Raw genomic sequence first — 536,588 nt, 5'->3', positions numbered from 1 at the left:
TGAGAGGGAGAAACAGACCTTAGTTGGTTTAATAGAGCTTCGTAAAAGTCCTAAAGATTTTTGCAGGTAACTATTTATATTAATACTGTACCGTAAACGTACCATATTTGACGCGGGTCCAAACTTGACGCATTTTCTAATTAATGTTATCATAAATTAATTCTAGATCAGACTAGCACTCAAAAATGTATTGCTTAATCTTTATTTACATGTTATTGAAGGATTCCAATCGAAAAAAGTTTATATTTGATTGATAATAGTTAAAAAATAAAATTTATTTGAAAATGCATCCGACAAGTGCGTCAATTTTTTCATTCCTTAGTGAATGTGCTAACTATTGTTGATCAATTTTCGTGAAATTATTGTGCTGTTTGACAGCAATATAATCAACAACAGTCAGTAATATTATTTTATTCATGAATTGACGTCGAAAGTTTTCTACTTTTAAGCTTTAAGACATATTGTTGTATGAAAATCTTGTGCGTCAAGTTAGGCACACAATGTTCCTAATTATTTGCTATTTTGTTCAGCATGTTTTGTTGAATCGAAAATAGGAAAATAAATATTTATGGTGCTTGCATTCAAAAAATCCGTCCGCAGAACAATCCGAGGCTTTATGTAATCGGATGTAAAGGGTCATCCATAGATTACGTCACGTTTTTAGGAAGAGGAGGAGGTTCAAGGAAACGCAACGATTCATACAAAATATTCGCACTTTTCATAAAATAAATGTGGCCAAGGTTGAGAGGGGTTGAAAATTGTACAATTTATCGCGGTTTATGGACGTCCCCTAATGTTTCAAGGAAGCTTCAATAAATGCGTCAGGAGGTGAGGTGTAGCTTCAATGATTTGTTTCGTATAATTTATACAATAGGGGGTGTGTCCATGAGATACGTGTCACAAAAACATACCATTTTCTACAAAAACCCCGCCCATTCGCCCTACTTCACACTTTTTATATGGAGCCTTCAAAAAACTTGTATGATTCGTCACATCTTGCAGAACACCTCCTTCCCCCTAATAACATGACGTACTTAATGTATGACCCATATATGGTTCTCGATCTATTTCGAGGCCCATACTGCCGTTGGTTCTACGCATATTTGTCCCGCGGTCCATAAGGGTGACATAGAACATGGGACAAGTAGGCGTAGTTCACGTGTTATAAGTAACGAAGATTATCAAACGGCCATTTTTGGAACCGATTGTTTTCGTTCTAGTTTTTGACCAATTTGTCCTTATTTTAGCAACTACCTTCCCCGTTCCAGCGCAACATAGTTTTCAAATCTTTCCCTTGTTTAATATCACGACGAAGATACATTAAACTAAACAATAATGCTTAACTATGGATTGAACTCAATCGCCGGTTTTACTTTCTACACTAACTAAACACATAGCTAAAGTGACTACCGGATGACGTCATTCAAAACTTTTTCCAAAGGTTCTAACTTTTATGTCCTCTCTAAAACGCTTTTTTTTTCAATTAATTGAACTATTGAATACTGAAACTGTTGTATATTTTAAACTTTAGCAATTATTTGTAAGTGCGTCAAATAAGGAACATAATGCGTCAAATTAGGCACATTGAAGAATTGATGCGTCAATTAAGGAACCTAATGTGTTCCACAAAAAGTCAATCAAACATGAAGAAAAAATCGTTTAATATTTTTTTACTGATTTTTCCCTAATTCTATAATAGTTGAGCTAGCATAGATTCAAATTTCAACAAAATCGGATAGATTTAGACGATTTGACAAGTGTTTGAATTTAGAATTTTCTTAACCGCGTCAAATATGGTACGTCCACGGTATATACTTTTTCTAATGGCGCGGTAAAGAGTGGGCTATCGTGTACCATCGGTACTTCGAGTACCTGAATTAATAAAATAGACTCCAGCGTGGTTTTTAGCGTATTGCTTAGTTACTCCTATTTCTAACTCCTAAGTTACTTGCCGGAATGCGATTGATTTTAAGGAAGATTGGGTAACCAACGACTTTGCTCCTCTTCAGAAGTCTTAAATCTATGAGGCCTTGTATCAGTGTTAGGGACATTACACAGTACTGATACTATGGTCCTCCACCAAAACAGGGGGATGGTGTACATACAAAGTTGTGTTTGAACCTTTAAGGAGCGTATTCAAATATAACAAGTTGTAAAGTATGCCTGACGGTAAGATGAACTCCTAAGATCATTTTGAAAAGTATGTTGGAAGCCTGGAGGTTCTCTGGAAGAACTGTTACAAAAAAAAAATGTTTTTGAGATAACATCTAGTTTAATCGATCAGTATTGAAAAATGAAAAGGTCGAATTTTAGTGAATAACTTTAACTGGGGCAAGTTGAAACGGTTGGAGTAAGATCAAATGGATAGGTGTCAGTGAAATTTTATAATGATGAGAAATTAAACTACTGAGCGAATTTTAAGGTCGCTTCATTCACGAAAGTCGTCGAAACACCGTCTTGGTTCATTTTCTTTTCTGAGTACATGTCCATTAACGACCTTGGTAGCTTATTACACTAGATATAACAAGTTTATACAGAGACGAACCAGCTCCCAGTTGAAAGTCTAACATAAGTTTATACTGTTACCTACTTCAAGGTTTCCTAAGATAGATTCCGAACCAACATATCTTCCAAAAATAATTTTCGAATTATTACAAGCATTCATAAAGTTGTTTTTCGCAGTATTGAGGATTCCGTCTGAAATTTCTCAAGAATAATTTAAAAGATTCCTTCAATTTATCTTCAATTTTATCTAAAGATTTCTACAAACATTTTCTAAAAAAATCCCAGAAAATCCGTCCTTAAGTTTCTTTAGGTTTTTTTTATAAAAAGGCTGCGGCAATAATTCTTTCAGGACGGACACAGATTTATCGCGGATTTTTCCTAAGAATATCCCTTGCAAAATTTATGGAATCTAAGGTAGATAGTCTTGAGAAATTTCCTTTTGATGCTGCAGAATATTTGTTGGTAATTTTCCGAGAGATATTATAAACTATAATTATATAAATAAAATTCGAAAGAAGAATTGGATGAAGTCCTAAAAAACTAATCCGAACTTTTTGTAATGTATCCTTGGAAGACATTTTGAGAAAAAATACTTTATAATAAAAACGTAGGATTTATTGATGGGAGAAACCAATGCTAGATGTTTTAGATAAACTTTGTTTGTTTGTTTGTTTGTGCTTCTGGTTAATTTCTTGAGGACAAATTTGGGAAATGTCTGTAAAACTTTTGATAAACTTTTTTAGAAATCTCAAAAATAACTCCAGGGATAATTTCTAGATACAATTATTGGACAAATCTCAGATGGAATCCCAGAGAAATGACTGAAGGAATTCTTGCAAAAACCATTATATTTTTTTTTACCTGTAATGGTAATTGATCAAAACGAGAAGGAATGCTTTGAAAAATATACAGGGAATATTCCTGAACTTTCCTTCTTTTATTTGAAGATTTGTTTTTTTTTGCTAATTTCCTTGAAGAAATCCAATCAATCTAATTGTAAAAATTGCTAGGATAATATCCCTCTCATTGGTTATGCGACCTTGCCGCGATGGGAGGGCATAATCTTTTAGCCCATTAGATGGAAACCAAAGGTGTAACCTGTAGTGGTGGTATCAAATTTTGGCATTTTTGCTTAAAGCCGCGTCATAATTTATATGGCATAGACGCGTCGTTGATAGCATTGATGCCCATTTCAAATAATTAATCTATTCGAAGTGGACATTAATACTATTGGCGACGATCAGTTTGCATTTTGCAAACCAGAACGATCCGTACCCACTTTTACTATTAGCTAGCAAGATATATCGTTATCATATACGACGTAGGGAATATTACTCTGAGGAAAATAACTAGTAGATTCACTGAGTAGAAATAAGTGGCGACAAAATTATTTTAATATGGGTTTTACATTGTCATAATAAGCTATAACTCTTTTGTAACAATGGTATAAATAATCTAATTCCAGCTTCATTTTCGCAAAATTTAACAGTAGAAAGTAGGTGTTGTGAAGCACTGCATTTGTCACCGTAAAGTGAATCTTGAAGGAGACTGTAATAGAAGCCTAAGGTAACTATACACTCTAATATTCACTATAATAATGACTATGGAAAGTAAGACACTGTGATTCATCATTAGGATGATACACATGCTAGTTAAGAGAAATTGATGAACAGACAAAGAAAGTGACTCATTTCTTTAAGGAGATATGAACGTATTGACAAATAAATACTTTCAACAACAAAAAACGAAATGAACTAGAACTACTACTAAACAGCCTAATTTTGTTAAGACATGACGACAATTGACATTTAAGACTCTAATCTTACGTAAGACAGGAGTAGTAGGAGAGTAGGCTTCCTTTTCTCAGAAGCAAGGGAATATGGGTATTTTTCAAAAACTACTACGTCACAATACTAATAAAAAAACAGTGTTCATGTGGGCACCATAGCGTCTGAGTATTGGTCCTGGTAGAGAGGAAATTTGGTAAAAGCCAGACAGAGGGTTCAGCCTTGACAAGTTAAGCTGTCAGGCAGCTCCAACTGAATACCGTACAAAATAAAAGCTAAGATAATATCTTAAAACTGCTTATGATATATCACTAAAAAACCTTTGAAGTAATTTCTTAGGAAATCCCTGTTTGAGAAACGGAATTTCTGGGAGAATTACTTATGGAATTCTTGGAGGAGTTGCCACAGGTTTCTCAGAACAAACAAGAATAAAGTTGTATTTTATTTTCAAATTTTCGGAAAAAAATATAAGAAAATGTATTTTTGAATGCTTTTAAGAATTCATTAAGGCAAAATTCCGAAAGGGTCATCAGAATTATTTTTCAAACAATATCTTGAATATTACTTAAGATATATGAAGAAAAAAACTTGAAGAATTTATTTAGGAACTGAAGAATAGTGATTCTCAGCAAATATAATTCCTGGAACGTAATTATGAGTGTAATTTCTGATCAAGTTCAAAAGGGAATGCTTGAAGAAATTTACTAAAAAAATATGCGGAAGAATCCCCAAAGGTGGCATTGTAGTCTAATACTTGAATAAAGTCCTACAAATTACCCAGCAAGCTATTTACTTGAGTGACTGAAACAATTCATAATGTAATTCCTTGTGTTCCGATTTTTTTTTTTTGTGAGATGTTTTCTTGGAGGTGTCTTGAAAGAACTTCTTCTTCTTTTTCTTTCTGGCATTACGTCCCAACTGGGACGAAGCCTGCTTTTCAGATTAGTGTTCTTATGAACACTTCCACAGTTATTAACTGAGAGCTTTCTTGGATTGACCATTTTTGCATATGTATATCGTGTAGCAGGTACAAAGATACTCTATGCCCTGGGAATCGAGAAAATTTCCTATACGAAAAGATCCTCGACCAGCAGGATTCGAATCCACGACCCTCAACATGTTCATGCTGAATAGCTGCGCGTTTACCGCTACGACTATCTGGGCCCTTGAAAGAACTTCTTTGTGAAATATTTGTAGAGATCTCATGGAAATACACAGATGAAATTAACGATAAACTTCTGTAAAAAAGGAAGAAAAAACATACATCTTTAAATATTTCTGAGGAATCGATAGAGAAAATCAAGCTACTTCCCATAAAAAAATGTGAGATAATAATAGTTATCATAGAATTCATTTCAGGAAAACATAACAGATGTTTGGCATTTTCTTTTGAGTTTCATATCAGTTTTTTTAGCAAACTCCTCGCATTGATAGAACTTTAAATGAATATTATTATTATTATCTTTATTCGGTGGCTGTAACCTATAATGTCTGTTAATCCAGGCAGGAACTTTCGGTCAGTTAAATACGTGGGCGTATCCAGTGTGGCCTTTACCCTTTTAGTCCAACTAAAAAACAGACTTCTGCCAAAGATCTTTGGTATTTCGTCCGGATTTTTCACTTAGTCCTGAATTTTTAGAATTATACTGTAAAATTTTAAAACTTCATTAGAAATTATGTTGTTAATATGTTAATGTTAATAGAAAAAAGTTGAGAATTTTAACAAAATATTTGCAAGAAATTATTAATTCTAAATTGAGACTCCTCGAGTATTTTCCTACACACTAAGATTTTATTACCGAAGTCGGTAAAATTTTACTGGGTTTTTGAACAGCAGAGTTAAGTCGGTAATTTGTATTGTAGCTGAAAAGTCCGTAAACTACAAGTTTGCCCAGAACTGTCAAAAATCTTGAATACTGATTTAGTCAGTAATTGGAAAGCAAATGTGACAATAAACATTGCTGACTTTTTCGGCAAGTTAATGTTTTTGTTTATTTTATTTGCTGATTTAATCGGTAAAAAAATTGAATTAATTAACGGAAAACTCAGTAAATTTACAAAAACAACTGATTTATCGGTACTTTTTTTTTCGCATAAAATAATAAATAATGTAACAACGCTTCCTTTTAACTTCATTTATTGTCTTTTCAAATGGCAAAATTACATTTGTTAGCGTGCGATAACTCAACGTTCAAATTATTCATTCAGAACCCTGTCATGTGGTCATGAGCTCCCTACAAAGTGCTCATAAATTTCTCCCCTGTGGTTGATAGAGTATTGACTCCCATCAGTGTCGCTTTAAGAAGAGTGAAAAATTGCCTATCTGTTGGCTTGCACGCAAAGTTAAAAACAAGAATCGTCTGACAAAGCAGTTCAAAGCAATAAAAAAAATCTTGCTTCGCCACGATCCTGACTTTTCTCCAGGAAATGGTCCCTTCGCAGTTGTCGTCCGGAAAGTTTCCTCTCATATATAGAATAGGGTTGTCGCTCTCATTAACAGGCATTGGGTCATCGTACTGCAAAATAGAAACAATATTTATAGTTTAGTAATAGTCATGGAAATCTCTCAAAATGATTGTATAGCATTATTTTTAAATTTTCTCGCCAAGTCGTGCATAGGGTCAAGGGACCAATTGTTGATGATATGATAATTTTCCAGGGTATTCAATATGCAGCCACTTTTTTTCAGACCACATTGAGCAGGTTTCAACTCACCAGTCTGCACAGCATTCAAGTTGCTATTGTACCATTCAAGGGTTCTGACAGGGTATTTTTCCTCGGGATTGTTCTTAAACTGAGAACGGGAAATAGTGCAAATACGACAAAAAAATGTTGCACTTGGACTCAAGAGTCCGAAAACGTCGTGTACAGCTAATGAATCTCCTACAAACAGTGTTACTACTGCACGCAGCACAAAACTCTCAGATCCATAACAGATGATTATACCCTTTTCAAGCTTTTTAAGATCAGCGACTAACGGTTCCATTATCTTATTATATCCATATTTTTTAACGACTCGGGAGGAAGCAAATATTAGTGGAAATATTGTCTTGGGAGAGCTGTTGTATTCGTCGCGGAAGTTCTGAACTTTGAATAAGAAATTTGCAATTTTGTTCTTTCCTGCTCTAGAGCTCAGAGCGTTGCCTAGCTCAACGTCGTCCTCGTAAATGGTTAATCTTACAACGCTAGGGAACTGTTTGAAATAATCACTGTTCTCGTAACGCAAACCTGTTTCAAATGAACCATATTCTTTTATACCCGCTGTCTCTTGGAAATTACTGGTCTGAAGCAGCATCCTATTATGAGGATCTCTAAATATAAGTTTTAGGGTGTCAATTATCGGCAGATATGTGAAGGTTTCATTGATATGTACAGTCTTGGGGATATTATGCAAATAGCGTATAGTAGACCGTCTTCCAACGCACTTTTCAATGGGCTCTGGAATTTGGACAGCAAGTTTCTCAAGATAGACTTTTTGTTTAGAGTATGTTTTAACATCACTGAACAAATCGATGTGTTGAAAAGACTTCAAACAGCTTTGCACGGAATCACTTTCAAGATCAATATCATTAGCTATCAGTAATGACTTTGTTTGGCCGACTACAAATTCTAATAGCTGTGAAATAATGTTTTCACAAATTTGTATGGTTTCCGTGACCTTGCTCTGTGGTAAACCCGTATCTGCCATTAGCCGGCAAATACTCAGCGATGCAATCTTTTTGATTTCCTCTATTGTTATCTGTGACTCAACGGATTCATTCACAGGATCGTTAGTCTCCTGGAAAAAATCTTCCGGAATTTCGGTTATAACTGGAACAGAGGAATCAGCACTGCTGGATGGATGTGAAAGGCGATGACTTTCTTTAAAATGACGTTTCAAACTTGAAAAATTCTGATACCGCATTTTGCAGTGCTGAAAAGTACAATCATAACGGCAAAAATCCGGAGATAATTCCCCGTTTCGGATGTGAAAATTCACATGACGACTTAAGCCCTTGATTGAACCAGGCACAGCGCGTCGACAAAAGAAGCATGAGATTGAAACATCGCTGATGTCGGCCATTTTGCTTGTCTAATTTCAGAACTGTAAAACAAATAAGTTTAGAGGAATATTCGTTACTTACGGAATAAATCGTTTATCCCTACATCGACCTGCAGGAGTTGTTCGATAATAGATTCCATTTACACACGAGGAACACCGCAAATTAACTTTTAAAACTGGAATTTGTATGGAGCCGATGCAGCACGGGAAAGATCGCGGAGCTTATTTCAAGTCGTCGTCGTTCGATGCTCGGATTTGTTTTGATGATAACTCGGTAAAAATGAACAAGCACTGAAAACTCAGTACTCGATTTTACTGACTTTTTTTTCGGTACAGTAAAATCTGAATATTACGGTGAAATCAGTAATAACATTTACCGTTTTCAGTAAAATGTAAAAAAGGTTACTGAAAATCAGTATTTCATAATAAAACAACTGAATTCTCGGTAATTATTGCATTTTACGGTTCAAAACCCGCAAAAAAAATTACCGAACAGCGAAACCGAGATTAAGTGTGTATGAATTAAACAAATTAAAGAAAAGTAGTAACAGATGATGAATCAGCTTGATTAAGTTAAATATTTTGTTTTAGTTAGCTTAAAGCTAAGTATGCTGTTTTGCTCAAGAAAAGTAAAGAAATTCCTGAAAAACCGAATGGGAAGCCATATAACTCAACATTCAACATGTTCTTCAAATATTCTTCAAGCTTTTCTTCAGCAATTCTTCGAGTTATTCATCAAGGGTTGCTCCGAGTAATATTTAAACATTTCTACGCTACTACTTTTAGTAATTTCCACAGATATTACTTTTAAACATTTTCCTAAGGATTATTCTTCCTCCAATTTTTGTATATGATATTCTTCAGGAGTTCCTAAGCCGATTTTTTCATTTATTCCCTCCCCTTGGTTATGCGACCTTGCCGCGATGGGAGGGCATAATCCATTAGCCCATATGATGGAAACCAAAGGCGTAACCTGTAGTGGTGGTATCACATTTTGGCATTTTTTGCTTAAAGCCGCGTCATAATTCATATGGCATAGACGCAATAATATCTAGGATGTGATCCAACGGACATTCTGCGTCATTGATAGAATTGATGCCCATTTCAAATAATTAATCTATTCGAAGTGGACATTAATACTATTGGTGACGTTCAGTTTGCCTTTTGCTAACCAGAATGATCCGTAGCCACTCTTACTATTAGCTAGCTAGATACATCGTTATCATATACGACGTAGGGAATACTTAGGAACTCTTAGGAAAATGACTAGTAGATTCACTGAGTAGAAATAAGTGGCGACAATCTTATTTTAATATGGTTTTTACATTGCCATAATAAGAAATACCTCTTTTGCAACAGCGGTATAAATAATCTAATTCTAGCTTCATTTTCGCAAAATTTACAAGTAGAAAGTAGGCGTTGTGAAGCATTGCATTTGCCAACGAAAAGTGAATCTTGTAGGAGACTGTAATAGAAGCCTAAGGTAACTTTACTCTTCAATATTCACTATAAAAATGACTATGGAAAGTAAGACGCTGAGATCGATCATTAGGGTACACTTGCTAGTTTCGAAAAATTGTTGAACAGACAAGGAAAGCGACTTTTTTCTTTAAGGATATATGAACGTAATGACCAATAAATACTTTTAACAACAAAAAATGAAATTAACTAGAACTACTACTAAACAGCCTAATTTTGTTAAGACTTGACGACACTTGACATTTAAGACTCTAATCTTACGTAAAAGACAATAGTAATCAGAATAGCACTTGAATGACAAATTATTCAAAACCATTTCGACTAGACAGTATTAGTAATGCACTACTATTTCAAACAAATTCTACACTACTATTTCGAACAAATTCTAATGGAGCTGCTGATTTTCATAATGCTTCCTTTTCTCAGAAGCAAGGGAATATGGGTACTTTTCAAAAACTACCACGTCACAATACTAATAAAAAACAGTGTTCATGTGGGCGCCATTGCCTAGTCCGTCTGAGTATTGGTCCTGGTAGAGGGGAAACTTGGCAAAAGCCAGACCGAGGGTTCAGCCTTGACAAGTTAAGCTGTCAGGCAGCTCCAACTGAATACCATACAAAAAAAAAAAAAAAAAAGATATTCTTCAGGAGTTCCTAAGCCGATTTTTTCATTTATTTTCCCCCTATTTACATAACGATTTCCTTAGAAGTTTAATAGGTTTCTGCCATGAAAAGCTTAAAAAATCCTCCAGGGATTATTCTAGGAAATCTATTGAAAATTCTTCTAGAAATTCCTCAATAAATTAGACAATTTCTGGTCTAAATTCTTATGGCCACCATCAGCCAAAATTCACAAATCAAACGTTGAAATTCTAAAAGCTGAACGAATTCCAGGAGCAATTTCTGAAAGAAATGTTTGATTTCCTTAGGAAGCAATTTCTTTTTGTAGAGGAATCCCAGTATGAACTACAGCAGCAATTACAAAAAATAAAGAAACTTTAAAATCAGTCAAAAAATCCCCATAGCAATTTCGAGGAACATCTGAAAGTATTCCAATAGGGAAATCTTGGAAGAATCCCAAACAAAACTTTCATTTCTTGTAGTAAATCCATGGTGAACTTTTGAAGCAAGTTCAAAAAAACTTTAATACACTCAGTTTTAATAAATAGTTTAAACTTTCATTAGTTGCTTTACTACATGTTTTTTGACATAAGTAGATGTTTTTATTTCACAATTTTCATGCTGCTATTCTAAGATAATTTTTGAATTTATTTGTTTCAATCAGTTGTTTTCATAAATTTATTTATTAATTTTTTTAATATTGATTTTTCTTGTTCATGTGTTCAAAATATTATTTCAACATTAAATTACTTAGCTCGTAGGTTTCAAAATAATCAATTCCATTGATGGCCTACAAACTCTTTATATTTTGAAACATTATCAGCATTAATGTGTCAATGCCATTTACCTAACACCCAAACGCAACCTGTTTTCCCTCTCCCATGGCGTTTGCGTGGTCAGCATAGACTATTCAGCCATTACCCCTCCTATCATCGGCTTTGGATTGACTTGCGCTCTTATTGCCCCACCAAACGCTGCAAAATGAAAATGTTTTTTTTTTTCTTCCATTCAATTTAAATATATTGAATGAAAAATTGTTGAGAAAACTTCAAACACATGTTTGCAGTTTTTTGTCACTATAATTCTAACCCCCTCATATATGAATTTTGGAGGAATTCCAGAAGCAATTCATTAAAAAATACTGTTCTTAGACAGTAAATTGTGTAGATCTAAAAATATGCCTACATGATTTTGAAAGTATGAGATTGTATGTATGTGAAAACGTCCATAAAGAGTAAAATTTACACTCAAGAACGCGGATAAAACTCCCGATTTGGCTCTCATTTATACAATTATAGTTTTTTTTAATAATCTAAACTAATTTTTAACACGCTTTTCGCTTCAATGTTTTTTTTTCTTGGAGTAAAAGGATGGTATATCAGCAAATTTGGCTATGAAGGATAAACCCCTAGAGCGATTTAGTGAGAATGGTCATTGATTTTTAAGCTTAACCTATATTAGAATAGTACAGGATACCAACACACAAATAAGAATATTTGTTATGCGAAAAATGATGCTTAACTTTGATGAATAGTTTTTCTTATGAGTTTTTGGAAAAACTATTTAGTTTTCAAACCAAAAGCATTTTGTAGGATTTTATATTTTCGTAGCATTGTGTAATAATAGTTGAACGAGAAACAGAAAACGAATTACGATTTTATCAGTTAATTAAAAAGATATAGCATAGAAAAAGTGTCCACTTCATAAAATGAACAGTCCTTACCTATTTGAATTCAAAAATCGATTTATTTCTGTTGATTGTTTTGTGAAAAAAAAAAATGGGAATCGATTATTTGTCATTCACAAATTTAATGATGTACAAACTTATTTAGATCAAAAGTAATTATTATTATGTTTTATTTAAGACACTTTACCATTTGTCATGGCATTTGTGTCTATCAAAAGTAATGTTTTGCATATTTATTTTAAGTTTAATATTTTTGAAGATGTTTTTTTTATAAATTATGTATGTTATTGCTCAAAATGTATTCGACGTTCTTTATAACATTCTCCAAATGGTTACATGCATGCCCTGATTTGCTACTCGCCACATAGTAACGCACATGCACTAGTGTCAATGCACGAAAAATCGCTAAGAGGCAATGCGGAAAATATTTGTATGGCGAAATGCATCTAACGAATTATTTCTCAAAATTGGAAACTATTTACGAAAAAAAAATTTGATGCTGGTTGTACGTGATGATAATGACTATCACGTCTACCAAATATGTTTTCGATTAACGTTTCCATTTACGAGAAATTTGACGTTAGATGCCTTTCTCCATACAAAATATAACGAGAAAACGTCTGCTGATTAACTGTGAACAGGGGCAAAGCAGGTCCATGCAGTGTCGAGGTGAACCAGCCACGGGCTGAAAGCCTCGTTAATAAAGACAATAATAATAATAATAATAATAATAGGTCCATGCAGTGCCAATTGCAATGACGTCATCAGTTTAGTTGTGGATTTTCATGTGTTTTCACACCCTTTATCAAAGTTACACCAAAACAGAAAACCGATTTTCTATTAAATAAAAAATATAAATCTTTTCAAAACGATCTTCATGCAATCTATCAACTACAATCGAAAGCTAAGATACCAAAGCTTGTTGTAAAAAAATGTAAAATAGAAATCTTTGAAACAGAGAACTTAATAGTTACAAAAAAATCAACATTTATTTCTAACCCAAAACATTTTTAACATGTTCCCGTCCTTTAGAATGCAATAAACTTTCTATAGTACTGATTTGATTTAAACAGCACTTGTTTGAAAAATATTAGAGTTACCATGTTTAATTTAAGAAATAAAATATTTAAGATTCAAAATCTGATCAATGTTTGCTCCGGTAACTTTGTAACACTTTAACTTTGTTTATCAAACAAGTTATGATAAATTTATTTAATTTATGGATTCCTTATACGGTTTAAACATGTGCATCAAACTCGATCAATTGTTTGAAAACACACACAATTTAACTCATTGATATGAGTTTGTGATGGTTTGTGCGCAAGAAAAAAATATGTGAATAATCTTTTGTTAAGGTCTTAAGCAAATATTAATCAGCAAATAGTTTTTGCAAATAATTTTAGTCCGAATTTCAATTTAAATTATTTTTTCTCTTGAGAAACAAGGTTCAAAATAATTAAGGTTATATGCTTACTAAGAAACTAAGAAGAGTGTTCAATTCGAACGATAACTAATCATAATAAAAATCAGATGATCAAGTGTTTAAGAGCTCTCTTATATTATAATTTGTGAGTGATACTCATTGATGTTTACTCTAAAACATAGAATATTTGAAACGTAAAACTTTATTGAAAATACGAGTAGTTATAAAGATGCAATTATCTGAAGTTCGGTTAAATAATAAATGGTCTTTGTGAGAGACCCATTATTCCAATATAACCCCGTCTAGTCTACACGTTGAATGTTTTTTTTTTTTTTTTTTTTCTAAAATACAACTAGGAAAAACTAAAAAAAAATAATATTATTTTAGATGTTTTAAAATAACATTACACCAATATTCTTAAATAATAGTACCGCTTGAATTTGTGTCGTACTTGCAAAGCGGTCTACTTCTTATAGATCATTTTCAAGATTCCTTGAGAAAAAGTTCTCTATAATCTAAAGATAACTATCAAACTTGTAGCTATACTGTCATTCATACTGTCCAATCCACAGATTCTGCCATCTACAAAAATGAGACTCTATTTGTTGCTTTCAAACCTGTTGCAAACATTGCCTGATATTTATCTTTACAAAATACTGTAATTTTCGAAATATATATATATATAGTGTATATATATATATATATATATATATATATATATATATATATATATATATATGTATATATATATATATATATATATATATATATATATATATATATATATATATGTATATATATATATATATATATATATATATATATATATATATATATATATATATATATATATATATATATATACAATGCTCCGCTACAATGAAACTGCTGAGTATTACGACTTTTACATGTCTGACCAGAATATTCCTTTGATAAGTTGAAGCTTACATTGTTTACTAGTTTATTAATTCTTTGTATTTAAGTATTTTGTAATTTTGTTTATATTTGTGTTATAATTACTAGTATTTTAATTTGTATTGCCAGACGTTTATATGTTATGTATGTGTAGATCATTGTCGAAAAGATATGGGGTTTTTATGCCAACTTGAATTATGCACCATGCTAGCAATTCAATTTGGCTTTTCCCCCCATCAATCTTCATTAAGACAATCGTGTCAGATGGAGAAAATTAATAAAATAAATAAATAAAATAAATATGTATATATGTATATATGTATATATATATATATATATATATATATATATATATATATATATATATATATATATATATATATATATATATATATATATATATATATATATATATATATATATATATATATATATATATATATATATTGTTAATATATTATTGTTGAAATTAAAAAAATAAGTTTCTACATTTTCTGAGCATAAATAGTATTGTAATATTTTATCCAAATAAAGCTAAGTATGCTGTTTAGCTCAAGAAAACAATTTTCACGCATCGAAATAGGCGATTACTATCTTTGTCAGCAGCAAACCAGTCTTAAATATGAAGAAAAAATAAACATTAAGATGATTTTAGAATATTTGAAAAATATCAAACAGGATTTCCACAAATGTTGTGGAAAATCAAAATTAGACTTCAAAGTTTCCATGACCTGTTTGAGAAGTTCTGTATCCTTAAAGAGCTTTATGGGATTCTTGAAGTCCTAATTCAGCGCATTGCCTGATTCCGCGCATTTGATAAAAAATATGCCAAATTAAAAAAAAAAAAACATATGCCCATCCGCTACCTTTGCTTAATATATCACAATTGTACTTTTTTATGTAAAAATTGGTTTGTTTGTTTTTTTGTGCCAAAAATTCTAAAATATATATTTTTTAAATTACTCTTTTTTATTATAAATACCGTCAAGCTACAATTCACCGTGCATTTAAAAAAAAATTGCACTTCAAAAAATTGTATAATTTTTCCAAATTATTTGAAGCGTACTAGAATACCACTAGAGTACCACTGTTTGAAAATGTCATGTTAAGGTCGCCTCGTACCGTTCTATGTTACCATTTACCGTGCGTATAGCTTTCGTCAAGATTTTATTTCGTATCTGAAAGAATCGTTGTTGATGGAGCAACAATGTTGCTAGTAGTGTGCGCACTCATTTTTAAGAGTATTCAAATCATCATTTACAATAAAACATAAACAGTTTAAAAATTGGCTAAATAATTATTTTTTCACTAAAATCGTTATAGTAGGTTTGACTGTATTGTCCAAACCATTCCATATTCACCTAAAAACTTAATATGAAGTAGTTAAACCACGACACAACAATAAACCTAATATTACCGAATAATGTCATGCCTTTTACACTAATACATGGTAATAGGAACCATATATATGTATTGAAAAGGCTCCATTCACCGTGCATTTGGGTTTCGACTAAGACACAATAAAAATATCTAATTTTCATAAAATCTCATTGCTCATACGATGAGTGTTGAAAAATCTCATTATCAAACAGAATTCACATGATTTTGATTACATAAACTAGGTTTTTCAAAATGCTTTGTGACAAAAAGTACTTCATTTCATCAGTTTTATCTTATTTTGCCTACAAAAGCATCATTTGTGAATATTGTATGAATATTCTGTAGCAATTTGTATATGTGCACGGTGAATGGAGGCCGCACGGTGACTGGTAACTTAACGGTACTGATTTGATTGATTAGTCAATAGTTCTACCAAAGATGAAATAAAAACCTTCATGTTCTATGGAGTTGCCCAAAATGTTAAGGCACATAAGGTAATGGAGAAAAATCTAGAATGCCATGAAAAGTGTACTGCGATCTGTACAACTTGGGTACCAATTTGAACCCGACTACTATGTGTCTATTCGTTTCTGGTTCTACAATTGTATCACTAGTTTCGTTGGATAACAAAACAAAAGTGTATAAAATTATTTCAATAATTATTGTGCAAATTTCCAATTCATTAAACTAAATATATTTTTTGCGGAACTTGAACTTGTAGTAGAATTTTTGATGGAATTCCTGAAATACTTTTCAAGCAAGAGCAAATTAACCTAAAATTCTCAAGGGCCAAAATTTGTCAAAATTTCAGGGCGATTTTCTTGCAGGTGGGTTTGTAGCAATCAGTGCATATATGAATTCCCCAAAAACAAAGAAAGAATTTACAATCTTGGAAACTGATGTTCCTGTAAATATACTAAAATACTAAAATCCTAAATTTTCTTTTCTTTTTTTAGATCGGGACGAAAAACTCGAACGAGCTTTGAATTATTCCACTGTTTGCTGAGAGAATTCAAACACCGCCTCAAGTGCCTTCAGGTTCTGAAAGGTCCTACTGCGGTTCCTTAAATTTGTCATCTAAAGCCGAGCCTGGAGCCTCCCAGCCATTATGTAATAACTATAATAATAATAAAAAATAAATAAATAATTTAAACTTCATTTTGTTTTTGTTCTTGTATTTTTAAAAATATCATATCTTCTCACCATCAAATTCTTTTCAATGGTTGAATAAATTGCTTTCATCAATTTCAAAAATATTACACTCGATAATTCAATATAATTAAAACTCGAATTCACATCATATATTCGATTTAAGAGCGGAAAAGGATTAGGAAGCAATTTAATCAACCATTGATTTTGCTGATTTGTGATCGGGGTTTCTCTGAAATAGCATGGATTACACAGTTTCTATATTACATCGCATCGATTACATCGTATTGGGTACGTTGCATCTATTACATCGGGAAAATTACATCGATCGCATTTATTACACCAATAGCCCGCGTGTACGTCGGGCTGTGTAATATTACACAACCGAGAGAATGACTTGGTTGCAGCAGTTTCGATGTAATATTCAACAACTTTTTTTGCTGTGTTGGTCTTGATTTCTACCGGATACATAATATTAAATCCACATCCAGCGGCGGCGGTAACGCGCAGAAGATATGCGCGCAATTCAAACGCAACGTCAAAATTCAAGTAGGCTTGGATTTTTTCGTGCTTCAAGGACACAAATGTTTCAAATTTGCTAAATCTGAAACATTTATTGATTTTCATTATCACTGCGACGGTATATCGACATTTTCAGATAATCGCATTACGTGGATTTATCTTGCAGAGCACAATATTCAAAAATAAGTTTGCGTGAAGCAAAAATTTTAACACAGACAAACAGACGTAACTTTTAGAACAAATTTCGATCAAAATCATAGTCACGAGTACATGTACGCCCAATGCTAAAATTGGTGTGTTTGGCCGACGGGCTAACAGATGGCGGTAGTGTGTAAACGTCAAACGCGAACAAAAACGATGCAAGCGCTGCAGGTGTTGGATTGGCCACCTACCATATTTTTGAATCGACCGTCAAAAAGGTGGTCGATGAACAATGATGAGAGTGTGACGTCTGTTTGTCTGTGATTTTAAATAAATTTTACGTTTACTCTAATGAAATTAAGTAATGTGCCCAGGGGGTGGAAACTCGGCTCAGTGTATGTTGTGCCCGGTGTGCCGAAATGTGCAAACGATTTGGCACTTAAGTTTTGATTTTTTCCGTTTCTGGCAACCATGGAATTTATTGTTTTGATTTTACGCGATCGTCATTGTAAATATTTTCGAAGTGATCCGCATTGTGAAGGAAAAACTTTTCGACTCATTAATGTCCCTTGTGCGAATATAGTGCCGCAGGTAGTTTTCTATATTCGGAATAAGAGGAACCAACAGTCGGCATCATCAGCAGTATACAGCCGTTCATAAAAGGTGAGTTTGGCTGAATAGGGCGATATTCAAAACTGAAAAGGCAATTGATGATTTTACGAAGGAACGACAACCAGATGACACTGCTGAATGAATGATGATATTTTGTTTTCAATTTGTCAAAATACAAGAGTTTCGCAGAAAGTTGTCGAAAATTTGTCTCTCTTGGTGTAATTATTTGATTAAATTCTAAAACTATTTCTTGTATACGTTAGATTTTTATTGCTCTTTGTAAATTTTTATGCGGATTGAATTAACAACGTTTGCAAGAGGTGTTTTTTTACAATTTTGTGCTATGGCGGCTGACCGTGTTGTGAAATGTATCGTGCCGTCTTGTCTCAATGTTTTGCCGGATCTGTGAACTGCGGAACCCTCTCTGATCGGTCGGACGGAATATCCTACATAATCGATTATATCGATCAGTTTTACATTCACTGGGAAATCATCCACCGACGCAGTTTAATTTGCTCCAGCCATTGAGCGGTCGGCTGGAATGAATGAAAAATATACAAACAAACCACCATAACCTACTGCAAACTCGGATTTTTCGAAGATTTTCCGTAATTCTTGACCATTTGAAATGCGATATAACCGTAACGTTGAAGAAAACATAAATTCTTACCTGCTTCAGAACTCATTTCACTGGTTTTCGATTGATTTTGCGAAAAAACGTGATTTTTTTCCAGCTGTTCAGATCAGTAAAGTTATAAAACCAAACAACAATCATCATTCTTCGTTTCAATCCGCCACAACTAGGCGTCGCATGAACTGTTTAAGTTTTGCGACAAAACGTCAATAGATGTCTCTTTTTCAGTGGTAGTAAAAACGAAATCCTGAAGCAAAGAAAACACAATGGAAGATGAACTAAACACAAAAAGTTATGTATTCATATTACGCTTGATTTTTATTCACTACTTTTTCGATACAGTTTCCTAATTGCAAGTAATTTACGTTTTTCATTATTTTCCATACGTTTTGACAGTTCACCGACTACCATTCTTCCATGCGCTTGTGTTTGAAATTTGAGAAATTTGAGAATCCAGCGTAGCGCGATTAGTGAAAGGAATACACACATCAGTGTCACCGCTAGGCGGCCAGCACAGATAAACTGAATGTTTGAAGGGTTGTTGTCTGTACTTTTTGCCACTGGCGCCAACTGATAGCGATTAAGATCAAAATAAACAGTCATTACCTTATTGTGACTTTTGGATTCATTCTGGGTTGCTGAAGATAGCCACCGCTATTGTTTTCATTTTCGTTTTCTACATGAAAACTGTTGAATTTCCCGGTAAGAATCTTGTCCCGCAGGATGGATCTTGTATGGAACCACCACCAAGAATTACGAAGTGGAAGTGTCCGACAAATTACCAAATCTGCTACACTCAGGCAAATGGACTATCGATAGACATAGGAACCCCTTATGAAAATTTGCCACAAGGAATCGGGTTGAAATTCATAAATTTGCCTTATGAAACCGAAATTTGAAAACAAAAATAGTTTACGCAGCAACCTGGAATCGAACCAAGTACGTTGCAATCGATAGGCTCTTGTGTACACCCCGCGCCTATCGACACCTTGGAATGGAGTGATGCTAAAACGATACATAAAGCGTTCGTATTGCGATAATCGTTCCATCTTTCATAAGGCAAAATGTATGAATTTCGATAGTCTAGTTCGCTGCGTGTACGAATACGTTGTTGCATCAAATCCCATTATCCACGACGTTATCAGATTCAGATAGTGGAAGCTAAATGATTGGTGGATAATGTGACCATATAGGGTAGCCAATATATTTTGGACCTCTATATGTTTTGGACCCGCTGGGCCATTTTCCTGCAAATTTCCTAGTTTAGATCGAAAGACCAACTCAATTCGCATGCCATTTGAAAAGATAGGACTATTGCGCACTTGCATCAACCGTTTGTACATAGTAAATGTGATTATTTTATCTGAAATTAATTAAATTTATTCGGTTCATTCATGGAACCGTTACAACACGTTACACGTAGAAATTGAAGCCGTTACAAATTTTTCAAATGTAAACAAAAACTTTTTTCAAATTTCTGAACTAAAAGTGTAGAATTTCTTCGGTTTTCCATAGTCAATCGATTGATTAAACTATGGGAAATCATATTATACAGCCAGTGTCGTGGACTTTGACGCCAAACGATAAAAAATGCCGGGTGTCCAAAATATATACTTTGAGGGTCCAAAATGTATTGGTGTGTTCAAAATAATGAAAAACAATGCTTCACAATTCAATTATTTTCGACCTTTTTTGGATCCTAACATGACCGTTTGGGCATTTCATTTGGTAGAGGAAGTTTTTCTCTACATTTTGACATGTTCTTTAAAGCGAAGTATGCACTTCAACAGAAAAGTAATCGCCTATCTCGATGCGTGGGACATTTCTTGCAAGAAATGCTCAAGAAAAGCATTTTTCTTTGATCGCAGTACGCTGTTGAACAGAAATGTCAATTCAAATGTAGCTAACTTTAGAAAATTTTTCGGGCAGAAATTTTTACTTTTCTTGAGCAGAACAGCATATACTTAGCTTAACTTGATTACGCTATGTAATTATTTAATTAATGGATCATTGAAGGTAGTTTTTGTCAGTGCTCACCGCATCAAAACAAAGGCGCCACTGTATATGGGATTTAACATTGTGACAGCATTGCTGTTCTGTCAAACACACAAGACTACGGTGGCGCTATCTATGCTTTCCATAGCGGCCGTTTTGGTTATTTTAATGATCCATTCCGGAGCGTATTTTCTTCGATAAAATGAATATTTAGTAAAGATAATTATTCGCATGTTTCGCTCAAGAAAAAGTAAAGACATTCCTTGACTGAATGGGTCAAGAAATTTCCTACCCTTTAAAGGGCTTATTCACAAATTTCAAAACGCTAAAGTGGGTGTCCTAAAGATGTTACGACTCATACAAAAAATGTAGAATATTCATACAAAAAGCTTTACGAGGGGGTGAGTGGGTGTCAAAAATAATCATTTTTGCGTTACGAAATATGTGAATGAACCCTAAAATGACATTTTCCCCTAAACTGCGTACTTTGATCAGAGAAATGCGATTTTCTGGACTATTTGTGGGATTTTATTATAATATAATATATTATTATTTATTATTTTTTTTATTAATTTTAAAACCCAGAAATGGTTCGCCAGGATTCGCGGGTTGTTCAAGTCAACGTTCAATTTTTATAAACATGGACCGCAATACAGGTTTTCTTTCCGCTACGTCAAATGTGTTGAAATTCTCATAATGAAGTTAAAAAATATATATTTAATACTTTGGAAATTTTAGCGTGGCGCCATCTAAAATTAGTTCACCGCGTCTCCGTGTGGCTTCACTTTTGAGTAAATTTGAGAGAGCGTGCATGCTTTAACGGATTTACGTAACAACCCTGCGGGCACCGCAAAGAATTTTTTGTTTGCCACTTGTTTGTAAATAAAACTTGCTGTCAAAAAAATCGTCTTCTCAGCGTGTTTAGCTTGTTCTGCAGTTATCTTCGCACAGATACCGTTTTCCAAGGATGTTTTTATTAAGTTTTTAGTTTTATTAATTAAATATCCATTCCTAAATCGTACAGCATATTTGCCGGAGTGTTTGATCATGATGAGTGAATTGTGCCCTCGAACCGACTTAATTCGCAGCTTGGTGTCCCGAGATGTCAGCATTTACGAGCAGTTTCTGCTATTCGCACGGAACGACCCACAGTTTATGGGTAATGTTAGTCGCCTACAAAGACCGGCATTGGAAGCAACGGTGTACGTTCTGATATTGAAACTAAAACAAGGAGTGGGAACTGATCAAAACCGGATCATTGGATTGAGCGAGGTGCTTGGGCTGATTGAACAGAACCATCTGTACTTGCAAAAGGACGAGGAATGTTTGGGGTTATTGCTGCACATCTTGGGACTGGCGTTGACGTTGGACGAAGAAGACGCCGCAGACGGTTGTCGTAAAATCGAGCTTTTTATTGACAAACTCCAGAAGGAGTTCTTTGAGTTGCCTGTGTTCTACGAAGTTCTTAGAACTCTGCTGATAGTGGCGCTGGAACGCGAGCAATTGCAGGCAGTATTTCAGAACTTGAAGGTATGCGACCTGGTGAAGAATCTGCATTCTGAGTCGCATCAAATCCGTATGAAATCTTTGGCATGCTTACAACTTTTGATGAACTTCAGACGAGAGGTTGTCGATGAATGGCATCGAGCAATTCAGCAAGGAGATCGGAAGTTAACCCGAGAGCACAGTAGCTTTATGCTTTGCCATCTAGTTGAAACCGTGGTTCAAATGAAGGATACAGAGTCGATTCTCATCATCGTGCAATCCACAGGGACATGGAAACTAATCAAGTCAAACTGCGAATCTGAAGACCAGTTAATCAGGAAGGAAGCCTTGTCGGTGATCAAAAATCTTCTAGGATATCTAAAAGAGTCCTTCACAGGACATGTAACGAATAATTTATTCGAGTGGGAACCGCCTAAGGCAATAAAACTGACTGAAGCTTGGCAGTGCTTTATAACGATAGTTGAAACCCTAAATGAATCGCAAACCCACTTAGTAATGCCAGCTTTACCATTACTCGAAAAGCTCAACGTGATAGCTGACGATTGGAGTAATTCCATACTGATATTGATTCTAAGACATGAAAATTTGTCCGTATCCAGTTGGGGCATCGATTACCTGCTAGAGAAGAGCAAATATGATGGACGTCGACAGGAGTTGGAGCTCATTCTGCTTATGGCATTGAACAGAACGGCAATCTTTCAAGATTTCACCAGAGTCAAACGCCAGCTAGTTGACTATTATTCGAATGAAGATGCATGTAGTTTCCTACTCAAACACATCAAGGACGTATCGTGGGGTTCAGTTCCATTCACGTGTTTGTTAGAAGTCATAGACCATCTGCTCGAAACAACGAATGCTGTTCATTGTTTGGAAGAGTCACTCAATAGCTTAGTAGAGCAGTGTCAAGAGGTCAAGAATTTGAATCTGAGATGCTTAGCATCATTACAACTTTCCGAATTGCTAATGAAAATAACAGTCAGAAAAGAGATCAGCACAAAGATTTCATTGGATCGCATTATTTTCCATTTGAACGTACTTTCAAAAATAACTAATCGAAGCATGGCAGAGTTGCATGATTGGACCCAAATGCAATCCCTCGTCGATGGCAGTTCTTTTGAGCTTATGCTTAGCAAAGTAACCCCATCTGACGAGAACATACTGAGAGATGTGTTTGTTCCGTTCATTAAGGATGAACGGATAACTTCAACTGAGCGATGGTTGCAACAAATTTTTGAACGAGATTTACTTTTGGCCATAAGGTGAGTACAAAGGTGCCCAACTATAAGCATCTGGCGTTACATTTCTGAAATCAGTTTATTTTAGTATCTATTAATGCTATTAATGACAGAGTTTGAGCAGAAAACGAACTTGAAGTTTGGATGGAGAAAATCTACGTACCAACAATGTCAGAAAAACTGTTCCTACTACATTTTTTGCCATAAGCCATAGAGTGTACACAGAAATCATCCGCAGAGGATTGGGCCTGACTCTTAATATCAACAACTTTAAATCATTAACGAAAGAATTTCATCGACTACAGCACACCAAAAACGTAGTTGTAGTTAAAGTTCTTCACATATATTTGGTCATCTTTCTCCATGAGGGTGTAACTTAAGATTTTTGTAGTTTATTCATTAAGAGCCACCCTAATGGGTATATTTAGACACTGATTGAGACATTTAATTATGAAATATTTTGTTTTCTAGGCTTCTACAATATGGGATCCTGCCGTTCAACGAAGAGGAGTTAAAATCCAAACTTGAAGCGCTGCTGGAGAATTTTGGCCAAGACAACGAAACCACTCTCAAAGCGATAGAAATTTACAAGGAAGTTGCGCAGAACGCCCATCTTCTTCCCTTAGTCGAGGAAGCCAACCAAAAATTGATACACATTCTAGACAACCCATTACATCGACTGAGTTACCAGTCCCCTGCCATTGCTGTTACGGTTCAGCTGGTGCATCTGTTTGTTCTTCTGGATCGAGTGGACATGGTAGATCTGTTTTTCGCCAACTTCACCTTAGAGGAGCTGATTAAGACGATTCAAATGCGAAACAGCGATAAAAGTTTGTACGGGGCAGTGTTTGCAACGTTGAGCGACATTTTTCTATTCTATTTGCGGTGTAAGGATGGCGATGTGTCCATTAAAAATCAGATCATTGAAGACTATTCCAAACTTATCGACATAGGAGATGTACACGTGCTGTTCAATACACTGGAAATAGTTTCGCTGATATTCACAAATCAGATGAAAAATTTGAACGACGATTCCGAATTCAATGCATTATCTTTGGTGGTGAGCAGGTGTTACAAGGAGATATTAATCTACCGCAAATCAGATCACTTTATGAAACTGATGAATAAGTTCGTTGCCACAGTATTGGCTCCATGCTCTGTAGAAGCTGATTTGACTGAAGAAGGATGTCAGCGATGGTTGAAGGACGTTGTTACCGATTATTTTTTGATGTTCTTGGAGCAAGCTACAGTGATTGGAGGGTTGGCGAATGTTTTGTTTAAAAAACTGCTTTTATTGCCAATCGAAACTTTGCTCGATTGGAATGCGTTTGGGAAGCTGTTGCTTACTGGGCTACTTTTTGGCGATGGGCAAAAGCGAGAGCAGAGGTGAGTTTCTGTCGTTTATTGAAATGTTTGCACATGAGTTCATGATACTTTTTTGTTTTAGGATTGAAGATGAAGCATGCATAGCCAGCAAATACTTTGACACGTAAGTATTTTAGAATTTAAGATCATATGAACATAGCCCAAATTCATATGTGCCACTGGCTGTATTTCTTCCATCACTGAACTGCAAAAACACTACGCGATGGCATGAAATCGAGTAGGTGACCACAGCAGGCTGGCTCATGTTTCGCAAATCGAAGAATAGTGCTGTAAAGACACCAACATGTTTGGATGCAATCCCGTAATTTTATTCTTACTTTCCCACTTGTAAAGCCGCTCTCTGCAATCAAGTATTGAAAGAAATTATTGGCAGGTGGCTAATGTGGAATTGACCCAAGCCAGTGAAAGACTTTGGAATAACAAATAACGTCTTTATTAGTTGAAGAAATGAATTAAAGTTAAGCTTAAGTCAAGGATGATGATTGATTTGATTGGATGCACTCATGTTGTTTGGTTGGTTGCTATCCAATAGGGTAACGGTCGTATTTGGACCCCCTAAGGAAGTGATTTTAAATTTTTAGTTTATTAATTAGTTGCACAGCATGACCAAGTCGAAGAACATGCAAAAATGTAGAGAAAAACTACCTCAACGAGATGAAAATGCCCATACGGCCATGTAGAATCCAAAAAACGTCGAAAATAATTGAATTCTCGCATACTCTGAGATAACGCCCTAAAAGCCATTGGTAACCACGAGCGTAGCTCGTTGTTTCTGAGCAAATGAAGGAATAAGCATCCAAACCAACATCACGGGCAGGTAGATATTGATCCTTTCTTCCCCACAGCGTTATTAAATAACATGAAAATCCATTCAGATGCTCAGTAACAACGAGCTACACACATGGTTACCAATGGCTTTTAGGGCGAGATCAGAAGTTATGCGAGAATTGTGATGCACTATTTTTCATTATTTTGGACACACCAATACATTTTGGACCCTCAAGGTATATATTTTGGATCCCCGGCATTTTTTATCGTTTGGCGACAAAGTCCACGACACTGGTTGTAAAATATGCTTGCCCATAGTCTAATCCAGTGCTTCCCAAACTTTTTCAACTTTCGCCCCCTTGAGGCCAACATTCATCTGGAATCGCCCCCCTTATATGTGATTTCAATATTTTATTTAAGTGCTGTACGTCAAAAAATGTCTCCGACTCGCTTATCTACAGAATCATGATACAATAACTATTATGTACATTTAAAAATATTTTCTCAAATATCGATATCCCAAAACAATTAGGAATGATTTACTATATTTCAATATATAATAGCAATTTTAACAATGTTTTACGTGTATTATAGGCTACTGAATCAGTTTACTGTATTATAGGCTACTGAATCAGATACTAGTTCGGCCCAGTTTAAACTATTTAAGTGTAATATATGCATAGGCGCCAACTTCTGACGTAGTTGGAGGATGATTCGTTAATGGTGATTTCGTACTGATTTATCTTTTATTTCTAAAATTACTGCAATAATTTTCAGAAATTGTGTATAATAAATGTTTGACGTTTCTGGGAACGTTTCCAAAAACATTGAACAAGTAGTTGAAAATCCAGAATGTTTTCAATACATATTTCAATGCTACAACTATATTTTTTCTAAAACCAAGAAAAAATTGTCTCTTAAATGATTTGTACTAGAAATGATAAGACTGGGTGCAACCGAAACTTCAAAATAGGTACTTACTGTAGATTTTTTCTCTGTAAAAAACCTGGATGCCAATGCAAGAAATATTAGCTTCCTAACCTCAAAGTTCCCACATGAATAAATCTTTATATAAAATACTGGGCATTTGCAAAAAGTTATAAAAATTATCAGATAAGTGTTTCGTACATCCAAAATATGTTGTGTTTTAAATGTTATCTGTGACCAATTATCCGACCTTGTGAAAATCTCAAATACCAACCATTCTTAAAGCTTACATGATATGAAAAAAACTAAATGCATAACATGTGTTTGACAATTATCAAGTGTATTCTATCATGATGTTAACTCTAATCATAACCCTGATTGGAGATATATCGATCTAAGGTAAAATATTCCTGGAAATTGTTAACTTTGGAACTGATTAGCCTTCAGATGTGTCCTGTAAAGGTTATGCGTAATTATTTTCAAATGATCCCGTGTTAACCTTTTCGCCCCCTTTCTGGATTTTTCGCCCCCCAAATTCTGTTTTACAAATTTTCGCCCCCCAAATTCTGTTTTACCAATTTTCGCCCCCTTGAGCTTGAAAATCGGCCCCAGGGGGGCGAATACGCCCACTTTGGGAATCACTGGTCTAATCAATCGATTGACAATGGAAAACCGAAGAAATTCTACGCTTCCAGTTCAGAAATTTGAAAAAAAAAACTTTTGTTTACATTTGAAAAATTTCTGGTGGCTTCAATTTCTGTGTGTAACGTGTTGTAACGATTGCAAGGAAGAACCGATTAAATTAAATTAATTTCAGATAAATCAAACACATTTTTATTACGCCAATCTGTCATGAAACGGCCTACCGTTTTGATTCATATTACGGATACTTAAGGACTCAGGGAAATATAACCCAGCATAGAGCATACAAAATAAATCATTCTGTATGATTTCTTAGCGCTATCGAGCGTCGGAAACCCTTTACTTTCGAACGGGGGGTGAAGAATACGCTTCCACGACTTCAATAATTTTAAATAAATCAAAATGTGTGGCCGTTTCATGATTCTTATTCCGGACAGCTCATGATAATCATTAATGGAACAGTCAAATCATCAATCGAAATCGTTAAACCATCAAAGAGACATCTAAGGTAGTTGGGCATTATATTTATTTATATTATTATTTTCAAAGATATGTATGGAAAAAGTTTACTAAAACGAGCCTTGAAATTGAGAACTTTTGAACAGCAAAAATTGAAACATTTCGCGTGAAATGTTTCCCATACAAAGTAGAGTGTCCGGAATTTGAAGCTGTCCGTAATATGAATCAAAACGGTACTTTCCTGCTCTGGAGTATGCAGTGCGGGAATAGTCATTACCCAACTGAAACCAGAGGTGTTATGATTCATTACGCAACGCTTTCTCAATACGTAACTGTTTTGAGTTGCGTAATGAATCATTACACAACATTTTTTTAGAAATCGTAAAATAATGGTGAATGCATTCTGATATAATTTCTGATACCCTCAAGTGGTCTTCTACGAAATTCCAAAAATTGATGTACGTATCTCGTTGCAGAACTCGATTTTTACAGCACTCGTAGGATAAATTTTGCGACACGTGCTGTAAAAATCATCATTCTGCAACTTGTTCCGTAAACTACGTTGAACGTTAAGAGTTCTAGTCGGATCATCAGGAGTGGTTTGGTGAACATATCAGCTGCCATAGTTTGAGTGGGGCAATATTCGTAATTCACAGTTTTCTTTAACTTCAGATCTTCGGATCTTAGGATCAATACTGAAGCTGAAATATCCGGTCTTGAATTCATCGCCAAGTATAAAAGTTGTCCTACAATCTTTTGATAAGGTACCGTGCTGCCGTTCTACGCATATTTGTCCCGCCTTCCATAAGGTTTACATAGAACATGGGACAAGTAGGCGTAGAAGGGCAGCGTGGGGCTTCGTGGCCGTGCGGTTAGTGTTACCAAGCATTTAGCCGCATCGTGTCAAGGAGTGTGGGTTCAATTCCCGCTTCAGTCCGGAAAACTTTTCGTCAGGAAAGTATTTCGACTGTGCCACTGGGCATTGCATGCTAGTCCGTTGTCTAGTGTGGTGCTTCCTGAATTCGCATAGTTGAGATTCTTCAAATTCTAGAGATTTTAAATTGAAACAAATGAGGTCGTGTATATTTTTTGGCTTGACTTACACCAAATAAAAGCAGTATGCTGAAATTGATTTTTATGAAAAATTAAAGAAAAAAATACAGAAAAAGTTTTTGAAAAATGTCTCTTTACTTTTCATATGCCCCAAAAGTGGAGCAAGTGAAAAGTTTATCGTTTTGAACAATAAATTCATAAACAAACAGTTATATTCACGATGTCTATTAGCTTTAACATTTGTTAAGGCGTCCCAATGAACAATAACATAAGTAACATGTAAACAAAGAAAATTTTATTCTCTTCACTTTAATTTTTTTCCGTTCAGTTATGTTTGTTGAAATGATTCGACATTATAACTGCAACATTTCCAATGTTAGTTCTTACACTATGGGACAGCAATTGAATTTCTGCTCTGTAGAATTTCCACCGCTCGTTATTTGTTTTTAAGAAAGTCGGATATGACGTCGGATAACTTCGGGAGAAATCAAACGGAATCCTTCAATAAAGTATTTAGAATCTTTTTCATGTGGATAGACATATATCCCATTTTTATGTTTTTGCAACTTTTCAGTCAACGTCTTCCCGAAGTAGATATAATAATATCGTAATGTTTGGCAACCTCTTTTAGAAAAGTTCCATGATTTCTAATAGATTTTAACGCTTTGAGGATAGTGTTTCTTGAATTATCAGCACGTCATGTTTTTCTATGATAATTGCGAACCATGTTTACTTATAGCTACTTAAAGAAAAAACACAAATTCAACCTCTAATGAGAAACTTTTCACTTGCCCCACCTGATAAGAAAATTGACGGTCTACGTCGAATTAATTGTAAAACTTTTTTTTGGGCCCATTCACAAATTTCATAACGCTGAAGGGGGTGGGTGGGTGTCCTCGTCCTGTTACGGCTCATACAAAATTTGTAAAATATTCATACAAAAAGCGTTACGAGGGGGTGGGTGGGTGTCGAAAATGGCCATTTTTAGCGTTATGAAATTTGAGAACAAACCCTTTATTGCAGTTTGAAACTGTCAGAGAGGATAACTAAGAAGTGGTACAGAAAATTATTTTCCGCAACTTTTTTCACTGAAAATTTTGAAATAAGATTGCACGCTGCCAGCTTGTTACGGAGTGATAGTTGACAGGTTAACAATATTTCGCTCTACTATGCAATAATAGTTGAAAAATATCATGAATCTTCTACCTATCGTAATGTTCTGAATGGCCTCAAAGGTTTACGCATGATTCTAAAACGTTAATTCACATATTCAGTAAAATATACCAATTATTTTCACTTACCCCATTTACCCACTTGCCCCGGGTTACCTTAGAGGTGATTGTCTGGGAGAGATGCTTCATCTTCATGATGTTTTTCGTATCCAGGATCCAAAGGAATGTTTGATGGTTTCGCGTCTTGAAGTCCGGCAGATTCAATTACTTTAGCAATGTACTTACGTTGACTGATAAAATAAAACGTGCCTTAAACCGCTGTACCTTTCCATTTGAATCACGCTTCTGCTTAAGGACCGGTTTGCAGCCGATCGCACGCTTCCCGGGGGGTAGATCAACCAGTTCCCAAGTTTGGTTTGATTCTATGGATTGCAGCTCTTCCATTATCGCTTCTGTCCACTGTAGCTTTTGTGGACATGCTAACGCTTCCTGTACATCCCTTGGCTCCTCTTGATTATAAGTTGAGGCACTACAAATAGGTATATTTGTCCGGCATCTTACCTTTTGTAACTCTGGTAGATCTTCTCAACTGCTCGGTTTCATTGTCCGTATTAAATCCCACAAACGTGTCCTCGCTAGGTGTTGCTCATCACCTGATTTAACCGCTTCGGCATTCTCAAATTCATGAGTAACGTTAATGATGGTATCACGGCGTGTTTTGTCAGTGCTCACCGCATCAAAACAAGCGGCCGTTTTGGTTATTTAAATTATACATTAACTTCCTACGGCAAACAATTTCATTGAGGGATCTATCATCACTGATCATAGGACTTGAGCATTCAAGAAACTACGTCACGGCTTACAGTTATCTTCCCAGTAACGATGTCCAGCAAACGATAAGCTTTAGACTCCTCATTGTAGCAAGCGAATTTCAGCTTAGCAGCTTTTTCTTCCAGCTTACCTCGTTTCTCGCCAGCTACCTGGTAGTACGCATCAACTCCAAAACGACGGATGTGCTGGAGTTCCGGTTTTGATCCAAACCAGCGTTCATATGGGGTTTTCCTGGATGGTAAACTGTTTTGCAAGTAGTTCGCCGTTACCACTGCTTCTCCCCAAAACCTATTGTACAATCCAGCATCCATCAACATGCACGTTGCCATCTCGACTAAGCTTATGTTCTTTCGTTCGGTTGTCCCATTTTGTTACGGGATGTATGGAGCGGTATAGTGAAACTTGATTCCGTTTTCCTTCAAGCTTTCACAGCTTCTTCGGAATATTATCCTCTTCGATCCGAACGTATGATTTTAGGTTTTCTTCCGAACTGAGTCTTCGCCATTTCGACAAATTCCTTCAGTCTCGAGAGCACTTCTGACTTCCTCCGCAAAACATAAACTTAAGTGCACCTGCTGTAATCATCAATCAGCGTCAGGAAATACCTTCTCCCTCCTGGGGTCATCGTTTGCTCCATAATATCCTTTGACCTGTTCCTAGACGCCTTCGGAAATGCATTACGGTGCATTTCTCCTTTGATATAAACCTCACATTCGATGTTACAATTTATCTTCTTGAACTGTATTCCGCTGGCTAAGCTGCACAATTTCTTCACAGCTTCACAGTCTCGATGGCCCAAAATACGATGCCATTCTTGAATGCATAGTTCTCCGGACGTTGTCAGCGACACGGATTGCTTCGCAGATTCTAGGATGAATAAATTGTTCTTCAGTTTTGCAACCGCTCCGACAATGCCATTTCTATCGACTTCCGCACCGTTTTGATCAAAACTCACCGCAAAGTTTGACTTCATTTCAGGAACGAATAGGGTAATTTGCCCATTATTGCAGTATTCCCTATTATTGCGGTATAAGAATTAAACCCTCATTATTAATCGAAAACTCTATTTTCTATGGATATTATTGATGATGATGAAAGTTTATAATATTCCCAAGCTGTACCAAATGAATGCTTTAAAAATTAAACGATTTTGATCGTTGGAAGAACAGTTTTAAATGATGCATCAAGAAAAGCCTATATTTTTAACCAGTCTCTCTATCTACGGGCGGGTTTTCATAAGCTTCAATTTTTAAGTTTAGAACCAAAACAATTATATGCAGCGGGTATATCAGTTCAGTATGGATGTAGTTACATGATAAATATTGAATTTTGAATAAAAGTTCTATATTTTTTAGGAAAAGCATATACCGCAATAATAGGACAATTAAAATAGCTTTTTGCCTATTATTGCGGTATCTGTAAATCTCATTCAAAAATTCGATATTTCAATAGTCATTTTAAATGTAATTGCTGAAAACATTAATTATATTATTAAGATACTAATTAGGGACATAATTTAGAGTTATTCATACATTTATTTAGTCAAACAAAAGGTTTATGTTTATGTTCCATCGTAACCATTCGCTTATTACCAGCATTGTCCAGCAATTCAAGCTTACTGGATCCACGGCCACAAGACTTGACCTTCGTGGCATTCGCTACCCAAACGTCATCACGTACAGTTTCGTCTATTAATTTGAAAAAAACTTCTGTAGTTTGCGATGTGACATGTAGCACCTGAGTCCAGGATCCACCAATTATATTGGGTTTGATAATCTTCAATATAGAATCACCAATTTTCAACTGCGTTGCCTTGATGTACGTTGTTTGCTTTTTCTTTATGAAATTTCGTTTTCTTTATCTGACCTTCCTTCCAGGATTTGAAATTCTGACAGTCTGCCTTTTGATGGCCTGGTTTCTTGCAGAAGAAGCACTTCATGATCTTGGGACCAGTTTGAAGAACCGTTTCAGAATCTTCCAAGATGCCACGATTTCTTCGCTTGTTCCATTCGTCGATCAACTTACCCTTAACAAGGTCCAAAGTTAGTTCCTCTTCTGATCTTGCTTCCAATGCAGTCACCAACGTATCGTACTCTTCAGAAAGGCTACTGAACATGATCGCAACAAGCCAGGTTTCATCCAGCACCTTGTCGGGTTGAAGTCCGTTAAGTTTGTCGAATAGTTCCATCAGTCTTCCGATATAGGCCACTCGTAACGCGTAAATCCTTCGCATGATTGAAACTTTGGTACTGAGAGTCCGCTTCACATGGAACTTTTCCAAATTCTTCAAGGCTTCAGCCGCAGTCTTGGCCTTCCTAATACAGTGATGAGTCGATGTTCCATGACTCGATATCGACTCATGGAACCATACTAGAAACCAAATTTCATGGTTACTATGATGGTCCCTTGGAACTGCTTTCCAAAGGATTTCTGTTCCATGACTCGATATTTCCATGAGTCGATGGTCCCTTCAATATCGACTCAAGGAGGTTTCACTGTATGTACAAGTTGGTTATCATCCACAGCCAATCCAATTGTAGCTAAGGCTTGTTCATCATCAGGACCAGGGTCCGGTTTCTTATTGTTGACGACTTTCCAGCAACCATCCTTGGTCAAAAGTAGCTTCATTTTGAAACTCCAGTTGTCGAAATCCGTACCGTTCAACTTCGGGAAAGAAACCATTCGATCGCCCATCTTTCTTGATCGTCCTGCTTTTATTCTGCCGTTTCAAAAGAATCTTCAACAGTATTGTTCTAGCTTTGGATTCACAGCTGGGCCCGCAACCTATTGGCGAGTGGCTAATGTGGAATTGACCCAAGCTGGTGAAATACTTTGGGATAACAAATAACGTCTTTATTAGTTGGATTGAAAGTAAAACTCACGGCATAAAAATTAACAAGGTGGGCTCTTTACTGATGTAAATATCAAGTTTGATAGTGAACATGCGACGTCACTCCTATCGTACCGTATACCTTCCGGACCACCCACTAGAGAGTCTCAGTGGGTAGTGGACGTATCTTTAAGATGCTCCATTTAAAAAGAGTTATTTTCAGCAAGGCTGTAGTGCGTTAAAAACTATCGTTTGTTTTTTTTTACATAGAATCCAATGCAGTGCCATCAAAGTCGGTTGGAGTTTCGTTCAAAGCATTAAAACTAGTGTGGAATAAGTTGAAAAATAGTTTTCTCCATTGCCAATTCGGCAAATGGCCGCTATCGTCAGCCTATTAGATTGAGCTTGGGTTTTTTTTGTAACAATATGTGTAATAGTATGATGGTTTCATGTACGTGTAGATATGCATATTAGAGTGGTTCAAAAAATCGTTTTTGCTCCACACCACTCATTCGAATCTAGATCAAATTCTGAGTGTTCTCCCAAAATCTGAGCTCATTTGGATGAAAACTGAGACTGCACAAACCCTTCAAAATTTCTATGGGAAAAGCAAGAAATTCATTTAATCGGTTATAGTATTTACCCATGTACTCTTAGGGATTAGAGCTACGTTGATACTGTGGAATACAATTGCCAGCTACAACTTTGCCGAAGACCGTTTTTTAATCGTACCGGTCAGTAATTAGTTATTGATTTTTGTATGAGTTGTGAAACTTAAGCTATAATATTTAGGATGTTCTGCAGGCATTACTGGATATATGCAATAAAACATAGTAGCCATGATTTGTGTGTACCATAATACTTTGCACCTAAGACCTAGCTTTGCACCAATAGAAATATTAGTAGTAGAACGCTAATGGCGCTTTTTTACAAAACTGAATTAATTTATTATCACCTTTAACTGTATATTTTCATTGTTTGTTCGATGCCATGTTGTAGTGGATGATTTTCAAATTTATTTGACACTTTGAGGTCCGGTACTCAAGCTGCCAGCCCGTGGCAAAGTAGATGTTGGTAACACGAATAGTAGCGACATTAGCATTCTTAGGTTAATGCTTCTACTTTTGCACCAGATGCAGCAATGTTGCCTGCTCAGAAGTTAAATGAGCACTGTTGAAAAACTTGTGATTGGATATAAATCAATAATCAATTACTGACCGGTCCGATTTGAAAATGGTCTTCGGCAAAGATGACCATTTATCTATAGTACCGCTGTAATTAAATTGGTGCTGATAGTGAATATTTCCTGCCTAGAAATATTTCATCACTAAAACAAATTTGAGGTAAGTCATCGAACTCCTATGCTCATGTTCACATTGGCCTGGGACTTCCAGATCTCGAAATTCTCGAAAGTTTCTTTTTTATAATTATTCTTACGATAGTTCGTAATTATTGGTAAGGGTTCATTTAATTCCTCATTTTGGTCATTCATTTATCTGTGTTCATTTGTTGTTTATGTGTGCTACCGATTTTGTCTCAAACAAGCCACCAAGATGTATACACTAGTGTACTTCTGTATATATTATCTTAGTGCATACAATAAACATTCCCTGAAGTAGTATGATCTTCTAAACCTAAAATCATTGGAATATTTTACATGACCATTGCACAGAGTAAAGGACTTATACGTTTGATATGTATTGTTTTGTAGTTTTTTTTTCAAATGTGTTCCTATGAAACTTATTTTTGTCGATGTGAACTTGTAACCTTCAAAAGGTTACATTATCTTTATATATATTTTTGTACATATATTTTCCTTTTTTTTATTATTACTATTTTTTTTACTATGTTTATTATTATGATCTCACGGTTTTGTTAATAGAAGGTATTTAAATGAATTAATGAATTAAAATGAAATAGAACTAAAATGAAATTAAAAAAAAAAAAAATATCGAATTTTCCATTCCTCCTGAACATCCCTATTATCCAATACCCTATCCAACCGTAACGCACCCACACAACGACACCAACGATCGGTGTCGGCAATACGTTCGTCGTCTGACACACGAAGATGACGACGACGAATCAACAAAACTGGTTGTCATCCAGATTTCAGCAGCTATTAGGTGAAACACCATCATCACCGCAACTGTGCGCGAATTTTAATCCGATTTTAATTTCTTTCTCAGTGAACGCCTTGTGGGACTTTGCTAGTCCGGAATAGTTTGAAGTTCGTGTGTGAAGTCTAGTCGGTGTGCCAGAAGTCGATTGGCCCGGCTGTGACGAGTGAAAGACATTCCGTGGACAGTGAGAAGGTGAAGTTGTCGGTGTGCCAAACCGTCCGATCGAAATCCAGTGAAGTGACAACTAGACGGAGAAGCCAGCATCCGGCCCCGGCGCAACAGCGGATTGGTGTGAAGCCCTGGTCGATCCAGTCCCGAAGACGATCAACGCCCCGAGACGAAAGGCTGGCCTGTCCGGTTCTTAGACTGGTCCAGACGGATGGCGCAACACTCGTTCTGAGTATCCCGGTAAATTTTATTCCTTTTCATTCCTCCCCCTCAAACGATCTCGAATAATGAATTTGAATATATAGAGACAAGATGTAATTTAAATGCCCTTTATTGTTGCCTTTCATTTTATAACCGCTGAGCCTTGTTTTCTACCATCTTTTGTGCGTAGTCCACCTCGCTCTTTTACGGGAAGGTTTTCCGCCATCACCCAATTTCCTCACCGGAGTCATTTTGTACGACCCTGAGTCTCTAAGAAGGCCACATTAGGCTGGCCCAAAAAAAGTAATTCTAACAATTGGCGCCCAACTAAAAAGTAAAAAGAAAAGGTTTCCATTTTATTCTTAAAGTGGAACCCTTTTCAAGAAAGCTCCGGGAGGAATTGGAATCCATTATTCCCAATTGTTCTTTAAAGAAAAGAGATTGAATTGTATCGAAATAGTATTGTTTTCAGTGAAAGTGAAAATCTATTGGAAGTGTTCGGATGATGAGAATTTCTGGTATTGCTATTATAGTTCGTTCTTTTGAATCAGCTTTAGAATTTTAACCTTTTGTTCTAGATAAAGTGCCTGAATCAAATTAGTGAATTAGCAGATTAAAACAAATATTTAGTGACTTAGTTTCATTTTTCATTACACAGTGCTTCAATAATTTTTTTTTCACAATTATTTTTTTTCGTGATTTATTTATTTTTATATTTAGTGTTTAATTTAGTGGATGTTAGAATAAGCTAGTTCTTGTTCTCTTTCCATTCCTTTTTGCATTTATTTTTTTTTGTAAATTTATTAGCTATCTTGATTTATGAATACCTAATTTTAGCTACTTTTCCGCATAATTTAAAGCGAATATTAGCTTTTTAGTTTAATTAGGTGTTATTTGGGTGAACTTTAAAATTTTTATTATGCTTTTTTTCCTATTGTAGCATATTTTTAAGGAATAAAAGCTCTCTTATATAATTTAGTTAATACTTTAGATAATTATCTTTATCTTTCATTATTATTTTTTTAAATTTGTTTGTTTTTGTTATTTTTTATTTTTATATTACAATTTATTTCTTTAGTTGATAATTTTCTTGAATATTTTTCTTGATTTTTTTTCTATTTTAATAACCTTTTTGTTTGAAAATGGCTGAAGCACGTAGCGATGAGTACACACGCGCAGTAGAACGAATTCGTGAATGGTATCACCATTTAAGGGTGGACCATTTGTCGACCGATGAGCTTGATTTTGAGCTCAACATCCGCTCAATTGTAATTAGGGAAGATCCAACCTATTCGCGAAGACGGAGGAGCCTACGTGAGCATTTAAAGGCTGAAAAATCGCAAAAAGCGATTATTGAGGTAGAACTTGAGGTTGATTGGGAGGAAACACTTCGGTTTTGCCGACAAAATTACGAGGAAATTTATGCGGGCCTCCAGCAGAATGATCGTAACCTAAAAACAAGAGGTCAAGCAAAATTGTTACATTTCGGTCATCGGATTGTTCTTTTGTTGAAGCGTGCAGAAGGGGAAGCAGAAAGTTTTTTGAAGGCGATGCTTATTGACGTGGTGAGACTATTAGATCACTATTTTTATTCAGAACCTGAGGCATCGGGAGCGGGTCTTCGAGAGATACTGGGGGATCAAGACTTATTAGATCTGTTTCGCCCTGAAGATGATGCTGTGGCCCCAATGCACCAAAATGTGGCAAGTGGGAACCAAGCAGCGAACACGGAGCGCCCAGAAAGCACCACTTCGGTGTTGGAAGCTTTGCTGTCTCGTATAAACGAGCTTGCGGTGGAATTGTCAAAACGGGACAAGCCCAATGGAGAGTCCCAGAATAGAGAATCTGTGCTTCCAAGTGGAAGCCAACAGTTGTCGGCGAACTCACAGCTTTATAATGAGTTCTCTTCATTTGTTCCCATTTCTCTCCCCTCAAGTTCACTGCAATCTCAAACGATCAGCTCGGCTAGCATGGGTATCCCTTCAAGGCCGGTCACTAGCGTGACTTTTTCACTACCGCAGAGCAACTCAACGTCACAGCCTCAAACTTCTTCATCGTTTCAAAATCACTTTTTGAAAAATCCCTCGTTTCAACCGTCTAGCAGTGCACACACTTGCAACCCTGGATGGGGAATTCCATCTTCAGGAAGTGTACCGCCTCTAGGTCAATGGCATGGTGCTTCCGCAGTTTACAATGCGCCGAATTCTAATCCTTGGCAAGGAAACCTAGCTCCAGGCTTTCAACAGGCGTTCCATCCATGGGCCGGAACTGCGATTCCATTTTCTAATCCTAGTTCTAATCCATCATTCTCTCCCTTCAATTCCGTTCGTCCAGGTAATCAGGTGCGCCACACCTTACCTGTGTCTAAGTGGACGATAACGAAGTATGATGGTGAAGACCAGGGTTTGAAGTTGAATCAGTTCTTGGGAATGGTTCATGCTATGTCGGTGGCTGAACAAGTTTCAGAGCACGAATTATTCGAATCCGCGATTCACCTTTTTGAGGGGCCGGCCATGCAATGGTATATGACCATGCGCGCCTCGAATCGTCTCATGAACTGGCAGCATTTAGTATTCGAGCTCAGGAGGACATTCATGCATCCTGATTTAGATACATTGATAAAAATGAAAGTTTATCAGCGCCACCAGTCTAGAAACGAAACTTTCCTGCAATACTACCATGCCATGGAGGAACTTTTTGGAACTATGAGTGTTCCATTGCCAGAATATGAAAAAGTACAAATTCTGCTGCAAAATATGAGGCTTGACTATAAGAGACAGCTCAACTTTCTCCCGATATCCGACCTCCCGACCCTCGTGTCCGCCGGTCAGAAAATCGATGCTGTGAATTTCTCGGTTTACAACAAGGTTTTTGGACCAGAAAGATCGGTGAACGCTGTTGAGTCAGTAGATTCCGACACAAAGTCGAAGAAGGGGTTTTCGAAAGATAAACAAAATAAACCTTCGACGACAGCACAGCAGTTCCCACCTAGTTGCAACACCAATACTTATCCTCCTCAATCTCGTCAGCAACAGAACAGTTCCCAAACCGGAACCAATCCCTCTCGTGTCCCAACGCGTCCACCAATCACTTTGGAAGAAATTATCGATTCCCATCAGCCCCTATCTGGCCGACACTGCTTTAATTGCGGTAAGTTCGGGCATCGAATGGATCGTTGTGATCTTCCAAAGGGGGTCCTTTGCGCGAACTGTGGATTTCGAGGGTATCCAACCAACAACTGCCCCTATTGCATAAAAAACGCAATAGCAGCGAGCCAAAACCGCCGCCCGCTGAATCCGAACTTCTAGGCGTATTTCCCCCACCGTGTTTTGAACCGGCTACGAGGAATCTCTATCCGGTATCTCCCGCTTCGTTTACGATTTCATATCCATTTCCTAACGATAATCGTCCCTACACGTCAGTGAAAGTTTACGGTGTCAACTTTCGGGCTCTTCTTGACAGTGGAAGCAACCTCACCCTGATCAATGAATCCGTTTACAATTCCATTAAACCAAAGCGCATCTTTCCGCTTCAAAACCCAGTCAATCTGCGCACTGCGAGCGGAGAAAGACTCAGTGTTCGCGGGCAGGTTTATTTGCCATTTTTGTGGAATGGTATGGTCAAGGTCGTCCCCACTTTAGTGGTTCCCTACCTGGCAATCAACTGTATCTGTGGAATGGACTTTTGGAAAGCCTTTCACATCCAACCTACCATTACCGGTTGCGCCATGGTTGAAAACATAGGAGACGACTCAAATCTTGAATTGCCATCCTCATCTTCTGTGCTAACGGCTTCTGAGCAGCAAACGATCGATCATGTTAAAACACTGTTCATCGCAGCTCGCCCCGGGAAATTGTCCACTACTCCAGTGGCGGAGCACAAAATAGAAATCGCCGAGGAATGGCGGAAAAAGCCTCCAGTGCGACAATTCCCATATGTAATGTCCCCCAAAACGCAAGGATTAGTGTCGGTGGAGCTTCAGAGATTGCTCGATGCTGGGATAATCGAGCCCAGTAACTCGGACTGGTCGTTGAACTGCGTGCCAGTTATAAAACCTCATAAGGTTAGGCTCTGTTTAGATGCGCGTAAGATTAACGAACGTACTGTTCGTGATGCTTACCCCTTGCCGCACCCCTGTCGTATACTTGGCCAACTTCCGAAGGCAAAATATCTTTCGACAATAGATTTGTCGGAAGCCTTCCTACAAGTTCCGTTGGAAAAATCATCACGGAAATACACGGCCTTCAGCGTGCAGGGCAAGGGGTTGTTCCAGTACACAAGGATGCCATTTGGTCTAGTGAACAGTCCCGCTACTCTAGCAAGATTAATGGATCGGGTACTTGGCCATGGTGTACTGGAACCCTATGTCTTCGTCTATCTCGACGATATCGTCGTGGTGACGGAGACATTTGAGCATCACGTACAGTTGCTTCGGGAAATTGCGCGTAGACTGAACAGAGCCAACCTGATGATCAACATTGAGAAGTCTCAGTTCGGGGTGCCGGAAATTCACTTCCTAGGATATCTTCTTAGTCCAGAGGGCCTTCGTGGAAATCCCGATAAAATTCGACCAATAGTCGAGTACGAGAGGCCCACTACGATTACCAAGCTAAGAAGATTCCTAGGAATGGCGAATTATTACCGGCGGTTTATCCCGAACTTTAGCAAGACTTGCGAACCACTGTCGGATCTCCTCAAATCCAAAACCAAAATAATTGGTTGGAACGAGGCCGCGGAAAGAGCCTTCTGCTTGATAAAGGAGCAGCTGATCAGCACTCCTATTCTAGGGTTCCCTGACTTCTCCAAAGAGTTCGTCATTCAGACGGACGCAAGCGACGTGGCGGTTGCTGGAGTTCTCACACAGCAACAAGAGGATGGTGAGAGGGTTATTTCTTATTTTTCCCGAAAGCTCACCACTCCTCAAAAGAATTACCACGCCGCTGAGAAGGAGGCCCTAGCCGCGCTGCTCTCAATCGAAGCTTTCCGGGGGTATATTGAAGGATACCACTTCACCTTAGTGACGGATTCGTCGGCACTGACCCACATCCTCAAAACAAAGTGGAAAGTAGGATCACGATGCAGTCGATGGAGCTTGGACTTTCAGCAATACGACATGACAGTAGTACATCGGAAAGGCAAAGAAAATGTCGTCCCGGATGCTCTGTCACGGAGCATTGCTGTGGTTCAAGTTTCATCGACTTCACCGTGGTATACCTCCCTGATGGAGAAGGTAAAGAACAACCCCGACGACTACGTCGACTTCAAAGTCGAAGATGGTAGGCTTTTTAAATTCATAGTGGCCAAAAATATACCATTTGACTCGCGGTTCGAATGGAAGCAAGTCCTTTCCACCGACGAGATTCCCGAAATCTTGAAATCGGTTCACGATGATCAATTTCATCCTGGCTACGAAAAAACGCTAGCTCGCGTTCGTCAACGCTACTATTGGCCAAAAATGGCCAATGACATTAAAGTCTACATACAGGCTTGCTCCACCTGCAAAGAGGTCAAGCCGTCGTATGTGCAGACGACCCCAGAAATGGGCAAAATGCGCTGTGCATCTCGACCATGGCAGATAATTTCCCTGGACTTTGTAGGTCCTCTGCCACGTAGTCGGAGGGGAAACCAGCATATTCTGGTAATATGCGATTATTTTTCCAAATGGGTAATGATCCATCCGGTGAAGAAGCTGGATAGTTCAACCATGTGTGTGATTTTGAAAAATCAGTGGTTCTACAGGAACTCTGTCCCTGAAACGATAATAACGGACAATGGTAGCACATTCGTTTCCAAAGAGTTCAAAGAACTGTTGGACCACTTCAAAATCACACACTGGTTGAACTCCCGCTATCATTCCCAATCAAACCCAGTGGAGCGTGTCAATAGGACAATAAATGCGGCAATCCGCACATACGTCCAAGAGGACCAGCGCGCATGGGACACGAAAATCCCTGAAATTGAGCTGATGCTCAATACAAGTGTCCATTCCTCCACTGGGTTCACACCCTTTTTCATTACGCACGGCGCGGAGCTAGCGGAGCAGGGATCCGATCACCGTCTCGCCCGTCATGGCAAAGAACTATCTGTGGAAGAGAGGGAAGAAAGGCAGAAGCAAATGTTCACCAAGATTCACGAAATTGTCCGTCAAAACCTCGAAAAAGCCCATAACGTGTCTCGGGACCGTTACAATTTGCGGAACCGTACGTTCGCAAAATCCTTCTCGGTAGGGCAACTAGTCTACCGAAAGAACATGAAACAATCGTCGGCCGTCGACAACTACAATGCAAAGTTGGGGCGACAATACTTACCGTGCAAAATCAAAGCTAAAATAGGCTCTTCTTCCTACGAGCTGGAAGATCTGACCGGGAAAAACTTAGGCATTTGGCCAGCTGTTCACCTGAAACCCGGGTGATACGGACAATACAAAATCTTGGGGAACATTTGCACTGCTCCCTCTCTTCACCGCTTCTGCATCAAATCACCTGAAAAGACAATTACTACCGAAGAACATTCAATGCTTACCCGTTTATTTACATTATTTCATTCTTAATTGGTTTCAATTCATGCCTGCCCTGCCCTCGTCGTCGTCAGATAAACTGTTGTTGTTTTGATTTCTCCTCCTCATTCTCATTATTTTCATCAGCTCCGTTTTCTCACTCTCTGTTTACATTTTCTGGGAGATTTTACCAGAGTCAAATTCAGGGGGTTGTTTACCAGCAAAATAAAAGCTGCCCAAGGTAGTTACATTCCTACCTCTGAAATCGTAACGCTCGAGGGGTCTATTGCGACGAAGCTAGACCCCCAAAAATAATTAGGATAGGGATCCCTAAAATTACAAATAATATGTCGTAGTTTAAATAATAAAATGCGTGTGTACGTAAAAAAATGTTGTTCCTGGTGGATCTTGTTTTAGCCAGACAACTGTATGAATGTAACGAGTGAATGAATGAATTTGTATGAATGTTGGGGGAATAAATGGATGTGTGAGTGAAGAATATTTTTTTTCCCCCGAATCAATTTTTCGGTGATTTTCGAAAACAAAATGAAGAGGTTTCAAAATGTTTATTTTCTCTTCTAATTGTAAGCTAGTTTTAAGGGTAGTAGTAGCTAGTTTTAAAAATAAAGTTTAATTTCTAATGTTGATGGAAAGAGGATGGACAAGATCCGATTTATTCTGACGAACCATTTTTCTATAAGGCTGAATTTTCCTATTTCATATACTATTTCGATACAAATCAAACATTTAGCTCCTATTTCCGCTTATGATAATTAGGGAGTATAGTGGTCAGGCTCGCGCTGCAGTTTTATGTAATTTGAAGGAAAAGAGCCTCCACTAGTGATCAATCATTGCTTCAAATTATAACTTAAACTGCAGGGGTAGAGAGCCACTGTAGGAGAACTAACTTTCAGGGAATCTATCACGAATTTAAGAACTGATTCGTCCATTTCTTCAATTCGATCATGGATCGTGAAAGTTAGCCTCTCCCGGTAATTCCTTCAATCTTGGAGATGACAACTAATCTCGAAAAGAAGAGCTCCCATTGAGGAAACAATCACTTTTCCAGATTGGGTGTCACCTACAAGAGAAAAAGGTTTACCGCTACCTAATTATCCTAATATGAGGTGGGAATCTACTGGCAGCCAGACTCTATGGCTGAAAGTTACGTGATTTGGTTGGAAAGAGCTCCTCTCTACACGGAAAAATCATCCAATTAAATCAAATTAACAGTCAGCTAAAAGAGAGCTGCCAAGACAAGAACTCCTAAATCGACCCTCTCCTAGTGGACAGACTCTATTATTAAGTGTTACGTGATTTTGTGAAATAGAGCTCCTCTCCATGGAAAAATCATTTCACAAAATCAATCTAACGCTTAACAAGAGGAGGGCCACACTTACCCCATACTTCCTACTTCCTGAACGACTTCCTTCCCAGTGGACAGTCTCTATTATTGAATGTTTATCGATTTAGCGGGAAAGAGATCCTCTGTATGGAAAAATCATTCCGTTAAATCAAAGAACATTCAATAAGAGGAGGGCCAAAAAAAAATCCTTACAACCCCAACCCCATCTCCACCTACCAAAAAAAAACAAGGTTTTTTTTTATCGGAGCGAGGGATGAATGTAACCTTCAAAAGGTTACATTATCTTTATATATATTTTTGTACATATATTTTCCTTTTTTTTATTATTACTATTTTTTTTACTATGTTTATTATTATGATCTCACGGTTTTGTTAATAGAAGGTATTTAAATGAATTAATGAATTAAAATGAAATAGAACTAAAATGAAATTAAAAAAAAAAAAATATCGAATTTTCCATTCCTCCTGAACATCCCTATTATCCAATACCCTATCCAACCGTAACGCACCCACACAACGACACCAACGATCGGTGTCGGCAATACGTTCGTCGTCTGACACACGAAGATGACGACGACGAATCAACAAAACTGGTTGTCATCCAGATTTCAGCAGCTATAGGCCAGGGGAAGTGGTTCACCTAGAGTGAATTTATGTCAAAGAAAAAGTAGATTTTGTATGAGAATTGACAGAAAAATGAATGACAAGTTCATCCACTTCTCCTGGCCTATTAGGTGAAACACCATCATCACCGCAACTGTGCGCGAATTTTAATCCGATTTTAATTTCCTTCTCAGTGAACGCCTTGTGGGACTTTGCTAGTCCGGAATAGTTTGAAGTTCGTGTGTGAAGTCTAGTCGGTGTGCCAGAAGTCGATTGGCCCGGCTGTGACGAGTGAAAGACATTCCGTGGACAGTGAGAAGGTGAAGTTGTCGGTGTGCCAAACCGTCCGATCGAAATCCAGTGAAGTGACAACTAGACGGAGAAGCCAGCATCCGGCCCCGGCGCAACAGCGGATTGGTGTGAAGCCCTGGTCGATCCAGTCCCGAAGACGATCAACGCCCCGAGACGAAAGGCTGGCCTGTCCGGTTCTTAGACTGGTCCAGACGGATGGCGCAACACTCGTTCTGAGTATCCCGGTAAATTTTATTCCTTTTCATTCCTCCCCCTCAAACGATCTCGAATAATGAATTTGAATATATAGAGACAAGATGTAATTTAAATGCCCTTTATTGTTGCCTTTCATTTTATAACCGCTGAGCCTTGTTTTCTACCATCTTTTGTGCGTAGTCCACCTCGCTCTTTTACGGGAAGGTTTTCCGCCATCACCCAATTTCCTCACCGGAGTCATTTTGTACGACCCTGAGTCTCTAAGAAGGCCACATTAGGCTGGCCCAAAAAAAGTAATTCTAACAAACTCTCAGTTATTGCGTTGTAGTATATGCTAAAACGGTGTGAATTATGATGAAAACCATTCTCCCAAAATTTGAAGTGATTTGGAAGAAATTTGGTTGTGCACAGGCCAATTGAAGTTTCTATGGAAATTACTATAGAAAAGTCAACATTTCAAAATTAGCATCACTCTACTCCACACCGATATATGTGGCATGTTTGAGCTCTTGTGAAAAAGACTCTTTCTTTTCATCGTTGTTTTTCGTCGAGTCAACATCTATCTCCTCCAAGTGTTTGATATTTCAAGCTATCAATTCCAAATGGCTGCCAACAACATCCTCGGAGCTAATACGCAGGACACTGAGATGAATGCTGGTAAGGTTATTAGTGCCGAATCACAGTTTTCACAAACTGGCGATTCATGTGATGCTGAAACAAGTTTCCCGGCTTTGTCTTGTGCTGCTGCGACTAGTTCAAAGGATGGTACTGACAAATCGCCACGTAGTAGTGCCAATGTAGACATGATTGTTGAGCAAGAGGAATCCAACTCTGAATCAACATCATCTATAGCAGTGATTCCCAAAGTGGGCGAATTCGCCCCCCTGGGGGCGATTTTCAAGTCTAGGGGGGCGAAAATTTGTAAAATGGAATTTGGGGGGCGAAAATACTAGAAAGGGGGCGAAAGTGGGAGAAACTGAAAACTACGATTCATTTGGGGAAGAGATTATTCTCTAATAATCTGAAGATTCCACATATAAATATTCCCTCTATTTATTTGTACCTTTTAACATTTTCTTTTAAAATCAGGATAGACAAAACTTGGACACACTTTGTCAAACACAAAATATGTTCGTGAAGCATCCAGTTTTTTAAGCATAAGTGTTAAAACTCGTTATCAATCATGAATTGGTAACTGAAATTTTCCGAAAACATAACTTATTCAATACTTCACTATATATTTGCAGTCAGAGATAGTTTGAAAGTGTTTTTATAGTGATCAATTTCATTTAACTATTAAACATTTTTAAATATTGGTTCAAGTATCTAAATTTTATGAATTGATATTTTATTTATAAAAGAGCTTCAGAACATTACAGCCAGTGTTATGATTATTGGCGGGTCCTGGCAGGCAAAGATTTTTCGACAAAACTTGTTACTTATAGCACAAACTATTAAAAAAAAATTGAAAACTTTGTTTGCAAAAATCAGGTGTCAACTTTGAAACTAATAACTACCGAAAACGTTAATCATGCAAAATAGATTTGAAGAATTATCGGATAGGACCTCCAGGTTTTAAGAAAAAACAATCTATTTTTTAACAAAAAACATTCTTACATTACAATTAACAAGGCAATGGAAAGTTTTTTTTTTTATTTACCAGTGTTCTTTTTTAAGTTTTGGAGTTGTCAAATTGTCAAACAAATATTTCGCTAAATTTCTAAAAATGACATATTCAATCAATCTAATTACTAAGACTCTAAATTCAGAAAGTCAGTCAAATTTATTAAGTGCAGTGAAAACCGGGGCAGTAGCATGTAATACACTTAGGTTATTTGCTGTTATGAATTACTTACCAGTAAATCCTTTTTAAAAACGTTCATTTATTAAAATTTAAGAAAATATATCTAAATGCTGCAGATAGATTTGATTATACAGGAATATCAATGAATATGATATGCTTAATTTAAGCTTCAAAACCACATATGTTTAACATTTTTGCATCAGTCAACTTGATAACTTAACCAATCTTTGATTACTTACGATAATATATTGGTCTGATTTTTTCGCAAAGTAGAGCGTGTAAGACATATATTTCAAAAATGTATCAGGGGGGCGATTCCAAAAATATACTGGCCTCAGGGGGGCGAAAGTCAAAAAAGTTTGGGAAGCACTGATCTATAGTGTTCACTACCTCTAGTGGTGACAAGCAGCGTTTGCAAGTACGGCTTTTGAACGGACAGTTTACCCCTGCTCTTCTGAGGGATTTGAATATACTCTTGCAAGAGTATTCATCACCCTATCCTTCTATTACCCCTAGCTTTAGGGGATCTGGATTAAGATTTGGGGTTGTCTGGTTTACCCCGGGCAACGAAATCAGCTACAATTGGCTGATCGAAAAGCTCACACAGCTATTAGGGGTCATGCACAAATTATGTCACGGGGGGGGGGGGAGGTGTCGAGCCAAACGTGACAATCCTTACAAAATTTTCGGAGGACTCATACAAAAAGGGTGACAAGGGGGGGGGGTCAAAAAAGTTGGAATTTAGCGTGACATAATTTGTGTACCATCCCTTAATGAAAAAGCTTATTGTTATTGAACCTTTCGCATAAACATCCCTTGGGATCTCAAGGAAGGTCTACGCGACTTAAATGTCTTGAGAAGACTAAAACTCCAGAATCCTTCCACATCAGCAGATCGCTGGAAAATCTGGAAAAGTAAAACAACATAAAATAATAAATTGTGGTTTTGTAGCATTGACGATGCTTCGATGAAAGTTTTGCAAAAGCAAAATTTTCTCCTGAACTACGGGTTCAACAAGGTACAAGTAGATGTACTTCAGCAGAAAAAATCTGTGAAATCTAAAAAATTGTAATTTTTCATTACTATTGTGCTTGTTCGAAGCTAAATATGTTTGTGCACTTGCAAATAAACTATTGAACTACGGGTTCTCTAATTATAAATGCTTTTTACTTTTTCTATTATCCGTGCGGCGGTTCTTGAAGTAATGCCTCCCTTTAGTGTTCTGATATTCACACTTTTTTTTCTCTCTTTTACCTTTCTATTCCTCCTTTTTATTGTCCTATACCCCACTTCTTCCTTTCACCGTTCAGGTAAATGCCGATAGAGGCTGTTGTTTGGCGAGGCACAAATCTCCCATTGGTAGGGGAACGTGCCGCCTGAGCCGATGTTCTGATACCTGATAAAATTCACGGCATAAAAATTAACAAGGCGGGCTCTTTACTGAGGCAAGATAATACTTAATGCCGAAGGAAGTCAAGGAAATTTCCATTATAAAAAGATCCTGGAGCGACCGGGAATCGAACCCGGACACCTTCAGCATGGATTTGCTTCGTAGCCGCAGAATCTAACCACTCGGCTAAGGAAGGCCCCAATGTGAGATATATCTATATACCTAGAGGGTGCGCTAAGTATATTGACAGCTATAGAAGGTATGCTATTCACGACTGTGCATTAGTATTAGTAGAAAGTTATGAACTTTTACCGGATTTGTATGGAATTTGTTACATTTTAATGCAATTTAAGTAAATTAAGCTATTTAGGATAACAAAATATCGATAGCTTAGCAGACTAATTTGATACGTATCCGATTTGGAGGTCATTTGGTGCATTTGTTCTATTTATGAGGAGTATTTTTCATGTTTCTCATCACAACCCATTACCTCCCTCAGAAATAACTAGCCGTGCAAGTTGTTTTTTTAATATTTTATATACAAGTATATACTTACTATATGTACATAGACAGGCCTTATTGTACTGAATGCAGGAATTGAATCTGATATAATTTGGGAAATTTGACCGAAAGTCTAGGTCACATAAGGGGCCCAAATACAAAGGGGTGAGAGTGACATTTAGGTAGGTTTCGAGTTAGGTGTACTGAAAAGTTTCAAACTTTACAACAGTGTTTTTGAAAGATTTTCGATCGACCCTTTCGATATTTTAGATAGGTATACTAAAATAAATAATACAAAGTGCATTTACTTGTTGTTTATTGTTCTGTATAATTTAATTTTTGATAGTTGTTCAAAGCTTACATCAGGAGTTTCTTTATTTTCTTCCGCTATGGTCCTGCTATCTGATTCTCGGAAGTGCTTGGAACAAACGAAAAGATTCGAGGTATTTGTTTTCACGTTTTAGCCCAAAAATGTTAGCCATCGGTTTCTCTGCACATTGATCGTTGGAACTCTATGGAAAGCAACTGGTTCACATGGTTCTGTTTTAGGGTTTCTTCGAATATAATTTGCTCCTGCATGTCGGAACATTTCCAAACCGGCGAAAACTGGCACTGAACATATTTTCGTAGCTTGATGGAAAGAGTACATTTGTCCAAGTATAATACAATTTGATAGCGCTTCAATATCATAATTTTGACGTTAAATTTGCTATGAGGATTTAAATCTGTAGACTCAAAGACATTTCAATTTACAAAATAACAGCTCGTCCCGTAGTAACATTTTCCGAGCAATTATTCAAAAGCGATTTCCATACTAATTTCAAATTTATTTTAAAAATAGTTCCAGGGCACGGAAAATTATGAAATTTTGGATTCTGGCTCAATTTTTGACGTAGAATCATGATATGTAGGTTCTACCATCTCGTCCAGGGTCGTCCAGATCCAACCTTCCGAAGATCACGAAGCTCCTTCTTCTTTTCCACCACGAAGTTCAGGTTCTACCTCCTAACGGATCACGAAGCTCGTCGAGGTTCTACCTTCCGAGGATCACGAAGCTCCTCCTCAACTATGCCCTGTACAAGTGGCCCAACTCCGATGCTTGTACATGCTCCGACCAATCAGCAGCTCCTCCTACGGATCCCGTGCGGCGTTACACGGCTTATGCGGCCGATCCTTCTGTAGGGCACACTCGCAGATGAACCGTTCCTGGGCCCATAACCTATTGGAAGTACACTAAGACAATTCCAGGATAGCTTATTGAGCACAAAGAAAACAAGCTAGTCCATTCCTCTGCAGACAGCTACTGACTGATAACTCAACTAGCAACTGCTGTTCCTTTTATTTCATCCAGGTATCTACAATTCATTTCCACTAAGCACAACATAACATACCTCTAAATACTACCACCGACGATTCCCGTATATTCTACCTACGGGTGCGACACTACAATCTCAACATACCTGTGTGAGTATTTTCGTGTAAGATCGACAAAAATGCAGCGTACCTTCAGTAGCTGTCAAATTACGTTGGAGGGTGCGAACTGGATATCAACAAGCAGCCAGGCTACTGTCAAGCTAAAATTTGCTTCAAAATGATCCGAGTGTGCGGCCGTTAGTTCGTCACGCCAAAAACTGCTATACATTTTATGTGATACAAAACTATCAACTGTTTAAAAAAAAGTTGACTTGGTCTTATTGATGTGTAAGTTTTTCAAAACTTTTGTGAAATATATATTTGACTAACATACGGTCGGAAACTATCTGATTCAGCTTATTTATTGAACTTATTGCCTGCATCAAACTGCAGAAGCTTTATGTGAAGTATTTTAAGTGTGCATCTTGAAAATGGTTTCCTGCGAAACAAGCAAACAAACAACGGTTAGCACTGGTAGAAAAAATATGTTCAAATTGAATGACCAAAATGTTGGAGACCGCACCCCTTAGCTATATACTATAGTATCGAATTTAAACATCATGCACGCACTTTCATAAAAAAAATTGGGCAATCGCTGTGCATCTTCAATTTTATTCTTGAAATAATTTGTAGAGGTATTATTTGACGAAACCTTCGAGAAGCAACTAGTAGTTTTATTGGTAAATGAGCAAGATCTGTGGTGTAATTCTAACGCAACTTATAAAAAAAAAGAAAACAAATATTCGTGTAACATTCTTACATTAATTATCTAATTCAATTTTTTCTTCCAGTTTGCTCCACAGACCACCAACCCAACTACAATCAGACGCTCGAGTAAGAATCCTGTGCGTACTATTCCTCTACCGGTTGACTAAAACCAGTCATCCTGATGCTACCCTATTTCTTCTGAAACTCGAGCGCATGCTGGTTGAAAAATTCCTACAGATAACCAAAGCCAAGGAACGATACTACGCCGACTCACAAACCCATCGACACAAACTGCGAATAGTCCAAGCTCTTTGTGTGGTAATCAAGCTAACAGGAACAAAACCGTACTCCCTGTTAGACATAGTCCTGTACGAGACAAATCAACCGAACATCAACTACCTCATCGAGTTGATTCTTGCAGACTCAACAATCGACACTCTAACCATTATCAACTCCCTCAAGAATGACAAAGTCAAAGTGTCCGGCGTGCAGTCAGTGTTCGTCATTCTATGGTTACGATGCTGCAAAACCAACTACCTCGACGCGGAATACATCAACTTTTTGTTGCCGTGGACTATGGCACAGAACTTTTCTACGCGCTTGTACGCACAGATCACCATATCCAAACTGTTGGAGAAGTTCTACGAAAAGCCCACCAAACCAGACCAATGCCCTTTTAGTAACATTTTCAGTGCAATCAACAGTTACCTCAAGCAAGGCAACGTGGAGAAGAATTTGGAGAAATGTATGAAAGACTTCCGCTTCAACAGCATCTTCGATTACGACAATCTGCTGACGCTGGAAAACGTGTTCCACAATATTCCCAAAGTGTCTGGGATGGCTTCGGAGGATGTTGTTGGGACTAAAAGTCTTAGGGAGTGTTTTGAAACATTGCGGTTGAGCGAAGTTAATTTGGGGGACGCCCTGAAATTCGATTATTTGACTAGTGAGAGGAAGGAGAATTTGTTCCTGAACCAAGGTTTTGGCGGAGCAGATCATATTCAGAAAAAGATAGTTCCGCTGAAGTGTTTGGAGCCAACGTTGGAACTGCTTACGAATTTGCCAGAGAAGCTGCGCTTGAAAAAGAAAGTAAGTATTTTCTGCTGATAAAATTTGAAAATCTGATTAATAATCATTAAAAAATCTTTCAGGGCAATGTCGAGGGCTTGATCGTTGTAGCAAGTCTAGTCAACAGAGCGCCAAATTTAGGTGGCTTAGCTCGCAGCAGCGAAATCTTCGCGGTGAAACAGTACATCGTTAATTCGTTGAAGGATTTGGAGAACAAAGAATTCCAAGCGCTGAGGTGAGCTTCAAAAAAACTTCAGTAAGTGATTTTCATTTAAATTTGATCGTTTATAAACCCCACAGTATGACTGCGGAAAAGTGGTTGAACGTTGCGGAGCTGAAATCCTTCCAGATTGTCGACTATTTGCTGGAGATGAAGTCAAAAGGATACTCTGTCGTTGGTGCAGAACAAACGACCGGAAGCCGACCGATACAACAGATAGAATTTCCGAAACGCTCGATTCTAGTGCTGGGGTGAGTTTGTCATTCAGAAAAATGTTAAAAGCTCTAAGTTAATATTTTTCTTTTCGTATTCGTAGGCATGAGAAGGAAGGACTTCCTGCGCACATAATTTCCCATTTGGATATAATAGCGGAAATTCCACAGTTCGGAGTGGTTCGGTCTTTGAATGTTCACGTTACTGGTGCTATTTTTATGTGGGAATACGCTAAACAGCATCATGTGGTTGATCTATGAAATCGTGGGACAATATATTTTTGAATTTTTACCAGTATTAGAGCGCATATTGTGATGAGAAAGAACTTCATATTTAACCAAGAATATTAAAAATTTGTATATTCTTGTTTACGGGCATTTTTAAAAGCATCACGTCTTCGTCTTTCTCCTTTGTTCGATACATGGTCTTATATGGTCATAAGGGACAGAATTAGTTAAGGTACCGCGGGGCAAGTGGGTAAATGGGGTAAGTGAAAACAATTGATATATTTTACTGAATATGTGAATTACCGTTTTGAACTCATGCGTAAACCTTTGAGGCCATTGAGAACATTACGATAGGTAAGGGATTTCTGAGATTTTTCAGTCATTATTGCATAATAAAGCGAAAAATTGTTAACCTGTCAACTGTTACTCCGTAACAAGTTGGCGGCGTACAATCTTATTTTAATATTTTCAGTGGAAAAAAGTTGCGGAAAATAATTTCCTGTACCACTTCTTAGTTGTCCTCTGTGACAGTTTCAAACTGCAATAAAAAAAGTTTTAGAATTAATTCGACGTAGACCTAAAAATAACTAAATTTAAACACCGTCAATTTTCTTATCAGGTGGGGCAAGTGAAAAGTTTATTATTAGAGATTGAATTTGTTTTTTCTCTTTAAGTAGCCTTAAGTAAACATGATTCGCAATTATCATAGAAACACATAACGTGCTGATAATTCAAGAAACACTATACTCAAGCGTTAAAAGCTATTAGAAATCATGGAACTTCTATAAAAGATGTTGCCAAACATTACAATATTAATATGTCTACTTCGAGCAGCCAATTAAAAGGAAGACGTTGACTGAAAAGTTGCAATATTAGAGAACACACGGAAATCTCGTGGAATGTCTATGTAAAGCTAGTTCAAAACATAAAAATGGAGTATAGGTCTATCCACACAAAAAAGATTCGAAGTAGTCATTGAAGGATTCCGTTTGATTTCTCCCGAAAAGTTATCCGACGTCATATCCGACTTTCTCAAAAACAAATAACGAGCGGTGGAAATTCTACAGAGCAGAAATGCAATTGCTGTCCCATAATGTAAGAACTAACATTGGAAATGTTGCAGTTATAATGTCGAATCATTTCAACAAACATAACTGAACGGAAGAAAATTAAAGTGAAGAGAATAAAATTTTCTTTGTTTACATGTTACTTATGTTATTGTGAAGCCTTAACAAATGTTAAAGCTAATAGAAATCGTGAATATAACTGTTTGTTTTTGAATTTATTGTTTAAAACGTTAAACTTTTCACTTGCCCCACTTTTGGGGAAAGTGAAAAGTAAGGAGACATTTTTTAAAAACTTTTTCTGTATTTTTTTCTTCAATTTTTCATAAAAATTAATTTCAGCATGCTGCTTATATTTGGTGGAAGTCAAGCTAAAAAATATGCACGACCTCATTTGTTTCAATTTAAAGTCTCTAGAATTTGAAGAATCTCAACTATGCGAATTTCATTACCCACTTGCCCCACGGTACCTTATTTAAAATGCCATTTTAATGTGCACAAATCGAGAGCTCAAAATTTTAAAGTCATTAACGGCGCTGGTCATCGGGGGAAAGGATGCAATGTTAGTTAGACAACCATTCTTACTAGAGACCGAAGCATCTCCTGCATCTCAACAGCTATTATGGAAATGAAAATAATATAGATAAGGATCTGGAAATCATCTATGATTAGTGATGTGATCCATGATATATCCACGCCAAAATACATTGTGCGACAAACAAGTTTTCATCCTCAACTAGGGTTGTCATGTCTATTACGGCTTAACCAGCCGACGGTGTTTTGAAAATACCTGAAGGTCGTAGACACAAAAGTCAATTTGGACAAATTGAGATGTAAGATTGTGAAAAATAATAGAAGGGGGTCCTGACGGACTTTGGTTTCAGGTTGGCCGATTGCGCTGCAGAATCGTTACCCGTTCTGTGGCGTAGTTGGTCAACGCGCCCAGTCTAGCGTATTGGGAGTCGTGGGATCGAAGCTCACCAGAACGATTCTATTATTTTTTACAATCTTACATCTCAATTTGTCCAAATTGACTTTTGTGTCTACGACCTTCCAGTTTTTATCGCTCGCCCCCATAAGAGCAAGCGACGTGGTCAAACACTACTAACTACCCCCGGCATTTTTTCATTTCACTACGCGAGTGACGCGCGACAAATTTTATCCTGATCCCGTCGCAGAAGCGATTACATTCGATCTCAAAAATCTTTCACCAAATTAACTCTTGAAAAATCAAAAAGAAAATATAAACTATACAGCCCCTATTCGTATAATTGTCCAATGTTTTATGGGATTCCCCATACACATGAAACAGGTTATGCGAATATGGGCAGTATAGTAAAGGTTATGGAGGAAGGGGTGGTGAAATGAAAACCTCAAATATATCATCCTGTTTCTGATAGTAAAATAAGGTACAATCGAATTTCGTTCGTTGCACTATCCTTAGGTGGGCTTCGTTTTAATTGGTTATAGCCTACTTAAAACGAAGACAAAAGTCACTTTTTGACAAAAAGCCCGATTGTTCAATGTTGGTAGCCCTGAATTTCTATTGTTTTCAATGTTTTGATATCTAAAAACTCAGCCCGATTAGTGAAAAACTTTCACTAGGTGAGCTACAGGTTTAGTGCTACGAACGAAAGGTGGCTGTATTTGTATGGTTCTATCGCACAACATCAAAAAAAGGTATGTTACCTTTAGCAGCGACACGAATTCAGACTAAACTTTCACATATTTTATCGCTAGCAAAATCCGATGCAAATGTTCATTTTACCTGCACTATGTGGATAAAATGAACATCTGTTGGTAGTAAAATGAACATCATGTAAAAAATGTGAGCAAAACAAATATTTCTGAAAATTTTCATTGCATTCCCGAATATATAATCTATTTAAAAAAAAAAAATATAAAGGTATCAGATTTGACATCATATAATAACGATATTGGGGCCCAGATAGCCGTAGCGGTAAACGCGCAGCTATTCAGCATGACCATGCTGAGGGTCGTGGGTTCAAATCCCGCTGGTCGAGGATCTTTTCGTAAAGGAAATTTTCTCGATTCCCAGGGCATGGAGTATCTTCGTACTTGCCACACGATATACACATGCAGAAATGGTCAATCGGCAAAGAAAGCTCTCAGTTAATAACTGTGGAAGTGCTTATAAGAACACTAATCTGAGAAGCAGGCTTTGTCCCAGTTGGGACGTAACGCCAGAAAGAAGAAGAAAAAGAAGAAGAATATATATTCACTGCCGCGAATGGCAAGTCAGTCCCATCTGTAAAAAGTAGGCATTGAGAAAATGGCCTGTGAAGTTTACTAACTCGTTTTCCATACGAATATTCAAAAAAATCCAGAAGATTCAAACATGTTTGCATTTTAATGAAACTTTCACAATTTGCTATTCTCTCCGATACCTTTCCGAGAAAAAATTGAAAATGATCAACATATGGTTCATTTTTTGGGTTACGCGGTGCGGAAATCTGTAGTGGGACTGATATGCGATTACTTTTCATTATGGGACAATCCGACTTGGTATTTTTTTCCTAATTTTACGGAATAAAATGTGGTGTCTCGTTAGTGCAGCTGAAAGATCATAGGAAGATATGTTGAAAAATGATATCAACTCAATTCTGACCAAAATGCAGATGGGACTGATTTGCGATTCATGGCAGTTCACCTCACTGAAAAACCTGAAGACCTCCGAGCTCAAAGCTACGTAAGTTCTAATTTTTAAACGTGCTTTACTAAAATCATAGTTTTCGTTGATATTCTCATTTCCATTGACCTCCGTATCAACCCGAACACTCCGATTTATGCTCTAAATCGTCCGCGCGTGATAAAAATAAGTTGAAATTTGTTTTTTCTCGGTAACCACCCCTTCCTGTACTTATGCATATTAACTATTCAAACATCATTTCAACCAGTCCGGATGACCTTGATGATACTAATCATACCTACAAATGTAACACGAAACAGGAATTATTTCTTTCTGATTAACACAACTCAATTAGTTTCTACATGCCAAGATTCACTGATCTTTATTGGTATTCACACAGGTTTGTTCTGCTTCTTATGGTTCCAGGCTTAGCGAATATACATATATTTTCAATTTAGCATTCCCATGGAATCGAAAGGAATTATTTGAAGGGCATTGGATCCATCGTCCGTATCCAATGGTACGGATCCGAGTAATGTTAGTATATTTCTCCCCCTGGTTATAATAACTGGACCCGTATTTCATGTTTGTATTTCTTTCCCGGAAGCTAGAGAATTTAATTGCCTCCCATCTATTAGCATGCCAATCGTATGTGACTTCGGTCGAGTCACTGTCCTACCTAGAATTCATCTAATTTCTCAATTTTCTATTCCTTTTATCATTTTTATCATGCCTCGTCCTACACGTGATTGAATCATCTACAAGAAGCACCTTTGTCGTCTCGTTTGAGTTTCATAACCCGGTCTACATCGAGCCAACTGTTGCGGGTATGCAAACATTATCCTATCTACGACCAACAACGTCTCAATGTCTTTTCGTTTTTCCTAATCAACTTGACTATGTGGTTGTTTATTCTGCTTCCCCTTGGTTTGGTCTCTAGTCGTCTACCTATGAGAATTTAATAACACTCACGTGGGTGTGTTTATGTGCGCTTTTGTGTGCCATTTGGGTGTGTCACACGAGGGTATATCAAAGACTTTCATCCTACCGAAATTTGTCTTGGACCGGAATTACTCCATGTGGTTTGTCGGTCTCTCGAGTCTTTTGGTATCATCGATTAATATCTACAAGAACACATCTTTTTCCTATACGTTACTTACATCGCCTCTCTCCGCAGTATGTTTTCTCTTCTATCGTAAAAGCGAGCACTTAAAACGATATTAATGCTAACATATTTTGATGGTGGGTGCTTGGCAATGATGATGATGAGGATAATTTTCGAAAAATGTAAAGGGACTGGAAAGTACTGCAGTATTGTAAACTGATGGATTGCTTGAGCAATTTAAAGATGATGGATTATGTCGGCGAGAGAATTTGGCCTTTGAAACGTTTTGGGAATTAAAAAATGAGATATTAGGCTTAACGTAAAACGAGGTGTCATTTTCTACAATGATATTACTGCTCGGTTGGAGTATACATTGATTTCTATTTATTGCTCTTGGTGTCGGTATATTGGAAGCTTGTGCATTGCAGGGTATAATAGTCTAATAAATTTCATAATCATGGCTTTGCTTCACTGTCTCTGGGGTGTCGTCCCAGAGGTTATATTTCATCCTAATAAAGGATCAAGTTAAATGGGCGCATACCTTAATGTATTTTTGAAGCTCGACGCCAAAATGTTTGCAGATCAGAATAACACACTTTTTACTATCTACCTGGCAAAGTTATTGAACATAAATTAGAGGATGTTCATCTGTCAAATACGCAAACTTTTCTTACATAGAAGAGTTCCAAATGTCTATAAATACATTTAGCAAAGGAAGTCTAATAAGAGTTTTAGAAACTCAAAATAGCTTTCCAGATAACCATGGTGCCGAAGCTACAAATAAAGCATATAATTGGTGTATTTAAAGTTAGCATTACAGTATTACTTCAATTGAAGGTAATTTAAATTGGGAAAGGGCTCATAGGATTATAGCTTGTTACATAAGCTCGGCATTTATGGATCCCTTTTTCACTTCAAATCAACTTTATTGTAGTTAAACAGTAATGTAAGGTTTTATATGCACCGTTTTTCTATGCATAAATTGGTACTTCAGAGCCCTGGTTACTTGGGTTGTTTTCAAATTATTAAATTATTTAAAGGAAAGTTCACAACTAGGAACTAGTTTGTGCTTGGCAACTGCAGCAAAGAGATATTTTGATCAGGTAATGAAGAATGAAGCGCTCAAACCATTCTCGAGCCATGAACTAGGTGAACATCCTCCTTTTCATAAGTACGTAAGAGTCAACGAAATAACTGGATTTAAGTTACCTATCCTACATATATAATTATTTTGTTAATATATTATCGTCTTTCGAGGGGAAAATCAGCGCAAACTCATATAGATACAAAAAACAGTAACCGAAAATAAACTTAAAGACAGTCTGTTGAGCATAACGATACAATTGGTCTAAATTACAACTAACGAAGCGCTTACGTATCAACAAAAATTACACAATTCACTAAACTCGTTCGGATCAAACTATCTAATAGCTCCTAGCTTCTTCTTCCTCTTCTTGTACGTTCGTCCGGTCAGGTTGTGTCTGTCTCTCTACATGTGCTGTATCGCTTCCGTCCTTAGCGACAATTCCTCGTCGTCTGGGTTTCCCTACAATACTTATTCTATACGCTGCCTTAAAACTACTTCGGGTCCTAGTTGAACCTGATCGGAGGTATGTGGTTTCCACACCGCGGGAAGTTTGGTGGCACTGGGGGAAGATCGGCCTTGGATCCGACATGGACGACCAGATTCATGCCGATTACAATGTGGAACTGGAAGTGGCAATGGAATAGCCAGTAGCCTGCGGAAGAGAGAAAAACAAAGAGCGTGGGTTCAAGACTATCCACAAACTTATCTTTTTGGCTACGGAGCTGCTTATGTTTGAGCATAATTCAATATAACTTCATGTAGTATTGGTGTTTGCTTCACTATTTGTGTTAGTTTCATGAGTCATGGGAAATATAAAATTTGTAATATTTGTAGTAACTGGTTCCACAAGTTATTCCAGAACACCTTTTGGTCAGGAAGGGTAAAATCACAGTAACTTCCCTATCCAGCTTTTTACGCTAGCTATAAAACAACGAGGGGTGAATGAGTTTTGACATTTCCTTCCTACAGTTTTTATGGTTTGATCTTAGTAGGCAATGAATTGCGTTTGTTGATTCATTTGTCAAAGATTTTCACGTCGTTTGTTATGAATTGCTCAGTATTCAAATTCTCTTAGATGCATAATATTTATCCTAATAATTGCATTTTACTTTATTATTTTAGGTACTCTATTGAAAGAATCATCGTTATTTTCAACTGAAGTCAATCGATTTATAAGAAATATTTGAAAATCAATGCAGTGCGCCGGGGTTTTGCTAGCATCCCCTGGCGAAGACTTGATAGGTTCGCACGGCCTATTGATCAACTCTGGCATGCTGTAGTATCCATTGATGTGTTCGAACTCTTGAACCTTCTTGCGGATCAAAGACATGACACCGATTCGGGTCAGAACATGCTGTCGGATTAATCTTTCCTGGGGTACTCCATCGGCAAAGGTTTCCGCATTGTCTACTCCCGGTTCGCAGAGATGCCGCATGATCAGTGATACGTATGCTTTGAAGTTACCTTCTGATTTGCCACGCAAATCACGGACCAACCACTGAGAGTTGATGGCATCCTTAGGAGGCATTCCGTAACGCATGATCGCATTCAAGAAACTCTTTCTCTGACGAGATTTGAAGCCAAGAACTTCAATGTTACCACCAACTCGAGCCAAAAGCGGCGGAAGCGAACGGTTATCCTCATTGCCCTGATCTTCTGAATTGCCAGAGTAATCAGAATTGTAGTCGGAGACGTTTTCCTGCCAAGTGGAGTCTTCCTTGACCGGATCGGCTTGTATGAGCCCTAACATCATGAAGACACCCATCCACCCAGTGTTATGAAATTTGGGAATGGGCCCGAAGCAGGATCCAAAGTTCCCCCATTGCTTGATGATTTCGGTGTCGACAGTGCAGTGAAAATCAATCATTTCATTGCTTCCGATACAAGGATACAGTAACTCAGTGTTATCCATATCTCATTCCTCTTTTATACCGTGGAGAAAAACTTACAGAAAATTAGAATTTGTTTTATTTTACATATTTTTTAATAAAAAATGCATTCTTCGTGGCACATACTATATGTCTCTCTGCCATAAACCTGGTAATTCTGGTTGAACGCCAGTTTAGATTGTAATAAAATCAAATTGAAATTAGGATAGCAACTGTTTCAAATCAGAAAAAGTATTACATTAGTAAGCTCTGTGGAAGCAAAAAAAAAGGGTTTGCACCGAATCATCACAAACTATTTGATGGGATTGTGAGGATGCGATAAGGGCAGACTCGACAATGTACGGTGTTGGCACATGTTGACAATGAGGATTAGAAAGACTTGGTAAATGATCCTCGATGGTCTCAATCGCTTTAACATCTTCAAGAGGTAATCAAAACTATTCCATAATAAGCCACTTCACGTCGTAGCCACTATTGGCATTAGCTACTGTCCATTGCACCTCATTCAGCTAAAAAAGATTAGTAAATTCTTATTAGTAAATGAGAAACCTGTTTCGTATTTCGAGATCCTGGCAACTAAGGTGAAATATCAGACATTACATCATCAACAATGATTTTTCTTACTTCCACGAAGCTTGCTTCGATCGAACTATAAACATTTATAGTGTAAGCAAGACATTTCAGAAAGGGGTGATTCAAAATTTATGGCATGCTAGCGTAAAAAGCTGGATAGGACTGTTTTATTGGTAAGGATTTTTTTCAACAGCTCGAACAAATTTATGAGATTATGTTTAACAAGGGGCTCTAGAAATATATGTTTAACCTTGATTTATTCTAAGGCATCCTGAAAATCCAATAGTTATAGCCAGAATGGCTATATTTAGTGATAACAGCATTTGCAAAGCTTTAAGACGTCTCAACTACATGGGATCGAATATTGGAGGTCATCCAAATCGTTTAAGAGTTTAGGGTTCTATTAGGGTCTATACTTATCCAATTCTTGTAATACGCTTTTGTTCTAATCCTTTTTCTTCTTCTTGGCATCAACGTCCTCACTGGGACAGAGCCTGCTTCTCAGCTTAGTGTTCTTATGAGCACTTCCACAGTTTTTTACTGAGAGCTTTCTTTGCCAAAGTTGCCATTTTGGTATTCGTATATCGTGTGGCAGGTACGATGATACGTTATGCCCAGGGAAGTCAAGAAAATTTCCATTACGAAAAGATCCTGGACCGACCGGGAATCGAACCCAGACACCTTCAGCATGAATTTGCTTTGTAGCCGCGGACTCTAACCACTCGGCTAAGAAAGGTCCCCTCGTTATAACCACGGAGCATTATTATGCATCGATACTAGGGACGTTCCGATATTGCGAAGTATCGATATTTGATTCGATACGATTATCGAATCAAAGTATCGATACCACCGATATATTGATTCAAAATATCGATATATCGGAATATCATATGATATATTTGAATGGAGCAAAATTTTCTTTATCCATGCCTTTATCGCTTAGTGACCTGTTGTTTAGTTTCCAAAGATTCAAATAAAAATCTTCAAATATTTAAGATTATTGGTATTTTAACCATTTTGGACTTAACCCCTCTACCGGCAGCTTCTTTTTTTACCGCCAAAAAAGTATTCAAATCACGATAACTTTTTTGTTTCTTAATATTTTTGCTCAATTTTTCACAAGATCTTTAAAAACTCTTCTTTAAAAACTCTTCTTGTTATAAGTCCGTGTCGATATTAATAATTGGTGATCTTGTTTTGAAGATATTCCGATGTTCCTTGGGGGACCGACATTCTCCATATAAAATGTCTTTGGTGGCCATTTTGATTTTGATCAATTTATCAAAAAAATAAAATAATACGTGTACTATACAATACCAGGTAATAAGGAGCTACCCTGAAAAAATCATACAAATCGGTTAAATATTCTTGGAGAAATCTGAAAATTACGATATGAGGTTTTTTGAAGTTTTCAGGATCTTTATTTGTCCAGCGTGGTACAAGAAACATAAATGCTTATTACTCAGAGACGGCTGCACCAAATTGCTTCATTTTTTCACAACACACTCGCATTAATGTATCATTCCGAGGAGTGAATATCTGAATACGCTCAAAATTCTGTAGCCGGAGATATTTACGTGAGTCATGGCCACGCGAAGAAATTTTTGAATATCTCTGGATCCAGATGACCTATTATCAATATCGACACTTATTCTGAAACTAGGAGAGTTTTTCAAGAACTTGTGAAAGAATGGTGCAAAACTATTGAGAAACAAAAAAGTTATCGTGATTTGAATATTTTTTCAGCAGTAAAGGGGTAGAGAGGTTAAGCATCTTCTGTTAAGGGACATGACAGTACAATTTGAACGGTAACTGCTTTTTGAAATACTAAAAATAAATTTTATATGGAGAAATTCCTACATTTGCTTCCTTATATTAGTGTACGATATATCGGAAGGAAATATCGATATCACCGATATATTGAATGGGAAATATCGATACCAAAATATCGAATATCGAAAGCAAAATATCGATATTCCGATATATCGAAAGTATCGGAATGCCCCTAATCGATACGTGTGTTGTTACGGATATTGGAATTTTTGAGTCCGTGAAATTTTTGTAATAAAGTTCATTTCGCATCATGTTTTGAATAAATCCGTAACCACTGCGCTTATATCGACACGGCACGATAAGAAATAATAAAATATACTGGATATTACTCATTGTCAATGATTGCGATGATGTTCAGAACATAGCTCAACAGGTAGAATTAAATATCCTTCAATATCCGAATCATATCCAACAGCTTTGTAAATATCTTTAGAGGCTTTGTGAAACCAAAAATTGAAAACAAATGAGGAACAGTAAATCACGAATTTATTTTCGTTAGGATAATTAGAATAGAGTAAAGTGGGGCAACAGTTCGAGAAAGGCAATAGTTTCTTTTTAAGATTTCTGGTTCAATTCAAAACATTTATTTTAAATGTTATGGTGGTTCAAATGTTATTAAAGTAAGAGAATTTCACTTCAAATATTACAGAAATTGAATGAGATTAGGAAAAGTTATGGATATTTGTTGTTTTTTGGCGTAGAAATTCTAATTCTTGATCGATTTTTCATTTCACGGAACAAAACGAATATATAATCTTATTCATTTTTTCATATAGGGGCGTTTTAAGGCCTTTCATAAGGATGCTTTGAGGTGGATTAGTTTTTTAATAAACGAAAAAAACCATTTTTGGTTCGTTGTGAGGCAAATGTGCAAATCAACGGGCAAAAGATCGAGTCATATATTATCACGAGAAAAAACTTGTAAACCAACTTACATCCAAATATTTTCTTTCAATTTAGTGAAAATTGATTGATCATGCGAAAAAAAGGTATTACAAATTGGAGTTATTACATAGATCTGTTAAAAACAGCTTTTTTTTTGGGTTTATTACAAATAACTTTTTTTTTTGACAATTTTTAGATGAAAATTTAGAGTGTATTTTTTCGGAAAACATGTGTTTATGGCTGATGTAATGTACTGCCCATAACTGCATGTTTGTAACATTCGACAAAAGTAGGCATTAAGGTGAAGATGAATCGAAGCCAAACCTCAAAATTTCAAGAGCGCAAATCTGGAGAACCAAGCATCCTTTTAAGCTGAAAACCTAATCGATTGGTCACTAGCTCATTTTTAATCTCAATGTGACTGTTATGCGGTTATAACTACCAATGTGACGAAACAACTTGGTATTTTTTTCGAATTTTCTAGAACAATCTCACAGATTTCAGTAAGTTGATCGAAAATATTCATCATTTCATGACTCTCCATTAGAGTGATGCAAATTTTGAAATTTTGGCTCCCCTATGCTCAAACGATTTCTTTTATGGTAACTAGCATTCTCCCAAAGTTTGAAATGATTTGGATGAAATTTGACTGTGCACACGACATTTGAAGTTTATATGGAGATTACTATGGAAAACGCCAACATTTTGTGTCCAGTCCTCTATCTCTTCATCATAATATTTTATGGAAAAGTGAACACACTCTTCTCATATGAAATCCTTCCGGTTACAACTTTGCCGAAGACCACATTTTGATTGGATGTCTGGATAAATTGTTATTCACAATCATAAAGTGGGTTTGCATTTTACATGCTTCACCAACTGCTCGGCAGGCAACAATGGAGCTCAGGGCGAGAAGAATGGGGCTCTGCACAAAAATGTACCTCTCTCTTTCACTCTTTCATGAAGTTGATAAACAACAAGGCCAGTAAAAGTCAAAATCCCATACAAAATCAAAACAGTGCAGAGGCCTATAGATCAAAGTAATCCAGGCTACTATGTTCTACAGCAAAAAGGCAGTGTTGCTCTGAAAGTAATTAAATGATCATCTCAGCATGATTTAGACTTTGTTATCAATAATATCAAATTATGCTTACGTCCTATCAAAATGTGGTCTTCGGCAAAGTTGTAGCTGGGATGATTGCACATGTGGAGAGTTTGTTCACTTTTTCATAGATTATTATGACGAGCAGTTAGAGGACTGAATACAAAAGGTTTACGTTTTCCATAGTAATTTCCATATAAACTTCAAATGGCGTGTGCACAACCAAATCTCATCCAAATCACTTCAAATTTTAAGAGAATGATTTTCATCATAATTGACACCGTTTAAGCATAGGGGAGCAAAAACTTCAAAATTTGCATCAGTCTACTCTCCATGGTATTAACTCAAATTTGTCAAAAATGTCGAATGTTTTGCAATTATGGGCAGTGTATGCCTGTTATAAAAGTATCAATATTTTGTGTTTCGGCCTGCGAACATTTGCCCCATACCGGAATCGAACTCTTGCCTACACGAGATTATAGAAGTGTGGTGTCTTGTAGGGTTATCTCGTAAGCTTTATTTTGAATAAAAATATTTGTGATCTGAAAATAAAATGAAATGAAAGTGAAATGAACATGATTTTTTTTTCATATATTTGCTCAAATCAAGTAGCTGTCTCTAGTAAAGTTGTAGATAATGATAATGGAAAAAATCTAGTCGGACTTTAACTTAGTACAAACATTTGTTCACGAGGTACAGAGCATTTTGTATAAAATACTCTTAAAATCAGTTTTATTTTAGAATAACTTTTTCTATCATGGATTTAGCAAAAATGTTTATTCTGGAAAGTTGTCAACGATTTGAAAATCATTGTTTTCCTCGAAGATGCCAACTTTCTATCACATGTTCTTCTAAAGTTAGTAACGATATTAGTTAAAAATAGTCACTTTTTGTCACAAAATATCATGGAAAGTGGCAGAAAAGAAATAATAAAATCATTTTATTTTCCTTCTCGTCCATTTGTGTTGGTCAAATGGAAAAACTAGCAAAAAGAGGCCTGAAACGGACGTCCATTGAAATTATGTTATCATATAAGGGAAAATGCTCATGATTTTACCATGAACTTTTATTACTTTGGCATTTTTTATGTTTGAGGGCAGTTTTTAGGTGCAATTTAGAGATGCTCTTTAATTAATCGCTAGCCTAAAAGAGATTGAGGTTGTTTAGTTTGCCGCTATTTGTCGCTTTCCATTACATTTCGAGAGAATTTTTTATTAATAAAATCGTTAATAACTAAAAAAAAAATAGAAAGTTGGTGTATTGGACAAAAACATTATTTCTTCGATCGTTGACAAATATTTTTACTAAAACCATTTTAGAAAAAGTTATTTTAATAAATCTGGTTTAAGGGGTATTTTATAAAAAAGGCTTAGTAATTCTTGAACAAATGTTTGTGCAAAGTTGGTGTTTCAGGGGAAAAAAAATCAAATAGAATCATCTACAACTTTGTTGGAGATAGCAATTCAATTTGAGCAAATATATAAAAAATATTTTCACACTGCACTGTTAGGTGGTTTGATCTTAAACACTTTTTTAATCAAAATTAAGCTTATGAGATATTATCCAACTCTTCAGAAGACATTTTCCTTCTAAAATCACGTTTTGACATCGAAAACTAAAAAAATGCACGTTTTTCGGACTCTGAACCAGTGTGCGGTGATGCAGAAGCAGGGCCGTCCATTTTCTATTCATTGAAAGCATTTTCAGTCCCCAACTGACTGACTCAAGCTTCCCTTTCGATTGAAACTCTTCTGTTTCGTTTAAATCCGACAAACATTTCCTTTCATCGCAGCAAGCGTAGTCTTTCATTTCTTTCGTGCTGCCGACTGGTCTTTCAATCGGTAGTCTCTAACTTAAGTAACTGATTAATTCAAATAAACGACGTGGTGGCCCGCATACTTTCTCTATCTTAATTTATTACCTAACAAGTTATATACATTACTATTGCAAACAATAGGTAAAATCCAATTTGAAACATATTGATAGATTTCAATGAAATCAAATGAAACGAAGTTCTTACACTTTCATTTCACCTCTCTTGTTCGCTGCTTTCAATCAGGTAACGAAACGAATGAGTGGTGAAAGAAGAACGAAGCCACGCAGTTGTTCGTCACCATCGAGACGACGCAACCAAGCCTTCGTCTCTCACAAAATGCTTTCGAAAATGCAAAGCCCTGTGCAGAAGTTCGTTGAAGACAACCAATTTTAAAACTGTTATAACTAAAAATGGATAAATATTTTGGCAAAACTGTAGCCAATATGTTGAATATTTACTCTGTGGTATTTATTTTGTTTTAATTTTAAAGTTTTATTTCTGGAAATATTGATTATTCCACTAAGGTCTAACTATTGCCCACATTACTCTATTGTAGTACCTACACTAAAATCTTGTTTTGCGAAGTCTTTGTTTACATGAATTAACGTAACTTTTTGACGAAATTATTAAATTTATTTGAGACAATTTAATGGGAAATTATGTATCGAAATAATAAGTTTCGCGGAAAATTTTGTGATTTGTTTTTAACTTTCCGTAAAATGGGGTGTTAAGGACTCGTGGGGTTTTAAGGGATTGAACTTCTCAATCAAGTTCGACAAATCACAGAAACCTAGAAAGTCGATATGCAAGTCATCTGAAATGCTCGATTTGTTCAGAGGATTGAGAACTGCATTATGTAATAGGAGCTGTCTATTAATATGAAGTATTGTGGTTTCTAGAAATTGAAAACCTTTCAAAACATTTTTGTTCAAATTTTATGGTCTAAATACAGTTATCTACAAAACCATGAAATATATTTGAGAAAAATTCGCTAGTAAGGTAGAAGATAAGGAAATTTAATTGAGATCATAGTACAGACAAAAACTTCTTAAAATTGTGTCTGGGTTTCGATTTTTAGAAACTTTTATGAAAAAAGTCTAAGTGGGGTGTTAAGGAATTATCTATTATAACTTTTCTAAGTAACTAAACTCGTTAAATTTATGCCGTAATATATTTCAATATAGTTCAGAGTTGTTCCGCGAAGTTGAACTGCAACGTAAGTAAGTCACTAAATATCATAAAAAATGACTTATTTCAAAATTTGGTAAAATTAGGAGGAAAATGTAGATAAAAACTGATTAATGTGAATATGGGTTTTTCATGATGATGTTTTCAAAAGTTGTTGGTGAAAAGTTTGCATATAAGAATGATTAACTTATTTGAGATGGTTTTGAAGCTATTATTTCGTTTAAGCATTACCTAGGTCCTAGATAAACAATTATAATATAAGGTTCTTTCCGAGCTCTTTTTGGAAAATATATAGTGTGTGGTATAGTGTGAGCGATTTCCGCTCTATATTGGAAAATTTTCGTTAGGATTTTTCTCGATCATGCAACTGGGTGTTACATGCAAATCCGTTATTTGGTGCAGAGTTGCTCGCTGTCACTATCAACGCTTAAAATTTGCTGATTTGTACAGGCCGACTGCGATACAATTCGGATCATTCTATATCACATCAACATCATGCTGTCTACTCCATCTCCAGTGCATTGATGGCGATAGACTATGGATATCCCTGATGGGTTAAGTTTAGCCTAAAATTAGGCAAATAAAATGGCAATTTATTAGTATGATTTTTTTGACAGTGCTGCAAACAGATTAAAATGACGTGTTGGTCACTGAAAAACCTTAAAACGTGGATAATAGAGTGGTTCAAAAAATCGTTTATGCTCCATACCGCTCATTCGATTCTAGATAAAATTCTGAGTGTCCTCCCAAAATTTGAGCTCATTTGGATGAAAACTGAGACTGCCTTTAAAGACCTTTAAAGATTATATGGGAATTACTATGAGAAAAGCAACCAATTCATTCAATCGGTCATAGTGTTTGCCCATGTGCTCTTGGGGATTAGAGCTATGTTGATAATGTGAGATACATTCATCAGCTACAACTTTGCCGAAGACCGTTTTCAAATCGGACGCCTCAGTAATTAGTTATTGATTTATACTCAGTCACAAATTTTTCAGCTGTGCTCATTTAACTTCTGAACAGGCAACATCACTGCAGCTGGCGCGAAAGATAGCACGCACAAATCGTGGCTACTATGTTTTACTGCATATATCCAGTGATGCCTGAAGAACAGCCCAATAATTATAGCCAATGTTTTACAACTCATTCAAAAATCAATAACTAATTACTGGGGCGTCCGATTTGAAAACGGTCTTCGGCAAAGTTGTAGCTGATTATTATATCTCACAGTATCAACATAGTTCTCATCCCCAAGAGCACATGGGCAAACACAATGACCAATGGAATGAAATTCTTGCTTTTCTCATAGTAATTCCCATATAAACTTTAAAGGGCTTGTGCAGTCTCAGTTTTCATCCAAATGAGCTCAAATTTTAGGAGGACACTCAGGATTTGATCTAGAATCGAATGGGCGGTGTGGAGCAAAATCGATTTTTTGAACCACTCTAGTGGATAATTACCACGTGATCACTCATTCTGCATTCTGGGTGTTTGGCCAATGGACCAACAGATGGCGGTAGTGTGTAAACGTCAAATGCGAACATAAAATTTGAATCGACCGTTAAAAAGGTGGTCGATGCACAATTATGAGAGTATGACATTTGTTTTTTTTTGTGGGTTAATCAAATGAAAACTATTTATCGATCAAACCTGGATTGTTGGCTCTAAACCGCATCACGACGTAGCCATTGTTGGGCACTGCCACCGTATCCTTCAGTGGGGGTAGGTTGAACTGTCGGTTCAGCAGACCGCGGCGATCCAGATCGAGTGCATGGCGCAGGTTGATTTTCTTGACGGTGGTATCGGGCGATCGGCCCATACCGATCACGTTGAAGGAGTGACCGTGCAAGTGGAACGGATGACTGAGATTGTCTTGTTGGACTGAAATGAGGGAATGGTTAACTACGGATTCTTCGACAGGGATCATCTTTGGGTACTCACCTTCATCTACCAGGACGACTTCAACGATCGCGTTCAGGGGAATATCAACCGTGTGGGTGCACATGCAGTTCGGGCCGCAGTCTGGGGGGCGGTTGTCACCGTTGCAGAACTGCTCCGGTGGGATGTCCTCGATTTGGGACAGCATTGGCGATGGCGGTGACACGTAAGAAATTTCGTCAATCAGCGAAATCAGGTGATCACCGCCCGGCGCAACTAGGGAAGAGAATAAACTCTCGTAAATTGATGAAAATCGACACATAATTATATGGGAAAACAGGTTTTTAATTTCCCAGTCATGATTTTAGATCCCAGGAATCATCAACGAAGTACAAAAATTTATTTGACTTCTATTTGAGTTATTCATAACTATCTGTCCTGGCAAACGGTGTAGTGGTATTCTGCTTCAAATCTCAAAATAGCGTGGATCCTGAGGTATCCACAAAATACATTATAATATTGGGTATCATGAAATTTTGCAGATTCTTTTTATATTAGTCAGAAAAATCGGACTTTTTTGAGTCTCAGGGGCCTATTTTGTAAGTCGGGCAGATTCATGTGACTCGTCTATATTCAGGGGTCTATTTTGTAAATCGAGTGGATTCATGTGACTCGCCAGTAGTCATTGTCGATCAAAGTAACCTTGCATATTTCAGATGTCATCCGTCGACTCCCATAGTAATCCAGTCACATAGAGTGACAACTGTCGATAAACTCGAGTGACAGAGCCGAGTCGAACGAAACTTTTGGTCGACAGTGACTACAGTCGAGTCGTTTTTGGTCGACTCGACTTATAAAATAGGGCCCTCATTGTCGATCAAAGCAATCATGCATATTTCAGATGTCACCTGTCGACTTTTATAGTAATCCAGGCACATAGGGGTCTATTTTATAAGTCGAGTCGATCGAAATGCCTCGACCGGAGTCACTGTCGACCAAAAATTTCACTCGACACGGCCTTGTCACTCGAGTTTTTCGACATTTGTCACTTTATGGGACTGGATTACTATGGGAGTCGACGGGTGACATCTGAAATATGCATGTTAACTTTGATCGACAGTGACCAAAGACGAGTCACATAAATCTTCTCGATTTACAAAATAGACCCCATAGAGTGATAACTGTCGAAAAACTCGAGTGACAGAGCTGAGTCGAGCGTATTTTTCGGTCGACAGTGACTCCAGTCGAATCATTTTGTTCGACTCGACTTATAAAATAGACCCCTCAAAAACGAAACCTCTAAACGTCATTTATCAAAGTTTCTTTCATACAAAAGTTTGTTTGTTGTAACTAGCTACAATTTGGACACAGTAAAATTTTTGTACACCCCATTTCGCTACCCCGCACTCACCTAGGAATTTGTTGTAGGTATTGGGTGTGAATAGCTCTTCCACTCGGTAGAAGTAGAATCGGAACGGAAGGAAAATTTTCACATCCGGTCGTTCGGTTAGGACGGCTTTGTCGAGCTTTTTGGCACTTCGCAGATTACTGACGCAGATCGCGTCCGGTCGGGGTACGTTACATACGGCATCCAGCGGATTGAGGACCTTCCATGTGTGGTGTGTTCAAATAAAGGCAGGCACCCAGGGTCCATCCAGCCATACAGCATGGTTAGCGTCCGAAGTTGAAATGTGATTACGACAGGACAGAGCGGAAATAAATATGGAAAAAAGTCAAACAAACGCATGGATTAGGTGGGGGAAATGGTTTGGTTTTTTTTCTTTAGGTTCATGACTCGGCTGCCTTTGGAGGCGTCGATGTGTGTTTAGGATTGGGTTGATTGGATAACCTTTTCGGTAGAACTTTTTTTTCTGTCATCGTTGGTTTGTCGGTTCCGGTTCTGTTGCCATCAGGTTGGTAAAAAGGGAAATATTATATATAAGCTGTATGACATAGCATGAACTATTGCACATTTGCCAATATTTCGGAAATATTTTGAACTGGAGTACTTTAAGCCAATTGTTTCTGCTTCAAATTATGTTTGTAAAATAAATAATTAGTATGAGCATTAACTATATGAGGGTTGTTTTTTCCGTCCATTACCATAGACAGTGATTTGGGATAAATCATCACATTTTCATCAATCTCAGAATGAAACCAAAATCTCAGAATAAAATAAAAACTTTAAATATCTATACTAAAGATATTAAGAGTAATATTAATTAAAATAGATATGGTATGAAATGATCGAAGTTAACAAACATATCTTGTATCTGGGGGATATTGTGTTGGCGCATTTTAGACATATTTCCCCTATGTGGTACTCTTTCTGAGATATATGTACAGTAGAGTGATGTAAATTTTGAAATGTTTGATCTCCTATGCTTAAACGATTTTAATTATGGTAAATAGCATTCTCCCAAAGTTTGAAATGATTCGGAAGAAATTTGACTGTGCACACGAGATTTGAAGTTTATATGGAGATTACTATGGAAAACGCCAACCTTTTGGATTCAGCCCTCTATCTTGTCGCCATCATATTTCATGGAAAAGTAAACAAATCTACTCATGTGAAATCTTCCCATCTACAACTTTGCCGAAGACTACATTTTGATTGGACGTCAGGATAAATTGTTAATCATAATCATAAAGTTGGTTTGCATGTAGCATGCTTCTCCAACTGTTCGGCAGGCAACAGTGGTGCTCCTGGCAGGAAGAATAGATCAAAGTACACAGCAAAAAATTCTCAAATTTACATGGCACGTAAACTTTTATGATAATCATGTAAAACGAATTATAACTGAATATTCAACGATAAATAATGTGAACAGTCTCATTGCATTCGAAAATGCTTGCAATCTTGAGTGATACTGAAACATCTTAGATCCAACATTAGCCAATGCTGTATGCTTTCTTGCATCTGTGAAAAAAAAGTGAAATTGCAAACAAAAATGCACGATTTACATGATTCTACGCTGAATATTCTGTCAAAAATAATGCACATGGATGGATCGACGGCTTGTCATGTCATGTGCATTATTTATGATTGAATTTTCAGCGTGAAAATCATGTAAACCGAGCCATTTTGCATGCAACATTCTTTGAGAGAAGACGTTTCGCGTTCAATATTAGGGATTTTTGTAACTATGTTGGATAGAATAGATGTGTTTATGGGTTTTATCATTGAATAATACATGAGAAATGGATTTGCATGATTGAGGCTATAATTACGTTACGTGTAAATCTAAGATTTTTTTGGTGTGTAGGGCATCCTGTGAATTTCTAGCGAAATACGGTCGACTTCTAGTTGTATTTTGAATATTTCTGGTGAAATTTTAAGAATGTTGAATATGTTTCGAGCGGGTTTTGGAGATTGTTTGTGGTTGCCTGGAAAGTTCTAATGAACTTTTGAGAATTTCCATCGGAGACTTGAGAATTTTCAGTAATATCGTAGCGGAATCTCTAAATTCTATGCGATATCATCGAAATTCCAAGCAAGATGTTAATTCATTTCTGACTCCTAAGGAAGAGCCTATGAATTAAAAGAAAGATCCTGTGGATTCCTAGCGAGCTACTTCAGAGTTAGACCGGGTTCATGTGGAATCTTAATGGACACCTGAAGACTGTTATCGGCTCACGGATTTTCATAGTTCATTATAGGGATCTTGTGAATTTCTGTTGAATTCATTTGGGTGATTTACAACCTCAAGCTCAACTTTTAAACCACAATCAAATAGTACCGTTTTGTCTCAAATTCCGAACAGACTCATATTCCAAACAATCGGTTTTTGTATGACGATTTGGTTGAAATGTTTCGCTGAAATATGTCATCAAATATCCAGGAAATGGCATCAAATGCAACTCAATTTGAACGTCTCCCAATCTATTTTATACCTCAGGAGTAGTGATGATTCTCTAGTTCTAGACCAGTTAAACTAGTTCAGATAAATTTATTTGCGAAATTATACATTTGAATACGTTTTTTTCGTGCTGTTCGGAATTTGAATCAAAGTTTTTGGAATATGAGACAAAATGAACACAGTGTTCGGCATTTGAATCAAAATGTTGTTCTATACTTTTGCGTTAAAACAATACTAAACAAGTTAAAATTAACATTTTTAACGGCTCACCCAACAGCTAACAGTTAGGCTTCGCGAAGAAATCAAAATTTTCACTAATATCGACTAATATGTGCCCCTCAGATGCATTTGAAGTCACTGCTGGCCTTAAGTGTTCGGAATATGAGTCAAAACGGTATTTCAAATTGAAGTGAAGAGAAGCTCATTTGTGTATTCTACGGAATAATTGGCCACAGTTATGGAATGCTCTTGCAGCTTGTGGACCGCATGTTGAGTATTACTGTTCTATTCCATTTTGTAACTAATTCTGGAGGAATTTTACATCATCATAGACTTTGTGTACAGCGATTGATTTCAGCTGTTTCGGTCTACCCTTTTGAATGTAGGCAATAATTCGATATGAGATGCCTTACCATGCACGAAATATAGTTTTGAAGAGTAATTTTCATATTGTCAAATTTAACGCTCAAAAGATAAACCGATTTGTTTTATTCATACAATTAGAACAACCATTCATTAGAAAAATCATCATTTGTTTTGTAGCAACTAGTACTGGTTTTTGTAAATACGTTTCTAATGAAATGTATTGTATTTCCGTAGAGCTTACAAAATATAATTTCAACAATGAAAGGTGTGTAGAACGTCTGTCACATCTAATATGATGGGTTAGACTGATGCAAATTTTGAAGTTTTTGCTCCCCTATGCTTAAACGATGTCAATTATGATGAAAATGATCCTCCCAAAATTTGAAGTGATTCGGAAGAAATTTGGTTGTGCACACGCTATTTGAAATTTATATGGAAATTACTATGGAAAAGGCAAACCTTTTGTGTTCAGTCCTCTAACTACTCGTCATAATAATCTATGGAAAAGTGAACACACTCATCTCATGTGAAAACTTCCCAGCTACAACTTTGCCGAAGACCACATTTTGATTGGATGTCTGGATAATTTGTTATTCTTGATTCCAAAGTTCAAACCACGCTGACATGATCATTCAATTACTTTCAGAGCAACACTGCTTTTTTGCTGTAGAACATAGTAGCCTGGATTACTTTGATCTATTCTTCCCGCCAAGAGCACCACTGTTGCCTGCCGAGCAGTTGGTTAAGCATTTAAAATGCAAACCCACTTTATGATGATGAATAACAATTTATCCTTACGTCCAATCAAAAAGCGGTCTTCGGCAAAGTTGTAGCTGGGAGGATTTCACGTTAGAAGAATTTGTTCACTTGATATTATAACGAAGAGATAGAAAGCTGAACACAAAATATTGGCGTTTTCCATAGTAATCTCCATATAAACTTCAAATGGCGTGTGCACAGTCAAATTTCTTCCGAATCACTTCAAACTTTGGGAGGATGCTATTTACCGTAATTAAAATCGTTCAAGCATAGGGGAGCTAAAATTTCAAAATTTGCATCACTCTAATGATGGGTCTATATATGCATAGCATAGCCATATCCTACAGGAATCTGTTTCAAAATTAACCGTTCGGAAGTCAGGTCATTATTAGGTTCTATAATAATGTGAAGCAACGTCCTGCAAGATGAATAGCGTCTCTATCCAACTGGGAGCAAAATATCAAGTTAAAGAAGTAGAAATTGGAAATTCCCATCAGAATATAGGTCACCTGGTTCACAGTAGCAACGTTCAACGATTTCGTTAGCATCACAATTTAAATTATGATGATGATGGGTTTGCTTATGCAATGTTATCTCAACATGATAACAGCAGATCCATATAGGGCACTGCATACTGAATATGTAATGCATCACCACTATGTGCATATGATGAGTGAAGCATGTTTTAGTCGCTTGTCAGTCATAGAGTGCATTAATTCATTGTTAGTAGCTTAGTAATTGGTATGGCATTTGAATTTAGTGAGACGGAAAATCCTGTATACAAGGAAACTTATGCTGGATTCAAGCAGCAAGACTGTATACTGGTCAAACCTAAGGATTACAGCAATGTGCCAATCACCATTCCTAATTGGGAACCAGAACCATGCTATTTGAACTCCAGGTACGATGATAAAATTCCAATTAAAGTCAAATAATAGACACCAAGTCGTGTGGTTTCAGATATCGAGCAATGGCTCAGCAAATAAAGGAATTTGAAGTAAGACCAGACGACGTTTGGTTGGTCACATATCCTAAAAGCGGCACAACCTGGTGCCAGGAAATGATTTGGCTTATTTGTCATAATCTGGATTACGAAAAAGCTGCTGCACACAAGTTGGGTGAACGGTGGTGTTATCTGGAGTAAGATCATGTCACATAATCATTTTAACAAGTTAAGTCAATTTTATAACAATTCAATAGGTTTGGCTCCAAAACGGACGTACCGGATCCTTTCAAAACTATCACTTCGGCGCCATCACCAAGATTCATCAAGAGTCATTTACCGGCTTCGCTGCTACCGGATCAGATATGGACAGTTCGACCGAAAATGGTCTACGTCAGAAGGAATCCCAAATCGGTTGCAGTATCCTACTTTCATCATACAGTTTCGATGCATGGCTACTCCGGGACGAAGGAGCAATTTGTACGTGCTTTCATAAATGATCAAGTGCTCAACTCTCCATATCATGAGCACGTGATTGAATTCCACCATTTGAATTATCCAGATAACTTGCTGCATCTGTGCTTCGAGGATATGAAGAAGGTTCGTTTGTCGCTCAAATTTGATTCAAAATAGTAATATACGCTTCTGGTTTAGGATTTGAAAAGCACTCTTCATCGGGTTTGTGAATTTTTCAACAAATCCTTCTCTGACGAGCAACTGCAAAAGTTGGCCAATCATTTATCGTTTGATTCGCTCAAGGACAATAAAGCGGTAAACTTTTCGGGATTCACCGAAAAAGTGTTGCAGCAATCAAACCGAACGGAGAAGCTTGCTGATCCTAACTACAAGTTCATGAGACGAGGAGAGGCGGACGGGTGGAAGAAGGAGTTGGACCCGGAATTGGCCCATGAACTGGATGAATGGACCAACCGGAAGGCGACGGATCCTGAAGATAGGAAACTTTTCCCGTGAGACTCTAAATATTTTGAGCTAAAATAGCAGCTGGCTAGCAACAACACCATCAATAGATAATATACTTTTAATCTTTTGGAATATTCGTAGTATTACAAAGAACAGAAGTTCATACTACAACTAAAATCTCATCAAAACATGTATATGAATTCAAATTAAAATACGTTGAAATCAATACTGGCACCATTCAATATGTTGCGTCAGTCATGAATATCTAGAAAACCTCCTTGTTTCACTTCCACGTAAGTCCCAAACTCAAGAAATACATAAATGTTTGCGCTTGAACCGTCATGGAGTATTCGAAAAAGTTTCTCCTTACCTTTAAGCCATTGGTATTAGTAATGTGCAATCATATGAAAATATGAAAATAAATCAAAATTTCTTGGAAGAGAACAATTATCAGTCGTATCTGAAAATAGTCAATTTTACGAAATGCCAACACTGATGATATTGCTGTTACTTTCACACGTTACGACACCGCCTTCTGTCAAAATTTCATTTATAAAATAAGCGATCAACTGTTTAAAAACGTCTCGTAAAATGGACTATGGTGGCGCGGAAGTGGGTAGGACAGTTAGGACATGTCCTACGCACAAAAATACCTTGGTAGGGCAGTCAAAGGATTGTCCTACTCTGGGATTGAGTAAGCGATACGAAATATATGTACGTCATAGTGAACCGAGATTCTGTTGTCACGTAACGTCACAGTGAACCGGGATCACATTAAGATTAAGCAATGGACAAATATGGTAAAAGCGCAAAATTGATCAAAACATATTTTGCATTTCATCAAAAGTGACAAAAATCAAATGAGATTCAATTCAAAAATATTCAAATGTAATGTTTTTTGGAATAAATATTAAGTATTGAACTACGCACCTTTTCACTTTTTTTTTAATTAAAATGAAAATTCAATGCATAAAAACCTTTTTTTGCAATTTCTCATCGTAATAGGCTGATTTTCATCACGCCAATCTATCATGAAACGGCCTACTTTCCTGCACTGAAGGGAATAGTCATTACCCAACTGAAACCAGTGCTGTAATGATTCATTACGCAACGCTTTCTTATTATGCAACTGTTTTGAGTTGCGTAATGCATCATTACACAACCATTTTTCAATGATGATTAAAAAATGATGGTGAATGCATTCCGATATTATTTATGATACCCTCAAGTGGTCTTCTACGAAATTGCAAAAAATGTTAAACGTAACTCGCTGAAGAACTCGATTTTTACAGCACTCGTCATAATTATCACTCGTAGGATAAACTTACGACTAGTCATAATTATCCTCGTAGGATAAACTTACGACTAGTGCTGTAAGAATCATCATTCTGCAACTTGTTCCGTAAACTACTATTCCATGTTTGTCCGGAAATATCGAAGGTACATAACCAAAGGAAACTAGCGATTTTCATCAAGTCTGCCTTGATCGTCGTTGGCAAACTAGAGTTATCTTGCAGTTTGAAAAAGCTTTGTTTCATATTTCGTGTGTCCGCGTGGTCTGTAGGGATTTGAATTCTAAACTTGTAACCAACTCAGTTATTGGGTCACCAAGTGGCTCGGTAGCTTAGTTGGTAAAGCGCTCGTCTAGCATACAAGAGTCCTGGGTTCAAATCCCAGCCGCGAACGTGAATTTCTTTAATAATTTCACTCATAATTTGTCTATCTTTACCACGCGTAATGAGTTAATTAATTCGGTACCAAATATTTTTTCGAAAATAGTTCCCAAATTTCCCCCCGTGGGCTTCGTGGTCGTGCGGTTAGTGTTACTAAGCACTTAGCCGCATCGAGTCAAGGGGTGTGGGTTCGATTCCCGCTTCAGTCCGAAAAAACTTTTCGTCAGAAAGGTTTTTCGACTGTGCCACTGGGCGTTGCATGCTAGTCCGTTGTCTAGTGTGGTGCTTCTTTCAAAGGGCAAATCGTCCACTGGAAGCATTAACACATCGGTGTCTTTTTAAAAAAACATTGAAAAATAATTCGTAAGATGCGTTTCGCCATACAAATATTTTTTGCGTTACCTTTTATCGAGATTAGATCATTTTCTTCTTGGCATTACGTCCTCACTGGGATAAAACCTGCTTAGCTTATGAGCACTTTCACAGGCGCCAGCGGCAAAAAGTACAGACAACAACCTTTCGAACATTAAGTTTCTCTCACCGGTCGCTGAACGGCGATACTGATGTTTGCAATCCACTCAATGATCGCGCTTTGCTTGTTTTTCAAATTTTTCAAACTTCCTACACAAGTGCATGGAAGAATGGTAGTCGAGAACTGTCAAAACGTACGGAGAATAATGAAAAACGTAAATTACTAGCAAGTGGATACGAGTAACTGACACTGAAGAAGACTGCAAGTGGTAGTCGAAATACGCGTATCTGTCAAAGATAAGCATTTAGGAGCGGAATTAAAAGGTACACGGTACTCCATCTACTTTTAAGTTTCTCTATTTGAGATTCTGCTCAGAGGAACATTCATTAAAGAGTACTAGCAATCGCGAAACCGGATCGAAAAAGTAGTGATGAGAAATCAAGCGTAATGTGAATGGATAAATTTTTGTGTTTAGTTCATCTTCCGCGGTGCTTTCTTTGCTTCGGGATTTCGTTTATACTACCACTGAGCCAAAGAGCCATCTATTGCCTTTTTAGTTTTGAATGTCGCCATATTTAACCAGAAATTTCCCTATGAATTGTTGTAAGACTTTTTTTTTTCATTTTATGTTTTTCTTCAAGTTCTTTTACATATTCGTTCAGGATTTTTTTTTAAGTTTATCTAATATTTTTTGGCAAGTTTTTAAAATCTTTGAGACTCGCCATACGATTCCTAACGGTGCTTAAAATGGCCTTAGCGATGTGTTTGAGTGTTATTCTTTGAGGAATTTAACACGGAATACCCAAAGGAATTTCTTGAAGCGAGCGTCGAAAATGGTTGTGATTGCGTCACATATGGTGCTTTAAAACACCTGTTTTACTATAGTTTTACTATATATCTTTTTTTTTATTCGCTCCTTTTGTTGTGCTTAGCTGCTCATAATTGCATGACGATAACATTTGTATTTTGGTATGTTGGAGGTTATATCGCAGAGGGTACATTCGATCGTCACAATAACATTTTCAAGTTTGTTCTAGGAAAAAAAATATCAAGTCGTTTTGACACATTACGAAATGTAATTTAATAACAGTGACCCCGAGAATATATCAAGCGTGTTCTCGAATAAGGACCTAAGTCGCATGGTTGATTTCTCATCATCGATTCTCTCTTCTGTGAATAAAGGTGACAACATCCAAGTTCGTCAGCATTTTTCCACCTCAGGACGCAAGATTGCATCGCTGCCAAGCGGTCTGAAGTGAAGACATGTTAACAAACTTGCATCTAGTCATCTTTATTCACAGAAGAGAGAATCGATGTGAGGAATCGGTCATGCGATTCACACGGGGCATGAGACGTGGACTATGCTCGAGGAAGACTTGCAAGCTTTTGGGGTTTTCGAACGCCGAGTGCTAAGACGATCTTCGGCGGCGTGTAAGACGACGGCGTGTGGTGGCGAAAGATAAACCACGAACTCGCTCTACTCTACGGCGAACCCTGTATCGTGAAGGTAGCTAAAGCTAGAAGGATACGCTGGGCAGGGCATGTTGCAAGTATGTTGGACAACAACCCTGTAAAGATTGTGTTCACTGCGAATCCGGTTGGAACTATCCGATCGAGAGGCGTGGGGCACAGCAAGCTAGGTGGATTGACCAGGTGCACCAGGACCTGGAGAGCGTGGGTCGCAGTCGAGAATGAGAAGCGGCCATGAACTGAGTGAATTGGCGAAATATTGTTGGCGAGGTTTTATCAAGATAATTGGTGTAAAACCAAATGAATAAATAGGGATCGATTAAGATGAATCGATCATGCGACTTACGCCCTTACTCTAGCACTCGCTTGAACTTGCAACGAATTTTTTTTATAAAAAAAAAATATTTTCTGGATGTTCATTTTACATGTTCAATGAGCTGGGCTAGATTTTTGGTATTTTTTGGAAAGGTTAAATTATTTTCATACCAAGGATTGCAGAATTCGTTCTCATTTGATTTTGAAGCCCGGACAAAGAAAGCGAAGGAAACCATACAATCTGTATCGGTCTGTTTCAAATCTGTAACGGAAATGTTTCGCAAGCTATAACAAACTTGATAAATGGCAGCAGCGAACGAGAGCCTTAAGCAGAGAACGATGATATAACCCATTTCACTCGCTTTTTTATGTTATTTATTTATGCATTGAGGGTATTATTTTACTGGCATGTTAAACAATCCTCGAACATTCAATAGCAAAAGTGTACCCCAGGTTTTGTCAGGCACCGTCATCCATCCTGATTTAATCAATGCTATATCAGAAGATGATAAACAAGCTCTCATGATGTGATGATCATGATCATGATTGTTACAGAGAGCGATAAGTGAGAGGTACTCTCAATTTTTAATTTCAATCAATTTTCAATCATTGATCAGCGGGGTAACTTTTATCGGAATGCCTTATCTCTTAAAAAGTTCATTTCATAATTCATTGATGTAACATTTCCAAAACATGAATTGCGCTTCTCCTTCTGATATTCATATGGCAATGAAAATTAGGATTTTTGCGAAAATTGCGATGACTTCATGCGTAAATTTGTCAACTTTTCAAAACAATGGTTTCAAGGACTAAGGATGGCACTTCCGAAGAATCATGTCTCACATAAGTTCTACAAGCGATATGAGCAAGGAAAATGCGGTTCTCACTAAAAAATGGCACCGCGGAAAACGATCCAATTGTCAAAAATTTCATAATTGTGTTCAATTAGGCAACATTAACGAATTACTGTTAATAATGTAGAATTTCCTTAGGAAATTTCCTACTTTTAGGCGTATTCCGCGGTTCCAGGTCCTTTCAATTTTATACTAACTCAAAAAGTAAATGACTTGTAAGCATTTGGCCTTCATATTTGGTTTTAAAAATGACAATTTAAGTTGGTAACGACGTTTTAAATATTACCGATTGTTGGTTACACATATCAGCTAAATAAAAAATCGCCCAAAATTTTTTTAATCATACTTGAATCTTTCAAAAAACAAAACACATAATAAATCTTCGAGCTGTTTAGTAGAACACCTATAAGTAGATGAAAAACTCGACTTAGTCGAGTCTAGTACACGACACTGAAGACGGCCTTACAGTTGAGGTCGAAATACTCGTATCTGTCAAAGGATACAAACTCTAGTGGAATTAAATGGTAGTACTAAATTCGTTTTTTTCATCTACTAACAAAACACAGTTCATAGTATCGAGCTATGGGTGGCAGTACTTGTTTTTTAAAATATAGAACTTGCAACATTTGCATTCTCAAATGAAATATTTTAGAAATATCCAAAAAAAACTGATCAATGTTACCCCGGAATACGGTACCGTAATTTCGGGTGAAATTGATCATTTTTCACGGTTCTTCTAGTCTGTTTTCTATAATGTTAACAATGCCAAACAACTAAATGCAGGAAAACAAGTACGAAGGTGAGCCTCATCGACTTATGTACCGAAATTTTCTAACAAATGTCATATTAGTGTTAACAAATACCTCTAAAATAAAAAATCAGAGGAACTCATTTCGGGGTGAAATTGATCACTTGTCAATACCATTATTGTTAGTTTCCAAAACAACTCTATATGATAAATTTGAGCTCCCTGAATCCGAATATGCTTGTAAAATTCTTAACAATGCAATAATTATATAAATAACGAATAGTTAAATTTCAAGAATAACGCGGAAAACGCCTAAATGTATGCAATTTTCTAAGGAATTCAATGATATCTAACAGAAATTCAATTATTTCAACCATATGAGCAAAATGGTACGAGTTTTGGTGATGAAACCTGGTTTGGGGATATATCTCAAGCATCCTCACAAACTTTCAGGTTTATACCATGTTCAAATCCTTGCTTATTAATAGAAGTTCATAGGTGTTCGTCAATACTGCACCGTGCATGATTTTGAAATTTTACGTTATTTTCATAGTAATAAACATTCTTTAACGCAAAAAACTTCACAACACACAATTCGACAATAGTTACGACAAGCAACGATCATTTACTGCAACTTACATTGATATTTGTGCTCCGTTACGAATAAATAGAATCGTGTGATACGATGATCAATTTCACCCTACTGATCAATTACACCCGATTTTACGGTACTTACTTTTGTTGTATGTTATCAATATGCAGTTATGAACAGTAAGGTAAAAACGAAATTTTAGCAATTCAATTGGTTATACAAGCAACTCTCCATAACTCGAAGTTGAAGGCACCATCGAGTTTGGAAGGTATTGAGTTATGGAACACAACATCAGCGCAACTGTGTTTCAAGGGAACATCGAGGTAGCCATGAAAACCATGAAAAGCATAAAAAATGTGTCCATTTTATAAAATGAATAGTCCTTAATAGCTGAGAGAAACCAGAGAGACTCGCGAAGAGGAAAAATATCAACGTCATATGCAGCCCAGATTCCACTGTCACTAAACGTCAAATACAGCCCACCGATTTTATGGCTGCAAACGTGAAAAGTATTGTATTCAAAATAAACTGTGAGTGAAAACTTCAGTCAGCGGAGCTGTTTTTTCCAATGTTGCTGATAAATCTCAACATAAGATTAGTTATTTCTAATGTCTGCTACGTTTGCTGCCATTCAATTTCACTCAAAGAGCTATTTATGATTCGGTGTGATGCAAACGCACTCAATTTTTGCTGAGAGGTTCATGTTAAGGTTTGAACGGCTTGCGCATGATTGGTATAAACACAAAGTGGAACAAGAAAAAACTCAGCAATCACAGAAAAAGAAGACCGTCTTCGCGAGTCTCTTCTCAGCTTAATAGTATAACAATACAGTGCATTTTCGGTTTCATCGTGCCCTGTTTCAAACTCATTTTGAATTTTACCGAATGCACATCAATATATTTAACCTACTTTTATATACCAAAGTGTCCCTTGTGATCTATTCTGCCTTCAATTTGAGTTAATTAGGAATGTTCGATATAACAAACTGCGGTGGAAAGTGAGCGTGATAAAAGCGCAACGCCACTGTTCCAACCTTTCTTCACATGGCATAAAACTATGACAGATTGAAAGAATGACTTGTTCTTCCCGGTTTAGGAACAACATATCAAAAGACAAAACAAAGATTTCCCAGCAAACACATGATCGTATATAGTAGGATATAATAATACAAAGGTGGAGGCGATACACGTACTCTTTGCATGCAGCCTTATGGCACATGTACGTATATCGCCTCCACATTTGTACTTTTATGCACCATCGTATACGAGTTTGTGTTTACTGGGTTAGATTTTTTCACATTATATATGCTATGAATAACGTTTGAATAATTGATTAATTTATGAATAACGTTTTAATAAATTATTATTAAAAGAGAATCATTCTACCATTTTTTTCCTTTTGACATTTTGTCCTTTCGAAGTTTAGCCACCCAACCACTCATCCCATAGTAATTCCCATATAAACTTTGAAGGCAGTTTCAGTTGCCATACAAATGAGCTCAAATTTTGGAAGGAAACCCTGAATCTATATAAATAAAAATGGAATGGTGTTTGTATGTCACGAAATGGCTTACGAACGGGTTAGCGGATTTGGATGATTCTTTCTCCATTTTGATCGTCATGGGTTCCGACGTGTTTGTGTGTATAAAAGTTCCAGGACATTCACCGGGAAAGCCGGAAAAACGACAGTGAACGGAACTGTCATTTTGTATGGGACGATTCGTAGCGGTTTTCATCAGCCTACTTGATGGCAAGACGAAGTTTGCCGGGACCACTAGTTTGATATAAAATTAAATGAGCGATGTGAAGCAAAAATAAAGTCCACCCTAATAAACATGTTGCAGAAGTAGTGGCCCAATATTACCCCAAAATTGTTTAATTACCTATAGAGTATACATTAGGGCTATCCGAAATTTGAAAAAGTTTGAAAATTAAATCTCCCATGTCTTTTTTACGATCTTTACCATAAAAATAGAGTTCTGTGAAATTTTTAGCTTTCTAGGTGGCCGAAAGACAATGTAGGTTTATATGGAAATTACCATAGATAAATTTTAAAAAATGTTCCAAACACGTTAGTTCTGGAGTGCCACTACAAACTTATCACCCCATAGTGAAAACTCATTATTCAAATCTTAATGGGAGATGTTGCTGAAGAAACAAACCCTTTTGAGCTAATTTTGTTTCGGATTTTTGTAGATGTTTGCAGGGTTATAATCCCATATGAAGCTAAATAATACAAAAAAACTAACGTACTTGGAACATTTTTCGAAATTTCTCCATAGTAATTTCCATATAAACGATGTAGGTTTTGGGTCACCTTTTAATCACCACATAGAAGCTGAAAATTTAACAGAACTCTATTTTGATGGTAAGGATCATAAGGAAGATATGGGAAATTGGATTTTCAATTTTTTTTAAATTTTGAATCCCCTAGTATACCAGAGTTTGAGGTAATATGAACGTTGCCCCAAAAGCACATCATAAGTTAACTACACACAGATATTTTATACATAGATGATTATTCCAGATATGCGTTCTACTTATCTACTGAGATAAAATATCACTACGACCTGAAAAGAGCATTTCAAAATAGTAGTCTACATACCGTGAGTCAGAGCGCAACATACAGGTTAGCAAGCATGGCATTTGAATTCTCCAAAACTGGTGACACTGTGTATAGCACTACTTTCCCGGGAGTCACAAAACGCGATTCCATATATGTTACCCCGAAAGACTACGGAAAAATTCCTATCACGATATCCCACTGGAAACCAGAACCGTGCTTCTGGGATGCAGGGTATGTTTCAATATTTACCAACAGTAAATATTATTTTTAATTCGTGAAAAATGTTTCGTTACTCGTCAGATTTCAACCAGTTGCTCAATCGATCAAAGACCTCGAAGTGAGGCCGGATGATGTTTGGCTGATAGCGTATCCTAAAAGTGGTATCACCTGGTGCCAGGAGATGATCTGGCTCGTGTGCAACAATTTGGACTACGAAAAAGCTGCTTCTTTGAAAATAGACCACCGTTGGTGTTATTTGGAGTAAGTATTCGCTGAGTGATTATGAACAGCAGACAAAAAATAATTGTGATCTCATTAGTTTATGTACTAAAATGAAACATGAGGAACCTTTACCAATGGTTTCCGCACCGTCTCCACGTTTCATCAAAAGTCATCTGCCGGTGGCTCTGCTTCCAGATCGAATTTGGAGTGTTAAACCGAAGATAGTCTACGTTAGGAGAAATCCGAAATCGGTTGCTGTATCGTACTACCATCATTATGTTTCGATCTATGGTTGTACTGCGACGAAAGAACAGTTCATGAGGGCGTTCCTCAGCGATCAGATACTGTCATCACCATATCATCAACACGTCATTGAATATCACCATTTGGACTACCCGGATAATTTGTTGTATCTTTGTTATGAGGACATGAAAAAGGTAATGAGTGCTACATATTCTTGCAATATAATGATAAGCTTCTCTTTTTCAGGATCTCAAGGGTACACTGCGTCGGGTGTGTTCGTTTTTCGGAAAATCATATTCGGATGATCAGTTCGACACATTGACCCAGCACCTTTCGTTTGATTCGTTGAAAAACAATAAGGCCGTAAACTTTTCTGACGTTACGCAGCAAGCATTGCAGCATTCTAACCGTGCGGATAAATTGGCAGATCCAAACTTCAAATTTATGAGACGTGGTGAAGTGGAAGGCTGGAAGAGAGAGTTGGATCCCGAGACTATAAAGGAGTTTGAAAATTGGACGAACAGCAAAGTGCTAGATCCGGAAGACAGGAAGTTGTTTGATTGACGGATGTAACGGATGATTCCTTTAAAACCTTTGTATCCTAGCAATGCTTTCATATAGATAATGTACCAATTGTGTCACTGGAAAGGGGTGAGTGATTCATGAGAAGAGTGTCTTACGCTAAGCTTGACATAATTCAAGGCCGGATTTACAAACATGGAGGCCCTAGGCCTCTACTTTATTAATCAATTTTTTGGTTAAAATTATGGGAAAGGCTCTAGTTACCAGCAGTCATTTATATACTGTTTTCAAACCCTCATAAATGTAACTTGTGGGCTTCGTAGCTGTGCGACTAGTGTCACCAAGGCATTTAGCCGTATCGTGCTGAGGAGTGTGGGTTCGATTCCCACCTCAGGCCGAAAAACTTTTCGAGAGGAATGTTTTCCGATTGTGCCACTGGGCTTTGCATGCTAGCCCGTTGTCTAGTGTGGTGCTTCCTTCAAAGGGCAAATACAGCAAATCTCGCCAATTGTTTCGAATAGCTTTGTATATTTTAGATTTTCAGCGAATTCTAAAATTGAATATGTTTTAAAATGATTCCTGAACAATAGTTTGAGTTGTTCTTGAAAAAATCTCTTTAGAAATTTCTACTCTTATAATCACTGGAATTTTCAGACGAATTCTTGACGTATTTCGTGAAATGTTTCTTTGAAAAATCAGTAAAATAATTATGGCAGGAATGTTTACAGTAAACAAGCTTCAAAATATTGCTTTGAAGCATTCCCTAATATATTTCTCAGAAAATTCTATAAAATGGTTATTGGCTGTAGGTCTTCTTTTCATTTACGCATTCAATCACTTCAAGGGCATTGGTTACTATTTGCTTTGATTTTTACTTTTGATTTTTTTCCTCAGAGGAACATTTCACGCAAAACTCCCCCAGAGAAAAAAAGACAAGTGGTAAATTCTACAACTGCGAGCGTTTATCCGAAAACATCCCAGCACAAAGCAACAGAGCCGGAAAATTTCTCTACTTTCTATTCTTCCAACGGGGTCTTGTCTGTTGAAAGAAGTTCCCACTTCCCAGCCGAGCAGTATAGTTAGGGGCAATTATTTGACAAAGTTTTCCCATTCGACATAGTTTCTCAATGGCTGCTTCAAGTCAATTGTTTCGTTCTGTGTAGAACAGTCTTCTTCTTGGCATTACGTCCTCACTGGGACAGAGCCTGCTTCTCAGCTTAGTGTTCTTATGAGCATTTCCACAGTTCTTAATTGAGAGCTTTCTTTGCCAAAGTTGCCATTTTGGGTAGGTACGATGATACTCTATGTCCAGGGAAGTCAAGGAAATTTCTATTACGAAAAGTTCCTGGACCAACCGGGAATCTAACCCAGTCACCTTCAGCATGGCTTTGCTTTGTAGCCGCGGGCTCTAACCACTCGGCTAAGGAAGGCCCCTAGAATAGTACATCTGGTTTTTAGTGAGGCAGTGGAAGCATAAGGCAAAAAGTTTGTGTTGTTTGTTAGCTTCATAATAACTTTCTAAAGTATACCAGTGAAGAAGTTTCAGTCTATTGTGTTTTGGGGAATTGCTTCAATAAGGAAAATGTTAAGTTTTACAGTTAAGTTATCGTTTGACCCTTAAACACGATAGTGTCCTTCATGGGTGTAGCCAGAGGGGACAGTGGGGAAGAAACTGCTCTCTCCTGGCCGACAAAAAAACAACAACGAATTTTATGGTTGCTACAAATTTTAAAACTAAATTTTCTGGTTGTTTGAGATTTTAAAAGAAATTTACGCTTATAATAAAGTTTTCGAATAATTCTTGGAGTTCAACTAAACTCAGACTTCTGCAAAAGATCTTACTATCCTGTGAATGTATTATTAGTGTACTAGGAATTTGTCAAAAAGCTAAGTTACTTTTATATAAAACGGTCAACAAATCTAAAAAAAAAAACATTTATTGATTTTTATACATAAACAAGAACAGACAAGAGAGAGATTTGTCGACTGTTCCTTATTATGTTTGACTCTTAGGGCAGCGTTCATTTATTACGTAGCTAAATTTTTCGATTTTCAATTGATTTTACATTATATTGTTGGTACGGTATTGTGATGACTATATTATTATTATTATATTGTGTTCCCATATTATTATATATTATACTTTGATCTGCTATATAAAATTTCATATAAACATCATTTGTGGTGGGAGGGATCATCAGGGCATCATTGAAGTTACCAATGGACAAGGAAGTGGAATGCCAATCGGAGTCAGGAGGCGAAATGTTAGTCGTTTGTGGCTAACGCTTTTCTATAAAACTAAATAATTCGACGCTTATGTGACTGAATATATGAAGCTTTGTTGTGCCTTGTGCAAAGTTTTGTTTTTGAGTTGCATTTTTTTTCAGGAACAACTTCTTCAAGCGTTGGAATTTTCCGTTTACATGTAATACAGAGGTATCCGGGTAATTCCTTTCTCGAATAAAACTACAAGGTTCCCTGGACATCAATACATGTTATCATAAGTTATAAATTTTATTCCTCATAGCTACCAGACAATTCGTGGCGCGCAAATTACTTACTTGTATTTGGTTTATTATCCTAATTAATTGGTTCAACTTCCAGAAGCATCATAAAATCTGCATATCGGAAATGCTAGCTTAATCACCGCTCTTCATATTTCAGCATGTCGTTCTGCTCCAGAAATCGTAATTCGTTCTTATTTTGGAGATTACATAATAAAATTGAATTCATCATATCCAATGAATTAATTTAATTGAACATCAATATCTATGTCATATATAACTATAATTTCCGTTTTTACATATTTTATTATAATTGTTTCATTTATTATACCATATCTGATCATATTTCTGTTATTGTATGTGCTTTGGGTTGGGCAGGGACCACCAGGGCACCCGAATGAAGCGATTTGGACAAGGAGCTTGGGACTGCCTCCTCCCTGTTGTTAACATTTCGTGAATTGAGGGCGGGCTCTTCGACCCCATCTATTGGGAATATTCAGTCAATCGAGGGCTTGATTTTACAGTTGTTCGTGAAAGCTTTCTTCTGGAAGGAGATTCTCTTCCCTTGACGCGGGTTTCGTGCAAGTGTCTCTGCTTGCGGGTCCGCACATCCATTTTTGGCCCTTCATACAGGAGAATGACTGCTCACGAACAACAGTTCAATCTTGATCAAATCGCTTTTCAGATTATTCCAGTGCTATAGGCAGATGCCTTGCTACAATAGATGGTAGAACCAAATCATCATCATCAAATCATCACTAGGAATTTGTCAAAAAGCTGATATGTAACTCAAAAGGTTTTTGCCAAGCACCTGTTAAGTAATCTTGAAATGAATTCAGTAATTAAAATCCCGAAATTCTTCCAATATTCATTTCAATAATGTACTCAAGAAATCGTTCCGTAATAAATTATTTGAATTTGTGTACTTAGCAATATCCCAAGATATATTTTACCTCTCAAATTTATTCCAAAAGTTCATCCTTGATTTCATCCGATATTTTTTTATGAAATCTCTACAAATATTTTACGAATATTTTTTTCAAAGGCAGCTCTAAGAAGCCATCTGTGAAATCCAGACAAAACTTTTATTTTCAAAAACTACACAGTTAGAAAATTCCATTTAATGTTCCGCCAATTCTAATGCACATGAAGGGAATGCGAAGAATAGCTTAAATTTACACGATGTTAAAAATTCATTTAAATACTTTTTCCATCCATGTAAATTTTAAACAACGCGCAAGGCTTTGATTGTTTTGATTTGATTCTCCCTACTGAAGTGAGAAGAAGAACGGCAAAATGAGGAAACTTAAGCAACGAAGTGACGATATGTTTTCAGATGCACAAATAACAAGACGTTTTTCTCCAGAAGATTATTTGATTTTTGAATTGTTACACATAGATCCATCAAGAAAAACATAGAACATCAAACAGTACTAGATCCAAATCATTGGCTGTCAAAAGCGGGTAAACAGCAACGAGGACATGGATTGCTGGCTCCTGTCGAATGATTCAAGGTTGCAGAAATCACATAAACAGCAGTTCCACTCGAAGTAATCCTGATGTCGAACAACTAGCTATCCTTTCGTTGATATCAGCACTGTAGTTTGAATTATTTTCACACCAATTACAATTTTAACACAGATTGTTAGCCGTCTAGCAGTCAATATGGCGGAGACTTCTGCTTCCAACTTGTACTGCCGAAGCTGCGTCAACCTCAGTCAGTACGTATCGTGTAATTTTGTGCTATTTATGCTAGAATAGTAATGCGGCTAGTGCGATTTTAATTCGTTTCTACGGTACCATGCATGTGCATTATGCATAGCACAAATTCACAATAGAATCAAGAAAACGCGTCGCAACATTACACGATTGATCAATTACGCTTCTGTTAATATTCAAAACTTTTTTCTGTGTACATCATGAACTGTTTCAGTAATGATTCTAGCAAAAAATTCTCCTAATATCATACTAAACTTACACCATAGGCAATTGTTTTATATATTTTTAGGGAATTTCTTCATGCATTACAGTTTTTTTCTTCAGAAGGCTTAGTGATTTTTCAAATGGCGTCATAGAATCCTTCAACATTATATGTTCTTAAAATTTTCTCACCAAATCCTCGATGAAATCGAAATTGCGGATAATCAAAAAGTACATGCGAGATTCTCGCATTGCGAGAACTCCTCCAATATATCTTTTAGAAATCCTACCAAAAATTCAATTTCCCTTGTGGGTTTGATATATAATTTACACTGAACCTTGAATTTCACTAAGAACATATCCAAAAGTTGGCTTGGGCAGGATTTTTCGAAAATATACGCTTATGATTTCTCCAGGAATTTGCCGCGATTAAAATTTCCAAAATTTAAAAATTTCCAAGAGTTCTAAGAATTTAATCAGAAGTACCTGAAGTGTTATGTTTTGATTTTCTTCAGGTATTTAAAAAAAGTTTGTCTAAAATGTTTCTCCAGGATTATACCCTGCGGTTTTCCTGGAATATTTGTTTCTCAGAATTCCTTCAAATTTCGAAAAAGAAGTTTTCCAAGAGTAGATTTGAAAAAGATCAAACAATTCCTCTGGTTTTTATTTTTATAATTTATCCATGCATATCATCTCTAAGAACACTACCAAAAAATATTTTGAATCCAGGAGAAATGTCTCAACATTTTATTTCTTGGTTTCATAAATTTCTGCAAAAGATTTTCTTAAAAAAATAATAGATTAATTCTTGGAAGACCTCCTGAAGAACTTCTGAAGTATTTGAAAAGAAATTCCAAAAGAAACTTCTGCATTCATTTTTCAGGATTTGTTTGGAAAAAAATTGTGAACAAATCACTTGGTAAAATTCTGGAGTATCTGTGCTCAAATAGTGCTTGAAGGAAGAGCTCCTGAGCTAATAACTGATACGAGTTTCTAACAATATCCGCAGATAAGCTCTTATATGAACCTGTGTTGGTATTTTGGCGATCTAACAATAACTCTTGATGCATTGAAGTTTTTCAGATAGTTTCTGCGAAAATATCGAGCGAACTTTTACAGTTTTTCGTCAAGATGTCCCTGAAAGTTCTTTTCGAGAAATCCTTAGATATATGTCATTACAAATCTATAAAAAAATCTTCCAAAAGGATCGAAATATCTTGACGATATGCCATGAAACAAAATTTGATGATATTTAGAAAAAAAAAATAAGAGAACGAAAGTTTTGAAAGTTCTATGTTTGATTGAATAAATTAGCAGTGCTATTTTTTAAATCTTTTTTATATTCACCCCTTTTCAATCCTTGTTTGAACCCGTGCTTTCGGTTTTTGTCGCGTTTTGTCGGAAATTTTTAAAGATCGCGAACTTCTTCTCAAACATCTTGAAGAGAAAAAGCACAATTTTTTTACTTACGACGATTAAACTGAACGTTTGTTCGAGGTCGTCTTGAATGGTCTCTCAAGTGACCATAAGTCACCTGAAGATTTAACAATGGACAGCCCTGTCGTCGTAAAATTTGAGCTTCTTAGTCATATCCTTTTGAGGAGGGCGTTGCTATAGCCCACAGGGCGGTTGTACTCCCAGACGTTGATAAGTGAGTCTCACAAGAAAATTGTATCAAATTAATATATATTCCAAACACATGAGAACTAATATGCATTTGCACATGTTTAGTTTGTGGTCAATGCTCATTCCAATTGAAATGTGAAACGAAGAAAGACATATAAATTAAAAAATATATAGATGGCATCATAATAAGAGTGGATATAGCTATTTCTACATTTGATCGGTCATAGTGTCAGAGTGAACCAAGTTCAAAACATGAGAAACCGGATTATTCTGTTATTAGTTCAAAATTATGCAAAATCATCATGTCAGCGATAACTTCTCAGGAATGCGAGAAAATGCAAAACATTCCAAGTAATTTGTCATATTTTTCGGTATTGAATGATTTTTCTTCTCATTCGTTAATAGAACTTGATCCATTTTACATTATTCGATTAATTGGATTTTGATTTCTGTCGATTTATCATAATTGGGTAGTTACTCAGAAATTACAACGATTTCTGTGCAGACAGAGTGGACCATGTGTCAGAAAGCAACGAACTGATTGATTATTTGTTTTTGTAGTCGATTCCAGAATCCAATGAAAGTTGTTGGTAGTTATATGGTGTCTGTTTAGAATATCCTAGAACCCGCTCATTTTACCAGTATATTTTGGCCGGTATTCAAGATTGTTACTCGGTTCTTTCTGACTTAATGCATGTTTGGTCTTCAACGTTCTGACCTAACAAAACTTTAGTTTTCAAGTTATCATAGTGTTTGAATTATTTAAACGATTTGTAAATATTTACAGTTCACTCGAGGAAAAAACCGGCGATTGAATACTTATAACTTTGTTGTACGAAATATGTTGTTTCATAAATTTAGAAAATCGTTCATTTCAAACGGCCAATACCATTGCTCACCTAGTTTTTACAGCAGTTCTAACTCAGTTTTTTTCTTAGAGAAGTTTCAAATATGACGTCCATCAGTTTTCTGGATTTCTAGAACCCCCCACCCCCCTCTGTCATGCCTTTTCCAATACCTAATACATGCACTGTCACATTTTCGTAGATCACCCCCTCCCTCAAATGATGGATGTCGTTTTTGGGTGACCACAAAATTAAAAACGAATGTTGCTTTAATGGTGAAAAAAAAATTTTTTTTTCTAATAAAATTCAAGATGACCAAATTTAAAATGACCAAAATTATTTCATATGAAATCTACATAGGGAAAGTGTACCAGTTATGGCCATAGTGGTTCCCTATTTGGCCATATTTGGAGCTACGATAACTTTTACATTTTTAATCTTTTCGAATGTTTTAACATCAAGATATATCCTATATCTGAATGTTAAAACACACAAAATCTTTCAAAATGTGGAAACCTGAGCTGGGAAAAGTTCTGAAATTCACACTACAGTAGGCAAGCGCTGCAAGTCACAGTCAGCGAAGCCAGTGAAACTCACGCTTATTGCTGCTGTAGGCAAAATGCCTTGAAAGTAGCAAAACACCTGTTGCTAAGGGCAACCCAAAACTACTGTAGAAAAATGTTTTATTTCCCGCATTTACAGTCTTCAATGACACTACTGATTTAGAAAATTCATGTACCCAACATAGGCTACTTGATGAGATTCACAATTTTGAACTACTGTATTAGAAGAGTCACGTGATTTTCTCAAAAACTCAAGCCTACTACTATCACCATTCCCAACTCTGGTGGAGAGATTCAAGTTATCTCGTATGGTCAAATAGGGAACCACTATGGCCATAACTGGTTCACCTACCCTACTTTGATTTGTGTTTTAGGATATATAAAAAGAAAGATACGTGAAGAAATATCTGAAATGTATAGAAAAACTGAGCTTCTTTTCAAACTGCTATCTACCGTAAGTAGGATCCACTGATATGCCTGGGAAGCAGAAAAATTTCCGAACAAAGAATTTCGCCAGAGATGTCATAGATTGAAATAAATACGCCTCAAAATGCGGCTTATGTGGAATTGCCGAACAGATTTGCCTGCAGTTCTTATGGGAAAGGCTAACAAAGATATCGAGGATGCCGACAATAGTCACAATTAAATGTGATGTTTGAAGTATTGTAAAACGTTTCGCAAAAGTTTTCAACAAGTCTGCCTGTGTGATCCAAGACAGGATTGCACAGCGCATAAATGTAACAAATATTTAGTTTGTCTGTGTATGTCCGAGAAAATTACAAATAAATCACGGCATCAGCATAGACTGCTGAAAATACGTAAATTCTCTTGTATTATTTTATATGAAAAATTAGAATCAAAAAATTAAGTACACGAACAAATGTTCAAGGTTTTTTAAAGCAAAACATCTAGAAACTTTGAACCTTATTTTTGGATTAAACAAGAGGTTCGAACTTCAGCCAAATATATTGCTTAATTTAAAATAAATTGTCACTCTTGAAGTGATATCAAAATGCAAAAACTTTGACAATTGCCCCGAATTTCAAAATATTACGCTATTGTTTACTATAGTAGTTTGGCGTTGGATCTATTAGTGTATTTTAGAATTACTAATTATTCATTACAGCAGGTTTTCAAACTCATTTCAGCAAATACCGTTTTTGATAATTATTTTTCGTCACTATCACATGAAAATTATTGGCCCAAAATGAACAAGAATTCCAATTGTTTTTCTACAGTGCGTTAATTTGCTCCTGATTACTCTAGGGTGTTCATAAAGATGTACCTGATATGTTTGGATCGAGGTCAAATTTTTGCAGGGCGTTGATAAAGCTTTGAATTCTTAATTATTGCTCTAGATACAAATGATCTACATAAGACAATGTCAGAAAACTTTAATGCGTTTTAGAAGCTTGTATTTTACAATTAACATCCTTCAGGGCGTTAAGGTGCACCTAATCTTATTGAAATGAGGTCAAATTACTCCAGGGCGTCGATACTTGGATGGCTTGGAATATTTAATTGATTTAAGGCTTTAAGACGCACTTTATCTACATAGGATAAGGTCAAATTTGTCGTAGGTACCGCTTAGAATTTGCAATTGATCTTAACCAGGGCGTTTAGATGCAGCTGATCCACATAACACAAGGTCAAACTATTTCGGTATGTTGAAGCAGCATGGAAATTTCGATTGATTTTCCAAAGGGGTTTTAAGATTCTCCAGATCTTCCAAAGATAAAGGTAAAATAAAGTCAAATTACTCCAGGGCGTTGAAATAGCTTACCAATTTTAATTGTTGTAGGACCAATTTTAATTGGATACAGGACGTTCAAATACACCTGATTTATTTAGAATACTGTCAAATATCTTCTGGGTGTGGATACATCCTGTAATTTACAATTGACGTTCTACAAGGCGTTACGATCCACCTAATCGACAAAGGATAAGGACAAATTACTCCAGGGCGTTGATACAGCAATGAATTTATTAAATGATGTCCTACAGGGCGTTAAGATACAGCTCATCTATTTGAGAAAAATCAAATTACTCCAGAGCGTTGATACAGCTTGACAATCTCGATTGATAATATACAGGGCTATGAGGTGCGCATGATCTACTTAGAATAACGTCAAATAACCGTAAGGGTTTGATACAGCAAGAAAACTTCGATTGATTTGCTATAGGGCGTAAAGATGCTTCAGATTTCGCCAAGATCTTTGTGGACTCTTACTTCAGGGCGTTGATACAGCTTGGAATTATCAAATTAAGTCCTAAAGGGCGGTCACATGCACCTGATCTACATGGAAAAAGGCCCAAATTAATGCAGGGCGTTGATCCAGCTTAGAGTTTACAATAAATGTCCTACAGGACGTTAAGTTGTATCTGATATACATGAAATAAGCTCAAATTACTCCGAGGTGTATCAACGCCATGGAGCACGTAGGTTTCGATTGATTTTCTACAGAGCGTTCAGATGCTCAAGATCTCGCAAAGATCTGTGTGGAATAATGCCATTTTTTCGCAGGGCGTTGATAAATCTAGGAATTCAATTGATGTCCTACATAGCTTCAAGATACACCTGATCTACATGGAATAAGGTCAAATTACTCCAGGACGTTACTACAGCATAAAAAATTCGATCGATTTCCTACAGGGCATTGATATGTTCTAGATCTCACAAAGATTTATGTGGAATAATGTCAAGCTACTCCAGGGCGTCAACACAGATGGATCGATTTATGTCATACAGGGAGTTAAGTACATCTGATCTACGTGAAACAATATCAAATTACTGCACGGCGTTGATAAAGCTTGGAATTTTCAATTGATGTCCTACAGACCGTTGAGATGAACCTGATCTACATAAGGCAAAGTCAAATTAGTCTACGGCGTTGTAACAATTCTAAAATTTCGATTGATGTCCTACAGAGCGTCAAAATGCGCCTGATATACATAGTAAGGTCAAATAACTACAGGGCGTCGATACAGATAAGAAATTTAGACTGATTTTTTGCAGGGCATAAAGATGCTCCCGATCTTGCAAAGATCTGTGTGGAATAACGTCACACTATTCCAAGGCGTTGATACAGCTTGATCGATTGATTTCATACATGACGTTGAGTTGCACCTGATCTACATAGAGCAAAGTCAAAATACTCCAGGGCGTTGATACAACTGTCTTCAGACCGTTAAGATGCACCTGATCTACATAGAATAAAGTCAAACTACTTCAGGGCGTTAATATAGTTTGTAATCATTAAATGATATCCTTCAGGGCGTTAAATGCAACTGATCTAATTGAGACAAGGTCAAATTACTCCAGGACGTTGATACTGCTTGACTATTTTCGATTGATGTTACACAAGAAGTTTAGTTGCACCTGATCTACATGTAAAAAAGTTAAATTAATGCAGGTCGATGATACAGCTTGAATTTTCAATTGATGTCCTAAACGGCGTTAAGGAAAATATCTGAGAAAAGCTTCTTAGTCGTCGACTAAGCGCGACTAAGCAGGACGACAGGGCTGACAATGGAATGAATGATTTACTTGAGTTTTCCTCAGTCCAAATAATCTTTATGAAAAACGGAACTCTGGTATTCGTTGTAAAGGGCTTTGTCAAGAATATTATTTAGTTTTGTTTTGGTGGGCTTTGTAGCCGTGCGGTTAGTGTCACCAAGGCACTTAGCCGCATCGTGCTAGGGAGTGTGGGTTCGGTTCCCGCCTCAGACCGAAACAGCATTTCGAGAGGAATGTTTTCCAGCTGTGTCACTGGGCGTTGCATGCCAGTCCGTTGTTTAGTGTGGTGCTTCCTTCAAAGGGCAAAAGACCACTGAAAGCATTAACGTATGTTGTCTTAAAAAAAAAACAGTAGAGATCTAAATAAGATTAAAGGCATAGAAAAAGCAAGACTTATGTTCGATGTCCATGTGATATGGGAACAATTTCAGAGACCTGGAGGAAATTTCAAGAACTCCACTTAATGCCGTCGGTGCCAAAACTAGGGTCATGGTACACAACATTTCCGCGCATAGTTTACGGAGGTTCTTTTCACTCTAAAGCTCTAAAGACGTTTGTCCTGTAAAAGAAGATGCAAAACAGTTTGTATGCGTAAATTGCGCGAGTAACCATAAGTCTAACTTTTGGGATTGCCCTTCGCATAAACAAATCGTAGAGGTACCTACTAGAGATGGTCGGGTCTTGGGTTTTCAAACCCGAAACCCGATCCGAGCCCGCGTTCAGGTCTGAAAATTTAAAATTTTTCGGGTTCGGGTCGGGTTTAAGGCTACAAAATTATCGGGTACAGTTCGGGTTCGGGCTTGAAAAAAGTCGGGTTTAGTCGAGTTTGGTGAGAATTGTGAAAAGAGTGACAAACTAAAACCTTTCCTATGCATCAGAAACGATGAATTTATCATCTTTTAGAAATTGGGTTTTATTCGAGTTTTCCTTCGCAAACTTTTTCGGGTTTAGGGTCGGGTTCGGGTTTGAACAGCGAAAATTTGTCGGGTTCGGGTCGGGTCCAGGTTTGAAGAAATGAAATAAGTCGGTTACGGCGGGTTCGGGTTTGAAAAATGTGAAACCCGACCATCTCTAGTTCCTACCAGGTAGATGAACGGCAACATTTTTCGTAGACAGAATTCCCCAGGATTTTTCTCCAAAAATTCTCATTTCTTAGTTTACGATCGCTTGTTCAATAATCATACTCATCATGTATATTATAATCATGTTCATTCACAAACTGTTTCGTCCATCGGGTAACCGACTTTTCAATTTTAATTGAAATACCCGAGACAATGCCTATGCCAATATTGTCGCAGTTTCTCCCCTTTTTTCCTATGGGTCATCGTTTGAATTGTTTCAAATCAAATGGAAATACCCCTGCTCATGCCGCTGCAGGTAACATCTATTCCGTGGTTTCATCAACCGAAAATTCCATCATAAAATTATCAGAAAATGTACCTACTTCTAGAAACATGTCTCCCTCTGATTTTGATTTTGTAACTGAACAATTGAATCAAATGATCGATGCAATGTTCAAAACCACCTCTATGGTGTAAAATTTACTAATAACATTGTTATTGGATTACGTTTCTCTAACGACTCCCAATTTTTTATTTCGAATTGGAATGCTCGTTGTTAGGAATGGTAAAGAGGACGAGCTGTTTAATTTTCTAACATCTAATAGCATACACATAGCTGTTATTACTGAAACTTATTTGAAACCTGGACAAACTCAAAAGAAATTCAAACTTTTTTGTGTATCGTAATGATCGACTGGATGGAGCATGTGATGGAGTTGCAATCATCATTCATAGGCGTATGAAACATAAACTTCCTTCGTCATTTGAAACTAAAGTTCTTGAAACTTTGAGTGTTTCTGTTGTTGCCTATTTGCCTTTTCAAAGCACTGGGCAACAAATTGAAATATTATTAGCAAAGGAGGGGGAATGGTCCTCCGTAAATCTAGGGGGTTGGTGTCAGGCCCTGCAAGCCAGCCGTAAAAACATCATGCAACGAATAATCAACGAGAGAATATGAACCGGGACAATCGGCGAAGACCACAGCGACGTAACTGACTAGCGATTGGAAGCTCGGTACGTGGAACTGTAAATCTCTCTACTTCATCGGAAGCACACGCATACTCGCCGACGTGCTGAAGGACCGTGGATTCGGCATCGTAGCGTTGCAGGAAGTGTGTTGGAAGGGATCAATGGTGCGAAAGTTTAGAGCTAACCATACCACACGATCTGCTTTTATAGTGATGGGTGATATGCAGAGGCGCGTGGCCGATCAATGAGATAATGTGCAAGTTGAGGCTCAAAGGCCGGTTCTTCAACTTCAGCATAATAAACGTGCACAGCTCACTCCGGAAGCACTGATGATGACAAAGACTCTTTTTACGCGCAGCTGCGGATGTTGCAATTGCGTACGCGCTGAATTACCGGAAGAGTGTGAGCTGGATGAAGCTTCTGGAAGAGAAGGATGCAGCGCGGGCGGTCATGCTGCAGCAAGGGCTCCGGCAGAACGTGGAGCGTTATAAACGGAACCGGCAACCGCAGACACGCCTCTTTCGGGAGAAAAAACGCCGCCTGGAGGAGACGGAGTGCGCGAAGATGGAACAGCTGTGCCGGTCTCAAGAAACACATAAGTTCTATCAGAATCTCAATGCATCCCGCAACGGCTTCGTGCCACGAGCCGAGATGTGCAAGGATATGGATGGGAGCATTTTGACGGATGAGCGTGAAGTGATCGAAAGATGGAAGCAGCACTTCGACGAGCACCTGAATGGCGTTGAAAGTACAGGCAATGAAGGACGGGACAACGGAGGAAATGCCTTCGACAGTACTGCGGAGGATGGAAACCAACCAGCTCCCACTTTGAGGGAGGTTAAGGATGCCATTCACTAGCTCAAGAACAATAAAGCTGCTGGTAAGGATGGTATCGAAGCTGAACTCATAAAGATGGGTCCGGAGTGGCTGGCCATTTGTCTGCACCGGCTGATAGGCACAATCTGGGAAACAGAACAGCTATCGGAGGAGTGCACTCCACTCGAGTGGTAGGAAGGGGTAATATGCCCCATTTATAAGAAAGGCGACGAGTTAGATTGTGAGAACTTTCGAGCGATCACCATTCTGAATACGGCCTACAAAGTATTATCCCAGATCATTTTCCTTCGTCTGACACCTGTGGTAAACGAGTTCGTGGGAAGTTATCAAGCCGGCTTCGTTGACGACCGATCGACAACTCTTTACTGTACGGCAAATCCTCCAAAAATGTCGTGAATACCAGGATCCAACACATCTCTTTTTCATCGATTTCAAGGCGGCATGCGATAGTATCGACCGCGTAGAGCTATGGAAAATCATGGACGAGAACAGCTTTCCCGGGAAGCTCAAGACGATGGAGGGTGTGCAAAATTGTGTGAAGGTTTCAGGCGAACATTCCAGTTCGTTTGGATCCCACCGGAGACTACGACAAGGTGATGGACTTTCGTGCCTGTTGTTCAATATTGCGTTAGAAGGTGTTATGCGGAGAGACGGGCTCAACAGCCGGGGTACGATTTTTACGAGATCCAGTCAATTTGTTTGCTTCGCGGATGATATGGACATTGTCGGCCGTACATTTGAAAAGGTGGCAGACCCGTACACCCACCTGAAACGCGAGGCAGCAAAAGTTGGACTGGTGGTGAATACGTCCAGGACAAAGTACATGCTAGCTGGAGGGGCCGTGCGCGACAGGGCTCGCTTAAGTAGCAGTATTACGATAGACGGGAATACGTTCGAGGTGGTCGACGAGTTCGTCTACCTTGGATACTTGCTGACGGCTGACAATAACGTCAGCAACGGTCTACTTTGACCGTTTCATGCAAAAAGGGTGTGTTATGATCGTTTTTGCGTAAATTCGTGAATGAACTTTAAAGCTCGTTCGACCCCTCCCCTCCAGATGGAAATCCTGACTACGCCCATGGTGACCTTACGATTAAAGAGATCATTAAATTCGGATGGCAACAGAACCTGCGTTTTCTTTCTTTTCGTATTCCCTTCTGGGCGGAAGCCCAAAAGCGTTAAGGTGTAAATTTTAATCCGACTAATTAATTTTGCGTCATTAGCTTTATGTAATCATTGGGGAGCCTTTTGCGACGTCCCGTGTGTACCTAGAAGAAGGGTGGTCTGGTTGTGCAATATTGATTTCATTTTCCTAGGCTCCTATTTCACTTTTATGTACAACCGAGCTTAAGTGACTTACCTGGTGAAGTGTTCATGAGGGTGTTTCGATTCCCCCTGAAGGATTCTATTCACAGCAAAGAGGTGTTGAGGAAAAAAGGCAAAAGATCAGATCGCCATTAGCCAGCCCGATAGCCTTCGAGGGGCAAAAGTGGGAAAAAGCGAGCAAAAACTTCACCGTTCTCATTTACATTTAATTTGCATTTTGCTCGCTCTTTTCCTGCCCTGGATGTTGGTATATGTACAGGTACACCCATTACTGGATGCAAAAATAGGGACGAAATGTATTTACAACAGTGTGCGGTATTTGGTTGGTGGGAAATTTTCTCAAAATCGCTTTTAGAACCAGGGTGCATTTGTGGGAAAACGGGGGTTTGAGGTGGGAAAGTTGGGTGATTAGGATAATGGGTGCAGATAAGAAAGTAAAAAGCAGTAATTATTTTTATGTACACAATTTTTATACACTCTTTAATCGTTTTTCTAAAGATTTATCTGGGCAGTAGAATACGGTGTACGGAAAAAATGGCAGCGCGATTTACAGTTTCATAAATTGGATGACTTTCTCGCGTTCCCGTCGTCTACTAACCGTGGTTGACCTTAGACGTTGGATTTCCTTATCGCGTTTAAGGCAGTGTAGTAATTATTTAAAAATAAAACAATTATGAATTGATGGTCTAGGTTGGTAATAAAACACTTGAACAAAAACTTTTGAAGAAGAAAGAATAAAAACGATAAAAAATCTGCTACATGATAAATGGTTGAAACTCACAAAGAAGAAACAAAGGGGTGGCGGAACGCTAGCACCATTTTGTTCGTTTTGATTTGGTGAAGGAGTGTGTTGAAATGTAGAGTAGCACAAATCATCAAACTTTGAAGGCAAGTTTCGATCGTATTTCATTTTTTCCTACTAACATGATGAATGAGGTTGTGCTATCATGAGTCGTGGTTGTACAACTCGATTTTCTCGGGTTTTTGTGCATTTTGAAATGGAGAATGGAATAATTTACAGCGCTTTTATGGTACATAATACACTCTGGTGAAATGTTTGCGCAAAATGAGTTGCAATAATGGAAAAATTTTGGCTTCAAGGTGAAATTTTCAAGCGCAAAAAGTAATGGAACAAAATAAAATGGTGCACGTTTCCGAATTGTTTCCAAGTTGCAAGCCACATGAGTTGGTTTGAGTATTATAAATATTTACACGCAAGTTTACCATAAATCTCATCTTAAAGTATCGTGAAAGTAGTTTTCTGTGTTCTCTGGGAAGTGAAGCAAGTACAGGATAGATTCATTACAGGTAAATAAATATGGCGTCACACGGGTTTCTTTCTGTACACTGAACGTTATGTTTTGGTGGAATTTGGAAAACGAGGGGAAACAAGTTAAAGAGATACAGAACTCTAAAGAAGAGTTTTAGACTTGATTCAGCTGTGCGTGTGTAGGTGTGTAATGGTACCTATGATATAGCATCCTGCGCGCTCTCCTTCCGAGCATCGATTTTCTAGCTAAAAATTAATTTACTTACAAAACAAAACACTATAAATTAAACAAAAATCTCTGTCTATAAAAGTCCAAACAAAACACTGTCGGTATGTTCGTATGGTAATTGTGGTTGTGGAGTATTCTCGGTATCTCTCTCTCTTTCGTTCGACTAACCCTAATAAGAATCGTACTTTAGAAAAAAATATAAAATAAAATAGTTTCTCGCATCTATCTTTCTCTCTCTTAACGAAATTGATTATGTTTTGAATTCGGAATTTCTTCGCTGTTTTCATCTTGCTTTCGCTATCGAGGGGGGGGTTGATCGATATACTTAACATTTTTCCTAGATATGACTTTTTCGACTAGTGTACTTCTCTGTTTTGTTTTCTTCGTCGTCGTCGTCTTCTAGGCAGTAACGATAGTCGAAAAGGTTCTCTGTGTGTCGCGGGCGTTTTTTTTTACCACGACTCGCGAGCACAATTTTAGCTAGATTCGGATTAGTCGTTGGACGATTTACTGAATTGGCGGTAAGTGATCGCCACAGGTCGGGAAGTTCGGCGGTACCGGTGGCAGATCCTGGAGCGTACCGACCTGGAGGATGAGGTTCATGCCTATCACGATGTGGAACAGGAAGTGACAATGGAACAGCCAGAAGCCTGAAAAATGAAGGGGATGTTTGGTCAGTTGCAGGCCAGTAGATTTTTTTTTTAGATTTCTCAAAAATATTCTTATTTATTCTCTGAAAATCTCTAGAATAAACTCTTCCAGTAATTCTTTCAGGAATAGTTTCAAAATTACTCTAAAATTTATGCTGACACTCCTCTGAAGATTCCTTCATGAATTCTTTCAAGAACTTCTCCTAGAACTTTTCTAGAAACTCCTCCACAGATTCCGAGTAATATTGCCCAAAAACCAAAGGTATTCGTCCATAGATATGTACATTTGAAAATTTATTTAAGAAGCCTCCAGAAATCCTTCCTGGCATACTTGTTAGTGTTCTGTGTAAATAAAACAAGTAACCAAAAGATCGGATAAAGCTCTGAGCGGAACTTTCTTGCTTCTTAGGAAGCTGAAGTACGCTCATGAGGCCCTAGGAGCTTTATTTGAATCTTTATATCTATCATTTTTCGTAATCAGAGTTGATTTCACTCACTTATATTGGACATAATAAGCAGGATTTAACTATTACTGTTGTTCGTACATGACCGGATATTTCTGAAATCTGAAAATGTCATCGTGTCAGACAACATTTATTCCACAGTTTTTATGTTTCACGATGATCATTCTACTTCTCGTGCTGTGTTTGAGAGCTGACGGTAGTTGATAAGTGTAGAAAATCAATATACTGCTGATGGGAGCAAACCAAATGTCGTGAGAAATGTCGAATGTTTACAACACTGTCCTAAAAAGTCTTAATGTGTTAGTCGCCCCAGTTATATCGGAAAATTTCCAAAATCAAAGCAAATTCTAACAATAAAAAGATTTGTTGGGAAATTGTCAAAAATTTGTACAGAAAAACTCTAGAACAACAACATATCTAGCAATTTAGATTATACTTTTGGAGTAAATTACGATGCTTGCGTTAGAAGAGCTAAGCAAGTTTGAAAAGATCGGAGTTTTCCATGAATTATTGTGGTTTTTGAGAACCGAAATCATTCACTTGAAATTCATTTTGTGTCCTTTTTTTACTGTGCACTTGTTGAAATTCTTGAGGAATTTCTTGAAACATTACCCTTAGATTAATTCCTGCACGAATTCTTGGAAAAATCTGGAAAATGTATCAACGAAATTCCTAGGGATATAAATACCATATTCATAGTAAATAAATTATTTGATTCATATTTGTAACAAAATTTAAATAAGTGTTGGTATAACTTTTCGAATGAATTGAGATAAAAAACTGGTAGTAACGCCTGAAAAGAAATTACTGATTATATTCTTAAATTATTGTCTGAAGATACTTTTGCAAGATAAACGTAAAGTAAATCTTAAAACATTCAGTTACGATTTCCTGACGAACGTTTTAAAAAGTCGATAAAAAAACTACAATTAGAAATTTTAGAAAATAATAGTCACTAAGAAAAATACAACAATTTATGGAAGAATCCTAAGTTCATGAGGAAGCCTTTGAGGAATCATATCAACACTTCCTAAAGAGAAACAAAAACAAGGCGAATTGTTGAGAAACCTCTGAACAAAATTCATCATGCATACATTTTGGTTTCTTTTTATCATATATTAGCTAGAAAGGACATCAAAGGAATTTTAGGAGAACATTCTGAAGAAAAATCTTGGATGAGTTTGAAGAGAAGGAATTGTTAAATGAGTTTTATGCCGATTGTGCTGTTGAGTCTAAGGTTGATTTTAAATAAAAATTAGGAAATACATCTAGAGCAGTGGTTCTCAACTCCCTTGGAATTCTATACGAATCCCCGACTTCTTAAAAATGGTCTTTATTAGCGTTCGAAATTTCAATGCACAGTTTATGAGATTTGGGTAGGATTTATCTAACATAATAGTTGGTCAAATAATCTTAAAAGAGTTGAATTAATAATACTGAGAACCTTTCCGCCAAAGACCATGGGAGTGACCTAAATATCATTGCTGCAATAACACATTCAGGTCAGTAAGTATTCCATGATTAGCCTTTTAGGTATTTCTTCTTGAATTGTTTAAAACACAAGCAGTCCGTTCAGAGATATCTCTAAGCACACTGCATTGAATTTCAAGCAGAAATCTTTTAGGACTCCTTTGGAATATGCACTACAACTATTTCTAGAATCATGTCATGAATACTGATTCATTCAAAATTTCCTTCGAAGATTTCATAGAAATCCCTTCAAAATAACGATCCGTATTTTTTTTTTCAGGATCTCCACTTTTAATTCTTAAGCTTTCCATGAGTATGAATTACATTACTAAGGATACATGTCTCACATGAGTTCTGCAGATAATATAAGTAAGGCAAATGCGGTCTTCACTTAAAAGGGCATCACCAAAAACGGTTACGTTGTCAACATTTTCAATATAGCAAAATTGAAGAACTTCCATAAAGAATACAAAATTTTCTCAGGACATTGCAGGCCTTTAAGCGTGTTTTGCGGTTCGAAGTGTTTTTGTAATTTTAAAATAACTAGAAAAGTAAACGATTTGTAAGAGTTTGGCCTTCGTGTTTGACTTCAGGAGCCAAGACTTTGGTAAGTAATTACATATTTAAAATGATCGATCAATGTTTACATGGGTGATCAATGTTACCCATAAAATACACTATATAGTCACGAGCGATGGGTGCCAGTACTTATTTTGAAAACATAAAGCTTGCAACATTTGCATTTTTAAATCAATCTTTCAATAAATTGGCAAAAAGCTGATCAATGTTCGAGTTACGGTAATTAAATTAAAATTGCATTTCAATAATGGAAATTAAAATAAAAATAAAAAAAAATCCTCAGAAAACCTTTCAAGTAATCTACAAAGAATCTTACAAGGAGACTGAAATGAAATTAGCAAATTACTAGACATATTTCTATTACCGGCCTTGACCGCTTTTATTCTTAGCATTTTTTAATTGGACTCCCACTAATTTGCGCATTGTTCAAATTAAAAATGATTGAATTTAGCTCATGAAACATGATGCAAAATTAAAACAAAACAGTTAATTTGGTAACCAGAAATACGTTTTATCGTTGTGCTTAGGGTAACTAGAAGTTCAAAAGTTAAAAATGAACCTCGATGTTTTGCGATATATATCGTTCAAATTAGCGGGGGTGCACGGTGCTCATAAAAGTATCACTCAATGGTTTTAGGCATTATTTTACAACGATCTTGCCAAGAACCTAGTTAGTATCTTTCCACAAGACCGTCAGGAGTGCAATCTGTTAATCTCTTGCAAGAATCCACTAAGGATTAAGTTGAAAATCCAGCAGGGGTTCCACCAGGATGGCAGCGTGATAAAATCAAAAAATAGAGCGCTGAGTAAATATACCCTCATTGTCAAAGCCGAAAGGGTCACCGAGCTACCGAGCTGTAAACCCAATGAGAAGTTGTCATTCCGTGGTCCATTGGTTGGAAATCACTGCTAGAGGGAAGTATTATGTATCTTTATTTTATAAGAAGTTTCAGGGGTTTTAGTCGAATTTTTGGGAATAGAAACTATAGTATTATTTCTTATCCAACGTTTCGAGCCGTTTTGGATCTTATTCAGGAATTCGGAACTATTGTTGGAAAATAAAAAAGACTACCATCGTGCGGGGTGACATTGGGCCTAGGGGGTGACTTTGACCGCCCTTTTCGATGCTTCTCATGGCTAGTGCTGGAGTCAAAAAACTAATCTATGGCCATCCAGTGGCTATTTTGAACGTATTCTTGAAGCTCGCCACATTATTTTCATTATTCTGTTTTTAGTTTGCTGTACAAATCTTGGCCCAAAGTCATCCTTATGGCCCAATGTCACCCCGCACGACGGTATAGTTTTTGATCCGAACAATGCGACTGATACACCGAAAACTTCTAGAAAATATATCCAACAGTCGAATGCAAGAACTGAAGATATCTTTCAAAAACAAAAGAGTTCGTGAAACTATCTTGATGTTGTGCTAGAAATAATCTCAACAGGAATTCTAACAGTTTTTCCTGGACGATTTTGAGAGGAAATGCCTGAAGATATTTCCCGTAATACCTATAAAAAGATACTAGGAGGAACCACCAATGTAATTCTCAGATGTCCTTTGTTTCGATGAGATTATCGTTAGAATATGTGGAAGCATTCATAAAATAATTCCTTCTTTTTAGAGGAAATTTTTTCCAAGACAAGTTTTTTGAAAAATCTCAATTCATAGAAGAATTTATTGATTAATCTCTGGAATAGCTCAGAGAATCTTGTAACTATTGTATTCGAATCCCTGAAGAAGATCCAATACGTATCGAAACGTTGGAGAAGAAAAAAGACTATAGTTTTTAATTCCAAAAATCCGATTGAAACACCAAAAACTTCTCGAAAATATATCCCACTTTTGAATGCAAAGCTGAAGATATTTTTGAAAATCGAAAGAACTTGAAGAAGAGTTCGCGAAAAAAAAACTTGATGTTATGCCAGAAACATATGGAAGTCTACAGAAATCTAAAAAGTAATTCCTGGAAAATTGTAAAAGTAAATGCCTGAAGATATTTCCTTTAAAATCTGTAGAAAAGCAAAGCCATGCTAAAGGTGTTTGGGTTCGATTTCCGGTCGGTCCAGGATCTTTTCGTAATGGACATTTCCTTGACTGCCCTTGGCATAGAGTATCATCGTACCTGACACACGATATACGAATGCGATATGGCAACATTGGCAAAGAAAGGAAGTGCTCATAAGAACGCTAAGCCGAGAAGCAGGCTGAGGACGGAATGATAAGAATATTTAGAGAAAATTGTGGATAAATTTCTGAACTTAACGAACGCTTCGAAGATTTTTGGATGGATTAATTTTGGATAGTTCTGCTGACAATATTCTTAGCAGAAATCAGGGAAATTTCATTTCTGGTGGATGTTTTCCCATGATCCGTAGTGGACTCTTAACGAAAACTGTCAATGATTTCTGGTAGAATCTTTGGCAATAGACCTATTTGCTGTTGGACTCCAAAAATTCTCTCTGGCTACGCTCATGATTCCCAATGACCAAACATATCATAGATGAATAAAATTCTCTGTTCCCGAAGTCAGAACTCCGGCGGAAAAACACTCATAACCTAATGTCTCACTTACCAGGATTGTCGGCGCGGAAACGCAGCACCACGTAGCCATTGTTGGGCACGGCGATGGTGTCCTTCAGCGGGGGCAAGTTGTACTGTCGGTGCAGCAACCCACGGCGATCAAGGTCGAGCGCGTGCTTCAGATTGATCTTCTTCACGTTGGAGTCGGGTGAACGTCCAATACCGATCACGTTGTACGCGTAACCGTGCAGATGGAACGGATGGCTCAGATTCGGTTGTTGGACTGTAAAGAACATGATGAACTCAGATTAGAGTAGGGAATTAGGTCGTCGTGCTGGTATAACTCACCTTCATCGACTAGCACGACTTCAACGATCGCATTCAGTGGGATGTCGACTTTGTGGGTACACATGCAGTTGGCGCCGCAATCCGCTGGCCGGTTGTCTCCATTGCAGAACTGTTCCGGGTTGATATCGTCGTACTGCGACAGCAGCGGAGCCGGAGCAGACAAATACGAAATTTCGTCAATCAACGAGATTACGTGGTCTCCGGTGGGGGCAACTGCAAGCAAAGGGGAATCGGTTACAGATATGTACGTGGATTATCCATGTTGAGTTTCCACTTGGTTGAAGCGCCATACCTAAGAACCGATTGTAGGTGTTCGGCTGGAAAAGTTCCTCCGGTCGGTAAAGATAGAATCGGAACGGCAGGAAGATTTTGACATCTGGTTTCTCCTGCAGCAGAGCACGGTCGATATCCTTGGCGTTTTTCAGTTGGCTCACGCAGATAGCGTCATCACGTTGGACGTTACATTGGGCGTCCAGTGGGTTGAGGACCTAGTTTTTTTTTGTTTCGAGTTTTTTCGATTTACGCATGGAAGGGAGTTTGGGTTTGACAGGGAATAGGGGCGCGATTTTTTTGGACGAGTCAAAAGGGAAAAACTTATTTAGCTACAAAATTGAGTTAATTGGATGAAGAAGCCTGATGCGATGTTTATCTAATTAGTCGTTGTCAGATTGTATGTCAAATATGTAAGTTCACCGATGGAATTGGATTACAAAACAATAATGTCAAACTTGTAGTCAATAACTGTTTGAAATGCATGAGTCGTCTGTTTTGAACACTACTTACTTTTATTTTACCAACTTCTTACAAATTTTGTATTTTTGTTTGAAGGCGTAAAATATAGTTCGAATTAAAATATCTAATGATTTTGAAATTTTCAAATTCTTTGGGTGGATTCCCATTCAGAGCTATATGAAGTATCAATTCAAAGCACCCTAATCGGATGAATTGCTACCTCAAAGCAAATTGTTATTCCTTTCATATTTCCTGGGACAAACTTAACCCATAAATCGTCCCTCCGTTATCGATAAAAGTGCCTTGTGATGTGCTGTAATTGGTTGCTTCCTTACGAAATTCACCTTTTACGCCCGCCGGTTTTCATCGCCTACCATCACATTATTGAAATCTTAATTACATTTCGTGGTCGTTTCTCTATCTCTAGCATAGCTCATTCCTTCACCTTTTGTATTCCTCTCTCTCTCTCTCTCTCTCTCTCTCTCTCTCTCTCTCTGTTTCAAAAGTAGACAAAAACACGATTCCACCCTTTTGTACTGCCGCGAACGATTACCATCAGCCGATAAGTGGCGCAATTAATTGACTAAACACACTTACCCATACCTTTCGGGCACTGGGTTCTGTTCTTGAATTTGGGGAGAGCGAGTTCTTCGCAGTGTTCGTTCAGTTGTCGCCTTTTGTTTGTTTCGGTTTCCTTCTTCAAAATCAACAACGATGTCTGCTCCTTTTTTGGGATGTTTTGTCTCTGGAAGGCATAGGGTTCAGAACTGTTTTGCATTTCCAATTCGGGTACACAAAATTTTCCTTTTGTCCCATTGGTTCGTCGCCGTGACATGATTGTGAAAATAAATTTTTCGGACCGGATCCTTTCTGTTTTTCTTCGTTTCCTATTTTGGCGGCGGGGAGCCTACGTTCTTCGGCAGTGGTTCTTAATCTCATTGGTAGAGTTTGCATTTTTTTTTACTTATTCATGTATTTGTTAGACTCATGTGTGAGTTTGCATTTCATGGAATGGTAGTGCATTTTAACGTATGTCTATGTTTGCAACATTTCTGATAAGACAGTGTACAAGTAACAATGAAGGCTGAACAGCAAGCGTATTTGCTGAATATTAGCTCATTGAAGGTGTATATAGCTGACACAGGAAGAAAGCCGCACACTCGTATGAAGCTTATTCAGTCCTCGTATTCAGCGACAAACTCCATGCTGAATATCAATCTGAATAAAATAGTGTACATCTATATATAACTTTTACGATATTTTAACTATATTTAAAAGCATTCATTGAAAGTTTATTAAATAAGGATTTTCAGAGAATCCTTGCCTCAAAATATTCTATCGATAAAGAAATTAAATTTTAGAGTTTAAATATTTAAGTTTAAACAATGTTTTTTTTAAAAGCTACAACCATGTTTTTTTAAAAGATGGCGATGGTGATAATAATTCGGCCATATGCTTCTAAAAGCTTTGATATAACGTTGTTTGGAACTGCCTTGGATACGAAATTAACGGTTCCAATTTGTCAGTCCCAAGGCTAATTATTTAATTGTTTATTTTGTAGATTCGAACATTCGAACATCGGTATTACTGCACTTCGGTATCACTTTGGCATACCATATAGTTCACAAAAACCGAGTAGTATTAATTCTTTGTAATGTAAATCGTTACAGTTACAGTTATAGTTAGCAATTATGTCCGCCTTCCTTAGTGAGCCGCAACAGTTACTTTTAAAAAAAAATTACATTACCATAATGCAGCTCAATGACACAAAGCATGTCAGAACTGAAGTTTTCTCTAGCTAATTGGTACAAAGACGAGTACGTCTACTAACAAATAGAGACAGCTCAGTTTTGAAAATTAAAAAAGAAACAATTTCGAAATTTATTCGGCTTTGTAATGCAATATGCTACATGAGTCCTCAGTTAAAAGCAATAAAATTTTCGATTTATTTTCTTCTAATCTTATTTGTATTGTTTTAGAGTTTTCAAATAAATTTCAAGGCTAAGAGTCATGGAAGGTATTCGAATACTATATCTGATGAGACGTCCACCTATGACTTTTATATATGAAATATTAAAACTCGAATATTTCAAATTTTCACCGATAGAATATTTTGAGGCAAGGATTAGAGCATAAAATAAAACCCCATGAAGGATAATTTGAGGTTCATTCAAGTTTGATAATATCGTGGTTCCAGGAATGCGTGCCATGTGATCTCAGATGGTATGGCGAGTGGTCGTGAAGCAGTAAATCCCTGTTCAATTCTCGGATTATTATTCATAACACATCAATATTTTTTTTTACGTCGCTCGATGTCCCGCGTAAAAAACCGCGATAATTCTAAAAACGACTTTAAAAAAACGCTTTAATTTAAAAACCGTCGTAAAAAACACGTTAATGAGAAAAAACAACGTAAAAAAGACCACATGTTTTTTGACGTTCCAAGAGTATACAAATCATAATGTAGAATTTTGTATCGATATTTTTTGATTTAGGTTTTTTTTAAGTTGGTTTTTGAATTGTCAAGGCTTGTTACGTCGTTTTTTATGGTTACCGCTGTTTTCTTCTATGCGGTACCACGAAAAAACAGCGTAAATATAATTTCAGTGTAATTATTTGCACATTTCAAGCTTGTTCTAGAAAAAGGGCGTAGGTCACATGATCGATTTCTCTTCATCGATCTTCTATTCTGTGAATAAACGTGACACGTTGCAAACTTTTTAGCAGTTTCTTATTCCAGGATACTAGACGGCGATGCAATCTTGCATCCTGAGCGACTTACGCCCTTATTCTAGCACACGCTTGATTTTACTTCCAGCTTACGGCTGTGAATCATTTCACCGAATCGTTTAATTTTTAGTTAAAATTTGACAGTTCGATAGTTATTTCTCCTCCGGCAAAAAATAACCCTGCTCTGGAGCATGGTTAAGCTTGACAATTCAAAAGTTATTCTTTGCTCCTGGTAATTTGAGAATAACTAACCATCTGTTAACTTTGTTTTAAAATACTACTCGACTGTCAAAACTCAAATGGGTCGACCACGAAGTTCAATTTAACCGTTTGAGGAGAAAATACCTACCGAAAGCACGTACCTTGCATTCAATGCACAATCCAACAGTGAGCGTTACATGTTGACTTTGTTAGCTACAACGCCATCCAATATATGGCAAACATGGTGTGACAATATTTTGATGTGACTAAATTATTTAAGTGTGAGTATATTGGAGGGCAAAATGATCATTAAATATCCTCAGAGCTGGACACATGTAAATTTTTTGGTTATCTTTTGATCAATAGGCCTTTTCATGAGACGTTCCAATTCAGCTGATCGTGAGGCTCTATGGAAGTTCTTCTAGGGAAATGACAGCCTCGTGTATGCATCGGTCTTCCGCCAATATATTGAGGATTTTGCCTACCAATTTGTGCATTGAATGTAAGCTACGTGGTTCTATAAAACTGCTATATACACTGACGTTTATATTCCCCCACGCTAAAAATGTGCACAAGAATTTATTCGCCAATAAAACGGACAATGAACAAATGCTTAGACGAACTTTTCACATGAAAAGGCCTATTGTTGAATTGAAGATAAACAAGCGATCTTTAAGCTTTACATGATTGCTATCTGCTCTAAAAATAGTATCGTTGTTATTGAACAGGGTTCGGTATTAGCGTTTATTGAGCCTGTATCTAGCTTTTAGAGAAGCTTTAAATAAGCTTGAGGCCAATAAAATTTGAATTACATGTTTAGGAGCTGAACAATCGAATGTTGTGGCAAACGAAGGCTGAAGGAAAATGAATTAGTAATAGAAGCGTTTGTACAACATCAAATCGTAACTTGGGTTGTGATGATTTAGGCATATACCCCATTCCAAAGTTGATTGATTTCTTCGATTTTAAACCTAAGTGTTACAAACAGAAAGTTGACGACAGTTTCACTTGGATAAGTTTTTGTTACAATTCTCGTTGATTGATTAATTACGGTTATAACAATGCAATGCATGAGAGAAAACAGTCAAGTGCGTGAAACGGAAGCCAAGGAACGATTTGTTCGATGAAAAGAACAGGCAAATCTGCATAGCTACTGCATACAAAAGCGTATGTGACGCTCTCAAGAAATGCGAAATATCTGCGAGAAACTAAAAAAATCTTGAGAAAAAATGTGAGGTTTTTCTAAATCCGAAGTTATCTATAAAGACGTGTGATGCTCGAAAGCCGGCAATAGCACTACGGGTAATACTTAAACATATAGCGTAGCACATTTCACACAAGATAAAAAATTTCATCACTTGACAAATAACTTCGTACGAATTGTAAAAAAAGGCTTTTTACGTAACGACTCTAGTTTTTGGCCAGGAATCTGCTAATGATTCCATCGAATTCCACAAGCGATCCTAGCAATTCGAATAAATTTACGTTAAGATTCCAGCTAGGAATCTTGCAACTAATGCGAGATCTTAAGAGTAATTCTTGATCAAACTTCATATGAAAGTTGCCAAGAATATACCTTGAAATTTTTCAAATGTTAGGCTAACAGTGAGTTTATAACCCGCGTAGCACAAAAATTGACTCGATCTTTCGAATGTCGTTTATCGGATGTTACATCCCACGCCCCGCAAAACCCTTTCTAGCGAATGGGCTTAGCTTTCTTGGGAATCTAATAAGACTGTTCAAAGCCAAGATGGACGGTGTGCAAAAATACTTTAAGATTTCGTAGCAACGCTCCAGTTTATTTGAAACTTATTAAAAACTTCGTCGGTGTGATGGAATTTTAAGCTTGTTATCGATGATTGAAAGTAGAAAGTGATATTAGGAGTGATATTCATTAAACTGTCAAACTCTCACAACTTGTTTGAGATCTAGATGATTAGATTGGCTACGCGAACGATCTGAACATTGACATACGTACCTTTGTAACATGAAAGATTTGTACAGCCAAAAGCGCGTAGTGACCAGACTGGCCAGATAATTTCGACTGTTGGCAATAAAGGTTGTTCACGATAAAATTGTAACACTTGCAGATAGCTATAACATTTGCCTTTAGTGTGAAATGTTTGAAATTTTGAGTAACCTTAGCTCTATACATATATTGTTCAAGTACTGTAAGTTTCATTGAAAGGTTCCGAAAAGTTGTTTAAAATTTTGAACATAAATTTAGAAATTTCAAATCTTTTGCAGCGTGCAATAGCAAAACAGATTGTTATTGTTAATTTTATTGTTTCCCGTGTCGTAAAACACCACTGAGCTTTATGTTTGCATTGCTTTTATTAAAAGAGACAAGTTCAATATCCCAGAGTGCCAACAGAAGCAAAACAATCGAATCGTAAAGAAATGAATAATTACAGAAATGCGTTTCGAGCTGGAAATGCTTTAGTATTCATAAGAAAAATCGTTGTAAAGAAATTAATAATTACAGAAATGCGAAATTTTTTTTGGTTTAGGATCAAAAGATCCAACGACAAAAAGTGACAAAAATATCTTCATGTTTTGAAAAAAGAGTAGCGACCTTTTGTTATCTCTGTTTTGTTCCTTTGACCTTTTGTTACTACGACCTTTTGCTCCTTCGACCTTTTGTATTTCGACATTCCGTCCTTTCGACGTTTTGTTAAACTTCTGTCATTCATTTCCCAATGCGCAACAGATTGAGAACCACTGCCTCGTAGGAAACAACTTATCCTCTGCTCGAACCGAAAACGAATTGGTTTCCTGATGTGTTTTTCTGTACCCATTTTTTTATTCTTCGGCCTTCGCCACGGAACAAACTGGAGTGCTTTCGGAACAATTTCCGGACTTGTTGAAAGCTTGTCCTATCACTGCGCGGTAGCGAACGGTTTGTGACTGGTATTTGGATATACAATTTATGCAACGGATGGCGAATTTGTGGATTTTCCCATTTCATCACCGATTTCGGCCCCGAAGAGATGGTGGCTAGGATTAGGGTGTTTGTGTGTGGGTGGATTTGCAGTTCTTTCTTTTTTACAAAATTTATGTGCGATAGCGGAAAAAATCGGTATAACTAGCTTACAAAGAGATTGGAAGGCACTTGGCAAAAATTGAGTGGAAATAAATATGTACATTTGAGAATAAATTATTGCGGATATCGACATCGTAGAGAAGGAAGATAATTTATATACACATTTGTTTTGTGGAAGAATGGAAATTCAAACGAAATGTTCACACTTTGAGTAGAGGTGGGTTGAAACAATATGCACAAAATCACAATCGTGTTGATAAAACAGAGCTTTGCTTTGATTTGCATAGAAAGAGGAAAGTCGTGAAGTGGAGTAACGCTTTGTACAAGATTTTGTCACAGTATATACAAATGAGCTGGCGTGGATGGATTTATGTATGGCGATGATGATGATGATGAGGGATGACGGTTGGTGCTTGATGAGGATGGCTTTGAAAGGTGCGTAGCAAAAAATGTGAGGTAACAACGGCGCTACTTACCACTCCCTGGGGCAAACCGACGTCGTAAGTTGGTGGCGGAGAGGCTGGCTGGTATGGACCGCGGGCATATCGGAGGATGGCCAACTGCTGGGCCCGTTTGATACCGCACTCGCCGAGACCTCGAAGCTGGATCCAGTAGGCACCCACTTGCTGGTCGGCACTGATGACAAAGTCGTATCGTTCGCCTGCAAAAATAAGATTAGAAAAACAAACGGTTTGGATATGATTTTGTTACATTTTAATACAAATGGACTGTATCGAGAAGTTGTAGATAATTATTTCAACTAATATAATGAAACTTAGTACCCTATTTTAAATTTTGATTATTACTGAAGATTTGTCAGAAATATTGATGCAAAAACCTTCATTGAGATTGGAGAACAAACATCTTGAATGTTGTCAATTACATTTCGATACAACCCTTATTTGCGTGCAGAACTGCCACCTCTTCAATTTCAAATAGTTGCAAACTCTTCATAATGATTGCTTTTGATAAATCGTCATTGTTTCCATTATTACACAAAAACTTGAATCGAAAAGCAATCAATCGCTGGCCCTGCCTCATCGCTCTGGCTGCAATAAATAAAAGTTCAATTTGAAAGGTTCAATTTCGGTTTGCGTGCTTCTAATTAGAAGAAACCACTCCAACTCTGCACTCTTTCTAGCTGCTGTATGCATGCATAGAGTTATCGTGATCGCCCAAGGCTCAAAAACTACACTCCGAACCACTAAAGGCATAGTGCTCTACATTAATGGAAACAAGTGTTAATCGAAAACTACAAATTTGCACCTGTACAATTTTTAATTTACCGCCCAACAGTAGGCAATGGTGGTGGTAGCATGTCATGCTACCAGCAACATGTTGCACTCTGGTAACAAAAAAAAAAGCTTCTTACATGCTCGCGAAATAGAACCCGAGGCAAAAGTCTAACAATGCTGCTGTGTGTCGCTTCTGAGCCAGGATTCGATCGATGGGTGGTGTCCGCACCGCACGCTTTTCATTAGTCTGCCGGTTCGATTGCTGGCCGCCCCTTTTGGTGATGGAAGCCCGATCAGGCGGAAGAAACAAGTTTACAATAGAATTTGTTCTGCTGATATGATTTGTTTTATATCACCAGTTGATATAAAACATGTGCCGTTAGAAGTTAAAATAACAAAAGTTCCAACAAGCGGACGGACCTGTTGTAGTGATTAGAACACACGCCTCTCAAACCTGGGATCGAATCCCATCTTCGAGATAGTCACTTATGACGTTAAAATCTATAGTGACGACAACCTTCGAAAGGGAAGTAAAGCCGTTGGTCCCGAGATTAACTAGCCTAAGTTCAAAAAATCTCGTTAATAAAGATAAAAAAAAACGTTCCAACAAAATTTGCACCGAATAAAACAAAATTATAATAAGTTCTATTATAATTATAACAAAATTATTACAGAATGTGTCTCAAGAACAATAACATCTTGATAACATTATATTTAAAATTCTATTATGCTGCATTGGAAAGTAACACATTTCACAATCTTGTTATTTAATTCTGGTCGGGAAGCTCCGTATTGATTAGAATGGGGTGCACTCAGTGCATGTTTTGTTTCAAGATTCATCGGTACCGGTGTGTATTGTTTGAGATTGGTTCACGGTTCTAAAATGGGGAGGAGGTTTTTATTTTGCATGGAACTAGCTGATGGAATTCTATTCATTGTTTGACAGCATACAATTTTGGAAACGACCATGAAATGTTTGACCCTAAGCATTCTACCGTTCAATGCAACATGTGGTCGTTTGGTAGGGAAAATTTAATTGTATTTGTACTGCTCAAATATCAATTCATCAAGTTTCTATAAGTAGATGAATACACTACTTGTTGTTTGCTTGTACGATTCTTCCAAATTAAATTCAATAAAAACATTCGTAATTGAAACTTCAACTCATACTGCAAGAGGAACTTACTAATGAGGCTTAGTATGCTCTTTGAAATCAAATCATCGTCAGTATTGTTTATTGTTTTGTACGAAATTTGATGATCAATTAGAATTTGTTTACTTATTCTTGTTGAATTTATTTTAAGTTATCGAAACTGTTTAACGAATAAAAATCCATTCCATTATCGGAACTTCTAGAGCAGTTTGCTGCCCGAAGCTGAAATTCATTTGATGGAAATATATTCACTGTTTTTCGGTTAGACAACAAAAAAAAAAAAACAATGAACACATTGTCATTTTGTATTTGTTGATTTTGAACGTGAAAATGTCTCTTGAAAGATTTAAAATGATCTTGCCTCTTAAGGTGAAGATGAATCGAAGCCAAACCTGAAATTTTCAAGAGCACGAATCTGGAGAACCGAACATCCGTTCAAGCTGAAAACTTAATCGATTGATCACTAGCTGAAGGTGATAAATCGATTAAGTTTTCAGCTCAAATGGGTGTTCGGTTCTCTAGATCCGTGCTCTTGAAAATTTGAAGTTTGGCTTCGATTCATCTTCACCTTAAATATCTGATTTGGGGATGAATCTGCCAACGGCAAATAAGTCCCCTAGAGAAAAAGTAATTCAAATTCAATTCGAATCGGAAATCAAGGTTTGCTGAATTTCTGTTTGATATCTGTTTTGCGGACAAATTCTTAAATTTTCGAGCGAATGCTTGGTCTACAAAGAAAAACTTGAATTTCTGTAACCTTTTTCTGGGAACATTTCCACCAAGCCTTGGAAGCACTTCGATATTCGATGTTGAACAGTTTCTCTTCAGCAATCTACCATGCATCTCCATTTAGGGGCGGTCCATTAATTACGTAAGACAATTTTCTGGGTTTTTCAACCCCCCCTCCCCCAAGGTAAGATTTTTTGTATGCAAATCAAAAATAAATTGTATGGCGCGTAAGAAATCTCAAACCCCCACTCCCCCCATAAACCCTTATGTAGTTATGTTAGATGTTTTATCCCATTTATCCACGAGAGAACGAGACGATCCAAAGGTGTAAAAATATTTACCATTTAGGGGACACTCCTGACCCCTGTTCCAATCACCTTATTACTTATTAACAACGTAACTTTATGGGGCTGTCCATTAATTACGTAAGGGGTTGTGGGGGGAAGGGGGGTTTGAGATTTCTTACGCGCTATACAATTTATTTTTGATTTTTGTTCAAAAAATCTTATCATGGGGGGAGGGGGGGTTGATAAATCATGAAAATTGTCTTACGTAATTAATGGACCACCCCTATGTCCCTGTCCATGTTCTGTGAGCGCACCCTTAAAATTCCAGAAATGGCCAACGCGGCCTATGTTCCTTTTCAATTAATTCAACAGTCTGCTTATGAAAAATCATGAAGAAAAAACTGTCGCATGACACGTTTTGATGTGGAAACAAAAATGTCATTTGTCATACATGGAGATGGGATTCAACTTAAGTTTGGGTTGTTTCAACGCGATTCCGTAGTTGAGCCCAATCACTTAAATTTCCAAGGCCCCCAATAGGTTGATTGCCTTTAATGCCATTAGAAAACTATACTCAATTTTGGGTTGATTTAAATTGAGTTCTTTTAACCCAAACATAAGAAAAGTTGCATTTACTCAAATTTGGCTTATTGGGCCAAAATATCCCCATTGAGTAGATGCACCTCGTCCTATTTTAGATAACATTTGTGTGGGAGAAAGAGAATACCGAGAGATTTCGGGTTGAAATTATAATCGGTATACTTAATTTCAAGTAAAGTCAACTCAAAATTCAGGTATTTTTTTCTCCGTGTAGACTCCCTGGGGGCACTCTAATAGTTCCAGGAACGGGCAATGTGGTTAATGATCCTTTTCAAATAATTAAAAGTCTTCTCAAGAAAAATCATGAAAAAAATTCTGTCGTTAGACATGTTTTTATGTGGAAACGAAAATATCCTCTGTAACAGGTCCCCTGAGGGCACTCTTATGATTCCAGAAACGGCCAATGACATGTTTTGTTATACAAACGGGAATGTCCTCTGTCATAAGTTCCCTGAGGGCACCCTTATGGTTCCAGGAATGGAGAATGTCACCAATGATCCTATGATAGCATTCTCATGAGAAATCATGCAGAAAAGCTGTCGCATGACATGTTTTGATGAGAAAATGAAATTGTAGCAGGGGCATCCCGGTGGTTCCAGAAACGACCAATGTAGCTCGTTGACGGTCCAATGACCCACTTCAAGTAATTTCAAAGCATTTTCATGAAAAATAATGAAGAAAAAACTGTCGCATGATGAAGTATGGGATACACTCAGTTTCCCTAGCTTCCACGCATAGTCGAGAACGAGACTGCAGTTTCTTTAACCAAGCTGAATGCTTCAATTTCCAGTGGCCATTCTGTTTTTTCGGTGAGCACTAAACGAAACAAAAAACGGCAACTGATTGAGTCGCTACCGATTCTGAAAGCCGAAGACAACCGAATGCAATACCGAATAATTGTTTACATTCTGATTCCGTTCGAGTGGCATTCGGGTTTGAGTGCTGATGTGCGATCTGAGGCAATACATTCCGCTCAGTCAGTAGGTATTATGCATTCAGCGAATGGCTGCTAAATACGTTCACTCGTGCCTCTCAGATACAAGTGATACTCTCACAATCGGTTTCGACGCCTTCGCGCTAAACTATTCGTGTTATGGTTCAGCTATCGCTTCCATTTTCCCATGCTTGCGTATGACATGTTTTGATGTGGAAACGAAAATGTCCTCTGTCACAGGTTTCCTGAGGGCATTCTAATAGTTCCAGAATCGGCCAATGATGCTTATTAATTATTAAATACATTGAAAGTCTTCTCATGTCTTCTCATTGTAATTGTCACCTTTCACAGGTTCTCCCAGAGCACTTCGGAAAAGTCTGGGGCACATTGGAAAACTTAAAAATTCAATATTTTTGACTGTTGTGATCCGTCTAATGTAGGCCAAAATTCATGATGACGTTTCAGAGACGTTCCATTGGAAAAAAAACATAGTTGTTATTAAAATATCCCAATAGAATCTGAAATAATTCTGGATCCATCCGGTATTCGAGGATTGTCATCCATGCCACCAAAACTAAAATAAAAACTAGACCTTGTCTGAAACTTTCATCAGAATTGGTTGAGAATTACGTGATTTATGTTGGAAGTTGCAAATTTGTGTCCTAAAAGAGCTTGGCCTTTTGAGTGTTAACAACGTTACTTCATCAACAGCATCTGTGTTTAATTATTGCATTTATTTTATACAAATTATGCTGCTAAAATACACTATCTAAACCATAAGCTAGAAAACTATAGTTTTCAGTATTTCGTTTATACCTATTGATCCGTTTTCGATCCTTTTTTAGGAGGAATGCCTACAATTTTCATTGGATAGTAAAATTTCGTTAATGGTATTCATTACTACATCTTGGACACTTTATTGAAAAAAAAATCGTTCAGAAGGTTGTCTTTTTATTATTCAATTATGTTTAATATTTAATATTTAGTAATATTTGTGGCACACAAATAGAAGGGCGAATCTCTGAATTGACAACTTCCTTCCAAGAAAGTGGGTTTTAAAACTGTCGCTAAACATGACAAGGAAAGGTAATTCTTGATGTGTTTGAATATATCGAAATGAGCAATTTGATGCTTAGGACAAATTTTCCTAACAAAAAATCGAAGCAGCATTTAGCTCATCAAGTGCGAATCATTTAGCATTTAGCCCATCAAGCAAAGGTTGCTGCCAATAGGCTATTCTTTCATATTTGAATATATTTCATAGTTATTGGAATTAAGGCTTATAATACGTCCATAGTCTTATTAAAAACACATTTTTTTAGTACAAGGGTTAACTCAGGTAAGATTTCATTCGTCTCCAAGATTAAAATTGCAACGTGTGAAATGAACTCTGCAGAAGGACGAATAAGTCGTAAACCGTTTTAGTAACTGTCTAAGGCTGACTACAAACGCAATGCCGATACCTATGCTGGCAGCTATTACAGCTAGCAAAGAAATTAATAAGTGTTTACATTTAGGATGTTCCTTTTTCAGCATTGACTGTTTCTTGAACAAACGCTAAAGAGCTGTATCAATGATGATTTTTCTTTCTTTAAGAATAAATTGTTCATTGAAATTCACTACAAATTCATGCTTATTGTAGTTCATTACTGTTTTCAATTTCGGCGAAACGGCATTCGGCCAAATGGCATTCGACCAAATGACCCGGAACCAGGAAAAGGTTAAATTTCCTTTCAAGTCACGAAGAAAAGAGACTGGCGCGTTTTGCCGAAAACACTTCGTTTGTGAAAAAAATGAAGTTGATAGGGAAATATACGTATTCTTGACAGTTTAAAACGATGCCCCTCTTATTTTATAACTTTCTCGGAAATACGAATCACACTGAAATAAACGCCTCAAAATGTCTTCATTTCAATTGATGATTTCTCTGGCGTAATTGTTTATTCAGCTTCGAAAAACTCGTCAGGGGAAAGCTGACAGAACAAGGGATCACCTGACTGTTTGCATTGGGGTGTTTTGATTGAAAAATATTTAAGAAAGAATTAGTAAAAAAAACATGGGATGATAACTGGAGATATTGTTGAGGACTCTTTCAAGAATATTTGAATATTCTTCGAAAAAAAGACAAGACAAATTATATTTAGGATCTCATTGAAGATTTTTGAAAGAGTTCATTGTTCATCATTCCTGAATGAATTTATTTTAAGATAACTAGTTGTTCTACTGGTAAAATCCTTGGAAGATTTTTTTGAGACTTCTTATAATTATCAGCAGATTTTTTGCAATTTTTGACAAAATCTTTTCGGCTTTCGACAATTTAGCATTGTATTTTCATTAGGGCCTATCTGCACTTATCGATTTCTCTTCATCGTTGCTCTCTTTGCGTTATTACAGAAAATTGATTTCTCTTTTCGTAACATATTTTTGTGCTGTAGGATGAACAATCACTATATCTTGCTTCATTACAAAAATACTACAGATTTATCTAATTTAGCGATGTTGTTAGCGAAAGGGAAGATCGATGAAGAGAAATCGCTCATGCCAGTTAGGCCCTGAAGTAACAGTGTAGAATTGATCCTTCACAGAATACTGATTATTCTTAGATGGACTCCAAAAATTCGCCAAGAATTAAATTGTTCAGTCTGTGTTGCCATTTACTTGAGACGGTGAAAAATGTCTTTTTTGAGTAAATATGTTTTGCATGAGTCCGTTTTGTACAAGATATATGATTTATTAGAGATTTTCACACGGACAGAAAAATATAACTTTCGAAAATAAATTGGTTCTTGTATAGCACTGTTCGACAAAAAAAATTTTTTTGCTGGATCAGGGACACGGTTATATGGGTCTTGAAGTGCCAGAAAAGTGTAGAAAGAGGCCGTTTTCAAATGATTTGCAGCACCCCTGGATTAATTTTTGACAAAGTTTGAAAATTTTGCATTTTTCATCAAAAAAAGCGTAATAAGCAAAATATCAATATATTTTCAAATTCAATTATTCGACCATTGAATTAGTCAAATCAATATTTTTTAGCCCTAGATCACTTCAGGGAAACGTGTACCATTTGCAGAAGAATATTGGCATCATTTTTATATATGAATTTGGAATGTTAACGATCATTAAACAAGCATATGAGGATGTGCACCATATAAATACTACTTATTTTTCTATTCCACACATCTGGTTCATTATATAATAATTATTATAGGTTCAAGAAGACGCTTGATTAGGATTTATTTTTTTGCTTCATTTTATAAATCAATGAGCAATGCAATCCAGTAACATTTGATTTCAACAAGGATACGAATACGGAAAATTGATGTGTCTGTTATGTTTATATGGGCTGGTTGGTCTAATAAACTCTTGGCAGTAATACAAAATTAGGTTGGACACTGACATGTAAGTGGTCTTTCATGAGCTAGCCGGTTTATCAGGAGCCGATGGTGAAGTCTGTGAAAAATGTCATAATAATGTTATTTGCGATTTCCAAAGATTTTTAAAAGTACTCATTAAGAATAGATTACCTATCGTGAGGTCCATTTGTTATCAGAATATCCCTAGAAATTACAGACTAACGTAAAATAGCAACTAATAATTCAGTAATCAACATTTCCACATTTTTTGTGACAACATTTGACAGCCACTCAGGCAGGCATGAGATCTTTTTGATTCAGTTTATGCACAATACTTATCATTTGTGAAAACTGAGGCGTCGTCCGATTGATTTTGCCGACGGATTCGCGCGTTTTCGTTGCCGGAGAATTTTTTTCTCCCTGTTTTGGAGCGTCTTGCTGGGTAGTGCTTTGTGAAGCCCAAGCAGGACAGTTCGGTTTTGCGTCGTCCGATTGATTTTGGTGACGGATTCGCGCGTTATCGTTGCCGGAGAATTTTTTTTCCCCCTGTTTTGGAGCGTCTTGCTGGGTAGTGCTTCGTGAAGCCCAAGCAGGACAGTTCGGTTTTGCGTCGCCCGATTGATTTTGCTGACGGATTCGCGCGTGTTTTCGTCGCCGGAGATTTTTTTTTTTTTCACCTGTTTTGGAGCGTCTTGCTGGGTACGTATTTGGGAAGGCCCAAGCAAGACGGTTTATTTTCGGGACGCCAAGAAGTTTTGCTGTCAGTGTCAGTTTTGTGTTCAGTCGAGAATGGATTACCAACTGGTGAGTTCGTTTCATGCTTATGATAACACATATTTTCTTGAAAGCGTGATTTTTATGTAATATTAAAACAAACTTTGTATGGTTCGTCACTATATGTGTCGGCATTATGCTTTTTTCTTATACAATTTGAATATACATATATTTTTCTCTTTTTGACATTATTAAAAATTATTTATTAAAAAAAAATCTTTTGAATTGTTCGACATTGTGAATGTTGACGTATTTTCTAAAACTTCTACCATATCGAGACAAAATGCACAGTAATACTCATATGTAATTTTCAAACAAACTATGTATGGTTCGTCACTACAAGTGTCGGCATTATTCCTGTTTCATATAAGTTAAAATATATACATGTAATTTTCAGTTTTCGTCATTAATAAAAACGTCTTTTGAATTGTTCGACATTATAGATGTTGACGTATTTTTCCAAAAACTTCTCGAGACAAAAATACAAAACTAGCTTTAAATACAAGTCGTATATTTCCCCCTTGTCCATGGATCGCATCACCGACCAGAGGTGACTCCCAGATCTTTTCCTCCCTCACTAATAAACACCCTTCCCGTGGTGATTGTGGAGATGCAGAGGTATTCTCGGTCTCTAGAAGCAACAATCATTACACCCTAACATTCCTTCCCCATCCCAACTGACTGTAAGGACTTGGCCGGCGCCGTTATTGATCAATAATATTAGATCTGCTAAAATTGCACTTCGAGAGTAAGCGGAAACTCCCATCCCTTATTCATTTGGATCGTAGTGCAATTCTTACCAGTTCCGATCAATCACGGAGTAGCAACCATTGACATGTACAGTCAGTCTATGCTATGCTATGCTATGCTAATACTTATCATTTGTGAAAACTGATTTAGTGGTAACATGCCTACTTCTTACTTGTAAGATGATACAATTTCTGGTTAAAAAATTTCCGATTTTTTTGTTGGTTCTACATTTTACATATTTTTCGGCAATTTTAATCAAACTTTCAAATGGAGCGTTAGTTTCTTGTTCAATGGGATGTTTTCTTCAAATGAGTTTAGTTGTAAGCATATTGGAAACATAAAGAAGTCGACCATTAAGGTTAATTTTAAACTCGTCTCCCATACAAGGACAAACGTGTCCATTTATGAGCCCCCATTCCCATATCCTCGAAACGAGTAAAAATGCTTTTCAATTAAGTGAAGAAACAATTTATCCATACATTTGTGATAAACAATTTTGCGAAACTTCACGTAATTTCTATTTTTCTTTCTTTAAACAAGAAGACATAGAAAAACAAGTGTTTTACTCATTTTTAATATATCGCAATTATTTGTGAAATTCGTTCCAAATCTCAAAACTGAAAGTTTGATTAAAATTGCCAAAAAACATGTGAAATTTAGAACCGAAAAATAAAAAAAAATATCGGAAATGGTTTAACCAGAAATTATTTCATCTTACAAGTAAGGCATGCATGTTACCACTAAATCAATTTTCACAAATGATTAGTATTGTGCACAGACTGAATCAAAAAGAGCTCATGCCTGCCTGAGCGGCTTTTGCAAAAAATATGATAATGATGATTACTAAATTATTTGTTGCTATTTTATGTTATTCTGTAATTTTCCTAGGGATATTCCGAGGAAAATGAATGTCACGATAAGTAAACAATTTTCACGATAAGTATCACATTTTTTTACAGGCATCGTCTCCTGATAAACCGAATAGCGCATGTAAGACCACTTACATGTCAGAGTCCAACCTATATAAATTTTGTATTTCTGCTGAGAGTTTATTAGACCAACCAGCCCATATATTCACATCACATCACATCACAGACACATCAATTTTCCGTAGTCGTATCCTTGTTGAAATCAAATGTTACTGGATTGCATTGCTCATTGATTTATAAAGTGGAGCAAAAAATTTAATCCTAATCAAGCGTCTTCTTGAACCTATAATAATTATTATATAATGAACCAGATGTGTGGAATAGAAAAATAAGTAGTATTTATATGGCGCACATCCTCATATGCTTGTTTAATGATCGTTAACATTCCAAATTCATATATAAAAATGATGCCAATATTCTTCTGAAATGGTGCACGTTTCCCTGAAGCGATCTAGGGCTAAAAAATATTGATTTGACTAATTCAATGGTTGAATAATTGAATTTGAAAATATATTGATATATTGCTTAATACGCTTTTTTTGATGAAAAATGCAAAATTTTCAAACTTTGTCAAAAACTAATCCGGGGGTGCTGCAAATCATTTGAAAACGGCCTCTTTCTACACTTTTCTTGCACTTCAAGACCCATATAACCGCGTCCTTGATCCAGCCAAATTTTTTTTTTGTCGAACAGTGTAATACTGATTAGTATAATAATACCCGAAATTCGAAAATATGTTTTTGGTATAAAAATTTGACGTCTTCACAAACTTCTTTAAGAAAAATATGGAAACTCGACAAGCTAAATGTCAATTTAGTCTTTAGTTGTGTTTGGTTTTTAGCCTTCCTTTTTTGCTCCAGCGGGAGCGAGCGATGGAACCGCAGACAAACTCGTTTGGCATGCAATGCGTAATCGAGTAATATCGGGAGTCTGGTTTGGCTTGATTATATCATGGATCGCATCACCATTATCACTACCGTATCTCACTTACCCAATATCTCTTCATGATAACTGTGCAGATGCAGATGTATATTCGGTCTCTAGTAGCAATGGCTGTGTAACTAACATTCCTTCCCTTTCCCGATGACCGCATTGGGCGTGGCCGGCGCCGTTATTGACTTTTAAACTTTGTGTTCTCGATTTGTGAGTTTTGAGAATGGTTAGCTAATCCCAAGCCTAATTCATTAAATATCTGTACAACTTCGATTATTCTGGTCATGTGCAACTGCGAAGCGGTTATCCATGCTCATGCTCATGCCTAGCCCTTTTTTGTCTTTTAACAAAAAAGTTATCCCGGAGGAAAGAAAATTATGTGAATTATCAGTTCTTTTTGAAACAAAAAATACATTTTCAACCCAAAGCAAGTTGCTAGCACATCTGATCATAAAGGAAAATATGTCCCACCAGATGATACCATCAGAAAAGTTCTAATATGAGGCAAGCATAAAGATACTCTATGCCCAAAGTCAAGACATATTCCCACTCTGAAGATCCTTGATCAATCCATCATTTGACCCCATCGACTCCGGACTAGCAATTCAGAGCTTCATCTTCCCCTGACTGGCGTAACGTCCAAATTAGACAAGATAATGTTGGAATGTGTATATCGTGTGGCAGGCACGAACATATTCTTTGCTCTGGGAATTCGAGAAAATTTCCATCCCGTGAAGATCCTCGACCGGGTTATGAACCCACGACCCTCAGCATACCTTGCTGAATAGCCATGTGTTTACCGCTACGTCCGTTTTTCATAATTTTCGGTGGTTATTTAAAGTACCTCTAATAGACGAAAATGACTCTGCATCGCCACAATCACCACGGAAGCCACCTTCGGTCGATGATACGATCCATGGATAGGGAGGAAAAATACGAGCCTTACTCAAAACTAGTTTTGCATGTTGGCCTCGTGGTGACAAGATATTGGTAGGAGACCAAAAAAAGTAAGTCGACATTCATAATATCGAACTATTCAAAAGTTATTTTTAGTTATGACGAAAAAAAAATGGTATGTATACATTGAAATTATATGAAGCAAGATAATAAGGGTTTATATCGAGACTTGAGGTGACGAGCCATCCAAAGTTTGTTTGAAAATTACATAAACGTATCGTAGTCACGGCCAAAAAATGTTATCACAGGCATGTAACGAGCTCATCAGTTGGCAATCCATTCTCGACTGAACGTGAATATCATTTCGCACAACGCGAACCAAACACGTTTGGTTTTGATTCCGTCTCTCACTACACAGGAGCATGTAACGGATTCAAAAGTGTGGTCTTTGTCTACTTAGTAATAGACTATACACCAGTGGTGGAAAAGTTCGCATCACGAAGCAGCTCACGAGTGTATACCAACGCGTAACAAACATCACCGTCTCGCGAACTGGCTAGGTGTAAGTCCGCACCCGTCTGCTCGGGAGAACATGTTAAAAGAAGTAGCACAAACTCGGGATGGTTTACTCGCGAGTAACCGAGCAAAGTGTGATTAATTATGGTTTTGACAGACAAATTAATTGTATAACCATCAAATCGACAGTAAACTACTAGTTTGTAGTCAAAAACCCTTGGAAACCATAAATCTCGAAGGGGAAGCAGCTTTTTTCCCAAAAGCACAATATGACTCTGAGCAGCTCTGAACTCGTTTGCGAATCACTTTTAGCTTCGGTTACTCGGGAGCACGACAGATGCGAGTAAACCAGTACTCTGACGCTCGGGAGCGTTTGGTTTTGTTTTTGTTCCAGTTCAGCAGAACTGTTCGCCACTTTCCATCACTGCTATACACTTCTGCAAAAGTTCAAAACTAAATTAGCTCAAAAGCTATTTTTCCTTCAGAGACTTTTTTTATTTGAACTTTAGTAGTGAAATTTGATAATTCATAATTGCACCTTTGTTAGACACATTATTTTAGTTTCTTCATATAAATGTTCACATAATCTTTCAACGTCTTTGGGCTCCCTTGAAATCCTCACTAAAATGTCCGAAAATTTGACAGAAATATTTCTTTATCATAAGGATTGCAAAAAAGATATGAGAGATACAATTTTCAAACTTTTTTATTCTATAAATTGAATCGCCCTAACATACAGCCCTCGATGGTTGCCGATCTATCCATCTAGGCGAGTGCAGCGGAAAAGCACAGGCTGAAGCGAGTGATACCCACTCTGAATTATTATTGCTTCAATGCATATGCTAGCGCGTCCGCAAAAGTACATTTTCACATGTTCGCAGCGCGTGTTGGCTCCCTGTCACATCGAATGCATCAAATGGCAACGAATCAAATCATGTGCAGAGTGTATAATTCGCACCGAACCTGTCACAGTCGACGTCATCACCTCTAAAACTCAAACCGAATCAACTTGGTGCACTTGGGAACAGCTGTGCCTCGACTAGTGCGTTTTCAATGTTGGATTCGTGGAAAAGGACATGCTGTTAAAAATAATTAATTGTAAATTCTTAGAATCGAGAAAGTATGATAGACATTATTGGTTTTCTTCGAAATAGCAAAAGCTTATTAGAACAATACTAGAGGCCCTGCTGTTAAATAAATGAACTCCTCATCCTCCTACAATAGTGCCCCTAGCCACTCTGTTTGCAATCACCAAAAAGTGCACTATCCGTATTGCTACTCGAAGCTGAAGTGCATCACAAGCGATGCATTTATGATGCTCGACGTTGGTAGCAGGTGGTTTTCTGCACTTTCCAGCTCTAGCCACACAAACTCATTTCTAACTTCAAACACGTTTGCATTGGTAAACCTGTCGTCGCGTCGCCGTGTATCGTCTTGGTGCCTTTAACCAGAAGCACCAAAGGGGCATGCGAATGCAAACAAGTGCATCATCATCATCATGATCTTCCACCTCGTAAACGAAACGATACAAAATTTCACTGACTTGCCACATGCCCGGTTTACGCTAGGCTACGGGCCGTTCCGGATGCGTAGCAACAATTCATAAACATACGCATTGGTAGGTACCTATGTAGTTGCTGACTGTTAGATAGAAAGTTGAATAATTGCGAAATCAATCAGGATCCGGACGGTTGAAATCGCGATTATGACAAAACGGCTGCACTGAGCACATGTTGCTTATTGACCAAAAGACTTGCAGTTTTCACTGTCGTGATTTTCAATTGTTGGGTGATACATGTAGTGAAAATCACTGGATTCTACAGGGGAGGATGGATGGATTTTAACTTTGGTTGTCAGTTAAATAATTTGTTTTGATAAGTTAATTACTATCGGTGATGTTTCGATCCGGCTATAAGAACATTTCAGGTCTAAACAGATGCCACCTGGAGAAGGATCATGTTACGACCACGGATGCGCAGACTGTTGCAAATTTTAAAAATTCAGCTCCCCTATGTTTAACCCTTCTACTTACGATGTTTTTGCACAATTTTTTTACAAGCCCTCAAAAAACTCTTTTATTTTAAAAGTCTGTGCCGATATTGATCATTGGTCATCTAGTTCCGGAGATATTCCAAAGGTTTTTGAGGAACCGACTTTCTTCCATAACCCACGTAAATGTCTCAGGCTACAGATTTTTTCTCATGTTCGATCATACGCTTCTCGAAACAATACTTTAATGAGAGTCTGTGAAAAAATGAAGCAAATTGGCGCAACAGTTTTGGAGTAATAAACATTTTTGTTTCTGGTACCAATCCGGCCGTATAAAGATTTTGAAATATTCAAAAAACATCATTTTGTAATTTTCATATTTCTTGAAGACCACTCAACCGACCATGATTTTTTTCAGAGAAGCTCCTTATAACCTGACATTGTATAGACCACATTCAAAAAACACAAAAAAACAAAATGGCGGTTATAGGATTTTTATATGGGGAATGTCGCCCCCCATCTGAATATCTTCAAAACCATATGACCAATGATCAATATTGACACAGATTCTAAAAATAGAAGAGTATTTTGAAGATTTGTAAATAAATGGTGCAGAAATATCGAAAAACAAAAAAGTTATCACTGTTTGAATAGAGGGTAGAAGGGTTAAACGATATTTTTTAAGATAAATAGCATCCTCTCATAGTTTGAAATGATTCGGAAGAAATTCGACAGTACACACGTTGTTTGAAGTTTATATGGAAATAACCATGATAAATGCCATCCGTTTGAACTCAGCACTCAATCTCTTCGTTATAATATTTTGTGAAAAAGTTCAAAAACTTTCCGAAAGCAAAACCTTTCCAGCAACAACTTTGCCGAAGACCGCATTCTGGTAGAATGTCAGGATAAATTGCTATTCATCATTAGTGGTTCCGGAAAACTTTGTCTTGCCATCAAATAGGCTGAAAAATGGGATGAAATCTTCCATACAAAATGACATTAATTTTTCCCCGTTTTCATAATTATTTCTAAGATTTTCATAAAATTTGTCTACGCGTGAATACGTTGGTACCCTGGACAAATGCAGCAGTGAAAGAATTGTGAAAATTCGTTGTACTGTTTCAAGCCATTTCATGACATACAAACACCATTCCATTTTTATTTATTCAGCTTTTTTAAACCGCTAATGGCTGCCGAAAGCATACTCGCTTTCTGATTGGGATTGATCGATTTGACGTTTGGCTTGGGTCGTTTATATGGAACGGACCCAAATGAAACGTTATATCGTTTGATCCCTACCAGAAAGCGAGCATATTTGCGGCAGCCATTGATGCTCAAAAAAAAGCTGGATATAGATAGAAGACAGAAGATTATAAAGTGGGTTTGCATGAAGCATGCTCATTAGCTGTTCGGCGGAGCTACTGGCAGGATGAATAGGGCTCTATACTGTTTCGATTTCGTATGAGATTTCGACTTTTACTGGCTTTGTTGTTTACACATTTTATGGAGGAGTAAAAGCGAGAGAGAAAGATTTTTGTGTAGAGGCCTATAGATCAAATTATTCCAGTGTACTATGTTCTACTGCAAAAAAGCAGTGTTGCTCTGAAAGTAATTGAATGATAATCTCAACATGGTTTAGACTTTGGAATCATGAATAAAAAATTATCTAGATATTCGACTAAAATAAAATCTACGACAAAGTTGTAGCTGGGAAGATTTTACTTGAGAAGAGTTTGATCACTTTCCCATTATACATTATGGCAAGTAGAAAGAGCAGTGATCACAAAAAAGAAATGAACTTTTCCATAGTAATTTCCATGTAATATTCAAATGGCATGTGAACAACCAAATTTCTCCCAAATCACTTCAAATTTTGGGAAAATGAATTTCGTCATGATTGACACCGTTTAAGCAATGGAGAATAAAAGCGTCAAAATTTACAACAGTTTAATACGCATTCTATCTACAAAAGATCGATAAATACTTCTGTCTTCCTGAGTCCAAATTTGAAACCTGTGTGATATTCTAGCAGAATCCAAAGGAACCTAAACAACATTGGCGTAAGAACAAAAGGGTAAAAAAGGCCGCTCTTCTATGTATCCTCCAGAATTCTTGCATGCTTGTCAACCTTAAATTGATTAAAAAATTTCCAATATACATTAACCTAGCTTGTCGATGTAGAACAATTTTACTTGTTGAATTTTTAGTATTTTTTTTATTAGTGCCCAAAACACACGTCAACAAAAATCTTATTATTGGGAAAAATGTAAGTTTTCAATAAAAATTAAATTATTATTAAAGTTATTTTTTTTCTTCAACATTCTGTGATGTTTTTTTTTCCTAGAGAAATTCCGTGATGCAATTGGCCTTATGGTAAATTTCTTGGCGGAATTCATAAATACTTGCGCATTTCTTTAATGTCTTAAAAATGAATCAAAGTTTAGATCAAAGATTCTGATTTTATGAAAATTCTTGCATTATCCACGACGGAATTATTGATATAGTTGTTTGAAAATTATCTAGAAACATTTTACATCGAGGTTTTCGCTAAATTCCATTAGGATTTTTCACAGGTCAGTTGTGTATGGATATATTCTTGGAATTCAGCAAAACTTTAATATTTACTTTAATTTTTTTCAATAAGAGAACTTTTTGCACTGTTTATGATGAATTCGGTCAAAATTCTTCAAAAAAAAAAAAAAAAATGACCCCTCTTTGTAGGTAGTACTAGGTTTCATGTTTGAATAATTACCCATAACACTAATATTTATTTTTTATAGAAATTCTATTAAAATGAGCGCCAGAAATTTGTAAATGAAGGAAAAAAGCTCTTTTTTCTTCGATTACGTATTTTTTGCCATCGATTACGTATTAAACTTCTATAGGTTACAAAAAGCATCACACCAAAATCGCTTCCTTTTCCCCAAATCAATATTTTCTCACGGTGTGCCAGAAACCGTTATTAACAGAAAAAAATGTCCATGAATTCGGCACCTACCATTCGAAAGATATAGTATTCAAGCATCTTCTCCGTGAATTTGAAAATATTCTAACGAGGGAATGGAAAGTTATAGTGATTTGACGGTTTTAAGCTATTTTGCATGGGATATTCATATGCTTATAAATATTCCTTAACGATGCATCATTATTAACTGGTAAAAAAGCCAAGTAACCATCAGCTTTGCATTAGGCATTCAAAACATGTGATATCCAAGCATCTTTCCTGTAAATTTGGAATCATTACGTCAAGAAAATCAGAAGTTATAGTGATTTGTATATTTACCATTGTTTCTATGAAATCTAAATTAGAGCCTTTTTATGGCTTTTTTATATTAGTGCACAAAATTTACAAATAAAAATGTCCATATGACTGACACTCGGCATTCAAAAGATGATTATTCGAGCATCTTCGCAGCTAGTTTGAGAATACTTTATCAAGAGACAACACAACTAAAGTACTTAGAAGTTTTGGACCTATAATAGAGTAAATTTTGAGTATTAAATTACCACGTTCAATGTTTTTACCACTACTAATTGCAACAAATTCTTATCAATATGTTGATCAATGTGATTTAATAGCGTGATTGACTGCCTACTGTTGCTTCTCCGTTATTACAAGAGCAACTATACATGCAAAAGGAACCAACGGTTGTTACTTAGGATTAGTCGCAGCACTCTCAGTGTGTAAGTAATGGAATTCTCATTCCTTGTACTAAGCAATACCGCGTCCTGCTGTGTCCTAATACATGTAAATTGGGGTTATGGAATAAATATTTAAGAGACACTATCTTTGAGGAAGCCGTTGGAATCCTCTGTGTGGAGTATGGGAATGGTGAAATACATTTTAGTTGATTTTTAATATATGAACTCAGTTGTTATTACCATTGCAGTTACATTGGCCCTTTTTAAATGTTTTTCTCGAACAAATATTGAAGGTTCGGAGAACGTGCACCTTACGTTCTCATAATTTTGTAGACATTTTCAAACTAGTCGATAAATGAATTGAGAGAAGAGAGCAGATTCTCAGTCATTCGTTTTATTCTCAGAATCATTATAATACAATTGAGTATTTCTCTCACAAGATTTTGTGGCGAGAATAGGTTCGGCTTCAGGTTGAAAGTCTAAGCTGAGGCAGTTTGAAGAGTATAGCAATCGACAACGGACGCAAAATGAAGCGCGGTTTCGACGAGTCAACAGGAGATGGTTTGGCGGGAGCTTACGTGGTTTCGGCCGATCACCACGATAGTTCGGAAGAAAGGGAAACATTTATTGTTCCCTTTCTTCCGAACTATCGTGGTGATCGGCCGAAACCACGTAAGCTCCCGCCAAACCATCTCCTGTTGACTCGTCGAAACCGCGCTTCATTTTGCGTCCGTTGTCGATTGCTATACTCTTCAAACTGCCTCAGCTTAGACTTTCAACCTGAAGCCGAACCTATTCTCGCCACAAAATCTTGTGAGAGAAATACTCAATTGTATTATAATGATTCTGAGAATAAAACGAATGACTGAGAATCTGCTCTCTTCTCTCAATTCATTTATCGACTAGTTTGAAAATGTCTACAAAATTATGAGAACGTAAGGTGCACGTTCTCCGAACCTTCAATATTTGTTCGAGAAAAACATTTAAAAAGGGCCAATGTAACTGCAATGGTAATAACAACTGAGTTCATATATTAAAAATCAACTAAAATGTATTTCACCATTCCCATACTCCACACTCTGCACTTCCACGAGAAGTCAATGGGAGTTTGGAAAATTGGAAGTGGTTATATTACAGATTCGTCTTGGTAAACAAAACGCTTAATCACAATAGTCCTAGGGATCATCACATCATTTTCACTGGTTAAACCCTGTTATACCTCTCTTAAAACATAATGAAGTCATCAACATAATGAATAAAATAAAATAAAAAGTAATCCTTTTATATGCACGAAACATGACTGAATCAATATGACGAAACCTTTGATGACAAACTATTCAAAGATTTCGCATGATGAAAATCATGCAGCATCAATCCAAAAAGTAATCTATCAGTATCTAAAGGAAAAGCCGACGCTTATAGTATCCAATAATTCTAGCAACTAAACAAAATATAAGGCTTGTTGTATTTACATATTTTGCAAAACATGAAACAGAATTAATTTCTACAATAAACTCCTGCTAACTATTATTTGAACAAACACATATATAAACGTATCCCCTTCGCTGTCATGAATGAAATGTGAACCACCATATTTAACTTATTTAAAACACTAGCATAAAACGATCTCACTAGTTGATAATCCAACCTCAACTGAGCACAGCCACTTTCAAATTGTTCAGGTTCACCAATATGCTTATTTGGGCCATAACAAAACACTGCCCCGCAAAACGCGCAGAAATGAAACAAAATTCACAAAAACGAACCCATTTGCTTGTGATTTAACGAAACATTGCATTTCTTCAATGTAAGATATAAGTTGAATGCAAATCTGTTAAGTTAATTTGTGTCGAAATTATTAAATGCGTGTTGCGAACACTATTTTAGACGATTAAAAAAAGAATCTAAAGATGAAGGTGAATCGAAGCCAAAACTCAAATTTTCAAGAGCATAAATCTGGAGAACCAAATATCCTTTTTAGCTGAAAACTTAATCGATTGGTCACTAGCTGGTGGTAACCAATCGATTAAGTTTTCAGCTCAATCGGGTGTTTGGTTCTCCAGATTTGTGCTTTTGAAAATTTGAAGTTTGGCTTCAAAACTTCAAAGTACTCTAGTTATGTTGTCTTTTGATAAAATAATCTCAAACTAACTGCGAAGATAATTGACTACCATATCTTTTGAATGCCAAGGGTCATTCCTATAGACATTTTTTTTGTAAATTACGTATACTTTCATAACAAAAGCGTATAAATCAGCCCTAATTTAGACTTCACAGAAATAATCATAAAAATACAAATCACTGTAACTTCAGATTTTTTCGACGTAATGATTTCAATTTTGCAGAGAAGGTGATTGGATATCACATGTTTCGAATGCTCAATATAAAATTGGTGATAACTTGGCTGGTTTACAAGTTAATAATGATGCACCGTTGGGGAATATTTATAAGCATGTGAATTTCCCTTCCAAAATAGCTCAAAACTTTCAAATCACGATAGTTTTCGATTCCCTCGTTAGAATATTTTCAAATTCACGGAGAAGATGCGTGAATACTATATCTTTCGAATAGTAGGTGCCAAATTCATGGACATTTTTTTCTGTTAATAACGGTTTCTGGCACACCGTTTTCTACAATTCCTTCAAAATTTATTTTGAATGCATTTACTTTGAATTTACTTTTTAGTTCACCTTTTTTTTTACCAAATATCACATAAAATTGTAACGTGGTAACAAAGAATAAATTATAATTGAAGTAATGGATAAATATCCACGTGCTCAGGTGGGATTCGAACCCACGACTCTTATATACATGCTACTACATGCGTGCGTATTAAGATTTGGCTTATTTTTCGAAAGTTCTCAAAACCAAAAATTCGTGTGCTATACTGAATTCAAATAAAAAAAAAAGAACCACAACGTTTGTGCCAAATATATCAAAATTTAGAGGTGGCACAAGCGTCTTGATGGCAAATTTTCAAGTTATAAAATATGACCTTCATTGAAGTCACCATAACTTTGTTATATTTCAACCATTTTTAACACTTTTGGAACCAATATTTACAAAATTTCATTTATGAATGTTTTGTAGAACATCAATTTTGTCCAAAATCATAACTAGTTTTAGTTAAAAGTAGATTTCTTCAAAATTTTACCCATTTTACTAAAAAAGTCATCTTTGTTTGACAATAACTTCATGAAAACTCAACCAAATCTTATTCTTTTTATATACTTTTGAAGCTAATTTAAACTGTGTATACAACATTTTTCGCTAAAAAATGGATTTGTCTTAGTAATTTAAACAAAAAATACCCAAAATCATGAATTTTTAATGATAAAAATTAACAAAAACTGCTCAAAAAATGACATAGAGAAATTTTCTTTTAACTAAGACTAGCTTTGATTTGAGACAAATTTGTTGTTTCACAAACTTTTATAAATTTCACTTATTAAAGAATGGTGCTAATGGTCAAAAGTAACGGACTCCAATGAAGGTCATATTTTATAACTTGAAAATTCGCCTTCATGACGCACTTCATACACCACCTCTAAATTTTAAAATCTTTAGCTTAAACTATGAGGTATTTCTTTTTGTGTGATTTGAATTCACTAGAGCACATGAAGCTTTGGTTTTGAGAACTTTCGAAAAATAAGCCGCACCCTAGTGCGTATGTGATGGCTGCACTGTTGAGATTTGAATTCAAAACTGGAAACCTTCTGAGATATTGGGTCACGAAGTTGCTCGGTAGCTTCGTTGGTAAAGCACTCGTCTTGCATGCAAGAATCGTGGGTTCGAATCCCACCTGAGCACGTGGTTTTTTTTCATAATTTCACTCAGAATTTATCCATTTTTATCACGCGTAGTGATTTTATTAACTTATCAGCTATGCGGGTTGGATTACCGAATAACTCAATGTATCCTTTCAGAGTTTTAATAGTTGCAGGAATTAAACAGGATCGCTAGTAATCAGAAACAAATTCTTGATTTTTATCACCAGAAATTGCTCAAATGATCGTAGAATATGAAAATTGCACAAATGATCAATTTAAATATCCCGTGACATTTTTTCTTAAAGTCTTAAAAAAAAAAATCTCTTGTGAGTTCATTGAAAAAATTTCGTAGTTGTTGCTTTAGGAATTCAGAAAATCTTCAGGATTCGAGTGGAAAACAGTATATAAAAATCTTGGATGAATACTTTATGGATTCCCTTTATGTCTGTTTTCTTTTTTAACAATTCATGGAAAAGATCTACAGAAATAGCTGAAAATGTTCATAATTTAATTCGTAGATTAATTAATTTGCGAGGAAATCTCTTAAGAAATTTCTCGGTAAAGTTTCTGAAAAAAATGCTATAGGATTTTTTGATGGATTGAGAAAAAGCTGGAAATCCTTGTGAATATTGGGTAGAATGTTTCGACGTTTGAAAAGAAATTTGTGAAATTCTTGAGCTTGTAAAAATTTAAGTTGTTCCGAAAAAATGCAACCAGAATAGCTGAAGGTATCCTAATCCGTGACAAACTTCTTGAATATTTGTTTGAAACTCTCTAAGGAAAGTTGGGAAATCTTCTAGGGACATTTCTCTTGTAATAACAAATATTTTTTTTAGTTTTTGAGATATTTTTGAGCAAGCAATAGATATTTTCACAGAAATGTGACGAAGTAATATCTAACTAAACTTTTATTGCAATCTGTAAACAGCCCTGAAGAATTGTTAGGGAAGAATGCTCATAACTAAGTCTTGAATAATATTTGCATAGAAAGTCTCAGAAATCCAGTTAACTATTTCCAGAATGAAATATTTAAAATTTGATAACTATAGAAAAAAATTGAGAAACATCAGGAGCTATCTTTAGGATAATTCTTAGAGAAATTAGATAATTTAACAATCCTTTCAGGAGCACCTTGAGAAATTTTTGGGAGATCACCTGAGAGAGTTTCCATAGTCAGTTAAACAAATATTGGATAGAAACACACAAAAATCTGGAGAAACTTCAAAAGAAATGCTGAAAATAGGTGAAATTTATGGAAAACTTTGGCAGTAATCGCTTTAAGAGTTAATTATAGATTTGGTGAAGCAATTTCTGGAAAATGCATGGTACTCTTTAATGACCGAAAGATCTCTCAAATCATCAATGGGAATTTATATGAAAAAATCTTGAGGAATTTAGCATAAATTTATCAAATAATTTGAATTGTCTCCAAAAATTCCTAACATCACAACTTTTTCATGCCAGAGTGGTACCAGAAATATTTCTCAAAAACGGTTGCAAAAATTTGCTTGATTTTTTTTTTCACAACAAACTTTGATCTAAGTATTGTTTAAAAAAAAGGAAAATCAATCATGAGAAAAATATTGTAGCTTGAAATATTTGAATGGGTGAGTGCTACGTTTCGGTTCTTCAAAGTCTTTCAGAAAATTTCCAGTACTAATTGATGAATGATCAAACACATTCTTAAAAAAGTAGAGCTACCTGAGAACTTGTAAAAAAGTGGTGCGAAAATATCGAAAAACTATATGCTTTCTGAGAATTGTGATGGAGTAATATCTAAATGAACTTTGACTGGAATCTGTAAAAAGCCCCGAAGACTTGTCAGGGAATAATGCTCATGAATTTTGAGAGATGTCTGCAGAGTAAGTCTCCGAAAATCTATTTGAAGATTTCCAGAATGAAATTTTGTAAGATATGTTTTCTACAAAAAAGTTATGAGAAACATCAGGAGGAATTAGATAATTTGACAATTGTTTTAGGAACACCTCATGAAATTTTTGGGTGATCAACTGAAAGAGCTCCTAAGTTAATTAAACATATGTTGGTGAAAAGCATAAACAAATCTGGAGAAACTTCAAAATAAATGTTGAAAAATATGAGGGAAATATTTGGATAAATGTGGCAGCTAGAGCAATTTCCGAAAGATTAGTGATTTTCTGGAGGTATTTAAGCATGTTCAGAGAATCAATACGGATGTTTCTGAAAATAATCCTAGAAAAATCACTGCTCAATTTCTGTACTCTTTCTATGAGGAATTAATTTGAAGAGGAATCCCAGAAATTATTTAAAGAATCATTGTGTATTTAAATTAACAAAGGGAGTTAATAGGAAAATTTTGGAGGAATTTTGCAGGAATTTTTCAAAACAACTATCTCCATAATTCTTAAAATTACAATTGTTTTTTTTTTAAATTTTCAAGTGTTTAAAGCTAGAGTGGTTCCAGAAATATTTCTCAAAAACAGTTGCATAAATGTGCTTCATTTTTTCACAATGAACTCTGATTTGGTATTGATTCAAAAAGTAAAACTAACCATGGAAAAAACAAATAGCAGAAATGAGCTCTCTGCCAATAATTGTGCAAATGTTCATAAAGCTCTAAGCTAAAAAGTATATGAGTTAAACCACTTCAATCTCCTTCCTCAGAATTACTCTCCTGATCAGTTTTCCCCCTTAATAACTATTTCATGCTAGTGATAGTGCTAGTCATCGGAAAATTTTCCCCATTTAGTACATGCATATTTAATTATACAGTTCCACTTACATCAAGGGGTAAAATGTTCTACCAACAAAGGCGAACCACCCGCTGCTGGATATACAATCAATAAATCATATCGTACGCGGAATCAACTTTCCAACGTGGAAATCATCAACTCGGGGGAAATGGGAGCATGGAGTGATGTATGCCGCTTTTTCATAACTCACGTAATGTTGAATCTTGAACATATCAGAAAAAAAAATGATGAAACACGATGCGTTGAATTGGAAGACCCCCCAACGACGACAGGTACAACAGTAGGTTACCTGTAGGGGGCGATGATTGATTGCTCGGAGTTGTGCGCGCCAAACCGAGACCCTACAAAAATCAAATTGGTTGTGTCCGTCCACCACGTCACGTTATCTATCAGCACAGTGCTCGATGCTTTCAGCAATTGCACCGAACGCAACAAAAGGGCGGCTTGTAGCAGGTTGACCTGAATTCCATACGCCACCAACTCCGAGTTACTAGATGGCTGTGATGGCTGGTTAAATTTTTCCAGCGAGCCCTCAACTGTCAGGCTGAAATTACTTGTCGTAACACTCCGCCGGAGCATTGGCTCGTTAGAGGCTCAATTCACAAGAATGGTCGATATTATTTAATTATAATTGGTTTCCATGTGGGAAACCGTACAATGCAATCGTCGACAGTCGTATTAAGGGTGGCTTCGCGGCGATAGAGACCATTGTTCCAACAACTGTGCAACTCCGATTGAAGGGCCTCGCAATAATGCAGCAGTTCCAACATAATTGAGTCCAATTACCTGAGAATGAAATGATGGTGTTGACTTGCACTGGAAGCACTGGTTCTCCGTCGGTGGCGATGACTGTGAGGCCGTGTCCTTCAATGGTGACTTGGGCTGGGCAAACAGAGGCAAAGGCGTTGATCATACGGAATCGATAACGGCGGCCAGGGGTGATGGTAAAGATTTCGAGAGGAGTGTTGGTCATGAAACCGGTGTTGGGGTCACGGAACTGTCCCTTGCCGTTGATGAGCAGCGATTCGGGATCCTGACCGGTGTTGACGGCGAGACGACCTGGGTACCGTTCGGCGGCATCTTCATGGAGCCAATCGCTTACCAGCATAATGTGCGTGGTCAGATCGAAGTCGTACAGGTGGGAGTTGGGGTCACGGGACGGAGGCTGGCGGACGACGATGCTGCCGTACAGACCATCCAGCTTCTGGAGACCGGTGTGAGCGTGCCAGAAGTGAGTACCTGCATTACCAGTCCATTGGTATCTGAAATAGTTGAAATGGTGGAATTTAGTTGTTGTTCTCTGAGGTGAAGCTGTTCAACGTACCTGAAGGTGTTTCCTTGTTGGATGGGGCACTGCGTCACGAACGGGACACCATCGTAGTACTGGGTTCCTCGCTGCCAGATTCCGTGCCAATGAATGGTCAACTCCATACCTTCCATGTGGTTCTCGACATCGATCACAACTCGGTCGTTCTCGCACACCTGAATACTCGGGCCGGGAATCATACGGTTGATGGTCAGGATACCTCGCTCGACACCATCGGCCAACACGCACTGACAGTGGCTCCATACGGTGTTGGTGGCATTCGGGGTACATACTTGACAGGCCCTGGAAGGAAGAACATAATTGATTATAAGAATAAATGCTCTTCTATGATTCCGTAGACAGCTAAAACGACAGACAAACAGACGCAATACTTAGAACAAAATCCATTCAATCCATCTCCAATTTCATACCATCATCATCTGGTGGTCATGAGTTGTCGATGGAAATTCCATCAGTGTTACGTCTATTAATCTGTGGCTAAACTTACGCTCCCAAAACGGTGTAGTATTCGGCGGTGAAGTGATAGTAGCAAATCCTTGGAGGTTCTCCTTCACGGCAAGCTCGGGCACACTCATCGGGCGCGGAAAGGCTTGGGTTACGTCTCAGTTCGGCGGTGGCGCTGCTGCTGAAGTCCAAATGGCGGAACGGCGATCGTGGGTTTGCGTTGGCAATCGATGGGAACCCACTGGCTAGGGATCCAGCGGATGGCACTCGTGGCTGCGTCAGAGGCAGAGCCTGGGGACCACTCTTGGTCAGTGACGGATGTGTCTGCACCAGACCATGTGTGGCCTGATAGTAGTTCTTCGGGGCGGGAACGGCATCGGCAACCTGTGATGACCACCATGATGAAGCAGGTGTCTGATCATCTGTAGTGAAATGAACAAAGAAAGAGAATGCATACGATTAGCATTTAGCTTGGCTAATGAGAATGAACATTCTAATCACACGTGTACACCCGGAGTGGCAAATAGGAATCATGCTCGGACAATGACGACCAGTTTGTTAATTAGCTACCACCTGGCGTAATCAGAGGGCTCTCGTATCGCCAGATCTCTGCTCAATCACAAGGGAGTTTTGCACTCTGACTGGGGTCTCGTTTGCCTTCTACGGATGGGTTGGCGACAAGTGGCCCAGATTGCTAGGTACCTGCTTGCATGCTCTCGATTCGTCTCAGGAAATGTGAGCTGCTTAGTCAGTCCTATTCAAATCGATCGTTGAATGAAGTGGTTAGGCTTACTCTCTGATGCATGGGGAAGGGAGGATGAGGCAGAGTGAGCTGTGGGGTATAATTGTAGACCCCTTTTACAATCTATTACGACAGTGTGCCATTTGTCACTGGGCTAGTCGAACATTGTGCCTGGCAAATGCATGCTCGGTTGCGAAGAGGAAATGGGTCCTTTGACTTGAGGGTGGTATGCATTGCGCTTGAGAAACATTGATGTGGTTGTATTTGATACTATTATACGAATCTATTAATTGAAAAACATCATTTTAATTGCAAAAGCATATAATAAATTACGTTAAAATGTTCAAGGTTTAGTGCTGTTGTAATATATGTTTAAAACTTTTCTAACGCAGTGGAAGTAATTTTTGGAATTGTTAAAAATGGTCATACTTTTATCAAAAGGTTAATGATATTCATTTTTTTAACTCTTAGCTTTATACAGTCGCCTCTATACATCTCGATATCGAAGGGACCATCAAGATAGGAAGAGATCGAGACAAAGAACAAATTTTTGATGAATACTAGATTCAAAAACACTCCATTTCCAAGGAAGTAATACATAATCAAACGTCATTTTGCGCTCCTACTATGTTTTGAATCTCAGAACATTGGTCTAGTAACCTTCGATATTGGTCGTATCGACATACGGAGAGAAAATTGAGAACAAAACTCAACAGAAACACATCGAGATATGGAGATATCGAGATAAGGAGGATGTCGAGATATGGAGAGTGAAAATGTATGCAGACTGAAGGGATTTATGAAATCATCGACATAGGGAGAGATATCGAGATGTAGAACATCGAGATGTGGAGAGTCGACTGTAAGATGTTTTTAAACATAGATGGTATTTGGTAGGTGATATCACAAGAGTTTTCTTAAAAAATGCGGTATATCATTTTTTGACAGTTCCATTACAGTATTAACTAATTGATTTTCTTTTTCTTGAATTTTTCAGTAAAATAATCATCTTTCCTGAGCTATTAATGTGTTTATTCGAACAAATTGTTATGAAAATTTCCCAGAACTTCAGCAATTTTTTTTGCATAAGATGAAAAGTAATAACGATAAGAGTTATTTGACCAAAACTTCAAATAACTCTAATCGTTATTACTTTTCATCTTGTGCAAAAAATGTGCTAAAAAAAACTCTGAGCCTGAAAACTTATGATTTTATCTTGTAAAAATATATAGTTTTTCTCAAAGACCAGATACAAATTTATCATACTTTCTTTTCCTCTAAAAGTCTAAAAATTGACTTGAGCGACCTTCTTAAAAGGGATGGGCAAATCAACTCTTTTTAGTGAACCGATCCGATCCGAATCACTCACTTTAGTAAATCGGATCTTTTCAACGGTTCAGTGACTCACCAGCTCGCAAAGAAAGGACGAACTGAACCGAGTGAACGGATCCAACGGTTCATTCCGTGTCGGGCGACTCGCGACGATCTACGATTGTTTGCTTCCTCATTCTTCGTACATTTTCACCCCGGAAACTCACGATTCGACCGGACACGAACACGACATTCGGCAGATTTCTGCTACCCGAACCAAACGAAAAATGCCAACTATGCACTTCGCCGTTCCGGTGGGCATTTTATTCTTTATCTTTCGTTTGCCTGTAATGCAAGTGGGCGGGGCAAATTTGTCTGTCTCTACGCTGAGAGCGCTGAGAGCACGGAGCAGCAGCAAAGTGTGATTGCATGAGTGACGTGGCGCGCAAAGCAAGGCAAGTGTTAAGGATTATAATAAAACCGAGATACGAACGAAAGGGAATAGGTAAGAAGAATAAGTTCGTTTTTATCTGATCCGTTGTGTGAATGCTGGTCAAATGAACCTATTCTCGCCAAAAAAGAGCCACGGATCACTCGTTCAATTGAGCGATTCGATTCTTTTAAATGGCTTCGATTCGTTTTGCCCATTTAAACTTCTTATGTTAATTGGTGTAACCAGATTGGAACATAGCTGGACAAATCCTTAGAGAAAAAATCTTCATGAAACCCTGAAGTGATTCTAGAATTATTGTTTGAAAAATTCCCGGAAGAATCACATAAGAAATCTGCTGGAGGAATCCTTGAAGCCAGATTTTGAGAAAATTTAAGTGAAATATTTATAAGAGCTCTTTTAGGTGACAGTTTTCTATAAAGAAATTGCTGCAGGGATTTTCGAAAAAAATCTGAATAAAACCTAGGAATAATTGCAACAAGTACTAATAATAAAATTATTTGGAAAAAATGTAGACATTGTTTGTACAAATCAGAAAGAAATCTTTTGATATATACTTGAACAATTTATTGATAATATCTATGGAAAAATGCTACTAAATACCCCACGGAGAAAATTCTGACGATTTTTCTCAATCATTAAGAATTGTCTGTTGTTGTAGTCTGTTGGAGGATTTCCGTCAGAATTTCTAAAAAAATCCTTGACAGAACCACTCGGGGAACTCTCAAATGAAATCTTTTTTTCTAACGAAATTTGTAGTCCTCGGCTAGTTTATTTGGAGACGAACGGCTTAACTTCCTTATGAATTCGTCTCAATAGATACCTGGAGAAACCTCTGTAGAACCTGGACTTTATATAGAAATTCCTATTTTATTTTCTACAATACAGAAACGCCCGGACATTGTTTAAGATTTTGGAAGTATATCTCTCGGAATTCTTGGATGAGTTTCAGGAGAAATTCTATTTCTTTCTAGTTGTATCAAGATTTTTTTTGTAATACTCCCTGAAGTAATTTATCGGCCACCTCTATATTTTCGTAACGCTTTTTGAATAAAAATATTAAAAAATGTACTAGGCAAAAAAATTTGGAAATATCGGTAAAGAAACGTTTGAAGCGGAACCCTTGAAACAGAATTGTTGAAATAATCCTTAGCTAGATTCTTTTAGGATTTCTTAATCATGGAAAAATCCTTGCATAAAATTCCAGAAAAAACCTGGAGAAATTTTAATTGAAATTTCTCAAGAAATTCCTACTTGATTTATGAAAGAAATTTTGGGAGAACCCCCCGTAGAGTTTTTATTGTAGGGTTTGAAACAATCAGAAATATTTCTAATGAAGAATGAATCTTTGAAGAAACTCTGGCAAAATCCTGGAAAGATTTTGAAAGAATAAAAGAGGTGGAGAAATTTCTCGAAAAATTCATAGCTATATCCTTTTTTAAACATGGAAAAAAAAAAATTATAGTACATATTTTTGAAATCAAGAAATGCCTATTGGAGATCTCAGACAAATGTATGTATGAAATTCTCAAAAATAAAACCCAGGGGAACCCTTAAAGAGAACTCTTCGAAAAATGCTTCATAAGTTGGGTTATATATCCGATGGAATTTTTCAAGGAACACTTGAATAATATTTGGAATAAAGCCTTAAGTAAATCTGGGGCAACCACTCGGATTAATTTTGATGATTTTTTTTTTTTATTAATCGCATAGCACTGATGAGTGTGTTAGCCATTTGAAATATTGATCAAATGTTATTTCGGCCTAACGACACTTTCGGCTTAACAACCCTCTCGTCCTTACGACCCTTTCGGACCAATTACCCTTTTGGCTAAGTTAAGCTAAGAAACAGGCTCCGATCCAGTGGGGAAGTGTTGTCAATAATATGAATAAGAAGAAGAAGTAAAATAAAGAAGGGAAAAAGATGAAGAACCATAAGATGAAGAATAAAAGGGAGAAAAAGAGAAAATAATAGTAGAAGAAGAAAATAAAGAAGGAAAGAGAGAAGATGAAAAATTATTAGAAGAATAGGAAGTTATGGAAAGCAACAATTGATCCGATGAAACAATATTTCCAAAATATTTGAAATAAATAATATCGGAGCAAACTAGCCAATATATAGTTAAACATCATCAGCATCGACCAAGACTTGAACTTGCTGAATACCACCCTTCTTTCGGGGAAAAACTCCAACACGTTTTCCCCGTACCCTCGGCGGCGGATAATGGATGCTCTCAGCGAACATCAGCCGCTTGATGGAAATGCAAAATAGGTTCGATATGTAGAGGCAGCATGTTGCACCTGACTGGAGGCTCTACACCGCCGCACTATTGGTTATTGATCACACATATGGCTCCAACCGGCAACAACGAATGTGGTTGTCTGTAGCAGGTTACACGTCTCATAGCACCACCACCAGGCATGATATACAGTATTGGACAAAGTGTTAGCCATTTTTTTAAATTCAAAATTGTGAACTTTATTTATGGACCGATCGAGTGAAATTTTCACAGTTCTTCAGACATAACTCGAATTCCACCATATGTTTTTGGGTGTTTCTGCCAAATGGGAGTTAACAGGATTGATTGAAGTGATTTTTCGACAATTTTAGAATTTTTCGTCAAAAGTTTCACTTTAATCAAATTGTTAAAACTCGCGATTGGAAAAAGTACTAAAAAATGCATGATAATTTTAAGTAATTTCTGACGTGCAGTGAAATCTTCAGATCTAGGCTACCAAAGTTGATCATTGTTAATGGAAATTCGATAAAGCTACAAATGTATTGTCCAATTCTGTAGTTTCGAACTGCAGCAACGCTTCTTGGGACCTGGCTGGGTTGCATTATTGAATGCATTTGCTTGCATACTGGTCGCGTGTAGGCATGTAAATATGTATGTGAAGCTCCATCGGCAGTGAGTTTGGTAGCAAATCAGGCATGGATGCAATTGATTGTGGTTCCCACGTATGGTTATTTATAGCAAATGGCAGCAATAAGAGTAACAAAACGGGCTAGAAGTCAAGTCACTTTGAATGTTTTGTGTGCGGTGAGGCAACTGTGTTGGGTCTGTGGGGATGGGAGGTTTTCCCATATGTTGGGAACTTCTCTTCTAGGTTTGTGTAGCATTCGCAATTGAATGTGAGTTGGAATTTGCATAACAATGGACAGTTTTCTGCGTTGCTTCATCGATCCTGGCTTAGTAGGGCAGACGAGGGATTTGGGAAACAAGCAAGCGATGACACTTCCGTGCAAACTGTTTTAAGTTGTTGGAAAAATTGACATTCATACTTGAAGGTTCTGGTGAGTCGACAGCAACAGGTGGCTTTCTGATTTGTGAAGGTTTCATTGTTTGTTTGAACAGAACATGATTTTACTTTCCGACAGAACGAATTAATCAATAATAAGGACAATTGTCTTATCGACGTTGTCAGATCTAGAATCGTGCACAAGCTGATGCATGGGCGTAGCCAGGCGTTGGACGTTGTCCTCTCCCTGGCCAGGCATTAGCTCACATTTCATCAATGTATCAATAGTGGAGGTATTATTTTTCACTGACATGCCGTGGATTACTGCGATGAAATAATTTTTCTCATTAAGTCAATGGTCGTTACCTGGGAGGGAGGCACCGATATTACATACGAAATATGACACAAAGTTATTTTGAATTGCAAGAAAACTCCAGCTTGCCAACGACAATCAAGGCAGACTTGATGAAAATCGCTAGTTTTCTTTTGTTGTGTTCCTTCGATCGTTCTGGACAAACATGGAAAAAGGGCCAAAGTTTTCTGAGCATTTAATTTTCGTTTTTATTGGAAAAAGTAAAATAATGCGTATTTGAACACTTTATATTCAAGCAGGATAAAAGGTGCTATTGTGACATTACTTTTGAATAAGCATGAATAGCTTTTCAATCGATTTTTTGTCACATTTGATAAAATGCAAAAATTAGTTTTAATCAATTACGCGCTTTTATCATGTTTGTCCATTGTTTTAGATCTGGGCTCACAGTGACAGTTCGTGACAGCAGAATCTCGGCTCACCTTGACGTACATAAATTTCGTATTGGTTTCTCCCTCCCAGGTCGTTACTTCCCGTTACAACATTAACATGTACATTAAGGTGAAACATCTCGGAATCCAAAGATGGCCGCCACAATGGCCGACTTGTGCACCTTCTCACGTTTTCAAAGGCACTAAACTGGAGAAATAGTTGGCAAACGTTTCTGATTGTCTTATTTTAAGCTTTCTGTTAGTGCACAAAGGCAAAATAAAAAGTGCACTGTTTTTGGATGCTTTCTTCGCGAGATTTGTGCCTTTGAAGTTTTAGTGCAAACTTAGAAGCTGATTCCAAACTGTTTCACCTTAATTGCGCTTCTTGAATTTTGGTGGTTAAATGAAGTTCAATCGTGCTTATTACCTCCACTATTGGTACATCTACCCTAGGTGTTTTAATTTACTGGCACGATAAACAATCCTCGAATTTCCGATAACAATAGAGTCCTTCAGGTTTGCTGCTTCTTTAGTGGGGTTTTATCATGCACTTCTGTCCCCCCGATCTGATAAAAGTTGTAGCAGTACACGATAAACAGTCTTTCATAATGTGCTGTATATTATGATAGTTACAGAGAGCGATACGTGAGAGATTCTCTCATTTTTCTCAGGATTCAATCCCTACCTCTGGCCGATGGAAATTAACCGCTACGGGCATTCATTTTGTGTTCGATTTTTTAAGTATTGTCTCCAGCACGCAAATTTATAAAATAATTGCATCATGATAGATTTCTTCGAGACTTTTTGAAGTGCAACAAACTATCAGATTTCTGAAAAGGTCTTAACAGAAATTATTCGAAGATTTTATCAACAGTCCCTTATGGATTTTGAGTGAAATCTGCCAAAAATATGTTTTGCAAATAAAATGGATTTCATCAAGGATATGTCCTACGGACTCATTAGTTAAATTAAAATACATCTATTTAGGAATTCTTCACGGAATATCTTTAGAGAACGCTTCACATATTTCCCCAGAAATTCCTTTTTATATTCCTCAAGGTAGTTTTCTCATATTCTTCAAGAAGTTTCTTTAACAACCACTTCCATAAATCGGTCCTTAAGATTCTTCAACGAGTCCTCATCAATAACTTACGATGTTTCTGGGATTGAATATATTTGTTCATAACACACGAGAAATAGCTTCATGAAGTTCCCCAGGAATTCTAGCAAAGAACATTTAATGATGTTTATTGGGATTTGTGCATCTAAGTTCGTCTTAGATCTTCAGGATATTTGCTACATATGCCTCAAGAGTTTTCTTTATGCATTTCCTTTTCAACACATTCAGAGAAATTCCTATTTACTTTTTAATCTTTACTTCATTTATTTCACCCTTTCTTCTTGTTAAATTCATCCCTGATATTTCCATTGGAAAATACATTGATTCCTGATAAAATGCCTTCAAAAGTCTATATTCCCAATAAAAAATGCAACCTAGAACTTTTAAGCTTATAAGCTTCTGCAATTCTTACAGAATTATTAAGGTTGTCGAAGGATTCCTACAGGAAACATCTCAATAGTTTTTTAGATTTGACCAGAAATTTCACCAGAGTGCTCCGCGAAACTAGTTCGATGTCTCGCGAATCGGTATAATTTTTATCTCTTAGCCTACAAGGTGAATGACGTAGCAGGAAGTTGTTTGTAGCTGCTCAGTCGAGGATTGATGATGTATTGATGAGCTCGTTTCACGCTTTATTTCAAATGGTTTGTATATTATACATTGTTATCGTAACAAGAATAGAAATAGTATGTTTATGCATTTATCAAACAAAAAAGGAATGGTTTGTCACTTTAGGTGTCGGCGTGAACATGAGCATACAAATACATTTTACTTTTATCCATATTTTCCCAATCACAAAAACACTCTGAACAGTTTGTCTCTCGAAGTGTTGACGTACTGGAGGTTCATGTTTATTACACTGACTTATAAATGATTTTACTATTTGAGGTTGTATGAAACATATCACTTACCAAGGTGAATCCCGATAATGTAGCTTTTGAACCCTCCCCACAAACAAAAAATCCTTTCTGTGAAAAACCGTGGAGATGCAGAAGTGATCTCGGTCTCTAGTAGCAATGGATGTCATACTAACATTCCTTCCCTTCTCAGATGATCGTAAGGACGTGACTGATGCCGTTATTGACTTTTAACATTTTAAAATAATAGTTCAGAGTATGGAAATGTACATTGAAGATGGAAGTCTACTTACAAGCTTTATCTGTTGATTCCTTGTGCAATTTCGATTATTCTGGTCTCTCACGGAGTAGCAACTACGAAATTCACGGTCATAAATAATTATGCTTGTGCCCATGCTAGAAATATCACTTAGAACATGTCCAAGTATTGCTCCTGGTAAAGATTTTAAAGTTTGAAGGTTACAAGATTTGTTATTTTTTTAGGAAGAATATTTTTCTGGGCGTTCTTCGATTATACTAGGAACTTCTCCGAATAAGTTATGTTTATAAGTCATTCAGAAATTTTTCTAGGCAATTCTGCGGGATGTCAATGAAGGTTATCTGAAGCAATTTGATTGAGATTTTCTACCTCGGCTCATTTGAGTTTCCCATGATAATTCCTACAGGGGTTTTGGAAATTTTTAATGTGTTTTTTACATAATAAGGGAATTTAGCCAGAAGTATTTCTTCAGGTACTACCCAAGGTATTATATTTTGGTTTCCGTTAGAAATTAAGTAATCTTTATTAAAACAAATAGCATATCATACGTTTTTCCCAGAATAAACATGGCGATTTCTCCAAATATTCAATCAGAAATTATTCTAAGGACGCTTTAGCAATGATGTCAGAGATGTTTTCAGGACATAATCGAAGTGTTTCTTCAGGATGAGTACCTCTTAAAACGTCTCAAAAACCAAAAATATAAATAAAATTCAAAAGAAATTTCTGTAAACTACTTTTTGGATTGCACGAATTACTGAGGGAATAAAAATATTACAAAAATTATATACAAGTACCTCGGCGATTATTTGGCTAATTTCTTGCCAAAAAGTGTAATCTCTGGATAAGTTTCTGGGGGAGTATTCAGAACTATGCTTAAAGGTATGCCTAGAAGAGCTCCAAAGAAAATTATTGATGCTATTTTGAAGAGTTTCTGGAAATACTATTAAAACAATTTAATTTTTGAATATCAGTAGGAATATAGATGCTCTGAGGCCTGGGGTGGTTAGAGTCCTCGGCTACAAAGCAAAGTCATGCTGAAGGTGTCTGGGTTCGATTCCCCGTCGGTCCAGGATCTTTTCGTAATGGATATTTCCTTGACTCCTCTGTGCATAGAGTGTCATCGTACCTGCCACACGAAAGCGAAAATGGCAACTTTGGCAAAAAAAGCTCTCAGTTAAGAACTGTGAAAGTGCTCATTTAACTCTAAGCTGAGAAGCAGGCTCTGTCCCAGTGGGGACGTAAATGCTAAACAAAAGAAGAAGAAAGATGCTCTGAGAGCAATTCTTAAACTCTTAGAGTAGTTTTGGATGTTGATTCTGCACGAATTTCAGAAGGTATGTCCAGAACGTCTTCTGGAAAAAATTGTAAATGAATTTTCAGAGGTTACCTCAGATATATTTTTCAATGAACTTGGATGCATTTTTCAAGAATCTCCTGGAAAATTCCTCAAAAAAATATAAATCAAGTGCGAGCTAAAATAAGGGCTTAAGTCGTATGATCGATTGCTATACCAGTCAACCAGAAGTTGCATAATAGTTTATGAACACTATTTTCGGATGGCTTTCTCAGTCTGGAAGTCGAAAAACGATGTTTTTACATTCCCGACGTTTCGGCCGCTTGGTTTTGGCCTTTTTCAAAAGGTGTAAGATCTATCGTAAGACGATAAACGTCTATCGTAAGACGATGTAAACATCGTTTTTCGACTTCCAAACTAAGAAAGCCATCTGAAAGTAGTATTCAAGATTCAGTCGAAGTTGCCATTACCAATTCCTCATGTTTACGGAAACAGTCGCTTATTTATGCAATCTGCATACCACCCGCACTGCATGGTGAATAAAATCGTTTTATCGATCGATGGGTTTCCTCGCATAAAACGCTATTTTACGAGTTCATATGTACATTTTGTTTCGTCCCGTATACTCGTATAAAGTAAATCGGATCAATCCGTAGCAGCTGTCAAATCAATTTTGTTATCATAAATTGAGTCGCATAAGATTACGCAATAAAATCAACGCATTCGCATTGCATGCTGTTTTGCATCGTATAAAATATGCACGTATATCACCTCCACTTTTGTACGCATAAGGCCTTTTTGTGACATCTTATACGCGACACTTTGCATAAGGTGATTTCGTTATACGTTGTGTGGGATTAATCCTTTTTTCTGTAAATAAAGGTGACAAGGTGCAAATTTTTAAGCAGTTTTTCACTTCAGAATGCTAGGCAGTGATGCAATATTGCACCCTGAGAAGAAAAATTGCAAACAAACTTGCATCTTGTCACCTTTATTCACAGAAGAGTGAATCGATGAAGAGAAATAGATCATGCGACTTACGCCCTTATTCTAGAACACGCTTGAAATGGAGGTATAAATTCTTGAATTAAATCGAATTGATTACCAAAAAAAAAACGAACAAATATTGGCGGTATCCCAAAAACATTTCGAGTGTTATTTCCGAAAGAAATTTAAGGCAAAATATTGCAAGGAATCTGTTGGTCCTTCCATTTTCTTGTGGATTTTCTGTACGATTCTCTGAAGAAATTCACAGTGTCCACTTCGCTGTCTCCACGCTCAACCGTCCATCAAAAAACTCCAAACTAAAACGCACTGCCCAGCAAACGCGAAAATGAAAAAAAACTTCCACTCCGGTGACACAATAACAAAACAGTATGCGTAGCACACCCCTCTTTTTTTCAAAAGGAGGATTTACACCGTTTTCAGCCAAAGGTTGCACAAACTGAACGATCACTAACATTAGGCAACTGGAATACACAAAACACCCAGTAGTCTAGTGACGGATTTTCCGTTCGACGAAAAGTTTCCACCGACTAGAGCAGGAATCAAACCCACGCTTCGTGGCACAATTCGTCTAAACGACTAACGCCGCTAATCGCACGGCCACGAAGCCCACTTTTTGGTTCCTCCTTGATTATTGTGGAAAAAGTATCTACCTTACAAACCTTCATAATGTTTCAAGCAAAAAGTTAAATTCGTGAAAGAACATTTGAGGTCACTTGCACATCAACCCCATATGAAAACCCTGGATACATCCATTGGTAATGCTATGGTGCACCAGAAGAGGTGGGTGACGTTCGGTTCTCGAAGCCGGATTTGAAGCATTGTTTGAATTACGAAATCGGACCCGGACAGCCGATCTTGATAAAAAGGGTCTGCAATATTTAATGTCGTTCGGTGGCGTGGGGACATGTGGGTTAGTCATCAACGACCAACAACACTCGGAAACGTGGTGAGATACGAGATGTGGAAGTAGACTGGAATTCGCGTTCCGTTCGCGTGAGATTCAGTGAAGGTTTTGCGAACGCAATTTCCCGAAGTGGCAAAGCGCGCCATGATTGGCAGCAGTCAGCCTGGGGCCGGAGCGCATGGGCGGTGCCATCCCGACTCGGTGAAACCAACAGAATTATAACTTGACGTGTTATTTAGTTATATTACAACGGTATCAATCAGATGCAAACAATTCAAACATCTAACATTTTGTTTCAGTTATAACAAGATTTGTTATAACTTTTGTAACATGAATTTAATACAATCTGAAATAATTTTGTTCTGAATTATTGGAAAACAATTTATATATCTATAAGTTACCAACGAGAGATATTTTGATATGATTTGCTAGTCGGGATGGAGCCGCTGTACTGCTGATGATTGTTTATAATAATTGCCATTGCATTTAGGTATTTTCAATAAATTAATTGCTCTCTAGGCCCGTGATTTACTGGGTGGTTGGTTGGTTGGTACGAGGCGGCCGATCTATGTGCGCGATAGTCGTCAGTCAGTCAGTTCAGTGCTAAGGCAGGCTTGAATTGATGGAATCGCCTCCGGAAGGTGAAGTCGTGAGAACAAATGACTACCGCTCGCGGCTTAGTGGTAATAATTAATTCACCGTAATCTTGTACCGGTGGTGTTTAATACGTTGTTGTTTTAATGTGAGTTTGCATTAGCCTCTGGTTGCGCCACTATTAGTAGTGGTAGTCAGGTATTAGGCTTTCCTAGGCAAAATTGATAAATTTTCCATCGTTGGCCCCAAAATGTTGGGTTTTATAGGTTCCGTATCTTTTTAGGTTCCATTCAATTTCATGGTAGCTAGCATAAGCAGTTGGTTGAGATAATAATTGTAAAGATTACTTGAGTTAGTTGTAGTAGTTAAAAAGCAATTCAGATTCAGTTAAATCATCAACAATTTTATTCTCGAGCATTGTTGACCCGGCTTTCAAGTGAAATCGAATTATCGATTGAATGAAATAAATAAAAAGTCACATTCCCCGTATAAAAAATTCCGATTAAATTTCAATGTATTAATCACATTTCTGTCAGAGTTCACAACAGGTCCAGGGGAAGATTAATCGCATTGCTGGGGTCACTTAATGATAAAGCACATAATTTAATTATGCTTCCTTGATCAAAAACCTCGGTATCCAACACTTCGACCACAGTGTTGCAATATCTCGTATTGACCCAATTTTCAGCCAAATTGAAATTAATAGGATTGTCGTTCTGCTCTTCTGATCAACTATCCGTTTAATTGCAATAAGAAATTGATATCCATAAAAAATTGATCACATTTATTGGATACTTGAGCTGTTCAACTGAATCAGTCGAAATTTGTCAGCACTGACTCCGAACAAACAATAATTGATGGTGCATGAAAACGAATAAAAAGCCTACCGATCTTTTTTTTTCGAATCAAAGCCACAGCATTCACGATAAATCGGACAATCCAATTGGCCATTAAATATTCATTGCATTTCCACTGACGGTGACCCGGGCAAAGGTTCCGCTTATTTGCAGTGATACGCTGAAATGCTTTCGAATCAACTCTTCCAAGGGTCGCGTTTCCGAATTCCCAATGGCAGTATTTATTTCGATTGCGATGCCTTTTTCCAGGAACATGCTGAATTGGGCCGGTATGATTCTGGATAATGGTGGGATAAATCTCTAAAATACTCACCATTAAAACAATTGGAATAAGCATCATTTTGATGATTAGCTAAGCAACTTAGCGTATTTAGGTATTTAACGTTTTAAAATGTGAAATCATCGAAAAACACCTTAAATTTTAATAACGTCTACTTGAATTTTGACGGTTTTTCACGCTCTGCCCTTCGAATGTGCGATTTTTCACTTGAAAGTGCGCGACAGGTTCCCTTGACTTTTGGGAGCTCGCAATCTAAGCCAGCTGTCTCCTCTCTCTCAGGGAGAAATCTTCCATTTTTGAAAGCATGAAGAAAACATATCCAAACTTTTTTGCAATCTACTACAGAACACGCAGACTTCGATCTTTGGCGGAGAGACCTGGGTCATCCGCAAACAAAGATTTTTGACTTCCCTGAGGTAAGTCAGATGTAAAAATATTGTGTTATATTCATCCCAAAATGCTACCTCGAGAAACACCAGCTCTTACAGGAAGACTTTTAGAACTTTGGATTATTCTAACAATGTATATTGGAAGATTAAAGTTTTTTAATTTTACAATCTTGAAGGCCAAACAGCATGAATTCAACTCTAAATTAACTTGATAATTATGGTTTAGTTGATATAGTTAAGAAATTGACTATTCTAATTCATTTGATTTAGTATGATATGCTAAATCGCTTATCGCTGTGACAGTCCACGTCATCGATTGTTGACATAACTCCTTTTCTTCTACCTACCGCGTCGCTGCAACGAGGGTTTTGCCGTCACAGAAATCCAAAGTCTTCCTAACTAAGATTATTGGCAACCCTACTCCTTCTGTTTGAATTGTCTGAACATGCTCCAAAAAGGGTTCCAACAATACTCTCATTCCATATATGTATGTACAATAAATCAGTGACTATATAAGCACTTCAAACGTCAATAGATCAAACTCTTCCAATAATGTTCATTATTTGCACAAATCATATCTTAACCCAGTCGAACAATTTTCCACTATCAACCTAGTCGATTCTGATGCATGTTTTGTGCAATTTAACTGCCAGCGCTCGAATATGGAAATGACCGTGCCAGACACGTCATGTCCCATTTACGTCGACACTTTTCTGAAGGTTCTGAGTGCGTGGTGGTGAAGTATAGTAACCAAGTGTTACCTCTGTCAATCACTCCTTCAGTCACCCAGTGAGGCCAACGACAGCTTGCGGCGACTGGCAATAGTAAATGGAGTTGTGGGGGTGCAAATTAACTCACGTACGCAATTCTTTTTGAAATATCTGCATTGCCAAATTGCAATTTTTTCTCGTGCATAGTAACTTCTTCCTTAGTTATAGATGACCTTACGTTTCCAGAGGAATTCAGCCTTCTACCCTTAAATTGCGTGTTTTTTCTATACATATTTCAACAGTTCTTATTTGAATTCAAACATATTGATATGTTAAACCAGTCGAGTAAATTTCCTATTTAAAAAGGAACCAGGAATTGGACCCACTCGATCTAACTGGACACCCATTGACGATGGTGCCACCATTCGAAATAAATGGAAACATTTTTTCAACTTGCTGTGGTGTCCCAATTGCAGAGAAAGATTCAAACTGGGGAATAAAAAATCACTGCACGTGACGTCTCACGAAACACTTCAAGAGAAAAAATGACTTCCATTAAAGTGCTTTTTTCGCGCGGCCCTAACTTGAGTCGTGAGTCAGGCACGCGGAAGAAGCCGCCAATTATGCAGTTCTCGTAGGAGTTTGATGCAGGTGTAAGTATTCAAATGACCAATTGTTTGTCATAAAATCTGCTCGGAAACCTTAGGTCTGTTGTGGTAGATGCTGTAAAATCGCTTTCTCGTGGTTCACGTAGTGCGATGTCTAATAACACTTGGTCGAAAAATATTTGGTCGAATGACTAGCGGGGAGTCATATCTGGGCCTACTATTAAAGTTAAATTTCCATATCCATGTCCATTCAACAAAATGTCTTTTCGACCAAATATAATTTCGACCAAACGTCATACGACCAAAAGTCATAGATCCGTCAAATGATACTTCGGATATCGAGGTGCAAATTGCCGAAACGACCCCTTTTAAGCTGCATCACTTCGACAGTCGCAATTACAAGGGTTTACGGTTGACTCAAGGTTGAGAAACAGCGAACCACTACCGTCAAGTGCGATCGTTACATTACAGCAAATGAGAGTGAAAATTTGCCAATCGCTTCGTAAGTGACCCGGCAACACTAATTCACTCTCACTCCAACGACGGTTGCGAAGTCTGGATGCTAAAGTGCCTTTTTATACGGCCTCGCCGTATTTCAAGGAGGCTCTATCAAAAATTCATTATACGAAAAAGGGTGTTTAATTGAAAAAAAAAAAAAAATGGTAACTCGACCGCTACCACATCTGACTGGGTGCACTTCTCTCCATTCAGCAGAGACCAGATTGGATGTTGGGTGAATGGAGGGCTCGAGCTCTTTTATTCCAGCGTCTCATCCATCATTGCTTGACCACTTTAGCCAAATGAAGTGCCATGGGGTATTTGCAGCCCCCTAATTGAATTAATTGAGCGACGGGAGTGTGGAAACGGGCAACAACGTGCGGTCCAGGTCGGGTACGTGTGTGTAGATGATGCGGTTATTGTGTAACTGCCAGCAAGCGTCATCAGCCGGTGATGTGATCAGCTGGGCTAATGGATGTCTGCCTGTCTCAGATGGGACGGGACACCCAGTGCCAGACGCCTCGGACTCAGACAAATGACCCCCGTGGATGAGCTGCAGCCAAGATTAATGATCGACCTGAATCGATGGCGCGGTCGATGCAGTATGAGTTTGAATAAGGTGTCTGAAGTGTGCTACTTGAATGCGCTCTTCAAAGTAGGAAGTATAACATTGTGTTAAATAGTGCATGGGTGTAGCGGGAAATGAGTGATACATCTGTCTCCTGTATGTATCTAAGGAGCCGAATGGTCGTCGTAACGGGAAACGCACAGCTACACACTCCGAAAAAATCATGCGATTTTACGTCTTTTTGATGCACATAAAAGAAGCGAGCCAAATGACGTGAATTTGTTGTCACATTTTTAATACGATGGTGTCTGATTCGGGAAATGTCAATCATAGAAAAAACAGAGTTTTTCATGAATCCTATGTAAATTTTAGTTTTAATTACCGGAAAATCATTTATTGTTTTGTGGCCCTGTTAATTACCGGCTGGTCTACCTATCATAATATTGTTTGAATCCTACACAAACTGAAGATTTCTATGTAAACTTTTATTTTTTTACTTTCGATCGCAAACTGTGCTTGTGAACTAAAGACTCACTAGCCACTATGACCCTCCACAAACGAAAACAAAATCATACTTTGGGTGCTACAGTAATCAGTTGTATGTAAATAATCTGAATCGTGAGTAGATGTGTTCACCAAACTAGCCAGAAAATTGTGCTACAAGAACTAATTTGGTTACATGATGAAATTAGCTCCGTAATGCCGTAAAGTACTTGAGCCTATGAAAAATCAGTTGATTTTGGAAGACTTTTGCGGCATGTATGTGCGATGTGTCATTGAAAACATTTGTTTTTAATTGTTACACTTCCGAAAGGGCGTTCGATTAAAATTTTGATGGTATATTCATTTTGATAATCACGACCTATGAAAATTCGTTTCAATATCTCAAATATCCTTTGAGTTAATGGACTTATAAATTCAAAAAAGCGTATCTTCAAAATGGCTTGACGATTATTTTTTTTAATTTTGCCTGGATATGCAGCTTAGCTATAGAAAATGACTGGTGAGCACAGATTTGATGGAGGTTTTTTTTTTTCTAATAATTACGATCAGAAGAGCATCGTGACAGGCCTCTCCGCCAAAGGACGATGCCTGCGTGTCATCTGTAGTAAATTGCAAAAAAGTTTGGATATTTATTCTTCATGCTTCCCAATTGTAAGATTTTTCTTAATGCTTCTAAAACTCAACTTATAATATTACCCCGTGAACCAAGAGCTCTTTATTTGAAACCATCTAGCTAGAAGACATGCTGTCACGATAAGAAGGGTTCCAATAAAATTGGTCATATGGAGTTTAGATGAAGTTAAGTATCTATGGTTCATGCTAGATAAAAATTTGATTTTCAAAAATCACATTGAGGGCATTCACAACAAATAACAAATATATAAAATGCCTTTATAGACTTATTAACAGAAAATCAAAACTTTGTCTCAAAATCAAGCTTTCGATCATCAAACAAACTTTAGACCAGCCATGTTGTACCAATATGGACAGGAAAAAAGTTCTACAGAGGATTCAAAATAAAAATTTGAAAATGATTCTGAAGCTTCCTCCCTGGACCAAATCTAATGATTTACATTAAATGTCTATAATGTTGAAACATTGGAACAAATGTCGAATAGAATTGTTAATAATTTTAGAAAAAAAATCGCTGTAATCTTCTATTACGATTTCTGCGTAACATTAAAGCAGGTGAAATTAACTCACCTGTCAAAATTCTGAACTGCTATGGCAAATGAAATGTAATATGTTGTTAACAAAATGTTTATAAAAGCCTAATTTAGTTTAACCAAATTAGGATGATAGTGTTTCCCAACACAAACAGCTTAATATAACAATGATTGAAATGTTTGAAATGATACTAATAATGGAATTCAATTTCAATTTTGACTATTGCACTCCTTCTGATCAATTTGTTGTCTCAATTTTGCAAAGGGTGATGTGCTAGTATCCATTGTATTAAGCTTTGATCAGTGAGAACCTGCAATTTTTCCAGTATTGCAGTGAATGATGCTGATACAAACTAATGCCAAAGAATTCTTTCCCAAAACGGATTTCGCATTGTACAATGAGATTTGGATAAATCTTGATCGTGTTTTTGAAAATAATGCAGTGAAATTGCATCTTGCCGTATTCTCAATTCGTCGTATCGTTTTCATTTCTGTCGTAATCAGTTTTCAGATTCGTCTCACAACTTACGACTCACTGTGATATAGTGAGTGGTCAAAATACAACATATCAACGCTATTATAAAATGTTTCACTACAATTATAGATCTACGGGCATCACCCTCCATTCCTTCAGCAATATGAAGTATATTAATTTCCATTAAAATTTATTATATGCCATCAAAAATCAGCTAAAACATATAAACACAATTCCGTACAATTTTACTGTTTTTTTAACGCCGAGCATTGCGCACACATTGATGCGCACAAGCTTTTTTTTTTTCTCAGTACGACGGATTGAACTTTGTTTACATTCTCAATTGTATGCGGTCGTTAAGGAAATTTCATAAAATTTTAGAACTTCTACGGCGTGTGATTGGAATGAAATCACAGTGAAGAAGTACGAAGGTTTTACACAAACTTGTATCATAAAGCGGTGTGACTGGTGTTGATCGCTAAGCATGTCTCTCAAATCGTATTCGTCCATGCGATTTTGGGGAAAAAGGAAAGTGGATAATTGAACTGAATTTATTTATCGAAATACAGTAGTTTTATTGCATTTTTGGTGTACAAGTGTACGAACCATAACAGCTTTCACAAAATTACACTTGGAAAGTGAATCTATGCTGCAGGTAAGTTCGAATATCCGCCGTAGTGGAACATTTTAAGTTTGATACGACGAATAATAGCGCTTACGACGAAGTAGAACGAAACCCTACAATTTACACTGCATCTCATATTTTTCAACTTTTCCGATCGTTTTTTTTCTGTCAGAGTAAAGGTCACCCAACCATATGGACCGCATATGGAAAAGGATCCGAGTTATGTGTCTATATGAACGGATGAAAACCCATTTCCATATCGACATTACTCATATTGCTGCACCCGGGGAGCATCCAAAGTGGAAATGAAATATGCAATCTATGTGAATAAATATGTGTTTTGGTAGTTGTAGTTTTTTTCACACTGAATTCGGAAATTTTAGCATATCCGACAGCCGGAATGTGGAATTTGCTCTCGTGCCAATATTGGATTATTAGCATATCAAAACGGAATCCGTGTGTCACGAGTTTCGGATAACATACCGTTTTGCGGTATTTATTTGGCTAGATAAACTATTGGGTGGCCAGGTCAATAGAGTGGTGATATTAATTACTATTACCCGGTATGTGGGTGGGTTTATGTTTGTTTGCCGATACGACTGAGAGCGAGGTGTTATTTTTCGGGTCAGCACCAAGCGGAAGTAATCACAAAATTGCTGTTCTGTTTGAACAAATGTGTTGGGTTCCGCAGGTGATTCATTGTTCTTACGGAACGTGGAAAGTAGCAGTCCAGTGGAATATGAAATGTCAGGGACAGTCGTAATGTTTGATTGGGCGTGTTCGTGTGTGTGTTTGCTTCCAGCAAATGAATGTGTGGGGATAATTTGCATGATTCCGAGGCGGGGCATGGGAATATACCGACACCTACAATTTACCGGTTGGTTTCACACGCTGCTTCTCGTAGGTGCAGCTGAAGGAATTATTAATTATTTACAATTAATGGGCGATAAGTGGACGACATTAGACGGTATTTTGTGGACTTGCTACGGGGTATACATCAATCATGTTTATGACAAATGTAATTGACGCTGCAGGATTGTCAGGTTGCGTCAAGTATTAATTCTTGACGAATTATTTACTGAAAGCTTCTGAGATTAGAGAGAAGTTCGAGGATGTAGTTTGAAGTATAATCTATACTCTGCAGTAGTTTTCCACCAGTGAAAATGATGAATCAAAAATTTAGAATGTTGCTTTGTTGAAAATGAGGACTTTTACTGCACAGAACAAAACATTTACGGCTGAAGAAGATGTGAATTATTGAAGAACCTTATTCGTTACCTAATACTTTCCTTGTGGATCCAGGATGGGGAATTGAAAGCGAATCTCACACCCACCCTTATCTTCAGGAAATTTTCTCCCACCTAAAGCACTAGCAAGTGTTTCAATATAGGTCTTAGCCTTTCCCATGACGTGATTTCATTTCTGGTCTTTTTCTAATCAGCTTAAACGATCTACCTACCTCTCAGAACCGACATAAATAAGGCTCGTGAAAGTTGCTTTGCTTTTATTTCTAACGCACTGATGGTCGATAACCTGAGGTTATAGAAAGTTTACTTTGATTTGTTAGATCGTCCATGGAATAAGTTTAAATATGGGGTCCAGCATCCAGGATTCTGAGAATTGATTGCTTTTAAGATGTATTCATCTGTCACGTCCAAGTGTAATTTGAGAGATTAGAATTTCAAATTCTTACTTTTCCAGTTTGATTGTGTATCTTTCAAAAGTTTCCCTCTGAGCACATTTATATTAAAAGCTTCCTACTTACAGGGGGCATTCCTTTGGCAAGTGATAACGTCGTATGTCGTATGTTTTTACCGATAAAATCCGTGAAAACATACAACTTCACCATAACCCTGTAATGTACCAACGAACAGTTCGGTGAAAGCATAATTTTCACCGAAATTCTCTAAAATTATTTGATAGCTGCTCTGGCAGGCATGGACTTTTTGTTTCACTTTTTACACACCACTAATAAGCAGTGAAAGTTTGTGTAGAGGTAACAAGCCTACTTCCTGATCGGCAGATCGAGAGTTCGATTCCCGATCGGAGTTTTCCTTTATGATTGTGTTCAACGATTTCAGGTGTAATTGAAAAATCAACGAACGTTCAGTTGTTGAGAGTACGGTGTAATTTCACAGGAATCCGTAAAATAATCTAAGTGCATACACAGGATTTCGTGTAGTAACATTTGGCATACTAGCTGGGGAGGGGGTAGTGATTTATTAGGATATACAATACGAAATTTAAAAATAAATCTTTCTCAAAACTTTTCTTTAGAAATAGTTTTATCAATTATTGGCAGAATCCATATTCTGGGATTTAATTCTTGTGTGGTTCCAGGGTGGAATTCAAAGAGGTTTTCTGGCAGGGGAATACAGAAGTCAAAAAAAAAATCTGCTTGATTTCAAGGATAATTTCTAAAAAATAATCTAATGGAACTTTTCGAGAAATTTGTTTTGTTTTACTCATTAGATAGGGTTTAATTATATTGTAATCACTCATCTCTAGAGAAGAGAATACCAGTATTCACTTACCTTTCGTCGACCATCAGATGTTTCTAGCTGCTTCAACATGTGATTGTTTCTCCTTTCTTAGCATAACGCTTTCTAGAGGAACTTTGCACAAAAAAAATCTTCATGTTCAAAAGCAATCTTAGAAAAGTGAATTGAAGGGGTTTTGAAAAATAGCAGAATTCTTATAAGTAAAAAAAAAATTTCAGTAAAATTGCATCCGTTTTAACGCTAATAATCATCTATCAAAAATGATGAAGATAAAAGAACAACAGTTTTTGTAGCAAAGCCCACAAAAACCACTTAAACTTTTCTATGAGGTATCTTCTTCTTCTTTCTGGCGTTACGTCCTCACTGGAACAGAGCCTGCTTCTCAGCTTAGTGTTCTTATGAGCACTTCCACAGTTATTAATCGAGAGCTTATTATGCCAATAACCATTTTTGCATGTTTATATCGTGTGGCTGGTACGATTATACTCTATGCCCTGGGAGGTCGAGAGAATTTCCAACCCGAAAAGATTTTCGACCGGTGGGATTCGAACCCACGACCCTCAGCTTGGTCTTGCTGAATAGCTGTGCGTTTACTGCTACGGCTATCTGGGCCCCTTGAGGTATATAATTTGGAAATTCGCAAAAAAAAAATCGGAAATTCTGCGATGATTTCTTAAATTTTCCGACAGGAATATCGTTAATTTTTCCGAATTCAATTTAAGCTGAAATTATCCAACAAATTTCTTTTGAAGTTTTTCCAATTTGCAAAGAAAACTCTTAAAAAAATATTGACGTATTCCTAGAGTAGTTTCTGAACTAAAGTTGGATAGTGAATATTTTTCTAGATCATAAAAGAATTCCTGATGGAATTTTTGAAGAAATGTTTTGAGAAGTTAAAAAAGTAATTGCAAAATACTTTAGTGAATCTATTGAAAAATATCTTTAAAAACAAACAACCAAATGAAACGGTAGTGTAACTAAAGTCTCTAAAACAATACCCGGATTTTTTTTGGTGATTTCTGTGGTAGAATCCAAGGAGAAATAATAATAACATTCTACGAAGAAAATCCTTGAACAAATTGATAGGAAAATATTTATTTTTCCGGAAGATTTCTCGAAAAAATAGTTGAAATAGCCTTGGGTTTGCATTTGAAGAAATTTGAAAGTATTTCGAGAGAGTATTGAAGGAATGACGGGAGCTACATCAAATTTATTTCTAGAGAAATCTAAGGAAACACTTGTAGACTTATCTGTGAAAAAATGCAGAAGGATCTGCGGAGAACTTCTCTGAGAAATCGCTAAGAATCGAATCCTGTTCCATTGTTTATGAAAATCTTGTGGAACATTAGGTGCAATCCTTAGCCAAAGGATAAAGTTGGTAACACCTGGAAGAATGATTTAATGTTTTTGACAGGAAGTACTGGATATTTTTTGCTGCATTTTTTTAAGCAAGAAGAAATGTTTTCTGTAAGATTTGTTGAAGGAGACTGAAGAGAAACTATAGGAGGAACCCAAGGTGGTGGTCACTATACGCAGTGTGCCTTGCACAGCTATAGGGCTCTGTACAAAAATCATTGCCTCTCTTTCACTCTGTCATGAATTTTTTAAACAACAAGGCCAGTAAACGTCAAAATCCCATACAAAATCAAAACAGTGCAGAGGCCTATAGCACATTTCATTTCATAGCAGATCCCGTGTTGTCTTATTAATTCGTGTGGGCTGTTTCCTAAGCCTTAACATTAAAGTCTTACATATGCCTACATGACTTGGCTTTCCCGTAAATTTTACGTAATAATATGAACGCATTCTAGGTAAGGTAATGCAAAATACAGATTAGAATTTGTTGAACGAGAGACAGACAAGAAAAAAAATACATTTGTCAATGCCTGCTGAGATGGTTTTCTATAATTTCAGTTCATTGAATTTTATGGCATATAGTATTATAGCACCTTGGCGCTTTGAAGGCACAGCTGTGCCGAATGAAGTGCGTAGAGTGACCACCCCCTTGGAAGAACTTTAAAGGTAAAGGGCGAACACGAAATTATTGCGACACATTCAACAGGGCATAACTTTTCTACCATTGGGTAAGAATCAACCAAATTTTGCACACTTTCTCATTGATGTGTATTGTTTACATGCTGTCAAACTCGAAGTCGTGTTTTTCGATTCAACGAAAATGGAGGTGAACCAACGCGAGTCGAAAGAACATTTTTTTTTCCTTACACCTGGAATTTCCTGACCTGCCGCACCGGCAGTTGGGAAAAATGTTGAACATTCACCATTCAACCGTCTCCAGAGTGTTGAAGCGGTTCCAGGAGCGGTTGACGTTGGACCACGGCAAAGGAGCTGGAAGAAAACCGGGACCGGAGAACAAAAAGACGGAGGGAAAGGTGAAGCGGATGATTAAAGTAAATCCAAACGTCTCAAGCCGTGATTTGGCTAAAAAGATCGGCATGTCAAAGAGCTACGTCCAGAATGCGAAGATGAGAGCTGGACAGAACTTCCCAAACCACGATCAGCGGCAATAATAGACGGGGACGGAAGCTCTACGAGAAGATTTGCATGGCATTTTCGGTGTCGCAATAATTTCGTGTTCGCCCTCTAAAGTTGAAAAAAAAAAAAAAAAACTGTTGATGAACTCTCTGAAAATATTGGGGAAAGTATCCTTGCTTGGTGATCTTGAGTTTCGGGGTAGACTCCTAGAATTTCTTGGAAAAATTCTTAGTCATTCAAAAAAATTCTAAACAAATTACTAATGAACAACTGGATGAAATGTATACGTAATAAGTACGTAAAAGACTTTCCTAGAGAAATATTTGAAATAATGTTTGATCAGAATAGCCCAAAGTAACTTCAGGATATATCTGTTGAATAATAACTACTAATTCTGGGAATGATTTTTTGTGGAAATCTCAGGAACTTAAGTAAAAACTGGTAAAGTAGTTCTTGGAGAAAGCTAAGCTAACAACTCATTTCAAACTATAAATTTTTGCATGTAGGCTTAGCAAAAGTGAATTGTTTACTACTAACTTCTTCAACAGCATTGCTTACACCTTGCAAAACCGTGCAAAGTAGAGATGGTCGGGTTTCACATTTTTCAAACCCGAACCCGACCCGTACCCGACTTATTTTATTTCTTAAAACCCGGACCCGACCCGAACCCGAGACTGTAATTGAAAAGAAAACCCGGACCCGACCCGAACCCGAAAAATTTTCGCTGTTCAAACCCGAACCCGACCCGAAACCCGAAAAAGTTTTCTAAGAAAAACCCGAATAGAACCCGAGTTTAAAAGACGATGAATTCATCGTTTCTGATGCATAGGGAAGCTTTAAGGTAGTTACTCTGTTCACCATTCTCACCAAACCCGACCCAAACCCGACTAAACCCGACTTTTTTCAAGCCCGAACCCGACCCGTACCCGATAATTTTGTAGCCTTCAAACCCGACCCGAACCCGAACCCGAAAAAATTTAAATTTTCAAACCCGAACCCGACCCGAACCCGTCGGGTTCGGGTTCGGGTCGGGTTTCGGGTTTGAAAACCCGAGACCCGACCATCTCTAGTGCAAAGCTAATCTTATTTATAACAAAACAGTTTAAAATTATCATTAGATATCTATTAGTAACAAGAAAAAATGGAATGTCTGTGATGCCAGCAAGTCATTTAGCATTCTTGGAAGGCATAGCAATTTGGTACATCCCGTATCAAATTTGCCCCAGCAATCAATTACGGTAGTTGAATTAAATAAACACAATCCAACCATATCCAAAGGTCAAAGGATATGCTAGATGGTGACGACAGGACTCCTATCACATGAGCCTTTTTAACGATTTCTACTGATGTGATCGAGGACCTTTTTGAATTTCTTTTTCACTATTATTGCAGTAGTATGAATAAATAATTATTACTTTTTAGCGCTTACCGTTTAAGGGTAATGGGTTTACTAGAAAAAAGTCCTCGATGGCACAGGTCTTCCAAATGGCTTTTGAAACTAGTTGTACTGCCAAAATAAAATATATCCGTGAATTTACTAGCTATTGTACAGCTTGTAGTTGTCAAATTGCATAGCTCAACCAGGGACCAGCCACTGCCGTTGCAGTGCAAGTTGAAATTGACGTGATCTGCGAATTGTCTGTCAATTGCATAATAATTATTGGAAGCCCAAGAAACAGAGCACGAAGAAATCACGACATACATCATGGGTCTCCAGTGGCTGTTTGTTGGTTAGTTGCCATGTGGGAAACTAATGAAGGGAAAGCAAAATGTAAATGATGGAAATATCATCCTGGTTGATTCGAGCTGGCCTCCTCGTGTCTGCGTGCAAGATGGAGGAGAAATCATTCATTCGACGGTCTGTGATTGGAATTGTGAATGATTTAATAGATGGGAAGTGTAAATATCTGTGGCGATTGCCGTACGAACTCTACACGCTCGGTTGAGATTTATTTCGGAAAATAGCCACAAATGCATGATTCATGACTTAGCCACCCGGTGTGTCATAACCAGGAAGTGTTTCTACTGCGATGGGTCATCATTATTCGGTTCGGAAAATTGGGCCTGGGATTTTGTAACCATGACATGCATTAAATATGGAGTCGGAAATTGGACGCAGGGCTGCAAACAGCGAAGACCTACTGTATATTGATGCAACTGGATCTACATTTATGATTTGATTCATGAAACTTATGCGCCATGTGCCGAATACAATGTTGATTTATTACTGCGATTACTAGAAACAACCGAAACGTAACCTCAACTGCAAACGTAACGATTTTCCCTCTCTGATTGGGTCTGTTTCACCAATCACATGTGTGGATGTCGCTTTTGGTGGGTTCGGCTTGATCAAAGAAAATGGCATTATTTCCAATCTGTTACTCCGTTCCAGCTTGTGTGACCACACTGCGATCGCATCGGGAGCTAACTACAAAAAGTCAAAGCAATTAAATCAATTTCCTATAATTAACCGCCACTAATAGTACCGACCATCTCGCAGCTAGTCAACGATTTAACGCAGGGGGGAAACAAAGCTTCTTCTCGTTTGCTGCTCGTCAGCTGCAGTCGGCCAGTGGTGGTGAAGAGCTTTTCATCAAATTACAACGCCAAACGCAGAATCGATCAACTGGAACGCCGATACCTGATGAGGACGACGTTGCAGATGAACACGAGTACTGTGAGCGATAAAATCTGGACATTCAGATGATTGGCATAAAGATGTCCTAAGTTGTGCAATATTATGGGTGAACAATATTTCGGAAGTTACACGTATTATGAATGGCAGGGCTTACCAACGTACGGCTCGAGAGTTTGACTGAAAAAAAAAACCCGCTCAATCATTCGTGGATTTCACCCACTTCCTAGCAAGATCTCCTTACAAATTATTGACGGGTCATACGAAATTGGATTGTTTTCAACGTTTCCATTCAAAAAAATTGCGAATTTCTCTCAGTTTGATCAGATTTCAGCGTAGATTGTTCATTATTATCTATTAATGCTTCCAACGTGTGTTTATAATCGTTGGTGTTTTTGTCGAGTCGAGATGAGAACAAGAGTATTAATTTAAGTGAAAAAATCTGGCGGCCATCTTGGATTTTGACGCCATCTTGATTTTATGTAGTAGAATGAGTTTTCACCTTATAAGAATTCATAATGTTGTATTTAGAGTTTTTGTAGCCTATCTTCCTCAGTTTGTTTCCCAAGCTTTCTGATGGTGACCTCAGAATACTGAGCAAGCGGTGCGCTAATGGTGAAAAAAAGGTTTTTTTTAAACAAAATTCAAGATGGCAGCCAAATTCATGGTAAATTGATGGTAATTCAATGGTAATTTTATGGTAATTTTTGTTAGGAAAATGTAAACGTAACATAAATTTTATTCATTGTTTGTATTGTTTAATCTGTTTAGACTCTGTTTTTTGCTTTGGACGTGATTTCTATCTGTTACTTTCGCCTTACTAGAGAGGAATTGTAAGCATGCTTTAAAATTTTATCATGCAGTCATCGAATTCAATATCTTTGTGATGAAAGCTTATAAAACACCAACGATGGTGTGAGATTCTTCACATGCCTTGTCTCCAGCATTCGCCCATATAAAATGATAGAATGTATTCACATCTGGAGCTTTGGAGACTTAAACATATTTTAGAAAAAAAACGGCTTATTCTGGAGAGCCGTGGTTAAGCTTTCATATTAGTGTGATAAGTGGCTCTGTTTTGCTCTAAACTATGAGCCGGTATTGATATATGTAGCCTCTAATCAAAGGATCAAATTTATTTCTCAAAAAACTGTAGGAGATCTCTGTATTTATTTTTTATTGAACTTCTACCAAAATAAAGGCATGTCAAACCCATACTACGCAAATGCCCCCAAAACTATGACCCTAGCAAAATATTGTTTGTAATCATAAATACACGTTCTCTAAGAACTCATCTATCCTCTGATACCAAAAAATCCAATATTTTCAACAATAAAGTGTGATTTTTCAAGTTGGAAAGCTTATCATCAGAGTATACGACAATAAAGTTGTCCAATACTTTTCTTCTGTTTTTTTATCTTATAGTTTCATAAAAACAATTTAATTTGATACTCAAAACAATCGTTTGTAGTGGTGGCTATTCGATTTTCCAAATTTTTCGCACTGTATCCAATTTTTTTCGTGTACATGTTGCACGCTTCTATCAACCGGATCGTCATGTGATGGAATTAGACTCTGTTAATCCACTTCAACTATCTATTGGTAGGAGGGTAGCGTCTATGAAGCATATCAGTTACACAGCTTGAAGCTAATACCGACAACTTTTATGTTGTCTCATTAGAGTATGGTAACGAGAGAAGTAGCATTTTTCTACGATTTTTTTCCCATTTCTATATGCAAAACATTTTTGCGATAGAGGTATTAGCAGGGGAGGTTTTGCATTTGCTGAGAAAATGTAAAGTATTATTCACATTTGATGAAGGTAAACTAGTTGTAATTCTGAACAAGCAATGACCAATTAGAAGAAATGATTGGGATTAGAAGTGAAATTGAATTGAAACGACGACTTTCAATATTAGAGATAATTTGATTTTGCAGAAAACTCAGAGGTTGAGACATTTGGGTAAGAGAATAAACCAATCAATAACGTGATATACTCAACGAAATTTGAAATTAATGCTTTTTGCTAAATCTGTAACAAAAGGTCGACATACAGTATGGCCCATAAAAAAAATGCGAAAATCGTCATATCATCGTCATCATCTTTATGGTAGTTTTTACATAGAAAATGTGAATGAAACATACATATTTTTCATTACTTGTATTGTTAAATCTATTTAGACTCAGTTTTTCGCGTTGGACATGATTTTTATCTGTCACTTTCACCTTACCAGAGAGGAATTGGAAGCATACCTTCAAAATTTATCATGCGAAAGTCGAGTTAAATATCTGTGTGATGAAAGCTTCTAAAACATCAACGATTGCGTGAGATTCTTCACAAGCCTTGTCTCCAGCATACGCCCAAGTCAAATGATGGAATCGGTTCATACCTGAGTAATTGGAGACTTAAACATATTATGGAAAAAACGGCTCATTTTGGAGAGCTTTGATTGGACCTTCATATAAGTGTGATAAGCAGCTCCGTTTTGCTCAAAACCTATGAGCTAGTATTGATATAAGTTGTCTCTAACCGAAGGAACAAATTTTATCCTCAAAAATCTGTTAGAGGCCTCCGTATTTATTTTTTATTCAACTTTAACAAAAAATGAAGGCATATCAAACCTATAAGAAGCAAATGCCCCCAAAACTATGACCCTGGCAAAATATTTTACTGTGATCATGAAGAACACGTTCTCTAAGAACTCCTCCATCCTCTGATACCAAACAAACTAAAATTTTCAACAATAAAGTGTGATTTTTTAAGGTGGAAAGTTTATCTCCAGAGTATACGACAATCAGACGCTGTTTCTAGCTTTGGGCGGACAAAATCTTTGAACTTCTTTGTTTTATTACATTATTTAGGACAGTAATATAAATGTGACAAAAATTGTCCTGGATAGCGAAGTTGTGTCAGAATATACTACAATAATCAGAAATTACATTCACTATCAAAAACAATGAAAATAACGCCACGTTCAAATAATTTTCGCATTTTTTTATGGGCCATACTGTACAAAACGCCAAAAGACCAAAGATCAAAGTTTTCTCTCTATTTTTTTCACTTTTTCTCTATCGTTCTCTATCTCTCTCTCTCTCCCTCTCTGTCTCCTTCTCTCTCAATCTCTATCTCTGATCAATATTGCACTTTTAGTCTCAGATAGATGAATCCATTCAATGAGACCAGTTCTTTTAATATCGAATAATTCACTTTGGTTTGGGTCATTTTACGTTGATCTATTCCGGAGAGTGATAAAACGGACTAGCTCGTAATGATAATCACTCCATTGCTTGTCAACCTGCATTGATCAGCTGACATTAAATTAGATTAAGTTAATTGAAAGTGTATTTTCTCTTATAAATAGGTGAAATCAACTCACCCGTATAAATTCTAAACTACTACGGAAAAAGAAATGTTATATGTTGTTAACAAAATGTTAATACAAGCTTTATTTAGTTTTACCAAATCAGGATGATAGTGTTTTCTAACACAGAACACCTAGATATAGGAAATGAATGTAATGTTTGGTATGATACTAATAAAGAATTAAAACAATAACTTTGAGGCTAAGAAAACTTTGGATTTTCAGATGAAATTTTAAGCATTTAGAATCAATCGATTCGTTTAACTAGTCTGTGACGAAATCACAACATTTCTTGTATTATTCCGAGTAAACCAGTGATTACGTCTGTAGATTAAAAAAATATCCTTCAAATAATAACAGATGATCTTCATTAATCATCATTGAACTTAAAACATGACACACCATTTTTGACTTTTATGCATTTTTGCATACGAGTGATCATTTATTACGTTTGAAGGCTCGAACAGTTATACTTTATCAGTCCTAACTTTTGAATACTCTTTCTGAAAGTTTCGAAAGGGTTATTAAGATTTCTAGCAGAATCTTGAACATTATTAAGGGAATTTTGGAATATCAGCAGGCTTGAAAGAGTTCACCGAGAAACTCAAAAATTCCTTAAGAAATCCAGGCGATGTTTAAGGGATTCATGAGAACTTCCATCATATATTAAGGCGAAGTAGGCCGTCATTGAAATTTGTACGTGTCTTGATCATTTTTTGGGTTGCTCGATGTTCATTCTACCACTCGTGCTGTGTCGTGAGGTGACGGCAATCCATTGTGTAGAGAAACCAGTTGACTGCTGACCATAAATGCGAAACGTTCGTCGCGAAAACTGACGAATGTTTACAGCACTGCTTGAACATCTGATGATTTTTTTAAAGTGGTCTTAGTGAATATATTTTATTGGAACAGTATTTTAACAGTCAACATGCTTTTATTGAAGCTTGAAATCATAAAAAAGAAACATTTGCTCAACTTAGTTCTATTAGTTGTGAAAGATAAATTCTAAGACGTTTCTCTGAACCGAAATATGACATCGCTCGGCATGGTCGTATTGAAATTATAAAGTGCTCACCCTTGAACTTTATTTCAGTTTGGACTGAAATGCATGATTTGTCCAACTCCGAATGTGTACAAACGTAAACATGTTTCATGTACCTGGAAATGAAAAAAAGAATAAAAATACATTACAATTTTATCCTAGAAAATCACAAGTAACAAATATTTCCCATGAATCAGAGTAGAAATAATTTGCCCCAGTCATTATTGACTGGGCTTAAACACCAGTCGATTCGAACTTTTCACGACTGCTTAAATCACACAACCCATACAAACTGTCACTCCCGGAGACAAAACATCCATTCACCTACAACAAGACACACTCCTACCCAGTGCAATGAGCATATGGACAAGTATGGTCCAAGCTTAAACTACCATCGCCGCCGTAAGAATCGCAAGTCATGAATTGTGTTCTTACACCCCCGTAACGCTCGAAGCAATCAACACTTCCCATCAGACCCAGACCGATAAATACGATTTGCATTCATTCAGCAGAACCCAACCCGACCGGATGGAAGAAACTTGCAGAATATATTTTTTATATGATTTTTTTATATCATCAGTTGCTACAAAACATGCACCGTTAGAAGTTGAAATAACAAAATATGAAAATTTAGAATATCAAATCCTATTATAATTATAACAAAATTAGTACAGAATGTGTTTCAAGAATGTTACAAAATAACAAAATTATTGCAAATTATGTTAATGTTCATAATTTCCGATTTTATTTACAACAAACATACAAATGTAATGCCAAAATTATAAGAGATGTTGATATAAATCTGTTACAAAATATATAACAAGTTAGATACAGCATTATATATACTTCTTTTATTCTTAACTGCTGTTGAATAAAAATATGTCACAATCTTGTTATGTCATTCTGGTCGGGCTGAGTACAAATGTGCTTGACTCAGCCAGTCAATCGGTCGGTGATTGCTGGAATCGATTTTATGGTAGCAAATTATCAACCAAATGAAAGGGAATCGAGACCACGCCATAGGAATTAGTGTACAGTTAGTTGTTGGTTCGATGGCTCGGACAGCCCAGGAAAGCGGTGTTTGTGTGTACTAATAAAAATGTAATTAACGATCTCGTTCCATCGGAACGGAGCTGCAGCCGTGTGCGGGGGTGGTGGCGTTTTATGAGGATTATTTGCATAGGATTCGTGTTCTGCTGTCACGGAAAGGGTGTTTCGATTTGTTCGAGAAGTTCTGTTATCATCATTTGCATTCGATGTTAGAGGAATTCCTCGATGAAAGGATGACGAATTGATTGCGATCCTTGAGAAAAAATGCGCCTTTTTTCGCTAAGAGTCGGTTCCGGAATATACTTTGTAACAGTACTGATATGTCCTACTGATATGATTTCTAAAAGAATATTCAAGGTGAGATTTGAAAAGGTATTCATATAATTCCTATAAATAGTACTTCCAAAAACAATTTTGATGGAAAATCATAAAAATGGGACTGTAAAAGCGATGTTTTGCATTGAAGTTATCAGAGACAAAAAAAATAACTTATTGCGAGTCAATTTCCGCAAGTCAGTTTGAAGCAAATTATCTTGCTCTCCACTGCATTGAAAAGGCAAATAGGCAGCTATGGAAGTATAAACCAAGCTGTGTTTCAACAGGAACATCCAAAGTTTCAAAAAGTTTTGTTTCAAATGACAAAAAAGTTGATGTTTTCTACACCTATTAGTGATCATTGCAACTCCACCACATACTCCATCCAGTCGATCATTACGATAAACGAAAAAGTTCGGATCTCTTTTGAGTTTGAATCAGGTTTCAAATAAGTTTCAGTAATAATTGCTGTCTGTATGTTATTAGCTGTCAGAATATTGAACAGCTCGTCCTCTTTAGCATTCAAAGAACGAGCCAATTCAAAATATATATAAAAAAATGTCTGCATAAGAGAAACGTTATCCAATAACATTTTTTTTAGTAACTTTTACAGCAAGTTATTTCTCAATGTACCCCGCATACAAAAGCTTGATTGTAACATCCTTGACTGCCATTTGAGATTATGCCCTGACGCATTTACGGGATTAGTGGCGAATTCGCCATGGGCGAAAAGTCTTTTAATAAAGATAAATAATGATAATAATAAATGCATTTTTGGGACACCCTAGTGGGCATTTCGTTAGTTGATTCTGATCGGTACCAGTACTGTGGGAATATTCAGTCCGTAATCATAGGTTCGCTCCGAATTAATTGTGACAGTTGCGCGAACAATTTCTATATTTGATTGGATCTTGTGACAGAACGGCAGCATATATACTTTAGACGCAATTGCACTGCGCTCCGCATAGTGGACCCATTATCGTATATGCAAGTTTTAGCGGAATTAGAGGCCGCGAAAACGCCGACCACTTAGCCGTCATATCAACCGGCGGTGCTTGCTCTACTCGAAAGTGGACCCCAATAATGGTGATACAAATAATGATCATGAAAATCGAGCAAGGGGGCAATCAAAAATGTGGTTGATCACGATGGTGGCGATCGGATGTAAAAGGACGCAACGACATGTCACCTTGGTGGCGATTTTTCTCGCTCTCTTTAGACATCGAGACAGGTGCTCTAATGAGCTTGCTGTCCAAGTCCAAGTCGTCGGAAACGGTAGTCAAATTGAGGAGCATTTATAGAAGGGAAAAGCTCCAAGTTTAATAAAAAAGGAGCAATAATTGGAAATATGTAATAGTTTGAACAATTTTAGCAATGGCAAAAATAACGAAAGAAATCGTTAACAACATTGGAATGGAATAAAAAAAAGCACTTAACATAATTTAAAATTAGCACAAAAACTTTAAAATGCTTCAAAGAAAAATAAATAATTAGTTCTAAATAAACTAAAATTTGCCAGTGGAATATTTATACTAATTGCTTAAAATTTCAAAAATCTCCACTGGTGACACAAAAAAACTGTTAAAATTGGTGGTATCATTTTTACACTTCAATTTGATATTGGAAAATATTTAATTCTCGAGGCTTATTTTAAATTTATGATTGTTTTTTTTTTGCGATTTTTTGGCAAAAAACTATATGTTGACATGCTATTCTGTATTTCTTTGTATTGCTTGTTTGCACTCAGTTATTGCTTGTTCCGAATTATTATTATGTTGGCTGTTTATGACAGATTAGTGATGGTTATGCTTTTCACAATGCATGATTACATTTTCCCCGTCGGAAACCTCGTAAAGAATGTTAAAGAGGCTGGTCGCAAGTGGTCAGTCAGTGGCTCAATATGATGGAGGAGCTGCAAGCGCCTTCTGCCGAGGTTGACTCGGTAATTAGTGCGCGGATAGTTGCACGCACAGTTTCCGTTTCATGTATGTGATGCGTTCTAGGTGGAATGCAACAATGTTAGGGGGGGTTAGGGTAATTATCAACGAGACGGAAAGTGAATGGGTGCCGGAAAATGTTTGAAATGGTTTCGAGTAGTTTGCGAACAATGCACGTTAAAATAGATGGAATACAACATGGTCGTTCTAAAAAAATGTATGATGATTAAAAGCTTGTTAAACAAACTTTTGATTTTCTGTTTTACAGGCATTATTTGGTACATTTAACTTGAATGCTTTTAACGCAAGTTTTGAAAATTTATGTTTAAGTAGCATTCTAATTATACAACTTCTTTTAATTAATCATTCATTTGAAGAATAAAAGTTGCGCTTAACAGGTGAATTTCTGCGACCCGGGTCGTTTTCGTATTCTACGTTGTCCCAACCACAGGCACCTCTAATCTGTTTAATGTCTGGGGTATAAACATTTACAATCTATTTCGCTCATAGCGCTAGCGCTACAATTCCCACAGACATCTCCACTGTAGGGAGTGTAATGTACCTGCTCTCTAATACTCCTCCTCATCACACAACTTCCGATCCGTACATCTGCCACCGAGCTCTTCCTGTCCTAGAAACTCCTTCTGGCACCATATTCCTCCTAGTCGAGCTTCTCCTGGTAAGCTGCACCATTCTAATCTTAGTCTTTCAAGCTGACTTTTGAGTTTCAAACTCCGAGTTTTTCCTGGTCAGCTGCACCATCCTCTTCTTGGTCAACTGCGCAGTCAGTCAAGCTCTTCCTGACTTTTGAGTTCCTCCAGCTCTTCCAAATTCGCTAATCAATCAGCCAGCATTCGCACTTCGACCGCATCTTTTTCCTCCCTTCCTGTGGTGATTGTGTAGATGAAGAAGTATTTTCGGTCTCCAGAAGCAACAATCATTACACACTTACATTCCTTCCCCATCCCAACCGACTGTATGGACTTGGCAGGAGCCGTAGTTGACCAATCATATGAGATCTACCAAAATGTGCACTTCGAGAATAAGTGGAAAGTCCCATCACTTATTCATTTGGATCGAAGTGCAATTGCTTACCAGTTCCGATCAATCACGGAGTAGCAACCATTGATATGTACAGTCAATCTATGATATGCCATGCGAGCTTCTAGAAGCAGCGAAACGCCAAAAATCTAAGAAAGCCTTCGGTCTAGATGGAATATCGAACGTGGCGCTGAAAGCTGCCATATCCAGGCATGTTCAGGAAGGTGCTGCAGAAGTGTCTTGACGAAGGTAACTTCCCAGGAATATGGAAGATCCAGAAGCTGGTATTGTTGCCCAATCCAGGGAAGCCACTGCGAGATCCAGCCTTATTCGGGCCCATTTGCCTTCTGGATACGCTCGGAAAACTTCTAGAAAGAATCATCCTCAACCGGCTGATGAAGTGTGCGGAGAGCGAGCACGGGTTGTCGAAAATGCAGTTTGGATTCCGCAAAAGGGTTTCGACGGTAGATGCAATTTAAACAGTTCTCGAGTGTGCCGAGAAAACGTCAAAGCAGAAACGAAGAGGAGATACTGCGCCGTGGTTACAGTAGATGTGAAAAACGCATTCATAAGTGCCAGCTGGGAACTGCTTAGAATGCAGGTCCCCGACTATTTGTGCAAGATCCTGAAGATCTACTTGCAGAACAGAATCTTGGTGTAGGAAACAAATGAAGGGCAGAAGTCAATGCAAGCGGGCGCCCCTCAAGGTTTCATTCTCGGTGCAACTCTTTAGAACGGGATGTATGATGGAATCTTGCTACTGCGACTGCGCAGGAAGGAGATGATTGTTGGTTTAGTGGATGATGTGTCGGTGACGGGCGAGACGCTGGAGGAAGTGGAGATGTCGGTGATGGAAACAATTGACGCAATCGAGAACTGGATGAGCGGAGTAAAACTGTAGTTAGCAACTGAAAGGCGGTTCAGCAGATGGAGGCCAACGTCGGAAGCTATGTGATTGCTCCGAAGCGCGTATTGAAGCACCTGGCAGTAATGATCGACGATCGGCTTAACTTCAACAGTTACGTTGATTACGCATGCGAAAATTCCGAGAAGGCAATAGAGAGAATCATGTTAAACTTAGCTCATCCTAAACCTGTCGACGTGGATGAATAGAAAGTATGGATAGATGAGCTTCTGCCTCACTCAGTTCCTATCAGCACCATGGATGTTTCAGGAAGTATCTCCATAGATTTGGGCACACTGAGTCGCCAAACTGCCAAGATTGCCCAAACATCGAGGAGACACCGCAACATGTAGTTTTTAACTGTACAAGTTTCGCGGAAGTGCGGAACGAAATGCTCGGGAGCAGCGACGGAGGTCTAAACTCCGACAACATCGTGGATAAAATGTTTCAACACGTAAGTGTTGGACGTGGTGAACAGAGCGATATAACGCAGGTCCTGTCGTCACTGCAACAAAAATGGCGAGAAGACCATAGCCGCAATCGGAGTAGGCCAGGTATCCCGTCGGGGACTAGGCCTAGTAGTTCGAGCGTAACGTAGTTTCGATGATGGGTAGACCGGAATTGCAGGACCGATCCCGGCACTTGTCCGATCAACATCGCGTCGGAGTAGGCTAGGTCCTCCACCGGAGACTAACTGAGTAGATCGCGAAACAGCATCGGCAAAGGTTTGTTGGGACGCCTCTGTACCGAAGCTTCTCTCCACCGAAATCATAGGACTGACCTCGGCATCTGCCTGGCCAGCTTCGGACTAGGTTAAGTCTAGTGTCGGGGACTAACTGAATGGATTGCGTAGTTGTACCGGTAAATGGTCGTCGTGGTGCCTGTGAACCGGAAGTTTCCTTCCACCGGAATTGCAGAACCGACCGCGGCATCCAACCGGTCCGCTCAAAGAGCATGACGAGCAGCGCAGTGGAATCCAGAGAACCAACAAGCACAGGCGTGTGGCCGGCCCTAGAATGTAAGTGACGTGGCAGAGACAAATCACATCCAGGGTGAACAGAGCAAGAGGTGACGATATTGCGTAGAGGCATCAACGAGCCCTCAGCCCCCTGACGTAATACCATGAGGTAGTTCCGGGGAGACATCGGACTTGTAGCCCATGCCAAATAAAGAGTGGTAAGTGAGAGGGTATATGAGGGTTGCTTCCTGTCAGATATGGGATACATCTCTGCCTCCCAGATGAAACTGATGAACCCTTCAATAGTTGAGAATTATCCTGATCACGACTTTGCGAAATGCTGAAATCTCGTCTGATTTAAAACTGTCAAACAAATTATCAACGACTTTTATATCTAGTTTGCAAGTCACGTAATAAATGCACTGCCTTGCGTTCGTTACTGATTTGTAATTGTAGTTATGTGACTCGAGTAATCAGTAGTGCCTCACGCGTAAGATTCAACTCAATTTCCGCCTGAAGTCAGCTGGGCACTCAATTATGTTTTGCCGAAAATGCCAACCCTTGGAAATTGTTACAGGTTTGCAAAATTCAATGAAGCGACCGAAGGCATCGTCCACCGAATTCGCGCTACGAGCCGTGGGATGAATTGCAAATAATTGCGATAATTGGATCCCAACTCTCCAGATGGTCAATAGCCATCATCGAACAGAAGCACGCTGTAAGCTAGGGGCAAATCTCGGCCAAGCCATCACTAGGTAGGCACAAGCTACCGAACTGTGTAATTAATATTTGGTAGCCGGAGGAGCAAATTTTTACTTAGCTGGGAAGTCGAACCACAAGATTGAATTAACGATTGAAATGTTTCTCATTGGATGCAGATTGATCTGCTGGGAATTCTCGTGACTGGAAACCCAAACGAGAACGCACATGAACCCCCGTTGGAATGCATGCATTCGCTATAAGGTTCTTGAAATGTGACAATTCGCTGCTGGTAGAAGCCGAACAAATCTGCTCCGCTTAAAAGTTCAAAACTTTGCAAACCTCGTCTCGTCATTCGCTTGAGTGCGGGCCAAAAGAAGCAATTTTAATTGCTCTAAAATGCCATTTTGCACACACTATGGGCAAGTGCGGATCCATCCAATCACGGGGGTGACGATGGAGACGGGTGGTCGTTGATGGTGATGTGTTTTGTAATTCCGATCGTCGCACTAAGGGGTATTTGGCGAATCTAGCTGGTCAAAAATTTTGAAAACTCGGACGTTTTTTACAATTATTTTGTGCATAAAGATTGGACTCGGGAAAAAATGCGACACTTTGTTTTGGGTGTAACTTTTTATCGCGTGGGTAAGAATTAATGAATTTTGAGTTATACTGGTTTAGAGTGTTATGTTTATGTGTACAGAATTTTATCGCGATCTGTCAATGAGTTTTCATGATGCATTCGGAACAAGAAGAGATACACCAGCAATTCTTGGGCGCGGTGATCGATAATGCTAGTCAATCGCACATATGGATCGGCAAAAGGCTTGGAATCCACCATTTTACCGTGTCCCGTGTTGTGAAGATGTGCCAGGAGACGAAGGCCATCGAGCGGCACGCTGGAAGTGAGAAGAAACGACTAGAAGGCGCGGAAATAGTACTATAAGAATAACCCGAACCATTCCCCCCTGAGACATGGCCAAAAAGGTCAATTCGTCGAAGTTGTTCGTCCAGCAGACCAGTGTTTTTAGGTCAGGAAGGTGCAAAACCGGTTGCCAAATTGCGTGCGCGGAAGCTGTACCGTGAGTGGCTGGTCAAGCCAGGCTGTCTCGTCATGGACGACGAGACATACATCTAGGCGGACACCAAACAAATTCCCGGGCTCGAGTTTTTTGTCGGAACGTCCCACATGGAGTTTCCGGAAAAGTTCCGGAAGAGAAAAATGGACAAATTCGCAAAAAAGTACCTGTTGTGACAGGCGATCTGCGAGTGCGGACTGTAAGCAAGCCGTTCGTTACAACCCGCACCATAAACGGGCAGATTTATCGAGAGGAATGCTTGCAGTATCGCTTGCTGTGCTTCCTCCGCTCTCACCATGGTCCCACGCTATTCTGATCGGATCTCACTTCGTGCCATTACCCCATGCCTGTAAAGGATTGGTACGAAGCAAAGAGTGTTAATGTGGTTCCGAAAAATATTCAAAACTGATGAAGCTTTGAAGACAAAACTGGGCAAAGGGTCGCCCAAGATCTCATGAGCAATGTTAAGAGAAATGTACTAGCATTCAGCTTGAGGGAAGAAATTCAATAAATAAATTATGCCGAAATATAGCTAATATACAGTTATTTAATTCCTGCAAATTTGGTAAGTATGGCAATATAGCCTATTTATTGAAAACTTTCTCATCGTAACAAAATGTCTATTTCAAGGTTTCAAGTAAAGAGATCTTGGTTTATGTGGAAATATTATAAGTTGAGTTTAAGAAGCCTTAGAAAAAATCTTTCATTTTTGCAATGAAGAAAAAATATCCAAACTTTTTTGCAATGTACTACAGATGAAACGTACATAAGGCTTCGTCCTTTGGCGGGGATTTTTGACATCCCTGAGGTAAGTCAGATGTAAAAATATTGTATAATATTGGCCCCAAAATGCTACCTTGAGGAACACCAGCTCTTACAGGAAGTCTTTCAGACTTGTCAATCAAATCTTGATGCCAAAAACTGTCGTATGCTTTTTCTATGTCCAAGACCAGAAGAATAGCCTTCAGATTTGTTAGAACGAATCAAATTTGTTACACGTAAAAGTTAGTCTATGTCGGAATCCGAACTAATCATTGGCAAATATTGAATTTACGTTGATTTGGACCATAATTCTGTTCAAAATAACATTTTCAAAAAGTTTACTGATGGAGGAAATCAAGCTGATTGGGTGATAGATTGAAGCTTCTGCAGAGTTTTTGTACGGTTTTAAAATTGGTACAACCAATGCCAAGGTTGTACCAATTCCATTTGTCAGGAAAATATGTCAATTGAAAACAATTCTTAAACCAAGAATGATAAGCTACTTTCAGAAAGTTCCTTGATTAGTTCATGTTTTAGTTTTATTTAATAGTAGTTCTTCCAAATAAGTTTCTTAGGAACGAAAACGTTCTCTTGATTGAGAATGCATTCGAAATCCTTAGTAACTTGATTTTCAATTGGGCTATTGAGTCCTAAATTGGAATTGTGCGCACTTTCAAACTGCATAGAAAGTTTTGAGCTTTTTCGCAATTGATTACTAATAATTTGTTTTCGTCTTTCAATGCCGGAATTGGCTTCTGAGTTTTATTTATCAAAATTTTAAAAAAATCTCAAAAAGGCTCAGGGCTAGGGTCCAGATGAGATTTTTTATTCAAAAATGTTATTTTTTAATTGAGAGAAAACGCATCTACATACCTTTGGCCATCAAGATTGACCAAACACCCCATAGTGCGTCGATCAACCGGTCGGTTGCATTTCTGTTCAAGTGCTTGGTAAAACCATCAAGCGCGTTGATCCCTTTGCTGAAAGCGCGTCTTGGGCAGATGCGGGGGCCGCTACCGTTCGGTAAGAGCCAATGACGAACTATTGACAGATGAACATATGGACGCGGATGAAGGCGACGACGAGTAATGGTGTAATTGGTTGGTAGGGTGCTACACCAGGTGGAGGTGAGGTATTAAAAATGGAAAACTATAGTTAATTGCCTGCCTGCGGGTTTCCGAATGGTGGTGGAACCAGTTAACAAGTTTGTTCGAAGCAGCGGATATTAACATGGACTGTGCGAATTGTCCGAGTGATATAAGTGTATGCTTTCGCAAGATTTTGACGGTTAATTGGGTGATGGTTTTGTAATTGCAGGAATGTGATTTGCTTTACATGCGGGCTTTGAATGTGAATTGATGCATAATTCAAATAAGTTCCATAAACTTGTGTTTTGTTGTGAAATGTAACTTTTCAATTGAAAGTAGCCTCGATATATATATAACGTGGTTGACAGTAGAAATCTAATTTCCTTGTACACGGATTGGTTGCAGGTAGATTACGATACAGGTCTAACCCAGTAAACACAAACTCGTATACGACAGCGCATATGAGTACAAAAGTGGAGGCGATATACGTACATGCGCCATTAAGCTGTATGGAATATGTACGTATATCGCCTCCACATTTGTACTGTTATATCCTATTATATACGATCGTGTGTTCACTGGGAAGTATGTTGATGCTGAGGTAGTGATGCATAAGTATGTGTTTGATGTTGTTGAATAATTTGAGTATTCAGAATCATTTGTGACATGCGTCATCCTCGTACCATGACTATTTAGAAGCAAACTGTGTACGATAAGGGTGTACGGTATCAAATTGCATCACTTTTAAATAGGTGTAACTTTTTACCCGTAGGGTATTTTCTATTGAAATTTTGGGTGTAATTTGTTCAATGTGTGTTTGTTTACGCTGTGTAAGTTTCGCTATCAGATGTGCAATTGTTGTGAAGATGGAGTCGGAAGAACATCAGCGGCGCAACTAAATTTTGCGCACGTTCCTCGAAAATTCGGATCTATCTCATCGTGCCATCAGCAGAAAGCTGGGAATGGTACATTCTACGGTACCAAGAACGTTTGACCATCAATCGGAAATAAAAAAGTGGCAAAAATGGACCTCCTTATAGTGTTGTGATCCTTAACGGGTAGTTCAAGCTTTCAAGAAGAATCCCAACAGTCAAGTTCAAGATGTGGCGAAGAAACTGAATCTATCCAAAAGTTTCGTGCAAGATGCGATAAAACGTGAAGGACTACATACGTACAAAGTCCAAAAGGCACCTAATCGCGATGAACGGCAGAATACGGTAGGTAAAACACGTGCCAGGAAGCTACACCCCGATGTTGACGAAACCACATTGCTTCGTCCTAATAAAGCAGAAGGTCGTTAGAAAGCTGAAGATGTCAAAGTTTGCCAAAAAATATATGATTTGGCAAACAATTTGCTCGTGTGGACAGCGGAGCAGGCACTTCGGAAGCATCCTAAGGAAGTGAAATCGGAGAAAGATATTAAGAAAAATTGGACTGTCACGCAAAAAAAGTTGGTTCAAGTGTTGTACAGGACCTTATGAGTAGAGTGAAGAGAAGAAATGTGCATTTGGATGTGGAATTCAAATTAAATAAAACAAACATGAAAAAAATATGCAAAAACATGTTTTATTTTACACCCTGAAAGTTTGAAGATGATTGATCGAACGGGCAATTTTTGCGAAACATTCGTGTGTGTATACCGAGTAGTTATGCTCTGAAAACGATAATCTACCATATAGAACAAAAATTGTATATTTAGTTTTTGAAAAAAAAAAACAACAAAAACTAAGTAGATGAAAAAACCGAATTTAGTACTATACCATTTAATTCCACTAGAGTTTGTATCCTTCGACAGATACGCGTATTTCGACCTCAACTGTAAGGCCGTCTTCAGTGTCGTGTACTAGACTCGACTCGAAGATTTATTAACAAAAACTAATTGAGATCTGCCTTACAATTCTCACGTTTGAGATACAAAACCTTACTTTATTTTATGTATCATAAGAGTTTAAGAAATTTTAGAAATACAAAATAAAAATGACAAACTAACTGATGCTTGTTTTTTTTTATTTGAATGGCTTGAGTGACAACTCTTACTTGAAAAGTCTCGAACGAGGGATAAGAAGTTTTAGAACAATCTCGAAATTACTAAAAATCCTAAATATGAAGAATCCCTAAACCAAAGGTTTCGCCAAAGAACATTCACAACAATCAGTCTGTACCAACTCTCTATTGAAACGATTGTATCCGCTCCGCTCGATTATCGATGGTGGACAATCATAATTGATTGTCTCATTTCTGCCAGTAAATCACTAATATCCCCCATCACTTATCATTCATGACATTAGTTGCACGCCAAATAGAAAGCTGCGATCAAATAATAATTGTTCATTTTAGATACATAGGTACTTTGTTCTACATCCCGTTCCACACTGATTTCAATCCTGGACGGAATAATTGTTAAATTGCTTGACTTCTGTCACCATCTGTCACTTAACTAAATGCATAGCTATATCTCTCCTCGATCCGGACCGGACTGTATTGCCAAGTTGCATTGGATGATGAACTGAGTTCGACTCAGATGCGGAGGCAATCAGTAATGAGCAATGGCCAGGAAATTTCTATAACTCACAAGCTCAACCCGGAGCAGGGAAACGTTATTGTTTAGCCTTTCACTGTCACTCTCCGTTGACTGTGGTCGATATTCCATGTATTGCTGTGGAGACTGCAGAGGAGGCTGCCATGAATGGTGATAATGAAACTGACAACGCTGACAGAGCTGACAGTTATTGTGGATTGAGGATGATTGCAGTGAAATTGGTTCATTCATAAAATCCGACCATGCACAACTTTTAATAGACTATTCCGGCGCTGTAAATTGCCATCTGACCCGAAGATAAGCTTTTGCTGAATGGTCATAAAGATCAACTTCTGTGTGGCAAAGTGGTAAGCAACTGCAGTTGGCGAAAGATTTCTGTTTGAATCGATTCCGGACGCTTTGGTTGTCTCAAGCACACTTGTTGAAGTAAAGTCATTTAGTTTTATCGTCGGATTGGTTTCCCCTCTCCCTTAGGAAAAGTTCTACGATTTCACACTCCGACTGAATAAGCAAAAGTTGCATCTTCCAATACTGTGCAGCTCGTACTATGAACCATACGGATTCAGACAAAGCTTTCGACGTGTTTTGCATACACTTTGTAAACCGGTACCGGTTCAATACCTCTCTCTGCTAGCTGCATCCGATGCATTTCGTATCGGTTGATGTGCGTTCTTGTTTCATTCATTCATCCATTGAATGGGTATTCATAGTATTCCCTCGGTCTTCGGTGCTGATTGAATGCATTCGTCTATTTGTGAAAGGTGAGCTGCAGCAGTGCATAGCTGCATGTTGTTCTCTCTTACCTAAGCGATCTATACTTTTTTTTTGCATCGCAAGCGTTAGGTGGGTGGTGGCAATTGCAATCACTGCTATTGCTATCGACCTACACCTTGAAATTTAACTTTATCGTGAGTTTTTCGCGTCGGGCACACATAGTGCGATTTGTAAGTTTTTTTTTATCCGCATAGTGGGAAAGCATCAGCGAGGCCTTCCTGAGCGCAAATGGTAAACGCTTTCATGTAAGATCCGGATATTTTTTTTAATTTCATTGTGAACATTGCATTAAACGCAATTCAAAGGTACCGTAAAACGGTGTATCTTTGATAATGCGGGTAACTTTGATAGTGCGTAACCCACCACATACTAAACGAAATATCATAATTTCTGTTAATCGGTTAAGCAAAACGAATGCAAAACTGAAGAATATTAGTATGATACTCCATATAAAAGCTGTTTTCATTTGAATCGAGACCATTTGAGACTTTTTACACGAATATTAAAAATTGACACAATTTTAGCATTTTTGAAACGCTTACAAACAATCTGTTCTACGATCACTATTTGATGTACTTTTGAATAGTTGGCCACTTATATTTGGCAGCCTAGTTATCATAGAACTTGAATACGGTCTCAAATCTCTTAGCGAAAAGCATTTTCACAAACTGGGACTATTTTTGTAATCTAAGTCAGAAATTTCCATAAAACGTTAAACGCCTATAGGTATGCAATGCCCTACAAATGTTCGTAATTCATTCAATTTTGTTCGATGCATACTCCATTATCAAAGTTACCCCAAAACAGAAAACCGACTTTCGATTATATGAAAAATTATATATCCATTCAAAATAAATCTTTTGGCAATCTATCAACAGCAATCGATAGGTAAGATGCCAGTACTTATTTTAAAAATATAAATAATAATTCTTTGAAACAGCATGCATAAATATTCAAGTTTTCTTCGAAAAAACTATCAAAGTTACTCCGTTTTACGGTATTTAGTTGTATATGCTGGCACAAGTGGATATTTTTTCCCCAAAGCCGGAGTTATTCCGGTATGTTCTAGAGTTAGGTCGAATAAAAGTTTTAGCAACTTCATAGGAGATTCGTGTTGTACTGTGGTAATTTGTTTTAATTTTGGTTGAATAAGCAGTCAAAAAGAATCTTATTGAAAACATATATTTTGGCACAAGGATTAACTTAGGTAAGATGTCATATTCTCCTCCAAGATTAACTTTGCATCGTTGCTTGCGTGTATCAATAAATCGAACGTCAAATAGGCTCACTGTTTCTCTGTCAGAAAAAGAAGAAGCCAAAACTCTGCAATAAATCACTTAATACTACGATTCGAAGCATTGAACTAGACCGAAGCTACAGAAGAACGAACCGTTTTAGTTACTGTCAAAAGCTGACTTCAAACGCAATGCGAAAACATCTGATGGCAGCTATTACCGCTAGTAGAGAAGTGAATAATTTATTTCATTTAGGATGTTCTTCCTTCAGAATTGACTATTTCTTGAACTATTACTAAAGAACTGTATATCAATGACGAATAAACTGTTCTTCGAAATTCAACTATGAAATTCTTTACGAATGCATGCTAACTGTAGTCTGTCTTCAATTTCGGCCAAATGGCATTCGGCCAAATGACCCTTTCGGCCAAATGGCGTTCAACCAAAGGGCATTCGGCCGAATGGCATTCGGTCAAATGACCCTTTTAGCCAAATGACCCGGAACCCATATGAATATCTCATTATCTCATTTGAAACAGATTGATAGATAGTTATGTCACACATTCAGTTTCTCCCATCGATAACTCATTATGTTACCAATGTATTTTAAAGATCAAATGATGATCACAAATATTGGACAATGGCATTATTGATCTAACAGAATTAAAATTCGTTGATATCAAGAGCCTTCCCATATTTCATTGATGACAAAATATAACAAATTAAATCCATGAAGATATAACTTGTTATTGCTATGTTATGCGTTATTTTTCAAACCACTTGCAGTGATAAGCTCCGAGTTGTTATATGATCTCGAATAGCCATTTCTCGGTCATTTAGAAGATCCGAGCATCAGTAAAAATGGACTTATTCTAATATCTGACCTGAAGAGCTGCGATTTCTTTTAAATAAATTTACATCCGTGATTTCAAGATTGCATCAATGTCATTGCCATTTTATGATCCTGAATAGTCAATTCGTGGTCCTACGGAAGATCCGAAATATCCTGAAAAGTGGACTTATCGTTGAAATCTAATGCTTGAATTATTACTCATGTAATTCAATGGAATGGAGTTTATTACTGCCATAGTTGTTTCCGCATGAACTTGAAATGTTTCCGAAGAATTCGAAACTTATGTAAAAGTGATTTTGGACTTGTATCAATGTAATCGTCATTATATAAATGGCAGAAATTTAGTTTTTAGCAAACCAAACTTTATACAAGAAGGGAAAATCAGGTTTGGAAGGAAACTGAATTGATAATGTGTAGAGGCCCCTGTAGCATCCAGTTATATTGATAAGTCTAAGGTTTATTCCAAACCTATGGAACAGTAAGTTTCAACAGAACATCGTGATTTGGATTTAAATATACATTATCTTGTAGTGTAAATCATTTAATATCCGGGGCTCTCTATAACTTGAGATCAGGGAAGTCAGCAGCAGCTTTGAAAACATCTCTATTATGAGCCATATTCTAAATCAAACCGGTCTCCAAGCCTTTTATTATGAATGTTTGTTCTTGGAAGAATACTACGCGACTTATCCATAGGTTTACAGATTCATTATAGAAAATTTTCAGGAATTCCCTCAGTGATTCGGTTTCTTCAGAAATACAAGCTATGCAAAGAGAGATTTCTTCAGAATTTGCTACAGGAATTGGTTCACCTGTTCAATAATGGGATTACTACGCTTATTTTCCCAGATATGCTTACATAATTTCAGGTCTACCGATTTATTTAGCTACTACCAACTCAGATTCATAACTACAGAAATATTCCTACAAGAATACTTCCGAGAAATTATGCATTGGTTTATTTTGAAATCAAACAAGAATTCCTTGAAAAGTTCTCATGATTTTTGTTTCAGTATTACTTTGTGTCATTTTAGAACCACTCCTTCACTGCCGTAATCTGACGAAGTGACGTGGAAACCATTGCAATTTTTGGATATATTTGCAGAAACAATGAAAATTTTGTTACTCTTTGACATGGGGCATAAACAAACACTACTGCTTATTGGTCGTTCTAGAGGATAAATTCCCACAACTGTTTACAGGTTCATGTTTAATAGCCCAAAATGTTTAAAAAATGAATTGGCGCCTACGTCACTTCGTCAGATTACGGCTGTTCAGGAATTACCCCATAGATTATCACAGGAATCGTTCCATAAATCATACTTGGGATTTTACAATAAATTCAACCGAGGATTCCTTTCTCCAGAAATTGTGAGTCCTTTAATAGTTTAATAGTCATATTTATAGTTTATTTAGGGTTTAAGACCCCAGGGGCCCAGATAGCCGTAGCGGTAAACGCGCAGCTATTCAGCTAGACCAAGCTGAGGGTCGTGGGTTCGAATCCCACCGGTCGAGGATCTTTTCGGGTTGGAAATTTTCTCGACTTCCCAGGGCATAAAGTATCATCGTACCTGCCACACGATATACGCATGCAAAAATGGTCATTGGCATAGTAAGCTCTCAGTTAATAACTGTGGAAATGCTCACAAGAACACTAAGCTGAGAAGCAGGCTCTGTCCCAGTGGGGACGTAACGCCAGAAAGAAGAAGAAGAAGGGTTTAAGACCACAAACGCTATAGCAATTACTCATGTAATTCCTTCAAGTGTTCCACTCGAGATTTTCCAGGATTTTCGGGATACTTATTCACGATTTTATCAAAAGTCTAAAAGACATCCAGAGATTTTTTAAAGGCTTCTCCCATGTTGGGATTCATCATCTATTACACTAGAGTCAATGATATCTTAGTGATTTACTTAACTTATTTATTTTTACTTTGGAAGAAAAAATCCGTCAAGGTATTTTAAAAAAAGAAAAGAAACTGAAAAACTAAAATAAGAGGAAATTTAAAAAAAAATTGCCGGAAAATCTATGGAGAATTCTATGGTAGAATCGTTTGATGAGTTTTGAAAATATAATTTTCTTGAGAGACGAATCTTTGAAGAAATCCCGGTCAATCTCTTTTTATCACATTTTTTAGGCTTGAGTCTCTTAGTTCATTATTTAAGATAATTTGCCTCAGTGCTGTCGACTATTGTATGTTGCCTAGCTGCGCAAACCCCTATTTGTAAGGGCCTCCAAATTTTATTCCACATCGGGCCCAGAAAAACCAAGATACAACACTAATAAATGGTAAGTTTGATATTGAAATATTAAAATTTTGAGAGTCCAAATGCAAGTTATTTTGGAAAAAAAATCAAAAATTTGTTAAGAAATTCTGAATTAACTAGTTTTACGGATCTTCTTACAAGATGGAGAGTCATAAAGTTAATTATATGTTAATAGATGGTGATGGGAGATTCAGAAAAGTGAAGAAATCCTGGAGCTCAACATACAGAACTTAGGGGCGGTTCATTAATTACGTAAGACAAATTTCGGGGTTTTTCAACCCCATGGTAAGATTTTTTGTATGAAAATCAAAAATAAATTGTATGGTGCGTAAGAAATCTCAGACCCCCCCCCCTCACCCCATAAACCCTTACGTAATTAATGGACAGCCACTTATATATGATGAGATAGGTTGGTAAATGGCTGGACATGGCGTACCATTGATACCTCGCGTACCTGCAGGAATAAAATAGACCCCTTTGTGTGGTCCTTAGCATCTTGCCCAGTTACTTTTCGTGGTACTGGCCGGGGTACGAGTAACCTTGGGGAAGATCTGGTAACCAACCCCGGTGGGAACTTTGGTCGTATGCTGACAGGGAAGGGGGGGGGGGGTTTGCTTTAGCTTTTGCTTCAGCAAACCAGGAGCGTCTGTACTCCATGTTAGGAGCGGCTCACAACAGCATCTGTTCCCCATGTCAGGGGCGGCTGATCATCGTCCGAGTGCCAGAGAAGGACTCTAAGCTAAACTGCGCATTATGGTCCTCCGATCATTTAGGGGGAATAGTCCTCGGGAAATCTAGGGGGTTGGTGTCAGGCCCTGCAAGCCAGCCGTGAAAAAAAATCAAGCAACGAATAATCAACGAGCAATCGGCAAAGACCACAGCGACGTAAAGGAACTAGCGATTGGAAGCTCGGTACGTATAACTGTAAATCTCTCAACATCATCGATAGCACACGCATACTCCCTGACGTGCTGAAGGACCGTGGATTCGGCATCGTAGCGTTGCAGGAAGTGTGTTGGAAGGGATCAATGGTGCGAACGTTTAGAGGTAACCATACCATCTACCAGAGCTGCGGCAACACATACGAGCTGGGAACAGCTTTTATAGTGATTAGTGATATGCAGAGGCGTATGATCGGGTGGTGGCCGATCAATGAGAGAACGTGCAAGTTGAGGCTCAAAGACCAGTTCTTCAACTTCAGCATAATAAACGTTCACAGCCCTCACTCCGAAAGCACTGATGATGACAAAGAGGCTTTTTACGCGCAGCTCGAACGCGAGTACGACAGCTGCCCAAACCCTGACGTCAAGATCATCATAGGAGATCTAAACGCTCAGGAGGAGGAGTTCAAATCGACGATTGGAAAGTTCAGCGCCCACCGGCTGACGAACGAAAAAGGGTTACGACTAATTGATTTCGCCGCCTCCAAGAATATGGCCATTCGTAGCACCTATTTCCAGCACAGCCTTTCATACCGATACACCTGGAGATCACCCCAGAATCACAAATCGACCACGTTCTGATTGATGGACGGCACTTCTCCGACATTATCGACGTCAGGACCTATCGTGGCGCTAACATTGACTCTGACCACTATCCGGTGATGGTTAAACTGCGCCCAAAACTCTCCGTCGTTAACAACGTACGGTACCGACGGCCACCCTGGTACGACCTAGAGCCGCTCAAACAACCGGATGTCGCAGCGGTATACTTGGTTGCATTACCGGAAGATGGTGAGCTGGATGAAGCCCTTCTTGAGGACTGCTGGAGAACAGTGAAGGCAGCCATCAACAATGCAGCTGAGAGCCACGTCGGGTACGTGGGACGGAGTCGATGGAACGATTGGTTCGACGAGGAATGCAGGCAGATTCTTTCGCCTCTTTCGGGAGAAAGGAGACGGAGTGTGAGGAGGTGGAACAACTGTTCCGGTCTCAGGAACACGCAAGTTCTATTAGAAGCTCAACGCATCCCGCAACGGCTTTGTGCCGCGAGCCGAGATGTGCATGTATTAGAATAGGAACATTTTGACGGACGAGCGTGAGGTGATCGAAAGGTGGAAGCATTTTGGTTAAAATAGGGTAAAAACACAAATTTAAAGTTCGAATTTTGTTGTGAGCGTATTTTAAACAGTAAACCTTTTACGACTTGCATTTCTGTGCTCATTCATCCTAAATGCTGATTGTTAACCATAATAGTTTACGACAACCAGTACACAGTCCATGTCAATAGCCAAAAGCAATTTCCACAAATCTTATTGCTTTTTACCAACGTAGCTTCCCCATAACCACCAACCGACTTGTGCAGCACAAACCATATATAGGCGATCATTTTAACAACTATCCACCCCCCGTACGGGGATGCCGCCTCAACTCCATTTCACCCGAATCCACCGTTTAGCTACAATTCCCATTATCGCATCATCGTGTCGTCGTCGTCGTCGTCGCAGTCCGCAACGCACGACATGGATCCATCGCGATGACGATATTTTCATTAAATTATCTGCAATTTCTAGGCTGGTGGTGTGGTGAGCTCATAGCTACCTGCTGCATTGTACCGTGCTGCATCTAGGGTTACCATACGTATACTGTCGGTACCGGTCATCCGTGTACATGTTCAAATCATATTTTTATCGTTCATCAAAACGAATCCATTCCCAGATCCAAGCTGGCAGTGTTTTCTTGTGGAAGTGCAGAGGACTCCTCGGCTTGCATAAAGCAAGTAACAGGCAACATCTCCCTCCCATTGACCTGCATTCGGACACAGTTGGCACCGTTATTGTTCGTCATGATAATGAGAGCACCAGTACTTACCCATTGAGGATGCTACTGATCCCGAGTAGCATCTGCTGCTTCCCTGTATAAGTACAGCTGTTCTTACAATAACGGAGTAGCAACTGCGGGCGGTCAATCATGCTAATAGAGTAAAGAATGAGTGCTTTTTTATTCTTGTTTGGATCCACGTTGCAATCAACGCCTTCAACGTTCAAATATTGAAGATGGTCTTAACAAGAAACTCTTTAAGAGAAAATGCATTTCAAATTTTCCGGAGTACTCTTTTTTGCCTTTTCACAGAGTTGAAACAAATGTACTCTTAATGGTATGAGCCAACATGGTAACCCTAGCTGCACCACACTCGGTAGCTGCGCTCATCCGGATAGAGACGACCTACGGCTTCGAGCTTGTGGCTCCAGGCAGCGCCTCGGCAGAAAGTGACAATCTCCTCCGCTCTGGTAGAGAGTCCATGGTGGAAAATGCTCGCACTTAAATCATTAATATGGATCACAACGGCGGCGATGGCTCGAGAGGTTGAGGTGACGTTTAGTACGCATCTTGGATTCAGAGACGGCTTTGGTGAAATGCCCATCCGGAGTCCACCACGGCTAGCTGTAGTCATCGTCATCATCGCGTAATCCGTGAAAGGGTATCTATTGCGTGTTGGGTGGATGGCGTTGTGGTCAGCATTGATAATCTTCATTGGATTAGGAGCCGCTTAGGTAATAATCGCCGAGGATGACCAAGACGCGCTCCGTTGCCATTGAACGGTTGGGTTTTGAACCGTAAATGGAGAGTCGATTCCTCGCTCGTTAGCTGTTCACCGTCGGTTGACAGGGAAATCACTCGAGGAAATCCGCCTGTTTTGCTTGGCAGCAAATATTTTATTGTATTTGTAGCGGAGGCATTCTTTTATCAGTTGGATCGAGGATTATTATAAGTGAAAATTTTCATGGAAGCTTATTTTTGTGGATCGTTTACAAGTTTATCCAGACAATTGATGGGATAATTTCTTATGGAAAACTGTTTCGGAAGGCTCAGCTGCCCAATCAACAACATTGATGCCAACATTTTTCTTTATGAAGGCTCCGTGCAATAATAATTAGTACGTTAGTACGATTGACGTCGTTAGTTTTCATATTTTCTCTTGCTTGAAACCTAACGCACCTCGATATTTGTCAGCAATATCCCGCACGATACCTATTCCGAGGTACACCCGGTACAACGTGTACAATCTATTGAACAGTAAATCGTACATTCGCGATTCCGAAATTGCATTTAAGGTGCCATTTTTCGCAGTGCAATTTCATCACACTGGTACCGATACCGTCGTCGTCACTGACTACCATCAAACGATAACCTGAAACTTCAAAGGAAATGGCTAGCGAAATCGGTATGGACGAGGGCATATGAAAAATAAATCTTCTTTAGCTCGCTGATGATCGTTAATCGTAAATCAGATGCGAACGGACGTGGCGTTAGCCTCGCCGAACTGGGGACCCAGCGAGCCAAAACTGAAGTGCTGTTATGGGTTCATACATATTAAAATGTGTCGTTATCTGTCTACACTTTCCGTCCGAATGCACCTCGCAGACTTCGAGGCGCTCTCACTTTGCTCTGAGGTATCGCGATATAGCGCCTACTCTCGACCACACGGAAGAAACAAGATTGTAACAGAATGTGTTCCCCTGGTATGATTTTTTATATCACAATTTGTTATAAAACATGTACCGTTAATAGTAAAAATAACAAAAATTCTAATACAATTAGTATCAAGTAAAACAAAAATATAACAAATCCTATTATATTTATAACAAAATTATTACAGAAAGTGTTTCAGTATGTTACAAGATATCAACATTATTGCAAATTATGTTACTGTTTATAACTCTGGGTGTTATTTACAACAAAATTACAAATGCAATGTCAAAAATATAACTTAATTTTGATATAAATCTGTTACAATAATATAGCAAGTCAAGAACAAAACCAACTTGATATCATAATTATATCAACTTTAGTTATTTTTAACTGCTCTTGATATAATTGTGTTACAATCTTATTACCTGATTCTGGTCGGGTTGGCCGCACCTGGCCGTCCATACGGTTTTAACATACCGGGTGTCAAGTGTCATGTGGACCTGCGACCAAACTATATTCAAAACTGATCTGACGCGCCACCCAGAAGCCATTCATGAACGTGTGGAACGCTCGGAATGGAACCGAAGTGTGAAGAACATACATTGAGACTTTTAATAAAATGGCTCCATTTCTTTTCTCCAGAGGCAGGCAGTTGGAAATTGAGACCCGACGAATTGCCCGGAGTAAGGTGGAGTGCAGTGTGGCATCCCAAAAATGGGCAGCCTTGATCGATTGCCGTTTTGCAAACGAACCGGTCATTACCATTCGCGATGCGTGTCTTGGCCGTTGGGGACAGGTGGGAGAGAGAGAGGACTTCCCCGATTTAAACATAATTAACTGACTGGTCCGAGAGAGACGCGAATTCGATGAAGGGGTAAAGTCTTTCTTCTGCATATTATAGCTGAGATACAGTAAGATCATCAAAAGCGCTTTGGCTCCGCTGCTAAATTAGGAACGGATTTATTCATCGAGGTCTTAAGTAAGTCATTAGACCTTTTTTATAGTTTTAAGCGTTAGCTCATTTCAGAGGAGCTTGCGTTAAGGTGTTTTAATTAACAAAAAGTTAAAAATCCTATCTCCCATATTATATTATCAACCTTTATGATAAAAATAGAGTTACGGCTAAAAATTTGGCAAAACTTATTTAAATCATGGAGATTGTAAGAAAACTATGGGAAATATGAGCTTTCTTGGACCCAGAACCAGTGGTGGAAATGTTCGCATTACAAAGAACTCCATGAGTGAAGAAAACCAACGCAAAACAAACATGACAAACTCGCAAACAGGCTTTGTGTGAGTTATTTCGCACCCACCTGCTCAGGAGAACAAACCAAAAGAAATTGCAAAAAGTTCGCGAATATGTACCCGTGAGTAACCGAGCAAGGTATGATCTTTTATAGTTTTGACAGACAAATCAATTGCATATCCATCAAATCTACAGTAAACTACCAGTTTGTATTGAAAAATCCTTTGAAAACCTGAAATTTCTTCAAGCGCAATTGACTCTGAACAGCTCCAAACACGTTTATGAATCACTTTAGCATCGTTTACTCGCGAGCACAACATTTGCGAGTTAATCAGCACTCAGATGCTCGCGAGTATTTTATTTTCGCCACTTTCCATCACTGCTCAGTACCGTTCTAATCTTGCATTTGCGAGCATCGACCGTCATAAACCAATAGAAAGTCGAACAACCACAAACCACCTTACTCGGGAGACACCTGTATTACCAACAAGGCTTCATTAACCGTTTTCGCTGCGCGTACAGTCGTTAATTTAACATTATTAATAATATTAATTGAAAAATAAATATTTTTCTCCGCACCATCATCGGCGTGGGGTTCGAGCTGAAAGTTGCGCGCGTTGATTAGCGCGTGAAACCGATCTAATTGCGCAAGGCCACCAACTGTCGTCGTTCCCCGTTATAATCGTTGCCGGTTCAAATCTCGCTTCGAACAAGCCTAAAGCTGGTGACATGAAATCCGACATAAATTTTCTTCTCGATTTGTTCTCAGAACGTGTACAATGCTCCAAGCATGGGGGACATGAGACACTAATGAGGGAGAAGGCGAAAATCTTGTATCATTTTAATTGATGTGCTGTTTCGAGAGTCGGCACCACCGCAGCAGCAGAAGGTGGTTTATGAATTTCCCAAGCGCGCTAAGGAGTTCGGTTTCACATTTTTGGCACACACAACATTGGCTGGAATGTGTGCGGTTAATGCGGTTTTAATTAATACATATCAATACCGTTGAGCAATTGAACTTGTTCGGGTGAATTCTCGACATAAATGGGACATCCAACGCCGTCATAATTGCCAAACGGTGTCCCATGGAGTTTGATGGGGTGGTTGTTAATAAGGTGGATCAGATGCGAAGCAGTTTTTTTTTCCTATGGTGGATAAAATGGATCCAATTGAGATGTAATGATCTTTGGCAAGTTCGGAGCAGTCAATTCGGCGATGACCAGTGAAACCGGTTTAATTAGGACGGTTTCAATTCCAATTGATGGTTTCTTTTGGCGAACGACCTAGCTAGAAGGCATTATCCTCAAATTCCAAGCAAAACTACTTTTTTTTCACACTTACTAACAGTGTTTTGCAGTATTATGCTAAATTTTGGTGTTATCTTCGATATTTTTTTTTTCTTAAAACTACTCTCAAAAGAATCCTTGAATACCTGGGGATCATTGAAATATTTCTATAATAACCCATGCAGTGCGTCTGAATAAGTTTTTGAAAAATCCTTCGATAAACTCTTGGTAGAATCTATGGATAAATTTCTGGGAGGATTGTTTCATGGAAAGAACTGCTGTGGAAATAATCAATTAAATACAATTTATTTTTTGATATTAACCCCTCTACCAGCAGCCCTCTACCGCCAAAAACATATTCAAACCACGATAACTCTTTTGTTTCCCAGTATTTTTGCACCATTTTTCATAAGTTCTCAAAAAAAATCTTCTAGTTTAATAATCCGTGTCGATATTAATTATTGGTGATGCTTTGAATGGTTTGAAGATATTCCGAAGTTGCCTGGGGGCCGACATTCTTAATATAAAATATCTTTGGCAGCCATTTTGTTTCTGGTCAATTTATCAAAAATAAAAAATAAAATGTGGACTTTACAACGACAGGTAATAAAAATTCACTCTGAGAAAATCATACAAATCGGTTGAGTATTCTTGAAGATATCTGAAAATAACGATATGATGTTTTTTTGAAGTTTTTAAGATCTTCATTTGACTGGCTTGATACCAGACACCGAAATGGTCATTACTCATTACATTTTTCACAATATGCTCTCATTAATGTATTGTTCCGAAGAGTGAATATCAGAAAACGATAAAATTTATGTAGCTTGAGAAATTTACGTGGCGTCGGTCCCCCTAGGGGTTTTGGAATATCTCCGGATCCACCAATAATCAATATCAACACAGATACTTAAACTGGAAGACTTTCTTACGTTAGCACAAATCACACAAATTGATAGTGAAGACTTTTTTTTGAGAACCTGTGAAAAAATGGTGCAAAAATATTGAGAAACCAAATCGTTATCGCGATTCGAATTTTGTTTTTGCGGCAAACAATGAAGCTGCTAGGAATTTTCTAAGTAAAATCTCTTTTTACCATTGAAAGATTTTCATGAGCATTGAATCAATAAAACCAAAATTTCTAGGATTATTTTGTGAAATTCCTCGAGATATCATTAAAGAAAACTCGACGGGAGGTCATAGAAACATAGAAACAGCTCTTAGGGTGATTCTTTATGGATTTGCTGCAAGAATTCCAGTTTTCACAGTTTTCATAAAATTGTCCAAAATATAGTTCATTATTCATATTGGATGATTTCTCCAGGATTTTTGTACCGTAATCCGGGGGCAAATTGAATATGATCAGGTCGGTACCTAAAAACTTTTCCTCCAAAGGATGCTGAAGGTTTCGTTGGCGCCGCAGACATTCTATGTTTTCAAGTTTATAGATATCTAATGATGATTCTAAACTATTTCATTTTTATTACGGTCAGTTTTGCATAGAAATATTCACACTTTTTGAAGGTGTAAGTAATACAGTTTGAAATGTCGGAGCCAAACAAACCACTGGTGCTAAGTGTTTAAAATGATGTGTCAGCTTAAGTATGAGCTACTGAATTCGTTTTTCAGCAAGTATAGTTTTTGCTTATAAAACCATTTTTCCTGAAATAATATGCTTATTTCAAGAGAAATTGCCTACATTTAGGCGTTTAATGCAAATTTTCAAAGATTAATTAAGCAATAAAATGATCAAATATGATCAAATACTGAATTCCTGTAATATTCTCGAGAGGCACTTTCAACAGTTTTTTCAAGTACCCAAACAGAGAATATTTTTTACAAATTTCTTTTGACATTTTCTTTAAATATTCTTCTACGATTCCTTCCAAAGGTAAACTTAAAGTTTCTTTACAGGTATCTCCAGGATGTCCTACATTCATTTCTACAAGGATTTCTCCAGGAATTCCTTCGGAAATTACTTCTAGATACTTAGAGTTACCACTTCGCCATGAGAGGACTCCTGAACCTGAATTCTGAGTTCATGAGTCCTCTCATGGCGTAGTGGTAACGCGCCCCATCTAGAGATCGGGGAGTCGTGAGTTCGATTTTCACTGAGAAGACGTGTAACTTTTTCGCAAATCTTCACATCAATTTGTCCATCTAATCCAATTGCAAATTATATGTAATGTTTAGCTTTTCGGTAGTTGTTAAACTTCCACTCGGCTGGTTGGCCGTAAAACCACGATTCATAATTAAAAACAAGCATAAAAAAACTGCCAGCATTGCTGTCAGCTGAAATGGCATACCTGAATTTTGGGCCTCGATTGACTTGAGAACTGTCAAAGGCTTTGTGCTAGAAAGCTATGAACATTTAATTTTTTTTCCTGGAACTTCTTGTTATACAACTATTCTATGATGGTTAATACTGGAGACAATCTTTTTGTGTGTAATGATTGATTGAGTATAAAATTTATTCTTTAACTTCCGACAGATTTTATTGATTTCGCTTGTAGATGTGAAGTAGGGTTCTCATTCCCGACGTTTTCATTCCCTTTATTTTCCAGAATTAAATCACATAAATAGAGAACATCGACCCCATCGAAATCAATTGTTCGATACTAGAAGAAGATTTCGTTTTCTTTAAGGTGAAACAGTTTAGAATCCAACTTCCAAGATTGCACTAACATTTCAAAGGCAACAATTCAAAGGTTTGACTATTATTTCTCAAGTTTAATTCTTTTGAAACCGTGAGCCATTGTGATGGCCATCTTCGGATTTCGAGATGATTCACCTTAAGAGAAAGAGAGATTTTACCTAATGCAAACACATGGTTGCAGATAGGAACAGTGTCAAGCCTAGTGACGTTACTTTATGATTATGATGTCTTTAAAATTATTGTCCTTTTAAAGGTTCCGCAATCAGTCCAGGTTACTAGTTTTGCGAAAGGATTCTACAGAATTATCGAAGGGGGGACGAAAGATAAGCGGTCGAAAAGTCACAAGGCTGGAGAATACAAAAGATCGAAAATGATTCTTTCAATTGGGAATATTTCATTCTGTACAAATAGTGTTCCGACCGTTTGTTCCTTGTTTTTACCTCTTCCACTTTTTGGAATTTCAACGTTCTGTCCTTTCGACGTTTTGTCTTTCGATTATCTTGTTAAGATTTGTTGCTCAGTCTTAGTGTACTCCTTTGAAATAGGTTTCAAATTTAGAATTTAGGTTTCGATTCACCTCACTATGGTAAATCAGGTGATGACATGAAATATTATTTGATTGAGTTGAAAACAAATCATTTATCTCATGTAACTTCAAAGCTGAACTCCCCATATTTTCAACGATGAGTCAATTTCCTAGCCGAGAAAAACAACTGCAATATTTCATTATAACCAATATTAGCTTCATTCCCGGGATGACTCGTCGTCATCTCTGTCGTGGTCCTCCTCCGGTACCGGTAGTAAATCTCCTTGATACGGCTCATGCACTTTTTTTTCCTTCCGTTCCTCGGCGGAGCACTTTCATCAATCAATTCATAAGATATGCAACGCTGACTCTGTCGCCTGTCTGTGAGCCAAGCACTGAGAAAAAAACAAGAGCACTTTGCTACTGCTGGTCCTGCGCTTCTAACGCTTCTTGGATATTGCGATGCATGCAGCGAACGGATGAAGGATGTCCGTCACTTAGACGTAGCCTCTGTCTCATTTCCCAGATGACGAACGGTGAGAACACAGACATTCGCATTCCGAAAGAGGTTTATTAAAAATTTATATTAATTTTTTCTTCCTTCACTTACTTGGTTTTTCGTTTCAAAAATCCATTCAAATAAATTGTGATGCTACGTTATTTTGGCTACATATAAGTGCTTTCTCAAATACCGTAGGAAAATTATATAAGAAATGTCTGCAAATAAAATTGCTGTTCTTCCTTTCTCTTGGAAACATCATAATGACCTGTTAAGTGACGGCTATCGCCATGGATTTAATTCCAGGCCCATCCAGGTTCTATTATTTACAATTCACAATTAATCTATTCGATCATAGCAATTCATAGATTTATAGATAGAAATCGATTCCCTACATTCTTAAAAATAATGAAAATCACTCCGGACGTAATTCACATTATGACTGTATGACACATGATGTACCATGCCCACACAGTTAAGGATCACCCACAGTGACGGATCACTTTGGCGTTCAACATCGTATAACTCGCTCAAAACATAAACGTTGACGTAAAACATATTTTTCGCATGTTATACTATTTGTCTTTTACCATTTGTGATGTTAAGCATAACATTTAACCGCTAAATAACGGTGTATTTGACAAATGTTTAGTTGGTACCACACAGCTATCATTATATGGTCGTTTTCTGTAAGAAGTGCCGTCAGCATTCATAACCTCCCACAGGCGGTAAAATTCAAATGTTATAGCATGTTTTATGCTCGTTCGCTTCGATTTAGTATAAATTCATCTTTGGAAAACATTTTACTTGAATTTTTATTCAAAACTAGTGGTCCCGGCAAACTTCGTCTTGCCATCAAGTAGGCTGTTGAACAACGCTTTTGATCGTCCCATATAAAATGACAGTTTTTTTTCGCGCTCGTTTTTTCAACTTTCCCGGTGAATATCCTGGGATTTTTATACACACAAACACGTCGGAACCCTTGACGAACAAAATTGAGAAAGAATCAATCAAATCCGTTGGCCCGTTCGTAAGCCATTTCGTGACATACAAACACCATTCCATTTTTATTTATATAGACACCGAATATTAGCACTCCTAACTAGTGATCCATAATATGGACCAGGAAATGATTGTTTACCACGGTTATGGATCACTTCCAAAGAATGTAGATTTCTGCTATTTTATGCTCTGGATTCATTTTCAGACAATAGCACTAAGGATAAAGCTAATAAAACATCAAGGTTTGTGAATTTCATATTTTAGCAGACAAAAATGGGCGGAAAACTTGGTGTGGAGCGAAAACAGTTCATGTCTCAGTTACTAAAATCCAGTATCACAAAAAAAGGGCATTTTACCCTTGTTTCCAGCTCTAACACTGTTATTTTTTGCAGTAATATATGACACATTGTCAAATTTCGCCATACCATGCAATACAGATGCATTGAGTTGAAAATCTCTTGATTTTGCGCACTGATCCGTAATATGTCACAATTTGATCCATAATATGAAAATTGATCCATAATATGGTTTTCAGGAACCGACACAGTTTTTAATTTTTATGCAATCCTATGTAAATATTACACTCAAAACAGTTTACTAACCGAAGTTTCAATTTGAAACGATTCGATTCGTGCTTTTAAATTACAATTTTACGTTTTCCATGTCGTTTTATTGAATTTTATATATCCATAACTGTGGGGTCATGGTAAGTGATGAAATTACGTAAAAATGGGTTCTGAAAGATGTATTGAAAAAAAAAAATCAATTTTACATGATGAAGGTCATGAAAACGATGCCGCTATGATTGACATTTGCCGAATTAGACACCATCGTATTTAAAATGAGACACAAATTCCAACCGACGTTCGCTTCTTTTATGTGCATCCAAAAGACGTAAAATTGCACGATTTCTTCGAGGTGTGTACGCAAAGTTTGTTTTAAAAATTGCAAACGAGGTTATAGTGCAAGGATGAATACTAGGTTGTCTGAACAAACATTGATGAATATTTAAGCTTAGTTAGTCGACATAGCTAAATTCAAATTTTTCTTCAATCAATGTTAAAACTTATGAAACCCAATTTTTAATAAGTTCTAAATTAAAAATTAGGTTTAAGAGCCAATGTTTAAATAATAATGTAAAACTGATACACCCAATTGTTGATATCTGGCTATAAGTTACGTCGGCTGATTGTAACCTATTTTTTTGCTGTTATGGTCCAATAAACTTAGCTGAATTCCCATCTACACGACATCCATTTGCCTATGATCAGACTATTCCGTTTCAGATGGCGACCAGACCGAGCTGCTATTGACTGCTGTAGCCTTTTTCCCGCACATCAGAGATCTCATACGAACCTGCAAAAGAGACAAAAAGCAAAAAAGATGATCGTCAGTGACTCTCCAGATATAGTGTCAGCCGTTTGGCGGCGGGAAAGGAAAAATAATTGTATTAGGTTTGTTTATGGGTCTGCTGCATTTGCACTGCACTTGTTTTTTTGCTGGGACGGTGATGTCAGTGTGCGAGGGAGCAATTTGATTGTTGTTCACGGGTTAGGGAAAAAAGCACTCCAATCGCCACTACAACCGACCAGGATATAACTAAAGTTAGTTATAAATCAATCAATTTTCTTTCGTCGTTGTTACTGTAGTCACCGAGGTTAGGTTAGTCAGTGAGTGGTATATTAGAGCGGTTCATTACAAAAAGGTTAAAAAATATCTTCCTTACAATGCTAACAATGGAAATGAACTAAATTTTCATCTTTTTAGGCGGTGGTTTAAATGGTGATGTTTGTTTCATACAAGCTTGAATAATAAAAAGCTGTGATATATTTTAGTATCTACTAGGATCTTCTGGTTACGGTGTTTGAAAAATCTTTTTATTCTTACATATACATTTTCTAATACTATTTTATCGCTATTGGGCCAACTTAAAATCCTCACTAAAATGACATAAAATTTGACAGATCCCCATTTTTATAATAAAGATTGTTTTGAATATATGGAAGATGGGATTTTTGTTATTTGAATCACCCTAATGGAACATGCACGCTTTCAAGGATTCCTCCGAGTTTGAAGTTGAAGCCCAAGCTCTCAGCGGTGATTGATATTTGTTTTGTCTGTAAAATGAAGCATGTTTCTCATCAAAGCTCAGCCCACAGAGCGTTGCAAATTACCTCTGTTTATTTTCATAACAATAATAAAATTATAAATTTTATTTGCATCGAGTATGTTTGTAGAATCATACAAAGCTTTCCTTCGTCGAGTGGCGTATGGTTGCGATTAGCGTTTTTCACTCTCGTTGAAGTTGAGGCGATTGGTAGCAGAGCGGAGCAAGTCGCGACGACTGTTTGTCTGGTGTGTGAGCCTCTTCGAGGCGAGACGTTTGCTGAGAAGGTGGTTGGGCTGGGTTGATAGCCTAACAAAAGGAATAATAATGACCGGGAGGATTACGGTTGCGGCTGGCAAAGGGTGTTTGACGAGACGGCGTGGGAACGTGCCTCAACGATAAATTAGAGACATGCTCGAGGAAAGCAGAATTATTATTGTGTCTTATTAGGCTTATGGCGAATAATTGATGAACGTTTCCTCGTTGTTGATGACAATATAATTAGTGTTGATATTGTTTATTTTATTGTTTTATGTTTATGTCTCATGTGGAGTTCTGTCCAGTTTAAGTGCATGTTTTTGTTTCCTTTGCTTAACTATACAACTCAACTAGAACATGTCTGTAAATTCTACACCACAAAAATCGGTCTGTGATTCCTTTAGTTTTCCAGCAAACATTGACTTATCCATCGATGAAATGAATTCACTCGGTCCAGGAATTGTGACACACGGAACAAAATTTAAAAAGTTTTAAAAATCCACTCTCCCATATCTTTCTTATTATTCTTGCCATGAAAATAGTGCTCTGTGAAATTTTCAGCTTTCTAGGTGGTGATTTAAAGGTGACCCAAAGACGATGTAGGTTTATATGGAAATTACTATGGGGAAATTCTGAAAAATGTTCCAAACACGTTAGTACTGTAATATAAGTACAAACTTATCTTCCCATAGTGAAAACTCATTATTCGAACCTTAATGAAGGATGTTGCTAAAGAAATAAATCTCTTTCAACTAATTATGTTTGGGATTTCTGTGAATGATTGCAGGGCTGCAATGTCATATGAAGCTAAATTATAGCAAACAAGCACATGAATATCTCTTCTCTCATCTGTCGGATTACACAGAACACTATTTCTATGGTAAGAATAATAAGATAGATATGGGAGAGTGGATTTTCAAACTTTTTTTTAAATTTTGAATCGCCCTAGTGAGCACGCTCCTCACGTGTTCTGGCCCCGCTCATGTGTCAAAATTCTTGAATCGAGTGTACTATGGGTCAGTAACGCAATCTGACGAGACAAAATTAATAACCCGGTAACGAAGCATTTCCGGCATTTGGTGTCTTCGGCAAAGTTTTTTGTTACAACAAGCGCCATCTGTTCAAAAAACGTCGATACAATAAACATTTTTTTCGAAAACGTCAAAATTCCACAGCCTACTGTTTTCGAGTTATTAGCAAAATAAGACCAAACTTGCGAAAAAAAAGTTTGATATTGTGCTGGATATTGTGAGTGTCCCTTTAAAAATTATGTAATAATCTAGCCCATTATATTTTTATGAATCTACCCCAGAAATGTTGGAACTTGTTAGAATTATGCTCAAGGTTTCATATAAATCATACCTGTTGGGATCGAAGTCCATACACCTAAGAATTGAATCTAAATCCATCCACTGCATATAAAACGCCTGCTATTAGTATGAAGTGTATGGATTTTGAGCCTGTATGGATTTCGGCCTCCCACTGTACTCCGCAATTTGCTCCAATCCGACCGCGTATAATTAGAATTATAATGACGGAAAGTGTTCAAATCCTGACCAAATTTTAACAAAAATCTTGGTCAGTATGTCCAGGATCTTATAAGATTTGTGTCTAGATTTTTTTCAGAATCTTACCCAATAATCATTTTGAAATACAGCCTTGAAATCTATGGGAATGCTTACCAGTATTTAAAAAAAAATCGGCTCAAAATAAAATTTTATTTCGCTTATGTTTCTGTAACAATCTTACAAAGGCTTATATTAAAACCTTGTCTAGGATTTTAGAAAATAACTCATTGAATTCGAATAAAATCCTGACCAGAAGCTAATGGAACTCTGTTCAAGACTCTTTGTGAGGTAAGGGTGAGGGTAAGATGTTATCCGTGAAAGTTGTGTCCAGAATTATTTACAAAATCCAGTTCAATATTTTGTGAAAATACAAGACAGGTGTATTTTATAATGCTGTCAATGATTCTGCGGAATCACTTACTGATTTCCAAGATTCTGTGAGAGTAAAAGCCTATAATTCAGTGAAATTATGTGTGATTTTTTTGTTCAGGCTTCATTTATTCAATGTTGAAGACAGTCATGGTAGAAACTTTGTTGTAATCCTTATAATATTAATCTTATATTTGTGATTGATTGCAAAATAAACCTCAAATAAGATTCAAGCCTAAAACAACTTTAATTGTTTCAAAAACTGCAATCGACAGTGCTTAAAACCTAGCTGCAAAACGCCCAGAATTTTAGATTAAAAATTTGATTAATTAATTAAATCAAGTACCTATTTAAGGAGATTAAAAAAGAAAATACTGGACTGAAATATTAGCTTGAAGCTAAATTGAAAACTAGAACAATTAGTCTTGGTATATTCTATTTTCGGTTTGCTAGAATCCGTGTATGTCAGTAGATAGTCCTCGTTGTTACAAAAAACTTTGCCAAAGACACCAAATTGTTCGTTACCGAGTTATCTATTTTCTCCACCACATCGCGTCTCTGGCTCATATTGGAGAGAATAATAAAGAAAAACTTGCCTACGGAGTAAAAAAATCTGTTTGAACTCTGTTGTAATCCACTGGTCAATTCGTCTATTGCGTCTAAATGTTTTTGCACGAAATGTCCAACCCTAGTTTTTGACTTTCTGCCATGCCAAGGAGCTGGGAACCTCTGAAAATCATTACAAGCATCTCCGAAGTTCTCTCTAGTAAAAGAATTCCTCCACTCTCCAGGAAATTGTTCGAGAATTAAGAATTTTCGTCAGAAATTTCTTTCCTGTAGCGTTTTTTCCGGAATATAGAATAGAAATATATAGAAGATTTTTGAAGGATTTATCCTGAAGTTTAATCAGAACCGTTCTCGCCAAAAATGTGATCGATTGGTTACTCGTTGTTGGTGATCAATCGATCACATTCTGAACCCATGGCATTGAATTGTTCTTCAGATGTGTGCTTTTAAAAATATAAGATGCGCTTTTGAATTATATTCACATTAAAAAATACATAAATGCACATCATCCATACATAAAGTTTGACTTTCTGCCATTTCAATGGTATCTCAGAAATTCTCTCTAGTAAGTGAATTCCTCTATTCTTCAGAAACTTAACGCTTTTCCTGGAAATTGTTCGAGAATAAGGATGTTTGACGATTTTTTTTCGAAATTTCTATAGAGGATTTGTGAAGGATTCATCTGGGATTTACTCAGATATCACTCCTGGGGTAGCCGTTTTAGAGGATTTTTTTTGTGCAATGTCCTGAGAGCTTTCTCTTCAGAATCGACGAAGTAGATTTCTCTCAACATTCCTGCTAGATTTTTCGTAGTGTGCTCGAATTTCTTCAGGGATATATTATTTGTTTTTTTTTCCAAAGATTTCAGGATTTTATAATAAGAATTTCTTTAGGAGATTTTCCAAGAAATTCTTCAAAATTCATCGATTTTTTCAAGGAATTCTTATCGAATTCCAAAAGGTTTGTTCCCACACAGTACCAAAAAATAATGTGATTTACGTCTTTTGGGATGCGCATAAAAGAAGCGAGTCGAATGACGTAAATTTGTGTCGAATTTCAAATACGTTAGTGTCTGATTCGGGAAATGTCGATCACAGTTCCATCGTTTTCGTGTCCTTCAACATGTAAAATTACATTTTTTGTTCAATACATCTTCATAGACACGTTTTTGTGTCGTCCCATCACTTACATCATGTGTCATTCAGTCATAACCAGAATTACGTCCAGAGTAATTTTCATTATTTTTATGAGTGCAGTGTAATCATTCAGGAATTGTTATTTGATTTTACAATAGTCTTTATCTGGAGATTTATTCGTGAATTACCTCATAGGTATTTCTGTGAATTCTTCCGAAAAGTTCGCCAAAAATGTTCAAGGTTAAAGGTCATTTCTAAGTGTTTTTTTTTGAAGAATTAATCCAAAAAAATTTGTAGGAATTCCACAAAGGGTTTCCTGAGAATTGTTTTTGGAATTTATGCATCAATTCAGAGCTTTTTTTAACACTTCAAATGCATTATAAAAAAGTATCGCCTTTACTATCTTACGTAATACTGACCAAAAAAAAAATCATAATTAAGAAAAAGGTTTATCAAATAATCCATATTTATTTTTGCAAATGACCTTCTTGGGGCATTTCTTCAAAATTCCTCCAAGTAGCACCTAAAATATTATCCTAAGTGTTTTTTTTAGCAATCTTGTCAGTAGGGGCCCAGATAGCCGTAGCGATAAACGCGCAGCTATTCAGCATGACCATGCTGAGGGTCGTGGGTTCGAATCCCACTGGTCGAGGATCTTTTCGTAAAGGAAATTTTCTCGATTCCCAGGGCATACAAGTATCTTCGTACCTGCCACACGATATACACATGCAAAAATGGTCAATCGGCAAAGAAAGCTCTCAGTTAATAACTGTGGAAGTGGTCATAAGAACACTAATCTGAGAAGCAGGCTATGTCCCAGTTGGGACGTAACGCCAGAAAGAAGAAGAAGAAGAAGAAGAAGCCAGTGATTGCTTCTGAAGTTGCTCTCAAGATTCGTTTGACGGTTCTTCTCAGACGGGGTTGGTGGTCTAATGGCTACCGCTTCTGCTTCATAAGCAGAAGGTCATGCGTTCAATCCCTGGCCCGTCCCTTTCCTCGTAGATGGTAGTTGTATCTTTCACTTGCTTCTATCTACCACTCTTATCTATCACAGTTCATTGCATTTGCTAGAACTCGAGACGGACAGAAATAAACCGTATCCCTACGCTTCCATTTGTTCATCATTATAGCATGCCTTCCTTTACGCCTGATACAAAGAAAGTCTGCTAACCAAACCAGCAAGCCTCTCTGCCATAAAAAATATCCCTCCCTTTCACCCTTCCCGCATGAACTGGCGTTGACGCAGTGGTATATACGGTCAACCGTGGGAGCCAGTTGAATGCATCATCAATTCCTTCCCCTTCCCCTCATTAGTCTGCATTCTGACGTGGCAGGCACCATTGTTGCCTAAAAATAGGAGATCACCAGCACTTACACACTGAGGGTGCCTGTTAATCCCAAGTAGTCATCTGGTTGGTTCCTTGTGTAAGTGCAGCTGATCTGGCGATACTGGAGTAGCAACCACGGGCGGCCAATCTAGCTCAAGCTCAAGCTCAAGATTCGTTTGACGGTTCTTCGAGTGATTCCTCAAAGAAATTTTTCATGAGATTGCTCTTTGCTCCCCTAAAGACATTCTTCCAAAAAATTCTCTTGCAATTCTATCTAGTTCCTCTGAGGTATGTTCTTGGAATTCATCACGAGACTGCTCCGATAATACTTTCAGTAAAGCTCGAAACAGTTTTCACAGACTTCTTCTTAAACTTATCCAGGAAACCCTGGATTGATCCTGAAGGATTGATCCTGAAAGTCCTCCAAGGAAATTTCTTCATATATTTCTATCAGATTCCAGAAATGATTCTTCCAGGGAGTCATGCCAAATTTCTTCAAAGATTTCTCCAGATATCCATATATGATTGCACTTCACAAAGCAAACTTTCCGACAAAACTGACTCTATAGCCGTGCATTTCACACTGTTCAATTGCCTGTAACGAAGTTTCTTTCACATAAAGCAGATTACGCCCCATGTTCCTGGCAACTTGCCATAATAAAACGTTCGGTGAAAAGATTTGAATCTTCACGCTGGCTGAACTGAAACGGGTCCATGTCGTTTATCCATGCTGCATTTTTTGACAAAAAAAATTGGTGCGCTAGAAACTGGCGAAATCACAGTACAACATAGCAGGGAAGCTATGGTTGGTGAACACCGTTTTATGTCCGAATTAAATGCGTCGAATTTGCTGGGATTATGGCTTTATTCATGGTGCGTTATTAGCGAATTATTTGGGTTTTACGATGCAAACGAAAAAAAAAACACCTCGGAATAAGGTTTGTGCAAATTTGGCTCACATAAAGAAAAGCAATGGTTACGCAAAATCAGTGCATGGTGGATTCGGATTTGGAGTGATAAAATGGGCTCGTTACTTGCGCAATCGCTTAGTCACGCCAAACCTGCTGGCATCATCAGGTGAGAGTTTGATTAATCCGCTGGATGAACGAGTTTTAGTATGCACTTGTTGCGTAAGGAATGGGGCAAATGAATTATTCCGTTAGAGTGCGTTGAAAGCGACCGCTCGGTTCAGTAATCGAGAACTTGGCGTACCAGAATCATAAACTGGTTCAAGAATGACAATTTATCAAGCACCAACTAGTATAAATTGTAGCACAACAGTAAAACCGCTAGCAATTAGCCGATTACTTTCCTCAAATCATATACAATTATCTCCCTTCGCAGTCCATTAATAAACTCATTAGCAAGTTTACCGCTGATTCTCTGAAAGCGACCACCCTCGTTAAGCCCACACGTTCTTAACCTGTGCCTGTAATGGACACGTGCTCTGCCACTTTTTGTCAAAGCATTGCACCTTCTAAAAGCTTTCGTCCATCATTTCGTAATTTGCTAATGGAGGTAGCTACATTGCAATCACACGAAGTCGCAAAGTGAAAAACATTAAAAAAAAAATCCGCGCTCAATTAAACCTCCTGCAGAGATAGTAGAGAACGAGTACTCGCGAGACGTCCAGCTGATCAACCTTATATGATTAACATTTTTATTGAATCGACAACCAGCCAGCGACGACGAAAGTGAGCGCCACGGATGAAAGGGCTCGGGCTCACCTTTCTCCCATACCTAAGTGATTTATCTCGAAGGGTGTCACTTGAACGATACCCATCGACCGGGCACTTGTTTTGTTTGGTTTAAAATGTAATTAACTTGAAAGTTGCCGCCGTCGAAAGCTAGCTGGTTGGTTCGACGGTCGGTAGCCCTATCCAATGCGCTAGACTGAGCTGTCCTGGTTGCCCGGAGCTGTTGCAACTGGGTGCTGGGCACGTTTTTGTCACCCATTGATTGAATTACACTACCCGAAGGCGTGTTGCTTATATAGGGGCTGGTTGGAATCGGCGGGGTAGGGTAGAAAAGCGAACAGGAATTTCAATTGCGCGATCGATCAGGTGAAAATCAGCTGTTTTATTGGTACAGGTGGAGAGTGAGATCTAAACTGGGTGGTGGGACACTTGTTTTTTTTAGCTTGCACAGTGTCATAATTATACGAGCAAAAAAGCTATGAAATTCTCACTCTTGTTAAAAATCCTATCATGTATCCAATTGATAATAAAGTTTTGTGTAATATAGCGAACACTGAAGAGCTTATCAAAAACATATAAATTAAGTCTGAATAAGTAAAGGGGTAATCCATCCAATACATGAAACTGTTCGAGATAGATCCCTTGTAGATCATTACAATAACATTATATTTTCAAATGTGCCGATTCTCTCTTGAGAACATCCGCAATCACAAAATTTCTTAATCGCCTAATGTCGAAATAGTAAATTAGTTTCTGTGTGTTCGATTAATTCAACTGTCCAATCATAATTGATAGCACATGGCTCTGTGCAGCTTCCAATATGAAATATTCCGTAAGGAGTGTATCGAAAAGTAGTCGCAAACATTTAAAACGGTATATCTCAGAGCATAGTTCATATTTTTGAAAGCTTTTTTCACGTCATGTCATGTCATCAAAAATTGAAGCAGCTAAAAAAATATTGAATAATATGCAGTCTTAATATAAATACAACAAGGTTTATAAAGCATGGAAAATAAAATCTTGCACAAAATTACATTTTTGAAGTGTCTTCTGAAGATTCGATGATTTGTATTGAACAAAATGTATATGAAATAAAATAGGATGAAAAGCTTATTCTAATGAAAAATATGTTTACTTTACACAGCACGTAAAAAGAAATTCAAAAAAATAAATTATTGCTCTAAAAAAGCTCAATAATTGGAACAAGGTCGGTTTTAGAAAGTCACTTTTGTTTAATAAACTTTTGAAGCTCTGTCATATACAGCGGTAATTATATAGAGTAACATTTTTTGCTTACGTTACTTCAAAAATATGCAAAGAAACTTTTCCAATCAAAAAACATTTTTTTATTCATTACAATCATTCGATATTAGCATTAACGTGTAGAAAGAAAAAATCAAAAAACGAGATTCTTTAAAATCGACTTTTTTCGATTTTTGTATTTGCTCTTAAATGCTTGTTAATGATTTTTTCAAAATATTGTTTACACTATGTCATGAGAGTTGGCACAGAATATATTAGCATAAACAAAAATATTTTTTTCTTAAAATTTAACACATTTATTAACATATCATTTTTTTCAGAGGTGTGCAAGATTTTCATCGACATCTGTTAGTAATTTGCAAAATTATCATGCAAAATGCCACTTTCTTGAAATAATATCACCGCATCATCATTTTTAAATACATTGTAAAGCATCTCTGATCAAAACATTGTTTGTAGGTTCAACCCATTATTTTTGAGACTGTTTTGAAAGTTTGCGACTACTTTTCGATACACTCCTTAGAAACAAAAAAACTTGTTAATGGAAGCACTGGTTTTAAAAAGCCGGCTTCAAAAGATTGTTCCTGCCTACATAATGACAATGTTTCATCAATTAACCTGATGGGATATTATAGCAAAAAAGAGAGCTAACAGGGTAACATTGCATAAGCGTAATGACAGAGCAGGATAAACTCTTTCTGCGTCTGAAGATTTGAATGAATCAAAACTAAATGAGAATCCATCATTTGTTGAAACTCATAAAATAGTTTTCTTCCGATTCGTCAACAAATTACGAAAAACAAGAACTTGAGTTCATATTGATCGACAAAATGAAAGAACGGGCGTTTCATTTGACGTCCACACATTATTGTATGGAATCAACATTCCAGAACTTCTTCATCAGAAAAAGTTTTGTTCTCTTGGGAATTCTTTTACATCGCAAGGATTCTGACCAATCACATGACTTCACTCATACTGGAATCATTTAACAAAGGGTTTTCCAGCAGGATTTTTTAACAGATCCTTCTTGTAAGCCTTGCGAACTAGCTTGATCGATTCTGATCCAGTTGAACGGTGTCTGCAGACACAGAATATGTTCCAACTTCTCCTACATAGCTTTTTTCAAAAGCTTCCAAAGTATGACGTTGGAGTATCGATCACACCATTAAAGTCCATTGACACTTCAATGAATGGAATGTATCCATGAGATTTTGTTGCAACCAATTCAATATAGAGTTCCCAAGTTTGTTGCCTCGGGATCACCAAAACGCAAAGTCTGTGAATGATCAAAGAAGATGTAGCGATGGTCAGACAATGGTTCCTCGTCTAACACACGTCAATAGGACAGGAGAAGTGGTCCACCTTGAACTAATTTATAGCCAGACTTCTTCCTTGCTCTTGATTTAGCTTCTTCCAGCTCCTTTCAACGATCAACAACAAAAGAGAAGCGGTTTTACCCACACACAAACTGAGCGTCCGTACTCTGCGGGATGAAGAGTTTACACGTTTGTTTTTGCTTTTTTTTTCGTTTCCACAGTTGTAAAGAATTTGTTTTGACAACATCACTGCTTCAAAGAGAAAGAGATTGTTTTTCCCCTTTCTCAATTCGGGGGAGAGCATTTTTTTCCCATTTCTCAGGGGAAGAGCATTTCCAGACAACTCTTCGTTGTCTCTTTGCAGATCTTTGCTCAAAAGCGTAAAGAGAAAAGCGGGATCATGCTCTTGCCTTGACGGAGCAACCAACCTCATCCCAAAAGCAATGATGATGTGCCTTGCAGTAAGCATGAGCTGGCAAATGAATGATGTGGATTTGGCAAGAGTCAACATTCCTATCTACAGGGTGTCCGCAAATTATCCGTACAAACCTTGAAGACATGGCTCTATATAATCATGCATAATAAATTCAATATTCTTGCATGGTTTTAAGCATTGGCTTATTATATTCTTAAGAAGTAAGTTTGACACATTTCCGATTTCAAATATTTGCGAAACCAAGCCAAATGCATTTAGGTGTCTAAAAGGGAGATGTTTTTCGAGCTTTATGACGGAAGACAAATGTCCATAGAATCCACTGGATTTGAACCGTATAATTTTATACTTCCAGTTTAACTTGAAGCCAATAAGTTGTAGGATACCGTAATCCGGGGTAACATTGATCAGCGGGGTAACATTGATCGAGATGACTCATCTTGGGGCTTGTGTTGTTGTTATCGCTTCAATCGGTTGTTGTTTTGATTAACGGTCTTCGGATTTGCTTCATTCGTTGTTTAATTGGCACCTAAAATCTTTCAAAGCCACTAAGCAAGCGCGGGACTTGTGAAACTACTTCATCGAAATCGAGAATCCTGCGAATTGATCACCGTTCGCGAAATTGAAGAAGAAATATACAGTTCAACCTAGCTCGCCATGGATTGCAAAAAGTGCCGCCTTCCAGTGAGAACAAAAGGCCAACCGTATATTTACTGCAATGGTTTATGTGCTGGGATATATCATGCTACTTGCGTTGGAATGAACGAAGTCGAGCTGGCTACCGTATCGCCTCCAAACAAGAACAGTTTTTGGCTGTGCGACGAATGTTTGGTTGAGTTCGTTAGATGAAGGAAAGAACGACGTGAGAAGGTATTAGAACCAACTGCCCCAGTGAACTTAGAGCCTAAATGCGTCCTGCAACGTGATGTCGATGAACTTAAAAACAAAGTTGAATCCATCCTCTCGGTGCTTGCTTCGCACACAAATTGCAATGAGGACTCCCTGATTCGTCACTCGACTCCTATCTCTTCGCGGCAAATTGGTTTTGAGTTGAAAAAGACAAATCTAAGCAGTGAAGCATCATATTTATCTGATCCTGCAAATCGGTTACCGAACTCAGTGGACGAAGGCGACAATTTCAGCTTACTTCTAACCAACATCGATGGAAGCGTTTCAGAGGAGGACGTTCGACGAATGGTTTATCGATGTTTAGGCGTACGTGAAAATGAGTGCAAAACTGTAAAAAAATTGGTTCCGCGAGGGGTCGACTGCACTACTCTGGACTTCGTCTCTTTCAAAATTGTCTTAGACCGCAAGTGGAAGTCTCCCGCAATGATGTCGTCTACTTGGCCGAACAATATTAAGTTCCGAGAATTCAAAAAAAGACTGTGTACGTGGAAACCCGATGCTGTGTAATTTGTTCCAAACTGTACTTTGTATGATACCTCGTTTTTTATTATGTTGTTTTGTTTGTTGATATCATAATGTTGAATTAGCGTAGTTTTCAATGTTATCCATTATTGTATGTAGTAGATAATAGCATTTATATTGTTTTTCTGTACTGAAATAGGTATGTTATAAGTTAAGAACACTCAATTAGACTAAAAAAATCCGTTGAATTATACATCAATAAATAAATAAATAAATAAATCTTGTTAAACGTTCAAATAAAGATTTATTGATGAAGCATTTTCGAACCATGAATGGTGCCTCTCTTTCGTATATTCATAAGCTAATGATAATTAAGGTTTTTGCCAAAATTACGTTTAGTTCATGCGCAAATTTGTCAACTTTTTGAAACAATGATTTCTATCATTTTCACTGACACTATCGAAAATTCATGTCTCACATGAGTTCTGCAGACGATGTGATCAAGGAAAATACGGGTGTTACTAAAAATGGCATCGCCGAAAACGATTCCGTTGTCAAATCTTTCATAAGTTTATTCATGTAGGCAACATTAACTAAATACTATTACGAATGTAGAATTTCCTGAGGAAATTGCCTACTTTTAGGCGTATTACGCGGTTCAAGGTGTTTTTAATTTTGAAATAACTCAAAAAGTAAATGACTTGTAAGAGTTTGACCTTCATATTCGGCTTCAGGGGCCCTGATTTTAGTAAGTAACGACATTTCCAATATAAGCGAACGTTGTTTACTTGAGTGATCAATGTTACCCCATATCAACTGAATCAAAAAATCACTTAAAACATTTATTTAAACATGTTTAAATCTTTCGAAAAACAAAATAAAGTACATAGCTAGGAGCGGTGAGTGCCAGTACTTGTTTTAAAAATATGAAGCTTGTAACATTTGTATTGTGAAATGAAAAATTTAAGAAAAACTAAAAAAAATGATCAATGTTACCCCGGATTACGGTACCGTAAAATGGGGTATCTTTGATAATGCGGGGAACTTTGATAGTGCGTAACCCACCACATACTAAACGAAATATCATAATTTCTGTTAATCGTTTAAGCAAAACGAATGTTAAACCGAAGAATATTTGTATGACACTGCATGTAAGAGCTATTTTCATTTGAATCGAGATCATTTGAGGCTTTTTATACGGATATTAAAAATTGACACAATTTTAGCATTTTCGAAACGCTAACAAACAATCTGTTCTACGATCACTATTTGATGTAGTTTTGAATAGTTGGCCACTTATCTTTGACAGCCTAGTTATCATAGAACTTGAATACGGTCTCAAATCTCTTAGCGAAAAGCATTACCACAAACTGGGACCATTTTTGTAATCTAAGTCAGAAATTTCCATATAGCGTTAAAAGCCTACAGTTATGCAATGCCCTACAAATGTTCGTATTGCATTCAATTTTGTTCGATTCATACTCCATTATCAAAGTTACCCCAATCGATAGCCAGGATGCCAGTACTTGTTTTAAAAATATAAATTATAATTCTTTGAAACAGCATGCATAAATATTCAAGTTTTACTCGAAAAATCTATCAAAGTTACCCCGTTTTACGGTACTTCAAATAATAATAAGACATTTGGATTCATCTCTTTTAGATTTTAGGGATAACACATCTACAGTATGACTAGCGGCCCTCAGGAAAACGTCTCCAAAAATTTCTATTTGCCTGTCTCAGTAACTAGCAATCATTTCGAAATATTTTAAAGTTGTATTTTGTGTTAACATATAGATGTATTCTAAAAGGTACGTGGACATTGATTTTTCATTGTTTTCAATACGAGATCATCTTTCTCATATTTTGCTGTTCGGATAATTTGCGGACACCCTGTACTCTCTCAACCACAGATTATACAATGAACATTGAATGCTGACTCATAATGGTTGTGAGCGTACGAGTTTGCTCCACCTATCAGATCAAGATGAGCAAAATAAAGCCTGTTTATATCAGAGAAAAATGTAGATTTTGTATGAAAATGGACAAGTATCTGAATCACAAGTTCATCCATTTCTACTAGCCTGTTTTTTAACTCGTGAATGATTCTGTCGGAAAAAAGTGTTCTTCTCTAGCAAATACCATGAAGGTTGTACGATTGCTAATATGTATTAAGTAATCCAAGATCTTTACTACTGAAGTATTCCATAACATCAATCTTATTATGAATTTTATATTTGAGTTACTCCAGATGATGTGATGAGCATTACCATTGCTAACTGCAGAGTGTTCGTAAATTATCTGAATTACAAAATATTGGAAAGATGACCTCACAATAAAAACAATAAAAATCAATGTCATGATGCATGGACTATATCGATACTTCAAATGGTTTACTCAAAATAGAATTTTAAATGAGTTTGAAATGATTGCTTCTTACTGAGATAGACATTTTTTTTGGGAACGTAATACTAGCCATTCCTAAGATGTAGGGGAATTAGGGGCATAATGGGCACAACGGCAACGGCCTACGTTTAGTGAACTTTGCTGCCACCAGGGGGATGGCCATCAGTAGCACCTACTTTGCACGCAAGGATATCCGCACGCACACCTGGCAACACCCAAATGGCGAACTTTGCAACCAAATCGATCATGTTCTGGTAGAAGGCCGACATTTTTCCGATGTCATCGATGTTAGAACTTTCAGGGGTCCTAATATCGACTCAGACCACTATCTCGTTGTAAGCAAAATTCGAGCGCGATTATCAACCGTTTCGAGTTCTAGAAATCGACAATCGTTGCGTTTCAATATCCAACGCCTGTCCGCAGATGGTGTAGCAGTGGACTACCATCAAAAACTCGACGAGCGGATTAGTGAAATCGACGAAAGCGTCAACCTCAGCGATCTGTGGGAGTCAGTTCACGGAGCGGTGCACAGTAGCGCGAGACGTGGTAGGTACTGCTCAACGAAGACCAAGGAACGGTTGGTTCGATGAGGAGTGCCAGAGAATGACGAACGAGTAGCAAGGATGAAAAAAAATCGCCTCTAGCGACTAACAACATAGTATTTGAATGGTCTAAGAGGGCCGTTGCTCTTGCAGAATCGTGATTTAAACAGCTCATTGCACGCGCATAGTAAGGATATATGGAGCATCCGATGCACTGTTTGTCGCGGGACAAACCGTTTGTCGGATGTTGTTACAAGCCGCGATTAACATGAATCAAAACGCGTTCACGGCATAATTTTTCGCCCAAACCATACCCGATTGATTTTCGGATCTGAGTGCTTCGAGAAGCCCAAGCAGGACAGTTCGGTTTTGCGTCGTCCGATTGATTTAGCTGACGGATTCGCGCGTTTTCGTTGCCGGAGAATTTTTTTCCCCCTGTTTTGGAGCGTCTTGCTGGGTAGTGCTTTGTGAAGCCCAAGCAGGACAGTTCGGTTTTGCGTCGTCCGATTGATTTAGCTGACGGATTCGCGCGTTTTCGTTGCCGGAGAATTTTTTCCCCCTGTTTTGGAGCGTCTTGCTGGGTAGTGCTTCGAGAAGCCCAAGCAGGACAGTTCGGTTTTGCGTCGTCCGATTGATTTAGCTGACGGATTCGCGCGTTTTCGTTGCCGGAGAATTTTTTCCCCCTGTTTTGGAGCGTCTTGCTGGGTAGTGCTTCGAGAAGCCCAAGCAGGACAGTTCGGTTTTGCGTCGTCCGATTGATTTAGCTGACGGATTCGCGCGTTTTCGTTGCCGGAGAATTTTTTTTCCCCCTGTTTTGGAGCGTCTTGCTGGGTAGTGCTTTGTGAAGCCCAAGCAGGACAGTTCGGTTTTGCGTCGTCCGATTGATTTAGCTGACGGATTCGCGCGTTTTCGTTGCCGGAGAATTTTTTCCCCCTGTTTTGGAGCGTCTTGCTGGGTAGTGCTTCGAGAAGCCCAAGCAGGACAGTTCGGTTTTGCGTCGTCCGATTGATTTAGCTGACGGATTCGCGCGTTTTCGTTGCCGGAGAATTTTTTCCCCCTGTTTTGGAGCGTCTTGCTGGGTAGTGCTTCGAGAAGCCCAAGCAGGACAGTTCGGTTTTGCGTCGTCCGATTGATTTAGCTGACGGATTCGCGCGTTTTCGTTGCCGGAGAATTTTTTTCCCCCTGTTTTGGAGCGTCTTGCTGGGTAGTGCTTTGTGAAGCCCAAGCAGGACAGTTCGGTTTTGCGTCGTCCGATTGATTTAGCTGACGGATTCGCGCGTTTTCGTTGCCGGAGAATTTTTTCCCCCTGTTTTGGAGCGTCTTGCTGGGTAGTGCTTCGAGAAGCCCAAGCAGGACAGTTCGGTTTTGCGTCGTCCGATTGATTTAGCTGACGGATTCGCGCGTTTTCGTTGCCGGAGAATTTTTTCCCCCTGTTTTGGAGCGTCTTGCTGGGTAGTGCTTCGAGAAGCCCAAGCAGGACAGTTCGGTTTTGCGTCGTCCGATTGATTTAGCTGACGGATTCGCGCGTTTTCGTTGCCGGAGAATTTTTTTCCCCCTGTTTTGGAGCGTCTTGCTGGGTAGTGCTTTGTGAAGCCCAAGCAGGACAGTTCGGTTTTGCGTCGTCCGATTGATTTAGCTGACGGATTCGCGCGTTTTCGTTGCCGGAGAATTTTTTTCCCCCTGTTTTGGAGCGTCTTGCTGGGTAGTGCTTTGTGAAGCCCAAGCAGGACAGTTCGGTTTTGCGTCGTCCGATTGATTTAGCTGACGGATTCGCGCGTTTTCGTTGCCGGAGAATTTTTTCCCCCTGTTTTGGAGCGTCTTGCTGGGTAGTGCTTCGAGAAGCCCAAGCAGGACAGTTCGGTTTTGCGTCGTCCGATTGATTTAGCTGACGGATTCGCGCGTTTTCGTTGCCGGAGAATTTTTTCCCCCTGTTTTGGAGCGTCTTGCTGGGTAGTGCTTCGAGAAGCCCAAGCAGGACAGTTCGGTTTTGCGTCGTCCGATTGATTTAGCTGACGGATTCGCGCGTTTTCGTTGCCGGAGAATTTTTTTCCCCCTGTTTTGGAGCGTCTTGCTGGGTAGTGCTTTGTGAAGCCCAAGCAGGACAGTTCGGTTTTGCGTCGTCCGATTGATTTAGCTGACGGATTCGCGCGTTTTCGTTGCCGGAGAATTTTTTCCCCCTGTTTTGGAGCGTCTTGCTGGGTAGTGCTTCGAGAAGCCCAAGCAGGACAGTTCGGTTTTGCGTCGTCCGATTGATTTAGCTGACGGATTCGCGCGTTTTCGTTGCCGGAGAATTTTTTCCCCCTGTTTTGGAGCGTCTTGCTGGGTAGTGCTTCGAGAAGCCCAAGCAGGACAGTTCGGTTTTGCGTCGTCCGATTGATTTAGCTGACGGATTCGCGCGTTTTCGTTGCCGGAGAATTTTTTCCCCCTGTTTTGGAGCGTCTTGCTGGGTAGTGCTTCGAGAAGCCCAAGCAGGACAGTTCGGTTTTGCGTCGTCCGATTGATTTAGCTGACGGATTCGCGCGTTTTCGTTGCCGGAGAATTTTTTTCCCCCTGTTTTGGAGCGTCTTGCTGGGTAGTGCTTTGTGAAGCCCAAGCAGGACAGTTCGGTTTTGCGTCGTCCGATTGATTTAGCTGACGGATTCGCGCGTTTTCGTTGCCGGAGAATTTTTTTCCCCCTGTTTTGGAGCGTCTTGCTGGGTAGTGCTTTGTGAAGCCCAAGCAGGACAGTTCGGTTTTGCGTCGTCCGATTGATTTAGCTGACGGATTCGCGCGTTTTCGTTGCCGGAGAATTTTTTCCCCCTGTTTTGGAGCGTCTTGCTGGGTAGTGCTTCGAGAAGCCCAAGCAGGACAGTTCGGTTTTGCGTCGTCCGATTGATTTAGCTGACGGATTCGCGCGTTTTCGTTGCCGGAGAATTTTTTCCCCCTGTTTTGGAGCGTCTTGCTGGGTAGTGCTTCGAGAAGCCCAAGCAGGACAGTTCGGTTTTGCGTCGTCCGATTGATTTAGCTGACGGATTCGCGCGTTTTCGTTGCCGGAGAATTTTTTCCCCCTGTTTTGGAGCGTCTTGCTGGGTAGTGCTTTGTGAAGCCCAAGCAGGACAGTTCGGTTTTGCGTCGTCCGATTGATTTAGCTGACGGATTCGCGCGTTTTCGTTGCCGGAGAATTTTTTCCCCCTGTTTTGGAGCGTCTTGCTGGGTAGTGCTTCGAGAAGCCCAAGCAGGACAGTTCGGTTTTGCGTCGTCCGATTGATTTAGCTGACGGATTCGCGCGTTTTCGTTGCCGGAGAATTTTTTCCCCCTGTTTTGGAGCGTCTTGCTGGGTAGTGCTTCGAGAAGCCCAAGCAGGACAGTTCGGTTTTGCGTCGTCCGATTGATTTAGCTGACGGATTCGCGCGTTTTCGTTGCCGGAGAATTTTTTTCCCCCTGTTTTGGAGCGTCTTGCTGGGTAGTGCTTTGTGAAGCCCAAGCAGGACAGTTCGGTTTTGCGTCGTCCGATTGATTTAGCTGACGGATTCGCGCGTTTTCGTTGCCGGAGAATTTTTTTCCCCCTGTTTTGGAGCGTCTTGCTGGGTAGTGCTTTGTGAAGCCCAAGCAGGACAGTTCGGTTTTGCGTCGTCCGATTGATTTAGCTGACGGATTCGCGCGTTTTCGTTGCCGGAGAATTTTTTCCCCCTGTTTTGGAGCGTCTTGCTGGGTAGTGCTTCGAGAAGCCCAAGCAGGACAGTTCGGTTTTGCGTCGTCCGATTGATTTAGCTGACGGATTCGCGCGTTTTCGTTGCCGGAGAATTTTTTTCCCCCTGTTTTGGAGCGTCTTGCTGGGTAGTGCTTTGTGAAGCCCAAGCAGGACAGTTCGGTTTTGCGTCGTCCGATTGATTTAGCTGACGGATTCGCGCGTTTTCGTTGCCGGAGAATTTTTTTCCCCCTGTTTTGGAGCGTCTTGCTGGGTAGTGCTTTGTGAAGCCCAAGCAGGACAGTTCGGTTTTGCGTCGTCCGATTGATTTAGCTGACGGATTCGCGCGTTTTCGTTGCCGGAGAATTTTTTCCCCCTGTTTTGGAGCGTCTTGCTGGGTAGTGCTTCGAGAAGCCCAAGCAGGACAGTTCGGTTTTGCGTCGTCCGATTGATTTAGCTGACGGATTCGCGCGTTTTCGTTGCCGGAGAATTTTTTTCCCCCTGTTTTGGAGCGTCTTGCTGGGTAGTGCTTTGTGAAGCCCAAGCAGGACAGTTCGGTTTTGCGTCGTCCGATTGATTTAGCTGACGGATTCGCGCGTTTTCGTTGCCGGAGAATTTTTTCCCCCTGTTTTGGAGCGTCTTGCTGGGTAGTGCTTCGAGAAGCCCAAGCAGGACAGTTCGGTTTTGCGTCGTCCGATTGATTTAGCTGACGGATTCGCGCGTTTTCGTTGCCGGAGAATTTTTTCCCCCTGTTTTGGAGCGTCTTGCTGGGTAGTGCTTCGAGAAGCCCAAGCAGGACAGTTCGGTTTTGCGTCGTCCGATTGATTTAGCTGACGGATTCGCGCGTTTTCGTTGCCGGAGAATTTTTTTCCCCCTGTTTTGGAGCGTCTTGCTGGGTAGTGCTTTGTGAAGCCCAAGCAGGACAGTTCGGTTTTGCGTCGTCCGATTGATTTAGCTGACGGATTCGCGCGTTTTCGTTGCCGGAGAATTTTTTTCCCCCTGTTTTGGAGCGTCTTGCTGGGTAGTGCTTTGTGAAGCCCAAGCAGGACAGTTCGGTTTTGCGTCGTCCGATTGATTTAGCTGACGGATTCGCGCGTTTTCGTTGCCGGAGAATTTTTTCCCCCTGTTTTGGAGCGTCTTGCTGGGTAGTGCTTCGAGAAGCCCAAGCAGGACGGTTCGGTTTTGCGTCGTCCGATAGAGTTTGTTGACGGTTTCGCGCGTGTTTTCGTCGCCGGAGATTTTTTTTTTTTTTTCCCTTTGTTTTGGAGCGTCTTGCTGGGTACGTATTTGGGAAGGCCCAAGCAAGACGGTTTATTTTCGGGACGCCAAGAAGTTTTGCTGTCAGTGTCAGTTTTGTGTTCAGTCGAGAATGGATGGCCAACTGGTGAGTTCGTTTCATGCTTATGATAACACATATTTTCTTGAAAGCGTAACTTTTATGTAATATTAAAACAAACTTTGTATGGTTTGTCACTATAGGTGTCGGCATTATGCTTTTTTCTTATACAATTTGAATATACATATATTTTTCTCTTTTTGACATTATTAAAAATTATCCTTTGAATTGTTCGACATTGTGAATGTTGACGTATTTTCTAAAACTTCTACCATATCGAGACAAAATGCACAGTAATACTCATATGTAATTTTCAAACAAACTATGTATGGTTCGTCACTACAAGTGTCGGCATTATTCCTGTTTCATATAAGTTAAAATATATACATGTAATTTTCAGTTTTCGTCATTAATAAAAACGTCTTTTGAATTGTTCGACATTATAGATGTTGACGTAATTTTTCCAAAAACTTCTCGAGACAAAAATACAAAACTAGCTTTAAATACAAGTCGTATATTTCCCCCTTGTCCATGGATCGCATCACCGACCAGAGGTGACTCCCAGATCTTTTCCTTCCTCACTAATAAACACCCTTCCCGTGGTGATTGTGGAGATGCAGAGGTATTCTCGGTCTCTAGAAGCAACAATCATTACACCCTAACATTCCTTCCCCATCCCAACTGACTGTAAGGACTTGGCCGGCGCCGTTATTGATCAATAATATTAGATCTGCTAAAATTGCACTTCGAGAGTAAGCGGAAACTCCCATCCCTTATTCATTTGGATCGTAGTGCAATTCTTACCAGTTCCGATCAATCACGGAGTAGCAACCATTGACATGTACAGTCAGTTTATGCTATGCTATGCTATGCTATGCAAAACACCCCTTTCTTTTTACCTTTATTTTTGTAATAAAAAAAACTTTGAATGGTTGGACACTACAAGTGTAGACTTCCGAAAGGTTCACTTTATTCAACAAACTTTGGATGGTTCGTCACTGTAAGTGTCGGCATAAGAATAGGAGTGTTAGGAATGTTTCATTTAGGTATTTGTTCAACAAACTTTGAATGGTTCGTCACCCCAAGTGTCGGCATAATCATGTTTATATCTCACAAATAATTATTTATCATGGTCTAATTGCTTATCAAAGTGAATCCTGTGACCCAACGATCCTCCCCATTAACAAACATCCCTCCCAGTAACCTTTGTGGAGATGCAGAGGCAAACACGGTCTCCAAATAGCAAAGGTTACACACTAACATTCCTTCCCTCAATCCCACCTGACTGCAAGGACGTGGCCGGCGCCGTTATTGACCCTGTATAAATAGAGGCACTGAATTATGCACACTGAAGAAGATTATGGCCAATCCCAGTCAAACTTCTAGTTGATTCTTTGTGCATTTTCACTGACTTCGGTCAATCACGGAATAGCAACCATTGATATGTGTAGTCAGTCTAAGCTAAGCTAAGCTAAGCTAACCATACCCGATTGATTTTCGGATCTATAATGACATACCAGTAGGCAGATCGAGGAATAATAGCGTAAAAATCCTTCAAAAGTTATGACTTTGGTTCGCAAACAATTGATCGTTGGCACACATGCCGAACGATTCATTTTTCGCGGAGATGAGTTTGTTGTTAGGACTTGACGACTAATGTTTTATCGTTGTTGCTATGCTCGCATGATAAAGAACAACCGCGATGCATCATTGATTTTGTCATGATCACTAGATTTCCATCCTTGACGAGAAGAACTTGGCTAGAAGCCGGATGCTGGTGTCTGGTACCAGTCAGAGCAGAGAGCGGTACAAGGAAGCAAGGGCAGCTGAAAAACGGATCCATCGCAGAAAGAAAAAGGAGCATGAAGAGGCAGTAATTGCTGAGGCACAAGAAGCTATGGAACAGAACAATATGCGACGGTTCTACGAGTCTGTAAATGGTGTGCGGAGAAAACAAGCCCCGTCTCCCGCCATGTGCAACGACCGCGAAGGAAACTTGCTGACGGGTAAAACAATGGTAGCCGCCAGATGAAAAGCGTACTTCGAGTCATTGTTAAACGGAGATATCGGAAGTGGATTTGATAGCAGAATTCAAATCGATGACGATGGACAGGCTGTGGAACCTCCAAGGCTAGATGAGGTAAAGAAAGCTCTCAATGGGCTGAAGAACAACAAGGCTGCTGGGAAGGACGAGCTCCCGGCCGAACTTCTCAAACACGGAAGTGAGCAGCTGCACGAACTCCTTTACCGTATCGATGGATAACACTCCTTGACTCGGCGTACAAAATAGTGTCTGGAATTCTGTTCAACAGATCGAGACCGTATGAGGAGTACTTTGTCGGTGAATACCAAGCTGGTTTTCGAGAGGGTCGATCAACGACGGATCAAATGTTTACCCTGCGTCAAATCCTAGACAAATTCCGGGAGTACAACTTGCATACTGATCATCTGTTTGAAGATTTTAAAACAGCGTACGATTCAGTGAAGAGGAACGAGTTGTGGCAAATTATGTCCGAACATGGCTTTCTGGCGAAGCTGATTAGACTAATTCGTGGGAGCGCGAGTAGACGTGAAAAAAAATCGACTGTCATTTTTTTGTGTAGTAAAACTTTTCAAAAGAATTAATCTGGCCAGTGCTTTTTACATGAGTGTAATATGTAGTGAATGGTGTTATCGGTGCAATTTAAGCTTTGAAGGACGGATGGATCGGTTTCCGGAGAAGCAATATGTTGTGGTGTGCCGTGGGGACGTTCGGTTTCTTGGTAGTGCTACCTGAGCCTAACGGTTGGCGTACGTGGTAATACGAACCACTGATGGAAATGGATTGGTCATCTTACCAGCTATACCCAATTGGGGGGAGATCCGGTGAGTTTGTTCCAAATTATTATCAGAATATTGTTAGCAATAGTTGACTCTTTATAAGTGCCGCGGGAACGATTGTTTTTTTTTTGTGATAAGCATCGTCAGTTCGAGGTCACGGATAATCGGATGGTTCGCGTATGAGAGGAAATATATTTTGAAATTGCCACTATTTCCACATTTTTTCCGTTTTTTTAGCTGTTTTTACAATGAACATAAAAATACGCGTATTTTTTTTTTTGAATTACTGCGTAGCGGTTTTCCGTTTTTTTTTTTAATTTTTTTTTGTCTTCTATTATTTTCCTCCGATGACCCTTGAGGGATCGGTTCTGCTTTTAAATCATTAATAAGCAGATACCCACACTTGATTCGTCGCAAACATAATTATTTAAAACGGAAGGTACTATGCGGAATCTTACTAATCATATATCTTAAATACGACAAATATCTTCTCTTTGATTGCCGGTATTCAAAAGATTAAATTCAAAACGCTTAAACAATAAATGCCATTGGTCTATCGCTAGCTTTCAAAGCGAATCCTGACTTTATTTTTCCTCTCCCAACCCCCAACTCCGTAGCACTTATGAGGGTGTCGCTGAGTCGGTGGCCTCTCATTAAGTAAGTGCTACATCAACATTTCCTTCCCCTATCCTAAGTTACGGTAAAGATGGGCGTGGCCAGGAATAGCGATATTTATGGTTTTGGTCTTCTTGTTTAAGATTGGATCAAGGAATACTCCTCATCCTTGATCTTGAGAGCAGTCTGAATGAGATTATCAAAAAGGAACATAAATGTTGCTAGTATCCAATCTACGAAGTATACCGTAACTACGCTAACGCTAACGCTAAGCTGATTAGACTAATTCGTGCAACGCTTGATAGATCGAAATCATGTGTGCGAGTGGTGGGCGAGATTTCATCATCGTTCGTAACCTTTGATTGATTGAAGCAGGGTGACGCTCTTTTCTAACTTGCCGTTTAACATAGCACTCGAAAGTGCTATCAGGAGAGCCGGTGTGCAGAGAAGCGGTATCATTTTCACACGTTCTCATATGCTCCTTGGCTTTGCGGACGATGTCGACATCATCGGGATTGATCATCGGGCGTTCGTATCTTTCAAGAGAAAGACAGCGAGGATCGGGCTCACGATGAACACCTCAAAGACGAAGTACATGATAGCTGGTGACCAACGTGGGTTCGGACGTGTTAGTGGTAGCGAAATGGTGCTAGGGTGTGATAAGTATGATGTGGTGGAAGAATTTGTGTATCTTGGTACACTAGTGACGTACGACAATGATGTTACCCGCGAGGTGAAAAGACGTATTGTAGCTGCCAGTCAGGCTTTCTACGGGCTTCACAACCACCTGAAGAGGTGGATATTGTCAAGCGCATAAAACACGGCAGGCTGCGTTTGGCTGGTCACGTTGCCGTATGCCGGAAGAACGACAAGCATAGATAATATTCAACAGAGAACCCACACAAAGCCGCCGACTTCGTGACAGAACACGCACACGATGTTTTTTTTGCAGTTGGGAAGGACTTAAGGGCACTTAACGTTCAGGGCGATTGGAAGCGATTGGCCCAGAACCGAGCCCAGCGGAGATTCATCGTAGCGAATTGTAGCTCATCAAGTATCAAGTAAGTATACTCATGCTCTAATGCGTAACCGTATAGTCGATAACTGAAGTAAGCTAGCAACATACCAATAATCCCACCTTTATTTAGCCTCAAGTTTAAGACTGAAGAATGGTAATTGATTATCCTGGAGAAACACAAGGTCACCTGCGTCATTGCTACGGATAGCCCTTATACTCCACAGGTTCCTGTTGAGGTTTTAAGAAGTTGTTATTAGGTCTTTTCTTTAACCATAGGAACAAGTGGTCCGGGGGCTAACTGGTCTGTCGGGAGAAAAGATACATTGATAATTAACTCTTACGAACTTATTAACTTACGAAAGCTAATTTCTTGGACAAGTGATTTTTTGCAAGAGTCTGAAAATTGATCGATCGTTACTATTCTTTTATGCTGAAAATATATGAGCTTCGCTTTCCGTAGCAACTACCCATCAAGAGGAAATTGAACTTTTCCCAATTATAGCACGTAAGCAAAATAATCAATTCGGTATAGATTGGAAGACGACAAAGGCAAGAAAGCACATAATACACTGTGCAAAACGCATAATACGGAACCATAGAGTAAAGGATATATTTTGGCCCATCGAATTTTATTTTAGTCCACCGATTCTATATTGTTATTTTTTTTTTCTGACAGATCAAAAGCAGCTGAAAGCCTTCATAGATGTTGTAAATTTCAAGCGCAAACCTTAAACGGCTTGTATAGCACTAATTTACAAGAGCTATCAAATAAATTAAGCAGCATATCCATGAGCAGTACAATCAAAATAATAAGATAATTTGTCCCATTTCTGCAGATAACTGGTGCCTTTTAGCAGCATAAAAAGTATTCAAACACCAGTTCACACCTGTTGTGTGAAACTATCCAGCCGTCAAATACAACCGTCGATTTGCTCTCAATAGAAATCAATCAGTCCAAAGAAAATCTCTAATACGCTCATCTGTTGATCAATTTGCCTCATTAAGCAAACAACAATTTTACTCCAACGTTTGTTTAGAGTTAATCGCCATTTCACACCGCCAGCGAATCGCTTTGCTAAGCAAACTATTTCACATTCAAACGAAACAACAAAAAAAAAAAACAGCGCTGCTTCAATTGCTCTATTACCAATGGACGTCGTGCCTGGCTCGTAAATTCGATGCCCCTGACTTATTGGAACAATTAAAACCGATTTCGGCCGATTTCAAGCCGTCTGGTCTGGCCAGTCGTCAGATGGCGCACCGCACCATGAAGAGAAACCGCGTTTCGTCAAGTTCATCTAATTTGCTTCAAAAAGAGGCGGTCGGTTCGGCACTGACCTTGGCCAAGTGTGGGTTGGTTGGTAACCGTTTCGTAAGACTTTTAGGATTGGAAACTTTTGATTTATCGAAGCGTGTATTTTCACCACTTTCTCGGGTCAATTAGGATACTCTTTTGCCGCTGGCATCTGGTAGGCAGCTGATTTGAGCATTAATCTTAATTACCGTTTTAAGCGCGGACCTGGAAGGCTTTTTCCAGTGCTTGATTCGCATGCCTCGAAGACATTGGTCATTTTTCACTGTCTCAATTACACGATTCGCATAGCGGGAATTGCGTAAAAGGCATGGCAGCAATGTGTTGCGATTTTTTCGGGGCTTTTAATGACTGTATTTAGCTGGTTGTGATGCTGCTCCTTGAAGCTATGACTGGTGTCATAAATCAATTTCTGCGAGTTTCTATTATTCAACAGTCAACACGCTTAGTGGAAGCAGTGAATGACGACATGAGTTGACCATATGTCTGTGTTCTGGGGTCAATATGACCCCTATATGACGCTACAGCTTCATGACGTTGTTTGAGATAAGAGGTTGTTAGAACACTAGTTTCTTCGGAAAACTTGCCTATTGTTCAAAGGCTGCACATGACTTGTTTAGTTTGTTAGATATTTTGCCACAAGGAGGCACTAGGTAGTTGGCATTGCAATTTGCAACTGATATTCTCAGGATGCAGATCAGATAGTAGGTCGGTGGTTCAGTAAAGTTGCTCGTTAGGCCAAAAGCAATGCTGAGCATATCTTATTAGCTCGGATTTCTGCCGCTTGGAGGCGCTAATGAGCATCAAATATTTAATATTCACAGACATCAAGATTGAGTTAAGTTGAGACTTTTATCTTCGGCAAAGTTGTTCTTTAGGTCGAAGGCTCCACATAGCATATTTTTACAGTTTCATATTTTGCCACTAGGTACGGGCAGGCATTCCAAATTTTAAACTAGCATATCTCAGGATCTTCTTCTTCTTGGCATTACGTCCTCATTGGGACAGAGCATGCTTCTCAGCTAAGTGTTCTTATGAGTACTTCCACAGTTATTAACTGAGAGCTGAGAAAGTTGCCATTTTCGCATTCGTATATCGTATGGCAGGTACGATGATACTCTATGCCCAGGCTGAATTAAAAGGTACAAGGTACTCCAATCTACAGACAGAAGGTTAAGCAGCATTCGGCGTATTTCAGCGAAAGTGCATACAATTCAACCGATTTTTACCTCAATCCCTTGAAGCGATTGTTTCCCCGCAGCTTTGATTGCCCTCCATCGATATGCAAACCTTCACCAACCGCAATAATTAGCGGCACAATTGACCAAACCAGTATCGCCGCCCTCGGCATGGAACTGTGGTGCGCGGTCGTTGGATTGTTTGCTCAACAGATATCTTCCTGTTACCATCGTTTGCGTCGTCCGTCCGCAAGATACTTACATATGTCGAGCGGTGTAGTGCTGTAAGTAAGATCAAGAGTGGTTGCCGAGTGCTGGTCAGTTGTTCAAGTAATGATTAACAACCGTAGGACCTTATTAACCGCAAAGCTTGGCAGTGATTACCTGCCATTCTCCCACGGGCCCCACGGAGATTCAGCAGGCGGGATGAATCGCGAACAGGACCACGCGGATGGAAGGAAAGCGGCTGCGGGTACTTTCGTTTTTATGGTCGACGGTGTGTGGTGCAATTGTTCGGAATTGGAATGTTTATTCAACATCACACAGTATCAACTTCCTACTTCTTCGGAGATTCGATGAATAGCTGGCATGCTTCAGGGTCGGTTTGTGGCGGCGTTTTTATGTATACGACGGTTTTAATGGTATCTTAATGTCTGAAGTGCTATGTTTATGTAATCACGGATAAATGCATCGATTATTCAATCCAATCATTGAGGAATACTCTTTAATTAAACATTTTGTATTTTTTTATCCTTAAGCGTTGTTGAAGTAAATGTTTTTGTTGTACTCACACAAAATTGGAAATAATTATTAGAATATAGTTGAAGATAGGCCAAGTTTTGAATAGAGATTCAGGTAAAATAATAATAATAGAAAATTCTACGTCATGCTCCTATAATTATTAAATTGTATAGGAGCCAAAAAGCAAGCCAATCCCTAGACCACGTGGGTAGAAATCAGATTCCAAAACCAAGAATATGACTCAGATGGTCGTAACGCAACACACGCTTATTTTTGTTTTGTTGTGGATTGCTCGGAACCACTGATCAAATGCCTAAAATCAGGTTTGATAATACTCTTCAATATCATCAGAGTTCGGTGTGACATACTTTAGAGCAGCGTGCTGCCATTGCCTCTTTGCGAGGGAGCGTAAAAAATGCTAAGCAGAGAGGCAACGAAAAAAGAACGAGGAAGATGCAGCACAAAACTCCACAGAGTAAAATTCCACCAAAAAAGAGTGCCATCACAACTCCCCGAGGACTGTCTTGTTCAGGAGGGACACTCATGAGTTCTTTTGAAACGTGAGTGAATTTGAGCATCGCAACATGAGAGAGAGAGTTTCAGAAAAAATCCTCGCATTTTTTCCACTCTCACTCGAATTGCTTGAGGATCTGGGTTGAAATTTTTGAGTTCAATTTTTACTCGTTAAAGGGTGTCCACGATGAAATTGCCACACTATGAAATTGCTCTCACTTTTTAACCGTTGGGTAGAATTTAATGAAAATTTGGGTGGATTTAGTTCATAGTGCATCATTTACATTCTGCAAGTTTTAAAGTCCTGTGATCAAAATTCGCGGAAATGGAGTCGAAGGAACAGCTCGTGCGTGATAAAATCTTGCGCTTTCATCACTAGAACAAGGATCTCTCGCATCGCTCCATCGCTAAAACGTTGGAAATCGCGAATTCCACGGTGCCGCGAGTGATTAAGCGGTTCGAGGAACGATTTACAACTGATCGGAATCCCAGAAGTGAAGGAAAAAGTATTCCGCACAACACCAAAAATTACAACCGCGTAGTTAGGGCCTTCAACCGAAACCCGAACGCCTCCGTTCGGGATGTGGCTAAGAACCTGCACCTAAGCCGATGTTTTGTCCAGAAGGCCAAAACTAAGGCTGGGCTTCGAACGTTCAAGGTACAAAAGGCCCCTAATCGCGACGAGAAGCAGAACAAGTCCACCAAAACCCGTGCAGGACGTTGTACCTCAACATGCTGACGAAAGTTGAATGCTGCATCATGGACGACGAAACATATGTGAAGGCCGACTTCAAACAGATCCCCGGCAACGGCCAAGGATAAGTTCAGCGTTCCGGAGCATGTCCGCACTCAGAAGATGTCCGAATTTGCGAAGAAATTCCTGGTTTGGCAAGCCATCTGCACGTGCGGGAAGCGGAGTGCACCTTTCGTGACCCAGGACACGATGAACGGACAGGTGTGCATGAAAGAAGCGGCTGCTTCCACTCCAGAAGGCCCACAACGTCCCAACAATCTTCTGGCCAGATTCGGCCTCATGCCACTACTCCAAGGACGTGCTGAAGTGGTATGCGGACAATAAGGTCAATTTCGTGCCGAAAATGTTCAACCCTCCCAACACTCCGGAGCTCCGCCCCATCGAGAAGAACTGGGCGATTATGAAGCAGCACCTTCTTAGACGACCAAAGGTAGTAAAGACAGTCGAGGAACTGAAGAAAGTATCGGTTGATTCACAGGTTGTGCAGAATCTTATGGCCGGGGTTAAGGCCAAGGTGCGGGCATTTGCGTATGGACTGTGAATAAAATACGAGTAAAATGGTAAAATGAAGTTTAATAGTTATTTTTCAATCCCTGAAAATTTGATGGTAACACAGCGTAACAAAAATGACATTTTTGCGTGTCTCAAGGATCAAATTATGTGTCTCTAGTAGATTTGGAGTTGCTGAATCTGATGCCTTTCTCAGAAGTGTTCCAGCACGTCACAATTTTTAGCTACAGGTGGTCAAAGTTGTATAAAACACTGGTTTAATTGATGTTTACATGAAATTTTAAGTACAATTTATCTAAGTTTTTGTAATATAATCCACCCAACATGCAAAATAGAACTTGAACTTTCATTCCAGATATAATTTAATTGGAATTGCACGATTAAATTTCAGTTAAACCGATTTTTTCAACATGCTTGCAGTCTCCATAGAAAATTCTTCGTTTCTCTTATATGGCAAAATACAATAATATTCTAAACCATCAAAAAATAACTTTTCCGTATCGAAAGTATAATAAACTTTGATGAAAAGTATTGTGATACATATTGAATTCTATGGCAAATTAAGCCAATAAATTTCCGTACAAGCTGGCAAACTTGCATGCAAGTTGGCTGAAATAGTCAATTTTTGCATTTTTCAACAGTCAATATCTCAAAAACTTGACGTGCTATGATATTTCTGAAAACGGCAATGGATTCAGCAACCCTTAATTAAGTGAATAGCGGTATTTTGGTGCTGGAGACAAAAACGTGTTCCGCAGTGTAATCGGATGAAAACTCGAATTTTGCGAATCAATTTTGTGTGTGGCAATTTCATCGTGGACACCCTTTACCAAGAATCATCTGACGATATAGTTCTATACGCACTTACAACTCGCACTGCCAGCTGAAACGCTCTGTTCAGCTTTTCGCGTTTCCGCTTTGTTTCCAGTGCCTTGCCTCAAGCAGACTCCATACCTCAGTATCGATGATGAGACATTAGCTAGCAGACGCCTCGAACTGCTGCTTGGACCGCCCAAGTTTGGCAATATTCTCCCTATTGTAATCAACGTGGCTGTTAAAATTTAGCCGATCGTCGGTCTGACTAGCAGCACCTCTGTTTTTTTGTGAGCTATCTGCAGTTCGACTCCGCTCATCCAGCCCTCCATTTCGTGAATGGTTTCCATCACCGACATCTCCACTTTTTCCAGCGTCTCGCCCGTCACCAAGTGACACATCATCCACCAAACCAACAATCTTCACCTTCCTGGGCAGTCGCAGTATCAAGAACCCATCATACATTCCATTCCAAAGAGTTGGACCGATAATGGAACCTTCAGGGACGCTCGCTGTCACTTGCATTGACTTCTGCCCTTCATTTGTTTCGTACACCAAGATTCTGCTCTGGAAGTAGCTCTCCAGGATCTTGCACAGATAATCGGGGACCTGCATTCTATGTAGTACTGTGGCGATGGCCTCCTAGCTGACGTTGTTGAATGCGTGACCACGGCGCAGTATCGTTCTCCTCTTCGTTTCTGCTTCGACGCTCTTTCGGCACATTCGAGGTACTGTTTAAATTGCGTCTACCATCGATACTCTTTTGCGGAATCCAAACATCATTTTCGACAGCCCGTGCTCGCTCTTCGTAAACTTCGTCAGCCTGTTGAGGATGAGTTTTTCTAGTAGTTTTTCCGAGCGTAACTAGCAGTCAAATAAGCCTAAACGAGACTGAATCTCCCAGTGGCTTCCCTGGTGTTGGCAGCAGTTGCAGCTTCTGTATCTTTTATATTCCCGGAAAGTTATTTTCGACAAGCTTCTGCAACATTTTTCTGGACATGTCAAGATATGCCAGGATGGCAGTCTTCAGAGCCACGTTCGGTGGATTTCTTCGATTTAAGGCGTTTCGCCGCTTCTACAAGCTTGTCGATAGACACTTGGTGGTCCTCGACGATTGCTTCTGCGTCTTCACGGTAAGGCGTTGGTGGCCAGAACGTTGGATCGTGTTAAGGGAAGAGACTTTCCACGGTCACCTTCAGCTTGGCTGGGCACATGTCAGCTGGCGTCGAAGGGCCCTTGATCTTTGTCATAACGACTCGATACGCATTACCCAACGAATAATTTATTAATAATATATTGTTGTCTGAAGCTCTCGTTTGAGTGCGGTTCTTACTCCTCGAAAAGCATTCTTGCACTCCCTTCTCTCCATTTCCGATCTTGCTCTCTGAGACAAGCAATGCGAAGCGTGCTGAACGTGTAATTTCACCAGTAAGCTTGTCGCCGTTTCTTCCTCGGCACCAGTTTTCGCGGCATAGATGCTTCACAAGCCGATACCATCCTGTGAGTTAGCTCGGTGGCGCCAATAACCTCGCTATCGCCGTCTTGACAAAGCGCTTCTACCAGTAGCGCAACCAGGATTTGGCTTTAGGGGGGGTTTTGCAAACTTAAAAGTAATGTTTTTTGTAAAAGTTATTCGGGGTTAAAAATTTGGGCAGATGTTTTTTTCTGGATTAAAATCAATAAATAACGAAACAATATTTGCAAACCTAAGCTTCTCTCGTCCACCCTAGACATACATTTCTATATAAACTAACTCCGCTAGCCAAAGGGAATATGTTGTACCTGGCGAAATTTCCCGACAGTTTTCCTAAGGACGGTGATGGAAGATAAAAGAATTTTCGAATTCCAAATATTTCGTTCTTTATGAAAATTGGCGTAGATTTTACTTCTAAAGCATGATTGGTTAAACGACACTACAATCACCGACAAACATACGTAACAGCTAGAACAATTATCAATTCAAAACATAGTCACGTGAACAATTACGCCCAATGCTGAAAATACTTCATTTGGCCAACCACGAACTAGGTGGCGGTAGTTAGCAAACGTCAAACTCGAACAAAAGTGATGCGAGCGCCACGAGTGGCTCGTCGGCCAACTACCAAATATTAGAATTGGGCGCTATTCTGCTGTGCAATGAAAATAATTAGAGTGTTACGTCTGTTTGTCTGTGCTACAATATTCTGGTATCGATTCAATCTACATCCTTCGTAGTATGTTTGAAAGATTATCCAGGCTACATGAATGCACGCAGCGTGATAGCGTTCAATCACTCTACGCCCCCTAAATAAGTTTCCAAGTTTTTCAACAAACATTATGATCTTCAAGTGCAATAGGTTGCAATATGAACCATTGCGATTATTATTAGCAGTTCTTCGAAGGTAAATCAGCATTTGCAGCTTGTAGACGAATGTTTTGATTTTTAAGCCTAGAATCGGAACCGCTCTCTGCCATAATCTCTCTCAGGATTTTTATTTGTAATCATCAAAACCTAAGGTATTGCTTTTGCTGTGATTCACGTGCTTCGAAAGCTATGAAATTCGCTTAAATGCTGAGCCAACTTTGAGATTTTTGAGGCATCGGAATTTGCATCAATCATCTGTCAATACGGTCAAACGGTCTTAATATGCATGCATATCTGCATGTATTATGACAAACTTCTCGTCAAAAACCTGTTTATTTATCAGAATAAGCAAGATAATTTCAATTTAATAAAACTTTTTGGGGGTCTTACTATTCAAAAGCATCAATTTTGAAGAACATTACTGTTAATACAACGTACTTGTCCGATGTTTTTGGATTGTAGTGTTAAATTTAAATAGTATATGTATTTGGAAATAATTCTTTAAAAACAAATCTGCTCTGGGGGGGTTTTGACCCCCAAAACCCCCCCTTGGTTGCACCACTGGCTTCTACGAATAGTTCCTTGCTAAAGTCTTCCGTCTTCCGCTTCCGCTCGCTAGGTATTCTACCCATTGTTGCGGCAGGGTTCCGTTAACCGATGCGTATCGCTTGATGGTCGCTATGGGTGTACCCCTCACAAATGACACAATCGTACATCTAATTTCGCTAAGGCTTTTTACCGAAAGTTAAGTGCAAGTTATTCAAATCGCTTATGTCACCTTGGCTTGGGTCCTTCCACATTGCTCCATCCCGGGCAATGAGAAAGCGGACTGTGTTTTACTGGGAATTGGTGAGCATTGTGGGATTAGATTGAATAGACTAAAACACTCCCGGTCTGATTAACACTACAAAATTGTTAGAGAAGCGTTGACGAGTTTTGATTTGGAATATATGGACTTGATCTACCTGCAATGGGTTTCAAGTTGATGATCCAGTTTGAATGTCATTTATTCCCTGTCTTTTTGTTTTCTATTTCAAATCATCTAGTCAATATCTCACGATGTATCTTTTCTGTCTAGTTCATTTACAGTTCTGGAAAATTTTCCCCATCAAGTCTAAGCAGCTATAGATATTTGTGTTCATTCTTCTTCTTTTTTCTTCTTCTTTCTGGCGTTACATCCCAACTGGGACAATGCCTGCTCATCAGCTTAGTGTTCTTATGAGCACTTCCACAGTTATTAACTGAGAACTTTCTATGCCGATTGACCATTTTTGCATGCGTATATTGTGTGGCAGGTACGATAATACTCTATGCCCTGGGAAATCGAGAAAATTTCCAACTCGAAAAGATCCTCGACCGGTGGGATTCCAACCCACGACCCTCAGCTTGGTCTTGCGTTTTACCGCTACGGCTATCTGGGCCCCCCAATTTGTGTTCATCTTCTTCTTTCTGGCATTACGTCCCAACTGGGACAAAGCCTGCTTCTCAGATTAGTGTTCTTATGAGCACTTCCACAGTTATTAACTGAGAGCTTTCTTTGCCGATTGACCATTTTTGCATGTGTATATCGTGTGGCAGGTACGAAGATACTCTATGCCCTGGGAATCGAGAAAATTTCCTTTACGAAAAGATCCTCGACCAGCGGGATTCAAACCCACGACCCTCAGCATGGTCATGCTGAATAGCTGCGCGTTTACCGCTACGGCTATCTGGGCCCCAATAAAATTTGTGTTCATATGAAACTAAAAAAAGGTTTTCTTTACTTTTGTTTTAATGTAGTCCCAATTCTTGATTCAACCACGAGTTCTTAGGTTTCCTTAATTATTAATAACATAGTTATAATGTCAATACAACTTACAGTAACGTTAAACACGTAAAAAGTTAAATGATTTCGGCTCTGGTGTGTCATATATTTGCTGAGTCTACCAAATAAACGAGATAAATCAAATCATGCGCAATAAATTAATCACATTTCACTTTGAATTACTCGAAACTCAAATTTTATTGAACAGCTCCCTTTTGATCTTATTTTTATTTCAAAAGACCTAATTTGGAGCTATAAATGTTTATAATCTAAATTACCTTTAGTGTTACTTATATCACCATTTGTCATACCAAATACCTCACACCAAATTACCGCACTCGAAATCCTACTTAACACGACAGGTAACAATGGATCATGAAGCTGCAGGCACTCGCCTCAACATACCAAAATCAGCGGAAAGACTTCAATTTAAAGTTCGTCAGTCAAGTATAAAACCGAGGTGGAGCACGATTACTCTCAAAAGCAACACGTCGTCTCGGTTTGAAGCAGCAGCTTCCGTGCGACACCGACCGGAGGAGGTGGTGGCGATGGTGGCAATATTCAAATGTGGTAATTGTACGACACGATTAGGCACTTGTGCTCAAAAGGCACGACACCATCATCGCCGTCGCCGATCCGGGCCGAGATTTTGATGATGAATCGTAAAAAGATTGGGAGTGTGCACGCAATGGCTGTAAAACTGACACACATCTTTTGCGGCTCGTGTCGGCGCTATATCTGGAGGAGGCTAGCGGATTTTGGAACTACATGCATACGTAAAGTCCGGTCCATTACTTCGAAAACGAAATAATCTCCGGCCTTTACGAGGTGATGAAAGTTTATTTGTGACATATACGAGTGCCGTTTCGGATTAGTGTCGCAAACATTGTATGGGCTTTTTATGAGATCAAGACTTGAGTTTTGATCCACTTTATTTGGGATGTGTTTGGAATCGGATAAGAGTCGGCACTGGATTGAGATGTAATGAAAAATTTGAAAAACGTGCCTTGTTGTCGAATATTTCTATCCAAAATATCTGGCAGTTTCCTTAGCTAAGTAGTTAAAGTCCGCGGCTACAAAGCAAAGCCATGCTGAAGGTGTTTGGGTTCGATTCCATGTTGATCCAGGATCTTTTCGTTATGGAAATGTTCTTGACTTTGCTGGGCATAGAGTATCATCGTAGCTGCCACACGATATACGAAGGCAAAATGGCAACTTTGGCAAAGAAAGCTATCAGCTGATAACTATGGAAGTGCTCCTTGAACACTTAGCTGAGAAGCAGGCTCTGTCCCAGTGAGGACGCTATGCCAAGAAGAAGGAGATCTGTTTTATTGCTTGGATATCCCCTTCATTGAAACATGTATAAAAGGAAGAATAACAATCCCTGCTTTTAAAATTTTCATTGTTATATGCCATACTTCACGGTTCTGAGCGTACTAAAAAATGCTTAACATCAAAACTCCATCTGATCCTCTTAAAGCTTAAAGCGCCGGGATTTTGTACTTTTTCTTCGCTCAAGATAATTGAATCATGTCCGCTGCACCAGAAGCAAAACTCACCATTTACCACGACAACCATAATCAGTCGTGATTGCGGGCACTTTTCCTTGAATTCCAGACAAGGATGTGCCCCGCTGGCGAATAAAAGCATTGTGCTACTCTACTAGTAACTTAACTCAACGTAGCTAGCTGGTTTGCTGCTTCTGTTCTTTGGTTGCAACTGGCGGCAACTTGGAAAAAGGAACTGCTCTTTAATTTGATTGAGGATGGAACGGTAGCTTGATAGTGGAGGGAAAAGCATGAAAGACGATATATAACTTCAAAGGGTGTGCCTCCAGTTGGACTCCGGGGATGATGATTTAAGACTTTTGAGATTTGTATAACTCACGGTGATTGCTGGTGTTCCGTTTGTATTTGCAGAGTTGGTCGTACCTGAAAGAAAATAGAAGAAGTTCGTTAGACGATTGTTTGTATATACTTATTTAGAAATAGCTCAAAAACTAGCTATGTAGTTCAAAAGCGCGCACAATTGTAATTTAGAATGAACTGGTTTAATTAACCATCAAGTTCCTTAAGATTTCGAAAGCATTCTCAATAGAGCTATTGGGTTACTGTTTTGGAAGAAATAAGATTTTTTTTTTTTAAATTTCATATATATGAAAGCCAAAAAAGCTAAATTTGTTTAGATACTCATTGAGTAGTTTCCAGAAAGCACCCAGTTTCAATCATGGGTGATATATTTCACAAATGTGTTTAGTCGGGATGCTTTTCGGCGATTGAAAAAAAAATGCTAAGGTTATATCAATGTTTAACCTGGACAAAACCCTTCAGCTTGTTTTCCTCTATTATTAAAATTTTCGAAAAGATTTCTTTGAACAGAATGATGGCCCACATCAACGAAATTTCTACTTTTGCAAACTAACAGTTCAGATTCCGACAAAGACACGATCACACGATCACTAAAATGTATTTTGTATTCTCTGTCTTATGGTATAAATCATTACATAATCATTGTCATTTTTCATATGAATAATACAGTGTTAAAAATGTTTGAAAATCCAATCTCCCATATGCTCCTTATCATCTTTACCATAAAAATAGTGGGCTGTGAAATTTTCAGCTTTCTAGGTGGTGATTTAAAGGTGGCCCAAAGACAATATAGGTTTGTATGGAAATTACTATGGAGAAATTTTGAGATATGTTCCAAACACGGTAGTTCTGTAATATTAATACAAACTTATTATCCCATATTAAAAACTCGTTCTTCAGACCATAATGAAGAAATTTGCTGAAGAGAGAAATTCAATCCGAAGGATAGCAGAAGAGATATCCATGAGTTTGTTTGCTATTATTTAGCTTAATATGGGATTATAGCCCTGCAAACATGTACAAAAATCCCAAACAAAATTAGCTCAAAAGGGATTTGTTTCTTCAGCAACATCCTTCATTAAGGTTTGAAGAATGAGTTTTCAATATGGGATGATAAGTTTCTACTTACATTACAGTACTAGAGTGTTTGGAACATTTCTCTAAATTTCTCCATAATAATTTCCATATAAACCTATATTGTCTTTGGGCCACCTTTAAATCACCACCTAGAAAGCTGAAAATTTCACAGAACACTATTTTTATGGTAAGGATGGTAAGGAGCATATGGGAGATTGGATTTTCAAACATTTTTAAAATTTGAATTGCCCTAATAATACACATGCACATTTCAACCTCAACTCCGACCCACATTTTACCATAAATCTTCTTCCACCCATTTCTCATAGCGCGAAACCGAGCTTTTTCACGATTTCCTTGTTACCGCACACCTCACGCTAATCACTTGGCCACCGTTCCGCACCGACAGTAGTGTAATCAATCCGTCATCAGTCACAGTTTGCAATTATTAATCAAATATCGCGCACGTTACAAAATTACACAGGTTGAGCCTTTTCTCCCAAAGAAGCTTCCTCACTCACCTTTCCCATACCACGACTCATTGGCAGCAAACAGCTGGGGCCGAATCACTTTCGCGCGCGCGTACGGCCACGAGAGTTGCCCGATTGGAAGGAAATAACAATAATTGTGACGACCAGGTATAAAACGATAAAATTCTAAAATAGTTTTAAGTAAAAGTCATATTCTTCCACCTTATCCATGGATTGCATAACCGACCAAAGGTGACAAACAAGTATTTTTACTTTTTCACTAATAAACACCCTTTCCCGCGGTGATTGTGAAGATGCAGAGGTATTATCGGTCTCTAGAATCAACAATTATTACACCCTAACATTCCTTCCCCATCCCAACTGACTGTAAGAACTTGCCGGCGCCGTTATTAATCGATAATTAGGGTGAAGGTGAATCGAAGCCAAAGTTCAAATTTTCAAGAGCACGGATCTGGAGAACTAAACATCCGATTGAGTTGAAAACTTAATCGATTGGTCACTAGCTGGTGGTGACCAATCGATTAGGTTTTCAGCTCAAACGGATGTTTGGTTCTCCAGATCCGTGCTCTTGAAAATTTGAAGTTTGGCTTCGATTTATCTTCACCTTAATGTGGGAGAGAGTCGGAACGTCCCATCCTTTATTCATTTGGATCGAAGTGTAATTCGTAACTGTTCCGAACAATCTCGGAGTAACAACCATTGTACAGCCATTCTATGCCATGCTATACTATTTAGAGAAGTTGTTCTGCCTTCAATATTATTGGTTCTGGTTATTCTTGGTAAGACCAGATGATGACTTGTTAAGATACATCTTATCTATGTTGTATGGTATTTTACAAGGGTAGACTGATCCTACTTGAGACAAATCTAAGCAGTTTAGAAACGAGTTTAAGGAGACACGGGAGACCGTGTTATTTTCCTTACCTTTCGTCTCACTCTAACAATAATCATCAAAACTTTGTGGAAGCAAACCTCGAGTTTTAGTGAACCGATGAAGCTGAAAATTTATCGGGTTGTGCACTACATATATAGAATCATAGTGATACTTTTTCGCATCGATATATGGAGTGGTTCTTGGGATTTGCTTCTTGAAATGGATAGGTGCTTATGATGACGTCCCGTGCGGCCTTAAGGAATAGTTTCAACTACCTTTTGTGATGTGGGCCTCTTTGGGCTTAATGCAGCTTTATCGAGGATTTATAAAGGTTGTTAAAATCAAAAAGTCCATTAACCAGTTATAATACATGGTGATAACAACAGGATGTAGTAATTATAATAGTGAAGTGATTTTGCGAAATTTCAGAATATAACAAATGTTGATACAAATAAAAACTTTTTTTATATAAAATAGTAATTTTTCTGTTATGGCTCGCTGATCTGGTGCCGGCCTTCTTGTTGTTGTTGTTGAGTGATGGCGATTATCGCCATCATAATTTACCGCGACCAAGAGGATTATATTGTTTGTTCGCGAAACAGTTTTCCGATTCGTTAGACCCCAGGGGATGGTTGGGGATGGGGCCAGACAAGCCACCGCCCCTAGAGGTCTTGCAGTCAGTCAGTGGCGCACCGCGGAAGCAGTCTTCTTTCTCTCTCTCTCGATTTGATACCTATAATCGGCTGAAGGCAGGCTCGAGGAGGCTCGAAACTCCACCACAGATTGCAGCAATGAATGTGACAGCCGTGAAGAATCGATTGCACGCTTGATTTCTGCACCTGGTTCCACACCCCGGAGAGCTTATGAACGATGATATCGATTGGCAAAGAAGAAATGATAGCCGTGATTTTCTCGAAATACATTGTTGTTTTGTGCAGATGAATAAGTTTGGACAGGGGATGTAATTCTCCCAAGTCAGTAGCAAATCTTTCGCACTTTAAGGTGATTATGGTTACGGAGTAAAGTGTTTGATTAGGAACGTTTGATGGATTAGCAGGGCGTAAAAGTGCATTGAAAGAAAACTTTCAATGCTTCCTTCTTCCTCGGCAAAGCTTCAATGACCAGTGATTAGGTGGGTGAAAATAATCAAGTAGCACATGAATCGTTTAGTTTGAAATTGTAGTGATTGCGAAAACACTTTCGCAATGATGGATGAAATAGAAATTACCAAATTAATCTAAATTGTTAGACATAAGAATTTTTCAAACTATTATTTTTAGCTATATTCACATTTTGTTAACTACAGGATACAGTTCAAATATTTACAGGTTAATTCAATACAACTACTTATAAGAGTAAAATGAGCATGTTTCATTAAACTTAACGTAACATAACCTTAAAATACAAAGCTAAAATTATCGAGAATTAGATCCAAAATTTTCTCTAATGATTCAATATTAGATATTCTATGTAATTCAATGGTACTATATCAGGGAAGGAGCTTCAGAAACTTATTTTTTTCTGGTTTGTCCATATTGCTAATTTTTTAACAGTTTTTCCCTATTACTAAAGCATATTGTTTTGTGAGTTTTGGGAGCATTAGGAGAAGTCTTCCAGTGATGAATGGCTAGGTATACAAGGTTTACAGAGTTGACTGCATCCTGTTCCACAATTTAAGTCTAACATGCAATAACTAACCTCGGAGTTTTAATAGCAGCCTGACTATCTGAACAGAAGTGCATTACTTTAGTCAATACGTGATGGTGGAGTGCTGATTGCACTTCACACAAAAGAGCTGATATTTCCGCGCGAAAAACGGTGCAGTGTTTACCAAGTGAGTAAAAATGATGTAGTGTTAATTCACGAGAATATACCCAAACACCTCAGCTCCACTGTCAAGAAGGAAGCTATGAACCATCCAGATAGCCCGACGTGTAGTAAATTGACCATAAATAAACTGATAATAATGAGAATCCATAAGAATGTTAACAACACTCCCCTTTGGGGGCATTCGCAAACACTGGGAATATACTTGGTTTATGGCGAACAAGTAGTATTTTCGAAACATTTTAGATAAATTCAACCTCCTTCTGGAGATTCGGAGCAGTAAGATAGGATTGAAATAATAGGTATAAAGTCATGCCGAAAACGTCCACATAGGGTTACATAAATCAACTCGCAATTAGTCCCCCCCGAGTAAATTACTTGTTTCAAAAAATAAACATAGCGCAAATTGATAAATGTTCCAGAGATCGCTAACAAGCGCGACTCCATGGCAAATGCCACACTGACTGCGCATACTATCATTTACCTGTGGAATAATCTTTATAATCTACATCGCCGAGACCCGGTAGACTTCAACCGTGTGCTCGATACGCCCATCATCATCATCATCCTCATGGTAGTCCTGCATCCAGTAGCAAAGCAATTTCTATAACCTGCGCACACTTCGGTCCGATCGGTATCAAGTGACTTGTTTAGAGAGAAGTAGCACTGTACGAGCCTTCCATTTAATGGCCGGCTTATCGGATCATCTTGTTGGAGCTTAGAAGAAAGCCGAGATGCTGACGATGTGACGGCTGAATCGCTTTGGTATCTCTAAGTCAGTGGTTTTCAAATCTTTTTGGATTTGAGACGCCCTTAGAATTCATACAAACATCCCGTAGACCCCTAGAATTGATGATCGCAAAATTAAAGTTTATTGAAGTCTTCCATAGATCTCTTTTTTTCAAGATGTTCTTGGTATGTCACCTAAATGTCACTCATGTTCCCAAGAGCTTGTTAAGGGACTATCTGGCAAAATGTAAGGTAGTTGAGAAACCAGAAATTTGTTAACGATATACTTAGGAATACAATGAAGATTTGTTGTAGAACCATAAATTGCATAAGATTTCGAACTGTTAAACATTTAAAAAAACTTGATGATGGGATTCTCAGAAGCTAGCTGACAACCTATGAAAGAATTCTTCAAAAATTTCATCAGTTATTCTTAAATCTTGTCAGATGTTCGTGAAGGATATTTGCAGAAATCATTAAGGATCACTGCTGCAGATATCAGTCGAAAATCTAATCAATTAGATTATTACTGATATATTTGAGAAGATTCCGCCAAAGGTTGTGGCAACAGTGATGAATTTACTCCCGTCAATTGTTTGTCAATTGTGAAAATCCATAAAAAAAAGTTAAGAGGAGTTTAAATTAGCATACAATGTTAGCAGGGACCGCTAGTTGGAAATGAATGAGAAAACCAACACTTATAAACGGTCTCTAGGGGTCCGCGGGGACACCGGTTGGGAAGCCCTGCTCTAGTGCACCTTCAGCTAACAAGCAAACGAGAGACTTATTATGGTTTACTGAAGGAGCTCGAGAAAACTGTTCAGCGCCATCAATTGAATGCACTTGTTCCACTGTTATGCTACCAATAGGGGGAAATGGTAGGATATAGACAAGTAAAAAAGAAATATTCAAAGTAGCAAATTCAAAAGATTTGTATGAACATATTTTTGCAAACCGGTAATAAATCAATCGCTTTTATTTGGACATTTATACGACTTCACAATTTCTTTTCAATCATCTTTTCTGGCTGTAGATTTCAGGAACTTTTAATTGATATAAGAGCATGTTTGTGGAAATATTTGCAATTATGGCATGAGAGAAATATATTATAACAAATTTGCGGGCGGCCGAAGACATTACATGAGTACGTTTTTCACAAAGCAATTCTATGCAAGAACTGTTGACATTCAAAAGAAAGCAAATGATTCTTTTTCTACGCCAGATGCCTTGTATTCGAAAGGTCCACAATCAAAATTATGCGAAACGTCCATAGCAGGGATTAAATCCTGAGATAATTGAGGGAATCTATCACTTCTCGCTCTCTGTAACAATCATGATTTGTAGTACACCATGAGAGCCTTTCTATCATATACTACAACACTATTTAGATTGGAAAGATAACAGTGCATGATTAGAACCTCGAAACAACCTCCAAACTTGGGGACACTATTGCCATCGGATGTTTGGGAATTGTTTATCGTGCCAGTAAAACAAAACACCTACCCCCAATGTTGAACAAGCGAGAAAAATTGATTTTATCATCGCTCTCTCTTTGGGGCTCTCGTTCGCTGCTGTTATTTACCATACTTGTTACAACATGTGATACATTGCCGCTTGCTCTGATATGCTTCAACATTAAACGAGAATTAATCCTGCAATGCCTCGTCTATAGGCAAAACGACATTATGCAAAATGTTCTTCTTCTTCTTTCTGGCGTTACGTCCCCACTGGGACAGAGCCTGCTTCTCAGCTTAGTGTTCTTATGAGCACTTCCACAGTTATTAACTGAGAGCTTACTATGCCAATGACCATTTTTGCATGTGTATATCGTGTGTCAGGTACGAAGATACTCTATGCTCTGGGAAGTCGAGAAAATTTCCAACCCGAAAAGATCCTCGACCGGTGGGATTCAAACCCACGACCCTCAGCTTGGTCATGCTGAATAGCTGCGCGTTTACCGCTACGGCTATCTGGGCCCCTATGCAAAATGTCTCACCCCAATAAAAATTCACGTAAAAACAAGGAAAAACTATGGAAAAATATATTTCTTCTATACAATAACTGTTTAATCACCGAGTCTTCCACTTTTTAAACAGTTAAATATAAGAAAACAAACAAAAATTGACAACACGAGACCATTCTTCAACGTTTTCCCTTATACTTCGACCATCCTCCAGCCCCACCAGCTTGGAATTCAATCAGAAGCTCCAAGGAAAGCGGCACGGTAAAGAAAGGTGCCAGGAATAAATTACCGACCACGCGACCGATGTTTATGTTTGCTCAGCAGATACCAACGCCGCACCATATCGCCGTCGTATCGGGACTAATACCGGAGAGGAAAAATTTGTAGGGAAATTTGGGGCCCAACTTCGGTCCTTAGTGAGATAATCAATACTAACCTTCAAAGACCTCAGTAAGTAATCCATCGATTGTCTTCTATGAACTTTTACCACACCGATTAGACAAGAGCTCAAAACTAGTGTGAGGCAAAAGTTCGCTGACTGGAACACAAACTGTAACTATTTTTGGGATGGGAATACCGTTTTGTCTCAAATTCCGAACATGACTTATATTCCGAACACTATTATAGCGATTTTTTAAGAAAACCAGTAAAATTTCTTCACAGCATGATCAAATCTTCTGTGATTCAAGTCCTGTACGATTACATTTTTTGAAAATATCATTTCTTACCTTTGAAATTACTACTGTTCGGAATATGAGACAAGTTCGGAAGCTGAGAATACAAAGAAAATTGCGAACATAATTTTTAATTAACATGGTTATATGTAGGTGTTCCGAAAATAGCATTTCTTCACAAAACTATGGTTAAACGTGAAATGTTGGTAATTTTGTTCGTGCAATTAGACATATTTCTCCAAGTTCAAAGGTAATTTGTAGATTTCAGACAATTCACAAGTTTTTCTTAACATAATATATGGTTCAAACTTGTGTACATCAGAGCATCCTTACAATAAGTCTTATTTAGTTCTTACAAAAAATCGAAAGAGATTGTATTTTAACTTTGTTCCATGTGAAGAAATTTTTAACGGAAAGTATTTTTTTACGGAAAAAAAACTAATAGCCATAGCTCTTCCGAATAGTTATCGATTTTTACAATATCTGGAGTGAAGATCTCCTACTTGAATGTCATTCGAAGAATTGAGCTTAGATTCTCAAAAAGCAACTTTTGCCCCATTTTACCCTACATTTTGTGTACTCTTGTTGACTATCATCTTTTGTCTCGGTTCGATAGTCGTCGTTGGTATGGTTTGGCGCGGTCGGTATACCAATTTATCGGCTCACAATAATCTTGTGGCTAAAGTGGTTTCAATAAAAAGTGCTGTAGCTACCGCCACAGTCGCCAGTTAGGAAAAACCGGGAGTTGCTTAGCATAAAACACCACTTTACCCAGGCAGTCAACTGGTGGTGGATTAAGTCGTTTTGCATAATTAGCGTGGGTTGTACATGCTCCTGTCCTGAGCTCTATCCCCATTGTGTATCGGTGTCCAACGATCCATAATCGGATCCGTCGAGCGTCGGCTGCCGGGATTGAGATGAAAGTCCCAACGTCTTATTTAGAGCGTGGGTCTATTATAAATCAAGGAGGCTTTCTTCACTTGGTGCCTTAGTATTTGGAAACAGTAATGAGATGATTTACATGATAAACTTGTAGATCAGTTTTGCAAAAACATGAAAATCGTTGAAACCAGATCATTGATATATGATACGGATAAAACGTTATTCATGTTGTCAAACAATGGCGCCAACTTTTTTCCTTGAAACTTCATTTTCTTGTTGAAATGTGTTATTAGCTGTTTTTTGTTCCCCCTTACGATACGCTGCGATACGCAGTTTTTACATACAGATGCAAAAGATACGGATTCCGATTAGTTTTCGCTTTTGATGATGACAATGAATGCGTGGAAACTTTTTGGCAAAAAATTTCAAACACCGTAAAAACTGTCGCTAGAGATAAAAACTTTTTAGCATTTCAAAGAAATCACTATTAACGTCCAATAATTTGGGATCCTTTTGATTATTGCTGGGAAGGAAGCTCACTTTCATGCCTGTTGTTCAACATCGTGCATGAACGCGTTATGCAAAGAGCCTGGCTCAACAGCCGCGGTATGATTTTCACGAGATCCAGTCAATTTGTTTGCTTCGCGGATGTTATAGACATTGTAGGCCGATCATTTGAAAAGGTGGCAGATCTGTACATTCGTCTGAAACGCGAGGCAGCAAAAGTTGGACTGGTGGTGAATGCGTCCAAGACAAAGTACATTCTAGTAGATGGAGCCGAGCGCGACAGGGCTCGTCTAGGTAGCGATGTTACGATAAACGGAGATAAGTTCGAGGTGGTCGACGATCATCTACCATGGATCTTTTATGACGGCTGCTTATAACGTTAGCTGTGAAATACGGAGGCGTACCATCAGTGGAAGTGGGGCCTACTTTGGCCTCCGCAAGAAGCTGCAGTCAAAAATAATTCTTTCCAGCACCAAATGGCTAGCATTTGGTGTCTTCGAACGTCGGGTGCTAAGGACGATCTTTGGCGGTGTACAGGAAAACGGTGTTTGGTGGCGAAATATGAACCAGGAGTTCGTCCAACTCTACAGCGAACCCAGGGTCTAGAAGGTGACCAAAGCTGGCAGGATACGATGGGCAGGGCATGTTGCAAGAATGCCAGATAACAACCCAACAAATATGGTGTTCGCTTCCAATCTAAAATACCTCTGGGGCATCTCGTTGAAGCCTCTTGTAATATTCTGGGTACCCTTCGGAGTTGGGAAGCGACCTATGGGAACCATTTACATATAAACTCCTTGGAAGTCCTGTTGAAACCACTTGGAATGTCTGAGAATCTCTTAGGTATTCCGAAATCAAAATGGTTTTCCTTGAAATTAATAGCAATTATTCTATAGGATATTTCCATTGGTAACTCTAGGGAGCAAGATAGAGCAGAGAGCGGTTCAAGAAATCTGGGGCAGTTTATAAATTAATCAATCGTAGGAAGCAGCACATTCAGCAATATTGAGCCGGGTTAAAGTCTTTAGTAGAACTAATTCCCACAATTTCAACGCAATTCACAGAATTTCGGCAAAACGTTGGTGATCAGCGGAATTTGTTGAAAAAAATTCAACAAACAGAACTATTAATTCAGATCAAATTTGTTTAAAAATTTAAAAAAAAATATTTATGAGGGAACAGAATTATATGCGAAGATACTACGAAACGGCGGCATATGAAGAGGAATATACTGCGAAGGGAAATCGTGGACAGACAAAACAATGGTGGCCGCCAGATGGAAGTAGAGTACTTTTATATATTGTTGAAAGGAGATATCGAAATTGAATTTTGGAAATGAATTACAATCCGCGATGATGGACAGATAGGTCAAAAATTAGATGAAATCATTGAGGGCTGAAGAAAAACAGATTAGATTTGCAAGTAGATCACCTTTACTAGGTGCATTACGCGGTAAGATCTGCCGAACCGTATACAAGGGCTATCGTTCTGATTAGTTAAGGGTTTGCAGTACGTATTTAGTCCTAATTATTGGTGAGTCTATGAATTGAACATCGATTACTTTATATCATCTTGTTGAAAGTTAAAAGACATGGAAACCAGCCAAGGCTAAACTTCATGCAAATAAAAAAAAGTGGGTCAGGATTCTGAATGTATTAATTTTTCAAAGACTGGTCAATGCTGGTATTTGGGGAACATGCGAGATTTTTTATTACTAAACGAACCTTCTTGTATGAAATGCTTTTGTTGTTAGCAAGATGCCTCTTGTTTTTAGTAGTCTTCTGGCAGGGCAGACAATCGTCACCGTCAAATGGAGAAAGTCGTCGACGAAACTAAAAAAAGAATCGTTATCGTCACTCAACCAGCGTTGGATGACGATTTGCTGCAGTTGTCCGCACGACGTCATGAAGAACAAATAAGCCTCCTTCGTTATGGTCGAATCTTCGTTCGGGAGCTCTGAGCCGACTAAAACTATGAACCGTGGCGTCGATAAATTATGAGCCTTTTTTGAAAAAATAAAACAAAACAACAAACGAATCTGACGATTGTCTGCCCTGCTCCTGGGGATAGTTTAACAACAGGGCGAGGATGAGACTAGATTCCCGATGCATGGACAAATACAGTATAAATATTTTGTTGCTCTCAAAAAATGAATCAGTTATGATTGATAATGATGATTCGTTGAGTTTATTCTCTGAGAATAGTCTGAACAGCGCGACTTTTGTTACCTAATTGAATCCTTCAGAAGTTCCTGAGGAAACAATACATGAACTTTATCTAAATCGATACTTAATTGTCCCTCAATGGCAGTTAAGTAATACTGGTCGCAGTGGTGGATGCAAACAGGAATTAAAAACAGGTGAACTGGCATAAGAACTTCTATAATACAGGAAAGAACAGCTGTTCGAACACCTTTACCGTATTATTTTGAACATTTGGGAAGAAAAACATCTGCCCGTTAGTCGGATGGTTTGTTTCCCCCTACAAGAAGGGGTGAGAAGATGAAATGAAGAAAGATCTCAGATACACAGCTAAAATATGTTGTAAATTTAAGTTTATTTTCATGCTCATATTTGGAGCATCAAAATAAACCTAAATTTCAATGCCCAAACCATTATTTTCCAATCGAATTCATTTAAATTAACACGATCATGTAATATTCAAGCATTTTTAGTTGAAAATTGAATGTATGTCTATTGAAATTTACATAATGCTGTACCAATGCACGAAGTTTATTTATTTTTACAGTGGACTTCAATTTACACTACATTGAAATTTAAATATTTTTTTCTGGGTATTGTTCACATCATCCGTAATAGTTGACATGCATTTTCTGATACAATTAGGGATTAAAATGATAATAAACGTAAGCAATTCAAAAATTTCGATATTGGCAACATCTGCATTTTGGCAACATAAAAATCACGCCTTGTTTCCAAAATCGGTAAGGCACTGTAGTGCTGCATCAAATTCCATCTGAAGACCCTAACTTCCAATATTATAAGCTAGAGTCTACTAGAGTATGACCAAATCACATGCATACTAGCGCCACTTAGCGGCAAAATTACCAACCATACAGTGCTGACTCGAATTGCATTCGAACTTCTGAAGAACTTTGCTTAGGAAATGAACTTTCTAGGTGGTCGGAATCGTAAGCTAGAGCTAGAATATGATCACATTACATGAACGCTAGCGCCATGTAGCGGCAAAATAACGCTTTGAAAATGTCATGCCATATTGCTTCTGAACAACTTTGCTGAATACCACAACTTTGTAGAAGGTTAGGATTCTGAGGTATTACGTTATAAATATTATAGTTTTAGGTGATGCTAAATTACTGGGGGTGACCCATTTTACATAAAGACGTTTCGCATAAGGACGATTCGCATATGGACGTTTCGCATAAAGCAGTTTCATGCAATAGCAGGTAGCATTTAAAGAAGGCACATAATTCTCATTATGCCAAATGTCCATTATGCCAAACGTCCTTATGCGAAATGTCCTTATGCGAAACGTCTTTATGCGAAATGTCTCACCCCCTAAATTTCTTGAGGGGTGCTGTAATATTCAACTGCAGTGTTGCAATACTAGGTGATGTGATTCCATACTTATGGTGGTTAGTGTACTTCTTAGCTTTGCAGACGTTATCAACATCACCGGCATCAAGATTAGGGATGCCAAGTCAATTTTTCAAAAATCTGGGAGATTTTGAAAATTTGTCTGGAAAAGTCTGGATCGCTTGTGTTTACAAAACCTTACAAATTAATTTCATATTTCATCTGGATTTTTCAGATTTTGTAAAATGGAGCCTCAAAAATCTAGAATATTCCAGACAAATCTGGAAGGTTTGAACTTTTCAAGAGTGAGGTAGTTGGTGATGAACGTGGAACTGTATGTAGATGTAGTGGTGAAGTAGCACTATATTGGTGCAAAGTTTGAACTGATGAAAGAAGCAAGCGCGTGTGAATACTCTGTGTATTATGGTTAAGAGCCGAGACTTTCTATGGGCTCCGAAACCGTCTGAAGTCCCGTAGCTTTGCAAACGAAAGCAAAACTCGCGTTTTAAAAGATACTGATGGCTCTGGTTGTACTCTATTGCCACGGATCTGATATTTAAAGAAGCTGATCAAACAACTTTCGGGAATGCATCTGGTAATGCTCATGAATCCACACTTGTACAAAGCGTATAAAGAGTTGAGTATTGGCAGGCTGCATAGGGCTGGTCACGTTGCTCGTATGCCTGTAGAACGACAAGCAGAAAACCCAGTCGAGGACGTGAATTTCGTGGCTTATTATTCAAGTTCCGAAAAAAAAAATCCATTCGCCGTCGATTCAACGTAATGAATTGTCGAATCAGTCGAAAAACTGACGCACAAGATTCTTTGAAATTTGTGTGTCCAGAATTGCCTGCAACCAAGCTTTACTTAACAATCTTTGAATTCGCTTGGAAAGCTCCACAGCCAATGCCATTAAGCGTACATTTACAGCGATTTCATCTTGCTGCAAGAATTGCCACTACAGGCAAGGTTGCAAACTGTCTAATGATACTCCACTTACACGATTCTGTCATCTTACCCCACAGCAAATGGTGCAGCTCTTACCATACGCCATCGTGGTCCGATAGCCAAAGAGGCTGCTTATTAACAAGATTGTAACATTTAATCTACCATCTATCGCGCCGCAGTCGGTGTTAGGCCATATAAAAGCCAACGACGCTGAGATATCTATATCTAAAAAGCTCTCATTCAATTTCTTTTCGTCACCTCGCATTTTTCTCTGCTACACTTTTAGCATCGCCTATGTTTATGATGGATTTATGGAATTCCTCCGATCTGTATCCCACCCAGAAAACACTGACCCTTGAGTGTTGTTGGTCTAGAAGAGCTACTTGTTCGCTAAAATGAAACAAGCTCCGGGCCTTAGGTTGTCGTCATCATCGTCATCGTTGCGGTTGTGATGCAAGAGAAATTAATCAGACCCTCCATGTAGTCGTCGTCGTCATAGTCGTCGCAGTTTACCATATCGCCATTGAGCAAAAGTCTCTCACACGCCCAGTTTTTCTGTTCGGCTCGGTGTAGCGCATAATTAGCCAAAACGAGGCTCGCTCCGCTATGTGAACTCGCTGACACTACTGGGCGGCAACGACCATCAACTGCACACGATATCGTACCGCGCTTATCCATCACCATCCATGCTTCAATCGATTGCAAATCTCGGGCCAAAGGCGAAACTGTGAAGATTATTAAAGAAAACTTTTTCCCATGATAGGGTCTTCCCCCTCTGGTGATTGTAAGAAATATTACATATCAGAACGCAACCCAATCGATGCGTTTCGCGAAAACTCGTTTCCAACTGCTGTTAACCGAAATCGACACAATTCGGCACAGAGTAAATTAATTTGACGAACAACGTATTGAATAGCGTAGCACTAAGGGATGTTTGGCCAATCTTGCTGGCAAAAAGTCAATATAAAAAAAAATCGCTCAGATTTATAACTCATGTTCTACAGGTGACACAAAAACAGTAGTGCAATATTGCCTTAGACTCAGGCATTAATAAGTTTGATTAACTTTTCGTTTACGGAACTGGTGTTTCTTATTATGTGTTAAGTTACCCATGATACATCGAAATACCGTTTAAAACGTGTTTTGCTACAACTGAACATAAACTATGGTCATCAACATTATCGAAACACCCCAAAGTGCGTCGATTCACCCACCCGTAAAACGAAAACCAACCGAAGTGGCCAAAAGCCGGAAAGGTTCGCTGTGCGGTGGGTGCTTTTATGGGGCGCCAATTGGAAACCTGAACCTCTCACTAAAACTGCTTGCCAAGAAGATACCGAATGTGTGAATGCAGCACCACGCTGCCGCGGTAATCGCTTATACTTAATATATAAGGTCAGATGAAGAGCTACGCGTGCCCAATTGGGTCCTAAAATTTTAAATGAAATCTTGTTTTTATTCAATAACACGAAAGAGCATCTTACTGCAATTACTTTAGCAATTTTTCCCGCTCAAATAACGGCTATATCATGTTTAAACTTTAATTTAAAAATTGGGTCCATAAATGAACCTTGACACTTAAGATCATGTTTGACGTTCGCTTAGTCGACAAAAACACCACAGGGGTTTCAGTTTTAACACTGGGGTTGTTCTTATCTGACATTTCGGAAGGGACACGGAAAACAAAATACACCCAAAATTTGAGTTTAAGCCAAGAGGTGTGACAAAATCTTTAAACAAGTTTTTTTGGGCTCAAACCAACGGAAAACATTAGAAAATTGAGTAAACCTGTGTTTTTGGCCTAAACTTAAGCGTTTGGCATTAAAATTGGGACAGGGCTTTAGGACCCTATTGAATGGTCGCCGTTCGTTACGCTCTCATTGTTCGGTCGGACCCTGCCGAAGTGAGGCGCTTTTGGGAGGTACTTATCGGTGGTAGGTGGTAGACTGCTGCTGACGTTGAGCGGTATGATTATTGCTGTCAGGAGGATTGATTGAAGGTATAATTTTGGTCGAATTTGATCGCCCAATGAGCAATTTGTATGGTACCCGATGCGATTACTAATTGATAAAAGGTTTCGGTTTGCTAGTGCGGAAGGGGCGTACGATTGGGTGGGAGAGAGTTTGCTTTCAGATGCTGAAGGCGTAAAGGCATGAGAGGTGAATCATAGATTTATAGGTTTAACGTAACAATAGTTGATTTGGGATGCTCATGAACTGTATTCAACAAATTGTTAACAGATAGTTCAATTTGATACACATTTTGTTCACTTTTCGATATCCTCAACATTATTTGAAGCTTAAGTCGTTAGCTATAAAAGTTTCGCTGCAAGTTTAAACAAAATTTCACATTTGGCTGTGAAATTTTTGGAGAATTGTCCTCAGGTAGCACACAAATCTTTTTTAGAAAGCCTCAAGGAATAACAAATGAAGCTTTTAGGTTTGGCTATACTATAATAACTAAACTGCATTTAAATGCTGTCATTTTCTACTAAAAACAAACGTATGTTATAATTTTTGGAGCCTGTGTTAACAAGTATTGAATTTTCATCGACATAGACCATTGTTCTGACTAAAATTACTTTTAGAAAAGTTTATTACTGATAGAAAGAGTTGATTGGATTACTGCTTGAGGTCTTATCAGTACCTTGTCTAGTGTTATAATTAATGCAACCTTGGTGTTTTTCCATTTTCTAAGAAAATGTGCCAACTGAAAACATGCATTAAATATATCCATGCTTGGTAATACTCCATAAAATCATCAGAGTTCGGTAGGATCCTTTAGAGCAGTGTTCTGTCTTTGCCTCTTTGTGAGAGAGCGCAACAAAAAATGAGCAAGGAAGATGCGGCACAAAACACAACGGAGGAAAATTCCATCAAAAACGAGTGCCATTACAATTCGGGCGGGGCACTCGAGAGATCTTTTGAAGTGTAAGTAAGGGTGAGAGCATTGAAGCAAGAGAGAAAGAGTACCGGAAAAAATCTTCTTATTTCGATGCACTCTCACTCGAATCGTTTGAGGATTTGTGTTGTAAATTTTGAGTTCAATTTCTACTCCTCAGAAAAACCTCGAAATCGCCTCATTTTTGCATCGCAGAGGAGTTTCTGTCAAGTTAAGTCAAGTATATCAACCAAGTTTCTTGATGAGAATATACAAAACTCCATCATCACCAGGGTCTTAGAAATTTTTGTATTGTTTAATTGTATTTCTTACTTCTTACAAATTAACGAAAACGTTCATAGAAATACTTCCGGAATCCTGAGCATCTTGATATTGAATTGAATAAATGAGATCGAAATTGAAATTTTGCGCTTTTTTTAACTACTTTTTTCGGGATTTTACCTAATGATCCTTAAAGTGAAGATGCATCGAAGCTTAACCTCAAATTTTTAAGAGCACAAGTCTAGAGAACTTGACAACTTGAAGAGTTGAAATTGAAATTATTTGCACCCGCAGCCACATTGACATAGTTAGTACCATTCTAATTGACAAAATATCGAATGGTAATCTTCCCCGGTGTAGATGGTTACAACATTTATTTGTTGATGAGCATGATTAAAGTGTACCGGTGATGGGTATGATTGTTCATAAACCGATCGTAAATCGAAAAATGGAAACTTTTGGATCCCGTACTGCCTGGTACGAGATCCCACTTTTTTTATGTAAAATGCAATTCCAAAAAAAGCTGTTCTCCTTCATAATTTGCGCATCGAGCTTCATCAAGCTCTGTTTTCATAGAACAGTTTCCCTCAGCTCGTGAAGAACGGATAAAAATCATACATTTAGTATCCATGCAGTAATGTTTAGGCACTTGTGGCACTGAGTAGAGATTTGGAAACTACCTTCAGGCTTCCGGAAACGTTTCCTTTTCACACGGACAGAAAATATAAGTATTCCTTTCGCCAAAGCTTTTACATTATGTAGATTAATTATGTTAGAGTGAACTAAATATGAACCTTGAGGATGTCCTAGTGCCAGATTGGGTTATCTTTTTATTTTATTCACTTACACTAGAACAAATCCAAGTCTTAATTTGTTTTTCACTTTCAATCTCTTCAGGTGATTTATAGAAAAAATAGAGACCTTGAAGAAACATTCGGTTGTGTTGTCATAAGCGAAAAATTTGTGCCTCTTCTCTCCAAGATGTTGGAGGACTCTGGGAAATTTGGTCTATTGACGTATGGTTGGACAGAATCTGTGACATTTTGTCGAATGACGATTGATCGACTGAAATTTAGTCGAAAGTACACTTAGCCGAATGGACATTTCGTCGAAGGACATTTGGTCAAAAATAATTTAATTGTTTAAGATGCATATGATATTTGGTTGAAAGGATTTATCGTCTAAAATTTAGTCGAATAGAGATTTTACAGATTTTTGTATAGAGTATTATTTTGACTTTGCAACACACGCTTTCCCCTTTTTCGATGACTCAAAAAAGGGGAAAGCGTGTATGGTAGGTGCTATTACTGGAGGCAAGAAATCTGTATCGATGTGCAGAGATTTCCTGAACAATCTCCATGCTTTCAATATGTAACGACCGATATTTTGGGATTATAGCTGATCACCCAGACTCCCCACATAGCCGGTTGACTCCTAGCGGTATTGACCTTGATGTCAGTTTTATCATTCAGGCTTCTTCTGTGAGTCGGATTTCAAAGGATAGGAAGTCATCTTTTGTCACTTAAGTCGAGTAGTCTCACCTCATACACAGGTAGGGTAGATGTACCAATAGTGGAGGTACTAAGCACGATTGAACTTTATTTAACCGCCTAAATTCAAGAAGCGCAATTAATGTACATGTCAATGTTGTAACGGGAAGAAACGACCATTGACTTAATGAGAAAAATGATTTCATCGCAGTAATGCACGGCATGTCAGTGAAAAAGAATACCTCCACTATTGGTACACTTTTCCTTTGTTCCTATAGTTGCGGTATCCGTTGTTTTCTTATGGGATCCTTCACTATAGGAACACTTTACCGCAACTATTGGTACAAGTAAGAAAAGTTTTAGCAATTTTAGTGATATTTCATTAGTTTTAAAGAAATTTGGACGCTGTTGTCAACTATTCCACGTATTAACAAGCCAATACGTCGATTGACACTGTCGGTTCTGTGGTAAATGTAAAAAAATCAGTGAAAACGGCACTACCGCAACTATAGGATCACCCACAACTAAGGGAACACTTACCCTAAACCCAATTCTCCTGTTTGATTATTTTCGATTGAATAAAATATTAACTTATTATCAATCGAAGCCATCGATTCCGTAATCAACTTATTATTATTAATATTATTTAAAGACTTTGATGCGCTTTGTAAAAATCGTTTCCTCAAAGCCATGGTCATAAAAAATGGCCTTTTTTATTTGGACACTTCAAAGTGACCAAATTGTTCAATGGCCAACTGTCCCCACATTCCATATTCTTACCCACGGTCACGCTGTAAAACGTGAAGAAAAGTATGTTTGGCTAAAACAAAACATTGTGCAAAAAATCTAGTTCCGTTTTATCTCTGTTGAAACGAAACATTTTTCGATCATAATAAATGTTTAGTAGAATACCTATAAGTAGATGAAAAAACCGAATTTAGTACTATACCATTTAATTCCACTAGAGTTTGTATCCTTTGACAGATACGCGTATTTCGACCTCAACTGTAAGGCCGTCTTCAGTGTCGAGTCTAGTACTTTCGACGTTAGTTCTAGTAAGCTTTCGACGAAATGTTCTAGTCATTTTACCAAACGTCCATGTCTTGTCGACAAAATGTCATTAGACCAAATGTCATTCAACTTACGTCATTCAACCAAATGTTTTTTGTCCAAATGTCCCAAAGCCGGTTTTACATCATTTGGTCGAATGCCATTTAGTTAGAACAATTCATCGAATGCCATTTAGTCAAATTGACGTTTGGTGGAATGGACATTCTGTAAATTGAAAAAAAAACAAAAATATGGTTCAATGGTTCAATGGACGTAACCTGGGAGGGAGAAACCAATACAAAATTGATGTACGTCATAGTGAGCCGGGATTCCGCTGTCACGAACTGTCACTGAGCCCAGATCTCAAACATTGGAGTAACATGGAAAAAGCGCGTAAATGATTAAAACACATTTTCGCATTTCATCAAAAGTGACAAAAATCGAATGAAAATCAATTCATGCACACAATGCAAGCAATGTCACGTGAGCATCTTTCAATCTGATTGAAAAGCATTGAAAAACGCATCGTTTTACTTTTTCCAATGAAAATTAATATTTAGTGCATAGAAAACTGTGGCCCTTTTTCCATGTTTGTCAGGAAAGATCGAAAGTACACAACAAAAGAAAACTAGCGATTTTCCCCAAGCCTGCCTTGATTGTTGTTGGCAAGCTGGAGTTATCTTGCAGTTCAAACAAACGTTGTTCTATATTTCGTGTGTAGTATCGGTGCCTCCCTCCCAGGACGTAACCTGGGAGGGAGAAACCAATACAAAATTTCTGTACGTCATAGTGAGCCGAGATTCCGCTGTCACGAACTGTCACTGTGAGCCCAGATCTCAAACATTGGACTAACATGAAAAAAGCGCGTAACTGATTAAAACACAATTTCGTTTTTCTTCAAAAGTGATAAAAATCGAATAAAAATCAATTCATGCACATAAGACACATTCCACGCACATCTACGCCAGGATATCAAAAATTCAAACTCTGAAATATTTCCAAAGCTATGCAGAATATGAAAGACAATATGTTGAATTGTATAAAAAACATAAATTTGATTGAAAAAAAAGATAAAAACATACCTGAAAAGTTATATAAAGTTTATATAATTTATTGGTGAGAAATTGAGACATTAAACAACTTTTTCATAATAGCCCTGTATCATAGTTTATCAAGTGTAATATGATTGTCTTATACGTTGACTAGAAGGGTATTAGATGACATTGTTATGTGCGGGTTTAATTTTTTCAAACAAATTATTGGTTCTTTGAAAACGTATTTTTTCAAATAGTCACATTATTATGGTGTCGCGTTACGAAAATAGCCTTATATTTGACATTGTAAAATAAATACTTCTTATAGAACTCTTACATTTTGGATTCTCTTCCTACTTGTCAAAATACGTGTTTCCATAAAAAAAGATTTAAAATCGGACCATTCTTCGAAAAGTTACACTAGGTGCAAAGTTTTGGTGTCGCGTTACGTAAATTTAAACCGTAAATTTTCAGGATTAAACTACAAATTTCAAAATGCTCGTTCTCAGCAATGCTACAACCGATTTTCGAAATTTTTGATTTTAAGTAGATGGAAAAAGTTAAACTAGCTTTCAGCGTTGGTGCCACCCCACTAAAACCCTCCCCGTTTGTGTAAAATGTGGGTATGTCTGTTTTCTCTTGTTTTTCACTCAAATCTGATCAAGTAGCTCTGGTTTTTAATGGCTAGTGACCCTTATCAGACAGGTGCCGTAGGAATAGTACATGTGAAATACTTGGTGGTAAACAACGTGGTTCTCCAGCGGATAATCCGGAATATCCGTAAAAATGGTCAATTCATGAAAATTATCCAAGACAGTTTTTTTTTGCAATCTCACCAGAACTCCTTATTATAAAACGCAATAGATAATTTGAATTGTTCATGGACCTAGGTGGTCACAATAATGACCTCCGGAAGATCCGAAACATCCGTAAACATGGTCATTTCGTGAAAATCATCCTCGATCACTGCGCTTTTTTTCAAAACATATCAGAAATCAATTACTAAACATAACGGATGATTGAGATTGTTCTTGGATATAGGTGGCCATTATAAGGCTTTTGAGAGGATCTGCAGGAACCGTAAAAAATTATCATCTCGTAAAAATCAACTTAGACAAGTAGTTTTTTTTTAAATCTTCTGGATGTCTTGTCATGACATTTAACTATGTTGACATTCATCCTTTACGTTGTATAATAATTAATTTGATTAATTTTGCAATAAACTTCGGTGATCAAGGTGGTGTTTAATTTCAATACATATTATACTTTTTCTTCTTCCTGGCGTTACGTCCTCACTGGGACAGAGCCTGCTTCTCAGTTTAGTGTTCTTATGATACTTCCACAGTTGTTAACTGAGAACTTTCTTTGCCAAAGTTGTAATTTTCACATTCGTATATCGTGTGGCAGGTACGATTATACTCTATGCACAGGGAAGTCAAATAAATTTGCTTTACGAAAAGATCCTGGACCGACCGGGAATCGAACCCAGACATGACTTTGCTTTGTAGCCGCGGACTCTAACCACTCGGCTAAGAAATGCCCCCAATTATACGTGTATTACAAATTTTATATGTTCTATAATTATGATTTTTTACGTGTTAAAAAACGCGCAGTGGTTTAGGATGATTTTTACGACCAGTTTTGTGGATTTTACAAAGGGAGTTGTAGTGGCCCATGGCAGCCCTGATTGGATGATTTTATAAATTGATAATTTTTATGAATATTAACCAACCATTCTTAAAACCAGACCTAAACCAAAGCTTTGTGCAAAACAGAAAAAAAGAAACATAGGGAAAGTGTACCAGTAATGGCCATAGTAGTTCCCTATTTGGCCATATGTAAAATTTTAATAACTATCACATTTTAAATCTTTTTGAATGTTTTTACATCAAGATATATGTTAAATCTAACTACTACAACAAACAAACATTTTCAAAATTTGAAGACATTAAAGTAATCACGTATGGCGAAATAGGGAATCGCTATGTCCATAACTGGTACACCTACCCTATTTACCTCTCACTTAAACGTGGAAGGTTTCAGAAGAATTGCGCCAACGCTTAAATTTGGAACAACTATTTCCTTTCAATGAAATCTCAAACAATCGGTTTAATAATTGAATAATTGAGGAACTGAATTTTAGGAGTTAAAATGTATTCACAGTTTCGCCTAATAATCTGATTTAATAACTCTTCTGTGCGGTAAAATTTCATGATATTCAGGTCACTATTTTGAGAAAATAAACGTCCTTAACAATTTTGCTAAAACATGATCCTCAATATACTACATGGCTACGTTGAAATTTTATTGGCACAATATCTGGTTCAATTACACCCTTCTTCTTCTTCTTCTTTCTGGCGTTACGTCCCAACTGGGACAAAGCCTGCTTCTCAGCTTAGTGTTCTTATGAGCACTTCCACAGTTATTAACTGAGAGCTTTCTATGCCAATTGACCATTTTTGCATGTGTATATCGTGTGGCAGGTACGAAGATACTCTATGCCCTGGGAATCGAGAAAATTTCCTTTACGAAAAGATCCTCGACCAGTGGGATTCGAACCCACGACCCTCAGCATGGTCATGCTGATTAGCTGCGCGTTTACCGCTACGGCTATCTGGGCCCCTGTGCCACAAAAATTTGTATCCTTCAGACCACCATTAGTAAATCATAAACACTTGCACACGGTATGTCTGAACCAGCAGATTATAAAAATTGAATCATTGAACATCGGATATTCTCATCATCTTCAAAAGAGATCAAAGGAACGGTTAAAAAATTTAACCCAAAAAAGTGCAATTACCCCACTGTACAGCAGCTCTACATATATTTCGTCCCATCATTGGGAAGCTTTTATGGTCGTCTACAAATTTCTGAAACAATATTCTCAAAATAATTTATTGAATCTTTTTATGATTTTACCCATTTATCAGATCCATTAACTCCACTGTGTTATTGAATTTCGGATAGTTCCGACAATCATAAATGTCTGCTTGTCGACTTTGCCGAAAGCATACTTTTAAAAGTACATCGTTGAAAGGTTTACATTATTTTATTTTACAATCAAATTCAATCATTCTAACATGTATCAAAGCTCAAGATTATTCGCGCCGCCATCCGAAAGCACTGTACCGAAAACATTCTTAAAAAATCACAGAAATATCTTAACATTATTGCAAAGAATTTAGTCAAATTTATATGGTGACCACAAGTACCATCTACGCTTTAAAAAGCACGACATTCTCAAAAGGTTTCACAGAAACATTAAATTAATTTTAACCAGTGTCGGATCAAATTACCCCACTGTGAGGCAGAATGTCGATTGTATTAAACAAATAACAATACTCGATATACATTTTTTCTGAAACCCGAAAGCAATATTACCGATTTTATCAATAAAAATAAAAAATGCTTTTTGCGTAACGCGACACCATTTGCAGAACACTGTTGGAAGATAAACGTAACGCGGCGCTCATAGGATGAAATCAATGATTTCTGCAATTATTCAATATTTCCATCCAGTTTGAAGTCACACTCTGATTCTTATCAATACATAGAAGGATTGCCTAGAACAAACCCGGATTGTAAAAATTATAGCAGAGCAGATATAGGCGATTATAGAGTGACGTTTAAAAAAGTGCATTTCAGCGATGGTGTCGCGTTACGAAATGCAACTGCTTTTAATTACCATATATTAAGTGTTATGTTTCAAAATGAATGTCACAACATCAAGTACATTTAATATGCATGATATAAAACCTGTTTTATCACATGGTCACAAGGCATATTTCCGAGAACATACCTAATTTGATAATGAAAGTCGGTTCCTCGTGGTGTCGCGTTACGCTGGAATGTGTCATAATGCAAGTAATGTCACCATTTAATCTGATTGAACATAAAGCTTCGAAAAACGCATTGTTCTACTTTTTGCAATGAAAATGAATATTTCGTGCATAGAAAACTGTGGCCCTTTTTTCATGTTTGTCAGGAAAGATCGAAGGTGCACAACAAAATGATTGGATGTTAGATGGTTTGATTCTCGAAGCGCACTTCCACTTGCTGGCTTTCTCGAAGCGCACTGCCCGAAAAAAACATCTATTCTAGAGATGCGAAAATCGAACCCACTTGCTGGCTTTCTCGAAGCGTACTGCTCGAAATCCAAAAAAAAAGAACTTCTATTTCAAAGATGCGAAAATCGAATGCACTTGCTGGCTTTCTCAAAGCGCACTGCTCGAAAACCAAAAAAAAAAAAAAAACAAACTTCTACTTCAGCGATGCTAAAATCGAGTCCATTAGCTGGCTTTCTCGAAGCGCATTGCTCGAAAACCGAAAAAATACAAACTTCTACTCCGGCGATGCGAAAATCGAATTCACTTGCTGGCTTTCTCTTAGTGCACTCATAATTTATGAACATAAGGGAAAATAGTTTGTAATGCAACTACACTAATAGTACATGCCACATTCGAAATCATTTTTGTGAATTTTCAAATAACTCTATGAGTCAATGGCAACATTCAGACTAAATCTCACATTTTATTTTTACTTAATTTCTATTCGACCAAATGCCATATATTTTCTATTACAATTCAATATGTTTCGACCAAATATCCATTCGACGAAATGCCCGTTTGATAAAACGCACTTTCGACTAATCGTCATTTGACCAAACGACAATCAATCAAATGTCATAGATTGTTGGAGGAGTACATCGCAATCTATAAGGATTCCGTAAAACACGGCAGTTTCCTTTCTTCTCCATTCGAAAGTAAACTTGAATACTCGTAAAGGAGTTCAAGATTTTCTTCCTGAATACAGCCAATTCGGGAATTCTGACCATCATTGGCGGCAACCTTCGGTTTCTCACATGAATAGAAGAGACTGGTCTGGAGGCTGCTTGTTTTGTTGCTCGAAACGTTTATCTAATGCATTTGAATGATTGCTCATTTCAACATAGTTTCCATCATCATTCATTTGTTCCTTAGTAAGAAGAGTGCATTCCGAAGAATAACAGTTCCCTCCATTTTTTGCCATGTTTAGTGACAATGTTCAAACTCACTTTTGTGGAATGAAGTTATTAGGCCAGAAATTCACCATTAATATTGTTCTTAGAATATTGGACCTTATAGTACATTTTTTCCTAAGACGTTGTCCTAGAAGAATTATCACCACAGATGGTCCGAATCGACAATTCAGCAGGAAAAAACTGTTTTCTATATTCACATCTATTTTAAACGTATGATGTCTTCAGAGAAGTTATTCATAATTAAGTTTTGCATTGTTAGGCGAAGGGGTGGTAAAATGAACACCTTAAGGATATCATCTTGTTTCTAATAGTAAAACGAAAAATTACTATAGTTCTATCGCACAACATAAAAATAGGGATGTTATCTATAGCAGCGACACATTTTCACATTTTTTTTTATCGCTATCAAAAAACGATGTAAATGTTTATTTTACCTGCACTATGTGGGCAAAATGAACAGCTGTTGGTGGTAAAATAAACATCATGCAAAAAAAAACGTGGGCACAACAAATTTCTGAAAATTTTCATTGCATTACCGAAAATACGTCCATTAATGATTGTAAATAATTCAAAAATAAGTCGTAAGGTATCAGATTTGACATCATATCATAACGATATTCACCTCACTGAAAAACCTCAAGACAATCGAGCTAAAAGTTACGTCAGTTCTAATTTTCAAACGTGGTTTTCTAAAATCTTAGTTTTTGTTGATATTATCACTTATATTGCCCTCCGTATCTACCCGAACACTCCGATTTATGCTCTAAATCAGTGTTTCCCAAACTTTTTTGACTTTCGCCCCCTTGAGACCAATATTTTTTGGAATCGCCCCCCTGATATGAAATCTAAACATTTGTACTAAGCGTTACACTTACGTTGAAGTTTGGATCAATATCTCATCATAAGTATACCAAACATTATTGGTGAAATTTAAAGGATGTAGCAGTCAATTATAATGCTTCAATAAAAATACCGCAAAAAGAGTGTCTACTACTTGTACGTCCATAAAAGAGTCATGTAATATCTATCATATGCATTAATTGCCTTTGTATCAACAAATCTGATGTGCGATCATAAAAAAAAGTCGGCTAACTTTCTGCTTTTTTGTCTTCTTTTTTTATATTTTCTTAAGTTGTTCAAATAAACTTAAAAAATTTCGGGTAATACATTATTGGCTGTTCTGGAAACAATCGAATCTATATGCAAAATATAAGAAAATATCAGTAAACCCAGACTTTTTTCAACTCATAATTCAATGAAATATAATGTCCAATTTAGATTTTTTAAAGCTTTGATCCATGAAATTTTATGTCGCTCAGGCCTATTTTTGAGTAGGGTGATTTACGTATGTGGAATTCAGTGATTTTATCATTTAAACCCGATTATTGTCCACCAAAGTCACATGAATTTGTTTATAATATTATTTGTACTATAAATACTATTAAGTATGCGTATTAACAAAATATCCAAATGAGTACTTTAATGAATGTGTGAAACATAATAAAAACTTAAGGTGCCTTATTCTGAAGATTCCCTAACAGAAAGTCAACAAACTTTACCTTAGACTTGGAAATAAATTTATCACATCGCCAAAAGTTTCTGCTCTCAAAAAACATTCAATATTATTTTTAGCAAAAACTATTTAGATACAATGACAATCGTCAAATTTGTTTATCATAATTTAAAAACAAGAACCGTTAAATTAGTTAGGTGTCAAATAAATTCTTCTTCAGATGATATGCTATCATTAAATTTTCAAACTTTTGAATCTATTTTTGATTTTCAATTGCTCCCACATTCGCCCCCTTTCTAGCATTTTCGCCCCCCAAATTCAGTTTTATAAATTTTCGCCCCCTTGGACCTGAAAATCGCCCCCAGTGGGGCGAATTCGCCCACTTTGGGAATCACTGCTCTAAATCGTTCGTGCGTGATAAAAATCCACCGAAATTTGTTTTTCTCAGTAAAAGGCACGGTGTTCATTTTACCACCCCTTCCCCTATTGTTTGATGAAGTTTGTGGCTGCGCTCTTCTGCAAACTTTTTGAAAATGTTGTTTTGAACAAGTCTGACAAAGACACTTTTGATCTGACTCTTCATTTGAGTAAAATGAATTGATTGTATATGCTTAACTTAGGGTGGACCTGAAAAATTCAGTTTTTTTTGTCTAACTTTGTTGTTAACAGTTTTACGTGAACGTGGTTTTCGAAAAAGTTGTAGAGGAATGAATGATACACATTATTGCTGAACATTGCAAGTTTGTAATCCCTGTGACATTGAAGATGTGAAAAAAATAAGTGGAAAACTTTGAAATCTTTTGATGCCCATAATTCATGAAGTTGATTCGATAAAATGTTTCTTTTAGTGGCATACGAAAGACCATTTATTAGACGATTATTGGAGCAAAAACTGTAAGAATGTCAGTTTTGCAAGTTGAGAAAATTCACTTCAAAAATTAAATTTAAAACTAGAAATTTGCCTGTAACTCACAAAATTTTTTAGTTAACGGTGTGCTGTCTGATTAAAAAAAAAATCAAGTTAAATCACTATAATTTTATTTTACTTCCTCTATAATTTTTTCGAAGACCACATTTACGTAAAACTGAAAACAAGAAAATTTGAGAAAAAAGCTGATTTTTCGGATCCACCCTAAGTTTAAACTTTTTAGAATCAATTTACTTAGCTCAAATGAAGAGTGAGATCAAAAATGTCTTTGACAAAGTAGTTCAAAATAGCATTTTTGAAAATTTTGGAAAAGAGCGCAGCCACAAATTTTGTCAAACAAAAAAGTTTGAATTAAAATTTAAACTTAAATAAGGGCCCTCCGATTCAACTTTTTCCTTAGAATATGTCTAAAACCGACGAGAACAGAAAAATAACCTTTTCCTGCTAAATTGTCAATTCGGACTATTGTGCAATGGTTTCAACGGAAATTTGGCTGTTTTTAGACCCCCCCCCCCTTCCCTCATCCTATAGTAAGGTTTTTTGTATGAACATTATGAATAATTTGAAATCTCTAACTCCCCACCCCCCATAAATTCTCACGTCACTGATGGTTAGGGGTCGAAAAGGCATCAGTTTGTGTAAAAGTAGCACTAAAAGTATTATTTTTGCCTCACTTAGAAGTACTGTTTTGTTGCTGTTCGGTGACTTTTTTTAGATAATTTTAACCTCTACACATAATATTGTTGAACACCTCAAATCGATCTGATAAACTGTTATTGAGAGGCAATTTTCCAATAATATGCATTTTTCAACACGTATTTCTCAAGGCGAGGTTTATAATTACTGAGCGAAGGCATCAATTGCAATTGTGGTTTCACAAAAGTTATATGCCTCGATCATCTGAAGAGTTTATTTCTTAATGATCAGGTTTTAGTTTCATATTCCATTGAGATAGTGGTCGTGTACTACAGAGTCTAAATTTTTGGATTAAACCGCTTATTACTGTTTTGAAACGCTTTCTAGGTCATGATGCCAAGCACAATCATGATGTAGCACACCAATGAAATTCCTCACTTTATTTCAGAACAGTAGTTCCATTAACCACTTCCAGACAATAAAATGCAGCACCTCCAAATCAAATCTTAAACAAAACGAATGATTGCAATTATTTGCTGATTACTGCTTCAAAAAGCTCCAATTATTCGTCGATTATCACCACTTGCTCTTCCCCGCGTAACCATGAACAAAAAAATCCACAATCTACAATTATCGCTTTATCTGAAACATTCCGGCAGTGCCACAGATCGTAGTGCATCGCTTTTATTTGAACTGGTTTATTCGGACGTGGCCTTGGCTATTGGCCCGACTCAACTCCGCAAGCGTATTACCGTAACAACCGATAAACCAAATTATTTAATGAAGCAAGTGCAAAGCTCGGCATTTGGTGCAAACTTATCCAAAAAAAAAATCGTGAAAATTTCCGTTCAAGAAAAAAAGTGTTGATAATGAAAATTTACACCCCACAACGACGTGGGGAGAGTCTCAACGTGAGACCCATGCACTACACGCTGCTTAACAGTTCCGATAATTGAGACGGCAAACATCTGTGAGCTGCGGTGCGGTGTGCTGCGACCAAGTAGATTTAAGCGGCCGCATCTTGAACACAAATAATTATCGTAATTAGTGAGATCTGTCTTTTTGAGTGACACACTCGATCCTCGTATTAAGGGCCGACCGCTGAAGTGAAGGTGTAATTATTAGCACCTCTTTCGAAGTAATTGCCACTTGGTCGAGGGTGTGGGTAAGTGGAAAACCACTCTCTTCACGGTTGATGGTTGAGAGATGGGGGATCAATATCACGTCGAGATGGCTTGGATGGTTGATGTGAGAAGAGTTAAGTATGGAATGGCTTGGATTTCAATCATCTGAGGTTATCTTCTTGAGCAAGTTTTAATGTGCCATCCAGCTTGTTCGTTATTTGGTATTGCATAAGAAGGTATAGAAGTCATAAGGTAGTCTCCAAAAATTTCAAAATAATATGATTTAAAAAAAAAACAACATTTGGAACTACATAAAATTTTAAAGATCAATGAGCCCACTTCTTTAACATAATTCATGTTGAACGGTCTTTATATCAGAAATTGGATCGCAAGACCTAAAAATAATCTTTTTGAATCATTTCAAAAATTTGAATGCTACTTTCCCACGCCTACCAGCAAAACCCCAATCAGCGACCATAAAAAAACGGATATTTTTGTTGCCTTCTTGTGGAAGTTGTACTGTATTATTCAGCTAGTTTGTCATGTGGATTTCAAAAATAAATAACAAATTTTTGAATTCAACAAGAAATTTGAAGCCCTATTTCCCACGCCTACCAGCAGAACCCACCGACGCCGCGACCATCGAGATACAAAAATCATTTTCCCGGTGGCCTCAACATTCGACTTTTGACCCTCTTGTCGATGGTGCTGAGCTGCCAGCATACCGCACACCAGGACGGATACGCAACAATGAAACTCGTTAACTGAAATGAAACATGAAATCCATGCGGCACCACCGAGGCGCACCCTGCCAATTAAACCAACACATTACCTCTCCGGCGGAGGATCGACCGGGCTGAGATCTGAGGCTGAAACTGAGACTCCGTCTGTTCGACGACGGGCCTAGCAGTCACGGTCAACTCTCCTCACACTTGACCCCGACGGAACTGACCTGGGTTACACTACAGGGCGGTCGCACCTTCGGTAGAGTAAGGTGGGGCAAAAGTTCGACTTTAGAGGGATAATCAATATTTCCAGTAAACTTATAACAGTCAACAGAAATTAATACCACACATTGGACCTTCAATATATTGGCCAAGTTTTAGCTGAACAAACTTCCTGAAAAATATTCTCCAATTTTTATTTACAACAATTTCAAGATTGATTGTCTTTATCGAACTTTTGAACACCAAATATCAACAATTTTGTTACAGGAGGACCATCCTTACAATAGGCCTAAATACGCCTCTTTCTACGCAACAAATCAAAGTGAAACTTTTGAAGAAAATTGCAATTATTACAACTGAAAGTAATAAATTTCTATAGATATCTATAATATATGGAGTGAAAGTATCTTACTTGAATAGCATTTCAATCACCATCGCATTTATAACATTTGTTTTGATTTTTTCTAGAAAACTTGAAAAGAAACATTCACCCCTTCTTACTCTACAGCATCATCGGCAGAAGCGGAGATTGAATTAAGTCAAGCCATGATTGGTGCGTTTCAGCACCTCACCGGTAAGGTGCGAGAGTAAAATTGAATCAATCGTTTAAGAGTCTGACAGAATCGGGTCAGACTGCGGTCAGGTTGATGCTTGACAGTGACGTGATTTTTTTATGCGAGTTCAGCTTTATTGGCATCACAGATCGAATGTTTGTTCCGAGGAATTCAGTAGCTAGATTGGTAAGGGTAATGTTGATCAGTATATTTGAACTGAATGGTTGGTGATCGATGGGTGGTCTCTAGACTTGGAAAAAATCCAATGATTTGTGTACAAGGGCAATTCATGCAGTTCTTGACAGCACTACGTTCTGAGGATAAGGTACACTGTTGTATGTGGATCATCTAGTTATGTTAGGTGCATTTATGTCGCTTTCAACAGTTTTGAGGTGAACATAGAAGTCAAATCTAGAACTTTCAAGAGCACGTACCTGGAGAACAGGAACACCATTCAAACTGAAACATGAGCAATCAGTGGTGACCAATCAAGCAAAATTTTATGCTGAATAGATAGCCATTCTCTATATTTGTGCTCTTGAAGATTTTAGGTACACTCAAATTGAAGCCATACCTCAGATCTTCATAACCACAAATCTAGAGAACCAGATAGCAGTTTTAGCTTAAAACTTAATCATTTTTTTTTCAGTATCATTCCAAACATTGCATTCATTTCTTATATCTAGATGTTCTGTGCTATTAGACAACACTATCATCCTTATTTGGTAAAACAAATTTAAGATTTGATTAACATTTTGTTAACAACATATTACATTTCATTTGCCGTAGCAGTTCAGATTTTTTACAGGTGAGTTGATTTCACCTGCTTGAGTCGATATCTGAAAGGACCATCGGCTCATGTAAATATCGAATCATTGAACAAGAATGCTTTGGAAAGCTATTTGACGTCACTATCATAGTAACCATGAAATTTTGGTTTTGGTATGGTTCCATGAGTTGATGTTGAAAAATGAAACATCGACTCATGGAGGGTTCACTGTAGTTTACTCATGACCATTTGTGTGGAACAAAATTCAGATTCTCGTTCCAGTTCACCTTTTGGATTGCATTTGGGTCCCATAACAACTGTGCAAAATTTCAGCTTCATCGGTGAAACTTTGATTCAGCGCCAGCCATTCAAAGTTTGTATGGGATTTATTACGGAAACTTACATTTGCAATGAAAAACCGCCAGAAGTCGCCCATTTAAACTTTCTGTTTTTTTGTGAAATTATTGATAATAGGGTCCTAAAGCCCTGCTATCATTTTAGTATAAATCGCTTAAGTTTAGGCCACACACATATTTACTCAATTATCAAGTATTTTTTTATCGGATTAAGTTCAAAAAATTAGGGGGTCTGTAGCTTTGAGGTTACGCTTTCGCTTCATAAGCGGAAGGGCGTGGGTTCGATTCCCAGCCCCTCCACAAAAAACCCGTCCAGCCACCAGAAGACGCCTCACGGAGGACCGTGCTTTGGGGAGCACATCGATCCTCCGTCAGTATCAGATGGTGACTGAGACAAACTGACCCTCTTCGCAGGCAGCTAGCCTCACTAACAACAGAGCTCTCTCCTACCTGCTCGGTGTGAGAGTGAAAGAGTAGGAGAGGGTGAAACTTGATGTTAATATAGATAAGTTAAAAATAGATCTGTATCGGTAAAGAAGCTACAGATCACTTGATTCCGGCACAGTAGTGGCCACGAGCACAGAGTGCCTTAAAAAAAAGTTCAAAAAATTTCGTTTTTAATTTTTGAGATTTTGTAAAACCCCTTATTTTTTATACCTAAATTTTTGGCGTATGGTTTCCGTGTCTCTCTCGAAATGTCAGATATGAAAAAGCCCAGTGGAAATTTGTCGGCAAAGTAAACGTCAAACATGATAAAAAGTGTAAAGGTTTAAATTTGTAACAATTTCGAAATGATAAGTTTAAATATGATAAAATCGTTATTTGAGCGGGAAAATTTTCCAAAGTAGTAGCAAGCGCTCTGTCGTGTAATTAACTAAAAATTAAGATTTTATCAAAAATTTTAGGACTCTATTAAGGTGATTGTAGAACGAAGCCACACCTCAAATTTTCAAGAGCACAAGACTTGAGAACCAAACAGTGCTCCGCGTAGAAAATTTATCCCATTGGTCACCACCAACAAGCAAGCAATTTTATTGATTTTCAACGCGAACTGTTGTCAGATTCTCGAGTCTTGTGCTATTGAATTTTCAAAGTTTGGCTTTGTTTTATAATCACCTTAAGGGAGTTAGAAACTCAGTGACAAAAACCAATTCTTAAGAAAAACAACTATGTTTTTATACGTTGCAACAAATAGAACAGAGGTTTTCAGCGTTTTTGGCTCGCGAAGAAAAAAAAATTGCTTTGTACTTACATCCTGCTTTTTCACGCTTACCTCACGACCTTTTCAAAATGTCATACTCTATGCCCAGGGAAGTCAAGGAAATTTCCATTACGAAAAGATCCTGGACCGATCGGGAATCGAACTCAGACACCTTCAGCTTGACTTTGCTTTGTAGCCGCGGACGCTAACCACTTGGCTAAGGAAGGCACGTTCAAACATCTGTTTTCGCTAAACAGTTGGCTGTAACAATGAGACATTCTCTCTTCTTTCTCTCTCTCCTTCGTTTATAACCAGGCTTGATAATACTTCTCAACATCACAAGAGTTTGGTAACATACTTTAGCGGAGCGTGCTGTGTTAGAGGGAGCGAAAAAATACTATGCAAAGCGGCAACGAAAAATGAGCGAGGGAGATGCGGAACAAAACACAAAAGTGGATTATTTAGCCCATATAAAAAGAGTGCCATTACAACTCTACAAGGTCTGTTTTATTCGGACGGGTCACTCAAGAGTTTTTTTTTATGTGTGAGTAAAGATGAGCATAGAGTACCAGAGAAAATCCTCGTATTTTGATACATTCCCGCTCGAATGTTTGAGGATTTGTGTTGTGAATTTTGACTTCTATTTTTGTTCTTCAGAAAACCTCGAAATCGCCTCATTTTTGCTTCGCAGAGGAGAATCCTGATTGTAAGTGTGCAATTCTTGAGCTTTTGAGAAATTTTCCACAATAGATCGAAAGACAAAGTTCTTGGCTAGCGTTACACACAAAAAAAAAAACGCAACAGAAGAGGTTAGTGTGGATAAGTTATTGATTAAAGAGAAAGCACACAAAGAAATCCTCCCATTGTTAGATAGGTCGTTTCGAAAAGTAACACGAGTTTTTGCACTTAACGATTCCCTCGATGCTTTGCTTTGAGTATTATTTCGAAATCCTTCTCAGTAAAAATTGGATTGTAATATCACGCCGTTGCGTTTATCCACCAAATATGTTGTTTCATACATGTATCATAGTAATTTGAATGTAATTTTACGCAATAGTGAGGAGTCACTGAGGACACGAGTAATAATCATTGAAAATGAAATGATATTACATATTTTGTTTTCTGTAATACATCTTAAATGGATTACATGGATCAAAGATTCAAAGATCTTCTCAAAGTCTTCTCATATTTTTTCACAAATAGCTCAAAAAGATATGCATTTAAATCCAGAACTTCTTTGAAAATATAGGAAGAGATTTTGTGGATACTGACACGAGTAACTGACACTGAAGAAGACTGCAAGTGGTAGTCGAAATACGCGTATCTGTCAAAGATAAGCATTTAGGAGCCGAATTAAAAGGTACACGGTACTCCATCTACTTTTAACTTTTTTTTAGTTTAGCGACACTTTACACCCGAGGTGCATTCGTGTCGTGTCATGTAAACTGACTTCATTCTTGACTGGATTTTTGGGTTCCCTGATTGCACGATCGCGTTGCTATATTTTCTTCTCTCGTTCCGTTCAATTCGGTTGACAACCGCCGCTTCGTAAAATAATAGTCTGTCGCTGTTTCGTTCCCACATGCAGAGATGCCACATACACAGATTTATCTGTAATTACACAGATTTTTTCCTGTTTTTGCCTACAGATATCTGTGACCACAGATCACAGATTTTTGTGATAAAAAAGTTTTTTTTTAAGATATTAGGATTTTTCACAAGTTTAGGACACGGTTTTAGAAGATATAAATCAGTTTGTTCAGTTTTTCTCTAAAACTTAAGTACCTTAATCCGGGGTAACATTGATCAGTTTTTAGGATATTTCTTAAATATTCAATTTAAAAATGCAAATGTTCTGAGTTTTATATTTTTGAAACAAGTACTGCCACCCATAGCTCGTGACTATACACTGAATTTTGTTTTTTGAAAGATTTGAGCATGTTTACAAAAATGTTTTATGTGATTTTTTCATTTAGCTGATATGGGGTAACATTGATCATCCATCTAAACAACGTTCGGTAATATTGAAATTTCGTTACTAACTTAAATCATTGCCCCTGAAGCGGAATATGATGTCCAAACGCTTACATCTCATTTACTTTTTGAGATATTTTAAAATTAATAACACCTCGAACAGCACAATACGCCTAAAGGTAGGCAATTTACTAAGGAAATTCTACAATCTTAACAGTAATTCGTATATGTTGCCCAATTGAACATACTTATAAAAGTTTTAACAGCAGAATCATTTTTGGCGATGCCATTTTTAGTGAGAACCGCATTTTCCTTGCTCATATCGCTTGCAGAACTTATGTGAGACATGAATCTTCGGTAGTGTCATCATAAACCATTGAAATCATTGTTTCGCAAACTTGAAAATTTTACGCATAAAATTAACGCAATTTTTGCAAAAATCATAATTTTTAATAGCTTATAAATATAAGAAAGAGAAGCAACATTCGTGCTTTGGAAATGTTTCATCAATAAAGGATGATACCAACCTATTACGAGATGAGTCATTCCGATCAATGTTACCCCGCTGATCAATGATACCCCGGATTACGGTATTTTAATTTTTTAGAAGTTCATTCATCTCTAACTTACTTGTAGAAGAAGAAGTTCAAATTAAAATTTGTTGGCATGCCAAGAACAGCCATCATACGTTTACAAAGGTTATTTTTGATCTCAACAATTAATATTTTAGATTTTATTGCGACACAGATTTTTAGCAAGATTGGCGGAGGTTGCTTTAAGATGAAAAAAAAAAAATTCAGCCGAAAACACAGACGAGATTCGGAAAAAATGTGGCAACACTGCTCATATGACCTATCGTTATTGCTGTTACTTCCGTTATTATTATCGTCTTCGTCGTAAACGGATCTTATAACTTGCTTGAGCATCATCCATCGATTATGCAAAACATTTGAGGAATTGAGAGAATTAATCAGAATCTCTGGTAAACTTTGGTAAATAACCGAATAGATTTCATAGTAAATTCCATGATATCTTAGATGGATACTAGGAGCATTCCTTAGCTTTGTGGTAACGTTCGTAAAAATTTCCTAGTAATAAACTAGTGTCTTTGACAAAGAAAGCTCTCAGTTTATATCTGCGGTAATGCATTTAGAACACTATGTTTATAAGAGAACTTTGTCTTAGTATAGACGTAATGACGAGAAGAAGAAGAAGGAGAAACATTGGAAGAATAGACAGAGTTTTGATCTATAGACGATTCTGCCTTTTTGCAGAAGGTCGGATTTTTTTTCAAATAGAAAGATTTTCTAAATTTCTCAAGAATGCAGTTCTAATTAGATGTATACCAAAGCGAATCTTTGAAATACTGACACACTGGAGTGATCTTCGTAATTATAAGTGCATTCTTCTTTGTCCTACCCTGGTCATGTCAAGCTGAAGTTCAAACGCCAGCAGTGGATTCCATTCATACTTACATTCATTTATGATAGCACCCGTGATAGAAAGAAATGACATCTCACCTTTAATGAAAAGTGGAGAAATAAACTTTTATTAGTGACATTGCTATCTGGCGGTTGCAATAAAAAAATCATTCATAGAAAAATCCCTCTTTTATCTTGTTCCTTTCAGATCAACTGTTTTGCATCCGGGGAGTCATCGCAGTCACAACACCAACCACTAACCCCAGCGATAACCTCCCGGCAATGAAGATTTCACCCCGCATCGGAAATCAATCCGCATCCCGATGCACGTTTATGCTGTCTGTCGTCGGTTGTTCATGGTGTTCTACCCTGGCAAATGGAGAAAATTTTCCGCTGGTTAGTGTTCACTCGATCAGACGGAAAAAATAAAATTGCAATCCAATGTGTTTTTTCCTGAAGATTGTTGGTTGCATTATTAGTTGTAATAAAACATGCACCGCAAGTAGTTAAAATAACAAAAAATCTATCAAAAGTTGCACAAAAAAAACAAGAATATAACAAATCCTATTATAATTATAACAAATTCGGCTATAATTATCAACTAACATAGTGATTACAAATAATGAAACAATGTAGAAAATGTATCAATTAGAACAACTCCACCCATATTACAAAGTTATTACAACTTGTGTTATCTTTACCAGCTGTACACATAAATGAATTACAATCTTATTTTGTGATTTTGTTCGGGTAACTAGAGGTAGTTCGTGTTGATAGCATAATAGCGATGAGACAGCTTCACCAGATGCTGATGATGATGCTGATCAAGCCGAGATTGATAGGCCCCCGCGCATCAACATCTCACCTTCAGCCGGTTTCGGGACCCGGTGGTGGAAGCATATGATTGAGCTGGGAGTGAGGGAGCTGGGAAAACAACAACTCGTTGAGTGTATTTACCGGCAGGCGCGGTGTGGGTCGTCGCGTGCCATGGCCAATATTAAATTTATTTTCTTTTCACTGCGCGCTCGTCGGACCCCATGATGGAGATTGAAGATGGATACAGGCTAGCGCGGGCTAAGGGTGTGTGATGTGTAGTGTTGGGAGACTCACACTAAAATCTCAATCATTGAGTTCTCTCACGAAAATAAACTAGTTTTGGATCTGCTTATTAAAAATCACGTATGAGATGTTAATGCAAAATCACTGATTGTACCCCGTTTGGCATAAAGTCGTTTGGCATAAGGTTGTTTGGCATAAAGCCGTTTGGTATAAAGTCATTTGGCATAATGGCCGTTTGGCATAATGATTGACTGAGAATTAATATCGGCATTTTTGAAGCGTTTTCCGAGATCAACACCACCGAGCCCAGACTATAGAGTATCTTTGAGCTTTTTGTGATATACATATTTGAAAATCGTAAATTGACAAAGAAAGTTCGCTGTTATTAATAAAAGGAATACTCATAGCATAATTCTCTGCAGATCAAGCTCTGTCCCAGTTTGGACGTAACACTTGATGAAAACTACTTGATAAAAGAGGGGAAAATTGATTTGCAAAATATTAAAAGATCTCTAACTGCAGCATAATGCAAAATAGCTTATAAGTTATTTTTCGTTTAAAATGTTTAAGGCTCTAATGAAAAAAAAAAAAAAATCTTCTCACAAAATAACTCAAATGAACAAAACATTTTTAAAAGAAAATATTTGCGGCAAAACTTTTCAACAACTTAATATAAATTTTAATTTTAATAAAACAGCCAAATATAAAAATGGGTTACATTTAGCTTTACTAAATAATAACATTTGAAATTGTATGAATATAAAGAACAGCCTGTTTTTAAAAGAAGGCAAAATTTATGATTAAACCAATAGAAGATTGGACGCCAAAAATTATTGCGGCATAGTAAAACAAAAAGTTTAGAATCATCAAAGTGATTGTGCCACTTTTCCCCGATTGTCGTTTCTTCGAATATCGATTCCCCGAATGACCGGTTTCTCCGAAAAGTGGTGCATTTCAAATAGGTGCTATAACAGGCTGGATAGTAAACGAGAAAAAACGATTAGCAATCAAAATAAGGAGGTATTCTCTCATTCTCGGCTATACACATGTTAGCAAAAATGCGGAGGATGGTAAAACTCGAAAGAACCGCCAATTAAACAAAGAAGGGTGCATGTTAGATGGCCAGTTCGTTTACCACCCTGAAATATATAAAGTTACGACAACTATGAGTCCTAAAAACTTTTCGGGGAAATGGGCTAATCGGGGAAACGGGATATTAGGGGAAATGGCGTTTGGAGAAACGACATTCATAAAAAAGTAGCACAACCCATCGAAGTAACTGCAGTAATCGATGTCTCTTTTCGCTGATAATTGAGCAGATCAATGTTATCGAACCTTTTGTCAGTTAGGACAAAACATTAATATTTAAAAAAATATAGCTCCAAAGAACAGCCTATCTATAATAGAAGGTGAAATTTATTTAAATTTTAAATCAACTATTTTTATACCTATAATTATGGCTACATCATATTTAAAAAAACAAAGAACGTTTGAACGAAGGGTAAATTTGTGCTAAATATATCAAAATCTTTAGTGCAAAAATTTATTCCAATTGCGAAACTCAAAAGAGGAATTAATATTTGAAAGAAGGGTAATTTATGGATAAAAAATAAAATACTATTGGCAATAACTTCCCTAGTATGCTTCAGTTTATTCAAGAGCATATGGCTGTTTAATAAAGAGTCATTTTGTGTCAATTGGCTCCAAAACAAAACTGATGCCATCAGAGAGATTCAATAGAAACGTAAAAACGAATGTCGTCTTAAGAAACTCTTGGTTTCAGACTCATTATGCCAAACGACTATTATGCCAAACGACCATTATGCCAAACGACCATTATGCCAAACGACTTTATGCCAAATGACCATTATGCCAAACGACTTTATGCCAAACGGCTTTATGCCAAACGACTTTATGCCAAATGACCTACCACCAAAATCACTCACTTACGCTCACTAAAATGATTCAATCATAAAACTCATCGAAATAAAATCTGTAAAAAAATGATTTTTAAGCATTCGAATGATTTGTTATATTTATAGTAGAAAAACGAAGAATTATTGATTTGCGTGAAAAATCTGTGGAAATACAAGCCAATGAGCCAACTGATGCATGATGGTTTGGCTGTTGTGTTGCGTGAGCAACTCAAGCGTGAAAAATGTCTACCTTTATATATTATATTATCATTCGGATTATCGCACACCCTTAATGGAGAGGCACAAAGTAAGCGCAATCGTTGCCTCGACTTCGACATTGATGATAGCCGGTTGGAAAAAGCGCGAGGGTGGCGATTGGCGAAGGTGGTGCGGCCGCGACGAATGCTATGGGATTGTTGTTTTTGGCGCGCTTTCAAGTTTATCACGATTATCGATGTTTTGCAGCTGAAGTTAGTCGATGTGATGATGGAGCAGTTGCTCACGCTACAGCCAGAGACCTTTACCTTCTGCGGTGAACTTTGCGATATGCTAACGACTGTGTCGAATCGGAAATTGACACAGCGCGTTACCGTTGATTCGAAACTTTGCGATGGAAGAAAGCTCCCGAGAAAGCAATTTCAGAAGTGATCAGAACGAATTTCTGCGCATTCCGAGGAAAATTCAATAACATTTCGAGGTGATTGCCGCGCAAATTTGCATGCAGATGTTGTTTTCACATCCTTTTGGCGCGCACAGATTTCACTCCCCATGCAGTTATTCCGGTCCCGATGATGGGGAACTCGTTTTGTCACCAATCATCATGATGCGGGGTATGCGTTTGTGTATTTGCGCAACAAGAAAAAACACATAATATTGAAAAAATAGCGTGTGGCAGTCCGGAAAGTTGTTTGTCTGCCTCTATGGTAGTCGAAGCCAGCGGATGAAGTTGACAAACACCGTCCGACCACGGCGGCAAACGGGCCCCGGTCAATGTCTGGTTCAACAAGTCTTACCAGCAGCCGGTCCTGCCCCTCGTTGGTTGTAACGGATGCAATCTATCGGTTATCGGCTTGCAAATTTCACAGCTTTGAACGGATGAATCGGTCAACTCGGACAGGTTTGAGGCTTGGGTAGGTGATCTTGGTTATGGCGTAACTCCGATCGTGATAATTGTGTTTTGTTGGTCAGTCGAATGTACCGTAGTCTGGGGTCAAATTGGTCACCGGAGTGAATTTGATCTGTTTGGAACCGAATTACAACTCCTTTCTAGTAAGCATCCTAAATTCACGTTCACATCACAAACATTCAATATTGTCTTGTTTTTAAACGTCTTATGATGATTTGATACTATTTTAGTTTCAAAGAAATGATTTAAGCAACACGTTGGAAAATAGCATAGCATGCAATGGTTGCTACTTCATGATTGATCGAAACTGGAAAGAATTGCACCTCGATCCAAATTAATAAGGAATGGGACTTTCCGCTTACTCTCGAAGTGAACATTTTTAGCAGCTTTCATATCGTTGATCAATAATGGTTTCGGCCAAATCCTTGCAGACAGTCGGGATGGTCAAAGAATGTTAGTGTGTAATGATTGTTGCTTCTAAAGACCGCGAATACCTCTGTATCTCCACAATCAACACGGGTGTTGATTAGGAGAAAAAAGATTTTGTAGTCACCTTTGGTCGGTGATGCGATGCATGGATAAGGTTGTAACGTGCCAGGATAAACATTTGTTATCATAAGCATGTAACGAGCTCACCAGTTGGTAATCCATCCTCGACTGGATACGAATATCTGCACTCGTACAAAATGAAAAAAATTACCATACTCACAAAAGCCTTCATTATTAACAGCTTATGAATATGTGATAGAAAAGCACCATCAATGTCTTGAAAGTACTTTTTACTAGACATTCCGATCAATGTTACCACGTTTTACGGTACCCAAGTCCACTTACGGTGCTGGGTGTCGCTGCCATATAGTGCTTCTTTTTTTTACTAAATATTATTTCACTTAATTAGAATGATCGATTATTGCCGTTACTGCGCCGCTGCTTACGGCTGAAACCCGTCTACCGGTTTGCAGTTGGAATGTCAACTTTTTCGCTCCATTTGGGCGTAGGACATTTGCGGATAGTTTTAATGAGAATGCTTTATTCAAATTAGTATCGAGTGACCGGGGTAGCACATGGACCTAGGGTTCAATTACCCGTTGAAGTTCGTCGTAGGTTGCCACGATGCCAACGGTAGTGGTGATGAAATGTGAATACTTGCATGAATAAATACAACGGGATGGTGATTTATGGTGACATTGCAGGGCCACAGTAAATCTTAGCTCGTTGAGAAAGGAGCAGCAATGTTGTGCTGTATGGCTGGGCTCGAATGGACATTGCTCGTTTATTTAGAAAACAATGTTGTTGATGAAGTTATTTTTGTGTGAGCTGTTAGATTTAGTCTCAATCCCAAACTGTCGCATATCGTGCAAACAAGCACATTTTCGAATTTGTGCAATGCAAGTACAATCCAGTTTTTCTATATAACGAGATGTCAGTATTCTGACTTAATCGAAATCAAATGTAGGTACATTACTGGAAATGATTTATATGTAAAATGTACATGTTTACAGAATATAATCTCTGCATCTAGTTATATGAATGTTTTGTGGTTTTGGCAAACAAGGACAAATAACTTGAATTTCCAAATTCATCGACTAAACACATTTTTATAGTCTCCAAAGTATGAAGATATTTTATTGGGACTATAAAATTTTATTAAGGCATTTTGAAGCATTGATAACACCCTAAATATTTTAGGAAGTTTGCTGAGTCGGTCTTTAAGGAATTTCAGAATATCGCCGGATCCAGTTGACCAATGATCAAAAGTGACACAAATTCTGAAAGTAGAAGAATTTTTAAAAACTTGTGAAAAAATGGTGCAAGATAAAAAAATATGCTGCTTGTAGAGGGGTTAATCAACCCTTTGGAACTTGAAAAATGTCAACAATGGAATAATTTTTTTGCAGGCAAAATATCATATAAAATGTAAAAAGCAAACACGAAATTATTGCGGCACATTGAACAGGGCATAACTTTCCTTCCATTAGGTAAAAATCAATCAAATTTTGCACACTTTTTCATTGATGTGTATTGTTTACAGTAACTCGGAGTCGTGTTTTTTGATTCAACGAAAATGGAGGTGAACCAACGCGAGTCGAGAGAACAAATTCTTTCGAATCACCTGGAATTTCCTGACCTGTCGCACCGGCAGTTGGGAAAAATGTTGAACATTCACCATTCAATCGTCTCCAGAGTGTTGAAGCGGTTCCAGGAGCGGTTGACGTTGGACCACGGGAAAAGAGCTGGAAGAAAACCGGGACCGGAGAACAAAAAGACGGAGGGAAAGGTGAAGCGGATGATTAAAGCATATCCCAACGTCTCAAGCCATGATTTGGCTAAAAAGATCGGCATGTCGCAGAGCTACGTCCAGAATGCAAAGAAGAGAGCTGGACTACATACATACACGGTACAGAACTTCCCAAACCGCGATGAGCGGCAACAATCGACGGCTAAAACCTGGGCCCGGAAGCTCTACGTGGAGATGCTGACAAAATATGGCTGCTGTGTGATGGACGACGAAACGTATATATAAGTCGATTGTAAGCAAAATCCGAGGTTGGAGTTTTTCACCGGCAAGAGTAAGTTCGATGTGGACGACAAATTTAAGAAGAGTAAAATGTCGAAGTTCACCTCCAAATACCTCATTTGGCAGGTTATCTGCTCTTGCAGACTGAGGAGTGAGCCTTTCGTGACAAAGGACACAGTAAATGGCGAGATCTACAAATCTGAATGCCTCGAGAAGCGCTTTTTGCCGTTCTTGCAGCAGCACGACAAAGCTCCGCTATTTTGGCCAGATTTGACGTCATGCCACTATTCTAAAAGTGTCCTGGAGTGGTATGTGGCCAATTCTGTCCAATGTGGTACAAAGGCAATAATGAAGCGGGAACTTCGGAAGAGCAAGAAGACAGTCAAAGACGAGAAGGACATGTTAAGAAAATGGAAAAAAAACTGAGGAACTGGTTCCGGATGACACTGTAAAGACTTTGATGGAGGGCATCAAGCGAAAATGCCTTCAATTTTACACTCAAGGCTCCATCGATTAGCTTTTCTTTTGATTTTTGAAGTAAAAATATGTATAAAACTACCCTAAAATTTTGGTTTGATTCTAAACATTATAAGAAAATTGGCATGACATTTTCGGTGTCGCAAAAACTTCGTGTTCGCCCTTCAATAGCCTTATAAGTCATTGCTTGTATATAGGAAATCGTAAAAAAAATATGGGACAATTATGCGTAGGCCGGCAGTATGTCGTCAAGGGACCAGGCAAAAATGATCATAAAAAATTCCCCTCAACATTTCTTTATCTTTATCGGCTTATTAAAGAATATTATTCAACAACAGATTCTGCACAAACCAAATCAATAATATTGCCATACTGAGAAGACATAATAAGTTATGCGTCGACGAATGTCATCCTAATTTTGGTGAGGACCGGGTGCAAGAAACCAGAGGCTCTTTTTGCCTATGATCCTAGAAGATTTCCGGATTTAAACACTGTAGACTCACCATCTGCTTATTGATTTTTAGTCAGTATACAATTGAGTGATAAACAATGGCAGATAATGTCTCAATATGGTTTTCCAGCGAAACTGATACGTGCAACGCTGCATGGTTTGACATCACAAGGAATGCAGAGGAGTCAGAATTTCGTTATTAGACGAATAGAAGACAAACTTTAGTGCAGAATGGACCAAAGTACATGATTGCAGGTAGAGATAGAGACAGGCCTAAAAATGTTGGTATATCAGTACAATGTAATAGTATTCAATAGGGTAACTTTTATGAAACGTTGTACAGTTTGCTTATCTCATAAAATCTGTAACATGTGATAATGACATTCCTGGTGCGGAGAAAAGACAATGAGGTACGGTACCGACGCCCGCCTCGGTACAATTTAGTGCGACTTAAACAACTGGATGTCGCCAAAGCGCACGAGCAGCATCTTGAAACAGCATTGCCGGATGAGGGCGAGCTTGATCGAGCCCCTCTTGATGATTGCTGAAGGACAGTCAAAGCAGTCATTTCACCAAAGCTACCGAAAACATTGTCGGATATGTTATGTGTCAAGAAACGATAGGTTCGACGAGGAGCGCCAGGAGGTGTTAGCAGGGTTGCCACATTTAAATCTGTATTTTTTCTCTCAATTATCTGTATTTCTGTATTCTAGAACAAAATATCTGTATTTTTAATCTGTATGCTTCAAAATTTAGCTAGAAGTTGAAATTATGCAGAAAAAATCATGAAAATACCAATCATTTGTAACCACATTGCGGAATTGTCACATCAAAGGTTGAATTATAAAGTTTTCAAAAATAGTAATTTTCGTTTCACTCAAAAATCTGTATAAATCTGTAAAATTTTGGCCATATTCTGTATACAGAATCTGTATATCTGTATTTTAACAAAAAAATCTGTAATCTGTATATACAGATTCTTGGTCACAAAATATTCGGGAAAATCTGTAAAATACAGATAAATCTGTATATGTGGCAACCCTGGGTGTTAGATGGGAAGAATGCAGCGCGGGGTGCAATATTCCAGCAGTAAAAAGTGGAACGATACAGACTGAAGCGAAAACGGAGAGAGATGGAGTTGCTGTACCGTTCTCAAGAAACGCGAAAGTTCTATCAAAAGCTTAATGCATCCCGCAAAGGCTTAATGTCACGAGCCTAAAATGAGCAGGGATAAGGATGGGAGTATCTTGACGGAAGGACGCTAGGTAATCGAAAGTTGGGAGCAGCACTACGATGAACACTTGAATGGTGCAGAGGACACATGCACAGAAGGTCAGGACACCGAAGGTGATGGCTACGTCAGCACAGCGGACAGTGGAAACCAACCAGCTCCCAGGATACAGGGAGTTAAGGATGCCATTCAACAGCTCAAGAATAACAAGGCCGCTGGCAAAGATGGTATCGCAGCTGAACTCATCAAGATGGGCCCAAGAGGTTGGCTGCTTTTCTACATCGGCTGATAGTCAGAGTCTGGAATACGGAACAAGTACCGGGGAAGTGAAAACATGGCGTTATATGCCCCATCTACAAAAAGGGCTACAAACTGGAGTGTGAAAACTATCGTGCAATAACTATCCTAAACGCCGCCTATAAAGTGCTATCCCAGATTATCGTCCGCCATCTAAAACCTCATGAAACCGGTGGTCCTCAACGGGCATAAAAAGTGGACTATGCTCGAGGACTACCTGCAAACTTTTGGGGTTTTCGACTGCTGGGTGCTTAGGACGATCTTCGGCGGCGTGCGCTCATGTCTACGGCGAACTCTAGGTATCCTTTAGGTGGCTAAAGCTGGAAGGATACGCCGGGCAGGGCATGTTGGCGGACAACAGCCCTATAAAGATGGTGTTCGCTACAAATCCGGTCAGAACAAGAAGACGTGGGGCCCAGCGAGCTAGGTGGATTGACCTGGTGCACCAGGACCTGGAGACCGTGGATCGCAGACGAGGATGGAGAGAAGCGGCCATGAACCGAGTTAATTGGCGAAGTATTGTTGGCGAGGTATTATCAAGTTGATTGATGTACAACCAAATAAATGAAAATAAGGCTGACGAAATGGGGTCCTTCTCTACGCCCAAATCATTCATGACTATCCAGGAAATTAGATCGGAAATTGTTTCAGTAATGCCAACGAAGTTTTTCTCTGAAAATTCACTCATATATTCATATTACATTTTTTTCATTTTTGTCCTCCCAAAACATCGTAGCTGTTTATTAGAATATGTTGTGGTATTTCAAACGATCCTAGAGCGTTCAGAAAATCTGAATTCTTCAATCGAATAAGTTAGTATATTTTCTTCTAAGTCATAAACCAACATGCAAATTACCCTCCATACGACCTCTTGCATCTGATTCGCTTCATACTTGCGTCGTTTCATCATCCCCATCACTATTCTCATCTGTTTGGCTTCAAAACTTCGAACAATTCCACTAAGAAATTGTCCCAATTACCAACATCGTGTCTCATGCATCGCAACACTTTGGTTGCAATAATTATCTCGCCGTCTCACATACCCACCACCACCGTTCGGTGATCTTCCCTATCTCGCACCTTGAAACTCCACCGCGGTATCGTCAGCCTCACGCCGCGCACGCAATTCGATCGTTTGTTCTAGGTAGGTCTCTTCTCGCTTCACTATACAACAGAGTTGCAATGCCACCAATCAAGCTCTAGCCCTTCACGACCTACGAGTTTGCGTTCACCACACCGCCGCGCCACATGGGAGAATTCATCTGGAGTAGCTGTACACATATTAGCGCGTTGACGAGCCGCGCGTCTCGTCGTCGTCGGAGTGAAACTATTTCTCAAATGTGAGGTTGTTCCTCCTGCTCCTCATCCTCCTCTTGTGGATGGCACACAGCACAGGGCAGGGAGGTGTGAGAACTTTTGCTTTTGTGGTGGGTGGCGCAGCGATTGCGGCGAAGACTCTAATTAAGTTGCTCATGTCTCGCGAAGATTTACACACACACTTAATTAGCCCGCGGCTGCGGTTCACTGCATGGGTGAAGCCAGGTTTTAATCAAGGGGGGATGGCAAACGACACCAAAAGTTCATTCACGAATTTCACGCAAAAATGGTAACTTTGGAGCAATATATTTTTCAAATTTTTTGCAGGAACTGTAATACTATGAAACGGCTTTATAGAAAACTTCACTTCTTTCCAACTGCGTACTGTGATCAGAAAACATCGAGATTTTGATTAATTCCTTGCCTAAATTTTGCAAGTATATATTAAAGGCAAAAAAATATATTTCCATAAGCGAACTTGAATAAGGCAATGCAATTGACCATAAGTTTTGCCCTCACCAGTGGGATATCGGGAATCAGCCTTAGTTCTTCAAGGAATTCTTTAACTGGTCTATAATAGTTCCAGGATTTTCTCAAAAAGTCTTTTGAAAGATTCCTAGAGGGAGACCACAAGACATTCCCCCTAAAACTTATCTTGAGATATTTTTCTTCGAATCTCTTTCAAGTATTACGTCTTTGCGATTCATCTGATTGTTCCTCAAAGTTTTAGCAACGGTTCATACAAAAACTATTCCAATGATTCTGTCCGATTTTTTTTAAACATCTCTCCAAATACTAAACTGAGAACTCCACTACTATTATCTGCAGAGTTTTTTCATAACTGTTCAGCCTAGACGTAGCATGAGTCTTCGATTGTCCGCACTTTTACCATTTGTTGCAAATTTTAGCTTTACTGTACCGAATGGACTATGTCGTTCGCTTTGACACTATTTAATTTGAAGTGACATCTCTAGGATTTTTTTCAGAATATATTCAGGAAATTCCTTCGGATATAGTTTTCTGTTTCTTTTTCGGGGAATACACTTATTATCTCTCTTAAGATAATTGCAAGAGTTCTTCCAAACATTTTTGCTGATTCCTCAACCTTTTTCACGAATCTATTCCGAAGTTCTTATTCTTAACATGAAATTTTCTCAAACATTACTGTTGGTAATCGTTCAAGGATTTTACCATGTTGATTCCAATTGCCCGAAAACTTCGAATACCGGAAATCGGCCTTGATTCACTCAAACATTATTGTTTCCTATTTTCTTATAAATTCAGGAAGTAGAAGACTTCATAATTATGGATCCTAAATGAAAAACATTGGAATTCAGTCCAAAAACACCGTGAAAAAGGGAAGTATCTATGGAACATTTTTCATAGCTTTTAAAATTTAGAGAGCCCAGAGCTAACTCCAGCAGCCACACCTGAGATCCAAAGATTTCTTGGACATCATCAAAATTTCTTCAATAATTAATCTGAGCCTGTTCTCAAATATAACATTACAAACTCCTTAAAAATACTGAAAGTTTATTGCCAAGAAGGTTAATTTTTAGCAGCAAACCCTGAAGGAATGCTCACAGGAGCTTTTCCAAAGATTTGTCTTGGAGTTCCTTAAAGACTTTTCCAAGAAATTGTTAATATTCTAATAGATTTTTTCAAAAAAATCTTCATTGGATTTCCTAAAGTATTTCTACTGGGATTTGATTATTTTTTTTTTCGAGTTATGCATTAAGCTCTTGCCCATACAATTACTAGGAGCTTCTCCCAACTATTTTTTCAAGGATTACTATAGAAATTCCCAAGATTTTCTTAGGTTATTTTCAAATGAAAACCTCCCGGCTTCATAGAATGACATCCACCATTCTATCAGTGACTCGAAAATACGAAATATCGGAGTATATTTTAATAATAAATAATATTAGCTATTGAATCTCAATTGCGTTCACCGACATCTCAATAAAAAATGAACTGACAACATCTCGTTGGAATAAGTACTGATATTAAGCGCCTGACCTGGTAAAGAAATGAAAATGAAAGTGAATTGAAAATATTTTTCGGGAAATTGTGATTTTGACATAAAACAAAATATGCTGAAAATGATAGTCTCTTAGAGTTTTTTTTTCGGAAACGACTTACTCAATTATTTTCTATTGGTCATGCTTAACAGATTTTATTGATTTTTTTGCTAGGGAAAATTAAGGATCAAAAGAAGATTTTTCTTTGATTTCAATTGAAATATTTGGATATTTTTCTTCTCTGTTAGTGACTATTAACATTCAAAAATCATTCGTTGTAAAAGAGCCTGATTAAGATTCATGATCGTCTTCCGACTTTGTCAAAGTTCTATGATAATATTTAGAATATGTGACTTCTGGTCTGTTATTTATAAAATATCTTAACCATTTTCTTCAATCGTTTGAGAAGTTTTTGACCACGACATGGCAGGTAAATACTACACCTGTCGAAACTTTCCTAGGTAGATTCAATGCGTAGGTACTTGTCTGGTGTTAGTATTTAAGGTTGAAAGATGCGACGATTTCTTTAGTGGATACGAGTAACTGACACTGAAGAAGACTGCAAGTGGTAGTCGAAATACGCGTATCTGTCAAAGATAAGCATTTAGTAGCGATATTAAAGGTACACGATACTCCATCTACTTTTAAATTTCTCTATTGAGATTCTGCTCAGAGGATTCGAACATTAATAAGAGTAATTATATTATTATAAAACAGAAAAAATAGCGATAGATTTCCGAATATGTCTCCATGGAAAATCCCTATGAATTACTAATATACATTCTGAAGGAAGTCGAAAATGAGTACCTGAAGAAATGTCTTGAAAAGTATATTAAGGAATTCATGAAGATGACAAATTCGAAAACGACGAAAAGAGATCTGTTGTGATGGAATTTTCTGTGAAACTGGCAACCTGGTATGTATGGATGTTAAGAATCATGACCAGCTTGCGAAACTGTCGAAAGCAGAAACTGTCATTGGCGAAGCTATATTTCATGTGCTCACTCCGTCAGGTCGCAATTAGAGCAATTGTAAAGTTGTTTTGCTTTTAAAATTCATATCTATTTTTTTGGAAAATTTCGGGAAGCAAATGTGTTTGATAAGTAAAGTGGATATCCTTTCATGATTCTAGCGATATAAATAACAATCATATCTGATAATGAAATGAAAATTGTCTAGTATACAATTCCGTCACATGCCGTAGCGACGGAAAAATCAGGGAGAATTTGAAGAAAGTTTATGTCATTGTCTCGCCATCTGAGAGTCCTACGACACCCTCTATTTACATTGACGCTTTCCAGCACTGCTGGCAACACTGAACAATATGAACTCAATGAGAATACCTTTCATGACTCTTACCCAGACAACCAGAATGTACGTATAACCAAATCCTCTTTGCGTTATGGGATGCTTATATGTGCAAAGGTTCACGCATAAGATGTCACAAAAAGGCCTTACACGTACAAAAGAGGAGGCGATATACGTGTATATTTTATATGATGGAACATCATATGCAATGCGAGTACAGTGGGATTCCGTTTTTGGCATGCTCCGTTTTTGGCATGCTCCATTTTTGGCACCCCCGATTTTGGCAACAAAAGGGATCCGTTTTTGGCAACATTTTTAATTCCACTAAAATTTGTGATTTTTTCTAATTGTGTCAGGTTTGATAACTAAAGTAAGCTAGCTCCATGCTTATCGCATAGACAAACAGACGTAACAGCTAGAACAATTATCAATTTAAAATACGGCTGTAGTGAGCAAATGTCAATCTCGAACAAAAGTGATGCGAGCGCCAACTACTAAATATTATAATAGAGCGATTTTCTGCAGTGCAATGAAAATAATTAGAGTGTTACGTCTGTTTGTCTGTGCTTATCGCATTCCAGAGTTCAATTTTCGTCGATATTCTCCCTAATCGCACTGACTGATAGACGCTTCTTTAATTCTAGATGGACGTGTATTCGCAACGTTTTATGAAGTTTTTATTCTCTATGTGTATCTCAGCTAGAGTTTTAATCTATCAGGCATTCACGTTATATGACCAGCCCACTTGAGTATGCCGATAGGTGATAAAAATCAAGTTCCTATGGTTTTTGAACAGCTCGTTTGAACAGAGCGCAAGCATTAACATAAAAGGAACAGCACGTCTATGACTAAAAAAAAAATTTTAAATTTTAGCGTTACATAATAAATGGACGCTGCCCAAGTGTTGTAATACTCGTGGTTTGCATAGATGGACATTATTCGAGACTTCATTTAAATAATCGACTTATGTTTCTAGGTTCGTTCATATTTTAACGGATAGGAGTTTCTAACAGCAATTACTACAGCTATGATAAGTTATCAAAATATCAACCACGTAATTAAGGACTGTTCCGAATGCATGGTGTTGAAAAAACATGGGTGTATGATAGTACTCTTAATTTTTTTTTAAGAAATCTAAAACATTAAATTGATACCATCGTATTAAAAATCTAGACTTGCATGGGTGATAGCAGGGCACACTGTGTGCTATCTTATGCAAATCTAAGCTTGTTGTTCCTAGTAAACCAAATACGTGCTCAGCGTATGAATAAATTTCGCTTATTTCTCTAGTTTGTATCGTTGTAATTGTTAAATAAGTTCTCCCTCTGAAATTTAGCAGCTTCACCTTGTTCATCAGAATGTTGATGAATAGCTATTTGCCAAAGAAAAGGTTAATAACTGTTATCAATTTAACATTTTATTGAATCTTTCACTTTGACAAAAACAATACGAACATTTATTCCAAAACTATCATAGATAGCTAAGTTACAATGTTGACATAGAAAAATAATTTTGGAATTTATTCGGCTCCGTAATGCAATATGTAATATGTGCCCTCAGTTAAAAGTAATTAAATGTTCGATTTTAGATTTTATCAAATCTTGTTTGCATTGTTTTGAAATTCAAAAGAAATTTCAAAGCTAATAGACATGGAAGGTATCCTCATACTCTGGCTGATGAGTCGCCCACCTAGGACTTTTTCATATAAAATATTTAAACTCGAATATTTCAATTTTTCATCAATGAAATATCTTGAAGCAGGGAAACTGTGCGAATGATTTTTGTTTTGGTTCATTCAAGTTTTATAATATCATGGCTCCAGCAATGCAGCATAAAAGCTGCTCAACGAGAAGGCATTCATCAATAGGTGTTTCGTCCATACAAAGCAACATCTCTTGATATTCCTAGTATGTTTAAAGGAAAACTTTGAAATGGATGGAATTTCAAACAAAAAACTTTAGAGTAATTCTTAGATAAATACCTAGAATAATAATAGTATAAGAACTGGAGGAACATCTAAAGAGATGCTTCAAGAAATTCCTAGCAGTGAAGAGATTTTGAGGCAAATCCTAACTAGTTTATTGGAATCGTACCAGTACCATGTACAAAACACTCATTAGGCCGATAGTCCTCTACGGGCATGAAACGTGGACGATGCTCGAAGATGACTTGCAAGCACATCGAACACAAGAGTCTTCGAACGTCGGGTGCTTAGGACGATCTTTGGTGGTGTGCAGGAGAACGGTGTGTGGCGACGAAGCATGAACCACGAGCTCGCCCAACTCTACGGCCAAAGCTGGAAGGATACGATGGGCAGGGCATGTTGCAAGAATGCCGGACAGCAACCCTGCAAAGATGGTGTTCGTTTCGGATCTGGTTGGTACAAGAAAACGTGGAGCGCAATGAGCTAGGTGGGCGGATCGAGTGCGATTCGATTTGGCGAACTAAGGATAGAGAGATGCGGCCACGAACCGAGTTAAAGTATTTTGGCTTGAAATTGTTGATTAAGTTTTATCTGTTTAGATGGTAAATAATTAAATGAATAAATCAAATGAGTCCATGGCATGGAGAAATCTGGTGCGAGGCATCCACTGAATTTGAGGATTTTATGACAGAATCCGTTATGGATTTTTAATGAAACATTACTACCAAAGATCTTAACATTATCTAAAATGCGTATTAAGATCTTTGGCAAATGCATGAAATTTAAGAGAAATCCAAGAATTTTTCAAGAATTTTTCAAGAACATCCCAAAATTATTCTCTTGACGCAATTGTTTAGGTAAATAAATACCGGAATCACTCTTAAGAAAAACATAAAAGGTTAAAGACCGTTTTTCATATCGCGGCAATGTATTTTTTGATCGACCACTGGAGCAATACCTCCCCGTCTTTAGCTACGCCTATGGTTCGCAGCATAAGGCTCAATCTGGTCTAGATATTCCAAGCAGCAGCACCTGCTCAGCTTCTCTGGTAGTCATCGTTGGGGGGTCGATCTGTCGGTCGTGGTTCTGTGGAAATTGAGTAATTTTGACGCCAAACCGAGATGATGGCAGAAGAGATGAGAAATTTGTTACAGACGCGGATGGGGTCACCCCCGGCAGTGGGAGGCAGTGCAACAATCTTGCGATATCGGGGCTACGGAATTCTCAAGGTGCACTCGAATACGGCGTGGTGATTTCTCGCACCTCCAAGCACATTGCACCAGCAGCTTAGTTGTCTTAACTGAGTTGAGATATTATTAAACTGTAATGAAAAGCACGCAGCTACAAAAAATCTATGCACATTTGTATATGAATGCGGTACTACGTTTGCGCGATGATGGCTGTCGACGACGACGAGGTAAGTGATTGCCCTCCCGTGACTGGAAACTGCGTTTGGTGGCGTGGGTGCAGGGAATTAATTTATGAGTGCAGTTCGCCCTGAGATGATGAAGTCGTTGCGAATGCGTGTAAAAAATTGCCAAGGAATGTTGCTAACACACTGCGTGTGTACTACGATTTTTACGAGATGCTTTATACGTAGCCGCTTCCAAGTTACGGTGCGGTAAACGCAAGTAGTAGATTGGTTCTAGGAAGGCAAGGATTATTCAAATTTGATAAACAGGAATTTCCTGACTGCTAAGTTTCATGACCCGATCTAATTTGCGGTCGATGCACACAAAGTTGAGAAATGAAAATAATTTGCGCTTCTCTCTTGCTGAAATGTTGTAACTAGTAGGTGAAATACCAAATCAATAAGTTTAATATAACCATAAATATCACTAGAATTAACGTTTGATTTGTTACCGTATCAGTTTATCTACTTTTAGATGAGTGGATACGAGTAACTGACACTGAAGAAGGTGGTAGTCGGAACATGCGTTCCTTTCAAAGGTAAGCAATTAGGGCGGAATTAAAAGGTACAAAGTACTCCAAACTACTTTTTTGTTTCTACAAACATTCTAAAAATAAATCGACAATTGTTCATTGTGACCTAATTGTTTCACATTATGACACTATTATTATATGATGGATAGCTTTTATGATATCTTTCATGATATCTTACTTTTTGGTGGTTTTCTATTAAAGAACAAAACCGTTTAGATAACTTATCTGCATTCCACTCAAAGTTTTTAAAAATTGAGTTCTTTAAAACATTTTATCTACTCGTTTATCGAACTGGTTGATTGCTTCAAAAGAATTTCTATCAGTATTCATTCAACTCTAATTTTGATCATTTCCGTATAATCTCTCTTTTTCCATTTAGCGCCCATTCTTATCCATTGTTTCTATTTTTGTTATAAAACATACCATGTTCTTTGGTGCTATTTCTTATGCGGGACTTATCCAACAAGGATTACACCAAATACCTTAAAATTGTTGAATCTATTTATAGTATTGCTGTTCACTGCAAAAGATTTTACCTGGAAATAAAAGAAATTCAAGACAAAATTAGTAACAAGAATAAATATTCGATTCGAAATGTGTGTTTTTTTTTTGAATATCGTTGGTTTAAAAGAAATGATTTGAAACAAGCGTGAATGCACTCATGTACTACAATTGCTAGTGAATTTTTCGAATTTGTTGTCAGATAAAGCATCATTCAAAAACTTTGCAAGTTTTATTTCTTCTATTTGGTGTCCCGAGTGTAATGGAGTCTGTTTCTAAGGTTAGTATTCTAAGCGCACTTTGAACTGAGAGTATTCTTTACCAATGATCATTTTTGTATCGATGGAATGCATAAAATAATTCATGCCCCAGGCAATCAAGAGAATTTTCAAATTCAATACCATGCTGATCCTTACTAAATGATCGATTTTATCTCATCGATATTTGTACTTAATCTTTTTGAAACGTAATGGCTGATTCTAAATGCAGAACAATCTGTTCAAAAGAATTCATTCTACTCATTGCACCACAAACGATATGCGGTAATAGGTTACCTTCCTGAACGATTACGACTCACTAATAAGGTTAATTTGAATGCTTTATTGCGACCAATCAGCATGAAACCGCTTTTCCTGACAGCGAACAGCACCCAAATTGGGCTACGTGCCTTGCATGCACATGTACCAAACAGCATGACTTTTAATTTGGGGGACCATCTCAAAAAGCAATGCTCGTTGGAAATTTCATTCATTTGCGCTCAATTGCCATTCGAACAAAAGAACTGACGCAAAATGGTAAAAACTGATAATCAAACCAATTGTAAAGGCGAATCTGCACTCAATTATCCTGCTGTTTGTCACCGATGCTTCGTCAAACAAAACTCATTCAGTAGTCGCAATCCTCCTCCGCCACATGCAATTGTAGTCAGTAGTTACTCGATTTAATTGAACATTCCAGTTGCGTTGTTTGTGCTCCCTCACTCAATAAATCACACCAAATGAGCCAATCTCACCAGGGGGGAAAATTCCCATTCCAATGATGAGGTAAACGACAATTGGCATCACACACAAATCATTCCACATTACCTCTCCTTACCGACTTCTCGTCCGGCAAATGAAATCGAAAGCATTACAAATAGTGACGGAAAAAGCTCCTCGCGTTCATTGCTATAGGTAAATACCGGTGAAATCCGCGTTCCAGCACATTAAATCACAACATACCTCTATGCTAGTCTCCTAGTAGTGCCTGGCCTAGATGGTTGGACCTGTGCGCCGATATTTTTCGAAAAAATGTTTGTAGGTTGTTGTCGATCTACGCATATTTGTCTCGTGGTCCATAAGGTTACTTAGAATATAGGACAAGTAGGCGTAGAAGGGCAGTATAGCGATCACAATTTTTTAACATAGTCTATAAAAAGAGCTTTCCCAGATTATTCGCTTTCTAAAGCTACTAGCAACCAGATGTTTATGGAGTTTTCAATCCAATTTCGTGGACAGTTGATCGGCAACAGATCAATGTTGCGGCAGATCTTTCAAAAATGTCGCTATTATCAGGCTCGTTACGCAGCAACTATATATCGAGAAGGATTCGCGATAAGGGCCTATCAGACAAATCATGTACAACTTGTAATCCCAATTGGAGAAAACATACCCAAACTTAATCCTTCCCACAGTAATTCACATTTCATAAACCTAGTTTCAAAACCCCCATGAATGCCACACATGATTTCACCCCATAACCCCGAATTCCAATATCATGATGAAATGTGATGAATGTCATAATGTAATGATATTTGTAAGTTCCGGGAAAAAGCATTCGGGGTGATGGAATTTGGAGTGATGTCATTCGGGTAAATGGCATTCAGGGTAATGGGGTAGAATCACCACACATATCTCTCCTACAATTTTCCTTGCTATCTCGTACTTAAAAATCTTATAAGGTTTGGCCTAAAACGTACTCGAGAACGTCAGTTCCACTCAATGTTTTGAGCTTGTAGTCGATATATTTTTCAATGTAGCCTATTACTTTTGCGGCGTATTTACATTGTAATTTCGATTAAGCCCACCATGTTTGGCTTGTTTAGTTTTTTTGTTTGCAGTGTCGCCGTTTACTATCGCCGTGTTTTAATTTAGTTTTCAGATTAGTCCATCACTTTGATAAACCAAAACACAGGCGTAATCAAAAAAGTGTGTTGTTTTTCATAAGATGAAGTTTCGCCTTATACAAATTTGAGTTTTTTAAAATAGTTAAAATATCAGTAGGGGAAAAGTTTAAGAGCAGTGAATAGACAATCAAGCTTCAACTTCATCGCAATATTTTTTTGAATTGTGTACATTTTGTCAGTATCGTCTAAATCGTGAAGAACGCCGGATATATTTCAAAACGGCATTTGATATCATCGACCGTCAGGAACTATGGGGAAATACGGACGAGAACGGTTGTCTGGGAGAACTGACTAGACTGATCAAGGATGAATATTCTACAGTATCGTGGAAAGATATCGGGCAAAGGACTTCGACAAGTCGTTTCTGCCTCCTGTCCAGCATTGCGGTCCGATAAATTTAATCAAAATATCTGTTTTACTGACAACGTTGACATTGCTAGAAAACTTTCCAGTGGTATACCAGTATAATCATGAAGCAGAAAAGGTTGGGTTGAAAGTAAAACGTCGAAGTCGAAGTATCTGATAACTGGAAGAAGACGTGGACAATACTTGAAAAAGATCTTTAAGCGCTAGTAGCTTTTGAACGACGTCTGCTTAGGACGATCTTTGACGTATGTGAGAGCAGACAATGAAGGAAAATAACGAACCACGAGCCTGCGCAACTCTATGGTAAATGAAGTATCCAGAAAGTCTTCAAAGCTGGAATGGTATGATGGGCGGGGCCATTGTTAGAATGCCGGACAGCAATTCCGCAAAAATAGTGTTAACTGGTGATGAATCCCGCAGGTGCAAGTCGAAGACACGAGTGAGATTGTTGGACCAATACAAACAACCAAAATGTACCAATAACGATATTAACTTTTACGTTATGCGATACTTATATGTGCAAAGTTTCACGTATAAGATGCCGTCAGAATGCTTTATACATTCAAAAGTGAAGGCGATATGATTACTTGATGATAAATGGCATACATTGCTAGAATATGAATTATATTATGAATTTAGCTTATGCGACTTAGTTGATGATAACAAAGTAGATTTGACGGCTGCTATTGTTCGATTCAACTTACTTTGTATATGCATACAGATTGGAAAATTAGAGTTTGAACAAACCCAAAAAGTAGCGTCTTATGCGAGGAAGCTCCTCAAACGATTTAATCTACTATGTAGTGTGGATGTGATGTAACTTGTATAATTTAACCCTCTAATACCCAACCCCGCCTTTAGACGGGGTACACTTTGGAATTTTGTGTATTTTTTCGTAGCTCGAAAATCAAAATGATTTTATTTTTGGCTTAAACCTTGACTCATAACACGCATATGAGAAAAGTTTTTTATGACTTTTGAAACTTTTTTGTATTTTTGAAAATTGTTTGAAAAATTGTATTCTTATATAACCTACAAATGCCTAGGGTTTATTTAACGTGTAACATAAAAAATCGTACCTTTTATATTTTTCTACTATTAACCTATAACAGAAGAAGGGCTTGGTGGTATTAAAATAATTTCAAACCTGTGTTTCCGTTAATTACACGGAAAATAAAAATATTTTCAGAATAATATTTGAAATTTATTATTTTTAAAAGTACCGTGAAAACTTGAATTTTTATTGTTGCCAAAAATCAGTAACTAGAAGAGGCTTCAAGAAAAAATGAAAAAGGATAGGGATCTTCAAAAATAAAAATTATAAAAATCAAAAACCAAAATTCATAGATTTGCGAATAAAAATAGATCATTGCCCAAAACGTGTTTAGAACGATTTTAGATAACTAAAAATAATATTTAGATCGAAAATAAAAATTTGGGTATTAGAGGGTTAACGACTTTTTACGTTAATTCCCATGCGATTTCTGGTTGTCTGAGAAGTGGAGCAGGATTTCAAAAACGTGGGACCATCGAAAATCCAGGAGGCAAGCAAGCACGGACCGAGTTTGTGCAATTCATGTCTTCACCGCCACCACCAGAAGTAAAATAAATTTGTAAATATAACTGATAAAAGCGGTACAATCATAAGGTTGGTTGATTGGTTGTTTTACCGAGGCTGCAGAGCGGTCAATTGCCTGTTTTTACAAGAAACATATTTCATTTCAGTTGAAAAATGCTCGGTTTACACGATTCTACGCTGAATATTCTGCCAAAAAAAATAATGCACATGGATGGATTGACGGCTTGTCATTCCATGTGCATTATTTATAATTGAATTTTCAACGGGAAAATCATGTAAACTGAGCCGTTTTGCTTGCAACATTCTTTGAGAGAAGACATTTCACGTTCAATATCAAGGAATTTGGTAACAATATTGGATATAACAGATGTATTTATAGGTTTTATTCAAAATTTATTTTCAATTTAAAATAACGTTACGTGTAAATCTAAGATTTTTTTGGTGTGTATATTTAATCATCTACGAGTTCCTATGGATGAAACTTTTTCTTCTTCTTCCTGGCGTTACGTCCCTATTGGGACAGAGCCTGCTTCTCAGCTTAGAGAAAATTTCCAACTCGAAAAGATCCTCGACCGGTGGGATTCGAACCCACGACCCTCAGCTTGGTCTTGCTGAATAGCTGCGCGTTTACCGCTACGGCTATCTGGGCCCCTAAAGGATGAAACTTGTGGAGATATTATTGGACGAAAAAAAAGAAAAAGAGGAAATCATAGGTGAATTCAAAATAATTTAAAAATTTCGCCTGGGAATCGTGGGAGGAATTCATATTTCAATTTCTTGGGGATTTTGAAGAAACCACTTTAATAATGCTAGGGCATAATCCAGAAATAATTCCATGATGAACTTGAAGAAATTTTCGTTGGAATATTTGTAGGACATCTCAGGAACCTGTGGAGAATTGAACTAGAAATTTTCAGGAGAAATTCCTCAGGAACAGCTGGAGGAATTCTTCGGAAAAGCTTTGGCAGAACTATCTGAATTTTTAATGAAATAAAATCTAGAAAAATCCTTTCAGGAATGGTTAAAAGAAATTCTCAAAAAAATCAACAAGATTCTGGAAAACTCTAGTGACATTATATAAAAAAAACTTCTCAAAATTCGGGAAACATATAATTGAAAAATTCTGGTGTTAAATCCTTTGAAGAATTGGGCAACGCTTAAAAAAATTTGAAAGGATCATTCTGGAAAATTATAGAGCGATTGCTGGAACAATATGTATGGAAATATATTGTTTTATTCTTGGAAAAATCATTTGAGGAATTACTTGTGAATTATGGATTTTCATTTCATAACGCCAAAAAAAGCCATCTTCGATACTCACCCACCCCCTTGTAACGCTTTTTGTATGAGTGTTTTACAAATTTTCTATGAGCCGTAACATCACGAGGACGGGTTATGAAATTTGTGAATGAGTCCTTGTGTGATTCCATTTATAAAACTGTTTCAATACCAGTATTTCGGCAACTTAGACCACATTTTGTGTCTTGAACTACTGCTTAACAGTGCAAACGGAGGATTTTTTTTATTGGAATAAGGTTGTTTTGAGCGTTGAATTTAAGATTTTCTCTAATGAATTCATAATACGCAAAGGGTTCATAGCCGGCATCGAATACCTATTAGGATTTGAAAAAATCTAGCATTAGCATCAGGAGAAATCTCTGCAGAAGTTCCTGATCAGGGCTGACAAGTTTCAATCTAAATACCCAAATTACAAGCGAAACAGAACGACTGGGGCATTCGCATTCAGTTCCAGGCTGTGAAAACTGACAGAGACTGAGTACCGTATTCATGAAAAACCACATCATGCGACATTCCAAATCAAATCATCCACAGACTGTGTCAAGCGATGGCTTTTCAAAGTGAGCGTCGTATATTAAACCATGGTAAATTATCTAATTTACGAAGAACTGAGAGGAAACAATGAGCTTTCAAACATCAGCATCAGCCCGCCACAAGTGAGTGAGTACCGTAAAACGGGGTAACTTTGATAGTTTTTTCGAAGAAAACTTGTATATTTATGCATGCTGTTTCAAAGAATTTTAATTCATATTTTTAAAACAAGTACTGATATCCTAACTATCGATTTCAGTTGATAGATTTCCAAAAGATTTATTCTTAATGGATGTATAATTTTTCATATAATCGAAAGTCGGTTTTCTGTTTTGGGGTAACTTTGATAATGGAGTATAAATCGAACAACATTGAATGAATTACGGAACATTTATAGGGCGTTGCATACCTCTAGGCGTTTAACACTATATGGAAATTTCTGACTTAGATTACAAAAATGGTCCCAGTTTGTAAAAATAGTATTCGCTAAGAGTTTTGAGACCAAATTCGAGTTCTACTATAACTAGGCTATCAAGTATAAGTGACGAATTCATTATGACTTCATAAAATAGTGATCGTAGAACAGATTGTTTGAGAGCATTTCAAAATTGCTAAAATCTTATAAATTTTCCATATATGCATATAAATCCTCAAATGTACTTGATATCAACGGAAATAGCTTTAACATGAAGTGTCATACTAATACTCTTTACTTTTGCATTCGTTTTGCTTAACAGATTAACAGGAACTTTGTTATTTCGTTTAGTATTTTGAGAGTCTCGCATTATCAAAGTTACCCGCATTATCAAAGTTACCCCGTTTTACGGTACTCTTGTTTACCTCTCTCCCGTTCTTGCGAATATAAGGCACAAGGCACAATCAGAAAGAATGTGAAAAAAAAGTTAATAAAAATTCACCGTCACAGAGTGGTGTCGGTATTTTGCAGCTATGTCTCTGATTAGAGATGATATAATTTTGGGAGTGAAGTGTGGGTGAATAACTCACAAAACATCAAAAAAAAAATTACAATAAATATATTGCGTTCGAAACAAAAGATATACCTAACCGTTGTTGTATGAGAATATTGCACTTATAACTACTCGATCTGTTACACACAGTGTCCAGTATATTCTCATACAAATTCGAGGTAACATTACTTTGCGCTTGTCTTATTGACAAGTTTCTGAGATTTTTTGTTAATGCTCTGGCTTTTACTTTATAAACCAGACCAATATTATCAAAAACTCATTTTAATTACAAAACACGACTTCAATGGACATTTCATCGCATATCATAGCAATTCAATTTTCTACTTCATCAAACAAGCTATTCTACGTTAGTATAATACTACCATATTGGAATGAAATACTAAAAATAGAATAGAAAAAGTGTATGAGAATATATTGACCACGGTGTACCCTCCCGTGCATAAGTTTGGGTTCACAAAAAAAAACATGCAAAAGTGTTCAGTCCATATCTCTGTGATTACACGTCCAATTCAATTCATTGTTTTTCCAAAAACATTCTTTGACCTTTGTATACTGAATATGTACTTAAAGTTGTGACATTTTTCTAAAAACACACTGAAAAAACATTACTAATTTCCTCAGCATTGGATCGACCAAAATTTTAAAACAAGGTGTCATTAGAATCGTAATCTTATATTCTTAGAAGAGCACTCATGAAATTCTTGCGGAAAAATCTGAAAAGTATTCAAAATCAATGAAACAGTCAGTCAAGTCATCGTGCAAAAGTTTGGGTTCACCCCTCAGTATGGTGTATCGTGCAAAAGTTTGGGTTCACCTGAACTTACTTAAATCTATGAAATCTCAAACCAATCGTGTACGGGCCATTATTTGCGCTCAAAAAAGCTTTAAACTATTAAAATCGGTTGAAAAATGGCAGAGATATTGACAAATATGATGTGCGTGCAGCTCAGGTGAACCCAAACTTATGCACGATTTGCATCATACTGAAGGGTGAACCCAAACTTTTGCACGATGACTTGACTGACTGTTTCATTGATTTTGAATACTTTACAGATATTTCCGCCAAAATTTCGTGTGGTCTCTTCAAAGAATATAAGATTACGGTTCTAATGACACTTTGGTTTAAAATTTTGGTCGACCTAATGCTGAGGAAATTAGATATGATTTTTAAGTGTGTTTTTTGAAAAATGTAACAACTTTAAGTTAAAATTTAGTATACAAAATTGAAAAAATGCTTTTGAAAAAATACATACGAAGTAAGAATAACTCTTTGCCTTTCGAATGCGGCTTAAAGAGTTTTAATTGGACGTGTAATCACAGAGATATGGACAGAACACTTTTGTATGTTTTTGAGGGGGTGAACCCAAACTTATGCACGGGACTGTACATACCTCGTGTAATTTACTACGATAAGTCAAATTAAAAAACTATTCTTGGCAAAGTTTGAAGCATTTCTTTAAATCCTTCACGTATTCGAACCCTCTGAACAGAATTTCAATAAAGATAATCGAATAAGTAGATTTGAGTAGGGAAAAGTGGGGCAGTTTGGCCACCTTGTTTGCATGATTTCCAACCATATTTAGATGAATACACTAGATCCGAATGATTTGCTTTGTCTCATAAAGTTCACGGATAAATTATTGATTTTTTTAAATTTGTCATTTTTAGAGTCGAATTTATACTGGTGGGGTGATATGAGCACCCCATTTTTGATTGCAAAATAATCTCGTATAATCTAAAAATTCAATTATTTTGTTACTACACTTGAAAGCTATTAGTATTTATAAACATTCAGTGTAAGAATATATATATTTTTAAGAACATTATAAAAGTCAAACATCATCATGCTGAAACGATGTTATTTAAAAGAGCCATTCGGGGCAATATGGGCAGTTTTTTCGAACATCATTTATTTCTTTTTCTTTAAGTTTTGAACAATGACTTATAACATACCTATTGCTTCATTTCCTCATCAGCTGTGGAGTTGCATTTTATTTCAAATGAAATTTCAAGAATTTATGTAGTTTTCAAGGGGTGCTCATTCCACCCCATTGGCCAAACCGCCCCTACTACCCCTATTGTACCTTTTTATTCCGCCCTAATCGCTTATCTTTTGACAAATACGTGTATTTCGATCCCCACTTGTAGTCTTCATCGGTGTCAGCTACTTGCGTCCACTCACTTCAGTAGATCCGAGTGACTGACACTGAAACTGAAGAAGATTGAAAGTGGGAGTCGAAATCACCCCCCTGAAGATAGCACTAGTTTCTGAAGCCTGCCACTTTTTAAGTAGCGTTAGTATTGAGTAAACAAAATGAGACTTTGTACGCTACAAACCTCGCGCGTAAGCGACAAATGTAGCTTGAGCAATAATTTATGGGTCTATTTACGTAAATTTTGTGGTAAAATTGGTAAACTCGCAATTACTCCCACATTGAGCAACCACACAGCAAACTGGGCAATCATATGCAAATTAAACGCCAGAATAATAAGCGAAACGTTAATATCGCTTATGATCCGTCCACCAAACGCGTATGTTTAGTGCTTAATTTAACATTTTGCGCGAGCTTTCAAATCTGGACAAACATTAGAAAAGCGCACATCGACATTGGTAAACAATGACTTTGCCAGTCGCTGTTGAGCCCAATTTAACTAGCTCACGCTCACCAATACCACTACAGTGGGGATTCGCTGGTTGGAATTCGACTGCCTTCCATCTAGCGAATCCGACCCATTAGTTGGAACGACTGACAGCTAGTGAAAACGCTCCCGACTCTCGCATCTGGAGAGCAAAATGTCACGATTCGCACATATACCTACATGTAGATTTGTTCTATATATGGATACTTCAAAGCGACGGTGCTCAGACGTCAAAGTCAGTTTGACATTCGTGTGGTTTTTAGTTGGAATATTTTCCAACGAATCTATGACAAAAGGTTGAAAGACAAAAGGTCGAAAGGACAGAAGGTCGAAAGACAAAAGGTCGAAAGGACAAAAGGTCGAAGAACAAAAATTGAAGGGACAAAATTATGTTTTCAAAGACGAAAAAATTCCCACGAAGCAAATCATTTTCGACCTTTTGTCTTTCGACCTTTTGTCCTTACGACATTTTGTCTTTTTTGTACATAAACCCTGGAAGGGCTAATAATAATTTCCCTAGTAGTAGTGTATGTTTGCGCGGGCGGGCTAAAAAGGGCTCAATAGCAACGTTTCCGAAAATAGGCCCAAGACCTCTTGAGCTCTTTTCAAATGTTTGTCCAGAAGTCAGCACCTTCTCCAGCACCAAATTTTTGGCTTCACTCAAGTTGTTCGTGGATGGCATCTGTTTGAGTCCTGTGGTTGAAATACGCGTATTTGTCATAAAATAAGCAAATTGCACCATTTTTATTTTTTACTTAAACCTACTTTTTTAATTCTCTTCCTTCTCTAAAAGTTTACGGAGCTAGTGAATCGTGACATTTTTTTTTTTAAAGAATCGCGATAAGGGACTGAATTCTGAGAAAATTCAGAGCATCTCTCACTTATCGCTCTCCGTAAGAATCATGATCTGCATCACGCCATGAGAAACTGTTTATCATCAGCATCTATAACAATGCATGATGAAACAAATCTGAACAAGATACAACCTTACTAGTTATATTTTTCTATCATATGTTTGGTGTTCGTTTATCACGACACTTATCCTTAATGGTAAAACTTATCCTTAAACTTATCCTTAATGGTAAATAAGCGAGAAACTGGGGTTTATCATCGGCTCTCGTTCACCGCGTTTTTTTTTATCTAGCTTGTAACAGCTTGAGAAACATTGCCGATCATGAACCGGAACAGATGAGATGTTTTTCTTCGCTTGCTTTGATCTTGCTTCGAAATAAAAATGAGAACGAATTCTGCAACGCCTGATCGTGACCCGTTCGCTCATTCTCGGGAGTCGACACTTTTGAATAATTAGTGAGTGTGTTTCCTATCTCTAACAGAGTTTTCGGAGTGATCATCATGCATTTCTTATCGAAATCTTTGCAAAACTCTTGATAAAATCACTGGAAGAATTTATGAAGGAATCCCTAGAAAATACTTAGAGGAAATCTTACAGAATTTTCTGAGATCCTTGGCAAATTTTGGTCTAACCTATGGCTTTCTTTGAAATGTTTTGGATATTTTTTTCTTATTTCTGGAAAATCTGAAAGTATTTTATGATGTGACCTCTAGAAAATGCCTGGATCTCAGAAAAGTTTTTAAGAAATATTTCCCAAAGAGTTTGAAAAAATGTGTGTGAATGTTGAGTGTTACACAGCGCAACAAAATTACATTTTTGCGTGTCTCAAGGATCAAATTATGTGTCTCTAGTAAATTTGGGGCTGTTGAATCTGATGCCGATCTCAGAAATGTTCCAGCACGTCACAATTTTTAGCTACAGGTCGTCAAAGTTGTTTAAAACACTGGTTTCATTGATGTTCACATGAAATTTAAAGTATGATTAATCAAATTTTTCCGTTATCCAATCCATCAAGCGTGCAAAATAGGCCTTTAACTTTCGTTTCATATATAATTTGATTGAAATTGCACGATTAAATATCGATCAAATCGATTTTTTCAACATACTAACAGTCTCCATACAAAATTCTTCGTTTTACTCATACGGCATAATACAATACTTTTCCGAACCATCAAAAACAACTTTTGAGCATCGGAAATATTATGACCTTTGTTGCTAAGTATAGTTATACACATGAAGTTTGAATTATGTTAATATATTGACATACAAATTGGCAAACTTGCATGCAAGTTGGCTGAAATGGTCAAATTTCGCATATTTAACAGGCAATATATCAAAAACTAGACGTGCTATGATATTTTCGAAAACGGCATTGGATTCAGCAACCCTTGATTGAGTAAATAGCGGTATTTTGGTGCTTGAGACAAAAACTTGTTCCGCAGTGTTATTTATGGACTTTTCGGAGAATTGATCAGTAAGAATCTTTGATAGACTTGTGAATCAATTCCTGAAAAAAACAATGAAGAGGTTCTGCAGTATTCCTTTATAAGAAACTTCCTTTAAAAGTTCCTGAACACAGAATTGATTAAAAAATCTGGATGGAAATTTGGAGAATCTGTTGGAAAAATCTGTTGAAAATTCGAGGAATCCTTTCCATTTATGAACTACTTTTGGGATAACTGTACGAATTCCAGGATAAAGCTCTGGTAGAATTCATGAAGGATCTAATAGAAAAATCTTATGAAAAAATCTTGAACGAATCCCTGGATTCATTTCTGAATTCTTAGTAGCAATCCTGATAGAATAACGGAAGAAATCTCTTGAAAAATACATGGCGGCCAAATTGTAAAAGATCTTTCTGGATGAAATCCTTTAGCAACTTATATGCGAATTCATATTTAATTCCTGAGAAAATTTCTGAAGATTTCTAGAAATTCTGATATTTCAGTATGCATCTCTAGAGGAATTATTGCATGAGCCGATGGAGAAATCCTAGGAATCATCTCCAAAAAATATCATTCGGCGTCGGTGTAACGTAAACGAATCGGCGGCTCTCAAGTCTAATCGGTAGCATGGGGTACGTATGCTGCTCTTGTTTTCGCCATTAACCATTCCACTCGGGCGGACTTATCCATTAAATGAGGCAAAAACAATCGAAATCAGATTAGTAACGTAATTTGCCTTGCGAGTGAGTGTGTCTCCGCAACGGATTGGCCTTCATCAACATCCATCGGCGCAGACGTAACAACAATTGAGCGAGATTGAGCGCGACGACGACAAAGACTAGGGAACCGTTCAAAATTTCACTTTGACCAATTATCTGTTTTGTGACGGTCCATGTCGGTTTCGATTAGGTGGAAGAAGAAAAAAAGGTGGATCAGTGCCATCAATCGGACCGATCGGAACAATTTAGCGCCGAACTCGTTGACTGGTATTGTCGGCTTTGTGATAATCGAGAGCGAAAGTGTAATAAAATGACAGATTTTTTTCAGTTGAAGTAATTCAATTACGTGAATCGGCGTTGTTTTTGGTTAAATATCTTTTGTGTCTCTTTTTTCGGGGTTGAAATTGATCAGTCATATGTAAATGTGATGCAGATCCAGCATCGAATCCGGTTACTTGGAGGTTGGTTATAGGGACCGGTAGTCGAGTGTATCGTAATTGGCAATGTTTGTTGTTTTCTCATGTAGATTTTTGACTTATTATGTTGATCATTTCGATGGTTGACAAGATTGCCAACAATTTACTCACGGATCTGGACAATGATTGAATTTTTACTACTTTAATTAATGCTTTCATACTTCCTCCCCAACGCTACTGTGTATCTGGAGACTATACCATCAGTTTTTGATATGAAATGATTCAAACATTTTTGTTTTGGGTGTACGTTTGTTGAGTAGGTGGAGGTTGTTGGAATACTAGGTGATATTAATCTCAAGCAGTCAATGTCAATCAGAAGTTATTATTTTTAAAACTGATATTATTTCAAACAAGCTGCCTCAGGCTGAAAGTCTCGTTAATGAAGATAATAATAATAATAATAATATTTCAAACAATGTCACCTCGTATTTCAAAATTTCATATTTCATTTATAACTTTCCGATAGCTTGCCTTTTTTTATCTCGTCATCACAATAATTAGCGATTAAAAAGCATTAAACCTTACTGAAAAAGTGGGAAAAAATCTCCTCAACAAATGGAGCAAACAGCCGTATCGTATACAGATAGATATGAAAAATATGACTCACGACCAATTGTACAACAATGCAAAGAGTTTGTCTGCCGTTGTGAAAAACTCAAACGGTTTCGACGCGTGCCCTATGCAATGTCCCTCATGCAGAACCCCAATCCCACCTTGCCTCGCACATTTCATGTGGCACATTTTCCGAGAAAAAAAATCCTGCCTGCTACAGTCGGCCTAGTTAGATGTCACAACCAAGTAGCCCCTCCTCACCTTGGCTGTCGCCAATCCCCGTTTCAGTCAAGTCAAGTGACAGACTCCGGGAGAGCTCTACGGGGTTGTTTTGTTGCTACACACAGTCATGCCCACATACAAACGCGTTACCCTTTGTGAAATCAAGTCACGTAACTGTACTGGAAAATTGTGCAACATTGGGCTAAGGCTACGGCCCACCGCACACGTACCAGGAACAAATACATATCCTGGAATGGAGTGGTCGTGGCCTAAATAGACAGAGTTCTGAACTTTGTTTGATCTGAGCATTGAATGGGGGGGATTTTATTTTCTTTTGTCGCATGGGGCTAATGCGGTTCTGGTCATGTGAAAAAGGTACGGTCACAATTCAATGTGTATTAGCAACTTTCGAAGAACAGTTTTAACGAACCACACGTACCTAACGCCATAGGTCAGACCCATCAATTCGAGCAGTGTACTGTGATAAGCTGCCATTGGATGGGTACTTACTAATCAATAAAGCCCCGAAACGATCGATGTCGGTGGCATGACGGTGCTGACGGCTAAAACGGAAATCAATTCAGAGCTAGGTCTAACCTTTCAACGGAACGGAAGGGGGCGTCTTACTCGAGCTATCAACTGGGATGAGGTAGACATAGCTACAGATAGACGAGTGTATTCATTGTACATGGCATAATTGAGTGAACTTGATGGCGGACGTTTACGGCAGAAAGGCTGGTAGCCAATCGATTCCAAGACAAGCTTAATTTAATTATGACGCTGCTGCTTGGCTTTCAAATGGAAATTGTCGGTATCCTGCGGGTTTATGGTTACACACTGTGTAAGGATACTCTCCGATTATCAGTTGAGATGTGCGTCCAGTTATGTCTTAAGTGACCTATGCGTAATGCTTTACAAATGTTCAGAAGCTTTATTCAAACTCAAAAGAACAATCACTTGTGTCACTCTTGCAAGCAACGAATAGTTTGGTGATGGTAGCTATCCAGGATGAGAATAATTAACTCCCTTCCGTTTCTTGGCCAGCTTGTATGATAAACTTGATTGGCATTTGGCAAAGTTCATCGCTGTCCTACGATAATCTAGTGGCTTATCTTGAAACAGAAAGACCATCTTTGAAGAGAATTATTCAGCTACCCGTTGATGCTTGCTAGCATACTTGTCGTCAGAGGTAAAATAATTGTATATAATGAAAACTCTGGCATCTTTTTCTTTTTTAAAAAAAAAAAACATTAAAACAAGGTGGAAATGAAAAGAAGCCATACCTTAAATTTTTAAGAGCATAAACCTAAAGAACTAGATGGCTGATTAGAATGAAATTTGATCGACTGGTCACATGCTGGATCAAGTTTTCAGCTTAATTAGGTTGGATCTAGGGGCCCAGATAGCCGTAGCGGTAAACGCACAGCTATTCAGCTTGACCATGCTGAGGGTCGTGGGTTTGAATCCCGCTGGTCAAGGATCTTTTCGGGTTGGAAATTTTCTCGATTCCCAGGGCATAGAGTATCTTCGTGCCTGCCACACGATATACACATGCAAAAATGGTCATTGGCATAGTAAGCTCTCAGTTAATAACTGTGGAAGTGCTCATAAGAACACTAATCTGAGAAGCAGGCTTTGTCCCAGTTGGGACGTAACGCCAGAAAGAAGAAGGTTGGATATTTAGGTTTGTACTCTTCGAAATTTTAGGTATGGCTCCTCTTCATCATTACCTCAAACGAAGTTACACTAAATTGAGTACAATTCGCACAAATTCGTTCTCTTCTAAACCAACACTTTAGGTGTGTAATCTTTTTTTTTTTTCAATGTTTTTAACACGTGAAGAAGCTCTGAAACACTAAGCATGTTTGTAAGTAGCGAAATTTAGGATAATTAAACAGTAATCAGCGCAACATCTATTTTTCAGGATGTATCAAAATAAATAGAATATTTAAATTATAATAATTTATTTCAACAATGTTTGCTTTCTACATGTTTGCTTCATTCTAAGTATTCTATTTATCGTCTCAAACGTGTTCAACGCTTATCTAATTCAATTGTTTTGCAGCAATGCATTACAAACGATTCAACCATATGTCGAACCTAGCCTACGCTAATCATGAAACACAACTTTTGATTTACTGCATGGTTTGTTCGATGCTCATTTTTTGAAAACCAATTTCCATCATCTAATTATCTAGTAATTTTAACTGATGATAATGGAATCAATGGGACGCGATTCAAAATCAGTTACAAATAACATCATGGTGAATTTGCGATTCTGTTTTGCAGTTTAATTGCCAATTAGCATGCCAAATTATGCCTCACATAATGGGGATGTAAATGTTATCCAGGAGAAAAATGCGCAAACCATATGAGACACTACCATTGTAATAACTATATTTAATGCTTATGTGTTCTGATGCATCACCACCAACCATACGATGACCTAGAAGTGATTAGCAATAAAAAAGTTTTTATTGTGGATTGCTCGACCGGTTTGTTGCTTTTTGGATAGTTGTACTAATATTTTTTTAATTTATTTATTAGTATCATTCCAAACATTACATTCATTTCTTATATCTAGGTGTTCTGTGTTATTAGACAACACTATCATCCTAATTTGGTAAAACAAATGTAAGATTTTATTAACATTTTGTTAACAACATATTACATTTCACTTGCCGTAGCAGTACAGATTTTTATAGGTGAGTTGATTTGCCATGCTTATAAGAGAAAAAAACGTTTCAATTTACTCAACCTAACTTAAACTAAATATATAACGCATTTCTCGTGGTAAGAGAAGATTGTAACGATTTTTACCTGAAATTATTATTTTTGTTTTACATTTGTTCCAATGTTTCAACATCGGTTATTCTATGTAACTCATTGGTACTATACCAGCTAGTCCATAATGGTACAGCATACAACATGGCTGGCCTGAAAATTGGTTTGAATATCAAAAGCTTAAGAATAAGCACAAAGTTTTGGTTTTCTATTAATAAGAGGATAGAGACATTTTACATATTTATTTCATTTGGCTTGAATGCCCTCAATGTGATTATTAAAAATTAAATTCTTATCTAGCATGAGTCGTAGATACTTCATCTGATACTTGATTAATTAATAATAATCGTGATTTACGGCCAACCAGCCGAGTGGAAGTTTAACAACTACCGAAAAACTAGAATCTCTCACGTATTGCTCTTTGTAACTATCATAACATGCATCACATTTTGAGAGACTGTTTATCGTATATTGCTTCAACTTTGATCAGATCGGGGGATGGCAGTGCATGACAAAACCCCTCTAAACAAGCTCCATACCTGGGGGACACTATTGCTATCGGAAGTTCGGGGATTGTTTATCGATGCCTGCAAAATAAAACAACGGTAAACAAGCGAGAAAAATGGATTTTATCCTCGCTCCAGCTTTGGGGCTCTCGTTCGCTGCTCCTATTTATCAGAATTGTTACAACTTGCGATACATTGTCGATTAAAGACCGCAGCAGATGGGATGTTTTTCTTCGCTTGCTTTGATCGTGCTTCAAAATCAAATGAGAGTCAATTCTGCAATGCCTGATCGACGGTGTTCGGCCATTTGGTGGAATGCCATTTGGCCGAACGGGTCGTTTAGCCGAATGCCGTTTGGCCGAATTACGATCAAAATAATACTTTTTTTCAACGTCAATGTGTAGGATTCATTAGTGTGGCTAAATAACTGATCAGCTAATCAATTTGTTGATCTTTATGAAGCGGCAGGACGTCATGTTAGTCGCTATATAAGTGCTCCAGAAGAATACAGTTCTATGTTCCGTTCATTCAGGACGAAGTTGTGAACACGCGCAAGACAAGTTTTTTTTTACAGTATGGGCCCGAATAATGCGGTAAGAATGACAAAGTATGGGGTAGGCCGTCCCTTATTTTTCGAAAATGCGAAATGTTATAAGTTCGTCAATGTAAAGTGCTCGTTTTAGTAAGAAAAAAATCTGTTAAAAATTTGAAGTCCGTACGTGGACGCTAAGTGGTCCCCCAACGACCCTAATGGTATTAGGTGTAGATGACCCCCATGCGCCAAATCGAGCACGCTGCTCTAGTGTACGCAACATGAGTTCGAAAAGCCACTAGTAACAAATTGATAATCAGCTTAGAATTTTAAGTAAAATAATATTTTACACTGTGGATATCTTCATAACATTGTACGCTGCATAAAATTCAGAACTAAAAAGGATCGTTCAAATATTACATAACGCAACAGGGGGAGGGAAGGGATATTCCGTAGTGTTACGGTCCGTACAAATATTATAAATTTTTCATACAAAAGCTGTTACGTGAGGGAGGGAGGGGGTATCAAATTGGTAAATTTTGCGTAACGTAATATTTGAATCATCCCAAAGAAAACAAACTTCTATACTGATTATCAACGCGCGCTGGACAATTTGTTATTGGTGGCATTTCGTACTCATGCTGCGTGCACTAGAGCGGCGAGCTCGATTTTGCGCACGGGGTCATTTACACGTAATACCTTCAGGGCCGTTGGGGGACCACTTAGCGTCCACGTACGGACTTCAAATTTTTACCTGATTTTTTTCTTACCAAAACGAGCACTTTACAATGACGAACTTATAACATTTCGAATTTTCGAAAAATAAGGGACGGCCTAGTATGGGGTGTGGAGCAGTAGGGAGTAAGGATTTTATGACATTGCCCGGAAAACCTTTTAACGGAATGCTGTTTCCCAGAATGCACTAAAAGCAAACTATCGCGGATTTTTGTGTGTGCTTTGATTGCTACAACTGAACGGCTTACAAATGCTTTAATATTCGTAACGATTGATGCGCTACTATTCAGCACGCAGCCAAGTGTCGCGGTTTCCAATTCCGCCAGTAGAGGATCTTTTCGGGTTGGAAAATACTTCTACTAGAATAGAGTTTCTTTGTCAATTGGCGAAGAATATTCTCAGTTAATCTCCGTGGGAGCGCAAATTTGAACATTGAGCCGAGAAGCAGGCTCTGACCCTTTGAGTTTCATCGTCCTCAACATTTTTGACAGCATGGGATCAATCGAGAATGATCGAATACCTCCTTTCTTTGGTTGCTTATCCTTCGTTCTAGTTTACCACATTGTCACTGTGGACTATTCTTGCACCTTTTCGAACTGCATAACTTTCGGGGAAATGGCATTGGGGGAAAAGAGTCATTCGGGGAACTCACTTTCAGGGAAACGACATTCGGGGAAAAGTAGCACAATCGTTGAAACATCATGCCAGAAAAATACGATACCAATTAAAACACTGTTACAACATAAAGTTCATGCTAATCTATCATTCCAAAAGTAGGGAAGGATTTAAGGGAAGCTTCACAAACATTTGTTGGTCAAATATGTCGGAGTAATTCCGAAGAATGACAAATGTTCAAAAGAAGGGTGATAAACTATGAAAATGTCAGTTCTGCCCATAACTTCATATTTGTAACATTCGACAAAAGTAGGCATTGAGCAAATGAAATACCAAATGTGCATTTTATGGCAGTATGGGAAGAAACTAAAATTTCTAAAAATTTCCAAGAGCTCAAGTGCTTATTTGTGGTTAAAATTTTGTACAGCTAATATAGTATATTGAGTGAATAGTCAAAAAAAAAATTCTGATAGAAATTTCATTGCTACTACAGTTACTAGGCTTATGTATAATCTCAATGTGACTGTTTGCGGTTACAATTTTCAATGTGACAAAACAACTTGGTATTGTTTTCGAAACAATCTCAAACATTTCAGTAAGCTTAGCTTAGCTTAGCTTAGACTGACTACACATATCAATGGTTGCTATTCCGTGATTGACCGAAGTCAGAGAAAATGCACAAAGAATCAACTAGAAGTTCAGCTGGGATTGGCCATAATCTTCTTCAGTGTGCATAATTCAGTGCCTCTATTTATACAAGGTCAATAACGGCGCCGGCCATGTCCTTGCAGTCAGGTGGGATTGAGGGAAGGAATGTTAGTGTGTAACCTTTGCTATTTGGAGACCGTGTTTGCCTCTGCATCTCCACAAAGGTTACTGGGAGGGATGTTTGTTAATGGGGAGGATCGTTGGGTCAAAGGATTCACTTTGATAAGCGATTAGACCATGATAAACAATGATTTGTGAGATATATACATGCTTATACGTAAATATAATTGTTCATATAATTTCTATGTAGAGGAAAATTATGCCGACACTTGAGGTGACGAACCATTCAAAGTTTGTTGAACAAATACCTAAATGTAACATTCCTACAGCTGTCAGTACGAAAGCATGTGTTATTATATTTTACTCATTTGAAAAGAAACAAAAGACTCAATTGGTTGGGACATCATAGAACACTCTTATTCTTATGCCGACACTTACAGTGGCGAACCATCCAAAGTTTGTTGAATAAAGTGAACCTTTCGCAAGTCTACACTTGTAGTGTCGAACCATTCAAAGTTTTTTTAATTACAAAAATAAAGGTATATAAGGGGTGTTCTGAAAAAAAATGTTAAACATAAATAAATCATGAATCATAGTTTGTGTCGACACTCACAGTGACGAACCATCCATAGTTTGTTGAAACATCATATTTACATCCCACCATTGTAACGATTAAATGTGCAGTCATACATATTTTATAGATTAGAAATAGTAGCATGAAACGAGCTCACCAATTGATCCGTTATCCTTGACTTAGCAGCCACAATCCACTTTCAGCTTCACTCGTTTGCTCGGCTAGCACTCAGAAAAAAAAAATAGGCGCGCGACCCGAAAAAAACACGGACGACAGCTCGGGCTTTCTTGACGCACTGCCCAGGAGCAAGCGTCAAGGTCGTCGAAAGATCAAAAAGAACGAACCGATCGCGGCACTTTTTAACTTACTCCCACAATCTCAAACATTTCAGTAAGTTGATCGAAAGTGTTTATTGATTGCAGACTCTCCACTAGGGTGCGGCTTACGTTCTCAAAACCGAAAATTCGTGTGTTAAAAGAGAAACCTTAAAGTTTGAGCTAAAAATATTAACATTTAGAAACGGCGCAGACGTCTTGGAGGTGTATTCTCAAGTTATTAAAAATGGCTATCAGTGTAGTCATCATAACTTCGTTATTTCCTAACTAATTTTGAAACCTTCAGCATCATTATCTTCAATGTTGAATTTTTTAAAGCTTTGTAGAACATCAAATTTGTCTGAAATCGAAACTAGTGTTAATCAAAAAGAGTTTTCTCCAAATTATTCCTCATTTTACTAAAAAAAATATCTTGATTTGATTATAACTTCATTAATACTCAATAGATTCCAAATCTTTTAACGTGTTTTTGAAGCAAATTAAGTTGTTTTCAAACTGCTTATACAACTTATTTTTATAAAAATGGTTTTGACTCAGTTATTCAACAAAAATTACCCCAGAACATGATTTTTTAACAAAAAAAAAAAACACATTTTTAATTATTTATTTATGTTTGACCGAAATTGCATTTTTTATGCAAAACTTAAGTTATTAAAAAATTGTTGCTTAGTATTTTTCAAAGGTTCAATGTTTAACTGGAAAAAATCTGAAAAACTGACATTTTTCGTTGAGTTTTTGTTGAATAACTTGTTCAAAACATTGTTTTAGTTAAATGTGTAGTATCAACAGTCGGAAACAAGTAAATACGTTTCAAAAGCATGTAAAAAGATTTGGAATCGATTGAGTATTGAAGAAGTTATGGTTAAACAAAAATGAAATTTTTAGTTAGATGAGGAAAAATTTGGAGTAAATTACTTTTAACTAAAATGAGTTTTGATTTTAGACAAATTTGGTGTTCTACAAAGTTTTATAAGTGTATTATGAAGGTAATGATGCTAAAAGTTTCAAAATTGATTGAAAACTTAAAAAGTTATGTAGTAAACATTGAAGGTAATTTTTCATAACTTGAAAATTCACCTTCAAGTCGTACCTCTAAATTTCAATATTTTTGGCTCAAATTTTGTAGTTTCTCTTGTTTGATTTCAGAAGAGCACACAAATTTTTGGTTTTGAGAACTTTTGAAAAATAAGCCGCACCCTACTCTCCACGGTATCAACCCTGGAATTGACTAAAATGTTCAATGTGACAAATATGCAGTTGCCCATAGTATTTGTAATTGGCAGTAATTTGTCCTTATGGCATAACTCGAAAGAACAGCCTATGCATAAGAGAAGGGCAATTAAACAATGAAAATATAGACAGTATGGACAATAAAAACTCTACCAAATAACACGAAACTGGAAGGGTCGAAAAGTTCCACACAAAGTGCATTTATAAAACAATAATCTGAAATTTTGGACAATCCTCTATGATTTTTCCAAGTCACCCTCGATTATTTTTTAAAGTGTTGTCGACTTTCTCCTGGCCGTGGCCGGGCGGTTAGTGTCGTTAGGCATTTAGCCGCATCTTCTCAATTAGTGTGGGCTCGATTCCCGCTTCATTCTAGAAAATTTATCGAGAGGAATGTTTTCCGGCTGTACAACACGGCGTTGCATGCTAGTCAATTGTGGTGCTGAAGAACAAATCCGTCCACTGGAAGCATTAAGGGGACACGGGAGACCGTGTTATTTTCCCTATCTTTCGTCTCACTCTAACAATAATCATCAAAACTTTGTGGAAGCAAATCTCGAGTTTTAGTGAACCGATGAAGCTGAAAATTTATCGGGTTGTGCACTACATATGTAGAATCATAGTGATACTTTTTCGCATCGATATATGGAGTGGTTCTTGAGATTTGCTTCTTGAAATGGATAGGATGATTATGATGACATCCCGTGCGGCCTTAACGTGTTGGTGTCTTTTTTAAATAATATGGATGAAATAATATGGAGGCCTTCCTTAGCCGAGTGGTTAGAGTCCGCGGCTACAAAGCAAAGCCATGCTGATGGTGTCTGGGTTCGATTTCCGGACGGTCCAAGATCTTTTCGTAATAGAAATTTTCTTGACTTTCCTGGTTATAAAGTATCATCGTGTCTGCCACACGAAATACGAATGCGCATATGGCATTTTTGGAAAAGAAGTGAATAACTGTGGAATTGCTCATTGAAAACTAAGCTGAGAAGCAGGCCCTGTCCCAGTGTGGACGTAATGCCAAGAAGAAGAAGAAGAAGAAGAAAGAAAAAAAAAATGATGCAGACATCGCCAAATATTACGAAGCACTTGAGAAAAACGTCAATGACGAAACGATAGCAAACAATTAACAAATAAGAAAATGACGTTTAAAGTTTCTAAGTCATCCTACATTTTTATACGACATAAATAGTAAACTCCGGTTATTTAGAAAATAAATAGTAGTTGAAACAATTTTTTGGTTTTTTCTTGAATCATATTTAGAACAATTCCATTTTCAAGGGTTAACATTATTATTCTAAAGTCATTTTCATGCGAAATGCTTGTAATGTTAAAGAAATGATCATCCCATGAAGAAATGAAGGAGACAAAATGGTATATTTCAAACAAATACTGGTAATCGATGGGGCAGAAAATTTTCTTATTTATTTAGTGCCTTGCGATTCTAGTGCAAATCCCAATTTTCATTCGAAATAGCTTCTCCTGGAAATCCTAACGATTCGACTGCGCTCTAACTAAGTTATCTAAGTTCACCAGTCGAAAATTCCAAATTTGCCACCAATTCAATCGGTTAAAGCGGCGTCACGGTGCTCCCCTGACCGTTATTATCAGAAAAAAATCTCCATCAAATCTGTGCTCACCAGTCGATTTCTATAGCCAAGCTGCATATCTGGGAAAAATTTTAAAAAAATCGTAGGGCCCGTTTTGAAGTTACGCCCTTTTGAATGTGTAAGTCCACTAATTCTAAGGAAATCTGAGATATTTAAAGGAGTTTTTATTAACCGTGATTATCAGAATGAATATAATATGAAAATTTGAATCAAAGTTGAATTATAAAGTTATTTGTTACTTCTGAGAGGAGTTTTGAATGAGAGGATAGACGAAGTTTGGAGTTACGTCCTTTTGGAAGTGTAACCATTGAAAACACTAATTTCCAATAGATTAATTCGGCATTCTTTTAAGCAGGCATTCCGTTAAGCATGTTCAAATGTTTTCAATGACACATTGGCCTTATATGTCGCCAAAGTCTTTTACAATTGATTATTATTTCAAAGGCTCAAGCGCTGTAAGGCATTACGGAGCAATGTTCGTGTCATTATTATTATTCATAAAATATTGTTATGGCCCAACTAGCTACCTTGGGCCTTCCCTAACCGAGTGGTTAGAGTCCGTGGCTACCAAGCAAAGCCATGCTAGCGGTGATTGGGTTCAATTCCTGCTCGGTCCAGGATCTTTTCGTAATGAAAATTTCCTTGACTTCCCTGGGCATAGAGTATGTTTGTACCTGCCACACGATATACGATACAAAAATGTCAACTTTGGCAAAGAAAGCTCTCAGTTAATAATTGTTGAAGTGCTCATTGAACACTAAGTAGAGAAGAAGGCTCTGTCCCAGTTGGAACGTAATGCCAATAAGAAGAAGCAGAAGCTACCGGCTATTGCAACTAATTTTGTACTGCCTCAGAACATAAACCTCAATTGCTGAGTAATGCACAATTGGCCAAACTATAGAACTCTAGACCACTGTCAATACTTTTGTGATCATTTGTAGCATACATTACTACATTTTTATTTTTCAAAAAATCTACAATTTTACCATTGGGTTTCTCGGTTTTTCCGATTTCACGAGCATGTAAGAGCTCTGTACGAATACAATAGTAAAAGAATTGTATAAATCAATCAGTCCATTGTCATGGTAACTCGTGAAAAGAAAGCCTCAATTCTTGAAATATGCTTAAGAAAAGTAAGAAACATTGGTTATTATTTGGTTTAATTGAATTTAAAATCATAACACTTTCAGAGCTTTATGCTACATGTCTCCCTTGAAAATCAAACTCTCTTGAGAAGATTCTATACCTTAACTCCGAATTTCATTAACCCGAGTGTCATCACCATGAACGCACTATTAGACTGAATGCTATTGTCCCGAATATATAATTACCTTGTATGACATTGTCCCGTGATAATGGAATTCGAAGTAATGCCATTCTAGAAACTGGAACTTGCTGAGATGGTCTTCGGGTATTCGGTATAATGGAATTCAAAGTCAAGGGGTATAATTTTAAAAAGATATATAAAATATGGTTAAAACAGAGTTGTTCATGGATTTTACGTAAATTCCAGTTTTGATTACCGGAAAATCGTAAATTGTTCTGTGGCCCTGTTGATAACCTGCTGGACGACATACCAGAATATGGTTCCAATCCTACACAATCTGAAGATTTCCATGTATACTTATTTGTTTTCAATCGCAGACTGTGCTTGTGAAGTAAAAAAAATCATACTTTTGGAGCCTCACAAAGTTTTCCAAATTGACAAAAACAAACATATGAAATTAAGCACTGTAAATCCTACAAATTTGAACTCCATTAAACAAAATAACAACGGATGTTCTAAAGTTTGCATTGTTTTCTTCCATTTTGTATCGCTGCTTTCTACGTTTTTAATTTTATTTTATTCCATACACTGTTATCCATAACCGAAAACTTACCTTGTAAAGTATTCCTTGACGTAAACTTCTCTTCGATGTACAACAGGTAACAATAATTGCATGTAAAATAAACTGAATCGTGAGTACATGGGTCCACCAAGCTAGCCAAAATATTTTGCTACAAGAACTAATTTGGTTACATGATGAAATTAGCTCCGTAATGCCTTATAACACTTGAGCCTATGGAAAATCAGTTAATTGTGAAATATTTTGGCGGCAAATAAGTGCAATGTGCCATCGAAAACATTTAAATGTGCTCAAAAGTATTAGAATGTCTAATTAAACTATTGGAAATAAGTGTTTTCAGTGGTTACGCTTCCAAAAGGACGTAACTCCAAATTTCGTCTATCTTCTCATTCAAAACTCTTCCCAGAACTTACAAATAACTATATAAACCTACTTTGGTTCAAATTTTAATATTATATCTATTCTGATAATCTCAGCCAATGAAAACTCGATTGAATATCTCAGATTTCCTTAGAATTAGTGGACTTACACATTCAAAAAGGCGTAACTTCAAAACGGGCCCTACGATTTTTTTTTAAATTTTGCCCAGACATGCAGCTTAGCTATAGAAATCAACTGGTTTGCACAGATTTGATGGAGATTTTTTTCTGATAATAACGGTCAGGGGAGCACCGTGGGCGTGCCTCGGGAGTTCTCAACTTCAGCACCAGTCAAATGACTCACAAATTGATCACCGCTTCGCACGCGTAATTGGTTTGCTTTGTTCGGTCATCACTTCCATCGGAAGGCATAGCTTCGGCCGCATGCTTTCGCACCCTCAAGGCAATTGGGGACCGTATAATGGGGTTATTTTGGTAATGCGGGTAGCGAGACTGTGCGAGACAAACAACATAGTGAAATAACATAATTTCTGTTAGTTAAGGTGAAGATGAATCGAAGCCAAAGTACCACCACCGGCTAGTGACCAATCGATTGCGTTTTCAGCTTAAACGGATGTTCGGTTCTCCAGATCCGTTTCCTGGAAATTAAAACTTTGGCATCGATTCATCTTCACCTTAAGCAAAACTAATGTTACAGTAAAGAGTATTTGTATGACACTTGATTTCAGAACTATTTTTATTGGAATCGATGATATTTAAGGCTTTTTATTCGAACATCAACATCTGATGAGATTATGACATTTTGAAACGCTTACAAACAATCTATTTCACGATCACTATTTGATGAAGTTTCAACAGTTCATCACTTGTTGAAGTTACCTTAAAACCGAAAATCGTCTTCGGTTTATATGAAAAATTGTAGGGTAATTTAAAATAAATCCGTATTCAGTCTTTAAACTGTAGTCTACTACTAAACCACAAGTTCTTGGTTTTAAAATATGAAAAAAAATCTCTAGAACAGAAATCAGAATTAATCAGATGTTCTTCCAAAAACCTATCGAAGTTACCACGTTTACGGTAGCAAAAGCATTCGTTCATCAATCCAGCAGGAAACCAAGCCAACACCCGAAAAAAAATTGAACGTATTCAATTGGGGAAAGAGAGGTCGACCGGCCCAATCCTTTCACCAACCGTTCTCCGATCGAAGGTGGGTAACAAGCCTGTTGTTAAAGGGATGTAGTGGCCGAGACTTGAACGAGTTGTGCAATAAAATTGCCTTGCGATTCTTTCACTCCCGTCGTCCCGGTGTTGTGGTGTGGTCTGGTTTGAGCAGTTTTTTTTCTTCACGGTCCGAAAGTGAGAATTCGGGTTCTTGTCCAAGTCTACCTTGAGACCGGGGATGCTTACGCAATGTCGTTTTTTTACTTTCCTGCAAAAACGGTGTGTGGCTCCAAAACGGATATGTATATCAAACACCTATGGTCCTTTCACTGTGTCTTGTGGTTGACAGATTTCGATTTTTTTTTTGTGAACGTAACGGATTGCGATCCCTTTCGTGGAGATTAAGTTTGGCAGCGTTTTAAGAGTGAAAGGAATCGAATGGATGCAAGGACACGACAAATTATATTTATTCAGATCATGAGGGTGGCCATGGGCGTAGACCTCGGAGGCATTAAGTGCTCACCAATTTCTCACAAAATGACAACGTTCAATATTCCGCATATTTTTTGTGTGGTTCACAATCCCATTTTATTTTTCAATTTCCGCGTTCAGGTAACGGTTTTTGACGAAATTAAGCTAAGGAGATCTCCTGCTTTCCACCCAACATTAACTTAAGAATGTTTGCATTTCTCCAAGAATACTTCAAGATATACTTCAAGATATACCTTTATGAACTTTCTAGGGATAAAATTGGCCAGGTACTTCATACGGGGTTTTGCTTTTAAATGCAGAAAACATTACTGCATCACTTCTTCGAGGACTGTAAGCAAAGATTGCTTCATAAAACACCTTCAAAAATTTCACCTGGCTTATTTTTAGAATTGGAATTGATTCTAACAATTGCGAATAGTTTTTAAAGTGTGATAAATTTAGTATGGAAGACAGAAACAAGTGATAGATACTACTACAAAGTACGAGAAAATGGGCGGACCTGCTTATCAAGCAGAAGCAGTAGCTACTGGACCATTTACTCCGTCCCCATGTTTGTTTTATACATTTGATTATAAATGCTACAACAAAACTATTAAAACCAAGAAAAAAATCTGCAATTGAAATATAAATAAGGAACCTGTTTAAAATAAACCGAACGATTGATTCCACAGAAAATACTTTCACTTTATTGGACTAATCCCCACAATCGAAACTCATCGAACAATGGAGTCAATGAAACGACTAAGGCGCAGCCAATCAGAGCGATCAACAAGATTGACAAATGACAATATCGGCAAATCAGATGGGAAAGATGATCTCTCATGATGGGCCTATCACTTGATTCGTAAGAGTCGTCGTCCCTGCGGTTGAATCCAGTTGCTTCTGGCGCTCATCGAATCGGAAGCTAAATCGTTATGCATCGTCACATTCGTTTCGCAGCTCGTCATCATCATCATCATCATCGGATCGTCCGATGGATGGCTGATGATGAAGCGAACGAAACAGTAAATAATTAGCAGTTTCCTCGCAGTCAGTCAGTGTCCGGCTGTGTTTGGTTACCTCTTCGGGGTACGTCAGCTTCATTTTGTTGCTGCCGGCAAATAGTGGTTCAGAACTGAAAAATCATGGAAAAAATTGCACATTTCACTTAAGCACTTCTGCTCGATGACTCGAGTGGCTGTTTGAAAAAAATCTTCAGATTTAGCCAAAATTGTGGAAGTGTTCTTCAAAGATGATGAGATTACGTTTCAAATGCCGTACCGGTCATAACACTCTGATATTGTTCACAAATGTTTCGAAATTGAGTTTTTGCCAGCTCTACGTAAAGTTGGACCTCAGAGCGTCCGAGATCTCCCATTGCATGGGAGGAGAGGCACAACAGCAGCACCAGTCAGTGTTACGTACCAGTAGTTCCCGTATCAGTTATGCATCAAGCCCGTGAATCAAGCCGAAGGGAAAATTTGGGAGGTGTCCCATCAGCCACAAAGTGTTTCAACGGGGATGGGTTGGTGGGATTTTAAGAAACTTAAATTAAGATATTTTTCTTTTGGAGAATGGGCCTCTCTGGGTGGATGGGCGTTGATGAAAGGTTCGTGATAAGTATAAGGTATGAGGTACCTATATCTACAGTTGTGGGCGGTTTTGAAGATGGTTTGGAAGGAAGATTGCTTGATAGCTGAATGAGGGGGATGATTTGCGTGCGGATAATCAAACAATTGTGTCTTAATTCATGTCTGTCTAGGTGTTTCTTAGGGTAGGTGTGTGAATTGGGTCGGAAACTTTTGGAGATTTCATCGTAAGCATAAGAAGTGGAAAAAGGCCTCATAATAGCCTAGATAGTTGGTGGCACTCCATATTATTGGTAATTTATTTCAAGCTATCTGTTTAAAATCCGTTATTGTACTAAAAGATTTTGAACAGTTAGTCAAAATTCAATTTGCATCAGCGTTATATGTTCCAAATTTGAGGCTGAAGAGTCTTGTTATATCAGTGGTTCTCAAGTTCTAGAAACATCTCACGGACATCTGAAAATAGAGGTTACTGAAATGAAAATAAGTGGTAACAAAGGATTTGATTTTTAGAATTTGATGGTTTGATGCAGCTCAACATAAGGTTCAAACTAAATTGATTGTAATTACTACATCATTAATAGAGATATTTTTCAAAGTTCTTTCAGCATATTAAAAATCATTACATGAAGAACTGACCAATGATCTTATCAGCCATGGACAAATATGTATGAAACAGAAGCTTGTTTAGAAGTATAGGAAAGCCGGCGAAAAACTCGAATGATTCAACAGATGTCCTTGATAGGGACAACCAAACATTACGTATGGAATTCATGTGACAAATCTGCTCTTAATCGCTGTAGAAATCCATTATTAAGTATTTTAAGAAAGAACATCTCACGAACACCTTCCCAAATTTACAAAAATCATCCACGGTAGGTTCTTGAGAAAAATCCTATTGTTCCGTCAGCAATCCATCATATATTTCCCCCCCCTCAAACAGCATTTTAAAGGGGTTATTTAACATTTGGAAAATTATCTCAGGAGTCTTCGAAGGATTCCACTAGAAATCCACGAAGATCTTACTGGCAACAAATTTTATGACGATGTGCTTAGAAATCCAGTATTCAAGCTTATGGAGGTTGGTGTAAGCATTTTAGGAAACTTGCAATTGGCTCCATAGTCCGAAAACCTTGTCAGGTATTCATCAAGAATCTTCTCCAAAAAGAACGAGTGATGAATTACCTTGATTCTGCCTATTAGTCGTCAAGGAACTCCTTACGATTTTCAAAGATTTTCCAACAAATCGATCAATGAAAATCGTAAATACTCTATGTGTAAAGAAATTGTCTTGGTTTAAATATTCAATTAACGTTATTGAATATCGCATGAACGGATTAGATTGGACTCCAATCTTTTTATAAGTTTGCCTACTAAATTTAACACATTATCCTAAAGCATTTATTTTTTATTCAGAAAATGCTAATAAAATATCTATTAACATTTCTGTAGCTGTTACGTTAGACATTTATCATGTGATTAGAAATTATAATGTTTTCAGTAAAGCCAATTACAACATCAACCTCTTACAAATAGATGTATATTGAAGATTAACTCAAATAATTCAGAGGCGTCACGTGCCCAAACCCACCACCTGCTCAACATGAACTATTTTTCACATTGCTTGTTTAAACAATAAATTTGTGATTATCCAGCTATAACAATTATCAGAAGAAAAACACAAAATGTATCAATTTGCGCAAACATGCATTTTTGCATTTTAATTTGGATATTTTACTTGACTTGGAAGTATTTTCGACAGCTGATAGAACGTGTTTAGAGAAACAAGAGAAGCCGACGTCGTATTGCATGAAAGTATGCATCATCCTTGCATGCTTTACACTCTAACAATTTATCATATTGACTGCGCTAACTTCGTCAAAGCAGAGAATTTGATAGTCTAACAAAGGGTAAATAAAATTTAAATGTATTTGGTATGCTTTTAATTTTCATCATTTTGATTTTGATTATTAGAACATTTTAAGCTATTTTATGGACATCTTTCTAAGTTGGTAGACGAACACTCGATCTGTTTCGAGGAAAATATATTTCATTAGGAATGTTTTTAGCGTGCATAAATCTGCCGAAAAAGTTAAACCTGTTCAATTTATTCGTAGAACAGGTTGATTCCACACCTGTTAGCCTCAGAGCGTATAAATATTACTAAGCTGTGATTGTATGTGAGAGCTTAGTTCTATAGGATTTGGTTCAACAGGGACAGTAGAACAGGTTGAACGCACAGAAAAACGGTCTCTTCAGCTTTTGCGCTGCTCGTGCTGTGGATATCAAGCGAGCTATTTTCATGATGGATGTGTACGACGGGAACGATGATGTTGGCTTTGTCAAGCTATTCGGCACTTGAGCCCAGCTAGTGAATGATTTGAAAATGGATAGCTTAACCCCTGTACAGGCAACTTCATTTTTCAAACACAAAGAAATATTCAAACAGCGATAACATTTTTTGTTTTTCGATATTTTTGCACCATTTTTCCACAAGCCATAAAAACTGTTATATTTTAAGAATCTGTGTTGATATTGATCATTGGGCATCTGATTCCAAAGATATTCAGAAATTTCTTGGAGGATCGACATTTTTCCATAATTTACGTAAATATCTCAGTCTACAGAATTTTTCCCATGATCGATTATTCGCTGTTCGAAACAATTCTTTAATGAGAGTGTATTGTGCAAAAAATGAAGCAAATTGATGCAACCGTTTTTGTGTAACGAACATTCTTGTTTCTGGTACCAATCTGATCGTATAAAGATCTTGAAAACTTCAGAAAACACCTTTTTGTAATGTTCCTATGATCTATGATCAATACTGATACAGATTCTAAAAATAGGAGAGTTTTTTGAAGGCTTTTGGTGCAAAAATATAGAAAAACAAAAAAAAATATAGCTGTTTGATTATTTTTTTGTGGGAAAAAAAGGTGGCGGTAGCGGGGTTAAGTATTGGTAAATAAGTATCTTATTAAATAATTTTAAAACAAATATATCTCCTCATTGAAACCCAGAAAGGAGTATTCATTACACTCATTACACAATTTCCTCTCTCACATACCTATGTAGCATTTTAGAGCTTTTCATAGTTTTTACTTACTCGAGACTGATGCAATTTACTTAGCTCTTTGTGAGAAATAACCCAATTTCCTGCGCTTACCTGTAAAGAAAAAATAAGAATTATCATTATTATAGTTATTTCTGCTTCTACTAGTTTTTGTGTTAGAGGTGTTGAGTAAAAAAATTGTTGCAGAATGATTCTTAACTGATTTTAATCAATTTGAATTTTCGGTGTATTTTAACCTCCATCACTGTTGGAACCTAACAAACACTACCCACCATACGTATGGAATCGTTGCAATACTGAGTATTGCAGCACATTTAAGTTTAGCATCACCCAATATCCAGTGATAAAAGTTTTGTTAACAAAAATAAAAAATCACAGGGGCTCAAAGACGTATTTTTAAGATGACCTCAGAAGTACATTGATCTAGCACTTCAGAATAACGAGATAATATTCATTTTAGGTGATGCTAAATTTTTCAAGGTGCTGCAATATTCAGTATGAGTGTTGCAATACGCGATTTCATACTTATGGTGGGTAGAGTATATGATTCTCGACTATTTTAACATTTAACAGACGTGTTCAGACATAAAAACGAAGGTTCAATTAAATTTTAGTGATTAACACATATAAACCATAATTTCCCAAACATAGTTTCTTGCCTTCAACATCTTGTCAGCTCGCTTTTTAACCTTCGGTTGTCGCGCGATCGACCACCGCCAAGAGCACCGCGCTGATGTTGTGTTATGAAAGCGAGGTATTTTCATCTGTGTAGTACAAAATACAACAGCGCGATACGTGGAAAAGTCGAGAGATCGTGAAATCCAAGTTGCAAATCCAACATGTTACGGAACAATAATGAAGTTTTTCATTACTATTCAATAATCTTGGACATTTTTTCACACAAATTTTAAGTATTTTGAAAACCACATTAGCAGTGATAATAGCCAATGTGGATTTCAAAAAGTTTAAGTTTGTGTGAAAAAATAGCCAAGTTTATCGTTTGCATTTTTGCAGAAGCTTCTGGAGGTACAAGACGATTAATTCAGGGAGACTAGGCATCGCATTTTTAATAAATATATGTTGGGAATGATACCTGGCAGAAATCGATTTCATTGCAGCAGTGATACCAATTTCAAAAATTTTCCCTTATGTTTTGAGAAAAACGCATTTTTCTCTATTGAACTGTTAATGTTACGTGGTGAGTAAATCAGCTAAACTATGAAGGCGTAGGTTATTTTTCATATTAAGCCTATATTGTTCCATTCAGATGTACTGATCATAACTGCATATTTGTAGCTTTTGCAAAAGTAGGCATTGAGTAAATGGAGTACAATGTGTGCATTTTATGGTAGTATGGAAAGTAACTAAAATTTCTAAAAATTACCAAGCACTTAAAAGTGCTTATTTGAGGTTAAAATTTTGTGCTGCTAATATCACATATTGTGTGAATAGTAAGAAAATAATTCTGATAGAAATTTCATAACTACTACATCATGAGATTCATACATAATCTCAATGTGACTGTTAAGCGGTTTTAATTACCAATGTGACAAAACAACTTGGTAGTTTTTTTTTTTCGAATTTTCTGGAACAATCTCACAGATTTAAGTAAGTTGATCGAAAGTGTTTATTATTTATGGACTCTACATGGAATTAACTCGAAATGGACAAAAATGTCGAATCAGACAAATATGCCGATATGGGCAGCGTACTTCTAACCTAAACATTCCGACTGTTTGCTTTCAAGCGAATATATTTTTCTTTCCAAAAATGGGTTCTATTTTAACGATATCTATAAAACTATTGCTTCTAATTGAAAGTTAGTGTTTAGCTTTTGGATATTTTTTTACTGCTTTAGAAAGCTTGACAAACACTTCCTTGATGTTGAAAAATGATGATGTCGAGAAATTTATCCAATGTTGAGCTAAAATCTACTTTATTCAGCATGGTCAATGTCAGCCAAAGTGATCCATAAATCTCTTGACGTATTAATAGCACTGCAAATTACCCTTCGTAGTGTTATGGCAGGTCCTAGCCGCTCCCCAACTCGTCCCATATCGCCAGAAGAAGTAAGTCAACCCAGGAACGTGACGGACTGGTCACTTCTGGAAAGAGTCATTTCCGAAATGAAACGGGTTGCATCGTTTCAGTGTGGATTAAGTTCATCAATCTTCATTACCATCACTTCTAAATGGGGTACTGGGAAAGGTGCCTGGAAGCGTAGCCGTCCGTTACCCGTTCATATGCTGCCATTCAACGACCTCTGCTTCCAAGTGGGAAAAAGAGACCGACTATCGTGCGGTCCGGTTTCCCCAAAGCTCCCAGCTGCGTAAGTCCATAATGTGAATTTATCGCAGTGCAAACAGTTACACAAAATTAAAGTAATGGCCCTAGAAATAGATTTATAGCACGTCGAACCCATTTCAAGCGACGAATAGTTCGCCATCCCTCCACTGCTTGCTGAACTGACCAACCGGTCAATCATTCTGTTGCATTGCGACCGGGATTGTAACTCAGGAGCCTATTCGTTCCGACTATAGGTCGTACCTGTTGAAGTCCAACTGAGGGAGAGAAAAGCAAGGGACTCCGAACGTGTCAGATTGCCTCTGTCGTCAATCAACTTATCAATTATTAGCATCTGCCAGATTCGCATCGCATCTAGCTGTAACGCCGTTACACTACTGGATTGCAAAGGGATTTTCGATGGTCAACTAACCGACCGTCTTGGACGAATGGACGACAGCACCATGCCAAGCAGCCGTACGCTCGTTTCACAGATCAATGAGCTGAGAAATGTTTAATTAGACGATAATTTATTACATCACGATTGTGCTGGGGCTCGCTTTGCGCTGTTTTCTGGCTAGAGGCAGTCGGTCAACCCAGCAAATCGATACGTATCGGAAAGCTTCAACTGGAATAGCCACTATTCTGCACAATCTGGCGACATGATGAGGAATTGTTTGGCGAGAGAGAGAGGTGGTAGAACAAAAAGCACTTTGGTTTATGCCGAGGCAGTTTTAGTGCCTGCAAAGTTGCTAATGTGACACATAAAATCCGATAGATGTGTGAGAGGGCGGTTCGGCCGATGCGGTTAGTGGCAATGTAATACACTAGGCGACGCACTTTAACCATTTCCAATGAAGGTCAACTGTTCTGCAATACGTACAGTTTTTGATTTAAAGGGGTTTTATTCACAAAACCATGTACCTCCTTATATAACCTGCTCATTAGCTTAGTGTTCTAAGTGAACTTTCCACAGTCATTAACTGAGAACTTTCTTTGTCTAATTTACCATTTCTCGAATTATCGTAAGGCATGTTCGATTATACTATATGTCCAGGGAAGTAAAGAAAATTCTATTACGAAAAGATCCTGGACCGACTGGGAATCGAACCTAGACACCTTCAGAATGGATTTGCTTTGTAGCCTCGGACGATATCACTAGGCTAAGGAAGGCCTCCAACTGCACTGTAGGTTTTGATCCTACTATGAGGCGAGAAACCCATGGAATTCTAGATCTATTCCGCACGGAGTTTATACCACAATTTTTTTGCAAACAATTTCGGCCAGGAGGTCAGTAGTGAAAGCATGTTTTATACTGACGGGTGAAAAACAAATGATTCCACTGGATTCGGTGTTTACAACGAATTTCATAGCGACGCCCACAAGCTTCAGAACCCTTGTTTAGTATACGTCGAAGAATAAGTGGCTATACTCTATGCATTAGAGCGAATTGCCTCCAATGCATAGAGTATAGCCGCGTGTTCATTTTTACAAATAGCCTCAGCGCCATCGAAACTATACTTTCAATGAGGCCGGTAAAGTGCTCCCCGTATTTCTTCCGTGAAATACGATCCTCATTGAGTGCTTTTTCGAATCATACCCATCACCTTGGTTGGGGTCCCATCCCATTGCTCTATTCCAGGCAATGAGAAAGCGGAAGTACGCACTCGCCAAGGTGGGCGCTATGGAAGGTGATATTTATGAATCGAAATATCAACGGATAGACCCTGAACTCCCATTCCTTCCAAAAATGATTGTACTCCCTAATCTCGACCAAACCATGAGTTTTACGGTTCCCCAAAACTAACATAGCTGAATAAGAAGCAAATATGATTTTGTTAGATAAATCAATAAGATTCGGCTCCGTAATGCCTTGAGGCTGTAATGCAGTAAGGGCGCTTGAGCCTTTTAAATAAATGATTAAGCAAATAAAAACTATACACCCATTCCATGAAAAACCGATCTAGTGGGTCACCGAATTCCGTGGAAATTTGCTGTTTTGTTCCTAATCCGAAATAAGGATACACGTGTTTTTGGATTTTTTGATTAGGGCAACCATTTCCGAAATAGAGTGACCAAAACAATCGCAACATTGCAATTTTTTTATTTAAAAAAATAGTAACTAGTGACCGATTTTCGATTTTCCCATGTAAAAAAATAAGAGTTTTATACAGTCAACTCTTCCTTACTCGATATTCCGTATCTCGATATCGAGTTAGAGAACCATATCAGATATTGATTTTCATGGCTAACTCGATGGTCCCTTGGATTGCATTTGCACTGGTTTTGTGTTCTATAACTCGATACCTCCTTAACTCGATGATCCCTTCAATATCGCGTTATGGAGAGTTGACTGTATTTTTTTTCTGAGAAATTGAAATCATAAACTTTCATTCCATAAAAAAAGATTCTAAAGCGGTTGAGCTGTTCAAAACTTATGATATTTAAAAAATAAAAAATCTAATGCGCTGAGACCTACAGTGTGTGCCGATAAAAATGACTGATTTTTATTTTCAAAAAAATATGTCTCAGAAACTAAAAAACATACATTGCTGAAAATTATACAGTAAACATTAAAAACTTGTGAACTGTCAGAAAAAATGAGAACAGCAATAGCCCCTTAGGTTCCAAGGCCTTCAAAACACGAAAATACGGAAATTCTTGGTTTATTTCATGTAAAAATCAATTTTATGACATTTTATATTTTTCTTGAAAAGTCAATATCTTTTGCTTTCATATCGAACAAGAAAATTGAAAATCGGTCAAGCGGTTCAAAAGTTATGATTTTTTTTTTCAATAAAAATTTTGCAAGGTCGCGATTTTTCTGGTCACCCTATTTCGGAAATGGTCAGCCTAATCAAAAAATCCAAAAACACATGTATCCTTATTTCGGATAAGGAACAAAAAAGCAAATTTTCACAGAATTCGGTGTCCTACTAGATCGGTTTTTCATGGAATAATTCTTAACTCTGTCTTTCAAAATCTTAGCTCGGATGTTTTTTAAATATACATCGTCTGTCATTATTGGGCCCTGCAAATCTGTGTAATATTTAAAGAAATTCGGTTGGATGAACATTGATTAGCTTTAGACTTACCGCTCAAACAAATTTCATCCCTTCGAAAATGAGAAGCATTTTTTTTTTAAATCAAAAAATCTATATTTCTATTAGATTACAGCTCTTAAGCTCTAAAACTGTTGATAGCAGTTCTACCCTTCAAATTCTCTTATTTATTTATTTTTTGAATCAAAATCATTGGATGAAAAATCCAATCGTGGATGAAAAAAAAAACAGAATATTTGATTTATTAAACCACGTATATCCAAATATATGCAAAATAAATCTCTTTGCTCAGAAACTATACATACAGTGAGAGGCAAAATAAAGTGCCCACCTTACCAGTTTTCGAATTTCTCTCATTGATTTGGTTCAAATTAAAGTTAACACACCTAAATCTTTTGTGATATTTTATTTTTGATGTTCTTTTAAAGTTGCACTTACGAAATTTTGATTAAAAAAAGAATTTTACTTAAAGAAAAAGAAAATCAATTTGTATTGAAAAAAAAGTAGTGACAAAAATAAGTGCCCACTTCCTTCTTGGCCCCAGAAAAGATGATTTAAGAAAAATAAAAAGCAATTTAATAGTTAATGTGTCCTCCTTTGGCCTTAAGGACTTGCTGGAGGCTCTTCGGCATGCTTTTCACCAGGTTTTGTAGGTGTTGTGGATCTAGTTCTTCCCAGGCGCGCTCCAAGGCTTCAAAATAATTATTTTTGTTGGTAACACCAGTTTTTTCAACCCTAGCATCGAGAATCGCCCACAAATTCTCGATGGGGTTGAGGTCTGGGCTTTGTGGAGGCCATTCCAGCGGTTTAATCCGACAAGACCGGAAGAAAGACTTGGTCTTCTTTCCAGTATGCTTCGGGTCGTTGTTCTAGAGAAATATGAATTTCTCTTCAAGGCCCGTCTGGATCAGCGAAACCTCCAGATTTTCCAGCAAGATGTTAATGTAGGAATCTGCCGTCATTACTCCGTCGATTTTCACGACGCTTCCTACTCCACTCCATGAAAAACACCCCCAGACCATCACATTTCATCACATCACACTTCCATGCGTCACCGTTCCTTGGATGTGGCGCTCCTGAAGCTCGAGCTGTCTAACCGAGAGCGGCGGGCTCGTGTGTGATGCAGAGCACCACATCCAAGGAACGGTGAAGCATGGAGGAGGAAATGTGATGGTCTGGGGGTGTTTTTCATGGAGTGGAGTAGAAAACCTCGTGAAAATCGACGGAATAATGATGGCAGATTCCTACATTAACATCTTGCTGGAAAATCTGGAGGTTTCGCTGATCCAGACGGGCCTTGAAGAGAAATTCATATTTCTCTAGAACAACGACCCGAAGCATACTGGAAAGAAGACCAAGTCTTTCTTCCGGTCTTGTCGGATTAAACCGCTGGAATGGCCTCCACAAAGCCCAGACCTCAACCCCATCGAGAATTTGTGGGCGATTCTCGATGCTAGGGTTGAAAAAACTGGTGTTACCAACAAAAATAATTATTTTGAAGCCTTGGAGCGCGCCTGGGAAGAACTAGATCCACAACACCTACAAAACCTGGTGAAAAGCATGCCGAAGAGCCTCCAGCAAGTCCTTAAGGCCAAAGGAGGACACATTAACTATTAAATTGCTTTTTATTTTTCTTAAATCATCTTTTCTGGGGCCAAGAAGGAAGTGGGCACTTATTTTTGTCACTACTTTTTTTTCAATACAAATTGATTTTCTTTTTCTTTAAGTAAAATTCTTTTTTTTATCAAAATTTCGTAAGTGCAACTTTAAAAGAACATCAAAAATAAAATATCACAAAAGATTTAGGTGTGTTAACTTTAATTTGAACCAAATCAATGAGAGAAATTCGAAAACTGGTAAGGTGGGCACTTTATTTTGCCTCTCACTGTATAAGTTCTTCAATTTGAAAATTGAAAAGCAAACCCAGACCCGAAGCCGAGAAATTTTCGCTGTTCAAACCCGATCCCGACCCGAAACCCGAAAAAGTTTTCCAAGAGACATCCGAACAAAACCCGAGTTCGAAAAAATGATAAATCATTGATTCTGATGCAAGCTTTTCTCTTTCAGGTTGTTACTTTGTTCAAAATTCTCACCAAACCAGACTTAAACCCGACTGTTTTCGAGAACGAACTCGACCCCTACCCGATAACTTTAAAGCCTCCAACAAACTTAACCCGAACCTGAACCCGAAAAATTTTGAATTTTCAAACCCGAACCCGACTTATTTTATTTATTCAAACCCGGCCCAACCCGAATCCGAGACCAAAATTGAAAACCAAATCCGAACCCGAAAAAATGTCGCTATTCAAACCCGAATCCGACCCGAAATCTGATTTTTTTTTGCAAGCAAACCCGGGTTTTAAAAGGTGATCAATTTATCGTTTTTGATGCATAGGGAAGCTTTCAGGTTGTTACTCTTCTTAAAATTTTCACCAAATCCGACCCAAACCCGACTTAACCCGAATTTTTTCAACATAAGTGAATTTTTATGTTATAAAAAATGACCTTCAGTGAAATATACATAACTTTGTTATTTTTTAACCAATTTTGAAACATTTGGCATCATTCTCTTAAAAATTAAAAATCAAAACTAATCTTAGTTAAAAGTAGTTTCACGATGCTCCCGTGACCGTTATTATCAGAAAAAAATATCCATCAAATCTGTGCTCACTAGTCGTTTTCTATAGCTAAGCTGCATGTCTGGACAAAATTTCAAAAAAATCGTAGGGCCCTTTCAATTGTATAAGTCTACTAATTCAAAGAAAATCTGAGATATTCAAATGGGTTTTCATTGGTCGTGATAATCAGAAGAAATATACCATCAAATTGAGGTTCAAAGTCTGTTTGTTTAGTTATTTGTAACCTCTTGGTGGAGTTTTAAATGAGAAAATAGACGAAATTTGGAATTACATCCTTTTTGAGGTATAACCATTGAAAACACTAATTTGAAATATAATAATTAAGCATTCTTATACCGTTGAGCATGTTTAAATGTTTTCAATGACGCATTGCCGTTACATGCTATCATTTTCTTTCACTATCAAATGATTTTCCATAGGCTCAAGTGCTTTAAGTCATGACGGAGCTAAATTCATTATGTAAATAAATTAGTTCTTGTAGCAGGAAAACTCCGTGAGTTTACTCCAATTTTTTCCTCATTTTACTAAAAAAATCATTTTTGTTTGACTTTATGTTCATGAATACCGAACCGATTCCAAATATTTTTACATGCTTTTGTAGTTGATTTCAAATTGTTTGTACAACACGTTTATATGAAAACTGGTTTTGACCAAGTTATTGAACAAAACCTCCACAAAAACATGTTTTTTTTTTCAATTTGTTGACAGCTAAACGTTTTCTCTAAAGCGAGTTTTGATTTAAGACACAAATTTAATAAATTTAATTTTAAAGAGAAATGTGCCAAAAGTTTCAAAATGGATTAACAAATAACAAGTTATGTATACTTCGTTGAAGGTCATTTTTTACAACTTGAAAAATTCACCTTCACAAACGCCTTGTGCCATCACTAAATGTTAATATTTGTGGCTCAAGAATTGAGATTTTTTTTATGTCATATAAATGCAGAAAAGCACACGAATTTTCGTTTTGAAAACTTTTGAAAAATAAGCCGCACCCTTATCTACATACAAATAAGGACATACAAGTTTTTTGTTTGATTAATGAAATGTTTCTCTATGCAAATTTTACGATATTAGCGATGTCAATGTTGAACAATTTTTTCTCAAAATGATTCAGAGAAAGAGCAACAACCCAAAGTTTTTGATCAAAAAATATAAGTGACATTTATTTTTTATCGAAAATTTTCAATCTAATTAGGAATTTCATTGATCAAAATCGCAGTTGTCTCGAAAACTTTGAGACACAAACAAAATAAGAAAGCGTTATCAAGCACGAGGTCAATTCAAAAAATCATTTTTATGATATTGCAAAAGTTTATAGTTCATAAGTAACAAAGTTGAAAATTTATTCCTATTTAGAAAAATAAAACCGTTTTTGATATTGATTCAATTGCAAGAGGAAAGTTCATTTTATTTTATTAATAACTCGATCACAGAAAATATAACCTAAGGTTGTAGACAAAAAGTCTAATTCCTGCGTATTTTTGTTGAACAATGTTAGCTTTATAAAAAAACTGCACATGCTTCAAAAATTTTAAGGTTCATGGCAGGTGTGAATGCCATACGATTTACAGATACAAAAAAAAATGTCAATTTGAAAAGAAAGCTTCTCATAAGAAATAGTACTCATAGGAACACTAATCTGAGAAGCATATTTTATCCCAGATGGGACGTATAACTCCAGAAAGAAGAATTAGATAACGATTGGTGATGTCTTTTTAATACAATATTTACTAAGATTTACTTGTATAAAATTAACACGTAATTTAAACATTTTGAAGATTGAAATCAGTTAAACGAAATTTATAAAATATATTCTGAACATTAATATCAAAATGATTGATGTAAAACAAAATTATGTAACAAAAAAAAACATGAAAATATGTAAATAAAAATGATGACCATTATTCTCCAACACTGTATGTGTTGCAAAAAAATATAAGAACAGATTTGAAATCAGCGAGTCGAAATCTTATGAATGTGTTACAAATAATCAAAATGTGTGAACCAGTGTTGCCTAGTGTTATCTATATCAATGTATTCGATAAATCTTGTTTTGTCGCTGGCTATGTTAGCTTATGGGCCTTTTAACAGCAGAAGCGGGTTATGTGACCCACATTGAAAGATTCTAATGTATCGATCGAAAGGATCGGGTTCAAATCGGGGGGTTTATTTCCACATCATAACCTATAAAATGGGTTATTTCTCGGTGAAATGATTGTTTGCTGTGTTGCATAATCGGTTCGATATATGGACTGAAAGTTTTGAGCAAGCGTTGATACTTTTTTACGGCGAAGGTGGAGACATGCAGGTTGAAATATTGTGTAAATATGATAGTTGCCGTAGAATGGAATGGCAAACACACCCTCACGACCGTTTGATTGGACAGTAACGGTTGATATGTAGCAATGGGGAAATGTAGGTTCGCTGCCGTTCACTTGGAGAAATTGTGGGTGCAAGGGATCGGTGAAGAAGTGATTGCTTTATGGGGAATTTTGTGGTTACGATGCACATTATTAGAGTTCCAATGAAGTACTTATGCTAGACTTAGAAATAGGGATCATAAGAAGTTTTATCGTTTCACTTACTGTAAGAACTTTTTTGAATTTGAGCTTACATTTGACAAGTGGACTACATGAAAATTCTGTCCCACATATATTGTCGTATCCAAAATTGTAAATAACAAGTTGTTTTTTAGCAAAACCAGTTCTAATAACAAGGGCTGCTGAAAATTTGTTTTAATTGGAAACAATAACACAGTTTGTTGTAAAAAATCAAAGAACAATCGCTTCTAGACGGCAAGTGTGTTTTTATAATAAGAAAACAAAATAATTGTATAATTCATTTATGAAAATTGTAAAATTTATTTTACTTCTGTTGATTTTTTTACATATTTTTTAAATGTATGTGAAGCTTTGCTGAAATTTATATTTTTTATCTACCAAGAATCAAAAGCATTCTTCTTTCCAGCTCAGTGTTCAATGAGCACTTCCTCAGTTGTTAACTGAAAGCTTTCTTTGCCAAAGTTGCCATTTTCGCATTCGTATATCGTGTGGCAGGTACGATGATAATCTGTGCCCAGGGAAATCAATAACATTTCCATTACGGAAAGATCCTGGACCGACCAGGAATTGAACCAAGTCACCTTCAGCATGGCTTTGCTTGGTAGCCGCGGACTCTAACTACTCGGCTAAAGAAGGCCCCTATAAGTAATAAAAGCCGTAATAATTCTGTTGTTACCCACAAGCCCAAAGTTATGCAACAAATTCCGAACACATCAGTTGACATTCCATTCCAAGCTGAATATCTCTTAGAAAAGAAAAGTAACAATATCGAAAATTACCTCAACGAGTAATGATCACTTTCGATTGTCTTTCTCGGCGAGCATGAAAACAAAAGCGAACCGAATGCCCAATGTACCCTGAATGAATGCAAATCGTTCACCGAACGAAACCCATGTAATAGATTAACCACGCCGGTGCCGGTTGCTCACGAGGCAGCATTTCTCATCCATAAGCTCCATAGGGTAACGGTTTCAAAGATGATGATCATTGTGTTGAAATGGAATTCAGATTAACTTCAACTTTCCGTGGGTCCTTTCGTGGCTTAGCGGCAACGCGCTCGGTCTAGTTAAGTCGTGAGTTTGATTCTCGGCGAGAAGACTTTTTCTCAAATTTCGTTTTAAATTTTCCATTTAATACAATTGCTAAGTATATGTATAGTTAAGATTTTGGATAGTATTAAATTGTTTAGTACTATGTTTTAGAAGAATTAAAAAAAAAACTGTAAAACATAACGCAATAAGGGATTATCATGCGGACGGTCAATTTTGAATGAAGTCTACAAAAGGCGCAATCACCCTACTTCAACCCTTCGGATGCTAGAAATACGATTCGAACCATCAACAGAACAATGCAGTTCGGGGGCTCCACTTCTTCACTCCGTCGGCATGTCGTCGCCCCGTTCCTTTCCTTCGACGGAGAAAACATTCCAAACCTATTACAGAAAAAAATGTGTTTTTTCCCTGCGCCATTCCTACCCCTCTTGGAGCCCGATCCGAGAGGCACGCTTTTTCGATGTTCTCCATGTTTTCAAACTGTTGCACTTGCGTTTTTTTTCTCTGTTTTTTCGAATGTGGTGCGGAAAATGGTGGATGTACCGAACGTTGTTCGAGCGATTAACCGGCGAACAATGTTTAGCGCAACATGTGACCGAATGCTTGCAGCACTGGGTCTGTAATCGATGGTGTTACGCGGTGTGTTACAGTTTTGTAAATCAGGAGCAGAAACCGGAGGAGTGGTTTTTAGCTGCGTTATGGTTTTTGCTGTTGAAGTCCGCAGGTTAGAGGCGTTGTAAGCGTTTAGCGTTATCAGTTTTGGTTGAAAAGCTAACGCTTATCTGGGAACGTAATTATTGAAAAATTGCACCACCCTGGCTTTTTTTCCTTTTAGGATAATATGCCGACTGGAATCATGTGTTAAATATATTAACCACGAACGATGAGCTGCTTTCTTGAAGTTTGTCAATGAGAATGTGTTTGGGCTTTCATATTTTCGAATTTCTTAACGATAGTTCTCAATTCTGCCTAATCAGTCTCTCAACAATTGCTGGAAACGATCTCGTGGCTAATAATGCTACTGAGCAGTTTGATTTTCAAACGGACCTAACGCTTTCTTGAACTTGTCAAATAACTTTCTGTAATCTCAAAATAATCTTTTTCCTGAATGCTATTTCCCTGGATTTCATTAGGAATACTTCTAAGATTTCATCGAAATATCCGCCTAGGATTCCATCAAGAGTACCTTCTGAGATTCCATCAGAAGTTCTGTCAAGCATTCTATGAGGAATTATTTTAAAGGTTCAAGAGGTTCCAGGAATTCCTCTAGGGTTATTCTGGGTTCCATCAGGTTATTTGCTACGAATTCCTCCCGGAACTTTTTAAGGTATTCTACCAGAATTTTCTTTCAGGGGTTCCATCGAAAAAATCTTCAAGGGATTCCTCCAGGAAATCCTCAAGGGATTCCTCCGGGAAATATTCAAAGGATTCCTCTCGGAATTGATCAAGGAACGCCTCCTGAAATTTCTCAGCGAATAAATCGTGGAATTTCTCAAGGGATTCCTCCAGGAATTCATCAAAGGATTCCTCAAGGGATTCCCTCTGGAATTCCTCAGGGGAATCCTACTGGAATATCTCCAAGGATTCTCGAGGATTGTCAGAAATATTGTGGTATTTTACCACAAAGGATGTCGCCACCGGAATTTCTCAAGAGCTTCCTCCCGGAATACCTCAAGCAAGGGATTCCTCACGAAATTTCTCAAGGAATTCCTCAAGGGATTCCTCCCGGAATTCATCAAAGGATTCCTCAAGAGATTCCTTCAGGAATTCCTCAGGGGATTCCTACCGGAATATCTCCAAGGATTCTTGAGGATTGTCAAAAATTCCTCCAGGTTTTTTACCACGAAGGATTTCACCACCGGAATTCCTCAAGAGATTCCTCCTGGAATTTCTCTAGGGATTCCTCACGAAATTTCTCTAGGGATTCCTCAAGGAATTCCTCAAGGGACTCCTCCCGAAATTCCTCAAAGATTTCCTCCCGGAATTTCTCAAGGGATTCCTCCTATATTTTCTCAGGGAATTCCTACTGGGATATCGCCAAGGATCCTCGAGGATTAGCAAAAAATCCTTCAGATATTTTACCATAAAGGATTTCACCAATAGAATTACACAAGAGATTTCTCCTGGAATTTCTCAAGAGATTCCTCACGAAATTTCTCAAGGGATTCCTCAAGGAATTCGTCTAGGGATTCCTACTGGAATAGCTTCAAGGATCTGAGATTGTCAGATATTCCTCTAAATATTTTACCACAAAGGATTTCACCACCGGAATTCCTCAAGAGACTCCTCATGAAATTTATCAAGGGATTCCTCCCGGAATTCCTCAAGAGATTCCTCCTGGAATCCCTCAGGGGATTGCTACTGGAATAGCTCCAAGGATCGAGGATTGTCAGAAATTCCTCCAGGTATTTTACTACAAAGGATTTCATCACCGGAATTTCTCAAGAGATTCCTTCTGGAATACCTCAAAAGATTCCTCACGAAATTCCTCAAGGGATTCCTCCCGGGATTCCTCAAAGGATTCCTTCTGGAATTCCTCAGAAGATTCCTACCAGAATCTCCAAGTATTCTCGAGGATTGTCAGAAATTCCTCCAGGTATTTTACTACAAAGGATTTCACCCGGAATTCCTCAAGAGATTCCTCCTGGAATATCTCAAGGAATTCCTCCCGGAATTCCTCAGGGGATTTCTACCGGAATATCTCCAAGGGTTCTCGAGGGTTATCAGAAATTCCTCCAGGAATTTTACCAGAAAGTTGTTTAAAGGATTTCTCCACTGGAATTCCTCTAGAGATTCTTCCTGAAATACCTTCAAGGAATTTCTCCCGGAATATTTTCAGGGATTCTCAGGGCTTATCAGGAATTCCTCCAGAGATGTTACTTGAAGCTTATTATAAGGATTTCAGCAGCAATAGGGATATCCACCAGTATTTCCTCCAGTGACTCTATCAGGAGTTCCTCCTAGGATTTAAAAAAAGGAATTCCTTTAGAGATTCCACCAATTATTCCACCTCCTTCGAAAGTTTTGCTTGGATTTCATCTTAAAATCTTCCACATAAATCCTCCAGAGATTCCTTTTAGGATTCCACCACAAGCTCCTTCCAGAGATTCCTTTTAGGATTCTACCACAAGTTCCTCCATGGATTTCATCAGAAATTCGCCTAGGTAATTTTCCAGGATTTCAGTTGAAATTTTCATTGGGATTCCGTTAAAAAATTTTTCAGAGACGCTACCAACATTGTGTTGGTGATTTTACCAAGAATTCAAATATTCCTTCAGAAGTTATTTTCAATCATCATGGAAAAATCCTCTAAGGATCCACAATTTCCTGCAGTTATTTGTTCAGAGACTTCACCAGTATTTACTCTCATTATTTCACCAGTAATTTCTCTAGAGAAGAGTCTTTCAAGTAATTGCACCACAAGTTCTTCCAGGGTTAACACTGGGAATAGCAACAGAGTTTCAGCAGAAGTTCCACAAAAAAAAATCTATCAGAGTTTGGCCAGAAGTTTCACTAGAAAACCTTCAATGGTTTCACCTGTTTTTCCCTTCTTAAAATTTATTCAGGGTTATCAAAAAGGGAATTTACCAAAAAAAAAAAAAAAAATAAATAATTAATTCCAAAGAGTCCACAATATTTTTTCCCAGAAAATTTATCAAAAAAAAAAGTTTCCAAAGAGTCTACAAGACTTTTTTTTCAGAAAATCGCCAATTTTTCCGCGAAAGATTCTATCAGAAATTCCGTTAAGGATTTAGCTAGATAATTTTCCTTTCTCAACTCTAGGTATTTCATTAGAGAGTATCTACAAAATACAAAAATATATTTCTTTAGCAATTCCTCTGATTAAACATAGTATTATAGATACTTCCAGGTTGAATCCCTAGAATAACACCTGGAAGAGTTTAAGATAAAGTTGCTGGAAAAAATCATAGAGCATTGTGTTTAGAAATCCTCGGAGGAATCACCAAAGCAATAACTGGAGAAATTCAAAGAAAATTACCTGGTGAGTCCAAGATATATCTCTAAAAAAACTTTTAAAGCAATTCTTGAAGGAGTTCATTAAGAAACCTTAAGAATTTCTTGGTGGATTCTTTAGACAAATTCCAGCAAGAAATACTGAAATGAATTCCTGCAGGAATTGATGGGTAAATTCCTTTAGAAATCTTCGGAGGTATTTCTGGTAGATTCTTGAAGTAATTCGTGAAGAAATCTTAAGAGGAATCAGGGCAGGGCAGTGCTTTATTTGAACACCTTAAGTTAGCTTTCCAGGTCAAACCTTTAAGCGAAGGATCAAGTAGGTTTGAATATTGATCAGTTCAAAAATGTATGCCCAAAGGAGCTGAAAAATGAATGCGAAATGAAAATGGGTTTCTTGGCAGATTTAAAACAAATTTAATGCGGACAGATTTACAAAAGATGTCAAGGAACATTTAATGTTCCAAACATTGTAGGTGATATGATTTAAAATAGTTGAAATTGTTTTGGGCTTCATTGTGCATTCTAAAGTGAGGAGCATCAGAGTTCAATGCTTACTGCGTTCACTTTGGTTTGAACCTTGCAACTTGTATTGAACCGCAAACTTCTTCGTCTCTGTACCAATTTACCACGCCAAACCCGGTACATGTGCACTTCGGTTCAAACTTAGATTCCAATAATGAACACAAAGCAGACAGACAGAGAACGGTTGAAATCCACGCGGATAAATTTCTACGATCACACATGGAACTTCTTGGTACAAATCGCAAGACCCTTGAAGCTTCAATAAATGATTATTTAAGCAGATCAACTGAGATCAACTGAGATCAACTAAGATCAATATTTTAGGTAACATTATGAAAAAACGAAGGATTTTACTATATCATACAACAAAAAACAATAAGTAGAAATTGATAAGCGTGGATTTCAACTGTTTTCTGTCTGTCCGTTTTGTGCCATCGTTCTGAACCTCGGACGCAACAATGGACCGGTTTTCGAACCGGCGTTCGAACCAATGTTCACTTTACACATGTTTGGGTTTAGGTTCAGATTCGAGCGTTTCGGTTTGCACACGAGAACAAAAATGAGAGTACAAAACCGCCTGAACCAACATGTTCGGTGTTCGTTTGGGAAGATTGGTTAGAACGCGTACAGTTTAAAAAGCATCACTGTCATAGGGTGCCTTCAGGGATAGCAGGAGGAATCTTTGGAGGAAACACTGTAGAAATTTATAGAAGAATTGATTGAAGATTCCCGGAGTGTAAGGATCCTGCGAGTATTTCTGTAGAAATTTCTAGATAAAATCGTGTGGGAATCCCTGAAGCAATCGCTGGAGAAATACTTGCATTGATCGCTGGAAGGTTTTCTGGAGGAATCTGCGAAGGAATTTCTAGGGAAATTACTATAAGAATCACAGGAAGATTTCTGTTAGAAAGGGAATCCTGGTGGAATATTTAATGGAATAGCTTTAATAATTTATAGGAAGGGATTACAATAAAAAATCTTTCTAGAAATTTCTTGAGACATTCCTGGTTAAATCGCAAGAAAACAATCCTGAAAGAATATGTTTAGGAACTCCTGAAGTTTCGTTGGATGAATTCTTGAATAAATTTCTTGAGGTTTTTTTTGGTGGAATTCTTGCTTTATGACTTACTGGAGAAATCTCTTGGGGGGTTTATGGGTGAGAAAATTAATTGAATGAATCGTTGAAGAAATTCCTGGTGGAATTTAAGAATGATTTCTTAGGGGAAGCCCTTGAAAAAGTCCTGGTGAAATATCTTGGGGAATTTCTGATAATGAATGATGGAATCGTTGTAACTAACTTCTAGAGGAATTTCTGAAGGAATTGTTATATAAATCTTTGTATGAATTCTTGGAGGCAGCCTTGTAGGAAGCCCTGAAGATTTTCTGTAGAAATTTCCTGAGGCATTTTTTTAGGATTGATCTCTGAAGGAACCAGTAGAGGAATGTAAATAATTCGTAGATGAACCTTTGAAGGCATCTCTGAAGAATGCCAGGATGAATTCCTGAGGGATTTTCACTGGAGGAATTTATAGATAATTTTGTAGATAAATTTCTAGAGGAGTAATTGATGAAACTCCTGGTAGCATCCCAGGAAAAAATTGTGATGGAATCCCTAGTATTACAAAAGGACCCCTGGAAAAACTCCAAAGTATAATAACTAGAGGAAACACAGAAAGATTTTGGATAGAATGTTTGAAGAAATTCCCATAGCCATCCCGTTTCAAAATAGTCCTTATCAAATATCTATTTCTTGCGGTAGGGCCAGATCCTATTTTTGGCACTTTTTCGGCAGTATTTTTTTAAAGCTACTTAGCTCATATTTGGCCACGATATTGAAGTTCTTCTTATTAAAAAGTTTCAGACAATTCGGCAGAGAAAAAACTCCCATGCCAAAGTGAATCATAAAAGTGCCGAAGTAGCTCTGCACTTTACTTGAATTTTGAAAGTTCTGCTCTTTATTACTACGATTATTGCCCAAAAATCGTAGAAATGTTACCCCCGGAGCCACAACATTCGAAAAAAAAAATCACATATCGACTAAACTTGCCGAATCATTCAAAACATGCGAAGAAATATAATGTTGCGGCAACGAACTTTGATAGTCGGTCAAACAATTGCATCAACATAAATCACTTTGACTAAATTGAGCGTGGAGTCAATGTTGGTCAAACGGTCCAAGTCGTATGTGGGCAGCATAACATCTTTTTGTGTCTCATTGAATTTTCTCGATTGGAACCACGTTTGGCGGTTCAATTGGAGTCTTTGGTTTCAGTGTTCAGAATGGCCTTTCCCATAGCAATTTCCATATAAATTTCAAATGGCTTAAGCGCAGCCAAATTTCCTCTGAATCATTTCAAACTTTGGGAGACAAGTAACACTGCACTGTTTAAGCGTAGGAGAGCCTAAATTTGAAAATTTTCATCAATCCAATCAGCACTGTTTCTATCCTTTTCTGGCGCTACTTGCATGTGTGTATCGTTGGGCAGGTACGAATATACTCATGCCCTGGGAAGTCGCGAAAATTTCCAGTCCGAAAGATTCTCAACCGTTGAGATTCGAACCCATGACTCTTAGCATGGCCTTGCTGAAAAGCTGCACGTTTACCGCAACGGCAATCTGGACCCCGGAGTACTGTATCCGTATCGTTGCTATTTAAAAGCTCTAGTCCTAAACACTTAACAACCAAACGAATTTTGTTGCCGAATTTTTTTGGGCTCTACTTTCGCAACCTCTTAACCACAAGAAAGCATAAATTGACAAAAAGTGCAAGCTTGAGGCAAAAACTGCGCCCACAGTCATCTGATATGTTGTAATTTGAGGAATAATCTCCATCGAGGTGTAGCACTAACACCCCTTGCCTGTTAAACCAGCACTCAAGAATTGACATTGCCAAAATTGGCACGACTCATGTGTGCTCCCCCCTGAGGGGGTTACGAGCTCTAAAAGAGAAGAGTGCCAAAGTTGCAGGCAAGGCGATATAATAGCATCGATCTCATGTCAATTGCTGACATCCATCGGTCGGGCAGGCAGCATAGCTCCTTGCGCAATAAAGCATTCGGTCACATTCAGTCAATCAAATTCACCGCATTCGACGTTTTCGTCGTCGTCGGCGTCGTCACCATCGTTTGTGCACACAAAGTTGTGCCAATTAGAAGCAGATCAAGAGGAGGGTTTTCGCGATGAGAGGTCTGGATTTCCAATGTATGTCAATCGTTCAGAGCGCGCCGGTTGCCAAACGATGCAAACGATGTGGTTGGCCTGTCATGCGTCTGTCTCGATTGTTGAGATCCAATTGCAACAACAACGGTGGTGGGAGGTTCTGCGGTGCTGTCGAAACTTTTAATGTTTCTTGGTTTCGGGGGATGGTGGAAGCATTCAATTAAATGACGATGTGTTGCAAGTTTTACATGGAATGTATCAAACTTATGAAATGTCTTTTCTTCTGGGTTGCAATTTCCCTAAGCACAGTTCTTAAGCGTAGTTCTAATTCTAATGTCAATACCATGGAGTTCTGGAAATTTGGACGAAGAACTTTCACGATTCAATTGTGTTTGTGTCCAACCCAGGGAAGAAAAAAAATCATGCTCACTATACTCAATTCACTGAGATTCATTGAGAAAAAGCGCTTAGGTTAATTTTTAGACATTTTTCTATAAATTCAGAGTAGTATGCTCCATTTGACATCGTGGGATCCATCAAGTGAACAAGAAAGAACTTCTTCCATTATATAGTCATCCCGTGATTTCATCAGAATCTTGTCAAATTATCTGATATAGGAAATGATTGTTTCGTTCAATATTGCATGCTTGCCCATGAGTTCTCCACAAATCAAAACATAACTCTATAAGTCGTATGAACAAGCTGTCCGATGATTCCAACAGTTTCCTCTAATCCAATGGTCACAGGTATTCACTATGTAACAAGCCGAGCTCCTCCAACACCTACCTGACCACCACTGTCCGTTTGCGGTCGGTGATTTGATTCGCTGTACAATGTACATCCACAAACCCAGGAATGATAAACCTCCGAAGAAATGGACAATAATGGACCTTTTATCGGATTTGTATGCTGTCAGCGAGCAACCTGTCTTGTCTTCGCCGGGCACCTCCTCCGCCGAACGGCCGGTTGTTCGAGCCCGGTCGATTAACTGTGGGGAGCGGAAAAAATGGGAGCTTACAGACAGCTCCCGCCTTAAAGCTCCGGTCAATACAAAAAAGGTGGAAGCCGAAAGCGCAGTTAATTGTGCCTTTTCTGCGCTTCAACAGCTGCCGGCAGGCCGTCGTCGGAAGCGGAGAAGGTTGAACGCGGAATGGAAGAAAGCCTCTTCTCGGTTGCTCGTTTTGTGGGTATTACAAAATATCAATAAACTAGCGCAATCGTGTGGAGAGGATGGAGGCACGAACACCCGGGAACCCGGCGGAGTCTAATGATGCCAGTTACCTACTTTTCGTGTCGAGTTGAACGAAGAGCTGGGGCGGGAGGGTATCCAGAAATATGCCGTATCATGCTGCTCTAATCGTGTGTTCGGATGAAGTAATTTTTGTGTGTGCTGTTATTTCTTCCCATGCAAGATTCAGTGTGGTTAGTTAGGAGGGCCCATGCCTGTGGGAAAGATGACGTGAGAGGTAGAGTTGTCAGAGAAGCTGCAAGCATTATTTGGCATTGTTTGGCTTCATCAACTTATGATGGGTTTTCGTGACCGACCGCGAAATTTTGCGTGAACGCTAAAACAGGGTTAATGGGGATTAGTGTGTTCAGCTTTGCTCGTTCAACTGACATGAGAGCGATCATCAAGATAAGTCTAAATTTGATTGATGTACGGCTGAAACTAGGGCGCTAAAGTCATGGATGATTTGGAAATATCTTCATGAGTACATCAGTGCAAATCCAATAGACTTTTCTTCGGTAAGAATGTACCATGGAGTAAAGTAAGGCAAAAGTTCAAACTCAGTGATATAATCAATATTTTTAGAAAAGTTATAATGGTTGAAACAGTAGATCTTCAACTTATTATTTACATTTCTGTTGAATAAATTTATGTCAAAATATGTCAAATCAATTTCAAGTTAAGATTCAAGATCTCTTATATTCTGTCAAGTTTTTAGCGCATTGACCGTTTATGGTTTTTCAAGAACTCCTCTGAGTGTAGGTCTGCAGATCTACAAGCGTAATCAATTATTTTTTTAAGGACATGCTCAGATGGGATTTGAACCCACGGTTCTTGTATGCTAGACGAGTACTTTACCAACTAAGAAGCTACATTTTCTCAACCTTACTCTACCCTTTTTTTCAGTGTTCTCAACTAGCTACAACCGATGTGTAGAAACAGCTTGCATAACGCCAATGACTCAGAATGAATTAAACATCTTTCGGTGCATCGCTTTCAGAGCAGAGCAGAGCAGAGGTCCGGTCGTCAGGCCTCTTTCTCCTGCAGCGGCAAACGGGCAGCGCGCACCTGTCAATCAATGGAACAAACGGTTGAAAAATGTGGCTCAACCAGTCAGTCCCAGAGAGCACGTCTTTCCTCACACACGAGACGAGTACGCGTGCCTTCGTACACGAACCGGATTGATTCTGCTGTCCCTCGGTTAAACGGTGTACCGTAAAATGGAGCGACTTTGATTCACTATTATATTTAGAATAAATCGACTTCTCAAACATGCTTGCATTCTGTATACAAAATTCTTCGTTTCTCTTCTAAGTCATTGTACAATATTTTCTAAGTTATCAAAAATAACTTTTGAGCATCGAATGTATTATGAACTTTGTTGATAAGTTTTGGTGTTAAACAATAAAGTCAGAATTCTGGGGAAAAATAGCCAAATCAGTCGTCATACTAGCTGGTGACTCGCATGCAAGTTGGCTAAAATCGTCAAATTCTGCATTTTTAACATCCAATATCTCAAAAACTTGACTTGACATGCCATTTTTAAAAACGGCAATGGATTAAGCAATCTTAAATTAGCTCAATGATGGTATTTTGGTGTCTAAGACAAAAATTGTTCCGTAGTGTTTTTGATATTCGAATATAAGGTCTCAAATATTCTCGATTCAAACGAAAATAGCTCATACACGAATTCTAATACTCTCTACCGCTGTATTATTGCTTAAGTAATTAACATAAATTTCGTTTCTTATATTCGACACATTGTGGGTCCCACATTAATCATAGATACCCTGTTTAACGGTACTTAGAAGAGTTTGCACTCAGCGGGAAGAAAAAAGTCATAAAGATTCAAATGGCACAGCCACAGTTGACCGACCACATCGTCGTCGTCACCATGGCTCGGACGTTAGCTATTTAGGTCAGCGGGCTCGAAGTTGTTGGTCAGTAGGTTGGATGATTGGTACAAGCACTAGGTAGGTGTGCAAGCAACTAGGTATGCATGTTGTGCAAAATACAGAACATGCTCTCGAACGCGTTTGGCACACGCCACACTCATGATGGTATACCTTTGAAAGGTAGGGGATCAAGGTATAGAATGCATCGTCGGGGTAATATAGGCTACCGCAATATTTCCAAGATTAGAAAGTAGTTTGTCAAATTCGAACATTTCATACGATATCTCTATCAATTTAGGCGCCTCTCAAGAGAAACCATTTCAAAAACTATGTTTTCCTTGGAAGTAAATGACGTGGGGCAAAATGTGCCATACTCAACGGTTACTCAGAAACCTTCCGGGAAATACAAATTAGGCCGCAAAATTCAAACGTGAAAGTAATATAGAACTTCATAGTATCTGCTACTTATCTAAGAATATGTTAATTCCTGAATTTAGCCACAAAAATAATTAATTTTGAAAAGCTTTGTCTATGGTTTCAATTATTTTTTATTTTTTTGGTTTTGATTGCTTCAATACAATTACTGTTTTAAGTAATTACGACAAGCATATTTTGACGACATCCCCAATTATAATATCATTTTCAACGAAATTCACAGTTAAAATTGAGTGTTTTCTCATAGGGGGCGCATATTACCCCGTCCTCTCTTGACCTACGTGGCAAGAGCATGGCTTGCCAGGGGGCGCATGTTTGATGGTCGTAAACTGTAAGGAAATGAGCACCCTGTTGAGTCCTCCTAGCTACTCGACGAACGAGATAGGTCGTTAAATTTAGCGAGGAAAAAGGAAGCCCATTGCTAGTTGATTATTACAACCGTCGTAAACAGTCGTGCTAGCTGAGGACGGAAAACTTTGGAGATCTCAGTTATTTTCGTCAAATGGAGTTGCTCCATAGTACAGGGTTATAAAAGTTGTATGCAGTCGATATAATGAAATGACCTTTGTCCTAACGAACACTTGTCTTTGTTCGTTTCTAATATTGGAGGTTGACCTAAATTTTCAGCATTTTTAGAATATATTCCGAATCAGTTTTATTATGTGTACAATTAAAAGATATGCAATGAAAGTTTGGGAATTCCAAATACAAACTAGAAGTTTATTGGGGGCCTAAAGCCGTATTGGTGAAAGAGTAGCAATTCAGTAGAACATGCTGAGAATGGCAAGTAAGAATAACAAGTGAAAACAATCGTTAATTGGCAAAGAGAACTCTTATAGTTAATAGATGCGGAAATACTCATAAAACACTAAGCTCAGGAACAACCGCTAGTTTGTCAATCTTGTCGGGAATTGATGGCTTCAGCGTGGTTGAGAACCAGTTCTTGAGAGCCGTAACCTCATCTTGTATCGATGTTCTTAGATAGGACTGATTTTTTTTAGGTTTTGTTCACTCATGTAAGAGAAGATGTTTTGCAAAATATTAGATTTTTATATTAGAGGGAAGTGATCACGTCGCAAAACATGCACAATCACAAAAACTAATACAACTGTAGTAATAATGCACAGATTAGGTTGAAATTTTGCATGATTATTCTACGTTATATAAACTTTAAGATAAGCATGGTAAATGGATTTTGAAAGCACTTCGAATCTAGAAAAACAAGTTTTTCATTAAAAAAGAGTGATGTTCAATTTTTTCTTGCCAACCGAACTAGGTCAAGAAACTAAACATGACGTTTTATAGGACAACTCAAGGGCTTTAATTTGAGGTATAGTCTAGAAACGCTGTTCCAAAAATATTCGAAAAAAAAATGCGGCCTTTAATCACTCAACTAAGGATGGCGCCTAAAGACTTGTTATAATTAGTTTTAAATTTTATTGAATTAACTCACCTGACCATTTTAATTATTGATCAAATACCGATTTATGTGAATGACAATGTCAAAGGAGACGTACCTGAAATGAAAAAAGAAGACATGGATAAGTTATTTTGTACATAAGTAGGATTTAAAAAAAAAGAATCACATGAATACGTGCACTTGGATGCACTTCTTAAGCTCAAGTATCCTAACAACGGTTTTGATAGCGATAAAACCTATTAGTGAATTATTTTGTGCTAGGTCCATTGCTTGGAGTTAGAAGCTCACTACATCAGTCACCATGTTGTTTCAGTTTGTTTCAGTTAGTCATGAAAAACTGATAGTAGTGAAACTGATTTGGTCTTTAAAGCAGCCGAAGAAATCGTTTCACAACTTTCCTCCTGAATATAGAATTCATATCTTTCTCGGCGATACGACTGTGATAATTATGTTCTAGGTTATGGCCTTCAGTCTATCATGCTCAAAAATGGATTTTAACTTTTCATCCGATGTCTCGGACACATTTATTATGCCTTTCTCATGGAATTAACTAGACGGAGATGAACCAGCCTAGGGCTGAAAATCTCCTTAATAAAGCTATAATAATAATAAGGAATTAACTGTGTTCCGTTTTCTCGTTAACATGTCCACAGCATAGGCAGCATAAGTCAACATACAGAATCTACAAGTTTGCCCGTTCTAGCCTTTTTGCAGCTTTTGACGTAGGACGACGTCTTTATTTTATATACAGGAGTGAAATTGGAATTTCAAAACCAAGAGCGTTACGTTGGCATGAAATATTTTAAACGTTTGTTTAACGAAATTTAACTTTTAACTTTTCATCCGATGTCAATCGAAAGACAAGGCATCAAAGATTACTGCACCCCAAAGACCTGTCCAAATAGTTTAATAACTGTTTTAAACGAGAACGTGGATTTCAAGCAAATCTATAAATAGGGGTGCTAGAGAAAAGTTGACGTCATTTGCTTTCCACTCTCCGCTTGGATCGCATCTCAGCAGTAAACAGATCGGCTTGCTCTGCTCAAATCTAACTGACCGTCAACCAACCGAAAGAAAATGCCGTCCGAATCCAAAGCCATCATTGCTGCCGCCACCAAGAAGAAGAAGAGGAAGCAGTCCACAGGAGAATAAGATGGTTGCGGCCATCATCGCAGCCCTAAACGAACGGAATGAGTCCTCCCTGCAGGTGATCGAAAATTACATCCGCGTAAACTACAAACGCGATGTCGGCAAGATTGCAAGATTGGCATCGGGCGAGGAGGATTTCAACCAGTGCGCCATCAAAATGTGTCCGTGTTACTCGAATTCAACAATTCAACAGGTTTTTTTCAAGGCCAACAAATGTGTACTGTAGAGTTAATTGTGTAATATGCACATACTTGCTACCCAGTGAACCACGTATCGTATAAGAATGTGCATCCAAAATCACATATTCGTGCGTTCATAATCAGAATAGCACAAGATGCCAAATTAAGCCTTATCAATGTCATCACAAGTTGTATATAAATCCTCAATACGATTCATAAACGACAATCTGTGTTGACAGCAAAACATATCGTTAATAGTGCAACACAGAATCGCGTTCAGTTGTATAATCTAACAGATCGTATATCAATCCAGAAAGCATCATATGAAATCGCAATAACTTAGAAAATATTGCCACCCAAACTTGGTATCAGCTGACGATCGGCCTCATAGAACAACATCGCAGGTGTCGCTGATCATGAAACATGCATTGATATGAGCAAATAATCGAATTGCCGATAATTAGCCCTTTGTGGTACAGTGGTAAGAAGTCCGGTTCGTAAGCCAGGGGTCCCGTATTCGGGGCTTGCTGGAAACTTTTTTTAAAATTTCATCCAAGTTTGTTGGCATCGTATATCTGATCTTTGGAAGTCTGAAAAAGTCGTGCCAAGTGCGCATATAGCCTCCACTTTGGTAGGCATACAGCCTTTTCGTGCATTCCATACGATTGAATTGATTCATATAGGATGATGTATAACAAAAATTATACCAACCAAAATGTTGACTGGGTAAAATCTCTTAGTTCTTCTAGTAGCATCATACAGCCTTCCTTAGCCGAGTGATTAGGTCCGCGATTATTGAAGCACTTCTGGAGCATTACGTTCTGAATTATAACCGAAGGAAAGTTGCAATTATGTCACTTGACTTAAATTTAAATGCAGCAAATCACATGGTGTAGGTAGTTAACGTCATGCGGTCGTGTCTTGTACACAACCCCCCTATGCCTTTTTAAAGTATTTTGCTTTGAAATCCGAAACTCTGAAAACTCTGCCAAACCAAATAACAGATCTTCCTTAAAACCATAAGGTAATTGAATACTCACAATCACAGCACCTATCATGTATCATCTGGAAAAAGGTACCGCACTGTTGTTAGAGTTTGACCCAGAATTGATCGAAGTTGTGACCAGACTACTACGTCAACCCCGCTGTAATGTAACAGACATTACCCACACCATTTTTTTTTTTCAAGAGAATTACACGAATTTCTTTGATAATGATTGTGATTTCGGATATTTTCATACCTTCCAGAGATTTCAAGGGATGATGGAGTAAATCAAATTCATATTCAAGACATTATGGCAAGTCTGAATGATTTAGATGCTACAAAAGGATCAGGACCAGATGGAATCCCACTAGTATTTATAAAAAACAGCGGATTTTGGTTTATGGACAAAAGGTCGCAAGACAAAAGGTCGAAAGGACAAAAGGTCGAAAGGAGAAAAGGTCGAAACACAAAAGATCGAAAGGACAGAAGGTCGAAAACGATTTGCATGGTGGGAAATTTTTCCTTCTGTGAAAAAAGATTTTCGACCTTTTGTCCCTTCTTTTTTGTTCTTCGACCTTTTGTCCTTCCGACCTTTTTTTCTTTCGACCTTTTGTCCTTTCGATCTTTTTGTCATAGATTCGCGGCTTTTTAATATGTCACGTGAATCTGGTGAATTTCTAAAAGAATAGAAAAAGTCTTTCTTGGTACCTATTTACAAATCAGGCAAAAAATCTGATATCAGGAATTATTGTGAGATTGCGATCATTTCATGCATTCCAAAACTGTTTGAATCAATTATTACCAATTGTATGTTTGGTCAGTTCAAACAAAGAATAACTAATTCACAACATGGCTTCTTTAAAGGCCGTTCAACTATCACCACTACCAGCTCCTGGAGTTTGTTGATTATTCCTTAATGGCAATAGATAAAGGTAACCACTCAGAGGCTCTTTACATTGACTTCAGTAAAGCTTAATTTCCAATTTGGGCTGGATTGAATCATATTTAACTGACCATCAGCAAATAGTAAGATTTAATGACGTAAATTCCAAACCAATTCAAGTCATATCGGGTGTTCCTCAAGGCTCTCAGTTAGGACCACTCCTTTTGATTTAATATGTTTAGGACGTATCTTTTGTTCTTAAAAAACTACGAATTCTTATGACATAAAACTTTTGCTATAAATCAGGAAAGATGACATATCTTGCATAATAAAATACTTCTATTTAATACCTGGAGTTGTAATAGTTTATTGAAGTTGAATGTTAAAAATTGTAATTTCATAACTTATAGCAGATAGCGAAACACTTCAAATTTTACAATTGAGTTAGGAAACCTAGGAGTAGTTTTGGCTTCCTAATTAACTTTTGTTGAACATTACAGCACAATAATTCATAAGGCGGGTAATATGCTTAACTTTATAAAACGTTTCGAATATAATTTTCAAGACTACCAATTTGTGTGATTTGTGCTAACGTAAGAACAACACGACATTCACGAAACGCGACGCGAGACAAGACATAATACTTATAGTTCTTACTAACGTCAAGAAAGCTATTACCTTTCTGTCGACCGGTTCCGGGCGCGATGTAGCCCATCTACGGGACAATGTCCGACTCGACGTTAGTAAGAACTATAAGTGTTCTGTCTTGTCTCGCATCGCGTTTCGTGAATTTTCAAGACCCTTATACGATCAAAACTCTTTACGTTGCCTATGTGAAATCCATATTAGAGTCTTGTAGTGTTGTCTGGTCCTCATATTTGAAATCACATGAAGTACGAACAGAGTCGATTCAAAAGCAGTTTTTACAATACGCACTCCGCAAATTAGGATGGACAGTATTTCCTCTTGCGTCGTGTAAAGCACGATGCATGTTGATAAACATTCAGACATTAAAACAGCGACGGGAATATGCCATGGTAGTATTTTTTAACGATATCGTTTCACAATGTATTGACTCAACTAAGCTATTATGCAAATTAAACTTTTATGATCCTATTCGACAATTGCGTCACATAAATTTGTTTACTGTTATCGTTCAAACTACGCTAAATTTAGTCCTCTAAATCAAATGATGTCTGTTTACAATGAGCACATGCCCCGGACCAAATTAAAATCATATTTCAACACACTAAATCTTAGAACATAAGAAATTATGTAACTATGCAGTCTACCAATGATTGACGAACAAACAAATAAACATTGGATTGATATTATAAATCTTAGGTAATATGAATAGGTCTTCACTAAATGTCTATTTTATGTTTTGAAACTGTTAACAGAAGTAAAACAGAGCCTGTTTTTCGGCTTGATGTTCCTATGAGTACTTCCATAGTTATAACTGAGATCATTGATCATTTTTACATGTGTAATGTGCTCTGCAAAAAATCCACAGAACGCGATTCTCTAAACTAGGACAAAATATCATCGCATTCACAATTGAAAATACTTATAACGTGTGTTCAGTAAAAAATGAGGATGATTTCAATACCTTTCTGCCATTAAAGTAAAGAGCATTTTTTTTCTCTCCAAGAGAAATGCTCTCAGGACTCCCTAAAATTGAGTGTCATGTTTCTTTTCGCTCGGGTTCTGTCAGTTCAATCGAAGATGGCGCCGAAACAGCAAGCACTCCGCGAGCGTGTTGTAAGGTTTTACGAAACGCTCTTATGAGAGCATCGCGACTAAGTTGCGTCATATGGCTGATCAGGGCTTCTTTCCCAATATTCATCGACGTTGAAAAAAAAAATATATTTGCTTTTTTCGAGTCGAAATTGAATCTTGATGGTCGATGTAAGAAAATTTTAAAAAAGCAAGCCTATTTGATTTTGACGTTATTTTTGTTTTGCGGGTATCTCCTCTGCGTGTTATCGCTGCCATTGGAAGTGGATTTAAGATGAGCGCCACAATACGCATGTAGCAAGCAGGAAGAAAAGTACTCTATTCTCAGGCAAATCGAAAACTAAATTTTAATCCGAAAAAACAGCCTAGACCAGCAGGATTCGGGCCCACGACCCTTAGTTTGGCTTTGCTGAACAGCTGCGCGTTTACTGCTGCGGCTATCTGACACAACCCACTCCACCCCTAAATATCTGCAAAGTCAGTTATAGCTTCTGCATTTTCTATGACATCTTTATGAAGTTGGACAGATGCATATCACAAGAAAGCTTTAAGAAGTTGCGGCTGCTCAACATCCATGAAAATCTGGGGTGTATACTTTGTCAAGTCATTGATTTTTAACGCCTCACATTTCCCTTCCACGCCAAAGACTAATCGAACCATTTAGTCGCCATGCTAACAAAAAAAAAACGTAAGGAAGGTCACTGCCACGGATACTGACACGACAAACCTTCGCGATTCAATCCTATTGGATGTGGTGAACTTGAGACGAACCGAATCAATTGGATCCGTGGCTGCCAAGCCGTTGCTATTGATTAAATTGCTGGCAATAAAAAAGTGTCTTTGCCGGTTCATTTTTTCGTTTGCCTTCTGTTCGTCGTCACCACAAGGAACTGAGTGCTGCCGAGCTCAAAATATTCGATGGTCAGGGTCATCCATGATAGTTTCCGCGGTGGTTGGTGAGAGGATATCCAGGTGTGCCCCCGGATAGAATTTGTTTCGAATTGAACTGAATGGGCATTCTTGGGTTGACACTACCTAATAGGTGTGACATTCGACGGGTGTATAATTATGGTCTAGCCTTCACCTTGAAGTGATTAAATTTGGATGGTGAATGTGTTTCTCCTAATTGGGAATTTAATGTCCCACGAATACACTTTTATGTGGACCAAAGTTTGCAACGAAACAAAAAAAATGTATCGTAGCTCTAAGAAATACTGGAAACGTGTCTTAGCAATTTATAAGAGAGTAGATTACGCAGTTGATAATTCACCGTACTTTCAAAATTGATTACACTGAATGAATTACTTTGAGCCGTCGTCCTGATAGATATTGCCACATAACATAAAACAGTAACCACAAAACTGCGGCCGTTGCGTGTCAATTGGCGGCAGTGCGCAGTATTGCGCACTTGGAATCCGGTTCCACCTCGTGAAAGCAATATTCCTACTGAATATTCAATTCGACAGGCGGCACTGCACTGTGCGTCACTCGTGCGACATGCAATTAAAACATCAAAATGCAATTTACCAAGCGCGTCCACAAGAACTCCATCAATGTCCAGAGCAGAAAGCCCGAGCGATAAGACGCGTGCGGCTTTCGTTGTTGTTTGTCATTCGACATAACATGGCACTCAGTCGCCAGGCTGCAATCAGTCGGACCGGCAAGACAGTTTCTTCAACTGCACATCCACTGCAGGATCGTTACAATTTACGCAATTAAAATCGCATATTGAGCAAAAGTTTGTGGTATTACTAACACAAGCTATTACGAGTTCTAAGTGATTGATTTCTCATGAAAGGTCGATCTGTCTCGAGTTTAAAACCTATCTTTTCGGATTTAGTACAAGCCTATCGATTGATATATGGTTTCTGCGGAAATCATAAAGCTTCTACAATAATTAAAATATTCATAACAAACTTGCTCACTTGCTCAGGTAGATTTTAGCCGTCTGAACTATTTACCGAAAAATAAACTAACCTTACCTTAGCTGATCAAAATCTTGAAATATAGAGAAAAACAAATCACTAGTGACACCTAGTGGATAAATTCCAAATCGAATGTTTGTACCGCCTGATTGCTTTTGATCTGCTGTATAAATTCGCCAAAGCCACCAAGCTTTTATCTGTATCTTGAGACACAAAACATTGAAGAAAAATTGTTACTAGCGTCACAAGAAACAAAGCAGTTAGTTCTGTTGTAGGCTCCTGGGGGCGGAATTAGAATCAATCAGGTCCAGCTCGAAAAGGTATTAATCATCTATGCTCATAATCATGCAGTCATTTCAAACTGTATCTTTATCGTTTACCAAGACGGATTCAGTAAATATACAATTCATTCCCATATCAAAACTGCGTATTGTCCGTTGAATCTGTTGCATGCTCCTTTCTGAGCGAGCGACGGAATCCGGATAAATTTGTATCCGGTTCGCGTTTGCGGGTGTAGAAAAAAAAAACAAAGCGGGAACAAAATACAAAGCGCGTCAGTAGTGTTTGGTCCGTTGAATCTGTTGCATGCTCCTTTGTGGGTGAGCGACGGAATTTGTGTCTGGTTTGCGTAGTTACTGCACTATCGGTATCGATCATCCGTGTATATGGTTACGTATTGATTTTAAATTATATCATTATGGTTTACCAAAACGAATCCTTTCCCATACCCAAACTCCCAGTGTTTTCTTGTGGAAGTGCAGAGGACTTTTCGGCTTCTATATAGCAAGTAACATGTCAATATTTCCCTCTCATCCCGAAATTGACCTGCATTCGGACGCAGCCGGCACCGTTATTGTTTGTTAAAATAATGAGAGCACTGGTACTTACACATTGAAGATGCTACTGATCCTGAGTAGTGTCTGTTGGTTTCCTGTGTAAGTAGCAGTTTTCCTTGCAATAACGGAGTAGCAACTGAGGGCTGAGCATCATGTTCATGCTCATGCCTAAATTCGTCGTTGCAGAATCTTATATGTTTCTCTTAAATGGAGCTTACTTTAAAGACCTCAACGCAAGATATCAACTTGAATAATATATTCAATTTATGTTCACCTTTTACTCGGGCCCCATTGCCTCATGCACACAAATCGCATTTCATTGCTAATGAGGAAAGGCGACCATCACGATTTCGTAAGCTTAAAATTTTGGAAAGAGTCCTACCGAACCCCCGCGAAAAAGGGGTTATTATGTTAGCAACTCTCTCCTCCGTTTCGAGGCAATCAGACAGGAACCGTCCATCGAAGAAAGGGAGATTACGTCATATCACTGCACTGGAAGCACTTTTCGGATTTAGCTTAATTCTGTGATTCTTTCCGATTGGATGAACCCACCAAGCACTCAACGCTACGACCCAACGCTAATGGTTTGCTCCGTGAGCAATGGATCTTTGTTTAACCTCGTGCCAGAGCTGATACAGCCATTGGAATTTCGTGGAAAAAATTATACCTTAGAGTTTTGCGGATTTGCGCGGGTTTGTGCCGGAAGGAGAGGAAAAGCTGATGCAGCTCAACCGTGAAATTGTTTATGGTAATTAGCGGTGAAGATACGTTCGCAACTTTGCACCAAACCGGTGTCATTTTTTTGGTCGAGATGCACGAGAAATTCTCTGGAAACAAAGTGCTCTTTGTAATGTGATTGGATTATCTGTGAATTGTAAATTGATGTTGATTTTGCGCTGTTAGTATTCTCGAAATGAGCTTACTGTTGGTGGTCACAAATTTATACTCGTGTATTCTACAGAAGAGTATCAAATATGTTTAGAAAGTTGCTACATAGGGTCGATGTACCAATAGCCGCATAGCTAAGAACAAAAATTCGTATAAAATCGAAAAATAACGCTAGCGTCATTATTTTTACATCATCTGAAAGCTTTTTTTCTTGGTTTTGTGGGAAAAATATGAAAACTACGAAAACTCAAATGTTTGTATTTATTATCGCGTGTGCCACTATAGGACAACATGTGCCTATAGTAGCACTATTTCTAATTTCTGTTCCTATAGTAGCACTACCACCACGGCGTTGGCGAAATACTTATCAAACCGTATTTTTATAAAACTTTTATATTTTTCCTACAAAATGTGGATCAAAAGCTTTCGTTTGATGTAAAAAATTCGTAATTCATCAATTATTTCGTATTAAAAAAAAAAAATAGTTTCTCTCAGTAGTGCTACTATAGGAACAATAGGTTTACTATAGGCGCAAAGGAGCACAAATTTTAAGCAAAACTAATTATTTCGATCCTTTTTTGAACAAAATCAAGCTGTGTATCAATGGTACTTAGATGAATAGCTCCTGACCTTCATGTCAAAAAATGTTTTGAAAAGATTTATAGCAAAACGGCCGTAAAAAGCCACTAGTGCGACTATAGGGTATTGTCCACTATAGGAACACTGACCCTATGTGAATTAAAAATCATATATATTACGGTGTCAAAAACATTCGAAGCGAAGAATAATAAGCTTCCTATTCAATTAATATTGTCACTATCTCGGATAATAGATGTAAGTTTGCTAACTTTCAATTTTTTTTTAAATGGAAACTTGCAATAGTAATAAATAATGCTATCATGTACTGAGAACCAGTCGTTAAAAGCCTGAATATTGCTATTTTTACGCCAACACTCAAACCATCGCTGACCACGAGATGACATCACACACATCGATCTATTCATGCATTCATGAAAACAATCGATCCAATTCTGCTCTGGCTGCCATCTCGGTAGAAATTGAAAGTGCAAATAAAACCACTCCAACTCAGCTGGCTGACCCACATTCGGGTTCGGGTAGCACTTATTCTCATTTCCAATTACGTCTCACCTCCCATAGAAGACGACGATGACGACGATTACACGCGAGGACGGCAACGATCGCGACACCGCGACCACGGTAAGGGTCGAACGGAGCACGCGAGAAAACGAAACGATCCTAGATGAAAACACTTTATGCGATCCACAATGCACAGTGGGCAAGCAAGCAGATTTACGCGGAAAGGTGTAGTATTTAGAACTTAAGAATAGAACTTTAACCCGTATAGGCCTGAGTGAAAAAAAAAAACCAAACCCTCACCACTCAGCGAGTTCTAAACTAATTCAAATGATTTTTTGTCAGTATACTGGCACACATAACTAGTTTCTAGAAGTGGCCAGAGAAACTTGGAGTTATTCCGGTGGATTACTGGGTCAAGTTGGGTAAAAAATGGCTATATTTTGGGCCAAGCAAAGTTATCTTTATTTATTTGCAATGATATAAATTCAAATTTGCATAAATCATTAAGATCTGGTATTCAACATTATAAATAAAGAGTTTTGGACCGTTTAAAATGTACCGGATGTGGCCACTTGGACCCAAGGACCACCCTAAAGAACCGGCTATAGATTTATTGGATAGTAAACCATTTCTATTCTAGAAAAGCAGAGATCAAACATAATAGTTCACTGAAACGCGTTCCCATAAGCTTGGTATAGATGTTTAGATACAAATTGGCCACTTTATCGTAAATTTGAGGTGTCCCGGGACCTGAAAATGGACGTTTGTAGGATCAATCAGATGCAGAAAACATGGTTATCCAAATCAATCGTTTTTCAAAAGGTGTACAACACTGATGCGATTTTGTAAAAAAAAACCTTGATATAGTGGCCACATTATAGCCGATTCTGGAAATTATTTGTGACTTGAAATTTTCCTACCTCCATGGGTACAAACGCGTAGCACCCTTATTACCCGACCTGACCCAGTTACCCACAGGAATAACTTCGGCCACATGAACATTCCCGAGATCCTCTGGCTACTTTTCGTAACTAGATATGTGTACGAGTATGCTGACAAAAATGATTGAAATCTGTTAAGTATTCGCTGAGCGGTGAGAGTTTCAGTTATTTCTCTATCACTCAGGCCTTTATGGATTAAAAGACAAACTGTCCTCTACGGTATTCTGGAATCCTTAGAGGATTTCAAAGGAAACTTTTTACTTACTTACTTACTTATTTGGCTTTACATCAATTATCTTGATAAAGCCTCGCCAACAATATTTCGCCAATTCCCTCGGTTCATGGCCGCTTCTCTCCATCCTCAACTGTGACCCACGCTCTCCAGGTCCTGGTGTACCTGGTCAATCCACCTAGCTCGCTGCGCCCCACGCCTTCTTGTTCCGACCGGATTCGTGGCGAACACCATCTTTACAGGATTGTTATCCGGCATTCTTGCAACATGCCCTGCCCAGCATATCCTTCCAGCTTTAGCTACCTTCACGATACTGGGTTCGCCGTAGAGTTGAGCGAGCTCGTGGTTCATCCTTCGCCGCCACACGCCGTTCTCCTGCACGCCGCCGAAGATCGTCCTTAGCACTCGGCGTTCGAAAACCCCAAGAGCTTGCAAGTCCTCCTCGAGCATAGTCCACGCCTCATGCCCATAGAGGACTACCGGTCTTATGAGCGTTTTGTACATCGTGCATTTGGTGCGGGGGTGAATCTTTCTTGACCGCAGTTTCTTCTGGAGCCCATAGTAGGCACGACTTCCGCTGATGATGCGCCTTCGTATTTCCCGACTAACATTGTTGTCAGCCGTCAACAAGGATCCGAGGTAGACGAACTCGTCCACCACCTCGAAGGTATCCCCGTCTATCGTAACACTGCTTCCTAAGCGGGTCCTGTCGCGCTCAGTTCCGCCAACCAGCATGTACTTTGTTTTCGACGCATTCACCATTAGCCCGACTTTTGTTGCTTCGCGTTTCAGGCGGGTGAACAAATCTGCCACCGTTTCAAATTTTCTCCCAATAATATCCATGTCGTCCGCGAAGCAAACATATTGTCCGGATCTCGTGAAAATCGTGCCTCGACTGTTAAGTCCGGCTCTCCGCATGACACCTTCAAGCGCAATATTGAACAACAGGCACGAAAGTCCGTCGCCCTGTCGTAGTCCCCACCGAGACTCGAACGAACTGGAGTGTTCGCCCGAGATCTTCACGCAGTTTTGCACACCGTCCATCGTTGCTCTGATCAATCTTGTGAGCTTCCCGGGAAAGCTGTTCTCGTCCATGATTTTCCATAGCTTTATGCGGTCGATACTATCGTATGCCGCCTTGAAATCGATGAACAAATGGTGCGTAGGGACCTGGTACTCACGGCATTTCTGGAGGATTTGCCGCACGGAAAAGATCTGGTCCGTTGTCGAGCGGCCGTCGATGAAACCTGCTTGATAACTTCCCACGAACTCGTTTGCTATAGGTGATAGACGACGGAAGAGAATCTGGGATAGCACTTTATAGGCGGCGTTTAGGATGGTGATTGCACGATAATTTTCACACTCCAGTTTGTCGCCCTTTTTGTAGATAGGGCATATAACTTCCCCCATCGTGGGAGCTGGTTGATTTCCGCTGTCCGCTGTGCTGACGTAGCCATCGCCTTCGCTGTCCTGACCTTCTGTGCCTGTGTTCTCTGCGCCATTCAGGTGTTCATCGTAGTGCTGCTTCCACCTTTCGATCACCTCGCGTCCGTCCGTCAAGATGCTCCCATCCTTATCCCGGCACATCTCAGCTCGCGGCACGAAGTCTTTGCGGGATGTGTTGAGCTTCTGATAGAACTTCCGCGTTTCTCGAGAACGGTACAGCAACTCCATCTCTTGGCATTCCACCTCTTCCAGGCGGCGCTTTTTGTCCTGGAATAGGCGGGTTTGCTGTTTCCGCTTCAGTCTGTATCGTTCCACGTTTTGCCGCGTACCATGCTGCAGCATTGCAGCCCGCGCTGCATTCTTCTCCTCTATAACCTCTTGGCACTCCTCGTCGAACCAATCGTTTCTTGAGCTCCGTTCCACATATCCGACAACGCTTTCGGCAGCGTCGTTAATGGCTGCTTTGACTGTCCTCCAGCAGTCCGCAAGTGGGGCCCTATCGAGCTCGCCCTCATCCGGCAACGCTACCTCAAGATGCTGCGTGTACGCATTGGCGACATCCGGTTGTTTCAGCCGCTCGAGATTGTACCGCGGCGGGCGTCGGTACCGTACATTGTTGATGACGGATAGTTTTGGGCGCAGTTTCACCATCACCAGGTAGTGGTCGGAGTCAATGTTGGCGCCACGATAGGTTCTGACGTCGGTTATGTCGGAGAAGTGCCGTCCATCGATCAAAACGTGGTCGATTTGCGATTCTGTCTGCTGAGGTGATCTCCAGGTGTACCGTTACGGGAGGCTGTGCTGGAAATAGTTGCTACGAATGGCCATGTTCTTGGAGGCGGCAAAATCTATCAGTCGTAGGCCGTTCTCGTTCGTCAGCCGGTGGGCGCTGAACTTTCCAATCGTCGGTCTGAACTCCTCCTCCTGGCCAACCTGAGCGTTCAAATCTCCTATGATGATCTTGACGTCGTGGCTTGGGCAGCGCTCGTACTCGCGTTCGAGCTGCGCGTAAAATGCGTCCTTGTCATCATCAGTGCTTCCGGAGTGTGGGCTATGCACGTTAATTATGCTGAAGTTAAAGAATCGGCCTTTGATTCTTAACTTGCACATTCGTTCATTGATCGGCCACCACCCGATCACGCGCCTTTGCATATCACCCATCACTACAAAAGCTGTTCCCAGCTCGCGTGTGTTGCCGCAGCTCTGGTAGATGGTATGATTACCTCTAAACGTTCGCACCAATGCTCCTGTCCAGCACACCTCCTGCAGCGCTACGATGTCGAAACCGCGGGTCTTCAGTACATCGGAGAGTATGCGAGTACTTCCAATGAAGTTGAGAGATTTGCAGTTCCACGTACCGAGTTTCCAATCGCTAGTCCATTTTCATCGCTGTGGTCTTTGCCGATTGTTCCGGTCCGTATTCTCTCGTTGACGTTCCTGTGCTGATGTGTTTTTACGGCTGGCTCGCAGGGCCTGACACCAACCCCCTAGATTTCCGGAGGACCATTCCCCCTAAATGTTCGGAGGGCCATAGTGCGCAGTTTAGCTTTGAGTCCTTCTCTGGCACTCGGACGATGATCAGCCGCCCCTGACATGGGGAACAGACGCTGTTGTGAGCCGCTCCTAACGTGGAGTACAGACGCTCCAGGTTTGCAAAAGCAAACCCCCCCTTCCCTGTCAGCATACGACCAAAGTTCCCACCGGGGGTTGGTTACCCGATCTTCCCCAAGGTTACTCGTACCCCGGCCAGTACCACGAGGAGGTATGGATAGGAGTTGCTGGGCAAGAGGCTAAGGACCGCACAAAGGGGTCTATTTTATTCCTGCAGGTACGCGATGTACCAATGGTACGCCATGCCCAGCCATTTACCGCGCCAGGAAACTTTTTATGAGACCTGGAATAATCTTCAACCCATAGCCACCGAGCGTTCAAAAGAAATTTCAAGGTATTTTAATATTATTCCTACAGGACTTTTGAAGGTTTTGCAAAGAATTCCAATAGAAATCCAACAGGATTCTCACAGCATGCTTAAATGTCCATCGAATTCCTACAGAATTTCCTTTGGAATTTCTCCAGGATGCTAATAGAAGCCACACAGGATTCCCATTGGATTTTCACAATTCCCACATTATTTCTACAAAATTCTCACATTATTCCAAAAGGTTTCGCACAAAAATCCCAGAGAGCTCTCGAATGACTCTTATGGGACTCGTACATGATTCCCAAAGTATTTCCACAGGATTCCCTTTTTTAATTTCTTAATAAGTATCATTCATTACATTCATTTCTTATATCTAGGTGTTCTGTGTTGTTAGACAACACTATCATCCTAGTTGCATAAAACAAATTAAAGATTTTATTAACATTTTAAGGTGAAGATGAATCGAAGCCAAAACTCAAATTTTCAGTAGCTCGGATCTGGAGAACCAAACGTCCGTTTAAGCTGAAAACCTAATCGATTAGTCACCACCAGCTGGTGACCAATCGATTAGGTTTTCAGCTTAAACGGATGCTTGGTTCTCTAGATCCGTGCTTTTGAAAATTTGAACTATGGCTTCGATTCATCTTCACCTTAATAACAACATATTACATTTAATTTGCCGTAGCAGTTCAGATTTTGAATTATTGAGTTGATTTCACCTGCTTATAAGAGAAAATAAATAACGCTTTCAATTTATTTAAAATCCCAGAATCCACATTTGCTTCCTAGGATCCGTACTGAAATTCTAGGATCTTCATCGGAATTCTGAATCCACTCTGAAATCTCAAGAACAACATTTTGTCCTAAGGTTTACACTGTTACCAAAGGGTCCACACTAAATACAAGAGTCCAGACTGGAATCTCAGGATCCATACTGTAATCCTAAGAGCCCCACACTGGAATGAAGGGATCCACATTGAAATCCCATAATTCACACTGGAGTTTTGGAATTCACAGTGGTATCCCAAGATACACTCTGAAATCCTGTGACCGACAATACAATCCCTGGATTTTCACTGAAATTCTACGATCCATACTATAATCTCAAGATCCACACTGCATAGGGGGTCCATGGCGTAGTTGGCTACACGTTAGCTTTGATAAGCGGATGGTCATGGGTTAGATTCCCAGACCCCCCAACAAAAAACCGCCCAAATGCTCAATGATCCACAATATTAAGCGATGATGAAGCCCCACATCTATCCTCAACTATGGTCGGAGAGCGACTGAGGTAAATTGACCCTCTTCGCAGGTATTCCTGCACACGATTGGAAATACACGGTACAACAAACATGGCTCGGAGAAATAGACATACAACGCCACCCGATAGGTAGGCAACCGCGACTACATCAGCTGTTGCACGCAATACACTCTCCACATCTCGAGATGAGACGACGGACAAGAGTACACAGAATATAAATAGATTTTAGACTCATATGTACAATACATTGTACAAGTCATAAAGTTATTCAGCCCAATGGACGAGTAGCTAACCAAATAAAGTTAAGGAAAAAAAAAAGATCCACACTGTAATCAAATGATCAACACTGAAAAACCAGGATTCAAAATGAAATCCAGAATTCACAATAGAGTTCCAGGATTCACATTAGAAACCTAGGATCCACATTGGAATCCCCAGTTCCAAACTGAAATTTTGCGGTCCACATTACAATCCTAGGATCAACATTGAAATCCAACGATCTACACTACAATCGAAATATCTACACTGTAATCAAAGAATCAACACTAAAATACCAGGATCCACACTGAAGTTGAAGGATCCACACTAGAATCTAAGGATCGACACTAAAATTATGCAATCCACACTACAATCCCAGGATCCACTCTAAAATCATACAATCCACATGACAATCATAGCATCCACATTTGAATCAAAGGATCCACACTGTAATTCCAGGATCCCCATCGGAATCCCAGGACCTGAAATGGAATCTCATGATTCATACTGGAATGTCAGGCCTTATACTAAAAATGGGTAAATGTTTTTAAGTGTGAAAGTCTTATTTTAAAAAATGACAAAAATAAAAACAAGTATTATATTGTTTTCGAACCGAGACATGTACCACACCACCGGAATAGACCCAGCGCCCCTACCGTTGAGGCTATAGATACACTTGAAGTAAAGGGTGCTGGAAGCTCATCTGGTTCTACGTCTTCTCGGCTAATATGAATGTACTTGGTGGTTTTCAAATTGCTCCTACGTCTGAGCTGAGAAACATTACGTCACAGTTGATGACGTATATAAATGACATACTTACTTGTTCTTGCTAAATGTTCTTCATACAATAAAACATAATTATATCATGTCTTGTTGTCATTACAATCTGTGATATAATGTTGTTATAATGATGAATGTGTCAAAAATTCTGTTCCAGTTATAACAAGATTGTAATAAGATTTGTTATAACTTTTTGTAACATGATGTGCTTTAAAATGATGAATTGTAACACGTTCTGTTATAATCTTGTTATGAACTAATGGAAAAATAATACATCATATCTAAATTTCATTAACGGGAGATAGTTTTAGCTCAATTGGATATATTGTGATATAATTTTGATACGATCTACTAGTCGAGATGAGTTAGACTTCCTATGAGTGGGGTTTTTGAACCGGAAGTTCAGGTCTGATAATGTTTTCCAACCTGAAATAAGTGTTCTCTAGTTACATTGTTTACAACTTAAGAAACAAAACCAATATTTAACAATAGGTTTTGGCCATTTTAATAGTTCAAGAAACGAAACAATGCAAGGATACATCATTCGGTTTATGCTATGCATGAACAAATGTAAATTTGTCTCAGAAACCCAATGCAAGACATCAACTTTCAATATGGTCCACTTTACCATATGGCCAATACTGGGTTTTAGGGTCACTTCCGGTGAACTTGGAGGCAAATATGGATTTAGTACAAAGCTAGGTATGTGACAATTCAAACATCATGGAATAACCTCATCGATACTGTAAGAACATGCTTCTTGTCTGTATCATCACGTCTGCCAGATGTCCGGATTTTGAGATCCGTTCTGCTGAATCAAGAAACAAATATAAAAAAAATCTATCGGACTTTTTTTCAATAAGTTTAGTTTTAATTATAAAATGGAGCAAAGCAGAGCTGAGATGATTGCATGAAGTTTGATTAGTCACGTATTTATTTTTATACTTTATTCATGTTTGTCTCCTGGTTCACCGAAAGTGACCTAAGAATCCGGTCATGTCATTAAGTTTAAGTGTCGAAGTATCGATATATGCAAGAACCATGTTGTTGAAGTCACTTCTTCAGATTTCGGTCATTGTCTGGTCATCTGATTAAAGTGTAAATACAGGCGAGAAGCATATTCTCTCAGCAATGTTGAGGTTATTTCATAGAGTTTGAGCAGAGGCATGCCTAGTTTTGAGCTTTATCCACCGGAAGTGACCCTTAAATCCAGTATTGGCCATATGGTAAAATGGTAAAATGTAGATGTCTAGCATTGGATTTCTGAAACGATTCCATGGCGTTAAAGCAGTCGTATTTTTTGCTTCGGGACAAACGTACCTTTTTTCTTGACCTCGGCTCCTACCAGGAAAGTTCTTGCGGAACGAAGTTCCAGCATTCGCCCCATACAAGAGAATAAACCTAATGTATATTCTCGCATTAATCCGTTACTCAAAGTCCAAAAAAAGATTAAAATCTATCGTTTAAAATTGATTTTGTTGCTAAAGTTATATAAATGTGACTTGAAAACACTTATTTCTTGTTGAAAAACATGTCTAGATCTGAACTTCCAGTTTGTAAAATCCTCTCAAAGAAGTCTAACTCATCCCATCGATCGTAGTGGAAACCACATTTGAATAAACCCTTTTGCTTTTTGTCCCGGAGTTTTGATGGTTGATAGGTTAATTAACTATTTGCAAGCTTGTATGATAAAAATGTTTAAAACTTTTGCTAGCCACATTTCTGCGACAATATGTTTTTTGAATATGAAAGCAATATTAAATTTAATTGAATTATATGTGTCTCAATTGTATGGAACTCCGAATTGTCTCAAAGGTGGTAGTGACTCTGAAATTTTTGAGAACCGCTATTGTAGACTATTCCATTAAAAGTAACTTTGCCGAAAATGTTTTTCATAACTCCTTAATTGACCGATTTAGAACAAATTGCAGTATCTAGTGAAAAAATGGATGGATTAGGTATATAACAAAAATAAACATATAAACATCTCAAATTCATTTTTGATAATTTTGGACCATTGTGCGACCGTAAGAATATTTGCAACTTTGCACTGGGCGCCGCCGCCACCACCGAATTCATCTCAGACAGCACTCGGGGTCTCCCCATTAACCAAAAGAAACACGAAAAAAGTGATCGTAAATTTAACGGTTACGAGCTCATGAGCGACGAACATGACGACGAGTGCCGAGAGAGGACGGAACAACCGGTTTCTGTCCGGTTCGGTTTGATCTGTTTCAATCGACGTGATCGGCTCTCGTTGGGCTGCGTGCGCGTGTAATGATACAATCAACGTAAAATATAACCTTCATTTACTCGACTTGGCGCAGTTCTGCACAGTAACAAATAAATTTATATAAATTAAGGGGCCTTCCATAGCTGAGTGGTTAGAGTCTGCCCCAGACAACCAGAATGTACATATAACGAAATCACCTTTTGCGTTATGCGATGCTTAAATGCGCAAAATTTCACATATAAGATGTTGCGAAAAGGCCTTATGCGTACAAAAGTGGAGGCGATATACGTGCATATTTTATATGATGAAAACTAACATGTAATGAGAGTGTGTAAATTTTATTGCGAACTAGTTTGTACTCTTATGCGACTTAATTTATGATAATAAAATTGATTTGACAGCTGCTACGGATTGATCCGACTTACTTTGTACGAGTATACGGGACGAAACGAAATGTACGTATGAACTCATAAAATAGCGTTTTATGCGAGGAAACTAATCGATCAAACGATATAATCCACCATGTTGTGCGGGTGTGATGAAATTTGTGTAAATAAACGACTTTGTTCGTAAACTGTTATGCGACTTCTGGTTGTCCGGGACGGCTACAAAGCAAAGCCATGCTGAAGGTGTCTGGATTCGATTCCCGATCGATCCAGGATGTTTTCGTAATGGAAATTTACTTTACTTCTCTGGACATAGAATATCATCGTACCTGCCACACGATATAAGAATGCGAAAATAGCAACTTTGGCATAGAAAGCTCTCAGTTATTAACTGTGGAAGTGCTCATTGAACGCTAAGCTGAGAAGCAGGTTTTGTCCCAGTGAGGACATAATGCCAAGAAGAAGCCGAAGAAATAAATTAATATCGGCTGACGTAATTTCTGACAATATTCTGCTTCAAATGTTACTGGAATAAATTGATGAAAATAACAAAAAAAAAAAAAACATTTCACTTAACAATATAATGGAGATGGTCGGGTTTCACATTTTTCAAACCCGAACCCGACCCGTACCCGACAATTCTTTAGCCTCCAAACCCAACCCGAACCCGAAAAATTGAAAATTTTAAATCCCGGGACTGTCTACAAAATAACACTTATAGCAAATTGATCGTAATTCTCTCAGTATTTGATGACCATACCGTTTCTATCGATTGCTACTCCCAGATTTTCATCAGTCACCGGCCTTTGTTATGTACATTGTATAGATGCGATTGTGACAGGACTGATATTCATCTATTATGACGACTTACTACAAATTATTTTTTGCTGTGCACAACGTCCTGCCTTACCTTTCCTCCCGGGGAAGGGTCGCCATGCTGAATCGACGTAATATCTGCCCTACAGCAGCATTCGGTTACCCTGAGGGAAGAATTGACAAAATTTTACTTTCGCTTTCGCTCCAAGGCAGCCAAGATTACCTACCTACGAAGCAAACTAGTCGAAGTTACGAGTTTCTCTTTGGAAGGGTCATCGGAGTAGTTAAACGGACCCAGACACCAAGTGTTTTCACGGTCAACTTTGCTTCCCAGGATTGCACAGATTGAGATCAGCGATTACGAAGCATATTTACGAGGAGGGCGCGGTGGCCAGGCGAGAATAGACGGTGATGGAATTTTGCTGATTTCACTGTGGTCTATGCACCGATTGGACCGATGATGTGGTGTGCATTACCACTTGGGGGTAAATCCGATGAATGCAATTGTAGATCGTTATCGTCACTCCATGATGATTAATCAGCGAATAAATTATGGCACCAGCAATGGATGGAGGATATCAACGTCATTGATCGTCAGTTGAGACAAGCGGAATGTTTATTGTGACGCTGTTTTTTTTCGAATGGTATTGATTTATTGTAGTTCGTATTGGATTAGGTCAGAGTATGTATAATTTCATGTAGGGTCATGAGCTAATTCTCGAAGCTTTAAGCTTGTATCAGCAAAAACCGGGTTTTTTGTTTTGTTTGCATAAACCGTTCCGGATTCAAACAGAGTGTGCTTTCGAAAGCCCAAGCAAGCAAGTTCGGTTTGTACGTCGCCGTAATGTTTTTTTTTCTCGGCTTTCGTATTTGCGTGTTTTGCGAATGCGATTAATGCCATCAGGATCCCGTGTGTAAAAATGTTTCATTTGGACGGTTGATTGATCGATGAGTTGCAAACAGGAATCAAATGCAGAATTCGGGGAGTTTGTTCTAATATGAACCAATGCCCAAATATTATTTATATCTGCCAGAACGTCTACCATACGTATCCTATGGCCTTTCTCATCGCATTAACATTCCACAATATCCCGCAACACTTATGAAAGTCGTAGAGTTCTCTGCATCTTTCTTAAGTAGGTGTTCAATTTATCATTCCTTCCCATTCCTCAGCATTCGCAAGGACGTGGCCAGGACAGCTGTCGACTGTTAGAAGATGCGTCAATCTTGTCTAAGAGTCAAGGGTTCGTCCCAAATCTATGACTTCGGTAACGAGGCAACCCTCATACAGCGGTCTAGGACTGTCCAACCTATGAATTTGTGCGAATTGCGTAATGCTAATGCTAATGAACTGTTCCGGATTCAAACAACGTCAACGAACCTAGACTCTAGACAACCATAAGTCACATAAGAATTTACGTAAAAATACGTTCACTTGTATAAAGTTCATCGCCCTCGCACACAACAATGAATGAAATCGTTTAATTGACATGTTTGCCTGTGAAAACTTCATTTTCGGCTATGATCAGAGCATTTTATTTCATTCCGTAGACACGTTTTTTTTGTTATCTGCATTAACGAGATTTGTAGCCCAGAGCTAGTTCATATAAAGACCAACGGCTTTACTTTCCTTGCAAAGCAAGTCGTCACTATGACATTTTCATCATGAGTGACTATGCCGGGATGGGATTCGATCCCAGGTCCTCGGCAGAGAGAGGCGTGTGTTCTAGCCACTACACCAGGTCCGTCCCCTAACCGTATGCACGTACTTCATCATATAAAATCTTCTCGTATATCACCTCCACTTTCGTACGTATAAAGCATTTTAACGACATCTTATACGGCATCTTTGCATATATAAGCAACGCATAACGTACACAGTGATTTCGTTATACGTATTATTTGGTTGTCTGGGATATTCCTCATTGTGTTTCATTTTTTGTTTGTTGTTGGGTCTGTTCATTGTCCTGGGTACTTTGTGCACAACAACGTAATCAAAAATGATTAGCAATATTTGATGGTCTACCTACAAGGTCGTCACGGATTCTTATACCATCTACTCTTGCATTTTGAGTTTATTTCTTGTTATTAGTGATAAGTTCCTTTCAGTATTCAGGATGAGAATTTTTCCCTGGTAAATTTTTAAGGTTTTTCGGGAAATGTTAGATATAATAATCAATTCTTCAAATGTTTCGCCATGAACTCATCAATATTTCCACAACAGATTGATTAATGAGCGATTTGTCGGAGGTTTTAACAAGTATTCGTCGTCTATTGTTGTCTATCAGCACCTTGAACTAAGCTGGTAATATCTTAAATTCAAAAGCTTGAAATCATTGATTTAAATGCAATAATTTTACTAGGTCATGCTTCTGTTCTAAATGAGCTGATCTCGCCAAAACACCCAACGCTCAACTCCGTAGCACTTAAAAGAGCATCGCTGAGTCGGTGGCATCTCATTGAGTAAATGCTACATCAACATTTCCTTCCCCTATCACAAGCTACGATAAAGATGGGCGTGGCCGGGAATGTGTATGCTTTTGGTATTCTTATTTAAGGTTGGATCAAGGTTTACTCCCCAACTTTGTTCCTGGAAGCAGTCTGAACGAGATAATCAAAAGAAACATAAACGTTGTTAGTATCCAATCTATGAAATATACCGCAACTACGGTAACGCTAACGCTAAATGAGCTTATCTAGCCAAGTAATGAGTTCGATTTATCATACATTATTTGATTATGACTAATTTGAAATAAAGTTAGCCTGCTAAATTTTTTTTGCGCCGTTCAATATTGTTCTAAATAAAAAAGTATGCGAAATTTCGAATGATTGCGTTAAATTCCGCTCTAAACGTAAATTAATCTATTGGGATTCTTAAAGCATTTATCTCCATGATTTCTGGATCAAATAAAAAAGACAACAATTGAGCATATGTTTGAACCAATATGTGAAAAGGTACAATATTTTCAATCCAAAACTTCTTCCAAGGTTATCTTTTTAGCTGATTCGAAAAAAAATACATTATTAGTACGAAACGATGGCAATTTCCCAAAATGGTTATGTAAATGAATCACGTCACGCTACATAAAAGATTTACGTAATAAAAAAGTGTTACGTAATAGCCATTACGCAACTAATTTTAGTTGCGTAATGACTATTAAGACACTGTACAATTCAGTGCAGGAAAGTAGGCCGTTTCGTGACAGTTTGGCGTGATGAAAAATAGCCTGTTGTGATGAGAAATCGCAAAATAGTCATTACGCAACTGATTTCAGTTGTGTAATGGCTTTTACGCAACACTATTGCATAACGCCCTTTTTTAAACTGTGCAATGAATCCTTACAATATAATCCAAGTGGTGAAGACGTTCTTTTCGTCTCTTCCCTACCCAACCCTAAAATGAGAGCTAAGTGGCGTAAAAAGCGTATGCGAAGGCTGAAGCGTAAGCGCAGGAAGATGCGTGCGAGGTCCAAGTAAATCAGTGGATTCCGAGCGTCTATCCCTCGGTATTGAACCAAGGATAAGGACCTGTACATAAATACAGAAATTTTGTAATTGCAAAAAATGTAGTATGCAGCTTGTGACAAAACTCGATTTCGAAACGTGTTGTATAATAGGGTCGATGTACCAATAGCCGCATAGCTAAGAACAAATATTCGTATAAAATCGAAATATAACGCTAACGTTATTATTATTACATCATCTGAAAGCTTTTTATCTTGGTTTTGTGGGAAAGATATGAAAACTACGGGAACTCATATGTTTGTATTTATTATCGCTTGTGCCACTATAGGAATACGTGTGCCTATAATTGCACTATTTCTCATTTCTGTTCCTATAGTAGCACAAGCCTCACGGAATTGGCGAAATACTAATCAAAACCGTATCTCTAGAAAACTTAATTATTCAATTATTTCGTATAAAAAAACAGTTTTTCTCAGTAGTGCTACTATAGGAACAATAGGTTTACTATAGGCACAAGGGAGTTCAAATTTTAAGTAAAGCTAATTATTTCGAACATTTTTTGAACAAAATCAAGCTGTGTATTCATGGTACTTAGATAAATAGCTCCTGACCTTCATGTCAAAAAATATTTTTTGCAATTTTTCGTCGTAATAGGCTGATTTTCATCACGCCAAATCTGTCATGAAATGGCCTACTTTCCTGCACTGAAGTATGCAATGCGGGAATAGTCAATACGCAACTGAAAACAGTGCTGTAATGACTCATTACGCAACGCTTTCTCATTACGCAACTGTTTGGGTTGAGTAATGAATCATAACACAACAATTTCAGAAATTGTGATATGATGCTGAATGCATTCCGATATAGCTCTGATACCCTCAAGTGGTCTTCTACGAAATTGCAAAAAATGTTGTACGCAACTCGTTACAGAATTCGATTTTTACAGCACTCGTCGTAATTAATCAACTCGGCAAGCCTCGTTGGATAAATGAACGACTCGTGCTGTAAAAATCATCATTCTGCAACTTGTTGCGTAAACTACTATTGAACAGATTTATAGCAAAACGGCCGTAAAAAGCCACTAATGCAACTATAGGAGACTGTCTACTAAGGGAACACTGACCCTAGTAGTTTGCGCAATGAATCCTTACACAATTTTTTTTTATAAATTTCTAAATGATGGTAGAAGCATCTCAAAAAGGTTTCTGATACTTTCAAGTAGTCTTTTATAAAATTTGCAAAAAAAAAGATGTACGTGAAAAGTGCAGAATGATGGTTTATATTTATACTTTCACTCAGAATCCTTCACCTGAGTTGAAATCGAATCACCTAAAGAATCTAAAATCAGGAGCTAGTTGACATAATCATTGAAAAATCCAGAGAAATTCGATAGAAACACTCAGATATTAATTTGCCATCCAAAACAGAAATGAATAATACTATTTTTCAGCATCGTTATAAAACAGTGCTGATCCCTCGGAGAAATTCCAGAAAAAAATCGTTGGAAATCTCTCACTGCATTACTAGAAGAATTACTGAAGGAGTTAATGGATGAGCCCTAAAAGCTGATGTGGAATGATACAATCATCTAGTAGTGCAACCAGGAATTGGTTCTGGGGAGAGGAGTTATGTTAAATTGCTTTTTGAGAAGTTTTTATATCCTATAAAAAATCGTGATAAAGAATTTAAGTATGGGGCATGATTTATAATTCAAGCAGATAAACGTGACTGACCTTCAGTCACCTGTTGACTCCCATAGAATCCAGCCACAAAGATTGACAACAGTATGAATAAATTCGAATGATACAGTAACGTTGAGCAAATATTTTTGTGACCAAATATGTGTTAACAACTTAAAATTTTCAATTAAACCATTAAGCTTTGTTTTCTGATTGATTTGATCTTTTAGTGGGACGCTCATACACCCATATTTCTCATGGGACAAATCTTAGTCATATTTTTCCAATAGTTTATAAAACTAACAATTATTTTCATTCATTATTCCAAAAATAAAACATATTCCAAAGGGAGTTCAATACAAGCTTAATTTTCGTTACTTGATATTATTCAATATAGAAGTGGACGAAAAAATAACCATGGTTTCTGGATTATATAGGCGCAACCATTTTGTGTATGGAATAGAATAAAAGGCCAGAAATACAGAATCAAAATGGCACAAGATCAATTATATGAAACATATTAATGTGGGAAGGTGGTCGAAAAAAAATTCTGAATTCTTGAATCATAGGGGCGCACTTCTTATTCCATGACAGTATTTTGTCCGTTTGCTATACAATAACTTAGCGCAATTTTCTTCAGTAAAGAGAACCCCCTTAGAAGCGAGTGAAATAAATCGTCAAAATTCCTGACATCTAGGGGCGCAATTTTCCTTGCATGATTTTATACAAATAGGAGGTAGGTGAAAAAATCATAATTCCGGGATCTTGAGGATGCTACCAAGTCAATTCTAGAATCACAAGGTCTCAATTTTCATAATGCGATACCATTTAATATAGGTATATGGGCGGAAAAAATATCACAATTCCTGAATAATAGGGGCGCAATTACCATAACATGATAGAAAAAAATCCCTGTGAGAATTGAATGAAAAATTTTAAACCTGTTCTAAACTATGGCGTTCAATAAGGAGGTGGGCGAAGACTTTTGAAATATATCTGGAAAAATCCTTGAGGGAATTACTAAAGGTATGCCTGGAGTGATTCTTGGACCGTTCTCTGTAGTAATTATATCCCAATGATCCATCTGGCACAACTTCTTGAGAAATCCTTGAAGGAATTTTTGAAAGAATATTTACAAAACCTTTGAAGAATTTCTTAGGACAGATATTCTTGATATTTTTGAAAGAATTGATATGGAGCTATTTATGACTGTGGAACTGCTTATAAGAATACTTAGCTGAGAAGTATGCTCTGTCCCAGTTGAAACGAAGAAGAACAAAGCAGAAAAATAAAAAGATGTTACTATGACTCATTTTTGAAATTTTCTTTCGGAATGGATATCTTATGGACTTATGAAAATCTTACTTATAATACTAGTTAGTGATCTTATGATTTAAGCAATCTTCGGTTGAAAATTGCCCTTTTCTTTCAATCAAAATAAAAAAAAAAAGGAATTAAATTATAAATGTTGAATTTATATTTCCTTTATTAATCCCTGGAGAAATTATTTTGAAAGTTCTATGAAAATTTTCTCCAAGGATTCCACCAGTTTTTTCCGGATTCTTTTTGCAACAAATTCTGTAAGAATCTTCGTTAATAACAGGGAATAACAGGGAGAAATTCTTGCAGTAATATTAGGAGGAATTCTCCCGGTAATATTTGATGAATATTCAGGAGGTATTTTTTTGAAAGAACATGCGTGGGATGATCTTTACGGATATTTTCTATGAATTCCTAAGAGAAACTTCTGAAAGAATTTTTGTTTGAACTTGATGGAAACTCTTTAAAAATCTAGAAGACTCTGAACAATTCAAGTAGGAATATATGAAGAAATCCCCTTAAAACTCTCTACAAGAATCATTCTGGAGAATTGGAGCCTTGGAGAACTTCCGAAAAAAAAACATGTGAAAACTCTTGTGAACAGAGGATCAGAAATTAGGCAGAATTGCAGGAAATATTTTTGGAAGAACGTCCGGAATAGTTACTTTGGGAATCCTTTGATTTTTTTAGAAAAATCCCCGAAGAAATTACTTTTAGTATGCCTAGAGTGATTGATTAACGAACTTATGGAGAACTTACAAAAGGAATAATTGAGATGAACCATTGAAGAAATCCTTGAAGAAAACTTTTTAAGGAATTCCAAGTAGAGTTATTTAGGGGCCCAGATAGCCGTAGCGATAAACGCACAGCTATTCAGCATGACCATGCTGAGGATTGTGGGTTCGAATCCCACTGGTCGAGGATCTTTTCCTAAAGGAAATTTTCTCGATTCCCAGGGCATAGAGTATCTTCGTACCTGCCACACGATATACACATGCAAAAATGGTCAAACGGCATAGAGAGCTCTCAGTTAATAACTGTGGAAGTGCTCATAAGAACACTTATCTGAAAAGCAGGCTTTGTCCCAGTTGGGACGTAACGCCAGAAAGAAGAAGAAGAAGTAGAGTTATTTGAGGAATTTTCAAAAGAATTGTTGTTGTTTTGGTCTAGGGATAAATACATACTTGGAGAAATTCCAAGAAAATAATGGGGAAATCTCTCAAAGCTTTGCTTTAAGGCTTAGGTTGTATCTTTGCTGGATTTTAGGATCAATTCATAGATATTGGTATTGTTTTAAAAGGCAAAGCTGAAATCAACTCTGAAAAAAAATCATGAAGGGATCTCTGCAAAAATTTCTGCAGAAATTCTATCAAAAAATTCTCACCCATTTCCAGTGTTTTTTTTTACCTTCAGAAATAAAAAAAATTGTAGAGAAATAAATTGAAAAAATTGTATTTAAGTGCTTTGATGAAACGAGTATAGGTTCAAATTTTTAGACAGTCGATTTAGAATTGACGATTTGGAATCTAAAACGCTTAATACCAGCTCATCGACTTGACAAGCATCATAACCCATTAAAGAAAACGCGTTGCGAAACATTTATTCGGCCTCCTAATTGCTTGTCATTTGTCAAAACTGAATCCAAACAAACAAAACAAACTCCACCATAAGGGTTGCCCGTGAACCTACAGCAGCCCTAATTGGTCAGTTTGCCTGCCGATTCGACCTCCAGCTGGGCCATGTTTGGGCAAAAGGTGGTGGCGCTCACCAGATTGGCCCACATGCTGCCATTCGTCGACCTCTGTGCTTAACTGTCAGCCGAACCAGTTTACCAACCACCAGTAAACACCGGTCGACGACGGGGGGTGGTTCCATACCGTGTGCCGTACGGGGAAGAATGAAAATTCCTCGAAAATAAAAATTGTGGAAGAATTGCAAGGAAAACACATTTGATGTGGTAGGTATGCCTATCCGGGTCAGTTCACGCCACCCACACGGCAGCTTAGGGTGGGGCTATTTTTTTGGGAAGTTCCCAAAGCCAAAAATTCTTGCGATTTTCTGAATTTTGACCATAATAAAAGAGAATCCTTAAAGTTTAAGCTGAAAATAGAAAAATTTAGAGGTGACGCAAGCGACTTGAAATACGATCTTCAATGAAATTTACAGATTTTTGATATTTTTCAACCAGTTTCAATACTTTTAACAAGCCAACTCGTGACATAAATGTATCTAAAGATCATACCATGCTCGTTCTTTAAACATTTTTTTTTCACGATTTTACAAATTACAGAATAAGTTCCAAAAAGAATTTGAAAAAAAAGCTAAATTAAACCTTGAAGAAAACTTTCGTAGAACTTTTAGAATAATTTCTTCAGGGGCTATTGAAGAAAATTTAAATTCATCATTTAGGGTAGAAGTACCAATTATGGCTATAGCACCAATTATGGTAATAGTGGGAACAAAAAGAAATTTTTCTTATTGTTTCACTAGAATATAACGGCTAATATTCACAGGAATGATAAATCTATTTGTATTTGATGGTAACTAAACCTTGATGAGATCATTCGTGCAATAAGCTTCGAGAAATGAACATTTGAAAATTTTGCCTCACACATATGGGGATTTTTTTTTATTATCGGACAATTTGGGCCGGAGGTTCTCCGATTTGCCTGAAATTTTCACCAGAGGTAGAGCTCGTGGATACATGACCAAAAAAGAAATTCAAAAAAAATATAGTGGCCTATTTTCCCGAAAACTCTAGATGAATTTTCACGATTTCTCTGTATACCTCAAACTTTGAAAATTCATATCTCCTGAACTATGCATCGTAGAACAAAAGTTTTTTAGTGAAATCGAAAGGAAATTTTCTATTAAAAATATAAAACGAAAAACATTTCTCGGAAAATTTTTCACCATGGAGAAAATTGTCGTAAAAAATGCGAAAAAACTATCGTCTGTATCATGAAAAAAATTTAAAAAAATATTTTTTGTTTCATCAATCCATACTCTAACTTTCGTCCATAGACGCCAAAGTGGTATCTTTTACCGTTTAGGCGACAGAACTGAAAAACCGATGACCACCCGCACGCTTCCCATAGAAAAATGTGTTCTATTGTGGGCCTCATAACCGTGCGCTAACGGCGGCAGTAATTTACACGCATTGTAAGTGTAACGCAGTAAACCATCCTTTCCTTTCCAGTCAGAAGAAGCTTTTCGTCAATCGGAGCACTCTCCTTTGGTCTGTTGGGTGTTTTGTATGGCAGCGTCCATTTATTACGTAACGCAAAAATTTGAAATTTTTGACCCCCTCCCCCCCCTCAGTAACGCTTTTTGTATGAAAAATTTCAAATTTTTATATGAGCCGTAACGCTTGAGCCTACTCCCCCCTCCCCCTAGGGCGTTACGTAATTTGTGGATGCCGCCTATGTCCTTTATTCGTAACCATTACTATTGAGACCAACAGTCTTTAATTGAAAACGATCCTAACATTTAATAATATAGGTTATAGGAACTGACCCTCAGGAAGCATGGGAAAATTCACTCACTCACCCGAACGCCACCGATGAAAAATAGCAAAAAATCTGCTGTTATCGAACATTCAGTGATAGCTGAACCGTCCTAGGCGGAGTGTAGCATGAAAGCGTCGAAACCGATTGTGTAAAAGCGACAATCGGAAGGAACGCGAAGAGATGTGAATACCAATACACTTGTATCTGCGAGGCACGAGTTAATGCACTTAGCATCCATTCGCCGAATGCATTGAACTGACTGAGTAAATTCCTACTCACTGAATCATTCCGTGATGTGGACTGCCAGTCAGTGAACGCTCATTAGCACTCAAACCCGAATGCGATTAGAACGGAATCAGAATGTAAACAATCATTCCTGGACAAACATTTCAAAAGGGCACATCGACATTGGTAAACATTGGCTTTGCAAGCCGCTTTTGAATCCAATTCAACTCGATCACGCTCACCAATACCAGGAAGAGCTAACACCAATCTTTCTGATAGTGGGGTTAGTTTGCGTGGGAGGGCTTAAAAGGGCTCAACCAGTCTTGGGAACTGTGACCACAATTCACCACAGTTCATCGATTCTGCCATTCCACCAAAACACAAAGCAGCAGCAGCATCAATACCATCAGGCGTTGCGCTGCCAACGGTTCACACACTGCTTGACTGTTTTTGTCTCTCCACTATGACCATTTTCGGGCAGCCATTCCAAGCTGAATGATTGAAAAAAGTGTTAAATCATTCAATCGCTAATATTTCGCTTGTGTTTTCAACTAATTGAAATCTATTAGCTCTAACAGAAAGACCACAATCATTCCGTTACGATACATATAAACAAGTTCAATTTCATACTGCCTTTATCGAGCAAAAATGCAAAACCCCGAAAACCGCAAAAATCGTGTCACCACTGTGCTCGAGTCATTTCGCATTCGGGGTTGAAAAACGTTAGGAAGAAGAAGATTACATTTTTTGAAGAGCCGTGACATTTTTTGTTTTGAACCGTCATGGTTTGCTTTGGATTTTGATGGTCGTGTAGAAAGATGTAAATGTAGAGGCGGTAAATGTTTGCTCCAGTACTTTTCCCATCCCTGGGCTCAACAGCAACGTTTCTGAAAAAAGGCTCAAAACCTCTTGGGCCCTTTTAACATGTTTGTCCTTTGTCCGAATTTTGGTATTGCATTCGACTGATCAGATGCCGTTTTTTGTTTCGCTTAGTGCTCACCGAAGAAGCAGAATGGGCACTGGAAATTGAAACGTTCGGGTTGGTTAAAAAACGATTTTCTCGCTTCTGACTGTGCGTGGAAGCGAGTGAGAGAAACACAATAACTGAGTGAGTGCTTCCGATGCTTGACCCTCAGTATCATATAGTTGCCAAGCAAAAAGGATATTTATGTATACATAAAGTGCTATTTGTAATTTTCTAGCTTTTTCTAAATTTTGTTCAATTTAACAAATAATTAGATAATTAAGTAAAAGCGCACGAATAAATTTTGAGTTTTGATTCCTATACAAAGTGATATATCTTATATCTTATTATTATTATTATATAAATAAAAATGGAATGGTGTTTGTATGTCACGAAATGGCTCACGAACGGGGCAACGGATTTGGATAACTCTTCCCCCATTTTGTTCGTCAAGGGTTCCGACGTGTTTGTGTGTATAAAAGTTTCAGGATGTTCACCGGGAAAGTAGGAGAAACGGGACTGAACGGAACTGTCATTTTGTATGGGACGATTCAAAACGGTTTTCAACAGCCTACTTGATGGCAAGACGAAGTTTGCCGGGAACACTAGTTTGATATAAATTCTGATTGTTCCTTGGAAGAATATAGTATAGTATTTGCATGTATATAATATCAATCAACTGTATAACACTCAGGGACGCTATCTATGGTTCCATTGATGGCTGCTGTGGAATATTCCACTGCCAATCAGCTTGCAGCCTCTACAGTTGGCGCCAACCCAACAGCGCGCCAAACTGTATTGAGAAGCGTACGCGCGTTATGAATAATTATTGTATGTTTTGTCTGGCCGTATCGTGCGCCTATATAAGGCGCACCCATTGAATTTGCAAGAATGTACTTTCTTTCGTTTCTCCACCGAGTAGGCATGCTGCCTCTCAGTGGTAATAAATCTGTTAAAGTGAAGTCGTTCGCTTGATTTGCCGTCCGTTGTATCGTAAAAGAAACAACGTAGGAAAGACGTCCTGGCCGAAACAACATATCTATATAAATAAAAATGGAATGGTGTTTGTATGTCACGAAATGGCTTACGAACGGGTTAACGGATATGAATGATTATTTCTCCGTTTTGTTCGTCAAGGGTTCCGACGTGTTCGTGCGTATTCCAGGATATTTACCGGGAAAGCCGAAAAATCGAGAGTGGACGGAACTGTCATTTTGTATAGGACGATCCATAGCGTATACAACAGCCTACTTGATGGCAAGACGAAGTTTGCCGGGACCACTAGTTAACAATATATTCATAAGATTTCAAAGCAAGTGGATCTTGAGATTTGATCCTTCAAACGTTACCATAATGATTGATTGTAACACGAACTTCCCGTGCGGCTTTCATAGAGGCTGTTAGCTTTAATACTAAATAACGTTGCTGATGAAGGGCACACAAAACACCCAACTGACCAAAGGAGAGTGGTCCGATTGACGAAAAGCTTCTTCTGAGTGGAAAGGAAAGGATGGTTTACTGTGTTACACTTACAATGCGTGTAAATTACTGCCGCCGTTAGCGCACGGTTATGAGGCCCACAATAGAACACATTTTCCTATGGGAAGCGTGCGGGTGGTCATCGGTTTTTCAGTTCTGTCGCCTAAACCGTAAAAGATACCACTTTGGCGTCTATGGATGAAAGTTAGAGTATGGATTGATGAAACAAAACATATTTTTTTGAAAATTTTTCATGATACAGACGATAGTTTTTTCGCATTTTTTCCGACAATTTTCTCCATGGTGAAAAATTTTCCGAGAAATGTTTTTCTTTTTATATTTTTAATAGATTGCTGAGAAAATTTCCTTTCGATTTCACTAAAAAACTTTTGTTCTACGATGCATAGTTCAGGAGATATGAATTTTCAAAGTTTGAGGTATATAGAGAAATCGTGAAAATTCATCTAGAGTTTTCCGGGAAAATAGGCCACTATAATTTTTTTGAATTTCACTTTTGGTCATGTATCCACGAGCTCTACCTCTGGTGAAAATTTCATGCAAATCGGAGAACCTCCGGCCCAAACCTGTCCGATAATTTAAAAAAATGCCCATATAACACCTTCTTAGCAGTTTGTTAAAGAACACCCGTTACGAAATTCATGTTTTCATCCGGAAAAACTGCTTCAACCGATAAACGTATGTTGCCTAGTGAAAACAAATGAATAGATTTAGCTGGTGAGCAATCAAATCTACTGTTTTAAGTTGGAAATCGTGTTATTTCCACTATGTCGATAACTGGTACAAAGAGTGAATGAGAGCCCAATTATGGCTATACTCTGGAGGTGGTTTGTTTACATTTCTTGATCAGTGAAATAAAAGAAGTAAAGCTATTTGACGGGTGACTTCCACGACGGGACGGTTCGGTAAGGCATTATCTTCATATTTTGTACTCAATTACTAAGATTTTTTAATCACACGTTCGAAAACGTTCGTAAGCGGAAGTTGCTAATTTCATGGTAGAAAGGGATTTTCAGCGACACTCGATTTTTGATTTTTCCTTAATTTTTTGTTCAAATTAGGCGCTGGAAAGGTAATATGAGTTCATTAATGCTGTTTTGTATAATAATTTGCATTTTCACTGCATTTAAACATATTTTCAAAAAATAATTTGCTCACATGAACCCATTTCAATAAATTGATTTAACATCTATTAAACACAATTTTTTTTGGAAAATTTTATGTGCAATCACTTCATTACATATTAGCGTTGCATTATCATTCGTTCTGGATGGCGTTTGAGTTCATTTCGTGCAATCATTCGATAGTCCATAATTGGTACACTTTTATGTCGAATGCTAGGAACACTATTGCCATAATTGGTACAAAGACAACGTTTTTTAAAACCAATTTTTAGAAGCTAAAAGTCAATTTAGTACTAAAACTGCTTATTTCAACTGTTTTGCAAGGCTTCAATCTAGTAATTAACACCAACAAGTCATGCTTACGTCTAAGAAACGCGGTTTAAACTTGATTTTTATCCATCCAGTTGACATATTGCATCCATAATTGGTACACCTACCCTATATTTTCATTTTTTTTTAATAAAAAGGCAATTTTCACCATCTTCAACCGAGGGTTGCTTAAATCAAACGTACACTAACTAGTTATATGGGAAAGATTTTTTAAAGTCCTTAAAATATCCGTACCAAAAGACACCAATCCATTTTTATTTATATAGAAGATAGATAGATTTAAACTTTCAACTGGCATATGTTTAAAATTTGTGGAACACTCTTTCGAAAAAAAAGTATCTTCAAAATTTCTTTAAGAGATTTGAAATCAGCTATCGTTTTTTTTCTAGTAAAATGAAGAAACATGTAGAAAACTTCTTTTTCTAATACTAGTTTTAGTACCTTTACTCAAAAGTTATAGGAATATCTCCACATTTGTTTTCAATTCAGGAGAACACACGGATTTTTGGTTTCCAGAACTTTCAAAAAAATAAGCTGCACCCTTGCGCATTCGAATAATTTTCATGAACTTTATGCTTGCAGGTTGCCCTTTGGTTGTGATGTTGAACTGGGTATGTGTTAATTACTATAGCAGAGTGCAATTGCAGTTGTGGCAGAAGTAACCGTCATCAAACGTTTTTCACTACTGGAATACCTGTTGTTTGTACAACTATCCACAGGCCATAAAGTGACTGTTTTAGGGATCTCATTACCGGGCAGCAACTCGGTCCGATTCGGTTCCAATTTGGTCTGGGTCAATTGGTCCCAAAGCGGATCTTGTTAGTGCCAGCATTTCACTTGTTGCTTTAATGGAGAACAATTTTGGCTGTCTGGCAAAATTGGTTTGTAAGTTTGCACTTTCATCGCAGGGCTTAAGAGGTTTGCAAAAACCGGTGGTGAGCTCCTTTGAGTATTTTATGTAACGGTGAGTGCTTACCCAATTGCATTCCTTTTTTATATTGTTCGCAAAGAATTGACGTACCTGAAATAAGATAAAACGAAAAGTTAATTGCTTGTGATAAACTTTGGTGCAAAAATACAGACATCTAGGATTCGAAGAACATGCAACAGATTGATAAAGCACACTACACATGACTTGAGCTTCAAATCCTTCCCAACCAGAAAACCTAGATTCGGAAACTTCCTCCTTTTTGTTTCCCCGTCATCCAGTAAACTTTCAGCCTTGTTAGTCACACTTTCAAAAAAAAAAAAAATCCACCATATGCAATCAAGCATGAGGTTCAACACAACGCACCGAAAATCAGGCTCCAAACCACCCCCGCACAATCACGTTCAATTTCCTTCGAGTCACCCAACCGTGCCATATGGGAACGGAAACAGGTTAACTGCTTGGTTGGCTCTCTCGGTGGGTGAACGGAACAAAAAAGTAAAATAATTCATGTGGAACTTTGGGTGAAATCGTTTCTAAATTTTCGGAGGCTTAGCGAGGAAAAGATTTCGGTACACATGTATGCGTTTCTGTTGGATTTTGTGGGATTATTCGCTTGAAAGTGTATAATGCATGTCAATCAATTTACATGATGTGATAGCATACTGTGAAGACATTCGGTAGAAAAATCAGCTTGTAAGAATGGAATCAATGTACATCATAGTCATAGGTGTGCTCATACAAATTGATTATGCTGACAAAAGTTTAGATATTACCTTAAAAAGTTGGCTGCAATAAAATTGCAATAGCAATGGTAATCCTCAGTCTTCGATAACGTTTCTCTATATGAGTCAAAAATAATTTGAAAGTTCGTTCTTTGAATGGTAAAAGACGAGCTGTTCAATTTTCTAATCGTACATAACATACATATTTCAGTTATTACTGAAACTTCTTTGAAACCTGAATGCGAACTTTTTTTTTGAGCTTAAAATAGATCCAAACTTTTTTGTTTATCGTAATGAACCACTGGATGGAGCATGTGGAGGAGTTTTCAAAAAAATTGGTTTTAAATTACTTAAACATTGATATTTTATATGCAATCTTCAGCCATAAGCATATAAAATATTAACTTTTTTCGTAATTTAAAACCAATTTTTTTGTTGGTTTTGTTAAAACACAGCTTGGCAAATATGCTTTCATAGCTGCCTATTTGCTTTTCCAATGCACTGGGCAGCAAGTTAATTTGCTTCAATCTGGCTTGCAAAAATTGACTCGCTAAAAGTCAAAAAATTTTGTCATTGGTGAGTTTACACAAAAAATTTGAAATAATACTTACGAAGAAATTAAAAAAATGATAATAGTGACATCGAGCTTGGTTAAGGATTTGCAAGAACAAGGCCCAAACTGTGTGTCCTTATCGCATTGAGCTTCGAACTGAAGCGTGGTGCTCTTCTCTTCATTGACATTCGTATAAATTCAATTGCGTGGTGGAAGGTGGAAGTGAACAGCGCGCAGTCAGACGAGAACCTTGAATTTTCCTCGGACTGGCGTGCTTAACAAGGACGGAAGGAGAAAACATTCGATTTTCACGTCATGCCCACTCCTCGAAGTGTCTTGCTTGTCTGGGCAAACATCGGACGACGCCGATGAAGGCGACCACGACGTCGTCGGCGACGGCAGAACTCGGACAGCAGTTTTTGTAGCATTAGCCTTTATTCAAATGATTATTGTTATTGGGCCCAGAATGAGAGCGGCTAGAAGTGCGCTGCCATCGCACGCTGAGTGTAGGTATGAGTGCGCTATTACGTGTGCCTATTATGCACAGCGTGGTTCCAAATAATGCGGTTTGGGTTCAATGGAAATTAAGAAGAAAAAATCGAGAATTTTATTGTTGAAACTCGTCCAAATTGGTACAGCATACAACATGGCTGGCCTGAAAATTTGTTTGAAGTTCAAAAGCTTATTCTTAAGAAAAGTTTCGATTTCCTGTTAATAAGTATATAAGGACATTTTACATATTTGTTACATTTGGCTTGAATGCCCTCAATGTGATTTTTAAATGTTAAATTTTTATCTAGCATGAGCCCTAGATACTTAACTTCATCTGACAAATTTATTGAAACCCCTCTCAACGCGACAACATGTTTACTTGAAGGATTCAAATAAAGAGCTTTCGATTAATGTGGGACTTTTATAAGTAAAGTTTTGGAAGCATTAGGAGTTAGCACTCCACATGCAAAAACTGTCTTCAAGTACATGTGGGCAGCTTCTCCTTACATTTGGGTGGAGGCATACAAAAAAGACACTAACGTGTTTCGGCCGTGGGGTGGTTCACTCTTCATTCTTTTCCACCGCACGAGGACGATGATGATGATGGTAGAAGCCGCAGCGATTGTATGTAGGTACTTACGGCTAATAGAGTGCAGCATAAATATTTATAATGCATCGGAAAACCGGAGGGCTGAAGTTTCAGAACGGTGGAGGCTTCCATTCTGGCTATTCCGTAGTAGCCCCACTGAGGCGTGGGCGTTTGCTAATGTGGCACTTTTGCATGGGCTTTAGTAGGTACAAGAGTGGAGTGCCTGTTCTGAAGAACGAATTGGTGTGGGATTTTTATCGGTAATCATCATGAGTAGAATTGAAACGGCTGTCGTCAGTCGTGGGGATGATTGTTTTTCTGGCAAGGGTTATTACCAGTAATGGAATTTTATTGGACGGGTTGAGAAATAGTAGACGATCTGAATACCCGCAAATTACGTAATGCTGTAGAAAAACCTTTAGGTTTTTTTTACAATATCTTATAAAATCCTGGCAACATTTTCAGAGTACTTTTTTTTCTTTAAGAAGAATCTTGGAGATTTTTTTGAGATAACCTTGCGTTAGAACTGGCGACATACTTTACAAACGAAGGGTAGTGTCCGCTGTGACTAAGCAAAGCTTTTCCATAATGTTTTTAAGGGTTGATTCCCAGGCAGTCCAGAACAATTTTATCGTGGAATTTTCCTTGACTTGAATTCCTTGAGCATTACGATGATCATACCTGTCACGTTGCACTACGACGACTTATTCTCCGCTGCTGTTGTTTGAGCTCTTCAGTTGGATGCCGAAGTCGGTCCAGCGATTCCGGTTGGAGGATTGCTTCTGGTTCACTGGCGCTCTGACGACTCAAGCCGATGATACGCTACGTATCACTCAGAGTAGTTCTTGGCGGTGGATTATTCGGTTCAAAAAAGCAATCTACACAACTAGTCCACGACGGTGGACTTATTCCGAAGCTGACCGGGGAAATGCCGAGTTTCGGTCCTGCGTTTCCGGTGGAGGGAAACTTTAGGTTCATAGGCGTCCCAATGACCATTTGCCGGTGCAGTTTCGCGAGTTACTCAGCCCCCGGCGGTGGACTCAGCCTACTCCGACTCAACGTTGGTCGACCAAGTGCCAGGGTCGGTTCTACAATTTCGGTTGGAGGATGACTTCCGGTTTGCAGGCGCCCCGACGATTTATTACCAATACTACGCTACGCCCGCTCTACTCGGTCTAGTCCCCGATGGAGGATCTACTCTGATCACGACCCAGAGCTCTCTGGTCTTCACGCCATCTCCTTTGCAGCAACGACATAATCTGCATTATCCCCCTGTTAATAGCATTCCAAGTGCCTTCATACTGACACAAATTCCGCACGATGTTGTCCGGACATAGGACGCTTGCAGTTTCTGACATCATATCGCTTCGTATATCCATGAATCAAGGCAGTCGAATATGACATACTCCGAGGTCTAGGTACTCGATATTTGGACAGGCCGGACAATGTGGAGACTCTGCATTTCCGAATATGTGCAGATATTTCCAGAAGCATCCATGACCTGACAGCCATTCGGTTAGGAAAAAGTTAACTTCTCCGTAGTGTCGTAGTGATCCAGATGAGGATCATTCCGGCGATAACGCACAATACCTCCTACGATATAGTGCGGTAGGCACTCGCCACCCGTAGGGGTCATGCACAAATTACGTCACGCTTCAAAGGGGAGGGGGAGGGGGTCAAGCCAAGCGTGACAACTCTTACAAAGTTTTTGGAGATCTCATATAAAAAACGTGACGAAGGAGGGGAGGGGGTCGAAAAAGTTGAAATTTAGCGTGACATAATTTGTGTACCATCCCGTATAGTCATGAGCTGGAACGTATTGCTGTGTGCGTTTGAAATGCAAATATCAAATGCGGGAACACCAAATGCGGTAAGATTTTTCTCAAGAAATGCGATGTCAAAGATAGATTTTTCTTGCTAGGTCGGCCTTGATTTATACAATCGTTGCTAGGTGTCCTTTGATTGTTTTGTGTTTCCGCATTTGAAGTACGTTTAGTCAAGATTTGCATCTCAAATGCGAACAGCAATATATACCAGCTTCTCTCGATTGCATTTGGTTATCAACGTTGCAGCCCAAGCCGGGACTCCGTATCTTATTATGGACGATGATACGGTCGCCAGAAGACACCCAATGTTGGGCATGATCCTAGCTACAGTGTTAGGTGCTTTCGCTGCCTTTTCGCAGGCATAGACTACGTGGGTGTTGAAGTTTAGCCTGTCGTCGACCCATACTCCAAGGTGCTTTAGAGAGCTCTTCGATGAGATTGCGTGTCTGTCTGATGTTGATCTCGAACTGCCAAACCGCCTTGCAGTTGCTGACCAGCACCACCAACGTTTTGTGGTGAGCTAACTGCAGATTGACTCCATTCATTCACGATTCAATGGTGTCTAGCGATTCCGCCTCCAGCATCTCCTCCGCAGTCTCGCCAGTTACCGCAAGAACGACGTCATCTGCGAGCTTGGCTCAGACCTAGATGGCCTCTGCTGTACGTAAGAGACATACCGTCGAAAGCCACGCATTCTGCGAATGGTTAGCAGATTGTCCTCCATTTGATCAACCCATCTTGCTCACTGACTGGTGATGACCAATCGATTGAGCTTTCAGAGTGAATGGTTGTATGGATATCTAGATTTGTGATCGAGGTTTGGCTTCGGTTCATTTTCACCTTAAGATTATCTGATAATCCTTTATATGGATAGCTTCAGTTCTACATCAATGTGGAAGTCCATGAACAACATTCATAGCCCTGCATAAGTAAGAAAATGTCCAACATGTTTGGTTACGCCTGTTTATACGAAGGTATTTCGCTACTACTCAAAGGAGTTTTTGGATGAACGTAAATAAAACGTTAAATCCATAAAGCTTCTTCTTCTTCTTTCTGGCGTTACGTCCCCACTGGGACAAAGCCTGCTTCTCAGCTTAGAGTTCTTATGAGCACTTCCACAGTTATTAATTGAGAGCTTACTATGCCAATGACCATTTTTGCATGCGTATAATCGTGTGGCAGGTACGAAGATACTCTATGTCCTGGGAAGTCGAGAAAATTTCCAACCCGAAAAGATCCTCGACTGGTGGGATTCGAACCCACGACCCTCAGCTTGGTCTTGCTGGATAGCTGCGCGTTTACCGCTACGGCTATCTGGGCCCCACAAGAAATCCATAAAGCTGTAGGACATTTTTTTAGTTTGTTTGGGTGTAAACCTTATTCATTGACGTCAGCTAGGTAACTGAATAGGTTTGTAGATTTGAACACCAATGTTCAGATGATTACTTACCGTTTTGATTCAAATTCCGGACAGCTTCTAATTCCGGACACTCTACTTTGTATGGGAAAGGTTTCAATTGAAATGTTTCAAAAATTTCCTGTTTGAAAGTTCCCAACTTTCAGGCGCGTTTTAATATGAATTTCAAATAGCAATCCATGAAAATTTATAATGCGCAACTTGTTTTGACGTTGCTTTTACGAATGCGGGAATTTAATTATAATTTAACTATCAAAGTTTTTCTTTTCGTGAGTTGTCCGCAATTTGAAAAAAGGTGTCCGTAAAATGAAGCAAAAGTGAGGTTGCGTCCGGAATAAGAATCATGGAAAGATTATTAATTTTTATTTATTTTAGGTAATTCAAGCTTTGGAATCCGAATCTTCGCCCACCGTTCGGAAGCTGAGTGTTTCAAAAGTCTGATAACGCACAGGTATCATGCAATATGTTTCAATTTATATGCTTTTCAATTGGTTATACTTCACAGGGGCCTTAAGTGTCCGTAATATGAATCAAAACGGTAGATAACTTTTAACATTCGTATGACTTGAAACATACAGGATTATGTTTGTTCGAATAAAATTGAGTACGATTCACTTTGAGTGTCTGTTCTCCACGTTAGCGGCGGCTCAAAACAGCGTTTTTTTCCTCCATGTTACGAGCGCCTGGTCATCGTCCTAGTGGGACTCTAAACAGTGCTGTGCACGATGATCTTCCGACGAGACAGGGGTTGGTGCATGCCTTACAAGCTAGCCGTAAAAATCAACAGTACAGGAAGCATACAATGTAAATTCGCACAGCGCTGCAGGAGGTTAGCTGGAAAAGGTCGACGGTACATATGTACGTATAGGGATGGTTATAACATCTACCAGAGCTTCGACAACAGACATGAGCTTCGGCACTTCTTTTATCGTGATGGTTTTGTACTACATTCGGTGCCGACGCCCGCCACGGTACGATCTGGAATGACTCAAGCTCTCGAAGTCGCAACTGAATACGCGCAAAGCCTTGAAGCAGCATTGCCGGATGAGGGAGAGCTCACCGAAGCCTTTCTTGAGCACTGCTGGAGTAGTATCAAAGCACCCATTACCATTGCAGCGGGGTGCCATTGGTTTCGTGGGAATAATCGATGGAACGATTGGTTCGACGAGGAATGTCAGACGGGTTTGGACGAGAAGAATGCAGCGTAGGTGGTTATGCTGCAGCAAGGCACTCGTCAAAACGTGGAATGATACAAACAGAAGCGAAGACAGCAAACCCATCTATTCCGGGATAAAAAGCGATGCATGGAAGAGTTGGAGTGCGAAGAAATGGAGCAGCTGTATCGTTCTAAAGAAACGCGAAAGTTCTACAAGAAACTCAATGCATCGACAAAGATGGAGTTATCTTGACGAAAGAACGTGAGGTGATTGAAAAGTGGAAGCAGCACTAAGATGAACACTTGAATGGTGCAGAGGAGGAAGACCAAGGCATCAGGAGAAATTGCCTGGATGCTATCAAACAGCTCAAGAACAACTAATCAGTTGGGAAGGCCATTCTTGGAGCGGAACTTATTAAAATGGGTCCGGGCAGGTTTGCTGCTTGTCTGCACCGATTGATAGCCAGGATCTGAGATACAGAACAGCCAGCGGAGGAGTGGAAGTAGGGAGTAATATACCCAATATAGAAAAAGGGTGACTAGTTAGAATGTAAGATCTATCGAGCAATCGCCATTCTAAACGCATCCTATAAAGTGCTTTCCCAGATCATCTTCCGTCGTCTATCGCCACTAGCAAGCAGACTTGTGGCAAGTTATAGAGCCGGTTTCGTGGACGGGTGATTGACAACAGACCAAATCTTTATTTTGCGAAGATCCTCCAAAAGTGTCGCGAATATCAAGTCCCAATGTCCCCGACAAGGCGATGGTCTTTCATGCCTCCTGCTCAATATTGCGTTAGAAGGTGATATGAAACAGGCGGGCTTCAACATGCGAGGCACGATCTTCAATAAATCCAGCCAGTTCATCTGTTTCGCTGACGACCGGTGGTTGCTGAACAATATACCAATACATAACAGTATACCTGAAACGTGAAGCAGAAAGGGTTGGATTGAAGGTAAATATGTCGAAGACGAAATATCTGCTGGCTGGAGGAACCAAGCGCGATAGAGCTCGCATCGGCAGACGCGTGATGATTGACGGAGATGAGTTCGAGGTGGTGGACGAATTTGTCTACCTCGGATCATCGGTAACGTCGGATAACAACTGCAGCAGAGAAATTCGAAGACGTATCATTTCCGGAAGTCGTGCTTACTACGGACGCCACAAGATCTTGCGGTCTGGTAATCTTCACCTCCGTACTAAGTGTATTGCTGTGAGCGTAAGATTTTCCACAGGCAATCCGAGGTCAATGTAAGCGTTTCTATGCTAGGTTGGCGGTGATGTGTGTAATCGTTGCAAAGAGTCCTTTGATTGTTTTGTCTTACCGCGTTTGAAGGACATTCAGTGAAGATTTGCACCTCAAATGCACACAGCAATACCATGTACAAGACGCTGATAAGACCGGTAGGCCTCTACGGGCTTGAGACATGGACAATGCTCTAAGAGGACCTGCAAGCACTAGAAATTTTTGAATGACGTTTGCTTAGGACGATTTATGGTGGAATATGTGAGAACGGCGTATGGAGGAGAATGATAAACCACGAGCTTGCGCAACTCTACGGTGAACCCAGTATCCAGAAAGTCGACAAAGCTGAAAGGGTACGATGGGCGGGGCACGTTGTGAGAATGCCGAACAACAATCTCGCAAAAATGGTGTTCACCTCGAATCCGGCCGGTACAAGACAAAGAGGAGCGCAACAAGCAACCAAGTGGAGCAGGATCTTGGATGTGTGGAGCGATCGAGAAACTGGAGGCTAGCGTCATGGATCGAGTTAGTATATATATATATATATATATATATATATATATATATATATATATATATAACAAATTATGTTTAATAAATATGCTTACTGAATATCTAAATCTGTTACAATTCTGCTGTAATCCACTGATCCGGCACGCCTGTAGGTTTGAAATCATGTTCACAACTGAGTTTTGGGATAACATTACACAGTCATTGAACTAAAATAAAATATGAGTAGTACACAATTTTTTGCGCATGTTTGGACATAACACTCACTCGTTTACCTTCAAGAGATCACCAGTTATGCTTGTATATCTAAAGGGTCTTTACTTAAAGGAGTGCAATGATAACCTGATTTTGACCCAAAACTTGGGTCATCCATCCATTTGACCCAAAACTTGGTAGATTATGTTTGTTTGAGTCTGATGGTGTATGAACCTTATTCATATCACCCGAGAGATATCTGATTATACCGTGATACTTCGTAAATAAAAGAGCGTGAATGGAATCTTCGTAAAGAGAAGTAACGTAAATGAAGGTATAAGTGTAGAATAATGTCAAACTTGTTGTCTCCTTTCTCAGAATTATTGAAAGTTGAACTCCTAAATGCCCTCTCACCTAACTTATGGATATTGTTGAGTTCATGTCGTCTTTAAGAGAACAAACAATTCAATTTATGCCCTCTTGCGTTGCCTACACCAACTCCAAGTGCACCAAAACCATGTTAAAAACTCTCATTCCATTCGAATCATTGAGTTGCGTATCTCTACACTCGCATTCGCAGGCTTTCGGGGGAAACCACGGCCAATAAATCGCTGCTTCCATGAAGCAGAGAAGCGAAAAAAGACCTAAATGACAATGTTGTTGTTATGGTTGATGTCTTGCTTGCAGATATGTACCTTCGAAAATTGCATTCCTCTACTACAGTAGGTACTCGAGTGGCTGCTGAACCTGGAAGCTTTTACAACTGCGTCGCATTGGCTGCTTTGTAGCGACTTTGCTCTCCGCACACAAGAAGTGGTCCCCAGAAACAAAAACTGGCTCAAGGTTAATTAAAAGTAAAGCGAGCGAGTCCACGTCTGGTGGTTGTTGCTGTCGTTTTTAAATGAGGGTATGCGATATTCCGAATTATTTCAATAATTCTTAAACTTGATGGGTTTCCAGAGTTTCAAGGAATTTATAAGTGATTCCTAAGCGGACTTCAGCGATTACCAGTAACCTTCAAGGGGTTCTAAGAAGTATCTGAGAGGTTTTCGTGGCGTATCATTCTTGAGATTCCTAAAATATTCCCAAGAAATAACCAAGAGTTTCGCATACCCCATTAAATGAGTGTCGCATATCTAGATTGCTCCCGCTGAAAAGTTGCACGAACCGCTCTGTATTGTGTGTGCATATTTTTTGGTTCAGTTGCTTGCCGTCGTCGTAGGAAATAAAACCATGGCGAAAGTTGTCCTGCCTTAAGCCACGCCGGACTGCACTCAAGGGCGTCAGATAAGAGCGGGTGGATTTATTTCTTTTGGCATGCGGGGCCAGATCCCATGGGGTTCCAGCAGGGTGACTCAATACGAGACGGTTGCAAATTGATTGCAACTTAACAGCTGCTCAAGGTTGCTGCAGGCCCGCAAGGGTGTTGGCATCGGTTACCGCGTGGCTAGCTGGTTCAATGACATCCATGACCGATTACTGCAAATTTGAGAAATATGGGAGTTGCCAGCCATTCGGAGAATTCAAGTCCTTCAGTCCGTTTCCCACCGCAGCACAGTTGGCACAGATCAAAAGCAAAGCAGCGCGCGATAACCTGCAATTAGGAGCAACGCTCGAGTCGTAAACAATTTATTAAAATCAACATTGAGGCCGATTTGGAACGGCTTCATTTGCTCATGATTGACAGACGGTCCCTGAACGTTGGCATAACTGGCGTTACCGTGCCAAATTGGATTGAAACTGGCAATGTGTGGAATGAGTGAGTCAGAAGGACAACTATTCGATGGCCTTACGCTTTAATTAGATTCGAGAAAGATTTTCCAGGAGAATATGATCTAAATATCTTGATAAACCTCTCGCTTGTATACTCGGTTTGTGCCCGCCTCTTTCCGTCACGATCTCCAGGTCATGCGTACCCTTCCAGCTTCAGTATACTGATGGGCTTACCGTAGAGTTAGGAAAGTTATTTTTCACATCACATACCGTTCTCCTGTACATTATTGAATACGGTTCTAAGCAGTCGAAATGCACTACAAGTGCTGCAAGGACCTGCATTGTTCAGGTTTCTCTTCACAAAAGACCACCAGTTCTATGAGCATTCTGGACATGGTGTGGAGTAAATATTCTTCGATAGCAGTTTCTTAAGGAAAACATGTAAGGAACGATATATACAGACGTTGCATCTTCGTATTTCTAGACTTACATTGCTTTCCCGTAACGTAGATCAACTTTACGTGGTGCGTCACGAGGTGAGATCTACCAGGGCAGCAGGAACAAAAGTCCAGGGGCTTAACGGACCCCCCTTAGGACCTCTGCGATTTGGGGTGTTGCCCAGGATGTGGTGGAGTTCACAGTGGGCTTTGATGAATCTTCATAAAAACCACAGAAATCCGTCGCCTGGTCGTTCCAAGTAGGCGGGAGTGGGCTCAGATGCCATTACTTGACTTGCGCCGATCCGGCTCTGAACATAGTACCCCACACAGTTAAAAATAATGAAGATTACACGTCATGTAAACTTCATTTATGCGATGTAAACATGACGTCATGTAAATTTCAGTTTGAAATCATGTAAAAATGTGTTATATGTCATGTAATCACTCAGAATCCTGCTAGATTACATGACATATAATTGAAGTTTACATGACATATCATGTAAATATCCATGATATTCCACGCTCCAATTATGTGCATTATATGTCTCAGAAATTTACACGTTTCGTTCGAACTGTGCATGAAGGATTATGTCAACCCTAGCATGGCCTCCCTGCTTGCATAGATAACCATGGAATCACAAAAGCGACTATTCGAGCGGAGATGTATAGCTGCTTCTAGGGGGACCCACAAGAGATGATCCATCAAAACGAACAACTAGCGAAATGTGAAGCTGAGGCTTCTGAAGCCATCAGTAAACTGCTATGGTTCCCGGCAAGAAAGGTGGCGATCGACATCAACTTAAGTGCGAACAGTGTGGGTAAAAGCCAAGACATTGTGACGACGGCAGGCACTGGCCGCTCTAGAGCAACATGTGAGGTGATTGACGACTCGTGACTAATCGAGGCCATGGATCGCAATAGGGAGTACCTCCCTAATATGCAGATAGCTGCTGAGCAACTTGATGTCATCATCGAGTTTGTTAAGAGCAAAAGCAATATAAGCAAAGACTCGAAAACAAGTCTGCTGAAATTGCGACAATCAGTCCTAGCTGCAAAGCAGGACTACGAGAAAGCCAAGGAACAACTTGGAAAGGTAGAAGGCAAAACAGACACTAGGTCGTGTCAGACTGAAGTGTTAAGTGAAGATATTATTCGATACGCGATGCGAAAGAGGGAACCTTCCGAGGATGAATACGTGGCGAAAAGACATATGGTTGCTAAGCGAAAAGTGAACTACGCGGCCGTCCTCCACATCGGGTAAGCTGGCACGAACGAAGCTCCGCGATCAACAGGACATGGCAATAGTGGAGAGGCCAACACCAAACCTAAGGCCAAGAACGCTAAGAAAAAAGAGCCACGTGATAGCCCGAACCAGGCAGTGTATCCACAAGAACTACGGGCGTAAGGCAACAGCTGCCCGTGGATACTACTAGTTGTAAATAAAAGACAACAGAGGAAACCAAAAACGGAGCCCAATGAGAATGCTAAACCGAAAACAGCGAAACGTAAGAATTTAAGCGAGGCCCTCGTTATCAAAGCGGAAGAATCGAAATACGCTAAGGTTCTAAAGACGATGCGAAGCACGGAAAAGTTATCGTAATTGGACACAGATGTGCGGAGCATAAGGCGGACTAAGTAGGATTGGTGAATTGCTAAGCAAAAGGACGCAGTCTATAAGCAACTGGCTTAGGAAGTACTCAGCGACGAGGTTGATGTAAGATCCTAGGCTGCTGAAGCGACTCTCCAGTGTAAATATCTGGATGAGCAGTGTGACATCGACGTAGCCAGTAAGGTCATCCACCTTAGAAAGGGCCCGCAGGGCACCCAGGTGGCGGCGATCAGGCTGCCGGTCGCAGAGGCCAACAAAGCGAAGTACTTGGGCATACTCAAGGTAGGCTGGTCTGTTTGCCGGCTGAGCATACAACAGCCTCCTGAAGTTTGCTTCAAATGTTTCGGGAAGGGCCATAAGTCGTGGAATTGCAATGGTCCCGAGTCCCGACAGAAGTAAGATGTGCAGAAAATGCGGCACCGAAGGCCATAGGGCAAGCGATTGTAAGCAAATCGCTAAGTGCCTAACATGTGTCATCAGAGCAGACAAAGGACACTTATCGGGAGGACCCAAAATGCCCGGGCACAAGCGGAGTATTAAAGCAGCCAAAACGGAAGTAACAATGTTAAGTTTAATCCACTGTGATGCAGTCCATCAGCTGCTTTGGCAGTCAGTGTCGGTAACTAAGATTGGCGTGGTGTTACTATCGGACCCATACCGCATACCAGCCTACAACGGGAACTGGGTGGCAGATAGGTCTCACCTGCTAGCAGCTATAGGGACGACAGGACGATACCCAATCCAAGAAATAGTCTCTATCACCAATGACGGTTTTGCGATAGCACAAATCAACGGCGTGTGCTATTGCATTTGTTACGTGCCCCCAACGTGGTCGATTGAGGAATTTTTCCACATGGTCGTCGGGATGATAGCCGAACTAGCTTATCGGCAACCAGTGATGATAGCTGGTGACTTCACAGCGATCATCAATCGATTCGCTATAGTATAATACCAGGCGGGCGGAGGGCAGTGCGAGGTAACTCAACCCAAGCCGAGGTTGGAAAACAGAGCGCTTCGACGACGAAGTATTCACTGAAGCCCTGCGGCGCGAACGAAACACCCTGGACCAAAACCCTAAACCAAACGGTGAAGAGCTGGTTGCTTTGATATCCCGAGCGTGTGATGCTTCCATGCCGAGAAAAAGCCCCTCCTAGAAAGAAATCTTCGAGCAATTTGCCTTCGGGCTAGACTAGGATTGCAACGCGCATGTACAGAAACACAAAGAGAAGATCGCAGTGAAGCATTCAGAGAGGTAAAGTTAGCTCTCAGAAAGAAAATCAAGAGTCGAAAACGATAGTCAATGCCAGAGTGCCAATTCGAGCCCGTGGGGTGACGCCTACAGAGTGATAATGGCTAAGACCAAAGATGCCATAGCGCCCTAAAAGAAGTCGCCCGAGTTGCTTCGATCGATAATCGATGTACTCTTCCCGCATCATCCCACAAGCCCATGGCCACCAGCGCCGTATGCGGTAGATGAAGGAGAAGAAGTGGCGAGGGTGTCAATCATTCGCGTCAAACAAGGCACCGGAACCCGATGGTATGTCGAATGTTGCCTTGACAGCGGCAGTGAATGCGGAACCGGACATGTTCAGAACCACGATGCAACGCTGCATTGATAAAGGAATCTTCCCGGATGTATGGAAGCGGCAGAAGTTGGTGTTACTATCGGGGAACCACCAGGTGACCCGTTGGCGTATAGACCTATCTGTCTACTAGAAACGACGGGCAATTTATTATAGAGGTTGAGAATCAACCATTCCAGTAACGTATACGGAAGGTGCGGACGACCTGTCCAACAACCAGTTTGGATTCAGGAAAGGTAAATCTACTCTGGACGTTATCCAGTCGGTCGTTCAGACAGCTGAGGTGGCAATCGAGCATAAAAGGAGCGGCATCCGTTACTGCGCGGTTGCCACTCTGGATGTGAAGAATGCGTTCAACAGCGCAAGCTGGGAAGCAATAGCACACGCACTTTACCGTCTCAAGGTACCGGTGCAATTGTGTAAGCTTCTAGAAAGCTATTTTGATGGTAGGATTCTACTGTATGGCACAGAGGAGGGGCAGAAAAGCGTTCGAATTACCGCGGGAGTACCTCAAGGTTCAATCCTGGGCCCGCAGTTATGGAATGCGATGTAAGATAATGTACCGAGGCTGCCCCTTTTGACGAGTGTTGAGATTGTTGGCTTCGCCGACGATATCACTCTAGAGGTCTATGCTGAATCGATGGAGGAAGTAGAGTTGACAGCAGTGCACTCTATTTCCATAGTTGAGGAATGGATCAAGTCTGAAAACTAGGACTGGCCCGTCACAAGACTGAGGTGGTAGTGGTCAACAACCGCAAGTCCGAGCAACTTGCGCTTATCTCGGTAGGTGATTGCACTACAGAGTTCAAGTGATCTCTTAGGCATCTTGAGATAATGATCGATGACAAGCTCAGCTTCGCTGGCCACGTTGAATATGCCTGTAAAAGGGCGTCTACGGCTGTAGCATCGCTTTCGGGGATGATGTCTAACAGTTCTGTTGTAATTGCCAGCAAACGCAAGCTACTGGCAAGCGTGGCGCTATCCATACTAAGGTATGGAGGACCCATCTGGCCAAAAGCGCTTTTAACGAGCAGAAACCTAAAGCGGTTGTAAAGCACGTACAGGATCATGTGCTTAAGAGTTGCAAGTGCATACCGGACGGTATCTAAAGAGGCCGTGTGCACCATAGCCGGGATGACGACGATCGGGCTCATCATCAAGGAAGAAGGTCAATGCTTCAACCATAGGGGTACCAGAGGAGGCCGCGACACGCGTAAAGAGGAAACGCTCAGAAGCTGCCAGCAGGAATGGGATAACTCCTCTAAAGGTAGATGGACCCATCTGACAATACCAAATGTGTCAGATTAGTATGAAAGAAACCACGGGGAAGTGAACTTCCACCTGACGCAGTTTCTGTCAGGACATGGTTGCTATAGACAGTACCTGCATAGGATCGGGCACTCAGAATCTCCTGCGTGCCCCAATTGTGCTGGTGTGGAGGAAACAGCGGAGCATGTCGTGTTCGATTACCCCCGTTTCATTGTTGTGAGAGATCGCATGCTCGCTACATGCGGAGGGGAAACGTCCCCCGACAACATAATAGAGAGGATGTGTGCGGATGCCGAGTGCTACGGTTATCACTCACATTATGTTAGAATTGCAGCGCCTATGGCGCGCCGACCAAGAGTTGGCTGCAGAGGATTAGCCCTGCCGAGGCTGGTCCCTTGTAACATTGTTTATGTCGGTAAGGAGAAGCAGTTTGCCTAGGCTACTTCTGCTACACGTGTTGTGCTATATGCACAGGTCCCTCCCCGAAGAAATACCGCAAGATGGTTTCGGGGAGATAAGGGTCTGAGGCTAAGGGTAATGTCGGTGCACTCTGTACACCACTTAAGCAATTCAACGAGAATTGCTCATATTCAGTGCATGGGCTGGTTTTAGTGGGTCGTTGTTGGTGCGGCATCCCCACACTCCCTGATTTACCTTCTCAGGGGGTCTGCAAATTTCCCGTTTGCAAAACACAAAAAAAAAACCTGCATCTACGCCGGGAAGATGCAGGGGTGGTAAATTTATGGCATAGAGGCTTGCTGTTTGGTTACCAGTCTGCCTATGTCTCAGGCATTAAGAAAGGCGTGCTATAATGATGGAAGAATGGAAGCGTAGGGAAACGGTTTCCTTTGGCCGTCTCTGGTTCTTGCAAACACTATGAACTGTGATAGACCAACTGTGATATATTAAGAGTTGAAGAAAGTAGCAAGTGAAAGATACAACTACAAAGCGCAAGGAAAGGGACGGGCCTGGGATGAACCCATGACCTTCTGCTTATGAAGCAAAAGCAGTAGCCATTGGACCACCAAACCCGTCTTAGGTTCTGGAGAGGCTACTGCTAAGACTTTTCTCACTTTTCTCCACTGAAAATCTCCAATATTCAAAACTGTTGAATGGACAGACCTAATGAAAAACTTTACGTTGTATAGCATCCAAAAACCGAAATAAATCTGAATTTAAATCCCATGACAATGACGCAGATTGCATTCCACTGTTTTTGTTTCTATACATCTTTTCTATCTTTCAACCCCAGATCTCCTCCAAATGCAGCACATTGTTAGGGCCATCGCATTCCGGTGGCGACGGTCTGACTGCACTAGCAGCGGAAAGTTTTTTAATTTTCCGTTCAAGTCCGGACAGCTTGTTCCTCGTCGTCGTCGGGGCCACCATAGGGCTACCGAAAAGACAAAAAAGTTTTCCCGACATGGCACCACACCACCACATCGGATAGGTCCAACGAATTAAATGTGCGCAATATTGGGGCAACGGAAGCTTTACGAACTGCAGTGCAACTTGCGGGTCAGAGTCTATTCTATGCTTTTCAGTTCTTTCAAACGCGTTCCGGCGAAAAAAAAAAATGATTTAGTTTCTACGTGTGCAACAGAGTATTCTAGTTGGGACTTTTTTCTCCGCGAGAGGAGGTATGTGCGCTTTATTATTAGCCTTTTATAGTCGAGCTAATTTGGTGACCGACCCTCATCATAAGATCATAAAAGCGGCGCGCGGTAGCTTTCGGTAATGTGGGAACCAGAGGCAGTTGGTGGTTGTTTTTTTGTCAGCAGACAAGTCTACCGATGGCGCGTCCTTCAAGCTGTCATATAGATCTGCCGCCGTGCATAGATATACTGCGATTGGACTGGATTATGGTCGTTGGTTAAAGCGTCAGAAGCTGAATGGTGGAAATTGGTTAGATTTTTGTCAGACTTTAAAGTGAGGGAACGATGTCAATGAAAATAGTCTATCTTGATAAAGTCGTTTGTGCTGTTCAGTACTGAGAAGAATGCCTATTTTTGGAGTTATGGAAGAGCTTAAATTCATTAACAGAATAAGGTTCATAGTTCATTTTGAAAGGATAATTTGGGTGTGTAACTACACGTCATTAGCGCTGTGCAGAATAGCACCTGAATTTGACGTTTCACGATTGAAGAATGTTAATGCATTGGAAGACATTTCGAGGTCTATTCAATTCGTGCATAGGTTAGAAAATAAATAACACATAAAAAATCACTGGTATTGCTCTTCCAGACATAGAAACAGCATACGACCGTGTTTGGCATAAACGTTTGATTGTACAATAAGAAAAACTTTAGTTTTCCAACATTGTTGGAATAATCAAAAGTTATCTGTTCAAATCATACACTTCAGATTAATTATCGGAACTCCAAATCAGAAAAACTTTTTGTGAGAACTGGTGTTCCTCAGGGCAGTATTCTGTTACCAATATTGTACAATAATTTCACATTTCACTTACCTGAGTTACCTCAGGGATGTCAAAAAAATTGTTTGTGGATGACACAGGCCTCTCCTCCAAAGGACGAAAACTGCGTGTCATTTGTTTGCAGATTAGATTTGCAATGAGTTATCATGACTGTGTCAAAACTTTTAGACTAGGTAATGTTACACGATCTCAAAGTCAAATACAACAGCTGGGAAACATTTGCATCGGGATCGGTCAAAAGACGCCAAAAACAAAAAAGCACAGAATACACTGTGCAAAAGAGTTGGATAGGAATACGGCAGCGTAGGGGTGAGTTCCAGGAGTACTCACCCTTCCGGAGTGTTATCCAATTGTTAAGACAGTTGATTTATTCTTATTAATTTAAGGCATGCTGGTAGAGTTGTTAAGGATGCAGAATGGTAAACTGGTAAAAACCTGTCTCTCAGGAGATAGTGATATATTTTTCGGAACTATTCCCGCTTACTTGTTTTGTAATTCATGTTAACCAGGTTGGAAAGTGTGATTACCTGCAATGAGAGAAACAAAAAAATATGTCATTAGTTTTCTAATCAAAAATTGATTACGATGCTATTTACATGAATAGATCTCAGAGATCTATTAATCAAAAGATCCTTTTCATGATCAAACAAAACTTTCCGCAATATCCGTTTTGACCCTCGAAAAACCTTGACCAAGAGAGCTCGCCATTCACTGGTTCCCACGAATATATATCACAATCGCACCAAAGCTTTACCGGACTGGTTGTTGTTGATCCTCCCTTCGAACCACCAGAGCCGACACTTTCTTTTTTCGCATGCCGCCGCATGGGGGAGGCCGCTTTCGGTCAACCTTGAAACACCTGATGGCTTTAGCTCGCGATGCACGCGTTCTGCTGCTGCCGTTTTTTCCGTTCTGAAAATAAACCACCTGACGTAATGCAATCAAGAGCATCGTCGGACGTTCGCAAATGGACGACAGCTCCTTCTGGGGCTCTTCTATGTGCTAGTACAGTGGTTCTCAACTTTTTTTGAAGCTGCGGCTTTTGTCAAGTTCTATATCATCCTCTGTATAAATCCACCAAGAATCTAGTTAAAAGCCATCCAAATATCTCTCTTAGAGTCTATTTATGAATATTCCAAAAATATATCGACCATATTCTGTGAAAGTATTGTGTGTGTGGTTCTTGGGAAGATTCCAACAAATCATCAAAAGTTCATCCAGAAATTCGTTGACGGTTTCCTTCGGGAACCGCATAAAAACTGTTTGTAATAATTTGAACATAAGCATGTTTGACCGCCCCCGCCCACAATTGCTACTATTGTATTTGCACAACGGAAGCTACTTTGGATTGACTGCACCTTTATTGTGCAAGAATTGGAGTTTCAATTTTTTATACTTAGCAATACCGGCACCAACTGCGTCCAAATGAAGGTCAATTTTCGAAGAGGAACAAATTCTGACGTGTTGCTCGCTTTAAAGAAGCCTTTGAGTCCTCTGCACTTCCACGAGAAAACATTTGAAGTTTGAAAAATATTGGAAGATTGAACTACATCGTTTGAGAAACCCTGCACCAGCGCATATGGTTTCACCTATGCTTCACCGAAGGAATAATTAATGTTGTCGGTCGCTTGGACGGGTAATGTTGTTAAACTGTTCCATCCGAAGTGACGACCGAGAGAGCTGATGACTTCTTATGGTAGCCTTTTCCATCACCCGCCGGTGTTGGCAAGTCGTCGCCGCTCGGCACACGCTGCACCACATGACTATAACTGGTATGTGTACTTGTCAAAAAAACTGAATTGGATTCAATTCCACCGACTGACTGGCAAATGTGGTTCGGAGAGATCTCATTAAGCCGTTCGGAGGGTTGTTTTCTTGGCGTTCGCCGTTGAAGAGCCCATTAGGTCGTGCGGCTGCTTCTGGTGTGCATACCAGCCACAAAAATTGCAAAACATTCTTGCCGAACGACCTTGGTGGAATGACAGCCACCAACACAGAATCGAGAGCGAGAAAATTGGGCAACTTGCGGAGTTAGATGGATAACGTGACGTAGGTTGTCAGTTTTCTATCCTCTGCCATGGAGGATAGGGTGTGTGGGAATAAAATAATGTTGGAAAAGTCATGGTGCTTATCCTTAGAATGACAGATCAATTCCTCGTGAAAAACGATCGAAAAAACTGTCATCTGTATCGGTCCATAGTCAGCAATGTTTTACAAGTTGCAACATACGTGATAAATAACCGCTGCAAAGGAGAGCCCCAAAGAGAGAGCGATGATAAAACACATTTTTCTCGCTTATTTACCATTGGGGTAGATGTTTTGTTTCACCATGTCAGTAAATATATTATCCTCGAAAATCTGATAGTGTCTCCCAGATTTGGAACTTGTTCGGATGGGTTTTATCATGCACTTTTATCCCTCCGATATAATCAGAACTGTAGCAGTAAACGATAAACAGACTCTCATGTTGAGTTACGGATCATGATTGTTACAGAGAGCGATAAGTGAATTCAACCCCTATCTAAGATGCAATTTTTTATGTCAAAAAATTGGAGGGGTTTGAAGTGGCAATAAAAAATACATCTTATGGTTGATTTTCAGACAATTTGTCCGACAAAAATCACAGTTAAACCATCAACAGTTTCCAATTTTATTAAAACAGGTGTTTTCAAAAGTTTAATTCAATTTTAGCGGTTTTTAAGTAGTTTTGAGACGAATTTGTCGATAAATACCTTTTTCTCACTGTAGAACAATAAACTTCAAGTAAATTATCAAATATGGTATCCGATATGGATATTTAAAATACGACATCGATTTTATATTGATATAGAGTGCTACCGATATCGGTATTATGGATAATCACCATCTCGTAAAACAAAATTAACAAATAAAAAACTGAAAAGAATGACTAACATTATTAATTTCAATTTATTTAGAACCTAAGCGACTTTACATACTATAAACATATTTACATAACACTTGATTCGTTGTTTCATCAAAACTTCTAGTTTGTAATTTATTTTTCTCTAAAGCAAGTTTTTATTTTAAACTGGTGGTCCTGACAAACTTCGTCTTGCCATCAAGTAGGCTGTTGAAAAACGCTATGGATCGTTCCATGCAAAATGACAGTTCCATTTACGCTCGTTTCTTCGATTTTCCTGGTGAATATCCTGAGATTTTTATTCACACAAACACTTCGTAACCCTTGACGAAAAAAGCAGACAAAAAATCATTCAAATGTATTAACCCGTTGGTAAGCCAATTCGTGACATACAAACACCATTGCATTTTTATTTATATAGATTGAAGATAGATAGATTTGCTATTCAAACCCGAACACGACCCGAAATCATTAAAAAAAATTGTGAGAAAATCACGAGTTCGAACAGATGATAAATTCATCGCTACTCTCCCAAACCTGTCTACACCGGTTTCAACGAAGATTGAAAAGGGAGTCCGCAACAAATCAAAGCTGTTTGTGCATTCGGATACTATTGATGCGCGCTGGAAAGCGATGCGACCAAAGGGACTATGCAAAAATCAAAAGAAGGAGTGATCCGTGGTTTTTTTTTTGGCGAGAGTTGGATCATTTGATCAGCACGTATCAGATAAATAGTTACTCGGAAAAAAGAACGAACCGATTTTTTCCCCTTCATTCGTTCTCGGCTTTATTATATCGCTTGACACGTGCCTTGCTTTGCGCGCCACGCCACACATGCAAGCAAAGTTTTCTACTCCACATTTTTTGCTTCGTCCTTTCGGTTCGGTTAGGGGAAATCGGCAGAGTTTATCATGAGTATCTGGAGAAGAATGTATGAAGAATGAGAGTGAGAAAGATACGAAAGGAACGTCGCATTTCGTGCAACAGGGAGTGAACCGCTCTTGGTATGGTACACGCATCTCGGATTCGAACAGAATCCTAAAAATCTGGAGAAGGTCCGCTTGATTTGGGACGCTGCTGATCGGGTTGAGAGTGTCTTTTTCAACGAAATGCTCGCCGATGAAGCAACGAAGTGGGGGTCAGGACCACAGTTCGATCCTGAGAGTCGGTGGTACAAAGGCCTATCGTTTTTGTGGGAGTTAGAAGGAGATTGGCTAGCCGAAGAACAACATTCAGCAACCACAGTTACGAGTTTCCTTGCTACTCGTACATGTGGTAAAGGAGTTATTCATCGACGTCGATAGATTCTCTACATGGGAAAAGTTGGTAAGAACGATAGCTAATGTACAAAGAGCAGTGAAGAACTTTTGTCGGAAGACAGCTACAGGGATTCTGACCAATAGCGAATGGCGTGCTGTAGAAAATCTGCTGTGGAAACAAGTACATATGCAGAATTACCCTGACGAGTATACTGTTTTGCATAACAACAAGTTCAATACGGATAAATATCCAATGTTCTTAAGCAAAGATAGTCCTACCTAGACGCAGTCGCCTTTTCTTGATTACGACGGCGTAATTAGAATGAATAGCAGAATAAGCGCTGCTCCCACCACCCACCAGTAGCACGGTGCCGCATTAAAAAGGCCGTGTCACTACAACCGATGATGGCGCCACTGCCACAACAACGACACCATTCGTTAAGCCGTTTTCATTTACGGGTGTGGACTATTTTGGACCCGTTTTGGTGAAACAAGGAAGGAGTTTAGTGAAACGCTGGATTGTATTGTTCCCCTGCCTCACTATCAGAGCAGTTCATCTGGAAGTTGCATATAGCCCCTCCACGCAGTCGTGTGTGATAGCCTTACGCCGTTTCATCGCCCACAGAGGTTCACCGAAAACTTTTTATTCAGACAACGGCACTAATTTTATTGGTGCGAATCGGTTACTAATTCAGCAATGTATAACAAAACGCAGCCTCTAATCCCTTGAAGAAGGCGAAATATACGCCGAAACGTCGGAGAAGTAGAAGCAAAAGTCGTTTTAGCTGCCTCAAGACTGATAGAGCCGATAACACTTTAGAAAGATATTTTCATAAGCTTTGTAAGATTTCTTCTTACAATTCTCGCCACGAAATTGTACAAAGATAGTTTGTTCTCCATTCTATGCACGCTGATTTGAATATTTTTGCTAACAACCTTCACTGGAACCAATTAACAGTCGCTGGACTCTTCAAAAACCTTATCAGATATCCTAGCGAAAATCTTTCAAAGGCTCACTACACTTTTTTTTCATTGTCAAAACCCCGTTGATGGACTAGAGATGATTACGCCAATGGTTTGAGTGAAAACAATAAAGAATGTCGGTTTCCTTAAATAGTAGTAGAATCAAGAAATTTCCAAAAAAACAATGTTAGTTGCATTTTCAATTTGGCACAAAAAAAAATCTTGCAAATTAGGCTTTTGAACTTTTATCGACAGAATATCAATACAAATATGTTTTTTATTCAGAAGTAGATGTGTAGATAAAAGTAACAATGAAAAACAAGCGAGGATTGAGATTCCAATCAAGAAAAACAATACTTGTACCCAATGGCTTCGAGGACCCTCCAAGAAGTCGTCACGGCCCCTTAGGATTCCGCTGACCACTGGTCGAGAAACCCTGGACTAGAGAAAAATGTGGTTTAGTTAAAATTTTGTACTAAAATGTGCCCTGAACACATGGTTATTATCTTGATAAAAAGAGAAATAGGAAAATATATGATACTTTTGTCAACGATACAAAAGACAGTTTCTCAGCCATTTTTTTTCTTTTTTTCACTAAAGTTTTGCTTATAAATATTTTTACCTAAGAGATGATTAGAGTTTTAGATTAAAATACATATGTTTTAGATCTAATATGTAACAAAATATCTATGTTTTAAAAGCTTTTGAAAAATTCTATACTTAGTCAAGAAATTTGAATATTTTAGAAATGTGATACCGCAAGATTTTTTTTCTGGGACACCCTAATGCAGGGCCACAGCCAAAATCAGCTATTGGATGCGTCCATATGAGTCGGTCAGATGCACGATCACCGATACGAAAGTTCCCATCGTCCATCATCGTCGATGATGACGGGGCTAGGGTGAATAAAATTCACATGAGGCCAGTAGTCACCGTGTGACCCAATGGCGAGAGAGGCGTGGGTGACCGAACGGCAACAGCCTCCACAAAAAAGCGAGAGCTGTGCTGATCGATTGGCTGTGACAAACTCGAATTGCAATTGGAAGCGGAGATTTCGTTAGTCACCCGTGTTGGGTGAGTTCATGCTTTTGATGAAGTAATTTTGCTGTTTGTGATTTATTTGGAATCGAGCCGGTTTATTGTGTATTGATTATTGAAATGTACCGTTGGGTAACAGAAATCCATACAGTAAAGAGGCTTGGAAGTCGGTTAGTGACAGTAAGTAAAATAGATGGGTTTATTTTGTTTTGGTAGTCTTAAGGAAAGCCAGGTGGCTCTAACAGAGATTGATAGATTATTGCTTCCTTCGTAACTTTATCATTAGACCCCGGTTTATGAGTCGAAGAGACTGCCCATTCTGGATATGGCCATCAATTTTCCATAGGTTGGCGAAAGTTTTCTCGAAAGAAGCTTTAGATTACTTTCTGGAACAAGGATGAGTCGTTTGTTTACTTCAGTTGTGATGATTTTGTAGCGAAAACAACAGGAGTACCCGAAACATGGCTGGCAATAAATAATTGTTCTGTATTGTAAGTACATCCTATCTATCGATTTTCTCATCTAGAACATACAGAAAAGTATACACTCTTCCAAAACTACTGAGTACCATTTACTTTGCAAAAGTTGGCAATATTGTTCTAATTCTGCATCAGTGTTCTTCGGCCAGGTTAAGGACCAAAAGAATTGTTTGAAAAGTTATCGTTTCAAAGCATATGTAGAAAATCGTATCAAACCAGAATTGTTTCTTGAATTTGGTCAAGACTACTTAAAGGACTTAGGTGTTTGGTTCTAAAATTGGGACAGGGCTCTAGGATAGGGTGTAGTATTTGACCTAACGACACCATCAGCTTGACTACTGTCAACTAGTGGTTGCTGAAGCTGTTTGTGGATCTTCCAAGTGATTTCTAGAGATATTTTCAGAGGTTTCCATTGTAGTCTCTACAGAGGTCTTCACAAAGGTTTCGTAGATGTGCTGAAAAATTAAAAATTAAATTTCTTAGATACTAATTGTGAAAGTGCTCTAGGAACATTAGCCTATGAAGCAGATCCTGTCCTTGTGGGAACGTAACGCCAGTAAGAAGAATGTAAAAAATGCTCTTGTTTCAGTAAAAAATGGCCAACGTATTGGAAAGCTTCTGATGTTCTGAAGTTTACAAAGGAACAGCCGTCCATCCAACAAGCAACCCACCGTCCTTCCCAACCGCCTTGAAAAAGCGAAAATTGTCATTGTGACAGATTACCCAGCATACGAAATCAGCTCGCCCGCCATCAATTAAAATCAATTATGAATCAATTGGTTTTCTTTGCACAACTTCCAATTGCATTGCAGCCAGCAATGGCTCCCAATTATTGGCAGTAATGCTTCGCCATCCCGGCAATTATTATCGAATGGCCAATTTCGCAATAATCACCACGTACAATGCAATGCGTTCGTGACTACCCAATTCCCAGCAGCGCCAAAATAAATTAAGCAGTTAGGCAAACTAATGGGGGCCAACCTCTCCCGCAGCATCGGTTACTCCAATGCTAGGGAGATCTGAAGTAACCGGCTATCGACATAACATTTTCGTGAAACCCTTAAAGCTGTTCATGAAAAAACCGGGGGGAAATCTCCTTCAGGGGCCTTCTTGCTGGCTTCATTGATCGGCCAAAACGATGGTAAATTATTTCTCCCAGAGGGCCCATCACAAATGGATCAAGCGAACGGGTGCCCAAAAAAAAAAGTGTGGATCGGGTCAGACAAACTTGAGAGCCATAAATTATTCGGCCAAAGTTTTACTTGGAGTAGACGGTAGCATATGCCCTACCGAAAGAACGGGACGTCCGGAAGTCAGCACGTTAGCCATTAACCCCTTACAACGGGCCGATGTCTGCTTGAGGCAGTTTGCGCCGTCGAATACGGGAGTAATATGACCAAGTTTATGGCTAAAATGTTGAAAGGCGTTTAAATTATCATTTTCTTCTTCTTATTATTGGAATAACGTCCCCACTGGGACAGTGCCTGCTTCTCAGATTAGTGTTCAATGAGCACTTCCTCAATTATTAACTGAGAGCTTTCTTTACCAAAATTGCCATTTTCGCATTCGTATATCATGAGGCAAGTACGACGATACTCTATGCCCAGATAAGTCAAGGAAATTTCCATTACGAAAAGATCCTGGACTCTAAAAGCCCCATAACAGGAGTGACCCATTTCGCAAAAAGACGTTTTAAATAATGGACGTTTCGCATAAAGCAGAATAATATAAGAACAGATAGCATTCTAAACTACTACACTTTTTTTTTAATTTAGCAATTACCTTTAAACTCTAATATGTTGCTTATCTTAATAGATAGGCCTACTTCGTCTGCGACTTACAGAATTCTTCAGTGTCGAGTGCTCGACTTGAAGACGACATCGCATGGATTTATTATTTGTACTAGAAAAGTGTGGGTGCTGATCGTTAGGCCGAATGCCGTTAGACTGAAAGGGTCGTTAGGCTGAAATAATATTTGATCGATTATTTCTATTTCAAATGGCTAACACATTCATTATTGTGATTATCTTTTTTTAGCAGAGGCAAAATTATCCTAACCTATCCCTGTAAGCAACCGATACGACCTTATGGTTCATTAGAACTGCCGGCCATTTTCAGCCTAATGACCCTTTCGCACCCTTTTTTTATCTTTCATTGAGGAAAAATATTTCACAGGGCATTTGGGTCACTTCGAGGCAAGAGTTATAAGAGGAGTCGCCTGGGTCAAAGCGGGTAAAAAATCAATCAACTTCCTCTTAATCGTCGAAAATTTAAAAAAAAAATATCCACACAAATGTAGTCGATTATACCTAACTTGATGCGAAACATTGACTGAATGAGCTCGTTTGCAATTCAACACTATTTTTAAGCCCATTCATCTTAACGTGAAAGTTCGCTACATCGTAACTAAGGCGAGCGGGGTTGTATTCGGGGCGAATTGCCCAACGGCCGGAATAAGTTGCACAGAACAGACAATCACTGGTCACTTTTTGAAAAACCTGATACCTAAGTTGAAGATTAAGAGGAAGTTGAACAAATTTTGGCCCGATTTGACTTAGGAGACCCCAATTATAACTCTAGCCTCAAAGTTCAAATGATAACTTAAATATTTTTATGTAAATTATAGGATTATTTTCAGAAAAATTGAATCCAGGGTGTTTTTTTGAAATTAAATTCTTAACCTGGACCGAAACAAGTTGAAGAGGTATGACAATTTTTTTTTTCCCAAAAACATAATTTTTATCGTCAATATTTCAGAAAGGGGGGAACCCAAGTAATCAAATAGAACTTTGATTCGCATTTTTTGCTGATATAGTGCTAGTATGTTGCTAATATGCCATATATTAGCCGTATAAAAGCCAGTTAAGGCCAAAATAGCGAATTAGTGGGCTAGTGGTTACTTTGGAATAACGGTGTAAAAATTACCCAGGATCTGAATGGTACAACTTAGAGGTTTAAAAAATACATTGTATCTCTGGAGAATATTAGAGAATATACAGCATAATTTTGATGTGAAAACAAGTACTTTTACTGAAGATTAACGACTTTATCTGGAATAATGAGCATTACGACTAAATTCTAAACAAAATTTGTTCGATTGAATATTTTTCAGCATATTTTCCTTAAATAGGAACCGTTTAGAATCATATTCCGAACACTTAAGGCTTACGGTGACTTCAAATGCATCGAATAGTCTAAAAGTCATTTTCCTCTTCGTTTTGCGGGATGGCCCAATGGCGTAAATCTTAAAGCGTAATCTTAAGTTATGTCCGAGCTTAGCTTAGACTGACTACACATGTCAATGGTTGCTATTCCGTACTTGACCGAAGTCAGTGAATATGGACAAACAATCAACTAGAAGTTCGGGCGGGATTGGCCATATCTTCTTCAGTGTGCATAATCCAGTACCTCTATTTATACAAGGTCAAAAACAGCGCCGGCCTTGCAGTCAGGTGAGATTAAGGGGAGGAATGTTAGTGTGTAACATTTGCTAATTGAAGACCGTGTTTGCCTCTGCATCTCCACATAAGTTACTGGGAAGGATGGTTGTTAATGGGGAGGATCGTTGGGTCACAGGATCCACTTTGATAAGCGATTAGACCATGATAAACGATTATTTGTGAGATATAAACATACTTTGGAATATAATATTTTCAATTGGCATGAAACATTTTCAAATATGAGAAAATAATGTCATTACTTGAAGTGACGAACCATTCAAAGTTTGTTGAACAAATAGCTAAAAGCAACATTCCTACAGCTGTACAGACGAAAGCATGTGTTACAATATTTTACTCAAATTGAAAAAAAATCGATTGGCTGGACCATCACATAATATTCTTATACCGACACTTACAGTGGCAAACCATTCAAAGTCTTTTGAATAAAATGAACGTTTTGCAAGTCTTCACTTCTAGCACAGACAAACAGACCGAACCATTCAAAGCTTTTATTATCTATAAAAATGAAGGTAAGGGATTTTATAGAAAAAAGTTGCAATAAAAAGTTATGAATAAGAGTTTATGGCGACACTTAGTGTGATGAACCATTCACAGTTTGTCGAAAAACCATATTTATGGAACGATTAAATATGCGGTCATACATATTTTACAGATTTGAAAAAAAAACATGAAACGAGCTCACCAATTGATCCTTCATCCTTGATTGAGCAACCACAATCCACTTTTAGCTTCACTCGTTTGCTCGACCAAATAAAAGCACTCAGAAAAAAAGGGCGCGCGACCCGAGGAAAAACAAACTAAAATTACTCGGGCTTTCGATTATTGAGCTGAAATCGTGGCGTAGGGGTAACGCGCCCTAACTAGAGATCAGGGAGTCGTGAGTTCAATTCTCACCGAGAAGACGTGTAACATTTTCGCAAAACTTCACATCAATTTGTCCATTTAATTCAATTGCAAAGTATGTGTAATGTTTAGCTTTTCGGTAGTTGTTAAACTTCCACTCGGTTGATTAGCCGTAAAACCACGATCCATACTTAATTAAAAACAAGTGGATAATATTTTGTCAAGCTTTTATTTTGGTAAAAACGGATTTGGAACATTGTTTGTCTGTTAACTCGAAAAAAAAAACATGTATATTAGTGACAATCAATATTTTTCCATATCTCTCACCTTCGGCTCTCAAACAAGAAGTGGTAGGTACAAGGTTTTCCGTGAAAAAGTCTCCTGATGCAGATCCAAATTGGGATCGAAACGAGGGAGCAAAAATGATTGATGGGTGAACCATTTATTCCGAATGCTAGCTAGAATAATAATCACATTGAGGATTTTCTTACATAATCAATTCGTGCATAACTTTTATACTGTGATCAACTTCCAAGTTTATTTTTTTAATACTGATGATTTTTTTTTTCAAAAATTTGCAATCCCTTAAACGCAAGAAGTAATGTTGGTCAAATAAGTTTTATCAAACGAAACTCTATGTACAGTATATTGAATTTTATTGAAGGGGTACAATTTTTTAACAAATTATGATAAAACTCTACAAAGTTTTTGCATGTAGAGAGGTCATTCTATATCAAGTGTTCACATACCGTGAATATTCCATAATCGATTTCAACCCAAATTTGATAAAATGTTCAATAATTTAAAACTTGCCAAAAGCGCAATTGAGGGCACCTATCGTGAGTGCAAATTTGATAAACCCTTATCATTTTGCTTAATTCCTTCAATTTATGTCCTCAAAACTATCATATATAGAGAACCTTCAGCATTCTTGAAGAAAATCTTTCAAGGAGTCCAGGAAACATATTTGAAACTGTGTTTTCCATTTCCAAATCGAGTTTTCTACGAACAAGTATTTTTTAATATCTAAAATTTCAATTCAATCGTGTGTCAGACATTTTTCATTTGAAAATAATTAACTCCCCAAAGCACTTCAAACCTTTAGGAAAATTGCGTTTCTAAGTTGAAAAGTCCAAATTATCCATATGAAACCTGAAGAAATCTTGCAAAATAAATGTGTTGACCAATGCAAAGTTTGAGGATTCTGGGTCAGCCCTGAACTCAACAAACTGAATAAAAATCACAACAAACAGGAAAAAAATGGCTTGAGAACGGGACAACCGATTTGGACAATTCTTTCAGTACTGTTTTGCTCAATGCTTTCGACGTGTTTGTGAAAAGATTAATATTCGTGAAATTATAACGAGAAACTAAAAAAATAGTAACAAAAAACATTAAACATTCGTTTGCTTACGGTCCCATTTCGCGCCAAATCACATTCCGAGCTGGCAGTACTCTCTCAGATTTCAATGATATCTAGTGACTTTTGTGACTCGTTTTTGGGCTTCATTGAATTTTGAGATAATTGGGGCTTTCACTTATTTATTTTTGTTTGAAAATGACACTAAAAAATTTATATGAGATAAGAAAAAATTTGATTAGAAAATTTTCTTCTCCTTAAAAGTGCCCATCTCGTGATTTATTGACGTTTGATACTTAACATAATTTACTATCTTGAGATAAAATTTCAATAAAATAAAAATGTTATTTTCGTTTCAAATTAGCTTTAAGCTTAAACTTGTTTTTCAGTTTGAGCTACACTTTTTTCCGGTATTTTTATTCAAAAATTCGGACAATTATCTACAAATTTTGTTATAGCTGTTGTCATATTTTTGATTACTTTACTTTGAAGAAAATCGTGTAAATAAGTTTGGCTCTTTGCAAATGATTGTTCAGATAAATTTTGGAAAAAACTAAGTGTGCAAAGTGGCATACTTAGTCAATGTATGTACATGCAGGAAGATTATTTAAAATCTGAGATGGTGCTGCGAACATCTGTTCGAGTTTGCGTGAAATGCGTCTATGAGTTTGTCATTTAAATGTCCTTGATCATTCTGGTTCAAATGAAAAACAAATTGGTAATTCGTGTTTTCCTGTATTATAATGAACTTTTAGAAGTAATCTTTGGTAGAATATTGAAAACAACTTTTGCGGACAACTCACTCTCACTATTTTTAAATACTGTGAGTATATTGATTGTCACAATAATTGTAGAATTTTCTTACAAATATTTCAGCATTAACATGACCTCAAAATTCGGCTCCGTCATGTTCTCTGGCAATTGCGCCAAATAAATAGTTGCGTAGAGGTTAAACATATGAATTTATTCAAGTTTATTTGTCCGCTATTGTTGAACGTGCTTCTAAATTACATTGAATTGAGCCTTTAGCCGAAGGTATAGCCAAAAACAGCTTACTTTTCAAACGATGTGTTTAAAGCTTTGAGATTCTTTGGATTGTTGTTACTCGAGAACCATTATAGTTGGAGGGGAATTAGGGGCATAATGGACACGTTAAGCAAATGTTTTAGGACCATAAAATGGCAATGTTTTTAATTTATACCCGGCTTGTTTTCAAGTTTGATGTTAGTACGACGTGCTACATTCATTCATGATGATAAAAAAACATATCACATGTCAGAAAAGCGAGATAGAAAATTGTGTCAAAAACAAGGCTGGTAAAAAGGTATCGCGGCGAAATGAACACTTGCATGAAATTTTGTGATTCCAATATATTTAATGACTGTCAATCGTTCAGATATGCATAAGGACTCTCCCTCAATCAAAATAGCTAAAAAGAACCTTTCTGGGCTCGTTACTTTTCTCAAAAATTAGATTCTTCCACTGCCTTGCTTATGTGCCAATTTTACACTGAGTAAAACTTTAAGTCAAATTTTGAAGGACAAATGAAGCAAAATATAAACTTTTATACCGTCAAACATTTCGAATGCATTACAGATTTCATGCAGTGTTTGAAGTTTTGATGAAGTATGCATATTCTCAGATATTGTGGGGTGTCCATTTCGCCCAGTATGTTCATTGTGCCCCTAATCCCCCTATGTTTAAATCATTTCTTTCATTATTCCGTTTCAGTCGGATTACGGAATTCTGTATAATGTACGAGTTTTCTTCAATACAGATGGTGAAAAATTAGTAAAAATGATTTTGGATGCTATGTTAAACTTCTCGCATAATTCATGATTACGCATAAAAAACATTGTTGACCGAGTGTGAAGCTTCTCTTTGTTTTTGAACATTTGATTATCTTTACAAGTTAGTCATCTACGCCTCTCACGCCGAGGACCTGGGATCGAATCCCATCCCCGAGATAGTCACTAAAAATTTCAGTGACGACTTCCTTCGGAAGGGAAGTAAAGCCGTTGGTCCCGAGATGAACTAGCCCAGGGCTAAAAATCTCGTTAATAAAGATAGAAAAAAAAAGTTAGTCATCAACGCTATGATATAGAAAAGGTCTTGCTCTAACTCCCAGAGATGGTGGTTTGAATGTTGGTTCATTCATTTTCTCAGACAAAACGTTCACAACTTGTTACCAGGCATTGCAGAACACATTCTGATCTGATTAAGAAGCACGATAAAAGCAAGCATAGAAGAAGATTTCATCTGTAGCGGTTCATTATCGGCAATGTATCGCAAATCGTAACACGTTTGGTAAATAAGAGAAGCGAACGAGAGCCAAAAAAAGAGAGCGATGATCTTTCTTTCTTATTTACCATTGGGGGTAGGTGTTTTTTATATTACTGTCACGATAAATAATTCCTTCCGTACTAAGGGGCCATATACAAGACAATGCACTATGGTCCAGGAATCAGTTTTACGCGGAAAGATGCATTTTGAGCTTTAGAATGAAACATTAGACAAAAACGGTCTTCTACAAAGTTGTTTGTATTAGTTGAGCCCTTTGTTTGGTTTTATTGAAAATTAGGGTGGACCACATTTTCATAGAAATTGTGTAACTAACTTTCTTATTTGTAGAAATTATATTATACATGCTTCAGCAAAGTTGTAGACCATCCAATTTCAAGCAACTTTGCCAAAAAAAGTTTTTTTGTATCTCTTAAATTGACCGATTTAGAGCTTTTTTCATACGATGACATAGGGTGGTCCGAACAAAACTGGTTTTCTGGCTCTAGAGTTTTCAATTCAAATTTCTCATCAAAGTAGTCTAAGAAACACTTTTAGAGCTTTGAAAAATGCGTAATTTGGTGAGTGAAGAAATCCGCTATCTTCTTCCGTTTAGGAGTTATTGTTGTTTTTCTCTCAAAAACATGCATACTTTGATTGTGAATATCTCTGATTGGGGCAAACATAAAAAATATCTTTTGACAGCATTCAAAAGACAAAATAAAATTGTATATTATATCAAAAAATTACAGATGTGTTATTTTTGTAACTCTAATAAAACGTCTTGAAAATCAAATATTTTTTATCACAAAAACTTTAATAACTTTTGAACTAAAATAGATATCAACAATCTTTTTGCATGAAAATTTGCGTTTTGTTAAGTTCTAAAAGTCGTTCATAGACGACTTTGACGAGAAAATAATATTAAAAAAACTAGAGTTGAAAAACTTATTTTTGTTGGACCACCCTGCGATGATTAGGAAAAAATGCTCTAGATTGGTCAAATTTTGAGCTACAGAAAAACTTTTTTTGGCAAAGTTGATCAAAATTTTAAGTTCTACCACTTTGCCTAAGAGCATATACCAGTATTATTGCAAATGAAAAAGTTGATTATATGATATGTGTGATATTGTGGACCACCCTAGTTTAAATGACACAGTATGTTAGCTTACATTTTTAGAAACAATTCTGTAGAAGATCATTTTTGTCTAAAATTTCATTTTCATGCTCAAAATGCAAAATAATAAAGAAATACATACTATGAAAATCTTCAAAATAGTTTTAGAGGCCTATCCTTCTTATTTCGGATTTCTCGTCAAAGCGGTCTTTGAACGACTTTTAGAACTTAACAAAACGCAAATTTTCATGTAAAAATATTGATGATATCTATTTTAGTTCAAAAGTTATTAAAGTTTTTCTGCTTAAAATCCTTTGTTTTTCAAGGCATTTTATTAGAGTTACAAAAATAACACATCTGTAATTTTTTGATATAGTATACAATTTTATTTTGTCTTTTGAATGCCGTCAAAAGATATTTTTTATGTTTGCCCCAATCAGAGATATTCACAATCAAAGTAGGCATGTTTTTGAGAGAAAAGCAACAATAACTCCTAAACGGAAGGAGATAGCGAGTTTCTTCACTCACCAAATTACGCATTTTTCAAAGCTCTAAAAGTGTTTCTTAGACTACTTTGATGAGAAATTTGAATTGAAAACTCTAGAGCCAGAAAACCAGTTTTGTTCGGACCACCCTATGTCATCGTAGGAAAAAAGCTCTAAATCGGTCAATTTAAGAGATACAAAAAAACTTTTTTTGGCAAAGTTGCTTGAAATTGGATGGTCTACAACTTTGCTGAAGCATGTATAATATAATTTCTACAAATAAGAAAGTTAGTAACACAATTTCTATGAAAATGTGGTCCACCCTAATTTTCAATAACACCAAACAAAGGGCTCAACTAATACAAACAACTTTGTAGAAGACCGTTTTTGTCTAATGTTTCATTCTAAAGCTCAAAATGCATCTTTCCGCGTAAAACTGATTCCTGGACCACTGTGCAATGATAAGACCGGTAGTTCTCTAAGGGCATGAGATGTGGACAATGATTGAAGAAGACCTGCAAGCGCTAGGAGTTTTTGAACGACGTGTGCTTAGGACGATCTTTGGCAGAGTATGTGAGAATGACGTATGGAGGAGAAGAATGAACAACGAGCTTGCGCAACTCAAAGGTGAACCCAGTATTCAGAAAGTCGACAAAGCTGGAAGGGAAGAATGGGTAGGACGCGTTGTGAGAATGCCGGACAACAATTCCGAATAAATGGTGATCACCTCGAATCCTTTCCGGTATAAGATGAAGAGGAGCGGAACGAGCAAGGTGGTTTGACCAAGTGGAGAAGGATCTTGGAAGTGTGAGGCGATCGAGAAACTTGAGGCCATGGACTGAGTAAGTTGGCGTAACATTGTGGCGCAGGCCATGTTTTGAAGGAAGTAGTACCATCAAATCAAACAAACTGATAAATAATCCTCGAACAACCAATAGCTACAGTGTTTCCCAGGTTTGGAGCTCGTCTAGAGGGTTTTTGTCATGCAGATCTAATCAGAACTGTAACAGTATACGATAAACAGTCTCCATGATGGGCTGAAAATCATGTTTATTACAGAGAGTTATAAGTGAGAGATTTTCTCAATTTTATGAGTATTCAATTCCTGGTATCCGATGGCGTTTAGGGCGTATTGCCAAAATATGTGAGAATTTTTGAAAATTGATACATTTTTGCATAAAACGAATCATTTAAAGTTGGAAATATTCCTTTACGAAAAAATGAGCATTTTTTACTTATGGACAAGAATTGCATCCAGTCACTCCCGTGTGCGTCGTAACTCAAAACCTGGAGGGAAGGCAGCGAGTAGAAAAATTTCGCAACATTGAATCGACATTGTCTCGACCTAAATAACGCCAAACTTTGCTGCTGCGGGTACTAAAGTGTGCGGATGCTGGAAACCTGAAACACGAGATGTGGGTTTAAGAAGGTGGGGGCGGAGTAAAGCCAATGCAAAGTGCAACGGTGGTACGGCCGCGATCTGAACTTGGAACTCGTGGTTTGGATTGTGGCGACTTTTGTCCGGAGTGTTTGGGATAAGAAGGGAAATACGGGCTGCCGTTGGCAGCAAAGAAGTACCGTAAAACGGGGTAACTTTGATTGTTTTTTCGAAGAAAACTTGAATATTTATGCATGTTGTTTCAAAGAATTTTAATTCATATTTTTAAAACAAGTACTGGTATCCTAACTATCGATTCCAGTTGATAGATTTCCAAAAGATTTATTCTTAATGGATATATAATTTTTCATATAATCGAAAGTCGGTTTTCTGTTTTGCGGTAACTTTGATAATGGAGCATCACTCGAACAAAATTGAATGAATTACAGAACATTTGTAGGGCGTTGCATATCTTTAGGCGTTTAACGCTATATGGAAATTTCTGACTTAGATTACAAAAATGGCCCCAGTTTGTAAAAATAGCATTCGCTAAGAGTTTTGAGACCGAATTCGAGTTCTACTATAACTAGGCTGTCAAGTATAAGTGACGAATTCATTATGACTTCATCAAATAGTGATAGTAGAACAGATTGTTTGAGAGCATTTCAAAATTGCTAAAATCTTATAAATTTTCCATATTTGCATATAAATCCTCAAATGTACTTGATTCCAACGGAAATAGCTTTAACGTGAAGTGTCATACTAATACTCTTTACTTTTGCATTCGTTTTGCTTAACAGATTAATAGGAATTTTGTTATTTCGTTTAGTATGTTGAGAGTCTCGCATTATCAAAGTTACCCGCATTATCAAAGTTACCCCGTTTTACGGTACCCAGCGAGAACACGATGAAATTCTGCACGTTCAAAACAACGGGGAACGGTGGCCTCCGGCTATTGAATTGAATGTGATTCGAAAAGTTCACAACTCGATTGGGAAATTGTTGGCAATGGTTCGGCGTTTGTTTACGGCGGGTTTGATGGTTTAATTTCGATGGAAATTAAATTCTAGGAAAAGACAATGCTGGCTTTGGGTTCTGAAATCACTCTACTTTACAACGTTTTAGAAACGTTATATTTATGTGACTCGGAGTATTCTACACATCTTGAAACAGTCATCATATTTGCATCATAATTCTGCTTACATTCTATGGAACCAGACACAATATATTGTAGCTTCTTGCATAAAACAACGTGCATCTTGAAACCGTACCATTTCAACTTCCATCCAGAGTACCCAGAGGGCGAGACATCTTGTGCGACATTTACCACTTTGTCACGAATTCAAGCACTAGCACTCACATATTTCTGGAAAGCATTTGGCTGCGGGCTCCCTTCTCAGTTCAACAATGCATCATTGGGAAGCAAAATTGCAGTTTGTGCAACCCTCGGATAAAGGCCAGTAATAGGGCTTGCGTTTTCCGCAGTACAAAATATGATGGTAAATGATTTTTTGAATTCTTTGAATTGGAATGCTCGTTCTTCGAGCTGTTAAATTTTTGAACAGTAAATAATTTTCATAAAGCAGTTATTACTAAAACTTATTTGAAACCTGAATCCTAACATTTTTGTTTATCGTAATGATCGACTTAATGGAGCATGTGATGGAGTCGCTATCATCCTCTCACCTAAGATATGACTGATACCTAGTTAAGAGCAGTTCCACTCATTTACTTAGTGGGTATATATTTTGAAACCAATATTGAAAACTGTGCTACAGGCGGCAGAAAATTTTTAAATTGAAAAATATACAATTGAACAATCGAAGGAATTTGCCGAAGATGGCATTCTGCTACTTGCTCGGAAAATTCAACTGTTTCTACAGAAGAAACTGATCTCAAAATAGATTACTAGACGTTAAGAAGTAAAGTAATGACGGATGCCCTCAAGTTTCCACAAAAGTTAATCAGAACTGTTCCACCTCAATGCCATTCGTAGAAAACTCAACGCCAGCGAAACTATTAACCAATTGAAAGTTTCTATCAACCCGAGCAAAAGTGTCATCCAATTAGCTGAATAGATGGACCAATTGCTCATTGCCTTCGTGTTTTTCCTCTTTGCGTCCAGTTTGTCACGGCCTCCAACGAAGTTTTCCTAGGAGCTAGCTGAAGTCGACCTGAAGTCGTATAGTTATGTTCCAAGACCGAGACCAATTGCAACCAGGCGCTCAAGTCTGTTTCATGAAGATGTTTACCAAGCGTTCCAAACTCCTGACAACTCTCTCCGCATCAAATAGCTCAGCATCGGAAGGTCTTCTTCAGAAAACATCGACGGATTCAGCGTCCAATTTCATGCCACTTATTGGATTCCAGTAGAGCATTGAAGCCACGCATACTGCAATCCAAGCTGATTGGAACCTTGCACCGAATCAAAAACATAAAAAAAAAACAGACAAACATAGGCACGCAAGCATATTGACACATTCAGTACAAAAAAAAGAAAAAAACGCATCGCTATCGATTTCCTCCGAATTGAGTTGAACAATAAGCCAATTTGACGCGACCACCAGCATCAGCGTTATGGCACCGGCTTTTTCTATTTTTATGAGACGCTTTTCACGTCATCATCGCTGTCAAAGTTTCACTGGAGGACAGTAAAGCTGAGCCCACAACATCTTAATCGCGTGAAAGGGATTTGAAATTCGGATTGAGGTTTCCATAAGGCGATCGAATTAAAGAAGCGAAATCGATTTTCCCTTGGCGATTAATTGTTTGAAACATTGGCGACGTTATAGGGACGGTAAATTGACAAATTGGCAAATTGGTGTGCGAAATGGCAAAATGGTTTTGGACTGGTGACCAAATTTATGATGCGGCATTGACATTTTGATTGATTTTTTCTCATTTTGAGGAACGGGGACGTTTGAATGGAAGCGTAATTTAAAATGATCACCCCAGAGCTAGACGAATGTACAACTTCACTGTCGAACAATCTGCTTCGTTGTGTTGAAAAAGAAAAGACAACTCGATTGACTCAAGTTGTAATATTTTGGCTGCAGGGAATCGAAAGTTTAACAATTATGTGACGTATCTATTCAGGAAGGATTATTCACAAACAGAGAATGACTTTATATGAAGCTGAAAACATCCCAAAGCAACAAATTTGATGTTAAAATACAATTTGGGATTGAAGTCCATTACAAAACCATTACAAAGCATGTTTTGTAGTTTGAAATGCGAAAGCAGTTTTCGGAATTCGAAATTCGTTGTATTTTGAGATGATTGTTATTATTCTGAATGTATACAATGACACATTGCAATCAGATCAATATAAAAGAGTGATTTTTCTACAATTTGTTGGAATTTTAATTTTTTTACTGACAATGTTCTTGAAACTTTAATTAATTGTATTATTGGAGTAAGAGGCATTGCAAAATGTGAAGTGATATTTCTTTCCTTATTGTAGATGGCGATCTGAAACTCTTGATCCATCCATAAAGCTTTAAGAGTATTATCATCTCTCATTGCTTCTTCAAAGCATTATGTTGAACTATTTATTCTAAACATCAAATAATCATCATTTTGCTGCCTATATATGCCAAGAAAGCCACAAGAAACAACAATCTAACGACAAAGTTCAACAGAATGCGGAACGGATACATTCAACGTCTGTCGAATTTGTGACACATCCAACAGCCCGATACGTCTGCCCTTTTCTCACCGATTCTGGCCCAATGGCAACAAGGGAGCTCCAGCACAAGTCAACATACCAAACCGACCGACTGCTGGCAACATGCTTGAACTCGAGAGTCACTCGCCGCCTCCACACTCGAGAAGATGAAGCTATAGGTACCACCCTGCCTGTTTGCATAATGTCGTACCGTTGAAGCATGCTGCATACATCTGCATAGCTCTCTGACGTCGCCGACGTAAGTCTTATCCTTGTCGTTTGTTGTTCTAAGAGTTCAGTTCAGGTTTCTTGCTGCGGCTGGAGTCGTTGCAGTTGTGCTAAGTGAGTTGTGCCATCGCTATAGTTTGTATTCATTCTCATAGGATTGTGAGTGGGAGGTTGTCATGTGCAGGACCGCCCCAAGGATGCTCCAACTTTAATAGCCTACATGTCGCTGCATTAGAGTGAGTCATACTACAAAAAAGTTTGGAAATTCAAACTACCATATATGTCTAAAAATATTAATGATGATAATGAATCTATCACATTTCTTCGAAAACCATTCGCCTGAATGCAACAAACGTTCGAAACTCATGAGAGCTCAAAATTCCAAAATTAAGGAGTAAAAAAGTTCTTGGGCACTTTCATGGTTCATTTTGTCGAATTGTCTGAAACTTTGCCATAAAGGGCGCTTCATAAACGTTTGCCGAAGTGATTCAAAAGTACCAACAATTATTTCAAAGGTTTTTTACTTGAGCGAGGACATCTTTTATTGAGTGTAAGTTAAAACGTGGGACAATTTTAAAGTTTTAACGCTTTTTAGTAATTAGCGTTGCTGGAACAAAAATAACATGACCAATACGACTAAAATAATACTATAACAAAATGGTGTACATGTAGACACTTTTAATTAGCTTCGACCCGTATCCACTCAGCAAATAGAAAAAAAAGTTAAGAATGCTGTCATTTCGACAATTTTCGACGGATGTCCTTCGTTTCAGGTCCAATGGAATCGTCTGGATGTCTAGTTTTGTTTTTGGACCATTAGAAGTTTTAGAAATATTCATCGGTCTGGAATTAGTCCAGTGGGTAATATCGGGTAGAAATCACCTTAATATCCTTTTCGTCAACATATACTCGACTGATAGGTATAAATCTGACTCCAATTCAATTTGTTTCATAGTTCGACTACGAATGTCATGTTCCTGCGCATATAATCCGGTAGGGAACAATTTCTCGAGAAAGATACGTTCTAGTTCACGGTTCATTTCTGACTGGTTTTCTTCGGCTAATGGTGTCCTTTTATACTTCACTTTTCTCCTAAGCAAATAACTCGCAAGGAATTTTTCAGAAGTGTATTGTTGTATACAATGATGTGTTGAAATGTAACTGTTATACAACTGAAGGATTGAATCTTCTGGAACTGTCAGACAATGATACATTGAAAGAAAGGTAAACAATAACAATGTGACGATCTATGTTGCGATCTGGAATGACCGAAATGATTAGTAAATGCGCTGATAAAATTCTAATGTTTTACTGATGTTTGTTGTTTTATTTTAGGTATGCGATGATATGAATGAACTATATCCAGCTTTTTACGCTAGCATGCTATACATTTTGAATCACCTTCTCTCTGACATTTCTTGCCTACACTATCATTTTTTATAGTTCGATCGAAGAAAGCTTCGTGGAAATGAAAATTTGTGTTGTTGACGTCGCAATGTCAGATTTTTTTAAAATTTGTTTTCAGGACCTTGAAATATCAAATATGTTTCTCATTTTTCTAGTGTTTGGCTTTTTTTAAAGATAAATGAGGAGCAGTGGACAGTAGTAAATCGAAGCCAGTAGTAGCCACAAACTGAAGTGTTTTTACGCAGGAATAATTCAGATTTTCGTTTGAAAATGCGCTGTAACCATCGAGTCCCGCTTACAATTCCACGGAAGAGTGATTTAATTCCTCAAAATGTGCAGTGTTAAATCACCCCTATTCGTATTTTTAGAACTGCATTAACATTCAACGCTCCGTCATCGTAATCATCGTCATCATCGAAACTTCATAAGCAGTTTTTCTGTTCAAAACTAAAAATTATTCTATGAAAATGTGTTCACTGTATTTCAGTTGGAGAAAAGATTACAGTGAACACATTTTCATGTGACTTTTCTTGATTGTGAAAGAGAAAACTGCTTTTAAAAATTCCAAAACCAATGACGGATCCTGTCCCCTAAATAGTTTTGTAATGACTGATTTACTATTAATATTTGGAAAGCATTTGACATGGAGGTTAGTTACATATCCCTTAGAAAAAAAAACTTCCTAAGAACTAATTAACTAATTAATGTAAATTTTCATATCTTTTTGTAAACTGTTGTAATCCTTGACAAATTAGAACTACAATTTTAACATTCCAGAGCAAATATATCATCAACTTGATTTTATTTCTATATAAACTAGATTTCATCCAGAATATTCAACCCTAATCAAATAGTCCACAAAACAATGCTTGTGGTGAAGCGGAAAATAGCCACGGGGAATGTGTCTATTGATTTTTTTTAAGAATTCACTGTAACATATGTCACCCTATCATTAAAAAAAAAAATTGATTGCAAATTTGCTACATTGACATTCATGCTATGTGTTTGAAAAAATGAACTGATTGATTTTTCATCCAGAGATTTCCAATTCTTTACAAACGAGGTGAAAATGTTTGACAAATTAATCAACAAACGCAACTCATAGCCTACTAAGATCAAACTATAAAAACTGTAGGTAAGAAATGTCGAAATCAATTCAATCCTCGTTGTCTTATAGCTAGCGTAAAATACAGGTGAGTAGAGTGCTGCCAGTATGGCAAATTTGTGGCCTCAACATGAGGCATGTTTGTCCACTGGCTTGTTGTTGGCCACAACATGTCATGTGAGAACTAAATAAGACAATAGGACCAGCTTTCTTGCGTTAAGGTGAAGATGAATCGAAGCCAAACCTCAAATTTTAAAGAGCACGGATCTGGAGAACCAAACATCCGTTTAAGCTGAAAACTTAATCGATTGGTCACTAGCTGGTGGTGACCAATCGATAACGTTTTCATCTTAAACGGATGTTTGGTTCTCTAGATCCGTGCTCTTGAAAATTTGAGGTTTGGCTTCGATTCATCTTCACCTTAAGACCCAAGTAAAAATGGAGCAAATGTCAAAACTGAAAAAGCAGTTTTCTCCTTCAAACCAGCAAATCGATGAAAATAAAACAGCACAGCTTTCTCATTTAGAATTTTTTTTTGAATTGCCTGTTCAAAAAGAGAAAACCGTTTTTTTTAGTTTTGACATTTGCACCATTTTGACTTGGGCCTAAAGCCGGTCCCAAATAGGTCAATTTAGTGTTCTTTCTAAACTGGCCAATTGGCCAATTATTAACAAAACCAATAGCCTCAATAGTTCCTCCTGCGGCGTTGTTGTACACACTGTAGAAATTGCGGTAAGATTCCATTAAGTTTTCCAGGAGGAATCTCCAGAGTGATTACTCAAAGAATCAATAGAAAATTCCTGGGAGAGTATTTTCTAGAAAAATGCTTAGAATAATTTCTAGAGCGATTCTTTGGAAGGGATTTCGAAAGAATTTTTGCGGCAATGGCTTAAAGAATAACAGAAAAATTGACATACGAAATCCTGGATCAACTCTTGCAGGATTTAAATGAATCACTGTGAGTTTTCCTGTCAGAATTGCTATTGTAATCTTGGGAAAGTCTCCCTTAGAAACTACTGCAGAAAGCAGTGAAAGAATCTCCGTAGGAAATTCATCAAGCTCTTTTCGAAAAATGACTGCAAGAGTTTCTGATCAAATCCCTGCAAGAGTGGGTGGATAATTTTCTAGAGGATTTTTTAGCGGAATCCTTATATGAAACCCCTATACGAATTCCATAAGAAATCTTTAACGAGTCACTGTAAAAGTTTTTGAAGCTATTTCTCAAAAAAATCTGGAAGGAATTTCTGAAGAATTTGTGGAGAAGCAATGTTAGAATCTGGAGGAAGCTAAGGAGCCCTTTTGATTTTTTTCTAACGATCTCCATGAATTCTTGCTGAAATTTCATCTTGGTTAACCCATTCATTTCTAAATTTCTCCGGAATTTCAATTAGCAATTTTTCTTAGAGGAATCCTTGGTAGAACCCTGGAGGAATCTCTGTGAAAATCCTTGGAAGAATTCCTGGTTGAATCAGTAAAGACATGTTTGAATTAGTCTCTGCATGCATCCTTGGAGGAATTTGTAGAAAATATCTGAAGATGTGAAGCACAGCGACCTAGGTGGACGGATCAGCTACGTATCGACTTGGTGAGCGTGGGACAGAACCGAGGATGGTGAGATTGTGGCAAATCGAGTATTGTGGCGTGAAATAGTTGATTCAGTGCTGTTTGATTAGATGTTAACTAAATAAATGAAATAATGGATCTGAATTATTCCTTGTTGAAATCTTTGAAGAATAACATTAGTGGAACTCTAAATTATTTTTGGCAATATGTCCCTAGAGCGAATCCTGGAGATACTCTCGAAGAAACTTCTGAAGAAATTCCTGTTTGAATTGATGGACAAATTCCTTAAAAAATCTCAGGATTCTCATGAGGAATCCATAGTGGAGTTCTTTGTAGAAGGAATTTCTGGAGAAATCCTTGGTAGAACTCTGGAGGAATTCCAGGTGGAGTTCTCGGAGAGATCCCTGGATAGTTTTGGAAAACAATTTCTGAATTATTTCGTGGTGGATTTTTCAAACACAAATTCCTTGCGAAAAAGCCGTGTAGAAATTCTTGAAGGAGTTTCTGGAAAAAAAAAATAGGCATTCTTGAGGAAAACAGCAGAAAGAATCCCTTGTAAAATCTTGAAGGAGTCTTTTTAAGGTTAAATCTTGGAGGAGTCTCTTTAATTCTCGTAAGAATTTCTCGAGGAATCGGTGAAAAAATGCTTAGAGGGTCTCTGGAGGTGTCATTGGAAGAATTTCTGAAAAATATTCGCCATATTTCTTAGTGAAGTTTTGAAGAAATTATTAAATGAGTTACTGCTTAATGAAGCACCGGTGAAAACGACTTTATTGTGCTCTTATCACATAAAATTCAGAACATTTGTTTTAAAGGTGTGTTATAAACGTTTCTGGGGAACGGTCTAATAGGGCGCATGGAATTTGAACGTTCATCAGTCGTGCGTTTGGAATACAAGCGAAAAGTATTAGAGTAAACGAAAATAGAATTATGTAAAATTTCAAACCATTTCGGTGAGGATATCAAGATAGCCCAAATACATAAAATTGAACTATTATATAAACGTTGATGCTAAAATACATTACTAGATCTTATCACTCCAGCTTCTATGAAGAAAGCCGTGGAACAAACAAAATCGTTTTGCGTTTTTTTTTTTTTTCGAAAAGGTTCACTGGTCACTGCTTTTTTTTTTTCAAAGTTGCCGTTATTGCATTCGTATATCGTATGGCAGGCATGATGATACTCTATGCCCAGGGAAGCCAAGGAAATTTCCTTTAAGAAAAGATCCTGGACCGACCTGGAATCGTACCTAGACACCTTCAGCATGGCTTTGCTTTGTAGCCGCGGACTCTAACCACTCGGCTAGGGAAGGCCCCAAAAAATTGTCCTTAATTTACATATATGAACCTACATCGTCATTGAACTATCTTTAAAAAGCCAACAAAATGATCAAAATTTTGATAGGACTCTTTCTTTATCAAAAAATTTAAAAGAATGTATGGGAGATAAAATATTGTAACTTTTCTGTATTTTGAACCACCCTAAGCTACACTCAGTCACTCAGAGAAACATTGTTTTTGCAAACGTTAAAATTTAAAGAATCGCTTATCGCGTTCCGGTTTGCTTTTGATATGAAGCCGTAACCATTTCGGAATAATGCGTTTTTAATGAGCAGTCGTTTCTAGCGATGAAGGGGGGCCGAACGGGCGCAAAAATATGTATCAAACTGTGAAAATGAGCAGAGAAAGTGACGCGCGTGTTTATTGGGCGTTATGATGGTAATAGTTGATGGACGGGTTTAAATTGGAAAATTACCAGAAAAATGCCGCACGGTATGGTCTTCAGTCGTGCTGCGGCTGGTCATCGTTTGCCCATATTTGTAATTGCTGCAATTTGCACCACGCGGTAGCTTTGCCATCAAATCTGATAGGCACCGTCAGTTTGGGCGAAGTTGACCAATTTTCTAGTTTTTCATGACTGTTTTCAGTAATGTTACTAATGCTTCAAGACTGAATGTAGTAAAACAAGTACGACGGTGAATTTCGTTGATTTATGCATCTAAATTCTCTATCTAGAGTTAACATTTGCAAATTAGCAATTTAATTTCATGAATACTGTAAAAAATGCCTATATGTAGGAAATTTCCAAAGAAATGTCTGAATATCTATATTCATTTTTTTTTATTTTTAAAATTCAATAAATTTGTACATATTTCAAAGATTAGTTCATTTCCGGAGTTGTGAATATACTCACAATCTTTCAGGTTGTAAGGTCGTTTATAATTGGAAATCAAATTCACCCCAATTCACGGTAACGCCCAGTAACGACGACGATGACGACGATTGGCGATGGCGTCCAGCTGATTGCCGTGGAAAATGTCGAATCGTTTTACACAACCTCCTCTCGGCCCGGGAGGGAAGACCTATCCAAGAGCATCAGCTGGTCTGATCGGGCACTATGCAACCACAAATCGACTGGCACTGTTGGATCCGATAATTAAGCTTCCGTCCGATGGTTTACGAGTGAAGTGCAGCATATCTACTGGAAATCGTGCAGTTGTTTAAGACGGTTAACGTTTTTTCGACAAACTAGTGCTAATGTATGCGTCCGAGTCCAATCGAACCGGATCCTCTAGGTACTAGGAGGGTATTTGCTTTTGGGAACAGTATGGTATTGTATAGTGGGTGAAATTTTTTCGTTCATTGGGGAAAGTACTGTGAATCAGTCATTTCGGTACAGTGTCGTCGTGATTTTGTCAAGAAGGCGTGATTTTAATGTGCCAGTGTGTTAATCTTCCAATTGGCGAGCAGTTCGTCACTGATGTTGTGTACGAAATGCAAAATTTGTCCATCAGAGTTGTAAAAAAATACAACGGCACTTATTTAAACGTATTTTTTTCCAAAATTGTTGGCAAAAAACGATCCAATCATAAAAAAAAGAATTTTGGAAAACAAATGAATATATCCATCTAGAAATTCGTATTTTTGGAAACAATACCATTCAATACCGCGGAAAGTGGGAAGGACAGGTACGACATGTCCTACGCACAAAAATATCCGGGTAGGACAGTCCTACCCATGATCATACAAGTGACATCGCTTTTTGTCTGTTTCGTTCCGTACACTCGTACAAAGTAAGTTGAATCAATCCGTATTAACTGTCAAATCAACATTTAGTATCATAAGTTACAGGTTAGTTAGGTAGAAAATATAAAAGATCCTCAAAAGCCGGGATTTGCTCCGGTTTACTGGGCTCCTAAGAAAATAGAGTATATTTCGGAGAATTTCTGAAAAAAATCTTGTCGGACACACTAGAAATGCTTGCAGTATAGTTGAAGAAATTCCGTCGAACTATTAGTAGGAGTTTCTGTACTTTAAAACCAAAAAACTTCAGCATGCTCAGTAGTTTTACAATTAGCCCGGAAGATTCTAGATTCGGTGATTTAGGTATTTGCCCAAAGAATTTGCTCCAAAGATTCCTACAGGAGTTCATTTCGTGATTTTTACAAACATTCTAAGGAATCCTTTTGAAAGTTTCGTTTTAGGAAATCAAGAAATCAACAAAGGACAATTACAGAAATAGCCACAGAGATTTCATCAGGAATTCCTCCAAAGATCTTTTCATTTTTTTGTAAAGAAAGTCATCCAAAAATTTATCCACTGGTTTCACCATCCTTTGATCAAGAGCTTCCTCCAAGATTCTCGTTTAGAACATTTGCATGAAATCAACCAGTATTTTCGCCAGGCATTTTCCAGGATTTCCACAAAATTGTCCTTCAAGATTTCTTCAAGATTCCTTCAGGAATTCGTCCAGTATTGTTTGGAGATTTTTTTTAAAATCTTCAATTTATTTTTCCGATTATTTTTTCAAGGACATCTCCAGTAAAATGACATGTATTTATTCCAGAAATAAAAAGCTATTTTTATTATGAAACATGATTGAGTTCTAGAGTAACCCTTGATTAACTCCCACTAGGTTGTATGAAAGAACTTCTAAACTTTTGTTAAAATCTTGGAGGATTTCCAAAACAAATTACAAATTTCTACCTTACAGAAATTCCTTGAAAACTATCAGACTTTCCTAAAGAAACTTGTGTAGGAGAGATCGAAGGAATTTTTGGAAAAATGAAAGAAGTATCATTATTCTTTAATACATTTTTGAAACATCCAGCAAAATTTTACTTGAGATATTATTCGAGAAATTGGTTGAAAAAACTGCAGGATTTAACCTTGAATGAACTACAGCAGTTCCTTAGTAACATTGGATGAATTGTTTTAGGAATTCATACTCAAATTTCAGCAAGGATAATCGGAGAAACTGGCGTTTGATTTTTTGTAGATCTTTTTGGTAAAACACCTGAACAAAATTCTTCAGAAACTCTAGAATGAATCTTCCTGACTTTTTTTGGAGCAATTCATGAAGGAACTAGTCAATTACTGAAGCAATTACAAAAAGATCCGCTCTCTATCTCCTACCACCCTTGCTGTAAGCCCTGCTGTTAAGACACCTCGGTAATCTCTGATCATAATTCAAATAGAATACAAAGGAAAAAACAGATTCTCAGTATTTTGATGTTTCAATACAGCCCTTCCATGAAACAAACCGATCTAGTGGGTCACCGGATTCTTGACCATTTTTCAATTTTCGTGGATGAAATAAAAGCTAAAGATTTTGACTTTTCAAAAAAAAAAAATATAAAATTTTATACAATTTGTTTTTCACATGCAAAATTAATCAAAAATTTCCGTTTTTTCGTATTTTAAAGGCCTCGGGACAAAGGGGCTATTGATGTTCTCATTTTTCTTGATAGTTAAGAAAATTTTACGTTTACTGTCAAATCTTCAACGATATATGTTTTTAGTTTTTGAGAAATATTTTTTTTTAATATTAAAAATTAGTCACTTTCATCGGCACACACTGTAGGTCTCAGCGCATTAGATTTTTATTAAAAAAAATCATCACTTTTGAACAGCTCAACCGATTTTCAATTTTTTTTTATGGAATGAAAGCTTAAGATTTCAATTAAAAAAAAAAACAGAACTGTAAAAAAAAATCCTAAAAAACTATAATTTTTTTTATTTAAAAACATTTTTTTAGAGTTTAATTTTTTTCTGAAAATTTGAAATTTAAGCTTTCATTCCATACAAAAAGATTGGAAATCGGTTGAGCTGTTCAAAAGTTAAGATTTTCTTTAAAATAAAAAATCTAATGCGCTGAAACCTACATTGTGTGCCGATGAAAGTGACTATTTTTTTGTTTTCAAAGAGATATATCTCAAAAACTGAAAAACATACATTGCTGAAAATTTGACAGTAAACGTAAAATTTTCTGAACTTTCAAAAAAAAAATGAGAACAGCAATAGCCCCTTTGTCCCGAGGCCTTGAAAACACGATAAAAAGAAAATTGTTGATTTTTTGCACGTAAAAAAAAAACAAATTTTGTGAAATTTTATATATCTTTGAAATTTTATCTTTATTAAAAAGTCAAAATTTTAAGCTTTCATTTCGTTCATGAAAATTTATATTTATTTTTTTTTTATAAAAATTTTGCTATATCTAGATTTTTCTGTTTTGGAAATGGTCACCCTAATCAAAAAATCCAAAAACACGTGTATCCTTATTTCGAATAAGGAACACAATAGAAAATTGTCACGGAACTCGGTGACCCACTGGATCGTTTTTTTCGTGGAATGGCTGAATAATGATATTGAAGAACATCATCACTAGCTGTTGAGTATTGCAGTTTGTTCTAGTTTTTGTAAAGTCTGCTTAAGCGTACTGAAACAAGAAGAGGATGCAAATTTTGTGGTCTGACATGAAAACAGTCATTTCCAATTTTCTATCAAGGATTCCATGAGTTTGTAGCTTTTCTCGGCTTCCTTAGACATAGAGATCATGTGAACGTTTGTCCCAACCATCGGTTTGAATGTGGACGCGCCTCTGTTACCATTTGTGAATTATCCTGATAGCTTCAATTGAATGAAATTTTGTGGACAAAATTCTGGTGCTTATCTCAAAGCAAACCCTCTGAGCAGAATCTCAATAAAAGGAATCAAGAGTATTTGAATGTTGTACCTTTGAATCGCGCCGCTTTTGCTTATCTTTTGACAGACACGCGTTTTTCAGCTACCACTTGCAATCTTCATCGTAATTACAATTTTAAATTGGGAAAGCGGAGGGATACTCCTGGCGCGGTAAATGGCTGGGCATGGCGTACCATTGGTACCTTGCGTACCTGCAGGAATAAAATAGACCCCTTTGTGCGGTCCTTAGCCTCTTGCCCAGCAACTCCTATCCCTACCTCCTCGTGGTACTGGCCGGGGTACGAGTAACCTTGGGGAAGATCGGGTAACCAACCCCCGGTGGGAACTTTGGTCGTATGCTGACAGGGAAGGGGGGGTTTGCTTTTGCAAACCTGGAGCGTCTGTACTCCACGTTAGGAGCGGCTCACAACAGCGTCTGTTCCCCATGTCAGGGGCGGCTGATCATCGTCCGAGTGCCAGAGAAGGACTCTAAGCTCAACTGCGCACTATGGCCCTCCGAACATTTAGGGGGAATGGTCCTCCGGAAATCTAGGGGGTTGGTGTCAGGCCCTGCAAGCCAACCGTAAAAACACATCAGCACAGGAACGTCAACGAGAGAATACGGACCGGAACAATCGGCAAAGACCACAGCGACGAAAATGGACTAGCGATTGGAAACTCGGTACGTGGAACTGCAAATCTCTCAACTTCATTGGAAGTACTCGCATACTCTCCGATGTACTGAAGACCCGCGGTTTCGACATCGTAGCGCTGCAGGAGGTGTGCTGGACAGGAGCATTGGTGCGAACGTTTAGAGGTAATCATACCATCTACCAGAGCTGCGGCAACACACGCGAGCTGGGAACAGCTTTCATAGTGATGGGTGATATGCAAAGGCGTGTGATCGGGTGGTGGCCGATCAATGAACGAATGTGCAAGTTAAGAATCAAAGGCCGATTCTTTAACTTCAGCATAATCAACGTGCATAGCCCACGCTCCGGAAGCACTGATGATGACAAGGACGCATTTTACGCGCAGCTCGAACGCGAGTACGACCGCTGCCCAAGCCACGACGTCAAGATCATCATAGGAGATTTGAACGCTCAGGTTGGCCAGGAGGAGGAGTTCAGACCGACGATTGGAAAGTTCAGCGCCCACCGGCTGACGAACGAGAACGGCCTACGACTGATAGATTTTGCCGCCTCCAAGAACATGGCCATTCGTAGCACCTATTTCCAGCACAGCCTCCCGTATCGGTACACCTGGAGATCACCTCAGCAGACAGAATCGCAAATCGACCACGTTTTGATCGATGGACGGCACTTCTCCGACATAACCGACGTCAGAACCTATCGTGGCGCCAACATTGACTCCGACCACTACCTGGTGATGGTGAAACTGCGCCCAAAACTATCCGTCATCAACAATGTACGGTACCGACGCCCGCCCCGGTACAATCTCGAGCGGCTGAAACAACCGCATGTCGCCAATGCGTACGCGCAGCATCTTGAGGCAGCGTTGCCGGATGAGGGCGAGCTCGATAGGGCCCCTCTTGAGGACTGCTGGAGGACAGTCAAAGCAGCCATTAACGACGCTGCCGAAAACGTTGTCGGATATGTGGAACGGAGCTCAAGAAACGATTGGTTCGACGAGGAGTGCCAGGAGGTTTTAGAGGAGAAGAATGCAGCGAGGGCTGCAATGCTGCAGCATGGTACGCGGCAAAACGTGGAACGATACAGACTGAAGCGGAAACAGCAAACCCGCCTATTCCGGGACAAAAAGCGCCGCCTGGAAGAGGTGGAATGCCAAGAGATGGAGTTGCTGTATCGTTCTCAAGAAACGCGGAAGTTCTATCAGAAGCTCAACACATCTCGCAAAGGCTTCGTGCCGCGAGCTGAGATGTGCCGGGATAAGAATGGGAGCATCTTGACGGACGGACGCGAGGTGATCGAAAGGTGGAAGCAGCACTACGATGAACACCTGAATGGCGCAGAGAACACAGGCACAGAAGGTCAGGACAGCGAAGGCGATGGCTACGTCAGCACAGCGGACAGCGGAAATCAACCAGCTCCCACGATGGGGGAAGTTAAGGATGCCATTCAACAGCTCAAGAACAACAAAGCCGCTGGCAAGGATGGTATCGGAGCCGAACTCATCAAGATGGGCCCGGACAGGTTGGCCGCTTGTCTGCATCGGCTGATAGTCAGAATCTGGGAAACGGAACAGCTACCGGAGGAGTGGAAGCAAGGCGTTATATGCCCTATCTACAAAAAGGGCGACAAACTGGAGTGTGAAAATTATCGTGCAATCACCATCCTAAACGCCGCCTATAAAGTGCTATCCCAGATTCTCTTCCGTCGTCTATCACCTATAGCAAACGAGTTCGTGGGAAGTTATCAAGCAGGTTTCATCGACGGCCGCTCGACAACGGACCAGATCTTTTCCGTGCGGCAAATCCTCCAGAAATGCCGTGAGTACCAGGTCCCTACGCACCATTTGTTCATCGATTTCAAGGCGGCATACGATAGTATCGACCGCATAGAGCTATGGAAAATCATGGACGAGAACAGCTTTCCCGGGAAGCTCACAAGACTTATAAGAGCAACGATGGACGGTGTGCAAAACTGCGTGAAGATCTCTGGCGAACACTCCAGTTCGTTCGAGTCTCGGCGGGGACTACGACAGGGCGACGGACTTTCGTGCCTGTTGTTCAATATTGCGCTTGAAGGTGTCATGCGGAGAGCCGGACTTAACAGTCGAGGCACGATTTTCACGAGATCCGGACAATTTGTTTGCTTCGCGGACGACATGGATATTATTGGGAGAAAATTTGAAACGGTGGCAGATTTGTTCACCCGCCTGAAACGCGAAGCAACAAGAGTCGGGCTAATGGTGAATGCGTCGAAAACAAAGTACATGCTGGTTGGCGGAACTGAGCGCGACAGGGCCCGCCTAGGAAGCAGTGTTACGATAGACGGGGATACCTTCGAGGTGGTGGACGAGTTCGTCTACCTCGGATCCTTGTTGACGGCTGACAACAATGTTAGTCGGGAAATACGAAGGCGCATCATCAGCGGAAGTCGTGCCTACTATGGGCTCCAGAAGAAACTGCGGTCAAGAAAGATTCACCCCCGCACCAAATGCGCGATGTACAAAACGCTCATAAGACCGGCAGTCCTTTATGGGAATGAGGCGTGGACTATGCTCGAGGAGGACTTGCAAGCTCTTGGGGTTTTCGAACGCCGAGTGCTAAGGACGATCTTCGGTGGCGTGCAGGACAACGGCGTGTGGCGGCGAAGGATGAACCACGAGCTCGCTCAACTCTACGGCGAACCCAGTATCGTGAAGGTAGCTAAAGCTGGAAGGATACGCTGGGCAGGGCATGTTGCAAGAATGCCGGACAAAAACCCTGTAAAGATGGTGTTCGCCACGAATCCGGTCGGAACAAGAAGGCATGGGGCGCAGCGAGCTAGGTGGATTGACCAGGTACACCAGGACCTGGAGAGCGTGGGTCACAGTCGAGGATGGAGAGAAGCGGCCATGAACCGAGGGAATTGGCGAAATATTGTTGGCGAGGCTTTATCAAGATAATTGATGTAAAGCCAAATAAGTAAGTTAGTAAGGGATACTCCTGAGCTACCGAATTTTTGGCGGAATTATTCAGGATATTTTAAGACAACGCGAATACTTGGATTGCAGAGGAGTATTCTACGGCTAGTGTATTGTATCTTTGGAAAATGTTTGTAAAATTGAATTATTTTACAGTTAACTTTGCCATACTCGATATGTTGTACCCCGATATCGAGTAAGGGAAGCATAATGAAATCTGAGAAATTTTAATACATAATCTTTGGTTTTTAATTGAGTTTTTTTTTCATCTGACAGGGTCCGTCAAATAATTTCCATCTTCACGATTTTGAGACGGATCAGGAGTTCAAGATCATCGTCTATAATCACGGATTCGAATTTTACTTCACATGTTGGTATTGCAATGTCCCTTGCTTCAACAATGGAATTTGTTAAATTTTTCGAGAGCATTGTCAATTTCAAGTTTTGTTTGGAAAGAAATGTTAACATCAAGATTACTATCGAAGTTTATTTCATAAGTATAAGTATGAGGAAGATTCTACACTGAATTGAGCTCTAGTTAACTTATATTGGGGAAATGAAATCTAAAAAGCAACAAGCACAACAGCAACTCTGGACTTAATCAAATCGAATTTTCATCGCTCCATTGTGACCCCCAAGACGTTCGTTTTTCATCCATCTGGTTTACGATGGCACGTTTCGAGGAGCAAAACAAGCAAAGGAGTGTCGTTAATTTCGGTGTCTAATGGTTATTAAACGAAATTAAATGACTTTCGGCGAGAGCGAGAGCGGTAATTCAGATAAAATGCTTTAACCGGTAGCAAACAACAACAACATGCTGACGTAAATTACCGTTTTGATAACTCGTCCCTGCAGGGAAGGATTTATATGGCGTATCATTAAACTGAGAAGTGTTTTATCGCATTTTTATTTTTATGTTGGAACTTTGGTAGCAAAATGCTGTATGTTTAATACACCAAGTGCATCTATTAAAATTGCAAATTACTTTATTGGTCTTTAAGGAACTCAAGTTCTTTTGACAGGTATGGCCTAATCAAAATCGAATGTAATGTCAGTTGTACGCACTCATTCAAAAGAAACTCCTTCATTTCACGCTCATAGTTCCTATTAGTTAAACTTTTTTACGACTTAATCAAGAATTGCGTGAAAATCGGTTTTCCACGGACTCGCTCAATTAATTACCTCACCAGGCAAATTTGGCATAAACCTCCGACTCCACCTCATGTAGGGTTCGACGTCTAAATTCGCCTCTGCCTGGCAACTGACCGACCGGCTTGTCCAAAAAGTGATGCATCGTTTAAGCCCTCATTTACCTGCAACGAAGAAGAACAAGAGAAACAAACACAGAAATGTTATTAATTAAGCTATAAACAAAATGCATTAATTTGCTGCGGTTAGTTGAAAACGCTCCTAGGTCATGAAACAGCAACAGCAGCGAGCAGAAGCCGAATCGCGGGGCAAGCAAAATATTTGCCCAATTGAATTTCGTACCGATACATTTCGAGCAGCAGAACCCTGGCGCAAGGTTCGATGTTTTGTTTTCGTCCAACAAATCGAGCAAAATTGTTTGTGATGAATTTTCATGCGGACCGAAACCGCGTGGTTTGTTTGTATTATCGTGATGTTGATGGTGCGCTTTGCAGCTCATTGAACTTGGGTTTCGGGTTGCACTTGGTTGCATTACCACACAATCGAAAATCGGAGCACAGTGGGCAAAAATAGAGCCATTGTCGCAACTTTTAGAAGCCGCTAGTTCGAAATGGTATCAAATACCTGTTTCCGTGTAAACAATCAAGAGGAATGGTTTGGTAGGTAACAGTTACGACTTGTGCTGATTTAGGCAATTGCCCAATTTTGGATGGGTGACTAATTTCGAATTCCAAAGCTTCGAATTTCAGATCGTTGAAAAGACAAAACGTCGAGGGGACAAAACATCGAAAGGAGACGATTGGATAGAAGCGAAAGAAAAAAAATAATTCGACGTTTTGGCATTTTACACTTTAGATCTCGATGTTTTCTCTTCAACTTTTCTTGGTCTTTTTTTCGCATATTTCATATACACACGGTCGTATATGATTATATATCTTCTTTCTCGTGCCATTAAATCCTCACTTAGACTGCTTCTCAGCTAAAAATGCAGTAAACTCTCCATAACTCGATATTGAAGGGACCATCGAGTTAGAGAGGTATCGAGTTACAGAACACAAAACCAGTGCAATTGCGATCCAAGGAACCATGCAGGTACCCATGAAAATTATCTTCTACTATGGTTCTCTAACTCGATATCGAGATTCGAAGTAAGGGAGAGTTAACTGTATTACCATTTTCGCTCCAATTTTGCCCACTGTGCGATGGCCGACCACATCGTCGGTCCATCGATGCGCGCGGCACTACACGCTGGCTGCATAAAACCGCAATGTGGATTCGCGGCATTAGGCCCTTAAAGCATTCGGCAACAAACGGGCGCGAGGCGGCGACGGCAGATTCGATTTGTTGATTTAACAACGCTCAAATTGCGAGCGGTCGGGCGGAACCGACATCCCAATCGACGACGACGACGACGTGTGGAATTTTCGTGGGCATATCTAATTAGCCAGCAATGGTCTTCGTCTAGGTTAGATGTGGCCGAATGTCGAATAGCACTGGCACATTACGAGAGATACCCAGGTTTTAATTGCAAATTCGTGTGAAACGGCTGTTTCATTCGGTGGTGACCTTGCGTAAATGGTTTACATCTAATTAAGTTTGTTAACGACTGGTAAACGACGATGACGATCGAATGTGGGCTAGGTTGTGGTTGCGAGTAACAACGGCCTCGAATGGGCGGAGTGAGTTTTGTACGATATCATATCGGAAAATTCCACTGCTTTGATGAGTTTCCTTGGAATGCATAAATCTGACACTCAACGATTGAAGCACCCCCATTGCAAATGGAGAAAGATTCACGATATCTACGGTTTCGTCCGACTCCCAAGTCACGCCAATTAAGTTTAATGTATTATTTTACATTATGCAAGAAAACCATGCGGTTTAGGGAACTCTTCTAGTAAATTTCCAGAGGCAAAACTTCTCTGAAATTTGAAAATCCATTCAGATTTGAAGGAGGGCCTTGAGCTTTTCATATAGTTTTCTCATGACTGTTTTCCATAAATTGCTCCAAGAACCTCTTGTGCTGCTCGTCTAGAAATCTCTTCGAAAATTCTTCAATGTATTTCCACATGAAGTTTTTCTGGAAAATGTCATTGATTAGTCCTTACGTGTGAAAAGGCTCAAATTTGTGCTGTAGTCATTATTTACCTACTAACTATAACTCACTTTCTGTGATGCCTATGAAAGGATGCAATAGTCACTGCAACTCTCTTGAGCAACCATTCAATTTATCATAATTGATGGGATTGATACATAAAATTTACCCAGGATTCTTCCAAAAATTTAACAAGTGATTCCACCAAGATTTTTTTCTATAATTCTGCCAGGGATTCCTCCCGAAATCGCTTCAGGAATGCTTCCAAGGAGCCCTTTCAGTTTTTTTTTACCTTAAGAATTCTTACAAAAATTCCTTCATTAATTCCTCAAGGATTTACTCCAGATTTTTCATCAGGGGAAAAGACTCTTCTAGAAATTTCTTCTGGGATTTCTCCAGAAATTCCTTTGATTTGAGATTCCTTCAAGAATTTTTGAAGAAATTTCTCATGAAATTCCTCCAGTAATACTTCCAGGAATCCACCTGAAATGCCTCCAGAGATGCCTGTATGATTATTTCAAGAGATTTGTCTTAACAATATTTCTGAGTTTCCACCAGAAATTCTTACAAAATTTCCTTCTGAAATTTCTCCTGATAATCATCGGAGAATATCCCAAGGAATTCTTTTGGTTATCTCTTCTGGGAAGAATTTAGGAAATCTTCCATAAATTTCTCAGGCATTTCTTCAGGATTTTTGTCAGAGGCTGTAACCTGCACACCTACTACTACCATCCTCGCGTGTGGTTCTAAATGATTCCACAAGGTCTACCATATGAAATGGAAGTATAGATCCCTTACCATATGTAAATCACTACACTTACAACACATACAACAGAACACATCGTCTGGTCAGCAGCAATAGCTGACCACAGTTACAAAAGAGCAAATTCTCCATGCCTCTCCAGTAAAAATAAGAACACGGATGGTGAGCACATAAGGCCGATCGTTACGATCAGATCTCTAAGAGAATCTAACGATAGATACTCTGTACTGATAAACTACCCATGAAAATCTTATCAGTAACCCTCACCATGTCCCGATACACTCTCGCAGCATCCCATCTCTCGATTAGATCATTCGTCTCTCGTTATCGCCACCCACCGATGAGATGTGGTACACGAACATGGGCTGAGCTGGGTCATAGAGTCGTCGCAAAAAGATGCATCCATCAGTGGTCAGTTAAGTGTTAAGCAGGCAAGAGGTAGAATCCTCGTTTTACAGCGTAGATAGCCTGACTGACGGTAGCCAAATAGTTATTTTGTGGCATTTTAAGAGTGCGAAAGTAGATGTGCTTCTTTCTGGGGTAATACGGTGACTAGTGGTGAGATAGTGCGGAATGTTTTACTGGATTCTTTTCCACAGCTCGAAGTCTCCACCTAGTGGAATGATTTAATTTGTGCGAACGAGCAAAATGATGGAGTAGTGTGGTAGAGATTACTAGAGATCGGTAAGATCAGAAAGGATCGCAATTTCTAAAAATTCATCCCAAAATTCAATTACCCTGCGAGTGATCTAAAGTGCTCAATATGTGTCCATCTAGGCCTTTCTTTTCACTCCAAAACCCATGGATACGGTGGCTCAGTGTTGGACCTTCGCTTCTGTGCATGGCGTGGTCAGCGATGAAGATGCCGGCTTGGCGCCGGTGGTTAACCCTTGTCTGTCCGGGCTGACCCGTTTTGTGCAGCCGCCGAGGGATACACCATTACACTGACGCCCACTCCACACTAGGATTAAGTATAAACTAACATGTAAGTAATAAACCATTTACTAATTATTAAGCTTGTAAAATCTCTGCTTTTGATTTCTCCATGGTGAGACCCGTGTAGCTTCTTTTTTTTGTGGTTCCACTAAATCGAACTTGGTTGTTAGTTGGTAGAGTCGATATGTGGGAGATCAGTTCCTCTGCTACTTCTTTCAACCGCTTTGTCTCCGTCTCATGCGGCCTTCTTATGGGGAGGTGACAAGGCTTCAAGCTGTCTCTCCTTCAATCCTACAAAATTTCTTACTATGATTTCTATGAATTTCTTATGATTTCCTCGTTTCGTTGAGAAATTCATGCAGCAACAATTCAAGGGCCTTTCATTTAAAACTCCATCAGGGATGACTGAAGGTATTCAGCCTTCTCTTTTCCAGGCGTGCCCCCAGGGATTCCTGCTGGATTTTTTTTTAGAAAATTTTTCAGTGATTTCAAATATACTCCAACCAATATCCCTTTGAATTTTGCAAGGCTTTTTCTAAGAATTCCTCCAAAAAACCTCTTGAGATTCTTTCTCCAGGATTTTTCGGAAGATCATTTTAAAATGTCAATGATTTCTTTCTCTTTATTAACAAAATTTTTAACCCTAGGCTAGTTCGTCTTGGAACAACGGCCGTGGAAACCGTAGTATTAAGACTATTAATACAACCTTTGAAGTCAATATATCCAATACAAATCGATAGCTCAAATTGAGAAAAATATTGAGTTTGGCAGAAATCAAGAGTGAACTATTGAATTGATGGAGAAGCGAAACGAGCGGCTTACTTCCAGACGAGATTTTGAGATAAACACTCAAAGGAAATGATTAAAAGTAATTGCGAAGATTTGGGAAAGGGGTACCGGTAAAACTTTTAAATCCTGTATATACTTCCTAAAAAAGATTTCAATCAATGTTTAGCAGGAAAAAAAGGGCTGGTCAAAAACTTTGGTTTTGCATTGAATATTGGTTCACCTGCACCACTATTAGCCACTTTGTCACCTACGTTAATTTCTTATGGACGTTGACGAATTCAGCAACATCATGTCGAAATAAGGTGCAAGCAGTAACCATTTTAAGGAAATTGTTTTTTTTTCTATTTTATTCGCAGAAATTTTCGATGTTTCTGAGAACGTTGTCACATCATTTCAAAGCGATTCGACTAACACTAAACTAGTTTTGAAAGTTAGTTTTAACCCACGGTTGGGTTGTTTTGCCTCTCTCGCAACAGCAATGTTGTCAAAAACAGAGAGAGACATACCTACCCAGCGTCGAAGTTCAGTGGAACAAGCCAAAATTTGATTCTTTCGAGTTTACCTAAGTTTAAGTTGTTTTAACTCACTACGACGGAGACTTCGAAAGCTAACGCTGGGTAGATTGTTTTTGCATTGAGTTATTCGTTGCTGTCAAACGAAAACTACCTAATGAGAGCTATAAGCCAGTTAAGTAATATCAAGCGTGTGCTAGAATAAGGGCGTAAGTCGCATGATCGATTTCTCTTGATCGATCATCTCTTCTGTAAATAAAGGCGACAAGACGCAAGTATATCAGTATTTTTTAACATCATGAAGCAAGATTGCATTGCTGCCTAGCGTCCTAAAGTGAAAAAATGCTAACAAACCCGCTTCTTGTCACTTTTGTTCACAGAAGAGAGGATCGATGAATAGAAATCGATCATGCGACTTGAGCCCTTATTCTAGCACACGCTTGATATTTGGGTTATTCCACGGAAGAGCCGAATTGAGTCAAAAGAAGTCAAAGTTGGGTTGATTTGTGGCTCCGTGTATGCACTTGTCTTCCACCAATGTAAAGAAATGCATACACAGAGCTGTCACATGAAAATGCCTTTCGTCTCATTCTCACCAAAGACAAATTAAAGACCTCCATGTCCCTTGCAGTTACCCAAAATTTTATGGCTCATAAGGTAATCTAGAATGCCGTGAAAAGTGTACTGCGATCTGTCAAACTTGGGTACCTTTTGTACTACCGAGGGACCAAATGCAGTACTAGAAGTGGTACGCAATCTGAGCCCGAGTGTGACGGACCTGTTCTCACCATTCTCACTCTTTGCGTTTCCACTTGAATTCATATCGCCAATATGTGATTGTCAAAACACCTCAACACTATGAAAAAATATTACCACTTTGTGCTTATGACTTAATCTAATCTAGTTAGTTTCGCAACCACAAGTTTTTATGCCAGCTTTTCCGATTTCAAAGCATACCTTGCTGTAATTTTCCCAGCGTGATTTTTGTTCTCGCACAAAAACAGGTTGTCCTTAGCACCTTGCTTTGAGTTACTCGCAAGGAATGGGTGACGTACAATCAATCTCAGAGTAGCTTGCATGTATTTTTAAAAAGGATACAATACAAAAGGAAAGAATTTCAAATGTTTATTCTGTAGGTGGAAATGGATTAAACATGAACGTATGCTCAGATTCGGAAGAAAAAAAAAACTTTCATATCGAATAACGAAAATAGTTTAATAACCAAGCATATGCATTTTTGGTCCAATCTTACTCTGGACGACTGTATTCTGTTGATGTCAATAACATTCTGAGTTATTAAAAAGTATATCTGCTAGAGTTATTTATCAAATTGTTGGAGTTGTCTTCAAAGAATCGTAGTGCTAGTTCTTGTTAATAAAAATCCATGACAAATTTCAGAAAAACGCACAGATCCTACTCTTGGAGAAAAGATTCAAAATTAAGCTCTTGCATGAATGCGAGATCATCGAATTCTTGAAGAAGTCCTCTGAGCTTTTCTCGGAAAGGGCGTAGCTAGGGTTTTCAGGACTCGGTGCGGAGTCAGAATCAGGGGCCCTTTAAAATAGGAAGGTGAAATCAACATACATGTGGTTACCAATAGGGTCCTAAAACCCTGTCTCAATTTTAGTTCCACTTAAGTTTAGGCCAGAAACATTAATATGTATTTTTAGATTTTTGTTGGATTGAGTGCAAAAACATGTTATACGGTTATTGAGATTTTGTCACGCCCCTTGGTTTAAACTCAAATTTTGGGTATATTTTGTTTTCAGTGTCCCTTCCGAAATTTGAGATAGGAACAACCTCAGTGTTTAAACTTAAAGCGCTGTGGCGTTTTTGTCGACAAAGTGAAAACATGATCAAATGTGTCAAGGTTCACATATGGAATCATTTTCAAAATCAAAGTTTAAATATTTTATTGCCGTTATTTGAACTTGAACAATCGCTAGAAGTTGCAAGAACATGCTTTTTCGTATTATTAAATAAAAACAAGATTTCATTAAACATTTAAGGACCCAATTAATCTAAATAATATAATATTTTCGACAAACATTAGGATTTGTGATTGAAAATAATGAACCTTGTGTTCATCTATTGTGAAGTCATTTTTAACCCCTTTTTTAGTGATCAAAATGTCAATCAATCAAGAGGAATATGCCGATACGACTTCAGGGCTGATAGCGGCTAAGTGTCTAAATAGGATCTACAGAGACCTCATGCCTGAAGAGCGAAACCAAAAATATACTGAAACGTGATTCCTCGCTTCAATTAGGATTTATAAGAGAATCTGAGGTCTGTGGGGATTTCTAGTTACGTTACGTGTTTAATGACAAAAATTCATCAGAATGTTATTCAGGTATTTGCATAAGGTTCTACTTTTGATTCAGGATTTTTGTTAAAGATACCTTGAAGAGTTCAACCAGATTTTTCTTCAAATAATACCCTCAGAATTTTGTTTCAATCATACCCTTAGAAAATCTCACAAAGAGTTCTCAAACAACTCTTACAGGGTTCATATAGAAAATTAATATCTTCAAATAAGTACTGAAAAAATTACTGATGAAATACTCGATGAATTCCTATAAAATAGAAGTTTTTCAAAGATCTCCGGATTGATGTGTATCGAAATTGCATACATCCAACATTATTGGAAAATTTACCAAACGAAACCTGCAAAATTTGCCAAATTAGGAAAATCCTAAAGTATCTCCAGTGAAAGGAGGAATTATAGGAATAATTTCTGTAACATTTTTTGGTTTTAAATCCAAGGAATCTTTGAAAGAATTTGAATTTTTTCGACTTTTATGGGGAAATCCCAGTTGAAGTTATTGTGAAATTTGTGTATAGAATTGGTGAATAAAATATGGAAGAATTTAAGGAGTGATTCCTGGGATATTATGTGGCAAAATTGTTGAAGGATTGGTTCCGAGAACGAATGAAAGTATGTCTGAAATAATGCCATGGAAGCCTCAATCCTAGAATCAACTTTTGTTAATTTTCCTGAAAGCATTTCTTTAATATTTTATAGGAATCTCAGATTAATGACTAAAGAAATCAAGGCAAACATTTCTAAAAGAACCTTTCTAGAAAATGCTGTAAGAACTTATCGTTGTGATTTCATTACACTGCTAAGGGATTTGATGGAGCTAATTTTGAAGGAATTCTTCTTAGCCTATCTTAAAAAATAATTTAAAGAATTTCAATACACATTTCTGGGATAATAGCTTGAGGAATCCTAATAACAAGGAGGAGTATTTGTACGTATCCCTGGAAAATGTTTTTAATGAATTACTAGAAGAATTGCTAAAGGTTTTATTCGTTTCGTTCGTTTTTTACTTGACTGTTTGTAAGGATCGCCCAGTAAAGATCTGATCCTCACAAGTTCATATCTCTTGCTTCTCCGTTTTAAACTTGGGTTGTGTAGAGCTAAAAAGCTATCAGAAAACTCAGATAGAACAGAGAGTAACTATTGAGTCTATAGTTACTACTAGTGATCCTTTATGATATAAGCGGGACCTGACATTTCTGTCAAAGTGTTAGCCAATTGAGCAGCAAGAGCTGTCAAAGCGTGAGCCAAACTAACATGCGTTATGTTTGTTTTGAACTTATCTTGAGGAGTAATGTAATCCGATTGAAATTGTTTCGGTGAAAGTTGTTTTTCATAGAGCAAAAATATGGAATATTTTCATTTTTTTTTAGTTTTTTGCGTTATTTGGTTGTTGAATTTTTCTGCTGTTTATTTATTTGAAAAAACAGCTCTAAACGATCTATAATGAAACAAAACACACTTTTTAGCAATGAGTAGGCTATGTCCGTGTTACAAAACTATTCTCGACGCCGGGTAAACTCAGCACTGCTGGTCTGTTGCCAAATTATTTAATTTTACTTCCGCTTATCTGCCATACAAATGATCTAGTACTAACTAGTGATCATTTGTATGGCAGGTGAGCGGAAGTAAAATGAAATAATTTACCCACCTGAAATTTAAAACCGTCCTGGGATAGGTGACTGTCAGTGATTCTTAATATGTCAAAGTGTGTGGCATGTTTATCTGTTTCTCGCGCGACAATTCAAAAGCGTCAATTCTCAGCATGCTAAGCCCAATGACAGTTTGCGAAATTTTCCGATTGTAGGCCCTCTTGATGGAGAGAGATAAAATTATTGGCCGTTTTAAGCTGTGACATTCCATGAATGTACTTTTTCAACGAAAACCATCTTCCTAAATAACTCTGTGTCCCAAAAAGTCCGAAAAGGTGCAAAAAAGTCTTCTCTGATAAGTTGGTAAGCTAGAAAGAGCTTGAAGACATCGGAAACAGTAGATATTTGTTTATTATGAAATCGAAACATGGAAATTTTACTCATTCTCACAAGAACCAATAATATATTGAAAAGATATATCAAATGACCGATTAGATCTACATTTTCAAACGTTTAAAGTTGTAATCAAATCTCCACGAGTCGATACTGAAGGGACCATCGACTTATAGACATAGATAATGCACTAATTTAACCGAAATCCTTTGTAAAGCATAGTAACCACTGATTCTTATATGATTCCATTAGTCGATATCGATTCAGGGATCTCATGGAGGTTTGACTGTATAACAAATAGGATAGGTGTACCAATTATGGACATAGTGGTTTCCTATTTCGCCATACGTGATAATTGTAATGTCTTCAAATTTTGAAAGTTTTTGTGTGTTGTAGAAGTTAGATTTAAGATATATCTTGATGTTAAAACATTGAAAAAGATTAAAAATGTGAAAGTTGTCAAAATTTCACATATGGTCAAATAGGGAACCACTATGGCCATAACTGGTACACTTTCCCTATAAATGCCAAAAAACTTTTCGTTGAAACGGAAAATTCGGGGAAACGAGATGCAGGATCTGCCATTCGGAAGACTGAAATTCTTGGAAAAGTAGCAATACGATTGATATGAAGTGATGATTCCATACCTTAAGCTGGCAGTGTATGAACAGAAAAAAATGATTTCATTGAAACTATTTAATAGTCTTGTTATATTCATTGGGTGCCGTTCACAAATTACGTAACGCACGAAGGAGGAGAGGGTGTAGGCTCAAGCGTTACGAGTCATACAGATTTTTGAAAACGGAGAGATAGGGGTTAAAATTTCCAATTTTAGCAATACTTATTTCATAAACGGATGCTGACTTATTCAAAAACACATTTCTCAATCACAATGAGCAGTAACAAACAAAACTAGTATTGTTTTGTTATTCTAAACGACTGATTGTTTATTAGAGACTCAATCATTTTCATTTTCCTGACATGCTCAGCAATGGAAGACTCCAGCCTCGAACCATATTAGAGCCTATATTCCAACTGCTCTCAAATTGCAGACCATTCCCATTTGCAGTCCCTGCAACCTTTACCTGCCACCCGTACAAGGAAATGCACGGTGAACAACTTTAAAAAGCTGATCCATTCTTCCCGAGAGACCTTGTTTAGCGAGAATTCAAACACCGGGTACAGCAGCAACGACCCCAATTCCGCAAAATGCTCGCATAACCACAACGGCAGTTGATTCCGTTCTGTTCGGGCGCAATTAATTGCCTCAATCTAATTTTTGCCCTCAACAAAGTCCCGAGTCGGTGGTTCGGAGCTAGATTGAATTTTCCATCTGGTGCGGGGAGGTCGGTGGTGGTACAGTGATCCGACACCACCGCGGCAGCGTATAATCCATTTAAGATGTATCATTACAAACTAAATAGTTGCAACCGCTTTGAATGGCCACATTCCAGAAGCCATCGGGTCGTCGTCATCATCGCCTTTGCCACTTAAATGGAGGCCGGGGAAGCTGCCTGCCACACGGAGTGTTATATAGGTATAACCTCATCTACATTAATGACCCACCGAGCGATAGGTAGGTGGTAGCTCATGTTCAATAGGTTTCGCATAATAATAATCCCCAGGGCCTAACAGCAACATATATGCCATGGAGCATGATATTGCTTTTGGACATGAACGTGATTGTTTGCATACAGCAGCAGCACCAGCTCCAGCACTGGTTACCCATTCACCTACATATTGGCAGCGCGGCTGTAGGTTAGCTGGGCATTCATGTTCAATGTAACGAGACATCGATGGACGGCCCTATTGGTTGCACTTATATCTGGACGACCGTATCTCGTTAGGGACGGCACTACCGTGTTTCAGTTGGGTTTTTTCCTCAATTCTGTCGTCGCTTTGATCGCATTTAAGGAAAATATCAAGAAAAGACCTCAGATCGCGGTGCACAATGGGACTGTTTTAGAAAAAAGGCGATCAAAACCTCAGTGCGCATAGTATGCTATTGCAATGTTTTCGACAATTTTTTCGAACACTAAATCGAAGCAGCCTCTAGCTTAGGCTCTTTGATTCAAGTGAGGAAGCAAAGAGTGCCACCTATAGTGGTCAGTTGTTCCGAATTTGCCGGATTTAGGCAGAAGGTCTTGAACTCCATTAGAAGAATCAAGGTCTCCTTCAAAATCGCAAAGAAATGAGACTGTCGCGTTTTGCCGGAAACTCTTACAGATCGCGAACTTTTTCTGAAACATCTTGCAGATAAGAAGCATAATTACTTTACTTATGACGACAAAACTGAACGTTTGTTCAAAGTCGTTTTGAAAGGTCTCTCAAGTGACTATAAGTCACCTGAAGAGATCAAACATGGAATGAATGATTTACTTGCAATTTTCCCAGTCCAAGTAATCATTATGAAAAAGAGAACCCAATCTGAAGTGGCTTTCTCAAGATTTAGTTCACTTTAACAAAAAAGAACTAAATAATATTAAAGCATTAGAAAAAGCAAAACTTATGTTCGATGTCCGTGTGACATGGGAACATTTCCAGAAACCTGGATGAAATTACCAGAACCCCACTCAGTGCCGTCGGTGCCAAAAGTAGGGTCATGGTATAAAAAATTGCCGCATGGATGCTAAATGCATGATTTACGGTGGTTTTTCTCACGCTAAGGACGTCTGTCCAGTGAAGGAAGATACCGATGAGTTCATATGCGCCAATTGCGGAGGCAATCATAAGTCAAATTTTTGGGCTTGCCCTTCGCGTAGACTAGTCGTTGAGGCTCGTGCCAGGCAGATGAAAGATACTATCCGTTACGATAACGGTCGTTTCCGGAATTTGCCTGGTGGAGTATCGAACAAAGCCCGTTTTTCAGTTAACGATCGCTTGATCAAGAATCATACCCATCAGGAAGTTTATGATCATGCTCATTCACAAACAAATTTTAATCCGTCGGGTAGCCGTTCGAATTTTTTAATTTCAAATGTATCTAACCATGGAAAATCCTTTGCCAATATCGTAGCAGGTAATTTGAACTCCTCGCCTACTCGTACTATGTGTATCCATTCTACTTGTTTCAAATCAAATGGAAAAACCCTGCCGCCACAGGTAACTTCTACTCCGCCTCTTCGTCTACCGAAAATTCTAACGGAAAATCATCAAATGTACCCACTTCAAATGATATGTTTGCCTCTGATTTTAATTTTCTAACTGAACAATTGAATCTAATGATTGATGCAATGTTCAAAGTCACCACTATGACTGAAGCAGTCCAAGTTGGTGTAAAATTAACTAATCAAATTGTTATTGGATTACGTATTTCTAATGGATCCAAATAATAATACAAATATTTTAAATTGGAATGCTCGTTCCTTGATTGGTAAATAAGACGAGCGGTTTAATTTTCTTACAGCTAATAACGTGCATATAGCACTTGTTAATGAAACGTTTTTGAAACCTGTATCCAAACTCAAAAGAGATCCTAATTTTTTTGTTTATCGTAATGATCGTCTTGATGGGGCATGTGGGGAAGTTGCAATCATCATTCATAGGCGTATAAAACATCAACTGTTTTCGTCATTTGAAACTAAAGTTTTTTAAACATTAGGTGTTTCTGTTGAAACACAGCTTGGTAAATATACTTTCTAAGCTGCCTATTTGCCTTTTCAATGCTCGGGACAGCAAGTTAGTTTGCTCCAAACTGACTTGCGAAAATTGACTCGCAATAAGTCAACATTTTTTGTCATTGGTGACTTTAATGCCAAACATCGGTCATGGAATAATTCTCAAAGTAATTCCAATGGCAGAATTTTATTTGATGAGTGCTCTTCAGGATATTTTTTAAATCAATACCCTGATAGCCCTACATGTTTTTCCTCTTCTAAAAATTCATCTACGATTGATTTGGTCTTAACCGACTCTAGTCATCTTTGTAGCTCATGCTCTTTGATTACTCATGCTGATTTTGATTCTGATGATGTCCCTGTTACATTTCAAATATCCCATGAAGCGATTCTCAATCCTATCAGCTCCACTTTCAATTATTTTCGAGCCGACTGGAATATATATGAAACGTATATTGGCTATAATCTTGATGTTAACATTTCTTTACAAACAAAACTTGATATTGACAAAGCTATTGAAACTTTAACAAATTCCATTGTTGAAGCCAGGAGCATTGCAATTCCAAAATGTGAAGTAAAATTTGAATCCGTGGTTATAGACGATGATCTTAAACTCTTGATCCGTCCGTGAGGAGAAGGCAATTTCAACGCACTCGCGATCCTGCTATGAAAATTATATGGTAGGATTTGTAGAAAACGATTTTCACAATTAAGAAACAAAAATTTTGAAAATAACATTTCTTAATTGGACCCTGGCTCTAAGCTCTTTTGGAAATTATCCAAAATTTTGAAAAACCTCGGAGGCCAATACCGGCATTGAAAGAGGAAAACAAATTATTACTAACTAATTGCGAAAAAAGCTCAAAAACTTGCTATGCAGTTTGAAAGCGCGCACAATTTTAATTTAAGACTTACTAGTCCAATTGAAAATCAAGTTACTTAGGACTTCGAAAATATTCTCAATCAAGAGAACATTATCGAAAATGCCTGGGAGACTGATTTAGAGGAAGTCAGAACTATAATTAAACAATTCTAAATTATGAAAGCTCCTGGCGATGATGGAATTTTCTACATACTCATCAAGAAACTTCCAGAGAGTAGCTTATCATTTTTGGTTGATATATTTAACTAATGTTTTCAATAAGCATATTTTCCTGACAAATGGAAAAATGCTAAGGTTGTACCAATTTTGAAACCAGACCAAAATCCTGCAGAAGTTTCTAGCTATCGTCCAATCAGCTTGCTGTCCTCTATCAGTAAACTCTTTGAAAAACGTCATTTTGAACAGAATGATGGTCCACATTAACGAAAATTTATTTTTTGCCAATGAACAGTTATTATCTGTTAAATCGCACACTTCAGGTTAATTAAAGGGCGAATACGAAATTATTGCGACACAATCAACAGGGCATTGGGTAAAAATTAACCAAATTTTGCACACTTTCTCATTGATGTGTATTGTTTACATGCTGTCAAAATCGAAGTCGTGTTTTTCGATTCAACGAAAATTGAGGTGAACCGACGCAAGTCGAGAGAACAAATTCTTTCCAAACACCTGGAATTTCCTGACCTGTCGCACTGGCAGTTATGAAAAATGTTGAACATTCACCATTCAACCGTCTCCAGAGTGTTGAAGCGGTTCCAGAAGCGGTTGACGTTGGATCATGGCAAAGGAGCTGGAAGAAAACCAGGACCGGAGAACAAAAAGTCGGAGGGAAAGGTGAAGTGGATGATTAAAGCAAATCCCAACGTCTCAAGCCGCGATTTGGCTTAAAAGATCGGCATGTCGCAAAGCTACGTCCAGAATGCAAAGAAGAGGGCTGGACTAGATACATACAAGGTACAGAACTTCACAAACCGCGTTGAGCGGCAACAATCGACGGCTAAAACTCGGGCACGGAAGCTCTACGAAAGGATGCTGACAAAATATGGCTACTGTGTGATGGACGACGAAACGTATATAAAAGCCGATTTTAAGCAAATTTCGTGGTTGGAGTTTTTCACCGGCAAGAGCAAGTTCGATGTGGACGACAAAATTAAAAAGAAGAAAATGTCGAAGTTCACCTCCAAATATCTCATTTGGCAGGCCATCTGCTCTTGCGGACTGAGAAGTGAGCCTTTCGTGACAAAAGGCACAGTAAATGGCGAGATCTACAAATCTGTGTGCCTCGAGAAGCGCCTTTCTTCTTTCTGGCATTAACGTCCCCACTGGGACAGAGCCTGCTTCTCAGCTTAGTGTTCTTATGAGCACTTCCACAGTTATTAACTGAGAGCTTACTGTGCCAATGACCATTGTTGCATGTGTATATCGTGTGGCAGGTACGAAGATACTTTTATGCCCTGGGAAGTCGAGAAAATTTCCAATCCGAAAAGATCCTCGACCGGTGGGATTCGAACCCACGACCCTCAGCTTGGTCTTGCTGAATAGCTGCGCGCTTACCGCTACGGCTATCTGGGCCCCCAAGCGCCTTTTGCCGTTCTTGTAGCAGCACGACGGAGCTCCGCTATTTTGGCCAGATTTGGCATCATGCCACTATTTTAAAAGTGTCCTGGAGTGGTATGAGGCCAATTCTGTCCATTTTGTTCAAAAGGACATGAATCCGCCAAACTGTCCGGAGCTGCGCCGGGTGGAGGGGTTCCAATAAATAGGTCAAATGAAGTTAAGTATCTAGGGCTCATGCTAAATAAAAATTTACTTTCAAAACTCACATTGAATGCATTCAAGCCAAATGTAACAAATATGTAAAATATCTTCAACCATAAAGAAAATCAAAACTTTGTCTTAAGAACAAGCTTGATCTTCAAGTTCAAACAAATTTTCAGGCCAGCCATGTTGTAATCTGTACCAATATGGACTAGCTGTTGTAATACCAGGAGGAAAGCTCTGCAGAGGATTCAAAATGAAATTTTGAAAATAATTCTGAAGCTCCCTCTCTGATAAAGTACTAATGAGTTACATAGAATGTACAATGTTGAAACATTGGAACAAATGTTGAATAAAGTTACTTATATTTTAGACAAAAATCGTTGTGATTTTCTATTGCCAAGATAAATACGTTATGTATTTGGGTTAAGTTAATAAAATGCACTTTTTTCTCTTATATGCAGGTGAGTTGAACCAAAAAGCTTAAAAGTGATTAATAAAAAGTTACCTAATTATAAAAATAGTGCATAATGTTAACAAAAAAAAGTAGTTTTTCCGTCACAAATTTTGTACTTTGTTTCTGTGTTCTGCTAGAATATGTATTTTAGTAAAACCGACCAGTTTTTAGAATATACTGCTAGCTATTTTCGATTTAAGCATAGAAAGGCCGAAAAAAATATTTTGAGTTGATGTTACTTAACAGTTGGATTTTCTCCTACAAAAAAGTTCGTAGCATATTGTTTTCTTTAGAAAAGTTGCTGAAATCTTTATATTCTACTATTAAGCTGATGTAACTGACCCTCTTCTTCTTCTTTCTGGCGTTACGTCCCCACTGGGACAGAGCCTGCTTCTCAGATTAGTGTTCTTATGAGCACTTCCACAGTTATTAACTGAGAGCTTTCTTTGCCGATTGACCATTTTTGCATGTGTATATCGTGTGGCAGGTACGAAGATACTCTATGCCCTGGGAATCGAGAAAATTTCCTTTACGAAAAGATCCTCGACCAGCGGGATTCGAACCCACGACCCTCAGCATGGTCTTGCTGAATAGCTGCGCGTTTACCGCTACGGCTATCTGTAACTGACCCTCTAAATATCATTTTAGAAAAAAAATCCATACTCGGGTTTAACTTGTAGCTTAACCGCAAGATTATTTGGTACAATTATGTAGATGAGCATCCTTAACATATTCTCTGAAGACACCGTTGCACTAGAATCCCATTTAGGACCCCTTAGAAGTTTTGATAACTTTTTTTTCTGAAATGATCCCATTGTGCGGTGCGCTGTTTCGCATTAACTGGAACTCAGAGTTCTCGAGCCCCTGAGGTTACCGCAGTGTTATGATTTGCGTAGGTACCTAACGATATGCAGACACGTTGCACCCTGGAATTGTAACCACGATACTTGGAGCGTTCTGGTGGTCGCTATTCAGCAAGTAAGGTAGGTAGTTGTTGATCAAACTTTATGATGGGGAACAAATAGGATAATTTGGTTACATGAACTTTAAGGCGTTTATGGACGATTACCGATATATGAAATACGCTATGAAGGTGTTTTGTTCATTGCCAGGTTTTGTTGGTTACACGATAAAATTAGCTTTTATGTGATCACATTACGAAACCCGGTCATTACATCCAAACGATATCGTGGGAACGAATCGACAGAAGGATGTACCTTCGAAAGCCATTAAACCGACCAAGGACACCAACGTCGCTTCCTCCACATTACCCAACCAATTCGGCAATTCGGCGAAAGTTGAACCAATTTAAATCGTTTTTTGAAAGTTGCCCCACTCCCAAAAAAACGAGCCAAATCTTTATGGCTGACGGCTCCGCGCAATCACAATACCACAACGCGCATAAAATTATCGTACTTTCGGGTCGGTACGGCCCCAAGTCGCACCTAGGACCCGACAACTGGTCAAAAATTAAAACAGAATCGACGATTCGTCTGCGGATTCTTTTTCCTCTGTTTTCGGCGTCAGGCGGCGTACTCCAATGCCGTCTGATCCAATTAATGAAGGAGTGCGTCTTTTTTTCGCAGTAACAGGTTGAACCACCGACTGTCTTAGGCAGTGGTTCCCAAACTTTTTTAAGGTGAGATCCCCACGTGGATCGCCCAAATTTGTTGTTTTCGGAGTCGAAGTTTATGAAGGTCTTCCAAATATCCTTGTCATGCAATAGTCAGATCTGTGAACCACTACCACCGTTATTGCAAGAATTCTGCCGTGATCCTCTGAAGTCCACTAGGTCCTCTAAGATTTTAGCCAGAAGTCTATCAAACATATGTACAAGGGTCCTAGGAAGCTTTAGAAGTTTGGATGATTCCTACAACAAATTTTGATAGTAATTGGTTTGCGCCATTGCTTGGAGTTTGAGAAAGATTTAGAGCAAATCATCTCAAAATTTTTTCTCAAGATTTGAAAGTAGTTCCCCAAGATGTTTTCACAGATATGATAGATAAGTATCATCGCTGGAATCTATATTGAATATTTTGAAAATTGTGGGCTTCTGCAGCACCAATCTATAACCATTGAAATAATTTCATCAGAAACTTGTTCAGATATCTGTCAAAAATCCTCAGAAACCTTCGAAGTTTCTTCGCTACTAATATCAGTCGATTGTCTAATAGAAGGTCTTTGCGACAGATTCGAGATGATTTCGTCAATTATTATTATTATTATTTTTAATGACACTTTACCAAACATCTGGCGTTTGTGTCAACATTTCGTCAATAATTTCAATAAAAAGCTCGAAAAGTATCCAAACATTATCTATGGATATCTCCAGGAACGATATTGATTTCATTTTAAAGTTAAGATTCCTTCAAAGTAAAAGATTCCTCATCCATGTTCATCAATCAAGACAAACGACACTTAATGGCTTTGCCCCATAGGCAGAGAAGCCCCCTCGGGTCCGCAGACTACCGCTGGGGAAACCCTGCCCTTAAAGACTATAATCCTTGAAGCGTAAAGAATTATTCAATCGACCACTTTCCTTTACTTTTACCTGCTCCAGTTACCGACGAGGGGGGCTCGATTGCATGTGCTATTGGCTCAGAGGGATTTTTCAGATACGTCTGGCATCTGGTTGTTGCTTTTTTGAAAAACCTCGGCTTCGGATCGAAAAGCGCGCGCGTGTTCGCAAGATTTCACCTCCGAAAAAGACCATCGCCGACGAACCAGTAGGGAGGTGGGCGTGTAATACCTGTCAGTGAGCGAGTAAGTGATGCTATGCGTGGGTGACTGCCGTGCGTGTGCGAATGCGTAACTGCTTACCTGCTCGGATATGTGACTTTCAATCTTGATAACGGAGGAATTTGGGCGGTTTTATTTTTCAATGAGGATAGCATATCTACTATAACACTCCAGTTCGTTCGAGTCTCGGCGGGGACTACGACAGGGCGATGGACTTTCGTGCCTGTTGTTCAATATTGCGCTTGAAGGTGTCATGCGGAGAGCCGGACTTAACAGTCGAGGCACGATTTTCACGAGATCCGGACAATTTGTTTGCTTCGCGGACGACATGGATATTATTGGGAGAAAATTTGAAACGGTGGCAGATTTGTTCACCCGCCTGAAACGCGAAGCAACAAGAGTCGGGCTAATGGTGAATGCGTCGAAAACAAAGTACATGTTGGTTGGCGGAACTGAGCGCGACAGGGCCCGCCTAGGAAGCAGTGTTACGATAGACGGGGATACCTTCGAGGTGGTGGACGAGTTCGTCTACCTCGGATCCTTGTTGACGGCTGACAACAATGTTAGTCGGGAAATACGAAGGCGCATCATCAGCGGAAGTCGTGCCTACTATGGGCTCCAGAAGAAACTGCGGTCAAGAAAGATTCACCCCCGCACCAAATTCACGATGTACAAAACGCTCATAAGACCGGTAGTCCTCTATGGGCATGAGGCGTGGACTATGCTCGAGGAGGACTTGCAAGCTCTTGGGGTTTTCGAACGCCGAGTGCTAAGGACGATCTTCGGCGGCGTGCAGGAGAACGGCGTGTGGCGGCGAAGGATGAACCACGAGCTCGCTCAACTCTACGGCGAACCCAGTATCGTGAAGGTAGCTAAAGCTGGAAGGATACGCTGGGCAGGGCATGTTGCAAGAATGCCGGACAACAACCCTGTAAAGATGGTGTTCGCCACGAATCCGGTCGGAACAAGAAGGCGTGGGGCGCAGCGAGCTAGGTGGATTGACCAGGTACACCAGGACCTGGAGAGCGTGGGTCACAGTCGAGGATGGAGAGAAGCGGCCATGAACCGAGGGAATTGGCGAAATATTGTTGGCGAGGCTTTATCAAGATAATTGATGTAAAGCCAAATAAGTAAGTAAGTAAGTAAGTAAGCATATCTACGGGTGAGCTATTACGACGGAACGGACCTTTGATGCGTAACTAATTGTATAAATTTGCAACAATTTAGGGGCCAATTGCATCTCGATGAGCATTGTATAATGGTGATAAATCAGTGAAAGTTGCATGTCAAGACCTTGATTGGGTATTAAGTCAATAGAAAAGAGTTCATATGGCGCGTATTAACGGCAAATGGGATTTCACTTATTACATTGCTAATGGTCCAGAGACATATTAGGGTGGTTAATGGTCCACATGTCAATTCTTCGTATGATTTTTGTACGAAAAAAAGATACTACAGAAGACACTTTGTCGTTTTGTGAAAAGGCTTGTGTCATCCAAAAACAAAGATGTTTGACATCCTTGAGATAACTCAGTTCAGTCAAATGTAAAAATATTGCTTGATATTTTTCCAAGAATTTTGGCCTGAGAAATATCAGCTCTTACAGGAAGTCTGTCTGACTTGGGGTTCTTAAAATTAACTTGAAGTGTACGATTTGCCAAATGACTTGGGATCGTTCAAAAATTGCAATGTTTGATGGAAAAAAAAGTTATTTTTTGCTTATTCCATATCTGGAAACTTTCTGTGGAAGTTGTGGCTGGGAATATTTCACATGAGAACAGTTCGTTCACTTTTCCATAGTTGATTATGACGAACAGTTAGAGGACTGAACACAAAAGGCTTGCGTTTTGCATAATAATTTCTATATAAACTTCATATGGTGTGTGCACAATAAAGTTTCCTCCAAATCATTTCAAACTTTAGGAGAATGATTTTCATCAATATTGGCACTATTTAAGCATAGAGAAGCAACAACTCCAAAATTTGCATCATTCTATTGTGCACTTCATATGTATTCCAATCAGCTAAAATGAAACTGATACGATTGAGAGCGAATTATAGTGCTATTAAGTGACTTAAACAGCTTGTGCTTGTAATTTAGAGCCATTTAGAAAACCAACATTTCACATCTAAAATATTGAAAAAAAAAAATATTCTGTTGCATTACACAACCGAATAATTACTCTGTTTGTTATTCGTATGTTTTCACTTTTTTTTGCACATAGGGCACTGATGGGGATTCTAGAAATTACCTTTTGGATTACGAAAAGGTATCCTTGTCAAAAGGACATAACTTTTGGTACCTACCTCCTATTTTTCATACTCTTTGATCTCTTTATAGTTATAGTTCCCATATAAAGTTCTTGAGAGAGATCTTATCTTTATATAGATTATTTGTAAAAAAAAAAATTCGAGTAAATTATTTACTTTACTTTTGATCTTTTCCATGGAATTATCGTCACTTGACTGACCTTTCAAAACAGCGTTTGTTCTATGTTCATTTTTTTCGTTGTGAGTGAAACATTTACGGATTTGCTCTTCCGTGATACATACGTGATAGTTTCCTTTCTTAGATTTGATTTCTATAATTCTAACCGCGATTGGCGAAAAAACATCTAATGCAAAGAACAAAGAGACAGGCATTTAAAACTGCTGCAAGAGACAAGCAATTAGAATTGCTCGTTCAGTTGCAACAATACAACAGGTATGACTGATACCGGACAACCCCGAAGAAAACAACGAGGACCAGACAATTTCATATAACATATATTTGTAAATTTTGAAACGCTGTAACATTTTGCAAACAGACTCGAATAATATTTCAAAGAGTCTTAAATAAATGAAAAAATATAAAGACATTGAATTTATTTTAAATACAACAACAAGTTATCTCCTATGAATATTCTATAGACAAATTCTTATTTTTAGAGCTAACTCTAACTCATATTCACTGAATTATGATAACAGATTTTTGGTTATGAAATTCAAACAATCCTGTGGTAGATTTTTGAAAAACCTTGGATAGAATTTTCACAAAAAAAAAATCTTTCTTCTTTAAGGGTTATTGAATCCATTGCCGTTTTAAAAAATATCGTAGCACGTCTAGTTTTTGAGATATTGACTGTTGAAAATGCAGAATTTGACTATTTCAGCCATCTTGCATGCAAGTTTGCCAGCTTGTATGGCAATTTGTTTGCTCTATTTGCCATATAATTCAAACTTCATGTGTATAACGGGGCTTTCTTTAGTCGAGTGGGTAGAGTTTGCGGCTACAAGGCAAAACCACGCTGAAGGTGTCTGGGTTCGATTCCCGGTCGGTCCAGGATCTTTTAGTAATGGAAATTTCCCTCACTTCCCTGGACATGGAGTATCATCGACCTGCCGCACGATAGACGAATGCGAAAATGGCAACTTTGGCAAAGAAAGTTCGCAGTTTAAAACTGTGGAAGTGCTCATAAGAACACTTAACTGAGTAACCAGTGAGGACGTAATGCCAAGAAGAAGAAGAAGAAGAAGAAGAACCATTTTTGCATATGTATAGCTTGTGCTTGCCACATTTTCAGGCAAATGCCTAAATATGATATCATATTATGTCATAAAAAATATGATATCATATTTATAGACCTTGGAATATCCTTTCCAGAGCAGGTTTTCTGCAGAATGGCCATAATTTATTCCCAAAGAAACCCCGGTAATATACACAGCAAAAATATCTTCAATTTACATGTCACGTAAACTTTCATGATTGTCATGTGAATCGAATTATCATTTGACATTAAACGATAAATAATGTAAACTGCCTCATTGCATTCAGGAATGCTTGCAAACTTGAGTGAAACTGAAACATTTCATGATCTTGCATCCAACATTCGCCAATGTTGCATGATTTCTTGCATCTTGAAAGTAAAATTGAAAACAAGATCGCTCAGTTTACATGATATTGAATATTCTGCCAAAAATAATGCACATGGATGGATCGACGGCGTGTCATTCCATGTGCATTATTTATGATTGAATTTTCAGCGGGAAAATCATGTAAATCGAGCCGTTTTGCAAGCAACATTCTTTGAGAGAAGGCGTTTCGCGTTCAATATTAAGGAATTTGGTAACAATGTTGTATATAATAGATGTGTTTATAGGTTTTATCATCGAATAATACATGAGAGATGGCTTTACATGATTGAAACTAAAATAACGTTACGTGTAAATCTAAGATTTTTTTGGTGTGTAGGTACAACAATTATTTGAATAGTCTCAGGCTTTTGATGCAATTCTTAGGATAATTTTGAAAGGAACCTAAGGATGAATCACCAATATACTAGAGGAATCTATGGAGGAATTACTAGAGGAATCGATACAGAAATTCGTGAAGAAAACTCTGACGAAATTACTGCAGGAAGAAACCTTTGAGTGGTTAATGAAAAAAAACTTCATCCCTGGAGAAATTCCCAGAAGAATTCTAGATGGAGTTCCAGGAGGATTCCAGAAAGTGCTCATGGAGCAATCTTTGGAGAAGTTCCTGAAAGCTTCACAGAAGAAAATCCAGAAGCAATCCTTTAATATGTTCCTTGAGTAATTCATGGGAATATTCCTCAAGGAATCCTTGGAGGTACCCCTGGAGGTCTCCCTGGAGAAATCTCTGGAAGTAGTCCTTGAGGAATCTCTGGAGGTATTGCTCGGGGAATCTATAGAGGTATTCCTGGAGGAAGCCCTGGAGGAGTTATTGGAGGAATCTCTGGAGGCATTCCTAGAGGAATCACTGGAAGTATTTTTGGAGGAATTCCTGGAGGTGTTCCAGGAAAGATCTTTTGATGTATTACTGGAGTTATTCTTGAAGGTTGAGATGCTTTTGGAGGTATTCCTGGAAAAAAATCTTGGAGGAATGCCTGGAGGTAGTCCTCGAGGAATCCTTTGAGGTGGTCCTGGAGGAATCTCTGGAGGTATTCTTGGAGAAATTTCTGAAGGAATCCATGGAATCTTCGAGGAAGTCTTGGAGGTATTCCTGGAGGAAGTTCTGGAGGTATTCTTGGAGCTTTTCTTGGAAGTATTTCATAAAGTATTGCTGGTGGAAGTCCTGAAGGTGTTCCTCGAGGAATTTATGGAGGCTGCTTCAAAAAATGTTCCATTCGAGTCCTACCGGAACCGAATTTACAATACCTGGATGGATTCAAGTCCGCCATTTGATTTATATCACCATTCATATTCAATACAATATGAAAAATCATGAATTTCGAGTCGTCAGAATACTCTGGTATCGAAAAATCCTACCGGATCCGATATCGGAACATCAGGATAGCGTCTTGTCTTGTCATCGATATATGGCACCATGTCTATTTACTTACAAATTAAAAACCATGAACTTTCAGCCGTCGAACGCTACCCATGGATGTAAAATTCCCTAAGTATCCCCTTGGGTTCCCTATCGGAACCTGTATCAGATGACGATGTGGTCAGAATGGTCCAATATAATCTTTAGCTGCTTAGGATAATATCTTTTTATCTAGGGGTCCATCATATATTGATTTAATAGACGTTTTAGAGTTATTCAATGTATAAATTGTTGAGTATCCTGTTTTAATTGCCTTAGGTACCCCACACGACTTTGGCCCTATTTCAAAACAACAAACGGTTTTCAAAATCATTCATATTTTTCTGAAAACTACATTAGTTTCCCGATTAAACTGTGGTGGAATCATCAGAATCGGTTGATAATTGACAAAATTATTGCAAGTTAAAGAAAAATGTTTATCGATTTTCTATGTTGGTACTGTGAAGGTTAATCTAAGTTTCAAATTTATATCTTAAACGAACGTTTAAATTTGTTGAATTAGATCGCAAAAAAGTTTGGTAAATCATACTTTAAATGTCATGTAAACATCAATGAAACAAGTGTTTTATACAGCTTTGGCGACCTGTAGCTAAAAATTGTGACGTTCTGGAACATTTCTGAGAACGGAATTAGATATAATTTGATCCTTGACACCCCCGAAATTTTCATTTTTGTTACGCTGTGAAATGGGCAGCATTCTAATATAATCCTGTCTTTTAAAAATAACTCAAACCTTTCCACCCGAGACCAGGCCAAAAAGGTCAATTCGTCGAAGTGGGTGGTCCAGGAGACCATGAAGCGAGTTGGGCTACGTGTTTTTAAGGTCAGAAAGGCACCAAACCGGACTGATAAGCAAAACACAGTGGCCAAATTGCGTGCGCGGAAGCTGTACCGTGAGTGGCTGGCCAAGCCAGGCTGTCTCGTCATGGACGACGAGACATACATCAAGACGGACACTAAGCAAATCCCCGGCCTCGAGATTTTTGTCGGTACTTCCGCAAGGAGGTTCCGGAAGAGAAAGATGGACAAATTTGCGAAAAAGTACCTGTTGCGGCAGGCGATCTGCGAGTGAGGACGGTACAGCAAGCCGTTCGTTACAATCAGCCACCATAAACTGGCAGATTTATCGAGAGGAATGCTTGCAGAAGCGCTTGGCTGCCCTTCCTCTGCTCTCACTGTGGTCTCACGCTGTTCTGGCCGGATCTTGCTTCGTGCTATTACGTCAAGCTGAATTGGTACGAAGCGAAGGTCGTTAATGTGGTCCCGAAGCAGGCGAACCCGCCAAATACATCAGAACTTCGTCCGATCGATAAGTTTTGAGCGATAATGAAGGAGAAGTTGAAGGAAATAGGAAAAAAAAACAACCGAATGAACCGATGAAGCTTTGAAGAAAAACTGAGGGAAATTGTGTAAGAGAGAACGATAAACCCTCGCCCAAGATCTCACGAGCAGTGTTGTACGAGCATGCAGTTTGGAAATTTAATAAATAAATTATGCCAAAACATTGCTAATAATCCCTGAAAATTTAAAAAGTATCCGATTTAAAATGAATTTTTGGTGATCATTTTTGTGTGTTTAAACATGATCTTATCAATTTCTAGGAATTCATCAAGAAATATCTTGCAGAAAAGTTTTCGACAATTCATCCAAAAATTTCTACAGAGTGTGCTTCGGTAGTTCTGCAGGCATTATTCAACAGTTTGTCAACAAATTCTTGCAGGAATGCATTGAAAATTTAGAACATTTTGGGCCATCGCTATCAGCACTACGCTTGCGTTGTGTATAACAAGCGAGCTTTATTTAAGATGCGTATATTTATTAGACGATCTCTACCGTACAGTATCAATCTCTTGATAGTTCTCGATTGAACTTGAGCTTGATTGGCCGCCCGTTGTTGCTACTCCAGTATCGCCAGATCAGCTGCACTTACACAAGGAACCAATAAGATGACTGCTTGGGACTAACAGACAGTGTATAAGTGCTGGTGATCTTATATTTTTAGGCAACAATGGCGCCTGCCATTTCAGAATGTAAACCGATGAGGGCAAGGAGGAGGAATTTATGATGCATTAAACTGGCTCCCACAGTAGACCAGATATACCACTGCATCTACGCCAGTTTATGCGGACAGGTGTAGGGGTGCTTAATTTATAGCAGAGAGGCTTGCTCATTGGTTAGCAGACTGCCTATCTATCAGGCGTAAGATAAAGTGTGTGATAATGGTAGAAGAAGGAAAGCGTAGGTATACGGTTTTTTGTCCGTCTCTGGTTCTAGCAAATGCTACGAACTGTGATAAATCAACTGTGATATATTAAGAGTGGAAGATAAAAGCAAGTGAAAGATACAATTACAAAGTACGAGGAAAGGGTATTCTCGATGCATATCAAATTATTTGTCAAGAAATGCTTCCAGGAATGCTCAAGAACATCTACTGTAAAAATTATGAAGACATTATGTAAATTTGTGTTGAATAATGGGTAGGACACTCCTTTGACTGTCCTACCCAGATATTTTTGTGCGTAGAATATGCCCTACCTGTCCTAACCACTTCCCGTGCCACTTAGAGGTTTTTTTCACCCAAAATGAAGTTCAAGAAGGATTACCACCGGCAACGAAATTTACTACAACTAACGAGTCTTACAAGAAGTTGAAGACACAGAAATGAGCGAAAAGAAATCAATATATGTAATGAATAGTCCTGATAAGTACTGTTTTTGTAACACTGAGACTACTGTATTATTGCTTTTAATAGTATCAAAACTTCCTTCAGCAGAAAGGATTTGTGTATGACAGTGATAAACTCTCAATCTAACCCACGAAAATTGCACAATACCTTAGAGCCACAGCTAAAACTTTGTCGACATTGGATCAACCGAATAAACTTCCTTGATCGAGCATCACCTTTACCACCGTCTAACATCATCAATCGATCGACAGCCGAACCATTCGCCGCAGCATGTTCCGCTTCTAACATGTATAGGTACATAACCTAGCAGACCGTCAGAACCATGCTTCAACAGCGCCGAGAACATGTTACGGCCGGCGTGTTTGTGCCCGCGTCTATCCGTGAAGGCGTTCGATGTCACGATTTGGTATTATTTTATTAGTCTACCCCCAACTAATGCAATGAGGGGGTTCTAACTTGACTGGTAACTTGTTGGTGGCACCGCAGAAAACTCCGCTCGAGAGATCATGTGAATACGTGCGCAACCAGATTGCAACCTTTGCTAGGCAGGACCGCAAATGTCAAATCGGGTCCCACACTGCAGAGGAGCTAGAGGGTCTACCCGTTAACTACTGGAGCAGAAGTTGGGAGCTGCTGAAGGCATGCGCCGACCGCGATTGGGAACAACTGAATTGATTGTTGTGACTTTGGCTGTCGAAGCGTAGAATATATTTTTGCGCGGAACTCGTTTCTTAATTGTGATTTGTTTGGGTAGGCAGATTGCAGATAGAACAACAATAGACTCTCGTGTGGTAGAATTGGAGCAGCTGGGAGTAAATCAATTTGTTACGCCCTCCATGTGCTGGATCGTGAGGCATAAAGTTGGTCGTAATAGGTAAATTAATTATCGAATCAGAACAAAGTGGGGGAGCACTGAAAGCGAAAATATTTTAGTTTAGAAGCTATCTGGGTAAACAGATCTTTTGTCTAATTTACTTCTGTTTACCAACAAATGATCAATTATTTAGAAAAGATCTGTAATTATGGTTGCTACTACACACATTTGGATTAAGGATGTGTGAATCTCTGAGTTCACAACTTCTTTCAATAACAGTGGATTTCAAATTTGTCGCTAAACCTGGCAAAAATGGAAAGAAGGTAAGAATGCGCGCTTTCCAACTAAAGTGAAATGGATAATTATGAAAATTGCATCTGATAGAGTTATTCGATTTTTAGACAAACTTTCTGAACAACAAAACGAAGCTATCTGTAGCCCAGGCTCTTCTATTCATGTGAGGAGTGAGCAAGCAAAGGGCCCCGCCAATCGTTGTCAGTGTTTCCGAATTTGCTGCTTGTAGGCAAAAGTTCTGCCGTGTTTGACTGAAAACTCTTAAGGATAAATTTCATTCATGCTTTTCAACAAACCTTATTTTATTTAACCATCGTTGGGGAAGGTCATTTTTCAAATTTAATCAATTCGAATCAACGTTACAACTGAGTTGTACGGAGCAGTGAAATTTGGAGCATTAACGATCCTAATATATTTTTGGATCATTAGCAATGTAATAAGTGAAATCACATTTGTCATTAATATACTCAATGTGATCTCCCCTTTATTGACTTAATATTCAATCGGTTAACTTCGAAACAGATTTATCGCCAATAAAGATAAATGCAGATGCATTGAAAATAACCTTGTATTTTCAAGAGCACAAATGTAGAGAACCAAACAGCGTTATGCGCTCAAAATTTCACCAATTCACCATCGCAAGAACATATTTCGAATCGAACATATTTTTAGTGCTATCGGTTGGTTGATCAAATCAGCTCATAAAACCCACCCAACTCTTCTAAGATTGACCGTTAGCACCCACTCAGAAAAAAACCTCAGCATAATTTTAACGGGCCTCTGTACGAGAAAAAGCCCATCTTTACCTAAGCATTCAAGTTTTTTGTTTTCAACGTAGCTACTCGCACATCTCTCGTGATGGGGCGCTCAAGCGTGGGGTCTCGGCAAACACCGCACCTGTCCGATATCCACCACCGCCACAAGCCCGAAGAGTTGTACAGAGTGCAAACGGAAAGCAAACGCTATCGTTTCTGCCGTTGACCATCTCACGGACTGGCGCGCTCCACAGCTCTATAAGCATTGACCGGACCATCGTTTGTCCGTCCATATCGTGACTGCAAGCAAATACAGTGCCCGTGCGATTTAGGCAACGTGCCCGAAAATTTCATGGTGCCGATGAAGAACTGTGCCAAAAATAAAAGGTTAATTTTAGTAAAACTTTTATTACGGTAATAATGATCATGAAATGAAATTAGATACCTATTTCAAACGCGGTTTGCATCAAAAAAGTCCAAAAAAATTGGAAGATTAACAGGGTAACTGATCCATGATTCTTTTTTGATATATGTACTGCCGTGATTTTGGATGATAGTTTAGTTGTATTGAGCTATGCCCAAGAGTCAACAATATTGCATAATAACCAATTTAAAAATCGAACGAAATAAAATCCAAAATCAAACAGTCACTGTACCAACGACCAGCAAGGAAGGAAGGAAAAAAGTCGACCAAATCACGTTCCGAGAAAAGTAGGTTTCTGTTTCAGAGGAGAGCTTGCAAAAAAAAACCGACGACGAGGATTCCATTTTCGCATGTTGACACCAACCGCTGTACCGTAAAGCGGTGTCACATCGAATTTTTTTTTAAAATTATGCAACATACAAGCATAGTTTTCCTGTCATCTAACCGTTTATTTTTGAATGCCATATTTCAAAGCCTTCATTAATATGCATTATGATGATTTATAAAGTTAAATTTTGCAATAAAATATGTATTACAAAAACTGATCTGAATTCCTAAGGAATACACATCAATAAGCTGTAAAACACTGCTGAGTTTCCCCTGGTTTACGGTATACCTATTTGTTCGAGGCAGCCCTATGCTCGCATAAAAGGTACGCTAACGTTGCATCTTCTCCTATGGGGGTTCACCGTGGACTGGCAATCAACATTCCTTACTTCGACGTTGCTGCTTCCAAAATGGAACGAAAAGAGCATTCGATTCGCGCTCATCGACTCCCCCCAGACAAGGGAGCCCTTTTTCCTATGAGGAATTCTCGCATTGAAGCGCAGCGTGCAAGAATTGGGATAATTTTGAGTAATATGTAACGAGATTCCCGCGTGTCCATCGACAATCATTGGTATGCCAATTCATCACGACCAGAAGGAGCATCCAAAATCGGAGGGAAAAACGGTCGTGCCCAAGAGTCAACAATATTGCATAATGTCGTCGTCGTCGTCGTCGTTGGTGTGCACGGCACAGAGCCCAGACTTCATTGAGATCTCATAGGGAAAATGGGAAAAGAGGCCAGACAGCTAGCACCTGGTTGACTACCTAGGGCTCGAAACTGCATCATGCACGGTTGATCGGATCGGTGAGAAAGAAGGAAAAAACGGTGCCAATTTCACCTAGTCATGGAAGCCGATTCGAAACCGTTGAACTGCTCTCGCAGTGGGTGGTGGCACATTGCACCTATTGCAGGCTATTGCAGTTGCCTTGAGTCAGAGCACCGATTTCATTGGTTCCCATGGACGTAAGCGAAAGGGTAAAAGGGTTTTTATTTTTACCAAAAATCATGCGATGTTTTTATCAACAATCCTCAATGCATCTTGTGAGGAATCTGCCGAAAATTCTGCCAAGTAATCTTAAATTAATTCATCTAGGAATATTTGAAGCATGCGTTAAGAAATTTGATGAGAGCTAGCTTCGAAATTCCCGCAAGAATTCTGCATGGGATTAGCCTAAATGATTTTTCTTTCGATTTTTCTAGAAATTTCTTCAAGCATCACTTCAGGGTTTATGTCCACAAATCGTTTCTCAGAGAACTCCGAATTCCTCAAACGAGTCACTAGCAGCATCTCAAGGTAATGCACAATTAGAATCTTCCAAGAAATTTCTTAATAATACAAGGAATTCTTCTTCTTCTTGCCATTAACGTCCCCACTGGGACAGAGCCCAGGAATTGCTTCATATTATTTTTTTTACAAAAGTTCTTGAGTATAACCTCCTTCTTAAAACTGTTTCTGATAACTCTCCTGAGATAGGTACATGAATAACTCCACAAAATTCTTCAGAAATACTTTAAAAAATCCATTTACCTCACCTTTTTTGAATTCTTGGTGAATTTTAATAGACTAATGAAAAATGTTTAGGGAGACATCTGACAACTTCGTCAAGAACCTTTTCAGTGGTTCATACGGAAATTTCACTCATTTTCCTTCTGGATTTATTATATAATTTACATCAAATTCAATTCTTCATGATCGTTTAAAGAAATACCATCAGACACTGCTCAAATTATCACAGGAATAATTCCAGGAACTTCTCCATGATTCATTCAGGAATTTCATTAGGATCATCTCAATTGCCTGAGGCAGGGTTTACCAAAAAAATGCTTCAATTCAAATAAATATGCCTTGAATAGTTTTTAGATACTGCTCGAGGCATTTCCCAAGAGATTCTTCAAAGGATACTTGTTTTAATTAATTATGATTCGTGGTTTACGGCTGACCAGCCGAGTGGAAGTTTGACAACTATCAAAAAACTAAACATTACATATACTTTGCAATTGGATTAAATGAGAATCGAATTCACGACTCCCTGTTCTCTAGATAGGGCGCGTTACCCCTACGCCCTGAGAGGACTCACGGACGCAGAGTTAACCTGAATTCGATTTAAGCTTAATAATCACGTGGTGCTCTTTCGCAAAGCGCACCTCTTTCGGAAGAATTAGATGCCCATCCAAACACAACGCTTTCTATTTATATCCAATGCCTAGCCCGAGAGCACATTATTTATTAGGTATTGAAATTGAAACCACACTCGTCAACGACGTGCTGGCTGAGATGTCTATAGTGCGAGCTTCCGTAACGCGCCTTATCTAGAGAACAGGGAGTCGTGAGTCGTGTTTAAAGCATTTTCGTACTTTATATTATTTCAAGCATTAATTTCCAGATTATGTTAGGAATTCACGCATAACAAAATAAACTGTCTAACATTGAGAGTCTCTCTTCGTTTGCTTTTTCTTCAATCAATAACTTTCCATTAACCACTTCTGTTGTATATGAAACGCTAGGCAAGGAAATTGTCTTTCTATCAACAGTAAAAAGCTTTCCAAAAGCTTTCCAAAAGCTTTATTATTGCACTGTTATAATTGAAAGAGAGCGAGAGAGGAGGTAATCTCTCATTGTTACAAAGGTTCTCTTGAAAAGAGTAGTGCGTGGTCTTTCGATTCGGTTGCATGTTCCGTTGGGACGAGCGACGGAATAAAGACCAATCGTGTTCTGTTCGTGTTGTTTAAGTGTGAAAAGCTTCGTGTTCAGCCGAGGATGAACTACTGGTGAGATCGTTCCATGCTAATGATATTTCATTTTTATCGTTGCAAAGCTTCTTTTATGTTATTTTCAAACAAGCTTTGAATGGTTCGTCACTACAAGTGTTGACTTTTTCGTGTTTCATTTAAATTTAATATACCTTTATGTTTCCGTCATTGCCACAAACAACATTTGAATAGTTCGACATTATCAATGTCGACGTAAGACATTTTTTGTTGCAACGTAACGTTTTATTTTTAAATTTTCAAACATACTTTGAATGGTTCGTCATTACATGTGTCGACAATACCTTTATTTTTGTTAGGGGCTGTCCATTAACTACGTAAGACAATTTTCGGGATATTTCAACCCCCCTCCACCCCGTGGTAAGATTTTTGTATGAAAATCAAAAATAAATTTTACATTCAAAATACACAAACCTTTCTGTTTTCGTCATTACTAAAAAAAACCTTTGAATAGTTCGATATTATGAATGTCGACTTTTTATATATTTTTTCAATGTATTTAATATATGCAAAACTAGTTTTAAGTAAAGGTTGTATTTTCCCTCCTTATCCATGGATCACATCATCGACCAAATGTGATTCCCAAATCTATTTCCTCCCTCACTAACTACACCTGTCCAGTGGTGATTGTGGAGATGCAGAGGTATTATCGGTCTCTAGAAGCAACGATCATTACACCATAACGTTCCTTCCCCTAACTAACCGACTGTAAGTTCTTGGCCGGCGCCGTTATTGATCAATAATATGAACGCTGCAAAAATTGCACTTCGAGAATATGCGGAAAATTCCATCCCTTATTCATTTGGATCGTAGTGCAATTCTTACCAGTTCGGATCAATCACGGAGTAGCAGCAGTTGATATGTACAGTCAGTCTATGTTATGCTATGTTATGCTATGCATTGTTACATAGGTTCTCTTGAAAAGATACGCGAGAATCACTCCAGATATTACATAAAAAGATCCTAAGGTGATTCTTGAAGAATTTTTCCCTGATAGTTCTGAGATTCCATCAGAGATTTTTCCAAGAATTTTTTCGTCGAATACTACGAATAGTTCTCCTGGAGATTTTTCTAAGAGTTCTCCAAAAGCTCTTGTGGTGATGTCGGAAACTGTAAAGAGTTTCTGCGAAAACAAATTTAAAGAATTCGATGAGAAGTACTTCGAGTAATATAATTCGATTTCATAAAATGATTACAACCCAAACTTAAATCAATACGATATGATTTGTTTAGGAAATAATCTACTGATTTTCTTAGGAAAAATGATGAGGATGAGCTGTATATTTTATTTTATTTCAAAATATGCATTTCGTCTACACAGTTTTTATTATAGAAAAGTGGTTGCGAAAATAAAGACTGAGTAGACTAAAAGCATATTTGCTCTTTCAGGGGTTTTTTTCAAAAATATCTCCGTAAGTTCCAGCAAAAACTTCTCCAGGGATTATTCAAGCAATTAACCCAGGGATTCCTCCAGGGTTTACTCTAGATTTTATTCTGGATGTTCCTCCAGAAATCCCTCAGTAGACTTATCCAGGGATTTCTCAAAAACATCCTCAGGAAAGGAGTTTCTGGAGAAATCTCTGGAGAAACCCCTGGAGAAGTTCTTATACTTTTCGAAAGAATTCTCGGAGGAACTCATGGGGGAATCGCTACAGGAATTTTTGGAAAAATTTTCTGAGAAACTTTTCTATGCCCAGAACGAATCTCTGTAAATATTTCTAGGGGAATCCCTGGGCGATTACCTGGATAATTCCTTGAAACAATTCATGTAATGATTTTCGTGAAGGTATCTCTAGGAAAATTCCCGAAGTGGATTCTGAAGGAATACCTATAGGATTCATGAAGTTATATTTTGTAGATTCCCCAGATGAATTTATGGTGGAATATATATTATATCCGGAATAATTCCTGAAACGTTCCCTGGATGATTTCTTAGGAATAATTGCAAGAGGAATCTCAAGAGGACTACCTGAGGAATTCCTGGATAAATCATTGAAGAAATATCTGAAGTAACCCTTGAAAAAAAATGTTGTTGGGTAACCCTGAGAAAGCCTTGAAGACATCTCTGCAAATACCATTGTAGATATTTTCCTAGAGGAATCCTAAGAATAGTCTTTGTAGGAATGAAAAGGTCGTTAGGCCGAAGCACCATTTTTTTCTTTTACTACTTTTTAAAATGACTAACACATTCATCAGTGGTTTTTTCTTTCTTTTAATCAAAGGCTGTTCTTTCTAGTTATACATCACACTCCTAGATATTGCAGATTATCTTGAACTGACAACGGACAATCCATTCGACCTGAAAATTCATTCGGCGGTTTCTAGGTAATGCAAATTGCCCTGGCCTATCGCTGTTAGTCACCCATTTGACCTTACGGTTCATTAGAACTATCGGCAATTTTCGGTCTAATGACCCTTACGGCCTAACGACCCTTTCGGCCTAACGGTATTCAGCCTAACGACATTCGGCCTAACGGCATTCGGCCTAACGGGATATAACCGAGAAATTCCTGGTGAAATCCTAGTAAAGATTTTACTGGAAGATTCACTGAATGTAGTACAGTAGAAACTGGCCATACTCACAAAAAAGTCCAGGATTCTAGTCTAGAGTTCCATATCTTTTATATAAAGCTTGAAGAACAAAAACCGGTTCAAAAATGTATGTTTAAAAGCGTTACAAAGTCTTGGGTCATTTTAGCCAGTAATGCATAATATGTATTTTTTTTTTGTAACGTTGCTCCTAGAGATCGCTGATAGCTTCTTTTAGCACGAAAATGTTCGTATTCAGAAGCTGAAAAAAAAGTCAGATTTATATATCTTTCCTATGCAAAGTTACAGCTCATTTACAGTATCGAATAGCCAACAATGACCCCAATGCGCAAGGAAGGTTAACCCGTATAGGCCTGAGTGAAACAAAAATAATTAAAAATCTCACCGCTCATCGAATACTAAACTGATTTAAATATTTTTTTTTTGCTAGTGCACTGGTATACATATCTAGTTTCTGAAAGTGGACAAAGAAACTCGGGAATGTTCCCGTGACCGAAGTTATTCCGGTGGGTTACTGGGTCAGGTCGGCTGAAAACGTTGCAGTACCTCTGCGCCCCTGGAGGTAGGCTAATTTCAAGTCACAGATAATTTTCGGAATTGGCTATAATGTGGCCATTATATCAAGGCATTTGAAGATAAACGCATCAGCGTAAAACTTTTGAGAAACGATTGAAATGGATAATCATGTGTCTTGCATTTGTTTGATCCTTGAAATGACCATTTTCGGGACACGGAGCGCCTCAAATTCACGATAAAATGACCAATTTGTATCTAAACATATGTGTCAAGCCTATGAGAACGCATTTTAGTAAACTATTTTGTTCGATCTCTACTAGAAATTCGTGGGGAAGTTCTTATACGAATGTCTGTAGGAATTTTGGTGATCTGAAAGATATTCCTAGATTTTTGGTAATGTTGGTGTTGGTTGAAAAAAAAAATCTAGGTGTGCCATAAAGCATATCTGCAGCAAAATCTTAATGTTTTTATTCTAGATTTTCTCAGAGATCTCTCTCTGAAAGATATATCGACAACATCCTTGTATGAATTCCATCAATAATCACCAGAGATATGCATCAGTACAGAGATCAATGAATGAAATGGATTGGTGGAATTCATAGAAAATTTATTTCAGAGCTAGAGGCAGATATCTTGAGTATATCTCAAGAAAAAAGACAGAGAAATTTGTAAGAATTCAAACAAAGAAACTTGAGGAATCAATCCTGGGAATACATTGACAGTATCGCTGGAACAATGCTAAGATAAATTCTGAGTGTAGTTCGAAGAGGAATTTAAGGAGAAATATTTAAAAGCGTTTATCGATAAATTTGATATATTACTAGTTGAACTCTTAGGAAAATACCAGGAGAAATTATAAATCTTAAGAGTTGTTTACGGAATGTCTGCACCAAATGTTAGAATAAAATTCATAAGATTATGCAATATGTATTGCAACCAATTTGATAGAATGCATTGAGAAATTTCTGGTAGAATCTTAAGGTAAGCTTTGAAAACAAATGCAGGAAAGATTTCTTCAGAATTCTATGTTCACGTCCTTGGAAAAATAATAGTGTTAGCTATTTGTAAGCTTGATAAAAACTCCGCTGCGATGCAAAGAGGAGGCAACTATACCGTTTTTCTGAGGAGAAAAAATAAAATTAAAAATTTTTCAACACAAATCCTCAAGCGATTCTAGTGAGAGAGCAAACAAAATGAGAGGATTTTCCGGGTACTCTCTTTCTCTTGTTGCCAGGCTCACCTTTACTCAAGCTTAAAAAAAAAAAAAATGAGTGTCCCGCCCGAAGAAGACAGTCCTCGGGGAGTTGTGATGGCAATCTTTTTATATGAAATTTTACCCTGGTGTGTTTTAAGCTGCATCTTCCCCGCTCAATTTTAGTTGCCTCTCTGCTTAGCATTTTTTCGCTCCCTCGCAAAGAGGCAAAGGCAGCACAATGCTCTAGAATATTTCACCGTTCTCTGATGATGTGAAGAATTATAAAGATTGGCTATCTGAATGAATTCTTGAAAGAACTGTATGAAATCCTTATATTCCGTTTCAACAATAGAAATTCTACCAATTGAATCTTCGGACATTTTACAATCTAGAATTCTACAAGGCGATAAAAGAACCCGATACTCATTCCACAAGTTGAACCAAGCTCGTTTGGACTTTACTTTGCTCACAGTGAAAGAAAAGGGAGGATTGATGTCCTACATATGTAGCTTAACGTTCCATGCAAAAATAGAGTAAAGATAGAGTATAATGATCGTTCAGCTTAAAATTCGCGAATGAACTTTCCCGATTGCTTGCCCCTGGCGACGCCCATGTTGGTTCCCCTTGTTTCGGGTAAAGACCTTACCCAGAAAAGGGCTTCAAGAAGCAAAAAACCAACGTCAGCGATTATTTAATTCGTTTTTCCACGGAGTTTTTCTTGCACCGCCGACTAGGGTAGAGGTCGGTAGGGGGGTCTCTCGAACGCGTAGGAGACTGCACATACCACCCATATACATCGACCAATAATAATGGGTTCGCGAAAAATAGTTGCCGCTATTTCTGCCACACAGCCACATACATATAATCATACGTTTCTAATTCGCTGACGCAATTAAGGTACCTGCCCGAGCTAAGTGCATGCAGGCTACTAGGCGGCATACTTCGGATCGGATGGTACCTTAGCATGATGTTTCACCAGAAAACCAGAACGTAAAATATTGCCACTCTGACATAGGCGCGCAGCAAAGGCACCCCGCCCGTTGTTGTACCTATGAATGAGCAAAATAGTGCCACCGTAGTGCAACATAATGGAGAAGGGGGGGTTGGTGCATAGATAACGATCGTAAAGGTGGCATGCAAGAGCCGGTTTCCAGCGTGTTTGTTCTACTTTGGGAGTTTCTTCTCGAGAGTCACACGGAAAGGCGACACGGCACAGTGGTCCAACATTGGAAAATCATTATAAAAATTCTAGTATCTCAATTTATCACTTTTTTGAGTCACTAAAAGTGTTTGGGAACATGATTATGGGATGAAGACTCTATTTTGGGCACGTTCATCATTTGTTAATTCTTGTAGAATGACATTCTAACACAATTGATATTTATCTTACAAACTTGCATCAAATATCGGATATCAGGTACCTACGTGAAAATGAAATGGTCCAATGTGCAGCTATTTGGCGTCCTCGTCCTCTTCTTGGCATTAACGTCCTCACTGAGACAGAGCCTGATTCTCAGCATAGTGTTCAATGGGCACTTCCACAGTTACTAACTGAGAGCTTTCTTTGCCAAAGTTGCCATTTCCGCATTCGTATATCATGTGACATGTATGATGATACTCTATGCCCAGTGATTTTTAGGAAATTTCCATTACGAAAAGACCCTGGACCGACCGGGAATCGAGCCCAGACTCCTTCATCATGGCTTTGCTTTGTAGCCGCGAACTCTAACCACTCGGCTATTGGTTTTCCAACATATGGACAACAACAGGTTTCGATATTGGGTTTTTGCCAGTTTCTCGAAAAACTGAACTTCTGTGCGAGGTGAACATTGCGCGACATTGCATACTGTTGGAGCTGGCGATATCAGAACTGGGAAATCATCGCTTACACCGTTCGAGCGAGGTGGCTCTGCCAGCAATGGTTTCAGAGGTAGATATGGGTTACCCCATAACAAACGACTACGGTTGTTCCGATACACGTGACAGAATTTCGAACGTGAAACTGAACTTACCGTAGTAGGTACCATTTGACAATGGAAGGGGCAGTTTGAATTCATTGAGGGAGTGTGACATTCTGCGAACTAGTTGAAATTGCATGATTTGAACGCTCTATTGAATGCAAAACGGAGAACCTAGACCATTTCTAACAAACTGCATTATGGCGAAGAATAATTAGAACTATACGAATTCATGTATGGAAAAGTACAGATTTGGCAGCGTTTTCTTGCTTCACTAAGAAAAATGGTATTTTTGATTTATTACCCGGCTTTAACTAACATGAGAAAGTAAATCTTAAGATTAATAGATCCAGATTGCAATAAAGGAGTGACCCAATTATTTTTTTCCGTATACCTTCCCATTTTATACGACTTTAAATGAATGAAAAATAGTCCCTCGATGGGAATAGAATCGGAGATACATTGATCGTTATGTTTTTCTTGTATTTCTTAGATGATGTCAGAGTGATAGAAATTATACTTGAAATCTCTTACGTTAAGCCCGTATCTACAAAATTACGTAGAATTGAAAATTAATTTCGTCATTGTCGTTCTGGTTGCCATCCTCCGAGAGTTCTATCTTTAGTATCTTTAGAGAATTCTTATCGAAGTCTCAACCGTTGGGCTAGTACAATGAGAAGAGTGAGTTGGCAAATACTTAAGTTACGAATGTCATTTACACGAATGCCACTTCCTCGAATAACTCCGAATTCCATTTCCCCGAATGTCCCTTTTTGCCATAAATGAAGTAATTCAAAAAGGTGCAAAAAGGGTCTTAAGCGACCAAATGGGGAACTAGTATTAGCATTCTTCTTCTCTCTGGCGTTACGTCCCCACTGGGACAGAGCCTGCTTCTCAGATTAGTGTTCTTATGAGCACTTCCACAGTTATTAACTGAGAGCTTTCTTTGCCGATTGACCATTGTTGCATGTGTATATCGTGTGGCAGGTACGAAGATACTCTATGCCCTGGGAATCGAGAAAATTTCCTTTACGAAAAGATCTTCGACCAGCGGGATTCGAACCCACGACCATCAGCATAGTCTTGCTGAATAGCTGCGCGTTTACCGCTACGGCTATCTGGGCCCCTGGGTACGGCTATCTGGGTATGAGCATTAAGTAATCAAAAGAAGAAGATACAGTGCCTTCCCGATTTTGACAATAAGTCGTGAATGTTATGTTGCCAAATCTGGGGTGTTGCCAAATTTGGGAATTTAAATGGACTTATATTTTTTATCATTGTAATCTCCAAAATTCTCAACAACTTCTCGACAACTACTATGACTGGTGTTGGAAATATCCGGAAGCATCTTTCGCTTCCGTTTTTAACTTAAGATCAGGAGACATGAATCATGGATTGAAATATGTGAAAACATTTTGTATACTTCATGTGACAAATAGAACTTCTGGAGGTACAGACTAAAATTTGGAAATCGACCGCGGTGATCGAATTACCAAGAATCCAATAGATTTATTTTTTAAGGATTTTTTTTTTGCAGATTTTTTGGTAGGAGAATCAGATGTTTGTTTAGGAAAAATGGCAGATTACTTCCATAACTTTAACGCCACTTGTAGCACAATTTTGCGACGACTTTTTATCAAAAGTAAAAAAAAAATAACTTTTTCAAAACGATCTGATACAAATCGTTGCTTTGCGGAATGCTTGGAATATTCAATTGAATTCAATTTTCACTTGGAACTGTTTCTCTCGTTATAGCAATGAGAAACTTTGACACAGTAACTTAAAACTCTGGATAAATTCAAAGTAAAGTTTTTAATAAATTATCAGCTAGAGCTTCGAGCCGAAAGATTTCTACTTATTGTTGCTTTGGTTGATGTCAGCTACACAAGTAAAACGGATATAATGTCCGACCAAATATCTTCGGTTATCCTTTTGATGCATTAGACTGATATGTTTCGCACTAGGGGATTTTTTCAGCAATGCTTAGGAACAATGAAAACGACAAATATGTTCTGGCACAAATATCTGCGAGATTTCGTTTAATATCTGCATGAATGGAAACAAATGCCTAGAAAATTGCAGTAATCAGTAGACAAAAATGCAGAAATTATTCTATTCGTTTTTGTATTAATTGTATCTGGAATTTAAAGTTAAGTTTCGTTTGAAGAAATTTTTTTGGTGAAATTTTTGATGCGAAAAAGAACTTGCGAAATTCAAGCTAGCTTCCTGTTCCAATCAACAGATGTGGCAACGATGCGACTGTCGGAGAATACATCAATTTCTCTCTTCTCTGAGTGTCAGAGATCATTTCCGATTGTTGAATCGACGAGAGGAGGAAACCTAAAACATATCAGCAATATTCTTAAGATCCTAATAAACTTATTATAAAAAAATTATTAAAATTATTCTTGAGTTATTTTTTCATGGATTGCTCTTTGAATTCTCCATTAGACGAATTCCATCCAGAATGAGTCGAAAAAAATAAAAATCGTTTTCGATAATCTTCGATTTGGATCAAATTTTGCATGTGTTTTTAATATGGTAGAATAAGTGTTTTTACCTCAAGAATAACTTTTGAAAATGGCCTAGACATTTTTGTTCCGACACTGTTGATTTTAGAGAAAAATGTTCTATGAAAAAGTTGTATTAAACCGTTTGGGCTACATGAAAAAAATATACACTGAAAAAGTATTTTTCGTTTTTCATTTAAGTTACTCAAAATACCCATTTTTAATATTTTTTTAAATTTTCACCATAGAATCTTGATAGTAAACAGCGTTTAATGATGGAAAATTTTTTAATGAAAAAGTTTTTCTAAGAACAACTTTTATTCGATTTTTAAAAATTGTGTTTTTTGTCAAAAAAAAATACGTTCTGATCATACAATAGGAATCTTGAAATTATTCTGAAACATAATGATTATTTTGATCACTTCTCTAGCAATAGCCATTTTCGTATTATAACAAGTTTAATGCAAAAATATATAAACTAAATAATAAGATAGGCCATTTTAATTTTTCATTACTAAATTTTCTATCACGAAATTTTGTCACAAACATCTGTTTTTATATCAAAATTGTATTGTGAGAATCTAAAAAATAATTATAATGGTGGTTTTGTGTAATTTAAAATTTAAATTTTATTTTTGGATACTTAATGAGAAAAAATTTAAAAAAAATTCAGTGAATATTTTTGCATGTAGTTCAAACGGTTTAATACAACTTCTTCATAGAACATTTTTCTCTAAAATTAACAGTTCCGTAAAGAATTTTTCAAATAAATTGCATGCACCAATTTATAGGTTATTTCAAAAGTTATTCTTGAGCCAAAATGATCGATTTTTCTATGGAAAACACCCATTTTACCATATTTAAAACATGTGCAAAATAAACTGCAAATCGAAGATGGTTGAGTCCTTTGACTGCCCGATTTAACATGGAATTCATCGCCCTAAATTATTCCTAATATTTTTCCGTAATTTTCGTCTTGAGCGATGCATGTAGTAGCTCCCTGTACTTTATATGTTTTTCTTTTGCTAAAATCCCAACAGAAGTTCCTTAGAGAGCTATTTACCAATAAGCTAAACAGTTTTTTCAAAAGAGGAGCGGAACACATTTTCAAGAATTTCAGACCGTCAAACTGTGTCCTTGGAAACCGATTCGCAAGCTTCAATAATTTTCAAGAACAACAAAAATTGCATCACAGAACTTTAAACATAACAAACTTTTGCTTTAACTTATACTGTCAATCCGATTCAATCAATTCATAGAACAAATTAAACTGTGGAGCACCAATTAAATTTATTTCAAGACATCAATCACTTAGAACAAGATAAGTTCTAATCTAAATTACCACTCTTATTGCACTGTGCATCATACAGTTTAATTTTGGTGTAGTCTCATCTTATTTTATGCCAAAATATTAGATTTCAGTACTTAGTAATCAATTAATCATATTTTTCGATTTGTTGTCAAAAGCAACTTTTGTCAAAAATGAGTGTTGCTAAAATCGGGAAGGCACTGTGATCGGTAATTTTCGTTTGAACAAATATTACCAAAAATGCTGCCAATCAAATTCAGAAGGGTTCATTCACCAACTTGAAATATTTAAAGTTATGAAAAACATGAGAGCCAAAAGCTTTTCAGGTAAATGGGCTATTCGGAGCAATGGCTATCGAAGAACTGGCGTTTAAGGAAACAATATTCGGAGAAAAAAGGACCAACACATTTAACATACGGCAAAGTTTGAAGCTAATGAGGTTCCGTCATTAGAATCGAGTTATGACCGAGAATTATTACATCACTCTACTTATATGAGACGAAATCCGAAAGTTCAATTTGTTATTATCTCACAATAGTGATAAAAAAATCATGTCAATATCTTTTATGCTGGAATCTTCAAACTTTCAAATCTTTACAAAAATCTCTTCAGACTCAAAGCAAGCATCTTTACATGATTATGCTGAAGCACTAAGAACATTTAGCCTTTGTTAGTGTTAAATCCTCGCATGGTACGGAAACCTCACAGCATCATTTCTCTGATAAGATGATTTTCATGAGACTGCTCAAAACTTATAGTTTTCTTACCTATGGTTTTCAAAATCTTCAAAATTCTTTCTATTTCTGATTTTGTGAATTCTCTAAAGAATCTTCCCCTAATCGTTTAAATTATTTGTCCAAAATTTTGGATTGGGAACTTTTTAATAATTTTGAATGAACAAAATGCATACTTTTCTGCATTGGTAAACTAATTTATGTGTTTTTGCAAATCTTTTTCCTAAATGGGGCAACATGTTTTTGGTCTTTTTATAATATGGAACACTATAGTGACAATTTCGTTTGAAAGGGCAATCAAGCTTTTTCTTTTTTCTGATAAATAGTAGTGTTATTTTAAGCTCAATTAGAATTTTAACAATTTTGGTTCATATATCCTGAAGTTATCACCAGACGTTCAATTGTCTATACTGTTGTGTTTAGAATAATAGTAATAAAAGCCGATATACATACAAAATTCTCAACTTTTGCATACTGTAGCTCCAATTCTTCATGAATATGATGAAAATTTTACAGAGAATTCATTTTTTCCATTCGACCATTTCTCAACAACTAAATGGTCTCCCAAACGTCACTTGGCCGAAATTCTCGATCTAATGTTGATTCGACCAAACAAACAGCATCTTATCGAAATGAAGTGAAGTTAATAAAAAAAATAGTTTTGCCGTTTTTCGAAACATTTTTCCTCAAAAATTTTGTTTTGTTCTAATCAATCGATTGGAACCCATGTATTCACTTTATTTTAGTACAATTAAAAATGAAAAGATGAATTTAAGGCTTCTCTGATAATGGGAAGCTCTAAATATCAAGAATTATTATTTTAGTTCTTTTAAATGTTTAAAAATATTTCATTCACACGACCTTACACACGACCAATTGCTACTTCGAAAGAATTTCATCGAAGTAATGTGAAAATAAAATTGCCAACATTATTATTTGAAATAGTTATCACATTTCTTATAATTCTTTTTTTTTAATTATTCGAATGATTTTCCAAATATATTTTAAACGTAACAATATGATGAGTTCTGGTAGAATATCACTGCAACCTGATTTTAAGATTAGATGTACAGTATTCTTGATAATTTAGTCAATTATTTCATTTTTTTTTTGTAATTTCAAAATTTTTGAATCCATCAATCACTTTGCTCTCCAGCATCAATAACTTTTGAGCATGGACCTTATTTACATCAGTTAAGTGTTATAAAGAAGCAGCGTGTTGACGGTGTCTGGAGTTGTTCCCCGGTATGTTTCAAACATTTTCAGCTCAGATGTTCCTTACACTCAATGATACTTCAGTTTGCAACACCATTCATGGACTTATGTGAGGGATCCGGAAAACATTTTTTCAATTGCAATAGTTACAGACCAAATCCACTAAACAATTTTTAATTACATATGTAGTTCTTCCGATACACAGTTATTTTTCTTTTTGCTTGCATTGCTGCTTCCCATCTAACTCAATTACATGAGTGGTTTACATCAGCCAATCACTAGATTTCTGTTATTCCTCCTAGATCAGTAATCTATCCATTATCGCCCTCATCTGCCAAATGCTCCACAATCCACTCACCTGTAACGCGTCTGGAAGTCGGCGAAGGTTGTGCCGGCGTCACCCGAACGGCCTCCGTCTGGAACGCACCCACCAGGGCAATGACGATAGCACCGAGTGCTATCGCGTTCACACTATTTCGCCAGTCTATGGCCATCGTAACCACTTGAACTCGTATTAGCACTTTGGAAGAATTTGCAGTATTTCCACTCACAGGAAAATGCCAACCTGGGCCACTTTACTTATTCCTCGCTATCGTATCCAGTGAATGTATTTCAACTTCCAACAATTTCTTTTCCTGTTTTGCGCCACCAAACGAAATCACTCAGTTAATCCTCGCTAATGCCGTGCGATGTTCTCACATACACACATCGATCGTAACACACCAAACGCACTGTAGATGCACCCTTGAATGGCTCGGTGATTTTTTTTTTCGTTGAATTCCTTTCAAGGAATCCGGACTAATCCATGCGTGGCAACCGAAGCCGACTGCAGCTCTGCGGTGTTTCCACTTCGAAGGTTCACTTAGCAATGAAACACACTCGCACGGACCTAGCCAAGGTTGGCTACGAGGAATGCCAGGTGTTCCGCGACTTTCCAATCCACAGGTTGATACAGATTCGCAACTTCACACTTGGTCACCGTCAATCACTGATTCGAGAATATCTCCAGAGATTTCAACCGGCTGCAGGATTACCGGGCTCGGATTCTGATGGAACAAACCGGTTACCTGCGGGATCGCACCGGATGGGACTACTACGGATCAAGGGACTCGGATATGTAACTTAAGAACCGGGGGGGCTCGCCGTGTGGTTATATCAACACACGACCCGTGCTATGCTCAGACTGAAATTGCAATCGAAAATGCGATCGCTATATAAAACCTTTCTCTTAGCAAACCGATCCGACACCTCTGGTCTTAGGCAGATCGGACTCCGGTTGTGGGGCTCGAAACTAGGCTCTCTCGCGGGCGCCGAGCTCCACTCAACCATTCCAAGAGGGGGCAGTCACGAACAAACGCCAATACCATTCACAACGGTCGTGACTACTCAAAAACACTTTAAGTAGACGCATGGCCCGAACCATGTGCGAGGCGTTATGTACCGTTACGGTTTCTCTCGGTGCTCCGCGAGAGCTTTTCCGAGCTTAAGACCCCTTTCAGACCAAGCAGGTATCTCCGAGCGAACCGTCTCAAGACCCACGCGAATCCATGATCAGCTGAGAATCGCAGGTAACGGAGCGAGAGAGACTCTCGGTGGCAGCCCCAACAAGTGGGGCACCAGTTCAGAGCGCTACCGAACGATCGGCGAACAGTGACCCCTTCCATAATAACAAAACTTGCTTCGGTTTGCACTCGCGTAAACCTCTCCCGCGCCGCCATCTACAGGTAAGTACCGTATTGTTACTCTCAAACGAGATCGAAAGTGAACTGTTTTATTTTTCTCGCCTCCCGCTCGCGTCTCGGCATCCAAAGACGACGACGACGGCGATGACTTCGAGGCTCAAGTGGTTGATCTTGTTCGCTGTTTGCTTTTGAACGCCTTCGTCGTGTACTACCTTCAAAGGGGCTCGAGCTCGGGTGAGGGTGGGTGGTTAACCGGCGGCTGCTGCCTCTTGTCGCTTTGCTTGATGAGGATTTTTTCACGTCTTTTTCGCGTGCAATAGATCAGTAGCTTGGCGGAGAGGTACGTTTGGTCAGCACTAGCCTTACGATACCCGGCAAGTAATGCAGCTCAAGCTGATGCGATTGTCAGAGAGAGCGCGGATTGGTAGTTTGGAGAGCGTTGAATCTATGTCCCGAGCGGTGTAATATAACCCTGAAAGGTTTTAAAGGGTCTTCCATACACAACGTGTTCCAATTTTGGTACGACCTCACTTGGTTTAGCATAATCTATTGACCATTACCTCCTCTTCTTCTTATAAATTCCATTTTGACTCGTAAATCAAAATAATCTATAGGCACGTGATCAAATTGAGGGTACATAAATTTGGTATGTTTTTGGAGTTTTAGAAAGCTTAAAAAAGAACTTTTTGGTTCATACACCAACGTCTTAGAGTGTGGTAAATATGAGCATGATAAGAGCAACATTAGTGTGCAATTGATTACTAATCAAATATTCAAAAATAAAAATATATATATATATATAATTGGATGGCCAAAAAATTGAAGGGTTTGTCCCGAGATCATTTGTAGATCCAAAATACCACTTAATGAATTTTTTCCACAGGGAGTATTTATGCAGCTTTCATGTAGTGTAACATGGGGGTAACTTTGATTATTTTTCCTCTCCGTTATAATGATTTTGTTTCATAGTTTTTGGCACAAGTACTGCTATCTCAGTTATAGATTGCTGATTAAAGATGGCATAATGATTTATATTGAATGTAGGTAGCTAATACTTTCTATATAATCGAAAGAAGAAAAAAATCACATACAAAGGTGTTTAAAGTTCAAAGAAACACGACAAGCAGCATTTTAAGATACAAATAAGTTTTTATGTTATGACACTAAATTCATAATAAATTAATAGTTTTTAAAATATTAGTTAAAAACTGTTTGTTCACAATTCGAATAAATTACGTTTAGTATTGCGTTGCATACCTCTAGAAGTATGACTTCATATGCAAATCACTGAATTTGATTACCAAAATGACCCCAATTTGAGAAGATGTTCTCGCTATGAGATTAAATAACGAATACAAGTTTATTTATTTATTTAATTCCATAAGTTCCACTACAACTAGGCTGTTAAATGACCAACTCTTTGAAATTCACTAAATAGTGATAGGAGATCAGATTGTTTGTTGACATTTCATAAATGCTAAGATTTCAACAATTTTTTTTATAAAATATAAAGCGTCAAATGTTTTCGATTCTAACGAAAACAGCTATGACGTTTGCATTCGTTGCTTTACTGATTAGGGGTCGTGTTCTTTTTTTTTTAGTTTCCGGAACCCCCTTCCTCTTTGTGGTATTTCACTCTTTTTTTTTATTTATATGGACTGTGGGTCTTGGACAGACACTCCATCCACCCCCTAAATAACCACGTGGTTTATGGATAACCTTTTATCAGAATTCATGTTATTTTGTTAACCTTCCACTCGTCACGTGGTTTGTCACCGTCAGAACCACAACGCTACTATTGTGTACGAAAAGCGAGGTTTTTTCAGCAGTGTTGTACAAAAAACAACAGCGTGGCGACTGAAGTGTTAAGTTAGTTGTACGTCCCGCACTATCAAAGTTACCCAGATTATCAAACAGCCATTCCATGACAAACCGATCTAGTGGGTCACCGAATTCCGTGAAAATTTGCTATTTTGTTCCTAATCCGAAATAAGGAAACACGTGTTTTTGGATATTTTGATTAGGGTGACCATTTCCGAAAAAGAGTGACTAAAAAAATCGCATTTTGCAAAATTTTTATTAAAAAAAATATAACTTTTGAACCGTTCGACCGATTATTCATCTTTTTGAACGAAAGGAAAGCTAAAAATTTTGAATTTTCGGTTAAAATATAAAATTTCACAAAAATTGTTTTTTTACATGAAAAAAATCAATAGTTTCCGTTTTTTCGTGTTTTGAAGGCTTCGAGACCAAAGGGGCTATTGCTGTTCTAATTTTTTCTCTGCAAGTTCAGAAAATTTTACGTTTGCTGTAAAATTTTCAGCAATCTATGTTTTTCAGTTTTTGAGATATATTTGTTTTGAAAATAAAGAATCAGTCATTTTTCATCGGCACACACTGTTGGTCTAAGCGCATCAGATTTTTTATTAAAAAAAAAATATCTTTTGAACTGCTCAACCGACTTCCAATTTTTTTTTTATGGAATGAAAGCTTAAGATTTCAACTTTTCAGACTATATTAAAAAATCTAAAGAAAAAAATTACAAAAATTTTTTACATGAACAAATATTAAAAAACGAAGTTTTTTTTTGAAATTTTTATTTATTATGATTAAAAAAATATGTTTTCAAAATTTTATATTTTTTTTTCTAAAAAGTTGAAATTTCAAGCTTTCTTTCCATACAAAAAGATTGGAAATCGGTTGAGCTGTTCAATAGTTATGATAAAATATATAAAAAATCTAATGCACTGAGACCTACAGTATGTGCCGATGAAAAATGACTGATTTTTTATTTTCAAAAACATATATCTCAAAAACTAAAAAAAAACATACATCGCTGAAAATTTGACAGTAGACGTAAAATTTTCTGAACTTTCAAGAAAAAATGAAAACAGCAATAGCCCCTTTGGTCCCAAGGCCTTCAAAACACGAAAAAACGGAAATTATTGATTATTTTTCAAGTAAAAAAACAATTTTATATTTTTCCTGAAAAGTGAGTTTTCATTTCGTCCAAAAAGATTGAAAATCAGTCAAACGGTTTAAAAGTTAAATTTTTTTTAATAAAAATTTTGCAAAATGCGATTTTTCTGGTCACCCTATTTCGGAAACGATTACCCTAATCAAAAAATCCAAAAACACGTGTATCCTTATTTTGGATAAGGAACAAAATAGCAAATTTTCACGGAATTCAGTGACCCACTAGATCGGTTTTTCATGGAATGGCTGTAAAGATATCCCGCTTTACGGTATTTTAAAAGTAAATGACTTGTAAAAGTATGGCCTACATATTTAGATTGAGGGGTCATGATTTTAGAAAACAACGATTTTTTTTTAATTTAATCAATTATTTTTTTACATCGATGATCAGTGTTACTCTTTATCATCTAACTAAAAAATCGCAAAAAAACATAGTTTAATCGTACTCAAAATTTCAGAAAACTAAATACAGCCTTTAGTCCCACAAAAGCTCAAATAGGGTAATGTTCAAAAGCCACTTCCCCGAATACCGATTCGATTCATATTATGGACACCTAAGGCCTCTTTGAAGTACCGTTTTGTATGGAAAAGATGTCTCAAAATATGATTTTAATAAACATTTTCTAAAACAATCTAATTTTGACGTCTTTCTAATGATTGTACCCCGTTTGGCATAAGGTCGGTTGGCATAAAGTTGTTTGGCATAATGGCCGATTGACATAATGGTCATTTGGCATAATGGTCGTTTGGCATAATTATTGACTTAGAATGAATATCGGTATTTTCGAAGCTTTTACCGATATCAACACCACCGAGTCCATAGCAAAACAAATTTATAGGTTCTTAATAAGCGTGGTAGTTGTTCAGAGATATTCCAAGCTATGAATTGCAAAAAATTGTTGTGACGTTAGATAGCATAACTAAATAAAACTCGTGACGGGTCCGGTGGAAGATCTTTTAGGAATAATAATTTTATCTACATCCCAGAACATAAAGTATCTTTGAGCTTGTTGCAATATACATATTTGAAAATAATAATAGTAGGCAAAGAAAGTCGCAGTTATTAATAAAGGGAAAGCTCATAGAATATTTCGCTGTGGATCAAGCTCTGTCCCAGTTTGGACGTAAAACTTGATGGAAATCGCTTGGTAAAAATGGGAGATTTTATTTGCAAAATATTAAAATCTCTTATCCAAAGATCTATTATTGCAGCATAATGCAAAAATAGCCTGAATACGAGAGCAGATTATTTTACGTTTAAAATATTTAAGGCTCTAACGCAAAAAAAAATGTTATCACAGCATAACTCAAATGAATAACACATTTATGAAGGAAATTACTTGTAGCAAAACTTTTGAACGGTTCAAAATAAATTTTAATTTTGGAAATGTACATCAAAAACACTATATATTATTGAAAGAAGGGAAAATTTGTGATTGAAATAATATTTTTTCCAGCATGTCTAGAAAGGAGATCACGTGTTTGAAAAATAAATATATTTTGAATATTCGCAGGTTCTAAAGTAATAATCATCCTAACAGCACGTCTTGCAAGGATTGATAAAACAGCAAAATATAAAAATGGTTAACAATTAAGCTTTACTATATAATAAAATTTTTAAACAGTAGAAATATAAGGAACAGCCTATTTTTAAAAAATGCAAAATTTATGATAAAACTAATAGAAGATTGGACGCCAAAAATTATTGCGGCATAATAAGACATAAATTGCGTTCAGAATCTTTGAAATGATTGTGCTACTTTTCCCCGAAGAACGATAAGCAATCAAAAGAAGGAGGTAAGAATGACAGAATTCTCGGCTATACACATGTTGGCAAAAACGCTGATGACGGTAAAACTCGAAAGAACCACCAATTAAATCAAGAAGAGAGCATATCAGATGGCAAGTTCACTCACTATTCTGAAATGTATAAATTAACGACAATTATGAGTGCCAAAAACTATTCGGAGAACTGGCGTTCGGGGTAATGACATTCGGGGAAAAGGAACACAACCCATCGAAGTAACTTCAGTAATCGATTTATCTTTTCGCTGATAACTTGAGTAGATCAATGTTATCGATTGCCGTCCTTTTGTCAGATGGAAACCAAAAACTATCTAAAAATATAGTGAGGCGAGTGACGTGAGGCGACTAATGTTAATCAAATGAGAGTGAGTCGAAAATTGTCAAACGACTTTATGCCAAACGGCTTTATGCCAAACGACTTTATGCCAAATGTCCTACCACCCTTTATAATGGCTTAGTGAGTTTAATTAATGATTTGACTATTCAAGTTGTGTTTTCCAGAGCTGTCCGTAATAAAAATCTATTTATTAAAGTTAATTCTAGACATGGAATCCAAATCATGACCTACCACCCAAGACCAGGGATGGGAAATGTACTGTAGCAAACATTTACCACCTCGACATTCACATTTTTCTACACGACCATCAAAATCCAAAGCAAACCATGACCGTTCAAAACAAAAAAAGTCAAGCATGTGCTAGAATATGGGCGTCAGTCGCATGATCAATTTCTCATCATCGATCCTCTCTTCTGTTAATAAATATGACAAGAAGCAGGTTTGTTAGCATTTGTTCACTTCAGGACGCTAGGCAGCGATGTAGTCTTGCGTCCTGAAGTGAAAAAAATATGACAAATCCACATCTTGTCACCTTTATTCATAGAAGAGAGAATCAACGAAGAGAAATCGATCATGCGACTTACGCCCTTATTCTAGCACACGCTTGAAATGAGCACTGTAGAAGAATTTTCGATTGGATGTAAATCAATAACTAATTACTGAGCGTAGCTCCAATCCCCAAGAGCACATGGACAAACACTATAACCGATTGGATGATTTGCTAGCATTTCCCATAGTAATCCCCATATAAACTTTGAAGGGCTTGTGCAGTCTCAATTTTCATCCGAATTTTGGGAGGACACTCAGAATTCGATTTTGAATCGAATGAGCGGTGTGGAGCAGAAACGATATTTTGAACCACTCTAATAAATACGTTTTCATGATACAATAAGTATTTTGAAATTATTCTAAACCATAATGATTGTCACAATCACTTCTCTAGAACTAGCTAATTTCGAGTTATTTTAAATTTAATGCAAGTTTTTTTTATTTATTCAATAGGATACGCCATTTTCATTAGTTATTCGTGGATCGGATTTTAAATAAGAAAAATAAGTCAGTACAAATGAATATGGACTAAACTCTCAAAAACCTAAAAAAAAACTAGATGCAGTATCGCGAATAAATAATGAAAATAGCCTTTTTTATTGTTGAATTAATACATTTTTGCATTAAACCTGAAATAACTTGAAAATTTCTACTTCTAGAGGGTTGATAATGATAGTCATTAAAATTTAAAATAATCTCAAGATGCTTATTGTATAATCAAAACGTGTTCATCTTGACAAAAAAAACTAAATTTAAAAAACTACTAAAAGTTGTTCGCAGGAAAACTTTTTTATTTAAAATATAATCATCATGAAACATAGTCTCAAATATGTGTTTCCTTTGAAGATTATATTATTGAATTTTTGAAAATATTAAAGATGTAATTTTGAATTTAATTTTGAATTTTTCATGATAAAAAATAAACTATTTTTTCGATGTATATATTTTTTTCTAGTGGCCCAAACGCCCCGCTACAATTTTTCCATAGAAATTTTTCCCCTATAATCAACAATTTCAGAACAAGAGTTTTTAAAATAATTTGAATGCAAAAACACATAGGCCATTCAAGAAAGTTATTATTGAGTCAAAAAGATTGGTTTATCGAGTTCTGAGACTGACCGATTTGACATGGAATTCGTCTTTACAATGCATGATTTAATTTATAAAAATTGCGATGAGTTGTACTTCACTGAAGCCTCAAGTGTCCGTAATATGAATCAAATCGAATTGAGGTATCTAAAGCATGTACATTAAATTATTCTTTGTTATTTTTCAGCGTTATTATGTTATTAACACACTTACTTTTCCAAAAGTAGGTGACGATTTGAATTCCACATCTTGGATAAACCTTAATAAATCGTTATGTATGATTCTTCTTCTGGACACCACCTCCCTTTTGATTCTTATTCCGGATACCTTGATTCAAATTCCAGACCACGGTGCTCCCCTGACCGTTATTATCAGAAATAAAATCTCCATCAAATCTGTGCTCACCAGTCGTTTTCTATAGCTAAGCTGCATGTCTGGGCAAAATTTAAAAAAAAAATCGTAGGGCCTGTTTTGAAGTTACGCCCTTTTGAATATGTAAGTCCACTAATTCAAAGGAAATCTGAGATATTAAAACGAGTTTTCATTGGCCGTGATTATCAGAATAGATATAATATAAAAACTTGAATCAAAGCTGGTTTATATATGATAACAAATCTTCGAGCTGATGATAAATCTTCGAGCTGTTTAGTAGACTACCTATAAGTAGATGAAAAAACCGAATTTAGTACTATAGCATTTAATTCCACTAGAGTTTGTATTTGGTTTATATAGTTATTTGTAACTATTGGGAGGAGTTTTGAATCCAACCTGTGGCCTCCCTGTGCCGAGTGGTTAGAGTCTGCGGTTACAAAGCAAAGCCATGCTGAAGGTGTCTGGGTTCGAATCCCAGTCGGTTCAGGATCTTTTCGTAATGGAAATTTCCTTGACTTCCCTGGGCATAGAGTATAATCGTACCTGCCACACGGTATAGGAATGCAAAAATGGCAACTTTGGCAGAGAAAGCTCTCAATTAATAACTGTGGAAGTGCGCTCATAAGAACAATAAGCTGAGAAGCAGGCTCTGTCCCAGCGAGGACGCAATGCCAAGAAGAAGAAGAAGAAGAAGAAGAAGAAGAAGAAGAAGAAGAAGAAGAAGAAGAAGAAGAAGAAGAAGAAGAAGAAGAAGAAGAAGAAGAAGAAGAAGAAGAAGAAGAAGAAGAAGAAGAAGAAGAAGAAGAAGGAGAAGAAGAACCATATAAAAAATGGTTTTCATGGCTAACTCGATGGTCACGTGGATCGTATTTGCACTAGTTTTGTGTTCTGTAAATCGATACCTCCCTACCTCGATGGTAAATTCAAAAATAGTTTCAGAGGCTATTAAAGCTTTCAGATCATTACTGCAGAGAAGCAGGCTCTACCCATACTCCTAACGGGCAGTTAATGTCAAGAAGAAATAAACTTTATTATTGTTCAAAAGTACAGCTGGGAGACTATGTTTATGAAGTTCTGAAGTCCAATATACTAAAGAATTTTTGCTAAACCTTAAAAAGGCATTAATGTAATGGAAAAATCAGTATTATCAGCATTAAAAATTTAATTTTGCCTTCGCCCAACGATCAGTAACTATTTATAGTACACGTAGCAATCACGATCACTGCTTTGAACTTTCGCGCATGTTCCTCAACGGCAGACAAATGAATATCGCTAGTATGTTCCTCCTCTTAATCAACTCGCAGCCACAGATCTCACCCTAAAGCCACCAATTTTGAGCACGTGTTTCGAAGCTATGCGGGATGCAAATTTGAATTCGCAAAAATACAAGCCAATCCTAAATTTTGCTTTAACTAATTTTGCCGGCGAAAAGTTTCCTATCCCCAATGGATCTTCGGCTATTAATTTAGGTACGCATTCAGATTTAAATGTCGGGTCTTTGTGGATTACGATTCCAACTGTTCAAAGCGCTATCCTAGGCATCAATAGCCCTTGACATTTTAGCAAATCGCATTGGATTTGCAAACTGTACTCGCCGTTCGTTTTGATGTTTCCGGTTGGGCTTACCAATACGTTGATTCAATTAGAAAAATCAAAGAATTAGAAGTGCGAGGGGATTAACCACAATCAACTTACCATTAGTTTTGGACTTTAATTAGGAAAAGGAAATCCATATATTCACATAGGCTCATTAAGCTTATACCCTTTTTGGTATATTACTAGCTCACAATAAAATTGCCTAAATGCAATAAATGTATCAATTGATTGCCATAAAGACTTTTCAAGTTCATACCACTTCGCCAGCACAAATCAGTTTCCATGTCAGATTTGAATCCAGTTGTCATTAAACCCTGTCTGTGCTTCAAAATTTAGCACCCCATAAAACTCTTTGACCTTGCTTCGAACGCTTGAACACTACTGCTTGGTGCACCTGTTGGCAACAGCCCTACCTTTCCACCAACTCAATACGTTTTGGCGTTGACAAACTTCCACTTCGACACTGAAACCCACCATTATCAATTTACAACTTTTCAGCCCATAAAAAATCTTTTTCTTCCGCCTTCAGTGTTCTCTCAGTGTTGACTCAGGCGCCGCCCGGTGAGATAGAACGATTAGATTCGAAAGGGGGGCTATTATAGCGAGTTTGACATTTTCAAGTCTTCCAGAGTCTCCCACGACGGCGGCGGCCACACCCAAGAGCCCCTCGGTGGCCTTGTGTGCTCCGACTGGGGTTGTGCCCTCGAGGACCGCCTGTCATCAGCCAGCCACGATCACTATGGATTCGTTAGAATGTACCGCAGCATGCAGCCACAATAGAATCGCTTACCGTCAAGCGATTTCAAGTGTATGATTAATAGGTTGCACACAGACACTAGCATCGACTGCTCGGTCCTTTCTGACTTTGCCACTGCAGGGTTTTCAGAAACTGTACTCACAATCCATCCCACTTCAAAGATATCGGCTGAACAAACAAGTGTTGAGAGGCCCCTTTTCCGCCTTCTGATGGCAGCATAAATGGCAATACAGGTAAACCTCGATTTAGTGGACCGTCGCACAGTGCAGAGTGCGTGACAAACATCATAGCTTGAGTTATAGGCGTTTAAGGGGATTTTTTTTTATTACCGTACGGGTTTGGGCCGAATGGTCTCAGATTTTCATGAAACTTTTTCCACAGGCAGGGCTCATGGATATATGAATAAAAAAATTGTGAAAAATTCAAGGTCGCCTATTTTTCCGGAAAACTCAGGTGGAATTTTTTTGTTTTCCCCTGACACTACTTACTTTGAAAAATCATAACTCAAGATTTTGGGGACGGACCTGGTGTAGTGGTTAGAACAGACGCCTCTCACGCCGAGGACCTGGGATCGAATCCCATCCCCGAGATAGTCACTAAAAATTTCAGTGACGACTTCCTTCGGAAGGGAAGTAAAGTCGTTGGTCCCGAGATGAACTAGCCCAGGGCTAAAAATCTCGTTAATAAAGATAGAAAAAAAAAAACTCAAGAACGAAGCATCGTAGAAACAAAGTTTTTATATGAAAATTAAAGCAAATTTTCTCAAAAATCCAAAAAAAATATGAACTGGAAAAAGTTTTCCACAAAATTTTCCACCGTTGAGAAAATTCGTAAAGAAAAGCCGGAAAAACTATGCTCCAACTCGTGGAAAATTTTCAAAAAAATATTTTTAAGAAGATAATTTCATAAGCTTTAATCGCTAAAATTTTTGAAATGTGCTTATTCTTCGTTTTTGAGTTATGGCCAATTTTGTAAAAAATGTGCAAATGTGCCATTTTGAGCCATTTCTTTGAAAAATCATAACTCAAGAAAGAAGCATCGTAGAAACAAAGTTTTTTTTAATGAAAATGAAAGCTAATTTTCTCAGAAAAAAAAATATTAACTGGAAACAGTTTTCCACAAAATTTTACACCGTTGAGAAAATTCGTAAATAAAAGCCGGAAAAATTATGTTCCAATTAGTGGAAAACTTTCAAAAATATATTTTTGAGAAGGTAATTTCATAAGCTTTAATCGCTGAAATTTTTGATATGTACTTTTTTCGTTTTTGAGTTGTGGCCAAATTTGTGGAAAATGACCATATAAGCCTTTTCTTCGAAAACCCATATTTCAATCGAAGCATCGGAAAACAAAGATTTTTTATCAAAGCAATTGCAAATTTTCTAAAACATCTTAAAAAAAGATATGGGATTGGTTTTAATGAAGTATAAGTCGGAATGGATGATATTTTTCACGAAAAATTACAACGCTAAGAAAAACTGAAAAAAACTGTTTCTGCCTCAATTTTTCATTACACTGAAAAGGGATTCTTTCTCTTCTATGGAACAAATAAGATTACAGTCGTTATAGCGACATCGCAAGGGACCGTCGGTAAACGGAGATGTCGCTATAAAATCGTCGTTATAAAGAAGTTGGATGTCGTTATGGAGCATGGATGAATAAAACGATCATAATATGTACTAAAATAGCTAAACGAATGTCGTTATATTGAGTGACTATTGAATATAACACTAATGTCGCAATAGCGAACGGTCCAAACAGAGAAATGCCGCTATAAAAGTTGAAATTAGAATGGGAATTTGTAGGGACCATCGGAAATGTCGTTATAGAGAGATTTGTCGCTATAAAAGTTGTACGTTATAACGAGCTTCGACTGTATTATTATTTTTTTTTTAATTTTATTTATTCAATTATTCAGTATATAACTCACATTTTCATCTTAATACTATCTATTTTTTCAACCGGGAAGATTGTCTTTGGTTGCTAACACCAGAAGATTTTCGTTTCTTTGTACAGGTCGGACTCGATTATCCGGAGCATCGATTTTTTTTTCACTCCGGATAATCGAATCCTCCGGATAATCGAATCACTAAGAAAAATATTGATATCTTTGATAAATGAACTTAAATATTATCTTTTTTCGTTACTTTATTTATATGATGCGGTGGCATAGCCAGATTTTTTTTTCTAGGAACAGTAGGAGTCCATACAAGAAAAAAAAAATTCGGCCAGCATACACAAAAAAAAACACTTTTTTAAACCCCCCTTTTCCTAAATACGTTCTAAACTGCAAGACAATTCATATTGTATATTGCAATACCAAATTATCTCAGATTTATGCATAAAAATTGAAAAACAAGAACATTAAAAATCAAATTCCGGATAATCGAGTCTAAAATTCCGGATAATCGAATCCCGGATAATCGAGTCCCCGGATAATCGAGTCTCCGGATAATCGAGTCCGACCAAAGCATGTTGTATTTTTTTGGTTTTCATGTGCATCTGAGAATTCACTAGCAAAAATGCTTCGTTCGTCTTTTGGTATAAATGAATGATATTTTTTTGTTCCAGGAATTGGAACAAGGTTAGAAAATCTTTCCTGAAGGAATTTTTCAGCCTCTGAATAGTCATTTTCAGTTGCATTGATAAATTCCCAATCTTTTTTAAGTTGGTCTTTCACCTTTTGCACCACAGCCCAGTCGAAAAATTGTTTGGCGTTATTAATTTCTGCTGACTTTCTAATACTAGCATCTCTAGCCATTCGCTTAATGTTGCCACCGATACCATCACATGGACCTTTTCCATGTTAGGTTGGGAAAAAGTGTCATTCTGCCCTTATTTTAAAATCATTTTCATGGTTGCATACATTTTTGAAATTTGACATTGACATATGAGCCCACTTTGTACGGAAATAAAAAAAATCCCCATCTCTGATATTTCTTTTAATAAAATTATGATCAGTTTCGATGTTTTGAATGATATGGTTCTATTAAACGAATGAATTGGCCACACTCCTGGGACCTTAATGAAAACCCAACAATGTGGAATCCAAGTCCAATAAATGGCCAAATTTGGTTCTTGGTTAGGCACCAGCAAACTAAGATCTTTAGCATGATTTTTAAAATATAAGCCATTAAGACAATTTTAAGTATAAAATTCTTTATATTTGGTTGAAAAACAATTGCGAAATCTGTTTGTCACGTTCTGGTCAATATGACCCAAACTCATTAAACATAACTATTTTTTTTTTTCAAATTTTTGACCATAAACTAGAACTTCGTGATGAAAAAGGTTTATTGTGATTCCAGGTATGCGTGGGTCGTGGAAAACAGCCTCGTATCGAAAGTTAACTCTCCATTGGATCATTAAAATAACCAAAATGGTCGCTATGGAAAGCATAGATAGCACCGAAGCCTTGTGTTTTTGACAGAACAGCAATGCTGTCACAATGTTAAATCCCATATACAGTAGCGCCTTTGTTTTGATGCGGTGAGCACTTGCAAAAACTACATTCAATGATCCGTTATAAGACATTCGTATCATCTCCAAACTGAAAAACCTATATGAAAAAGTTAGTTAAAAATTTGCTGCGATATTACATGCAAATAAATGCAATGGACATTTTTAAAATCAAAATGTTCATCAAATCTAGGCATACTTGTACTGTAAGATCGTCACTGTCGGAAAGTCGACAAAACGCGACGAGACTCCGTGCGATGCCTTGAAGCCAGATCGTTCCGAGATATCGGAGAACTTCGATCGCGCACCGGCTGCTTGGTGGCTGTCAACAGAAGATCGTTTATTGGGGAGACCAACCGCTCACAGTGTTGAAGGGAATCGATTAAAGCATTTTTGGACGAATGCCCATTAATGAAGTCCGAGAGCAATCAGCATCAGCGATCACTGCTGCTGGGTGATGACGAAGGTTGGCGGAGGCGTTCTGGTGGCAATTTATTTTCGGATTAATGTGCTCTGCCAATCTTGGCGTGAATTGATTTGCATTAATGAAAACAAAGATCCTTTCACTTTTTACTGAATGAAATCTGGCGATTTCGCAATGCTTTTGGAGTAAATTTACAATGTGCTCACATTTGGCAGTTTCTGCTTCCTAGGTCCTTCCAAGGGCTGGAAAGTCTCAAATGCAGACTGCATTACAGTCAAACGTCACCTTTTAAAACGTAACCACACACTTAAGTAATATTATTCAAGCAAAAAATGTTGCCACGAAATATAGCAATAGCTAAAATATGCAAATTAGGAGAACGTTTCTGAGGTCCAGCACGGCCATATCACTTTACGACCATCAGATATATTGTATCTTACGTAATCAACCAAAATGTGGTGGACCTTTCGAAACGAAGCATAATTTTTGACCAGATGCTTGTCACAGATTCTGTGCAAATCCGGGTCAAACACAAATCTCCCTTCTCAAGCTTTGAAATCTCCAAAAATGTAAACCATAATCCACAATCATCATGCGCGAGAGATCCAACATTACCCAAAATATTGGGTTCCCGTAACATTTGACCCTGCCGCCGCCTTTCTTGGGTCAGCAGCCAGCAGTCGGACAGCAGTGCACAAGGTCCCTAACATCGATAAATCACAGTGCGGAATTGTTTGCTGGTGTCATGATTTACACTTTCATGGTGCTTTAGGCTGAGAAGAAAAAACAGAGTTGGCAAATGAACGCTACATGCCACTGAGTCAAAGTTGAAACCCCGAATATGTCTATATGGAGGGTCTGAGAATGGCATCAAGATATTTGCAGCGCTGTATTGACGTCATTTAATGATTGGCCCGGCGATGGCGATACGAATCAGTAATCTGTCATGTTGTGAAGCATCATAAATCAAGAGGACATATTCTCAGGGTAATTACTCAGAACAAGTCCAAAAAATAAACGGAATTGAAGGGAAAACGTAAAACATATCCAAACTTATTTTATCAAGACCACCTGAATTATAGAGTAAAGTAAGCCGAATCAAATATTTCATTTTACGAAGAGAACACCGGCTTTTCTTTACGAATTTTCTCAACGATGGAAAATTTTGTGGAAAACTTTTTCCAGTTAACATTTTTTCTATTCCTTAGAAAATTTGTTTTCATTTTCATAAAAAAAAACTTTGTTTCTACGATGCTTCTTTCTTGAGCTATGATTTTTCAAAGAAAAGGCTCAAAATGGCACATTTGCACATTTTTTACAAAGTTGGCCATAACTCAAAAACGAAAAAAAATATCATTTCAAAAATTTCAGCGAAAAATGACTATGAAATGCTTATGAAATGACCTTCTCAAATATATATTTTTGAAATTTTTCCACTAATTGGAACATAGTTTTTTTCGGCTTTTCTTTACAAATTTTCTCTGCGGTGGAAAATTTTGTGGAAAACTGTTTCCAGTATTTTTTTTATTCCTGAGAAAATTTGCTTTCATTTTCATAAAAAAAAACTTTGTTTCTATGATGCTTCTTTCTTGAGTTATGATTTTTCAAAGTAGGTAGTGTCAGGGGAAAACAAAAATTTCCAACTGAGTTTTCCGGGAAAATAGGCGACCCTGAATTTTTCTCGATTTTTTTTATTCATATATTGATGAGCCCTGCCTGTGGAAAAAGTTACATGAAAATCTGAGACCTTTCGGCCCAAACCCGTACGGAAATAAAAAAAAATCTCCATTTGTCATGACAATGGATAGCAATAATTTTCGAGAAAAATCAGAAATGGCCGCCACGGTCTTTATTATGGTACCCAGAACCTGTTCTGGGAAGCATCTCAGAGTTCCAAACCTGTTTTATTCGAAATAATGAGTACTACTGTTCACAGTTCAAAACAAATGAGCTGTATTTATCTAGACTCGTTAAGTAATGATCAAAACACTATCATTGTCTTGTGTTGGACCTACGTGGCAACAGTATGGGCTTCTGGGAGATCCGGAACATCCGTAAGATGGCATTTGGCTGTCTTTTTTTTCTTTTTTATTTGTTGATTAAACAGGGTTTTCGTAGTCTCTTAGGGAAAATAAATGTTGAGTGTAATCTGAAATCTCTATATCTACTTCACCCAACTTCTATAAGCAAGTTTATTCTAAAAAAGCAACGTGTCATCGCTTTTTAATTTTGAGTTACAAGCAACCTAGCTCATGAGGCAGTGTTTCTCATAGTTTATAAAATTTAATAAATTAGAAGTCTTATATGAAAATATATATTTCTTCTCAAACAACTCACTTAACTTTTATAGGCAAGATAATGCCGAAATAACTACTTCTCATTTCTTACAATTTCGATTTACATAGCAATCAAAAATTATATTTTAGCTTAAACATGTTGATATAAGTTCTATAAGCAAATTTCTAATGAAAAAAAAAAAATAATGTCATCACCTTCAATTATGATTTACAGGCTTACAGGCTGATAGAGTTTTTTAGTTTCTCATTCTCAAATTGCATTACATCATAAATGCATAACTTCTCAAACATGTTTTCTAAACTTCTACAATCAAATTGAAGTTTAAAACAATAATATATTTTTGTTTTGATTATTTCTTTACAAGCATAAAAGTCTATTGGACTAGGTTTCTCTTAACTCTTGTGGAATCAAATGGTATAGTATTAAATTCGGTTTTTTCATCTCTTTTCTCTCGCAGTTTTTCGGGTAAAATAAATTTCGAGTGTAACCAAAAATTTGTGTTACTTCTCAAACATGTTAGCTCCATTTTTACAATCAACTTTATGTTGGAAGAATGACATACTATCAAATTGATTTGTTATTTACAAGCGAATAAGAAAATTAAACAGGTTTACGTAGTTTCTTGAGTAAAATAAATTTTGAGTGTAATCAGAAACTTCTATTTCTTCTCAAACATGTTCATCTTACTTCTAAGCAAATTTATTCCGAAAAATCTACATGTCATCGCTTTGAGCTTTGATTTTCAGACAAGCATGCTCATGAGATAGGGGTTCTCGTAGTTTCTTAGGTTAAATAAATTTGAAGTGTTATAAGAAAATGTCCATTTCCTTTCAAACGTGTTTACTTAACTTTTATAAGCAAGTTCATGCCGAAAAAACTACTTGTCGTTGCTTTGGATTTCGAACTACAGGCAAACAAACTCATGAAATATGTTTTTTAGCAGTTTTTAGGTAAAATAAATTTTAAGTGTGATCAGAAGTATCTTTTCTTATTCAAACAACTTTACTTGGCTTCTACAATTAATTTTATGTTAAAAACTACATGCAATCACATTAAATTTTGAGGTACAGACAAACAGGAGACAAATAATTCTTCAGATTTTAGGGAAAACAAATTCTGAGTGTTTTCAAAAATGTATGTGTCTATTCAAATTCAATTACTAGACTTCTACAATCAATTTCATTGAGCAAAAAAAAACTCAATGGTATCACTTTGGATTTTGATTTACAGGCAAATGAGACCAAGAAATAGGGCGTACCCCTTAAAAACTTTATATCTTGCGTAGACGTATGCCCCTCACCTCTATTTTTCGTAGCTACGACCATGTTCAATATTTTTTTATTGAAGATCTTTACTAGAAGTGTCGAATCGTGAAACACAATCAAAAATTGGTTGCATAGCAGCACCGAAATATTTTTTTATAGGTTTGGTAAACACTCCAAATGGGAGCACCCCATTCTCCATTTACCTTGCTACAACTTTGTTTGATATTTTTCTCTGCAATGCTGGTCTTGAATGTTTCCAACGGTGGAATAAAATTATAACATGGCTGATATATGAGCTCTGAACCATAGTAACGCTGTTTTTTTCTGTTGTTGACCATCTTTGCTCAGTCCCCTACGGACCGTCTACCTTGCTACGACCATGTATGTTATTTTTATAAAAGCGTTTGACCGCAATGTTTTCGTTAGTTAAAAACTTTCAGTATTTGGACAAATATTTGTGAAGTTACGATTTTATGAAAAATCCGTGTAACGCTGTTTCGAGGTCACCGTCGTCTACGGTTTTTTTTCTCACAGTAGCGTGACAGTTAACTTAATCTACAAAATGAGCATGATTCAATAATTCATTGTAAAGCAAAAACATCAATCCAAGCATCAACGTTAGTATCTACCCATTTTATTAAAACCCTGGGACATAAGAACATAGTGAATTCACTGGATCCGTCATCTACGTGGCCAATATAATTGGAAAAATTCCTCGCGGCCATGTTTGAGTTAGATTTTGAGAATGATGAAACTTGAAAAGGAAGGAAATCCATTAACCTTTACGTTACCGACCTCCGACAAGACATTTCCAAATAGCTGCCATTTCGTCAATTTAAATCCGATTTTTTTGAAACCACCGGCAGTTTACTTTAAAAAGGTTTCAATCATTTGTCATAAATGGACAATGCTGATTTTGGAACCATGTCGGTGATTTTTCGGGTTGTAGTGGGGTCACGAGTGTGCCAAAATCGGGAAATGTTATTATTATTTTATTTATTTATTGCAGTTACAACACTGAAGTGTTTATGTTAAACATGAGATAATGATCGATTGTCATCATTTCAACATAATTTGAATAAGTGGACCGTTCCGGAACATCGCAGCTGTTTCCGCCAGGGCCAGTTTGGGGACATTTCCGTTTCATGTCCAAAACATACCGTGTGACGTCTCAATCTTCTTGGATTCGGGAGTACATGTCAATAGAAAAAAAGAGAAACCTCGGTACAAACAAATGTGGCCACTCCAGATCTCCAGGCACAGGTTGCACGAGGGCTTCTCGGGGAACGTTTTCGTTTTATGTCCAAAAACATTCCGCGTGACATCTCAATCTTCACGAATTCGAGAGAACTTGTCAATTAATTTATTTAATAATTAAAGATTTGGCCTTTACAGAGCTTATGACTCAGGTTCCACGAGGGCTTCTTTGGGGACATTTCTGCTTTTTGTCCAAAACATACCGTGCGACGTCTTAATCTTTGTGAATTGTAAAAAAACATGTCAATAAAAAAAGAAACAACTTATTAACATCTGATGTGGCCTTCAAATCTTTTGGCTAGAATGTTACTAAGAATCTGTTGTAAACTGCGAAGAATTTTTCAATATCATCAAAAAAAAATCTCTATTTATTACACAGGGTTCTCAATGAATTTGTTAATAAAAACTTAAAAGGAACTCGCTATGGAACTCCGCATGAATACACCATAAAACAGTCTTATGATTAATGATATCCCTTTAGCTTACTGTCCTTTTACTGCCAATAATTGTTTTAACAGTATAGAAAAGAGAACAGCCGTTAATCGAACCGCTTATTCACGAATGATGGAATTCCACGTACAACAGAATACAAATTTTGCTTAGAATATGATAAGGATTTCATTAGAAATAGAACAATAATCTAGCCATCAGTTTTCTAATTTGGAACCGAGATTTCATCTGTTATCCGCAAGAAGCTTTTTACAGATTAGTGTTCGGTCCGTCGATTGCGTTGATGGCCCCTACAGGGGAGAGCGATGCAGTAGGTATCAAACGTGTCCGGTTCGCGCAATGCGAAGAAAAAGTAGTGTAATCCAGTCATTAATGTTTGGCCCATCGGTTGTATCGCTTGCTTCAGCGGGAGCGAGCGATGGGACCGGAAACACACCCAAGTAACAAAACATGTTGCATACAAATCACAATGACTCCAATATGACTACTAAAAATGTTCTGTTTCATGGCGATAAAACTGTTATTTATACTTATATATGACTGGAAAAGCGCAAAGGTGGAGCTTGTGCAACATATTTTTGTTGTCAAAATTATGTATCATATGAGTTTAGGTATACATAAATAATAAATATGTATTCTTCTTTGTTCAACAAACCATAAACGCAACAAAATGCTGATAACATTTGGTATTGTAATATATTGGGATGTCGACAATGAAAAATCCAAAAGTGCCAACATTGACAATTTTAGTTGCAGGATTACGGCTGAAGTAAACCAGGAAATTTATGTGCGAATCATAAGTTATGGTGAAACATGCACTTTTGCTTTGAAAAAAAAAACAGCTCGTCTTTATAAATCGTTTGTTATACATTGCATCACATCAGACCAAGTAAATATTTGATAGAGAGATCATCACATTAAAAAAAAATATCCATTAATTTCGTTTTCTACTGAAAATACATCAATTTTACTAGACTATTTCAACTATCATCAAAACTTGGAAGCAAAAATCTTATCGTTTTAGTAAATATTTAAAGTAAAATTAATGAATTAAAGATGGTCCCTTTGATACACTGCATGACGAGTGTATTGGGAAAAGATAAAAATTTCATTGCATTTGACATTTTTTATCGAAGACAATGTAAAGTTTTCCGGGACAGCTAGTGTGTTAACTTTTTTGTTAACGAAAAACTCTTGAAACATTCGCATAAGAGTATTCAGTGAACACCATATGGCGAATGTCTTGGTCAGCAGTGTATGATCTATGCATCCATCCATCCATCCATGTATTGAATGTCACTTTTGTTGCATTTGTTTGACAGACTACTAATATAGCTTATATTTGACTAAAAATAAACATATTTTGTTTGTACAGAACATGATTCAAAATTATATGTTTTATAACACATATATGACAAATTGAGAGTGTTTGTTTTTCGTACAAGTCTAAAACAACAGAAGTAAGACATATAACCAAACATATGTTTTGGTAAACATGAGAAGACGGCTATAGAAAATAATATGGTTGAAACATAGTAAACATAATTAGAACATTTCCAGAAAAAAAGCAGATTTGTATTGCAAAACATATTACAAGCCTTAGTAGAACATCTTCATTCAAGTTTAATTTTGAAAGGTTTAGCAAAACAAAACGATGACTTACGTGAGACATTACATGTTTCAAAAACTTTCTACCAACTGTTGTTGAACAAATTGCATATTTTTAAATTTGGATTTATGTTTTCGGTGTTACTTGGGACACTAGCTAGGCATTCAATGCTTAATCGAGAAATATCGGGATGTGGGTTAGGCGTGATTATACTATGGACCACATCACCACTTTTTCCCACTAACCCAATGTCTTGTTTTGGATAGGCAATTGTGGAGATGCAGAGGTAACTTTGATTAATTAGTATTTTTCGAAAAGTGTTTACTTTTCCTTGTAGCGAACAGGATACGCAAAACCTACCAAGCCCACTTCCACTTTCTACCGAACATAATAATAAACTGAATAAAGCCGTGCAATGCTATCCACTTTCTGCGGAGATTGTTGGCATGATCCAGTTGGCAACAGATTAAACAAGCAGTTACGTCAGCTACTTCATTATCAAACCAACGGTGGCATTGTATCAACTGACCAGCGAACTGCTTGAAAGTAGTGAGTTCAAAATCAACTTTCGAATATTTCGATTCATCATGTTAAAAAAAAGCATTTAATAAAAAAAAAATAGCACTACTTCAAAGCGGTCTATCTGCGCACAGTGCAACTTGACAGCTCGTTGGGTCGAAGCCAAAAAAAAACCTTGCCCTAAGCTGCGTGGTATGAATGGTGTGGCAGGACGACATAACAAGTCCACCCCAAAATCAATGTCATCAGGCATTTGTTGGTTCAAAACTGTGCCGAGGGCCGAGGCAAAGGCAATATAATCGCATTGGTGCTTTTGATAGCGTTCAGGTGGGAAACTATGTTTTGGCGATATCAATCATCACTGGGTGGTATAATTCGATGATGTGATTGAACAAAGCGAACTAATTAATGTTTAGCTTTTCGCTTCAAATGCTGGAGCTCGGTTTTTTTTTCAAGCAAGCAAAACTAAACAATCAAATCGCAATAACTAAGACACGAAAAAACAAAACAAAGCTTGTAAAATCGAGACCTCTTGATCAAGGCGACATTGCACTCTCTACTTGACACATTCCGAGCGGGAAGACTGTTAATACAAATCACAACTTGTGCCTTGTTTGGAAGTGTTTGAGTGCTGCTGATTTGCAGCTTGGCGAAACATGCCGATTGTACAAACAAAACTCCAACCGACACACACCGGTAAGCAACTTGATATGACGGGGGTATCAATTTTACACCAATTAAATCACACGTCGACAAATGTGAAATGGTTCATTTAAAGCGACGTGAATATGTAACGTACCACAACAGGTGGATGTGATGCTCGGCACTACTGTGAGCACTTGATGACGTCCATCGATGAATAAGGGAAACTGGCTGATGACGAGGAAGCGGAACCGGATTAATTTGATACGATCTAATCAATGGATAAATGAGCGATTTGTGGTGCTGAGTTTTATTGGGTTGGACTGTAGGGAGTTAGATGTTGACATCACAATGAGTCATGGCTCTACCGTAGTGTCACTTACTGTATCGACGAAGAACGCCCTACATGGTGGATAACTGTACCTGCTCTTCGAAACCTCAATTCATCGAACATTATACGGGCTTTCCTCACATTACCACAGATATCCCCGAGCGATAGAGCGCAACTCAGCCGGGTCAGGCAGAAAGCGTGATGATGGTAACCTCCTGCCACCCACCTGAACTGCCATCCAAACGGCGGTGGTATAATTTGGTCCCTAAGCAACCGTGACCGAGAGCAAAGAAAAAAAGCCGCTATTCAAAGATAGTTAATCCACTTGGCCACGGTTACTGCTCGAATCTTATCTCGCTGACTGCCAAACTCCATTAGCAGCTGGAGTTCGCATTTCGCCGATATGAGGAGGAGCGGCTCTCGGTGACCCCGCACAGATATCGGCCATATGCGTGCCTCCAAATCACTTGGAAAAAATCACCCGATCGAACTGGCCACTCTGCCGCTGCACTGTGGGACAGAAACCTACTTTGGCTGGCCAAAACTTCTAGCGCTCTGGGGATGCATCTTAGAGGATTGATGACTTCGGCCAATTACCTACCTTGATACCTTGATGGCTACAGCGTAGCGTCACACCATTGCCGGGCGTATTGTAGAGCTCCATCTTCGTCGGTCTTGGGCAAAACTTCTCCAGTTGCCCCGGACGTTTAGGATCGCCAGATCCTAGTCCACTGCGTACAGCCAGCGTATTCGTGATCTTCCCCGAAGCCACTGACCTCTACTAGGTTCTCTGCTGAATATTATTTTCGCAATTCTCTCTTCCGATATTCGCACTAAGTGACCAGCCCACTGAAGTCTGTCGTTTTTTACAATATTCGCATCTTTGTACATTTGATTCAACTCGTGATTCATGCGTCTGCACCACGCACCATTTTCGAGTTTACCACCGAGTATTGTCCACAGCACTTGACGCTCGAAAACACCGAAAGCTTTCTGGTCTGCCTTTTTTTCCACGCTTTGTGCCCGTAGTGAGCCACCGGAAGAATCAATGTTTTATACAGGGCAAATTTTATTTCTGTTTGCAAGCTGCGGGACCTAAGCTGGTTAGGGGTGGTCCATTAATTACGTAAGACAATTTTTGGAGTTTTTTAGACCCCCTTCCCTCCATGGTAAGATTTGTTGTCTGAAAATGCAAAATAAATTGTACGGTGCGCAAGAAATCTTGACGCTCCCCCTCCTCCCATAAACCCTTACGTAATTAATGGACAGCTCCTTACATAGTCCGTAAAAGGCCCTATTCGCAGCCGCAACACGTCATTTCATTTCGCGGGAAACGTCGTTTTCACATGTCACAAGTGGTCCAAGGTAAACAAATTCTTCAACAACTTCAAACACATCCTCATCAAATACTACCTCAGCACCTTCACCACCTAGCCTGACTTTATCTCTATCTGCAACCATGTACTTCATTTTGGTAGAATAAATGGTCGGCGTTAAATCAGAGTGGACCAAGTGACATTTTTGATATTTTGAGAAAAATGGGTTTAAAGTCTAACGCTCTGTAATTTTTGAAATCGTTTGAATTTCGGTTCAATATTTTTACACGCCTTTATGTTACTTTCAAACAATATAATATGAAGTGATAATCATGAAAAATCATAATCCAAACCTCTAATAGAACGATTTTTTTATGGACTATGTGTACTTGGTCCACTCTGACTGAACCAAAGACCACTGTTCAGTGAGCTGGTTCACTCTGACTGAACAATTTCTTGAAAAATAACAATCATTTAATGCATGCATGGTCAAATTGGGTTCATATCTCTAAGATAAGCAGATTATCAATGCCATTCGACACCAGTATCGTAAATTCCTAAATAACCCATATAGTAAATACCAAAATCAGTGGCATTACGATAGCTTGAAAATTAAGGTTTCGCAGGGTCAGGGCGTTGAAGACCAGAAATATTCAAATATGCGTTCAGTCAGAGTGGACCTAGTGAAAATCTTGAGCAGTGCTAGGAATGGTAATAGTAGTAGGCTTGAATTTCGCGAAAATCACGTGGCTTTCCCAGTACAGTAGTTCAAAAAAGTGAATCTCATCAAGTAGCCTATGTTGGGTGCATGAATTTTCTAAACCGTTAGTGTCATTGACGGCTTAAAATGCGGGAAATGCAGCGAGAAATAGAACATTTTTCTACAGTAATTTTGGGTTGCCCTTAGCAACGGGTGTTTTGCGATTTTCAAGGCTCTTTGCCTACAGCAGCGATAGGCGTGAGTTTCACTGGCTTCGCTGACTGCGATTGGCTTTGTTTGGCTACTGTAGAATGAATTTCAGATTTTTTCCCAACCCTGATCTTGAGTTCCGACCAAAATATGCTGGTCCAATGGATCAATGCACGAGTTCACTGATTTGACGTTTGAGCGGTGCCGAATTCACTAGTTTCCATGGTCACATAAATAACACGGCACCGCTCAAACGTCAAATAATGAACTCGTGCATCGGTCCATAAGCGGATCGTAGGACATGCCATACATACTCCATAGATCTACCGTAAACTTCTATCGGACTCTAAAATTGACTCAAAAAAAGCAGTAATCAATCAATTCATTGCTTTTAAACACTTGGTCCGCTCTGTCTGCACAGAATTTGTTGCAATTTCTGACCACCTATAAGAATATGGTAAATGGTCAAAAATCAAAATCAAATGCATTGAATCATGTAATATTTATAAATTTCTATTGATGGATAAGTAAAAGAATGATTTGATGTCGAAAAATCTGACAAATCTCCTGAAATGTCTTTCATTTCCTCGCTTTCCTAAGCGCGCTGAACATTTTCGCTGTTATGGTAATAAGCACTTGGTCCATTCTGACTGCACACTTTTATCGATTTTTGTTGATCATCCAAAGTAAATTTATTACATATCTCTCGCAGTTAACAGCATTTTTCAAATCTGATCAAAGTGTAACGGAGGTAAAGTAATTTTGCATCTCATGAGAGAATAATCCAATTTTATCAAGTTTTGTACTTGGTCCCCTCTGACTTAACGGCGACCAAATGGTCTATCCTCGCTGTCTCCCTCTTCAGAGGCACGAAGGCCTGTTCCACTGACCTTCGATCGATTCCTTTTAGGTTTATAACGTCGGCAAAGCTAAGGAGCATGTGTGACAGTAAATTCGAAAGTGCGTCTCCCTGTTTCAATCCGTCTAACACTTGATATCGAACCATCCAGCGTAGCACGTATCAGCCTAATTAGTTTCGCCGGCAAACCATGTTTAGCCATTATCTGCCGCAGATCATTACTTTTCACTGAGTCGTACGCCCCCTTGAGATCAATACATAGATGGTGAGTCTACAAGTTATACTTCCGGAATTTATCTAGGATCATTTGCAAGCTAAACATCTGGTTCGTTGTCGAACGGCCCTCATGAAAACCAGCTTGATATTCGCCGACAAAGGACTCCTCGAGCGGTCTCAGTCTGTTAAATAGGATGCGCGACAATATTTTGTACGCTGAATTAAGCAGGGTAATTCATCTGTAATTGGCACACTCCAGGCAGTGCATCGAGAAAGTCCGAGAAGTCGTCAGTTTTTTTTCCTCTCCGGTGACGCGTTCTTTTCTGAGTGCTTTTATATGGCCGAGCACACGAGTGAAGATGAAAGTGGATTGTGGCTGCTCAATCAAGGATGAAGGATCAATCGGTGAGCTCGTTTCATGCTTTTTTTTCAAGTCTATAAAATATGTGTGACCGCACATTTAATCGTTACATAAATATGATTTTTCTACAAACTATGAATGGTTCGTCACTGTAAGTGTCGGCATAAACTCTAATTCATAACTTTATTGTTTTATATTTTTTATATAAAATCACTCACTCCTTTATTTTTATACATAAAAAAATGCTTTGAATGGTTTGGTCTGTGCTAGAAGTGTAGACTTGCAAAACGTTCATTTTATTCAAAAAACTTTGAATGGTTCGCCCCTGTAAGTGTCGGCATAAGAATATTATGTGATGGTCTAGCCAATCGATATTTTTTTTTTTTCAAATTGGGTAAAATATCCTGTAGGAATGTTGCTTTTAGCTATTTGTTCAACAAACTTTGAATGGTTCGTCACTTCAAGTAACGGCATTATTTTCTCATACTTGAAAATTTTTCATGTCAATCGAAAATTTTATATTTCTAAGTATGTTTATATCTCACAAATAATCGTTTATCATGGTCTAATCGCTTATCAAAGTGAATCCTGTGACCCAACGATCCTCCCCATTAACAAACATCCCTCCCAGTAACCTTTGCGGAGATGCAGAGGCAAACACGGTCTCCAAATAGCAAAGGTTACACACTAACATTCCTTCCCCCAATCCCACCTGACTGCAAGGACGTGGCCGGCGCCGTTATTGACCCTGTATAAATAGAGGCACTGAATTATGCACACTGAAGAAGATTATGGCCAATCCCAGCCGAACTTCTAGTTGATTCTTTGTGCATTTTCACTGACTTCGGTCAATCACGGAATAGCAACCATTGATATGTGTAGTCAGTCTAAGCTAAGCTAAGCTAAGCTGTAATTGGCACACTCCAGGCTGTGTCCTCTCTTGTAGATTGGGCGTATGAGGCCATCCAACCAGCCGATGGGCAATTCTTCGTCCTCCCATATCTTACTACTCTTACTACTATCTAAGTACTCAGTGGATCGACTGATAAAGCTGCTCACATCCGTGCTTGAGAAGCACGACCGAGTTTTTGTCCTTCCAAACAGCCTTACAGTTCTTCAGCTTGTCGATAGCCTTTTTAACCTCTCTTATGGTCGGTGGGTCCACAGCTTGATCGTAACCATCAATGTTCATCCTGTTCCTTGCTACGATTCCATTTTCACCGTTCAATAATTGCTGAAAGTGCTCCTTCCACCTGGCAGCCACCGCCGTTTTATCTGTCAGCAAATTCCTTTGCGATAATTGCACATGGCGGACACTGGTACGGGATTGTGCCGCGCACCATTGACCGTTGCATAGTATTTCCGCATATCATTCCGGTTCACGCTTTCTTGAGCTTCAGCTACCACACTTTCTTCGTGATGCCTTTTTTATGCGGTGGATTCGCTTTTCTTCGGCTCTCGCTGCTCTGTACCGCTCTCTGTTCTTTCGGGTATGGCATATGGCTTCTGGCGACATTCTTCATGTCGGTCACTCTCTGGCACTGTTCATCGAACCAGTCGTTTCGTCTTCGTCGTTGACCAGTGCCAATCTCTTCCCGCGCCATTGTTGTCACAGCTTCGTTGATAAGGTCCCACAGGCTGTCGACATCTCCAAGAACGTTGATTCTTCCCCACTGCTCGTCTAGCTGCGGGTGTACTGTGCAGCTACCTTATCAGTCGACAAGCGTTATATATTGAAGCGCAGCGTTCTGTTTGTTCTGGAACTCGTGACGCTGGATATCCGCGCCCGAATTTTAGCTACAACGAGATAATGATTCGAGTCGGCTTTGGAAGGTCCTGACATCCATGACATCTGAGAAAAGTCGCTCATCAACCAGCACGTGGTCTACTTGGGAGCAGGCATCGCCACTCGGGTTTCGCCAGGTGTGTTTGCGGGTATTCTTTCGTGCGAAGTAGGTACTGCTGATTGCCATCTCTCTAACAGCAGTGAAGGTTACTAGCCGCAGGCTATTATCTCATTGCATTGGTAACTGAATGGAGGCTTTCCGTTCCAATAACGGGTCGGAAGAAATAATCTTTCCCGATCTGCGCATTTGCGTCGCCGATGACTATCTTGACATCTTGTTTTGGGCATTATCCGTAGGCCTTATCCAGGCTCTCATAGAACTCATCCTTTGTGTCATCGCGATGATCGTTCGATGGTGCATATATGCTGATCAGTCACCATGAAGCCAACTCAACGCTCTACTCTGTCGCCTCCGCTGTAGTACATGTGGTACTTGAATGAAGTGTTGGCGATGGGGTCCACCGCTCGGAATTCACGTTCTCCGGTTCTCGGCCAGCGTATTTCCTGGATTGCTGCCACGTTCACGCCGACATTTCGCAGTTCACGAGCCAGGAGCCCAAGACTCGCGGGTTCGCTCAAAGTTTTCACGTTCCAAGATCCAACTTTTTGCCGGGCTTGTTGCCGTCAAATTAATCCGTTTTTTTATATTTTTGCCTTTATTGGTTGGTGAAGAGTCTTCGATAGGTCATCTAACCAGGGTTGCACTACCTACATCGTGCTAGAGGGGCTGCCTCCTCGGTGCTGACACAATACAGCATTGTTCGTTTGTTCTTTACATGATGACCACGGTCATAGCCATCACAACCATCCACCTTTATCAGGGCTTTGAACCTGTAGCCAGTTCTCGATATTTTCAAGATCTTTTGTACATGCTACTATGGTGAGCCGTCATGCGCTAGCGGCCAATTATCTGGACTAAATTGGATCTTATTCTTCTTCTTCTTCTTGGCATGACCTCCTCACTGGGACAGTGCCTGCTTCTCAGCTTAGTGTTCTTATGAGCACTTCCACAGTTATTAACTGAGAGCTTTCTTTGCCAATTTTGCCATGTTCGCATCCGTCTATCTCTATCGTGTGGCAGGTACGTTTATACTCTATGCCCAGGGAAGTCAAGGAAATTTCCATTTAATAATACGAAAAGATCCTGGACCGACCTGGAATCGAACCCAGACACCTTCAGCATGGCTTTGCTTTGTAGCCGTGGACTCTAACCACTCAGATATGGAAGGCCCCTAAGTTGGATCTTATGACGTTATTAAATTTGATCTATATTACTTACGACTTAACTCGATGAGATCTTTTTTTTTTAGTAAAGCGTCCTAGCAAAAAACATTCTCTGCTATGTGTTGTTTTCTAATGTTTTTGATAAATGATCTGAAAACACCTACGCTCTTAAATCTTTGTGAATTTCGCTTTTCAACAAACAAAAGTTTTATGCACATTAGCGGCGCCTGGTGGTGAGATTATGAATCTGAATGATCACCGCATGTCATCCCTGGATCTCTTAAATAACTTTTTCAGTTTCTCTATATTTAATCTAGATTGTGAGGTATTTCACGATGAACATGGCAGCCGATAGGTTTACAGGGTGTCCGCAAATTATCCGTACAAACTTTGAAGACCTGGCTCTATATAATCATATCTCTATATAATGCATGATTAATTCAATATTCTTGCATGGTTTTTAACATTGGCTTATTATATCCTTATGAAGGAAGTTTCACACATTTCCGATTTCAATTTTTTTGCAAAACCAAGTCAAACGTATTGAAGTGTCTTAAAATGAGCTGTTTTTCGAGCTTTATGACGGAAGAGAAATGTCCATAGAACTCACTGGATTTGAACCGTATAATTTTCAATTTCCAGTCTAACTTGAACCCACGGAACTGCAGATAACTTCAAAAAATAATAGGACATTTGGATTCATCTCTTTTAGATTTTAGGGATAACACATCTGACTAGCAGCCCTGACGCAAAAAGGTCCCCGAAAAATTTTAGTTTGCCTATCTCAGTAACAAGCACTGATTTCGAAATTATTTGAAGTTTTATGTTGTGTTATCATATAGATATATTAAAAAAGATACATGAACATTGGTTTTTCATTGTTTTCAATGCGAGATCATCTTTCCAATGTTTTGCTGTTCGGATAATTTGCGGACACCCTGTAATGTTAAATAGCGACATTCACAAAGGTTTAAGAGCATTTGTGAGATTCCACTGAACAACAGGAAGTTTTTTGCAAAGACGCTTCAAAGGTGATTATAAAACGAAGCCAAACTTTGAATTTTCAAGTGCACAAGACTGAAGAATCTGACAAACGTTCGCGTTGAAAATCATTCAGATTGCTTGCTTTCTGGTGGTGACCAATGGGATAAATTTTCATCACGGAGCGCTGTTTGGTTCTCAAGACTTGTGATCATGAAAATTTGAGGTGTTGCTTCGTTCTATAATCATCCTAAAATATATAACTGATCTAGAAATTGTAAGTTATTCTTCTTCTTCTACTACTATTTCTTATTTTCCTTCTTTTTCTTTGCGGCATTACGTTCAACAAAGTCTTTTTCTTTGCCGAATGACCATATGGCAGGCAGGCTTGATAGAAACTCCTCTGCGAGGCAAAGAGGAGGCGATTTTGCCGTTTTTATGAGGAGAAAAAACTGTACTCAAAATTTTCAACACAGATCCTCAAGCGATTCGAGTGAGAGTGCGAAAAAAAGCGAGTATTTTTTAGGTACTCTCTTCCTCTTGTTGCGATGCTCACCTTTACTCACACTTCAAAACAACTCTTGAGTCTGCCGCCCGAACAAGCAGTTCTCGGGGATTTGTGAGAATTTTACTCTGTTGTTTTGTGCTGCATCTTCCTCGCTCATTTTTCGTTCCCTCTCTGCTTAGCAATGTTTCGCTCCCTCGCAAAGAAACAAAGGCAGCACGCTGCTCTAGAGTATTTCACCGAACTAATGATGTTGAGGAGCATTATCAAGCCTGATGGCAGGATAATACTTTGTGCCCTGGGAAGTCGAGAAAATTTACAACCCGAAAAAATCCTCGACTGGTGAGATTTGAATCCTCGACTCTCAGCTTGGCCTAGTTGTAAGTTATCTAGATTGAATTCAGTATCGTCAGAATGAAATTCTAATTAACTTAAGATAAGCAAGATGTTTTGGCCAACCAAAGTAGATTATTATTTCATAGTGCGCTGCTGGTGCTCAGAGGTTTTCATGGTTCAGGGTTGGATATTTTTGAACCGACCTATCTGTCCGAATGATAGAAAACTGCAGCAAAAACCGATAACTGCTGCGATCATTAAAATGAAGTTCAACTTCGGCACGTTTGACCGATCTCCTCGAATCAGAGAGGAGGTTGGCGGAGAGTGCCATTAGGCATCGGATTATGTTGCCTTTGTATGAGAAATTTGCAGTAGAGGCATTATTTTGTTTTTTATTTTTGGTAAATAAAAGAACTCGTTCGATCGCACAAATCATGCAAATCTCGAAATTACAATCGTGTTTATCCTTCGAAGGTGATTATCGTAATTCACTGGAATGACCCTCGTGGACACAATCTCGGTAGCAGTGCGGTTCCACTAGAGCAAACTGTTTATATTTTCCACCAGAAATGTTCCGTTGCAACCTCATTTGTGAGAATTGTGACCTATCCACTTGTGTCTCCCCGGCAAACCTAAAGTATGGCCGTTGTAAATTATTTCACTGATCACCATATGATCGCGCGGCGCAGGAAGAAAACGCTTGCTGCCGTATTATGTGACCGACCGATTTGACGCAAAAATGACTTGCCTTCTCATTCGCTAATGGACCGTTTTGAATCAATCATCGGCGTATTGTTAAGTGGAGCAGCAGTTAAATCATTTATTTTCTACCTTTCTGTCTTGTTCCAGTTGTACAATCGCGTGAGAGAATTTGTGGGTGGATAACGAAAGGTATTTGCCAGAGTTATGTCTTAGCTGGGATATTGAGGAATGTCTGCGGAATGAGAAGTGAAAGAAAAAAGTTCAAAGTTTCATTTCATTTTTTTATGTTGTTGATTTCACTGATACTGGATTGATCATTGGGCCTTGCTTCTCCTTGTGGGAGGATTGGTGTCCTCGTAGCAAAGCCATACTTGAGGTGTCGGGAATCGATTCTCAGTTGGTCCATGATCTTGACTTCCCTGGGCATAGAGAATTAAGAGAATCCTGGAGATATTCTGAAGATAAAGCTTTTGATTTGATTTGATTTTGATGAGAATCGGGGAATATGAGTCGGGGAAAAAAATCGATTAGTGTCCTGGAAGGATTCGGATAACAACACTGAATGCACTCGGATTACGCTCTTTGAATTCTGGTAGAATTTTGATAGAATTACCGGAAGGATTCTGATCATAATCCTGAAAGAATTCTGATGAGTATCCTAATAATATTATGTTGAGAATCCAGGATAAATAATGATGAGAAATCTGGAAGAATTCTGTTGAGAATTTAGGAAAGGGTCTGATGAGAATTCTTGAAGGATTCTGATGAGAATCCTGGAAAGAGTCTAGTGGTAATCCTGGAAAGAATCTGATGAGAATCCTGAAAAAATTGAATTGAAATCCCGGGAGGATTTTGATGAGAATTCGGAGATGATTCTGATAAGATTCTGATGGGAAACCTGGAACAAATATGATGACAGTTCTGAAATGATTCTCTGATGAGCGTAGTGGGAAGATATTGTTGAGAACCTCGAGAGGATCCCAATGAGATATTTGAAAAGATTTCTATGAGAATACTAACTAATTGCGAAAAAGCTCAAAAACTTGCTATGCAGTTTGAAAGTGCGCACAATTTTAATTTAGGACTTACTAGTCCAATTGAAAATCAAGTTACTCAGGAGTTCGAAAATATACTCAATCAAGAGAACGTTTTCGAAAATGCCTGGGAGACTGATTTGGAAGAAGTGAGAACTATTACACTTTTCGACAAAAAAAGTCGATCTGAATGCACAGAGACCGGACAACCCGGGCTTGAAAGTATAAAAATAAACAAAAATAATGGCGTTTTCAGAATGTTCGTGTCTGCCCCAAGTCATTTTTAAAATATACTTGAACTTTTTGCATTTTTTATTTAAAAATCTAATCTAATCAATAAATCGACGCAGTGTTTTATATTCAGGACAGCGGAATTCATGTGCCATATAATGTTTAAAACGTTAAGTCCAATATGAAGAGTTGTAATAAGATTTGCAGGAAGCCCTCCCCCTTTTTTTGCACCCTCCCCATTTTTAAAGTATCGCAAATGATGAAATATTTGATATACAGTGGGTTGTCAAAATAACTGGGACAGGCAAAAATTGGGCCAACTTTGGAATGCTGTAACTTTGACAAAAATTGACCGATTTCAATTCTTTAAGAAGTAATGGACGGGTCAACTAATCTAGTTTTGAGGTGAATCCACGGAGATGAACTATGACCACCGGATACCGGTGATCATCCGGATTTCCGGAAGCATGTCTTATGCAGTAAAATTATGACATGTTTTTAGTAAAGGTCTCGGCTAAAAATTCAAAATTTTTCTACACATGAAGATAGAAGATCAAATTCTGAAGCGATTGGTGCGCCAAGTATTAAGATCGATCCAGAAACAACCAAGATATGGCCATTTCCCCGGAATCGGTGCCGGTAGTGGATCCGAATTGGGATCAAACAATTTATTCACTCAAAATATGTCGCGCAATATTGTTTTCTCCCTAGCTTATCATAAAATATCCTATTATAAATTAAAAAAGAGTCTTGTACAGATTTGGCCACTCATGGCGCCGCCAAGTGCCCCGAGGGAACCTTGCATAGGGGACATTTCGATTTTGACACCAAAGCATATTATGCGACGGCTCATTCTTCATGTCTTGTCGTAAATAGGGCAACTGTAGACTCAAAACGGATAGTTGACTACAGTGACTACTTCCGGGACCACCGGATGTTCCAGAGGGAACCTGTAGTTAGGGACAATTGAAATTGAACTCCAATACATATCGTGCGATGGTTCATTTTTCATGTCTTGTGCTAAATAGGGCTATTGTAGACCTTAAGTGGATATTTGACTACAGTGGCCACTTTTGTGACCACCGGATATCCCTGAGGGAGGCTGTGATGTCCCCAATGACAGATTCCTCCGGGAAATTCCGGTGGTCTTAAAAGTGGCCACTGTAGTCAAATATCCACTTAAGGTCTACAATAGCCCTATTTAGCACGAGACATAAAAAATGAACCGTCGCACGGTATGTATTGGAGTTCAATTTCAATTTTCCCTAATTACAGGTTCCCTCTGGAACATCCGGTGGTCTCAAAAGTGGCCACAATATTTAAATATACACATTGAGTCTACAGTTGCCCTATTTACGACAAGACATGAAGAACGAACTGTCGCATGATATGTTTTGGTGTAAAAATCAAATTATCTGCTACGATGTTGGCAAAGGATTTTCTATGGGTAGATAGATTTGAAATTAAAAGATTCGAACGGCTACCAGACGGATAAAAATTAGTTTGTGAATGAGCATGATTATGATCTTCCTGATGGGTATGATTCATGATCAAGCGATCGTTAACTGAAAAATGAGCATTGTTATACTCTACCAGGCAAATTCCGGAAACGACCGTTATCGTAACGGATATTATCTTTCATCTGCCTGGTACGAGCCTTAACGAGTCTCTTGCGCGAAGGGCAAGCCCAAAAATTTGACTTATGATTGCCCTTGAAATTGGCGCATAAGAACTAATCGGTAACTTCCTTCACTAGACCAGGGCCACTAGCCTTTGGCATGAGAAGAACCTCTGCAAATCATGCATCCATGCTACAATTTTTTGTACCATGACCCCACTTTTGGCACCGACGGCACTGAGTGGGGTTCTGGCAATTTCCTCCAAGTTTCTGGAAATGTTCCCTCGTCACACATACATCGAACATAAGTTTTGCCTTTTCTAAAGCTTTAATATTATTTAGTTTTTTTTTGTTAAAGTGAACTAAATAATATTCTTGAGATAGCTCTTTCCGAACAATGCCAGATTGGGTTCTCTTTTTCAGAATGATTACTTGGACGGGGGAAAATCCAAGTAAATCATTAACTCCACTTTTGATCTCTTCCGGTGACTTATAGTCACTTGAGAGACCTTTCAAGACGACTTTGAACAAACGTTCTGTTTTGTTGTCATAAGTAAAAAATTGGTGCTTCTTCTCTTCAAGATGTTTGAGAAGAAGTTCGCGATCTTTAAGAGTTTCCGGCAAAACGCGACAGTCTCCTGTTTGCGATTTGGAAGGAGACCTTGATTCCCCTAATAGAGTTTAAGATCTCCTGCCTAAATCCCCCAAATTCGGAACAACTGACCACGATAGGCGGCACTCTTTGCTTCCTCATTTGAATCAAAGAGCCTGGGCTAGAGGCTGCTTCGATTTGGTAATCGGAAAGTTTGTCTAGAGCATCGAACTGATTGCTTATTTCGATACAATTATCAACATTTTTCATTTCACCCTTGAAAGAAAGTTCGCATTCTGGAGAAACGTACTTTTTTCTATTCTTGCCACGTTTAGTGACAGTTTTAAATTCCACTTTCTTGGAAGGAAGTTGTGAATTCAGAGATTCGCCTTCCTTTTGTTTGTTGTTGCAACCATGTTTAGTGAATAAACGGAAGAATACGTGACCTTCGAGAGGTTTTTTTTCCCAAGACGGTGTCCAAGAAGGATTACCACCGCTAGCTTTCGCCAACGGGTCCAACGAAAAATCGAAGGCACGGGTCCAAACAAGGATCGTAAGTTAATTGCTTAATGCTTAATCTAGTTTTTAAAAAACTTTCAAGAGCAGAGAGAATTCGTGTACGCACAGCACGAAGGTACGATGCGCACTGATAGAAAGTACCCTTATGAATGTAAAGTTCTTGAACGAGTACCATTTGGGCTTTACCAATTCCAATGTTTGATCGTTATTGTTGTTTTATGCTAAAGATTGCTCTGACCTATCTCAACTTCTTCCAAACTAGTTAGGCTGAAACATTTTGCAATCTCAGAATAAAAAAAAGACAGCACACTAAATGACAATACATTCATAATACCACCCTTGTTTACCCTCAGGCTTGAGACTAAAAGAGGGCAGCCATTTTTTTTTTCGAAGAAACGGAAAGTTCTGCACCATTGCTCCGAGAAGTGCAAGATTTAATACCGATTTGATGTTTTAATTCAAAATTGAATACAAGAGTATTATGTAATAGACCAATAATAAAATAAATTCAATTTCAAATACTTTGATTTCTATTTCGTTGATTGGGAGTACATACCGTAAATTCGGGTGAAATTGATCAGTAGGGTGAAATTGATCACTGTCTCACACGATTTTATTTCCCCCTAATAGAGCACAGAAATCAATGCAACCTATTTAAATGAACGTTGTTTGTCTTAACTATTGTCGAATTACATGTTGTGAAGTTTTTTGTGTTAAGGAATGTTTATTTCTATGAAAATAATAGAAAATTCTACAATCGTGTTCTGTGTGGTATTGACAGACACCAATAAACTTATAGTTTTAAACAAGGGTTTGGACTTGGTGTCAACCTGAAAATTTGTAAGGATGCTTAAAATATATCCCCAAAACGAATTTTAACATCAAAATTCGTACCAATTTGTTCATATTGTTGTAATAATTGATTTTTTCATAGATAACAGAAGATTCCTTTGGAAATTGCCTACATTTAGGCGTTTTCTACGGTATCGTTGAACATTAATTGTTTATTATTTCCATAAATTTTGCATTGTTAAGAATTTGGTAAGCATAATTGGATTCAGGAGGCCCAAATTAAATAAGTAAGGTTGTTTTCAAAACTAACAATAATTGTTTTGACAGGTGATCAATTTCACCCCGAAACGAAGTTCCTTGATTTTTTATTTTAGAGACGATTTTTAACACTAAAATCTCAACTGTATGAAAATTTGAGTATATAAGCCAATGAGGCTCACCGTCGTACTTGTTTTCCTGAATTAAGTTGTATGGAATTGGCAACATCATAGAAAACAGATATGGAAAACAGTCAAAAGTGATCAATTTCACCCGAAATTACGGTAACATTCATATCGATTAAGTTGCCATCAAAGATTCGTATTTGCCTAATGTGCAACCAACTTCAATCAGCTAAATTTTGTCCCTGAACACAAAGAATTTCATAAACAGCACAGGCAGACACACCTCAAAGCGCAAAATTTAGCCGTTAGCAAACTATTTCGCACCAACAACCATGATTAATCAACATGCCGGATACTCCTAATTTGAGTCCACCTGGGTACCCTAGTGTCACGCAAGCTTCCAAGATGGCCTTGGTGTCGGTTTAATTAGAGATTGCTGATTGCTTCCCGGAATAAATCCCGACCGTCATACCTTACCTCATCGATCACAACCGCTGCTGCTGCTGGGCTCCGAAGGAAGTTTCCGATTAGCTGACCCAGCCCCAATTCATCAATGGTGTACGTACATTGTTAACGAGCACCCACCCGTTACTTGAACCTTCGCATGATGGGCGGGAGGGGGTCAGTGCTCCTGCTGCGACCAGCCACTGATCCGGCTAATAATCAATATTTCACGCATCGTGACTGGCATTGAAATAGTTCTGCGTGCGTTGAAATTAAGTCTTTATGCGTCACCACTGAAACGCCGCAGCACAGTCGGATCACATTTCTCAAACTCTTGGCCCTTCTAGCGATCATTGCCAGGTCACATAGCTACCGAATCGTTCTCAGTTTTTTTTTGTTTTTGAAGCGTCTAAAATTTATAATGGGTAGGTAGTGTTGGCCGGTCACAGTGGGCGATTTATTGAGAAAATTGGATGTCAAGCCTTCAGATCAGTCGTCAAGCGCAGACGACTGTTGAATGCTAAATTTTTTGATGATTGACCTTGGTTCCACCCAGCATCTTAGAGGTGTGTAAAGTGATTGGGAATAGCTTTTAGTGAACGGAACATTATTGGAAGGAGCCGTGGATAGGCGACCAAAAAGTATAGCCGTTATGTTTTATGGGACTTTGAGAGATGGCTAATTATTTCTTCCTTAACTCGTACGCAATATCAAACGCCGATTAATGGCATAGATTTCTTTCCAAATCTGCAATATCGATTGCGGAATTTATTGCTCTGAGCGGCGAATTGGCGATGAGAGTTTTAATTACTAGCACCCAATAACCGGCAATTGCTTTGATCAATGATCAATCAGCAATAAATTGAATACATTGCCATGAAAAGGTTATTTAGTGCAACAAATGGGTAGTAGCTCTCTACATAGAATACTTGACAATATGTATCGTCAATCATGAAACTAACTCCACTGAGATTTAAGACTGAATAATTGTTCAACTTTTACCTATCCTGCAGGGTGTGACAGTTTTCCCATTTAGCGTGGGAGGCAAGTCAACGGAAACGCTTTAGATTCAGTAATCGTGCTTATACTAAACTCATTGACCGAGATAAGTCCCAAAATGGTCAATCGGGTGGTGTCCCACCTGTATACTTAAATGTTTGCTTTCCGCCTAGCCTCACGAATGGATTGAGATGTGCTAGCAGCCGATAGGCCAATACGACATAATCAAGCAAAAGTAAACGTACTCAATTACAAATGTGGCGAAAATAGGGACTAATGTTGCTTAATTGATAACTAGTAACTCATATTTAATCAACTTAACTCTATTTGCTGCTTTATACATACGGTTACACGCTTCTACCCGCTACATCGATTTCACCGCTTACTGCTAACGACGATCGGTGGGGGCCCCTTGCTGCATCTGCTGCACCTTCGATGTCGTACCGACTGATGATTCGCCCTTGAGCAAGAGGGTTTGACTGCTCTGTTCCATGGATGCACTTTCTCTCGGCTCAAGATGTCATGCAACAACCAATTGTCGCCAGTCCGACTGCACGTCACGCCTTTTCTCCGACTCAACCAATGCACTCGTGTGACACTATCTCCTACGAGGTCGCAAGCCTTTGTTGCATGCCTCTCTCGCGAACCTCGATCGTATGGTGTGTACGACACCGTTTCAGAGGTGTGCGACACCGATGCACTTCTGCGCGATATGCGGTTTGCGAATGGGTGTTGCTGTGGAGACGCAGAGCGTGGACAGCCGGGTGCCTGGCTTCGAGCTAGGGTTCCTTTCGGGTCTGTGGGACGCTTCAGGCTGCAAATAAAAGGCCTTCTGTTGAAGGCCTTATTATTGTCTCGTGTACTTCGAGATTTCTATACGTCGATCATGCAAGCAGACTGGAACTGAAATTGGTGTCATGAGAACCAGTGAAGCTAATGACGGACATGATAGTACCTGGTTCTGCTTATAGGCCTTGGAGACTATTTCACCCTGGTGCATCCGATGCACCGAGATCGAAGAGGCGTCTTGTACTATCCAGGGTATCGCGTTGCGCGAATGGATCATGCGAAAGAACTGTGGGACTTGTGAGCATATGGAGGCATGATTTTTCTGGATTCATGTTACCTTATGGCGAAGGATGGCGCGATAAACTCCGGCCGAATCAGCACATGGTTGGCATGAGGTTGTTCGTCTTTCGTAACTGGATAATCGTGCACTTATCACTTCGCAGGACGATCCTTAGCTGATAGGAACTTTTATAAATTACATGCACTAATTAGCTTGCTCAGGGAAAAACCAACCATTCGCCAGGTCTATAGAAAGCATTCTGGCTATTCTATTGTTCACGTTCGAGTTTTGCAATACAACACATTACAATGTGCCTTGGTGAGAGAGTGTGTGCTCGCTTGGGAGGCATAGCAATCTGTTGATTCAGTGTGCGAGAGGGACTGGACCCTGTGATGTCTGATGATCTACGTTTATTGTTGACCGGTATGCACAAAAAAAAACTTTTACAATTTTGTCGGCATAATCTCAAAATTTGGTAACAAAGTTTAAGTGCTGGCATCTTGATATTCGAACTTGATCGGGAATTCGGAAATGGATTCAGTTCGTAAAGCTAGGGAGTAAGTTTATGAAAAGGTTTTACAAAGTATTTTATCGATAAATATTGTTGTGTTTGGCCATGCATTGCCTACATGGATCTACAAGCGTAAGCAAATATTGATAGTTTCAATAATTGCATGAACTCTTAATCCTTAAGAAAGCTAAAAAGAGCATTGCTTTGAATCGTTCGGATGTTCTTGGTCCGAATACAGGCCTTAGTATATACAAGCATGACCATTCTAACGTAACGATCTATAACCCTGAGTCATTCACATAAGTTCTACTTTTAGAAATTCCAAACAAACTTTTCAATCTATCATCGATTTTTTCTGTAGTACAGTAGTAGTACGCGAAAATATTGCCGGTATTTTTATAAACATTACCAAAGATGTATTGCGCATTACTTTGAAAATTTGTTGTGGAATTCCTGATGGACTTCCAGAAGCCAGGAATCATTCGTTTGAGAATTCTAAAAATTTTCAATTTTTTTGTAATTTTCCTTTTAAAAGAATCCATTAGAATCTTTTTCGGAAATAATCCTTCTTTGACTTTTCTAGAATTCTACCTTCTCCTTGACTTTTCTAGAATTCTACCAGAAAGCCTCTAGAAATTCCAACCTCTTTTCACACACAAAAATTCAAACCAAGAATATGGATCCTAGCAATAATTGGTATATTATTTCTAAATAAGTACTTTAAGGATGATCAATACAAATTTCTCTATGAATATCGTAATCCTTTCGCCCTTCTTAGTTATTTTGCTACATGTTTCTCTACAGGTTCCTTTAACGCTATGCCAATTTTGGAAGCAAACGTTCTCCTGGGGTTTTTCAACAAATTTCCTCTGAAGATTCTAAGGCAAGATACATTTTAAAAACAATTTTCTTTCCATTTCATGAATAAACCGGGGACTTGAAGCAACATTTCTAGAAAAAAAGACATGGAAGAATTTTTGAGATAATTTATGATGTATTTTTTTAATGAACTTCACGGAGGTATTTGTAATAAATTGTTTGGTAATTTATTTTAGAGAAATTCACAGAAGAATTGCTAGTACATGATTTGACAAAATCGGTGATTTTTTGGAGGAATGTCGAGGGGAAACTGAACTCTTGAAAGTTAAAGTTGCAGTTTTTAGGTAAATCTGGGAACATTTTCGGAAATCAACTTGCTAATAAAAAGTAGACATAAAAGGAATGGATGTCCACCAAGAGGATTTCGCTTTGAATGTATGAATAAGTCCCACAATAGTATGACTAATTTCCATGAGATTTGAAAAGTTCTGAATATTTTCAATGTTTTTTGAGGAATTTGATTATACTAAAAGTTTTTTGAAAAATTTTGCTACAAATCTGACGATTGATTTCCAAATCAAATAACACTGCGGAACACGTTTTTGTCTCAAGCATCAAAATACCGCTATTTATTTAATTGAGGGTTGCTGAATCCATTGCCGTTTTCAAAAATATCATAGTACGTCTAGTTTTTGAGATATTGGCTGTTCAAAATGCAAAATTTACTATTTTATCCAACTAGCATGCAAGTTTGCTTGTAAGGCAATTTATTTGCTTAATTTGCCACAGAATTCAAACTTTATGTGTAAAAAAATCAGTAAAGTTCTCAATACTTTCAATGCTCAAAAGTTATTTTGTTTTCGAAAAGTATTGTATTTTTCCATACAAGAGAAACGAAGAGTTTTGTATGGAGACCGCAAGCATGTTGAAAAAATCGATTTAATCTAAGTTTGATCGTGCAATTTCAACTTAATTATATTTAATACGAAAGATGAAGTCCTATTTTGCATGCTTGCTGGATCATATCACACAAATATTTGATAAATCATACCTTAAATTTCATGTAAACATCAATGAAATCAGTGTTTTATACAACTTCGGCGACCTATAGTTAAACATTGTGACGTGCAGGGACGTTTCTGAGAACGGCATCAGATTCAACTATCCCAAATCTACTAGAGACACATAGTTTGATCTTTGAGAAACGCAAAAATGTCATTTTTGTTACGCTGTGTAATTTTATGAAATACAGGTATGTTCTGTTTTTGTCACATTTTGACACATTTTCATTATATAAATGCACATTATTGATGTTTACGAGCTGTGTGGAGCATTTGTATTGTTCATTCTTATAAGTTCGTAATGAATGTTGATTGCAACCTCCTATCAATCAATATGATTTAATAATAATTAATAGATTTAGTTTTCTTGATGAGAATTTCAATTAATGTAATATAGAATATAAAACGATAATCACATAAATGTCCTTTGATTCATAAGATGCGTCATATTTGTAAAAATAACTACAAGTAAGTGGGTAAAGCTGATCTTTTCTTTTCATGAGAGCCTTAACTTCTTTTTCTACTGTTCACACTCATCCTTCTGCTTTTTCTTCTTATTTTTCTTTATGGCATAACATCCCAACTGAGAAATAGCCTTCTCCTCAACTTAGCGTTCTCATAAACACTTCCGCAGTTATCAACTGAGAGATTTTTTGCCAAAGTACATTTTTCTGAATTTTTGGCCATACCCGATTGGTGATTAAATGTGGAGTGGTGTTGCAATAATTTTGAATTTCCAAAATCTTATCAATTGAAGATTGTAATAATCATTCTTCTAAAATTATTACGGTTAAACCTCCATGAGTGTCGATAAAAAACGGAATAATTTGTTGACGAAGTCGGAACGTGATAAAAACGGAACATACCTGTACTTGTAAAAATGGAAGATTTCTCCTAATGCTTCCATAACTCAACTCATAATATTTCCACATGAACCAAAAGCCCTTTATTTGAAACCTTCAAGTAGATATGTTGTCACGATGAAAGGGGTTCCGATAAATTTGTCAGAGCAAGTTAAGTATCTAGACCTCATGCTAGATAAGAATTTAACTTTCAAAAATCACATTGAGGGCATTCAAGCCAAATGTAATTAATATGTAAAATGTCTATATCCCCTTATTAATAGAAAATCAAAACTTTGTCTTAAGAACAAGCTTTTGATATTCAAACAAATTTTCAGGCCAGCCATGTTGTATGCTGTACCAATATGGACTAGCTGTTGTAATACCAGGAAGAAAGCTCTGCAGAGAATTCAAAATAAAATTTTGAAAATGATTCTGAAGCTTCCTCCCTGAGTACCAATGAGTTACAAAAAATATCCAAATGTCAAATAAAATAAATAATAATTGCAGGCAAAAATCGTTACAATATTCTATTGCCACGATTAATGCGTTATATGTTTAGGTTAAGTTAGGTTAAGTACATTGAAAACGTGTTTTTTTTTTCTTATAAGCAGGTAAAATCTACTCACCTGTAAAAAATCTGAATTGCTACGGCAAATGAAATGTAATATGTTGTTAACAAAATGTTAATAAAATCTAAAATTTGTTTTACTAAATTAGGATGATAGTGTTGTCTATCACAGAACACCTGGATATAAGAGAGGAATGTAATGTTTGGAATGATACTAATGAAGAAATAAAAAAAATGCGGATAAGAAAAATTTTGTCAGGAACCGATCAAATTTATCTATAAATATTCCACGGAAACTATGGAACTCGTTTTTGTCTGTTCTTGACACTTTTAGCATGGAGTGTTCTCAAATGTTGATCAAGAATGGAGTTGAAATACAAACTCTGTGTTACGCCTGAAATCCAATCCAGCGGTCAACCCATTCTACCACACCGTAAGGTAATCACAATCCACCTTTGTTATGTGTGTGCGAGGGCGGAAAAGCCTCACATAATTGATGTTTATATCCTGAAATTACTGCGGTCTGATGTTTGCTTGCATAACTGTCTGCACATGCCGCAAGAGTGATATGCATGTTTGGGCAACCGGAGGAAGGCAATCTGCTGGGCTGCCGCTACTGATCCGATCACAATTATCCGTTGTTGCATCTGGTGGCTCGTGTCTTTTCGGCTGACGGTGGTCCAGCCAGTGCCAGTGATTCCAGGTCTGGCATAATAGGTTGCGAGACTCTAATGACCAATGTGGGCTGCTGACGCAGTGCTTGGGGGTAAACCGCACTTGCCAACCTAAAACCTTGAAGGTATTGGCGTCGAAAGTACTCGGGTGGACGTAATTGGCGCTTGGAAGTGTTGTGTCCGATTGAACAACTGTTGCATTTGGTCCGGGAATTTGGTTTTGTTCTGATTGAGAACAAGGGCATAGACTGTTTGATTCCATACAAAAACAGCAACGCTGGATTCTAGCCAATAAGGATTATTTCCACTTGTTGTGGTTGCAGTAAAGTATTTCAACTAATTTGAACAGACCCAGAGTGGCACACCTTCATACAAAGGTAGGACAACACAAATGCATCCCAAATTGATTTAAAATGACAATCTATTGACTTTCCTTGATACTCTATATAATCTCATTGGAAATAAACGTTAAACTGAAATTTGTCCAGATTGAGTTTTTTCATCTTGGATTAGACGAAAAGGGCTATTGTTAAGCCCAAGGAATTTGTTCTTTCAAGTTTAGAGTTCAACGACAGTTCAGGTTTATACAAGGACTCCTTTGAGTATATGTCTTCAAATTCACAAACGTAACCAATAATCTTTTGTGGAATTCTGAACAAGATCTAACTTTGAGAGGGTCTTATTGTTTACTTTCTTTTTAATCAATATCTGAGCCACAAGGGACATTATAAATGGAAGCCAAAAATGGTTATGGCGTTTACTGCACCTCTTCTGTGCAAGCATATTATCTGAATGTTAGCCACATTAACCTTCAAGTTGTAATGTAAAACTGCTACTTGTTGCTCTTAGGTCTCAAAACTGTCTGCCAAAACACAAATACTCACTGAATTTTGTTTCAATAGTGCACTTTTATTATCCACTTGAATTTCTATTTCTTCCAGTTTCTTCTTCCAATATGCTCCATCTCATTTTGACAACATATTTAATACTAGATTTTAGAGCACTTTGGCACAAAAAACATTCTCGGAAAGGTTTTCACTATACTAAGTTTATCTCAAATTTTCTTTCACTCTGTTGGAAATCAAAGAAAATTCTCGGAAAACGCGATTAACTGCAGTAAAACAACTGCCGCGAAACGTAAACACCCACGACGGACACTAAGGCTGTGAACCGTTTCACTAGTTCGTTTAACTATTAGTTAAAATTTGACATTTCGATAGTTATTTTCCCCTCAAATGGTTCAATTGAACATCGCAGTCGACCCATTTGAGCTTTGACAGTCTAACTACTCATTTCAGAACAAAGTTGACAGATGGTTAGTTATTCTCAAATTCACGGGAGCAAAAAATAACTTTCGAACTGTCAAGTTTAACCATGCTCCAGAGCAGAGTTATTTCTAACCGGAGGGGAAATAACTATCGAGCTGTCAAATTTTAACTAAAAGTTAAACGAACTGGTGAAACGGTTCACAGCCTAACCCGAAGCTAAGACAAGACGTGACAGGTCAGAGTACAAAAACGAAACCAATTGCCTGTCAAAAAAGACCACTTCTCATTGGTCGTTTTGGCAAAGGCCTACTTTCACATCGTTGAGTTGGATTGCAACAGGGCACTTTGTTGCTAGCCCTGCCGTGTTGCTAGTTCATAGATTAGAGTTTTCATCAAAAGTTTGGAAAAATTTCAAGAAATCTTTTTGTTTCAAATCTATTTAAATTCGATATTAAGTTCAATGCATGTGCTCCTACAATGCAAAAATGGGTAAAAATATACCTAATTCTAACCAATATCATGAAAATTATGTCAATTCTCTCTAAATATCGCCAGTTTAGAGTTTGAACGTGATTTTCTAAAAATATAGCATCCTTTTTTGTACTAAATGAATGAACCGTGCAAAGAACAATCAAATTATGTGCCTTGATTTTTAAATTTGTTCACAAGATTAGCTTAAAAACGATACTGGTAACACTGGATTTAGTATCGTCTAGGTAATCGACTAATAACCAACGGGGCAGTCTTAGTTGAGCTGTCACGTCCTGTCCTAGACCCGAAGCTTTTTGTTTAATAATATTAGTGATTTTCGCAGCAGTGGTGCCAAAATTTTGTCATAATAATTTATTCAAATCACATTGTTGAACTCATATTTCCGAGCTGTACTGCTTTACATGATACACAAAAGTAAGCACATTTTATTTCCATTGCAATATACTGGTATTTTTTTTTTTATTTAATTCCAAAGCAACTTTTCATAACTTTCTATTTATAAGGGACATCCAATATGATATATCCGCAGCACTGCCGTGTTGGCTAGAGCAGTCATAACATGTAAATAATAAACATTGATCCAAAGTATTGCAACCAGTTTTTCGAAATGCCTCGTCTAACTAAACAAATACAAGTGGCAATCGATCGCGAAATATGTAAACAAAACGCGAATAAGTGAGGATAGTATTGTGTGCCAGCTGACAGAGGACCTCCACAATCTGGAATATATAAGGGAGTCGTCGTTAGTAGCATCCGGAGGGTCATCAGGAGTGCCAGACTTAGTGCAATTCACCTTTTTCCGTCTCCGAAATGCCATAGCAATGATGCTTCCATTTCCGTCGATTTGTCATCGACAGGTAAGTGTTAAGATTGCTGGGATTGGAAACGGTTGGAAAACCTTACTAAGATTTATTCACAAGGTTCGTGCTACGTTCTTAGAATGTTGCTTCCAAATGAAATATTGAATGACCCATCTTCAAGACCCCTGCGCACTTATGATACAAATATCATAGCTGCTGCTATCCCGTAAGTACCGTCTTCAACTGTAAAATTAAGTGATCGTTCACTACAAAAATGACAAGGCTGGTAGCGGTCAAACAGCAAAATAATAGTGAATTTAGTCACACAAATTTTCAAAACAGTGAACAAAAAGTGAGCTAAACGTGATTTCAAAAAAAAGTATTAGTCGTAAAAATGACTATGAAAACACTTTTTATGTGTATATTAACCAATCTACATATTGGGTGAATTTAGAATATAGAACCTTACAGTAATTTCGAATATGTCTTAACAGTAATCGGTACAGGATAAGACATGATCGTCATAAATGGTCAAAAAGATGGCGCATTGGAGATTTCACTTATCTTTTTTTTTACGAGACGAGCAATATGCTTGATATAGGTAGGTGACTATTTTATATTTCTGATTTCAGTCGAAAAAATCCAAATACACAAACTCCGATAAACAAACTCGTGATAAACTTTGTAGCGAAATGTATGTTCATGAGGAACTTACTGTCAAAAGATAATTAAAGATTTTGAAATAGAGGTGCAAAACGAATTAATTGAAATATTGTTTAACAAATCTGTGGAATAAATCGAGGGAATTTTTTATGTTGTCGAAAAAACATCGCAGTGAAAATTGCAAATAAATTTTATAATATTCTAAAAATATGACAGATTTGAAATAAAAACAAAAATAGAAACAAAATTTGTGGCAGGATTAACATTATTATTGATTATTGACGAACTTGAGGCAATCCGAATTAAATGAATGTTGTGCATAAGGAATTTGAAAATGATTACATGTGTACTTAAAACATGTATATTTCAACTGAACGATTCAATAAATGAATTAGGTATTGAAAACAATCATTAGAACAATCCTAAAGCATTATCTGATCAGCGACCCTGAAAATGACTAATTTTGCTTACCTAGATTATAAACCAAACAGTAAGCTATGGAAATCGCCGTTTTGTAATATCCAGTGAAATCACTATTGATTAATTATTATCGTTCGAAAATGTTCAAGCATTCATTATAGAAACGTTTTTTTTTTTTGTATAGAAATAGTTGACCTTAGTCGTGTAAAAAACCGTGAGAAAGATTAATCAATGAATAAATGAAAAGTTAATTTGTTGAAATTTCTAATGTATTTTTTGATATAACAACAATATAGTATATGAGAAAACAGCCTTAGTGTTGTCTTCCAAAGGTCTTCAAAGATATTAACTAGCCCTGCTTCAACAAACCATCAGGTAGATCATACCAACCCGGTATGATTCTGCAGCCATAAGTAATCCTTGCACTGATGGTGGCTAAATAATAATAATCATCATCATCATCATCAACAACAACAATATACAGTGCTGTTCTGAATAATAGCAGCGCATGTCGATTTTCATACAAAATGCTCAACTTTGACATGCTGTAGTTTTGTTCCCTTTCAAGCAATCGAGCTGAAATTTTCTCCACACAACTACAAATATAATCAATTTTGTAACTACAAAATTTCAGTTTTTTCTGAGTCCCTGCCAAAAAGTGAGACACTAGGTGAAATTTTTCGAAAAAATAGCAGTTTTTCATTTTAAAATTTTTCTTCTACAAATATTTTAAACATTTTCGGTTTAGGTGTAGGTTTGATAAGTAGGAGGGTATTGTTCCAATGGTAAGTGATATACAATTTAAAAGTATAATGTCAAGCCGAAATTCAAATTTTTAAAACTGCTATTTTTTCGAACAATTTCACCTAGTATCTCACTTTCCGGCAGGGGCTTATAAAATTTTGAAATTTTGTGTTTACAAAATTGGGCATATTTGTAGTTCTGTGGAGAAAATTTCAACTCGATTGTTTGAAAGGGAACAAAACTACAGCATGTCAAAGTTGAGCATTTTGTATGAAAATCGACATGCGCTGCTATTATTCAGAACAGCACTGTAGTATTCGCTTTTGAAATCCTGGACGAGTTTCTGACAAACTCTTTGATTGTTTTTAAATCATCTCTGGCTTATTTTCCGGAGAAGTTTTGATTATGTTCTTCTAGAAGGCAGATTAGGATGCTTTCTATAGCCGTAGATTACTGTAGAAAGTTCACTAGTTATTTATTCAGCAGATCTGGTTCTGTTTGTGCAAAATTTATTGAAATAATTCGGACAAAAAAATCATTTTAAAGTCGCTTTCTAAGTTTTGCACAAAACTTTGACCATCCATTTTGAAAATTTTCTGTTGGAAATGTCTACGGTACATTCACCTAAATTCTTCCAGAAAGTTAGCCGGAAGTCGCTATTTTTCTTGAGTTATGAATCTTGACGTCTTGATTTCAAATTCACACTAAAGTATTCTTTGCAATAACAAATATTTATTTCTTTCAATTTGTATTTGGAAAGCTAACCCCACCTTGAATTTCGTTTTTATCAGGGCACGAAAAAAATGACTTTAGTGACCATTTTTCTGGAAAAAAATGACTCTAGTGACTTTTTGTTGGAAATAGTGACATTTTAGTGACCACGTCGATAAAAGGTGGTCAAGTCACTAAAAAGTGACTTGCTACCAGCCCTGAAATGACCGTGATGAGAGATTTCTAATGATGAATTCTATCTTATTATTTCAGTGCCACAATGTACCACGGTTGAAACGCCCAAAACTCCCAGTGAAATACAAACCATAATCGATGTAACTCCGAGTATTATTACTCTTAGTTTCAACAGTTCATCTAAATAATCGTCTTCTCGCGAAAAAGATGCAGAATGTCAAATGCCGCTTCTCAACAACCAATCCTAACGTTCCTGTGCCGATGTTGTGAACGATCCACCAAATATTCAAAACGAGGAGTTGAAGAAAGTACATCAACAACTTCCAAAGAAGAAACCTATGCATAGGTTTGTGAATCGATCCGGATACGTATTGAAGGCAGGCTTGTACAAAAAACGCGAACCAAACGAAATAGAATGTAAAAATAATTAGTTGACAAAAAAACACTCAGGTAATAACTATTAAAGTGCTCATAAGAATACTGAGCTGAATAGCAGTCCTTGTCCCAATAGAGATGTAACGCCAAAAACTAGAATATGGTCGATGACTTGTATGGGAATAATTCTAAGTATTACTTCTGTTTGTCTGTGCTTCTGCTATGCAAATTAATTTAATTGAATTAACATGCATTTTTTATGAAAATATTTAGATCAAGCGTTTTTGTTCTGATAGGTGAATTAGTACATGTAGTTGTAACATACTTTTCCTTTCACAACTACTGTTGCTGTGTGAAAAATGTGTGCCTCACAAACACTTTCGCAACTATTTTCTCTGGCTTCGCTTTATAATGTCCTTTACCTCTTCTGTTCCCTTTTTCGTATGAAACGATCTATAGTGAAAAGCTTCCCAATAGCTTTAGTATTGCACTGTTATAATCGAAAGAATGGGATAGAGGAGAGAATCTCTTAATGTTAGATAGGTCATTTTGAAATGTAAGGCGAGATTTGACCAAAAGTTTTGAAACATTCAAGAATGCAGCTGA

At 38.0% G+C, this 536,588-nt stretch overlaps 4 protein-coding genes and 1 non-coding gene across 6 annotated transcripts; 4 read left to right on the top strand and 1 right to left on the bottom strand.

Moving 5' to 3' along the window:
* The first annotated feature begins 21,784 nt into the window (after positions 1–21,784).
* On the top strand, positions 21,785–52,778 carry LOC5579040. Its single transcript, XM_001664167.2, has 7 exons — positions 21,785–23,656; positions 24,104–25,018; positions 25,080–25,121; positions 51,064–52,069; positions 52,132–52,283; positions 52,349–52,519; positions 52,585–52,778. The coding sequence occupies exons 1-7, from the start codon at positions 21,939–21,941 to the stop codon at positions 52,739–52,741; spliced, it is 4,161 nt and encodes a 1,386-aa protein (XP_001664217.2). The 5' UTR covers positions 21,785–21,938; the 3' UTR covers positions 52,742–52,778.
* Positions 52,779–57,143: 4,365 nt separating this feature from the next.
* Positions 57,144–486,695, bottom strand: LOC23687412 (laccase-1). 2 transcript variants are annotated; one of them, XM_021842441.1, is made up of 9 exons: positions 485,841–486,695; positions 143,187–143,565; positions 142,697–142,981; positions 142,159–142,634; positions 116,623–116,807; positions 71,190–71,385; positions 69,842–70,054; positions 69,551–69,781; positions 57,144–59,266 (listed from the first exon to the last, which is right to left on the bottom strand). In XM_021842441.1, exons 1-9 carry the CDS (start codon positions 485,974–485,976, stop codon positions 59,118–59,120), a joined length of 2,250 nt encoding a protein of 749 aa, XP_021698133.1. In that variant the 5' UTR covers positions 485,977–486,695; the 3' UTR covers positions 57,144–59,117. The 2 variants fall into 2 exon arrangements, with proteins under 2 accessions (XP_021698133.1, XP_021698134.1); XM_021842442.1 differs by lacking the exons at positions 57,144–59,266; positions 69,551–69,781; positions 69,842–70,054; positions 71,190–71,385 and adding exons at positions 102,358–104,058; positions 109,145–109,375; positions 109,441–109,653; positions 109,733–109,928 and having other exon boundaries at positions 485,841–486,686.
* Positions 75,236–76,723, top strand: LOC5579039 (sulfotransferase 1 family member D1). Its single transcript, XM_021842444.1, has 2 exons — positions 75,236–76,122; positions 76,183–76,723. Exons 1-2 carry the CDS (start codon positions 75,953–75,955, stop codon positions 76,556–76,558), a joined length of 546 nt encoding a protein of 181 aa, XP_021698136.1. The 5' UTR covers positions 75,236–75,952; the 3' UTR covers positions 76,559–76,723.
* On the top strand, positions 85,541–86,867 carry LOC5569156 (sulfotransferase 1A1). Its single transcript, XM_021842443.1, has 2 exons — positions 85,541–86,413; positions 86,466–86,867. The coding sequence occupies exons 1-2, from the start codon at positions 86,087–86,089 to the stop codon at positions 86,781–86,783; spliced, it is 645 nt and encodes a 214-aa protein (XP_021698135.1). The 5' UTR covers positions 85,541–86,086; the 3' UTR covers positions 86,784–86,867.
* Positions 138,609–138,680, top strand: Trnaa-ugc. Its single transcript has one exon. It is a non-coding gene; the product is annotated as a tRNA-Ala (tRNA).
* Positions 486,696–536,588: the final 49,893 nt, after the last annotated feature.

Source organism: Aedes aegypti, chromosome 2 (assembly GCF_002204515.2).
Source record: "Aedes aegypti strain LVP_AGWG chromosome 2, AaegL5.0 Primary Assembly, whole genome shotgun sequence".
Taxonomy (NCBI): Eukaryota; Metazoa; Arthropoda; class Insecta; order Diptera; family Culicidae; genus Aedes; species Aedes aegypti.
Note: the sequence above shows the minus strand (reverse complement) of the source record. Positions and strands in the feature narration are given on the sequence as shown.

Excerpts from the sequence above, each read along its gene's own strand:
- LOC5579040 (XM_001664167.2), top strand. The coding sequence starts at position 21,939 with ATGATGAGTGAATTGTGCCCTCGAACCGACTTAATTCGCAGCTTGGTG. Across the intron at positions 25,122-51,063 it reads GCCAGCAAATACTTTGACAC|TTTGCTCCACAGACCACCAA; the intron begins GTAAGTATTTTA and ends TTTTTCTTCCAG. Across the intron at positions 52,520-52,584 it reads CGCTCGATTCTAGTGCTGGG|GCATGAGAAGGAAGGACTTC; the intron begins GTGAGTTTGTCA and ends TCGTATTCGTAG.
- LOC5579039 (XM_021842444.1), top strand. The coding sequence starts at position 75,953 with ATGGCTCAGCAAATAAAGGAATTTGAAGTAAGACCAGACGACGTTTGG. Across the intron at positions 76,123-76,182 it reads GAACGGTGGTGTTATCTGGA|GTTTGGCTCCAAAACGGACG; the intron begins GTAAGATCATGT and ends ACAATTCAATAG.
- LOC5569156 (XM_021842443.1), top strand. The coding sequence starts at position 86,087 with ATGAAACATGAGGAACCTTTACCAATGGTTTCCGCACCGTCTCCACGT. Across the intron at positions 86,414-86,465 it reads GTTATGAGGACATGAAAAAG|GATCTCAAGGGTACACTGCG; the intron begins GTAATGAGTGCT and ends TCTCTTTTTCAG.
- LOC23687412 (XM_021842441.1), bottom strand. The coding sequence starts at position 485,976 with ATGGCCATAGACTGGCGAAATAGTGTGAACGCGATAGCACTCGGTGCT. Across the intron at positions 70,055-71,189 it reads TACCTACAACAAATTCCTAG|TTGCGCCGGGCGGTGATCAC; the intron begins GTGAGTGCGGGG and ends TCTCTTCCCTAG. Across the intron at positions 59,267-69,550 it reads GTTTAGAGCCAACAATCCAG|GCTACTGGCTATTCCATTGC; the intron begins GTTTGATCGATA and ends TCTCTTCCGCAG.